This window comes from Triturus cristatus, chromosome 10, assembly GCF_964204655.1.
Source record: "Triturus cristatus chromosome 10, aTriCri1.1, whole genome shotgun sequence".
NCBI lineage: Eukaryota > Metazoa > Chordata > Amphibia > Caudata > Salamandridae > Triturus > Triturus cristatus.
The window spans coordinates 585,407,957-585,984,672 of record NC_140593.1 but is presented as its reverse complement, the minus strand read 5'-3'; the positions used below and the strand labels follow the sequence as shown (position 1 = coordinate 585,984,672).

The 576,716-nt window shown below is 46.1% G+C and overlaps 2 protein-coding genes across 3 annotated transcripts; both read left to right on the top strand.

Moving 5' to 3' along the window:
• Window positions 1-12,752: 12,752 nt before the first annotated feature.
• On the top strand, window positions 12,753-19,373 carry LOC146789767 (zinc finger MYM-type protein 1-like). Its single transcript, XM_085630136.1, has 3 exons — window positions 12,753-12,967; window positions 16,592-16,729; window positions 17,144-19,373. The coding sequence occupies exon 3, from the start codon at window positions 17,180-17,182 to the stop codon at window positions 19,292-19,294; it is 2,115 nt and encodes a 704-aa protein (XP_085486262.1). The 5' UTR covers window positions 12,753-12,967; window positions 16,592-16,729; window positions 17,144-17,179; the 3' UTR covers window positions 19,295-19,373.
• An 85,758-nt stretch (window positions 19,374-105,131) lies between these two features.
• On the top strand, window positions 105,132-559,221 carry RRN3 (RNA polymerase I transcription factor RRN3). Of its 2 annotated transcripts, none has more exons than XM_085632098.1 (18): window positions 105,132-105,321; window positions 112,066-112,180; window positions 169,277-169,333; window positions 170,184-170,273; window positions 170,361-170,490; window positions 171,783-171,839; window positions 189,303-189,366; window positions 196,637-196,706; window positions 240,713-240,811; window positions 241,231-241,329; window positions 270,004-270,139; window positions 313,395-313,525; window positions 395,001-395,131; window positions 416,820-417,004; window positions 449,600-449,708; window positions 451,160-451,312; window positions 505,068-505,155; window positions 554,646-559,221. In XM_085632098.1, exons 2-18 carry the CDS (start codon window positions 112,085-112,087, stop codon window positions 554,802-554,804), a joined length of 1,854 nt encoding a protein of 617 aa, XP_085488224.1. In that variant the 5' UTR covers window positions 105,132-105,321; window positions 112,066-112,084; the 3' UTR covers window positions 554,805-559,221. The 2 variants fall into 2 exon arrangements, with proteins under 2 accessions (XP_085488224.1, XP_085488225.1); XM_085632099.1 differs by having other exon boundaries at window positions 105,171-105,321; window positions 169,243-169,333.
• The last annotated feature ends 17,495 nt before the right edge of the window (window positions 559,222-576,716 follow it).

The following is a 576,716-nucleotide window of genomic DNA, read 5'->3' as shown; positions in this document are numbered from 1 at the left end:
CTGGCAATATCAATAAGGATATAGACCAGATTGATAGCTGGATTGAGTCTGCCTGCCGAACCCTGGACCCGGAAAGGAGCACCCAACAACATTGCTCGAAAGTGCATAGCCCTTGGTTCACCTTCTGCCTCAAAAAAACAAAATTAACCTGCAAACGTAAAGAGAGACTATTGAGGGTAAACTACTGTCAAGAAGACAAAGCTGACTATAAAGTTTGGATTAGGGAAGTATTATAAAGAAATTAAATGAGCTAAAAAAGCCTACTTTGAGCCTAAAATTCTAAAGGCGGGAAACCACTCCAGAGAAATCTTTAAAATCGTTAAATCCTTTTCCGCTCCCAAAGTAGGCTCTAATCAGAAACTTCCATCAGTGAAATGGTGCGAGACACTCAGTCAGTAAAAATAACTAGGCAAACAGGCAGATTCAAAAAGTACAAAAGAACAAAAGCACTCGGCGCTTATTCTTAAACACACTGAATGCCCCAGTTTCCAAGGGTATTGAAACTGCTGCAGACATAAGCCTTGATGACTCTGCCCTGTGCCAGACCTTGTTTAATATCTACCTCACACCTTTGGCTACTTTGGTTGAATCCTTAGGGGCGAAAATTGTGTCTATGCGAGACACTCGCCTTGTTCTTTTGTGAAAAAACTGGATACCATTCAGGCTAGCCTCCCACCTCCCAGTATGGAAAACAACATACAAGAACATTGCATGGATGATGTCACTCTAGGGGCTATAGGAAATCAGGAATAGCCGGGCCATGACCCAACCATCAATTTGCAAGTGTGCTCTCTGAACTCCTTTTCTCCAATCCCATTGGATGATTCCTTGCGGGCCTTAACATGCCTCAAATCAGGTTCCCTGATGGACCAGGCCCCCTCCTTTATTCTTGCCTTGGGGGCAGAGGTTATTAACCCCCTGATGAATCAGATACTAAATAACTCCCTCTCATTAGCAACAGTCCCTTCCAAATAGAAACAAGCGAAGGTTATCCCGCTGCTCAAAAAATCTCAGGCAGACACCTCTGACCCATCCAACTATAGTCCGATTTCCCTCCTTCCTGCCTTCTCTAAACTTCTAGAGAATCATGTGAACCAGCAGCTATCATCACACCTCGAAATTAATGGCCTACTACATCCCAGCAAGTCGGGGTTTCGCCTTAATTACAGTACCAAAACAGCACTATTGGATGTAGTTGACTCCATCCGACTTGGTCTGGAAGTGGGGGAGAAGGCTCTGTTGGTCCTGTTAGACCTATCGGCCACCTTCGAAACGGTCACACACCGTATTCTCCTGACCCGTCTCCATTCTTTTTGGCATTGGGGGGGGCTGGCCTGGAAATGGCTGGCATCTTTCCTTGAAGGAAAGGGTCCGGAGGTATGGTGCCTCCCCTACTCGGCCATGTCCCACAAGCAGAAGGTTGGTGTCCCTCATGGCTCTGCCCTGAGCCCGACCTTGTTTAATATCTACCTCACACCTTTGGCTACTTTGGTGGAATCCTTAGGGGCGAAAATTGTGTCTTATGCAGATGACACCCAGCTGCTGTTCACGTGGAAGAACAACGAGCCCGGCACAGGCAAGTTAATTAGTACTTGCCTCTCAGCAGTACTTGGGTGGCTGTTTGTGAATCAGCTGAAAAGTAATGCAGGAAAGATGGAGCCACTTTTTTTGGTTCGGATGCAGAAACACCCTTGCAGTCCTTCTGGCCACCAGATGCTCCCATCCCCCTTATCAAAAATCAGGTGGTGAAAAACTTGGGCTTTAAATTTGATAATCAGCTAATATTCCATACCTAAGTAAATTCGGTAGTGGGCACTTGTTTTGCCCTCCTGCGTCTTCTTCGGAAGTTTCTGTTTTTTTTGTCTTTGGCGGCCAGACAACAAGTGATCCAAGCCATTATCATATCTTGCCTTGATTAGGGGAATGGCCTTTACTTAGGCATGCCTAAGTATCTGATGACAGGCTTCAGGTTGTCCAGAATGCAGCGGCCCGAACTGTCTTCAAGCTCACCTGTGATGCTCACGCGTCAAGCCTTTTGATGAGTCTTCACTGGCTTCCAGTAAGGAAAAGAATTATATTTAAGACACTACTTGTGACTCAGAAAGCCTTATACGGAATGGTCCCTGGCACCTAAAATACAGGATCTTGTTCCATGCTCCACAGAGAAATCTCTGCTCCTCTAATCTTTTCCTAGCCAGTACCCCACATATCAAAAAGGCTAGGTCACCAGGAAAGTCCCTTTCCTTCCTGGGCCCATCCTTTTGGAACAAACTGCCTCTGACCCTTAGAAGCATTAAGTCTACGCCCATGTTACGGAAGAAGCTAAAAATATGGCTTTTCTCCAGCCCATAATCTCTTTCCTGCACTCATCGCTATTTGTTGGCATCCAGCGCCAGGACACTCCTTGGAGTAGCAGCGGCACTTTATAAATACCCCTACAGAGACAAAGACATAGAAATGACAAAGGATGAGTGAAGTTTCAATTTGCCGATATAGGAAAGGTGGTGAAAGTATCCAGTTGTACTCGAAATATGGAAATTCACCAGCGAAGATCACGTGGGATTGTCTACTCTGACTGCAGTTGATATTTTATGCTGAAGTAATTGAGGGACAGGAGAGTCATCTTAGGTTTTCACAGGGAGCAGACCTATGCTTCTGTTTGTGTGGCTTTATGGTACATGACCCATGGTTGGAATGCCTTCTACTGAAGACTCCGACATCTGACATCTTTCTGATTTCACCTATACCGAATGCTTCTTAGCTTAGGGTTGCCCTTGTAAGGAGAGATAGTTTTCTCTTGCTCACTATTGGAAAATCATCAGATGAAATGTAATCCTCAATTCTTTTTCCTGATCATCTGCAACATTATCATAGAGCTAGTCATCTTCGTTGTATTTTATAGGATACATCTCTTCAGGAGATTTGGTCTTATCTTGGTCTTACTGTACTTTTATATGATTATGCTGAGATTGGTCTACATTGATTTGTTTCTAAATTTATAATTAAACCCTATTAAACTCAGATTAAGTTGTCCAGTGGATTATTGTGTGGCCACATTGGTTGCACAAAGTGAGATGTTAACAAGCAATTGTTTTGTCATTTAACCTCTCGTGCTGCTAGAGGTCGCCCCTCTGGAAATAAATGTTTGACTTGACCCAAGCTCCAACACTTGCAATTGTCTTATATTATTGTGAAGTGTTTAGATTTTGTTATAAAAAATACCTTCACACAGACTACCAGCATAAACACTTTACATAGCAACACACATGAAAAGTTACGTTACTTAAGACTATGTATTTTAAAGTTTTATTTTTAAAGGTGTTCACAAGTTAGAGTCTTTTAAACAAAAGTAGGTTTAACTGTGTTTGAGTAAGTCATGTGTTAAAAAGATAGAGGTGGGTGAGCTGCTAAAAACGCAAGTAAGGCTCTAGCCTGAAGTCTGGCTCTGGCTCAGCTTGAGTTTTCGTTGGAATCCTAGCCCATAACGAGCCGAGCTTTCATGTGGCATCTGCCCTCACTTCACCCTCAAGCAGAAAGAGGTAAAACCACAGCATTAACATATGAGGTAAAGAGGAGAGACAAATAGAACCATTTAGTGGCAGATTTGTGCAAAGTTAAACAAGAAAACCAGGATTAATCGCAACTTCCCTGCTTAGCCAAATTGTTTGATCTTAGGCAAATTTTTACTGATACTTCCTTGTCTTCACTTTCGCATATGAAAGCACCTTCAAATATGTGAGTTCAGAATGCCAGCGATACAAAAACTGGCCACATACTGTACAAATGTCCAGATACTTGCCACTTATTTCACTAATAGCAGTGTCACCAGGGTGGGGGCAGGAATTTATTTGAATTCATTCTTTAAAACTATCACTTTTAATATGTACTTCTCAGTGCAGTGCTATAATGTGATGCAATAATGTCAAAGCCTCCATATGTTAAAGAAATACACTTTTTTTAAATTTTGAAGAGACATTATCATATTTTACTTAATGTTTTCAGGGCTCAGCTCGTGCACAGGCTCTATGAACTACTAAGCCATACTGTTGGCTCGGTTCTGGCTCATCACGCCCTGTTAATTTGTTGGCTCACCCACCTCTAAAAAGTGAGCAGTGAAGTGAATTGGGGATTAGTTTTAATGTCCTGGAAGAGAGAGGACAAAGAAGATTGTCCACGTCTACAGCTATGTAATATTGGTTGTTCTCCTGATTGTGGTGGTTGTGGTTGCCGTACTAGTGGTGGTGTTTGTGGTGGAGGCGATGAGTTTGAGTGTGTTGCAGAGGGATTCACATGAGGGTTTGTTGGTGATGTGGGCCTCACAGCTTGTGGTTCCTCTTTAAATCCTGTGCAGGCCTTGGCCATGTAGACTGAAATTGGCACTTGTTCGTTATTGCATTCATGGTCACGTTTGTTGCCTCACGCTTTCTTCCCTCAACAAGAAGATGATCACAAGGACATTTTTCCTATGTCTGTTTAACATTTAACAATGTTAGCCGAAGCATGGGTCTACTTGTCAACCATCTGAGGGGTCCCTTAAGGTGGTCTGCAATCTCACACAGAGTCACTGCTATGTCATCACTGGGGTACCTGTAGGGTTGTGTGGAGGTGAGTTGTGCATAGCTCCAACAAGTATATCAAGCAGCTGTGGCTGTTTAGCTTGTGGCTGGGGATCAGCAATCCTCTGGAGAGACCTTGGAGGAAGTTTGCAGGTCGGCCATGAAGTGGTCTTGGCAGATGGTTTGTGGGGTGAGCTCAATCCTTACATCAGGAAGTCCCTGCCCAACCAAGAAGGCAGATGAATTTTGAGCTTCCCTCACTTTTCAATTACCTCACCACCAACACTATCTCAGGAGCCTTACATCCTTTGTCTCCTCACTGGAATTCCCTCATTGTGTTGCGTTGCGGCACTTAGAGTCCCTGGCCACTCAGCTGGAACTACGTAGTGTTCCCCACTCAGAGACTTGGCCTGGTCCGCAGTGCCATAGGGTGTAGCACCTTCTTGTTCTCACACCTTGGCCCTTGCCTACTTATCTGAACCACCATTCTCCAGCAGCTTGTCTGTGTTGAAGCAGTGTGTCACCTGCCGAGTCTCCCCCCACAGCGGCCACATCCCCAGTCACCTCCAGGCTGTGCAGTCTCTTGCACAAGCTGCTGGCGATTGTCACCTCACACCGTGGCCTTCCTCCAGTTCTTGCTCTTCAATACAAGCGTCTTTCTCTGTGCATCTTCAATACAGATGGAAGTTGCAGAATGTTTGTCGACAGTGTTATACATTTTGGGTCGATTACATTATTGACATAGAGAATCCTCAAGGAAAAATGTCTACTTAATCAGCCATCTTGCCTTCCCCGTTACACATTATGACATTAACTTAATTAAAGGTTTCTTTTTAAGAAAAACCTGGTTTGGAACTTGAAGCCCTTTGTCCCGGTTTAGTTGTAATACTGTGCATTACACACACACCACATGCGACCTTTCACCCAGTGTACAGCTTTGCTACGGTGCAGAGCCATGATGTTTCCTGTTTGAGAATCAAGGGGACATATTAAATGCATTTGTTTCACACTTGAGCAATGTGTAATGACAGGCTTTGCACTCTCTAGTTGTTATAAATTGGGCCCATGCTAGATCTAGTAGAAATTACTTGTAACCAGGGAACTGGTATTTCAGCAGTGTCAAGGACAGACTTGGGAAAGGAGCACTATGCACACAGACTGTCATTTCTGAAACTCTTCCATAATGTCATGCATCAACACGTATTCCATACACACCACGCCCACTTTCCTCAAAACAACAATTGAAGACTAATGTCTGCAGCAGTTTCAATACCCTTGGAAACTGGGGCATTCAGTGTGTTTAAGAATAAGCGCCGAGTGCTTTTGTTCTTTTGTACTTTTTGAATCTGCCTGTTTGCCTAGTTATTTTTACTGACTGAGTGGGCGCGCGCGGAGCACGGTTGTACACTATTACACATCTCAGGTATGCTCCACTATTACACAGTTCTCCATGCAACTCACAATCCGATCTCAGAGAACAATACGGGAGGCCAACCTCAGAACCTCTCTGGACGCCATCTTGATTTGATCGCAGCTACTGGATGTAAGTACCCTGGGGCTTATTTACAAGTCCCTTGCTTGGGTGGTGTGTCCCTTTTAATATGGGGAAAAGTGACGCACCGGCGGCGCAAGGGGTTTGTAAATGAGCATGCATGCCAATAGACCCGATTCAGGCGGGAGACTACCGATTTTCAAGCCAAAAATGGCTTTATTTTAGCTATCTCACGCCTGAAATTGCATTTTCTACAATAGAAGTCAACTGGGAATTTTCATTCTCCCGATTTGTTGTTTTAAATCTCCCACGTCCCTGTCCTAAAATGTTGGCATGTATGAATAAGGCCCCCTGCACTTAGACCTTCTTTGTTCTTTTACCTACAGAATCTTCCAACTAAGTAGAAAAGAGTCAAAATGACGGGCCAGATTTACGAATGTTTTATGCAACCCAGGACAGCAAGGCAACTTGCTGCTCTGCGTTTGCGTGAAAGGGAGACAACAGAAGTGGGCCATATTTACAAAGATATGGCCCCTTCCTGCTGCACCCTAGTGCTGGCGCACTGTGACAGAATCGTGTAACCTAAATTTTCAAAACAAACTCCCTCGTGACCTATATTGCTTTACTACTGGTATATCAAAATTGACATTAGACATTACATTTCTTTTCAACATTTTATCTATACATTGTTGTAATTCAATTTTTTATCCACAAATAGATAGATAGATACATAACGGATAGTTATGGTTAAAGGCGAGATAAGGTTACATCGTTTTACAAAATCAATTCTAAAATTGCAGTGCAAGTTGTATCAGTCAATAACATCAACTAACAACATTATATAACGATCAGTACACAAACGGTAAATATTTTCAGTGCCTGTTAAAAAGACTTTGCACATATGTTCCCGATTGTTGTGGTTAGCATTAGGTTTTGAATTAGGGAAGGAGGTGCCGAGCCAATTCACGTATTAAAACTGATTGATTGCTACAAATATTGGTTCAAATTACATGCCGTCTTCAAGAATTATATATCTGAGACAATATGCTTCGCTTAGTTAATTTGTTTAGCTAATCCTGAGCCCAAAAAACACAGAAATGTTCTTTAAGAACAATGGCTCGCAATATTCAATAAATAGTTCAAACTGAAAAAGGACAACATCCAAAACACTGTGAGATGATATACATACGTTTATTTTTGGCAATTTTTAATATTAGGACAGAACGAGGTTGCTCCAAAGAGAAACGTGCATTAAGGGAAGGTGATAAAGGAGTGAGTGAATGAGACAAGAAATGAAAGATACATAGTAGTGAGAATATTCAATCAATTTTAGGCAGTGAGGATCGGTTGTGATTCACCGTCCAGAATCCAAGTAACCTGGTCACATTCATTAAATACAAAATTATTAGTATATTTCAAACAATGACCCCATTGATGGTCTTGCACGGAGAGATGAATATGTGTTCCAGGTAGTTAAGGGTGGGCGTCGACGTTTCGACCCGTCTTGATGGCCTTAGGGATTTTTAAGCCTTGGCCTTGCGGGTCTTCATCAGGACCAAAGAGGGGGCAACCTGACTGGAAGGTGGTCTTAACTGAAACACCTGTAACGTTAAAAGGGGGTGTGAGGATGTTGTCCTATTTAAAACATAATTAAAAGCATGGTATGTTGTGTTAATCACATACCTAATTGATTTAAATCACAGGAAGAATCCCGGATTCCAATAAATGGAGGGCTTGATGTCACAGGTCAATTAATTCGTTCTAGGTAAAAGGAATAATACTGAATTAAATTCCAAATATCAACGAAGACCTCAACAAAAAACTTATCATATCAAAGCACCGTGAAGAGTAACTCTAAGAACCCATCAAACTGAGAGGAATAGGCTGTGACTGTATAGCAGGCCGTTTGTGGGTAATAGAACAGCAGGAGGGGCATCTTACCGCATCGGGAAAACGTTAGCGATGTGTCTGCCGTTATTCAGAAATTAGTACTGTTAGCGATGTATCTGCCGTTATTCATGAATATTCGCCGAGGCGTAGGAATTCAATCAAGGCTAAAAACAAAAACGAGGGGCAAGGTCACTTAAAACTCAGCCTATGTGGGTTAAGGATCTACGGTGTATAGATATGGGCAGTGGAGAAACTTACCAAGCAAACACAATAAATGTGCTGAGCCACGGAGCGTCTGTCTCCGTTCGCGCCTCAGTGCAAAGTGAGCTAGACCGCGGCTTAGTGCGGTTACCAAGGCAACCGTATGCGAGTTAATGACGGTGGACCCGGAAAGAGTAGAAAGACTAGTATGAATAGTCAAGGCACAATATCGCACGCGGGGTTGGGGGGGCTCATGATGAGTACATGCACTGTCTGGGGTGAGGGGAACAGCAGATCCTCGTCACCTACTAATTAACGGAGCGTCTGTCTCCGTGCTCGCTCCAAATGTAACGCGAGCTGCGCCGCTATTCCGTGCGGTTGCCAAGGCAACCGTTTACATGTGTTAGGTAATTACCAGCGTATAAACAGTATAGGAGACTACCATACACTGAGAAGGTCCCATTACATCATGAAACATAAGGGAAAAACAATTGGAACCCTTAACAAAGACAATGGACATATTTAACCACAAAAATTACAACAATTGTGATGGGCGATTGAGGTAATTCAATGACATACAGACAATACATAAAACAACAATGTAAATTAACAAATCATATATCCACACATATTGACAAATTATAAACCATAATTATACAGTAATGCAATTATACAGTAAACGGGTGTCCAGATGTAAAGTGCCCTCTACTCTAAACCAATAATTAGTGCTAATTAAAGAGCCCTTTAATCATGGACTAAAATATTGTGAGTGTAGGGCTACTAAGGGAGGGATACAATCTATCTGTGATTCATAATGGCATATATTGATCATTGGTCAAGGACCACTGTTTTTGTTATCAGTTATTCACCCAGGTCCTTTTACCATGGGTTACCCCATTTTTGTAATGGCTGTCTTCAAGAATTAAGCTTTAATTTTAAGCAAATTAAAAAGTAGGAATGAACCGAAATATTTCAATAATATTTATCTTGGTTTGATTTATATGAACTATTGTAGAACAAGGCTGGAATAGGACTCCACCATCTAATTGAATGTAACTTAATCTGCAAGAATATGCAATAAAACTCGAATTATCTGGTTAGTTAAGGTACAGAACAGGCACCCTAGGGCAGCTGGGGCGGGAGTGTGCCAGTGCCCGGAGGGTGCGGGTTGCCTGGTTAGGGCTGCCTGTTGGGAGGGAGCACTATACGGATAGCCGCAAGAGCGCGTTTCGCAGGCAGAGAAGGCTGAATTGATACTTTTATGGTAGGGTGCCAGTTGCTTCAGTTATGCGTGTGTCCCTTGGCAGTGTCAGGAACATGCAGAATGCAATGCTGGTGGACAGCCTGTTGTCCTGCTTTTCAGAGGTGTCTTAAGCTCAGGCATGGCCAAGCATGGGTCTGAGGCCGGTGTCTGCCCTGGGGATTCGTGTTAACAGGCAGGTGAAGCAGCAGAACTTAGAGGGGCAGGACCCCTGGTTTCAAGGGCGAGCCGGGTCAGCTCACTTAGTAGCCTGTCCTTTAGTTCGACAATACAGGTACATTTATAGTGAGTAACGGTAAGGGGTGAACTTCTCCCGCCCTCGAGCACTGCCCGGCAACTATGCAGGCTGTGGAAGTGGCCTTCCCACGGGGGCGATTGGGTCCATATGTTTGGGGCAAACTCCTGGGAGGCATACTTGGGCTACAAAGTGGCAGGAGTACCACCAGTATTAACATAGTGAGGCATTTATGCTTTGGTTCCCCCCCTGGGTCACGCTGTCCTGTCTGCTCGCTGGTATGCGGGCAGAACTTTGGGAGGGCTAGGCTTCACATAGGGTGCTGACTGTCGGAAGGTGATGGTTATACTCCGACTAGGGCTAGACTCAGATAACTGAGGTAAGAGGAAGTAGAGCGGGTTTGTCAACTCTTCCCTCCACCCGCGGGCACTTCCTGGCATGAGTGGCCTGTCATAGGTATTGTTCTTCAGCCATGCAAAGGTAACATTAGACCAACGCCTATTTTAGGTTTCGGGTCACTTCAGTCAAAATCCACGGGGAGTTTTGATAGTATGGGGGTACTTGCCTGAGGGGGCATGCCGGCTCCGGGCCTGCATGGGCTAAGCCTGGTTTGGCTGGATCTGGGGAAGCCCGGTTATCGGTTGCAAATTATTGCCATTGTTTACGGGTTTCAGAACAGGATCCATAATTTAGCCCACTAAAGCTAGCTCGCATGGGCAGGGCACCTATAACAGCGAAGGGAGGAAGGGGGGGCTCTGGCAGCGACGGGAGCCTCCCCAGAGCTGTGGCGGAGTTACAGGGCGATCTGGAGGCAGAAGGGTACAGTAAGGGTAACTCTGCGACAGTCGGTACAGTAAGGGTACCCCTGTCCGGCACAGTAAGGGTGCCCGAGCCAAGGTCCGGGAGCCGAAGGAGGTTCTGGGAAGACCGCGACGGCGCCCCGTTAGTCCTTCGGGCGGTTGGGGGGCCTGACCAACCGGGGGTGTGCCATAACACGCTCCGCCCCCCGTGAAAAGGGGGCGGGAGTATTAGATCACGTGATCAAAAGGAGGATCTGAAAAGTATGTGCCGCGCTGTCGGGCATCGACCCACCGTGCGTGCTCGTAAGGCGGGCGGAGCAGCGAGGGGCTGCTTGCCCTGGATCGCCCGTAAGATAACCCACTCTATCGTCATACTTATGTTGTATGAAATAAACCTGCAGCAGTTCTTCACCCATAACAAATGTGTCAGTGTAATCCTTGGGTGACGTCTGTGCATGCGTGTTGAGTGGAGCGGATGACGGTGAGGTCACTATGGCCCCTTCCTGCTGCACCCTAGTGCTGGCGCACTGTGACAGAATCGTGTAACCTAAATTTTCAAAACAAACTCCCTCGTGACCTATATTGCTTTACTACTGGTATATCAAAATTGACATTAGACATTACATTTCTTTTCAACATTTTATCTATACATTGTTGTAATTCAATTTTTTATCCACAAATAGATACATTCCATATATTGCCTCTACTTTAGAATTGTAACTTCTGTTGTAATAGTTACAATTAAATAATAAGAAAAAGAATCAGTCCGCCACACTTATACCTCAGTCCCCCACACTTGTACCTCATTCAAATAACCCATAACCATATCATTAGCATACTGCACACATTCATACCACATACCGGACCAACACTGCATGCACAGATGGACCAAAAATGGGGTGATCACATCAACCCTCAATGGCTGTGCTGATATCTGGGGTGTCACTCTCTCTGGCCGACGTACGTTTCAATGGACAATATCAATAGTCTCCATCTTCATCAGGACCCATCATTTGCATCATTTTTAACTGGTGAGCAATTGGGGAATCTGTAAAGGCATTGCCTGTACCTCTGTCAAGACAACACTCCAGCCGGAATGTTATGAAACGAGTAGGAACTCCAAATGTTTTATCCTTTATTGTTTTGTCACGAGCTCCTCAGTTCTGGAGCTTTCGCTAATCTTAGAACAAAGAATTGGCATAGGCAATAGGTCTCGCCTTTGGGACCTTATAAGTGTTTAGCCATGCAACAGTTGCATAACTAAATACTTATAAGGTCCCAAAAGCGAGACCTTATAAGCGAGACCTATTGGCTATGCCAAGCGGCCGTGCGGCCGCGAAAGTGATCGCGATCGCGATCAAACATCAAAGCGGCCGCGAAAGTGAAAGTAATCGCGGAAAAGCGCGGCGCGCGCGCCCGCGCACTTGCACTGTAGCCCTAGGCTGGCCTGGTAGCTCTTTTTGGAGCCCTCTCAAAAAGTCTCGCCAGACCAGCGCATGCGCTGGGTCAGGCGAGACCTAAAAAGGACCTTAATTTGTTTCCATGGTGGTCTTTAAACGTACTTTTGTTTATCCCTTGAAAGTCTGTACTTCATATAAAAACATCTGTCAAAATCGATAAAAGTGAAACTCTGCATAAGGCATGATTATCGCGGCTTCAAAGGGCCATCTGTACTAAGACTGACGGGCCACCTGGCTAGTCTTTGTGGTTACTATTGAGTGCTACAGCATTTGATAGGTAATATTTCTGCTACTTCTTCATCATCATTGAATGTATCTATTTGTATAGATAAAATGTTGAAAAGAAATGTAATGTCTAAATGTCAATTTTGATGTATATGAAAAAAAAGAAAAACAAAATAAAACATGAAAAAATAATAAGTAAAGTTGTTGTGTGGAGATTAACAGTGTTGATGCCCCATTTCAGAGCTTGTGAAAGCCAGTAGTAAAGCAATCTAGGTCACGAGGGAGTTCGTTTTGAACATGTTGGTCTTTTTTTCCCCCTTCTCCCAGACCTTTAAAGCAGATATTTCCAGGGGGGTGCATTTTCAGTCTTTTTTAGAATCGTGTAACCTGCCACCGTCAAAGGTGCTATTTTACTCCACGGAGACTATACTATCAGAATTAATGTGCATTGTTTGCTGCACCGTATTGTGCCCATGGTGAAACATAACCTTACATTAAAAGTGTACATCCATGATCCGAATACAGAGACTCAAGAAGAGTGGAGTAGCGGTGGAGGCTCTGAAGGGCTGGGCTCTCTGCCAGTGTCACGTGGTTTAAGAAGATATATAACCATTAAGGGCCCCCAGCAGCCCACATGAGTCTAGCTGTGTGAGGGAGGAGCTGTTGGCGAGCTCTGTCTGTGCTTTATGTTTTCTGTGACTGCTCAGGGGCTGGACCGTGGCTTCTCTGGAAGAAACAGTACCCAGATGGGCTCTGCTCCTTCTGTAAACCAGCGAGCGGCTCGCCAGCCTGCTACCATGAAAGGAACTCATAAAGGAACCGTTTAAGAAGTTTCAAGGTCGGTCAGGTATGTGCAACCCAGCTGTTCTTGTGCGTGTTGTTCGAGCAAAAACTTATCCCGTAAGTTTTTCATTTGTGCAAACAGATCTTTTTAGATCTCTAGGCATTTATGTTTGCATTTCAGGTTGTAGTTTCAGCTCCGTCCGGCATTGTCTCTGCTTTTGTTCACTTGGAGGCTCGGCTTCTCATTCTGCTGCTTCCTGCTTTGAATATTTCTGACCTGATACAATTTTTCGCAGCACATACTTGTCATTTTCTACTGCCGTGGCATATTCTTCGAATCCAGCCAACCCAGCCTTTAAATTATTGTCTTATTCTTGCTCTGGCAGGCCGGTAACTGGTTCCTGGATTTAAAAAGCTCTTGATGTGCCAGGAAAGCACTGGTCTGATCCAGGGGCGGTGCGTCCATTGGGGGTGTTGGGGCGTTGCCCCACTAAGCTGGAACAGCCCCAACGCCCCCAATGGACGCACCGCCACGGCAGCTTCTGTTGTTGAATTAATGAATTTCGCAGCCGAGCATCGCAGTCTGTGCCTGCCCTGGGTGTGTGTGGTGGGTGGGGGCGGGGCTACCGCTGACGTGGATAGCGGCGCGCAGCAGTCCAGCAGACAGCAGAGCAGTGGGAAATGCGCATGTCATGTTTTGGGCTCTATTCTGGAATGCTGGCCCGAACATGCTCACACGTGTGTGTGTGGCACTTAGAAATTTTGACTACTACAGGTGACTGGGACCCGAGGGTGCTTCTCCTAACGCAGGCCCCCGGGTCTCATGATGGGCAGGGACTAACCCTGCTCTTAAGCCAATCCTGGCGCTGCTGGCACAGTGGCGCTGGTAATGCAGCGCCAGGATTGGCTGAGTTTATTCACCGCGGTCCCTGGTGCGCCGTGCGTATGGTATGGCCAATCACACTGCGGCAATGTGAAGCATGCAGTAGTGATTGGCCATTCCAGTCTCTACGCTGTTCGGCGCACCACGTCACCGCGCCAGTGCCTGCTGCCTGCCACACAAGACGACGACACGACCACGAGGTGCGAGGACTAAGTCACGGTCAGAGACAGAGAGAGTCACGAGTCGGAGCGAGCACGACGACGAGCAGACGAGACACAGTGTGCCGGAGCCAGCAGCGAGTCAGTCAGTTTTGAGTTTGACTCTAGTATGTATCACGACACTCACTATGATTGTGGAGGCTTAAGTTTTTGTATTTTTTTTGTAATGTGTACAGTACACCGTCACGTCACCGAGCCCTTCGACTGAGGCCCAGTCCCTGAACTGACCCGTTATACATAAGAACCCCTCTCCTCACTTGCACTTACCCAGCTGAGTAGCTACTGAAGAACGGGCACCTTCAGTCCTTGCCAGCAGTCCGCCCTCAGCTGGCAGTGGCACTGACTGAGCATGGCAACTTTAGGAGCACGAGGAAGCCAGAAGGCTTTGTGATAGAAACATCCCACTAGACTGGAGAACACAAAAACATTTGGAGAGGCAATAAGCCCGAAATTTGATGTATAAACTTGTCACTTGCCTTTAGAGGTTTACGAACATGTGTATACGTCAATGTGACGTTTCGCTAGGCAGGATTTCATTTAAAAAAAGGTGCTCTTAAAACTGGATTCTTCGCCATAATAAAATGTTATTCGCCCACCACGGGGAATAAAGGTGTGTCTGTTGGTACTGAGTGCAGCTCTGCTGTAGTGTTTATTTGATTTGAGGAGTTTTATATGGCGCGAACATAACCCGTCTGGGTATCTGTGCGCTGTACAAACAGAAAACATGTTAAACATACAAATGTAAAAAGGAATAAGCAAAAAACAATGCATGTGTGATGGAAATCCTTTCTGGCATGTAAGGGGGCTGCGTTGCAGCACATTTCACATCATAAGCTTGCAAAGTGTGTCCCATACGGCAGGCACCTCGCCTACGCACAAGGTTTCCCGTGTTGTTGGCAGCAGAATGCGTTGTTTGCACCAAGCCAGGAAAGGTTATTATAGCGAGCCGTTTAAATGGCACATCCATTGTGAGTCATCACCGGAATAAGGATGTGACGGTGACATAAAGCCGCTCGCCTTTTTGGCGGCTCGAGCCTCAGTGGTGGCAAGTCAGGTGCCTCATGATCATGCGTCATGCCAGCTGTGCCAGTTGTGTCATCTGAGAGTGTGCCTCCTCGTTCCGTTTGCTCCAACAAATTCAATGCTTTTTCCATGTCTGGAAACCTTTGCTGACAAATGACTGTACGGTACCTGTCTGTCTCATGTATAAAGTAGTCGTAGTCGAGTCCCAGGTGGCACAGGAGGCGTGGGCTCGAGGTGATGAGAGGGCAGAGACTGGCCTTTCATTCAATAGGACATTTTCACCATGGGCCGGAGGCCGGTTTTGAAATCCCGGGACCGCTGGTGGGGTCTCTCTCCCTTGCCCCAGTTCCCTGGGGTTAATTGCAGCATCCACAGGGGGCCTAGAGAGAGGGAGAGAGGGAGACAGTTCAGAGGGGACAAGAGAAAAGAGAGGAGAGCGAGAAAATAGATGGCAAGACTGAGGCGAGCTAGAGCAAAGGGGTGAAGGGAGCGGGACTGGTTTGAGTATTTTTTGCCAGGGTGGCTTCTGGTTTCCATTCCGGCACGTTTTGCGGTTAAAATATAATTGTCTGTCTTCATTGTATTGTTGCAATTATATAGTGCTGCAGCTGCTTACTACCCCTATGTGGGTGACTTAAGTTGGTGTGTGGTTGGGTGACTTAAGTTGGACTCTAGCCAGCCGGCAGTCCAAGCTCTGGCCTAAAAATGCTTTCTTTGTACTAATTACCCTATGCGCTAAATACCCCACCCTACTCCATACACCTTGAAATCAGTATCTAGGAAAGATAGATGCCTGGCCAAAACGTGTTTCTCAGCAGACTGAGGAATTTTGCAAAGGTTCAACTTCCGGGGAATTGTGTATCAAAATTTGAACCAACTTGACCAAAGCAAAATGCAATTTTTAGTTCTTAAAAATGTCGGGGCAGATTTACAAGCCCCTTGCGCCACTTTTGCGTCACGTTTAACATCGGAAAAGTGACGCAAGCGGCTTGTAAATAAGCCCCGTCATGTTACCAATAGTCTGTCAGTGCAAACATTATCAACCGAGCAGGCTGGGCAGGGCCAATGCAGGTGTAAAATCGCCTTGTCACTGGTGCAAAATGGCTTGTTCACTCCTGCATGCTGCCTGTGCAGTGCCACCCTTCTGTCTACAGTACAGTCTACTGTCTGATGTTGTTGCACCAAGGATATTGCTAATGTTTTTCCTAGAGAGAGATCAGAGTTTTGTGTAATGGAAGTTTTGACTCATGGGAAGGTAGCGCAGAACTTCAGAAGGTTAATGTGCCTACGGCTGCAAAGAACATGTACGTGATGCAGATCACAAAATGCACATGATGTAAATAGGTCAGTGAGTCACTGCATTTGTCAGAGAGATCATTTTGTTACTTGCAGTTTGTAAGTTGTAATGCTAACATACAACAGTGAGCTATTATTAACTGTCATCTAAGAGCTGCATGCAAACTGCAAGCAGGTAAAAATTGTAGCGTTATGTTTCCCCCCCCCCCCAGTCTTTGTTTGATTACCCTAATGTTTCAAAAATAAATTGTTATATTTTTATTTACAGCACCTGGTAAAACCTGAAACATTAACTGAAGAACCACTACCTAATTTTGGGGCAATTTTTGGACAGAGAACAGGAGGACCCAACCTCATTTGCTGCTCTTTCATCCCGTCTACGACCCAGCAAACAACAGTGTTAAAGGTAAGGAAACTGATGATATCTTTTTTTAGATTGGAATTAGGGCTATGTTTGTGGTCACTGGTCACTCTAGATGGTGGTTGGGGTGGGTGTACATTCTGAAGATTGTTCTCTCAGTGGATAGCATTTACTAATACTGAGCCTTAGCCCTGTGCTTTGGGCAATAACGGTTGTTAAAGGCACTATCTATTCCTTCCTTGCCTTGTTCAAGGCCCTCAAACAGTCTCTTTTGCAGTGTCTTCAGCAACCACTATGGCACACAGAGGCAGCAGGCAGTAAGGCTGTATTTTTAGCAGTCCTGTTGTCCAAAGGGGAGCTTTGGAGATATATTGCGATAATGCACATGATAGATGTACTTATACTGAAATTTGATATTATTGCACCAAATCTTATACGTTGTACTTTGACTATTGACAGGCTTCTTTCATATTGGTAAGGACAGCATCGACATCCATGATGAATACGGTAGAACAATTAATTACACGGTCATTCCATGCACGGCCACTAGAAGATAAACTACATATAAAGAGATTAGGACCTGATCGGCCAGACCTACAACTACAACAAGTTACCCAGGACAGAGGAAAATTTTACACACGTACATTCTCAAACACCTGGTACACAAAAGCTGATTGGCTTACAGGGTGTCCGTCAAGAAACAAACTGTTCTGCTTCCCCTGCTTGCTGTTTAATGGTGATTTTCCTTGGACAAGAGAAGGAGTGATAGACCTGAAGCATCTGTCTGAAAAAATCAAGAAGCATGCACACACAAGAAAGCATATGGAAAACGTGACAAGACTGGGAATGTTGGGAGACACACCGATTGAGCAGCACATAAACAGTGCATACTGCCAAACAATACAGAAACACAATAAAAAAGTTGATAGGAATAGGCACATACTATCAAAAATAATTGATTGCTTTCGTTTCTGTGGTGCTTTCGAACTGGCATTGCGAGGCCATGATGAATCAGAAGATTCCACAAATCCAGGAATATTCAAAGGCCTTGTGGATTTAATAGCAAGCATAGACAAGGAAATGGAAGCACATTTAGCAACTGCTACAGTCTTTAAGGGCACCTCTAAAACTATACAAAATGAACTCCTTGAGTGTATGCTCGAAATTATGAGAAGCCATATTGTCCAAGAGTTGCAAAACACAGACTTTGTGGCTATTCAGGCTGATGACACCACTGATGCGGCCACACAAACCCAGTCCGTATTAGTCTTTCGGTACCTGGACAATGACAAGAATGTTGTGGAGAGGTTCTATGGTTTCACTCATTTAAGAGACTCTACTGCAGAAACCATTACTGCAGCTATACTGCATCAACTGAACTTCATTTTTCCAGAGGTGCACCAAAAAAAAAAACTTATTGCACAAAGCTATGATGGTGTGTCCGTAGTGAGTGGAAGCCTTGGTGGAGTACAGAAAAGAATTAGAGATGTGTACCCTTATGCTCATTACGTGCACTGTTACGCCCACCAACTTAATATTATTATGCAGCAGGCAGTATCAAAGATCTCCGAGACACGAATTTTCTTTCAGGATGTAGGAGGCATGGCAGCATTCTTCTCACGTTCCCCAAAAAGAACGGAAGCACTTCAGGAGATTGTGGACAAAAGAGTTCCAAGGGGATCTTCAACTCGTTGGAACTTTAACATACGTACAGTCCAACTAATATATCAATATAGGGAGGACCTTGTGAAATGTTTTCATAATATAGAAGTCAATGAAACCTTTGATTTCAAAACTCAAAGTGAAGCCCGTGGCTTTGCTAGAACACTAGAAGATAGAGAGTTTCAGTTCTTTCTGTTTTTATTTCAAGACATAATGTCAGCTGTCGAAAATTTATACAATCAGTTACAAGCACGAGGGATCGATACTGTCTCTGTGAAAAGAAATACCGCTATGTTTGTCGAGCGCATAAGCATAGTGAGAAATGAGGTTGACAATTTAGACAGCAAACTGCCAGAGGCTTCAACTTTTGCAAACCACAGGAAAAACATCACCACTCTGGTCCGAAATGCAAAGGAGATATGTGACATTGTAATTGTGCATGCACAAGAACGTTTTGCTTTCACAAAACATTTGGTGAGTGCCGCATTATTGGAAAGTCAAAACTTTGCAAAATATGGTGAATCCTTCCCTGAGCATGCTCTGCATGAGGCTGTGGAAGCTTATCCTATGCTCAACCAAGAGGACCTCAAAAGTGAGTTGACTGTACTGTACTCAATGCCTGTGTACCGAAAGGCCAGAAATGCCAGGTCTTTGCTGGCTTTAATTCATAAACTTAATATGGAAAAGACATTTACAGAGACAGTGGCTTTACTTAAAATTGTCATAACCACTCCTATGACAACAGCAGAGGCAGAACGATCTTTTTCCGCCTTAAAGAGGATTAAGACATTCCTAAGGAACACCATGCTTCAGGAAAGACTGAATGCTTTGGCAATGCTCTCTATAGAGAGCAAGTTAGTTCAAAATATCTCAGATTTTAACGTTCAAGTAATTGAAAAGTTTGCTGCTCTTAAAGACAGACGGGCTGATTTTAGATACAAAAAGTAAACATATGTATGTTCAATGCTGCTAGTTTTCGACCACCTGTTTAGTTGTTTGTTAAATAAAAAACACCTGTGAGGTACTCAGAAATGCATTATATCTCAAAGTCTGTTATGAAGCTCTGTGGTTATACTGAATAAGCAGCTACCTATGTTATATGACATGATCTCTTTATTACTGTAATAACTGCACTTTCTTAATTGCTTTATTAACCTTTCTGCTTTCTCAAATTTGCTTGAAAATGCACCATTTTTCCACTCTTTTTTCACTAGGTTGTTCGGGCTCGCTCGCTACGCTCGCTCGCTATGCTGAAGTATGACAAACATTTTACGCCTCACCACTTTCAAATGTCACCGTCCGCCACTGGTCTGATCGGTGATCTGTGCAACTGGACAGAAAATTTGGAAAGCCAGTGCCATTAAATGCTCATATACAGTGTTTCCCAGCACCCACACTGCCACCCATCAATCATCATCATGCTGCTCATCACTAAGCCAGACACCCATCATCAGTGTCACTCAGCACCTGTCCTACACCCCTCAATAATCATCACAGTGCTACTCACTTCAGGACCCTTTGTCAAAGTGCCACCCGCCTATCATCAGAGTGTCACGTGACAGTGCCACTCAACCACTCATCACTGTGCTGTTTGTCAAATGGCCACTCGACTGTCAGCACAGTGTCATTCAGTAAAGTGGCACTCATCACTTTTATATGCCTCTCGCCCGAGTTCCACTCATCACTCTTCACAGTTCCCATCGGCAGAGGCCACTCACCCACCATCACTGTGGCACTCAGTACAGTGGCATTCTGCACTATAAGCTGCCGCACATATCAGAGTTCCACTCAGCACTCCTCACAGTGCCCACCGGCAGAAAGCCACACAGCTACCATCACTGTGGCACTCGCTACTGTGGTACTCCACAATGCCATGTGCCACTCACCAGATTTCTACACAGCAATCATCACAGTGCCACTGATCTTACAAACTGCTAATAGTCATGGCACCAATGCCTCTGACCAGAGTGCCACTCAACTCTCATCACAGTGCCAGTCAGTTTAGAGGCCTTCCACATTCAAGACTCAGCACTCATCAGAGTGCCACTCATAACACTGCATCTCATCTTAGTGTCACGTAGGAGACATTGCTTTGCAGCTCAGAACTAATTACATTGCTACTCATTTAAGTGCTTCCCAGAGAAGTCATCAGTTGAGAGTGCCACTCAGCACCCATCAGAGGGGCAAACACCTCTGATCTCAGTGCCACTCATTTCAGTGCCACTCTTCTCAGTGCAACATTGCAATCATCACAATGACTCAGCACTTACTATAGAGTCCCTCACCAGTCATCCAAGTGCTACTGACCACTCACCACAACACCATACAGCTTTCAACGCACCACCAGTCAGCACCTACTGCAGTTTCCTCACAATGACTCAGCACTTATTATAGAGTCCCTCACCAGTCATCCAAGTGCTACTGACCACTCACCACAACACCATACAGCCAGGCGCGTAGCTAGGGGGGGCGGACCGCCCCAGGCGGCACTATATTAGGGCGGCCACTCGGCACTGGTGGCCCGTTGCGGATGCGGCGGCCGCGGCCTTTATAATTCATTTAGGGACACAGTGAGTGTCGCTAAATAAATTATAAAGTCCGCCGCGGCCGCAACGGCGCGCGCGGCCGGGCGGCCCAGTTTAAGTGCAAGCAGCGCGCTGCGCACTGCACGCACTGACCTACTTGGTTGAGTGCGCCAGTGCGTCAGCGCCCTGCTGCAATTGCCTCCATGGTCCATGACCATCTTTAATCTGCCCGCCGCCCGCGTATACGTTGCAGGTTGACTGGTCCCATCCCAGCCTGCTCCAGGGCCGTCGATCTTGGAGAGCGTGCGCCAGTGCTACCAATGACGGCCCTGGGCTACATTTTTGCCCGGCCCTCGCGATGAGAACGTAGCGGTGACGCGTCACGCGCTTCACCACTACGCACTCTCGTGAGGACCCAATTTGTGGCCTGGGGCAGTCTGCTGCGTGGATAATTAGTTTTCTCTGCAGCGCAGGAGAAAAGCCCCTTTCCTGACCCCTGCAGCTGCTTATCACATCAGGCTGTGACACAAAGTTTGACGTAATGGAGTAGTAGGTAAGAGAATGTGTGACTATTTTCTTTTCTTTTTAAAAATATGCGCAGGCCCAGCAGGACACGTACTTCGTGTGCGCTTCATTTAAACAGTTTTTATCATTATCATGGCTGATGCAGAACAACAATAAGACAATAACAAATGTCCCAATAACGCTGGTGATTAATGATCCGCAGGAGAGCAATCATTTGTTTGTTAGTAGTTTTTAAATGCAGATGAACTGTATTTTGTGTGGAAGCTCAGTGGGTTGCTGCCTTTGCCGCAGAGATCCTTGTGTTACTTGCAGTTTAGAAGTTACAATCCTAACATAGGACAGTGACCAATGAACTGTCACCAAAGAGCTGCATACAAACATGAATGGTATAGATTTTTTGTTTTGTGATATAGTTAGAACTTCCTCAGTCTTTCATCATTCTAATGTTGCTAAAATGAGTATGTTTGGGCAGATACACATTTTTATCAGTAAAGCTGACCCCCATGGAATACTCTTTAAATCCTAAGGTTGTGTTTCCCCAGACCAAACCCTCTCAAAATATACTGCCCACCAGTATGGATGACATGTGATTCCTACACCTTGTAATCCTCATTGGCAGATTGACATTCCCTGTAGACTGATTTACATACTTGTATGATTCATTGTCTCTGTATAATGTGTTTGTGGTGTAAAGTGCTGACACACTACACTGATATGAGTAGCGCTAAACAACAAATGCATATGAGAGAGGGGCTACGGAGCGATGAGGGGCACTGGTGGAGGGTGGCAGTGAGGGAATCTGAGGAGGATGTAGTTGGAGGGGCTGTGGAGCGATGAGGGGCACTGTGGAGGGTGACTGCAGGGCTCGAGTCGGGGTACCGGGCGGGTGGACGGCGTCCCCTCACTTATTTTAACGGGAGCTCGATTACTGGAGCAAATGGAGCCACACATTTACTCTTTGGCCTCTCTGGGGCGAGATCGGAGCTCATTCAGAACGCTGCTCACGCGCTGGCTTCTCTGATGCAATGGCATCTAAGGGGTGAGCGAGGGGAGGCAATGAGTCTGATGGTGCAAGCCACCTTTCGTGACATCACTTGCTGTTGTGACGTCAGCGTCCCCCCACTTCTTTTTTTAGGACTTGTGCCCTGGGTGACAGTGAGGGAATCCGAGCAAGAGGTCATGGTGTGGAGGGGGAGCTAGGGTGAGATGAGGAGCACTGGTGGAGGGTGGTAGTGAGGGAGTCTGAGGAGGAGGTCATGAGGGGGAGAGGCTACAGAGAGATAAGGGGCACTGGTGGATGGTGGCAGTGAGGGAGTCCAAGGAGGAGGTTATGAGGGGGAGGGGCTATGGGGAGATGAGGGGCACTTGTGGCGTGAGGCAGTGAGGGAATCTGAGGAGGAGGGCACTAGGGGGGCCATGGAGGGATGAGGGGCACTGTTGGAAGGTGGTAGTAAAGGTATTTACGGAGAAAAAGGTTATTAGTGTGGTGCCAAAAAAGACTTTCGCATCAGCGCTAAAGCCGACCCTGTCATGGCCTTTCTGTTTTTATTTATTTAATTAGCAGTCGGGTCATAAGGGCTACTGTGGAACATACTTTAAAGTGTGTGCTAATTATATTTACTGCTATATTCAATGTTTTAAGTTTGAAGGTGATTTTACTAATGTTTTTACTGGGAAAAAGCAAAGTGGAGCCCGATGGTGCCTGATATGGGGCTGGGGCCCAAGGTCAGCTGTGAGATAAGGTGCACTGGAGAGAGGAGTAGTGGATAATCAAGCCTGTAAGTGAGAGCGTTGCCGAGTCCGGGGTCAGGTGGAGGTAGTAATGAAGAGGGATTCTCCCTGAAGACTCGCACAGAGGGAGCCTGTAAGGGAGTGCGTTGCAGAGTCCGGGGTCAGGTGGAGGTAGTAATGAAGAGGGATTCTCCCTGAAGGCTCGCACAGAGGGAGCCTGTAAGGGAGTGCATTGCAGAGTCCGGGGTCAGGTGGATGTAGTAATGAAGAGGGATCCTCCATGAAGGCTCGAACAGATGGAGCCTGAGTAGTATCACTTGCCTGTTACTCCCACCTCAGAAACCTCCTCTTCCCATCAAAGGAACATTACATGGAAAGTGATAATATTTAGAAAGAGATTTGGAAAAGAGTGAGTTTTACTGGTCCTATTTTTCTTGTTTCTTCTGAATATTCAAGGAGTGCCGCAGCGCCGGAACAGTGTGTCCCGGGTCTTGGATAGAGTTGAACAAGTTCCCATGGCCCCCACAACTGTGTTTAAGGATTGTGATCATAATGTGTCGCCCCTCCCTGTATTTTAGCTTTGGGCCCCCAGGCAGGCTGTGCACCATGTGTGCGCTGAGGCTGCTGTGAAGGAGAGATGCACTATTACAAGCTGGTTTTGGGTACCAAGAGCACATGCCTTTTCATTCCCAGGGAGTTGGTTGCTGCTGCTTGGAAGTAATGACAGGGAGCGACCCCTGGTTGTTGCCTTTGGGCCACCAGAGTGGGCTTTGTATCCGGTCTGTGTTGGCAAGGTGGAGCTGACTGACCCCTTTGTGCTGCGTTTAGTTTTAAGGGCACACAGTGAGTCATTCCCTGTGAATAATTAATTTGCTGTTTTTGAAAGATAAAGAATCACAGACTTCGACACTGTTTGGGTCCACAGAGCACATCACGTTTGTGCAGGTCCCCACTGCTTTAATGGGGGGGACCATGATGTAAGGTCATTTAATGTCAGCTGTAGATGAAGGTTACATGAACAGTGTCATGTATGTGCATGTTTGCATTGTGTTGAGGGGATTACCAGGTAATTGTTCACGCAGCTCTCTGATGGATGTCACATGCGGTTTTTCTGAGTTCCCAGATAGATCATGCAGTCTGTGTGTTCTCTTTTGTACTGCCTAACACCGGTGTATTCAACTGTGTAGCCTTGGACCGTGTCATGTATGTGCATGTAACTTGCATGATCAAGGTAACTATTAGCGGCGATACTACGTGTCTCTCGGACCTCTTTCAAGTGCATGCCCTCTCCCCCCCCCCCTCCCCGGGGGGGGGGGGGCGGCAATCTGAGGGATAGCCCCTGGCGCCACAAGCTCTAGCTACGCCGCTGCATACAGCTTTCAACGCACCACCAGTCAGCACCTACCGCAGTTTCCTCATCACAGCGCGGGTCATCACCATGAAACATAGCACAGTGCCATTCAACAATATCACAGTTCCCCTCACCCCTCTTAGCAGTTCCATCCGAGGCTGTTGTAGCGCCACTCCCCTCTTGACACACCTCTTCTCAGCACAGAACCATTCCAGCACTCTCAGAGTCCCTCTCTTCAGAGCCACTGGCGCTCAGCAGTCACTACAGCCAACCCCACCCATTCACAGTCCCACACAAACAATGCCACCGAGCTCTCAAACAGTGGTGCTCACACTCACACATGACACATCCCACAGCCGAGGCGCTTCTGAGCACTGCTGCGTAGAGTCAATCTTTCCATTACTACAAAGACATTCAGCACTCAGTTAGTGCTCAAATAAAGAGTATTTCAGCACTCTGTCTCCATTGTTTCATATTTTTAACAAATTATATTTTTAATGTTAGGTAAGACTTTTTTTAACTCTCTTTCTTGTTTTTTCCTGTTGTGATGTTGTGTTGTATTGAGTGCAATGTTTTATCTTACATATACTATCGCTGACGTAGATCAAGCAACAATACACTGAAAAAAACTGCAGAACAGGTGTAGGCTACAATTTGGTTTTTCTGTAAAAATTAGGGTTTTATCATTCTATATATTTTTTGGAGCTATATGTATGTGATTATTGTAAAACCCTCCCTACATTAAATGATCTGTGATTATATCTAATGAATGCACCAACTTTGCATTTAATATGTTAAAAAAAACAAGGCTTTCTCCATAAGTGTATGGCACATAACTTTTTAAAGCAAGATGTAAGCCGTATAGGAAAATTCATTCAGACACCTGACGTGCCTCCACGGCCCTTTATTCAGCAAACAAGTGAGTCGAGCATCTGGCCGGCTCAAAGCTGTGTTTGATGTTTCTGCTTCCTTTCATATTAACGTGTTTATTGTCTGTTCAAATATTATTGTGCCCTGTCCTGCCTTGTGGAAGACAAAGAGGGCCTGGCCTCTGTCTGTCTGTCGTGGGACACCCGAGCATTCTCCTGGGAAAGAACAGTCTTTATTTGATCTAAAAGCTGAAACGAGTGCCTGCTTAACGTTACCACTGAGTGTGTGTCTTGCGCTGTTACTGGATGAATGTTCACAGTTCCTGTAAAACGTTTTGCACTTAAAATCATTGGAAAGAGGCCTAAAGCCCTCTCTGATATGAAATCGCACTATTGATGGCCGTATTATTTATTTATTTTATTTATTATTTATTTTGTTGATTAATTAAAACCATTACAAGAAAGGCCAGAAATAAATACAAACCAAACACATTACCTAATTGAACATTCCAGGATACAATGCATAAAGTTGACCACAATCAATTAACTTTTTCCAGTTCGGGATAATTCAACATTATTATTTCATTTTTAAAATAGTTTACAGGACGTGGCAGTTTTCAGGGATAAAGTGCCGTATTAGGTCTTTAAGAAATGGCTCCCACCTTTAGAATTCACTACAGTGCCCAGGCATGTCAGAGGAGTTTTGGGGGTCCAATGCCATGCAGGGGCCTTCCAGTGCTTAATTTGTAAAAAACAATTTTTTAAAAGGGCCAGTCCCCGGTCAGGAGGCCACTGCAGCTTGCACCATCCATCTCCCCTGCCAGAACTGCCAGTGACAGTACCTACACAACTATTAACCATCACACTGTTACAAGTGTGAGAATTTAGACTATTCCAGGCCCCCAAAGCTATAAGAATGAATTGGGTAGAAGGTATTAGTAATTTTAAATGTATATTGTATTAATAAACAGCTGTTGTTGTGCTCATACCTAAATTAGGCTGACAACGCTACCTTGTACAATTAGGTGCAGGTGCCGAGCACTGGAAACCACCGGCTCAATTTAGACTCTGGTGCCCTTCTCTGGGTTTCTGGCAGCATGAGCACATCATTCGAAATAAAATCAATGGCCTGGTACATCTTTGGAGGCAGCTTCAGCACAAGGCAATGCCTATTTAAAGCAGGCCAAGGGCGCACCTAGACCCGAACTTCGGCGGGGCTAAGACTCCCAGCCAGGGCTGGCTCTAGCGCTGGTGGCGGTCGGTACAACAGTCTTTTTTGGCGCCCTCCCATGGCCTTCTTCATGAATTCCCTCACTCCCACTCTCCAACAGTTCACCTCATCTCTCCATAACCTCACTCTGACGCACATTTCACTTTTTAAGTGCTACTCATAGTTCACTCACACTCACTTATGTGATCTAGATGGTACACATTCCTTGCAGCTGACACATTACCCCTCTGCGCTACTTTACAATGAGCCAAACCTGCTGCTAGACAAGATTCCAACTCTCGCTAGTAGGAACATTAATCACCAGAGTTATCTTGACATTTTTATTGTTGCCTGATGCTCAAGGAAGTTCATGTGCTGTTACACCAAAAATTATTTTTAAAAACAGCCCCCACCAAAGTCAACGTAAGGTGCAGCTGCATTGGTCGCACTGCCCTAAAGCCAGTCCTGCTTCCAGCAATGGATCAGGTCAAGCATTTCCAGAAATGGGGTCAGAGCTAACCTCATAGCCATTTATTGAGGAAAAGATCTATGTAAGTGGTGGGGTGTGATACTACCCCCACATTTCAGCAAGCAAAACAATTAACAGGTTTCTCTTAGGTGATTTAAGGGAGAGTAGACTTCTCCCTTGAGAATGTTTTGAAACTTTTGGGGGTCAAATTAGCTAAAACGCCACAGACCCTTATAGGGCATTCATGAAATATTCCAGCGCTTTCATGGTGCACCAGGGAAGCCTTGTATTTTCTAGGAGTAGATCTTATTTTTTTCAAATGTCTTAATTCAGAAATTACTTCTACTATACCAAGGTTATTTTTCCATGGGTGAGCCCCTTATGCCAAGGAGCATATTCAATATGATAGTGCCAGAAATTCACCAACGATACTTCAGCCACAGTCTCTCTGAAAATTCCCTCTGGTATACAAGAGTCAGCATTTTGCCATTGACACCACTTAGAAAATGAGTACAGGAAATCTTATGACGAATTACGTCAAATATTAGTTCGATCATTTTGCTATGGATCCACCCCATATGCTAAGAATTAAGTGCATCATGTCGGGGCCTTCAGCCAGGTGTGGTGCACATGATCTGGGTCCCTATCGCTGGGTATGACTGGGCTAGCGGCTTTCTCAGTTAGACAGTTCAAGTCCCCACAGCCAATGATGGTGACTTAATAGAAGCATTTCAGGGACTGCAGTTTTCCATAGGTAACATCTCCCATCCATATTCTCTTAGTGCCTTTGTCCATAAAGCAAGAATAACCTCCTATATGCCAGACCAGCAGCACACTTGCACGCATAACACACATGGACTCACACGCACACACACATTCTTCCTGTATCTCTTGCACTCGTTCGTACTTTTGTACTCTGTCACACTCACACACAAACACTCACATTTCCATTAGTCACTCTGCTTTTCTTGCGTTAGAAAAGTGGTGTACCTCTGTGTGGAGCAGGGTGAGAGGCAAGAGTGATGGGTGATCTGTAAGAGTGACTGGTGAGTGCATGGTGAGAGGAGTTAGTGCAGAGTGAGTGGTGTCTCCCTATCAGTTCCGCAAGACTATTGTCTCTGTGTGCAGGCAGGATGAACAGAGTGCCTGTATGAATGCAGGCTGAGAGGTTTGTCCGTGTGAGTGCAAGGTGAGAGGAGGAAGTGCAGGGTGAGTGGTGTGAGTGCAGGGGGAATGCTGTGCCCAGGTGAGTTAAGGGTGAGCTTTGTGAATGACATGAGTGCCTATGTGAGTGAATAGTGAGCTATGTGACACTCTGATAGTAGGGTGAGTGGAGTGACTACAGGGTGAGTGATGTGACATATGAGTATGGGTGCGGGTGAAAGGGCAGAGCAGGAGGAATTCATGCATGGTGAGTGATGTGCTTGTTTGAGTGAGATTGCAGAGTGAGCAGTGAGAGTGAATGATGAGTGAAGTGTCACATGAGTGCAGGGTGAGCAGCGTGCTCGTGTAAGTGCATGGTGAAAAGCGTGAGTGCATGGTGAGTGGTGTGAGTGCAGTGTGATTACTGTGAGTGCAGGGTAAGCAGTGTGCTCATGTGACTTCAGGGTAAGTGGAGGGAGAACGGCATGAGTTCATGGCGAGGGAATGAGTGCAGTGTGGTCCCTGTGAGTGCAGGGTGAGCGGTGTGCTCGGTTGAGCGCTGGGTAAGAGGAGGATGAACGGTGTGAGTGCAGCATGGTAACAGTGTGAATAGAGTGTGATCGCTGTGAGTGTTGGGTAAGTGGTGAAAGTGACATGTGAGTGGAGTGTTATGTGCACACAGGATGAGCAGTGTGCTTGTGTGAGTGCAGGGTAGGAGAAAGGTGAATGGCGTGAGTGGATGGTAAACAGTGTGAGTTCAGTGTGATCGCTGTGAGTGCAGGGTGAACATGAAAGTGAAGAGTGAGAATGAGGAGTGAGATGTCTGAATGTAGGATATATTCCCAGACACCTGGAAAATGAGATTCCTTAAATGCAATGCATTAAAGTAACAAAATTAGTGATTTTACTAATAGGGGGCGCAAATTACCATGAAGTTGAACTTCATGGTAATTTGCAAAACCTTTGAAAAATGCACTTTTGTGCATTTTTCAAAGTTTCATGTTGCGCACACACTAGGGCATGTGTGTGCGCAACATATGCACACAGGTCAATTCCAGGGGTGCAACAGGGTGTCCTTTTGACACCCTTGCACCCTGAAATTGCATGCACAATTTGGGAGTACCTATTGGTACTCGCAAAATGCGCTTGCAATTTCCCATTCATTCCTATGGGCCTGTAGGAGGGGGCTAAAGCCCTTTCAGCCCTATGGGTGTTGGGCATCTGAAGCAGGCCATATGTGCATCAAAATGAATATATCAGAAAAGAAGGAAAGACCTTCTTTTTTGATGTATAAATACATTTTAAAGTGGTGGCTCAAGGCCCTGCAAAGACAGGGGTCTGAAGCAAACATCCCCTGCTGCCCCCACCCTTGCGAAGGCCCTGCCTGTGCCATAACAATTGTTGACAGTGGTGTAACAATAGCCCCTGCAGCCCCTAAAGTGCGGGGGCCTGACCTCCAAGCTGCCCCCTCAGATAGTTTGTATGGGTGGTGGGCCGCTGGCCTGAGACCTCCTGACTGGGTCAGTAGCATGGGGTACGACTCTTCCACGTACTTTGCAGGGGGGCCCCCTCAAGGTTTGTTACGCCGCTGATAGTATTGCATTGTAATTTAGAATGTATATAGTGCTTCATAGCCTTGATGAGGTCACAGCTTTCCACTATGCATTCTGTTCTTGGACGCCCTTAGGGGGGGTTAATAGGATGCAGGTGTGGTTTGGGGTAAGAGCGCGTCATTTTGACGTCCATGAGGTTCAAAGACAGGCTTCAAAACATGAGGTGGCATACGTCACTGCACATAAGCATGTTGTGTTTCAGTGAGTGTGAGAACAGATGGATGTTTTTAGGCGCGAAACAAATATAAAGAACATAACTTAAATTGAAAAAAAATCTAAATAATTCCGCTTTGAAAATACAATTACATGCACTGCATTTTACTGTCCTGTAGAATAACTCACAAAGTTAGATCACTAAGATTTCGCAGTACCTTCCATTATTTCAGTGCCTTTCTCTTCCTTTACTTGGTCAACATAACAAACTACCAATAGGCATTGGGCTAAACTGGACATGTTAAAATTAAACAAACTACTTTTACATACCATCCCATCTCTGGTTTCTACACTTGGTACTGATCAAATCATTGTTCATGACTGGCTCGAAAGGGCCACCGAGTCAATTCTGCCTCGATCATCTAAATAACAGGGCAGAATGTGTCCTCCGGCACCCTGGTTTAATGACATCCTTCACTCTGAAAAAAAGGCTTGTAAATCCCTTGAAAGGGTCCGGAGGAAACATTATTCACCCGAGGCCAAGGTTGAATAGGTAACGGCCTTGAAAAAATATCATGCCTCCTGCAAATCTGCATGAGCTGTCTACTATACAGAATTGATTACCAACGCTCATATTTGTCAAAAAACTTTGTTTAAAGTTGTAAAGGATCTGTCCGCACCTAGCACTTTCATACCGCCCCCTCTACATCTCCCATCAACAGTGTGATAAACTTGCCTTGTTTTTTCTAAATAAAGTGGAGCTAACTCATCGGCAACTAGAAGCAGATGCATCTATGTTTGGGACACCGTCAATTGTTGTGTCTCAACCATGCGGGCCACTGATCCCACATCCAGGGGACGGTCGGTACACATTTAAGTCAGTCAAGCCCTTGGGAATCGTTGCCTGGCCCCTTTTGGATCTTGCACGACTGCAAACTTTACTGGCTATCATCAAGTCTGGCTCCCCACTTTATCCCCTCCCACCTTCAAAACTTAGATTACTTGAGGAGGCTGTCCTCACGGTAGTTTTAGATCTCATTAATTCCTCCTTGACCACGGGCGTTGTGCCTCAGAATTGGAGGCATGCTTTGGTACTTCCTCTGCTCAAGAAGAAGGACCTGGACCCTCAGTGCTGGTCCAACGTTAGGCCAATTTCGCTTCTTTCTGTTTTGTCCAACATTTTGGAAAAACATGTCAATACTCACCTCTCCTCCTTTGCTACTGACCACAACTTGCTGCATTCATTCCAGTCTGGGTTCAGGGCGGGCCACAGCTCTGAATCCGCCCTACTTGGAGTCACAGAATATCTGAGGCAAGAACTTTACTCTGGTGGGACAGCCACCTTTGTCCTCCTGGATTTAAGTATGGCCTTCGATACGGTCGCACACTCCACTCTTTTGGACAGAGTGAAGGCTGCAGGCATTTCCGGCATTGCCTTGAAGTGGCTATCTTCCTTTTTGAAAGAACGAACTTTTCAGGTCTCATCAGCAAACAACACCTCCAATACCCTAACATTGACCTCTGGGGTTCCTCAGGGTTCTATTGTGAGCCCTCTGCATTCACCTACGCCCCTTGATGGAAGTGATTGAAGAGTCTGGTCTCACTGTATTTTCGTATGCTGATGATTCTCAGATTATTTTCTCACTATCTGATGCTCAAAACAAGGATCCTTCCCCTCTCAGGCATGGCCTGGCCAACATCGCCCTCTGGATGAACAGAAACGCCCTCAAACTTAATGGCAATAAAACCGAAGTCCTGATCCTGGGAAACAGCCCTGAACTTTGGGCAGTCAGCCGCTGTCCCGTCATACTGGGACCTTTACCTGCACCGGTCGATAAGGTTAAGAATCTCGGTTTTATTATCGGTAAAAAACTTTCCCTGACACCGCAGGTCTCCAAGCTCACAGCCTCCTGTTTTTCCATCCTGAAATGGCTCAAGAAAATACTCTGGCTGATTCCTCGAAGTTCTCAGAGAACAGTGCTGCAGGCCTTGGTTACTTCGAGATTGGACTATGGGAATGTTCTGTATCCGGGCGCTGATAAAGCCTTAATTCATCATCTGCAGATCATCCAGAACGCGGCCACCCGCCTGATTTTCTGACTGCCAAGATATTTTTCCGTCTCTTCCTTGCTTCACAAACTTCACTGGCTGAGGGTTGAAAAATGGATTAAATTCAAGAACTTATGTTACATGTTTCGTATCAGACACGGTCTTGCTCCTTCGTGTATCCAAGAGCTGCTGTCTCCTTATGTCCCTACCCGAGCGCTGCGATCAGCTAACCTCACACTTAAATATTCACAAAAAAAAGACTTAAATGGCACACCCAAACGATGTAGAGGTTCAGTTCCCCACTAATGTAGATTGCCAGCTAAACTCAAGTCACATACACTTGTCAAAGGAGAAGATAAGAGGATCAGTCCCATTAGTTGGTCATCTCGTTTGATAACAAATCCGAGACCCCTTAGAGGTTCAGTTGCTTGTCATCTTTATTTTTAGGATTCAAATTCCAATACACGAACCAGCTAACCTCGCACTGTGTACCGTGCCTAGGTTTCTCAGAGTTCGTCTTAAGGGGCGCTCCTTCTCCGCTTTAGGTCCAAAACTCTGGAATTATTTTCCGGTAGCTCTTAGATCCTGTAACTCATTGCTTCTTTTCCGTAAGAACCTAAAATCTATTCTCTTCGAATGCCCTGACTGAGCCTTTGCCACCTTCGGCTTTCACCTTGCTGTGCCCCTGCTATTTTGTCTGCCGACAGCGCCAGGAGGCTCTTTTGAGGAGCTGTGCGCGCTATAAGCTTCTTAAATAATAAATAAATAAATAAGATAGAGCAGTATTTTAAAGCGCAGGATGCAGGAATCTGTTTTTCAGCTCTGCTGTTAGAGTCTTGGCACCTTCGACTTAGAAGTTCATCTTTGCAAAGTCGATAACGGTAGTACTGTTGAGTTGGGCTATTTCAACACCTGCTAATCGCAATACTTAAAAGCTTCAACACGGTTTAATCAAGTGCTAAGCATAAAAGCACATTGTTATTGTTAAAAGGCCACTGTTATTGCAACTTAGAAATGTCCAGAGGTGCTGGCGTGGTGCCCGGTCGAGCCGCCGCTGCATCTGTCATGTAGCCAATGCTCTGTGTTGAAGACGTGTTGTTTCATCTTTTTTTTCTAAATAGCACTCTGCCCTTAACCTCGGATAAACTATTAAAAGAAACGGCTACCACCGAGATTTCTAAAGCACATTTCGAATCTTGAAACACTCCCTTGACTGATTCACTGACTTCCCTGTTGCAAAATGCATTTAACTAGTGATAAAGGGCGTTCATTCTATCCTGTAAAGCGAACTATGTATATCAAGGGATATTCTACTGAGAATAAAAAGAATAGAAACCAAAAACAAAAGACACCACTACACACAGTTCTAATCCGCGCAGTTATCTCTGTAGCAGTTCAGTAGGTGGGGGAGACAGAGGACGCCATCCGCAGGCGAATGCTAGGTTGGACTCTAAAAGGTTACATTTTGTCCCACTTCCTATGAGAGGAGGAAGTAGAATACACATCCAAAATCTGTGCAATGAGCCTAGTTGTAGAAAGACATAACCTTATTTACCTACAACTGTAACCTGTCGGAACCATTTGTAACTGGACGACTAGAAAGCGCACCAGGGATTATTTGCTTTGTTTAAGGCACTGATCACTAAGCCTGGGCGTAGTGGGCGTAGTGGGGCTACGTGAAGCAGCGCGTAGTGTGGCAAAATCTACACACACTTGCGCGCTCCGCGTAGCCCCACTACGCGCCGCCCGCCTCCCCCCGCCCCCATTTTAAAAAAATTTAAAGAAGGTTAAAGGTAAATAAACCACCTTACCTTCAGTGCGGCGTCCCGGGGCTCCCTCTTCTGCAAATGCGCATGCGCGGACGCCCGCGCATTTCTCGAGAAATGCGCATGCGCGGGCGTCCGCGCATGCACATTTGCGTGAAGAAGTTACCGTCCAGCAAGAAGAGGGAGCCCGGGACGCCGCACTGAAGGTAAGGTGGTTTATTTACCTTTAACCTTCTTTAAATTATTTTAAAATGAGGGCGGGTGGGCGGGAGGCGGGTGGCGGGCAGCTCTGCTTCGCTGCGGCGTGTGCGTAGCGCTGCCTGCTACGCCTACTTCATAAACGGCAAAGCAGGCAGCGCTACGTGCACTCCGTGGGCGAAGCGGAGCACGACGCCCAGGGTTACTGATCACTTACTTGCGTATGCCTTCTATCCCTCCTGGGGTATAGGCCATCAACCAGGACTCTCCAGCCATCTCTGCCCTGGGCTTTCTTTCAATCTGACTCCAGGTGTAACCATCTCCTTGCAGTTAGCCTTGATACCTCATGCCAGGTGTTTCCTTGCCTTCCTCTTTTCCTTGTCCCTTGAGGATTCCCGGTGAGGGCTTGACTTGTGGTGTTTGATGTGGGCATCGTTGAGGACCTATCCAGCCCCACCGTCTGATTACTTACAGGTAATATTTATTACTGTTGTTGTCCTACTTCGTTCCAGTGAGGTGAGTCCAGCTTCCCGAGATACCAGATTATCCAGCTACTCACTACCATCCACCTACATCATTCTCCTCAGTTCCCTCCTCACTAAGGGATAATAAAAGAGGAGACAGCCGCAGAGCTTCCTGACCCTTCCCCACTGAGCATCAGGATCGTGACAACGGGCATTTACGGAGTATTGCCCGGACTGAGACAGAGAAGAGTAATGAAGATTATTGGTATGTAATTGATGGACTACCTTCTTAACTCTTTCCTCGTCCGAGACCGTACATCATTGAGGATGTACCAAAGCAGTAACCTCACAGCTCAATCCACAACCAGCCACAGGAAACCCCAAGCAACTATAGATGACCGTAGAAAAACACACCAGCAGAAATGTAGCAGAGAGGAAAGGCCAAATGTTGAGAAATCAGTCTACTTCCACATCCCACAAGAACAACAGCACTTGTCCAACCAGACAGAATAGCCACCAAACAGAAGTACTTTGGGCCAGTTAGAAAGCATACAATGCTCACTATTAAACCAGAAGGCTGGCAACCAGAATAGACCACAAGAGAAAGCAAATGCAACAAAAAGAGCCTGTAAGTCAGCCAGTGAGCAAATAAGCCCACCACCAAAAAAAGTACATCAAAAGCCACAGCTGAATCAACTAAGCAGAGGCTCACTGGCAATTATGACAATGTCCAGAGATGTGAAACAAGGTGCACGGTATGTGACAGCACCACTATAGACAATGATGAGGAGCACACCTTACTCAACCACACCTGGTAGTGAAACAGGACTCAAGACTTGGAAAATGTAAATTTGTTCAAGATGAGCACACTACACAGGGAGGACCTCATTGGGGAAGGAGTATAGAAGCCGTTGCAGAAAGACAAGTAGTCAAACCACACTGCGGTCCCGTCCAGAAAGCAGTAGAGGAAACACAGGGCACCAAGCAAAGCTCCTCAACGGCATAAAAGGCAGAGGAACATCAAAAAGCAAGAGCAGGGGAGTGGCCAAGATGGTGGAGTGAGCGGACGTGTCTCGCTCTGTTCCTGCCGGGCCTGCAGCACTTTCATAGCATCCGCAGCCCTTCAATCCTTTGCCGGTGGCAGGGAAGCACCACTGCGATCCCAGACCCGCACCGAGAGTGGTCCGCCAACTGGTCGGAGCAAGGAGAAACGCTCCCCAGCTTTCCCTGAAGACCTGTGTTCTGACACGGCATGGAGCAGGGGACGCCTTGAGGCTCGGACGGTCTCCCGCTCAGCTCATCACTGTTTGCACGCGGTACTTTGCCGGGGGCAGGGAGGTCCCGCTGTGACTCCAGCGCCATATCGGGGGAGAACCACCAGCCCGCCGGTACGAGGCGTATCACTTCCCGGCCTTCTCCGGGGGACCTGAGGCCTGGCGCAGCACAGAGGGGAGGTCGCCTTATGGCTCAGCCAGACTCCCGCACGGCCCATCGCTATCTGCATGACCGGGTCCCTGAGCGGGATCACGTCAGCACCACGCTCCAGTGCCCAGGTAGGAGACCCGCGATTCCCGCAGCGCTGGACCTGGCTGTGGCGGTGAAGGCCCAGGACTGACACGGCCTGTCGGAAGCACCAGGGGTGCAGCAGGGCCCTTCCAGTGGACAAGGTGGACGATTTCCTGGCCGGTGGTGTGCCTCGTGCTTTGTCAGGTGGGGGCTAGGTGATCAGACACATCACAGGGGGCGGAGCCAGCATTGTACAGGGCAGGCACACTCCTATTCAGAGTCAGGGGATTACTCCTCCCACTATTCCCAGCACAGATGTCCTATTCAGCCCAGCGCTGACTCACCCTGCCCCTCCTGGAGCCACAAACACCTCCCAGCCCCTGTCACTCACAAGCCAGACATGCAATTCACATCAGGCAGGCAGACACACTTTACAGGCTGCTTCTGTGGGTGGCACAACCAGTGCTGCAAGCCCACCAGCAGCATTTGATTTACACGCCCCAGGCACCCATGGTGCACTGTACTAGGGTCTGACCAGTAAATCAAATAACCTTATCATGGAGTCACTAATCCATACATCAATTTACAATAGGGAGAGCATATGCACTTTAGCACTGATCAGCAGTGGTATAGTGTACAGAGTCATAAAACCAACAAAAATAGGGCAGAGAAAATACAGGAGGAAGACAAAAGGTTCAAAGATGACCCTGCAAAAAGGGCCAAGTCCAACAGTGACCAATTTCCGACTAAGTCATTTAAGGGTAAGAGATTCATGCCGAAAAGAGTAATCCATCTACGGATACCGTGGCTTAAGTTCCACGAGAGATATTTCAGAGAAACTCTCGGGGAAGCATTCTTAACTATTGTTCCCAGTCTGGCTCTCATTCTGCAAATACTAATATCTCTCTGATAACTAATTAGGCCACTAGAAATCTTTAAAAAAGATTTTAATTCTATAGGAGATAAAGATAACACAGAATCCTCTTGAACATTAAAATGTTGCAGTGCCAAAAGGAAATCATTATAAAAGGAGTATTTTTACATTTGTCTTTCAAAAATTTCCTGTTGGATAAAACTCCTCAAAGAAAAAGGTTCACTATCCTTTAGTTGATATCCCCAACGAATTACCCTTGCTAGACCTTGTAAAAAGGAGCTTACCAAGCCAAATTCTACCATAATAGCAGCTATTGGAACCAGAGTATTAAAATGACATAGTTTACGGAAAATTTGGCCTTCGATTTTATTCAGAAAGCTCCATTCCCTTACTGGTATAGATTCAATTGCATATAACTGGGTAGTGGGGAATTTTAGTTTTAAAAACTAATACAAATGTGAAAAATGTCTTCGACCCATCGTACTATAAAATAGGCGTAGGCCATTTGCATGCTTTAGAAGAGCTATGATCAATATGGGAATTAATCTTCATACTACTTGAAATAACTATCCCCAGATATAGGTAGGAACCAATAATCTCCAATTTTTCAGGACCAATTCTCCAATTAAAATTACAAAGTTTTCTATGTTGTCCTTGTTATAAGACCAAGACCTTACTTTTCGATACATTTATTTTCAGAAAATGTGCAGGCGTATAACTCTGGAGTCGTTATACAAGTACAGAATACATATTTACAAAAATGAGCTCTTGTGAGTGTCATTTGGCAATCAGGGTCATGATCTGGGGTGAGGTGAATTATTCATAGAAGTGTCTGAAAGAAAAGTGTTTTTAAAATCTGCTTTGAAAATCCAGAAAGAGGCGGTGGACTGAAGGTAGCGTGTTCCAAATTCTTGTTGCCTTACCTGTGAAGGGCTGCGCCATATGTCTTTCCCTTTTGAAAGTTGGAGGTTCAAGCTGTACATTTTCAGCGTTTCGTAAAAGGTCTGGAGTTGCCTGATATTTTGAGTTTGCTGGCTAGGTAGCTAGGGGTGGAAGTGTGTATGGCTTTGTGGGTGATGCAGGCAGTCTTGTAAATTGAATCACACAAAATTAAGGAGGGAAAGGAAAGAACACCTACAACAGCCTCCCCTACTGATATCCACACACTCAAGAGAGAAGTAGGAGTCTTTTGTATGTGGAGACTTGTAAATTGATCTAGCTTCAATGGGAAGCCAGCAAAGAGAAATCAGTATGGGTGTAATATTGTCATTTCTTTTGGCCCTGTAGATGAAACATGCCGCTGAATGGGGTGTGGATTTTAGAGGGGATAGGTGGGTTCTTTTGGGGAGCCCAGCAAGGAAAGAATTTCAGTAGTCCAATCTGGAGAATACCAAAGTTTGGACCAGCGTTTTCAGGTCTTGCTCAGGAATGAAACAGCAAATCCCCCAGAGAAGGCGCAGTTGGTAGCATGCATTTTTGGCCATGGTTTTGATATCGGAATGTAAGTTGAATCTGTTGTCCAGGATGACACTTAGGGATTTGGCACTGTCAACTATGATAGGCTTGTTGTTAAGAATGTTCAGATTATCCAGCCATGATTGAAAAAGAGGTGGAGAGTTTGAGGTTGAGAGAAGAAGAAATTCTGAATAGTGAGTGAGAGTGAGTGCTGGAGGTTACAACTAGCAAATTCAAACTTTGTTTGTAGAACAGAGATTTCAGAGAACATTCATGGTCCCTTTTCCACCAAATGAAAATGCAGTTAGAAAAGCAAATCCATGTGTATCTGTTTGGCAAACATCTAGTCAGTCCATTCATTGAAACATGGGTCCTAGTTTGTTGTATGAAGGCCCAGACTAGTGACCTTGAAAGATGCCTTTCCTACAGCCACTAGTCTTTTCTCAGTCTATTTCTGTTCAAGAGCTTTGCCTTAGTCTGAATGTCCTTGCTTGTTATTCCTAGGTGGAAAACAAACCTCTTCCCCTCATGGCAGGGGAAATTCTATAATTCTGAGATGAAGCTCCAGCTCTTCCTTTTCATAGAAGACACATACTTGTCTTCTCTTGGTGCCTTTTTTAGATCTCCCCTAGCGTTGCAGTGCGCATGCGCTGCTCGCTCTACGAGGCATATTGTAGTAGGGTATGGTTTAGAAGTGGAGTGGAAGCCCCGCCCTTTTTTTTCATTGGCTGGCATCATCGTCCATGGTAAATGTTGGCTTCCGATTGAAAATGAGGCTTCTTTGTCCCTCCTTGTTACCGCCCTGTCTCTTTTTGGGACCGCCCATCAGGACTGGATCGTTTACTTGCGGCGTTATACTGTCTCCTTCATTAGTTGGAAGGCACTATGTTTTGTCACTCGCAAGTTGAACAGCTTGAAAGGCGGACAGTGGTCTTAAACCCACGTGCTGGTTAAACAAGCAGCATCAGAACAATGGCTATCCACGACAGCCCTGTGCCTTGCATCTCCTGAAGGAGAGGGCAGGGGCGCGCAGTCACATGACTGCGTCTTGCAGCCAGTGCTCCCCACGGGACCGGCACTTTATTCAGGATGCTGGCAGGAACTTTGTGTCAGAGCCCTGTGCCTCGCATCTCCTGAAGGAGAGGGCAGGGGCGCGCAGTCACATGACCGCGTCCTGTAGCCAGCGCTCCCCGCGGGACCGGCACTTTTTATTTAAATGTCCATTTGAAGTGATTTGACTTAGTAAAATGCCGGCTCTTATTTTTTTTAAGAATGGTATATATCACAGTTAAAAAGGTTAATAACCCTAATCAAACACAGAACTCAAGTGTATTTTAGGCAAAGCGGTTTTAGGCGCAGCCTTCTGTGGTGTGTGGCAATAAAAACCCATAATTTCAAAAATGTGCAGCAGTGCATTCGCCGACCGAAACTTGGACTCGCTTTACTTTCTTATCTCAGATATATAGTTTTGAGATTTCAATTTTAAAAGAGTTCCACCGAGCTGCAGGCACTAACCAGAGCAGGTCTGAAACGCAGATGCAACAAAACCGATACAAGAACATTTATATGAATTGTATTCTTAGTAACGTTGTTATCACTGTTCGTTATGTTATCACTCACTTTAGTAGCAGGGCAGCAGTAGTGGCAGTATTGTTTTTGTTGTGTTTTTCTGTATTATTATTGTTATGTATCTGTTGCTTTCCAGGCAGACTCTTGTTCCTACCCTATGTATGTGAGTACTGTTGCCCATTAACTTGCAGCTCCCCCACATTGGCTGCAACAAACCTGCTTGCTCCTTCGGGCTGGAGGATAACAAACGACATATTTGTACGAAATAAAATCGAAATGAAATTGTGTTTACAAAAAAGAATGAAAACAAATGTTGCTGATGAATGCTGACTGATCATTCCGTAGCGCTGGAGTCACAACGTTGTGACCCAGGAGTTCAGGGAGGGTGTGTGTACGGACGTCGGCACATGTGTGTTTGTGCACCTGTGATGATGAAGGTAAGTGGGTATTAGTAACTGGTGACGAACGGCCTCCACCGAAGCCGCCCATCCATAGCGCCTTCGAAGCCTCGAGTGAAGCGCCTCGTGGGAAAGATAACGAATAATAACCTGTGTAAGGACCAGAGTGGGGGTGGCATAGCACCAGCGAAGGAGGGTGCATTTATTCGATGCTTCCAGCCATCTCGGAGACAATACGCAATAGAAATGATAAGGCAAACACTTTCAGGCCGAGCCTTCCTATGCACTCTGAAGACATGTACAAAAAAAAGACGTTGAAAAAATCGTTTCAAAGGCGTTTGTGATCCGATGTTAAGTGTGAACAATCTAGGTAAATAGAGCAAATGATTTTACATTTACGGGATTGGCTTGCAGCCCCAGCAATAGCTTCATATTCACCCGCTGCCCCAGTGAAGTCACACAAATGAATGAGTGAGAGTGAGGCAGCTCAGAATAAAAGAGCCGTAACACAATTCCAAATCGTAACAAGCATTGGCATAGCCAATAGGTCTAGCCTTTGGGGCCTTATAAGTGTTTAGGCAGAGCTATTGACTTTGCCAATGTGTTTAAGCTGTGCTGTAGAGAAGTGTGGCTGCTGTGCAGCATGCTGAAAAGTTGTAATAAAAAAGTGCCAGAAGCATTTTTGTTACCTTATATTTGACCAAGAAGGCATTATGTCCAACAGAACAACCATATTAAAAAATGTATGTACAATAAAAAATGTCCTCATTTTTCTTTTTTTCTTGCAATGCTTGTTAAAGTTTTTTTTTGAGGAGGCATAAACAATTGGAGGTTAAAGGTTATGAACTAGTACCTGTATTATAACACTAGCAGCGGCCAGACGCTAGGGGAGAATCAACAGATGGCAGATTCCGAGAGCAGGCTGAGGTGGTGTTGAGTGATGTTGAGGTGGTAGTGATGGTGGTGGTGGTGACTGGTGCTGAGACGATACTGAGGTGATGCTGAATGACACTTAGGTTTTGCTGAGTGATGATGATGTGGTGGTGTACTATTGCAAAGGCGATGCTGAATAATACTGATGTGGTGTTGAGTGATGTTGTGGTGGTGCTGAGTGATGCTGTGGTGGTGCTGAGTGATGCTGTGGTGGCGCTGAGTGATATTGTTGTGGCCCTGAGTGATGCTGTGTTATACAGGTTTATGTTATACAGGTTTTTTTGTATAGCGTGCGGCTACTCGAAAGAGTGTCCCGACGCTTTGAATTGCACACTAATCTCAAAACACAACAGGAAAAATGAACAAAAACAGAAAAAGAAGAAACCGGATAGGACCTGAAACTAAGAAGTAAAAAGCCAAGTTTTAAGCCCCTTCCTAAAGGCCAACAAGTTAGGGGTGCTGCGCAGGGACACAGGCAATTTGTTCCACAGCTGAGGCGCTAATAATTTAAAGGAGCGGCCACCGATGCGAGCTCTCTTCACGCGGGGCACTGCAGCAAGAAACAAGGCTTCAGACCTAAGCGATCTGGCAGGACGGTAAAAGGACAGCCTTTTCTGAAGATATTTTGCTCCAGATGTGTGCAAGGCTTTGTGTGCCAGGGTGAGAGTTTTAAAAACTATCCGCTTCCGGACAGGAAGCCAGTGCAGAGCCTCCAAAAGGCCCGAGGCTCTGGCACGGCGAGATAGTCCAAAAATAGCACGTGCTGCCGAATTCTGAACAACCTGTAATCGTTGAAGCAGGTATTCTGGCAGGCCGAGATAGAGGACGTTGGAATAGTCTATTCTCGAGCCTATCATCGCCTGCACCGTTATCTTCCTATGTTCCTCCGATAACAAGGGAAGGAACTTGCGAAGCATCCGGAGTAAGCCAAAGCAGGTGCCTGTGAGACCTATTACCTGCGAGCGTAGTGTGAGGCCATTGTCGATCTTAATCCCAAGGTTTTTAGCTACCTGGGACGAACTTGCTGGTGGAAACATGTTCTCAGGCCACCACACTTTCCAGTCCGGGTCCGAGCTGCACCCAAAAAAGAGGACCTCGGATTTATCCGAGTTGCACTTGAGGCTGTTATGATGGAACCACTGAAACACAGCCTCAAGGCAACCCTGGATCCTACCTCCATCGAAGTCCGCACCCCTCTCACAGGTGAAGAGGAGCTGGGTGTCATCGGCGTAAGAAACGATCTGGGCCCCGAAAGACTCCGCCAGGGCCGCCAGAGGGGTCATGAAGATATTAAATAGAGTTGGGCTCAGGACAGAGCCCTGAGGAACTCCGACACCCAATGGCGACATCTCGGCGGAGCAGGCAGAAGCCCAGACCGATTGTCGACGGCCTGCCAGGAAAGATCGAAACCACTGGAGCACCGTCCCTCGAAGACCAATCTCTGAGAGTCTAGCAAGCAGACCCTCATGAGGGACGGTGTCAAAGGCCGCCGACAGGTCTAACATCACCAGCATCGCTCTCCCACCCGAATCCAGCACCTCCTTTATCGCCTCCGAGACTTCCAGGAGGGCTGTTTCGGTGCTAAGATTGGCGCGGAAACCCGACTGTGTAGGGTGCAGTAGGTCGTGGGCCTCCAAGTAATCGGCAAGCACCTTCTGCACGTGCTTTTCAATGACCTTCGCCAAAGCCGGCAGGAGCGAGATAGGTCTATAATTCGCTAACACCTCCACATCCAGACCAGGCTTTTTAAGCAGGGGAATAATCATTGCCTGCTTCCAGGACTGGGGAACCACACCCTGTGCAAGAGAACAGTTCAACAGGGGGTTCACGAGTGGATTAATGACAGCTGCCATTTTAGCCAGAAATTTTGCGGGGCAGGCATCCCGAGGGGAACCTGACTTTAGTCCCACCATCAGGTCAAATGAAGCTGTCAGCGAGAGAGGAGGGAAAGCTGCCAAGGCCACACCGGCGTTCGATCGGATAACAGCGGCATTCTCCGCCCGACCTGGTACCTCAGGATCCAACACAAGGAAGGAGTCCTGGATCCGCTGGATCTTAGAGGTGAAAAAATCCGCAATCGCCCTGACCCAAGGCGCAGGAGGGGGGGTCTGGGCAGGCGCTGCGCGAGAGGCTGTAAACTCCCGCACAATGGCGAAAAGCTCCTTACAGGAGTTGGAAGCGGCTTCAATTTTTCTAGCAAAATAAGCCTTCTTCTCCGCGAGGATGTTCCGATGGTACGCTTTCGCCAGAGACCTGTAGGTGAGTTTCGCCGTCGCGTCGTACTTCACGCGCCATGCTCTTTCCGCTACCTTGCATTGCCGACGAGAGGCCGCCAATGCGGTGGTGGTGCTGAGTGATGCTGTGGTGGTGCTGAGTGATGCTGTGTTGGTGTTGAGTGATGCTGTGTTGGCCGTGAGTGATGCTGTGTTGGCTGTGAGTGATGCGGTGTTGGCAATGAGTGATGCTGTGTTGGCCGTGAGTGATGCTGTGGTGTTGCTGAGTGATGCTGTGGTGGTGCTGAGTCAGTGAGAGAGAGTCAGTCAGTGAGAGAGCCAGTCAGTGAGAGAGAGTGAGCCAGTCAGTGAGAGAGAGTGAGTCAGTCAGTGAGAGTGAGTCAGTCTGTGAGAGGGAGTCTGTGAGAGGGAGTCTGTGAGTGGGAGTGAGAGAGTGTCTGTGAGTGTCTGTGAGAGAGTGTCTGTGAGAGAGAGTCTGTGAGAGAGAGTCTGTGAGAGAGTCTGTGAGAGAGAGTCTGTGAGGGAGTGTCTGTGAGAGTCTGTGAGAGAGTGTCTGTGAGAGTCTGTGAGAGTGTGTGTGACAGTCTGTGAGAGAGTGTGTGTGAGAGTCTGTGAGAGTGTGTGTGAGAGTCTGTGAGAGAGTGTCTGTGAGAGTGCATGTGAGAGGGTGTCTGTCAGAGAGTGCCTGTCAGAGAGTGTCTGTGAGATTCTGTGATAGTGTGAGAGTGTCTGTGAGAGTCTGTGAGAGAGTGTCTGTGAGAGTCTGTGAGAGAGTGTCTGTGAGAGTGTCTGTGAGAGCCTGTGAGAGAGTGTCTGTGAGAGAGTGTCTGTGAGAGAGAGTCTGTGAGAGAGTCTGTGAGAGAGTCTGTGAGAGAGTGTTTGTGAGAGTGTGAGAGAGTGTCTGTGAGAGTCTGTGAGAGAGTGTCTGTGAGAGTCTGTGAGAGAGTCTGTGAGAGAGTGTCTGTGAGAGAGTCTCTGAGTGTCTGAGAGTGTGTGAGTCTCTGAGAGTCTCTGTGAGAGAGTCTGTGTGAGAGAGTGTCTGTGAGAGTCTGTGAGAAACTGTCTGTGAGAGAGTGTCTGTGAGAGTCTGTGAGAGAGTGTCTGTGAGAGTCCGTGAGAGTCTGTGAGAGAGTGTCTGTGATAAAGTGACTGTGAGAGAGTGTCTGTGAGTCTGTAAGAGAGTGACAGTGAGAGTCTGTGAGAGTGTGAGAATCTGCGAGAGAGTGTCTGTGAGAGTCTGTGAGAGAGTGTCTGTGAGTCTAAAAGAGTGTCTGTGAGAGTCTGTGAGAGTGTGAGAGAGTGTCTGTGAGAGTTTGTGAGAGTGTCTGTGAGAGAGTGTCTTTGAGAGAGTGTCTGTGAGAGAGTGTCTGTGAGAGTCTGTGAGATAGTGTCTGTGAAAGAGTGTCTGTGAGAGAGTGTCTGTGAGAGTCTGTGAGATAGTGTCTGTGAAAGAGTGTCTGTGAGAGAGTGTCTGTGAGAGAGTGTATGTGAGTGTGTCTCTGAGAGTGTGTCTGTGAGTGTGTCTGTGAGAGTGTGTCTGTGAGAGTCTGTGAGAGAGTATCTGTGAGAGTCTTTGAGAGAGTGTCTGTGAGAGTCTATGCGAGAGCATCTGTGAGAGTCTGTGAGAGAGTGTCTGTGAGTCTGAGAGAGTGTCTGTGAGAGAGTTTCTGTGAGAGAGTCAATGTAAAAGAGTGTCTGTGAGAGTCTGTGAGAGAGTGTCTGTGAGAGAGTGTCTGAGAGAGAGTGTCTGTGAGAGAGTGTCTGTTAGTGAGTGTCTGTGAGAGAGTGTCTGTGAGACAGTGTCTGGGAGTGAGTGTCTGTGAGAGAGTGTGAGAGAGTGTCTGTGAGAGAGTGTGAGAGATAGTCTGAGAGTGTCTGTGAAAGAGTGTCTGTTAGAGTCTGTGAGAGTGTCTGTGAGAGTCTGCGAGAGTGTCTGTGAGAGAGTGTCTGTGAGAGAGTGTCTGTGAGAGAGTGTCTGTGAGAGTCTGTGAGAGAGTGTCTGTGAGAGTCCGTGAGAGTCTGAGAGAGTGTCTGTGAGAGTCTGCGAGAGTGTCTGTGAGAGAGTGTCTGTGAGAGAGTGTCTGTGAGAGTCTGTGAGAGAGTGTCTGTGAGAGTCCGTGAGAGATTGTCTGTGAGAGTCTGTGAGAGAGTGTCTGTGAGAGAGTGTCTATGAGAGAGTGTGAGAGTGTCTGTGAGAGTCTGTGAGAGAGTGTCTTTGAGAGTCTGTGAGAGAGTGTGTGAGTCTGAGAGAGTCTGTCTGAGAGAGTGTCTGTGAGAGAGTGTCAGTCTGTGAGAGAGAGTCTGTGAGAGAGTGTTTGTGAGAGTCTGTGAGAGACTGTCTGTGAGAGTCTGTGAGAGTGTCTGTGAGAGAGTGTCTGTGAGAGTCTGTGAGAGAGTCTGTGAGAGTCTGTGAGAGAGTGTCTGTGAGAGAGTCTGTGAAAGAGTGTCTGTGAGATAGTGTCTGAGTGTCTGTGAGAGAGTGTGATAGTGTCTGAGAGTGTCTGTGAGAGAGTGTCTGTGAGAGAGTGTATGTGAGAGAGTCTGTGAGAGAGTGTCTGTGAGAGTCTGTGAGAGTGTATGTGAGAGAGTGTCTGTGAGAGAGTGTCTGTGAGAGTCTGTGAGAATGTATCTGTGAGTCTGTAAGAGAGTGTCTGTGAGAGAGTCTGTGAGTCTGTGAGAGTCTGTAAGAGAGTGTCTGTGAGAGTCTGTGAGAGAGTGTCTGTGAGTCTGAGAGAGTGTCTGTGAGAGTCTGTGAGAGAGTGTGAGAGAGTCTGTGAGAGAATGTCTGTGAGAGTCTGTGAGAGAGTGTCTGTGAGAGTCTGTGAGAGAGTGTCTGTGAGAGAGTGTCTGTGAGTGTCTGTTAGAGTCTGTGAGAGTGTCTGTGAGAGAGTGTGAGAGAGTGTCTGTGAGAGCGTGTCTGTGAGTGTGTCTGTGAGTGTGTCTGTGAGAGTGTGTCTGTGAGAGTGTGTGAAAGAGTGTCTGTGAGAGTCTTTGACAGAGTGTCTGTGAGAATATGTGAGAGAGTGTCTGTGAGAGTCTGTGAAAGAGTGTCTGTGAGTCTGAGAGAGTGTCTGTGAGAGAGCGTGAGAGAGTGTCTGTGAGAGTCTGTGAGAGAGTGTCAAAAGTGTCTGTGAGAGGAGAGAGTCTGTGAGAGTCTGTGAGAGTGTCTGTGAGAGTGTCTGTGGGTGAGTGTCTGTGAGAGAGTGTGAGAGAGTGTCTGTGAGAGTCTGTGAGAGAGTGTGAGAGAATGTCTGAGAGTGTCTGTGAGAGAGTGTCTGTGAGAGAGTGTCTGTGAGAGTCTGTGAGAGATTGTCTGTGAGAGTGTCTGTGAGAGAGTGTCTGTGAGAGAGTGTCTGAGAGAGAGTGTCTGTGAGAGTCTGTGAGAGAGTGTCTGTGAGAGGGTGTCTGTGAGAATCTGTGAGAGAGTGTCCGTGAGTTTGTGAGAGACTGTTTGTGAGAGAGTGCCTGTGAGAGAGTGTCTGTGGGGGAGTGTCTGTGAAAGTCTGTGAGAGAGTGTCTCTGACAGTCTGTGAGAGAGTGTCTGTGAGTCTGAGAGAGTGTCTGTAAGAGTCTGTGAGAGAGTGTCTGTGAGAGAGTATCTGTGAGTCTGTGAGAGAGTCTGTGAGAGAGTATGTGAGTGTCAGAGTCTGTGAGAGAGTGTCCGTGAGAGAGTTTCTGTGAGAGTGTCTGAGTGTCTGTGAGAGAGTGTGAGAGAGTGTCTGTGAGAGAGTGTCTGTGAGAGAGTCTCTGTGAGAGAGTGTGAGAGAGTGTCTGTGAGAGTCTGTGAGAATCTGTGAGAGTCTGTGAGAGAGTGTCTGTGAGATAGTGTATGTGATAGAGTGTCTGTGAAAGTCTGTGAGAGAGTGTCTGTGAATCTGTAAGAGAGTGTCTGTGAGAGTCTGTGAGAGAGTGTCTGTGAGAGTCTGTGAGAGTGTGAGAGTCTGTGAGAGAGACCCTGTCAGAGTCTGTAAGAGAGTGTCTGAGTCTGAGAGAGTGTCTGTGAGAGTCTGTGAGAGAGTGTGTGTGAGAGTCTGTGAGTGTCTGTGAGAGTGTCTGTGAGAGTCTGTGAGTGTCTGTGAGAGAGTGTCTGTGAGCGTCTGTGAGAGAGTGTCTGTGAGAGTCTGTGAGAGTTTGTCTGTGAGAGTCTGTGAGAGTGTCTGTGAGAGTCTGTGAGAGAGTGTTTGTGAGAGCCTGTGAGTGAGTGTCTGAGTCTGAGAGAGTGTCTGTGAGAGTCTGTGAGAGAGTGTCTGTGAGTGTCTGTGAGAGAGTGTCTGTGAGAGTCTGTGAGAGAGTCTGTGAGAGAGTGTCTGTGAGAGAGTCTGTGAGAGAGTGTCTGTGAGAGTATGTGAGAGAGTGTCTGTGAGTGAGTGTCTGTGAGTGTCTGTGAGAGTGTGAGAGAGTGTCTGAAAGTGTCTGTGAGAGAGTGTCTGTGAGATTGTCTGTGAGAGAGTCTGTGAGATAGTGTCTGTAAGAGAGTGTCTGAGTGTCTGTGAGTGTGAGAGTGTCTGTGAGAGAGTGTCTGTGTGAGAGTCTGTGAGAGTGTCTGTGAGAGAGTGAGAGTCTGTGAGAGAGTGTTTGTGAGAGTCTGAGAGAGTGTCTGTGAGAGTCTGTGATAGAGTGTCTGTGAGAGTGTCTGTGAGAGAGTGTCTGTGAGAGTCTGTGAGAAATTGTCTGTGAGAGTCTGTGTGAGTCTGTGAGAGAGTGTCTGTGAGAGTCTGTGAGAGAGTGTCTGTGAGAGTCTGTGAGAGAGCGTCTGTAAGAGAGTGTCTGTGAGAGAGTGTCTGTGAGAGTCTGTGAGAGAGTGTCTGTGAGAGTCTGAGAGAGAGTGTCTGAGTCTGAGAGAGTGTCTGTGAGAGAGTGTCTGTGAGAGTCTGAGAGAGAGTGAGTCTGAGAGAGTGTCTGTGAGAGAGTGTCTGTGAGAGTCTGTGAGAGAGTGTCTGTGATAGAGTGTCTGAGAGAGTCTTTGAGAGCGTGTCTGTGAGAGTCTGAGAGAGTGTCTGTGAGAGTCTGTGAGAGAGTGTCTGTGAGAGAGTGTCTGTGAGAGAGTCCGTGAGAGAGTGTCTGTGAGAGAGTGTATGGGAGAGTGTCTGTGAGAGAATCTGTGAGAGAGTGTCTGTGAGAGTGTCTGAGAGAGTGTCTGAGAGTCCATTGTTTCCTGTAATTCTTAATTTCGAGCAGTTTAACAGGCCCTTTCTGCGGTGAATCGCTGCAGTTTACACAAAGCTGTCAGTCTATTGTTCCTCCTACCACCCTTCAATTTCATAAATCAGAGGTGTTAATCCCTTAATGTGTTTTCCGGGAGTTAACTCTATATGCAAAATGTTAATCTGTCCCCCTAAACAATGCCTGTTTACACAGGCCCCATCCTTAGTTTGCTTACTGTAAAAATGGCTCCTTGGTTTGTGGATTTAGCATTGTTTACCTCCCAGATCTTGAGGCTGCCCAGGTGTGTTCGCGTTAATTAAAATGTGAAACTTTATCTGGTAATAGGAGCCCCTTTTTAAAAACAGCAACATTCTCTTCATTACTTATCTTTAAAAACTTTCACACAGAGAAAGAGAAAGTGATGGCAGGGACGCGCTCTGTGGTGGGGAGGGGCAGAGCGAGGCGCTTGGGAGAGCAAGGCTTAATGAGCCATGAAAACCACATGGCGGCTGCACGCGTGCACGCTCGCGTGAACGCAAGCGCTAGGCCAACAAAAGCCTGTGGCAGCACTTTGAAAACCCCGATACTAAATGTCTCGCAGAGCAACGCATGCGCTGGCTCAGCGAGACAAACTTTCTTGTTTCCGAGTGATGCGTACAAACGTAACTGGAAATATCTTTCTGGGACTACACATGTGCATGCCGTTGTCGTGGGTTAAGCTAATAACTTCGGTGGCATGTGGCCAGGCGCACAGCACATATGTGTGCATGCACATGGGGTACGGGGCTGCACTCATGAAACAGACAATTGTACAGTAGGGCTCAAAGGGCTTCAGCCCCCCCCCCCCCGGTGGTGTGTGTCAGCCCGGCTGAGACAGCTTCCCCGGCACACACACAGCCGCACCCGAGTACTTCACAGGTCTTTAAAAGACCATTTACTTGTTAACAAGGCTTTTTTGTTCTTTCACCCCTTCTAGAGCCCCTGCATCTTCACTCTGCCGATTTCTGGAAGAATTAGCCCCCCCTGAAATTTTTATTAGCCCCCCTCCCGAAATTTCACTCTAGTTGCACCTCTGGTAGACACAAATATCCGCACACAATTTCTGCGTGGGTATGCGTGAATTTCTATGTGCGAATGTCACTGTGGCTTTGTATTACGTGTGCAATTGGGTCGCTTAAAACATACTGCAATTATATCGGACATTAAAATAATTGCAATATTTATAACAATCCATTCAGCACCCAGAGATGGTGTCTACCGCTGCCAGCACTATACCATTCTCTCATTCCCTCCCTCATGAGGCCGCTGACCGTGGTCCTGTGATCTACAATTTAACAAGCATTTGCAATGCAATAGGTCTCGCATTTGTGAGACTTTGAGCTACTGGCATTGTAAATCACAAACCTTTTATCTATGTGTTGGCTTTGTAACCATATAAATAAAAGGCATTGTCATTTACAATGCCAATAGCTTAAAATTTCGCAAATGCGAGTCCTATTGCATTGCAAATGTGTGAGGAGGTTACATGATCTTTCTATGTGATTTAATATATTCTTCCCGAGTCAACTGGACTGCCACCTGGCACCACCTGATCATGTGATTATTTCCCTGATCCGGAAAGAAGAATTATGCCCTTTCCTAGGTCTGGTGTTTCATGAAAGAATGTGTTTAATTTCACATGGGCTGGATTCTCACATTTCTTGTCTTAAATTAGGACTTCAAGGCAGTCTTAATAGTTGTTTATTATGAAGCTTTAAGGCTGGCTGCTTATGCATTTTACAGTGTTACGGTAGAGCAGGTCAGCCCAGTCTTACCATCATCAGTATTCCTTGTGCGCCGGGAAAGGCCAATTCAACTGGACAAGATCCTCGTGTTGGGTTCTGGAACAGTGATACACTGTACTCTGTACATACCTTCTGTACACAAAATAGGCCACAGATAACTATCCAGGGCTGGAGTTTCTTTAGGTCAGCATATGTTGAATGAGATGTTTCCCAGTGGATATTTTGCCATTTAGGCAAGCCTTTCCAGAGTTGAAATGGAGACAATCTACATTTTTGAAAGACCTCATGGCTGAAGATGTACCTTCCCAATGATTATAGTTTTAATGATCAGTAATACTATCCAGGATCATTGACTGCTTGCCTTCTTCAGGAGGGACAGTACTGGAGATCAGATGTGTCAATATATTATCACATAACATAAGGCGCATTATGGGATTGAAGCTGGACACATACCGGACTGCTTCTTAGTTTAGTAATATTTTCCCAACATAGTGGATCCATGGATATTATTATGAAAAGAAAGGACACATGATTATTTTGTAATAAGTTATTTATTTAGTTTTTGCTCTTAATTGTCCACATAATAATACAACATTATCACAAAATTCCCAGACTTCTCAATAAAACATATGATATTAGGTATAGCAATGCCATCCGAGAAATCACATTTGAGGTGAAGTCCAACTATTTCAAGAGTAATTCTTTTTAGACCAGACAAATCCTTCGGGTCTGTTGCATTGTTCATATTGAAGTTTGTTGCATTTTGCTTTTTATATTCTAAGTGGCTTGTACTCAATCGATTATCTCAGCTTTGCCATTAAGACGGGTGTTTTTCTCTCTCAAATGCCTTTTCGCAGTACGGTAATGGCCCGTAACTTTATACTTTTCTCCTGTTTGCACACTGACGTGTGTGAGGTTTACACAGTACTTGATCTAATCTGTACTCCAATGACCTACAAGCAGAGGAGCAGTGAGGAAATGTGGTCAGAAAAGGGTTTCTTCTCAATGTGTGAAAATATTTTTTACTTTATTCAGAGACTGTCCCAAGTTCTTGACACATGCGCAGTAAGAGAACTGTCAAGTAAAAATTCCCATACAGTGTACAGTGCACTGTATGTCTTTTTTGGCAAGAAACACAAAAGTGCCTCTTACCACACTCTCTGTGAAGGATTTTATTTGATTAAGCATTGTTTTCCATTCATCAAATCATCTGACTTCTGATTCTAGCTATCTGAGGGATGCAATCACCTGAGGTGAGAATTCTAGACCTGTCAAGGAAAGCATCTGAGTTGACCTAAGTTACCTAGGCCTCAATTACAAGTCATCAGGAGCACACGGTTTATGCCTTATTTCCACTCAACCCATTACAAGTTCTTACCGCATGCGATATTTCTGCATGCAATATTTTTGCATCTAGTATTTCACCTGCGTTTACGATATGCGGGATAACTGAATGGAAAATCCAGTTGAAATTCAGCATGAGGAAAACTGTTTTTCATGCTATTACAAGATGCAGGGAAGAAGGGCTTTAGGAAACACCACCTGAAAATTCCTCTTGTTCAGAGAAGGTGGTCACCTCTGCAAAACAGACACCAACAAATCTCACTCCAAGCAATTTAGTTTCAAAACAAACCAAGCAAACATGGTGTGTAGTAGGTTTAAATAATGTTTCAAACATCATATAAAACTTATCATTGAACCATAGAAGGCATAGGTTTTAACTAGTCTCAGACACCACAAACAGGCAGGGCCAGCTTTAGGGCAGTGCGACCGGTGCGGCAGCACTGGGCGCTGACCTGAACGGGAGGACACCAACCTCGGTTCATTCTGACTTCTGACTTCTTCGACTGCGGCCCACTCCATAATGTCCATTAACCAGTCCCTGTGGCTTGGTGGGTGCGGGTTCAGCCATCTGATGGCTATGCGGCGTTTCGCAAGTACCAGCCCCAAGTTAAAAAAACTACGGCTACATTTTTTTATTAACTGGGGCAGGTAGAAGACCCAATAATATCTCATTTGGATTATCCTCAAGTTCCAATTCAGTTGCTCGTCTGAGAGTACCAAGTATCTCCTCCCAGTATGGCCTTTGGCCCTTGAACTCCAAACTATATTTAGAAAGTCTGCTGTAGGATCCCTGCAGCTTGTGCACTCATCAGATCTGGTGGGGTAGATAGTATGCAGGATCTTAGGGGTGAGATATAATTGATGCACAAAGTTAAATTGGATCAGTTTGAACCGGGTGTCAGAGCTAATCGTGTGCGTCCCCTCATGGATTTTCCGCCCGTCTCTATGGGTAATGTCTTCTTTGAGGCTCTCCTCCCATCTAGAACATGGGTACTCACAAACTTTCTCTCGGGGCCAAATTTACAGTGTGGTTTGTGGCCGAGGGCTGCACAGTGGGGGCGGGGTCATTGGGGGAGGGGGCGGGGCTAGAGCAACAAAAAAAACTGTGACGATGAGGTGGCACACAGGTCCCTGCAACGGACGCCTTCGTCCACTGAGCCACCGGACCCGGCATACACATCTCTCTCTCTCTCTCTCTCTCTCTCTCTCTCTCTCTCTCTCTCTCTCTCTCTCTCTCTCCCTCTCTCTATCTCTCTCTCACTCTCTCTATCTCCCTTCCTCTGTCTGTCTCCCTCCCTCTCTCTATCTCTCTCTCCCTCTCTCTGTCTCCCTCCCTCTCTCTGTCTCCCTCTCTCTCTCTCTCCCTCCCTCTGTCTCCCTCCCTCTGTCTCCCTCCCTCTGTCTCCCTCTATCTGTCTCCTTCCATCTGTCTCCTTCTATTTGTCTCCTTCTATCTGTCTCCCTCTCTCTCTGTCTCCCTCTCTCTCCGTCTCCCTCCCTCTCTGTCTCCCTCCCTCTGTCTGTCTCCCTCTGCCTCCCTCCCTCTGTCTGTCTCCCTCCCTCTGTCTCCCCCTTACTCCCTCCCTCTGTCTCCCTCTGTCTGTCGCCCTCCTCTGTCTGCCTGTCGCCCTCCTCCCTCTGTCTGTCTCCCTCTGTCTCTCTCTGTCTGTCTCCCTCCCTCTGTCTCCCTCCCTGTCTCCCTCCCTCTGTCTCTCCTGTCTCCCTCCCTCTGTCTCCCTCTGTCTGTCTCTGTCTCCCTCCCTCCCACTCCCTGTCTCCCTCCGTCTCCCTCTCTGTCTCCCTCTCCATCTGTCTGTCTCTGCCTCTATCTGTCTGTCCCTGTCTCGGCCTCTATCTATCTCTGTCTGTCCCTGTCTCTGTTTGTTCCTGTCTCTGTCTCCCTTTCCGTCTCTGTCTCTATCTGTCTGCCCCGTCCCTGTCTCTGCCTCTATCTGTCTCTGTCTGTCCCTGTCTCTGTCTATCTCTGTCTGTCTCTATCTCTGTCTGTTTCTGCCTCTATCTGTCTCTGTCTGTCTGTCCCTGTCTCTGCCTCTATCTAGCTCTGTCTGTCCCTGTCTCTATCTGTCTCCCTCCCTCTGTCTCCCTTTCCGTCTCTGTCTGTCTCTGCCTCTATCTGTCTGCCCCGTCCTTGTCTCTATCTGTCTCTGTCTCTCTGCCTCTATCTGTCTCTGCCTCTATATGTCCCTGCCTCTATCTTTGTCCCTCTCTCTGTCTCTCTTTGTGTCTCTATCGCTGTCTGTCTCTACCTCTATCCGTCTCTGCCTCTATCTGTCTCTGTCAGTCTGTCCCTGTCTCTGCCTCTATCTAGCTCTGTCTGCCCCTGTCTCTATCTGTCTCTGCCTCTATCTGGCTCTGTCTCTGCCTCTGTCTGTTTCTGTCTCTGTCAGTCTGTCCCTGTCTCTGTCTGTCTCTGTCTCTGTCTCTATCTCTATCTGTCTCTGTCTGTTTCTGTCTCTCCCTACTGCCCTCTGTCACCCTCTGTCACCTCACCCGACTCTCACACCCTGCTGTCCTCTGTCATTCTTTGTCAACCTCACCCCCGCTTGTGTGGCAGCTGAGGCAGCTTCCCTTCCCGGGCACACACACAGCCCCACCCGAGTACTTCACAGGTCTTTAAGAGACCATTTGCATGATAACGAGGCTTTGTTGTATTTCACCTCATCTTAGCGCCCCTGCAGCTCCACTCGGACTATCACTTGAATCGCCTGGCTCCCACAGAGCAGAGTCTGTGTTTGCTGACACTGTAAAAAAAGAAAAAAAAAACAGCGGTACGATGTCTGCAAGGTTCGTGGGCCGCCAAGAAAGGCTTGCCGGGCCGCTGGCAGCCCGCAGGCCGTACTATGAGTATCCGTGATCTAGAATATGCTTTTGGGGCGATCCTTGGGGCACCTTCCCTTATGGCCCTGTATAAATGGGTAATGAGCTTCTGACCCCTGTCATGTAAAGCAACCTGGTCAATGTCTGGGATGGGGCAAGTTTGGCCAAATCTCTCGTGCTGTGGCTGCCATTTTTAGGTCTCGCCTAGCGACGCAGCACATGCGCTGCCCGCCTTGGCGAGATCTATTGTTGTGGGTTTTGCTTCCAAAGGGGGACAGGAGATGTGCACTTGGCCAGACAGCCGATGTGCATGCGCACAGCGTCTCACGTCTCTTCCGCCTTGTTTTTCTTTTTCATTCGCCTTCGCGCGCGCGCGTGTGTATGTGTGTGCAGGATGCCCGGTTTTAAAGTTAACAATCTAACAAACGGACTTCTACGGTTTAGACAGCTGATGTTAAACCATAGCTTGGTACCTTTTTCCGTTGGTGATGTTTCTGCTTACAACATACAGAGCATTTCTTGAACTGCCACAGTCATGAACCCATTTATTCAGTTCGCCTTTGAGACTTGGAGCCAGACGCTGCAGCTACTGACTGATCGTACAGTACTGTTTTGTTTTTTAAGTACAATGAGGCTCTTTCCTTACCTGTCTGCGCGCCATATAGAGCGGGAAAGCCTTTCATCACTTGGCCGGAGGCTCTTTCAGTTATTTCATCAGCAGTTTGTCTGGCAGACAGTGACACTCCGTCTGAACCCTGAGGCCTTCCCTGCCCAACAGTAAGCGGTGTCCTCATGGGTCAAAAACTGTCTTGTTGATACATTTAAAATAAAAATCTTTGGACATTTTAAGTAGCTACGAATGTATGCGTTCAAAATCGTTAGAAATCTTCCGAGCTGGTTCGTTTTCGAAGTGCACACATGGTCATTTATTTGGCTGGTGGATTTTCACTTTAATGTTTTTGTTCTGCAGTGCTTCTGAATGGATTACAACATAATCTTTTGGTAATATCAGCAGAAAGCTGACTGCTGTGACATCACTGACCCATTTCGTCCCCTCCAAAGGGGTGTTGAGCAAGAGCTGTTGTTTTTTCTTTGTAAATGTAAAAGCATGTCAGGTGTTTGTGTGGTCAAACTGCTGCAGCCCCGTATGTGTGCGGAGGTTTGTTCCTAGTGCTGCCCCAGTTTTCGCTTCTCTGTTCTGCTGTAAGAAAGGACAGGGCTAATTTGCATATGCATGAGCCCCCTGCTGGGCAGCAGCCAAAGACTAGCTGAACCCTCGTCTCTGGCGGCGGTACATGCAGGTTCAGTGGCGCAGGCGCGCTCCGCATGCATTCATATCTTGTTAAAGTTCTTCTAATAATTTCATCTTCTTCGCACAGCTGGTCAGTCTCCAGCACCTCCGTTGCGTCCTCGCCCCGCAGCCTATCCATTGTTCCCCTCACCGTATCCTTTGTTCCTCTCCAACACCTAGTGGTAGTTTTAAAAAAATGTTCATTTTGTTTTATGATGGGAGGTCTAGCCAGCTGCCTTTTGCCACTGGGCCTTTGATTATTACAAAATGTGCATTTGTGAAAAAGAAAGAAATTTACCGACGTTTCAATTATTATTGCTGTTATGATGAGAACTGCTTATACAGTTAAAGTAAAGAAATAACAAATTTTCGCAGTAGAACAAACAGTCTACTGAAAAAATAGACAGTAAGAGATGTTGTCTGCATCCTGTGCCCAGAAATGAATTGCAGGATAGAAAGGCATTATTCAGTTTGTCTCATTTGTGGCCCGTGTGTATACCAGGTGCCCACACGAAGACAACTACTCACATATTGCTCTGTCCTTTCGTGGCACTGAAATTATTCCCACCTCTAGGGACAAGCATGCTCTTCGTTGTTACCTTTTACCATTCTGATTACACTGTAATCCAGAGTTTATGAAGAGGCATGTTCCCTGTTGAAGCACGCATATTTTCCACCCAACCCCACTTCCCACCGTCTCCTTTGTTGATCTCCCACACCTAGTGGTGCATTAAATAAAATGTTCATTTTGTTTTATGATGGGAGGTCTTGGCAGCTGCAATTTGCCACTGGGCCTTTCCTCACTACAAGAAGTGTTTTTGCGTAAGTGTATTTTCTTTTTTTAAATGTGTCAATCCAAGTGGCATACGCACTTTTAGATCAGTAAATATAACAAACACTTGCAGCGCAATAGGTCTCGCATTAGTGAGAGTTTAAGCTATTGGCAATGTAAATGACAATGCTTTTTATTTATATGTTTTAAAAACATGCAAGTGGTGTGGAAACGCACACTTTGTACTTATAGTCCTTGCTTACCAGAAGCAAGGCTGGAAGAAAAACAGGCGCAGTTACTGCCGGCCTTGCTTCTCGTAAGCAACAACTATAAGTACAAAGTGCGTGTTTATGCAGAACTTGCAGGTTTTTAAAACACATAAATAAAAGTAATTCTCATTTACAATGTCAATAGCTCAAAATTTCGCAAATGCGAGACCTATTGCATTGCAGATGCTTGTTTGTATTGCACATACTGTCCTGTACCCAGTTCAAACGAGGCAGAGGCATCCTCTATGGTTATATATTGACCGTCAAGGTAGAGATCTCCAAGTACTTCGCAGCCGCCGGCTTTACATTTTCTCATGGACATGGTATTTTCAATGTCTTTGAAAGGTTTGAGTATCCACATTGGCATGTCTCTTGCATACAGGGCACTACGGAGGACCGATGTGACTGCTCTCTCCCACACTCGGCCCGCCATTCTAACCAAGTATGGGTACTGGTCTGGAACACATGCTCCCAGCCTAAGATGCCCCAGCAGACCAACCTGACTGTCCAAATCCCCTATTAATCTTTTCTCCCGGTTATACCCTTCATCAACCAGTGGAACACATTCTGCAGATTCGCGGCCATGTAATAAAACTCTATGTTAAGGAGCTCCACACCCCCTCTGTCTCATGCTTGTTATAACATTCATAGGCTAATGCGTTTTTGCGTTGTGGACCACAGAAAATTCACTATTAACCTATCAAGTTCAGGAAAATAATGGTGGTGGGATTACTTACACTATATTATTGATAAATAAAAGTGTCCAACAAGCTGTGGCTCTAAACCCACCACCCACCCACTCACATACGTTCCCTCATTCTTGAAATCCACATCCTGCCCCATTAAAATAAACCCCAAATTATATCTAGGCTACATTTACGAATACTCTCCAATCTACTCTTCTCTCCTTAGCCCACAATATTTACAGCTAGGGACATGTACATGGCAGTTGCCCTATAGAGCTCTCTTCTTGGCATTGGTTTGTTCTGTGTATTGAGATTGGCAGAATGGGCAAACTTTCTCCAATATCTGATGGTGATATTGCTAGTATGATGGCGGCAAGCTGCAAGGGGCCGTGGATGGATTATGTCACTGCTCGTCAGTGGAGACTTATGTGAGGCAGGAGACTAGTTCAAGATTCCCTGCTATAGGACAATCGTGTGTGCCTTCAGTGCAGTCAACATAGCAAATTGTCCTTGTCCAACCTGGCTGGTAATGTTGTGGCCTGTTTTGTCTTTGTCTAACCTGGCTGGTAATGTTGTAGCTTGTATTTGCTCTTGCTTCTGACATGTCCACCAAATACAATCTAAGGCCTGCGCACATCTGTATGTGGTGACAAACTGTACACCGAATTCCTGCTTCTTTGAGACACAGTAGGTTTGATATATTCTCATTGATGCTGCTGAGATGGTCCCCAAATACTACTACAGCAGTTTAGAGACCTTGGAATTATCAAGATGTAACAAATGAACTGATGTAATTTCTGTGATGTCTGCTCAATGGTGAACGTTGTTTCCCTGTAGCTTTGAGCTAAACAACACTCAGCTATTTGTGTCTGTGCTTCATATGCAGACCATACCACATTGCCTGCCCCTGTCTCTGCCATGAAATGTTGTTGATGGCATTGTCATCTTCTTCTCCCTCATGCAGTGTTTGGATAGCTGCGGCAACCTGAGACATGGGTGCAGTGGAAGGAGCAGCAGTGGTGCTTGTAGTGGCTGTAACTGGTGCCCCTGTAGAAGCAGATGTGGTTTTTAAAGAGAAAGTGGTGGCCTGAGACTGCAATGTGGTGGCTACTGTAACTCTTTGTGCTGGGGTTGTTACTGGAGCCCCTCTTGCAGGCAGGCTGGGAGACGACACATATATGGCGGAGCTGTAATATTATTATTATTCTCTGTAAGAATAGCAGAACTCTGGATTACTCTGCTGTTCCATCTGCGCCTGATTGAGACAGAACTAGAGTTCGGTAGGACTCTACAAACCTGGCTCTTTACTCAGACATACTCTCCTGGTCGGTCCTTTCATTAGTCTGCTGCTCGCGCTGGGAAACCTCTTCTGAGGTAGCTGTGCGCTCTATAAATGACTATTATTATTATTATAGTACCAGAGATAGTGGTAGTATGGTAGTGGTGGGCACTCCTGTTGATGAAAGGCTGGTGGTAGCAGCTGCAGGGTCCTCCTGGGCCTAGGTCTTCCAATGGGTAGGTGTACTCTGGTGGTGGAGGTCATAACTGGGTCCACATCTGCAGTATTGCCTGTGAGTAAAGTACAAGTGGTCTTTTTATATGACAAGGCATTGGCCATTTGGTCATAGAAGTAAATATGACAGCATAGTAAGTGCAATGTGTGTCTACATCAAATCTCTGTCTGAATTCCTACCTTCTTGCCCTAAAATAACTATTAGGTAATGGACATTTACATGTGGTCCTCTATCTAACACTTCTCATTACTAGCAGTACAAATCTACTGTGTATATGGTAGCAGATAATGTTGCCCATGTTTCAAAGTAGCTTTCCATTTACATGACAGACAGACAAGTTGAAGTTAGACAGAGTAGTTGAAGAAACAAATGGTGAATAAACTATTCAGTCTACTACATGCTGTCCTTGAAAACCTCCTTGCTACCTTAATGGCAAAAACCAAGACCCTGCTTATTTAACACCTTCTCAAGGGAGGTGACAAAGTAATGTCTTTTGGACACCATCATCAACAACTTTATTTCGCATTACAAAATGCATAAAAGTATGTACATTTCATTACATATAGATGTTATTACAATAATTCAATAACACACTTTTTCCCCTCAGTAAGCAAAATACAGGAAATTGAGGCCTGATATGCAAAACATCTATTCGCAGAAAGTGGTTGCAAAATTGAACACTGACTTTTTCTGAATGGAATATTACTTTGCAAGCCGACCTATGTGCAAATGGGTCAGTTCACAAAATACCGAACTGTAGTGGGTCGTAATCTGACCTGCCTCATCAATATTCATGAGGTAGGTCATGAATTGTGATTCATTAGGATTGGATGCCATCAAATAGATTTTGGCCTGTTGGGTCAGCAGACCACCATGTCTGTGATTACTTTTAAATAAAGCAATCCTCATTTAAAATGTAGCCTGTTTTCCTTAAAGGAAAATGAGATCTATTAACAAAAAAAGAAAGTTTCACATATGTTTTAGGAGTAGGTCTTAAGAAACACTGCCTACTCCTAAAACATTTTTTGTCAACATTCAAATAGGGGAACGGGTGTCCCTGGGGACCCCTTCCTGTTTGTGAATAGGTTAATACCTTCTTTGAGGTGTCAGTAACCTATTAATGGTTTGCGACCTCAATTGCGGCCACATACCTTTGATACATACCTAAAGGAATTGCTAATTGGGGAAGACTTCCTAAACATGCTCTTTCCAATTTGTGATTCGATATGTACACAGAAACCTATTTTGCAGTTTGGTAACAAGTTACTGAATCGCAATTTGGGGTTTGTACAATTTTTAATTGTTGACTTAAACAACAGGTATCCCTGTGCCCAAACAGGGATAATTTGTAATGAGGTCATAAGGATTCTATTGCATTGCAAAATGTACATGTGAAAGCAACTCACCTATTTCCTCTACAGCTCAGGCTTCAGATCATGAAATCTGTTCTTACAGTCTTCTGCAGTCCAAGAGTGTGATGGAACTGAATTCACCTTTTAAGGGATATTTTGCCAAATCTGTGTGCCTGACGTCACAGTGGCTTTTGTAAGAAGATTGCCCCCGACCCTAGATTCTTCATTTACTGCCTACTCAGCCAGTACCTATGGTTCACTCTCACTAAATTAGTATTGTTGAGCCTTTCATTAGCCATGATGTACAATCCCAATGATATTTTCACTGGCTGGCCGCTAGTTTGGGAGGATGGAAGTGGATTGTGGCAGACAAACTAGCTGCCACAAAAATACAGCCCTTGTTAAAGGTACCAAATAGCTGTGAATGGTATTGCTATCTAGAATTCTCCAAGTCAGATGTCAGTAGTTATGAGTGTAGACCTAAACTCTGATACTGTGAGCTGGAAATAACTCATTGCCTACTTATATAGATGTAATATCATGTTTAGGTGTACACCACAAAGATTACCCCAGGGCATTTAGTGATAATCAACATTAACTACTCATTTTTTTAAATGTATTTAACCTGTTTCAAAGTGAAGCATTCAACACAAGTCAGTCTGTACTTTAAAAAATACACTCAAATTGCAAAAACGATTACTTGTAGGAATTATGTTTATAAATAAAAATATCGCAATTGTTTATTACAAAAAGGTATTATCTATGCCAATGAGAACATATCACAGCATGATAGTTAACAAAGGCAAAAACATGTATCGAACCATGGAAGTACATGAAAAGACATAAATACAGATGACATCTTATAAAATAAAAAATGAGGCTTTAGAACAAATCCAAAGGAAAGTTGTCCAAGCTGTATATATATGTTCACATTTTGTTACTCCATGTCACTTCACTTCACTCTGGGCCATTATTGTGATGAAAGATGAAAAGTGCTCACTCAATATATATTAATTATGAAATCATTGCTCTAAAAATATAAACAATATGGCAAATATAGTGAGTACGTATTCGTAGCAATGTATACAATATATAAACAAGCATTTGCAATGCAATAGGTCTCCCATTAGTCTAAATGTGAGCTATTGGCGTTGCAGATGCTAATAGTTTTTCTGTTTCAAATTATGCCAGCAGTAGCATAATAAGCAAATAAATTTCTTTCACAAAGGAAAGGGTGCAGTACTACAGGCTGTTACTAGGTGTCCCTGAGACACCTCTAAAAGACATTCTACGGACACCTAGTAACAGCCTGTGGTACTGCATCCTTTCCTTTCACTAAAGGAATTTCTTTAGTAGGTGTCCTAGGGACACCTAGTAACAGCCTGTGGTACTGCACCCTTTCCTTTGTGAAACGAATTTCTTTGCTTATTATGCTACTGCTGGCATAATTTGAAACAAAAAAAACCATTAGCATGCTTGTGCGCATATGCTGCTGGTTGCTCATCCCCCCTACCACCTTCCGCCCATCACTGCGGTTTCTCAGCTCCATAGTCGGCAGCTCTGGCCCTCACACCACATCCTCTCCCTAGCTTCGGCCTCAGTTCAACATCTTGTGATTACGGGCAAATCACTTAATCTCCCTGTGCCTAACCACAACCAGCATTGACAAAGCCAATGGGTTTCCCCTGTGCGAAATCTATTGGTTTTACCAATGTTTTTTTAAGACAATGTGCACATGCGCTGGCTGCTGTACAACATGGCTTAAAGTTTTTTTGCAAAAGGGGTATGACACGGTCAGTGCTGCCCACGTCACAGTCCTGTTTTTGAACTTTAAAACATGCTGCACAGCAGCTGGTGCTGCTGTGTAACATGTCGAAAAAATATTGACAAAACCAATAGATTTCAGAGTTGAAACCTATTGGCTTTGCCAGTGCTTCTTGTCCATATTCAGAAGACACCTTCATGACATGTTTCAATCTCTGTGACACCTCCATTCAACCATTTTCTCACTATCACTAATTACATTACTATTACTGAATATAAAATACGCCATCAAACACTGCTTCGTTGAAGCGCTTTTTAAAAATCATTAGGCTAAAAAATGCAAACACCTTTTAAAAACATTATCCAGGAAGTCAAAGACTTCCAAAAAGTTCATGGAATTTCATTTAAAACTTCCAGATTTGGAACCTTGAAAATTCTCTGAAAGGGGTGGATGTACAATTGACTTATCTTCAGTGTTGCCCTGGGTTCCCTCTTCCATTTATGTGCCTAGAGAGACAGTCTCATAACAATCTATCCCAGTAACCTCTCTGCCCTTAATTTTGTTTTCAGAGCTGAAAACCAAAAATCGGCAGTATTCCACCATGTATCTCAAATGAAATCTTTTAGTTGTGGAAGAGGTTCAATAGTCATGAAATTATTTCTACTTCCCAAATAGTAGATTGACTTCCAGACTTTAAACAATGAATCTGATTACTTCCTCTACCTAAAAGTTAATTGATGCTCTTGCATAAAGACAACAATATGTGGTTTGCAAAGCTGGATATTAAGAGGACATTTTACTAATATATTCACTTTATTACATGCCCAGCATAAAATTAGTACAACAATTGACAAATCTTATTTAAAATGTGCATGTTTATGCATCAAGAATTATGCTTAAAATATTCATTGATTTTGAATGTTATTTTGAATACACGTCACACTCAGATATCACAATGACTTCCTTTTTTCTCTAGGTCATCACTTTCTAGTATGATGTCCTTGGCAAAGGACACCCCACCCCTGGAAGATTCAACTACCATTGATGACGAAACACTGGCTGTTAGAACTGCCCTTCGAGGCGGCCCAGAGATCTTCCTGCGAGAGAGAAGTAAATGTTCCTATTACCATAAGCCCATCACTCTCATCATTATCGGAAGCACAGTTTTCCTCTGCGGAATCATCCACACTGTATTATACTTCACAAAATCTGCAGAGGTGCCATATGTCCTCGGCCCGGTATTTCTTTCTGTTGGACTGATGTTCCTTGTCACTGGATTGGTGTGGCTACCCATCATCAAAGAGACGATCAGACACAAGGGAATTTTGAGAGACATTTATACCAGAAGAATCGCAGCAACATAAAACTTTATATATGGCCAAGCTGTGAAATGTCTTTCTGCTCAGTTCTTTTAAGTCTTCGCCATTTAAGACATTAGTCTATGTACTAAAATTCACTTTAATATGTCTACGCTGATCCTATAGTAAATTTGCAATGTATGATATTGTTTGTTTTTAAGTACAATTACGACTGCATTTTGCATTTATTGTATAAAAGTGATTTAAAACCCAGAGCAAAAGTTCCCATTGTATCATGGAAAATGTTTTGTGAAGTGGCATACACTCAACTAAATCCAAATAAAAAGGAATTTTAAAGATCAGCTTAAGGCTAGTGGAGAGCCATGGTCAAACCTCTCATATGACTGTCCAAGTCAGTCTCAGACAGCGTCCTTGGTAGTGGTCTCGTCCTTCATGGACAGGCGAAAGAAAAATTACCAGAGTGAACCTGGAGAGCTGTGATGGTTTACCGTGCTTTAAAGAAGACAACCAAACTGGTTCTTCTATATGTCGGCACAAAGATCAAATTCACATTAGCCTCAAGAGTGGGCTAGAATGCTAATAGGAATGTACATTCTGATCCTTACCATGCTTTATTTTACACTTGCATGATTGAGCTAAAGAATAAGATTACTTCCCATCTTAAATAAGTGAAACACCTTAACTGACCTCAAAATTAAACCTAAATTAGAAGAGAAAGTGTTTTAATACTTGATGATGATCATGGTGATTATCTCTTTATGCAGCAGGCACTGAGATCACGATTTCCTTCTAATACTGGGTATGACTGTGATGGCAGGCATGCAATTAAAGAAAAAAAAGATGAGGCTAGGCTATTATGAAAGTTGACATAGCCAGCGGAAAGACAGGGAGTTGGGTCCATAGTATTTGCTATCCACCATTGTAGGAGGAAGAAGAAAATAACTGCATTGTGCCCAGATGTCATTTTTTGTATTATTGATTTTAGAATGGATATTCCACTTAATAGCCTTCAGTTCAATGTACTTTACAGCCCTGAAAGCAGACACTGTGTTTTCAATGGGGCAGGTGACAGCTAATCTTGAACTGCTTTTGTTGAGGGGCCAGTTCATCTTGAGAGGAAGATGATCCCAGTGGTGTCAGAAAGGGAGAAGAAGGCCTCTATGATGAGGCTCCTTTTCAGATTGGTTCTAAAGGTTATCAGATCTTATTGGTTCCTAAGACCTGGATATAGAGAGTTCCATCTTTGTGTGCCCATTAATCGGATAGTTTTACTTCCTTGATTTTTCTGACAGAATCTTGTTCGCCTGATGAGGTTTACTCTACTTAGGTCTATAATGCAATGCCAACTTCTGAATGAAGAGTGTTCTGGGACTCTTGAGTGCTTTGAAAACTAAGCCCAGTAGTCTGAATTTAGTTTGAGTACATTGCAGATAACGTGTTTTCCGGTTCCGCTCTGAGTCAGTTTTGTGTGCCTGAAATTGGGGTAGTGTTTGATGAACAAGAATTTGAAGGATAGTCCAGACTCTAATCGGAGGCAGTGTAGTTCTCTTATAACAGGAGTGATTTGTGGGCTTTAGTCTAGCATTACTAGTTTTGCTGTGCTGGGGGTAGCACTTCCTAAGGTAGCTCGCATTAATTGAAAAGTAAACATTGACAACGGAAAAATAAAATCAAAAATTCTGATTTAGATCATGGATATCAATGTGGCATGAAGCTCACATCTGCCGGTGCCCAAACCTGCCCTAACTTTAGTGAGAACATTTGAGGTAGACAACACCTCAGTCAAAAGAGAGCAATAAGTCATCTGTTTTGTGGAGTGGTCTGAAGCATTACGGGGCATTTAAAGGCTGGGAGATGGTGATGACATATGTTCATTTAGTGCTGTATTACTTTGTCCATTTTGATGATTAGTTAATTAAGCTTAAATTTTGGAAACTTCTGTGGACAGGAATGTTATTTTTTAATGGTGAGTCACCTTGTCTTTGTTTTTTGTTTTTATGGAAGACTCAGAAGAATTAGAAGGGGTGGAAGCATTTTTTCTGCCAGTAGTAGATTGCGAGTCATTGAAGTAATTGATTAGATTTGTCTTGGTAACATTGGAGTGTGTTTGCTAGAAAAGCAGGGTCAGATTGGTCTATAGGGCAATCAGACAGTACCCGATGGACTGGTCTAACAGATCAGTGTGTGGGTCGTTTTTTATGCAGTAGGTGGGCCAGTTTTCATTGTTGATTTTCCTACAAATATTGCCAGCAATACACACAAATGCATGCACTTTCCAATACCTTGCAAAATACTCATACAGTGTGTCTCTACAGGTTCAAAACTGGCCTGATTTGCAAATGTAGGCCACTTTTTAGGTCTCTCCTGTCGTTAGCAGCGTGCATGCGCTGCTCTCGCCATGCGAGGGCTTCTTGAAATCGATGTGGTTCCAGAAGTCGTGTCGCTGCTCCGCCTGCAATTTTGATTTGTGCGCGTCGTTTTGCGTCATGGATTATGCAAAACACAGTGTAATTATTGCACTGGAGGCAATCATTACACTGAGGGTTGCCACCCTGTTTGCTTTTGGCCCCGTCCACCAGAATTGGATTGTTTACTTGCGGAGGGACATGGCCTCCTTCAATTACTCGGTAAGCACTATATATATATATATATTTTTTGTAAGTTACATGCGCGGTCCGCTTTCATTTTCGGGACCGCGAGCACTATACCCGGTGGAAGCAGGGTGAGAAAGCCAGTCAGTAGCCAGCTTTGGTGGCTCCGTTGACCGATCCTTCAATTACAGGGTCCGTGATTGACTGTGTACAATCTGTACTCCTCTGTTCACTGAATGTGTGTAATTGGTGCCTCTCATTACACTCCTCCCTCGTCACACTTGACTCACTGCCTCGTTTAGAGCCTGCAAAAGTGCGGAGAACGTTTGGAAAGCAGATTGAATAAGTTAGCACTTTCCCCTGATTTCCTTGACTATGTTGAAGGTCTACACATGTGAGGCGTGAGGTAAAAATATGGAAGGGGTGCGGGGAACTGTGTGACGAACGTGTGGTGAAATGACGGCCCACAGTTTTAATGCATGGCTCTGCTTTCAGCCTACGATTGGACTGGAAAGTGTTTCCTTCTACCCTTTGCAGTGCGTGCATTTTACGCCTAACCCGAGGTGGCTGTTTATGCACAAAGCAGCAAGTTATGTTCATTCTAAATGCTCGCCCTACTCTTGTAATTTAAGGATGGTTAACCGAGTGTATGACGTTTGTCCGCGATTATTAGAAATAAGTGAAATGTGGCTGCCCTATCTAGTCTTTTGTGACTGTAATGTCTGTAACGCAAGTGAATCCCCCCACCTTGCTAAAACAATGGAGTGTCCCACGCAAATTCACAGCTTGTGATGGGTGCGGAGGTGGACGTGCTCTGTTGTGCTTTCTTCTGTGTTGTAGCAGGGGTGGTGTTTCTGGCATGCTGTTGAATGTACCAGCTGATCCACTGCGTTTGTCTTTGAGAGACAGCGGGGGCTGAAGTGGGGGGGGGGGGTATAAGGACCAAGCCTACATGCTAATAATGTGCCCTGTTTATCTCGCCTTCCACAGTGTCCCAGCCCTCGGCCCTGCCCACAGTTTATACTAGCACACAGAAATGGGGATCAAAGCATTAATGCCTGCACCAGTCCTAACATTCTACCTAGTAATATTCAACAAGATAAGGTGCAAATGGGCTTAGGACACAATCCCCTATTTTCCAAAATAGAGAAGCAAGGAAAATGAATTCCTTGATCGCTCTAGAACAACATGAACAAAAGATAGCCCTGCACACTTCCAAAGGTTCAAATGCATATACAAGTCATTAGTTCGACAATATCCACAATGCAAATGGTTTGCAATAAACAGTAGTTTTCCCAAAGATGAAAAAAAGTCGATCAGATCTTGCGATGTTAAAAGTTATTCTTTATTCTTGTCCTTTAAAAATCGAAACCGCGAACGCGTTTCGTCCTCAAGCGGACTTCTTCAGGGCTACAAGGTACATAAACAAACACTATTTCCAACACTAAAAACACATTTTTGTAAAATTACAAGACGCAGATCATTATTAGAACAAAAGCAGAGATCATTCCTTATCCATACATTCTATTTGGGAAAACACTTTTACATGGCATAAGTAAATAGACAAAATGATTGTGATTTATCAAGACGTTAACAAATGGGGCTAGACTTAGACATATATAGAGATCATAGCATTTCTGGGTGCTGTATACCTCTCATAAAGGAAGGAAGGAGACTTCATGAATATTATAGACAAAGTTTGCAAAACCAAGTATACTTCCATGTTTGGTTCTATAGCATCTCATAAAAGTCTAAAAACGAATATACACATACCTTGAATAGTAAATGATATTATTTCATTCAATCGTTGCCAGTAAGTAGAACCCAACAAATCTATTAAGCAATAGTAAAAAGATATACAGAATTTTTTTTTGAGGTTACCACTTATATCATCAAAATATCAAAAGTTAAAACTATAATGCGTCAGGTTACAACATGGGCTTAAAAGATGGCGGGTGAATATCGCGAATCCAACTGCTAAACATATTATTACGTGGGTACATGATCGGTGCCAAAACGACGGTGTGGTTTTTCCTTGCATGGGTTTTTCTATAAAGATATATTGACTGATGCTGTAAATCTATAAATACGGGTCCTGTCTATGAGCTCCTTTTTATATGTAGACTAGTCTATTCTAGTGTGTGCTTTAGACGTCTGTGATATACAAGTAGCTTTTCCAAGATGGCGCCTTCTGTATGTTCGTATACGTGTCATTTCGTGTGCGACTCATATTATTGGTGCAGTTTCACTCTTAATGTTTGGAATGTAATCTTGCGGATGCTTGTACACGTATACTATGACCGCAGTAACAAATATGCAGAGAATGGTGCCGTCTAATTAAGTTTAGTGCGTGCATCATACCAGTAGTCTACTCTAAAATGGCGACCTTTGTGAGATTATATATACGTCATTTAATGTGCGACGTATAGTATTGGCACGGGGTCTTTCTGATTAATTGGGCAATTAACCAATTTACGAAACATTTAAAAACGTGCGGTTTCTTGCACCTTTGTGAAACCCTTTCGAACCAGATGACCGCATGAAGACGGGCGTTACATTCTACGTGAGTATGCTTGGAGTCTATGTGCAATTTTCTATGGCTTAGGCGAAGGAATTGTGGGCTCAACGCCGATTTTCATCAATGGCGAGCATTAGGGATTGAGTTCTCTTTAGCTTTTACTGCGGACTATCTAACGACTGACTGTTATCTTTTTTAAACAGCGAGTGCCATTGCTATAATTCTGTTTAGCTATTGGTGTAGATTACTCAACAAGTGTTTTTTTGCTTGCTTTAAATCTTATACACTTTAAGATGGCCGCCGCTGTGATTTTTGTCTAGACAGTACATATGTATAGACTATGTCGCCTTAGTCTGCGAGCATTATTTAACAATGTTGTGCGATGCCACTATCTTCGCCTAAAAATAAAAAATAAAAACATTTCAGATTATATCGCACACCAAGATCGAATCGACTTATATGGATGAGCATACAGTTCTTCACTTTCGCATAAATAGTTACATGAGATAGACAAAATCAGTGCCAATTTTATTGAACCTAGATACGCAACAAAGCTTTACTGTGCCGATCGGGTTTTTGGCAAATCCCGTTAGGGACCTTATTTTAATATCTATAAACTCGACCATATGGATAACTGAATTACTTTTGTGCCCTTCTAGTAAATGAGTAAAGCTATTGTTGGTTATCTAACTGATATTTAAATGAGATCTGAGATGGTGCTCTCTACATATGTTTTTGTTTTACATTTCCTTTCAGGATACACTTTTTTCAATTCCTGCGTTTCCGCATAAAGATAATATATATGCTTGAACATATACAATTCTCAAGTAAGTGTTGTAATTTACGCTCTGTTACAAAATAGGTCAAACACCACAAAATATTAGAGTGGATAGTCAAGATAAATTAGGGACATAGAGGTGTTTCTGACTATGACTTTCCTATGACTATGGCGCTGCATAGGAAAGAGACTTCTTGAGATCGATTCAGCTTTGCAGGCAAAAACATGCACACGTTGCATTGCTTTCAATGCAATGTGTGCATGTTTGGCTATTCCCTTGCAGGAGCGAGCGGCGCCATATGTTGGCAATTATTGCGCTCGCTCCCGCAAGGAAAACGCTGCCTGCTCTCGGCCGCACTCCCCCCCCACCCCTACTTGCGCGAGGCGCGTGCACTTGTTTCTTCTTCTAACAACACTTAACAGGAGCGGGGGCTTCGAGATCTGTTTCTGAAAACAGGGTTGTAATCCGCTCCGATCTAGGCTGGCTTGTTTCTTCCTGTCTATGAACAATGCTGTGGGCTCTGAGCCCCGTCACCTGCCGTGGGGCTCTAGCCGTTCATTGATGTTGACAGGTAGACATGATTACTTGTTACCACACAGAGGCGTGTTATAGTCTTCCGTGCCCTTAAGTTTGTCCATAATTTAAATGGCTATGTGCAGTGGCAACCCTCTTGCAACATTGTTGTTCAGTTCTATTTGACATTCACTGTTTTAAATAGAAACAGTTGAGTGCAAGCAATACATGTAATGCATGCATCTTATATCATTGTAACCATGGTTGGCAAGTGTATTGATGTTGTTATTTTATTCCTAGCACATATTTTCTGATTCAATTGTTTGGACTAGATTGTAGCAGATTATGTACACCACACATCATGATTAGGGAACATGCTATCCGCGTGGCTTCCGTATGTTGGAGGCGACAGCTATGTACACGTACTTTATTCATTACGGGCTGCACTTGGAAACCCTTATCTGCGGAACACATATCCCAACTCGTCAACATACGAAACACAGACAACAGTGCACAAAGGGGTCTTAAATGTTATTTTATATGCAGTAACATCTAAGTCCACTAGATTTTTTTCTACTTCCCCATAGTTGGGTAGAAAATGAGTTCATGTATCCACTTAATTTACATGATTGCTATATTTAAGCCCCACGACATTGCCTGCACGTCCATTATTTGCATTGATTGTCACACGCATTTAATGTGGTTTTATGTTGTGCTACATTTTAAAACACATAATCCACTTGCGAAACAGGCCACCTGCAGTGTCACAAAAGAGAGTCCAAACCTAACCAGGTTGCTTTCCTAAGACCAAGATCAAATGTCAGATGCTGTTTTTGTGTGCCATGAACTCATAACGTGCTCCAGACTTTCTCCGGAAGGTAGTTGAATAATTTCAGACCGTTTTCATTCAATTACTTTAAGTTTTGTGACACATTAGGTAGTCTAATTATTTCATTAAGTACTCTTCTATGGCACACTATACATTGAAAAGGGCGCCTTTAGGCTCCGTCTAGGCACTGCACACGGTAAAACCTGGTTAATAATGACTATTAAACACAATGCAAAATTACAGTAAGCATGTTGAAACTACAAAGAATCCGTATTTACTTGCACATTTCAGAAAGAAGCTTAAAAAATAATCAAGTACATCATGTCACTCCTGCCATTAATCAATATAGGTTTGTTTTCATTGCGTCACAGACTGGTGCAGTTAGTGAAGGCAATATTTAAATAACATTGATTTAATTCATCTTTAAATTCTTTTAGGTTGCAGATTTGCCATATCTGGGCATGAAGTGCATTTTCAGTGCTCATTAAATAGCACAAAAGCCTGACCTTGGGTGTGTGACCATTAGCCAGTGGCACGTGAAGTAACAGCAGATGTTGTAGCACCCAGGATAATATGCAGTATGGCTAAACACTTATAAGGTTCCAAAGGCGAGACCTATTGGCTATGCCAATGCTTGTTTAGACTGGTATGAGATGCTATAGAACCAAACATGGAAGTATACTTGGTTTTGCAAACTTTGTCTATAATATTCATGAAGTCTCCTTCCTTCCTCTATGAGGGGTATACAGCACCCAGAAATGCTATGATCTCTATATATGTCTAAGTCTAGCCACATTTGTTAACGTCTTGATAAATCACAATAATTTTGTCTATTTACTTATGCCATGTAAAAGTGTTTTCCCAAATAGAATATATGGCTAAGGAATGATCTCTGCGTTTGTTCTAATAATGATCTGCGTCTTGTAATTTTACGAAAATGTGTTTTTAGTGTTGTAAATAGTGTTTGTTTATGTACCTTGTAGCCCTGAAGAAGTCTGCTTGAGGATGAAACGTGTTGGCCGTTTCGATTATTAAAGGACAAGAATAAAGAATAACTTTTAACATCGCAAGATCTGATCGACCTTTTTTCATCTTTGGGAAAACTACTGTTTATTGCAAACCATTTGCATTGTGGATATTGTCTAACTAATGACTTGTATATGCATTTGAACCTTTGGAAGTGTGCAGGGCTATCTTTTGTCCACAGTTTATACTATTTCACTCCTCACATTTACTGATCTGTGCAATCAGCAGTGGGCGCGTGCACTACATTGTTCGCTCAATTTGGATTTTTTTTACTGTCAGTGAGGGCTGTGATCTTGTGCACAGACTGTGAGGGCCCTGCTATGCACTCAGTTTGGCTTGGGGGAGGGTTCAACAAGGACTGAGTAGGTGAGCGCTGCAGACAGTCTGTTTCAATGCGCGGACAGTCTCTTTCTTTGCACAGACAGTGAGGGCCCTGTTAACACCCTGCCCCGCTGTGCACTCAGTGCCGGGTGTTTGCTGTTCTATCTGCAGGGCTCTTTAAAGAGAGTGTAGGCAGACTGTGCTTCCATGCATGGTCAGTGAGTACCGGCTCACAGGTAGCAGTAAGTGAGGGCCCTAGGCACAGCCGCCCCCTGTACACTCACCGAGGGGTGTTTGCTACCGCGAGGTCTCTGTAGAGTGCGCAAAAGCTGCAGGCAGTCTGTTTCTACGCACGGTCTGGGGGTGGCACCCTGTCCTCCTATACACTCAGTGGCGTGTGTCTGCTTCCCTCGAGGGCTCTGTACTGTGAGTTAGGGCTGCAAGCAGTCTGTGTTCCTCCCAATGCCTCTCCGTTCCTCCCTCAGTCTTCCCAGATCTCGGCCCAGCCCACAGTTTCCAGCCCCTGACTCCTGTCATTGGCAGCCCGAGGACCCAGTGGTTACAATGCTCCAAAATAATTTCATGTCTTTAGAGTCCCGAGCCGATTTCAGACTGTCCCACTGATCTGTTTCCCATGAGAGTTTAGCAGCTGCAATGGTGGTTTTATAGTCAAATCTAGCTGCTTTTACTGTGGTGTTGCTCTTTGTTTTATGGCCTCTATTAGTGCCTTTTTGGCCTCCCTGTTGTGTGCAGATTTAGATTCCGTATATAGGTTTCTCGATTTATGCCCTTATATAGGTACAATTCACATTGCCCTTATTTGGACATAGAAATCCGGCCCTTATTTAGAAATTGTCCGTACAAACCAAATACAGGCATGGCCACCTACATCCATCTATCCACGTTACAACGAATTCTTGGAAAACCAGACCCTTAAGCCTTTAGGAATTTCCCTCAGCTTGAATATTGATTTCTCCAAGAACTCATTAAGTATGCATGAACATCTGTTCCTTAGGGTTTCATGCATGACGTTCCTCTGCCCGACTTTTACGTCAATACTGGCATTCCTAGACACCTTCAAGGTATAAATATACCAGCACTTGCCATGGCAAATTGCAGTTCCTGAAGGATTCGATCCAACCCAGACTACGCGGTTCGCCACGGCAAGTTCGGAAGAAGATCGAGTTCCAGCCTGATGCACTGACCTGACGCTGCCATCCTCCTCGCAGAGAATCCAGCTCCAGTGCTCTCTGACTTCCCTTGCGGGGGTTAGACTATCGAGCCCAGAAAAGAGATTCCAACCTCTCTCATTCTAAGGTATAGAGCTGACTAGAACTTAGAGAAACTTTTGGCAACTCTAGGCTAAACTAAAATATAGCTAGCTATACTTTAGAAATGGCACCTACTTCAAACCTCGTACTGCACTTAGGTTAGGTACACTGGGGTAGAACAATTTAGAAGCATCAGATGAGTATCACATTTTAGCTTATGATAGCAACGCCCAGATATAGGCAGTTACCATGATCGAGCCAAGAGATAACCTATTGCACTACCGTCTTGCAAGCAGCTAGGGGAAGGGAATGAATCACTTTTCTCTGCATTATAAGTATTAAAAAACAGATGCTTGCAAACGGACTGACTTAGTTGAAAAATGTCAGGTTGCAGTTCGTAAAAAAGCCTATATTCTTGGTAGATTCTACTGAGACAGGGGTAGGTCCAAGCTCAAAAGGCCAACCAGATAAGAAACTGCTCCTCGATGATAAGGACTTAGGTTGTGTCACTCTTTAACTTAAGGCAGTTCATTCTCATTCAGGTAGTCATTGCGAACATACAGGAGCAGAACTTTTCTTGAATAAAGGAGAAGTTGTCGGAGAAGGAAACAATGATCTCAGTAGCACTAACATATGATATAATCTCAGTACCTAAGGGGCCACGAGATGCCCAGGGAGTGATGCAAATAATAAACAACAAAGGGTTGAATGGCAAGCCCTGTGGTACCCCACATACAAGTGGGGCATTGCCGAGTGGAAAGGTGGAACTGAGACAGATTGAGTCCAGGAGGACAGAAAAGAGCACAGCTTACAAATATCTAGCTTGAAGAGACTAGTATTAAGAGCGGAAAGTGATACTGTATCGAAAGTAGCAGCAAGATTCAATATGATCATCCTTAGATAGTCAGTCACAGACAGTAAAGTCTTTTCTGTGCTGTGTAATGGACAGAAGCCAGATTGAGCCTAATCGAGCAAACGTTTGAATTCTAAATAACTGGATAGCTGTTTGTTAACCTCCTTGTCCAGGATTTTTGTGGGAAAATGCAATCAGGAATCAGACAGTAATGACTTAAAACATTCAGATCAGTGGTGGTATTTTTAAGGAGCAATTATATGACTGAAGCATGTTTCCAAATTGCAGGGACTGTAGCAGAGCGAAGAGACCTATTGCAAAGCTTAGTAAGAGCTGGGTAGACAATGTCAGGTGCTAAAGTGAGAATATGAGGAATGCATGGGTGCAGTGGATACCAGGACTTTGATAGTAGCAAAGTTCTTGATCCAAAAAAGATAGAGAACCTGGAGAAGGTGGAGATGCAAACCAAACTTGGATGTTATTAAACTTGTCCTGAAAGAAAGATTAACACAAAGATCTTTTGATGGCTGTATAGAATACTGCAGGCAGCAGGTTGTAAGAAGCTTTGAACAATAGAGAGGATCACAACAGGAATTGTCTGAATTATCAATTTTTGTAACATTTAGAAACATATGCAGAGTGGATGAGATGCTGGCAATTTTGAGTAGCTGCTCTGTATGTTTCCTTGGTCTCGGCTCAGTATGATTTCCTCTTTATGTGTTTTATTACTTTGCAGTGATGCTTAACACCATGCAGTTCTGTGGTGTACCAAGGTGCAGACGGAGTCTTACCTCAACCTTTAGTCTCTTGATATGCAGTCTATCGAGCTACCTCCTCTTCAACTGATTTTTGTGCAACAGTGAATTGAGCCAAATTTTCTTGTCTGTCCAGCAGCAGCCTTAGGTCTCGAGAGACAGTCATCCATGTACCTTGAACAACAGTCTCTTATCTTTTGAGCCTTAGTCTCTTGAATAACCATCTCTGGTTTCTTGAACTGCAATCTCATGAGCCAGTCTTGCATCTTTTAAGCCATAGTCTCTTGCCTCTTATGTTGCAGTTTCTTGAGCGACATTCTCTTGAATAATAATCTCAGGTCTTTTAAGCGGCAATTTTATGAGCCAGTTTTCTGTCATTTTTGAGCCACATCCCATGTCTCTTGGGTTGCAGGGTCCAGCACCTCGGTTTTACATGGCGCAGTCTCCTGAACTGTAGTACCTGAGCTCATCAAGCTCAGCATAAATAAGTAGAACAATTCAGTCTCTGAGTTTCAAATAAATTAGCGAAGGCCCGCATATTTTATTTGGTGAAACATTTCAAATAGAAACAAAACAAGCATTTGCAATGCAATAGGTCTCACATTTGCGAGAGTTTGTGCTATTGGCATTGTAAATGATAATGCCTTTTATTTATGTGTTTTGAAAACCTGCAATCAATGCATAAAACACACTTTGTACCTATAGTAATTGCGTACGAGAAGCAAGGCTGTCAGTAACTGTGCCTGTTTTACTGCCAGCCGTGCATTTCGTGAGCAAGGACTATAAATACAAAGTGCATATTTACGCGCGCTTCAGGCTTTCAAAACACATAAATAAAAGGCCTTGTCATTTACAATGCCAATAGCTCAAACACTCACAAATGCGAGACCTATTGCTTTGAAAATGCTTGTTTAGCTATCTGGTTAGATTTCTTTGTCCCAGTCCGATTCTGTAGAAGAGTGATTTGAACATTGTTGATATGAACCTACATTTGAGTGAAATGAGACACAACTGTCAGCATGATGTTTCGTTATGATATGTTGTCCGAAGGATTTAAATACACCCTTACAAAGACGGATGGCTTAGCTATGTTCACTCTCGCTGGATAAAAAACACAGCTTATATCACTCATCATCAATTGTTTCTTCATGCCCCTACTCCATGTACAGCAAAGACACATCACTTCTACTTGTGATCTAGGCAGCTTCATTTGCTTCCCTGCGTAGACAGTCTTCCAGACAATAATGGCGGAAGTGTCAAACAGATCCAGATGTTTTATAAAGGCAAAGCACAAACATTCTACATTCCAAAAGTGATGGGGCTATAAAGGAGGTACCAAATAGACCATTCACAGACTCAACAGGTTTTCTTTCAACTGAAGTGCAGACCTATTCAAAGAGATAATGATCTGGATTTAATGAAAAAGTAAAACTGCTTTTATTTTTCTGGACTTGGAAATGGAAATCAGTCTATCACATATGGCTTTTAAGTACACTACATCATATTGTAGATCCCAGTCAGGCTGCAAAGGTTCTCCCATCCATAGCCAATTTCCGTAATCATTAATCTTTTTTATGGAGCAGTAAATGCCAGCAGTAAGAGGTTGAAAGGTGAGATTTTCTTGGTCAATTCAGTCATCTGACCATTGGTGCAATGCAGGCACCTTCTCACCTGTACTGGCAACAGGTTGCATAGATTGAAAATAGGTGATTCCAATGTGCAATTTGCTCACGGTTTGCAATGGCTGATAATGTATAAGGAGCTACACTGGTAATATCTACATACATAACGTTAGTGCAGTAGACGTCGGACTAAACCAAGAGCATCACTGCCAGCACCTAGCCTGGACGGTATAGTTTTTTTTAGATCTCAGGCATTGGCTTAGAGGAGGATGGTTATGTGTCCTTTGCAAAAATCAGAAAAGAACACACAATTTAAAAAATGTGGTTGAAACTTACCATACGAAAATGTAAGGCAATCCATGGTGATACCATAGCAAAGCTTCGTGCTCATACACAGTGGTCGCTCATTTCCTTGGCTAACAGTTCAGTGTTTTGAAAGCAAAGGTATTTCCAGGTTTTACCAAACTATGTGCCTCATTTATATATTGGCATACGGCCCATTGTTCTGCCAGGGCAATGGAGTAAATTACTCCGTCGCCCTGGTGGAGGGAGAAACCCACAACATTTATAGTAAAGCTTTGGTAGGAAATGCGGTCACAGTGGCTCCTATCAATGCATCCTTTTGTTTGGTGCAGGGTTGCAGCAGCTTGATGCAACCCTCCACCAAACAGTATTCTTTTTACTCAAAAATGAAAACCCCAATACGGGAGTCATCTTCCATGGCAGTGGGAGCATTATTTTGTTTTTACTGTTCCTCACTGTCAGGGTTCGCCTGGTGGTAAAGGACAGTAAACAAAATGGCGACACATCCACCCATCCTGGTGGGGTGGGAGGACATGTAGCCATTTCTCTGATGGCCTCACTCCGTCGGAAAGGTTTGGCTATGGCAGTGACTGAGTAGTGGCTGCCGTAGACAAACCAATTGTCCGCCCGCATTTAAATTGAGCAGGCAGACCTTCATGGTGACAGTATGTATACTCTGTCACCATTGCAACGGAGTATAGATACTGCCAACATAGAAAGTGCGATCTAATTCAGGTAAAGATAGCTTTTAAAAGATCTGTTTTATCTATGCCAAATGTTTAATACCGACAAGTTAACAAAGTTTACATAAACATAGTTATAAGGGAATTTTATTTTCTAGAAATGGCTATTTATTCCACATCCTTTACTTCATGTAAATCTAGTATTATTGGTCATAATGAAGTATGTAGCAGGATTGGCATTGGCTTGTGATTGTCCTTGGTCTTGTTTGACACATGAATATGAGGTTGGTGGCAACCAAAAGCTGTGGCTGCCCTCCAGTTGGAAACCAAGCAACAATAATCTCCTCCCTTATACAAACATTCCTACAGACCATATTTAGAAAATAGAGATGACACATCATTACCACAACCCTCTCAACAGGAGGTTCTTAAACCACCCTAGATTCCCTAATAGTGCCATAAGTTTCTACTATGTACCTAGTTGACATATGTATTTCATCTATTTTGCATTTTTCTGTTTCTTTCTCTCACTATTAGTCTGATTCTTTTATTCGGTATGTAATGAGCTTGGAATGTAAAGTTGTACAATTTTTACTGCATATTGTGTTTGGTCACTTCAAATTCTTTTCAAAAAATTATTTGAACTTTAAAAAAGAAAAGAGAGATGACACATAATCCTTGAAAAATATGATTTCCATGATGTCCAGATAGATAGATAGATAGATAGATAGATAGATAGATAGATAGATAGATAGATAGATAGATAGATAGATAGATAGATAGATAGATAGATAGATAGATAGATAGATAGATAGATAGATAGATAGATAGATAGATAGATAGATAGATAGATAGAGGTCACAGCAAGGTAACCATTTAAGAACCAGGAATCCTTGGAGCTTGATTGTGAATTCATGGGTGAGGGGTTAGGGTTGGTGGGAGTTAGATGACTTAAGCACCTGGATGCCCTTAGAACAAGAACAGGACTTACCTTTCCTTTTCTTCGGTTTGTACATCATTTCCCTATCTTAATATTCTGACCTTATCTTTCGGGTCTAATAGCAGTGAATCCTCATGTTATAAAATTGTCATCACTACCTTTCGGTTTATGCATACTTACTTCATGTCCTAAGAAATATCACCCTAGATTACTCCATGGTCTAAGGCTTTACACCCTCAACATCATATACATCAAATGTGATTACAATATAAGTACTTATTTTATTATATATTTTTCCTTTTCCTTGTTTTACTTACATTGTTACTGTTATGATGTACTTAAAACTGAATAGACATCTTTGGAAATGAGAAAAAAGAACACGACCAGGATCTATGGCAAAGAGACTAGCATTGGAACTAAAGATCAGGTAAATGATAAAGCTCTCCACTGCTCCAACAATAGATAGTCCAGCTGGGGTATTGTCTAATTGCTGGTTAAAAGTAATGAGCAATTATCCCAGGAACCAAGTATTAATTAAAAGGATTAACTTCATAAAATTGTGGGATTATCATTCAAATCAATATAAGTAGAGTTCAACCTGACAATTAAGGATGTAGAATAGTTTTCCTATGTGTTCTTTCAGATTGGGACTATGGCACGATATGTGGAAATTAGAGTTTTATTGCTATTCAGGTGATGGATGAAGAACAAAGCTACTTAAATACTATGCTGGTGTCTAGTTTATTTGGTGAACAAAAATCTTGAACAAAGATATGCAATTCTGAACCAAAGCAGTAGGATGACCACTACTTTTATGAGCCGCTATTTTTTTCTTATTCTCTGAAAACACCAAATTGAAACTATTATTAATGTGCCGTTCTTTCCCAAACCCCCCTGATTTCACACATAAAATGAAGGATGCAAATCTCTAAAGCTTTTAGCACCGGCCATGCAAGAAGGCACAGTGTGCACGTGGATGAATCATCGCACCTGGAATCAAGGTCTTGTTTCAGAGTTTGTCTGAATACAGGTGATTTTAATCACACCAGATAAATAACGATTGCTCCTCTCAAGTGTATGGGGAATAAAATGGAGATTTTGTGTTTACTACATCAACAATTGCATGGTATGGTCAATACTGTGCACTTTTCTCCTGTTAAGTTTCGGCATGGTTGACATGCCGACATTTAAAGAAGGGTGAGATATTTAATGCATGAGTGATTACCGGATGAGGGAGATACCGCTTAACTTATAATATAGACTCCTATGAAAACAGGCGGTCAGAAAGAAGGGGTCAGAAAACACTGACTGATTTGTAATCAAAACCTAAATCTCTACTAAACTGATATGTTTTGGGGGAATAAGTACAGGTGCAAAGCATAAATAGGAATTTTCTTTTAACAAAGGGGCATATTTGCAAAAAGGGTCGGAGTGTGGAGCTGCTGCAAATTTGGCAGCGACGCGCTCCAACATTTTAAAAAAAGCAGGGATGCACCACATTCACAAGAATATGGTGCACCCCTGTGTTTCCCCTAGCGCTGGTGCAAAAAAGCTGCCTAGTGCCAGCATAGGCACCTTGCTGCCATGTTGCAACGGTGCCTGCGCTGCAGGGACGGACGATTGTTTATGTGCAGGAAAGGACACTTTCCTGCACATAAACATTCAATAATGGTGATTTGCGCTTTCTATGTCTGCTGCAAAATGCAGCTCACATGGAAAGAGCAAAAAACGAGAAGAAATTAATAATTTCTCCTCGTATCGCCATTCTAACGCCTGGTATTCCATGGCATTCGTTTTTGGCGCTGCCTCAGCTTTGTAAATCTGGGGCAGCGTCACAAAGCAATGGGCGTTGCAGGGGAACGCCCACAGCAACACCCATTGCACGACCCTTTGCCGCAGAGGACTGTGGTGGAAAGGGGCATATTTACAAGGTGGCGTTAAGTCACGCTAAGTGGCTTAGCCCCACCTTGTAAATATGGAAAATGGATCTACGCATCAATATCTGCTTTGTCTGCCCAGGTGAGGAACAATGCCTGAAGCAAAGGGATCTAGACCCAGAATTCTAGAACTGTCTGTGGCTTTAAGACACAACACAAGAACACTGCAGACAGAGCTCCAACAATGAGAGTCAGCTGAGGCCTGAGTGACAGTTGAAGTTTTCTAAATGAGAGCCAGGTAAGCCCGACAGATGTTTTTCTACTAAATGTGTACGTGTTTGGAAATTCAATTAGCAGCCAAGAGCTACTTACCTACAATTAGGCCTCTGGAAACAATTCACTAATTATTTGGCCTACCTTGATATAGCTAAAAACCTAGAGATATCGTCACAGCATTTAAAAATGAAAAATGCATCATAACATTAATAGAACTTTTGTGTCGAATCTGTTGAAATGTGACTTAAATCTCTGACCAGCAAGCATAATGTAACTGATTTTTATGGCGTCTTTTCTCGAGGTTATGTATACTTTTTTGAGTTAAAATATGTTCAAGCAGTGTAAGACACATAAAACAAAGTATATGATAGCCATTCCTTTATCGTCCGTTCCTTTCACAAATACACCCTCATATAGTGTGTAAGATTAAAAGGTGAGCCCTCCTCCTTAGGGTAACACTAGCCTTTATCCTAGTAGTCAATGGTTCAAAAGAGGAGGAAGAGAGTTTAGGTTTTTCAGCACTTGGTGGCACTACTTCCAAAGATTTTGAAAGTATAGGCAGAAGAAGTAATGAATTGTAATTACATTACATTCTCTTCTTTCCTAGCTAAACTTGCGCTTTTTTCCAGAAAATGGGCCAGAAAAAGTAACAAAAAAAACACCAAATGTGTAACACGGGTGTGGTAGTAGGTTATAAGCCATATTTTGCTCAAAGTAAACAGGTCATTGAAGTATCACGTGGTGGGGTGTATTATTCCAACACGATGCCTCAATTCTTCTTTACTCCCACATTCAAGATCTGGATCAATGAAAATACAGGAGTGCCTTCACAGCCTGTACACATGATACCAAGATAATAAGTAGCTAAAAGATGCTATCAAAAGGGCATGTGAAGCATTTTCAGACTATTGTAAATATGCAATCCCTTTCTATTTGCTCACTGAGCAGAGAGGTGAGAAGAAAATGTATTCATCCCACACCCTCTGGAAGTGAAAAAGAACGAATTAATTATCAGGGATGATGAAACAGTTACATTGCAGTGCTTATTGTCACACTTCAGCTGCCAGGCCCTCTTTTGGGATGCTACAGTCTTTCTATGTGCGCTTTGCATTGCTCTATTTCGCTCTATCCCTTTAGCATTACAGAAGTTACTTCTCTTCTAACTATTTTGTTTATCATGGTTGTTCAGGTTTCTTGTAAGTTGACATTTCCCCCACACTGGTTAGCTGTATCCTTTGTCTTTCTTTCCATTTCACTGTGCATGGCTGTGCCCATGCCTATGCCCATTGTTTGCAGGACATCAAGGCCTAGAGTTGCACTTGTTGCAGTGGCTTGCACAAGGATGCCATGGTCTTCCATCTTGCATCTCTTGCAGGATGAGCTCTTGGGGTTGTGGTACACGACTGTGCATGCAGCCGAATTGACTGCACTTCTGCATTCACAGCTCCTGAAATGTTTGCAAGGGCCAATGGAACATGAACTGGGCTGGGTCCATATTAACAAGAAAACGTGCCCAAGTGTGACCAATCACTGGCTTCATCATGTGAGGCGTTCAGACAGCTTTATCTGTCATACAAGCCTCACTGTTTTTTCTTTCAATTTTTATTCTTTTTTAATTTTTGAAGTCAACCTTTTGTGTTTAAGCTGTCAACAGGTTACAGTAATTCAAAATCAATAGGAACATTTGACACAAAAAGAATCGATTTTCCTGATATGTGCATTAAAACTAAAAAGGGTTTCCCCACAAGTTCCAAGAGCTCCTGTCTGCTACGAATAATCTGCACTATTTTATTAAAATTAAATGTGATGGTTAATTTTTTTCTCAATGCACACATTTTATTGCAAGGGTATACATGACGTGTCTCATCAGTCGCATGATTTATTTTTTATCTTCATTTTATTTTATGGCATATGCTTACAATAAAAAAGAAATACAACATAAACATGGCCGATGCTTGCCAGGGCCAGACCTATTGGATTTGCCAATGATTATTTACCTTAGAAGTTCACTGCCCTGTATAAAGGCTAATCGTGTTTCTTTTGTTTCTCTAGGTGTGTTGTCTGAACTCACTCCCATTCTACTCAGTCATTCAGCACCGGTTACACTTGCACATAAGGCCGCTACACCCAGTGTTAGAGCCTGGGATCGGGATTCCCATTCAGATCTCCTGTGGCCCTACCACATCACCTCTTCATCCCACTGCTGAGGAGTTCTCATACTCTAACCCAGGCTTATCTTACTTTGCTTCATATGTTTGTGTTTGGTGCTAGTTTGCGGCACCAAAGTTAATGTTTCTATTTTATCCAGATAAAAAAGGCAAGCAATGGCAAGTAGGCAGTAGTTTATTAGCCAATATATGTGTGATTTTTCCTGCCACATGAGCATGCAACGGCGCCCAAAATTTTTTTTAAATAGTGCACGCTTACATCGTGGAATATAGCGGTAAATAGCACCCAAATGCAAATTATTGCCACAAGGGCACTTTTTGTAATTCCAACCATAATACTTCCCCTCATGGATATGTTTACCTATTTCCAGGCAAATGTACATTATGATGTGTATTTCTCCTGAAATGTTCTTTTATGTTTGTACCTCTTTGTAGATTATCTTTTACACTTGGACATGTGAGTGAAAGGATTCATGCAGCGAGAACCTTGCCAACAACCTTCACCTGCTCCTAACTTCTGGGGCGGACCAGGCAGGTAGACTTCAGGCTCTTCGGGAACACGAGTGATGTTCCTATGCCATATCCAGCCAGATCCACAGACTTTCACAGTGCGAAGGAGTTTATCTACCTTCGAACGTGTGACACAAAGATCTCCATGCTTTACTAACGGAGAGTGTTGCCCTTGGTTGGGGCGTTATGCTTGCTCCTTCTGGCTGGGTGTCTGCTTTGACATTTTTGGGGTTGCATTACTTCTCTGTGGAATCTTTACTCTACTCCCTTTCTATGATCTCCTCATCTACTCCGGAGCGCTCATTCTCTTCCTCAGCATGTTCTGGTGGATCTTCTGGCTGACTAGTAACATCGAGGTTCCGGAGGAGACCTTGACCGATGAAGTTGGGCTGAACAATGAGAGCCATGGGAAGGAAGGGAAAGTGCCGGAGATGGTTAAGGGGCTTTCTCCCAAAATGCAAATTGTAAGAGCAAAGGTTGGATGCCACACTATGGGTGAATCCACGCAACAATGGTCAGATGTCATGCCACATACCCTTGTCTTGGTACTGCCTGCTGATGCATCAGCATGCCAGCCAAATCCAAATAAAGTACAAGAGACATATCCTGAAGAAATCCACACTGTCAGTTTAATTAGCAAGGAAACTGCTTGATTGTGGTAATGGAATTCAATTCATAATTCTAAACTATTGCCTGCATCTCAGAATATGAGCTGTTTGTATAATGGCATGTCTCTGCATGGTAAAGCATCTTGCTTGTATATTGAGTACAGTTGTTCTGCAAGTAGTTAGTTGTCTTTCTTTTAAAAAATAGGTAATATGGTCATTCCCTTAGAATTCAATGTTAATTTACAAATATATCAACTGTACACTTTGTTATAATATTCTTGATGAGATTAATTTAAACTGTATTTTCTTTAAAAAAAATAAGTGTTTCTAACTGGTGGGGCCACCATTTTGGAGCTCAACAACAAAAGGAACTGGAGATAAATGGCTAACGGCCTGATTTAGTGTCTGGCAGAGAGGGTCCGCCATTGCAACTGTAACGGAGTACTCTCTCCACCCAACCCTCGGTGTACCCAACTGATTTATAAATGGGTGGACCTTTAAAATGTCAGGGACGGAGACTACTTCACCACTGTTGCTGACACACTTCTCCAAAGGCCTGGCGCATTATGGGCGTTGGGGCTTTGACCATTCGACTGCCTGCCCAATTTAGAGTGAGCGGTTAAATGGCCATTTTTCACTGTCTCTCACCGCTGTGAAAAACCTGGCAGTAAGATGCAGTAAAAACACTTAAATGACAACACAAAAAAGTGGAATGGTGCACCCGGAAGCAAGCTAATCAAGGAGTCTGTGAGGAACGAAGCGCAGTGTTTTCGATTCACAATATGGATTCAGGTATTGAATTGGGGGAAGGATAATTGTCCCCATAAAACATTCTCAGTAACTTTGCCATTCATTCACGAGGGTGAAATGAAAAATATAAAAAAATATGCATTACAACTGATGGACGTATTTTATTTCAAGAGGGATACTAATCAATATACAAATACGAGCCCTTATGAAGTTAAAAACTGCTTGAACGAAACGCATTGGCTGGATGTTTTTTTAGTGATTGGATTTTATGATTATAAATAAAGCTGGAACTTTCCAAATGGACTGACGTACTCTTTGATTAGCTTGCTTCCGGGTGCACCATTCCACTTTTTTTGTGTTGTCAAGACTTTGTCTGCTCCTGCAGTAAAACCAAACAACGGCTGGTTTTGCAAGAGAAGTGTACCCTACTCTACTATTTTGAACTCTAAGTGAGGTGCAGTTGAGTGGTCCGCCGTTGCCTACTGTGTTTTTTTCTTGAAAACATTTAAATGACCCCCACTCCATGGGAGACAACTCCCATGGTGTGGGCATTGTGCGTTGTAATTTTTCACAAACAAAATTCGGCTTAGGGATTTTGTTTTTGGGAAAAAAAACAAGTTAAAAGATTGACAGTTGCTGTCATGTTTTACAGAGCTGTCTTCCAAACTTTTAACACATTGACAGGAACCTTCATGATGAGTGTTAGAAGATTTTCGCATAGCCAGTGGACAGCTGTAAATGTGGAGGACGGGTACTCCATCTGAGCGATGGAGTATTTTACCCAGTCGCCCTGATGGAGTAAAGCCTATTCTCCACGATTTACATCAGACCCTAGGATCTCCCACTACCATTTAAGCTTAGCAGAGATGGGATAAAGTCTGGCTGTTGGTGGCTGATCAGATCGATACCCTTTTGCACATGACCCTGGCTGTTCCAATTCCAAGTGATGAGTCTTTGGTGGTCAAATTGCATTAACAGAAATGCCTAGTGCTACTTCGCTTTGACCTTCTTATAAAGCTTACAATACACTTACTGCAACAAATTTCACGATAGGGGATTCTTAAGGAAACCCAAAGGTATGTACCAAATGCACACCCATGGCCCTGTTCCAACTGAATCCCTATTGACTGTGATTCCTATAACACAGCCAACCACAATGGAATATTTTCACTGTAAATCCCCAAAAGGGAATTACTACTGGCAGGGAGTCAAAAGACAAATATTGTTCTTTTGGCTACCCTCCAATAGTAATTCCCTATTGGGGTGTTACAGTGAAATAATATACCTATCATGCAGATAGTTATTTTTTAGGATACACCAATATAATTCCTGTGGGGAGCTAGGAAACTTTAGTGGGATCACCGGGGGTAGATTGAAGATGAGTGGTACACTTAGTGCGGTAAAAAGCGTAAAAAGCTTCATGTATTGACAGAAAGTGCATCTGCGATCCCCTCAATAACTGTACAAGTTCAAGAAGCCCCTAAATCATTGGAACAGGCTTTGATCACACCATGTGCAATTCTTCTTTGAGAATAGTTAGTGATGGGAGCATTCCTCTGGTTTTCCTTTGAACGTGAGAGGTGTTAGTAATCCCTTTAAGAGGCAAAGAATAATTTACAATCTGCATCAAGAAGAGGTGGAGTTAGTTTTGCTCCAGGAATCTCAAATTCAGAAGACATTTGGTGGTGGAGCTCGGATTTTTTTCTCTACCTATACCCTTAACACTTCGGTTGGGTTCACATACATCCCTAGCTCTAAAGACCTGTTTCTCAGGTCCTCTCATATAAACCAGATGACCAGCATAGAGAGGTCGTGGTCATATGTACTCTCCTGAATGTATATGATCCCTATTTCTATAATCTCGTATTTTCAGAGACACTCATGGGACACCTGACGTAAAAAGTGACTGTGACATATTATGACAGAAGACTTTAATAGTCAATTAGATACCAACATAGACAGGTCGTTTTACAGCCCAAAAGAGATGCAGCTCCTCCTCAGGAAGAATGCACAGATGCAGGGTTAACTAATGCACAAAGGCACCTTGGTGAATACTTCCCATGCATACAAGAAGGGATAGGTCACTGAACATTATCTGGAGTGTATCTTCTGTAGTGGGTACAAGCCCAAGTTAATCAAAGAAGTATTTGTACACGAAGGCAGGCTGTGTTGGCCTGCTTTGCTCCAGATGATCCGCAGGTGAATTGCCATGTAGTGACATTTTTCAAAAGGGTGGAAGGGAAGATGACGGCACTTAAATTGCCGGGATCCACCTGTTCTTCATGACTCCATTATGTCTCTTTCCATCCATGTATTTCACTGGCTTGTCCACAAGGATGAATTTCTGTTCTTACTGGCCTTGCACATTTTACTATCTGTCTTCCCCAGGGGCCTTGCACAATTCAACCAAGTACCTGAAAAGATGGAAAGAAAATGGTGAATTTTGACTAATCCCAGGGCTTGCAAGTACTGAGGTCTTTTTCTCTACCTGCTTACAGCTGCAGCTAGTTAGGTCTCGCCTATGCAGCGAGCATGCGCTGCATAGGAGGAGACCTCTTGAAATCGATTCCCTTTTTCGCCCAAAAACGTGCACGCATTGCATTGCTTTCAATGGCAACGTGTGCACGTTTGGTGATTCCCTTGCGGGAGCGAGCTCTGGCGACATCTGTTTGTAATTAACTTGCAAACAGATGGTGCCCCTGCTCGCTTCCGCAAGGGAAACGCTGTATGTGCTCTCGGCCGCACTCCCCCACTCGCTCGTTACTTTAGTGCTGGCAGCCCTGCATGGTGCTCCTGTCGCCGCCTCGTGCTCACACGTCATCTGCAGGAGAACGAGCTCAGCTGCTGCTCCATCGTTGCTGATATGCCTTCATACGCATACCTCGTTAAAGCGGTAATCTCAAGAAGGAATTGTGCTTTGTTTTACTAATTGTTTTGCGTTTCTTGGTTAAAACAGTTTTTTTATCGCCACAATTTATTTTGCTGCACGGTAACTGAGATCTCAGATTAATTTGTCGTTATGGTTCTCTAATTAAGTCAGCTCCAGTGCATCACATTAGCAGACTGCAACGTGCGATTCAATATGCCCTGCACCAGGCACTAGGGTCGAGGATCCCTTGGGGACAATAAGAGCTTCAAAGCCATCAATACGCTACAGACTGCCTGTGACGCAGGCTCTGGAGTGCGCCACGTGTCGACCCCAGCCGCGTGCACGCCCGGCAGGGTTTCAAGCCCTTGTCCTCACAAAGAAGACAGCGGTGGAAAGCGAGCAGACAGAGGGGTTTTGTTCTTTAAACATCGCACATTGATTTATGGGAAAACCCTAATTTGTCTCTTCCTGTGATAAAAAGCATTGCTAGTGCGCAACAGGGTCGGACTGGCATATAGGCAGTCTAGCAGTGCCAGTGCTGGAGCAGAGTTTTCTTTTAGAAAATTCTGGGCTTTTGAAGCTCTGGCATGTCTATGCGTTTTATTAATTTTATTAATAATTAACAATTAATTATTTGTCTTGTGAAGGTATGTTTCAATAATCAACTCGTTTGTCCTAACATAAGAGAAAGTTACATGAGGGTTAGCTTATGTGTGCTGTTCATGTATTTACAATAACGTGCAAGTTTTCATGTTTAAACGTTGCTATGTGCTATTTATTTTGAGCACAAAACGCTGTCAGAATTAATGCTTTTTATGTCGCAAAGCTAGATAAATGCATACACATAAGGGTATTAGTGGGGTTAACACTGTTTAATCATTATGTTGTATTAACGTTGTTTTTATTTCTTTTAAATTGAGATGGTCTATTGTGGCCTATGGAGGCCTAATTCATGTTGGCTGATTTGAGAGCCTGGCCTCGAGTGAATATTTCTGTGATGTGGCAAGAGGGACCCCTGCTGGAGAAAGGTCGAAGACAACTGACCATAGTCCTTCTATGAAAATTTCCATGAGGACGGCAGCAGCTTTGGGTGTACTCCAAGAAAAATGAAAGTGTCCTTGGCTTTCTCAAAAGACAAAGGAGCCTTCGAGGGAAACTCTGAACTGTGGCTCGATGGCCGAGGAAGAATCGGATTAAAAGTGTTACATGTTTATTTCCTTGGTTCCTGTTCCGTAGTTTATGCCTTGTGACTTTTCCTGAGCGGAGATTTCCAGATGTAGCAAAGCTACATTTCTTCCTTCTCGTTCTGCTCGGTGATACAGTTTATTCAGCCAACTTTATGTGTGTTTCTATTGTATTTTCCATTATAAAAACTGTTAGTTTAGGGAGGGCTCTCCCCACTCTTTTGGCCGCCTTCACGCGTTGCTGAGGTTCGATGCTGAGGACATTATCCTGAGAGACTTTACCGAGAGACTGGTCCTGACCCGTTCTGACACTTAGTTAGAATAGGTAACTATGAGAAATGATTTATTCTGATTGATTTACTTTGACTAATTTTAGATAAAGCAATATAACTTTTAAATATGGTGTTGAATATTCTTTCTTGTCAATTATTGGGTACATTTTGATTATTGTTGTAAAGATTGTATAGAGTATGATTAAGGATAACCACTATAATCAGATCCTATCGTCCTAGATATAGATGCAGGGTTTTTCTTCCCACAGGTCTTATGCTGGTAGAGTATCTGAGCGTATGTTAGTGAAATGGGCCCTAGCGTATGAAGAATGTATGTGCGTGTAACTGTGAGATTACTCTATCCGTGGTAGTGGGCATATTTTTGATACCCTGATCTGTATCAATTTCTCTGGTAGCAGAGGATGGTTGTAGATGGTTGTCTTGATCTGATAAGATAAGATTGCTTGTATATTGGCTTATTGATTATTGATTTATTTTGATGTTGTTGGTATATGTACTAATACTATATGTTGGAGTTGTGATGTTGAGTTATATGTAGTGCTTCTGGAATTTGGAAGCTGTGGAAACAGTTCCGTAGTAGGGCAGGAGAAGGTGTATATGCTGCTCTCGGGAAAGACGGGATTGTAAAGAATTACGTGTGACAATTGAAGTTGCGCGTTCACATTGTCTGGGTTCGGAATCAGTGACATCGTCGTATGTTACTATTAGACATTTTCGGTATGAAAGGAGTGTGAATCGTAGTGAAGGTTATCTATGAAACTCTGGTCTTAAGTCCCAGGGATCCGTAAGGATTTCCGTTAAAGCTTATCGCGGGAGGAGTAATAGGTATTCTCTGAGCTTGTTTGAGGGACTGGGCAGAGGTAAGCTGCTTAGTTGTTGAGTTATAATTCTGTACAGAGACAGGTTGTGCTGTTCTCGAGAAGCAGGATTCTGGGTGTATGTACTATATTTTTCTTGTGTGAATGTGCGTGAATGCATATACATTTATTGACTGTAAGACTCTTTGGATAAGTCCTAGAGAAAACGGTTATGCGATGTATGAAAGTTGTTGATTCTTGAGAAATAGACTCTCTTTTACTATTCTGTGGTTAGCGAAGCAGACAATGGAGATGTTTTTATGTTGTAACTAATAGATTTTGTAGAAATTTTGACACACGAAGTCTACTGAGAGTTTTGTAAAGGAGGGGTAGACGAGTGACAGAGACAGGAGACAGAGACTGCAGCGACTGTTGACGTCAGAAGGTCCGCGCACTGATTGGATAGTGAATCAGAATAGGGTTCGCGCTGGGATTGGTGCGTTAGTGTGAGTCGCGCAGGGATTGGAAGAGCTGTTTAGTGACGTAGACGCTCCAGGATTGGTGCGTTAGTGTGAGTCGCGCTGCTATTGGTTGAGAAACTCGTATTGTATATTTATAATACGGAGAGAGTAGAGAGTTTGATAAGCGCTTGCAAAAATGTATTACCAAGAAGAGAAAAAGAAAAAGACGTTCTTTGGAAAAGTTAAAAAGTGGTTTAGCAAGGATAAAGAGGTTAAAACAAGAGAGGGTGAGTTGTTACCTCCAGCGAAAACGCCTGCATCCTTCATGGCTGTGAAATATGGATTGCATACCTGTATATGGTTGCAGAATTGGGTTAAGTATACTAAAGAAGATGGTGTTCTAGCATTTCCAGAACATGGTTCATTTAATTTGGCCGTGTTGAGAAACTTACGGGAAAAGATGTTATGCTTAGACCCGAAGCCGAGACCTACACAGTTCGAGGCTTTAGTGGAATGGGAAGAGGAAGTTCATGACCGAGAAAAGCAAATGTCTGGAGGGTATTATAGGTACATGTTTGGGAGGAGACATGATCGTGAAACACATCAGGATCGAATGAAAAGATGGCGAGATGCTTGTATGTCAGAGGGATTATATCCAATGAGAACAGTTGAAGCTTCTGCTCCTTCGACAGAAAGAGCTTCTGAGTCAGATATGAGAAGGTATGGAGAATATGAGGATGAGGTCTTAAATGACATGATTTACAAGAGACCACCTCCATATAGAACAGAACCAGATGAGAGTACACCAGTTGTTTCTCCGATAAGAGATACAGTTGAGAAAGAAAAAATGACACCTGAATCAAGAGGTAGTAGTTCCTTCAGGGAGAGAGAGAATCGAGGTAGTGAGGAAAATGCTAGAAAATTAGCAAAGACGACAACAGAACTGGCTGAGAAAATTAGAGAGTTAACGAAGAATCTGGAAGCTGTTACGGTGCCTGTAACTATAGGTCCAGTTATGCCTGTGTTTGACAAACAGAGAGCAGGTGAGAATGGACTGGTAATTCCATATATTGCAAATGAATCGACAAATTCAGTTGGTCCTTCAGGAGATTCAGAAAAAAGGACAGGGAGAAGTGACCTGAGACAAACCAGACATGAAACATGTAGTGAACTATTGGATGTCAGTGAACCTAGTTGTTCAGGGATGCCGATTTTAGAACCGCAGAAAAAAGTGGTTCCAGCAAGAAAAACTGCTGAAATAACAGTTGACGATTTAAATGATTGGATGAAGGTTCTACAGAAAAAGGATAAGGATTCACAAGTTATTGATGTGGTTAAGTTACGTATAGAATTAGAAGAGCTTGTGACAGGAACAGTTCCAACAGAAATCCTGAAGAGTCATCATGATGGTGAATTAATGTTTATGTGCAAGAGCATAACATGGAGAGCAAGAAATACTCATGATAGACTAAGAGCAATAGCAAATGAGCAAGGAGTTGACATTGATAGAGTAAAGGCTTTGCAGAAAACGTACAGGATGGATTTCACTGAGAAAGACATTGAAAATTTGAATACTTCTGGTAGAACAGGACAGATTAAAGAAATGGTGGCATTACTGCGTAGATGGGGTGATGTTGAAAAGTGGAAGGATAGGTGGTATAAGAAAAGAGAGGAATCTGAAGATAGGACAACTTATTCAGCATTTCCAGTAAGAGAAAAAGAGAAACCAGTGGAGAATTATCCCATGAGAGAAATACCTGGAGGAGGATATGTACATGTTCCATGGACCAGACAGGATATTTTATCATTCACGAATGATTTCCCTCGATTGAGAGAAAAGCCCGTCGAGTGGTATAGGCAGGTAGATAGGTTTGTGAAATTGTCAAAAGTGCTGTGGGTTGACCTGAATAGTCTGTTTGATATAATTGTTCCAGCAGACTTGTGGACTGAGTGTAAAATAGTTGTGAGTTGGCCTACTGAGGAATATCCAAGAGATTCAAGAACAGGGGCACCAGATCCAGAAGTGATGAGGAAGTATGATCAGGTGATGGTATACCTGAAGAGTAAAGTCCCTCCAAAAGAGACAGACTGGGTTAAGATAGATCGAACACAACAGGAAGCAAAAGAATCAGTTCATGCTTTTTATGAAAGGCTGATACTGGCATTTAAACAATTCAGTGGAGATGAACACCTGGGTGATAAGGATTTGAGTCATTTTGTATACAGATTTGTATATGGTCTTAGACCTGAAATTGGTGAGAGAATTCGTGAACACACAGTGGATTGGCAGAGTAAAAAAGTAGATGAGATTCTGAGACATGCAAAATATTTCAGTGATGAAATTGAAGCAAAACAAAGAAAGCTGAAAGAGAAAGCAATGTGGGCACAAGTGAAAGTTGCAGAAAGACAGGAAGCACAGTTAGTGGAACAGGCAAATAATCCAGGAAATAATGGAGGAAATAGACCGAGATTTGCAGGAAAAGGAAGGGGAAGTCTTGAGGAAGCCAAAAAGAAGTTCCCTTGTCACAACTGTGGCCAGCTGGGACATTGGAGATCTGAATGTCCGAATCCACCATTAGTGAATAATGAGGGTAAATCCTTAAATCAACAGGTGCAGAATGATGGGAATAACCAGCAGCAACAACAGCAGAAAGTTGTGAGACAGCAGCAGAGTCAAGAGCCAAAACCGCCCTTACCGCAGAATAGAGGGGTACAAAAGTACAATCAGGACTCAGGATTCTTCAATGATGAGCAGGTAAACAAACCGAAACGTACTAACAAAGTACAGCAGTACTTGTTAAAGAGTGAAGGGAGTGAGTCTGAGGGTGATTATTGACGGTGCCGAGGAGAGGAAGAAGAGTGCATACTTGGTGCAACTCTAGAAATAGACCAGGCAGGACCATTTGTGGATGGGAAAATAAATGAAGAAGGTGTTACTTTTTTGGTAGACACAGGTGCGACAAGATCAACTGTCAGGTCAACAGATGTTAGAAATCTTCCTCTCTCGGATGAAGCAATCCAAGTAGTTGGTGTAGCCAACACACAGATCAGAACACGTCTTACTGAACCAGTAAGGGTACAGATAGGGAAATTCTCAGACATGCACAGATTTATTGTCTGTGACACGAGTCCAGTGAACCTGTTAGGTAGGGACCTATTGTGTAAAATGAATTGTACAATTTTTTGTACACCAGATGGAATAGCTTTTGAGACACCAGATGATGATGTTTTCTACCGAATGACTCTAGAGAATAGAGAAAATGAGTTAATTGGTGCATTTCCAGTGTTCAATCCGGAGGATTTGCCTCAAGTGCTGAGAGACACAGTGAAAAGAGCAGTTTGGGATTTTACAGGAGAGGATGTGGGATTGATGAATAATGTAGATCCAGTGAAAATTGCAGTGAAAGAGGGAATTACATATCCTAACATTCCTCAGTACAAAATGACACCAGAAATAATTGAAGGGATAACTCCTATAATTGAGAAAATGATTCAGCAGGGAGTTCTGAGAGAACTACTGAGTAGTCCGTGTAATTCACCGATAATGGGACTGAAAAAGCCTAATGGCAAGTTCAGGATCGTGCAAGATCTGAGAAAAGTTAATCAGATTGTGGTGGCATGTTGTCCCATTGTGCCAAATCCATCAGTGATTCTGTATCAAATTCCACATGATGCTGAGTGGTATACAGTGATTGATTTGTGTCATGCGTTCTTTTCAATTCCATTGCATCATGACAGCCAGCCGATATTTGCATTTAGGTTTGGCCAGCGTATCTTAGCATGGTGTCGTATCCCACAGGGGTATACGGAGAGTCCTTCGATATTTAATCAGTTATTGAAGAAATCGTTGGAAAGTTTAATCATGCCTGAGAGCTCAGTGCTAGTACAATATATTGATGACCTACTTGTGGCATCAAAGACACGTGAAGCTTGTGAAGTGGATACTATAGCTTTACTGAATCATCTGGCAGATGGAGGGTTAAAGGTATCTCCAGCCAAATTGCAATTTTGCAAGAAAGAGGTGCATTATCTTGGACATAATATTGAAAAAGGTCTGAGAAAAGTGACTACTGACAGGATCAAAATAATCAAAGAAATGAAAGCCCCGAAAACCCAGAGAGAAGTGAGGATGTTCCTGGGAATGGTGGGATATTGTCGTCAGTGGATAATTAATTTTTCCCTGATAGCAAAGCCACTGATTAAGTTGACAAAAAGTGAAATGACAGATCCATTAGATCTGGATGCAGAACAACTGGCAGCATTTGAGGAGCTCAAAACTAAAATGTGTGAGGCTCCAGCTTTGGGTATGCCAGATTATGAAAAAGAATTCGAACTGTACTGCAGTGAGAGGAATGGATGTGCACTTTCAGTGTTAATCCAGAAACATGGGCAATTGAGAAGGCCTATTGCATACTTTTCATCGACACTTGACACTGTAGCCGTGGGGTTACCAGGTTGTCTGAAGGCTGTAGCTGCGACATGCAGAAGCCTGGAACAGAGTGAGGGGATCATAATGGGGTATCCTGTAAGGGTATTCGTACCTCACAATGTGGCAATTCTTTTGACAAGAAGCAGAACTCAGCATATGTCACATAGTCGGCTGACTAAATATGAAAAAGTGATTCTGGGAGCATCAAATGTGACTCTTGAGAGATGTGTGAATGTGAATCCAGCGACACTCTTGCCGGATATTGAAAATGTGGGTATAAAGATGGAAGATGATCATGATTGTTTGGATGTGCTTGAGTACTGTACAAAACCGAGACCAGACATAAGGGATATTCCCTTACCTGAGAATGACCATGTGTTGTTTGTGGATGGATCATGCCTGAGAAATGATAATGGTGTGCTATGTGCAGCATATGCAGTGTGCAAAGTTTCAGAGGTCATGGAAGCATCACCATTGAAAGGAGTGAAATCTGCGCAAGTTGCTGAACTAGTGGCATTGACAAAAGCTTGTGAGATTGGGAAAGACATGAGAACAACGGTGTTGACTGATAGTCAGTATGGATTTGGAGTGGTGCATGACTTTGGCCAACTGTGGCTACAAAGAGGTTTCTTGACATCGGGTGGAACCCCGATAAAGAATGCTGAGTTGATTGGAAAATTGCTTGAGGCAATACAGCTGCCTAAGGAGTTAGCGGTTGTAAAATGTGCCGCACATGGTTCAGGGGATGATTTTATCACTGTTGGTAACAGGTTTGCCAACGATGTGGCGCAGTATTGCGCTAAGACCAACCAATCTATTAACAGGAGTAGGATGGAGGAAATGTCTCTCCTTTCTGTGATGTTTACTAATGTCCTAGAAACGTGGGATGAAGTAAAGCAGTTACAAGATGAGGCAGGAGAGGAAGAGAAACAAGATTGGGTTAAAGCAGGATGTGCTCCAAGAGAAACAGACCATGTTTGGGTCTACAGAGATGGCAGACCAGTGATGCCAAACTCAATTTTGTCGTCAATGGCAAGGATGTATCATGGCCAGGGGCATCTGGGGAGGGACGCGATGGTAAGGTCCTTTAAACAAACCTGGTACAATGCAAAGTTTAGGACAATTGCGGAGAGCATCTGTCAAAGATGTTTGATTTGTCAGCAATTTAACACTGGGAAAAAGACAGTGGTGCGTTTGGGGACAATAGGCAGAGAAGGAGGTCCTTTTACAAGAATGCAGATTGATTTCATTGAGATGCCCCAAGTGAACAGACTGAGGTATGTTCTAGTAGTAGTCTGTTTATTTTCAAGGTGGGTGGAAGCTTACCCGACTAGAAGAAATGATGGATTAACAGTGGCAAAGTTACTGTTAAGGGAGTTGATTCCTAGGTACGGGTTTCCAGTTACAGTTGAGTCTGACAGAGGTGGACACTTTCAAAATGAACTCATTGGTTTGATTTGTGAAGCATTAAAAATACAGCAGAAGTTACATTGTGCATACCGACCAGAGGCTTCTGGTGTGGTTGAGCAGATCAATGGCACAATCAAGAATAGGATTGGAAAAATGTGTTTAGCCACTGGCATGAAATGGCCGGATGTATTACCTCTTGTCCTGATGACAATGAGATCTACTCCAGATAGAACTACTGGTTTGAGTCCGCATGAAATAATCATGGGACGTGCTATGCGCCATGCATTCGTGCCTGTGAATAAGTTGGTGACAATAACTGATGACATGATTTTGGATTACTGTAAAGGCCTGGCTGACGCAGTTCATTCTGTGTTTCACCAGATTGGAGAAGAAGCTACCACACTTGAGAAGAAGCAAGCCCATGATCTGAGTCCAGGTGACTGGGTAAGGATTAAGGTGCACAGAAGAAGAAATTGTTTGATTCCAAGGTGGGGAAGGCCGAGACAAGTCATTCTGACTACAACGACTGCAGTAAAGTGTGCTGGAGTGAAGCACTGGGTACATGCAAGTCATACTCTGAGAGTTCCAAGCCCGAGAGAGGGAACTGGTAAAGAGTATTATGAAGAGTCAGATTCCAGTGATGGTGAAGATCCTGAAGATACAGAATCAGTGAGAAAAGAAGCGGAGAGAGCTTCAAGAGATTCACTGCGAGTATCAGAGGGAGAATCGAATTCTGTTACAGAGCCTGAAGTTTCAAGTAGCAGTGGGAGTAAAAGAAAAGAAAAGAGAAAACACATTGAGCCCACTCCTGAATCAGAAGAGGAGGAGATTGAAGAACCACTTGAGATTATCCTTGAAGAAACAGGGTCAGAAGAAGATAGAGAGGGACAGATTGCGGAAGACCCCCGAGGAGGTGTAGGGAACATTGATGAGGAGCTAGGTGAAGGGACAAGTAGACAGCAAGAAGATTGCGTGTCGGAGACCCGAGGAGGGACAGAAGTAGGGAAGTCTCAAACAGTGGTAGAAAAATCTGTGGAGAAAAGAAAAGCTACTGGGAAACGGAAACAAGAGGCACTTGAAACAGATGATGAAGATGAACAAACAGAAGGTCGAGTTCTGAGAAAGAGAACTTCGATAGGAGGAAAGAGTGTTAAACAATTGAGGTCGAAAAAGGTTGTGAAAGGAGATCGTTGGCCTAACAACCGAGTAAAGAGGGTGAGATACAGAATAATAAGAGCAAATTCATCAAAAGCTGAACAAGTGAATGAAGTATCAAGTCAAACTTCAAGAGCTGAAGAAAAAGAATCAAAGAAATCAAAAGAACCAGTAGAAATAAGAAGAGTTAAAAGACCCAACCAAAAGTACAGATCACCGGAATGGTCTTATGTGACACTGTCTGAAGAAGGAAAAGAAGAAACAGTGACTCGAGATAATCCGGAAGTGGTCTTGAGAAAAGTGGTTGAGGAAGATACTGGTGAAATTCTGAAAGTACTGTTGACTGACATTGGAGAAGAGTCGAGTACTGAGGATTCCGACGATGTTGGAGATCTGATACAGTTTGATGTTGAAGAAATTGAAGTGAAGAATGACAAGTATCCAAACTGAGTGAAAGAAGGATTCACTTGGATCAAGTGAATAAGGAGATCATTTGGATAAACTGAAAGCTGAAAAGTTGCTGAAGAATTGAAGAAGTTCAAACAGTAGTGGAGTAGTAGAAGCTAAACTAAAATGGCTAACATAGAGGAGAATAGAAATAGATGTGCCTTTTTAAAGAGGTGGTGCAAAATGTGCTGCTGTTGTACTGGATTATTAATGCTTCTATGGGGTGTTTTAATTTTATTAGTTACTTTTAGAGTAGAATTTGGAATGGATATAGAAAATGTGACTAATGTAGAGAAGAATTCACAAAAAGTAATTCCAATTAGAAGTAGTAGTTACATACACAAAGATAGGTCAATTAATAATTTTTCTAGTAATGTTTTTTCTAAACTGTTATATGAATATGTGAAGACAATGGAAGTGAGGGATTGCTATGTCTGCATGCAATTACCTGCATCCGTCTCTGAGGGTGTTACTTATCACCATTTGCCAGCTACATATGGTATTTCTTGTAGTATTTTAAGTAGTGTTTTTTATTTGTTAGGAAAAATAGATTATAAGATGTCTAACAGAGATAGTATTTTTGGGCACTTGCCAATGAACAAAGAGCTGAATCCAGCTAAAGAAGCTAACACTTTTGGTGAAATTTTTATTGAAGAAAAAGGACTAACATTAGATTACATTTTTAAGAATAATTTAACTTGCAATTTGAAAGGAGAGGAGAAAGCTTTCCTGGATATGGTTGAGGAAAGGAGAATGAACATGCATGAGAAAGGGGGAAAATATGAAGTGAGTGAGACAATTTGGGACATTGAGATGGGAAAGGAGTTGAGGAATGGGGCTAGTCCAACTTTGGCTCTAGATGCACCGCAGAAGGGTAAACTATGCATTACCAGAAGGAAATCCCAATATGATACATATTTTGTGGGAACTAGTGAGTGCCATGATACATACTTCATTGCGACAGGTTGGGGTTTCAGAGGTGGAGAAGATACGATTTTTCCAGGAGTGTACTATGTTTGTGGGAACAAGGCTTATTACAAGTTGCCTGACCATTGGTATGGAACATGTTATGTGGGCCTGGTTTTTCCTAAGATTTTTCATACGGATAAAGTAAAAGATGTAGAAGACATTAACCTTTTAACACGCTTTAAGAGAGAAACCTGGTCTGAAATTGTGGGTGACATTTTTGGGGTTTTAATTCCAGCAGTGGGAATTTCTTTAAATGCTTATGGAATCCGGAAACTGTCCACAGTGGTTGATCGCTTATCGACAAATACCGCAGGAGGGTTTCTTTTGGTGAATACGGAATTAAGTGCCGTACGTGCCATGTCTATGCAAAATCGACTTGCCCTTGATATTCTTTTGGCTAAGGAGGGTGGAGTTTGTGGAATTTTGAAAGTCCAACATTGTTGCACTTACATTCCTGATGAAAGTAAAGACCTGAAGGTCTATATCAAAAATATTACTGATTTGCATGAAGATTTAGTACCACTTGAGACTGGGAGTTTATGGACTAAACTAGCTAATAAAATGATAGCTGTTAAGGATTTTATTGCAAAAATAGGTAGTACTATTATAGGTAGAATATTGTTTCCTTTGTCTTGTATAATTGTTGCGTTACTGATACTAAGATTGGTGTGTGTGTGTTGTAAAAACAGGAGAGGGAAAGAGAAATTGAAAAATGAAAAGAAAAACAAGAATTCGAAACTTTCAAAAAGAGAACCAGAAGAGATTGAACTAGAAGAATTGAGGGAGAGTGTTTATTTAGAGACAAAGAGAGATGATGAAAGAGTGACTGGTGTTTAATGTTGTCTAAAGGGAAGAGACATTTCTGATTTCCTAAAATGGGACTAAAATTTTCACAAATTTTTTTTTTTTTGGGTTTATTTGGTGATAAAATCACCAAAGGGGGGATTGCTGGAGCAGAGTTTTCTTTTAGAAAATTCTGGGCTTTTGAAGCCCTGGCATGTCTATGCGTTTTAATAATTTTATTAATAATTAACAATTAATTATTTGTCTTGTGAAGGTATGTTTCAATAATCAACTCGTTTGTCCTAACATAAGAGAAAGTTACATGAGGGTTAGCTTATGTGTGCTGTTCATGTATTTACAATAACGTGCAAGTTTTCATGTTTAAACGTTGCTATGTGCTATTTATTTTGAGCACAAAACGCTGTCAGAATTAATGCTTTTTATGTCGCAAAGCTAGATAAATGCATACACATAAGGGTATTAGTGGGGTTAACACTGTTTAATCATTATGTTGTATTAACGTTGTTTTTATTTCTTTTAAATTGAGATGGTCTATTGTGGCCTATGGAGGCCTAATTCATGTTGGCTGATTTGAGAGCCTGGCCTCGAGTGAATATTTCTGTGATGTGGCAAGAGGGACCCCTGCTGGAGAAAGGTCGAAGACAACTGACCATAGTCCTTCTATGAAAATTTCCATGAGGACGGCAGCAGCTTTGGGTGTACTCCAAGAAAAATGAAAGTGTCCTTGGCTTTCTCAAAAGACAAAGGAGCCTTAGAGGGAAACTCTGAACTGTGGCTCGATGGCCGAGGAAGAATCGGATTAAAAGTGTTACATGTTTATTTCCTTGGTTCCTGTTCCGTAGTTTATGCCTTGTGACTTTTCCTGAGCGGAGATTTCCAGATGTAGCAAAGCTACATTTCTTCCTTCTCGTTCTGCTCGGTGATACAGTTTATTCAGCCAACTTTATGTGTGTTTCTATTGTATTTTCCATTATAAAAACTGTTAGTTTAGGGAGGGCTCTCCCCACTCTTTTGGCCGCCTTCACGCGTTGCTGAGGTTCGATGCTGAGGACATTATCCTGAGAGACTTTACCGAGAGACTGGTCCTGACCCGTTCTGACACTTAGTTAGAATAGGTAACTATGAGAAATGATTTATTCTGATTGATTTACTTTGACTAATTTTAGATAAAGCAATATAACTTTTAAATATGGTGTTGAATATTCTTTCTTGTCAATTATTGGGTACATTTTGATTATTGTTGTAAAGATTGTATAGAGTATGATTAAGGATAACCACTATAATCAGATCCTATCGTCCTAGATATAGATGCAGGGTTTTTCTTCCCACAGGTCTTATGCTGGTAGAGTATCTGAGCGTATGTTAGTGAAATGGGCCCTAGCGTATGAAGAATGTATGTGCGTGTAACTGTGAGATTACTCTATCCGTGGTAGTGGGCATATTTTTGATACCCTGATCTGTATCACCAGAGGGGCTGGTCTGAGACGCCGGTGTGTGGGTCAGTGTTTTGACAGTTTGTTTGACTATTTTATGTTTTGGTGGGACTGTTTTTACTGTTGATTTCCGTTATTAGCACATACATCCATTTCGTGCAAAAAGCACAGATCCGTGCAGTCTGTTCAAACACCTATACAACATGTCCTTACAAATTCAAAACCGTCCCGATTGCAAGTGTGGGCCACTGATTTAGCCACTAGATGTATTAATGGGCCACGTTTATTTTGGTGCTGGGCTTATTTTTCCTCCCAACCCTGGATAGGCTGTTCCTTTTTATCAGAGCACGTCAAAACGAGGTTCCCCTAGGCAAAGTTCCCCTTGCTATTAACATTTTGTGCCAATGCTAAACAGCCCCTAAATTAGATGGTCACCATGCCCTTACCGAATCTTCCGAGTAGTCATCTCGGTACATCCAAAAATTCTCCATCTGTTCAAATCCTTCTGCGCTCTTTTTTCAGCAGGTGTTGCTTGCGCGTGCCACTCTCACGAGCTGAGGATAAGCACTTCTGTGCGCTTGCTTGTGATTGTCCGTGGCTCTGTGCGCCTGTATTCAATAATGCAGCATGTACTGTTACAGGAGACATGCCTACCTCATTAATTAATTCATTTGTTGTTGAATTAATCCCTTTGTTGTTGAATATCTGGTGGAGCAATGTCTTTGACACAGCATTTTCGGTGGATGACGACAAAATATTGTCTAATTAACTGGTTATCATTATGACTCAATTTCAATATTTCTGAGCTGCCGAGAGAAGCGACAAGATGTACATGGCAGACAAATTCTGCAGTGGATACTGGAGACTACAATGTTTCCAAAAACACGGTTATGTCTTCTGTTTCTAGTTATAAAATACATGAGTACAATATGTGGAAGAAATAAAAGTTATAACATGGTAGAATCTGTCCTGACAAATTGGATTATTAGCGATACCATGAGGGATAGCATTCAGCCTTAAACCTGGAAAAGGTGAGAATTTAGTAGGGAGACCAGGGCTGGTTTGAAGCAGGCTTCCCTCATTTCAGTAGGACTCCCCCAGGGTGGATATTAGTTACACAAATCGACACTGGAGTGTTGGCATCCTCAAAGACCCGCGGAGCAAGGTTTGTTGTCAGTAAACATTAAAGCAACACTCAATTCTTCAAAAGAACTCTGTTTTTAAGTGTGCACTGTGAGGACTAGATTAGAAGGCATCACCAAGCGTTCTGCAGTGTGCACTAAGAAAGGTAAACAGTATTTTATCCAATTAGGTACAGTTTACTAAATTGTGGAAGTCCATACATTGTTCTCCCTTAAAATAATAATCAGGATCTAATTGATAAGCACTGCACTGGTCCCCAATACTACTGTGGAGCAACTTTCCTTTTTGCTCCCAGGCCACCAAACTTTTGGCGATAATTTATTTTATGGGACATCACACATTACTGCTGCAAATTATGCCCTATGAACAGAAAGGAAAACATTACACAATTGCACCAATCATGTACTTGGTTGAGTAAATGCCGCCTTTCTACTGTAACAAAATACCATAAAACAATACATGTATTTCTCTAAAATCCATTCTTTTTTCTTGTCTCATGTTATGTTTTATTTTGTTTGCAAGAACAGAGCATAGTCCAATATTTTATTATAGTGTATATGATAACCATTAAGTCATCAACTAAAAAATAAGTCTAACAATAGGTAAGTTAACAAGCATTGGCATAGCCAATAGGTCTCGCCTTAGGGACCTTATAAGTGTTTAGCCATGCAACAGTAGATGTTGTTGCACCAAGGATATTGTGCTGCATAACTAAATACTTATAAGGTCCCAAAAGCGAGACCTATTGGCTATGCCAATGCTTGTTTTTATTTGGCACATTGCACAGTTTCCTATCTGACTGCCTCTGTGATTATGTATATTCCGGCCAATTAACTTACTTATGCAAGGAGGGAAGGCAAACATTGAGGAGCCATTCTACTTATGCACTTTACTTGCTTATAAACGTTGCTACCTTTTATCTTGTGACTTTGCACATCAGTACTACGTATGCACTTTACTTGCATATCATTCCTGCTACCTTTTACCTTATGAGCTTCCACAACCTTCAATCTGACTACCTCTGCGATTTTGCACATTCTGGCCAACAATCCTACATTGCCACGGGCAGGCAAGTGGACCAGTTACTTGTGCACACTTTACCTGTTTATGTTTTTGCTCACCCCCTACCTGAGTGTACCTGCGATTCTGCACACTCCGGCCAATGATCTTACTTATGCCAGGGGGCAGGCGCTAGGAACAAACGGCTCGACACATGATCTGCTCCATGAATGAGGGTAGAACTATCCACCAGAGTTCAATCAAACATCATTGGCTCTACTCTCTACTATGCATCAGACTTTTTAGTGCGATACACCACGCATTAAAAACGTATCCTTGTATTTTAGTGGCACATAAAAGTGATGATTCTTTTTTATAGCTGGCACTGAAATATTGTCTAATTGTATTGTATTGTATTGCACCTCTGGGTTAGCTGTTCTATATGTCTTTTAATTGTGTGCAATGGTTCTAATTAACCAAACAATAATAAACGTACTTAGCTTGGCAGGAAAGCCGGGCAGGTTTTGCTGGGATGAGTAGCACAGTGCATATGAGGGAGGAGGGGTAGAAGAGCCTAATATGAAATAGCATTTCTGAGCATCCTAACTCAAGCATATGGAACTTTGATGTGGGCTTACTTATACCGTGTGAGTGGTTAAAAAGACGGCCTGGTGTGGTACTGGAATTACTTGATTAAGCTAAAGTTCAACTAAAAGACACAATTTTGTATAATTTGCTATTTCTACCTTTGAGTCCTTTATAAAAGATGTTAGCTCTTCTTGTTGGGCACATTGTTACCTATGGCTTTACATATATTTCATAATATCTAACTGCTACGTTCTGTCTTATTTATGTGCATTTACAGTAAAGCAACATTATTCTTTGATAGTGTATTTCTACCTCATATGTCATATACTCATGAAGTGTGACATCAAGAGAAAAGCACAATGGATATAGATACATTTGCAAAGCGAATTCACACGGTTTTATTTTCACAGGGTTAATTGTACTATAATAAGGTAAAAAATATTATATAAAGCATGCACACAAACTCTTGGAGAGAGGTCTACTACAGACATTTTTAACAAGAACATCTATGAGAAACTTTCTGCCAAGGTCACATTTTTGCATAGTCTGTTTTCGCTGGAAAAGGAACACAACAGAAACGAGACCCCGCCTGCCAAAGGGCAGTCTGCAGAATGGAAAAATACAAGCAATAACCAGGAATGTGCAACAGCTGTGAACTCTTATTTTTGGCAAGATTTTACTGTTAATGTAGACATAAGCTAGGACTATGAAAAGGGATTCCATCAAAGATTGCCACATAGTCAGCTGTCAAGTTTCATTTTATTTACCTCTTGTGCCTTCATATTAATCACCGTGATTTTTATGTCTCCAATTACACTTTTACAAATATTCTGCATTAAAATGGGGCATAATATCCTATAAAAACCTTTAAAAATATGACAGTGTGGCGTTCCTGTGTGTACATCTTTTAGGAAAGGGTATCAGCAAACCAGTAGACATATGAATATATTACTGGCAGTCTCAAACAAGATCTTATAGCTGCCCAATACGCATTATTTCTAGGTAAGTTGTGGACGAAGCATGGTTAACAGCCTGGACATTCCAGGCTATTTCTCTGTCATATATTAAGATCCTTATTCCCAGGAGGTCAGTTGAAAGCATTTTATCGGTTGAATATACTGAGCTGAGGGCATCATTTATAAGATAATACATGAGACACTCAACAACATGCACCAACTCCCACCAGACAGCAGGAAAAATGTGAACTATCGGGTCTGAAATGCCTGACGATCAGTGCGGAAGATGTTATATGCTTACCAAGAAGGCTTCAGAAAACACTAATCTCAAACGTTCCTATTTTCGCCTTTGCATCACCTCTATATAACACGAGTGAAGAAAAATAAATGTGATTACTTGTAGTCTTGGAAGACACACAGCCGAGCCAAAAATGTTATCTGCAACCTCATCCAAGATGGCTGCTCGCTGTTTAATGCATCGTTTTGAACATTGAAAGGTCTAGTTGTTGGCTTTCGGTGTTGTCGTGACCCGGAAGCAGTTATGCTTTCAGTCCTCGTAGCTCCATGTTTCTCCAAACTTGTGGCTGGCTCCTGCGACTGCACGCTAGGGCTTTGAAGGGATTCGTGCAGCAAAACGAAGGCAACAGCTGCAGCCTCGTAATAGCCACCAGCATCAACAGATTGTGCTAGAAAGGCCCCATCTGTGTGCAGTCTCTGTATCGTACTTTAAGGTAAGTTTGAAGTGAAAGCATGAAGTGATCCTTTTACTTAAAATGCTTGTTTGGATATTTTGTGAGATTGGACAAATGTGACATTTTCTCTCTTTAAAATTGCAGAGTATGTGGAGTAATGCATCGTGTTCATGCGTATTCATCAAGCAGATATTTTACTTTTGGTTTACATTGTATGGATGACTAGTATGAGTGATATACTGGGACTGTAAACGGTCTGGATTTGCAGGGGTTGGCTATGTCAACAAAGTGGGGACATGGAAGCCTAGGTCCCAACCTCGAGATTTCCAAACTAAGCATATCGGAAAATCTTTCCTTCACCGATTCTCCTCACTGACATAGAATTTAAGTATAATGTACAAAACGTATTAATGTGCTTCGCTAAATTATGAAGCTTTACAATTTCACCAGGATATAGCGTAATAAATGGGAAACATGTTTGTCAAACACTCTGGGAAGACCATGTGTGACAAGCTTAGTGTCAGAGATGAGTGTTTTGTATTTCTTTTTTCTTCAATGACATCCCTAGCTTTGCTATTTCTCGTCTGGGAGGAAGCACATTCACACTGAAGCCTTTATTTGCTTTTAACATTTTAATTGCCAGTGAATTCACATTGAAGTTCCAGAAAGGGGCGATATATGCATCCTCTGTGTTCTAGAAGGCTTTTTATCTTGCCGAAGGTTCTATTTTGGCCAAAGGTGCTATCCTTCTTTCCCTCTGTCGAATTATATAACATAGGTGCAGTTCAGCATTCACAAACCTGCACATTTAACATAAAAAGTGGTCCAGCACCTGGAATTTGTTTGTGCTTTTGTGAGTTTTTTTCTGCTACTACTTTTCAGAAGACATTCTTCTGTAACACATATTACACCTGTGAAATTGTGGTTTCTAGAAGCAGTTACTGAAGGCTATGAATAGACCTAGGCGTCCAGCTCGTGACTTCCTCCACATCTGCACCTTCCTTTGTCAATCCAATCACACATCCATACCAATTTAGCCATCTATGTACGCTCCCTCTTTAAGGCATCTATTTACGCGTCGTCACAGACACTGGTGCATCAATACATTCACCAGTGTGTGTCCGTGCACTGTCTGTGGCCATACTTTCCTCAATGCACCAGACTTTCACTCGAAACAAAATGGCTTAATGTTATGGGACTTGAAATTTAGCCCTTACTGATCCCAGCATAGCCATGACAATGCAACCTCTCCCCAGATTTCTCTGTTTCATGGACCTGGGGAAGCGTTTGTTTTCTCTGCTCTCAAAATGCGGAGATAGTGGCAAGCATCCATCTTTTCACACATTCATCTTTTCATCCATGCACACATGCTTTTATCTTTCCAGCTATGTACTCGCTCACACGGATGCATTCGCACCATCTCCCTTCAGCCCGCCAAACCCATAGTAGCCCAATAGTCCCATTCCCCCAATGCAAGGACCTAGGCATTGACATTTATCTGTTATTTTTAGATCTTGCCTACAGACGCCTTTTAGCTGTCTGTGCGTAAAAGACATTCTGTGAACCATATCAAAAACTTCCAGTGGACTTTGTGCCAGCCCATTGCTTATCATTGGTTGCCTGTCTAATCACTTGTTTGCTTGCTTCTTGCTTGATGTCTTTTCTTCCTCTCGTGTTTGTCATTCCCCTGGAAAAAAACGTCTTTACAATCCCTTTGACTGGGTGATATCTATCCTTCCACTGCTCACATTCACATTCATATAGTTACTTTTTTACGTCTCAGCCTACCAAACAGCGCAGCTTTCTGGTTTGCTAAAGACATTGGGGACATTCAAAAAGTTGACCCAGGAATGCATTCTGCCTGTTGCTTACCATTAGCTTTGTGGTTTGTAACTCACATTTTCTGTTTGCTGACTTTGTTTTAGGCTGTTGAGTTCGTCTTTTCCATTGTCAAAATCTTGTATACTGTGTTCTTCCACAAACTTGCTTTATGTAAACATGCTTTTAAATCTTATTCTTATCTTGTCACATTTGTTGTGCAATCAAAGAAACAGGTCCAATGTTAGGCTGTCTCTTCCAGGGAGCTTGGTGTTTAATTTTCTTTCTCTGATTTAAACGGGAGACGATTTATGTGACGATCATGCTGGCTAGTGGGGATCTGCTTGAGGATGGCTGTACAGATTTCTTTTTCCATGCACACAATAACATTTAAATATTTTAAATGAACTGTGTTGACGATCAAAACAATACATTGGGTGATGACTTTTCCACACATTATCGTTTGTGTGCTGTATATTTTTATCAGTAAAACCGTGTGTGATTGCAAATGTAAAGGTCATTTCAATTGAAGATCTGTTGTCTTTAATGGCAGCACGCTAACATATCATGCATAATCCACCTTACCCAGCTGTACTCTACCCCACTGCACTCTACTCTGCACCACGTCACTCCACGTCACTCCACTCTTCTCTATACCACTCCACTCTATGCCAGTGCTCTCAACCTCACTCTACTCTACTATGCTCCACTGCGCCACTGCACTGTACGCCAATGCACTCTACACCACTTTACTTTAAATCACTGCACTCTACGTCACTGCCCTCTACACCATTCTATTCTGCACCACTGTAGTTTACACCACTGCTCTCTTTCACATTGTACTCTGCGCCACTGCCCTCTACGCCACGCCACTTTACTCCACTGAACTTTGACAGTATAGTCTGCCACACTGCACTCTCTGCCACTGAATTCTGCACCAAGCCACTCTAATCTACTCTGCACTCTACGACACTGAACTCTATACCACTGCACTCTTCGCCACTTCACTCTACTCTAAAACAATCTACTCTGCACTATAGTCTACGCCACTCTATTGCATACTACACCATGCCACTGCACTCTACACCAATGTACTCTACATCACTTTACTCAAAACCATACACTCTATACCACAGCACTCTATGCCAATCTACTCTGCATCCCTGTGCTGTACGTCATTCTACTCTACTATGCCACTTTACACCATTGCACTCTACATCACTTTACTCTTCGCCACTGTACACCACTGCACTCTACACTATTGTACTCCGTGCCATTTTGCTCTACACTGTCGCACTGTACAATATTTTACTATGTCTGCCATTCTACTCTGCGCCACTACACTCTACACCAGTGCACTGTACACCAGTCTAATCTACTGCACTCTGGCTCTGCACTCTACACCACTTCACTATACGCCTCTCTTCTCTGCACCACTCTACACCAGTGCACTCTACCCCACTCCACTATGCACCATTGCATTCTTTGCCGCCATACTCTACACCACTCCACAATACTGCACTCTAAGCCAGTGCACTCTTCGCCTATACTCTATGCCACTCCAATCTACCCTACACCACTTCAGTCTACTCTGAAACAATCTACACTATGCGACTGCACTATACTCCACTCTGCGTCTCCCCACTCTATGCCACTGCAATCAACGCTGCGCCACTCTATTCCACTGCACTCTACCCTGCACCACTATATTCTACTCTGCACCACTTCACTCTACTCTGAAACAATCTACTCTACACCACTGCACTCTGCCACTGCACTTTATGCCAATCTACCCACTCTGTGCCACTGCAATCAATGCTGTTGCACTCTGCGCTATGCCATTACTCTATACTACAGCACTCTACCCTGCACCACTATACTCTGCAGCACTCCACTTCACTCTACGCCACTCTACACCTCTGCATTCTACCCTGCACCCCTCCACTCTGTCATTTCACTCTACTCTGCGCCACTCCGCGTCATTGCACTCTACGCCACTGCAATCTAATGTGCCCGCTCTACTCTACGTCAATGCTTTCTACACCACTCAACTCAAAACCAATGCACTAAGCCAATCTGCTCAGCACCTCTGTACTTTATGCCACTTCACTAGGCTCCTTTCCACTCTGATGCTCTACTACATTAAACTCTGCTCCACTCTGTGCCATTCTACAACACTACTCAACTTTGATGCTCTGCGCAGTTCCCTCTATACCCCTCCATGCCAATTTACTCCACTCTGTTCTATTACACACTACTCTTCTCTATGCCACTCCACTCTGACAGTCTACTCCGCTGTATGCCACTCTATTCTACAGCACTCTATTCCACTCTAAGCAACACCCTCTATGCTACTCCACGACACTCTGTGCCACTCCACTGTACAACACAGTACTCAATTCTGACACTGTGCTGCACTTTGGGCTTCTCAACTCTATGGCCTTCCACTCTACGACACTCTACTCCCTCCAAGATGTTTCATAACACTGTACGCTATCCATGACACTCCACGCTACCCATGACACTCCACTCCACTGTATGCCACTCTGTAACACTCCACTCTACTCCACGTTACTGCACACCACTCTCCTTTACCCTACTTACTTAGCCATGCTGAACAACAGCCACCCTGGTGTATAACGGTGTTAAAGCATATTAGCAAAGCCAATAGCTCTTGCATAAGAGAGACCTATTGGCTTTGCCAATGCTTGTTTCCTGTAATTCTTTTGTGGGTAGAGGGTGGAAATGGCACGTGAGCCCGCGTATTTTGAAATGTGTCCTTTGCTTCATCCCACAAATTTTGCATTCCTCCTCTCACACTTCTCTCTCCGGTGTAAGCTTTTGTAGCCTGGGAGTCTTGTGTGTTGGGCTTTCTTCAAACTTCATGCATTACAGTCAATCCTTTGCTAATGGGTCCTTTTGTGGATGGTTCTTCAGGGGATATGCTCTAGACAAAAGGTATGCCCAGTGCTAGTGAGTGAGCGGCAGTTGGGCAACAAGGAAACCCCCAAGGATGCTAGTACCATCCTGAGACCTCTGATTCTCAGTATGAGTTATTTAATGGTCGCTCGCACATCTTGATGAAGGCAGACCATTCTTCATCCAAACGTATCCCAGCAATTTAGGGATTTCCTGACTGGACAGTGAGTTTGTATTACTTTCTTTTGATATCCTAGTTTCTGACCCAACTACACCAAAGAGCAAACTTGTCTGCCCCACCTTTATATCCTTGTCAAGTACCCAAAGGGACTAACATGGCTGCCCAGTAGAGTGCAGTCGCACTACTGGTGGATCTTTATCGAGAGTGGAAAAGAGTACTTTGTCTCTGACTGGAAGAAAACTCCACTCAACCCTCAGCTTAAAAATCTAAGGCACAAGGTCCTTTCTTCACTTAGCTAATGAAATTATCATTACAGCAGAATTTTCGGAGAACAAAGGAAAAACATTACACTGATAGCCAAGAAGTAGAGAAATAGGCTGTTTGTCATGTGACAGTGTATGGTCATTCCATGTTATTGTTCTATATTTCGAATTGAATTTTCCAGTGTTTCTGTGAATTATAGGTTTGTTGTTAGCAGCTCGCTGCAGAAGTTGACTCTTTAAAAAAAAAATATATATATATTCTCTTGTTCCTAGCGATACAAAATCACAAAAAGGAGTAAGGTGCTACATAAAACGCAATACAGAGCAGCAGATCCTTCAAGAAAGAAAATAAGGGAATCTGCATATGAACATGATTCTGCTATGATGATTCAGGAATCCGCACCGTGGCGGGGGGGGAAATAGTCTGAGTTCACTATAGAAGAGCCTACGTCTAGTCTAAAGTTCCAAATCATATTACAGACTTGGGGGCACATGCATCAAAGTAGGGAATTGCGAATCCTTATTAGCGATTATTAAGGAATTGCTATTAGGGAGTAACAATTACCTATGCATGTAGGTTTCGTGAAAAAAAATTGCAATTCCTAGAGGCCCATGGGAATGAATGGGACGGCATTCGCAATTTGTGAGTACCAAATAGGTTCTAGCAAATTGCGAATGCAATTTCAAGGGTGATAGGGGGCCAAAAGGCCACCCTGATGCACCCCCAAAACAGGTAAGTGTGCACGTGGCGCACATACATGCCCTAAGGGCATGTGTGCGCACCACATGGCACTTAGAAAAATGCAAAAAGTGCATTTTTCTAAGGATTTGCAATTTACCACCAACTTGAAGTTGGTAGTAAATTGCGATTCCTTAATGCAGGGTCGCAGTGTTTTCATGCTTCCTGCATTGCATTTAAGGAATCGCAAATTGCAGTTCCCTAAATGCATTCGCAAAATAGGTAGTCACAACAATTGAGGTTCCCTATTTTGCGATTTGCTTTGGGCTTGATGCATCCCAAATGGTAAAATACCGGTCGCAAAGGGGCCGATTCTGCGAATCGGCCCGTTTGCGACTGGTATTTTGATTGATGCATGTGCCCCATTAAATTTATTTCAGAACTCCGATAACTGTATTTGTGAAGAAGTCTAATTTTGAGGAAACATCAAAGTTAATGGAGCTGCATTTTATGCAGTGCCGGTTGCACCATCTAAAAGTAAGTCCAAACTCTGTGTTAAGTTGCAAGACTGTTTGCGACCCTCTGCCCATGACTGAGGTGAGCAATATGTGGTGAGCCTGTGACAGAGCTCAGGGAATTCATTGCCCTCCGAAGGAAACAAAACTGCATGAAGGCTTTTTCTCTTGTGGTGTGATCTGTATGTGTGTCTAGGTTCACATTTTGAATAGTGTAGGTTAGCTCTCATCTTTATGAAATTCCTTACCTTATGTTTAAGTGCCAGTGTTCGTTCCTTCTCTGTTGTTCATGGCTCAAATCATCAAGGAATTGGTATGCTAGTATGAGCATGTTGAAAATATATTGGCAAATATCATGGTCTGTGTATGAACATTTGTTGTGCTTAATACATGTTCATCTTCTTTCAGTGTTGGAACGGGTTGAAACATGATGGCAGACAGCGATGAGTTCCTAATTCCAGCCCCAAAGAAAACAGTCCGTTTTGGTGGTACAGTGGCAAATGTTTTGCAGAAATATAAGCAGGTTAGTTACACTGCAATTGATTTTCCGATAGCTAGGGTGTGTAAAGACTGATATTGGTTTTAATTTGTTTTAGTGAATGACATGAGCTGTCATGATTGGGTGGTAGTATATTTATTTCTCATCTTGTTTTGTAAGCTACGCTGGGTCTTCATAAAATAATTAAATTGCCAATTTAAAATGAGGCGAAACATTTGTGTAATAGGGTAAATGATTACATTCCTAACTCTAGATACAGGATAAGGAATTTCTCTCCGAGCACTTAAGCACTTCTTTTGTTGTACGAATGAAACATCTAGATTGCTAGAAAACCAGTATGACTTCACCTTCTAGGGGCTATTTGATCATTGATGCTCAGATGCATGATAAGTAAGAAAGAAGTGAAGAGTAAATGGATCATTTTTATTTTCCACTCAAAATACTAATTTTTTTTATACATCTTTGCCCCATTTATTTTTTTCCAAAACAGATTTTATTTGGTATTTCCGATAGCATTTGGGCGTGAGCCCTACATATATTTGTAAGAAAGCATTAATTTGCAGAGAGACCATCTTTTCACGTTTCATATAATACCTGCGATAATGCAGGACAATCAACAACAACAATATGCAGACAGATCCAGAGTCAGCCAAACAATGCAGGACAATCAACAACAACAATATGCAGACAGATCCAGAGTCAGCCAAACAAAACCCCAGGAGATGCATCAGGGAGATAGCGAAGCCCAGCGTGGAATCAAGGGGAATCATGTACATGTACCTACAGAGGTATGCCATTCAAGGGTCCACTGGTGGTAAGGGGGGAAGCTCAAACCCACAGTACGTTACCCAGCCGGTCCAAATTTTACGGTGCTTCTGGGGGCAGCCACGCGCCCAAAAACACGGCTATTTCCGCACCCATGCATCTATCCACCTCGGCCTTCCACTTGCCAGGAGGATATATTCATACCTCCTGAACACTCCTGGCGCTGAAGATGGCTAATCCAGCCGAAATGCATTCGCCATGCTGTACATTTTTTAATAAAGATGCCTCCATGGTTTCCCCTACTGCGGCCTCTGCTCTTTCTTTGGAGGAGTTACTTGTGAGATATATTGCCCCGAATTCCATCCGTGCTATGCAGAAGAAATAAATGTGGGTCATGTGGGAGCTCCCATGCCAACACAGTCCTGAGGCACGACGAGCCTCTGCGCCAGAAGGGCCTATAGGGTGGAACACTCCCAAACAGTATGGGGGAATGTTCCTTCTTACTGGTCGCACCATAAGCATGTAGGGGATTGAATTGTGCCCAAAGTCTAGTTCGGGTGCAATACACGCAATGCAGTTATTTGAATTGTATGAGTCTATATCATGTGGAAACCGCCGCGCCTCGGGAGCTAGCTATGGCCTCCGCCCAGTCATCGTCTGTTAGATCAGGAATATCTACTTGCCATGCACCTCTGGTCTTATCCAAGGTGGCCTGTGTGTGCTTGTCAGTGTTTGATATGTTTGTCTGATTTTGTGGAGGCCTAGGTTGCCCATTAGGAGGCGTAGTTCGAGGGGGTGGAACTCTGGTAGGGACTCCATAGCTTGAATCAGGGGGGGTCAGGGCATGACGGAATTGAAGGTATTTATAAAACTGGGACTTGTGTAGCTGGAAGCCGCTCTGAAGTTGCTGAAACAATTTCAATGTGGTGCCCCTCATTACATCCCCTACGGTCAAGATTCCCACTATGTCCCACCCACGAAATCCAGGCAGGGCGGCCACGGGCCGGAGGTATGTGCCATGCCACATTTCTTGGGGATACGCGCCCACGCGTGGTTGTGTTGCATTAGCATCACTCAGTACTTGCCGCACTCACCCCCCACCCCCCTCATTCGGGCCTATTCTTTGTCTGTCCACGCCCCCAGCAACCCACCATACTGCCCCCACCCTGGAGGATGAGGATGCGGGAGCCTGTGTGGAGCAGACTGTAGAGGTGAGTTGCCTTACTTAATCCTTCCGGTTTAAAGATATACACTTTCTCATAGGATTATAGTGGAGTCCTGGCCCCTATCAATCTGGCTCTTGGGTCATTCCAGATGGAGGTTTTGCAGTGGGTCGCTGTGTATCAGTGTTTCTCTGTTTACAAGAGCACTGAACTCGCTGGGTCGAATCCGGTGCATCTCTCCAGCGGACATGACCTGAATTTTTCCCTAAACATCCATCATGTGCAGCAAGTCTCCCCCAGTTAATGTACCCCAATTGTGTTTAAATCCCCCCCCTCATCCATTGCTAGCCCCGTAGTGCTGCCTGCTTTGCCCCTCTGTCCATGTTGCAGTCACTCGCTCGGCAGTTTGAGTACATCCACCCATGTATTGGAGATTTACACCCTTACTCTGGTGTTTGCCCCTCCTCCCTTGGTACAGAGGTTCTGCTGCCCCTTGTGTTGCTCATGCACACGTGGCATAAACTACTTGATACCCCTATGTACTGCTGCTAAACCTCACTTGTTATATACTCTTGACTACTGCAGCTTAGCCAACTTGATGCACCTACTGTGCACTACACTAGTTGTGTGCGGAGACAATTTATTATCGTGCTGGCATTATTATTGCTTGGTTGTGCCTTGGGTTCCTTGTGACCTCACTTTCCAGTTCTCGGCACTTCATCTGGCATTGGTACCACGTAAATCACTTACCTCAAACTCCTTCTGCCTTCGGGGTGAGGACAGCGTACTCAGAAGCAGGCAAGAAAGCATTTTCCTTATTCTCCTTATTGATTTGTCCGAAACCATACTCATTTGTCAGTTATTTTAAGTAAAGGCGCAGCAACACCATGCAAATAAACAGTGTCTTTGTAATTAAGTTAAAATGGGGAACGTTTGTGAAAAACACTAATCTGTAAACAGAAGGAAAAACCAAATACACAAATTTCAGTGCTTAAATTGTGCCGGTCTTTGCTGATGCGAGACACCAGCATTTAGTTTCACTTGACAGTCCTCATATTTAAATACACATTTAAAACATAATTCTAGCGCGTCCAAGCCCTTCCTACTGCTTTGTGTAGCTTTGAATGCTTTAAACTGTCTAAATGTGATGTTCAGTAGGAAGTGTTTATACTGGCATGTGGCAGTGATCGTAGTTCCGTTAACTAGTGCAAGCTGCAGTGACCTCCTGAGCAATACATTGGGCGATCGCACTGGTTTATTTGTATATGAAGCACTGCGGCCAATCGCTGTCAGGGCTTGGTGAAAAAATATCATGGATGTGTTGAAGAGACCGAAAGTACACCCAGTCGACAGAACTTCCGTGACATGGGTACAAACCGCTTGAGGACAGAAAGCGACCACCCGCTGCAGTCACACACAACAAGCCTCGGCTTTGTACCAGCGCTCAGCAAACATGAGGCAGAAGAATTTTAAAATTCCATTACTTTGTTCCTCACATCAAAGAATATAAGGTTTTTGGGCGTGATCAGCCTTAGAAGAAGCTTGACCAACTACTAGAAAGGCAAATGTTTGATCTCTGGAGCCATATTAATGAAACTTTGCACTGCTGCAAAAACAGGAGAAGTCCTTGGTAAGATTTTGTTCCTTGTGGAGAAAATTTACATCATACCATTTTTTCTGTTTACATATTTATATGTTGAAGCAATGTACATTCTCCACGTTTGAAATGCAAAACTTTGGCTTTTGAAGCGATTTAAAAAAAAAAAAAAAAAAAATTGTATATAAAAAGGAAACACGCAAAATAAGTTAGCTCTATTTTTTAAAGTTATTTATGGCATAGGATTTCACAATTGAAATACTGATGTATTGAAATACTGTATGTAATAACAATATAGTAGCTCTTCGCCATATACACCCTATACAGTATTACATTTCCACAGGTTGTCGTTTTAGCTGAATAATGTTTTTTTACACAGGGTTATTAAAGCCAAAATCTGGGTACCCCTTTTGCCTCCAAATAGTGTTAGTTGTATAATACCTCCGGACCGTTCCTATTGCAGCAGGACCAAGTCTTATTTGCATATAGCTGGGTTTAATTTGATGTGTCATGGTGTGCCACAAACCGTGTATTGGAATGTGGCTCTAGTAAATTGCTAGTGGCTGAGATTGATTCACGCACTCAATGTGTCACCTTTTTGAAGTTTATATTGTGATGCCCTTAGTGTGTGTTTCATTTATTCTGAATTACGTCCATCATCCTGTTCTTTTTGCATCTGTCCCTCTAAACGGGAAGGGGATGCCCAGGTGTGGGTCCCATGCCAAACCATGTGGTAAAACCCTTACTGAACTGTTGACATGTAGGAGACTGTAATGATTGCCTTAATTTTCGAAATGATTCCCAGTGTAATAAAGGTTCTGTGAAGATGAACCCTCTTCATGTGTTCACATGCCATCCTCACACCTGATCTCCAAGTGCATGTCTTGTGCCCAAATGGCCTTTACTTTATCTTAGCAAAATGAACAAGCATTGGCATAGCCAATAGGTCTCGCCTTTGGGACCTTATAAGTGTTTAGCCATGCAACAGTTGATGTTGTTGCACCAAGGATATTGTGCTGCATAACTCAATACTTATAAGGTCCCAAAAGCGAGACCTATTGGCTATGCCAATGCTTGTTTTATTACTTACCAATTGAGGAGGACTAAGACCCTTTGTTACTTACTGTGGCATACTCTGTAAAGAAATATAGAAGGGAAAACTGAAGAATAACCTGCAGAGGTGGGCATAGGATACTCGCTATTCGCTACAATTTAATTGGAAAGAGCATTTTAGATTTATTGGACTTTGTGAATATTAAACAGAGAAGAGCCAATCTGGGCATTTTGTTTGAATACAAAAGGCCGGATATAACTCTTACTTTGTTTTTTTAATCATCTAGCTGTCAACTGTGTGGGAGATTGTTTTCTGTCTTGAAGAAGGTGGCAATATATTACAAGAACCACTGAAATGTGTCGACGTATAGATTTGTCTGTGCGGGATCCGACTCATAGACTAACATGGCAGATGGTTAATTCAGCGCAGTACGGCACATAATTTTTTATATCTATACCGGGCTAGCAACATTGCAACAGTCTTATGTGCTCTGTCTTTTTAAATAGATTTTTGTTCCTGTATAATCCATTTTTTAGTTATATTAATTTTTGCGCCGCATTGCAGGTGGTTTGATTATGTAGAAATTATATTTTGTACTGTGATGCCTCCATCGTTTAGTATTGCATGTTTTTTTATATGTGGTAAACAGCATTTTATATTAGTCCTTGTGAGCATTCTATAATAATTAGCTCTTGTATGTTACCCTTAATTAAAGTTCTGTCAAACCTAATGTGGGTGTGGTATCGATTGATGACCGTAAAAATCTGGAGGGTGAGAGAAGAGTGTTAGGTTTTTTGAAGACCCATGTATGTGTGCTTTGTTTTCTCAAGGGGAGAATTGTTTTTATTGTTAATACAGTGCTCTGTCCCCTTGGGTGAGGAGCACCTTTTTCTTGTCTAGTAGAGTTGGTTTGAGAACCAACATTTGCTTCTCAGCTGGCATTCTGATTAGGAATTGAGCATTTTAGTTCTGGCAGACATTTTAGCTTCCCATACCAGTAAAAACAAATATTTACAATGCAATAGGTCTCGCATTTTCGAGAGTTTAAGCTATTGGCATTGTATATGACAATGCCTTTTATTTATCTGTTTTAAATACCAACACATAAATAAAAGGAAGTGTTATTTACAATGGCAATAGCTCAAACCCTCGCAATTGCGAGACCTACTGCATTGAAAATGCTTGTTTGCACTGGGACAAATCACCAGAATGAGCTTAGTTCTGGTGCTTTTGGGAAACCACAGATGTGATTGTTACATGAGAGATCAGTGTGCTACATGAAATGCCCTCTATTACCGATCATATTGTATTTTGTGCAGAAGTGAAAGAACTGACTGAACAATGATTTATTGACTGATAGTGCTTGGTTTATTGAGCTACAAGTTTCAAATCGCACACAATGTATCCGAGTAAACCTTGGGGTGCTTGGCCTCTCTAGCATGAGGGTCAAGGGGTAAAGTTGATGCCCAGTTTGCGGATCAAAGTTATGGTTAAGAGCCACAACACAAAAGTAAACAAGCAGGATGGCTCTGTCTCCCTTCACGCCCAGGGAGGAGGGAGATGCGAGCAGAGCATCAAAGGGCTGGGTGAGAAGGGAGGGGGGAATGCAAGGGTCAAAGCGGCAAAAGTGAAAGTAATCGAGCAGAGCATCAAAGGGCTGGGTGAGAAGGGAGGGGGGAAAGCAATGAGCAGAGGAGCATCTGTGCTCGTGCATGTGATCGTGCACTCAAGGTTTAGGCCAGCCAAAAGACTGTGGGTAGCACTTTGAAAATCCCACATATAAAATGTCTCTTCGAGCCTTTGGCTCAGCGAGACCTAACCAGCATTGGCATGGCCAAAAGGTCTTGCCTTTGGGACCGTATAAGTGTATAGCCAGAGCTATTGGCTTTGCAAGTGTCTTTAAGCTATGTTGTAGAGCAGTGTGGCTGCTGAGCATCATGTTGAAAAGTTAGAACTAAAAAGTGTTATAAGTGTTGTTGGTACTCTATCTCCAATATGTACAACATAACGATTCTATGAAAAGAAGAATTAGCACAAAACATGTCTTACTTTTTTTGTCCTTGCAATGCTGGCAACTTCTTCTTGCCTGTTCTAATGCTCGTTTGTTACAGCTTTTTTTGTTGTTGTTGTTGTGGGGGGGGGGGCATAAACAACGGGAGGGTGGAGGATGGCAAATAATACCTAAATTGCAACACGCGCAGCAGACGGACACTAGAGGAGAATCAACAGATGCCTGATTCCGAGAGCAGACAGAGAGTGGTAATGAGGTAGTGGTGCTGCACTGGAGCTGTGGTGGTGGTACTGCACTGGTGCTGAGGTGGTGGTGCTGCACTAGTGCTCAGGTAGTGCTGAGCTGGTGGTGCTGTGTTGATGCTGAAGAGGTGCTGAGGTGGGGCTGTGCTGGTGCGGAGGTGGATTGCGTGTGCTGAGTGATGCTTTGGTGCTCAGGTGGGCCTGTGCTGGTGCTCAGGTTGTGCTGTGCTGGTGCTCAGGTGATGCTGTGCTGGTGCTCAGGTGATGCTGTGCTGATGCTATGGTGGTGAGTGATGAGATGCTGCGCGGGAGCCGTGGTGGTGCGTTATGATGCTATGCTGGTGAGTGAGGTGCTGCGCTGGTGAGTGATGGGATGCTGCGCTGGTGAGTGATGGGATGCTGCACTGGAGCTGTGGTGGTGCAGAGTGATGCTGTGCTGGTGCTAAGTGATGCTTTGGATTGTGGAGCCATGCTGAGTAAAATACCGGCCATTTGTTGTGTTTAAAGAGGCTGCAAAGGGATGCAAACAAAATCATATGTATTAATTTGTAACCTGATGTTTCTGTCATTGTTTACTTAACTTATTAATCATGGATCATTAATTCAGCTCTAAAGCACATTTAGATGTGCTTTCTATTTATATTTGCTGTTGAAATATGTACTGATCAAGGCTTAGAAATACTGGCTTAATGTGGTATTGCTTATTTTTGTACTGGCCTGGAAATTAAAATGTTGGTGGTGCCAGTAGGAATCCAGTCAGATAGCAGCTCAATCACAATACAATTTTTTTTTTTGCAGGATCAGGACATTTTTATTTTCCTCCACCCTCCAACCACGATTGATGTCATAAAGCAATAGTTTAACTTATTTCTGAAACCCTGCTCGCCAATCATCAATAACATGCTGAGTACTCCAAGTGTCTGGGAATACAGCCTTTATTGAGACTACTTACTCCTTATTCTCACCACTCATCCATCACTTTTACACTCCCTCTGCACTCGCACGAGCACACGTCTCACCCTGCGCTTGCAACGATCACACTGCATTCACACCACTCATGATGCCCTTGCGATGTTCATCCTGCAGTCACACGAGCACACTGCTCGCCCTGCACTCATGTGACACTTCCCTCACCTGTCACTCTCACTCCTCACCCTGCAAGCTCACTCAAACATGCACATCACTCACCATGCATTTATTCCTCCCACTCTTCACTTGCACCCTAACTCATATGTTCACATCACTCACCCTGCAGTCACTCCTCTTACCCTACTCTCACACTAGCACATCTCCCACCGTGCGCTCACATAGGCACTTCCGCCATTCACACAGCTCACCCTTCACTCATGTGGGCACATCACTCACCCTGCGCTCGCACCACGCAAACAGGCACATCACTCAGCCTGAAGTCACACCACTCCCCTTGCATTTCATCATCTCACCCTGCACTCTCACGGGCACACCTCTCAGTCTGCAGTTTGTTCACCCTGCCTGAACATAGGTGCAATAGTCTGCAGGGAATCACAGGGATACACCACTCACCTTGCACTAACACCTCTCACTATGCACTCCCCAGTCACTCTCATAGATCACCCTGCACTTGCACACAGGCACATCACTCACCCTGAATTTACACCACTCACACCACCCTACGCTCACTCCTCTCACTCTGCACGCACTCCTCTAACCTGACACTTAATTCCATCTGCAACAACTAGACTGATGCAAGAGGGGAGAGTGGACTGGAGATGTGGGGTGGTGTGAGGCTGAGGCTTTTGGGTATGTGTCATCTTCAGCCAGTTCTGACTTTCCTTTCAGCCACAATGCTTCATTCCGAACATGTATTATTTTTTTTTTTACATTGTATGTGTGATCTGAAAATGCAAAGTGTTACTGGATAAAATCCATGGTTACTGAAGAAGCTAAGCATTTTAAAAGTTTAACTGGATGCTGTGACATTACATGTTAGAAAGTAGATTCTTTTATTTTAAATATTGTAACTGCTTGAACCACATGTGGAACCAAATATAAGTCCCGTACAGCTATTTTAAGGCAGTGCACTTTTCATTCACATCATACTTGCAACAGACATTGACAAGGTAATATGTTATTATTTTTGATTAGTGTATAGAGTCATTTATGGATCTTTTATGTGTGTTCGATCTGGTAAACCGTACTAAATTATGGGATGGAATGGAGCAATTGGGGGTGGAAATAGAACTGTTACACTGGATAAGACGTATGCACTGGAAAACGTCTGTAAGAGTATGTTATGGGCCCTTGAGGAAATCTACCTGTCTAATTAGAACTCCGAGGCATGTGTCAGGGGTGCATATTGCCCCCCCTTTTTAGGTCTCGCCTGAGCTGGCGCATGCGCTGCTCTGGCGAGACATTTAGAAGCGAGTTTTCAAAGTTCTGCCCACATGCTTTTTCCAGCCACCAGCTTGCTGTTACGCGCACAAGCGCGCGCGACGTGCACAGCTGCCATGTGGCTTTATCGCGTGAATCCGATCGCGGTCACCTTCGCAGCGCGTGTGCTCGCGCACACATCTCCCAGGCTTCTTTTCACGCACTTGTGATGCCGACTTCTTTTAAATCACTTTCATGTTTGCAGCCGCAGAGCGCGCCCCACTCCTCTTTAATTTGATCACTTTCATTTTTGCGGCCGCAGAGCGCGTCCTGCTCCTCCTGCTTTAATTAAATCACTTTCATTTTTGCGGCCGCCCTGTCTGGGGCTCCAATACTACAGGTCCCAGCAGCCCCCGTTCCCACTGCTGCGCAGCCCACGGCGCATCCAAGACCCAGGCCCCCTCGCAGATGCACGCAACGGACTTGTTGTTTCAGTTTCGCGCCATGAAAGTGACACGGCCACACGGCTATTGCTTGTTAAGCATTGCTTTCAGAACACATTGAGGAAGCTCATCTGTGTTTACATGGTGCGTTTAAGCCAGAAACAATCCTATATGACAGTCCAGTCTAAAGTTGGGGTGTCTGTGGAGAAACAATGGTCCAACGCATTATACACACTATACACTAGACAAGAGTCGGAAGGAAATGCCAGGGTGCGGACATCCGGGTCTGTTGGTAACTCAAGCACCTTATTACTCCATTCTGACATGTCCTAAAGGGGTTACTTCCTCTCCGTGAGGGGTTTGTGTCAGATGAATCGGACCTCACAGCAGCAGACTTGTTCTTACTCCTCCAGTCTCAGGACGGGTATCGGAGAGAAAGAGAAATGTGTTGCTAGCAGCTGGCGTATTCATTTCTGGTATCGCCCGCGATGCTTGTCTGTCAGGAGCCCGCGTCCATTAAGGTCTCCGCCCTTTGCCTTCTCTACTCCTCCCGCCTGTCTCTGTTCCCTCCCCTTTCTCTTCTTCGCTTCCGTCCATCTGTCTCCTTGTTCCCCTCCCACAGTTCCTCTGTGACACTCGGGCTCTCCTTTCTCCTGCACCTTGGCTCCTCCCCTCTATGCCTCACCTTCGGCTTCTCCCGTCTTTCCCTCCTATGCCCTCCTTGCTCCCAGTTCCAGCGCCGTCGGACCTTGCCCTTGCGCCCCGTGTTTCACTCGCAACGTTTCCTGTTCGTTCTTCTCGCGCGCCCTGTCTGCCGCCGTCCAGCTTTCTTACTTCCAGTCTCTCATGCCTCACAGCATAATTCTTGGACGTGCACGTTGCCACTGTGCTGCATCTGTCCCTGATGTGCGAGGGTAGCACAAGGTATATTATGGACGACTGCTTCCGGGCCACCCGCCTTGCCATCCACTTCAATAGAGCTGACCGGAGCTGTCCTAAAGCCTAATTGTGCATAATGTCTCCATTAAGGAGCTGATTCACCTCAAAAGTAATAATTATTTAAGTGATGGAACAAATATACACAATCAGGGTCGGACTTGCCTAGCGCCAGGCTACTCCAATTATGCGATTCTGTTGTGCTGTGTTTTTCGCAGAAGTATGGATTTGCCGCATTTGCCACGCAAGCCTTCATTTGCTGCATAATCTGTAGATGGGAACAAAATAAGATTTTGTTTCTAGCTCAAATATATCAAAAGTTACTCAAAATATTGTGTTTTGTTTTCCCATGCAGTGAAAGGCCAGTCGCAAAATTAGACCAGTTATCTTTCAGTTGATTATTGCCATATTTGATTGTGAAACTGGTACTAATGAGATGAACCTATGCCCAGACAGTGTTACCATGAGTAACTAGCATTGGCATAGCCAATAGGTCTCGCCTTTGGGACCTTATAAGTGTTTAGCCATGCAACAGTTGTTGTTGCACCAAGGATATTGTGCTGCATAACTAAATACTTATAAGGTCCCAAAAGCGAGACCTATTGGCTATGCCAATGCTTGTTTTCTTAGCATTCTAGGACTTGTAGTCCTGGTTTTATGCTGGGTTAAATATGACCACAAGTCTCAGAATTATGAGAAAAAAAAACAGACTGACCTAACTAGTCAAGCATGGTCCTGGGAAACTTTGTAGCTATGTTCACGCGGTGTGACAGCAGGAGGGTTCTGTTCACCAGTGCGTGAAATGAACCGCAAGAAGTTCACCTCACTCAGTTTGTGACTACACAATGTTTATTCCCCACCACCCACAGTGTGTAACAATACAAAGATTTTCTCACTCGAGCATCATAATACATTATCTCATTCCTGTGCGTGACAATAACAGATGCTTTTTTTCTCGCAGTACGTGTATCTTTCTCCCCGAGTTGTCTTTTTAGGCTGGGCTTACTGGACAACAGCCATGCCAAATTTCCCAGGTGTATGCATGATATGTGGTGCCAGCCCATATTTTTTCTTTGAATTATGGGATTTTTAGTCTTGTTTTTCAATTATAAAACAGGACTACAAGTCCAAGAAATCAAATTAAGAAAACCTGGACTGAAACAGCACATCATGCATGGACCTGGAAAAATTAACAACTATGACACAGCGCATGATCTGTCTGTTTTGAGGCATATTTTAGTTTAGCAAGAACACAGGGGCTTGGAGCCTGCCCATTCCTTACTTACCACTGATTTCTTTTCCTGTCACTCTCATTTACCTGCTTCACATTGGTGTACCAGCTGTCAATCTTGTGTTTGGAGCATTGCCTCGTTACCATCTCTCTGATTGGCTGGCCCCTCCGCTTCCACTGCTTACTTTTTAAGCTCCACTTTTTTATTTTGTGTTAAGCACTTCATTACAATGCATTTCTTTCCGAGCTGACTCTCACATGTACTTCTCGCCTTCTACACTTGTGTTTGCTCTCTGTTGCCTCAGTGCTCCTCCGTAGCTATCCTCCTGATGACCTAGCCCGTCTGTTTCTCTCCATTGCTCTTCACACCCTCCATGTTGGTTCTCCTACCCTTGCCCTCCTTCTCTCTCCCTGTTGTTCCGTCCCCCACTTTCACCGCCTGTTTTGCTTTACCCTAATTCCCTTTGTGTCCCCCCTAGCATAAAAAAATACTGTTAAACATTTTGTTTTCTTTTTAGGTACTGATCCAACTCTTATTGGTAACTAAAACAAAAAAAGCACCTGTAATTTGTAGGTGCGCATGTGTGGTACTCACGCATAAAATCTTTAGCCATCGTGGATGCTGTGCAGCATGGGTAAAAACAACTGACAAGGCCTACTCGGGTTACAAAAGCGAGATCTATATGAGAGCCATTGACTTTGTCAATCTGTCTTAGCCGTGTTGTGCGTAAACGCTGGGAAGCTTGGCTGAAAGTAAAGAAATAAAACGTTATGATGCAGTCAGCACTGGCCACCTCATACCATTTTTTTCCTACCTTACTTTTAGCCATGCTGCACAGCAGCCACATTGCTGTACAGCACGGATAAACAAAACTTTGATAAAGCCAATAGCTCTTGCGTAGGGGAGACCTGTTGGTTTTGACAGTGTTTGTTTCTGCTTGCATTCCTTTAATTTATATTACATATGTTGTTGAGTTTGTGTTTGAATGCAAGATTGAGTCTGTGAATGGATTAATAAATGCATAAGTGCAAAGATGAGCGAGAAAGTGCATGTATGGTAACTTATTGAGTGCCTAAAGCATCAGTCACACAAAAGTAACTTTATAAGTCAAACCTATTGACACTGTCAGTGTTTATTATTTGTTTGAATCTTTGCAGGACACTACAAACAATTAGTATGTGCAAATGTGACTCATCAAGGAACATTCTAAAACAAATTTGTAACAGATATCATCAAACTCCATATTCTATAAAAATATAAAGCATCCTCGACTGTTTTGACAAGTTAGATATAAAACTCAAATAAGAGTTTCAGGTATTTTTTCAGAGGTCCAACAGCTTTTGACATACAAACAATGCATGCACAACATCCTTAACTAAATGTTGACTCAAAGCAAGTTGTCAGGCTTTCAAATGTGATCAGGCTGGGACCTGCACCCTGAGCTTCTTATTCCAACGTCGATACTGTATCCACTGGACCGCAAGTTATTTTTTGCAGAGGACACTTTCAAAAATGGTATTTAACAATGCTTTAAAGATCACAACTTTTTGTGGTTCAGTATGCTAGTGTATATCATTTCATGTTTTCTGATTTATATATAATAATAAGCGAGAATCAGTTTCATTTTTAGGTCTCGGCCTGGCGAAAGCAGCGCATGCGCTGCTCTGCCATGCAGAGGCCTTTTGGAATCGATACAATTCCAGCGTGCACACAAAGGAGACAGAAGATGTGCACGCAGGGATTGGATGCTTTACTGGCGGTGTGATACACTGGAGACTTTTGTTTTTCGCCGCCAGTAAAGGCAGTCCCCGCGTGCACATCTGTCCGTCCCATGATGGGCCGCGCTTGTTGCCATGTGCAAGAACCACCCATTTCTAGTTATTAAATAAAGTACTTCAAGGAAAGAGAAAACACGGCATCTGGCTCCCTCTAACGGTGCTTCTACGGAAGTTACCTCGCCTATACATCGTTATTATGGCTGAACTTTTTAAACTGCCTCAATCATTTTACCAGGGGGGACCCTTGAAACTTTGTCGTCGTCCTCCCCCCGTGAAGCCTCCTCTCCCTCCGGGCAACCGCGTACCTCGCCAATGGGGGGCAGCGTTTCAAGCATAGCATCCTACGAAGTAAATGCAACTACACACAATGTTCCAATTTAGTATTTCTACGATTGCACGGTCAGCATTAATAGATGAATGTTAGACGGTGTATGGGGTAGTGCGACGGACTGGGTTTGGCAAAGTCCCACACCCTCACTGCGTTGCTAGTCACAAATATTTGTAATCCTTTTCCGCACCTACCTTTACTCTTAAAGTTAAAACAACATCGAGACGGCACGTAACAGATCACTTGCGTACAGGGTTAGAAGAAAATAATTCTTCATGTTAAAAATTACTTTACGCGTGACCCGTTGTGTACGTGACTAGAAGAAAATTCTCCATACTAAAAATTACTATACATGTGAAACTAAAAAGAAGAAATATAGTTAACTGGGCAATTGCAGAGTAATGCTAAAGTTATTTATTTTCCGGAATGATAATCAGCCGAAGCAGGGTTCGGACACAGAGGTGTACACTAAGGAACTACGACAGCTCTACTTTACCAGACGTGAAGGCACTAAACCTTTTTATTCAAACGCTCACCAAAGGAAGCTATGACCCTGTGACCATCAATTTAAAAAAAAAATGCCAGTCCGACAGCTTCTTAACTGTTTCCTGAAATTAACATCTTATTTTTTTCTGTGTCTACACTCCATCTCCTCTGTGTTGCCTTTCCCTAGTCCGGGTGCTGGGCTGCTGCCTAAATTGCTACTTTTTTTAGTGTCCAGTCTCCCGATGGTGCAGCAGCAGCAGCCATGGGGGCGGAGGCAGCCTCCAGGAGAGAGGCAGACACTCCGGCTTTGACAGCGTGCTCAAGCCCGGAGGCACGATTGTACGTGACATGGTCAAGGGAGGGGGGCACGGGCAGTAAGGATAACCGCTCTCTGCCGTCTTCAGTACCTCGATGACCTAGACGTTTCTGCACCAATTTTTCCACTGGTGCTCAACCTGTTACCGAGCTCCGCCCTGAGTGAGAAAATCCCAGGACTGCAGCTGCTTCTAGAAAATCCACTAAAGGTAAGTTTGGTAGTGAATGAAAGGGAACTGGTAATTGAACTGTTAGGAGAGTGGTTGTCCACAGCCCCTTGCCCGAAACCCTGCTTGAGTCGTTCAGGTAACTACCATCCTCCCTTGCCAGTACTTCTGGCTGAGCAACCCACCGACATGAAACCCTGACTCCTGCCTAGCTTATCAACATACCAAATTTGTCAGAGCCTGAGTTAATGCTTTTTCGTCTCCTTCCTTTTGACCTGTACCTCCTGCAATACCTATGTCCCATGCCTTTGTTCCAGGCCCATGACTGAATTGTTTTGGTAATGTTGCTTCACAATACCCATCTCCTCGCCTTCTGCTCCCTCTGTTTCAGAATGTTAGACCCCCTTCACCCCCAGTGAAACTGCTACTGACCCCAGCTGCAGACAATGTACTTGCTGCATGGTTAAATACTTATAAGACCCCAAAGGCGAGACCGATTGTATTGCAAATGCTTGTTATTTTTGCTTTATGTAAACAATTTGAGTAACTTTCTTAATGGATTAGTGGAAAGAACTACCTAACATGGGGATGCTTTTAAGCCTTTTTTTTTTAAGGGGGTGTGCAGTTCCTATCTGGATGTGGGGGAAAGACAGGTCTTTCTTCGTGATGCCCTCACACACCCCGAGAGGTGTCATGCTTCATCATTGGGCTGGTGCCCCTCACCAGGCCGGTGCTGCAATGCCTGACGGGCTCCCGGAACCGGGGCTCTTTGCCGGGGATCTTTTGAAGAGGAAACCGTGGGGTGCGTGCGGGTGTGATGGCTGGGTAGTGCACACGGGAGTGAGATAAATAAAATAGGTCTGGAGCAGTCCTACTAGATCAAAGTTTAATGTATTCGGTAGCTCTAGCCTGATTAAAACGGTGCGTGTGCCCCTGTGTGGAAATAATGTTCCTCAAGGGATACCTAAGTGTGGTCAACATGTTTCGTGTCCTATCTGCCCCCAACGGGTCAATTGGCACTTCATCAGGACCGAAAAGAAAGGTGTTAAGGTGCACTACCGTCTGGTATTCTAATACAGTGACATCAAATTACCAGATGCGGTAGGAAAGCCCTAGTAGACTTGTACTGGGGAGTTCTGTTGACCTGTGGGAGAAGGGGAGAAAAGGAGGGGGGTGGTAGGGACAACCAAAAACAAAAAATGAAACTATCGGTAAACAAAGCAGAAGCCAGAATTATGGCAATCAAGCAAACTAAAAAAACAGCATATTATACTGGCATAATTATCACAAACACGTGTCAGTTTGCTAAGGTGCAAGTGTAGTCAGTATATCCCCCAATGCGACTGGTAGGTGACAACTGGGTAAGATTATAGGCAAGCAGCATTAGCCCATGTCTCACCCAATGCGGCTGAAGTTAAAATCGGGTACAAGCATGCAACTGTGTTAGTGCTTGAACAAGGCATTGGTGAGTGTATTACAGAAGAATTAGGGTGAAAAACGCCGATCGGTCTTGCTCAGGTGAGGCAATTTGTATGATTTCGACATAAGGTGGATGAATCTGAAAACTGAAAAAGATGCTTTTAAGCCCCCATTTTATTGTATGCTGATAATGTAGGCCTTATCTCAAACAACTAGTGACCTCCAACTTCTGTTGATTAATCTTAACCTCTTCAATGCCCGTGACGAGCTGGTCTCGTCATGGGCCGCGGTTGCGCTGTGCCCATGACGAGACCAGCTCGTCACAAACCCCGCCCGCTAATGAAACGGCCGGCACAGGGCGGGGAAAGGGGCGGGCACTGAAGGGGTTAACCCCTTATGGAGAGTTTGGATGTAAAGGTAAATGTTACTAAGTCGTATGTCGTGACCTGTGGGCCTCCTAAAACAAAAATTAAGTCCCATCAGTTGATGTGGGTGAGTGGGGTGGGGCGGCGGACTGGGGGTGCCCAGTTAGAAAGAAAAAAAACTTTATTTAATTCAACACTTTCCTAGGCTACCCCTTGTTATCCTTGAGACCGCAACAATTTATTAGAACAACAGAGATGGTCTAAGTTTGCATACAGGTTAAACCAAAAGCCAGTGAAGGAACAAGTAGAAACTTACAAGTAAGTGCATACCCGTAGGGTCCTATGAAGCATGTGTCTGGGATGACAGCAGTTTGAATATTCTCCAACGCACTGGGAATAGCTTTATTTACAGATTTCTGTTGGTGCCTAGGAGCACCTCATCTGTCATTTGCCATGAAGAATTAGATTTAACTCAATTGAATTACACAATTGGCCTTACGCTATTGATTTTATGGACTAATTTTCTGAGGTAAACAAGAAGTGGATCTGGTTAGAGTTTTTCTTGAGGACCGGTTATTGCTTGTTAATCTAATTTGGATTCCCTGGTTTGTTTATTTAAAGAAAATGTTTAATTCGTTGGGTTTACCAGAACTGTTTAAAAACCCTCCGATAATAACTCTTCAGTTGTAAAGAAAAGGTGAAATAGCCTAACTTGGAATACCGCTTGAAGAAATGGATTGAACATGTCGCCTCCATGACCTCGATAATTGGGTACTGTGTTATTTGCACATCTCCTGGGCTGGAACCTTATTAAAATGTTATCACGAAGTGTACTTATTGATTGTATTTGACTCATTTAAGACTCATTCAAGACTGAGCACTGTGATCTTTATGGTGAATTTCTCTTTTAAGAGTACCTTTGCTAGGAATTTGCCCCCTTGTCCATGCAATAATGTCTCCATTCAAAGCACATGCCACTTTGTTATTTTGCACTTTATACTCTGTCCCACAATCTCCTTACTCTGTCCCTACTTTACATCAAATGAATGAGACATTATAAGCTTGCGGTGGATTTCCTACAACAACTAGGAATGCCAGTCACATGTTATGCTATTTTAAACTTTGAAAGAAGCGCTATTTTAATTAGGAAGCATGAATCACGAACCTGGAGTTGTGTGAACTATTTCTATATGCATTGTATATGTTTCTCCCTATATATTATACATTTTTATTTTGGTGCTAAATGTGTCAATATAATTGGAAATAGTGGCCTGAGAGATGAGTTTCATTCGTACCATATACTTTTTGAAGTTTTGTATGCATATTTTAATTAATTATATCTTAATTATTTATATTTTATTTCTCTCATCTCTCACTATTTTAAATGAGCTATGTAAATGTACATTTTGTTTTTTTAAAATCTTTTGTGGCTTTTTAGGCCGAATAAAGACAGACTGACTGAAACTTGTACCCAAAATGTATGACCGTTCTGGGGAAAAAACACTGTAGTTTACAACATTTGCATTTCCATGTGGAAAGTGGAAAAGCTTTGAACACTGATGTACTGTACTGTTGTACAGCTTATACTTTCCCAACTAAAATTGGGCATTTGTTAGACAACATAACCATCAGAACTGTGCGAGACTGATTCCACACACACCATACGGATATATTTGCAGAAGTGCTGCTAGCTCACAGTGTACCATCTGTACCCCTAACCATACAAGGTAACAAATGGATGTTCAATCTCAGAACATGACAACCCAGACTCCACACAGAAATCGTGGCAGCAGATCTAGAACCCTTTCGCTTAGTTACTTATGCATACCCAAAGAGATTCACAGGAAATACACAGTAAAGCGTTTCAATATTTGTTGAAGCATTGCGCTGCAATAATCAATGGAAGAAAACAGAATAATGTGATTAGCATTATTAGGATGGTGAAAAAATTAAACGGCTCAACCATTTTGCTGATTATAGAGGATACATGCTTGCATACAAGTACTGTAATATATTGTAATCCTACCTAGCACATCTTCGTGTATCCTGTCTAGGGTGAGTGTTTCTGCCAAATCCCTGTAGGATGATCTAACTCCCCATTACCTGTAGGTAAGTGTCCTAAAGCTGTCCATCTTGGTATAGAGCTGGACAGCATCCCTCGTATTAGGGAAACTGGAATCAGCTGAACAGGAATTCCGGCATGGATCGACCTCTCTGTGCCATCAAAATGCTCCTCTGTATAAACAAAGGATCGATGTCCTGTGTAAATATAATAAAATCACCCATATTTCCATGCCGAGGCCCCAGCAAGCTCCTATTGTTTATACTATTGTGATAGCTCTGTCACTGGATGGCCAAAACAAATAAAATTTTGTGTGATGAACTTAGCCATTGTACAGAATGTTCAAGGTGTTTTGATGGGGTGCCTACAAAGTGGCACTGTAAGCAAACTGAGTTCGAAGAATATCATTGTGTATGTGCATGCAAATGAAATGTGTCAAACGTCATCATGTTTAGGGAGAGAAGGCAGCTTAAGAACATGAGCATGTAAAATGGCATTTCTACCCGGGCCTAATGTAAGCTCATGACGCCCACTTCTTGGACATGAGACGACAAAAAGCTATCTGAAAACAATGCTAAACAGTTATGTAAAAGCATAAAACCCAAATAGTATAAAAAGGCGCTACGCTAGTTTGAAGGTAAAAGCACTCGGAAAGCCAAACCTAAAAGTATAAAAGCTAATTTAAAAATCAAATTGAAAGTGGTACAATTTCTTAAACCATTTGGGATGTTAAAAACATGTTTGAATTAAAAGGTTCCCACAACTTGAAACCAGTTTGTGTTCCGAGGAGTAGACCAAACATTGCTGTTCCCAGCAACCTCAGACAATGGTCCCAGAGGCACCAAACGCAGCAGGTCTATAGAACAGAAATGTCTTCGTCCAGCATCCGCCAAGGGAGGAACAGCCAGTGCTAAATCCACGGAAGATGAGCCAGGATCCAAATCACCAGGAGCTGAGGCATTTCAGGAAGGCTCATAATATGCATTTAGGAGTAATGCCAAGCACGAAGGGAACGGTACAGGTGAGCCATTAAGGGACTCCCCAGTAGGTCAGTGTCCAATTGAACCAGTTGCGTTCCCAAGCATATGTCCAGGGCACACTTGAAAGTGCACAGCGGAAAACAAGCTGCACAGAATGTAGTCAGATAGGCCGAAAGGGCAAGAACCAGTGGTCATTAACTTCCTGAAGCAAGGGTGCGCCAAAGCACTGTATCTTGCGTTCATGACATAGGAGCTCGTGCGGTAGTGCTATCCCAATTTGGCATCGTGATGGGACATCTGTTGCGGAGCAGAAAAAATAAAAGCACAGTCCCGACAACTAGGAACAGGGCAAGCGGTAAGCCTCTGAAAATGTTTTCAAGCAGAGTGAATGAATGATGGGATAACTCCAAAGACAGTCTGGAAGGTGCTTACCAACCTGAAGCTAATTGTCTTAAAAGTACGCTACACAGCAGCACTAGACATGTTAAAAATTTGGTGCACAAGCTTGCCAAAATGGTGAGGGAAATGAGTGCGGACTAGCAACTTTATCTCAGAAGAGAACCTTGCAACTTGAAGATCAAACGTCTTCCTTGCAGATGTTAAGCCCACATTTATCTGTCTACTTAAAGCATCAAATCACACATTTGTAAGCTTTATCGAAGGCCAGAACATTGCATCTCTAACTGTGCACGCATGTGGAAACAGTACTTGTGTATAACAGATCACCTCTGGAGAGACTGTTACCAGATAGACAATGCCCAGCCTCATCCCACAGCAGCCTTGCTTATTCAGCATCAAGTACTTCCCATTCAAGAGTTATCTGAAAGCAGGCGGTGTATTGCTTCGCCCTCCCAAATAATAGAAAATGCTGCACTCCCACACAGATATAGCAAACAGCAAGGGGTTTACCCAAATTACCCTCCTATACCTGGGTACAGAACACTATCATAATCAAAAAGATAGGTACGGAGGAATCAATATCTTATTTTTATTTGATCATTGGGAACAGTCAATTACCCTATCTGCAGTGCAAAATTCTATAGGAATACATTGACAACATCAATTCAAAACACTCTTATGCCATGGGACCGATCTTTGACAATTATGAATTTCATAAGCACAAAAACATTCAGAAATACATATATATAAACACAGACAATTATAAACTGAAATCTACGTTGCCAAAACCCAAATTATTTGATAGCAAGTCTTCACGCACTTAATCCAGGCGATACACTCGGAGGTAGTTTTCTAAGCACATAAGGTATACCACCTCTATACCCTTAACTCTAATGTGCTTAAACAGCTAAGTTACACTTTTCATTTTAATAGAGACTCCTCTACAAAGAATTGTCGATGCGGACGTGTTTCAGCCTTCAATTTCTTCTTGCAACAATGTACAGACAATGGCGTACACAGTGACCGCACTATCCTATTGTGTACCCTTAGTGTGAAGATTCACAATTTGTGAGGAAAGGTGTGCATTAGCCACTCCAGCACCTGCCGTTGTTTGGTGCTAACTGCGGTGCAGAGAAATGCTAAATCCAAGGTTTGGAGTGGTGCACCACCAAAGTGTAAACAAAGTTGTTTTTCAATAAATTTCAAAGTCTTTTAGTGGGTTCTCAAACGCAGTCTTTAATTGCAGAAAGGTTTGATTTTCAGGAAATTGTCAGCCATCGCGTTTCGTTCATGACAATGAACTTCTTCAGGGGATGAGAATGAGTGTTATCTCGTACGTAGTAAGGGCGTGTTGATTGCCTGCCTGGGCCTCCTTGATAAAGGCTCGCGGTCTTCGTGATGAGAGAACTGCTGCTTCCTGCTCCGTCCGGTGGTGAACGAAACGCGTTGGCTGACAATTTCCTGAAAATCAAACCTTTCTGCAATTAAAGACTGTGTTTGAGAACCCACTAAAAGACTTTGAAATTTATTGAAAAACAACTTTGTTTACACTTTGGTGGTGCACCACTCCAAACCTTGGATTCAATTTCTTCCTGGCCTCCTCAGGACAAGGGCAATGGAACCAGTATGACGAATATCGTGTGTCGGAAAAAGAAAATTTTACGCAACCATCTACCTTTAAGGAGACACTCCCTTAATCCAAGAACCAAGGGTTGAGCCTCAACCCGAGGTACAGTCACCTCTCTCACTTGTGGAGGATATTTAATCCTTACGGGCCCTAGTGTGCCTCGTCCGGACACTGCTTCGCTTACTACAAAGTGGTCTATCTCGAGAATAATTTAATCGGTCCTCCTCGTAGACTTATCAGCGTGCACTCCCACACAGAGCACAAACACAGCGAAGCAATAAAAACACTTGGTAAGGGATTTCACTCTCCTAAAATGAGGCACATCAAAAGACAGTTTTTAAAATAAAGCATGGGGTTTTATTTGTGCAACACTCTCTAACAGAAAGGCTTTCCCAGATGTCAAATGAAACAACATATAAATGTGTGTATGTGTATATATGTGTGTGTATATATGTGTGTGTGTATGTATGTATGTATGTGTGTATATATATATATATATATATATGTGCAAGCAATAACGACACACTTATAAGTAAGCCAATCAACTTTTAAATGCATGGAATAAAATACATGGAATAAAATACTGGACGTCCCCTGCAAGAAATAAGCACTGTTAAATGCATGTAATCAGAGAGATATATACATGTGAGGAATACGACAACCCGGGAGACCAAGCTGGAGTTTTTAACGGTTTTATTGCTTTATGTAGTCTTTTACGAACGGGGGTGGGCCTGTAATAAGGCAGGGGGGCCTCTGCGGTCCTTTCCCTGGGTTCTCTCCTTCCCGCCGTGGTCCTTCCCCTCCGGGCTCCGGCACTGTAGGGGTCATGGTGAGCTTCTTCCCCAGGCTCTCAAACGCTCAAAGGAAAGGAAAGAAACAGCCCTGAGTAACTGATTTTTAGGCTTGGTTTGTTCAGGAAAGAGGGTGAGGGAACACTCGGTGCACGTTCAGTCAGGCCGTGTATACAGTGGTGCTCGGGAAGGGGTGTGAGTGGGATTTGACACCAACACGCTAGCTTCTAGTGCCCGGTTGTCCCCTTAGTCAGTACCTCCCTTTCTACCTCCCCAACCCGAGAGACGCTCTCGTACCTTGGAGAGCCACGCTCCTCCGGGAACGTGGCTGGGCGGCTCACGGGGTCGGTGGCCTCCTGGCTCTCGTCGCTGGGGTACCGCTTCCTCTCCGGCAGTCGTCCTCCGCTCCTCTGTCGCTCGATGGCAGTCCCATGCCTCGTCCTTGTTCCTCCCGATGTTGACCTTCTCTTTCTCTCCTTCCGCTCCTCCGCTTGCCCAAAACACTCTCTCGCTCCGCTGCTCAAACGCCTCCTTCCTCTCTCCGGTGTCCGCGCACCCTGGAGGTTGGATCTCTCTCCCTATATCAGCCCGGCCTTCTTCGTCGTCACTGTTGGGGGCGGAGCCATCGTCAAATCCCTTCCAGTTAAAGGGACAGAGTCTGGATTCTTCGTTCGTGACGGGTGGCTGTGCTCCTGTGGGGAACCACTCGTTCTGATGAAAAAAAGAAAGAGGGGAGAGGTTGTCGGTCACAGTCCTGGCCTTTACGACCGGCTCCTCAGTCCACATCCCCCTGTGACAATACACTAAATACATCAGATGATTATAACCACTTGAGACTTGAATGTGCACACAGACACACTCCCACATCACAATGCCAATAATAAAATAAAAAATACATCACTGATCTCTCTTTCTCTGCATTCTTGCCAACTCGGCTGGAGGAGCCCTTGACAGCCATGCAGAAGCCTCTATCTGGAACCTAAAAACAAGTTACCTGTGGCAACACGTCTGGCCACAGCGAGCTCCCGAATGCGCACCAAGATTTCCTGCCTTTAATACCTTTTACTCAACCTGAGGAGAAGCTTCTGGAAACCTCTCCCCCTTTCTTCTGTTAAGAAAACCGAGCTGACCATACTGGTCTGTGTCAGTCAAGACAGAAGCTGGCCATGCCACTGTATTTTGACTCCGAGACAGAGCTGTACATTCCACGCTTTACTCTTGTAACAACAATCTCTGCTCTGAAAGGTACCAAGCACGCATCCCACACATTATCTCAGTGAAGCTTATGAAAGTCTCCAAAAGTACAGAAAACACCCTTGAATGTGAATAGCCTCAACATCTTTAATAATCTGGGGGCCTGCCTGTGTGCGCAAAGCTCAAGATAGACAGTTAGAATTCAAGATGAGGGCATGTCAAAGCCAGTAGTAAAAACTTCATAATACTTCCCAATGTACAACACAGTGCACATTTGAGCACCACTGCCTATAACACTACACTTCGAGACAGAGAAGTACATTCCACAACTTTCCTTCCTTCCTAACTTCCTAACTTCCGACATTAAAAAAATCTTTAAGGAAAAATGCACATGCGGGAAAAATGATGTTGTACATTCAAGAAAACACCTAAAGTCAATTAAAACAATGGTAGTCAAAGGTCATCACGTGTTCCCAATACATGGGAGTGCCTTTGGCACTACAGACTAACAGCAGCTGGAGAAACCTTCAAATAACATGACAAGTTTGCCTTAGACGATTTACGTGCCCCATGAAGCAAAAATTCCCTCTAGACTAAGTAATGTCCCAAGGTACTCTCGCAGGCTGTCCAGCTAAGAAAAACTTTGGTCACCCTATTCCGACATTGGTATTTGAAAGATAAGATCCATGACTCATCTACATACCCCTCTCCTAGTGCCTCATATCTGCCCCAAGATGGTGTTGTAAGTAGTATTGGAAGTGAAATGTTGAAATTGGCAGAGAAATCCATGGATTATCCAATCCACTTAATGTATTTCTGCAACAGTGAATGCTAATTTCTCTAACTTCTCTCTCTGTAGCATGGTGTATGTTGCGTCTTTTTTTGCCATGATTGTTGTTTCGTGAGATTATATGGTAAAAGCAAGCTAGTGATATGAAGGTATTTCCATGTAACGCAACCAGAACGAGGTGTGTGCAGAGTCCACCTCAGTAACATGATAGCAATAAGCTGCGACTGCCCATGTTGTAAAGAAGACCTGTCACTCTGGATGATGTCAATTGCAGAATGGACTATGTTACCCAGAGAGTGAATCCTGGTAGTTAAAGTAGTCATACCATCATCTACTGCTGCCAGAGCCCTTTCTAAATTTACCCTGTCAATGTCAAGCAATCTCTCAGCAGCTTCCTGCTGTGAAATCTTTCACACTTCATTGTGTATTGCATACAGAAAGCGCCTTTGACTAGGTCTTCGAGGAACTAGTAAAAAGTCGTGAAATGTCATGCCATCAGAAAGAAGGGGTAAATGTTATTTCACCTGTGACAGTGTGGATTGTTTAAGCTAATCAAGACTCAACTTCTAAGTTGTTACCACCCCAGAGTGTTGTGTCTGCACGTAATGTGGGTCTGGCCTATTGATCTTAAACCCTTTGGTGTTGCCAAGAAAATGTGTCTGACATCCGTTAGTGTCTCACAGCCACACTAGCTATCCCTCTTGGTTGGTACCTGAAGAATTTTATAAGCCGTTGCAAAGCATGGTGTCTGATGATGTCCGTCTGAGATTCTGTGTAGACCTTAGGGCGCTCAATCAAGAAATTGTGACTGACTGTCTTTCCTCTTCCTAATATAAATGAGTTGTTGTCCCTGGTGAAAGATGGTAGGTATTTCTCAAAACTGGATTTGAGAAGTGCCTATCATCAGATCAAGCTGCTTGATGATGATTCCAAGGCTTTAAGGGCTTTCATTACCTCTGAAGGCACCTTCAGTTCACCTGCATGCCCTTCGGCTTGGCATTGGCAACGAGTGTCTTTCAGAGGATGATGGCTAAGATTTTTGAAGGAGTGAAGGACATTGTCTATTTACTAGGATGACATCTTGGTGATGGGAGGAACTATGGAGAGGCATTATTCTACGTTGAGATTGGTGTTCAAGAAACTTGAGGAATTTGGTCTCACTTTGAAAAAAGATAAATGTGTGTTTTTGTGTGAACAAGTGGAATACGTAGGATACACCATATCCAATGGGGGCTTGAGGCTTAAAAGATCTCTTTTAGATGTCATAAAGAGAGCACCTGTACCCGTTGAGAAAGAATAACTCCAGTCCTCTTTAGGGCTTGTTGAGTACTATTCTAAATTTGTAGACCATTTTGTGGACAGGACTGAACCCATGTGGAGATTGTTGCGGAGAAATGTGTCTTGGGGAGTGAGCAACAGAAGTGTTTTGACATGATTAAGACTGCTATATGTGACGCAGGGATTTTGTCTTTGCTTGACAACAAGTTAAAGTGCATACTCACTTTGATAGCAGTGCCTCTGGGTTGGGGGTAGTACTCTCACAGCTTCATGGAAGAAAAGAAAGGACAGTTGCTATTGCCTCACGCACTTTGACTCAAGCCGAGAGGAATTATTTGGTGATAGAGCGTGAGGCGTTAGCTGCTGCGTGGGGGGCTGAATACTTCAGGGTCTATTCTTGGGGTTTGACTTTCATTTTGCGAACCAAACACAAGCCTTTGATCATAACCTTGTCATCGGGGGGGGGGGGGTTGGGGGGGGGGGGTAAAGGGTTAGCCGGACCAGCTAGGCTGGGGGACCGCCTGCAGGAATTATCCTACACCATGGAATTTTTGCATGGGTTGAGGAATGTTCAAGCAGATTTCTTGTCAAGGTTAGCTTTGCTATGGGAGACTGTGGATCGTGAATCTGTTATAAATTTTCAGTCTGGAGGGGTGGTGGCCTCTCTACAAGATGTGGTGGAGAGTGGTCTTGGTGCCTTTAGTTTAGGTCAGTGGGAGGACGAGATGAAAAAGGAGGTCTTTCTTCGAGTGGTGTTTCTTTGATTAGTCGTGGGGCTATGAGGGAGAGTACTTTATCTCTGTAAATTGTAAAAAATTGAAACTTGTATAGCGCACTACTCACCCGCAAGGGTCTCAAGGCGCTTGTACGAATACCGCTGTGGAACCCATCCTGGCTTTCCCTGTGAGGCGTCCACTCCTAGGCACCCCCAAGGTGGAGGCCAGGCATCCTTTAGCGTTGTGGGGGCCGTTGTGGAGATTAAGCAAGCTATCGCCCAGAGCTGCAGAGTGGGACTCCATGATTGGAATAGGCACCGAGGCGAGAATTATCAGGTCCGTGGAATTTTGAGCCCAAGACCCGCCGGGGCGGGGAATTGAACCCTGGTCCCGGGCCAGACCTCTGCATCAGGGTCTGCCGCTCTAACCATTGAGCCACACTTCTCCACTAACCATTGAGCCACACTTCTCCACTGTCTGTGCGGCCTTATTTCAAGGTACTGGAGGAGTTGTCGTTGTGTGGTTCCAATGTTGTTATGAGGGGAGATCGTTTCATCCCTCCTGCTGGGTTGAGACGCAAGTTATTTGACTTGGCACATCAGGGGCATTTGGGACATGGTTTGACTAGCAGAAAAATCAACAAGCATTGGCATAGCCAATAGGTCTCGCTTTTGGGACCTTTGTAAGTGTTTAGTTATGCAGCACATTATCCTTGGTGCAACAACAATTTGTTGCATGGCTAAACACTTATAAGGTCCCAAAGGCGAGACCTATTGGCTATGCCAATGCTTGTTTTTTTTTTTGTTTGTGCAGATTTTATATAGCGCGAACTTGACTCGAAGGTATTGGAGCACTTTACATGAGCACCGGTTACGTTTACACATTCAGGCACAGGGAGATTAAGTGATTTGCCCAAAATCACAGGATATGGACGTGACCCCGAGGCTCGAACCTTGGTTTCCAGCACCAAAGTCGGTAGTCTAGCTGACAGACCACTTCCTCTCAAGGTTGTAGACTTGAGTAAGCTCTACGCACCGTGAGTGCACTGAAGACGAACCGACAGTGAAATTGGGGGGCATTGGTTCTGCTGTTACCTTTAACCTTTAACAGACAGAAGCAGAAGCTGAGGTACACCTACGCCCCCCTCCCTGAATCTCTGTAGGGCGCTGAACTGGTTTAGTTTGTTTACATTGCCTTAAGCGCTTATTTCGTGCACCGACTGCCCCTCGTTCAATGTCTAATAAATGCAGAAAATAAAATGCAAAGTAAAAGAGGAAAATAACGTGAGACTATGACTACGAAAGGAAAATAAGAGTGCAAAGAAATGGACACGTGGAGAAGCTAATGTAAGGATTTACTAACGATTGGAGTGAGGGGAAGGACAAAAATGCGAAGAGAGAGAAACGAGGTAAAGGCATGGGAATAAAAAAAGAATTTAAAATATTGTAAACTAAGAAAACAAAGAAGTTTTGGCTATTCAATAACAACGTTTTCGGAGCTGCTTTAAGACATTGCACGGATACAACATGAACACAACCAAAACGCGCTTTCTGTATTTGCAGGGGTAGAGATTTTGTATGACAAGTCTCATTTTTAGCCTGCAATTTTATTGGGGGACTTGTAGTTTTCTCTTTTAACTAGTACTGGAAATAAGAAAAAAAATGCAAACCATACCAATTGGCCTTGTCAGAAATTGTTTAACAATAAGCTGAAGGCACTACGTGGTATATCAATGCAATAACAATCCAATGTAACGCAAATAGCATATAAAAAGTACCTCATCACAGTAGTCACATGCACAACTGATGGGGACTTCACTGTCGCAAACCTCGTAATCTCACCCAACGAGGACGTTAGAGACGAGGGCCAAACATAGTTTCGCGTTGCTTGCCTCAAGAGCAAGCGTTGTAATTCAAGCCTCGATTTCGATTTTACAACCGCCCTTCCCCCCCCTTCTAGACATACAGACAAAACAGTACGAACAGGAGCAAAAGATGGCCAGTGAGGCTTCCATTCGACGTCCATCTTGAAAGAGTCTTTACTCCTGTTCATAATATCTCGAGTCAAGCTGAATACCGCAAATACAAAGTTCATATCAGAGGATAGGCAATCATAATGATCTGTTTTGCTGAAGTAGTATTTTAATACCTGTTAAGTATTGCTAAGGCCAGTAAAGGTTTCGAAATATTACGAAAAAACAAAAGGTAGTAAAAGTTAGAGAATAATAAAGACACGCAAACAAACTTTTCTTTAAAAAAAATTTGTAATGTGAATAACTCTTTGAACGATACATATAGCAGTTCCCTGCGACTTGCGACATACAGATAAAGAACAGTGCCCATCCATCACATTTAACAGGTCGTCAAACCAAAACCAAAATGGCACGTGTAGGGTAGAGGGCATGTGGTAGCTATGGCAACTGGTCCAAAACGCGGCTGTGTGGACTTGCCGTGTCACGTCACAGGAGGAAATGAAATGAAGTACCAGAAGTTGTACTTTAAACAGACAGCTTTGACATCCAGGAAGTGTGGATCTTGGATGCAGACGAAACACCCATCGTTTTGGAGCGCTGCATTTATAGGCCTGGGCTGAAGGTACTCTGTGGAGTGGGAGGCATGTGGGATCGCTGTGCTAGGCTCTGGACATACGCACATGCGCAAAAGTGAAAGGGTACTCTGAGAAGTGGGAGACATGTGGGATCGCTGTGTGAGCGTGAAAGTGAAAAAGATTAGCAACAGAACATTGGATAGGCGGAGCGAGGCGTGCGCGTAACAGCAATCTGGTGGCCGCCTTTGGTAGCACATTAAAAATCCGCCTTACTAAATGTCTCGCCAGACCAGCGCATGCGCTGGCTCTAGCGAGACCTAAAAATGAGTTTCTGGGACATTTTTTCCTGCCCTCCCCTGGCAGCCGCAGGCCTGTGCATTCTGATGAAAGTAGTGTCAGGGGTGTCAGAGCCTCGGGGCTCAGGGGGGTGAAGGGATTAGGGGTCAGTAACAGGAAGCGTCTGTCTGTCAGCGGCTGCCTCCAGGCCCTCGGACAGCAGTCAAGTTGAAGACGGCTGCTTCCGTTCCTGTGCCCACTGTGAGCTCATGTGTCCTCTCTGTCCCTGCAGCGCCTCCAGGCTGATGGCCACCGAAGGCCTGATAAGTACGAAGGAGGAGGCTAGCTCTGGGGCCAGCTCTAATTCCGGCTTCCCCACTTATGAAATTGTGTGACTTTGCTCAAATTAGTGGATATTCGTGATTATTCGGACTTCTGATTCTCCTACAATGAGAACACTTGTAAAATGGCAAAACTGCCATGTGAAACAAGCATTGTCAAGGCCACTCGCTTTGCCTTTTGTAAGATGCACTCGGCTTTAGTAAAACTCACAGAACAAGGATCACATGAGTAAATTTCAGTGATAATGGAAGAAATGTCCTACACATGTGTCCCTGTCGATGTCACAGGGGGGGATTCTTGCCCCAGTTTTTGCCTTGTGGGAGCTGGGGAGTTTTGAAAGTGTTTGAGAGTAAATATCTGCAGTGCCATGCAGCAAACTGAGCCAGCAGCCAGGTGATGCTGCTTAAGGAGGTAGAACTGGCTGCCATTCACAGACCATGCTGAAGGAATATGGGAGACTATTGCATTTACAAAGCAATATTAGAACCGGTCCGGTAGGCCCACTCATGAAATATTCCAATAATTTTTCATGGTGTGCATTACCCTCCCCAGGGCTGCTGGGGGTTTTCTTGGACTAACAAACGTTCACGAAAACTGTGCTAAAGCTCCAGGTTTTTACTTGTCCTCTCATGATTCATAGCACCTTTCTTCAGACCTCCTTTTCTTGACATTTCATTTTTCCATCACATACGATATATGACTGAAAATCTGCTTGGGTGGGGCAGGATGGGAGAATAAAAATATATACATTGCACAATCTCAGGCAAAGCGCAGTATAATCAAAGGCATTTTCTTGGTTCATATAGCAGAGCTGTCACTCAAGATTTGAAGACCTGGCAGATTCAGAGAGCCCAAGTGTCCCACCAGTTGCCCGGGCCAGGGACACACGCAGAGTGCTAATAATGATGAGTAAACCAAGCCAGTAACAAAGTTCATATTCCATATATGGTCCATATGGATGAATACTGGTTGGCATGACCACGACTGTTTTTTAATAACTCTTTTTTGTGTACCTCTCGTAATTTATTAATACATTGTTTCTTTGAGTTATACACTAGGTGAATAATTATTGATATGTCATCAAGGTCGAGTGGCATGCCTTCCTGGGAATCGGGGTAAAGTGCGGCTAGTGCGGTCCACCTCGAATCTGGGGAACTGGGTTTGAGTCTCTGCAATGACGCTGAACATCCTGTGATTATGGGCAAATGACTTAATCTCCTCATGTAACGCAACTGGTGCTATGTAAAGTGCTGCGAAACCTTCGGGTCAAGTTCCCGCTATATAAAAACTCCGTTAAAAAAAAAGGATCATGTTCTGTCGCTTTCTAAGACGTCAGTACGGTCAAAGGATGTGTGATGTCGCTTCTGCTAGCCTTGGCATTTTGGTGTTTCTACTTCAATGTTTCCAGTCATCCCTGGCATAACATAAATAATTGATTGTGGGGCATACTTCATAGTCATACATGTTTGGCAGAATCTTACATGCCCAATTGTCAGCACATAATTAAAAAGACAGGCCAATACTTGAGAATTAAACGCGTATTTATTAATAAAAAATAATGAGCGAAATTTTCTGGATAAGACGTGTGTTTTTTCTCAAACGACGTTGTTGTTTGGTGGAAATAATTTATCCAAAAATGAAACGTTTCTGTTTCTTAACAATCCGTGTGTGCTTTTTAGAAACGGACAGGTTGGTTTGAAAAAGTATTGCATTTTCAAGATTGGTTAAGTCTCTACTGTTTGCTGGCATGTTCTGGAAAGGGGTTCAAGTGTTATTTCTGAAATGAATATGGGGTTGGCTACGAAACTGTGTTCCTAGCAATAGTGCGAGAGCAGACAATGAACTGGAGACTAACCTATGAGTCAGTCTTTAATTGCCGTACATATCGGTGTATCATGGCAGGCAATATGCAAGAGGCTCATCTGAGGCATAACTTTAAATAATAACAGATTTTTAAACAATCTGAAAGTTGATGACAAACAAGTCGATGCAAAACCTAAAGCGTTTTCTGGACAACGTCAGATCTTTGTTGAATGGCCTTGAATACGGTGATTTATGTGTGGTCAGTATCATCCAAGGAAGGCAGCCCTACCCACGAAGTCGTAAATAGGAGTTCTCTATCTGGAGTGTCTGTCTACGTCCTGCTGCTATTTTCATGGATAAAAGTGTCAGAAAGCCATAACACGCGTATTTGTCCATTTCAATGAGGTGACCGCTACATTTGAGACACTGCACTACCCACCAGCCAATTTAATTTCAGTTTGCCATGTGCACAAATATTCGCCAAATTGCATCGTTGCTTTTGTGACAGCAACTTAGTACGCTGCTCTTACCTAACCAACCACAATCCAATGGAAGTTTAGTCCCTCCTGGGCACTCGTGATACATTGACTTTGTTCCAGGACACCCTACCTGTGCACCACACGCGGTTTTAAATACCTTTTTGGTTTCTTCGCTGTCCTGCTCCCTGGCTTCGGGAGGTTGATTTCCTGCCTCGCCGGTGTGCTGATTGTCTCCCATCATTTGTCAGGTGTAGTTTGCTGTGACGTGCCACACAGATCAGGATATGGGAGGCTGCAGGCCTCTTGCAGCACTGACAGCAAAATGCACAGAGCACTAACTAACTAGAAACTTCCAGCTGAGCGGCACTGCCTCTGCAAGTCATAGACATCGAAGGGAGACAGCGGAGCCACTCTTGGAGTGAGCCCGTGGCCATCTTGGAATAGTGTGTTAGCAGCCAGTAAAACATAATCCTGCAATGGTTAATAATTCAAGGCTACTAAATAAAAAAAAAAAGTGAGTCAAGTGAAACAGTACGTTGTGTGACATATCGTGCAGGATCTAAAAATACATCTTCAAATATAACTATAATTGTCTTGACATTATGAATAGCTAGTCGTTTTTTGTTAAATTTTCAAAAAACAGCACGTTAGAGGGCCATAAGGAGATGGTGACCAATATTAAGAGCAAACAATCATCGTGGCATCCGCGCTTTACTTTTAATGTTCAAAGTAAAGAACGGGTGCCGCGATTATAGCAAAAGTAAAGAAATAGATGTTTTTTTCTATTTCTTTACTTTTGCTAAAGTGATTGCGATCACGAGGGTGAAAGACAGATGGCGGCCGGCTGCGCGCGTGCACGCTCACGTGAACGCAAGCGCTAGGCCAGCCAGTAGCACTTAGAAAACTCACCTACTAAATGTCTCGCAGAGCAGCGCATGCACGCTGCCTCAGCGAGACCTAAAAATGAGTTTTGATGGCCGGGTCTTGACGATTGGATTAAGAGATGGGTGGAGTGCTGTAGTAGGTGCAAAGAGAGTGATAAGAAGATGAAAGTGGGGAGTAAGGGTGTGCAGGAGCACATTGTTGATCCTGGTAAACCATGGCATACAGTGTGCTTGGATTTCATTGGTCCGATGAGGGAATTGTCAGGAATTATTAGATTTGCCGCCATCGTGGTGGGCGTTTATTCTAAGTGGAATTTTGTAACATTTTTGAAGGACATCACCACAAGAAGCACTATTTCAATGCTTAAGGAGATTTTTCAGGAAGGTGTTCCACTTGTGTTGGTGACTGACAATGGCACTCAGTAAAGTTTTCATGAGATGACATTGTTTCTTGAGTTGTGTGGTATCCGAAATTCTCGCACGTCACTATATAACCCCCAGGGGAATGGTTTAGTGGAGAGGGTCAACCGGTTGGTGAAGGGTACCATACAATTGCCCATTGTCAATCATGAGGATGTGGGAGCCATGGTGAGTAATATATGGTGCAGGCATATCAGACTACTACTCATAATGTGACACTGAGAATTCCTTTTCAAAATATGCGGGCCGTTTACTGGGCACCAAGCTAATTCCCTCCTGGTTTAGAGAATGGGATCAGAGGGGAGGTCAGGAACAACCTGACTGGGAGACCTGCTGCAGATTTGGTGTTTGTGATTGGTTCAAGTTTCGGTTAGGAAGAATTGTTGGTGGCATTTCCAAATTTAAGTGTCCATTTCGCATAGTTAAAGTGGCCAGGTTTTCAGTGACGTTGGATGATGGAGAAAAGTAGAATTTTAGAAATGTTCTTCTGTACCAAAAGTGAGGACAGTGTGTGAGGAATGATGAAGAGGGATGCTCAGGTGCCATGTTCCTGAGTGACTATGAGGTGACGGGTGATGATAATAATGTTTGGGTGAGTCCGGTGGCTAAAAATGTAGGAAGTGCTGGTGGTCGTGTGAGGAAGGCTTCTGGGAATGCAAGGCAGAGTTCCAGGACTTGAAGACCACCCATGTACCTGGAGGACTATAAGGTGTGATCTGTGTGGATAATGTGGGAATTCATTATGCTCGTGTTTATCTCTTTCCTTTGTTTATTGCTTATTTCACCTACCCTTCTTTTCTTGTCCTTTTAGGGAGAGAAGGGGATGTGTTGTGATTTCATTTTGTTCCTTGGTAGACTGTGAGGTGTTGAGTGTTCCAAGGGGGTCAGTTGGTTCTGGCGATCTTGATGCAGGCTGACACCAGGCTGTTGTTCCTATTAAACTCCTAAAAACCTACTGGAAGTGTGCTGTTGTTATCTTTCATCGTAACATAAGGCTTTCACATTCAGAACTATGGCCTTTGTGACAGCCTCTAAGGCTGGGACTGGAGTCAGGACAATAATGCGCTTCCCCCTGAGCCAAGGATCTTTCTCTCACTACACCAGTCTAAACCGCTGTCGGTATCTTTTCTGTCGGTGCAAAACTAATCTCTGCATTAGTATATAAATGTGATTTATATGCAATTGGTACAGTGTCTCCTTCGTTGAATGTGACCTAGCTATACCCTGATGCCCCCACAATTATACGGATCACCCGGTTCATGGTGTTTAAACACATGTGTGTGTAAGTGTTTTGAAGCTAGCATCTCAGCTTGTACTTAACATAGTATTTGTATGTGTTAAATTGTGCATGTGTGCTTAAAGTCTGTATGTATTAAGTCTTAGAACGATTTAACCTGCTCTGTGTTGTCTGGAATGTATGTTCAGGGCTCACAATCAAAACTTTTATTATACCTGCAGATCTAGTGACTTTAATAATCTACTCGACCTAACTGTAAATGTACTTGACCCCTGAACTTGTCTCATTGTGTGATCCTATGATGATATTTTCTTATGGAGACGCCTTTTTCTTTATTGTCACATAATGGAGAGCACCTTCAAATATGCAAGTTCACTATTTCTGCTGTACAAAAGAACTCATTTATTTACTAGACTGAACATTTGCTCCATATATAATAAGAATCAAGCCCACATATAGGGTACACATGATGCCCTGCTTGCCTCTAAGTTCACTAATAGCATTGTCATCTGTGCAAAAGCAGGAATAATTCCCAGTTCATGTTTAAAAACTTACTTTTCATAAATATATTACTAAAGCATGATGTGGTAGTGCACTGTCATTTACAGATAGCACATTTTCCATTGCAATAGCCACAAAACCTTTCCACTCACATGTAGCTTTACTGATAAAACTATAAAGCGCATAAACAATGTTTAGAAATTGGGTTTCAGCAAAAATATTTACAATTTGCACATTACCCAGTAAAGTGTTCTGATTTACTTTGATCCTATAAAAAAAATTTCACTACACAATTGCAAAAATGCATCTTAACTAGCGAAATATATTTGAAATGTGTGAACAGTTAACTTATTAGCTATTTCAGTGTTGTTAGAAAATAGCCTGACATCTTCCAGCCTTTCATTGCACATGCTTTGCACAGGGCACTTGTCACATAGTTCACTTTACATAATCCTCTAACTTCAGTCACTGAAAGAAAAGTAAATGTACAAAGACAAATTGACTTTTGACCTTTGTCTCTGAAAGCCAGCAAGTGTGACAAGATATCAAGATTAAAGGCATCTTTATTGCTCATTCACTTTGTGAGCAAGCAGAACACCTGTTGTGAGCTCACCAGAACGGAGGAGTAGGCCCTAAAAATAGCTCATCCTGATTAAATCTGGCTCGCTATAGTGAGTGGATTTTTCAAGTCCTGTTGTTCTGCCAAAGTTTAGGACACCCAATATTGATTGGAGTTTCTTTTGTGTATTTGGTGATTGTAGAAGCGCACATTTCTCAAAGAAGTGTCACTAAGCTTCTGCCTTTACTTGACAGCTCTTAGCCCACCTCAATGTCCTATTTTTAGGATATTTTTGATTTTTTGAAATTGAATTTGTAGCCCAAGTGAGCAAATCCCAAAACTATGCGATCTACTCTAGACAAGTGAGTTGAAAGGACATCATCTGTTAGGTATATGTTGTCGACATAGGACAATGCCTGATCATAATATTCCTGCAAAAGTTCTGTAACCAGGGCTGAAAACAACCCTGGGCTGTTCATTATACCACTGTACCAATCGACAGAACTGCTTTGAGACCCGAGCCCGCTGAATGTATTCAAGTACCGGCTTCCCGGCGCTATGTTTTGGCAGATAATCCATTTGAAATGTCTAAAGTGGTTTTATATTTTGTACGCACTATGTTATTCATTAGTGCTGCGCTGTCTGCGTTCTGTCGTGCAAATGTGATATGAATGGTCTGGTTTCCTGGAGTACCCCAAGAAGGTATCTAGAAATGCACGCTTTAAAAATATACAATTTTACATACTCCATAGAGCGTATCTGACACCAGCACGCCTTCAGCGATTCTATCCAGGCACGCAGTTTCTCTGACCCAGATGCCAATCACAGGACGCAGATTTCTACCACATGTTCTGGAGTTGTCCCACAATCAGATTATTTTGGCAACACATTCACGCCTCTCTAAGGGACCTCACAGGGCTCACATACATGAATACATGGGAGGCCAGCGCAATAGGTATCTTCCGAAAACAAAAACAATACAAGGTGCAGACTCGATTTATTTCACTAGCCGTGTTGCTAGCTAAGCGGAGTGTGGCCATGCACTGGCGTTCCCCCACTGGTCCCCCGCTCGCAGCTTGGGTGGGAGCAACACACAAATGGGCTTCAGCGGAGGAGGAAGCGCTGCGGGAGGAGGAGGTAAGAGGGTTACGCAAACACCCCATTTCTATGGAATGGGCCCTATTACTACATCGCTTTAAGCAATTGACTCCTGGTGACACCAACGATCCCGCAATCACAGGTTCAGACCCTAACCGACCATGCCAGACCCTCTCCGTTGGTGTGATCAAACCACCGGCAGCACTATTGCACACAACGTCACTTTCGTCGATCGAACTTGAGAATTAGACCGACCGCAATCCACCGACACGTCACACCCACACATCTATTCCGATGTCAGACAGGGAGGCCCGGGCGTTAAATTCCATGACCATCCTCCAGTTCTTTTTGTGTTATACCCCAGTTCACATGACATGCACACAATAAGAGACCATAGGGTTCACAAATTATCTTTCGATTAACCCTTCTTTCTACGATTAGTGATGTATGGTGACATGAGATGTAATATGCAATTCAATGGATTGTATCCTTTTCCTGTTATTTGTCACGATAACCTATAAATGTCAATAAAAATATGTAAAAAAAAAAATGAATGGTCTGGTTTCATTACTGGGAACAAAGGATTATTCATTGGGGCGGTGCAACTTTCTTACACCTTGGTATTCAAGTTGTGCGAGTATCTTTGACTGTTTTTTAGCCTCATTTTTAATAGGGTATTGTCCTTGAGGTTTTGGGGGTTGACCTCACTGGTATAACGTGATAAGGTGAACCGTCATCTCACCATACATGGTTGCTATATAATGCAGGAGCTAGCACTAAAGCCCACTCCATGGCGTATGAATGTTTAACTGCATCTGGGATGAGGTTGGAAAAAGCAGGTAAAATTACTGTTTCTCCCTCTGGACAGTCCATGACCAATTCTAGTGGCCAGTCCCTTTCAGCAAAGAGAATGTAATAGCGAATGACAAGTTCTCCCAAAAGAGAACATTAATGGTGCATTGTATATACAACTGCATTTGGAGTTGTATCTTGTATAATTGATGCAGGACACTCCCTCTCACATCCGGTGTTTCCACCTCGATGTGGTCACTCAACGCTACTGCCGCCAGACAATCCATCAGGCTCTGGCGAACTATTGTGACATCTGCCGCGCTGTCCAGAATGGTCAGAGCCCACTCCCTTCCCAGCAGCAGTGTCCTCCATATACTAGGCATGCTTTACTTTAATGCCAGCCACCTTCTTCTTTAATGAATTGAGACTTGGACTTGTACTCTGATTGTCCACCTCTCTGAGCGTCTTTCAGATGACTCCTGAAAGGAACGAGATGAACGTGTATCAGTATCCTGATACTTGTCAGGCATTTTAATATTGTGGTTATGCAAATTAGAACTCTATTCTGTGGCCTGCTGTTGAGATCTGCCCAGTGATTCTTTTCTTTGTTTCTTATTATCCCACTTCTTCTTAGAAGAGTTTGATGCCTGCTTCGAGTTATCCTTTTCAGAATTACTCGTAATTTGTGGTTTACTAGGTCTGGCTCCCAAATGATCTCTATCTGTTGTTGCATAGGTTTCTTCAATTTTTGGTAACACACAATTCTTTACTCTGAGTCCGGTTTGTGACTTGTTCGCGTACCACCGACGCTGCTGCTTCCCCTTTAATGTTACTTAACATTATGCAGGATACTGTGGCAAAGTTTCCTATTATTTCATCCCCAAATCCAGGGCAGGGGCTGCCTCACTCTCATTCTGGATTAGTTTAAGCACCTTTGCAAAACAGTTAATGAGGGCGGACCGTGTGTTCTGTAATACACTGTAGCAAAGACTGTACCACAAGTGGCGTAGTCTTCCACCAGGGAAGCAAGCCCCATTGGCAGACATATAGTGAGAATTCTGTGTTTTTCCTGAGGTACCGCCTGGGGAAACACTGCATCTAGCTGGCTTGCTTTTTGTTCAATCCAGAACTGAATTCCCTTCCATCTGATGGAAATTTTACCCATGACTGCATTGATGGATTGTGTATTAATTTCAGGTGTAGCAAATTGTGGTTGTGCAGCTTGAGCAGCCCTTGCAGGATTTATTGTCTTCAATTCTCAGGACAAATTGTGTTAAACATCTATATGTTTTAACCAGATATGTATATATCATCCATATATATGGGTCAGTCAGATTGTCTACATCTGGCTAGGATGTTTAACTGGTTACGACTGGCCATGTTGCTCCCTCATTGCTATGGGGACCTAGTCTAACATTATTGTTTGTATGTGGTAGGGCGCCTTCAAACCAATTTTGATGCTCTTGGTAAGTTAGTATCATTTCTAGTGCTTCGTAAGCTGTGTAATTGTTAGGAACTGTATCTGCAGTGTTTTTTGTGAAAGAGTCTTGAAATTGTATTTACTGCTGGAATTGTAAGCCATGATTATAAAATCTCTGTCCAAAGTGGTTCGCGGGCCTCAACCCTGAAAGTAATATCACCACTCGTCTGGGGTAGTCCACGTTGTAACAGCATTTGTGTAAACGAATGTCTGCAGTTCAATGGTATATTTATTGGTGTGTCTTCAGCCATATCAATATGTGTAATCCGAGAGAGTACCTTTATGGGGTGATCCTTTGAAAGGTTCAAACTCGAACAGCCTACAGCCAATACATAAGGTTTGCCTATTCAGCTGGCGAGGATTTTTTTCCCTAACACAAAGGACATCTCCTGTTTGTATGTGAGTAGGTGTCTTTGGGTATACAAAGGAAAACTACTTGGTGATCCATTAAATAACAACCCAAGCTAGAATGTTGGCGGCCACGTGTCGTACACTGTACGTTTGTTGGACAACTTAACCATCAGAACTGTGCGAGACTGATTCCACGCACATCGTCCAGATACGTTGATCTAAGTCCTGCTATTTCACAGTTCACCATCTGTTCCCCTAACCTTATAGGGTAACAAATGGATGGACAACTTCAGAGCATGACAACCCTGACACCCCAAGGAAATCGTGGTAACCGATTCAGAACCCTTTTGCTTAGTTACTTATGCATGCCTAGAGGGATACACAATGCACAGTTAAGCGTTTCAATATTTATTGAAGCATTGGGATTCTTGAGTAAAATACTTTTGCTGCAATAATTAGTAGAAGGAAACCAAATAATGTGATTATCTTTTTCATCATTCTAGTAATGTTAAACAGTTCAACCCATTTTGCTGAATACAGAGGATATATGCTTGCATACAAGTACTGTAATATATTATACCCCTGCCTTGCCTACCCAAACTATCATGTCTAGGGTGAGTGAATCTGGCAAATCCCTGTAGGGTGATCTAACCCCCGTTACCTTTGGGTAAGTGTCATCAAGCCACCCATTTTGGTATAGAGCTGTACAGCATCCCTCATGTGAGGTAAATGGGAATCAGCTAAGCTGGAATTCCGGCATAGATCGGCCTCACCGTGCCAGCGAAATGCTCCTGTCTAAACAAAGGATCAATGTCGTATATATAATATCACCCATATTACCATGTAGAAGCCCCAGTTAGGCCGCTATCATTTATTCTATTGTGATAGCTCTGTCGCCTAACGGCCAAAACAAATTATATCTAGCGTGATGAACTTACCCTTGTACGGAAAGTTCAAGGTGTTTTGATAGAGTGCTACGAAGTAGCAGTATGAGCAAACTGCAAAGCTGATGTAACTAATGTTTTCTTTATTTGTGTGCTACGTTTACATAGTAAAGCCCACTATTCTCATCATAATTGTGTATCCCTGTAGTACTTCTGTTCAGCTTCCCATAAGCAGTACTGAAGTTGGTGATCCCTTCATAAAAGACCAGGAGCTTGTGGTAGTAACTCACTTAATCATCCCTTGACCTTTCAGTTTTTAAAAATTCAAAGGCACATTCTAGAGTACCCACCTCAACCTGGTTGCAAAGGTTGCTATATCTATTAAATAAAGTTATGATACCACTGACATTCACGATCTATTGGTCAATCATTGTTTAGTCCTTAGATTGTGTTGAAACAAAGTATAATATTCGAGTAACGGGTCTTCACACTGCATCCTGTTAACAAGACTGGTGCTAATCTTGTACAAAACATGGCATATTATCAATAGTGTAACCTCACCTGTGATTTTTAAACAAGGTCTACGTGCCTACCATCTTAAATTGCCAATTGCTTATTTTGATATGAAGTCTTTGTTAAATTAACATTACGTCACTTAGCTCAGCATAAATATCTGGAAGCTTCAGAGAGGAATGTGTTCTCTCAGCTTTACCAGTGACTGTTAGAAATTGGGGTTCTTGGTTGACTGGGATATAAGCCCAGATTAAGCAGCAATCACAATCCTAGTTGGGGTAAGGCACAAGCAAACCCTAAATTATCCTATGCTCACCCTCTGGTAGCTTGGCACTTAGCAGTCAGGCTTAACTTTGAAGCAATATTGCTTCAACAGTAAAACTGTGAAAACGCCACACAAAATGATTGCACACCAGGTTAGAAAAAAAGAGCTTAATTTAATAATGAAAACAAGACTAAAACAACAAAAATCCAATAAGCATCGACATCTAGTTGTGCAAGACTGGGACAAGGTCAAAGGTTCAGGCCGACCGCGATTGATCGCGATCCAGCTACAGGTACCAGTTAGGCTGAACCAAACTACCTAAAATTCTGCTTACAGAGCGTTTAGGTGGATCCACTTTGAAGATGTGTTGCTCAGCAGAGGCAATGTGTTGGTTCCGAGATGTGATGAGGCTGCGGTGCGAGATCCTGATGGGTTAATGTCGAGTAAGTAAGGTGCAGCGGGGACGATGTGTCGGATCCGATGAGTGGTGAAGCTGCGATGCGGAGTTTTGTCGTCGGGGGGTGGGGGGGTGGTGGATGTGTGGAGTTCGCGCTGGCAAAAGCGTCGTGCAGTGGTGCTTCCGAAAGATATGTGGCGATCCCAGGATGCAGGGCTGATGCAAGACTTTAGCGACGGGTACAGTCAACGCAACAGCAGCTTTGCGCCGGTTCTGCTTGAAGATGCGCCGCTCGGCTGAGGAGAGGCGTTGCTTCAGCTCGGGGGTGCGTTGCCCACAGAGGATGCATCGGTTGTGCTGGAGAAGCACCTCAGGTCCACTTGCAAGTGTCCAGAACTACGGTGGCACCACTTGGCAGGGCAGACTCACAGATGGCAGAGTTCAGGTGCAGAAGCCGGTTGGTTGCAAGTCTTTTATGTCCCTGAGACTTCAGAGCAGGCCAATCAGGTAGCCCTTGGAGTCACTCTGGGTTCAAAGTGATGCAGGTCCAGGCCACATACAGGCAAGAGGACAGCAGGTCAGCACAGCAAGTAAGGAGTTCAGCAAAACAGAAGTCCAGCAGCATGGCAATCCTTCTTCCTGTCAGAGTCTTCACAGGTCCAGACGTGTACTGAAGTGGTGGTGTCAGAGGTCCGGTACTAATACCCAGTGGTCCTTTTTTAGTATCGGGACTTCAATGACAGGCAGGCCTTTGAAGTGCACAGAGGTCCTGCCCCTGTTCCAGACTCACCAAAGGGGGGTATGCAGCCCTTTGTGTGGGGACAGGACACAGCTTCTTCAGGTTTAGTGAGGCTGGGTCCAGCTCCTCCCTCTCATCCTACCTGGATGGCCCATCAAGTCATACCAAAGATTCCCATTGTCTGTGGCTGTCTTTTGGGAGATGCACAAAGCCCAGGTGTCTCCCACCACAGACATGTGGTCAGAGACAGGCAGCAAGCACCAAATGGTTAAAGTAAGAAAATGCCAATTTTCTAAAAGCAGCATTTTCAGAATTGTAATTTAAAATCCAACTTCACCATTAGTTAGGATTTTTTAATAGGTTTCCACAGACAACAGACTTGGAGGTTGTATCTTTTCCCATTCGGAAATGACACTTATAAAAGGTAATCGCAATGTTATCCTGTGGGAGAGGTAGGCCTTGCAGTAGTGAAAAACTAATATTTCACTGCCAGGACATATAAAACTTAAAAGTACACGTCCTGCCTTTTAAATACATTACACCCTGCATCTGTGTTGTCCAGGGTCTACCTTAGGGGTGACTTATATGTATAAAAAAGCGATTGTTTGAACTCGGCAAAAGTTTTTTTGGGCCATGCCAACATAGCAGTGTAAATTGAATATGGTTAAAGGGCTACCTACTTAAGTGGGTGGAAAAATCTGTGCTGCAGGCTCACTGGTAAAATTTTATTGAAAGGCCCCGGGTACGGGGAGGATCACTTTACTAGGGACTTGCAAGTAAATTAAATATGCCAATTGGGGGTGAACCAGTATTACCATATTTAGGTACGCGAGCACAAGCACTTTAGCACTGGGTAACCGTGGTAAAGTGCACTCAGTCCTAATACCAGCAAAAACGAGGTCAGAATACTGGAGGAAATGTATGGATCTTTTCCAGTAGTTTTTCAGACATCGCCTTACGATTTTTGGATCTACAACGATTCAGACTACATGACCATGATTGCCCAATTCTAATTTCATGTAAACTTTGTTCTTTCGTCAAAATTTCCAAGAACTGATGCAGGTTGGGGTGAGAGTTTCCTATTGAGTTTTTGAAAGAATTATTCCAGCTCTTTATGGCTTTATTGGTTTCTGCACCTCCCTCGAAGCAGGTTGAGTAACAGTTCCACCTTTCTATAGGAAACCTAAGTTTTCTTTTGTGCCCGACCTGATTAAATGACCAATACATGCCTGCGAAGTAATATAGAAATGGAGCCTATTTTTCCTTGTTTTGTGAAAAAAGTTCTGATTGAATATTCCAAAACAAGTGTACAAGTCCTCCACACATTGAGGAGGTTCAAACCACAATGCTGCTGGTTTTTTTTTTTCAGTTCATATTGCAGTTTACTTTTTGACATATAATCCTCAGCTAAGGATGTTTTTTCAATTTTTTTTCAAACATGCATGGGAAAAGTGAAAATAACATCCTCGAATTTGTGTGCTGGGGTATATTTTAGTAATTGTATTAATCATTTGTAGTTCAAAGTACAATATTATTGCTCTAGGACTTTTATTTATTGTTTTGCATTTTATAACTGATAAAATTCAATATAAGTTGAGGATTGTTTGTCGGGAAATAAACAGTAAACTAATGGGATGGTAGTATTTTTAATTTTTTGGATGAATAGTATATATTGGGTGAATGAATGAGAAGTTGATGTGAACGTCCATCCATCATCCAAATTTCACTCTATTTTCCAGGCTTATTGCGTTATGTACTGTATTTTAGATTATTCGTTTTAGATGGTTCTCATTGTCATACAGTAGACAAGGTTTGTTAGTAAAAATCAATTTCAGGGGGGATGTTAATGTCTAAATAGGATTGAGGAGTTACTCTTTGGGGATTATTCGCTTGTTTTTGCAGTTGAACTGTTCTTCTTAAATTTGGTATTGTGGGCATACTTATGGCAACATGCATGGGAATGTTCTGGACTGCCTCCCTCAAACTTGAGCCACAGGGTTCATTGGAGTTGGCTGCTAATGTCTTTATTTGTTGTATGCTTTCCCTAATTTCAATGCAGAGGCAGCGTGGTTATGCTGTGTGGTTCTTTCCACTGGATCACCAAGAGTAACTGCTCTGCGTTTGCAGTGGGTTGAAATGTATTTAACACACCTCCAATGACTCCTAGGCTCAGTTAATCTCCCCATACAAAAAATATAGCCACCATATTTTAAGTCTGTTTCCTCTTTTGGATAGGATATATCTTGCTCCACGTGAGTTTTCCATTCTTGAAAAAATCGGGGGGTAAAAAACTGATTTTTTTGTATTATTGTTTTGGGCCCAATCCTATAGAAAGAAGAGACAAATTCCAAGTTATTGCTTGGTATCTTTTGAGAAAAAAGGGAAAACCATTCTGTGTTTGTATCCTGCGTCTTGGTGGTTGTTGCTTCAAGAGTTTGGAGATGTAATTTTGATTTTCTTGAGGCAGTGTAGATGGGTTGATTCTTCGTCATGTTTCAATGGTTAGAAAGAGATTTATATGCCATTAATGAGTTTTTCCTGCATCTCTGCATGCATTTCTTCATTATTTGTCAGTTTTCATTGTACTGTTTTATATTTTTGCTTCATGGTGTTTCTCCTTGGGTTGGAGGGATGATTTGATTGTTTCTTCTTGTTGGAAGATTTATTTTCCCTAGAAGTTGTTTGATTCTGGTATAATCTAAAAAGAAGAGAAACATGTTACTACATTTAGAACCCCCCCCCTCCACCACCTGGAACTGTCCAGTACCTTCCCTGAAGTAAATACTTGACGGCGTTAGAATAGTAAACCTGCCCCCGGCCCTTGCTCAGCCCTTTCCCCGAGTTAACTACTTGGTGGGGTTAGAATGGTAAATCTGCTCCCGAGATTCTGTCAAAACCAACAGTTGATGGACAGAATGCAGAACAATGTCATACATTCACCCCAGTACAGAGATCTGGGCCTAAATCCATAGTTTTTTTGCTCACCATGCCATTTCAGTTTGAACCCAGCCATGTGCAAATCAGTCTTGACCCTGTGCCTCATGGGAACAGTCCAGCCCGAACTGCCAAGCCAGGTGCTCCCTGAACTGGAAACAAGCATCCTAGGACCGGTTTCGGGGTTTCACCCCTTTTCAGCCAGGATAGCTTGATTCCAGTGGCATGGAGAGCACAGGACCCACGTCTGGGCATACCCGTACCACTCGGGGGTTGACCAATGCAAAAACAGTTGATGGACAGAATGCAGAACAATGTCATACATTCACCCCAGTACAGAGATCTGGGCTTAAATCCATCGTTTTTTTTACTCACCATGCCATTCCAGTTTGAACCCAGCCATATGCAAATCAGTCTTGACCCTGTGCCTTATGGGAACAGTCAAGCCCGAACTGCCAAGCCAGGTCCTCCCTGGACTGGAAACAAGCATCCTAGGACCGGTTTCGGGGTTTTACCCCTCTTCAGCCAGGATAGCTTGATTCCAGTAGCATGGAGGACCTGGCTTGGCAGGTCGGGCTGGACTGTTCCCATGAGGCACAGGGTCAAGACTGATTTGCATATGGCCAGGTCTAAACTGGAGTGGCATGGTGAGCAAAAGAATGATGGATTTAACCCAGATCTCTTGACTGGGGGGGTGAATGTTTTGATTGTTCCTCATTCCGTCCATCAATTGTGTGTCTTTTGTTTTCTTGCCCCCAGTTTCTGTCCAGCACCTTTCATGAGGTAACACTTAGGGGGAGTTGGATAAGTTAATCCTGCTCCCTCAGTGTATGTTCATTTCCAGTGTATACACTCATTGTTTTTTTCACACAAAAAATTGATTTTAACCTTCTGTATGTTATGGAAATAGAATACTTTTTAAAAAAAAATTATTAACTGAATTGTAGCCTAATTAGTAAATAAATGTTCAGTCTTATTCCTCTTTTCGATATCCAGAATAATACAATGTTATTACAAATTATTACATTCTGTTCGCACAGTGTAACTTGCTATTTAATTATATATTGATTGTCTAAGTCAAACTTACCTTTAAAGCTCTAGGAGTTTTTTCTTTGTATGTCTCACACTCCTATTCCCTGCTGCATGTGGTCACTACAGAAGGCAGTGTGCCAGTGACTACAAAATGGTGGACGCATGTTTTTATGTTGTTTTTTGTTAAGGTATTCCATAACTTACATTAAAATAAGTTGAAAACTGTTTTTTTTCTGAAGCAAAACCTGACTAAAGTTATAATTATTGGTGTGGTACAATGTAAATTAATGTTTATTTGACTTTCTTAACAGACTTTGTCTGCCATCTTGTTTGGAGACTGGGTGTTTGCATATGTAGAAATGGAAGAAAGTCGCAACGTTTAAATGTCAATAGGGTTTTACTGTTCTAGAACAGGTTTGCTATGTTATGATGGTTTACTTTGTTTTATACTTGTTTTTGAAAACATTTGTGAAGGGTAGCTCTGTTTTACTTTGTGTTACGTAGATATATAATGAAGTTTAAATAATTTTTCGTCGTGTTTGCATTCTTTTGGGTTGTGGTGCATGGTAATATCTTTTTTTTTGTGTTGAAATTTTTTATTGAATTTTATCATGAAATACAGAGTAACACAGAAATAATAAAACAAAGAAATTATTGATATTAAATACATATGTTGATAAATATGAACGAATAAATAAGAAATCCTATTATATATAAATATTAAAATGAATAAATAAGTGATTGGATATATGGTATAAAGAACATGAATAAGAACTGGATATTATACATATTATAATATATAAAATATGAATAAATCTAAATATAAAAAAGAGTGACTTTGAACAAGATAATTAAAATAATTAGATCAGAGCACAAAAAAATAAAAAAAATAAAGAGATAATTGATATAAAAAGTGGAAGAAAGAAGAGAAAAGAGATAAACTGTAAAGAAGAGAATAAGAGAACAGGGAGAGATAATAGAGCCAGAGGAAGGGAGGGAGGAGAAGGAGGACGGGAGTGGGGAAATAAATTGATGAAGGATAAAGGAAAGGGAAAAAGAAAAGAAATACATAAAATAATGAATTAGTTAATTCAAGTGTTTGTATTAGGAGAGAGAGTGGAGTTGGCATCAGTGTTAATTTAAATTTTTTTTAAAAGAAGACCAGGTCTGGAGAAATACATCAACTTGATCTTGAAGGTTATAAATTGTGCGCTCATGTAGGGCCGTTTGCATCATTGCCACCAGCCATTCTTCCTGAGAGGGTGGAGAAGGAGACTTCCAATGACGCAAAATACAGATTTTAGCTGTAGTTAATGCAGTGTGTAGTAGACTTATTTGTGATTTAGAAAGTTTTGGAAAGTGTCGAAAATCATGTAGAAGGTTTGTGGCAGGTATAAATGGTAAAGATAATGGCATTGTGGAATGTAAAGTCTTGCCAACAAAGGACCAAAAGGATCTTGTTGCTGGGCAATCGCAAACTATATGAACTATGTCACAACCAGAGGTGGAACATCTCCAGCAATTAGTGTGTGAAAGCAATCCAGCTTTATGTAACTTAGTTGGTGACCAGTGCCATTCATGAAGGATTTTAAATATACAAAATGTAAGCCTTGCTTCACGAACGCCTTTATGTACTCCCTCCAGTATCTTGTCCCATTCAGAAGCCGTATATGAAATAGAGAAACGAGATTGCCATTTATTTTGAAGAGCATACGAGAGAGATTGTGTAAATAAAGGAGACATAAAGGTTTTATAAAGACCAGAGGTCACTCCTCTAAACTTTCCCCACAGATTTAGGTAAGATAGTATTGGGGACACCTGCAACACCTAGGGGGAGATCCCAAGTGTTTCCTCAGATTTTGTTGAAGTTGAGAGTATCTAGAGGAGTGTTGTATAGGAAGATTACATTCCTCACATAATTGGGAAAAGGATTTAAAATTTCCATCATTAAGAAGTTGATCTGGGGAGTAAATACCAGCTGCTTGCCATAAAGGCCAGGATAAAGTGCGACCATTGATACGGATAGCTGAATTGTTCCAAAGAGGAGCCTTAACATGAATACGCGCGTTTGAGCCTAGTATACGATGCCCCCTTTGCCAAGATTTGTGCATGACTGGTAAGATCGGATTCTTGGGATCAGAAGAACTAGTGCCTCCACCATATAAAAGAGAAAGATCTGAGTTCTTGGATAAAAGATGACGCTCAATGGAAACCCAAAATTGTGGATGTGTTAACAATTGATGTGTGCACTGATGGCTGGTGGTGTGTGTGCCGGTGGAAATTGTGCACTGATGGCTGGTGGTGTGTGTGCCGGTAGAAATTGTGCACTGATGGCTGGTGGTGTGTGTGCCTGGTGGAAGCGTGCACTGACGGCTGGTGGTGTGTGTGCCTTGTGAAAGCGTGCACTGACGGCTGGTGGTGTGTGCCTGGCGAAAGCGTGCACTGACGGCTGGTGGTGTGTGTGCCTTGTGAAAGCGTGCACTGATGTCTGGTGGTGTGTGCCTGGTGGAAGCGTGTACTGACGGCTAGTGGTGTTTGTGCCCGGTGAAAGCGTGCACTGACGACTGATGGTGTCTGTGCCTGGTGAAAGTGTGCACTGATGGTGTGTGTGTGGGTGTGTGTGTGGTTGTGTGTATGTGTTTTTGTATGTGTGGTTGTGTGTGTGGTTGTATGTGTGGTTGTGTGTGTGTTGTGGTTGTGTGTGTGGGCTTGTGGTTGTTTTTGTGTGGTTGTGTGTGTGTGGTTGTGTCACGGGGCAGCGAAGGGGACAGAACGAGAAAAAGGAACAGAATCACAGGGGGCAGCGAAGGGGACAGGAGAAAAAAAGGCACAGAATCACGGGGGCAGTGAAGGGGTCAGAAGGAGAAAAAGGCACAGAATCACGGGGGCATCGAAGGGGACAGAAGGAGAAAAAAGGCACAGAATCACGGGGGCAAGAAGGGGACAGAAGGAGAAACAAGGCACAGAATCACAGGGGCAGCGAGGGGGAGAGAAGGAGAAAAAAGGCCCAGAATCACAGGGGCAGCGAAGGGGACAGAAGGAGAAAAAAGGCACAGAATTACAGGGGCAAGAAGGGGACAGAAGGAGAAAAAAGGCACAGAATCGCGGGGGCAAGAAGGGGACAGAAGGAGAAAAAAGGCACAGAATCACGGGGGCAGCGAGGGGGAGAGAAGGAAAAAAAAGGCCCAGAATCACAGGGGCAGCGAAGGGGACAGAAGGAGAAAAAAGGCACAGTCACGGGGGCAGCGAAGGGGACAGGAGAAAAAAGGCACAGAGTCACAGGGCAGCGAAGGGGACAGGAGAAAAAAGGCACAGAGTCACGGGGGCAGCGAAGGGACAGGAGAAAAAAGGCACAGAATCACGGGGGCAGCGAAGGGGATAGAAGGAGAAATGAACACTTATAAGGTTCCAAAGGCGAGACATTTGGCTTTGCCAATGCTTGTTTTTAAGGCACAGTTTTACCGATGTCAGGACTCTAACCCGGCTCCCTAGTTCGAAAGTCAGCAGCTCAGGAGGTTACCCACAGCCTCTCCGCTGCTGGGCATAGGCGTCGGTGTGTTTAGCTGCAACTTTCTTAATTTATTTTTTTTTCTCTTTTGTATTAAGCTAGGAAGCAACTTTAGAAAAGCGTCATTTCCAGCTCACACCAACATAGCTCACCATGAAAGCGACTCATAAATATATTGGTCAAAAACGTTTTCGTAATAGGTTTGTCTTCAAATGGATATGCTTTATGATCTCATTGAAGTCATTTGAAAAAGTTGGCATATTGTATTATATTATCAGATATCGAAAATATATGATGAAAACTTGAAACTACTAATCGTCATTAAAAAAATGAAAAAGGATTGCAAGTTTGTTAATCCTGCTAGTGTGGACGCGGATTAAAGATGGCCGCTGTGTTTGCAAGCATCCTTCCCTCGTCGATGTTTACTCTCCCATGTGGGGATTATTCAGCTGAAGAGCGAATTCACAGTTTGCGGGTGGAAGGAAGGCAGCTGCTAGTGCCGCCCTCTGAAACAGGAGTTGTGTTCTGTGATAACTGGCCCAGACTATCAGGAAGGAGCTGGAGGCTGCAAATGCAGGGTAAGGTTCACATTCTTGTACCTTGCTCTCTCAAAAGAATCATCTAGTAAGTAGACAGATAATGATGTTCGGCTTGTTTTCGGCCAGTGAGGAAGTGAAGATAAGTTCCCCAGACAAATGACTTAAGACTGTACAGAAACGCTTTATAAGACATGCAAGACAGTTGGGGTGCTGTTTGCTGATCCCTGCTAGAATACAACGGGCGCGTAGGTGATGTGCAGTTAGTTCAGAATGTATGTACGGGTAGTCATCGCGATCACTCAAAGCGAAAGTGATTGCGATCGCGATGCGCGCAGCAGCGGGGGAGTGGCGGATATGGGGCTGAAGGCTGGCACAGGAAAGGCAGATGGCTGGGTGAGAAGGGAGGGGGGAATGCGGGGAGCAACTGTGCGCGTGCTCGCCATCGTGTGCACTGTAGCTTGTCGCCATCCCAAAAATGTGAGTAGCACTTTCTAAACCCACCTACTAAATGTCTCGCTTACGCGATAGCTCAGGCGAGACCTAAAGAAGGGGGGACAACGGGCAACCCTGTCGTGTTCCCCTCCGAATTGGAAATGCATTGGACAAAAAACCACCGAAATTAACCTGAGCTGAGGGGTTGTCATATAATAAACGCACTTTATTGATCACCCAAACCAAATCTATGCATAATAGTAAAAAGGTATTCCCACTCAATGCGGTCAAACGCTTTTTCTGCATCAAGCGAAAGGGCCAAGGTATCTTCTGAAAGATGTTTAGCAGACCACAAGGTGTGGGCCAGGGTGTGGAGATGGTTCTGAGAAGAACGCCCTGTTACAAAACCTACTTGAGTGAAATGTATTAAAGAAGGCAGTACTTTGCGGAGTCGAGACGCCAAAATGCTAGCCAAGATTTTAATATCCCAATTTAATAAAGAAATGGGACGATAGCTACCGCACAAAAGAGGGTCTTTGCCAGGTTTAGGTAGTACAGCTATAACTGCTTTATTAGAGAGAGGGCCCAATGATGATTCTTTATCAGCCTCAAGAAATGCAGCATGTAACTTATCAATCATACTATGACCTGCCCATCTATAAAATTCAGCAGGGAAGCCATCTTCCCCAGGAGCTTTATGATAAGGCAGAGCAGTAATAGCTTTAGAGATCTCATCTCTTGTGATTTCACCATCAAGCAGAGCTCTACCATCATCAGAAAGACGCGGAAGACTCCCCTTTTCTAAAAAAGAGGACATCTTACCTAGGTCTATTTGACTACATGGAGTATATAAGGATTGATAAAAGGAGGCAAATTCATTAACTATCTCTTGGGGCCTTGTAAGTATGTCACCTTGAGTCGATCGAATAGCTGGAATAGCCATTGCTGCTTCCCTTTGATGTAATTGTGCAGCTAATAACCTCCCGGCCTTCTCCCCTTGCTCGTAATGTCTTCCTTTTATTCTTTGTAAAACAAATTCAGCTTTGGATGTAAAGAGACTATTAGGAGACATACGTGCTTGCTCCAATAACTTGCGATTATGTAAGGTAGGGTCCGACGTATATAAACGGGAATAGAGTTGAATATCTCGTTCTAATTCTGTCTCCTTTGCAATATTATTCTTATTGGCAAGTGCTGCATCGCACATTAGTTGCCCTCTAATAGTGGCTTTAGCCGCTGCCCAAACAGTTCTGCTGGAAGTGACAGAACCCTGGTTGATAGAGAGATAGTCCTGTAGATGGGATTGTAACTGAAGTTTACCTTTGGGCGTCCTGTGTCTTTGAATGCTCATACGCCATGGTTTACGCCCTAGCTGGGATAGACCTATATCTAAAGATAAAAGGACAGGAGAATGATCAGACAAGGCTGCTTCTAGGATACATGATTCCGTGACTAATTGAACCGCTTTGTGCGATATCATAAAATAGTCTAAGCGGGAAAATATACCATGTGAGGATGAGAAGAACGTATATTCTTTGTCTTGTGGATGACTAAGACGCCAATGATCAACCAAACCGTTATCTGAAAATGTCATTTAATACCGCTCTATCCGCTGCATTGGCCTTATCAAACAAACCAGTTTTATCTAAAATAGGATCTTGTACCAAATTCCAATCCCCACCAATGAGGTATTGCGAGGCATCAATCTCTGTGAGGAGGCGATTCAATTGAAGGAAAAAAGACTTTTTAGTGCGACTCGGAGCATAAATAGCCCCAAGACAAATGTAAGAATTCCCGATACGTAATTTGGCAAATACATATCGACCATCAGGATCTGACCAAGTCTTGGAGATCGTGACTGGAAGTGATCTGCGGATATGAATTGCAACTCCACATTTGCGGACAGGATTAGTATCTGTGGGGTCATTTTTGTGAATGCTGCTGTGAATGACCTTCCCCACCCAATCTCTGCAAAGTTTGTCAGATTCAATCTCATCGAGGTGCGTTTCTTGTAATAAAGCTATGTCTACATGTTTGGACTGTAAATAAGAAAGTACCTTCTTCCGTTTAATGTAATGAGTGAGGCCATGGACATTCCAAGTAATGGTAGATAAAGTATGAATATTAGCCATGATGGGATACAATCAAAAGGGATTGGGAATCAATGTATTAGTCAAAAATGGGAAAAATAAGAGGTAGGAATACAATGGGAGGGAATAGGGCTGTATGGGAAGGGAGAGTACTCTGGTTGATAAGAAATAGAAAAGTGTAAGAAAATAAGAGTTTTACAGGTTCAGAAAGTTTAGTATATGAAAAAGAAAAGAAAAGAAAAAGACTTACGGAGGACAAACGTGATAAAGAAGCAAATAAAGAATATAATAAAGTATTCTATAGAACAATAGAGAAAGATATATATATATAATGTAAAAGAAGGTTCTTATTGATATATATTGGAGGGATCAAAATGTTCTATGTAATCAGTATATTTCTGGCTGTTAAAATATAAAAGAGAATAAAAAAAATTGATATAGATTCGTTACCTACAGCTTTTAACCGCGGGTCTGGGCTCACTGGAGCAGCACTACGAGTACAGACACCTTAAGGAGGGTAGACAATTAAAATGAATATCAGCCAGGACAATAAATTAGAAAAGCTGTAAAGAGAGTGAAAACTCCTGTGACCCAAATACATATAATAGTATGCGTTAGGAGGATACGCACATTTCATTAAGAAACATAGATAAGCATTAAACGGGTCTAAAAGCAATAAATGAATGAGAATGAATACCAGAAGTTAAAGTAAACTATTAAAATTATCATTCATAAATAAAATTTTCATAATATTTACATAATAAACAACATTTGATAACTTAAATTTATAAATAACTATAAGAAAAAACATTGGTATTATTTAAGAAAGAATATCAGCAGTATAAAGATGGATAAAGAGCCTGTTCTTAAAAAGTGAGATAGTGATACATTAAAAGCACATATCATAGCGTATAACATATGACCAATGTGAAATAAAATTATAAATGCTGTTTAGAATAAAATTCTTTTGATAAAGGGACTGAAATAAGATACATATTAAAATACATAGTAAGTATATCCTTAAGGAAAAACACTCCGTAATATATTATATATTCATCTATAATAAATGTAAGTAGAACTTATTCATCTTTCTAGCTGAAGAGTAAGATGTAAGTAAACACAAGGAGTAAGCATTAACTGAACTTAAAAAGTCAGATAAGTTGATAAAACGATATTAACTAAGACCGTAATTATGAGGATAATAAATAGGGACTCAACTCATTCTCCATCTGGAGCAGATTTTAAGGGAGATCTGGACTTCTCTCTACGTTGATCTTGTGTGGTAGTAATTACAGACTGCAAGGCGGACGCTTGATCCTCGTGTGTATGAAAAGGTCGCTCTGTTTCTCTACCTCGAGGACGCACATCCCCAAGGTTGTGACGCCTTTTATCTGTCGACTGTTGAGGTTGTGTAGAGCTTTGACCAGACTGCTCGTGAGAAATATGCTGTACATCCATGTCCTGAACTGTTAAACTGTCTAGAAAATGCTGTAAGTCTTCAGGGTTGTAAAAGTCTTGTGATTCACCATTTTTAGTAAGGCGGAAGCGAGCTGGGTCAAGCAGGCCATACTTGATATCCAACTTCCGTAGTTGTGGTCGCATAGCTAAGAATAGTTTCCTTCTTTCATTGGTTTCTCTCGAGAAGTCAGCTGCCATATGTATTTGATGACCATCATAGATGTAAGATCTTTGCGTGCGAGCTGATATTAGTATCTGTCTGACTTGCTCCTGTCTCAGAAAACAAGCAATTAGAGGCCGTGGTCGAGAATCCAGGTTTGGTCGTGGAGGACCAATACGATGAGCACGTTGGATTTCCAATGATGGGTCAAAAGTACTACCAAGTAATTTGGGAAGAATTTTACATAGAAATAACCGAGCATTTTGGCCTTCAAGTTTCTCCGGAAATCCAAAGAAGCGAACACTGTCTCTTCTATTGCGATCTTCCAAGTCAACAAGCTTACTGCGAAGAAGTAGAAGATCCTGGTCCCTGTTTTGAACTGAGTCAAGCCTGTTTTCCACTACAGTTGATCGCCGATCCAGCCCATCAGTTTTTTGATGAAATTGCGCAATATCCGCTCTAATGGATTTGGTTTCTGTCGTGAGGGAGGAAATGTTATTATCCATTTCTGTCAGACGGCAACTAATAGTTGAAATTTCCTGCAAAATACGATTCATAGTTGCTGCTGACTCAGTGGTTGAGTTGACCAAAGATGAAGTAGGTGGTGATGGGGGTGAACCTTTAGTAGGCATAGTGCACAGTTGCTTATGTGTGTCTACAGGAGGAGCAAAAACCAAAGGAAATGATGGACGGAGCGTTGAACATTGCAAGCACTCACCCCCAGTCAACTGATCTGGGTTTAATCCATCACCGTTCTTTAGCCCACTCTGCCACCCCAGTTCAGACATGGCCATGTGCAAATCAGTCTGACCCTGTGCCTCATGGGAACAGTCCAGCCCGAACTGCCAAGCCATGTCTTCCCTGGACCGGAAACAAGCTTCCTAGGACCGGTTTCTGGCATTTCAGCCGTCTTCAGCCAGGCTTGCTTGAAACCAGTGGCAAAGTGAGCAAGGGACTCACGTCTGAGCATACCCTGCCAACTTATGGCGAACAAAGCAAAAACCAAAGGAAATGATGGACGGAGTGTTGAACATTGCAAGCACTCGCCCCCAGTCAACTGATCTGGGTTTAATCCATCACCGTTCTTTAGCCCACTCTGCCACCCCAGTTCAGACATGGCCATATGCAAATCAGTCTGACCCTGTGCCTCATGGGAACAGTCCAGCCCGAACTGCCAAGCCATGTCTTCCCTGGACCGGAAACAAGCTTCCTAGGACCGGTTTAGAATTTTTGCTGTAATTTTTTTGATTAGACATCTGTAAAATGTGTCCGCAGAGTGTTGAAAAAACCAGACACAAATGAAGCGATTAGCAATCCGATGCAAACAATTAGAGCACGTAGGGGTTAATATGAGGGTGAAAGAGTTAACTTATCACACTTAATCCTGTAGGCTCACGTAAATAAATATTTTAGTCTCTTACCGATAATAATGACAAAAATAATCAGTCACAAATGACAATGTATGGCATCCTATGACATAAAATATTTAGTGTTTGTCACTGAAAAACGTCAGCATAAGAAACTAGTAAGATACAAATTATAAGAAAAAAAGGAGCTCAATCTTCTACTGCATTGTGTATAAAATCATTAGACCTTCGTGACATGCAATATAAAGCTGACCGTGTGTTCAGATCATTGAGCAAAAAAACGCATAATATGCCATAGAAATTCCTCATAAATAATACTTCATAGGCGGAAAGATATTTCCACTGGACAGTGAGGTGGTATTAAGTGAAGATATTGCGCATTACCAACATGAAAGGGCGCTTTGAAATGAAGAGTAACAGTCTATCTGAAAGCATGTTGGAAATGAATATGTCACAGGAGAGAAAAAAGTATTAATTGACCTGTGAACTCCATTCTTGAATTTCACTCTCTGCAGGTGTTGGCAGACGAAGGTTGGAGAATATAAAAAAAAGAAAAAACAGTGAAGAACTTTAACATTTCACACATTAATCTAAGCGCAAAAGGTTGTGTGTGAAGTTTCAATAGAACAGCTGAGTTCCGATACTTCAGAAGTATTTGGTGAAAGAATAATTGTTCCAGTCAGAGATAACCTTGAAAAGGGTCATGTCATTGCAGGAATTAATCACTGAAGCAGAAGGCAAAGATACTTCTTACCGGCTTAGAAATATTGAAGCACTGAAGGAAGAGATCCTTAGAGAGCCTTTTTCCGCTATGCCCGGTAATAAAACCCTCTCAGGAATGCAGCCAGAGAGGATCTCCGGTTACGCAAGAGCCGAGGCTTCTGAGGCCTAGGACGTGCTTGCCGGAACAGAAAATATTTCTGTCAGAATTAACCCTAAAAAGGGTTGTTTGACTCTGAAATTCAGCCACAAATAAAAGCGCTGCTGTAGGAAGGCATAGCTGTCACAGGGGTGATCCTAGCTGAGGTGTAAAGTGTGCTGCCTCCGTCAAGGGTCCGTCTTGCAGTGGAGCCTCACATTCAGGCGGCCATCTTCCTTCGTGGCCAGACCACACCCCGGTAATATCATCTTGAAACAAACTGCATAGGTTTGTGATGCTTTGCGTCGACTTGCGATGCATTGTGGCCTGTCGATTGGAGATGCGCTTCCCAAAAGTAGTTTTTTTCATTAAAATGTTTTTTTTTTTTAATGATTGCTTACATTCTAATTTTATAGTTTATGTAAATATTTTAAATGATAAAAACCATGTATATTAGTTTTTTTATTGTTAAAAAAAAGTTGCATTGTAAAGGTTTGGGTGGTAACAGTACGCGTTGAAATGGTTCGTATATTTCAATGTATGTTCGTAGTAAAGACGTGTGGTAAAGAACTGTGTGGTAATAGTATATTTGTGGTAAAGGCATGCGTTGGAATGTCATACAACTAGATATTATTTACTAACATGCCTTGCAGATCTCTTAACAGCCATGCGTTCTTTCTATTGAAGGGTGATACAGCGGATTATGAACTTTTAAAGCATCAGTTGACTGATCCAGATATAAAGGTAAATAAAAGGCTAACATGAATATTTGTTTCTTCATCAGACTCTATGCCAGTACAGCCACATGTAAATTGCCCAGAATACCATTGGTGTAATTAAAATATGTCAAACATTTCTTAGAAATTAAGGGGAGCTATTGAAAGGTAACTTAAGAAAATGTCTCAAAACAAGCAGTCTAATTTAGAAATAATTTAGATTGAATTACAGGATATAAAAAGCTTGACAAAGCAAACATTCTGCCTGGCAGCCTCAGAAGTGCCCCCCTCATCTACACACAGAAGGATTTGGAATGTATTGACCTTTCCTCATTGCATTGTAGGGTACATTAATAACCAAGACCCAATTCCATTGGGTTCTTTAGATCATATTGGCCTCACTTAGATCTGCATCCAAGGGAACTCTCTGCTTCATAGAAGTAATTTCTGTAATTCTCTTTGCTGTTGCAGAGTCTGTTTCACTTCTTGGTTTCCAATACATTGTGATTTTTGTTAACCCTTAACTTGGTGATGGACTACTCAAAATCAGACATGAATGTCATTAGCAGTCTACATAAAGCTGTCCATTATGAGGTACCCCTCACATTTATTTTCAGCCAAATACTTCATTAATCACCTCTTTGGTATTCTAAGAGAGACCGAAAACTGGACTGTCTTGTCCATGTAATTTTTCAATTTCCGCTTTGTGGTGTGAGAGGGCGATACGTTGAAGCAGATCCCTTCCTTATGAAACACACTGTCTGAGTTGCCAGTAACCTATTATTAAACATTACAGTGCTAACTAAAAAAAACTGCAAACAATTCTGTAGATCATGAGTTATTGCTGAAATAATTGGATTTTCTCACTTGTGGTACAGGATGCCCAAATTTTGAGCTGGCTGCAAGAATTCCGGGGTTCAGTGATGCTGTTGACAAAAGACTTTGAACAACTGATCACCATTGTATTGGTACGTGTTGCTTCACTGTGTTCTGTTAAAGGTAGTTCGGCTAGGGGCACAAGTAACCAACTCCTTAAAACATCTTTTATGTTGTAGAAGTTGCGGTGGCTCAATCGAAGCAAAGAAATTGTAGAAGAGTATCTGGCTTTCCTGGGGAATCTGGTGTCTGCACAGACTGTCTATCTCCGAGCCTGTCTATCCATGATTGCCTCAAATTTCATACCTCGTGAGTTGTACCCTTTTCTGTGTTCATTCACTTATTAAATAGGAGCCTATGTGTCATTTTTTTTATGATGGATTTAGTAAATAGAATGCATTTATGACTTGCATTACAGGCATTTATTAAACCAGCACAATTTCAGATGGCCCGCTTGATGACTGGCAATGTATATGTGTATATATAGCGTGGATTTAATAATCATATTACGTGGATTTAATTTTAAGGTTAAAGTACTTTTGTATAAAATGTTTCATAAACTAATATTAACTCATTTTTTAAAATCGTTTTTTGTGATAAAATGACTGAGAGCACAACATTGAACCTCACATGAGCATGGTAGAACATTTGTGATGCAGCCAACCCCTACAATTGTTCAAATCTCAGAGATAAACTATAAAGTGCTTCTATGACTAGTGTGACAGACAGTAATTGTGATGAGGTATGCCAGTGTTGTAAAGAACCCCATCATATTTTAAGTTATATTTTCACTTACCAGTCTTTTAGAGAAATACATAACCTTAAAATAATTCGAGTGAAACAATGGAATTAGCTGGAACGGCTGAGTATTTGCTTTTATAAGGATTTTTCTAACACCCTGTTCGACTGACAAAGGTTTTTTTCAATAAAGAGTTTGGAAACAGATAGCAGTAACATGATGGCCGTGATTAGTGTCCTGAGATATGCAGCCGGGCTTTCAGTTTGACTTGTGGATTTGTGTGTCAAGTCGATATCTAGGCTGTGTAACTACTGCTGCTAGATCCCCTAAAGTGTTTTCAATGCTCACATTGTGTAGATTATTTAGTAATAAAGATAGATCTACCTGCTGCCCTGCTCGCCTTCCTCATTCGGAGGACCTATTACCTGGACCCCCACCGCGCTCTGGAAGGCATGACTCTGTACCACAAACTGGTTGTCTTATCCACCTGCTCGGTGTCTGACTTGCCACCTGACCCTCATGCTGGGCAGGATATCCTACCCTCTCTGCAGTAGGACCTGCCAGCTGAACACACTGCCGGCACGCCCACGCATTGCTGTCAGTGTAACTTTGTCTGTGTCACTGGGTGTGCCTTAATGTTATTCAGTTGTTTGTATGTCAAAACATTTGTTTAAATCTACAATTGGCAGTTGAAGAAACCAGTGGAAAGTTGCAAGGAACGAATGCAGGTTTGTAAGTAATTTATCGAAACTGATTTAAACATAACTGTAGTGGAACACCCTGCATATTCTATTAAACTCTAAAATAGTGGGAAGTGTAGTATCCAGCTTTTGAGTTACCTTTCCCATTATTCGTCCAACAGCTCGAATATTAATTCAAGATGGCAATGTAAATATTTCGGACTCCGAAGATGAGGACAGTGAGTATACGTTCAGTCTTCATTTGTTTTTTTAATTTTACTTCATTGAAATGTTTCTGTTCTACCTAGTTCTCCTCTGTTAGAAATATTTTATTGTTTTTGAGAGAGGATATGTTATTGTAGGCCATGCTGCTGCTCCATCATTACATCTGTATGTTGTTTTATTTCAAAATCTTCTGAGTTTCATAAATGCATGAACAATAAAACAGACAAAACATATTAGCAAAAATGTTGTAAACAGCCATAACACTGATGATCATTTAAAATCATGTTATAGAAAAGGCAGTGGATATAGTAACAAACCTAAAAATAAATATAAATTATGAAAACATATGTAAGACTACTTATGTAATACTGGTTAACAATATTGAAAATGTATATTTATAGTTGGCAAGTGGAAATATGGTCATCCAATCCATGTTTTCCATATTAGAGATTTGATTGGAGAGGAATTTTAGTTTTGTTAAGACCATTCAATCCCTTTCCTGTGATATAAAATCCAATCCCACCAAGCCTGTACGGATAAAAGGTTTTGCAGATTGTCTGCTCAAATTAATGTATTTGATCGCACTTGAAATGAAAAGATCAAGATTTGTTTATGACGATGTCAAAGGTTAGATGAGTACCAATTCCAGAAATTGTATCCCAAACACTGGACCAAAATTGAACTATAATTGGATAATCAAAAAGCATATGTTTCACAGTACCAGGTTCCAAATTACAGTGCCAGTTATCTCGTTTCACACAGATTTGCATAATTCAATTTGACAGGAGACCAATAACCATTGTTTGTTATAAATGAGTTATTTTGACAAATATGACGGTAATCCACGAAAAATATTGCAGAGTCAGATTTTTTTCATTTGCAGTGGGGCGTGGTTGGTATGGAGAATGGGATTCCAAAACTCACATAATTTGTAATGTTGGGAAGTATTACCTTTTTATATATTTTATAAGTAACATGGCCAGAAAATCTATGAAAATTAAAGAAGAGCTCCATATCAGACCATTGAGAATGAGGCATTGAGCAGTTATAGGCATTAAGGACTGCATTGCATAATATCACCTATTGACGGTAAGCAGAGGAAGTGATGTGAAATTTGGTTTGTATATCCTAGAAGGACAGCACATATTGCTGCGACAAATATCAGAAATGTAAAATATCCCAGCATCAAACCATGTGGTCCAGCAAGAGACCGATGTATTAAGTTTAATCTCAAAATTATACCATAATTATACTTTCTAGAATAGACAATCTTATTATGAAATATTGCATCACCATTAGGTAGTGCAAGTTTTGTTCCTTTGAAGATTGAAGTTTGAGATCCTAATCTACAAAGGGCCACGGTAAGAATTGCAGGAAGAGAAGGAGCAGCAATATTCCTCTCACTTAGAACCCATTTGGGTGTTCGGGTAGGAGCTCAATTTGTAAGGCAATGAACACTTTGCAGTTAAAGAGAAATTTCTGGAAATCAGGAATATCAAGACCTCCAATTTTGATTATTCTAACATTTTATATTTAATACTGTTGTTCCAGATGAATTTATTGCGAATTGTATTGCGGGTTTCATAGAAAAGTATGGGAAATGACACAGGCAACAATGATAGTATGTATACTATTTGTGGAGCAGTTTCCATTATAATCTATTCACGTTCCCCCACCAAGATCATTTCAATGATGATAATTTGTCCAAATATTCTTAAAGTGGAATATTGCCTTTTTGCTTTTATGCCCTTGATTGAATTATTTTAATAGTAAATTCCTAAATACTTAAGAGTAGATGAATTCCAGATAATGGAAAAATCTAAAAAAAAATTAGATTTCATAAATATTCAAAGTGTATTCGGATATTGAAGCATATCCTTAATAATTCCCAGTATAATTGATATGGTGTTTATTGGCTCACTTGCATAGAGTAGGATGTGATCTGCAGAAGTCTAAACAGTTATTAATAGTAATCCCTGTATTGTCTTGTGAGGTACAGAGAAGACACAATAAAGGTTCAATGGCCAATAAAAATCATAGGTGAGATAAATGGCATCCTCTTCTTGTTCCTCTAAATCAAGCAAAAGATGTAGTTTTAATATCAACAACGTATATAGTTTCCCTGAGAGAAGAATACAATGCCTTAATCATTGAAAGAAAAGTTGTGCCAAAACAAAATGCTTCCATAGTTTTGAAAAAGAATTTCCAGCTTACTTTGTCAAATGCTTTTTCAGCTTCTAAAGCTAAAAGACCGATAGGATGGTTAATTTCAGGTAGGGAAGCGATAGTGTGACAAAGTCTAGTATTGTGTGCTGATAATCTTCCCTTCATAAAGCCAGATTGGTCAGGTTAGACCATATGATGTAATACCAGAGACAGTCTGAGTGCGAGGTACAGTCTTGATTAATGAGTGAAATGGAGAGATTGTTTGGAGGTAATGTATAGTCTTTGTCTGGTTTGGGGAGAAAACCATGATCGTGGCATCTTTAAAAACTTTTTAAACAATGGCATTGGAAGCAAAGCTAGTTGAGGAGTGAAAGCTTTGCAGAATTCTGTTGGAATACCATCAAGTCGAGGTGAACATTTAGAATTTGAGGACTTGATTGCAGAGTATACCTCTTCTATGGTTAAAGGGGCATCAAGAGTAGTTCTATGCGTGTGGGATAATGTTAGTAAATTACAATGAGATAGGAATTGAACAGTTGTAGTATTGAGAGCATTATGAGGTTTACTATAGAGATTTGAATCGAACTTTTGGAATTCTTGAGCTATTTCTGGGTTAGATAAGTAGATAGTAGTTGACTATTGGAGGTACGAATGCCAGGAATCTGGGTCTTATCTCTTTTAATTTGTAAATAGCAAAAATGCGACCAGCTTTATTAGCAATAAACTTGAAATTAACTTTCTGTTTACAAATATAAAGATTTTCTCTTTTACTTTGCAGGGGATTGTACTTTTAGCGAAGAGTTTGTAGTTTTTGTTTAAATTGTATATCTGAGCAATTTGTTCAAATGATGATAATATGGTTCCCTAGGAGTATGTGTAATGTACAGATGAAACGGGGACAATACTCATAAGCAGGTAAGATGCAGTTTCATCCAAAACACCTCATCCAACGGCAAGTCTAAATCAACTGCTGCCTTCCTCAGGTCTTCAAACCAGTTCAACATTCCTGCCCCCAAGGTTCCGTGGCTGACCTCATCCCGCACGCGGCTCCATGCCTCACTTCTCCCTCCCATACAAAACAAAATGAGAATATGAACCCAAGACCCAGGCCCACCCCGAGGGGAAATAAAACCATATCAAAGAATAGCACAAGAAAAGAAAAACAAAAAAATTAACCAACAGGTGAGAACAGTGCCTGTAAAAGAACACACACATATATCAACCAACAAATTCATTAAGATAAGCAGTCTTCCTAATCACTTTAGCACTCCTCCTGTGAGTTGCAGGAGAACAGCCAGAAGCAACCTGCAGGTCAGGACTGCCAAACCCACTTTCAACAAGATGTGAGCTAGAGGGAGCAGAAAGTAAGGATGCAAGTGGTTGCTTGAGAACAGCAACCCTGGACTTGTTCCATATGCGACCATCATGAGTTTTAACAGCATTGTTGAAACATTTGATCACTTGCAACTTGCTTGTGAACCTGGACAAATTTGAGCATCCTTTGAGAGCTCTAACTTTCACAAAATCACCCACCTTAAACACAACATTTCTCACATGTTTGCTTGTGTCAAAATGCTCTTTTCTCTTATGTTGAGCTAAAATCTCCTTCTCCCTCCATTCACACGGTGTGTTACACATCCTTTGTTCCAAAACATCCAACCAGTACACATGCGCGTTGAGGGGGTATGTCTTTTGAATATTTTTTAATAGGAGATTTACCAGTGGAACCATGCGGGGAAAGCCGATAGCCAGCCAACCTATTGGACAAATCTTTCTTCCAATCCAGATTGTTGACTCTCGCCAGCTGTGTGCCTGCTTTCAATATCTTAATCATCCTTACAATGGCACCATTGGTTTCAGGATGATATAAAGCAGTCTTTCTATGCACAATACCACACTCCTTCAGGTAAGATTCTGTCTCATGCAAGCAAAATTGACCTCCATTATCAGTGAGTAAAAATCTGGGGAACCTCTCTTTTGAACACACCCTCGAGAAATCTGATCACTGCAGAAGAAGAAATGTCTTGTACTCACAACACCTCCACCCACCTGGAATACAAGTCCATTAAAACAATAATAAAGGGAGTGGCATGTTCGCCCTTAATGGGTCCCAAAATGTCCATCGCAACCTCCTCCCAGGGGTATTTCGGTGGGACACAACAAACCATGGATAACTGATTAGTTTTGAGACCTTTGTCACAAGTTAGACATTCCATACACTCTCTTACCATACGCTCAGCATGATCAAGAGAAGGCCACCGGAAGTCTCTCCGTAGTCTTGCCTTGGTTTTCACAATGCCCATGTGACCCTCATGAGCAAGTTGCAAAACTCTGTCTTTAATTACTGGGCGGAATTAATCTCGTCCCTCTCAACAAAAATCCTCTGTCGACAGCTAGTTCCTCAAGAATTTGTTCCCACCTAGACTTGTAACATCCCAGCTTGGTAGGGCTTAATTTACATGAACTCACAACCCGGGTAACTTGATCTAATCATCATCCAGAAACAACTAGTCTAACCACTCTTTTTCAGAAATGGTTCCATCAGAAACTTCACACACACTCACCACTTCATCTTCATCCAAGTCATCACTCACACACACACTGGAAATGGTGCCTTTCTCCAACCTATACAATCAATCAGCGGAGTGATTGCTTGCTCCAGGAACATACAGTATATCGAAGCTGAATTCTTGCCACCTAACAACCCATCTCCTGATAAGTGTGGGGATAGAGTCAAGACCTTTCTTGGAAAATATCTCAACCAAAGGCTTGTGGTCAGTATGGACAGTAAATCTGGTACCCAACAGAAATTGTCTGAACCTGTTAACAGCCCAATGAACTGCAAGAGATTTCCTCTCGATGACCGAGTAATTGCATTTCGCATCTCTCAAAGTACGTGACATGCAGGCTATCAAACTCTCCTTATCTTTGACTTGAATCAATAAAGCCCTTAAACCATTGGAATAGGCATCACACACTAAATGCGTGTCTCCCAGAGGATCGTAGGCTTTCAAACAAGGAGCATCACTTAACTCACGTTTCACAGTAGAGCACTCATTGGCACATTGTGACTCCCACACGAATTTCATATTTTTCCTTAACAGTTTCCTCATTCAAAATGTCTTGCTGGCAAAGTCTCTTATACATTTGCTGTGGATTTCAACCATGCCAAGGAAAGAATCCGGTCTTCCCTTGACTTAGGAGCCTCTATCAATTTAATAGTCTCTACAAGTTCCGAACGAGGCTTAATACCAGAGTCCGAGATTTTGTATCCCAGATAGCTGATCTCTAAAAAACACCAAATCTGCACGTTTCGGCCTTAAGGGTTAAACCAGCTTCCTGCATTTTCCTGAAAACCTTTCTAACACAGTGATAATGTTCAACAATAGATGCTCCAAAAACGATAATGTAATCTTGATAACCTTTCAATCCAGGTAAATCCTTGAGAATCCTTCCCATAATCCTCTGAAACACTGCTGCGGCTGAAATTAGCCCAAAAGGCATCCTCTTGAACCGATAAGTTCCAGAAGGGGTAACAAACGGTGTAAGATCTTGTGAATCTTCATGAAGTTCAATCTGATGGTAGGCTGACACTAAATCAAGGGTTGTGAATATCCGTGCCCCAGTGAAAGTGGATACCATTTCCTCAATATTTGGCAAAGGAAATTTGTCAACAATCGCCTCCTTGTTGAGAGCACGCAAGTCCATGCAAAGACGAATGTCACCATCACCGTTGCCTTTGCGTGCCACAACAATGGGAGCCAACCACTGGTTGAATCACACCACAGATACACAACCTCCGCAATTCTTCTACAGCTGCTTGCATGTGGAGAGGAACTCTGTGACTTTAGCCACAGTGGGGCGGGCATCTGTTCTAAGCTTGATCTTATGCTTATAACCCAGTAACTTCCCTAACCTGTTCTGAAAAAGATTACCAAATTCCTTAATAAATTTGTCTGTTGGGATGCAAACTAACACTTATCTCACTCTGGAGAACCCACCCAAGAAGGTTATCACCATGACCTGAGACATATATCTTCCCTGATGTCACTTTGGCACCAAGACCAATGTCAGCTTCAAAATACCCAAGCATCTCTATCTTGGAGCCTCCATAACCTCCAGGCTGAATGTCCATTGGTAATAAATCTTTACCTCCCTCAAAACACATCAAACAAAGTTTGTTGAGAGATTATGATAATACGAGAACAAGAGTCAAACTTCATGGAGATTAGTTTACCATCAACACTAACAACCTCTGAAGGAAAAAAAACATCTCCCGCTTGTAGTAACACTTTCTGACAAATTTCTTGGGTCTTCGTTTTAAACCCTCTTCTGCCCCTGTTGCGACAACATTTACCAAAGTGATATGACACAAATTGCAGATCTGAGACCAGACAGGACTAGATCTATCATTAGCCATATGACCAACCATACCGCACCTGAAACGGGTACCGCTAAAACTTGACACTGATTTCCTCTGACCCTTTACTTCGATTTCAACCTTCTTACCACCCTGTTTCTGCATTTTAACTTCACAAACCTCAGTCACATCTCCTTTATCCATGGCCTTAGGGAGCTTATCAGTTTTAAGTTTACCCACACACCTCAACATATGTTCAACACGCTTGACAACTAAAAGAACTTCTTCTAAAGGCGGCTCATCCTTCATTCACAAGTCCTCTCGAATCTTGTCGCTGTTGCAACGCAATAAGAATTGATCTCTAATTCTTTCTTCAATTGCTGAACCAAATTTGTAATTGGAAGCAAGCTTCCTTAAACTAGTGACAAATTTGTTTACAGACTCGTCCTGACCTTGATTGCGCATTCCAAAATGATATCTTTCCAAAATAGTACTAACTTTAGGAAGATAGTGACGATCTAACCTACCTATGGCAATCTCAAATTCATTCAAGTCACGCGCTTCTGATTGTGGCAAGTCAGGCAGATCTCCTAAAACATCTTGCCCCTCAGCGCCCAAACAGTGTAATAACAAAGCTTGCTTCCTTTCAGCACTTAAATTTGTACCACGTACACAAGCGTAATTTTAAAAACAAACACCTTCTTCCTTTTGGACCACTTGATAACTGGCTCACCAGGAGAAGATGAGAAAAAGGGTGGTGCAGGTACATTTTGAATTATCACAGTAAAACAGAGGTGATAGGATCATCCACACGCTTTCTGAAAAAACAAACAATATGGTTATTGAGTATAATTATGTAGACTACAACAAACTGAGATTGTAATCAAAGGAGAAGCTTCCACTAAGAAAACAGTAAAGAAAATAAACAAGAAAATTTAGACACATTTCCCAACTTGCACCAAATTGAAAAAAAACTTTGGCCCAGTAAAGTTCACTTCTACTCTCCCTTCAAAATGAAGAACAGTGACACAATTAAAAATTAACAAAAGAAACCAAGCTTTCAACTGTGTGCTGAACCATCAACAGTCAGAGGTTCATGAACCAGATATGAATTGAGACAGAAGTGCGAAAATGACGTTCCTCAGTCAATCCCACGCAAAAGGTTCATGAACCAGATATGAAAAGAGACAGGAGGGCAAGGTTGACATTCCTCCGTGAATCTCACACCATCAAATAGGCCATATTATCAACCAGGAAAAAGAACAGTTAACGGTATAGTTGTTTCTAGCCAAACCATGTGATTCAGCACATGTGCACTGCAAGGAAAGACGTGAGAGCTAGAGGGTATAAAGAAGTTCCTCTACACTCCTGCAAGCACTTGGTAATCCCAACGCAGCACAGGGTGCTAGAGGGCGAAGAAGTCAAAAACCCACAGCGCTAACGTACCTTGAGAAAGATAAGTGCACAAACAGCAACAAACAACATGCTGTTTAAGCGGCACACTGCTTTGGATGTCACGCAATCTCCTCATGGACCACTGCCGGAGTTCGCTAACACAGCCTTGCCGATGGGTCGAACAACGAGACATAAACTTCTTTAAGCAGCAAGCTCCATAAAAACCAATTCGACTGCCAAGCCGTCAAGGGAATCGTGCAGACTTTACCCACCAGTACCAGCTACTTGTCTTGTTGAGGTGAAAGTATCCTTTCCAGCGTGCAAAAAATGCGATGTACAGATAAAACCGGGACAATAGTTGTGAGCAGGTAAGATACAGTTTAATCCAAAAAACCTCATCCAATGGCGAGTCTAAACCAACTGCCGCCTGCCTCAGTTCTTCAAACCAGCTCACCATTCCTGCTCCCAAGGTTCCGTGGCTGACCTCATCCCGCACAAGGCTCTACGCCACAGTATGATATATCTGCATCCTTCCTTGTCTGCCATACACTTCCCAAATTCCAAAGGTAAGCGCTTATATATGGTGAGATTAAACCCCTTATTTTGTTTTTATTCCTAGCAGTGGCAAAAAACCTGGGTCACATATAGTTTATTTTTATCTATGCCTCACTAATCTAGTGTCCCTTAAAAGCAGGTGTGCATCTTGTAGACATACCAATTCTGATTTCTTACTACTGATGGCCCTCAAAACCTTATTCCTTTTTAGCTGGGGAGTTTAGCCCCTGTACATTCCATGTGAGTAGCCTAAACATTGGTTACCTATCCAGAGCATGCCATCAGTATTGTTTCTGCAACCTGTGTTGAGGAAAAAGTCTGCCTTATCCCCATCCAGCGTCATTAAGTATTTTAACTCTAGACTTCAACTCATCCTACCTCCTCCCCATTTAACTTGAACCTTTTAGCCATCTACTCAACAGAGGTAACACTGTTGGGTAGTCATACTCTTTAACTGTGATCGTGTGACACCCTCAACCTTCCAGCTCTCTGAGCTTCTCACACTTACTTATGAGGTGGTCTTCTCCGCTCAGCTCCTCTCCTCCACCTCTTTTATTAAATCCGCTATAGGTCTCTCTACTTGCCACTAGTTTCCTCCACCATTGATTCAACATTTAGCTGTGTGCTTTCCTTTGTTTCCTTTCTTTGCCTGTCTTGTTTTAACATTGTCCGTCCGGTGGCACCTTCTTCCATTAGTCCAACAGTTGTTTGCCTGCTTCAACCGTGCTAATTATTCTGGATCGCCCATCAATAGTGCATGTTTATATAGCCTTATCTGGCATTCTGATGGCTTTTCAGATGTCCTCTTTTCCTCTCCTAATCCTTGATGTGATCCAATGGTATTTATACAGTGGATCTCCTCAGGTACCGCAGCAGTGGCGTGGGGCTGGTGTAGTCTTTTTTTCTACACGATGACTGGGCCTAGCAGGCCTTTTTCCCCGCTGTTCTGGGATGGCCCTCCGACTTTAACCCCACGTCTCCAGAACACGATCGATCTAACCCTCTCCTGGCAGTTTTCTTCATGAAGTGATTACATCCCCTGGATTGTTGGCCTCTCCAAAGTTCTGAATGCCGACCTTGTCCTAGGAAGACCCTCCACCCCATTTTTGTGCTTTTTTTTTCTCACAAAGTCTAGCTGGGAGCTCTCAGCAAGTGCTTCTACATCATGTCGTGCTGGCCAGGCCACTGAACCATTGTCTTTCGATGCAGTTAAATACAGTTGTATTGTCCGATTCACTTTGGGCAAAGGCTAGCCATGGTTGGTACAATAGTAATTGTCATTTGAAGCTTAGGGATTGCTACTCTGTAATCTGAGGTAAATAAAATTAGGATTTGGTGATAAATAGGGTGTAGGAAAAAGTGTACCATTTTGTGACTAAAAACAAGCCTCGTCCTTGAGCAAATGTAGCACAAAACCTACAAGATTGCGGACAAGTAAAGTTGCGAATTGCATAGAGCTATCGCAAACTCGTAAAGAGACATAAAAAGGTTTATTTAATGAAAGCTATTGAGGAGCCATTCATCGGAGGTCTTCAGCATTTTCCATAAACTCACAAATCTAGAAGTTATGTAAATTAATCCCTGTGTGTTCCTGCAACACTGCAATGATAATGTCATTCTTAAAAGCTCAGATATCAAACATTTGTCTGGACATTAGTGTAAACACTGCCCCGTCCTTGCACACGTATTGTCCCACTGGCTCTACTATGGACATATTTTGCATTTCAGGCTTTGTAAGAGGAGAAAGTATTGAGTTTAGCTCTAAACACCCAAGGTTCTAACATGACTGCTGGACCTTGCACTGCAGCCTGAATGAAAGAAATAGTAACTCCAATCCTGTTTAAATATGTGTTATTAATGGAGAAGGTTCAGTGTGGAAACCACCCCAACCAGCTAAAAACACCCACTGCAGAGCGAACAATTTTAGCCTAATACTGTTCGAGCTCCAATCTTTCTTTATCCAGCGGAATCCAATATAAATAGGACACAAAACAACTATATAACTGAGGAATACAGCAGCCTTCTTCATGAGAGATTTCAGAATTCCTACTATAGAGAGGCTCCAAGATAGTCCTGGCCTCACTTATCCCCATAACAATTTAAAGAAGATTCTGAACCGGGCAGAGTTTACCAGGAGAGCTCTAGATTGAATCCGCTTCTTTCTCTGTGATGGCAGCCAGCAAGTACCCATTAGGTCTGCAACATCATCTATCTAGACTCCCTTCTTTTGTAGAACCTCTAGGCTCCTCGTTCTCCTCATTACTGTTCGAATTATACATGTACACCAGCTCAGGACCTAGGGAAATAATGGGTGTTCTCCCCAGTGTATGCTGGAATAAAATCACTATCCGATTTATCAATTTCTGCAAGCATGGTTGTGTGAATAAAACACAGATTGAGATCCTTGCATATGGCAAAAAAGACCAGAAAAAGAAAACTATGCACTTAGAATGACAGCAGAACCTGGGAAACCTCCTACCCACATACATGACGGTAAACAACTTAGGATTTCTAATTGAGGTTGACCTTTCTTTGCAATGCAAATAAATGCTGTGGTCAAGGGTGATTGCAAGCTGTCCTAGCTCCAAAAGATCCTGTATTTACTCCACTCCACCCACTGGGTTGGTTTAATAAGAGCCTTGGTAATGGGGAAGTTGAACAAATGCGATGTGGTATGTACTGGACTTTCAAAACAACTTTTTGAAAAAATTTAACTAATACAGATTCAAAGTGTGACTATGTAAAGATAGCACTAAATATATTTCACAGCTGCAAGTAGAAGAGTGAATCCAGTTTAAAGTACTCTGTTCAATATGTGAAGCATATTGGAAGAAAAGACTGGGGTGCATGCAAATTCTTGTGAAAAAAACTGGGGCAGATCCCTAGGAGTTCCAGGTCCAAAGTTGTGAAACACTCTGAGCCCAATCTGGAGAGCATACCTCAAATATCTATACTTCAGAAAACTAAAATAAAAACAGAATAATTCCAAATAGCATTCAACTAGACCATAGAATGTATGGTTGTGTGAGAGAAATGTTGAGCAGGGGTCTTGACCTATGGATGATTGGAAATGGGCTCCTACAGTCCTGGAATTTGAATTTCCAGATTAATCTATAAATCAATCTAGCCGCCATTGTCTTGTTAAGAGGCATAGTATGCAGTCAGTGGGGTCCCACAGCCACTGGACATCATTTAGCTCAGTGGCGCAGGTGTTAGAACTGTGTCAACCCCCCACTCTGGAGTCCAAAGGGTGGGTAAAGCTTTTTTAACTGCAAGTGTTACATATGTATAAATAAAAGTACTATTCTTCAACTATTTAACAGTAGCTGAACATAGCGTTTATTTTCTGTGTGTAGTGCTAAGTCTGATTTTACATTATTATTCATATATATATATATATATATATTGAATACAGCCTTTCATCTGTAAAATCCCAGACTAGTTTTAAAACTGGGAGTATATCTCAAAGACAATGACTGTACTGTTTGCTTTTCATTTTTATCGTTTAATAAAACAGTATAAGAAAAGCATCAACACACCAATACATAAAAAATTGGTTAAACCACAGAATTAGCTTTGCAGCCCAAATTGTTTGTATTTTCCTCTTTTAAATGAGAATAAAATCAAAGTTTTGTTTTGTCAGTGGAGTCCCAAATTGTTCCTGGTTGGAAAGGCTCAGAATAAACTCTGGTATTGAATACACATGATTATTGGGACCTTTTTTAAAATCCCTGGACATGACAAGACTGAGGGTGGAAAATGCTGCAGCCTTTGCTGGTTTGGAACCAGGGTGTTTTCAGATTTGCCTGGTTAAGTCACCAAAGTAATTGGTCACTACTGCACAGTGCCCATGGACCAGAGTTGTTGGTACCTAAATACTTCTTTAAACCTCCCCCCCCCCCCCACCTACACATAGACAGCGTATAGAGATCATTCAGGCTTTCCTTCCATTTTTCAAGTCCTTTTGTTTCGAGAGAGTACCTCTACATCAATGGAGCATATGTCATTTAACCTGGACTTTCTAAGGAGATGCTGAAGCTATAGTGGAGACTCTGCGTTTGATGAGATTAACTACAATTATAACATTTTGATAACATTGAGATGGGAATCAGCGCTACCCTTGATCTCAGGATACTTTTTTAGAGCTAGCCAAAAGAAAGGATATGCCATATTGTTGCAAACTTTTTCTATTGACACAGGTCTTGATGAGGTATTAGTTGAACAAAAGTCAAACCTTCCTTACACAGCAGGGGTATTTTACACTACTCTCCTACACAGTATGAAGCCTTAGTGTGATTTGAGCAGTACTCCTAATATAGCCTAAGAGGTATGGAGTTATCTGAGACCCTTTTGAGCAAAGTGGCCAGACCATCTTGCCTTTTAGAATACCATGGTAATAGAATGCAGGCCACCAAACCGGTATACACCTGGAGGGAGTAATTCAAGATTAGCACAGAAGAGCCACATATCTGGAGTACTTTTCCACTTGATCAGCAAGAAACAGGAAGCATAATTGTATTCTGCTTTGGTGAATACCTTGTGTTCTAACCCCGATATGCACTCCTAACCAAAGGAGCCTGCTAGCTAAGAGTCTCATCTTCTGATTACTTCCCCTCAAGAGAACAGCAGTTTGTTGGGATAAAAGTCCTTTGAATAATTTGGTAAAGCTGTGCAGGGCGCTAATAGTTTTTTCTAAGCTACTCCGTTTTATTTTCTTCTTATTTAGAGAGCTCAACAATCATCTAAGTCCACAATATACTTCTTTCTGAGTGATGGTGGTTTCTGCTCTCTGATGCTGATTTAAGAGGTGACTGAACATGGTGTAGTTGGATTAGTTAAGTGGCATGGGCCATTTTTGCTTGTACGCCTTTGTAGAGACTTGCACTAGCTCTCCTCAGTAACCATTCATACAGACCCCTTAGCTGGGATCCTTTGCTTTCCTCCGGACTGGGATATGCATGAAGGATGTATGTTATGTGTGTATGATCTGCCTATGTTCCACTTTCTTTGAGGTTACCCCTTTTATTTTGGCCCAATTGCTCTATTTAGCACAACATCTTTTACTGCGGACATGCCACGATTGATGACCAAGATTGGTAAAGTATCAGAGTCTAGAATCTATTCCTATGTGCCCCTTTCCCTATCTTTTAGAACCTTGTGTGAGAAAGAAGGTGTTGCTTAAAACGAGAGACACAAATGATTGAGTAGATTCCAAAGTTGGCTTGAACGTAACCACTTGGCCAGTGTTACCAGAAAGCTACTGCTGGTTGGGAAGAATGTAGAAAACCATTTGGGTTATATTTCTGTCGCAGAAGGTTCTTCAGTCTTCTGTTTTTGTTTATCTTAATTACAACTATTCTCTTTAACTTCTTAATGAAGTCCTTGTAATGAATCATTAAGTTTCTAACTTGCATCACATCTTGATTAATCTTGGACTGTTCATGACTGCCCTGAGTTAGGTACCTAAAAGGATGTTAATCTATTAGAGTGCATTTGTATTTTGGCTGTGGTAAACCATACATAAACGGCATCCAAACAGGAAAGTGGTCAGTAAACATGGAGTCTCCAAGACCTAAAGCGATGCCTCAGACTGGTCCTTTGTGACTCCATCTTCATCCGGTTACAGCAGATGAATATCTAGGCGATTCAACATTCTACAAATGACATTAAAATAATGTGGCATACGCTACTCTGTGTCCAAGTGGCAAACAACTTGGTAAATAATCCTACAGCAAGAAAATAATGCTTTCACTGTAACATTTGAGACTGTAGGTGAAGTTTTGTCCTAAAATATTACTAAGGTGTTGTAGGAAACTGGAATTTTTGTTGCAGTTGTCCCCACTGTTTTTTGACCTTCATTCCTCTTAACACCCCTAAATTGAGTATTTAGGTGGCCCCCTGACACGAGGAACTCCGATTCGCCTAACTAAAGAAGGACCAAAAAGAGCCGAAGAAGCAAACTGTGGACCAGCTGTGGATTTTTGGCACCTACCTCTGCCTGCTTACCTGCTTCTGTCCTGACAATTGCGACAACCCGACTCGTCCTGCAGCTGTTCATCCTCCAAAAGCCTCGGAGGGCTACCAGCACTTTGCCAACCAGTCAGCATCTCCCTTGAAGTGGAGTAGTCACTTCCCCGCAGCCACTGACCGCAACGTCCGTTTCACCGTTCTGCTGATCACCGTGTCCACTGACTTAACAGCCACCCATGAGGAGGTCACTGTGCTCAAGAGGGTTAGATCCATCTCCCCACCAAGTTGGGAGACACCAGGACCCCCAATACTGCCATGCACCAATACCTGGGGTAACGAACCTCTTGCTGCAACCAAGGTTTGTTTGTAGTTCAATCCACACTCCAACACTGCTCAAACTGTCCAACCGCCAAGGGACATTGGCACCGCAGAGGCCAGTAGCGAGAATGATCCAGCTGCCCTGTTTTGTCCTCCTCTTGAGGTCGGACCAAGCACTGAGAGCCCCTTTGACGCATGGGAACAGCTGACCAAAACCCTCTGGACCCGAGCTCCCTGGCCTGGGCCCACAAACACTGACTGTGCCCCCCTGGCTCCCAAGACTTCACAAACTAAGTTCCCTTTTGGGAGTTCCCGGACTTGTCCCCCTCTGCAACCTCTTTCTAGGTAACCCCCTGTCCTCCCAACAGTGTAGCGCACAAGGCTGCCAGCCTGTCCGGTACCTCTGCACCCAGACACCGCAGGGCAGGTAAACCCAAACTGCTGCTGGATCTTGCGACCTTGACCCCCTAGCACCTTAAGACCTAAAAAGGAGACCCCCGAAATGTGATAGCAAATACTTGTATGCGGTATATGTTTCTTTCTCCATTGGAAATCATTACTGCGTGAAAACGCATTTGTGTGATATTTTTGCTTGACTGTAAAAAATGATAACTCAAGGTATTTACCCAATTGCGAAGTTCTTGGTGTTAAAAAGTCAATAAAAGATGCATGTTATATTTTTTTGATTGGTGTCCTTTCTTCTTAATTGTGTGTCTCATTTATTGATTCAGTGTGTACAACAAATGCTTAACGCTACCCTCTGATAAGCTTAAACTGCTTGCCCACACTACCACAAAAGAGAGCATTTGTGATTATTAATTCAAGCCCTGTATGCCAATAAGGGTAGTCTGAACTTTCTACATAGTGTACCTTATTTTGGCACATACGTAAAAAGCCAGCTCCCTACAGGTGTTCCTTTCCTTGGGAGATGACAACAGAAAACCCTAAAAGGCCTTCTGCTCTTTGAAGGGAGGGTCCTCAGTGACTGGCATAGAGTCCTCGTTTGATTCAGTTTAAGGTTAAGAGTCTATTAGCATTGATAACCGAAGGTAATGTAGTGGTACTCGTGGAAGTGGCCTATGAGGCTGAGGCCTGCCAATCCTGTGAATTAAATCGATAGGCACCTTCCTGCCTGAAAAGGATGTGACCGGTGAGAGGGGGGTACTTAAGGGTTGCACAAGCAGGCCCTAGACCTTCTTTAGGTATTGGCCTGCAGTCATTGCTAGATGCCTTGTAATTGTCAGTCTGAGATCCTAGGCCTTTTTTTATGTCTACTCTGTAACTGGCAACACATCTACTTGCAAGACTAGTTGTTGACCAACTACTTATTTGGTTACCACCCAGAAAGTAAAAGCTACTTCAGGTCGGTATACCTGCTCCAAGAATGGAGGAGGTGTTCCTGTGTGGTTTGGGATGTAAAGAGCAAGATTAACTCATTAGGGTTTTTTCTCTCTTTTTATTCTCTTTTTTTTCTCTCAAGAGGCTACACAAAGGGGATTTGGGATGCACAACCAGAATAGATGCCCGCAGACTGTTTTCTGAGAGGTTCCTCTTTAGAACTGTTAATACACAAACTGAGAGGTATTAATGCTGCTATATAGGTTTGAGCCAACCAACCTATTTTTGACTCGGGGATTTAATATGCACCGGTGAGGAAATCAAGGCTATTGGAACTTTAATATGTAATGCATCATACATATGGCTGGCATATGTAAGCAAGTGTATGGTGGTCTGATTATAAACTGCTGCAGTATGTGGCTGTGACAAAGGGCTACAAGAGACCGAGGAATGAAAAATGAGGGCTTTGCACTTTACCATGGGTATTGGTGTTAAAAGCTGGTATGTAAATGTTGACCTCTGACATGGGTGTTGTACAATAGGAGGGAATCTAGTCATCCGCTGGGGTGAAACTCACACCTGAGAGAAGCTTTTCCTGAGGAAGCACAGCATGGACTGTGTGCTGAAATTTGTCCGAAATGCAGCCGGACTTTGTGGATCGGAAGACTAGAGGTGGTTTCCCGGTGTGGGAGATAAGCATATAGGTGACTGGAGGATAAGGGTGTGGTCTCGGTTTCCTATAGTTCATTATCCGGTAAGATGCCTCTTCATAATAGCATCTCACAGTAGTCACGTACTGCCTATGACTGACATTTGTTGATTGTTTGGTTGAGGATGCATACTGTTGAACTATAACAATTAGATATAGGTCCTGGTCAGAGACTGTTTCAGTAGAAATTACCCAGATAAGAGCTCTGCTTGGCCATAACAGTAGCTAATTTTTCTGAAGTCTTGGTCTACATCATTTTTCCTGAATTTAAAACATCCAGAAACGGCTTTACTGAAGCATTGGTTACAATCGAAAGCATTTTAGTAATGTGTGAAATACTTTTTTTCCCCTCCATTTCTTTTCCGCTGTTGAAAGTGCAAACTCTGAATGCATTATTAATAGAGGCAATATTTTCATACTACAATGAATTTTATAATTCTAAACTCCTGTGCAACTCGGTATAATATCTAGAGCTCGTATGTACTATGTGACAACGTGGGACATAGTTCAAGATGTTAGTGTTATTGATTTACTGCATAAAGCAATATTCTGTGAATACTGCATGTATGTATGTAGGTTTTTCTCAGCCAAATATTCTACTCAGTATTAACTTATCAAAATAGACTTTTATTTTATTTGAAGGTTATTCTTGTTTATCATTTATAGGTCTGCCTGCAAATTTCAGTGCATGCCACAGAGCTCTTCAAATAATAGCCAGATATGTACCTTCGTAAGTATATGCAGACAATAGCTCACTGCTTCCCATATTTCTCCTTTGATTTGAGGGCTTGTAAAAAATGTAAGCATTTTTTTAAAGCTATGTGTATTTTTTCATAGCATGGGTGGATTTTCTCCAAAGGTTCTTGTATGCGTACATTTGTGTTTGTGGTTTTTTTAAATTTGTTTTTATGACCGTATCAATGGTAATATCAGTCTTGTTGATGTTTAGGGCTGCTTACCATGTGATGTCACTGCCACTTACCTTTAGCGTACTTTTGCATGTGAATTCATGTTACTGTAGCTAAAACATGGACTTCTAATATGAAGAAGGAACAGGAAATGAATGAGTGATGTAGTCTTGAATATAGTAAAAAAAAACAAAATCCTGAGATTCCCTTGAGTAAAAAAAAAGTCTGTTTAAAATACAGACTAAACACGGACGCAGGTGTATTGACATTAACCTCTAAGTGAGCCACCATTGGACATTTAACTATGATGGTGAACTTTCGTATCAACAATTCTTGGGGAATCAAGCAATAATCAAATGTGCAGGATTTAGATTGCAACTCGCCACCTTTCCTAATGCTCCTCTTCACAGGTTTGTTTTTAGAGAGTTGTAGATACATGCTTGTAAGGCTCCAGGTTGGAGAAAAAAATGGTTGACTTTTTCAGGCTTTATAAATGCTTCCAATGCTTTCACTGATTACATCACCACTACCCTGATTATATTATAGGCTAGTCTGGGAGCCCATGCAGAGTTATGGATAACCTTCCAAGGACTAACTGCATGATTTTGAAAGAGGTGCTGATAGGAGGCTTTCTGATGTCAAAACAAGTTATTTGCGGAGGCAGATTCTTCTGAGCTTGTAACCCATCGCTAAAACTGTAGTCTAGCTATACCTTGTGGCTTAAACCAGATGCCCAACAAATCACTTGATCCTCCTTTCTCCGGCACATCTCTTTGCCTGTGACAGAAATTATTAAATGCAACCCAGGAAGACAAAGCAGAAATGTTGAAATCAATCTAACTGAATAAAAGCAAGGAATTTCACCGAACACTCTTACAGATTTAAAGTTATTGCCAGCAATATTAAAATCCTCTCAATGGCAACAACATTTGGTGTCAGTTTTAACATCAAAACTCTTTACGGAGGGCTTCAGGTGAGGGCCTAAATTAATAGACCAAGGAACAGCTATCCAGGAGGTGTGGTCATTGTATAATAAAATAATCTCACTTTTGTCCGTATTTATCAGCCAGTTTGAGTTCATCCACTGTTTAATCTATTTAGGCAGTCAGGTTATGCTGATACAGGTCATTCTACCTATATTAAACCAAAAATTAGCTTTGTTTCCTCATCAGACTCGGACGTCTAACTTTGGTTCCCAAACTTTTTCGACTCGTGGCTCCCTTGTCCAATGGCTGTTGGCCGCGGCTCCCCATTGCTTTACTTTTTATTTTGGCGGGGGCAGGGTGGTCGAATTCGTTCTTTATAAACTTTTTTTTTTTTTTAAATGTTACGCAGCTAGATGGGTCTCTGTTTTGAGATCATATTCTCGATCAAGAGGCATCTTCTAATCTGGATATGACGGTGCACTCAACACCTCTCCTGGATAAAGAGAAACTGCATTGTTTAATTTGTCACTTATCAGGAACGTTTTAGGTTGGTGTTGCCCATAACCTTTTGCTTTTAATAAACAAAAAAACATACATACTTTCAGGGGCTTTCTGCCGCATACTTCATCCATTATAAGTCTACTGTTGTGTCATTCCCATTTTGCTTCTGCCCACCAAAACATATGGAATGGGGCACAGAGTAGGCCAACTTCAACCATTGACTTACCTGACTATGAGTAACGGCATTTTTCTCTTGTACAATGTGCACTACTGAATAATACGTAGGCCCCTTCAGTTTCAGAGCAACAGCTGTATTGTGTCAATGTACATTAAAAAAAAATTGTTTTGTTTCGGAGTTGCCTCTGGGATGTATTAATTTCCTTTTTCCAAGTGCAGTTGTTTTTTAATATCTCTTCTTGCCTAGGAGCTGGCACTCTATGCTGGTACAGGCAGTTCCCACTTGCTCGCAACATCTCCTTCCTCCCTAAATTAGAGCAGCAGAATGTCAATAGCTATGCACTCTTTCACTTCATAGAAGTTTCACACTTGCCTCCATCCCATGCTGAGACGTAGAGCAACCATCCCCACTCCAATCCAAAACAATGTGTCCCACTCCAATCCAAAACAATGTGCCCCACTTCAATCCAAATCAGTGTGTCTCACTCCAATCCAAATCAATGTGCCCCTCTCCAATCCAAATGTGTGCTCCTCTCCAATCCAAATCAGTGTGCCCCTCTCCAATCCAAATCGGCCTGCCCCACTCCAATCCAAATCGGCCTGCCCCACTCCAATCGGTCTGCCCCACTCCAATCCAAATCGGTCTGCCCCACTCCAATCCAAATCGGTCTGCCCCACTCCAATCCAAATCGGTCTGCCCCACTCCAATCCAAATCGGTCTGCCCACTTGAATCCAAAACAGTCTGCTACACTCAAATCCTCCCCACTCCAGTCAGCCCTACTTCAATCCCAAAAATTCCGTCCACTCCAATCCAAAACAATCTGCCCCACTCCAATCTTACCCACTCCAGTCCAATCCACCTCACCCCACTCCAATCCAAAACAATCTGCCCCACTCCAATACGCCTAAATCCAAAGCAATCTGCCTTACTCCAATCCAAAACAATCTGCCCCACTCCGATCTAATGCAATGTGCCTCACTCCATTCTTATACATTGTGCCCCACTACGATCTAATGCAATGTGCCCCACTCCGATCTAATGCAATGTGCCCCACTCCATTCTAATACAGTGTGCCCCACTCCGATCCAAAACAGTCTGCTGCACTCTAATCCGCCCCACTCTAGTCAGCCCTACTCCAATCCAAAACAGTTTGTCTAATCCGCCCACTCTAATCTGCCCCACTCCAAACCAAAACAGTCTGCCCCACTCAAACTGCCCACTTCAGTTTGCCCCATTCCAGTCCAATCTGCCCCACTCCAGTCCAAAGCATTCTGCCCAATCCGCCCACTATAATCTGCCCACTCCAATCCAAAACAATCGGCCCTACTCCTATCCACCCCACCCCACCCCACCCCAGTTCAGTCCACCCCACTCTAATCCAATCCATCCAGCCCGCCACACACCACTCCAATCCACCCCAATCGACCCCACCCCACACCCTTCCACTCCTAATTCACCCCTCCCCAAATCACCCTATTCTAATCCAATACACCCCAATCTAATCTACCCCAATCCAATCCACCTCACCCTGTTTCAATCCAATCCACTCCATCGAGTCAACCCACTCCAATCCACCCCACTGTACCCCAATCCAATCCACCCTACCCAGTCCAATCCACCCCAATCTAATCCAATCCAGTCTATCCCACTATCTCAATCCACTCAACTCTACGCAATTACATCTACACCACACCATCGACAGCACTCTACACCACTGCATTCTACGCCACTCTGCTACTGAACCACTGTAATCTACTCCTCTTGATAACACTCTACCCCCCCCCCCCCACCTTGCACCCCCCCATCCACTCTAGGACACTCCAATCCACCAACTTTTTAGCCATGCTAAACAGCAGCCACACGAGTGTACAACTTTGCCAAAGTCAATAGCACTTGTATAGGTGAGACCTATTGGATTTTCCAATGCTTGTCTTTTGTATCCTGATGTTGCCTCTGCTCCCCAGTCTTTAGGCGTGTGCTCATACTGGCATCTAGTGGCTATTATCAGACCTGCACTTTGTTGAAACGCTTTACTAAGCTTCACCGCACAGTTTGGGTGCTACGTAAGAGTATAGACCGCATACAAAATTCCAGACGATTAAGCCTAATATAGATGTACAAAAAAGTAGAAAGCTTTGACCCCTGTGGTACCACACTTTTTACTGAAAAAGGGTGGGGACAAAATTAGCATTACGGTTTTGATGTGGTTATTGAGGAACCATGTAAAGGCTCTCAACCAGTCTTGCGATTAAAATGTTATGATCAGCAGCATTTAAGACTGCCAACATGTCCAATAAAATTAGGATATTTGTGGAATTGGTGTCAGCAGCTCATCCAAGACTGTAATGAATCCTGATTCTGTACTCCTGAAGGGACGGAAACCTTCTTTAAAGTCCTCCTGCAGTGATTTCTTTCTAAACTGTTGCTATTTGGCCACTGTTTTCTAGAATTTGTGCAACAGCTTGAAAATTTTAGTGAGTAGTATCAGTCAGTCAGTAGTTCAGATGTGTTCAGATCTTCTTTGTCACATCATGCTCCCACCATCCTTCTCTTACCATATAATCTACTAGTTAAAAAAAAAAAAGAAAATTGCCATCAGTGTAAATAGGCAAACCTGGCTAAAGCATGTTTGGAAGTTTGAACAAATGCGGACAGACCTTGAGGGACAGTCAGCGAGACTGTTTCATGTTGACCTCACACATCCTGAGGTATGTCATGCTTCATCATAGGGCAGTGGCGCCTCATCAGGCCGGCGCTGCAATGCCCTTCCTTCCCCTTTTCGGAACAGGGAACCCCATTTTATGCATTTAGCTTGAATCCAGGAGCAAGGGCACTGGACCATTTCAAGCTCCTTGTCTGCCCCCCTTCACTGTTTTGATAGATGGAAGTTTGAACAACCATTCATAGAAAACACATTTCATGTAGGGAGCACTGTTGACAAACCGTTTTGCATTAAACATAAAGCCAAAATAGCAAGGTTTTGCCTCCATCTGATTTCATAGTGAAGTGTTGGGCCAATTATTTGGCGATGGGTTGGGAGCTTTGAAGGGTTTTCCAGGTGGGCACTGATCGGTATTGACCATTTGGGCAAAGTGTGGAGAGGACAGTGCTTTGTGACTTTTGAAGTCCTGCAGCAAGCGTATCACTTGGCAAGCTAAATGCGTGAGCATAGCAGTTTATGGGACAGGCATTTGGGGTTTCCAAGAATGTACATCAATTCAACATATTGAAAATGGCTTTTTAAGGTTTATTTTAGGAGTCCCAGCAAGTGCCCCAGTTTTTAATTGTCACAGCGAACTAGGAGTTGTATATATTTCCGATTTAATCAAAGTTTAACCGATTTTGCTGTGGCATAGAATTTGGACTTCGGCCAGTACTGGCCTTAACAGGGAAATAATGGATGCTACGAGATTAGATAATGCTGGCAAAATGTTATGGCTTAAATATGTAAAAAATGTTATGCAGGCCATTGGACACCCAGAGTTCTTCACCTCACCCGAAAACATGAACTTTATCAATCGGAAGGATTTAAAAAAAGTTTGTATGACCCACCTAGAAGAAAATAGGTTAACTCTCGAGATGAACAAAACTATGGTGGTTAAACATCAAATAATCACTATAACATGTGACATCCAACCATATCTATTGTGTGTTATGGGTGGATACAATAGATATTTGTTAACAAGATTTAGATTTGGGACTTTCCATCGTCTTGCTTACCCACCCTGCCATTAATGATTGGTCAAGGGAACTTTGACGATGCCCCTGTGATAATATTTCATTACAATCTACACTACATGCAATCTTATTCTGTAAATTTTACAGCAATGAAAGGCGTAGATGGATAATACCTTTATTAAAACAGGGAGGATGGAGGCAGTGTCGCCCCGCCCTTGTGCATTTACAGATGTTGGGACATTTTTACTGTATTGGTTCTGTGGTGGGTTTTCTAAAGAGTGTGTTGTGGACTAGGAAACGCCTAAATAACTAAACCACAAGATACGTAACAGGTTGGAATTATCAAGGGCGTGATGGCTCGTTTTAGGACCATAGATCGTTTACATGCACTTTATGAATTTTTAGGATTACATACCCACGAGAGGTGTATTGATGAATTATACATGTAATTTATGTTGATATGCTTTTTTAATATGCCTGATTTTAATGTCTAAAATTGAATAAAGCTTGTTTTGATTTGATTTGTATGACTTGGCAGAGTCAGATTGTTAGAGGCATCTACAGCTGGGGCTTGCCATCCGGCGGCATACTTTAGAGAGGGAGTAGCTGCTAGAGGCGGCGCCACTGGAAAACTGTCTGCTACTCGACCCCATGACAAAGCCGTTTCTATGATCTACAAAACATTCATGTCTCCCCATACCCAATAAAGGCCTTGAGAGAAGCGTGGGAAAGCAATCTTGGGTTAATTTTAAGATGACGATTGAGTTAAAGCAGTTCAGGGTCAGAGCCCTAGGGAAGTGGCGATACAAGCCTGTTTTCCCTTAGTCTAGTTGAGGATACTACACAGATCATACTACTCTAAACCACTTCTGCACGGATTGGGTAGGTGTTACATTGCTCTATGTCGCAGGGGCTGTGGGCAGACAGGCACCTTTTATTCATTCACTGTCATTGCCCCGAAATCACAGTTACTGGGTGGGAGTAGTGCAGATAATTGCCCAGGTCACTGGTCTGACTGTGGTCCTGGAGGCTAAATGGCATCTCCTAAATATCACTGGTGAGGAGGTATGACCCCGATAACCAAAGATTTGGCTTGTGGTGATGGAGTATTTAGGCGTAAACTAGCGCATGCGGGAGGGGGGAGCAGAGCAGAGGGGAGGGGTAGACATGCCTTCCCGTCTTGAAGATTTCAACACTGATATGGACTGGTGCCAACAGGTGGAGCACGCAGTGTATCAAAACAGGGGCTGCCCTATGAAATGGTATAAGGTCTGGGGTAGTTGGCACACATATAAAGAAGCTAGTAATCACAAGGAAACCAGCGTGGGAGTAGCAGATGGATCCGTGTTGCTTTTGCTGTTTGTTTCACCTGGGGGTACTAACACATGTACATTGGACAACCTCCGCGCATGACAATTATTGTTTTCCTGTGTATAATTTGGTCTGCTCCTCCACCTGCTTATACTGTATGCATGTATTTGGCTGCATAATTAATATCCTGAGTGCAGAGGCTGCAGGTTACAAAAGCCTAGAGTTGTCCCATAACATTGTTTAAATAGGAAGTGTAGACTAGAAGAAAACTAAGCAAAGCCACTTTGTTCTACAGTTTTATTTTCTGAGATGTGACTGTTTAATTGTTTTCATTTGTCAAGTTTTACATTTAGGGTAGCCTGGCTGTTACCCAGACCCTGTTGCTTCCCAAATAGTCTGTTTGGTACTATTTGAGCGTTTTAGATTAAATAATATGAAGTGACTGTCTAATTAGTAAATTAGCACATGCCAAGTAAATTATGCTCGTTTTTTCACAGGACCCCAAGGTTTATAGTGCCTATACTGGCTGAAAAATTTCCATTTGTTAATAAGTCCCCAAGAACATTGGTAAGTGCCAATAGTTTTTCTCTGTGTGAGAATTGAATAGGGCAAATATTTACATGATGCGTGCCTGCTATCAAATGGTGTTTAGGGCCTACATTTCATGCACTATCCATGAGTGTTATATGGAGCGTAATGCAGAAGAAAGGGAATGTTGATGTATAACTGGGTACTTTCAAGAACCAACTCGCCTGTATTGCTTAATGAAGTTTCCTGTTTGGAGGTTTAAGTTAAAACAATATGTAAGAAAGAGAGGGTAAGATGAGGTTAATATGAAGAAATATCTTGCCCCCTTCCCTGGAGACATCTTTAGCAATTTGTTGTTTAAAACCTCTTGTTAATTAAATGTATCAAATGGGCCTTGGATGATCCCCTTATTGGATGACTTTGTCTGTCTCTCACTTTCCTGCTCCTTGTTGGATTGATTTCATACTTATCTTTGTGTTGGTCCCATCAGGGAGCATTTCAGTCTCACTGTGCTTTGTTTGGATGGCATGTATCCTTTCCACTTCAGATGGCAGAACTTGATTTGCAATACTTATTAGAGTACTGTTTTCTCCCTTTCTTACTTTTCCTGTTCCCCCTCCTTGATCCACTTTCGCAAAGCTGTGGCCATATTTGAGTTAGATTTTTTAAAAGTATATAATAAAATACATTAAAAGATGGTTGCCACAGATGCACGCTTATCTGAAGTGGCCATCTTTAACTGTATTTTAATTACTATCCTAACTCCATTCAACAATGTCCACTATGGATTCAGATATTATAAGAGGATGTGGGGCATACTGAGCATCAGATCTCCAAATCGTGACCATACATTTTCTTTAAGTGAAGTGAAACGTTATTATGCCTCGTTAAAAGTGGTCTGTATAAGTTGAAAGCTTTTAAATTGGTCATTGGGTCTATTAGTGTATTTTCTAATGTAGTTGATGGAAACGAAAAAACTCTTCCTCTCTGATCTATACAAGGCTACTGCAATTGTTTGATTTTACTTTGTTTCTAGAAAACTATATTTTTGTAGCTCTTATGCCAATAATGAGACATGTGCTGCTCAATAAGCAGATTTCAACAAAAGATGTGTCTATCTCATATGGGTCAGATTTACTAACAAGCATTGAAAATGCAATAGGTCTCGCCTTTGATTAAGTTAAAGCCATTTGCTCTGCTAATGGTATTGTATAGCAAAGCAAATGGTTTTAACTTAATGAAAGGCGAGACCTATTGCATTTTTAATGCTTGTTTTAAATGCTCCAAAAGTCTTTTTTGAGGTCCATGTGAAACTGGTATTCTATGTGCCTTATTCCTTGTGAGATGCCAAGGCCCCTATGAGTAACCACAAATTCACCCCTCCCAAATACTTCAAACAGCAGAGAACATAAGATGTATTACCTCAATCAAATTAGGATCAAAATTAGACATGACTGCATCAGTGTATACCCTGGAAAATCAAAACGAAAGAAATCCCCTGCCCACGGGGGCTGCAGGGTCACAGCAGCTGGAGGCGGGTGGATGGCAGGACAAAGACCGAACCCCCGCTGTCTACTTTAAAGGTGGTTGCTAACCACGCTCGTGAAACTCTTAACACAAAAGGGAAAATCAAGCTGGTGGGTTAGATCATAGAGGATAATGTCTCCTGGCATGCCGTCTTGCACACACCGGTCTCTCCCTCCAGAATGTTGGCTGCCCCTTATTCTGGGAGAGAGCCCTTTGACAAAAGGGCTTTTTTTCGAAGGTGATAACAATAGCTTGCCTAAGTGCAGGTGTGAGACAGGGTGCATTAGCTTGCTGCTGCATTATTTTCTGATACATGGAAGAAATTGGGCCGGTGTACAGGCCAATACCCTGCTGGTAGCTTGGATGGCTCCTGTGTATTCCAGTGTGACCAATTTACCAATTTCAACGGGTGAACGCACTGTATTCCATTTCTCTGACAATGTAGATGAGGAAACAAAGTACTAGATTCACAGTACACCGACATACACGTGACCAGTCATTTAACAAAAGACTCTATTATGTCTAAATCTCTGGTGATTCCCTAAACCTACAACAATTTATATTACTTAGTTAGTAATGCTTGCCTGGACCCCCCCCCCCCCCAAAAAAAATCAGTTTAAACTGGAAACCTTGCCAAAAGATGGGGGACAGAAGAACAGGAAATGCCAAATAAGTGGTGACTAAGGTGAGAAGGGGGAAGTTTTTCCGTAATGCTCACGAATGTCTACCTTGACAGTGACGTCATGTGTTTGCTGGTCACAGAACAGTCGGACACTCGCCCTAAACCAGGCTTAGCAATTCAAGCTATGGCAAGTAGATGTAAGCTGAAACACAATAAAGGAACGGTACAGCCATCACATGCCTTTGTTACACTGTGGCTCCGGAAGCCATACCCAAGAAAAATCCCGGATGAGGTCTGTAATAGATCTACAAGGGCAGGCCGTCACACTACGCTTCAGGTACTGCCTCACCATATCTTCCGTTCTATCCAGCCTCCTCCTGCCCAGACCCCCGGATCTCTCCACCCCTCCAAGGCTTCTCGTCACAGAACATATCCCCAAAGCCCCCTCCTCGCGCCCACTGCGCTTCCCAGGCCGAGGCTGCGCTGATTGCCCCTCCATCCTCCGCGCGCTTAATAATATTCAAGCAGCGGAGAGTGGCAGGTGAAGAGAATAAGCAACAAAACAGAAAATGATATCAATCTGAAAAGCAATAAAGAGATCCCTGCAAAATCCTTGAAGGCAGCGATTTTCAGCCGCATTATTCGCCTTTATATAATGTAACCTGGGCCCTCGCATTAACACGTTATCACCACACGCCACTAATTTATACAGCTACCCAAATGACAGCACTCACAGGCACGTGATGGGGAAGAATACTAAGAGACGACATGCTAATTTTAAAGTCTCTTTCCTTCTTATCGAGCTTTAAATTTCACAGGGTTTCGTTTGCCTCACCCGAGTACTGCAAGATATTTCAAGGACAAGCGCTTGTTGCCTTGTCCTCCCATGAAGATCGCTGCCTTTGAAAGTTTGAAAGCCTCGCCTGCTAAAAGGTTCCTTATCTTTATGGGGCCATGTGTTTGGCCCCATAAAGATAAGAAACCTTTTACGCCAGCAGGAAGTCAGACGAGCCAGTCCAACTGGGACGGCTCTATAAGAGAAAAGTGTACGTCACTGAAAGCTCTTTTCCAATGGCTGGCCACCGTTTAGCATAAACGGTGACGCCAGCCAATGTAAAAGAGGGGCGGGGCTTAAACTCCGCTAGTGAAAGCTACCCAAAAACATAAAATCTCGCCAGCGAGACTGCGCATGTCTGCGCAGCCTACGCTAGCCGAGACCTAAAAATGCAGTTGGGGTGCAGTCGGGTGGCATTCAATTTCCGTAAGTGAATTTATCACCTATCATCAGTTGGTGGTTTGCAGCGCTTAAATAGGTGAGAACTGTGTTCAGGTGGTGTTCATATCCCCCTGTTAATCTAAGTGTTGTTTTCCTACTCCTGGAAAAAACCATCATATTAAAATGGAATTCTGTCATCTAATTAAAAATGATTCCTACTCTGTGAAAATGTTTTGTTTTTACTATCCCGGTAAATGCATGTTTAAATATCATATGCTGCCCTCACAGCAGTATTTGTATTGTGAGATGTCCAATAAAAATGTGGCAATTTATTTGAAGTGTGTACATATTTACTTGTTTTCTGCCACATACACCATTTCTTCTTGTATTCCAACTATTTTCCTGATACATGGAACTGGGATTTAAAAGGGCCTGCATGTTACCATGGAAGACAAATATATTTAGGAAGGCTGGTGAATCACAATATGAATAGGATTAACAATGTGTATTTCTGTTTCTTAAGAAACCTGTGGTTAATCTCTTCTGGATCAATGTTTGTACAGATATCAAAATAGCTAGGTTACACCACACAGTGTGAAGCATAATTTGCATTTGATCCGATAATATGCTGCAGTATTAACTTTTTATTTGCTGCATACTTTAGTCACTTAACCACATAATATGGTCCTCCAATGCCACAGTTTCAAGACACCTGCAGTTTAGCAAGTCCTGGACAGTGCAGACTAAATGGAGATAGTTACAGTAATTCATATGTGGTTTAGCAGCTAATCAACTGTCTTACTCTGATCGAAGTGCATTGTTGACTGTAGTTTGAAAGTCATAAAAAAAAGATGTTTTTTTAGTTGTTAAACTGTTCAACAAGTTGTGCAAGCAGTTACTCAAATAAGAGATTAAATTGTCGAAATGATGTTTCATAGGCCGGTTACCATGCACCTATAATTTTGAATGCTTATTTGCGTTTTTCAGTCATTTCTATTTACCTCTGTCTTTCTGGGGGCAGAAATAATCCACCGTGCAAAATGGTTGGAGATTCTGGAGCATATACTACCATGTTTATAATTTACTCTTCGTCACAGTGCAGCCATGTAGGAGACAGATGCATGGTTTACACACAACTTTGTTTAATACCAGCTACTCCTTGTTTCAAATCTCCTATACATCAAGGTGTTTGCACATAAGTAAACAGTTGATGTATTTGTTATGGCAGCATAGCAAGTCATTTTAACATAATTTAACAGCAATAATCTGCAACTGTTGGGTAGTGTGAGCCTTTTCATGGAGCAGTCAGTGTCCCTGGGCTACATGAACCAGTGTTATCCTATTGGATAAATAAGTTACTCCCATTTGGCAATTTACTCAGCATGGATAATGATGTTGAGTAGTGCATGAGCCCACATTTGCAAGTGACACGACAGAAGAAGCTTACTCAAACAGTTGTCTTTCTTGCATTACTTGGATAGAAACAGTTTATTTTTCTCTTCTCCATATACAAGTCTGAGACTTTAATGCACTAAGCAAACTGCCTACCCTAAGTTATTTATTATAAACTCATATTCTAGTATTTTGATCAGATATTAGTATTATATGTAATGTTTTTATGGATTCTGTAAGCTGCTATAAACCTTATCTTATCGAGGAGTTTGACGATAATCTCAGATGTAGTATGTCAATTAAATAACACCCAAAAAACTCCACATTTAGTCATGGCTATTACTTGCTGGTGCTAGTACCTTCCACAGGGCCCAACAGCTAATGTTGTAGGAAGGGGTAGGGTGGAGTTTGGTTTCTTCAAATCAGCTTTAGGCACTCCTGTTTACCAGACAGTCAAAGGGGTGGAGGAGCAAAACGGAAAACAAAAATTTATTGTATTCTATGAAACGTCTACCTGAATTTCTTGGTAGAGCTAGGTGTTAGATAGGATAGCTCATTAGGATTTAGTCTGAATGGCTGAGTTAACCACAAAAATTGTTCAGTTAACAGCTAACCCCAAAACCCACGACTCCTACTGGAACTGAGATCCCAGTCAACTCCAAAGATAGTGAGGGTGCCAAAACAAGTACGCCTTTGTGCAGTTTCAAGATGCTGTGAATAGCTCAGATGCTCTTGACTCTTTTCCTGGAGTATGATACCCTGGCCTAACTGTAAAGATGCAACTTGTCCTGAGTCATTGCAGGTGGTACTGAATGGAACATATTGAAAGTATCCACAGCAAAGTCCACTTGAGGACCCTACTTAAAGGATCCGTGGCCGGTTGTGGTCAAGATTTTCTGTTGGATGGGGAAGTCAAGAGGTCAGAGACGCACTTGACCATCTGTCTTGACTAGTCATCATTGGGGACAGCAGAAGTTTAGAGTGGAGAGACTTTAAGGTTATCTGTGCAGGAGTACAGATGGAATGGCCCGGCTCTTGCATTTATTGGCTGTTACCTACTGCCAGTCTCCCAATTCTCTGATACTTCATAGCGGTTGTCCAAAACGTCACACCTCTTGTGTTAAGGTAATGCAGTGTAGAAAATTACCCTACTTTACCGTAAGGTTTGAGATTCATCTCTCCTTTTGGATGATCTTAGCTTGCAGTGTGTTCTTTTTAGAGATTACATATAACCAATTGGAGAGAAGCATAAATATCGCCCGGCGAGGCCATAAGTGCCCGATCTTGATTGATAGACGCAGCCTCCATTCTTGACACTGATGGGTAGACTCAGCTGCAAGTCACCTAACTGCTTTATTTATACTTGCTTCGTGCTACCAGCTTGTGCAACTGCCTCTCTATTTGGGAGATTCCCACAGCACATCATTACTAGTTGAGTTTGCTATTTTAGAGACCCCACTCTATTCTAAGCTCCTTCTTCAGTAGCTCAGCAGACCCTAGCCCAGGGCAGACCTCAGCAGGGCAGCTGGTACCACAACAGTGACATTGTACCAGGTGCTCCATGGCTCACTGCTACTGTGCTTCAGACGCATGTTGTTTACTTTCCTGAGACCTAGTTTTGCTTAGCAACTTGCTCCTGCCTACCCCCAGCTATGACTCTGAGTTCTATGATGGGTCTCTGTGGTAAGCATTGCTCCCTGATGCAGACGTAGGGGTGGTGGAGTGGTGTTGGGAAGTGGACAACGCAATGGAGAATGTGGATTCAGACAGAAAATTGATGAACAGGCACCAGCATTGGCTCACTGGGTAGCTTTAAGTTTAAAGCATTGTGTAGGAAGCTGGCTCTTTATATAATATACCAAAAATAGGTATATTGTGTAGAGAGTCCAGGTACCCTTTATGAGTGGACAAGCCTTGCTATAACAGTCCCAAGGTGCTCCTTTTGTGGTAGTGTGGCCGAGCTTCATTAGGCTTATCAAGGAGGAGTGTTAGACATTTGTTGTATACATACGGGGAACAACCTTTACAACGTAACTTTTACAACGCACTACACTTACAACACAATTTTTACAACGCAACATCCACTACAACGCATTCCATTACATCGCATGACACTACAACGCATTTTTAAAAACTACCTTTACAACACATTCCATTACATCGCATACTACCTTTACAACGCATACCATTACAACGCATAATATTACACTACACTATCCAACACTTACCCTACTGTTGCACCCCCTGGAGTTAGAATAGTAATTTTTACCCCTATACTATCCAACACTTACCCTACTGTTGCACCCCCTGGAGTTAGAATAGTAATTTTTACCCCTATACTATCCAACACTTTCCCTACTGTTGCACCCCCTGGAGTTAGAATAGTAATTTTTACCCCTATACTATCCAACACTTACCCTACTGTTGCACCCCCTGGAGTTAGAATAGTAATTTTTACCCCTATACTATCCAATACTTACCTTAAATGCAATTTAATATTATGCGTTGTAATGGTATGCGTTGTAAAGGTAGTATGCGATGTAATGGAATGCGTTGTAAAGGTAGTTTTTAAAAATGCGTTGTAGTGTCATGCTATGTAATGGAATGCGTTGTAGTGGATGTTGCGTTGTAAAAAATGCGTTGTAAGTGCATGCGTTGTAAAAGTGTGCGTTGTAACGACATACATCCATACATACACACAGTCAATAAATGATAAACATACACTCAATAAGGAGATCCTCAGCGATATAGAAAATTAATAAATTTTTATATAATTTAAGGCACCAAGAACTTCGTTATTGGGTAAGTACTTTTTAAGTAGCCGTTTTTAAGAAAACCGGTACATACACTTGTATTGTCTTGCATGCTATAATGTAGTCATGTAAGGAAAAACACACATACTGCTTACGGGTACTTAGCAGAGACTTATAGGACCAATCTTCTGAAGTTAAGGTAAGTATAGGGCAAGGTCCAAGGCAGCATCAACAGGTCACCTCGGTAGGCTCTGGGGCGTCCAGGTGCAGAGGTGCTTTTCGGCGTAGGATGTCCCTTTGGTTTCAGTGAGAACCAGTCCTGAGAAAAGAGGCTTCAAGTAGGGACTGGAGGGCCAGTCCGGCTGAACCAACAGGGGGGCTCGGGTCTCGAGGGTCTTGGGCACACAGGGCCACTGTCGGTCCACAGCAACCTGTGCTAAAGTCGCGTGTGCAGTGGGGCTTTGTTCGGTGGTGTCGCGTTGTGAATACTTCTTGCAGTTTGAGGGAGCCTGCAGAAAGAAGCTGTAAGCAGCGACTGGGGGTCCAGTTTTGCCAAACCCCAGAAGGTGTTCGATGCTGGGGGCTCTCAGGACCTCGTTTACACCATTGGGTCACTTCAGCTTGGGCTGGGGGGCACGGGTGCAGTGGTGCTTTCTGGTGTGTCGGGTTTACGACAGTCCGGGGCTCTCGCAGTTCTTTTTGGGTGCCTGCAGGGTACAGGGGAGCAGCTCTGCTACTCCACAATAAATCCTAGTAGTTTCTTGAAGTTCAGGCAGCCCTCCCAGGCTTTTGGAGGCAGAGCAGCTGCAGGACGAGTTGTCTTTGGTGCAATTGTCGGGCACAGCAGGTAGGCCCGCAGGGTTGGCGCCAAGTCAGTTGCTGTTCCTCAGTTCTGCTCTTCGCAGCTCTTCGATGTCCTCCTTAGGTCAAGAGAATCTGCTTTCCTAGTGCTCCAAGTACTATATATAGGGGCGTTAAGGGGAGTGAAGGTGGTAGCCAATCGGTTACTTACCCTTGGGGTCACTACAACCCCTACATGACCCTGTTCCAGAGGTCCAAATGTTGCCATCACCAAGATGGAATTGTCCTAAAGGCAGGCACTTCAGGCAGCTCACCTTAGGGGGTTGACTAGCCTGGTAGTGCACCAAGCCTTCCTGCATATCTAATTTCTTGCCTGTCCTAGTGCCAAATGGGCCCAGGGCAGGGGGTTGTCATTTTCCCCTATCTTGGGAGCCATGGTCTCATATCAAAGGTGGAAGATGCTTTCACCTGTGTGGGGGTGGGTATCAAAAACCTGTCTATAGTGGCAGTCCGGTCGACACCAGTCAGCCAGCACACTAAAGGCTGGTAGGTTTTCAGGGAGCACCTCTCAGGTGCCCTCTGGGTGCATGTATTAATAAATGCATCACTGTAATCAGTGTGGGTTTATTAATACAAGGTGCTTGATATAAACACATAGATTTGGGTGAAGCCATCTTGTAGCGGGGGACTCCATTTTACCAGTGTTCAGCACATGTACTTAAAATGGCTTCCCTGTTCACTTGTGATATCTAAGAATTGACATCAGAGGGGCATATTTGCTCATGCAGATAAGCCCACACGTACTATAGTGCACCCTGCCTTAGGGATGTAAGGCTTGTAGTGTCTGCAGGCATGGCACACAGGGATGTGTGCCATGCCATGTTTTCACTTTTATCTGCACCAAGACATGCAGCCTGCAATGGCAGTCTGCATGAGTTAAGTGAGAGGTCCCTTCGGGTTGGACAATAGATGCCGCAGCCCGTAGGGACCCTCTTTAGTACCCATGCACTGGGTATTTGCAATACCATTTATTAGGGACTTACAGGAGTGCTAAAGGTATAGCCAATTGTGGGAACAATGGTACAGTTTTTAGGGAAAGAGGTCTGGCACTGGGGGCCTGGATAGCAGGAACCCAGTGCACTTCTATCAAAATTGCATCCGGTACCAGGTAAAAGTGAGTAGGGGTGACCATGTCAAAAGGCCCCCCACCCCACCGAAAGAGAATGAGACTAACCTTTCCCAAGAGAATCTTCATCATCTAAGTGGAAAAACCTGGAACGGCCATCTACATTGGCAAGACCAATCCCAGGTCTATGTTCCACTGTAAAGTCCATACTCTGAAGAGAGATGGACCACCTCAACAGTGTGGGGTTTTCTTTTCATTTGCATCAGCCATCTGAGAGGCCTGTGGTCAGTTTGGACAAGGAAGTGAGTACCAAACAGGTATAGTCTCAACTTCTTCAGGAACAAACCACAGCAAAGGCCCCTCTCTCAATGGCCCACCAACACTGCTCTCTGGGGAGTAACCTCCTGCTAATGAAAGCAACAGACTGGTCATGGCCATCATCGGTCTGGGTAAGGACGCAACAGACTGGTCATGGCCATCATCGGTTTGGGTAAGGACCGCTCCAATCCCATGTTCAGAGGCATCATCTGCACTATGAGCTGCTTTGAATAATCTGGAGCTTTAATAATGGGTGCTGAGCACATTGCTTCTTTCAGGATGTCAAAAGCCTATTGACCGCTCACTGACCAGTTTATCTTCTTTGGCATCTTCTCGGCGGTAAGTTCTTCACAATCCTTCTGTAGTACCCAGTTACGCCAAGGAATGCCCTGACTTGGGTCTGGGTTGTTGGAGCTTTCTCAGTCCAGAATTGTGTGGATCTAGTTCTGTAAAGGTTAAACTTGAACCCCACCTACAAGGTGGCCCAAGCATACAACAGCGCCCTACCCTCTCTGGCTCTTGCTTACCTTGATAGTGAGGCCTGATGCTTGCAGAGTCTTCAGAACCTTCCCAAAGTGGATCAGGTGAGCCTGCCAAGTGGAACTATGAACAGAAATATTGTCTAGATATGCTGTACTAAAGGTTTCCTGCCCAGCAAGGACTTTATTCACCAATCTGTGGAAGATGGCCGGGGCATTCTTTAAACCAAAGGGCATAGCAGTGAGCTGATAATACCCATCTGGGTTTGAGAATGCTGACTTTTCTTTTGCTCCTAGGGTCAGACCAATTTGCCAGTACCCTGATGTTAAATCAAACGTACTAAGAAATGTGGCTGACCCCAGCCTCTCAATAAGCTCATCTGCTTTAGGACTTGGGTGTTCATCCGTCTTGGTTACTTCATTGAGGCCCCTATAGTCCACAAACAACCTCAACTTTGGTTTTCTACCCTTGGAATGAGTTTTGGGGACTAACACAACTTGGTTGGCCAAGGGGCTCTAAGTGGGGTCAGTGACTCCCAATTCCAGCATCTTGTTGACTTGAGCTCTGATGCTCTCCTTAACTGTCTATATATTTTGTTTTTGGCAGGTGCACTGTCACCAGTGTCCACATCATGGGTACACCAGTTTGTCTGACCAGAGGTCAAGGAAAAGAGCTTAGCATACTGCTGCAAGACTTGTTTGCAATCAGTCTGCTGTTGGGCAGAGCGGGTGTCTGAAAAGACAACTCCATCTGCTGGCCCATCTTTTGGACTGTCAGGGAGAGGGTGACCATGAGTGTAGTCACATCAGACCTGTCATAGAAAAGCGTTAGGCGGTTAACATAAATGACCATGTGAGGGCTCCTACTAGTGCCTAGGTATACCAGATAGGTGACCTCCCCTTTCCTTTCAAGAATAGGGTAGGGTCCACTCCACTTGTCCTGGAGAGCCCTAGGTACTTCAGGCTCCAAAACCCATACCTTCTTCCCTGGTTGGAACGACACCAGCGCAGCCTTTTGGTCATACGAGAGCTTCTGCAGCTCTTGGCTTGCCTCAAGGTTTTTGGATGCGTTACTCATGTACTCTGCCGTCATTGAAAACAGGCAGAGCACATAGTACACAAAGTCTTGTTTAGGCTCTGTGAGAGGTCTCTCCCAGCTTTCCTTAACTAGACACAGTGGTCGCCTTACAGGATGCTCAAACAGAAGTTCACAGGGGGAAAACCCTATCCCCTTATGAGCTATTTTTCTGTAAGCGAAAAGAAGGCATGGTAAAATGGCATCCCTTCTCCTGAGTTTTTCAGGGAGTCCCATCATCATACCTTTCATGGTTATGTTGTATCTCTTAAATAAACCTTTTGTTTGTGGGTGATATGGGGTAGCGAACTTGGAAGTCACACTACATTCATTCCACTGTACCTTTAGGTAGCCAGGCATGAAGTTACTACCTCTGTCTGACACCACCTCCTTAGGGAAACCCACTCTTCTAAAAATACTGAAGAGGGCTCTGTCAGCTGCAGGAGTCGTGACAGTCCTAAAGGGAAATAGCTTCAGGGTACTTGGTGGCATGATCCACTACTACCAGTATGAATCTGTTCCCCGATGCTGTTGGAGGGTCCAGGGGGCCAACAACGCCAACCCCTACCCTTTCAAAAGGCAACACCAACCACTGGAAGTGGAATTAAGGGGGTCTTTGGGTGTTTATTGGCTTTACCACTTGCTTGGCAGGTAACACGCACAGGAGTTACAAAACTCCTTCCTCTTCTGGGGCATGTTTGGCCAGTAGAAATGGCTGACTAACGTGCTTCAAGTTTTGCTCTGGCCAAGATGCCCAGCTAGAGGATGTCATGGGCCAAAGAGAGTAAACTCTGTACTGCTGAGTATCTACCACTCTCCTAGTGGTACCAGGTTTGGAGTCTCTGGCTTTAGTGTACAGGAGCCCCCCCTCCCAATAGGTCGTGTGGGAACCACTTGTTAGAGGCTGCCTCAGTATATGGTGTTCACCTATGGTGAGGCACTGTGCACTGAGTCCAGCCAACCCTTAGTGATAGTGTTTAGGACCCTGACAACCAGAGCTCTCAAAGGGTAGCCATGAAGAGCAGCTAAGGCTTATTCAGGAGGGTGTAAAGCGGGTGCATTTACCACTATAGTCAGTCAGAAAGCTTTTCACACAAGAAAGAACCATTCAAGAGTTTAGAAAACTACTTTAGTATTTATTACACAACACTATCTACCCGGAGCTATTAAATGCACATCATAAATACTTCAATAACAGGTAAGAATCATAGAACACCACATGGGGCACTATTGGGGTGTGGGGGGCAAACCATACACTAAGAAAATGGTATAAAAGGTAAGTTTGAAAACAAGACTGATTCCCAGGGATGGAGAAGCCCAGTGTAAGTAAGGAACCACCAAAGGTGAGTAGCTAGGGACCCCAAAGCGTCCGGGTGCAGAGAGGTTACTCCTGGCCAAACGTCCATAGGATAACACAGGGTAAGTCGCGGTTAGTATTTTCTTGTTTCAGGACCCTTCCCAAAGGATCCCAAAGGACCCCGAGGACACCAATTGAATCAAGGGAGGCTGGAGAGCCACCACACCCGTGGATACCCAGGGAACCAGGATAACTACACCAGGGAGCCCAGGTGCATAGGAGTGAAGTGGTGTCGTAACCGCCCATAGACGCCATTGGAGGATCTTAGAAGTCCGGTGACTATAGCGACTCGTGCACCAGGACGGTGGAACTCAAACGTGGATTCTGGGTGAGAAGTACCTGAAAGCAGAGGGGACTGAGTCCAAACCACCCAGAGGTGTCCAGGAGCACAATGCCACCCCTTGTCAGAGTTACCTGCTGTAGCGAGACGGTCTTGATGAAGCTGCTGTGGAGCCCAGGCGGCGATGCAGGAGCACAGGAGCCGTCCACGAGCTGTCCCACGACCGATGAGGAATGCAGGAAGGTCAGTGGCTGGCAGGACCACCAACAAGCCTCGGCAACCGCAACACTCGAGTCAAAGGAAAAGATGATTGGATGCAGACCAGCAAGGTCTGTGGGACTAACCCAGCAAGGGTAAGCCAGGGCCGGCCCTCAGCACGCAGGAGAGCCACCAGGAATTGTTGGAACCTCCGTGAGGACCCGCTGTCAGCAGGTACAGGGAATCGCAGGGAAACCGCAGCATCCCACAGAAGAAGGAGGCCCATGGTGCAGAAGATGCAGGCAGGACGTCGTTCTTGGAAGTGTGCGATGCTGGGGCTTCTTGGAGCTGAAAGATCTTCTGAGAAGAGAGTAAACAACCCTTGGCAACACCAATCCGACTCAGTGCACAGGGAGGTGATTCAGGGTGGCTAGAGGGTTTTCTTTTTTTTTCTTCTTACATTTTCAAATACACAACAAAAGAATAAAAACACAAATCAATACATATCTGAAAGGGATAGAATAACAGGAATCAACAAAAAACAAATGCAAATCACAAGTTTCATAATCAATGGATCAAATAAACATTAATGATACAGAAGACAGTGGGGAAACTGAGAGGGTGTGGGGGGAGAGGCATCACAAGGGATGTGGCAATCCAAGGGGTGAGAAGGCCATACTCCACAAAGTGATTTGCAGGTCGCCTGTCCGACATATAGAACCCTTACAGTAAGATGACAGCCTAAAGGGGAGAAAGGTCTACACAGCAACAGCACCACAGAGCATAAATGAGCCGAAAACAGCCAGTAACATTTATTAGTCATCAGAGGCATCAGTATTAGACATTTGAAGAGTGCAGTATTGAGCAAAGAGACCCCAGAAACTCTTCGGGCAATTACTCGGAGGCCTCATCTCATTGTAAACCTCTGATTGAGTATGACAATATAACCTATCTCACTCCCATTCCGCCAGGGTTGGCAACGGTCCTCTCATCGCCAGTCTGCGTTTAGCCAATAGGAGGCCAAAAGCAACCAATTTGCGCATAGCCTTCTTAAGAGGTTTGGTATAGCCTAACAGTGCCATCAAAGGATCCGGGGCCAAAGGAGATCCCAATATGTCGCTAAGTTTATGAAAGATCGCAGCCCAATATTGTGCAACTGGGGGACAGAGCCATGCCAAATGGAAAAAACCTGCTCGGGGGGGGATCTACAGCGCTTGCAGTCGTCCGTGTCACGCAATCCAAACTGGAACAAGCGCGAGGGGAATGATACACTCTATGCAAGTATTTGAAATGGGCAAGCCGGTGTCAGCCGTTGCTAGAGATCCGTTGGGTCACTGTGCAACAGTAGAACCAGACATCGTCTGTGATGGGGGTGTCAATATCTAATTGCCAAGCCTGACGAGATATGTTTAGGGAGGGTATCTTCATGATGAGAGTTGAGGTGTACAGTTTGGAGATCAATTTACATGGGCTCTGGGCGCTCAAGAGTAGAGACAAAGGGGGGTATCTAGGGGTTCCTGTAGGTCCTCACCCAAAACTTCCAGCAAGGCATGGCAAGTTCTAAAAAAATGAAATTTAGTCAGAGACGAGTGTTCATTAGTAGTGCCCGCCGCTTCCTCCCAGGATCACACCCGCACCTCCCTTCCCCCCTCCCCCCGAAAGAGATCCCCCATAGTCTGAATCTGAAGCTTGTAAAGAGAGTCAAGGGTCCCCCTATCCGAACTGGGCACGAACCATTGGCACCACTGAACTCTCAGTCGGGAGGAATAGAACTGTGCGCCATCATACATATCAAGGAGCGTGTTCCATGCATGAGCAACAGAATTTTTGAATCAAGGATGCCACATCTACGTGAAGGGGCTTGTGTGAGGAAACGTGGCAATGAATGCGGGGCAGCAGCAACCCTCTCCACTTGGAGATGGGGTAGATCCCGGGGGTCGTGTACCCAGCTATACGCATGTGAGGCCTGTGCAGCTCTATAATACAGTTCCAGGTTTGGGGAATTCAGTCCCCCAGAGGAATATGGGAGCATAAGTGTGTCCAACGCCACCCTCTGGGTCTTGCCCGCCCACGCTAGTTTTGTCATTAGCGATCGGCGGTCGTGAAACAGTTGCTGCTGGAGGACTATGGGTATGTTAACGAAGAGGAAAAGTAGGCGCTGGAGAACAATCATTTTCATCAAGGCAACACGGGCCGGTCAAAGAAAAGGGGAGACGTATCCAGCAATCGATGTCAGCAGTGAGCTTTCCAATTGTTGTCCCGTAGTTTGCCTTCAAGCTCACGTCCGCGTCGGAGTGGATCTGGATGCCAAGATAACGTACGGGCTCCGTGGTCCACTGCAGCGGATACTCTAATGGAAATTGCAGCGTTGCAGGCGTCCGGGGGAAGATGAGAGACTTATCCCAATGAATCGATAAGCCAGAGAGGCCTCCAAAGCGAAGGACCTCCCAGATTACCGGGGAAAGGTTCACTTCAGGGTCCCTGACATAGAGGAGGGCATCATCAGCATACGCAGATGTGATGAGATTGTATCGAGGGAAGTGGAGTCCCCTATGTCTGTGATATTCACGTAAGGCCTGCAGCAACGGTTCAGCTGCAACCGCATACAACAGCGGTGACAGCGGACACCCCTACTGGGTGCCCCGGGAAATTGAAAACCGTGTCGACACCGCATCACCTGCGCGAACCCTAGCCATAGGATCATGATACAATGCTGAAATCAGCTGTAGGTACACTTCGCCAACACCCATTCGGGTCAGAACAGCCTTCATAAATTTACATTCAATTGAATCAAAGGCCTTTTCGGCGTCAAGGAAGACTGCCGCAGCCTTGACCTCAGGCCTCACGTGTTGCAGGGCGCCAAAGACAGTACGAATATTCTGCGTAAGGATGCGACCAGGAATAAACCCTGCTTGCTCAGGTCCAATCAGCTGAGGGAGAAGCGGGAATAGTCGGTGCGCAAGGATTTTGGCGTATAATTTGGCGTCCATGTTGAGGAGCGATAGAGGGCGGTAGGACGAGCATTTGTGTGGGTCTTTATTAGGCTTTAGTAAGGTGATAATTAGCGCCTCGCACATGGAAAGGGGCATAAAGCCATCAGCGGCAATATCGTAAAGTAATAAGGTGGGGAATGAGGAGGTAGCTGAAGCTTTTATAAAATGCGACCGTTAGGCCATCCATACCAGGGGCACTCCCCTCACGCATAGAGCCCAGCGCAAGACGGACCTCTGCCACCTCAATAGGCCTCATCAAAAACTCACGGTGCCAGCTATGTCCTCGTCACTAGGGGAGAGTTTGGAACTGTACAGGTTTTGGTAGTAAGAGCGAAATCGGGCACTTATCGCATTGTTCTCTGTTAGCAGTGATCCGTCCTCATCCTCTTCTCGACAATGGTACCGGATCCCATCTGATGGCCCGTCAAAGCCGCCAGTACCGAGCCCGGGCGATCAGACTCTCCATAGGCTCTGACTGTCGCGTATTTGCCCATATGTTTAACTTACCGAACAGCTTCCTTGTGGAATTCGGCTAGAGTAGCCTTAATCTGGTCGCTGAGCGAAGGGTCATCAATACTGCCCGCCACGCCTCGAGGTCAGCCAAGCGGGTCTCCAATAAGGTTAATCGGTCCCGGATGGCTCGAAGAACTCCCGCATGTTTAATAATAGCCACCCCTCGGATATACACCTTAAACGCCTCCCACATCGCGGCAAAGGAGTCAACTGTGCCCACATTATTAGTAAAAAACTCAGAGATTGCTTCTTTTAGTTCGGAGTGGAAAATAAAATCTAATAAGGAGTAGGGGGAAATCGCCATAAAAATGGAGGAGGAATACGGGGAAGAGCAGCAAGGGAAGACATGACTGGTGAATGGTCCGAGAAGGTGCGAGGAAGAACGGAACAATCCAACGCCCTAGAGATCATGTCACGTGGGATAAACCAATAGTCAATGCGGGTGTGAACGTCCTGTGGTGCTGAGTAGTGTGCATACCCACCCTGGGCGTGCGATCGCGATCTCCACACATCAGCTAAATGCAACTGCAAGGTGACATCTAGCACCATTTTAGCTGAAGCTGAGAGCGAGCGGGAAGGGCCTCTCGAGCGGTCAAGGGCTGTGTTTATGATACAGTTAAATTCACCACCCCAGAAAATCGGGAGGGAGCTTCGGCTCCGGAGTAGTTCAAACAAGGAACGATAGAAGTCAGGGTCATCATAGTTAGGGCCGTAGGAGTTAACAACTAGGAATTCCCAGTGAGGGCCATAGCATCGTGTCACCGTGTATCTTCCTGTCGCGTCTGTAATCAAGGGCTCGAGTCGGAGGCCAGTGTTAGGATTAATCCAAGTTAAGATGCCCCTGGAGTGTGAGGTAAAGTAAGCTGCATGAGAGGTGCTTGCTATTTTGTGACTTGCAAGGAGAGCACTGCCCGGCTGCTGATGCGTCTCCTGTAGTAATTAATCAAGCGAGGGTCGTTTTCTGTATTTCATAGGTTTATTCAATTCACATGTATGTAGTCATTCCTTTGGAAAGGTATCGTTTTCACTGAAGGTTAAACATCACAAACGAGTATATTGAAATTCATAACTCGATGTAGCCCAATGCATTTCGGGCCAATGCGGCCCTTCGTCAGGAGCAGCACTAAAAGGGAGGATAGAAGGGAACAGCTTTTACTCAATACAATAGTGTCATACGTCAATCAATCTATAGAGCAGTAAGCATAAATCAACATTCCAAATTGACGGGTTAGATGTAAATAAAGCAAGCAAGAGTGTGAACAAGGTTTGAAAAGTGTGATTTAAGTAAAACGGTGGTGCGTGGACAAATGCATTGTATTATGCCAAAGTATAAGAAAGTGAACTGAAGTCACGAGCGTGGGTGGTAAATCCTGCGGAACGAGTGAAGTGTATTGGAATAGATTGCATGCGAGCGTAAAAAAATATAAAGAAACCGTGTAGATCAAAGTTAAACTACGTGACGGGAAAACATGGCAAGTGCGCGTGATCGTAGTTGATACAAGTGCAGAGATAGACAAACTGTACGGGGAATTTCAAGAAAGTCAAAGAAGAAAGGTGATGGAAAAATTTAGGAGCCAGGTGAAAAAGAGAGCCAAAGGTGTGTAAATTAACAAGGTGGACGTAGAACGGCACAGTTATAGAGGAGCGAGGCGGTGTCGGCGATGGCGTACACTACTTACGTGATGCTGGGTTAAAGTCGATCAAGGCGAAGCGGTTAAAGGTGCCGGTGTGTCAGCAAGTCAGTAGACTGTGAAACGCGCGCGGTTTTAAAGGGTGTCAGGTGATCGTGATCACTAATCAGATACTGGAGGCCTCGTAGCCAATCGTGTACATTAGTACTGGTCAATGTGTCGTCCAACGTGTAAAGAGCCGATAGGTTTATCGTGAATGGTAGAGTCCAATCAAGACAAGAGAATACAAGCCTGTTACGAAGTAACGGCGACTGTGTAGCTACGTGTAAAAAGATACGTGAGTAGTAGGAAGAGTGTACAGGATCAATACAAGGTTTACGAAAAAGTCAAAAGGGGATGTTGAAAACAGAGAAGTGAAAAGACGCGAGTGTATAAACAAGCGTAATCTGGAAAAAGGTGGTAAAGCCAATGGCGAAAAGAATAATGGCAGTGTGTTAATGCAACTGATAGTAAGGTAATGTGGAGTAAACATGTGAAAGTGTCGGCGGAGTGAATAGGGGAACAAACCGAGAAGGTATAACACATAGTACAATGGTAAGTACAAACACACCAAATTACAAAATAGACTGAAGAATACTGGTGAACAGTGCTAGTGGATGGTGATAACAAGTGCGATAAGTGGCTGGCAAAAATAAATGACAATGATAAAACATCAGGGAATACAAGGTTGTGGGGTCCCGGGTCTCATGGGTGTATACCCATATGATTCAAATCGAGGTGTATTCTGAAAACTGGAAAAAAGGTCAGAATCGTGCCGCATTGGCCCGAAATGCATTGGGCTACATCGAGTTATGAATTTCAATATACTCGTTTGTGATGTTTAACCTTCAGTGAAAACGATACCTTTCCAAAGGAATGACTACATACATGTGAATTGAATAAACCTATGAAATACAGAAAACGACCCTCGCTTGATTAATTTCTCCATCGGAGTGCAATTCGAGTGACACGCTTCCTACCAGAACGTGCTCTCACAGTATTCTCATCCCTACTCAGGGGGATCTACTCGTCTGCACCCATACCTTGCTTACCGAAAGTACATTGATTTAACACGAGTGCGCTTCCTCTCTCTTCATCAATCTCCTGTAGTAATGCAACGTCTGCCTCCTTGCACCTCAGGTATGCAAGAATTTTACGCACTTTACGACGACCGTTTAATCCACTCACATTCCATGTCAAAAAGGTCAGGCTACCGCCCAGAATTGCATGTCTGACATAAGAAGGACATAAAAGGAGTGTGGAGCATCCAAACAGAGGCAGGCCCCACCCACCGCCCCCCACAACCTGAAAAGGAAAAAAGGTGATCCAAGCATAAGATATTTGAGCAAAAAAATAAAACGTTCCATAAAAACACACCACCCCCACCCACACCCTCCAAACCCCAGCACAGCAGAGGCAAGCCACAACCCACCCAACCCTCACAAAAAAGGAAATCAAGTGTAAGGGAGTCCCACCCATCGGTCCCGTAAAACACCCACCAACAAAAAGTGAAACAGCGGTTAACACAGTAGGGCAGATGTTGCCCAGCTACACAAACTGACCCAACCCCCCGAACAAACACCGCTTGCTATTACCCATCCCGCTGCAGCTTATCCGTGGTACATTTAGTAACAAGGAACATACAGAGCAACTCTGCTCGGAGGAGTCAGGATAGCCTCGGATAGGCAAACTCCCAAGGACAAGGGTGATGCCCCGGCTGCGCACTCCGGGAGACAATAGGGGCATATTATTAAGGAGCTCCATAATGGAGGAGAAAGCAGACACTAGGGCAACGTGTTGTCAGGGGCACTACACTCTACAGGGCTATTATAGACCATCAAAAAGCACAGTGACAAGTGACCGCACCAACAACTATGAAAGTGGGAAAGATGCTTAACATATAGTAGAGTTATCACCAGACAGTCAGTCGTTATCGTCCATAGTCCCGGCTTCTCCACTCTGTGAGGGAGAAGCTTGTTGATTGTTCGAGCGTTTGTTGGCCCTCTCCCAGTCGCGGAAGGCCTTTTGAAGTGTTTGCGGGTCTGAAAATATGCGCGGCTTCCCATCAAAGAGGACCTTGAGTCTTGTGGGATATAACATAGCGTATTCGATGTGCTGGTCCCGCAGTTTACGCTTGCTTGGGGTTAATTGCCGCTGCGCCTCCTGCACTTTAAGAGTGAAGTCAGGTAACCGAGATATATCCGACCCCTCATACCGCAGGGGATCCAGTTCTCTCGCCTTTCGCAGCGCAGCGTCTCTGTCTTGGTAATTCAAGAGTTTCGTAATGATAGGACGGGGAGGGGCGCCTGGCTGGGGTCGAGGCCCGAGCGACCGATGCGCCCTCTCCACCACGAATATATGGGTGAAAGTGTCTGCGCCTAGGAGGGAGGTCAGAAGGCGTTCCACAAACTGCTCCATGTTTCCTGTTGCAGTGGACTCCGCCAGGCCCGTTATGCGCAGGTTACTGCAGCGCGACCGGGCCTCTAGGTCCTCTGCCTTGTCTTGCAGAGTCGAGAGGGCACGCTCCATCTGCTTCCGCGTGTCCCCTACATCTGTCTGGGCCTCCTCCACCTCGGTAATGCGGCACTGTGCGATGTCTAAGAGCTCAGAGTGTTTGTCGACGCGCTGCGAGACCCGGTCCATTCTATAAGCTAGTGTGTCTATCTTAGAGTCAATGGCAGTAAGACCCGCTGCAGAGGCAATGATTTGTTTGATGTCTCCTACCGGGTCGTCCGTCAAGGCGTCAGTCTCTGAGGGGACCCCTCCGCTCCCTCCTCATTTCGCCGGGATTTGCATTGCTCAAATTGCAGCTTAGGCTGGGTCCTGTCAACCTTCCCCATATTGCTGAGTAGTGCAGGTAAGTGTTACGCAATAGGGGAGGCACAGGGAACCCAGAGCTGTAGGGCAAGATCACCACCTCGTGACCAGTGGCCAGGACCCAGAATCAGGGGAGCAGCACAGTGTCCAAACGTCTCCAGGGGCAAAGGTATCAAAGCACAGCCTGTGGGTGGAGAGCTGACCTCAGCCTTAGCCGTGACCACAAGGGTTCCAATGCAGGCAGCGTCCACTCAGGAGACACTAGGACGCACGAAGAGTGAGTGCACCAACCGACAGGAGCACCACCAGGTGGGCATTGAATAAGGGCAGATGCAAGGGAGACACCAACACTGCGCCGAGCCAAGGGGAGTCCCCCGCCGCAGAGCGTAAGAGTCCAGCACTGCCCCAAGTCCTCACCGGTCCGACGCGCCAAATGGCCGCTCCTCTGGCAGGGGAAACAGGTCCAGGCAGCAGAGCACCAGCGAGTTGGGAACAGGACCCGGGGGTGCCACAGCAGGTATCTGTCAGCTATCTCAGGCCCCCCGACGTGCGAATTCTGAATCTGCAGCCACCGCCGCTTCAGATCGAGCAGCTGTCGCAGGGACGCTCTGCGCCACACCAGCAAGCGCGGCCCAGGTGGCAGGGGCCTCGGGCAGCGCCAAACTCCAGGCCGGGGATTTAAGGCCGCACCCTGCTGCGGCGTCCGAGCCCCCGCCGTGCTCAGGTATATAGAGGGCAGCTGTGAGCGGACAACGCTCACCGGGAGCACCGTCGTCTAGGGAGTCAGCACAGGTCGCAGCTATGCTGCTGCAGCAGGATTATGAGTGGATTCTGACAAAATATTGGCGTAGTTGAGCGGAGCTCTAGCAGATCGCGGCCATCTTTCGGCCAGGCATGCTCTGCCCCCCTGGCTGGAGAAGGTTCAGAGTCGTCCACATTGCAGGGAATACTGGTCAGGCTTCTGGGCTGCCAACAAACCACCACCTGTGCTGCAGAGCTGGGAGATGTCGATGGGACAACAGGATCAGCAAACAGAATGTCAATGTAGAGGTCCCTAAGCAGACCCCCCCCCCCCCCCCCCCCAAGCAGACCTCCCCCCTCCCCCCCCCCTTCCCCCCCCCCCTCCAGGATATTGCGGCATGGAGTAGCAAATTTAGCAGCATTTTTGCGGCACTTTATTTTGCTCATAATCATCCATTTTCAGCTATAAAACAATGGAAACTGTATTAGCAAAGTATTCTACTTTGAAATAGGCAACCTGAGATCTGGAACAGAGGAAGCAGCCCACAGGTGAAGGCTGCTAGCCCTTGGAAATGCAATCCTCCATTTGCTTAGCCCATTCTTGTAATCAGCACACCGAGTGAGAGAGGGAGACATTTGAAAGACTGTATCCCGCTTCCTGGACCTGTGACTGGGCGTGAAGCTTCAAATGAGTCCTCATTGGGACCACCAGGGCAGCTTGTAATTCTGAGTGAAGGAAATGTGTTTTGTTTCTTAATTGCAAGGACCAAACGTCACCAGTGGCTTGGCATGGCGCATATTGCACTACCCAAACCGTCATGTGCCGTGAAGGGAGTGCACTACTGTGAGAAAGTGCCATATTTCTTGCATGATATGCCCCCACTTTTTGCTGAATTGCTTATGTACTTTGACTGAGTGTGCCCTGGGCTCCTGCCAATCAGGTACCCAGGGCCTATGTTCTTTCCCTAAAACTGCATGAAGCCTAAAACCCAATTGGCATCTCTGGCCACATATCAGCCCCTGGTAAATGGTACCCAGGGAATTGTGACCAGAGAAGGCCTCTAAGGGCTACAGCACTTATTGCGCCACCCTTAGAGGCGCTGTACCCTGACACACACACACTGCCTTTGCAGGCTGAGTGTCTTGGTGAAGAACAAAACAGAGAGTCGACATGGCACACATCCCTGTGTGCCATGCCCACAACACACACTGCACTGGCATACCTCAGTCACCCCTCTAGCTGGGTGCCCTATGCCAGTGGTGTGGGTACAGGTACATGAGCCCTGTACCCCTACAGTACCCAGGTCCATTCTTGGGCACTGTAGGTGCAGTGCTGCCATTAAGAGTATATGGTGCTGGGAGGTCGTCAACACGAACTCCACAGCACCATGATGGCAACACTGAAGACTGAGAAGTTTGGTATCAAACTTCTCAGCACATTAAACCCGCACTGATGGCAGTGTGGGATTTAATGTACAATGCACAACAGAGGGCAACTTAGAGTTGCCCCCTGAACCTAACCTACAATCCACGTCTTGTCTGAGGGGCTGCCTAGGCTGCCACACAGCAGACGTGTTGCTAGACCCCTGGGTAGAGAGCCATCCGCTCTCCTGGGCCTGCAACAATGCACATTCTGGGCGTGGTGCTAGGTCTCCTCCCCCAGGATGGGCATGGGAAGCTTCAAAGGCATGCCGCCTTTGTGAGCTTCTCCAGGCCGCTAGCTGTACTCCGCAACTGGCCCCCACCGGTTCTGACCCCCACTCTGGCGTGAAGACAAGCGGAAAACCCCAAGGGAGGAAAGAGGGTGTGCCAGCCTCTGCCGACCTCACCCCTCGGGTGGGGGACGTGAGGTGAAGCACATCCCTGGACTCTCGCCATCTTGAAGATATGGAGCCCTGCCCAATCAAGATTAGGCTACTGCCACCCTCTCACAGGAGAGTGGCAGGATAGGGGGTGTACCCACCCCAGGACAGGGACCCATTGGTCCCTGCCCTTCACCTACCTGTAACACCCCTAAATCCATTATTTAGGGGAACCCTGAACCTTCCTTCCCCAGATTCCAGATTCCGAAATACAAAGAAGAGCAAGAAGAAAGAAGACCTGCCCTGCAGCTGCTAACAAGAGGAAGACACCAACTGATTTGGCCCCAGCCCTACAGGCCGGTCGACCCTCAAACCTGCTCCTGGTAAATCACGGGGTCTCCAGTGGTCAGCAACCTCAAAAACTCCAGAGCACCTGACTCCCTTGTGACTCTTAAAGACTGGGACTCCCACGAGCAGTGGTTCTGCTCAAAGCAAGTAACAAGCCCCTGGTGCTAACCAGGAACTGCGACTCCTGCACACTCTGCGCCTGGCCTGTGCCGGAGTGGACAAAGACCACGAGGACGTCCCCTCGGCGACTGTGACCCCAAATCCAGCACCCAAGGACCCACCTCGACGCTCTTGACGACGCCTGCATCCTCAGTACCAGGGACCCCTCCAACTGCGACCAGCTGAGGGTAAGATTTCCCGACGCGAAAAGACACCCCTGCACCCGGCGCCCTGCGGCCCCCTTTGCCCAGCTCCTGGGTGCCTACCTAACCTACAGCTTCCCAACTTACCTCTCGAAGTGGTAGTCGCACCTGAAGAATCTTCGTCCCCGAGCTTGCAGCCTTTGTTCGGCCCTGAGCTTCTCCATTGAAATCCATTGAGCGCCCGACGGCTCAAAAGCACCCTGCACCCAGCCGTCCGAGTGCCCCTGTGTGAGAAAGTGCCATCTTTCTTGCATGGTATGCTCCCAATTTTTTGCTGAATTGCTGAATGTACTTTGACGGAGTGTGCCCTGGACTCCTGCCAATCAGGTGCCCAGGGCCTATGTTCCTTCCCTAAAAACCTAAAACCCAAATTGGCAAACCCTGGCCACATGTCAGCCCCTGGTAAATGGTACCCTAGGTACCCAGGGCCTTGTGACCAGGGAAGGCCTCTAAGGGCTGCAGCACTCATTGTGCCACCATTAGAGGCCCTGTACCCTAACACACACACACTGCCCTTGCAGGCTGAGTGTCTGGGTACAAGACAAAACAAAGAGTCGACATGGCACACATTCCTGTGTGCCATGCCCACCACCTACACTGCCCTGGCATACATCAGCCACCCCTCTAGCTAGGTGCCCTATGCCTGTGGTGTGGGCACAGGAGCAGGAGCCCTGTGCCCCTACAGTACCCAGGTCCATTCCTGGGCACTGTAAGTGCAGTGCTGCCATTAAAGAGTACATGGTGCTGAGAGCTCGTCAAACATGAACTCCACAGCACCATGATGGCAACACTGAAGACTGAGAAGTTTGGTATCAGACTTCTCAGCACATTATATCCACACTGATGCCAGTGTGGGATTTAATGTACCAAGCACCCAAGAGGGCATCTTAGAGATGCCCCCTGAAACCTAACCTACAATCCACGTCTGGTCTGAGAGGCTGCCTAGGCTGCCACACAGCAGACATGTTGCTGGACCCCTGGGTAGGAGAGCCCCTGCTCTCCTGGGCCTGCAACAATGCATATCCTGGGCGAGGTGCTAGATCTCCTCCCCCAGGATGGGCAGGGGGAAGCTTCAAAGGCATGCCGCCTCTGTGAGCTTCCCCAGGCCACTGCAACCCCCCACTCTGACGAGAAGCTTGGCCAGAAACCCCAAATAAGGATAGGGGATGTGCCAGCCTGCCAACCCCACCCCTCAGGTGGGGGAGGCGAGGTGAAGCACATCCCCGGGCTCTCGCCATCTTGAAGATGGGAAGCCCTGCCCAATCAGTACTAGGCTACTGCCCCCCTCCCACAGGAGAGAGGCAGGATAGGGGGTGTACCCACCGCAGGACAGGGACCCATTGGTCCCTGCCCTTCACCTACCTGTAACGCCCCTAAATCCATTATTTAGGGGCACCCTGAACCTTCCTTCCCCAGATTCCAGATTCCGAATTACAAAGAGCAAGAAGAAAGAAGACCTGCCCTGCAGCTGCTAAGAAGAGAAAGACACCAACTGCTTTGGCCCCAGCCCTACCGGCCTGTCGACCCTCGACCCTGCTCCTGCTCCAACCCGGCATCTCTTGTGGCCAGCAACCTCACAAACCCCGGAGGACCTGGCTACCTTTTGGCTCTAAGCCCCTGGGACTCCCATGAGTAGAGGCTCTACTCAAAATCTGCTTCTAATCCCTGGCATCAGCCCGGAACCGCGAACCCTTCACACTCTGCACCCGCCAAGCCTGGCCTGTGCTGGAGTGAACCAAGACCACGAGGGCAACCCCACTGCGATTGTGACCCCGAGTCCGGCACCCAAGGACTTCCCTCGACGCTCCTGATGACGCCTGCAGCCTCCGAACCAGGTGCCCCCCCAACCGCGATCAACAGAGGGTAGGATTTCCCGACACCAAAAGGCACCCATGCACCTGGCGCCCCGCGGCCCCCTGTGCCCAACTCCGGGGTACCTACCTATCCTTCAACTACCCAACTTACCTCTCGAAGTGGTGGTGGCACCTGAAGAATCTTCGTCCCCGAGCTTGCAGTCTTTTTCTAAACCGGAGCTTTTCCATTGAAACCAATTGAGCGGCCGAAGGCTCAAAAGCACCCTGCACCTAGCTGCCCGAGTGGCCCTGGCAGTGTAACCTCTACGCCTATCTACTTCCCCATTTGCCCTTAGCAAGTGACCAGGAGCCCAGGTCCCACCGCCGCGTGGCCTGCTAGTCAGCAGCCACTAACCAAGGCCCCCCTGCCTCCCACAGGATAATATTGAGCCTAACTCTCTCTGCACCCGGCTGCTCCTGTGCCGCTGAGGGTGTAACAACTGTACCTACCTGACCCTGGGAGATCCCAGAGTCTATGCCCAGAACCTTAACTCTGCCAGTCGAGTACTTACCTTAAAGCCGATAATTCCATTTTCTCCATAGGGTAACATTGACTTTTTTTTCCTGAAATTTCTTCTAAGTGTGGACTTTTCAAAAATTAAAATGTTCACCAAAAATCAGCTGAGTAACGAAAACGAAAATACTCACCTGCTATTAGGTGAGCTCCCAGTGCTGGATCTTGGTACCCAGCACTGACTCTGATAAATATTCACAACCGTACTTAAACCAGTAACCCAATTTTCTTCCATAGCAAACCATTGACTGTTTTTCTGTGAAATTTCTTGTCGATTTATGCAAACTTTAAATATTCTTTAAAAATCGTATAAATTGTGAAAACGTAATTACTTACCTGTTTTGGATAAAGGTCCCAGTACTGAGTCTAGGCACCCAGTACTGGATTACAAAAGCAACGAGAACATACTATACCTGCAACTTGAATTTTCTTCCATAGGGAATCATTGACTGTTTTCTATGAAATATTTTCTAAGTGTCAACTTTTAAAATAGCTAAATATTGTCTAAAAATCATAACCGTAACTAAATCGACTTTTATCACTTGATTCTAAGTACTGACCCAGGACTGAATCTAGGATCCAGTCCTGGAATTCCAAAAGTAATCCTAAAAGTAATGGTTGCAAATAACTTGAAACTTCCATTGAACTCAATGCATGATTGTGTTTTAAAATTGTGTTGCCTATTGCAACCACTTGTAACTTTCTACAAAAGTCAATTGCATATTGCAAAAGTATTTATATAAAGCATCTCATTCTGAGAAAGTATATTTTAATACCTATTGTTGGTTCTAAAATAAAACAAGCATATATTTTTATATATAAACCATTGGCCTAGAGTTCAGTTATTGAGTGTGTGAAACTGTTTGCTGACTGAGTGTGTACAACAAAATGCTTTACACTGTCCTCTGATACTGCCTTACTGCTCGACCAAGCTACCACTTTAGAGAGTAAGGTTATATCTAACTTTAGCCTCTGCCAAACCTCTGGGGACTGTGGACTCTGTACACCCTGTATCTATTTTGGAACAGTATATACAGAGCCACTTTCTCACACCCTGGGAGTGCAACATCTATCCTAATCTACTTCCCCACTTGCCCTGAGTTAAGTGACCAGGAGCCCAGCTCCCACAGCCGCGTGGCCTGCTTGCCAGCAGCCACCAACCAAACTCCCCCTGCCCGCCATATGATAACATTGGGCCTAACTCTCTCTGCACCCGACTGCCCCTGTGCCGCTGAGGGTGTAACAACTGTACCTACCTGACCCTGGGAGACCCCTGAGTCTGTGCCCAGAACCTTAACTCTGCCAGTCGAGGACTTACCCAAAAGCCGATAACTCACTTTTCTTCCATAGGGTAACATTGACTGGTTTCACTTGGAAATTCTTCTAAGTGTCGAGTTTTGAAACTTTTAAATATTCACTAAAAATCAGCCGATAAACGAAATTACTCACCTGCTATCAGGAGAGATCCCAGTGCTGGATCTTGGTGCCCAGCACTGACCCTGAAAAGTAATTATAACCGTACTTGCCTATAACTTGATTTTCCTCCATAGGATAACATTGCCTGTTTTTTGCCAGAAATTCTTCTAAGTGTCGATTTTTCAAACTTACAAATATTCCTTAAAAATCGCCTGTGTAACCAAAACGATTTATTTCAACTGTTTACAGGAAATGCCCCAGGGTTGAATCCAGGATCCAACCCGGAGTAATAAAATCATTCGTAAAGTAACTGAAATTGCATTTACTTAAATATTCTCATTGAGCTCGATGTTCTAATTGTGTTTGATTGGTGTTGCCTATTGCAACAACTGTATCTATTGCATTCAAAAGTCTATTGCATATTGAAAGTATTTAACTAAAGCATCTCATTCTTAGAAAGTATATTTCGATACCTATTGTTGGTTCTAAAATAAAACAACCATATATTTTTATATACAAACCATTGGCCTAGAGTTCAGTTCTTGAGTGTGTGAGACCATTTGCTGACTGAGTGTGTACAACAAATTCTTTACACTGTCCTCTGATACTGCCTTACTGCTCGACCAAGCTACCACTTTAGAAAGTAAGGTTATATCTAACTTTAGCCTCTGCCAAACCTCTGGGGACTGTGGACTCTGTGCACACTGTACCTATTTGGGAACAATATATACAGAGCCACTTTCTTACAACTACCACGCCCCTCAGTGCCTGTCACCCTCGAGCACCCACCCCCAAGACACGGCAGGAAAGGAAAAATAAAATGAGTGTTTATTATTGTTTTATTTTCCTTTCCTGCCATTTCTTGGGGTGCAAGGCGACGCTCCACCGCCATAGCGGAAGAGCCGCCGCTGATCTTATCACTGCCTGGATGTTTTGTAGTCAACCCTGATGTGTAGTCTATCCCTCTATTATTTGATAATTCCAATGGTCCTGAGTTTATCTAACATACTATCTCCTTCACTGTAACTCAGTCTGTGCACATAATAGCGAAGCACTGCCAGTGATTTAGTCAGTAATTGTAACACATTATCTGTCGTACTATTACCCTGTTAGTGAATCTGGTGCAGTCACTATTGCACAGTAGGTAATTGCATATATATAACTCTTGAATACTCTTGCTGACACACTGTCCTAATATAACTTCTCTTACTCTGCCACTCAGAACATCTAAAATCATCCATACAATAATGTACCAAACTCTGGAGCATGGTTTCTGTTAAGGTGTCACGTGACAGTATCAACAGCATAAGCGTGCTGACACTATCACAGCTTGTGTGTGCCAGAGAGGGAGGGATAGAACAATCGAGAACTGAAGCTAGAACACATGCGATATAGAGTGAGGAAAATTGGTGGCCATTTTAGGTTAGGCGTCATCTTTAGTCAATAAGCACCAACATGCCAGCCTCCTCGAAAGAATCCAGTTGCTGTTTTCTAAACCAAGTCTAACGTAATTAACATTTTTACAAAGATTGACAAGTGCAACACTCAAATAATTTACAAATGTTTTTAACATTTATAATGCCTCGGATGGTAAAAAACCTGACTCATTCCACATAGTGTTTAAATAGCTATTTATCCCTACAATGACCCACCAGGACAAGCTAGTCATAGAATAAGGACTAGAAGCTGGCAGCGAATATGGATACAAGAAAGATAAGTACTCATCCAAGATAGATGACAAGTGCAACAGACCTACAGGGCCACACTCTATCTCTCTCTCACTCTCACTCTCACTCTCTCACTCTCTCTCGCTCTCTCGCTCTCTCGCTCTCTCGCTCTCTCGCTCTCTCGCTCTCTCGCTCTCTCGCGCTCTCTCTCTCTCGCTCTCTCGCGCTCTCGCTCGCTCTCGCTCACTCTCGCTCACTCTCGCTCACTCTCGCTCTCTCTCGCTCTCTCTCGCTCTCTCTCGCTCTCTCTCGCTCTCTCTCGCTCACTCTCGCTCACTCTCGCTCACTCTCGCTCACTCTCTCTCACTCTCTCTCACTTCCTACTGTGTTACATAACGGATGCAGAGCGGCTTCTTCATAATTTCTCACTGCGGAAGCACCAGTGGAAATTGGCTCACTCCATCCTTTCCCCAAAAACAGGGACATATATTTAAAGTCACAGGACTAATCAACTGAACAAAATACCCAACAAAGTGTTTCACACTATGATGACACAGAATATGAAACCAAAAGGTATAGACCTATCTTTTCTACAATTTATATCAATGAATGAGACGCTGCATTTAGCTTTTTTTGGGCAAAATATTTGTATTGGTTTTCACTTTGATCATAGTCCCATACATATTCCAGTCGACAGTTTGGCGAATTATACAGCAAATAACACCCTAAGGGAAAAAACATCAATTACAATCATGGCTAAGTCATGTGTCACTCTTCAGTGTGTTGCAATTCCATTTCTACTGATGGGCAAAAATGCATATGTCACCTTGGTAGGCCTTCCACTTGCCCCACTTTCTGTCCCATTTCTTAGGACACCCTCTTGCTTTAAACACTTTTTGATGCTATCATGCATTTATCATACTCTCTAACCCATACTCTGAGTGAAGTTCTATCCGCTACCCCCCAGCTCCTTGCAATCTCACTTTTAACTAGAGTGCATCCCAGTGTTGCCAGTTGTTGTTCTACCTCTGTTAGGTCAGTCTGTTCCCACACGTTAAGAAAGCCCTAATCTTGGCGTAAGGGTGAGTTCCTTCCCCAGGGCTTCACGAATGTGACCCGTGGCCCTCTCCCATAACTGTCGTACCCCCAGGCAGTCCCAGATCATATGGTAAAAGGTTGCATCATGCTGGCAGCCCCGAAGGCAGAGCGCCCTCGTCCTTGAACCTATTCTCGCTAGGGTTAGTCTGGTCAGATAAGATCTATGTAGGATTTGAAGTTGAATAAGCTGGTAACGAAGGGTAATGGCGGCCTCACGGGGTAACGTTAGTGCTGCTTGCCAGTCTTCGTCGTCAATGGGCCCAAGGTCCACCTGCCACTCCTCTCGAAGTTTACAGAACGCATCAGCTAGATTGTTGCATAGCTTTTTATATGTTAATGATATGGCTTTGGTGAGCAACGGCCCGTCTAGTAGTTTGTCCTCCAGGGGGGACGAATCCGGCACATCGGCCATGTCTGGAAGAGCAGTGGTGATGGTGTGCTGGATTTGTAGGTATCTAAATGCCTCCCCTTGGGCCATGTCATATTTCTCTCGTAAGTCTTCGAATTTAAGGAGCGCACCCTTCTTCACCAGGCCACCTATAGTTGAGATCCCGATAGTATCCCACTTGTCGAACCCTGATTGATGACACAAAAGTCCCAATTTTTGGGTAAACCACAGTGGCGTGGCTTTGGTGAGGACATTTGACCAGCCAAGACGGGAGTTTACCAGGTGCCATATGGCCCCTGTATGGGCATTGGGGCCGAGATATTGTCCTTTCCGATCCTTAGAGTACAGTGCCCCCAAGTATCCAGCGCTTCCCATTTGGTATTTATCCAACATGTAGGCTGGATCGATCGGGGAGCGGTAGATCCAATGATTAACTACCATCACCTGCGAAACCCAATAATAGAGTCTAATGTCCGGGAGGGCAATGCCTCCGTCGTACCACCCCTTGGTTAACTTGTTCATTGCTATGCGCGGGGCTCCCCCGTCCCACAGCAGCGTCCGGACTTCACTCTCCACCCCAGAGAAGTATGCATCTGGGACCTTGTGTGGACAGTTTTGAAGAATATAGAGGAATCGTGGAAGGGCCAGCATCTTAAAAAGAGCCGCCCGACCCACTAGAGACTGGAGCAGAGACCGCCAGTGTTTAACATCTGTACGTAATCGGGCAAGAGGAGCAGCCAGATCCTGATAATAAAAGAGTTGGGAGTCTGGGGTTATTAAAACCCCCAAGTATCTAAAACCCTCTGTGGTCACCTCTACCTTGCATCCCGGGGGGAGCCGGGGAACCTGGCCCCTGAGGACAAACAGTATCGACTTGCTCCTGTTTATAGCATAGCAGGAATATTTTCTGAAGTTTGTGAATATATTTAATACCCCATGTAGGGATCTATAGGGGGAGGCGAGATAAAGCAATATGTCATCCGCATAAAGCGATATTCGGTCATCATGCCCTTCCGCCCACTTCAACCCTTGCACCATGACGTCTCGTCTGACCCAGGAAGTCAGCGGTTCCAACATTAAGGAGAAGATTAGGGAAGATAGAGGACACCCCTGTCTAGTGCCCCTTTTCAGTGAGAAGATTCGAGACGTGTAATTATTTACTCGAACTTGCCCACGAATATCTATATAGAGCAGCCTCACCTAGCCCATGAACTTCGGACCAAAGCCCATACGTCTCAGAACTTTGAATAAATATGGCCATTCGATGGAATCAAACGCCATTGAGGCATCCAGGGATAGGACCACTGCGTCCTCCTCAATACACTCTCGGCGTGCGAGCACATTGTGAAGACAACGGATATTGAGCGCCGTATTTCTCCCTGGCATAAAGCTAGATTGATCTGGGTGGACTAACGATGAAATAACCTTGACTAAGCGTAATGCCAGTACTTTCGCAAGGATCTTCGCTTCCGTGTTGATCAGAGAAATAGGGCGGTAGGAGACACAGTTGTCAGCGGGTTTCCCCAGCTTTCGGGTCACCACGATAGATGCTAGTCGCTGATCCTCTGGTAGGATCCCCTTCTCATAGCTCTCATCATACATGGCCCGCAAATGAGGCGCCGACTGGGTAGTAACCACTTTCAGGAATTTTTGGGGGATCCCATTAGGCCCCATTGCTTTCCCTGATTGAATGTTGCTCATAGCCTGCTGGTTTTCGAGGTCTGTCAAGTCCTCGTCTAGAGCCTCTCTTTCACTATCAGAAAGTGTTGGCAGATCACTGGCCGGGAGTCCTCCGCCGTGTATGCGGTGGATGAGGTGTATATTTGTTCCAGGTGGTCCGCAAATGCATCCGCTTTGTCTTTTGGGTGTGTAATCTGTGACCCATCCCTAAGTGTCAACCTAGGCACCCATCTCTCACCCTGCTCCCTCTTTTCCAACCAGGGTAGTAATTTACCCGCCCTGTCTCCCAGTTCATATAACCTATGTTTAGTATGGAGGAGTTTGGCCTTCATCTGTTCATTAACCAGGATCTTGTACTCCTTTTGTTTAAGCATCAGGCGATGCCTGACCTCTTCCGAGGGGGTATTGATACTTTCGTCTTCTAAGATGTGAAGCTCACCTTCCAAGTGGACTATTTGCTGTTGCCTCTTTTTGGTATAACCTACTTTAAGGGCCGGGGCTTGACCTTTCACCACCACCTTAAAGGTCTCCTATACTATCTGCGCCGAGTCCACGGATCCCACATTTTCTTTGAAGTAGTTGGTTGTCTGGGTGAGTAGTTCCTCCTTGATATCGGGAACTGTCAATAACCAGGGGCTAAGAATTATCGGGGCTCGCGGCTGATGACCAAAATTTGTAAATTCCACCCTCACTGGGGAATGGTCTGATATGCCTCTCGGTAGAGCGTGGGGATTGCGGAAGTGACCAATGGATGCAGAATGTGTTAGGAAATAGTCAATGTGGGATGAACTCTTGTGAGCATTGGAGTAATATGTATATTGAATTTCATCCAGTTGGAGTGTACGCCACATGTCAGTGAGACCCATGGCTAGTGAATTCCTCCATGTGTGTGTGGTGTCGGGACAGTGGTCGTTGGGGAGATCTATCCCTCCGATCATCCATAGTCATATTAAAGTCCCCTTCCATTATCAAGGTGCCCATGGGAAGGTCGGCTAGTATCTTCCCCAGGTCGACTAGTGCCTCCTTACCCAGTGCCGGCGAGAGGTACACCAAAACAACATTGAGTGCCCTTCCCTCCCATTGCGCCTCCAGGACCGCAAACCTGCCCCGGGAGTCTGCCCATGTGCGCGTCGATGTGAGTACCAGCTTCTTTTTGATCAGAATACCCATCCCACTGGACCCAGATGTATAGTCCTCATGTATCAGTAATTTGTAACCCCAACGTGTAAAGGCTTTACATTTATTGCCCACCATGTGCGTCTCCTGCAATAACACCAGGTCGGGGGCCTGCCGTTTTAAGTATTGCTGCACTATACCCCTTTTGATTTTGTCCCCCATGCCATTCACATTCCGAATTAGAACAGAGAGTGACGTTTCCATACTAGCCCCCGTCATGTGATTGCAGTCCCCCATAACTCTCCATAGTACATTGCTTACAATTCGGAAGTGCGGCCCTCCATGTACATATTGGCCAGAACAGATGCACGCATAGATAGCAACACAAATTACGTCTAACTTCCCTGTAAGGTTGTTGTCAATGCTAGGAATGAAATACGACAGTCTTGTATTTGTGATTTACATATTCAAACAATCAAAAATCCCCGAACCCCCCACCCCAAACTGCCTCCCTCCTCCCTGCCCCCTGCCTGTGGATTTAAAACTACCCACACCTCAACTAGGCAGAGTGCCTCTACCCCCCCCTCCCCCAGACTGTTTGTAGGTGCTGGCTGGCAGCTCTCAGTCCCTCGCCTTAGGCGAAATCTACCGTGTTACTCAATACAATGACCGAGGTCTGCTCTCCGGCTTCACTCATGTCCCCTCTAAACTCCGCGGTGCATTGCCGTACACATGCGAACATTTTGAGTCTATTTCGTGGCTTGCAGTTAAGAGCAACAATCAATTATCCCCCCCATTTCTCCAACCCCAATAGGCCACTTATCTGCGAACCGTATACGTCTGCCCCAATCCATGGATCAGTGCGATGCTCTGTGCGTCGTTTCTCTCATTTCCACCTGGGATTGGTCTTCTACTTGTGCCATGTCCCGATTGGAGTTGTTTGGTTGGAGTCCACCAGTTCGTCCCCTGCGCGGGCCATCCACTCTGCGCCAACCTTCCTCCCAGGCGTCTTCCGTTGAGGAAAAGAACCATGTCTTACCCTCTGATTCAACCCGCAGTTTCGCTGGAAACAGCATGGCATATTTCACTTCACAATCTCTGAGCTCTTTTTTCACGGGCAGGAAGCTACGTCATTGGGCCTGGACCTTTGCCGTGAAGTCAGGGAAGAATGTGACCACATTATTGTCCAATTTGAATGGTGGATTAGCTCGTGCCGTCAGCAATATTATGTCTCGGTCTCTGTCGTTGAACACGGGTGATAAGCGGACGTGGTGGGGCACCCGGCTTAGCGTGCCCTCTAGGGACCCGGTGTGCTCTTTTAATAGAAAAATAGCTCAAAAGCCTTTTGGGCTGCACGTGTGTCAGGATCAGCTCTTCCACGTAGAGATCCGCCGCAGGCCCCTCCGCGCGTTCCAGCACACCTAGGATGCGTAGGTTGTTCCTCCGTGCCCTTCCTTCATAGTCGTCCAGCTGTTTCGCCATCTTTGCCTGCTGATCTTGCAGTTTGCTTACTTGTTTTTGGAGTTGGGATGTATCCGTTAGTAGCGCAGCCGTTGTGTCCCCTAGTTCTTTGACTTTGTCGTCCATTTTGCGGAAATCAGCACGGAGTAGGGACACTTCCACATTTACGGAGTCAATCCGGGCTTCCAGGGACGTACGCACCCCCGTGATGGCTGCCATTATATCATGGAGCGTAAGATCCTGCTGTGATGGAGGGCTGCTTCTTTTATCATGAGCGTCCGACTGCACCTTGTCCTGCTCGTCCCTTGTCTTATTCCAGGCAAATTTGGCCAGTTTAGCTTGGGCCGACGCCTTGGGTTCTCTGCCACTCGCCATTGTCCGCCTTGTGGAGAATGAGTTCCTCCTGTCGATAACGGCCCGGTAGTCTCCTCCGCCTACCCAGTCTCACTGTTGGCCTGTCGGGTTTCCCTAGGACTGGTCCCCACCAGTATTAGCGGGTGTCCCGTCGTTTGCTCCCACCACTGGCTCTCCGCCGTCTTTTAGCTTGAGGAGCTCGCAGGGTCTTGATGTATATCAGTGTTCAGGAGAATTGCAGGTAACCTCTTGCTATATAGGTGGAGTGGGCCAAAGTTACCCCTTCCCCTACGTGGTCGTGGTTCCAGCAACAGGTCACCAATGGGCTTCTCCACCCTGAGGAGTACCTTGACTTGCCCAGGAGTCCTCTCACCTTGTCCCACTGGAGAGCAGCCCTGCAAAATCCCACTTGTGCTGCTTTCCTCGCGGCCGCTGCTCCGGTGTTCTCGGAGTGGGGGGGGGGGGGGCATCCCCCGGGGCTCCACAATAATATCCCCACAAGTGTCAGGATGTACTGCCGACGCTCCGGGACTTCAACGGGAGCAAGGGGGGCCACACACAAGGCCCAGCCTCACAGGCCCTGTAGGCCTCTCCCGCCGGGGCCTCGGTTTCTGGGCGCGCCACCGCTCGTGCGTTGCTCCGCCTCGGCTCACTCACCGCCTAGGCACCTGGAGCTCTGCCGTCGATATCTGGTGTTACGCCGCCTCTCTTGTGCTCTCCCTCCGAGTAACGCTGCCACCGCTATCTTATTGTCGGTCCGTCGTGGTCGTTCGTCTCCTCCGCATTTCCATGCACCGCGGAGTCGTATTGCTGGGCTTCTCAGTTCCATGAGGTTCAGGGACATATAGACCCCGCAAATCCAGTGTCAGCACACGATTTAAGACAGGATTAGTGCCGGATTGATGGCGAGGGCTAGGGAGGCTCGCTAGAGAGCAGCCACTCTCCTTGGCTGCTAACCATGCCCCTCGAGAGATGCTGCATTTTTGTATTCAAATCTGTTGCCCAAGATGACAATATACAGCACCTCACACTTAATGAACACTGATCAATGTGCATGGAAATAAGCATGAGCACCCTCTTTGAAGCCAATACTTTCCCTAGCACCCTAATCTTGCTTGCTCTACTATTCGTAATCCGCATTTCCTACATCCCAACACTTCTGGCGTCTGTGCTCTATATGCAGTTCCCCCTACAACAGCAGAGCAGTCTCCAAACCTTCTAACCCAGCATATTTCACAAATCATTGCAGCAATACATATATATATATATATATATATATAATTTTCGCAGGCACTTATGGAAGTGCCGATTTCGCAGGCACTTTTGTAAAAATCACTGCATTTTTACAAAAGTGCCGATTTCGCAGCAAATTGCGAAATCCTGGAGGGTCTGCCTAAGGAGCCCCCCAGTACATGATATCATGCAGCTAACACTGGAATCGGTGTAGCTGCATGATTCCAACATGTTTGATACTAAACATGGAGAAGTGTGGCTCAATGGTTAGCGCGGCAGACCTCGATGCAGAGCACTGGTCCGGGACCAGGGTTCGATTCCTGTCGCGGCAGGGTCTCGGGCTATAAATTCCGCGGACCGGATATTCTTGCCTCAGTGCCTATTCTAATCATGGTTCCCACGCTGCAACTCTGGGCAATAGCTTGCTTAATCTTCACAACGGCCCCAACAGCGCTGGGATGCCTGGCCTTCACCATGGGGATGCCCAGGAGTGGACACCTCACATGGAAAGCCAGGAAGGGTTCCTTCAGCGGTATGAATACAGCGTTGAGATACCCGTAGTGGTGATCGGCGCTATATAAAAAAAAACATACATTTACATAAACATGCCCAGGTTTGGAGCAGCCATTATATAGTTGGACATCTTGACTTGCCAGTGCCCACTAAATACCTTAAAGTGGCTGCCCACACTTACTAAGCCCAGAGAATGGAGTCCGGGGTTTGGAGGGGTACCTCTGCTCATGCAGGGGTATCCACACACTTAAAAACATGCACCCTGCCATTAGACTGAAGGGCCTACCTTAGGGGTGACTAATAAGTTTAAAGTGCAGTGACCGGGATGTAAGGAAAACCTTGTATCTACAGTGAAAGGTGCATGCACCAATTCACGCAGACTGCGATAGCAGCTCTGCAGACAGTTTGCATGGGTGGCATAACACATGCTGGAGCCCATGGGAGACTCCTGGTGTACCAATGCTCTAGGTACCTCAGTACCATATACTAGGGACTTACAGTGGTACCCCAGTATGTCTGTAGTGGGGTGTACAAAGTACTTGCCATCAAATTTAGAGGAGAGAGCACTGCCACTGGGTTCCTGGTTAGCAGGATCCCAGTGAACTACAGTCAAAACACACTGACATGAGGCAAACAGTGGGGTCAGAAAGATCCTACTTTCCTACATCACTGACATCTCCTTTTTCTCAGGGTTTCAAGAGTAGGACAGGTCCTCCTGATCTTGACACATCTCTTCCCAAGAGTGTCCCCCTGAACCTAGGAGCTCTGCCAGGTGAGGTCTTCTCCCTGAGGGAAGGGGACCTGAGCTAGTGGCTGTTCAAAAGCCGACTTGTCCGACTTCCTCCCTTTTTTATCTTGGAGGGTTGGATCACTCTTTCACACTTCAACACCTATTTTTCACCCTGGGCTTTGCTTTGTGCACTGGTTTTTACGCACACCCATTCAGGGATTCCCAGCATGGCTGCATGGGCTCTTAGCTGTACCTCAGCCCATGCTGAGGACTCGAGAACATTCCCTAGCATACATTCAACAGGAATTGCAGAGGACATGGCCACTTTTTTCTGGCCAGTAACCCTTATGGACACTATAGCCATGGAATGTACCTTGATCACATTATCAGCATTGGTGACTGGATACGTTTGTCCAGGCAGGTACTGTTCTGGAGATACCAGTTTTTCAGTCACCAGGGCAACACTTGCACATTTATCTCTCGGTGCTTCCACTCTAGCCCAGTTAATGCATGGCTGTTGTCTGTACTTCTCTGAGTTACTGGGCCAGACAGCCAGGGCAGCTACATCCTCCCCCTCCGTTAGACTTTTTGGCCGCCCTAGTCTTGACCCAATGGCCATCCTTCTTTCTCAGTTGTTGGGGGAGGCTGGATCTAGGTCCACCAAGTACTGTCCCAGTTTTTTTTAGAAACAGTTACTTAACAGATGCTCTCTCATAATAAGATTATAAACTTTATCATAGTCATGCACCTTGTTACCTTTTAACCAGCCACCTTGTATTTTGACTGTGAAGTCAAGAAAATCTACCCAGGTCTGACTCGAGGTTATTTGCGATTTTTCCTGAACCTGACCCTGATCCTGTACTTCTCAGTGGTGTGTCCAAAACCCTCGATCGAGGTATCTTTAATGAGGTCATAGGACTCTGACTCCTGACACTGGATAAGACTGATGCTATCCCTACACTTTACTGAAAACAACTCCCAGAGTAGAGAGCCCTAAAACCTCTGGCTGAGTCTTCTCATCTTACAAGCCCTCCCTTTTAAAAAATACAGCTGAGGTGTTGGAACTTACTTTCCCCTCGGTGGAGTATACCCCAGACATCCTTACAGATGTGCTGGAGGCAGCTTCCACTACGGTGGAGAAGCTGCTTCCGTTCATGGAGGCCTTGGTTGTGGTGGCAAATCCCACATGATGTACTACAGTGAACTGGAACAAAGCACATCGCTATCAACAGGCCCTTGTAGACCCTGCCTTTCAACCCCTTCATCTGAGAGCCTAGACTAGTTTAGGACTCTGACATCTCCAGGCTGAACTCTGGAGATCTTCTGACCCACCCTGCAGACAGTGTCAAAAAAGCTGAAAGGAGTGGGTATGAAAGCCTTCTCTACAGGAAGTTTGGCTCTAAGCGCTCTCAATCCAGCATTCTTGTTGGAACGTTAGTCCCACTACCTCTGAGATATGACAGCTGTGGCAGTTCCTTATTTACCAGGCCACCTGTAGAACCATTTTGCAGGGGCAGTGAGCAGTGGGCAGGATCATATCATCAAAATAGGCATGGACATGCCAGACAGTGTTGCAAGAACGATGAGGCATCTGTGGCTTTGAGACGGAACTCATGGCTGTCCTGCTCAGGCTTCTCCGCTGATGTGCAAAACACCCTGATGGACATGCACTGTTTTTTGTTGTTGTTGCCACAAATTCATAGGTGGCTTGTGCATGTTTTAAAATGGATAGAGCCATAGCACGACCTCTGGGCTTCAAGAGATTTTCACTTATTTTTGAAGCCCAGTCATTTTTGCAGAGGATTTAAGGCCAAGCCGCTTCAGTTGGCCCAGGTTGGTGCATAGCAGTCCAACCCTGTCTCGGGTCATATAAAGGCACAGGTCATGGTCACCAGGTACAGCCCTCCTCCTCCTGCCCTTCCCTTCACCACCGGGGGGGCAGTTATTTTGCTGTGAATGAGCATGTGTTGCCAGTGAGAGGACGGGGTATCCTTTTTTTTTTTTTTAACAGGCATATAAGGCCTCCTAGGTTCTGCAGATTATGGAAAAGGGTAATTCCCTACCTTGGCCCCAGACCCCCCCACCCCCCAAACACAACAGTTCCCTTATCTTGAGGAACACCTATGGAATGGATCCTACAGCACAATCCATAGATACTCATCATCTTGTTATACTTTTCCAAACTTTTCAACCCTTTCCTCCCTTGCACACCCTTCAGCTCATGGTCGTTTTGAACAAGCCACCCTGATTCTTTGCATCTAGAACACTTCCCTCCATACATGAGGAGGGACATCCTGATGCCAGTCAGCTGCCACCCCCACATGGATTACTGCACCTATGTATAAATTACCCCTTTGCAATACTTGGTGCCTGCTTCTGAGAAACCCAGAGCAAAGAAATCTGACAAACTGTCATAAACTGTGGAAAAAGTCAGTCTTGTTTATTTGCTTTTTCGCCGATTCTCTATGTTCCTCCCTCCCACCAACCTATTTAAAACATTCTCTATGATATATTATTTACCGCCACAGTTTCAAATTATGAATTCTTCTCATATTACTGCTTCGTAGATAAGGTGGTATAAGCACTTTGTAGAATCACAAAACTTTCTTTATCCTTTACAAACAGAACTTTGCCCAGTATCATTTATTTAGATGATGCATTTATCATTCATGCACAGCCTGCTAATGACAAACAGTGGTGACTCTTTTTATGTCCACAGGTAACATAGTCTTTTCTGCAACATTGGGCCCTGCTTACTACATTCCAGCAGGTTTTCCCTGAGGTACCTGGCCCTCAGACATTTTAATTTCTTCTTGTTAGACCTGTCAGCCCTTTGGGTGGTCCCTCCTCATCATTATTTATTTTGTCCCACTTTTGCCTCAAACCCTGTTTGAATTTTTCCTTTTTGGGAACCACCAGACTTTTTAGTGTTGCTGCAGATTCAGGGAGCCATTTTACCTACCCCTGAAACTTCTGTCTGAGGGCCTGGAGCACACAATGGTGGCCACCTGTGACATCACCAGCATCCACTGGAACCTACCAGCACCTTCCAGAACATTCCAGAACCCTGTGACAGTTGGAGGCGGTTTAGAATGTTGGGAAGCTAAGACAGAGAGTTGGCAGTTGGAGCTGGCAGTTGGCACCTGACTGGTGAAGAGTGAGCAGCAGAAACCTGAAGGAGGAAGGAGTGAGGCAGCAGGGGTGGAAACTTGTGCCTGGAGTGGGGTCCATAAACCCACCCTTGATACTAGTCCCTACTGACTGAGCCCAGCCTGGAGCCCTGTGTGGGAAGAAGCAAGAAAAACCATCCTAAGGACCTGGACAGCAGGAACAGGCCTTAGAAACAGAGAACAGCAAGATCCTGACCTGGAAACTGGTTTCCCTGGAGTCCGACGTCGAGTAGCCTGAGACCTGGAGCCCGAGGTGGAGAAGCGGCGCCGACTGGAAAGCGGACGTCGTACCCGGAGCCGCCAGAGGTCGAGAGAGGGCGCCGTCAGAGGTCGTGAGGAGTACCAGAGGTCGAGGAGGAAGTCACCCGAGGTCGAGTGAGCGGCGTCATCGGAGGAGTGAAGTCCGCCCTCCGGAGTCGTCGGAGACCGAGGTGAAGTGTACCGGAGGTCGGGAGTGAGGATCGCACTCCGGAGTCGCCGGAACCTGAGAGAATCGTGCCGGAGGTCGGGAGTGGAGGTCGCACTCCGGAGTCGCCGGAAATCTAAGGAGAGGAGCACCGGAGGTCGGGAGTGAGGATCGCACTCCGGAGCCGCCGGAAGTCGACATCGAGTCAAGGCCGGCCGACGTCATCGAAGTTGAGGTCGCCATCGGACCGGAGCCGCCCGAAGTCGACATCGAGTAAAGACTGCCCGACGCCATCGAATCAGAGGTCGAGATCGAGCCGAGGCCACCGACATCAAACCGGAGCCGCCTACCGGCGTCGTCAAGAACTGACATTGTGCCGAGGCCGCCGACATCGAATCGGAACCGCCTCACGGCGTCGACACGACTCCAGCGGCGTCGGAGCATCAGAAAAAGGGCAGTAAGTGGAATAGAGGGCGCCAAAGGCCCTGTGGAATCCTAAGAGACTACTCTAGGGGTTAGAGAGGTGCTGGAACCAGCTGGACTGTGCCAGGGGTGAGCTGGGACTAATCTAGAGAGGTTGTGTGGAGTGAGAGAGCCAGGTCTCTGGTATTCCCCCCTTGATCTACCTCAGTTTAGGCCTCAGCCTTGTCCAAGCCAGGGAGTAGACACCCTCAAGCCTTCCACATCCCCACAAGCTGTGCCTGGGCCAAATCAGCCCTTAGGAATTCAAATGTGATCTGATTCTATGAGTGTCACTGTCAGCTTTTAATTATTTATTAGGGGCACTGTATTTATTGTATTTAACCTATTTATTGCTTCACTGTATTTATTGGTCCACAGTATTTATTGATGCACAATATTTATTGGTTTACACTATTTATTGCCTCAGAATATTTAATTGCCTGTATGTATTGCACTTATATTTATGCCTTCATCATTTATGATCACCCCTATTTATTGAATCATTAAGCCAGTATTTATTTGACCTGCACTATTTAAAAAGTTTGTATATTGTGATTGTTATTTATTTATCTAATCAGCAACTAAGAGAAAAAGAAGATAAAGAAAGATATTTTCATAATTTTTACGGTGTAGAGTCGTTTTTGGAACGGATGCACGCATGGTTATTGTTTGGGTATGTCGTATGCTTAGCACGGAGCCTGATTCCTGACCACGCGAGCCAAGCTACCACAGTGTGTCTGGGAGAACACCACCACCCTTCCAGAGTGGGAGTGGTTTTCCAACACTTCTTGACTATTAAAAGTCAAGCCACCAAACCTCTCACCTTACTTCTAACAACCTAGCCCTTTTGATCACTGATAATGGTCCCGTTTCACCAAATCTTTCTAAAATGTGTACCTCCCATTTTAGATTTTCTTATGCTTTCATTTCATTTTCTGTTTCATAATTGCACTTGTGAACTATGCATTCTCTTGGGTTTGGTTAAAGATTGGATAAGGCACATCAGTTCAGGCTATCTCTTATTGTCTTCCTCTCTTGGATGTTAGAGATTTGGCTACAACATTTTCCAGCTGCAATAGAAATGTTTTTCAAAGGCTAGGTCAACCTCTGATGCAACTACCTGTGGCTAGAAGACTTGGGCATCTGCTTTTTCTTGTTCCACTCTTAAGTAGTTTGTTTTCTTTAAGGACTCGCAACTCCGCCTGGCCCTCAAATTGTAGTAGTTTCCAGTTTGTATTTTTATGTAACATCTGAAAATGATTTTTCCGTTTTGTGCATTCCCTAATGGGTTCTGTTGTATTCTTTGTCCTTAACAGTTCTGAATGGACCTTTTGGGAGGGGGCTGGGGGGGATATCTATATCTATATCTATATCTATATCTATATATATATATCTATATATATATATATATGCTGTGGAATGCCTTCACTATATTCATTATGTGTAATAATAAAACACATGAAATCAACTGTGTTCGAGTACGAAGAGGTCATCCTGAGGGCAGGCATAACAATAGAAATATTACTTTACAAAGCTTGTTAAGTATTGTTTTATGCATTTGTGTAAATTACAAGTTGGTATTGGTTTCTTGCAGGAGTGTTATGTGCATAACTTGTTGCGAATCACAGTGTATTTCCCGACACTGAGGTTGGAAATTTTGGAGCTTATAGTTGAACGACTGCTAAAGATAGATGTAAGTAATCTGCAAACCTATAACGCAAGCTGTTTTATGACGCAAACAATTTATTGTGCTTAGAAGCTTTGTGTTGGTGGATAGAACACTGCATACTGCTTTATCTGAAAATAAAAGCAATTAACTTTCAGGATAGGATATTCCCAAATAAATGATAATCAAAAAATCTCTGCAACCAAACTGCCACCTGGTTGGGGTCAATATAATTTTATTCATTTTTGTTGGAAATAATAAGTATTGTGGACTCAGCCCCTTAGAACTAGAACTTTAAACACTATTAATTATGAATCCTCTGACTAAAGAGCTTTGCTTTTACTGAAATCAGTCTGACTATTTTTTAATAATTGAATAATACATTAATAGCGCTTGGAAATTAAATACATTAGTTCAATCTTGGTTTCTATACCTTTCAATCTCAGGTTAGTGCATCTCGCCAGGAAATTGAAGAAGCTGAAGAAACTGCTCAACGCGATGATAGTAAGACAAACAGTAAAACAGAGGAAGGACTTTTCAATATGGTGAGATTATTTATATAGATATTTGACATTTTTAGCGGCATATACTTTTTGGTGTTTTAGTGCACCTCATTCAAGGGAGCAGTGGTACATTGTAAGATTAGTAATTTTCTTCAGGTAGACATTTAGCTTCTTCATTTTAAAAGAGCAGGCAGTAATGTACATTTGTTTAACTTGTCAAGTTGCGTCTCTTGAAGATCTTGCTATGGATATATTATGAAAGAATATTATGACATGGTGTCATCTAGCAAATTCTATTCGTCTAAGCTAAATTATTTAATGAATGTTATCTCACAAAGATTGAGAGGCTTTAGCTTTACATATGTAATTGATGCTAAATTACTGGACAAAACATTTAGGAACTTCTTTTGGTTAGTCCCTCATCCATGGCTTGCTTTCACTCATCCTTGCTACAAATCAAACAACAAATGTAGTTCTTATATTTTCTCAGTTCCCTGAGCCCTAACCCCTGTTAGCAGTATAACCTCTTTTTCAGTGTCGTCTTCTTTTTTTGGGGGGTATGAAAAAACTCTCACTACTTGTATTAAAATGCACTGTCTTAAACAATGGTGTAGCAAATTCGCCATTTATGTTTGTATTTCCACATTAAATATGATAACAGGCCACACTTACTGATTCCAAAAAGTACCTCTCCTGAAATGCTGAGCAAATTGGTTGATACCCAAATACTGCTGATCATCTTTTTTTCAGCAGCCTTATGTTTTTTAGGAAGCGGACTACCCTTTTGCGACGAGAATAGATTTCATGACTCTCCTGTATCTCTGCCTCAGTACACCTCCATCAGCCCGGTAGCAATGCACGACTTCCCACTGAGGGCCGAGTAATACTTGGGATTGCTCATATTGCCACTCATCTGCAGGATTCCATTTTGTGGCTACTGGCAGGATACCACTGACAAACCATTCTACTCTGTCCTATGTACGTCTCTGAGTATGTGCTCACAAAAGGGGCTCAGCCATGAAAAATGGTCCGGTTCCTCTTGGGTCCTTTTTGCCACTTCTATGCCATCTGATGATCCTGTTAGTGCATCCTAAGTGGCATTCATTCACAACAGCCCATCCCACCCCGGTATGCAGTTTATATGTTCGCGGTGGTAGAATGTTTTTATGGCCTCCTGTTTCTAATAGACCTGCATCCAAACATACAGGATGTTCCAAGCTGTATAAATGATTCATTAATATAAAGATTTTACTGTTAGGGTGGGTGCTCTGATTTTGACGTCACAACTCCACAGTAATAAGGAAATTATAGACTGGGGTTTATTCAAGGATTGCAAGCTCCCATTTATTATACAGCTCAGCTTTCATTGCCAATATTGTTTCCAAAACATGTACCCAATTGCAATATCCAAAGATTTTTTGGGGTAATGACACATTTTCTAGAATGCTCCTTTATTCTATGCAAATACCCGCTTGCTTCTGGAGAGAAGAGCAGTACTACAATTGAATTGAGTCATCCTCCAATACCTTCCCTGTTGAGCAAGCCCCTTCCATACACCCCCTCTAAGTTTAGTTTGGAGGTAGTTTCTTTGAGCATACCTATGAGAAACACAATTACTATTGTGCATTAGACTAGAGTCTTTCTTCACAGTTGAGGATGGGCATATGGGACTTACTCCCACTTGATGTTTATGAACATTGTTTGTCATGTTTCTGAATTGTGTTATGTCCTGCTATCCTTTTTGTGTGTTTTATTAAGATTGTCCCATCTCCAGATTGGAACTCGCATGTTAACTTGCATTGTGGATCACAGTGCTGAATGACCACCACCGTGATCACTTTCCAGTTGGATGTTACGTGGCTGGGATGATAATGATAACTGTGCCAAGCCTATATATTGTGATGTTACTTTTCTGTGCATCAATAAAAATGTTTAAAAAAACACCTTTAAAAGTAATTATCTGCTGAACACTTTGTGGTATGACTGTAGTTAAAACTGTTCCTGAGTGAAGGCAATATCCTTCAACCCAACACCATGTGAGGGTGGGAGGCAGGACTGCCTTTTGTAGTGTGCCTGTGTCCCACATCCTCTGCCCCAGAGAAGCTCTTCTAGGGCTTAGCATGTGGGATGCAGGCAAACCTATAGGTACTGGATGTGTCTGGTGTGGTGAATGCTCACTAGTTCATGAGCCAGTGCACGAGATAATGACCCATATGATTCTCTTCTTCCGAGACATAAGAACTTTACAGCTTGACTGCAAGGATCTCATGACTCAAGGGCACCCTCAGTCTATCGAACTGTCCTCCATACAGATACCTAGTCACCTAGACTTTCTGCAATTTTTACTTGTATCCGGTCAGTTTCTTCTGGCCGATACAATCCATCCCCTCTTGCAAGGAAACTCTCCTTTCTATAGGTCACAGGAGCAAAGCTTCTGGCAAATTTGCCAGACTTTGGCCCAGTCTCGAGGCAGAGTAACTACCCAGTGGGTCTTCCATTTCTGGTTTATATCTCGTATTTCTAAATGAGTATGCAGGCTTCCTTGCCATCCTGATGACCCACTGTGATCAAATACTGGCTGCAATGGCTATAATTTATAATCCTGTGTTCAGCAAGATGGGAAACTGGATCAGAGCCAACTACAGCGTGCTGCTGGAGCCCTTTGCCTTCTCCACAGAACACCCCATTAGCTTTAGCTGCTTGTGGAGTTCCTGCACATTGCCATTTGTAGAGCAGACCTGCTGAACAGTCAATTCCTTCCTGCTCTTTTTTAAGCCAGGTAACCATATAAAAGATGCACATTATCTGCATCATCTATTGAAAGAATATTATCTGTTCCTGGCATTATCCGAAAATTTTTTCATTCTGGCACTGTGACAAAAAAACTCAGCAGACGGTACCAGACACCGATCATTCAAAAGACCACTATATATTTTATTCAACTATGCCCGCTAACACCACATCTGCTAGAGAAAGTGACAACCCCAGGGTGTTGTAGGTGTTGGTGCCATTTGAAACCTTATCCATTGTAACAAAATATTTGAGCTAAAATTACTGGATGCAGATTATCAGTTTGTTAGTCTGTTGTAGAAGCTGGCTTTTTATGTAGTGTACCAAAATGAGGAATACCATGTTGAAAGGCCAGACTATTTATTTATTTATTTATTTATTTATTTATTTATTTATGGTATTTATAAAGCGCTCTGCAACCCTACGGGCATCCTGGCGCAGTGAGAGTATAACTGAGTCAGATGTGCATCATGAGTAGGATGAGTGATCAGTTTGTTTCTAGGGTAATTAAACTTTGGGGAATAGCCATGTCTTTACCTTTTTTCGAAATGCCATCAGTTCGCCTGTTTTCCTAATAGCAATAGGGAGGCTATTCCAGAGATGGGCTGCCGCTATACTAAAGGCTCTGCCACCATGGGTGGCTTTCCGGAACCTAGGTATACTGATGAGATTAGTGGAGGAGGATCGAAGGGTCCGAGTGGGTTCATACCATTTAAATTTATTTTGTAATAGTAAGGGGCCCACCCCATGCACTGCCTTAAAGACAGTGCATAGAGATTTGAAGAGGATCCTCTGATGCACGGGCAGCCAGTGTAGTTCAGCCAGTGCAAGAGTGGTGGAGGATCTTCGTCCTCGGGAAAGTGCCATTTTAGCTGCTGCCGCCTGGATGCTCTGAAGTCTGGAAATCAAATAAGCAGGAGATTCCAGTAACAGAGCGTTACAATAGTCCAGGCGGCTGAGAATAATGCTCCTGACTATGGTGGCTCTAGTCTGTGCTGGTAGGAGGGGCAGCAGCTTTCGAAGGCCTCACATTAAGGCGAAGCAGCTGCTCACCTGCTTGTTGACATTGGTCTCTAGACTCAGGTTGTCATCAAAGCTGACCCCTAGGTTCCGCACTGATTTTACTAGAGTTAGTAGCTCCCCTGACTCCAGAGGCCAAAAGTCAGCAGGCAGGCTTCTAGCAACTCTACCTACTTTGCAGTGCATTATCTCTGTTTTACCACTATTGAACTGAAGTGAGTTACTATTTAGCCAGGATGCCATTTCCAGCATGCAGGTGTGGAAGGTCTCGAGTGAGTCTGCATGAACACCATCAAGAGAAATCATCAGCTGCGTGTCATCCGCATAGTTGATCACGCTAATGCCGTGAGCCTTGATGATGCCCATCAGGGGTTGCATGTAAACATTAAAAAGGATCGGACTGATCGCAGACCCCTGTGGGACCCCGTGTGGAACTGTAGCAAACTCAGACTGGTATGGAGGGAGTGCTACTGCCTGCCATCTGTCCGTCAGATAAGAGCGGAACCAATCGAGCGCAACTCCCTCAACTCCAAAGCTTTTCATCCTTGTCAGCAGGATGTCATGACTCACCGTATCGAATGCGGCGGACAGGTCTAGCAAAATTAAGATTGCTGATTCTCCCCTGTCCGCCCTCATTCGCAGGTTGTCCAGTACCATCAGCAGAGCTGACTCAGTCCCATGGGCTGGTCTGAACCCGAATTGCTCCTCTTCAAGGATGTTGTTAGTTTCCAGGAAGAGGGACAAAGATCTGCTGACCAGCCGTTCCATGATCTTAATTGGATACGGCAGGAGCGATATAGGTCGATAGTTCTTATGGCAATTGGGGTCCAAGTTAGATTTTTTCAGTAGGGGGGTCACAACTGCCAATTTCCATTCTTTCGGTACGATACCTGTGTCGAGGGATTGATTGCATAGCTGACGGAGTACTGGAAAGAGTTCCGCCCCAAATTCCTTTACTATTTTGTGAGGTAGGGGGTCCAGTGGGGATCCCGATGTTATATTTAGGGCTGTATGCGCAAATTCTTGTTCTATCGGAGTCTCGAATTTATCCAAAATAGCCTTTGGCATGGGGTGTCCTTCTTTTCCTTCGCTCTTCTTCCCGTTCTCCGTGCTGCTATTACACTGCATTGAGGTGGGGGCATCCTTCATGCCCTCAATTATTTTGGTAATCTTTTCCTGGAAGAAGTAGGCCAAACCGTCACATATTTCCTGTGAGGGCTTGATTTTGCTATTAGCACATTCAGGATGGGACAGATCTTTTACTATCCTAAAGATGTCACGCGACTTGTTGGAGCTTTTTAAGATTAGATCTGCAAAATAGTTTGCTTTGGCTGTGGTAGTCTCTTTCTTGTACTGAGTTATTGTCTGCCTCCAGAGTAGTCTATCCTGCTCTATATAGTTTTTCCACCAGTGCCTTTCCGCCTTTTCACATACGTTTTTCAGCTCTTTCAGTGTTTCCGTGTACCAGGGCGCGGAAGGGTTGCCTCTTTTTCTGATTACTTTCATCGGTGTGATATGATCAAGTTTCCTGGTTACCTCATCACATAGTAGGCGATCACATAGTAGCAGACTCCCTTATTGGCCTAGAGGGCTTAAATTAAAAATCCCAAATGCTTTTTGTGGTGTTTTGGTCGAGCGGTTTAGGTTTATTAGGGGGTAGCGTTAAGCATTTGTTGAACACACATAGTAAATAAATGAGACACAAGAAGAAACTCTAGTCCAATTTAGAAAAAGATAGCTTTTTTACAGTTTTAATGCCAAGATTATCGGAATCAGGTAGGTACTTTCAATCAATCAAATAGGATTTGTAAAGCACGAATTATCACCCGTGAGGGTATACAGACTCTGGGGTAGGAGGATTTCTGCTGCTGGGATGATCTGGTTGAATAGCCAGGTTTTAAGGCTTCTCCTGAATTCCTGCAGGAAGGGGGGCATGCATGCGGAGATGGAGAAGGAGGCTCTTCCAGGATATGGCTGCCAGATAGAAGAAGGTGTGCCTGCCACTCCTGCTTATGTGAATGCGGGGGCTTGGGCAAGAAGCAAGGATGAGGAGCGTAGGTTCCGGTTGAGTTGGTGGAAGTTCACCCTGTAGTTTGAGGTGTGTAGGGCCCTTGTTGTGCAGGGCTTTGTAAGCATGGGCGAGTAGTTTGATCTGGCAGAAGTTTGCTGACATGGAACCAGTGCAGCGCATTGAGGTGGGTGTGATGTGGGTTCTCCTCGGGATGTTGAGGATGAGCCTGGCTGCTGCGTTTTGGATGGTCTGGAGTCTTTTGAGTAGTTGTGCTGCGATTCCCATATAGAGGAAGTTGCCTTAGTTCAGGCAACGGGTGATGAGGGCCTGGGTGTCTGTGCATCGGGTGTTGTTGGAGAGCCATTTGAGAAATTTCCGGAGCATGTGCAGGATGAGAAAGCAGGAGGATGAGAGTGCGGTTATCTGTTTCCTCACCAAGAGTTTGCTGTTGAAAAGGATTCCGAGGTCCTTACTTGTTTTGTTGTGTTGGTGAGGGGTCAAGCTCTGATGTCCACTAGGAGTTTTCCCACAGGGAGTTGCTGTTACAGAAGAATATTATTTCTGTTTTGTCTGTGTTGAGTTTGAGGCATCTGTTCTGCATCTAGCTGGCAACACTGGTCAATCACCTGTGAAAGTTAGATTTGGTGTTGGATGGTTCTGAGGATGAGCGGAGTGTCATTCGCATAGGAAATTGTGTTCATGCCGTGAGATGTGACCAGAGTGGCTATGGGGGCCATGTAGGTGTTTAAACAGGGTCGGACTTAAGGAGGATCCCTGTGAGACTCCGAAGATGTTTTTCAGGCCCGAGTTGAAGGGTGGGTGGCAGACGCTGTGGATTCTTTCTGACAGGAGGTATGCAATCCATTTGAGGGCTTTTCTTTGGATTCCTATATGGTGGAGACTGTGTAGAAGGGTGTAGTGGGACATGGTGTTGAATGCTGCAGAGAGATCGAAGAGAATTAGTGCTGCAGTACCCCACACTCCCCACCCTAGTCCAGGAGAGTCCTGAAGTCTTCTGTGGCTGGTATGAGGATGGTTTCGGTGTTGTGATTCAAGCGAAATCTAGGTTGTGAGGGGTCTAGTAGGCTGTCCTCCAGATAGGAGGTGAGTTGGAGATTTCTTTCTTTCTCCACTACTTTGGCCGGGAAGGGTAGTAAGGAGGTGGGGCGGTAGTTTTTGAGGTCTTTGAGGTCAGCAGAGGGTTTTTGAGAACCATTTTGACTTCTGCGTGTTTCCACTTTTTAGGGAAGGAGGACAAAGTGATGGATACGCTAATGATGATGATGGTGGTGAGTTCCTTGCTGATTGGGTCTCTCCTGAGGTTGAACATGTGGTGGGGGCAGGGATCCTTGGGGGCTCATGAGTGGATTGAGCCCATGATGGAGGCGGTGGTGCTTGTTGAGAGAGGTTTCCATGCCTGTAGTGTCGGTTTGTGTGATTCGGTGGTGTTAAGGAGCCATTTTGGCCCGCTTACAGGGGGCTGGGGATCTACGTTTTCATAGATGATTGGCATTTTGTTGAAGAAGTCGGCTAGGGTGTCCCAGAGATCCTGGGAAGGAGTGACCGTGTTCTCGGTGGCCGTGGGGTTGGAGAATACTATGTTGATGCAGAATAGTTCTTCACTGTGTTTGGAGCTAGCGTTCAGACTGGAGGCCAGGGTGTTCTTCCTGGCTGTTTTGAGTTGTTGGTGGTACTAGTTGAGGGATAAGTAGAAATTGGAGTGGTCATTGATGGGTTTTCTTGGTGCGCCAGATCCTCTCAAGTCACTTGCACGTGTGCTTGAGGCATATGAGCTCGGGTGTGAATCAGCTGTAATATTTAGACGGTCTGCTGGATCTGGAGGGTTTAAGGGGTGCAACTTTGTCAGCACATTTGTTGATCCAAGTGTTGAAGTTTCCGACTGACCCCTCAAGGTCTGTGGCCGCGTTGGGGGCGACTTGTTTAGGTTACTGCTCCAGAGGTCTTCTGTTACCTTGCTCCAGCTTCTGTAAGGGGTGTTGGGTGGGGTGGCGGGTGGGGGAGGTTGTGAATTGGAAGTGGACTGGTCCAAGTGAACTCTGTTATGTGGTTGTATCTTCTGTTGTTGGCTGTAAATTTGGGGTCCAGGGTGTGTCCAGCGATGTGTGTGGGGTCCTCGACCAGTTGAGTGAGGCAGCGGATTTCCATGCTTTTGAGTAGGTTGATAGTGTTCTTGTCGTCTATGTCTTCCAGATGAAAGTAGAGGTCACCTTAGCTCTTGAGGGTCTCAGGACCACAGAGACACAGTCAGTGAGCCCCGGCATGGGGAGCTCAGCTGCTGAGCTCTTTTGTCCAGCAGGTCAGTGAGTTTGAGGCTCTCACGGATTTTGGTGTTCCTGCAGAATAGGGGAAAGAAATACAGCAGGGCCACTCACACTGTGGAGCTAACCTCTCTTGGAGTCTCTTGTCATGCAGGTAAGTTTTGGTGGCTGTGGTGTTCTGACTGAACACAAGCAGGCTTTGGTGCTTGCAACTGGCTCCTGTGCTTCTGGTATTGGTGCAGGGCGGCACGTGGGGGTCCTAGCACCTCCAAACTTGGCATAGTGACTTATTTGACCTCCTGAAGCACACAGACCTATTGCTGGTGTGCTGCTCCCTCAGTGGGCCCAAGGATGGAAAGAGCGGTGTACCGGGCAGCAGCAGTCTGGTGCAGGGGAGTGGCTCCTCTACTCCAAGGGAGGTGTTGCTGGGTCGAGAAAGTGCTGGGCAGACCTCCAAGGGTTTGGGGAGGCTGTTCCGCTTCTGGACGAGTCAGTGTCGGTGATTGTCAGGAGAGCAGCAGTCAGGCATGGGTTTGTGTCAAAGTTGATGCTGGTCAATAGTTCTCACGTCTTTGGCTCTTTGTCTTCCTCCTTACAGGCAGACGAATTTGGGTTCCTGCTGTTGGAGCCGCCTAAATACTTACTTTACGGGCGTTGAGGGGAGTGAAGGGTAGTAGCCAATAGACTACATACCCCTGGGGTCACTACCCCCCATATAGGACCACTTCTTGTGGGGAGCGGGCATAAGCCTGTCCCAGAGTTTCCAATTCCACCAAAAACAAGATGGTGGAACCCTTCTTTCGTGAAGCACATCCGGTAGTTCACCTTAGGGGTGTTGCTCACCTGGAGGTTCAACACGCCTACTTGCAAAGCTAATTTCCCGCCTGTCCTGGCGCCAAATGTACCTCATGGCAGGAGGTGGCATCTTCCAGGTCTGGGGAAAGCCAGGGTCACATATCAAAGGCTGCTAGGGCTTTGAAGCCCCTGACCTTTATATGCTAAATCACTTGCCATCCTGCTGGAAGGTGTGGACACCTTCCCCTGGAGCAGGCATTGTTTCTGGCCGCCAAGCGTGGGCTCTCACGTGTAGCGGGTCAAACTTCTCTGTGGTGGCAGGCTGTTCGATACTGTGAGAAGGTGCGCTGGTATATGCTGTCCAATAATTAAAGTGGGCACCCTGTACCAGTCCACACGACCCTTATGAGGTATGTATCAAAGATAACCTTATTGAAAGCTATCCTAGTGGTAGCTATGGAGAGCAGCATTCAGGCTTAATCTTGAAGGAATGTAAACCATCTTGTTTTACCAGAATATCACCTCTAAATGACTAAATGAAAGGAGAACCACACTGTGTTGATATAAAAAATATGTATTTATTAATATAACACTCTCTACTAGTCTCTATACGAGACTAGGGCACAAAGTACACAATACTAATTCAATAGAACATTCGTAAATGGCACAATACACAGCGGGCTTCAGGGGGAGACCGAACCCTATACTAAAAAAATAGTATAACAACAACGACTTGACTAGACACAGTGCCTAGAGCACGTACAATCTCTGAGACCCCAAGGAAACACCCAGAGGAGTGACACAGGGTACCCACAGAGGACGAGTGCAGTGTGGAAACACGAACGCGTGCTCCGTACAACTCTATGGGAAAGTCGTGCTTGCAAAGTTACAAGTTAAGGACACTTCTAAGAGGACTTGGAGCAAACCCTTTGGAACTTAGGAGGTTCTAAGGCCAACACACTAGTGAGTACCGAAGTACCCGTTTTACCTATCCCAGAGGAGCCGGGTGCATAGGGGTCAAGTGGTGTCAGAATCCTTTGTCGTTTACAATGGAGAGCTGCAAAGAAGTCCTGCTGCCAGGGCGAAGAATGTCTGGTGAAATCCAAGCCTGGATTCGAGGTGTGAAGAAACTGAAAGCAGAGGGGACAGAGTCTGGGTCACTTCAGGTGACCAGGGGCTCGGTAGTCGAATGCCCACTGATGTCGAGTGCTTCAGGAGTGAAGAAGGGTTGCTTGACTCTGCAGCCACGGGGACCAGGAGATGTCGAGGACGACCAGAGTCTGGTGGTGAGCTGTCCCACGAAGGATGTCGAGAGCTGAGGGACGATGTGCGGCTCGAGCACCAACAAGCCTTGGCAAATCAAACCCCCGTGGTCAGAGGAAACAGGTTACGGTGTGGACCAGCCAGGTCCAGGGGACTCTCCAAGCAATGGAGAGTCAGGGCACGTCTGGAGCAACCAGATAAGCCCAAGAACAAAGAAGGTGACCCTCGCCAGGACCCACAGGCCAACAGACCAAGGATCGAGAGGAGACCTCAAGCGAGTTTGCAAAGTACCAGCTCACTCTAGGAGTGGAGGCCGGAAATCTTCAGTGCAAATACTGCTCGGGGTAAAAAAAAAAAAAAAAATTGATACTTGTATAGCGCACTACTCACCCGCAAGGGTCTCAAGGCGCTTGTACGAATACCGCTGTGGAACCCATCCTGGCTTTCCCTGTGAGGCGTCCACTCCTGGGCACCTCCAAGGTGGAGGCCAGGCATCCTTAGCGTTGTGGGGGCCGTTGTGGAGATTAAGTAAGCTATTGCCCAGAGTTGCAGAGTGGAACTCCATGATTGGAATTGGCACCAAGGCGAGAATTATTAGGTCCGTGGAATTTTTGAGCCCAAGACCCGCCGAGGCGGGGAATTGAACCCTGGTCCCAGACTAGACCTCTGCATCAGGGTCTGCCGCTCTAATCATTGAGCCACACTTCTCCACCAGGACTACACGGAGTCCAATGCACAAGCTCGGGAATCGTCACTAAGCATATGCAACTGCAAATGTATGCGGTGCACAGGTGTTCGGATTGCTCGGTCCCCACGAGGGATACTGGTCTCAGAATAGCTGAGAGGGCAGATCGACCTCAGGGACCTTCGGGAACCCACTTCCTGTGTTGCTGAAATCTTCAGAGTCCTCAGGAGCTCGGGAGAAGCAAACCGGTCAGATGCGTTTAGGTGTCTGCTTTTGCAGGGGAGTAACTCCTTTACTCCAGGGGAGATTCTTCAGTCGCCCAGCGTCATGCCGGCAGTCGAAGTACTTGGTTTCTTCTTTGCAGAATCTTGTCCAGGTAAAATCTAAAGTCCTGTAGTCCGGTAACCCACTTTATACCCATGGGAAGGGGTTGGAAAGATTCTGTGGACCCTGCTAGGGGAGGGGCAGGACAGAGGGGTGGCTACACCCATGTCCTTTGTCCAGTTTGGCGCAAGAGCAAATGGCCCCCTGAGCTGGTTTTGAGCTGGACTATGCACAGGGACACCAAATGTGCCCCCGTGCAGACTTTCTGGCACTGAGTGCACCCACCCAGCCCCAATACACTAAACCCTGTCTGGGAGGTGTTCACACTTCCCTGTGACAGAATGCCTATTGACATGCCTTCCTCTGCTCGAGCTTGGCTCAGCAGCAGGAGAGCAGAATTGTGTCTGGCTGGCAGCATCCATTTTGTGCTGCCCAGGTCGAGAAAGCTGGTACCGGGTAGACCAGTGACCCACATATGTCCCTTTGGAAGGGTGGAATCATACCTCCCACACCAGTTACTAGTGTGTAGGTATGATTCCAAGGTGTTTGACACCAAACACAATATGTTTCTAAGCAGCCGTTTTAAAGTTAGCATTTACCGCGAGGTTATAATGCACTTAAACATATATGTCTGGCTGCATCACAGACAACCCCGGAGAATGGTCTCCGAAGGCTGCAGAGGGGCTCTGCTCATGCAGGGGCACCCTCTCACGTAAAACTCAGCACCCTGCCTTCAGGATTGTTAAGGCCTGCCATAGGGGTGACTGATAGGTATTTAAGTGTAGTGATTTAGATAGATATAGTGAACCTATATCTTAAGTAAGGGGTGCAAGCACTAGCTTACATAGTCTGCTGTAGAAGGCTTGTCGTGTCAATTTGGATGGCCTCTCAGGGGTGGCACAATACATGCTTCAGCCCATGGGAGGCCTCTGTGGTACCTATGCCCTGGGTTTATGGTGTACCATATACTAGGGACTGATAAGGGTACCCCAGAATCCAATCTGGAGTGTACCTAAAGTATATGCATATCAATTTAAGGGAGAATGCAGATAGACTGGGGTCCTGGATAGCAGGATCCCAGTCAGACTAGGCCAAAAACAGTACTACATCAGCAAAAAGTGGGGGTAACCATAAGAAGCAGATCCTACTTTCCTACATATACCAGTCAGCCAGCACACTAGACACTGGTAGGTTTTTCAGTGGAAACCTCTAAGATGTCCTCTGGGTGCATGTCATAATTAATTTAGTACTGGCAACAGTACAGATTTATTAAGACACAGTGTTTGATACCAAGCACCATAGGTTTCAGTGAAGCCATTATGTAGCTGGGGAACTCCTAATGACCAGTGCCCAGTACATATACTTAAGATGGGTTACCTGTTCACTTGTACCATCTAGTAATTGAAGTAGACAGCACAGGGGCATCGCTGCTCATGCATACTTGCCCTCACATATACTATAATGCACTTAGAGCTAAACGGCCTGCTGTAGGGAAGACTTACAGATATTACATGCAGTGACTTTGACATGGCACACTAGGCATGTGCCGTGTTGTATTTTCAAACATGATTTGCACCAAGTCACACAGGCTGCAATGGCAGGCTGCATGCAATTTGGATGGAGGTCTCTTAGGGTGGCATAATGCATGCTGCAGCCCTCAGGGAGCCTCTTTAGTACCCATGCCCTAGGTACCAGGGGTACCACTTTCCGGGGGGCTAAAGTGTGTTCCAATTGTATCACAATTTGGTCAGGTATGTTGTTTTTAGGGAAAGAGCACTGGCACTGGGGCCTGGTTAGTAGGGACCCAGTGGACATCAGTCGAAAAACATCAATACCAGTTACAAAAAGTTGGGGTGAACATGACAAAAAGAGGCACTTTCCTAAACCTGTATGTTTTGTAATTCTGTGTGGGGAAACCAGACCCTGCAAATGTCATCTGGGTATAAGTAACCAAACCTACTACGATTTAAAGCACAGGAGTGTCTCCTTTTTAGGTCTCGGCTAGCGAAGGCTGCGCTTGCGCAGTCTCGCTCGCGAGATTTAATGACTCCATTGGCTGGCCTCTTGAATGCTGGCCAGCCATTGGAGAAGAAGTTTGTCTCTCCGAACAGGCCCCGTCCTTTTCGGATTCGGGGGCGTGTTTTTTGCTACTTTTCGAATTCTCTCCTCCAGCCAATGGCAAGAGGAGAGAAAAGAAAAACACGCCCCCGAATCCGGAAACGCCGCTGCCTTTCTCCGAGGCATTTCTGCTTCGCCTCGGAGAAAGGCAGTGGTGTGCTTAGGCAGTGGTGTGCTTGTTAATGCTTGTTTAGGGCTTGAGCCCTGGCATGTGCTATATGGGTGACAATCTGAGATAGACCTCCACACTGACAGATCGATAAAATGAAAACCCACAGGCACGCACATACTAATAATTGCTTTGATTTACTCAGGAGGAAGTGGAACTCGAAGTATTCACACAGCAGAAAATTGTCACTCATTCATACACGGAAACCATGGCTGGTGTGCTTCAATACTCTTTATGTATCGTTACTGCCCTGATATATACTCGAGTAATACAATGTAACACGTTTCTTTTTTAAAGCGCCATAGCACCTCTGGGTAAGGTCCGCGTGGGCGCTATAAAAGCGCATTGATAAGTAAGTGAGGCGCGGGCAGCTTCCTCCTCGGTGCCTTGTCCGTCTTCTGTGTCGCTGAACTTACCTCGGCAGGACCCTTGCTCCTGGCAATGCGTAGCTGCTCCCGCCCCCTCGTGACATCGCCGGCTCCCGGGCGCGCTCCTCTGACGTACTCACCCGCTGCCCTTTGTGACGTACACAATTCGCGCTGACCCTGCGCACGGGCCGCCGTTGATGACGCGCTGATCGTGTGGCGGCGCCAGGAGTGCTCTAGTTGTCCGGGCGGGCGGAGGAAGATGGCGGAGTACCTGGCCTCCATCTTCGGCACCGAGAAGGACAAGTGAGTGCGGGGAGGATGGGAGGGGTCCTGGTGCTGCCGGAGACCATTCAATGAATGGACTCCGGCACAGCCTGCCTCTGCCTCTGTCTCTGTGAGTGACCCATGCCATGCCTCTATCTCTAGGAGGCTCCATCCCTCTGACCGGTCCAACAGAGAACTGACTGCACAGAGGCCCCTTTCCCTACCTTGGCTCCACAAATACCCTACCCTGGAGTTGGGAGCGACGCTAGCATGGCTTAAAACGACACGTCAGCAAACAGTGGTCTGGAGCAAGGGGGGGGCTTGTTTTGATGTTACAAGGGGACTTCGTGGCCGTGAGACAGTTTCCCGGGATACTTGGTGACTGTGGTAGAGCACACAGACAGATGAATGGGAGAGGAAGTATGTTGGTCTAGGTAATGCATGGGTGGAGGGTTTAGGATGCAGTGACTGTAGAGGCTTCACACTCTTGAGGCTTGTGGTGATCAGAAACGAGGTGGCTGATGTGCACGTAATTTTATGTGTGGAGTCCTTACACAGTGCGCTCACCGATGGGGTTGTGTTAGGCGCTAGGTACACGTCATCAAGGGCTTTGGGGCTGATCAGGCTATCACCAACTTTGGACATATTACATCTCTTTATGTTAATTCTTTTTGTGAGAAACCGTGTGGTACAAAAATAATGTAGGTGCACATGGAAGAAGACCGAGTAGTAAACCCAACATCTCTTTACATTTGTTTTGGCTGTGCATTTCGACAACACTCAATAGCTCTCCAAAGTGATGCATTTCTGATGGATACATCTGCCAGTGGATTCCTCACCTTGTGAATATCCCCTGCACCAGCAACATTCGGAAACTTTTGTAGCAGTCCACGCCGATGGGGTCGAAGATGACGTCACAGAGACACGGCTCCGCTCGCGACTCCGCTGACGTCACCGGCTCCATAAGAAGACCTCGTCGGCGTGATGACGTCAGTTCCCTTTTTTCCGCGCCGACGACGCCAACGGATTTCGGGAATCGTTGCTAGTAGCTTCACTTGTTACTTTGTGTTTATTCTGATTTTCTCTGTTTTTCTTTGAAAAATGTCGACGAGAAAGCCTTGTCGTGAATGTGGCAAGCACATGTCTATCACCGACCCGCACGACGATTGTGTTTGGTGTTTGTCTTCAGACCACGATGTGGAAGGCTGCTCCAGTTGTAGGAAGATGAGCTCAAAGGCGCTTAAAGAAATAAGAAGCATAAGAAGAAGAGGAGGCATTCCTCGCATCATCATTCAGATAAAAGTTCGGCGTCGAAGTCGCCCGCTCGACGTCGGAGAGAGTCGGTGTCTCCTTCTCCGGTCCCGGCTTCACCTCCAGCTCCATCTCCAGTGGCTTCGACGGCTCTGGCTGAATCTCCGGTGCCGGTGTCATCCCCGACGCCGGTTCCATCCCCGACGCCGGTTCCATCCCCGGCTCCAGCAAGTCCTCCGGCTCCGTCTCCGACTCCGGTCCCGGATGATGATCGTCAGGCTCCTGGTGAGACAGTGATGCCGTTTGTTCCACCGTCGGCTGGCCCGAGTCCGGTGTTACCTGACCAGTATCCTGCTTTTCCTGCTCCAGGTCAAGACCCTACGCATTATCTGAATGCAATGTACGGGGTATTTTCAAGGGCCATGTTTACCCCTGGTGCACCTATGGGTCCGATGGGTCCAATGGCTTTCAATTTGGGAGTGCCGCAGGTCTACCCTCAGGCTCCGTTTATGCCCTTCTATCCAGCGACGCCGTCTTGGCAGCTACCGGCGCCGAGGACATAGACGCCGCTTCCCTCTTCACCGGCACCGGCTCGACTTCGTTCGACGCCATCTGCTCCGGCTGATCCGCGTTCGACGCCGCTGCCGGCGCCGTCGGATTCGATTACGGCGCCGCCGACGCCGCAGGTTCGGATTCGTTCAAGAAGGGAAGCACAAGGAGGAGCCTAGCGCTTGACCAAGATGGCCGCGTGAGCTCTGAGCTCCCGAGACCCTCGTGCCCTCCGTCGACTATCCTGTCTCTAATCCTGTCGGTATGCATGGCATCGTGTGGATGACCTGTCAGGGAGGCGATTGATGCTACCCGCGGTCGGATCGCCCACCGGGAACCGGACTTATGCCTGGCGGAAGATTGCGGCCTATCTCCGAGGGATGCCAGGCGCTAGAGTTGGCAGGATGCCCGACTTCTAGTTGAACAACAACGGCCAGGCGAGGTGTGAACAGTCGGACGGAGGTCCCCGTCCTTTCACTTTCGCTTTCTCTCCCTTTGTCAGCCCTGCCCCTGGAGAGCTCTTGGTGGCTTTATTACCCTATGGACGCTCTGCAGGCTACTCTGGTGGCCCACTGCAGAACTGATCACCCCTGATTCCTTTCATTGAGAGGGACCCGTCTTATCTGAACCGACCTGCTTGGTATCAACCATATCGGGCAAAGCAGAGGTGGATCGGCTGAAGGCTAAGTCTACCAGGCGGGGAGCCTATACCCAAGTCAATAGTATGGACCGCTATGCTCTGCAGAAGGGATCACCGAGTGGGTCGAGCCAGTCGCCGGATACCCAGAAGGAGGCCTCGCCTTTGGCCCCGGAGCTCTCACTACAGGATGTCATGGGCGCGCTCGAAGGGATGCAGACCTCGATTGGGAGACAGTTCGATGCCCTGGCGCATAAGGTGGATGCCATCTTGGTGGATGTTAACCTGATCCGTGCGGACTTGGGCAAAACGAATGAACGGGTTAGGACCCTGGACCTCAAGACCACGGGCCTCACCGAGGACGTCACGGAACTGCAGATCGAGGTTCGTAAGCTGAGGACCGAGAGTGATCTCGCCGCCCGCCGGCTGGAGGATTTTGAGAGCCGGGCCAGGCGCAACAACGTGCGCGTCATCGGGGTCCCGGAGTCCTCGGATGAGGCTTCGGTTGACCTGCTTGTCGAGGACTTGGTGCTTAATCATCTGAAGCCCAAGGGTCTTGGAAAGTTCTTTGCGGTTGAAAGGGCCCATAGAGTGCTGGGTGGGAGGCCCAAGGTGGGTGCCCCACCGAGGCCGATTGTCGCTCGGCTCTTTCATTTTCGAGATCGGGACGCTATCCTGCAAGCATCGAGGGTGACGGGCCCGGTCCCCTTCCAGAACGCGTCGGTGAATTTCTACCCGGACTTCACCCAGCAGGTGCAGAGACAGGGCTTTCTGGGGGTGAAGAGGCGGCTTCGGGAGAGGGATCTGAAGTATGCCATGCTCTTCCCTGCCAGACTACGTGTGGTGCACGAAGATCGGACATTTTTCTTTGACTCTCCTGTTATGGCCGATGAATGGCTGGACGCTTTGCCCCGACGACGGACGGGGGAGGACATTGCCGAGGATGGGGACAGCGGCCGGGATGGGCAGGGCTGATTTTTCGGAGCCGGTCTGACTCGATTTGGCTATATTTGAAGACTTGAATAGAGTGCAGTCAATGCGGAGGGCGGCGGGAGGACGAGGGGTGCTCTTTTCCTCCCTTAGGGTACTTTTTGTAGATTTTTGGGGGTTTTTTGTAGGGCGACAGGCACACTGCAAGTTGGGGGGGCTTTGTAAGCTGCCGCAGGGGTGCAGGGTAGGGGGGGGTTCCTGGGATTTTGGGTTTGTTGTTGGGGGGTTTATTTCTGCAAGGCATGATGATTCTTTCCAGGACTGTTCCATGGTGGCTCTTCGGGAGTGGGGTGGGCCTCTTTACGTTTGAGGATGGGGGGGTAGGGGTTTAAGTGTTATAAGCTGGAATGTTAATGGTTTGGGGGATCGCATTAAGCGTGGGATTGTTTTGCAATTCTTGAAACGGTCAATGCCGGATGTTGCCTTGCTGCAGGAGACGCACCTTATTGGTAATACGTGCTATGCTCTGAATAGGAAGGGTTATAAATTCATAGCACATTCGGGATTCTCCTCTGGGTCCAGGGGTGTGGGCATCCTAGTCAGAGCCTCGCTACCATTTGAGGTGGACTCCACCATTGTTGATGATAGGGGGAGGTTTGTAGTGGTGGCGGGGCGGTGGGAAGGAAGAACTTTGGTTTTAGTTTCGGTTTATGTCCCGCCGGCCCTGCAGGCCTCCACGTTCACAGATCTGGGTAGGGCCCTGCTGGATCTCCCGGGGGGTATGCTTGTGGTGGGAGGTGATTTCAACGCTGTTGGCTCTGGCCTGCTGGATAGATACCCGCCCAGAGACACAGGGGGGGCTCAGAGGTGGCTCCCAGACTTCCTAAACACGCTTGGCCTGATAGACTGCTGGAGGCTCCGGCACCCCACACAGAGCCAATACACGTTCCACTCCGGGGCACATGGTAGTCTCTCCAGGATTGATTACCTACTCACTCTGGCTGCGCATGCCTCATTGGTCTCCGAGGCGAGGCACATGGCGCGTGGTATATCTGACCATTCGCCAGTGTGGATCCGGCTGGATCTAGGTCGGGAGGGAGGAGGAAGGGTGGCCCCTATTAACCCGTGGTATCTCCGAGACCCCAAATGCGCAGCGCGCTGGTAAAGAAAGTAGATAATTTTTTCAAGGATAATCAGGGATCCGTGGACTCGGCAGTGTCGCTGTGGGAAGCATTTAAGACCGTGCTCCGAGGGGAAGCCCTCTCCCTAGTAGTAGCTGCCAAGCGGTGGAGAGATGGCGAGGTTCTGCAGGTTGAGGAGGAGATCGCGGCTCTGGAGGGAGCGCTGGAGGAGGAGGTTACAGAGTCCTCACTGCATGAGCTTTGCTTGAAGCAAGCTGAGTATAAGGACCTGGTGACGAACGCCGCTAAGACCCTCAGCAGGGAGCAGCAGGGCCGATTGTATGATGTTGGGGACAAGGCAGGGAAACTCCTGGCTTGGCTGGACAAAAAAGAACGGGTCAATAGAGTTGTGCCAGAGTTGACGGGAGAGAGGGGAGAGGCGATTGTGGAACCTGAAAGGATTGTACAGTGTTTCTCGGACTATTTCTGTAGGGTTTATGCCTCAGTGTCGGATAGGCCGCCCGAGGACTCGTCTGACCTCCTCCGTGATATCGAGTTGCCCTGTCTCTCCGACATAGATAGGGACGATCTAGATGGTGACATAACGGTTGATGAGGTGGCGGGGGCTATCCGCGCGTTAAACTCGGGTAAGGCCTCGGGACCAAACGGTTTGCCGGTCGATTTGTACAAGCTATTTCCGGATAGGGTCGCCCCTCACCTGCGTGCCATGTTTATGGAGGCGCGGGGGAGTGGGACCCTCCCGTTGGACCAGCGACTGGCGACGATCGTGGTTATACACAAAGAGGGCAAACCCCGAGATAAGTGCGCCTCATATAGGCCTATCTCACTTATTAACGCAGAGCCGAAAATTCTGGCTAAAATCCTGGCTACCCGATTGATTAGGGTACTCGGTGACTTGGTCCACCCGGATCAATCCGGCTTCATCCCGCACCGAAACACGGCGTTAAATCTTCGGCGCCTTCATGGTGTAATCGCCAGGGCGGACACACTGCGTGAACCAGCTATTGTGGCGTCTCTTGACGCCACGATGGCATTCGACACGGTGGAATGGGCATATTTGTGGGCCGTGCTGATCAAGTTCGGCTTTGGCCACGGTTTTGTGAGTTGGGTGAGGTTGCTGTATGAGGGGCCACTTGCGAGTGTGGTGGTGAATGGTCGGGTGTCGACTCCGTTTCAGCTTGGGAGGGGTACCCGGCAGGGTTGTCCCCTGTCGCCTTTGTTGTTCGCCCTCGCCCTTGAGCCGCTGGCTGCGTGGATACGTTGGCACCCGGATATACGGGGCCTTAGATGGTCGCCTGAACACGAGGACCGTATTTCGCTTTATGCCGATGATATCCTGCTGTATCTTGCCTCACCCAAGAAATCACTTATAGTGGTCTGTGACGTACTCACATCTTTTGGTAGGAACTCGGGCCTTGTTATCAACTGGAGTAAATCATATTTGTATGTTCTTAGTGGCGAGGTTCCCCCGATCCCTAGAACATGTTCGATACAGGTCGCTCAGCAGGGCTTCGTGTATTTGGGGATTTTTATCTCCATGGACTCTGCTGTGCGATATGAGAAGAACCTGCTCCCCCCCTGGCACGCCTGAGGCGGGATGTTGAAGGCTGGCGGAGGCTGCCGCTCTCCCTCGTTGGGCGTGCGGCCCTGTTCAAAATGATGTCGCTTCCCCGCTTCCTCTACGCACTGCAGAATACTTTGGACTGGGTTCCGGCCAAATACTTTCGGGAGGTCGAAGGCCTCCAACGAACGTTGCTTTGGGATGGGCGGCCGCGAATAGCTATCGCAAAGTTGACGCTTCCATGGTACGACGGGGGCATTGCGCTGCCAGACATCCGTCGGTACTATTGGGCCACCCAGCTGAGTGCGATCAATCATGGGTTTTATGGCCCTGCCCTCAGCCCTGGGTATGCCATGGACAGGTGGTTGCTGCGTGGTGGTAACTATTACAGGGCGTTGTATTCGCGGTCATTGGACTCGTCCCTCACGGGGCCCACTGCGGTGGCGGTGCGAGTGTGGAAGATGGCAACTGACTCACTGGGCTGGAAGGATAGGCTCACCCTCGCTACCCCGCTATTTGAATCTGAGAGACTGGGTAGGCTTTGGCACACAAGGCTTTGACAAATGGGACTTGATCGGCATCTCCAGGGTCGGAGATGTCCTGATTAAGGGGAGGGTGAAGTCCTTTGAAGAGTTGCAGAAGGAGTATGAACTGGGGCCATCTGAGTCTTTCCGCTATATTCAGGTGCGTCACGCCCTCCGATCAGTCCTCATAGAGGGTGAGAAGGTGCCTGAGTCCTCTCCTTTGGAGGACCGGGTCCTTGATGGCCATATTCCCGAGAGCACGATCTCGCTCATCTATAAGAAACTGATCAACGTCCGGGCGGATATGCTTCTGGGGTTGAGGGACCAGTGGGCTAGGGATGGCCTCGAGTTGGATGACGAGGATTGGCAGTCTGCTGTTTCCTCTCCTAAGGAGGTTGCGATCCCGTCGCGTCTGAGGCTGGTGCAGCTTAAAATACTGCATCGAGTGTATGTGACGGGGCCAAGGCTGGTTCACATGGGATTCTCGGAGGACGGCCTATGCAGGAGGGGTTGTGGTATGGTGGGTACTTTCCTGCATATCATTTGGGAATGTGGTGTCATCACGGAATTTTGGAGGAGAGTCCATGCAGTGATGGGGGAGGTGACGGGCATTGCTATGCAGCCGGAAGCGCGGTGTTGTCTACTGAATGTCTGGGGGCCCACTGATCATAATGCGGCGCAGACCCAATGGGTGACTCTGGGCAACATGGTCGCTAAGAGAGATATCGCGCGATTGTGGGGCTCTGCGGGGCCCCCCACATTGACCGCGTGGAAAGAAAATATGGACTGGAGTATGTTAAGGGAAAAGACGGTCTATTGCGCTAGAGGCCGCCCCCGGAAGTGGCACGCCATATGGGGGCGGTGGAATCAATACAGGGGGGGAATATGTCTTGCCCCGGATCTGGATCCTCCCGAGGAACAGCTTTCCTCCTAACCTTCTTTCCAGCTCAGTATGGTTTATGGACTTTTTGGCCTCTACAGTCCCTCTTCTTCCTCTTTACTTTGTACTGTAACTGTTAGATGAGTGGGGTCCGGCCTCCCCTGGGGGGCTCATCATGGGCTTTCAGTGTTCTTGCCTTGCTGGGGTTTGTTGTGCGTTTTTGTGTTTAATTAAAATTGAACCTTTGCACTTCTCTTTTCATGGTATTGGGGACGCATCTCTGTTTCTATATATCGATGCTGCCGAACCTCCGGGTTGTCGGCTGAATAGCTGTGTCCTGACTTTTGAAAATAAAGGTTTTTTAAAAAAAAAAAAAAAAAAAAAAAAGAAGGGAAGCACAGAGAGTGGTGGATGAAAGACGCTTTCTGGTGGAAGAGGCTGAAGAGGGTGAGTTGGCTAACTCTGACGATGTGTTTGATGAATTAAAGGAGGCAAGTGGGCTGGAATTGTCTCCAGAGTGGGAGATCACTCCACCATCGGATGAGCCCTCTAAAGAAGCCGCACCATATCATGCGGTGATTAGAAAAGCTGCGGAATTGTTGGATCTCCAATTGCCGACAACGGAATTTAAATCTAATATTGTAACTGAGGTGTTGCATTCACCTGCTGCTGTCTCAGAGCCTTTGTTGCCTTTTAACAAAGCTATTATGGAACCTGTGCTAGAGGTATGGCGCAAACCTTTTTCAGCCCCTGCAGTCTCCAGGGCAGTCGCAAGGAGATATAGAGTGGCTCCAGGGGATCCTGAATTTTTAACTTCGCACCCTTCGCCTGAGAGCTTGGTGGTTCAGGCGGCTTGTTCGGGGCGATCAAAAGGGGCATTTCCTCAGGTTCCAGGAGACAGGGAGGCCAAGAAGGTGGACCAATCGGCCAAAAAGGTCTTTTCATCGGCCAGTATGGCTCTAAAGTCATCAAATGCGACGTGTTTGTTGGGGCGTTATATACACGCGCTTATGGACTCAACAAAGAAGTTGGCACCGAAGCTGTCAGAAGAGGATAGGGCCGGCTTCAATGAGGTATTATCTGATGCCCAGGCGGCTGCTCGCCAAGTTATCCAAAGTGGCCTGGACACAGCTGACTCAGTTGCCAGAGTCATGGGGTCTTCGGTTGCCACCAGGAGGGGTGCGTGGCTGAAGTCTTCGGAATTCTCTTCTGATGTGCAGTCGACTTTATTGGACTTACCTTTTGATGGGTCAGGTTTGTTCGGGAAGAAGGCAGATGCTGCTCTCGAACGCTTTAAAGAAAGTAAGGCTACGGCTAGGTCGTTGGGCCTTCAATCCCAGCCGAGAGGAACTTTCAAAAGGTATAGAGGTTTTGGAAGGGCGACTTTTCGCACTTATAGACCAACCCAGCAGCAGCAGCAGCAGCAACAGCAAGGTTCTTCGTCCAGGGGATCCAGAGGAAGGATCAGGGGTCGCTCACGTGGCCGTCAACTCTCCTCCTCCTCTTCCTCCTCCTCAGCCCCTCCCACCACCGCAAAGCAGCCCTAGATCCGACATTCCGGATCATGCTGGTCCTGTAGGGGGCCGGCTTACCCATTTTCTACAAGATTGGGAGTCTGTAACTACGGATCTCTGGGTTCTAGATCTTGTAGAAAATGGGTACGCCCTTCCCTTTCGGGAGTTCCCTCCAAATTACCCTCCTTGCCAGGGAGCTTGCTCGGAGGACCACCGTCTTCTCCTGCAGGAGGAAGTCCTGAAGTTGTTTCAAAAAGGTGCGATAGAGGTGGTTCCGGAGCAGGAGAGGGGTCAGGGATGCTACTCCCGGTATTTTCTGATTCCGAAAAAGGACGGCAGATTGCATCCGATATTGGACCTCAGAATCTTGAACTTTTACCTGAAACAGGAGAAGTTCAAGATGCTCACTCTTGCGCAGGTTCTGCAGGCGCTGAATCAGGAGGATTGGATGGTGTCGCTCGATTTGCAGGATGCGTATTTCCACATCCCCATCCTGAAGTCGCACAGGAAGTATCTCCGGTTTACGGTAGGGTCGCAACATTATCAGTTTGCGGTCCTCCCGTTTGGTCTTACTTCGGCACCTCGAGTCTTCACAAAGGTGATGGCAGTGGTAGCAGCCCATCTCAGAAGGTCGGGGATTTCAGTTTTCCCTTATTTGGATGACTGGCTGATCAAGGCGGAGCCGTCGGAGAAGGTGCTGTGTCATCTGCAGGATACAACTCGGCTGTTGTACAGATTGGGTTTTTCAATCAATGTGCCCAAATCTCACCTGGTGCCCTCTCAGCGCAACCTGTTCATAGGTGCGGTACTGGACACTACTGTGTGTCGAGCATTCCCTCCTCCTCAAAGGATTCTCGACATACAGGAAATGATTCCTTTGTTTTACAACGGAGCGGTTGTTCCAGTTCTGAAGGTCCTTCGCCTGCTCGGTCTGTTCGCTTCCTGCATTCTGTTGGTCAGCCATGCACGCTGGCGCATGAGGGCGCTCCAGTGGTGCCTCCGCAAGCAATGGTATCAGCACAGGGGAGATCTCAGGGAGTCTGTGAGGGTCTCCAGAGAAGCTGCAGCGGATCTATCATGGTGGAGCGTCGAGGGCAATCTGTCCCAGGGAAAGCCCTTTCATTTACCTCCATCGGTGGCCACAGTGATAACGGATGCATCCACCTTAGGGTGGGGTGCTCATCTGGGGGATCTGGAGATCAAGGGTCTTTGGTCTCCAGAGGAAAGGTTGCTTCACATCAACCTTCTGGAATTGCGGGCGATACGCTTGGCGCTCAAGGCCTTCCTCCCTTCCCTTCGCGGTCAGTCTGTTCAAGTCCTGACGGACAACACTACCGCGATGTGGTATATAAACAAACAGGGAGGAGTGGGGTCTCTTTGTCTTTGCAGAGAGGCCCTGCGTCTATGGTCCTGGGCTCAGGACCATCAGATTTGTCTGATGGCAAATCATCTGGCCGGAGTTCTGAACGTGCGTGCGGACAGTCTCAGTTGGCAGTTCTCCGCCGACCACGAGTGGAGGCTTCATCCGGAGGTGGTTCGTCACGTCTTTCGGACGTGGGGGACACCTCGGGTGGACCTGTTTGCCACTTTCGAGAACGCGCACTGCCCGTCATTCTGCAGTCTCCAGTATCCGATGCAGGGGGCGTTGGGGGACGCATTTCAGTTGAGTTGGAGCTCACGACTCCTTTACGCGTTTCCTCCCATACCCTTGATTCCTCGGGTTCTGAGGAAGATTCGCCAAGACCGGGCCCAAGTTATATTGGTCGCCCCGGATTGTCCGAGAAGGGTGTGGTATACAGATCTTCTCCACCTATCCTCGTGCCCTCCGCTCCGTCTCCCTCTGAGGGCAGACCTCCTCTCGCAGTCGGAGGGGCAGGTTCTACACCCCCACCTCCAGAGCTTACACCTTCATGCCTGGAGATTGAACGGGGCAACCTGAATTCTTTCTCTCTCCCACCAGATGTGGTGGATGTTATTTTATCGGCAGGCGACACTCCACCAAATCTATTTATTCATATAGGTGGTCTAAATTTGTTCTCTGGTGTGGAGAGAGGTCCATTGATCCCTTGAAGGCTCGTCTGTCTAATATTCTACAGTTTGCTCTTTCTCTTGCCCAGCAAGGCTTTGCTGTGGCTACTGTGAAAGGATATTTATCGGCTCTATCGGCTTTCCTTTGTTTGCCGGATCAGCCGTCGTTGTTCAAGTCGCCTATTGTTCTTCGTTTTATAAAGGGCCTTACAAACAAATTTCCTCCTACTCCATTTATTGTGCCTCAATGGGACTTGAACCTTGTCTTAACCTATCTTATGGGTTCTCCCTTCGAGCCCTTACACAAGTGTCCCCTGAGGCTCTTGTCTTTTAAGACGGTATTCCTCGTTGCAATCACCTCGGCAAGGAGGGTAAGTGAGCTTCAAGCTCTAAGTTCGAAACCCCCATTCTTGACCATTCATGCTGAACGAATGGTACTCAGGACCAGGGCTGCGTTTTTGTCTAAGGTGGTAACTCCCTTCCATCTGGGGCAGTCCATTACCCTTCCTTCCTTTTATCCTCCCCCACACCCTTCCAAGGAGGAGGAGAGGCTTCACCGCTTGGACCCTAAGAGGGCGGTGAGCTTTTACCTGGACAGGACAAAAAACTACAGGATTGATGACCAGCTCTTTGTGGGCTTTGCTGGCTGCAGAAAGGGTCGTGTGGTGCACAAGCGCACCCTTTCCAGATGGATTGTACTATGCATCAAGATCTGCTACTCTCTAGCTGGTAAGGAGCCTCCGGAGGGTTTGAGGGCTCATTCTACCAGGGCAAAGTCTTCTACATCTGCCTTATCTAGGGGTGTTCCTGTGGAGGACATTTGTAGGGCGGCAACTTGGGCCTCCCTCCACACCTTCGCAAAACATTATTGTTTGGACACCGAGGTGAGGAGGGACGGACATTTTGCTCGTTCCGTCCTTCAGGATTTTCTGGTATAGGGGGATGGACACCCTCCTCCGGGAGTGGGGACTGCTGTGGAATCTATTCACAAGGTGAGGAATCCACTGGCAGATGTATCCATCAGAAGAACAAGTTACTTACCTTCGGTAACGCTTTTTCTGGTGGATACAGTATCTGCCTGTGGATTCCTCACTGACCCACCCGCCTCCCCGTTGTCCATCCTTCTATACCGGTATTTCTATGCCTGTAATTCTATTGATGGGTTTTCAAATGTGTTTTTCACTGTCAAAAGCATTGTGTTATTTCTTGTGCTTTGTTATTTATTTTGCACACTGAGTGTGTTGATATGCATACTGTGTATACTGTGTATATATATTGCTGTCAGTCCGTCCGTGTGCCTCGAATGCACGGAAAAAAGGGGCGGAACTGACGTCATCACGCCGACGAGGTCTTCTTATGGAGCCGGTGACGTCAGCGGAGTCGCGAGCGGAGCCGTGTCTCTGTGACGTCATCTTCGACCCCATCGGCATGGACTGCTACAAAAGTTTCCGAATGTTGCTGGCGCAGGGGATATTCACAAGGTGAGCAATCCACAGGCAGATACTGTATCCACCAGAAAAAGCGTTACCGAAGGTAAGTAACTTGTTCTTTACATCCACAAAATGCTAAATCATTTCCCATTTGGCTGGCATTGGGTGACAGTCTGATCGGCGCCACTTGCACTGGTCTCCTTCGGCCCTTCCCGCCTCCTCCATTACCATACACTGCATGGCCCCTCCCGGCCATCACCTACCCCCCCCTGCCCAATGGCTCCCGGGCGCCCCGCTGAAACTGTGACCCACCCAACCGGCCTCTGAAGGACGAAAGGCTTCGGGATAAATACCACGCAACTCCTGCCTACCCCCAGGTCTTCCCCCTGTTGCTCCTGAGCACCACCGCGACCGACACCCGCTAAAGGCCGCATGGGTCCCCTATGCAACGGGCGAAGCCGGGGTGCAGCAGCAGTCTGCAGCTCAGCTATCACCAAGTGCAACCACCCCCCGCCCTCTCCAGCATTGCTCCCTGTACCGTGACCCTCATCCCTCCCCAGAGAGCGCTTCACCCTCGCCCTCCCGGCTCTTATGCACCACCGTGGCCCTGCAGCTGTCCGCACCTTTATGCCACCCTGCTAAATGGCCCCCCTCCCCCGACCCACCGATCCCCCAGATCCCCTCCCACCCTCACCTCACACCATGTAGCTCTGTGTGGGGGTGGCTCTGTGTGGGGGTGGCTCTGTGTGGTTGTGTGTGTGTGTGTGGGTGGTTGTGTGTGTGGGTGGCTGTGTGTGTGGGTGGCTGTGTGTGTGGGTGGCTGTGTGTGTGGGTGGCTGTGTGTGTGGGTGGCTCTGTGTGTGTGGGGGAGGGTCTGTGTGTGTGTGGGTGGCTCTGTGTGGGTGGCTCTGTGTGTGGGTGGCTTTTTTGTAGGTGGCTCTATGCGTGGTGGGTCTGTCTGTGTGTGTGTAACTCTGTGTGTAGGTGGCTCTGTGGGTGGCTCTATTGGTGGCTCTATTTGTGTGTGGGTTGCTCTGTGTGAGTGGCTCTGTGTGGGTGGCTCTGTGTGTGTGGGTGGCTTTGGGTGTGTGGCTCTGTGTGTGGGTGCAAATGCAATAGGTCTCGCATTTGAGAGTGATTAAGCTATTGACATTGTAAATAACAATGCCGTTTCTTTAAATGTTTTAAAAACATAAACAAAAATAATGTCTTGAGCAATGCCAATAGCTCTAACTTAAACAATGCAGAGACCATTGCATTGTAAATGCTTGTTCTGTTTAAGGTCTCGTACAGAGGACATTTATTTCACTGTGGTTAAAGAAAGGAACATCAGGAGAGCTGCCATCACAGACCCCATGTAGCAGCCTTCTTTCCCTCTATGTTAAGCAGTGCCTTTGTAACAAGTAGTGCTGGCGCACGCCCATAACATTTGCAAGAGTGAAAATAGAGAATGCTCTTTAAAGGAGCCCTTCAAATATTTTTTTTCTGGGAGCAATTGCTGAGTTTTCAAAGATGGCCTGTATCATATCCCTATGCCTTTAATGTGGTTACAATATTGATCAGCACCCCCACACTAAAATTTGTTCCAGCATCACTAATATTAAGTAAATCTTTCAATGTCAAATGGATGCATTCTTTGTCACCAATGTCTTATCCTCATGCTTTGTCTAGTGTTTGCGTATATAGAATGTTAATAAACATTGTCCAAACAAATGAAACCTACAATAAGGAATCGTAAAGGGTACTTTTAGAGGTACAACAGATACACTATTTAAAACTACCCAACACATTGATTTGAGACACAACATATAAGCAACTGCATAGAATAAATAGTTATCTTGTTTATTAGGATTTGGTTTAAGTAACTTCACACATCTGAAGACACGTCATTTCAATAGTTTAGTAAAATTACTCTGCATGAAAATTAGAAGGAAAGATTAACTTACAGGGTGTGTTTTGATTACATTTCACTTGCTATTTCTGTAATTTAAGAACATCACTAAATTTAATGATGCTTACTTAATAGCTAAATATGTTCCATTTGTTCAGAATATTGAAAATGAAAGGAATGCTAGCTGCTTACTTTTTGATGTTTCATACAATGGTACTTTGATTGTATTAGCCTTACCCATTAAAGTTCTACCCAATAAAATCAATAAACAGTGCTTTTTGTTTTCCTTAAAGGATGAAGATGAAGAAACATGTGACGGTAAAAATGGTGCACCTTGGAGTCTAGCAATGAGCCATCCTGTAGCAGAACGTTTGGATGTGTTGATGTCCATTCTCTTTCTATACATCAAAGATGTTTGTTATGTAAATGGTAAGGACGCTATCATTTGTTTGTACTAATCAAGAGACACCTTTTTTTTTTAAATTGATTTGTGTTTATTTGCTCAAAAATATTGTGTAGAGGTTATATAACATAAGACATAGAGGAGCTAGGATACTAGGAGGGGTAAAAAGATCTGAAATTTGAGGAGCGGTGCCTTCGGTCACGGTAATAATGATGGTCTTTGTGACTGCCCTGGGGAGAGGGATTTGACCCGGTATCTAGTGAGAAATAACATGCACTTGATAAGTCATTAAATGGATTACCAAAACTAGAATCTGAACCTTGAATAATGTGTATGGTTTGCTGTCAATCTACCTGTGTCTATATGAAGGCGTGGATTAGGAATGCGTTTAAATGGTATCTGTAGTGATAATTAGATTTTATGGTGCTGAAAGGAGCATTGGGCTATTGAGGAGGGTTACTACTCCAGTAGTAGGGTGTAGTATGCTGGTAACTACACCATTAATAAATCAGTCTAGGCATACTGTAAGATAAGGCTAGTGAAAATGTTTAAGTTGTTGAGGTTATGATAGCAGCAGGAGTAGTCGCCAGGGGTTTAGTAGAACTACATAATCTTTCTGTTCAAATTAAATTCAAGACGATCGAGTCTGGTGGCAAAGGAAATGAAATGTATGGCCATGTTGGCAGTGTATGAGAGGAAGTGATGATCTTGGTCGCTACAGTTTGGTGTATTAAGCAGTCTGTCATCTGGTGTGAAGAATGTGGGGTTGTCTGTCACATATGTTTTGCAGCATGAATCTTTTCTGGATTCACATGCTGTGCATTATTCCACCATATAGTGGTTAGATCCTGAATTACTGTATTTGTTTTTTTGGTTTTTTTCGTGGTTGGTGGGCGTCGACATACCACCATTTGGTGTCTTTCCGTGACATCAGCGGGCTTCCTCCGGAAACTTCCACCTTTGGTCGCCATCTTTAGATAGTTTTTTTTCTGCCGTTGGGTCTGGATCGTTACGGAAGGAGCTCCAAGGATTTGGAGAGAAGAATCCACGAAAATTGAAGAAATGAGTTCTGCAGGTCAGCGATACCTACCTTCGACGTTCTGGTCGTCGATTTCAACAGTCGCAGTATGCCGAAAGGTGAAAACAACAAAACTTCGATGAACCGGAGAATGCACACGCAGGGGGCTTCCTGCGCAAAGTAATGGACAAAACACCGTTCAAGTTCTGCAAGAATTGCCACCACAAGTACGCGCAGAAAGTTCAGCATCCAGTTTGCAACCTTTGCCTCCGGCTGGATCATCAAAGTCAATACTGCAACGCGTGCTCGGCCTTCACCCCGAAGACGTTGGCGGTGAGAGAAAGGCAGAGAAGGGCCTACTACAACATGCAGGGACAGGGTCCTCCACCATCGCTTCGAGACCTGGGCCTCTCCAGCGAAGAAGAGAACAATGCCGCCAAATGGCCTGAAGTTGACGAGGACACAGACGCCCAGGTCGTAGTGGTCGAGAAGAAGACTTCTAAGGAGGTAAGAGATACCTCGCCCCCCCCCCCCCCCCAAAAAAAGTAGACTAGTCATGAAAAACAGAATCTAAAGCCTCGAAAGGAGACTCGGCGTCGAAGCACTCAACGACCGGAGAAGCATCCTCAGATCGGATCCTCGGACAAGGACTCCAGAACGGCAAAGACCCTCGAAAAATCAAAGACGTCGAAAGACTGACACAATAAAGACGATTCGACGTCAACAAAGGAGAGCTCCAAACAGACTTCGACGACTTCATCGGCGTCTGCAAGTGCAAAAAGAAAGACCAAACCACTTGTTGTCTAAACGAATGCAGCCGAGGTTGACAAAAAGAGGAAGCGCTTTAAAGCTGAAATGGCGAGCATACTACAGCGCAAAAAAGTCTTCGACGAAAGCTTGAAGCAAATCAAGATACCCCCGAAAACTTCTACAGAAGTAGAAAAAGTCGTCTGAGTTGCAGCCACCAACGACACCCAAACCGCTCGACGAAGAAGAGGAGGAAGATTACTTCTTCGAGGAAGAGAGGGATGTAGATGAACAACACGTATGTGGAGTCGGCGACCTCAGAGACTCAAGACCTCCAATGGCAAGGTCTCGACGCCGAATCACCAGCAGAGGCGATTGGTACATACCCCTTGTTACAGTTTGTTGTAACAATCATGCTCAGACTCAATCAGAAGATCCTTGATGTGAAACAGCTAAATTTGACAAGTGTAAACTCATGACTTTTACAATGTGTATAATTTTCTCCCATTTGGTTTTGTAAATGTTTGTTTGAAAAGATGTACGAATCAGCGTGTTCTCGTAGCACGTTTCAAGAGAGCATGGCAGCATTGTCACGTTGATTCTACAAGCACGTTGTAAACATGCCCCTGCTAGACAGTTGGAAGTCACGTTCGTAACAGCTACCTGTTAACACGAGTATTTGCACGTGTGCTCTTGTTCCCTCCCGGTGAGAACCCCACCCTCCCGCAAGCTATTTAAACCCCAGACTCGCAAGGAATCATGCTTGCGCTCGTTTGTTCTTCACTTACCTGACGGCGGACTTCAAGCTCCTGCGTCCCGGATTCCAGCTCCTTGCCTCCGCATCGGTGATTCCGGTCCGGACTCCTGTTCCTTCCCTCGCAGTCCAGGAAACCCTTAGCGATCTCTTCCGGAGTTACAGCGAAACAGCTCCCCGTTCCAGAAGGGAAACAAAAACAGAAGTCAGTGAGTAATTGACAGACTATACGCGTTACATCAAAGTAAGTTCTTTTCTTGTTACCAGTTTGGCGCCTTAGAATAAAAGATAATGCAAGCTTGCACAAATAATTCCTAATTCCAAGCAGAAAAGACTTAGCTTGTTTTCTTCGAAGTGCTTCATCTTGGAACGTCATTTTTTCTTGGCAAAGACTCTGTGAAAACAATAGAAAGGATTTTGTGAGAACAAAGAGACATTAGAACATTGGTGTACATTGCAGAAGGTGTATACACTAAGAAACAATTGTTAAATCGACAACTCTACAAAAGGTTTCTCAAAACAAGACTCTCAAGCAGTAATTATTGTAATTACAGAATTGTACTTTGTATAACGATGTTCAGGTTATGACTCAACCTGAGTAAAAGAAAGGTACGATTTTCTGAGCTATTGTGGAAAATAATAACTGTTATAACATTGTTTATTTAGTGAGCTAATGATCCTTTTGTTCTCCTGTTTTGCAAATAGACACTATCAAGACGAAGCAGGCAGCCCATTTTTAGAAGGATAAGCAAGAGTCGGAGTGTCTTTCTGTTTATTATTTTGTCCCATTTCCCCCTTCCCTGAAGAGTTTTATTTGGGCAGGCTGTTTATATATTCAGTCTCGTCTGAAGGAGATTCTTGGGGGAATCGGGAACAAGCATCACATCTCTCAAGTTGAACGACCTGCTTTTCAGGTGAGTGAAGGTTTAACAGAAGCGCAAGCCTTCACAATAAATAGGTTCTCCTTGAGAGATATGGATTCTGAAAACGATACAATCGATGGCCAAGCAATGGCGCAGGCATTGACTGAAGATCTAGAAAGAAATAAATCCATATCAGACATGTTGCAGAAAATGCAAGTAGAAATCGACTCATTAAAACATGAGAATACGATTTTAAGACAAGAGGTTCTTCGTTATAAGCCAAGAGACTCTTTATGGGGAAATCCTGTTTCCACGCTTGAGTCAGATTCTTTAAGTTTTGGTGCTAAGTCTAAAACTTCTAAGGTATTCCCGAGTTCAGATTCTAATTCTTCTCCAGTGCAAGTCACGGTAGCTGTCCCTAATGTTGTTCCTTTGGCAGCCCCAGAACGCTTCTTTGGCGATTCAGGTAAATTCGATGTGTTCCTCAGCCAATGTCAGTTGCATTTCATATGCAAACCACACTTGTTTCCTACTGACGCGACCAAAGTGGCGTTTGTGCTCTCTTATCTGGGGGGTACAGCAGCAAATTGGTCGATACCTTATGTGAATAGGGACGATCCCATTTTACATAACTGGCCACAATTTAAAAACACCATGGCAAAATTGTTTGCGAAGCATACTTATGTCCAAGCCAGTGACAATGAGTTACTAAATCTAAAGCAAGGTAAACAAGACTTGTTAACCTATGTAACCTTGTTTAACAGACTTCTAACTGAAACCCAGTGGCCGGAGGAAAAACGTACATCCCTGTTTTACAGAGGTTTGCGCGATGACCTAAAAGATGCTTTGGCTCATATTGTAGATCTTCCGGAAGAATACTCAGACTTGGTAGATTTAGTTGTAAAACTAGATCATCGCTTAGGAGAAAGAAAAGGTGAAAAAGTACGATTTGAGCCAAGGTTCTCTGTGTCAAAATCTGATAAGAAAGAAACTGATACGAAGGTTTCAGATGTTGAGCCTATGCAGATTGGAACAATTAAGGGACCATTATCCACAGAGGAAAAAGATAGAAGGAGAAGGTTGAACCTTTGTTTATACTGTGCCAAGTCTGGGCATTTTGCAAAAGAGTGTCCTGTTAAACCAAAAGGACCAAAGAAAATCAGTTCAGTCATAACAGATTCTAGTGAGCAGGAAAACTAAATAACTCGTCAAGAAGGGGGGTCTCTTGTGCGAGTAAGAACCTTTTAATGACCTCCGATATTGCAACTAATGTAGTCCCCAGAATTCCACGACATTTTCTAATACAGGTAGTTTTGATTGTTAATACCCATGTGCGTCATTCAGTCTCAGTCTTATTAGATTGTGGAGCCACTGGAAATTTTATGGATATTAAAATGGCTGAAAGATTACAGATACCCATTGAATGGAAGGCTCAACCTGAAGCTGTTTGTGCAGTGGACGGTTCGGCTTTATCTTCAGGAATGATAACAAAGAAAACTAGTCCTTTGATTATGGTGTGTCAAAATGGACATACCGAACAAATTTGCTTTGACTTAATTGATACACCAACATTTGGTCTTATTTTAGGGGTACCATGGTTAACTTTGCATAACCCTAAAATTAATTGGACCTTACGAACAGTTACCTTAGATTCCACTTATTGTCGAGAATCTTGTTATCAGGAAGCATTGAATGACGCAATGACAACCTTACATTGTGCCTCTACAAATACTGATCTGGCGAATTTACCATGTGAATATCAAGATTTTAAAGATGTATTCGATCCTGTGAAGGCTGGTTCTTTACCGCCTCATAGATCATATGATTGTCGAATAGATTTAATACCCGGAGCTACCTTGCCTAACACCAGAGTGTATGCCCTCACTGAAGAGGAAACTAAGTATTTAAGAACGTATCTTGATGAACTATTAGCATCAGGTTTTATCAGACATTCCACCTCTCCAGTATCCTCGCCACTCTTTTTTATTCCTAAACCTGATGGAAGTCTCCGCGCTTGCATTGACTATCGCGGGTTAAATAAAGCCACGATAAAAAACAAATATCCATTGCCTTTGATTCCTGTTCTTCTTGACCAATTACGCCATTCCACTATTTATACAAAACTGGATCTGAGAGGTGCATATCACCTTGTCAGAGTGAAAGAAAATGATGAGTGGAAAACTGCTTTTAAAACCAAGTTTGGATTATTTGAATATACAGTCATGCCATTTGGTTTATGCAATGCACCGGCAGCATTCCAATTTTTTATCAATGAGGTGTTGCATGAATTTCTTGATGTTTGCGTAATTGTATACATTGATGATATACTGATATATTCTAAAACTCGAGAGGAACATGTACACCAAGTGAGAGCGGTTTTACAGAAATTGTCTACAAATCATTTGTTTGCTAAGCTTGAAAAATGTATTTTTAATACAGACACAGTTGAGTTCCTTGGATATTGTTTATCTCCAGCAGGCATAATGATGAATGTTAAAAAGGTGAATGCAATTAAGGATTGGCCTGAACCCACAACAGTAAAAGAAATTCAAAAGGTCTTAGGGTTTGCCAACTTTTACAGGCGTTTTATTCCACATTTTGCTGAAACTGTAGTACCTTTAACTAAATTGTTGCACAAGGGACAAAAATTTGTATGGTCAGAGCAAGCGGCTCATGCGTTTGAATCACTCAAGGAAAAATTCACCTCTGCACCTGTATTGAAGCATCCAGACCCCGATCTTCCTTTTTTTGTTGAGGCAGATGCATCACAGGTGGCGGTGGGAGCTGTGCTTTCTCAAAGAGATGTTCAGGATGGACAACTTCATCCTGTAGCTTATTATTCAAAAAAACTGTTGCCAGCTGAACAAAATTACACTGTAGCCGAGAGGGAGCTCTTGGCAATAAAGTTGGCATTTACCGAATGGAAGCATCATTTAATGGGCACAAAATTTCCTGTCACAATTTTTAGTGATCACAAAAATTTGCAGTTTTTTAGTTCTGTAAGAGCGTTAACACCTAGGCAAATGCGGTGGTTAAACTTCTTTAGTGCCTTTGATTTTGTTATAACGTACCGACCAGGAGTACAGCAAATCCAGTCAGATGTCCTATCTAGATATGGGTACACCACAGATCTGAGAAAAGAGGAATTAGGTCCTCCCATAATTCCTCCACAAAAGATTTTGGCACCAATTGCTCAAGAGAATTTTTTAAAAAGTATCAGAGAAGAGCATTTGAAATTAATAACCCAAGATTGGCTAAAAAATCCTCTTCATTCCATACAGGATGGTTTATTTTATCATGATGCTTTATTGTATGTACCAACTAAGGAATTGCAAGAAAAAGTAATGGCCTGGCACCATGACTCAAGTTTAGCTGGTCATCCAGGTTCACAAAAGACTCTAGACAGCTGCAAAAAACATTTTTGGTGGCATTCAATGATGTCAGATATTAAGAAATATGTCAGTGCATGTCCAATTTGTGCCAGAAATAAATCTCTGCATAAAGCACCTATGGGTTTATTACAACCATTACCCACTCCTCCAACTCCTTGGCACACAATTAGTTTGGACTTTATAACTAATTTACCTATGTCTAATACCTACACGACTGTTCTAGTAGTAGTGGATTATTTGTCAAAAATGGCACACTTCATTCCTTTAACTAAATTACCTACAGCGGCAGAGTTGACTGACATTTTCATTAAAGAAATTGTGAGATTACATGGTTTGCCAACCAAGATCCTTTCAGATAGGGGCAGTCAATTTACCTCTAAATTTTGGACAAATTTAGGAAAAAGTTTAAAAATGGAAATAGCTCTTTCTACGGCTTTTCATCCTGAAACGGACGGCCAAACAGAAAGAGTAAATCAAACATTACTACAAACACTGCGTTGTTTAATGGCAGAGTTTACCACTGAATGGGATAAAGTGTTACCTGTTGCAGAGTTTATTTATAACAACAATGTACATTCTGCAACCAAGTGTACTCCGTTTTACTTTATGCAGGGCTATCATCCACAAGCATTGCCTGTGACAGTCACTCCTTCTTTAAATCCTGGAGTCATGGAACGATTATCTACACTAGTAGACGTACAAGAAAAGGCTATTAAACATTTAAACAAATATAAGGAATCAATGAAAAGACAAGCAGATAAACACAGGATAGATACCCCTAAATATCAAATAGGAGATAAGGTGTGGCTTTCTACAAAAAATCTAAACTTAACAAGTTCAAGAAAATTGTCACCAAAATACATAGGACCATTTACTATAGACAAAATCATCAACCCAGTAACTGTACAATTAGAACTCCCTTTAGAATATCCAGTACATCCTGCCTTTCATGTCTCCTTGTTGAAACCATATAATCCTGATACTAGACCCGAACCTCCACCTCCTCCTATTCAAATTGATGGGCATTTAGAGTATGAAGTGCGAAAAATTTTGGATGCAAAAAGAATACAACGTAAACTGTATTATTTGATAGCTTGGAAGGGTTTTGATGATACTGAAAATTCTTGGGAACCAGCATCGTTTGTTCATGCCCCTCGGCTTTTAAGGCAATTTTATTTGAGGTACCCTCTCAAGCCTCGCCCTGTAGGGCGGCCTTTAAGGGGAGCGACTGTTACAGTTTGTTGTAACAATCATGCTCAGACTCAATCAGAAGATCCTTGATGTGAAACAGCTAAATTTGACAAGTGTAAACTCATGACTTTTACAATGTGTATAATTTTCTCCCATTTGGTTTTGTAAATGTTTGTTTGAAAAGATGTACGAATCAGCGTGTTCTCGTAGCACGTTTCAAGAGAGCATGGCAGCATTGTCACGTTGATTCTACAAGCACGTTGTAAACATGCCCCTGCTAGACAGTTGGAAGTCACGTTCGTAACAGCTACCTGTTAACACGAGTATTTGCACGTGTGCTCTTGTTCCCTCCCGGTGAGAACCCCACCCTCCCGCAAGCTATTTAAACCCCAGACTCGCAAGGAATCATGCTTGCGCTCGTTTGTTCTTCACTTACCTGACGGCGGACTTCAAGCTCCTGCGTCCCGGATTCCAGCTCCTTGCCTCCGCATCGGTGATTCCGGTCCGGACTCCTGTTCCTTCCCTCGCAGTCCAGGAAACCCTTAGCGATCTCTTCCGGAGTTACAGCGAAACAGCTCCCCGTTCCAGAAGGGAAACAAAAACAGAAGTCAGTGAGTAATTGACAGACTATACGCGTTACATCAAAGTAAGTTCTTTTCTTGTTACCAGTTTGGCGCCTTAGAATAAAAGATAATGCAAGCTTGCACAAATAATTCCTAATTCCAAGCAGAAAAGACTTAGCTTGTTTTCTTCGAAGTGCTTCATCTTGGAACGTCATTTTTTCTTGGCAAAGACTCTGTGAAAACAATAGAAAGGATTTTGTGAGAACAAAGAGACATTAGAACATTGGTGTACATTGCAGAAGGTGTATACACTAAGAAACAATTGTTAAATCGACAACTCTACAAAAGGTTTCTCAAAACAAGACTCTCAAGCAGTAATTATTGTAATTACAGAATTGTACTTTGTATAACGATGTTCAGGTTATGACTCAACCTGAGTAAAAGAAAGGTACGATTTTCTGAGCTATTGTGGAAAATAATAACTGTTATAACATTGTTTATTTAGTGAGCTAATGATCCTTTTGTTCTCCTGTTTTGCAAATAGACACTATCAAGACGAAGCAGGCAGCCCATTTTTAGAAGGATAAGCAAGAGTCGGAGTGTCTTTCTGTTTATTATTTTGTCCCATTTCCCCCTTCCCTGAAGAGTTTTATTTGGGCAGGCTGTTTATATATTCAGTCTCGTCTGAAGGAGATTCTTGGGGGAATCGGGAACAAGCATCACATCTCTCAAGTTGAACGACCTGCTTTTCAGGTGAGTGAAGGTTTAACACCCCTCGAGGCCCTCGCCGCCAGATGACATTGGGATATACTATCGGGTGATTAAAAATGCAGCTGAAAGTTATGGAGTGCATTTGGAAGAGGAGAAACCACAATCATGTTTTCTGTTGGAAAGTTTAATGCCAATACAGTCAAGAAAGCAATTACTTCCAATACTACCAAGGAAAGGGAGCATTTAAGGAGCCTGCAACGTGCAAGGCAGTCACATTCAAGAGGGGAGAAGAAATACAAACATTCTTCAAAAGATCCAATCTGCATCAAAGGGTCAGTAGCAGCTGACTCTTATCACTTCCATGGCTAGAAAAAGAGCCAATGTGCCAACCACTGCTGGCCCACCACCGGACAAAGAAAGTAAGAGGATAGACCTAGTGGGAAGAAAGGTCGAGAGAAGTGCGGTGAACCAGTGGTGCATAGCTAACTCTAAAGCATTGCTGAACCGCCATGCATATCAGATTTGCGAAGCGGTAGGGATCTATTGAAACACCTACCTGAACAGTTCCAAAACAGAGCTACCCACTTAGTGGAAGGGAGAAAAAACTGCAAATACATGCTTGAAATCTGGTCTGGAAGCAGCAGAAACATCCAGTAGACAAATGATGATTGGCATCACAGAAAGAAGGCATTCTTGGCTGAGAATCTCAGGTTTCAAACCAGAGGTCCAAAGCAGCATTATTAATTCACCATTCAATGGAGAACAACTGTTTGGGAGCGTTGTTGATGATAAACTAAATCAGTTGAAGAAAGACAATGACACAGCAAGGTCTATGGGCGCTCTACAATTAAGAGGCATGCGTAGGGGCACCCCGTCATGAAGACCAACAGGTAGAGGGATTCACCAACCTACTACCTCACACCAGGCATACCAGCAAACATACTTGGAATCAAACCAAGGTCAACAGCAGGGTCAACAACAGAACCAGCAGGGAAGACGGTCCTTTCGTGGGCGCCCACGGGGAAGGGGCCAACAACAAAGAGGCGTTCCATAGACCACCACCAAGGGATTGCATTCCTAAAGTGGCACACTTAGTGAAAACATCACAGAGTGTACCCACAGCATTACAACCTACAGAAACTCAACATCCTGTAAGCGAACAGTTCATTCATCATACACCACCAGTGGGAGGCAGACTAAAGTATTTCCTGCAAGAATGGAAGGAAATCACTACGGACAAGTGAGTGTTGAACATAATCGAATACGGTTACTGCATAGAGCTAAACAAGCAACCTCCCAACAAAAGACCAAAGCTAGAGATACATTCAGAAAGGGAATTATCTCAATTGCTGGAAGAAGTGCAGGAACTTCAACAAAACATGCAATAGAACATGTACCTCACAAGGCAAGGAACAAAGGCATTCACCTAACGTACTTCCTAATTCCAAAGGTAGATGGAACACTACGCCCTCTATTAGACTTAAGGTTCCTAAACAAGTACATAAAAACACAAAGGTTCAAAATGACAACACTGCAGGAGGTGATACCTCAGTTGCAACAAGGAGATTACATGGCAACCATAGACTTAAAAGACGCTTACTTGCACATCCCTATGAACGAAAGACACAAGAACCTATTAAGGTTCGTGGTCAGCAAGACACTATTAGTTCAAGGTGCTAGCATTCGGACTCAAATCGGCACCAAGAGTGTTCACAAAGTGACTAGCAACAGTAGCCGCACACCTAAGGAGACAGGGAATTCATGTCTACCCGTATCTAGATGACTGCTGGTAAGAGCAAGCTCATACCTTCTCTGCAAACAGCATATACAACAGGTGATACAAACACTAATTCAGCTGGGTTTTTCAATTCATTGGAAAAAATCATCACCAGAGCCAGAACAAGTAAATGTGTTCCTAGGCGCAGAATTAAACCGTGTTAAGGATGGCCTTCCCAAGCTGCAAGAGAACATTAGCTTTACTGAAGGAGACTCATCTTTACCAGAAGGGGCAACATCTGACAGTGATGACAGTGGGAAACATACTAGGAATGATGGCATCATGCATTCATTTAATTCCCAATATCCGTCTGTGAACTTGGCTGGTGCTGCTGCCCTTGAAGGGATTCCTCGGACTCTCATTTCAACTTTCTTGGAACCAATACCGCGCCTCGCGGCCCCCGCTTCGCGGGTCCCGCTCGAGGGACCGGGACTTTGTTGCTGCTATTTGGGGCATTGTTGGAGTGCTGACCCTGCAAGAACCGGCGTATTCAGGACTGCGAGGACCAGGGTGCTGTGCACGAAGCAGATCAGCCGCACCTGGTCCTCTTCCTGACTCCTCCCCCAACACTTTAAACAGGCGGTGTAGCCCCAGCATCGTGGGCTCCGTCTGTGAACTTGGCTGGTGCTGCTGCCCTTGAAGGGATTCCTTGGACTCTCATTTCAACTTTCTTGGAACCAATACCGCGCCTCGCGGCCCCCGCTTCGCGGGCGCCGCTCGAGGGACCGGGACTTTGTTGCTGCTATTTGGGGCATTGTTGGAGTGCTGACCCTGCAAGAACCGGCGTATTCAGGACTGCGAGGACCAGGGTGCTGTGCACGAAGCAGATCAGCCGCACCTGGTCCTCTTCCTGACTCCTCCCCCAACACTTTAAACAGGCGGTGTAGCCCCAGCATCGTTGGCTCCGTCTGTGAACTTGGCTGGTGCTGCTGCCCTTGAAGGGATTCCTCGGACTCTCATTTCAACTTTCTTGGAACCAATACCGCGCCTCGCGGGTCCCGCTCGAGGGACCGGGACTTTGTTGCTGCTATTTGGGGCATTGTTGGAGTGCTGACCCTGCAAGAACCGGCGTATTCAGGACTGCGAGGACCAGGGTGCTGTGCACGAAGCAGATCAGCTGCACCTGGTCCTCTTCCTGACTCCTCCCCCAACACTTTAAACAGGCGGTGTAGCCCCAGCATCGTGGGCTCCGTCTGTGAACTTGGCTGGTGCTGCTGCCCTTGAAGGGATTCCTTGGACTCTCATTTCAACTTTCTTGGAACCAATACCGCGCCTCGCGGCCCCCGCTTCGCGGGAGCCGCTCGAGGGACCGGGACTTTGTTGCTGCTATTTGGGGCATTGTTGGAGTGCTGACCCTGCAAGAACCGGCGTATTCAGGACTGCGAGGACCAGGGTGCTGTGCACGAAGCAGATCAGCCGCACCTGGTCCTCTTCCTGACTCCTCCCCCAACACTGCTACCCCTTATTATATGTACGTTTCCCTGCCTACACGCGCTAGCGGGACGCGCGCGGGTCTTAGCACGGGGCTAAGACCGGGCAAAGAGCGGGCCGTTTGAGGCCGTTAGAGAACGGAAGAGACCGGACCGGGCCATCCCCCTAACGCTCTTAACCTTGTGCGAACAGTGTACGTATTACTTCATGTAATTTTATCAGATTATATTATTAGTGTATATTTATGGTTTTAAAAGTGCAACGATACCTGAATACGTACACTTAATCCCTCACCCACTTTCCATTGGTATCTAGAAAACATGGTATTAACGAGAGGGAAAAAATCTAAAGTGAAGGGGGGTGGAGGGAAGTGCCTAGGCCCCATGGATGACTTCATAGCCAAGGCAAATACATTTATTGACCAGAGTATCAGCCTAATAGAAGATAGGGTCTCTCTGGATTTAGCTTTGGCCAAAAGATCATCCATTGGAAACTTAAGGAATGCAAAAACCCCGGAAACTCTTAGTACAGATGGGCGCAGGCCACTTTGCGAGGGTAGGCGTAGCCTGCCAAATAACGTTGATTTATCGGCCTCCCAACTATCTGAGTTCCAGACAAGCTTAGATTTAGAGAAGACACCAGACATGATTCCTCAATTAACACCGGAAGAAGTGAGACAATCAAGAGGGAGGAGAGAGGGTGCCATAAGGAAACGAAAAAACACCTTTAAAAACTCTAGTCTTCGCCAAATTGCTGATCAGTGTAGTGGGGAAGAGATAGAACCTCACAACGCAGAACAGCTATCTGATCTAATAGCGATAAATCAGTCTACGCAAGACACTCTAGAATTAACAAACCAAGAAATTCCTATGCACTCACCTCACAGTAAAATAAGAAATGAGACTGATAATTCACAATTGATTAACAATCTCACGGCCCTCCTAAAATCTTCCCTTGCTCCACTTGAATCAAGACTAATGCGGATAGAGAAACAGCTAGTGAACCTGATAGATGAGATAAAACTTAAGCAAGGCCCAGGGGATTGTAGCAAGGAAAGAACTAAGTTGCCCCCTCAAAAGCCAGCAAACAGACAACATAAAGTTTTAGAAAATGTATCAGTAAAAGTAACACCAAAATTACCTCCTTCTAAAGTGCGACATGGCAATAGAGTAGTGGAACCCACCCTAAACCTCGTGACAACTCCGTCCCAGAATAACACCCCAAAAGAAAAAATATTAGCTCCGATAACCCTGGCCCCAAAAAAACTCATCCCTAACAAAAAAAATAACGCCGTCAAACAAAGCCCCCAAAAAAACCGTGGTGCCCGATAGTAACAGTGGCAACGTAAGGAAGCCTCCTGAACCTAGACTGGCTGTGGATTTGCCCCCAGAAGCAACTCCTTTCGTGGTTGTAATGACAGGCGTCCCTGAAATAGATAACCCAAATACAGAACCTACGTGGTCATTAAAAAATAAAGTCCAATACTGGCTTAATACTAATCGTCCTGTACCAGTAAATTGGACTTGTAGGATCCTGATGGTACGCAGGACCCCATGGGTGGGAAACAGTAGAAAAACTATACCAGGAGATTGCATTTTGATCACATTTGAGGACCCAAGAGTGGTAAACTATATCTGCTCTTGGGAGTTCTCGAATGCAAATGAGGAAATAGGAACTAGGAGACTTTCCTTTTTATATCCTTCTGGTCTTGTTAAAGGGATCCCAAATTATGCCGTTCGCCCTTGGGAAGCAATAGTTTTACCTCAGGGGAAACAACCTAACCATTGGCAAGTAGCGGGTTCCCGCCACTATGATAACGATGGCCCCTGGCACGCATCGAGACCACAACACTGGAGAGGAGGGCGGGAGGACTGGGGTTCTCGAATGGTATACAGAGAGTCACCCCAAAGTGATTTTTGGTCTAGTATTCCGATGACAAATAGGTATAGTGTTCTTGAATCAGTTGATTGACTACCAGACATGATAGAAACAACAACATGTAAATTAAAGTCTAAGGAAAAAACAATCTGTCCAACAACTGAGCTTGTGACCAACTCGGAAATTACAAACCCTAAGACATGTTACCCAGAACCTAAAGAAAAAATGACCTATATAATAAATAAAGCCCTGGTCAATATAGAACTGCAGCATTTACCCATCTTCTTTTGGAACGTAGCGGGCCTCCGCTCCAAGATTAACGATGGGACGGCCGTTGCTTTCCTGGAGTCAGGGAAAATCATATGTCTCCAGGAGACATGGTCTATGACCGAACTCCATCTTCAGGGCTATAAAACATTTTTCACTCCCGCTCAAAGTACCAATGTAGGTAGACCCAAGGGAGGGCTGACCACATACATAGCAAACACAGTTAACTTTTTGAAAGTCTCTGTAGTTGTGTATGAACCAAACTTTCAGCTACTCTCCCTTGTGAAAAATAATAAAGAGATGATCCTATTGCTTAATTTTTACAACAACTTGGAAGAGGATAAATTTTTGTCTGTTCTATCTGACATCAAGGAAAGGATAACCCATAAATTAAGGAAGAGAAAAGGGGCAGTTCATCTTCTATGGGGAGGAGACCTGAATCTACACCCATGCCCACATGTAGGGAAAAATCGTTGCGGGATCGTGGACGAAAATGATATTCCCCTGATGCATTTTTTTCATAGCAGGGGGGGAAACTCAATGAATAATGTTTTGACAGACCTGGAACTTGTAATCATCAATGAATCAAGTCCAGGCACAAATTCCCTGCAACCAACATACGTGGGTCGGGGCCATAAAACCACAGTAGATTATATCCTCGCTTCAACAGGATTGTTGCCCCGAGTCAGGCTGTTTGAGGTGTTGACAAACGATTTAAGTGATCATTCTGCCCTTAGGATGGAATGTCATGTAACCGATTGTCAATCTCCAACCGCTGTTATAGCGAAGACCCTCGCACAAAATAATCTTGAGATGGGAAGGCAAAATGGCTATACATTAAAATGGGGAAAAGTGGATCCGGAAGAATTTACAGGCAAATTGGTCAACGAGGCATATGAAAATATAATCAAGTGTTTGGATTTAGGAGTAACAGATGTAGAAGTCCTAAACAATTTTGCACAAATTATAGAGAAAATCGAGGAACTTCTCACAGTAACTTTACACAACTCAAATCCAACTACTAAAGGATGGTTTAACCATAGCTGTACTTTGGCCTTAACTAAATTAAAGGAGGCGTTAAACAAAACCGATAGAGATCAGGTTCAGATCCAATTCTTGAGACATCAATATCGACGGGCTCGCAAGCAAAGAACCAAAGACTTAAAAGAGAAGCTTTGGAATGATTTACATTCTAGCGCCGTTTCTAACAATAGCGCTGCCTTCTGGAGAACTGTTAAAACTCCTTATCTACAAGATAAAGACGGCCCAAAGATAGAAGTCGCAATTGAGGAAGATATCTGGGTGTCTCATTTTTCCAATATTTTTAATAATACAGCTACACCGACAGGGGCACAATTGTTACTTCCTACAGTTGTATACCCAATCTCCCTGTACATTGATATTTCCGAAGTTATAGAGGCCTTGGTAGCGAGCAAAAGTGGGAAAGCCCCAGGCCCAGATGGGGTCCCAGTGGATCTTTTTAAATTTAATTTAGATCTCTGGTCCCCCATCCTTACGAGAGTATGCATTGCATCAGTGAAGCTGGGCCTGCTAAAATCTTGGACGAAATCGATTATGGTCTCTATCTTTAAAAAGGGAGACCGACAAGATGTGAAATGTTACCGTCCGATTTCCCTATTAGACTCCTTGGGAAAGGTTGTTGGCAGAGTCGTGCTTGAGCGACTCCAGAACTGGGCCGAAGAGAAAGATATTGTCTCAGATCTTCAATTCGGTTTTCGGGAGGGCTTTGGAACTGTGGAGCAGGCTCTTAATCTTAGCATGATAGTGGCCAAATATCTTCAAGCAAAGAATGACACAGTCTATATGGTTTATGTGGACTTGTCCGCTGCGTTCGACTGTGTCTCGCACGCAAAACTTTGGACGATTTTGGCCCACATGGGAGTGGATTCCCCCATTCTAGACTTTCTAAGAGAACTGTACTCAAATGCAACAGCAAGGGTTCGCTTTGGCACAAGAGGGGAGCTGACAGCACCTTTTGCAGTAGAGCGTGGAGTCAGGCAGGGATGTGTCCTGGCTCCCTTCCTCTTCTCTCTATACACAAATGGATTAGAGGAGGCGATGTTGAGGGGGGCGCAGGACCTACCACGAGTAAAACAACGCCTGATTCCCGCCCTGCTCTACGCAGACGATGCTGTCATTTTGGCACGCACACCACGAGAACTGCAAAACTCCCTGAACAGATATGTCAATTTTATGGGTGGGCTGGATCTACAAGTAAATGTAAAAAAAACGTTTGTTATGGTAACAGGTAGCGGGAAAAAACGTTTAAAGAACATTTTCCTTAACGACCAAAAATTGGAGATAACCACTCAATACTGCTACCTGGGTATCATGATTGATGAAAAACTCAATTGGAGACCAGCAGTAGAGGCCAGATGTCATCTTTTTAAAAGAGCAATAATTTCCTTGATGAGTTTTTCTCAGAGATTGGGGAAAAGGCCCCCAGTGGAACTATTAAGAATATATATAGCCAAATGCCAGGCCATTGCACTATATGGGGCGGGGCTCTGGGGACATGTAGACGTTAGTGCCCTACAGGTGATCGAAAACAGCTTTCTTAGTTTCCTGTTAGCAACACCACGTAGCACCTCGATCTACACCTCCCATCTAGAATTTGGAATCCCTTATTTAGAGGACCTATTAAAGATCCAACCATTATTGCTTTGGCGGCGCATATGGACCTCTGAAAAAAATAGCATAACTCAGGAAGTTGTTGCAGATTCAATGATCCTTGACCAATCATCAAAAATCAAATGGCTTCGATACATTAGAAATTTCTTCAAAGATCTTGGATTGGAGAAATATTATCTCGAACCCAAAAACGTTATCGAGGTGTAACGCCCTGAACGTCTCAGGATCGTTTAACAGACACGATAATGAGAACGCAACCACTTGTGAAGGTTTAGTTATTTAAATGAAGGCAAAAATAATACAAGGAATAAACAAAGGTTATAGTCACTGGAATCCTCCAGGCTAAGTACGTTACCAGCCCACAGCACGGATGGTCCTAACCGTCCTCTGCATATACGCCGATCCCGGCGTATGCCAACAGAGGGCAGAAATGAAATGGCCGACAATGCCAATCGGTAGGCTGTGAGGGGCACGAAGAGTGTTGGGGAGAATCGAGGAGTCCGGGAAACACCCAGCCGGGGTCTCTACCTGAAGGGAGCAGCCGCTCAACCTCTTCCTCAGACTGCACCGGGACGCGGAGTCACCTCCTGGTGATGCGTCACCGATACCCCAATCACAAGCAAAGAAGACTGAACCGAGAGCAGCCGCTCGATCGATCCTGTGGACTTCCGAGTCTGTAACGCGGCAAACACCTCCTGGTGTGCGTTACAGCTGGCAGTCCCTGTATCTCTGGTCGGGCTGGGAGTTACGACTCCAACCAGCAAAAGCGCCACTGCGCTTTGACTCAGCCGAGTCAAAAAGCGAAGCTCAATGGTTATCCGGTAGAGCTTCCGGGTCCTTCACAGGTGACGATGGGGCAAGACACGGCCCAGGGAGTAACGACTCGACCTACCTCCGTTCTTGCCTTACTGGAGCACCACTCCGGAACACTGCTCTTCACTAAGCAGGTACGTCGGTGTAAACACAATATCCGACAGCGTTGTACCTCCCGGTTCCTCCCTTTATAGGGCGTGTTTTCCTTGAGTTATGTAACTGCTCTCCTGTTTACATAAGGGCGTGTTTTCCTTGAGTTATGTAACAGCTCTCCTGTTTACATAAGGGCGTGTTTCCTTGAGTTATGTAACAGCTCTCCTGTTTACATAAGGGCGTGTTTTCCTTGAGTTATGTAACAGCTCTCCTGTTTACATATGGGCGTGTTTCCCTTGCATGACAGGAATTCTTGACAGTACATCCTCCCTCTCAGCGGCTCCCCACGGGTCCAGCGCTGGCAGGAAAACGCCGATGGAACAAGGAGACCAAGCGCGGAACATGAACCCCTTCAGCCGGTTCCCATGACTGCTCCTCCGGGCCATAGCCTTTCCACGCAACCAGGTACCACAGCTTCCCCCTGCGCCATTTGGACGCCCGTATGCCCGACACTTCATACTCCACCTCCGACTCCACGCATACCGGCCTAGGTGTCCCAGACGGCTTGGAGGGTGCTGGTTTGAGCAATGATGCATGAAAGACAGGGTGTATCCGCAATGACTGGGGCAAGCACACCTTCACGTTCACGGGACCCATACACTTGGTAATTCGATAGGGGCCCATGTACTTGGGATGGAACACACTGTTCTTTCGAAACCTCATGTTTCTTGTGGATATCCAGACGTAGTCTCCAGTGCGGTACAGTGGCCCGGGCCTTCTCTTCCTGTCTGCCGCAGCCTTGTATCTTCTCTTGGCCTCTATTAGGACAGCCCTTGAGCGCATCAACGTGTCTTTTATGTGTGCCACCCTGTCCGCTGTGGCGGGAATCCTGTCCTCTCTGAACGGATGTAGAAATGGCAAGAACCTGGGATGTTGGCCATAGTTGCTATAGAACGGAGATGACTGTGTGGAGCTGTGAGTGGCGTTGTTATAGGCTATCTCTGCAACCCATAGCAAGTCGACCCATTCTTCCCTGCCCTGGTCCACAAAACATCGCAGATACTGTTTGAGCGTTTGGTTCAGGCGCTCGGTTTGGCCGTCCGTTTGAGGGTGGTAGCTGGTGGACAGGGCGGTCTTAACATGCAGCGCAGTGCACCAAGTCTTCCAGAATTGCGCAGTAAACTGCGACCCCCGGTCCGACACGATCACCCCAGGTAATCCATGCAGTCATACCACATTCTTTAGGAGTAGTGATGCCAATTCCCCGGCCGTAGGGACTCTCTTGCAGGGGATGAAGTGCCCCATTTTCGTCAAGTAATCCACCACCACCAGTATTGCCGTCATCCCCTGGTCTACCGGTAGGCCCACCACGAAGTCCAGTGATATGCTATCCCATGGTCTATCCGGGGTCGGAAGTGGATGTAAGAGCCCTTGGGTTCGGCCATGGTCGGCCTTCATGGTAGCACACGTAGGACACTCCTGTCCCCACCTCCTGACATCCACTCTCATGGTTGGCCACCAGAAATGCCGTCCCATGCTAGCCACCGTTTTTTCAAAGCCCAAATGACCTGCGCATGGAGAGTCATGGCACCAGATGAATGCTTGTTTCCTTAGCCTAGGCGTGGGTATCAATAGGCACCTGCCCTTCAGGGGTATCCCGTCCTTCAGCTGCCATTCTCTGTGACTGAGGAGCCACCTCCACCATGCGAATGACCTGATCCCTCTCTTTATTCCCCTCAGGAAAGTATCCGGTTGGATAACCCCCAATACCATCCTCGGGGAAATGATGGAATGCTCGGTCGCAGGCACTGGTTCCTTAACTGCAGATTGACGGGACAGGGCGTCCGCCTTCCGGTTTTCCGTTCCCGGCCGATATGTGATGCGGAAGTTGAACCCCGCAAAGAAGATCATCCACCGCAGCTGTCTGGGAGAAAGGTGTCTTGTGGCCGTCATGAACTGTAGGTTCCGATGGTCCGTGTACACCGATACCACATGTCTTGCCCCCATCAACCAATGCCTCCATTCGGTGAAGGCGTCCTTGATTGCGAGAAGCTCCTTCTCCGCAATATGGTAGTTGCGTTCGGCGTCGTTGAGTTTGCGGGACATGTACGCAACGGGATGAAGCACCCCTGTGTCGTGGTTGCGTTGGGACAAGATAGCCCCCAGCGCCACATCCGATGCGTCCGCTTCCACCACGTAGGGGAGATCCGGATCGGGGTGAGCCAACACCGGCGCCTTACCAAAGGCGCTTTTCAGGGCCTCAAAGGCTTTGTTCGCTTCAGGGGACCAGGCAAACTCCTTGAACTTCCTCAGTAGCTGTGTGATTGGGGCCACCAATCCTGAAAATCCATCTATAAACCGCCTGTAAAAGTTGGCGAAGCCAATGAAACTTTGGACGTCCTTCACGCTTTGGGGCACCGGCCATTATTTCACCGCCTTGATCTTTCGTTCTGCCATCTCCTGTCCCTCTGGACTCAGCATCACTCCGAGGAATTCCACGGATGTGACGTGGAAGTCACACTTGCTGAGTTTACAAAACAGCATGTTTTCCCTCAGCTTTTGGAGCACAGCTTTGACGTGGTGTACGTGCTCCTCCACACTGGACGAATAGATGAGGATGTCGTCGATATATACGACCACGTAGATATCCAACTCCTCTCTGAATACCTCATTCAAAAAGTACTGAAAGGCTGCCGGGGCGTTGCACAGACCGAACGGCATGACGAGGTACTCAAAAAGGCCGAACCTGGTCTTAAAGGCGGTTTTCCACTCGTCTCCGTCCCTCATGCGCACCAGATGGTATGCCCCTTTGAAATCCAACTTGGTGTAGATATGAGCTTTCTTGACCTGTTCCGGAAGTACACTGATGAGAGGCAAGGGGTACCGATTCTTTACGGTTATCGCATTCAATGCCCTAAAGTCCACACAGGCTCTCAGCTCCCCATTAGCCTTCGGGATGAAGAAGAGTGGCGAGGCGGCCGGAGACTTGGACGGGCGGATGAATCCTAGCTTGAGGAGTTTATCCAGGTACCCCCGGAGATGCACGTTTTCAGGCTCCGTCAGGGCATGCAGCCTGCCGCTGGAAACGCTGGCCCCTGGCACCAGGTCGATCTGGCAGTCAAACTGTCTATGTGGTGGTAGCACTTCCGCCTTCACCTCATCAAATACATCCTCAAAACTGTGATAAGCCTGGGGGAGAGCCACATCTTTTTCTGCCGCTGTAGCCACCGTCTGACTCCCGCTCTCATCTGCGTCAAGGGATTCCGTTCTTATTCCACAATGCAGGATGCAATACGGTGACGTCAGTTCGATGCGATGTGTTGGCCAATCCACAGAGGGGTTGTGTTTCTGTAGCCACGGCAATCCCAATATGACGCCATATTGGGGCGCTCGGATGATGTTAAAATCGATTTGTTCCAAATGGTTCCTCCCACATCTCATCGGAAGGACCCCCGTGTGCTGCCCGATGGGCCCCGTCACCAATCGCCTTCCGCCTACAGCATAGACGTCTTCGGGTACAGCTTTGGGAAGAAGCACTAGCCCTAGCCTGCATGCCTCGTTGTGGTCCATAAACATGCCAGTGGCCCCTGAATCCACCATGGCCACAACGGGTATCCACTGGTCATGCACTCCCACGTGCACCGTGAGAAACAGGTGTCGTTGTCCCTTAGTGACCGAGTTGGAAAGTGAAGGGATGGATGAGTGACTCCGAGATGCCCCTTCTTTGGTCTGGGAGTCCTCTAGTTTTCCGCCGGTACGTCCACCACGGCTGTTACCGACCGGTTGGCCCGATAACGTGACGTCTTCGGTTTGGAAGGGCATTCACGTACGTAGTGGCCTTTTTTGCCACAATATAGGCACAATCCTTGTTTACGGCGTGACTCTTTCTCCGTGGCTGTGAGGCTCGCTCGTATTGCGCCGATGTCCATGGGTTCTCCCTTGGATGCGGTGGAAGTTTCAGGACTTCCCACTGTCACATAGGATGGAAGGGATTTTCCTTTTCTCCCATGATCCCCCTTTCTTTCACTTAGCCTATGTTCCAGCCGTAATACCAGGTTGATAAGGCCCTCACATGTCTTGGGTTGTGGGTCAATATGAGCCACGGCGTCCTTGAGCTCATCGCACAGCCCGTGATGGAAGAGCGCCGTCTGTTTAGCAACAGGCCACTTGGTTTCCGCAACCAGCCTTCGGAACGCGTTGAGATACTGCACCAGGTCGTTGGATCCCTGTCTCAACTCAAGCATTTCACGGTCCGCCGTGTACGAGTCAGCCCTTCTGTCGAAGACCTTCAGGAATTCCTCGCGAAAAGCACCCCAATCACATAAGATGGGGTCGTCCCTGCTCACCAGAGGTACGGCCCATTGTGCCGCGTTTCCAGCCAAATAGGATACAAGGAAAGCCACACGAGCCTGACTCGTGGGGAACGCCCTTGGTTTGCACGATAAATGTAGCGCCACTTGTGTGAGGAATACCTGCACTGTGTTAGGATCCCCACTGTACCTCTCTGGTGTTGCCAAGGGGACGGCTACCGGCATTTCCACTACTACCGCAGGGGTCTGGTTCGTGAGGGAGGTGCTGGGCGTGAGCGGGTCCAATTGGATAGCATCCAGTCTGGCTTTTACATCGGCTGTTTCTTGCCTGGAGGCAGCCAATTCAATTTGCACGGTCGCTAAAGCAGCCAGCACATCATCAAGTGTTGCCATGTCTGTTATCGACCGGGAGACAGTTAGTGTTATTAAGGTCGGATATTTTGTAACACCCTGAACGTCTCAGGATCGTTTAACAGACACGATAATGAGAACGCAACCACTTGTGAAGGTTTAGTTATTTTAATGAAGGCAAAAATAATACAAGGAATAAACAAAGGTTATAGTCACTGGAATCCTCCAGGCTAAGTACGTTACCAGCCCACAGCACGGATGGTCCTAACCGTCCTCTGCATATACGCCGATCCCGGCGTATGCCAACAGAGGGCAGAAATGAAATGGCCGACAATGCCAATCGGTAGGCTGTGAGGGGCACGAAGAGTGTTGGGGAGAATCGAGGAGTCAGGGAAACACCCAGCCGGGGTCTCTACCTGAAGGGAGCAGCCGCTCAACCTCTTCCTCAGACTGCACCGGGACGCGGAGTCACCTCCTGGTGATGCGTCACCGATACCCCAATCACAAGCAAAGAAGACTGAACCGAGAGCAGCCGCTCGATTGATCCTGTGGACTTCCGAGTCTGTAACGCGGCAAACACCTCCTGGTGTGCGTTACAGCTGGCAGTCCCTGTATCTCTGGTCGGGCTGGGAGTTACGACTCCAACCAGCAAAAGCGCCACTGCGCTTTGACTCAGTCGAGTCAAAAAGCGAAGCTCAATGGTTATCCGGTAGAGCTTCCGGGTCCTTCACAGGTGACGATGGGGAAAGACACGGCCCAGGGAGTAACGACTCGACCTACCTACGTTCTTGCCTTACTGGAGCACCACTCCGGAACACTGCTCTTCACTAAGCAGGTACGTCGGTGTAAACACAATATCCGACAGCGTTGTACCTCCCGGTTCCTCCCTTTATAGGGCGTGTTTTCCTTGAGTTATGTAACAGCTCTCCTGTTTACATAAGGGCGTGTTTTCCTTGAGTTATGTAACAGCTCTCCTGTTTACATAAGGGCGTGTTTTCCTTGAGTTATGTAACAGCTCTCCTGTTTACATAACCTCTCAACCGCTAAGCATCCTGGGAGATGTAGTCCGTTTTCGCTGGTTACCGTTTTCCTCCCCTCGCATGACAGGAATTCTTGACACGAGGTATCAAAACGATCATTGAAACAACTGGCCCTGACACATTTAGAATCACTAAGGCTGGCATCTGAGTGGTCAAAACCCTCGGTTCTACATGCCAATACGATCCAGCTGACGTTCCTAATCCAGCCCTATCTTATATTACAGATTAGCACCTATGACAGAATGCTATTAACAAGATTCAGACTAGAGCTTTTTCACAGATTAGTAGCATTCCCTGATAGAAAAAAGGGGGATTTAACTCCCTCTACCTGTCCCTGTGATGAAAAATCAATACAGTCAAATTTACACACAATATTGTTCTGTAAATTCCATCACCCACACAGGAGGGTTTGGCTACTTCCTTTATTAAAGCAGTGGGGATTTAGACAATGTCGTCCAGCCATGTTACGCCTTCAACTGCTAGAATCTGAACTGGTCTGTTATTGTGTTCTCAATTTTCTAAAATGTATTGTAAAACACAGGAAAAATCTGTAAGACAAAACGCTATCGAAAACATAAGAATTGCTTTCTGTAAAACACCTGACCTTGGATTTGTGTAACTATTTCCCATGATTATCATTTTTATTGTATATTTGTATATTTTTGTGTGTGAAATGTACCTTTTATGGTTTTACAATTTGTTAAAACCGAATAAAGAAGTTTATATGAATATCCGTCTATACATGAGACCATTTCAAGAATGGCTCCAACAGCAATGGTCACAGTCAACAGGGAGTTGGGAGGATCACTTTGGTTGTCATGCAAAGAGTTCATCAGGAAATGGCATGGTAGAACAAAACAAACATATCATGGGGCAGACCTTTCACACAACCAACCCCAACAGTGACCATAACAGATGCTTCCCAAAAAGGGTGGGGAGAGCACATGAACAATCTCCAGGTACGAGGATTGTGGACACACCAGGATACAGTGAAACACATCAACTTTTTGGAGTTGCAAACAGTGTTATTAGCCCTGAAAGCGTTTCAGAAACAATTCGACAACAAGGTGTTGATTCAAACAGACAACACAAGGACCATGTTTTATATAAACAAACAAAGGGGAACTCAGTCTTTAGCTCTCTCTACTTTAGCCCAAGAAATGTGGGACTGGGCCATCCCAAAGAACCTATACATTGTAGCAATACATTTACCAGGGAAGGACAATATCAAAGTGGACAGACTGAGCAGAGAAACGTCATCATCCCACGAGTGGGAAATGAATCAATCGGAACTCCAAAAGATTTTCAGGAAATGGGAGACTCCACAAATAGACTTATTTGCAACACCCCACAATGCAAAATGCCAAAGCTTAGCATCCAGGCAACCGTGCAATCACTCCCTTGGGAATGCCCTATGAATGGACGGGTCAGGGATATTTACTTACGATTTTCCCCCGATTCCACTACTCCACAAAGTGATCCTCTATTGCAAAATCAGCCACATGACAATGATTCTCATTGCACCACAGAGGGCCAGGCAAACTTGGTTCTCGGAGATAATGGAAATATCTCAAGGAACAATGCACAAATTACCAAAGAGGCAAGACCTACTAACAATCCAAAATGGAAAGGTGCTACACCCAGAACCAGAGAGCTTAAGCTTAGCAGCATGGCTCCTGAGGACGTAGAATTTGCACACCTCAAACTACCAGAAAGTACAATGACTGTTCTCAGGGAATCAAGAAAACCAACAAGAAATTGTTATGCAGCAAAATGGAAAAGATACACGCAATGGTGCCTTAAAAAACATCTGACAAAAAAGATTACAAAGGAAAGAACAGTTCTAAAGTACTTGACTCAGTTTGCTTCAGAGTAACCTAAGCTACACTTCACTAAGGGTGCACTTAGCAGCAATTGTAGCATACACAAGAGGAGAAACAGGGTAGAGTTTCTTCACTTCCCATGTGGTCAAAAGGTTCCTAGAAGGAGCAAAAAGAATATCACCACCAAAGATGGTGCCAGTGCCCACATGGAATCTTAACATAGTTCTGACACAATTGATGAAAACCATTTGAGCTGCTACATAAAGCAACGCCACAAATTTTCACTCTAAAAACAGCTTTCTTAGTAGCAATCCCATCTCTACGCAGAGTTAGTGCACTACAGGCTCTAAAACTACAGGAACCCTACTTCCAAATGCGTAGTGAATGAGTGGTCATGAGGACAGATTCCATATTTTATGCCAAAGGTGGTATCACAATTCCACATAAATCAAATGATACAAATTCCAAGTTTCTTTCAAAAGACAAAGGCAGAAAAAACTCTGCATACACTTGATGCTAGGAGAGCAGTCATGTACTACGTTGAAAGAACCAAGGAATACAGGAAGACAAAACATTTCTTTGTCTCTTTTGCTAATATCTTTTTGGGAAGACCAGTAACCAAGATGGATTGCACAAGCCATTCAGCTATGTCACAAACAAGCAGGCCAAACATTACAAGGAGCACCACGGGCTCACTCAACAAGAAAGTAGGCAGCTACAGTCACATTTCTGGCAAATACTCCAATTCAGGACATTTGCATGGCAGCAACTTGGTCTTCCGTACACACTTTTACAAAGCATTACTTTGTGGACATCAAAATGAATAAGGAAGCACAAGTGGGACAAAAGGTCTTACATCATCTATTTGTTATGTTATTTTGTATTTATAGAGCGCACAGATGCCACAGCAAGCGGCGTCCCGGCGCTACAAAGGACGAGCAACATAACAACCAACATATCAAACCAGCCGTAACCGTTAAACCAAAGGAAACAATAATGTTTTTACAGCTTTCCTAAAAAGGAGCAAGTCAGAGATAGATCGAATACTAACCGGCAATGTGTTCCAGAGGCTAGCTGCCAGAACACAGAATGAGCGACCGCCCATTCTGGCTTTTTTAAAACGGGGAACTTTAGCTAGAAATTGTCCCATTGAACGTAGTGTTCTAGCAGGAGTATAGTATGAAATGGCCTGAGCTAGAATAGGAGGAGAAGCCAACTTCAGAATTTTAAAAGCCAGACACAGTGCTTTAAATTGTATCCTCTGCCTAACAGGCAACCAATGAAGATCGGAGATAGAACGCCTGACTGAACAAAATTTAGGCAAACCGATCAGCATTCGAGCAGCCGCATTTTGCACACGCTGAAGACGTGTGAGCGCTGCTTGATTGGTGCCCAATAAAAGTGCACTGGCATAATCCAATCTGGAAAGAATCATAGCCTGCACTATGAGTTGCCTGGTGGTGGCGTCGAAAAATTTAAAAATAGGCCTGAGACTCTGAAGAACGCCAAAACAAGTGCCCGCCACTTTCTTTGTGTGGGGGATGAATGATAGATTGGCATCGAGCAAGATCCCAAGATTCTTCACCTGAGATACCGGCGTAGGAGTTTGGCCAAGCTCTGACGGCCACCAGTCATCTCCCCAAAGATGAATTTCTTTGCCCAACACTAGCACTTCGGTTTTAGCTGCATTAAGTTGGAGACGATTATCAGTCATCCAGCTTGCCACCTCTCTAAGAGCTCTTTGAAAACTAGAGGCATTCAGCGTAGTGTTCCCATTTAGTGCAACCGCTAGTTGAGTGTCGTCAGCGTATGACACCATGGTTAAACCCCATTTATTGGCAACCTCCGTCAGCGGTCTCACATACAAGTTGAACAGAGTCGGACTAAGTGCCGAACCCTGCGGAACTCCTTGGGAAATAGGGCGGGGAGAAGACTCAAAGGGGGGAGTACACACTTTAAAAGTACGCTCGGCCAGAAATGAGCGAAACCAGTCCAAAGCTGTGCCGTCCACTCCGGCTTCTCTCAATCTCTGGAGCAGAATCGAATGGGAGACAGTATCGAAAGCGGCACTGAGATCCAAAAGGATCTGTGCCGCCGTCTGTCCAGAGTCTAACAATCTTCGAAGATGCTCAACCATAGCCACCAAAGCTGTCTCAGTGCTATGGCCTGCTCTGAAGCCATTCTGGGAAGGATGAAGGATACCTATATTTAAGAGATGGCCAGATAGAATATTATTAACATGAGCCTCAGCAATCTTAGAGACCCATGGAAGCAGAGAAATGGGCCGGTAATGTTCTGGTTTTGCTGGGTCTAATATAGCCTTTTTCAATATCGGCATCACCATAGCTTGCTTCCATTTTATAGGCACCATCCCAGTATTAAGAGACAGCTTAATGAGATTGAGAAGAAACGGGAGGCAGAACTCAGCGGATTCCCTAAATTGTGCAGGTCTCAGAGGGTCCATCGGAGAACCCGATTTGACCCTCACCACTAGGGAATCAAATTCTTCCTGAGATGGCACAGGAAGCACTAATAGTGGACTGGCAATGTCATACATAGATTCTACCGTGTTAATGGGTGTAGTAAGGGGGGGAAAGGGATCTGTAGATCGAATCCACTTTTTCCACAAAAAAAGACGCTAGTTCTTCACAGTGAGCCTGAGAGCCATTCCCCAACGCAGCAGTTTTCCTGTTGGTTAGATCTTTGAGAACCTTAAAAATTAATTTGGTTGGATTGGCACAGTTCTTGAATTCTAAAGAGTAGAAAGAAGCACGTGCTTTGCAAATAGCTCGATGGTATAGCTTAATGCTGGCTTGATAGGCCTGTTTAAGAGTAGGGTCATATGCCTTGCGCCAAGCTCTTTCTGCCCTTTTACAGGCAACCTTAAGAAGTCTGAGAGATTCATTGTACCATGGGCTGGAATGGCCAGGCCTAGTCTTACTCCAGCCTGCCGGTATTAAAGTGTCCAGAGCCTGGGTCACCCAATTACAAAAATAATCATACCCAGAGGTAACATCAGTAGGGAATTCTGGTAGATGTTGTGATAAAAGCTGTTGAAAATTCTCCAGGTTCAAGTTCCTCCAAGGTCGTTTAAAAACAGCAGGTGTAGTATTTCTAAAAGGAGGAACGGTCGAAGTAATCCGAAGATCAATCAGATAGTGATCTGTCCAAATTATCGGTTTAGGTGGCAGTGCTTTCGCGCTATCTATATTCGTCAGGAAGGGGTCCAAAGTGTGACCCCCTACATGAGTAGGACCGTGAATTAGCTGATGTAGTCTTAATGCCTCAAGATCTGTGAGAAAACTGCACACCGCAGAGGATTGGGGAACATCCATATGAAGATTGAGATCACCTATTATGCTGAAGTTGGCTGATCTAAGGGCTAAGGAAGAGACCACCTCAGGGAGAGCTGAACGAAAAGCATCATCAGGACCAGGGGGTCTATAAATAACCAAACCAGAAAAAGTGAACTGGGATGTCATCGAGATAGCAAAGTGAGCGCTTTCACAGCCCACTATACTAACAGCGTTCCATAAACAAGGATAACAAGTCCTTACCACAGCCGCGATCCCTCCCCCTCTAGAATTACGGTGTAAAGTATACATAGTGTAATCCGTAGGTAAGGCAAGGTTTATCGCCGCCGTAGCATTATCGTGTAACCAAGTTTCTGTTAAGAAAAATATGTCCGGTTTTTCATCAGTAAGCAAAGTAAAAACATCCAAATAGTGACATACTAGGGACCTTACATTCAGATGGAATATTTTAAAAGAAGTTTGTCGGTGAGAGACCGGAGGACAAGTTACAGTGTTAATAACGCTAGGTGGGGGCTGTAAGGCTCTGATTAGCATGGGCGTTGGGAGCTCAAACCTACACCCAGCGCATTGCACAGGCCCCGAAAGGGGGTCAAGAGCCTGATGCACGAAACCACTCACCCTACTCCTGTAACTACGTAGGCTATTTGCCGACAGCATGCTCAGCCTCCTGCGTAGCCTGCCCTAGCCCTGCCGAGGCGCGGACGAGCGCAGACGGGCAGGACTCTGGCGCGACTCCGGCGCAGGGAGGGCGCCCACCACTGCGCGTCACCGCTGCGCGTGCAGATGGCTGGGTTAAATGCACCGTCGGCGCTTAGACTGCCCGCCTACTCCCCCAATATGGCGCCCAACAATGACCCGGCAGTTTCCCAAGCCAAGATGGCGTCCACAAGTCACCCACGCTTCCCCCAGTGACAGGACCCGCAAAACAGCGGTGCTAATACAATTTTATAGTGCAGGTAAGAGGATCAAAATACACATAAGAACAGGGAATAAGAAAAAATAGCCAAACCAAATATAAAAACGGGAATTTTTAAAATATCGAAATAGCGCTGGAGTCAGAGGCAGGTAGTAGCTCTGTCACCTTGTCCAGCTGACGCGTGCATCTGACCGGCTTAAATGCACAGTCGGCGCTTAGACTGCCTGCCTACTCCCCCAATATGGCGCCCAACAATGACCCGGCAGTTTCCCAAGCCAAGATGGCGTCCACAAGTCACCCACGCTTCCCCCAGTGACAGGACCCGCAAAACAGCGGTGCTAATACAATTTTATAGTGCAGGTAAGAGGATCAAAATACACATAAGAACAGGGAATAAGAAAAAATAGCCAAACCAAATATAAAAACGGGAATTTTTAAAATATCTAAATAGCGCTGGAGTCAGAGGCAGGTAGTAGCTCTGTCACCTTGTCCCCAAATTCACAAACCAACGCTCATCTTCTACCCAGCCAGCACAAAACTAGCAAACCACTACAAAGTCTATGCACAGCATGGGAATCCAGAAAAGATTCACGCTGCAAAACAAATAGTTTCTTACCTGTCGGTGTAGTTTTGCAGCTTGAAGAATTTTCCGGATTCACTAGCGAACCTACCCTCCTCCGCCAGGAAGGATGAGATATAAGTAGAAAGAAAAAAATAATCCGAAGACTGCGACCAAAGGTTGGGAGCTTCCGGAGGAAGCCCGTCGACATCACGGAAGGACACCAAATGGTGGTATGTCGACGCCCACCAACCACGAAAAAATAAAATAAAAAATTACGCACCCAACCACTAGATGGCGGAATAATGCACAGCATGTGAATCCAGAAAATTCTTCAAGCTGCAAAACTACAAAGACAGGTAAGAAACTATTTGTTTTAAGACTAGTAATTGGGGTGGGGGGGGGTAGGAGAAATGCAAGTGCCCTTTCAGTGGCTACACAGGGCTTCAGGGTTTCCAGTCTGCTATCTCCTCCTTGCTGAAATGCATAAACCTCTGACTATAGATGTCATCCAGAATGATTAGAGATGGGAATAAAGCATGGGGCTGGTCTTACAACCATCTTGAGTGATTAATCCTCTTTCTCTGTTACAGGATATGGGCTATATCCTCAGATCAGTGCAGACTGTCTGTTTGCTTTGTGTGATCAATTTAGAGGACATATTTTTCAATGTGGGGCCAACATTGGATGTTCTTGATGTTAAAGAGGTGCCCAAAAACAGTTGAAGTTACTAAGGTTTTGGCTGTGCTCAGTCCCTCAAGTCTCCACCAAGGCTGAATAATACCAAGGCTGGTGGTAGTGGCCACTGTTTTGAGTCGTCATGAAATTCACAAATGCCCTTAAACTTGCAATTGGATAGTTAATGACCCCTCTACTGCAGCCTAGGCGTATTGCAACAACTCCTGTTTTTGCTCTTTCAGTTTGGCCTAGGTCATGCTTTTTTTCTCTCATTTCTGCAAGTTGTAGCTGTAGTAAGCATTTTACAGTTATAATGTAATATAGAATCTTCTGGTCCATTACTCTAGATACTAGAACTGCAGTATTTAGACAAGAATATGTAGCATTCTTGACTCTCTAGTGTTTCTGGTTGAGCAGTCAGGGCATATCTACTGGCATATGGTGTGCAGGTTACTACTAGTTACAGTATAACGTTACCAACATTTTGAAATTAATCTGGGGTGTTAACTTTCAAGGACTCTTTGTGAACACTTTAGATCAGAGGTCTTCAAACTTTTTGAAGCCGAGACCTCCCTGTCAAAATGTTTTAGGCGTAAGGACCCCCCTTGACAAACATTTCTAGAACTTGGTACTCCTCATCACTGACCACTATCGACAACCATAAACACCCGCAATTCCCATAGCAAATCATTTTTACAGTGGGGAAATAAATTAAACAGTGTTTAGCAAATCAAAGGTCCGAGAATGTGGGGGCGTGGTCAAAGGTGTGGCTTAAGATAAAGGGCGTCGGTTGCGCCACTCAACTGAGTGGAGTCCCCCGGGCTCCTATGCCCCTCAATTGGGTTTCAATAAAGTAATCAAAAGTTCTACATAGGTTGATGTTTCATGGTGTTTTATTCACACACAAGTTTCTTTAAAGTTTTCTTTTAGCATTATTCCAATGCGGAGTCCCAATGCATTTCGGCATTAACATAACATGCCTTCATCAGGGGAAACGTTTCTATAATGTAAACAAAAAGCGTAGCACTCGATAAATGATTCTGGACAGGTACGTGGTTATATACAATAACTGTGATGTTACGGAATACAAAATGTCTAAAAACGATCGGTATTTGTGAGCATTATCATACAGTACTATGCGTGGTGACCGCATTAATCCGACGTGTTTCGCAGTGAGCCGGCTTTCTATTATGCAGTTGTCCGTAATATCAGGAAGGTCCGTGAGGTTAGCTAAGTGCACTGTTGAGTGAATACAGAACGGGAATCAATTAAGCTGGCTCGGGGTGTGTTATAATAAAACGTGCTAGTAAACGTGTGTGTTTTCGATATTAGTTAGAGTAAGACCAATGAATTTTAAATGTGTGCTATAGTGCTCCATGCAATCCAATATGCGTCGCGGCTAAAAAACATGCTTTTAGAATCGAACAGTGATGTTCTTACCGAGTTAAGCGTGATGATTCTCGCGTAGTGTGCTCCGGAAGTAAAACCCGAGCATGCAACCCGGAAGTGTATTAAATGAACTAGGGTTGCTAAGCAACCGGGGCAAGGTTGTGATAAAAGTGTCGGTTGTTAGTGCTAATAAAGTTAGTTATTCCATGAACGGTGAGGAAGGTGATGGAAGGTGATAAGGGACGAAAAAATAAAAATAAAAGCGCACTGGTAATCAAAATGAAAACGGAGAGTTAAATTAACTATAATGGTGTAGACAGAACGTGTGTAGTGGGTGACATCTGTTCCAGCAAGGAGATGGTAACAGTAAATAATAACAAGGAAAATATCTGATTGAAGGAAAGATGAATGACACATTATACGATGAATGAAACATTAAATATCATGGTGAAAAATTACATTAAACCACATGGTAAAGGCTATAGGCAGGACCAAGGAAGCTAATGATCAAATATTAGCGCTGTTGTAACTTTAAAGGTAACAATTAAATTCCATACTGTCGTTGAGACCATTTGGCTTCATGCTACATAGAAGGGATATCCAGTAATTCTCTCTTTTGAGAAGTTCATTATGATTATCTCGACCCTCTAGTCTGGGAACTGTCTCTAATACGCAATAGCATAATTGACTGATGCTGTGGCCTGCTTCCAGGTAATGCTGTGCCACTGTCGATTTCAACTGTTTGGTGCGAATGTTGGACTTGTGCTCGTTAAGTCGTATTTTAATCTTGCGTTCAGTTTGTCCAATGTAAACCTTCCCGCACGGGCATTTGATCATGTAAATAAGGTTTGCACTGTCGCATGTTGCTGTAGCTCTTACCTTGATATTGTTTCCTTTCATAGGGTGACTGATGGTTGTCCCCTTGATTACATTGCTACAATGGCTACAATTCCAACAGGGTACTGTCCCTTTGTGAACAGAGATTGTAGTTTCTTTGTATTTGATGAGTTCTCCAAGATTTTTGCTCCTTGTGTAAGCGAATATGGGGTCGGAATTGAAAATATTATTAAAATCCTGTTCAATTCGCAGTATTTCCCAATGTCTTTTAATGATCTGCCTGAATTTGAAGCTAGAAGTCGAATATTTGGATACCACTGTTATGGAATCTTTGTTGGTAGGTGGACTCTTATGAAGTAGTTGTTGTCTGTTGACATTGTTACAGCGTTGTTTGGCCTGCTCAAGTATTTGGGGAGGGTACCTTCGTGCAGTAAATCTAGATGTCATCTCTTTCAAATGGTCATCAAGCTTTGTGGGGTTGGATACTATACGTTTCACTCTTATGAACTGGCTATATGGTAAATGGTCCTTAAGAGGCTGAGGATGGAAACTAGAGTAGTACAAAGTATTGTTCCTATCTGTTGTCTTTCTGAAGAGTTCAGTCTCAAATCCTGTAGCTGTTTTGATTACTCTCACATCCAAAAAGGATATGGATGAGTCTTGTATGTCATGAGTGAATTGTATCCGTGTGTCGATGATGTTGAGTTTTTGAAGCTCATCTTGGAGTATTCTTTTTGGACCTTGCCAGATCAAGAAAATATCGTCGATAAATCTGACGAACATTTTACTGTGGGATTTCCAAACTTCTTTCGACAAAATCCATTCCTCTTCAAACCTACTCATAAACATATTAGCATACGCTGGTGCTGCTGAATTGCCCATTGATGTACCAGTAAGCTGCTGGTACCAATCCTCTTTCCATATAAAGTAACTGTTGAACAATGTGAACTGTAGAAGTTTCATCAAGAAAACTTTGAAGTCCTCTGGCAAATCTGTACCGAGTAATCCATTTTCTATTGCTTCAATGCCCATGGAATGTGGAATGGAGGTGAAGAGGGACGTAACGTCTATGGTACATAAATGGATGTCTTCAAGATTCTCTATAGATAAGTTGTTAAGCTTGTTAAGAAAATCCGTGGTGTCTTTGATGTAGGTACTTGTAGCTGTGACTATGGGTTGTAAATATTTGTCAAGAAGCTTGCCCACCGGCTCGTGGATGCTCCCACAGGTGGAGACTATTGGTCTACATGGAGGTCTCTGTAAGCTCTTGTGTATCTTTGGGACCAAGAAAAATCTAGGGCTTTTAGGATAAGTCGTGATGAGATATTTTCTCGTTTTTTCATTGATGGTTCCATTCTTGGTTGCTTCGTCTAGTATAGCATCCAATGTCAGCTTGAAATCGTTGGTAGGATTTGTTTCTAATTTTAAGTATGTATTGGTGTCCGCGAGGTGAAGAGACGCTTGTTCCTCATAGTATGATGTATTTAAGATAACTATGGCTCCACCTTTGTCAGCTTTTGTGCAGGTTATAGCTTTATTATTAGCAATGTTTTTTAGTGTGTGCATCTCCTTGATGGTATAATTTTTCCTCTTGGTTTTCGGTTGACAATTCAATTTTTTCAGGTCATTAAAGACTAAAGTCTCAAAAGTATCCAGCGTCTTATGTGAAGACGGCGGCATGAAGGTGCTCTTGGGCCTTAAGCCAAGTAATTGATCTGGCTCACTAGACTTGGATTTTTGAATGACATTGTCGAAAAAGTGTCGTAAGCGTAACTTTCGCATGAGCTTGAAAAACGCTATATTAAGCTCCAACTTATTGGTCTGTGATGTCGGTATAAATGAAGTTCCTTTTTGTGACGTTTTGATTTGAATGTCGTTGAGGTGATGGTCCGAGATATTTATGACTAAGTTGTCTGTGGTGTAATTTTCTTCGGCTTGTCCTTCTTTCCTGTTACTGTGCGTGTTTGTGGGGGTTCTTTTACCTTTTCTTTTGCCCCTCCTGGGTCGTCTTGTGCCTCTGGGCCTACCGCTAAAAAAGGCTCAGTAAAGGTTGTAGGGGTTTCGTCACTAATTGTTTGTGGAGTGGCTGTTGCTTGTATGTGTTGCACAGTAGGTATATTAGTTGCTGGTTTTGGAGGTTGATGTCTCGCGAATCTTCTCTGTTGGTTCATCGTGTCTCCTTCCGAAGATGAGGTGTCTGTGTTAGCCGAATACGGCTTATTTTGTCTCCTTTTGGCGTAAATTTCCGCCCATGAATACACTTCTCCCATCTTGTAGTCAATGGTATCACGTCGTAGTTTGCGAATTTTGCGCTCATTTACTTCTGCTGTGTGTTTCGACAATTGCATGTTAATGTCTTCCAAGATTTTTCCAAGATTTTTCCAAGTTCTTCTGGAGATAAACTATTTTCCAGTTCGGTTTTGACTTTAGAAATGTCTTTGGCTAGTTCTTCTAAAATGTTGGATAATTCTTCAATAATTAGAAGAATTAAGTCAAGCGAACATTTGTTTAATATCGCGTACCAGCGATCTTTAAACTTCTGCAATTTCTTACAGAGAGAAGGCTTTAATGGGATCCTCAATCCTCTCGGAATCCTTTGTGCACGGTGGTACTTAACCAAAGTACTTGCGTGCAGGCGTTGATTTACTTCTTTTTTGGACAGATACAACAACTGTCTCATGTTTTGTTCCTTGGTACGGCCAGTGGCCAGTTCGGTAGCATCCTCGTGTATGAGTGCGTATATTCTGTCTACTTCCTCATTGCTGAATGCAAAAGTTTCTGCGCGAATGTCTGTGAGGTTGAAAATCTCATCCATGTTTAAGAAAGGTAAGTGCGTGCTGTCCTGGCTTCAGAGTCAGAATAAACTTGAAAGAACTTGGGGGTATTTAGCTGGACGCAGTCACCCTATGAAAGGAAACAATATCAAGGTCAGAGCTACAGCAACATGCGACAGTGCAAACCTTATTTACATGATCAAATGCCCGTGCGGGAAGGTTTACATTGGACAAACTGAACGCAAGATTAAGATGCGACTTAATGAGCACAAGTCCAACATTCGCACCAAACAGTTGAAATCGACAGTGGCACAGCATTACCTGGAAGCAGGCCACAGCATCAGTCAATTACGCTATTGCGTATTAGAGACAGTTCCCAGACTAGAGGGTCGAGATAATCATAATGAACTTCTCAAAAGAGAGAATTACTGGATATCCCTTCTATGTAGCATGAAGCCAAATGGTCTCAACGACCGTATGGAATTTAATTGTTACCTTTAAAGTTACAACAGCGCTAATATTTGATCATTAGCTTACTTGGTCCTGCCTATAGCCTTTACCATGTGGTTTAATGTAATTTTTCACCATGATATTTAATGTTTCATTCATCGTATAATGTGTCATTCATCTTTCCTTCAATCAGATATTTTCCTTGTTATTATTTACTGTTACCATCTCCTTGCTGGAACAGATGTCACCCACTACACACGTTCTGTCTACACCATTATAGTTAATTTAACTCTCCGTTTTCATTTTGAATACCAGTGCGCTTTTATTTTTATTTTTTCGACCCTTATCACCTTTCATCACCTTCCTCACCGTTCATGGAATAACTAACTTTATTAGCACTAACAACCGACACTTTTATCACAACGTTGCCCCGGTTGCTTAGCAACCCTAGTTCATTTAATACACTTCCGGGTTGCATGCTCGGGTTTTACTTCCGGAGCACACTACGCGAGAATCATCACGTTTAACTCAGTAAGAACATCACTGTTCGATTCTAAAAGCATGTTTTTTAGCCGCGACGCATATTGGATTGCATGGAGCACTATAGCACACATTTAAAATTCATTGGTCTTACTCTAACTAATATCGAAAACACACACGTTTACTAGCACGTTTTATTATAACACACCCCGAGCCAGCTTAATTGATTCCCGTTCTGTATTCACTCAACAGTGCACTTAGCTAACCTCACGGACCTTCCTGATATTACGGACAACTGCATAATAGAAAGCCGGCTCACTGCGAAACACGTCGGATTAATGCTGTCACCACGCATAGTACTGTATGATAATGCTCACAAATACCGATCGTTTTTAAACATTTTGTATTCCGTAACATCACAGTTATTGTATATAACCACGTACCTGTCCAGAATCATTTATTGAGTGCTACGCTTTTTGTTTACATTATAGAAACGTTTCCCCTGATGAAGGCATGTTATGTTAATGCCGAAATGCATTGGGACTCCGCATTGGAATAATGCTAAAAGAAAACTTTAAAGAAACTTGTGTGTGAATAAAACACCATGAAACATCAACCTATGTAGAACTTTTGATTACTTTATTGAAACCCAATTGAGGGGAATAGGAGCCCGGGGGACTCCACTCAGTTGAGTGGCGCAACCGACTTCATTGTATCACATTACGCTCTTTGGTCAGAGAGCGATTCCCCGAGGACCCGACAACTATACAAACATTTGAACTTTCAAATAGCAGTGCGTCCAGCTAAATACCCCCAAGTTCTTACAAGTTTAAAGATAAAGGGCCTCATTTATAAGGGAATGCACCTTATTTATGAAATATGGTGCATTCCTGTCCTTTCCGCCTGCGTTGGCACACAAATTGTTGCCCAGCGCTAAAATAGGCAGGATTGTTTTGTGCAGGAAGGGGCACCTTCCTCCACAAAAACAATCCTGAGAGGGGTTTTCCTCATTCTATGTGTGCTGCAGAATGCAGCACACATGGAAAGAGAAATACACAAGGAGAAATGAAAACATTTCTCCTCGTTACGCCTGCTGTGGGGGTGTAAGGTTTTGGCGCTGGACAATTTTACATGGTTTTGTAAATCTGGGGCAGTGTCAAAATCCATTCGTTTGACAGCACAGCAGTCTAATGGTGCAGTGTCAAAATCCATGGGTGTTGTGTGGGAACACCCACCTCAATGCTTATGGAACGCCTACTTGACATAGAGTAAGGCAACACAGTGACTTGCGCTGCTTTGTCCTAGTCCAGATCCATGAGGCCATGCAAAGCCACGCAGGGTGACTTTGCGTCACCTCATAGATAGGATTGAGAAGCTTGTGCTGCTGGAACTTCAAACAAAGTGACGCTCCAGCAGCCAAGCCTCTCATAAATCATCCCCAAAATATTTTGTTCGTTTTTTAGGTCTTGCACCATCAGGTAGCTACATATAAAATAATGGGTAGCTTAAATGAAAAATACATTTTAAAAAGTTGTTACTCAGTGGGAAATGCACTGTAGTACATTATGAAACCTCTATTAGTTAATGCACTGCAGAGGTATGTGTGTAACCAGAGAGCCACAGAATTGAATTTGGTTGGTGCAGTGGAGAATAGTGACTTACGTATTTTTAGTGCTACAGGGTCACAACCTGTGTCAGAAAGTACTGTAAATGTGTAAATCAAGTATTTTATACTTGCATTACACACATTATAAGATGGAATTCTACAAATGGTGCATAGTTTTAGGATAAAATGGAGCTTACAAAATGTGAACGTTAGTAACGCAATGTTTTGTTTTTTGCATAACTGTCTCTTCAACACCTCATCAGGGGTGCTAAGCGCTGTTTAAATACAATTACGATTAAAAGCATGCACTTCACAGCCCAGTTGTTAACTCTTCCAACTACCACTCAAATAAAAAGATTTTTGCCATCACAATGCTTGGAGTGATTCGAGCAATTAAAGCCAGAACCGCTCCCAAGCGCCCATTACTCTTGCAGATTAACTAATATTGCACATTTGCATTTCATTCAGGCAAGCAGGCACCCTGGCACGAAGGATTGTTTTGCCTGTCTTCCAGGCTTCTTTGTTTGACAGCACAGCAGTCTAATTCAATTAACTTCAGCTGAAGCATTCTCACGATCGGAATGATTGGGAAGAGCGCATGTTTTGGATTCCAGGCAGAAGTGAGGCCTGGAAATGCGCATCCCCCTTCCCAAGACTCTGCGGCCCCCCTTGGGGTCACGCCCCCCAGATTTAAGACCTATGCCTTAGATCGATTGTAAAAGTCTAATGAAATGTTGCAAAGGAAACTCATTGAGTCTATCCTTTTGAGGATCTGGACTGTGACGCAGTTCCATTCAGGAAGTTGGTTTGTTTGAACTTCACACTTTGATCTGTCAGCGAAGAGGGCATTTTTAATGGCTTTTTCCTGGATAAAGTGGAAACCTATTTATTTCAGCCATCTCCTTCTAATGGAGGAAAGCAAGTCCCTATATGACTATTGTCCTTTCCAGCACCTGAAGGTCAGCTGGTTACATTGCTTAAAATAGACAATATAGATGAAATATTATAGATGAAATATTATTAGCAAGACTCTCAAGCTGATGTGCTTTTTTCGTCCTGCAAAATCCACAGAGGCTCATTTCTTACCAGAAAAGGCTACTGTTAAGTGTGGCGTCAGGCTGTCTTATTTCAGTCCTGTTATTCACCTATTTGTCCATGTTGTTTTACATTATTATGTGGCATGCACTGCAGTAATAATCATGTGCTGACCATCCCCCACTTTACAAAAGTCACCTGCAGATTTGCCTTTTGCATATCCAGCACCGACCAATTCACTCCAACGTCCAGTAGATGAGACCGACGTGATCCCATTTGGCCGAGAGTAGAAGCTTACTTCCCTTTAAAGGCAGAATATTGTTCCAGTGAACAATCTCCTCTTTACCTCTGATTCTCAGGACACTTGAGCCACAAGTCAGCATGGTAGCTCTCTGTGGCTTTTTCTAGCTCGTCACCGTAAACATGAGATCTTCTTCCCCTCGGAGGACCGTGGGACTGTTGTAATAGGGGCTTCTGTGTTATGTTGTGATGATTTGTGTACTATGTTATGGAGCATGGCTACTCACCGGTGTGGGTATCCATGCTCTGAGCGGGTGTGAGGGGTAGGAGCCTGAGTCCGAGTACAAGGATGGTTTTCCAGGTCCCATGTAGATGGATTAGAAGAGCCAGGTTTTCAGCTTCTTCCAGAATTTGCAAAGTGGTAAGGAGGCTCTGATGTGTTGGCGTAGGTCGTTTCAGTATTTGGCTGCGATGTAGGAGAATGAGCGTCCTCCGGTTGCTTCTACTATTGCCGGGGTGGTTCGAGTGAGAGATGCTGATCAAAACTGTCTTGATAGTTGGTGATATGTAGGCTGTGCTTAAGAAAGGAGGGTCCAGTGTTCTATTCACTCCCAACTTCATAATGCCAATGCCCTAGATGTTAGCATCGCCGACACACTTAAACAAAGTCTCCCGTTGGCCAAGTATGTGGTTCTCCACTTAGTCTTTGGCCTCCATAAGAAGAATCATGCCTTGGGTCCCAGGAGGTCCTTGCACTTGCTGTCAGTGAGGATCTGATATTGTTTCAACTAACTTACCTGACTTTTAGATGGATTTTTATTCTGACATCTAAATGTCTAACATCTTGAATTAGCTGTTCTAGACTTCTCAACTTTTAACAGCTACTCTATTCCGACGTGAATTATGGTACCTTTGGGTGCCTGCTCAAAACAATCTGATTTTAACTGTAGCAGGAACAGGTCAGCGACCACTTAGTACATTGTCAGCCAGAAGCGGTATGGGGACCAGGGACTCAGTACCAGAACTGCCAGAGAGAATGGGTTCATAGCCTCTGCCCCGCTTAATGCCAACCCCCTGCATCAATATGCTGGATTTAATGGTGGTCTACCTAGCTCTTTGACCTACCTTCCTACCCCTTCTTGCAAGGGTGCGGTGTTCCTCATAGGCAACTTTTCAACAAATATATTTCAGTCTCTTCTGTTCATTCCGGCTCCGACGGATCACTGATGCAAACGGTTGCAGAGAATTGAGGAGCACGGAGGTATCCCTCCGCCTAACAAAGATGGCGACCTACACACGCCGGTTAAGGTTGTTTGAGTCTCTTAAGGAGCGCTTGCATTAAGTTGAGAAGTACAGTTGTCTCCCGCTGCACATTCAAGATGGCGACTTATACGCGCCTGTGGATGTTTTTTGAATTCCATAACTTAATTGATTGAAGATAGGATACTTAAACACAGTGTTGGTGTGTGAAGTGGACGACTGCGCCCTGAGGAGACGCCTCAAAGATATTGGTGTTGAAAAGTCGCCAAAATCCCCCGAATGGTTGTGAGCTGGAGTGAACAGAAGGTTCTGGCTAATTTATGAAAGCTACACTTGATACTTTAAACCCTTAGAAGTCCATAAACCACTGGGGACTGTACAGTGCATTGATGTTGTAAATATTGTCTATTCTATGTATTATGCGAGCACTGCGTCGTCCGCACTAGTGAATCCCTTTTTCACACTATACCTGTGTTTATTTTCAATTGTAATTATACATATTTGACGGAAATTCTGCCTGTCCAGCCCATATTTTATTAAATATCAATGTGTGCGCTTTGAGGACTTGACACTGAAGAATGTCTGTGGTTTTAAATTAACTGTTTATTGTAAGTGAAGAAGTATAATTCAGAGCTCACATGCCATTGAATGATTACACGGACTTAAAATAAGTCCCACATGAATTTCTCTAACATGCATGGTTTCTTCTTTAATAGCCTGCTTCAGAGTTATTGGCTTTTGCACTGGTTATTTGTGATGGCATCGTTGATTGGCAGTTTTGCCTTTTGAAAGTGGCTATAGGTCATCTGGGAACTGTAAATTAGTTATAAAATATTCCCAAACAATTTGAAGATGGTATCGAATGTATCAGGACACATAATCATGAGCGGGAGGCATTCTTGGAATGCTTTTTTATTTAGAATTTATTTTAATGTTTTTTCACCTAAAGAAAAAACATTCCAAGATGGCTTCCTGTGTGTGCTCATGCATGCTGAGGTACTGGTGGCAAGCTTAGATTTGTTTTTTCATGTATTTTATTATTTACCTACCATTCAAAGATAGCCGAAAACTATTTTCTATTGGTAAAGTATGCACAGGATGCAGCACAAACGAATTGAAGCAAGCAGTCTGGTAGCAGTGTTAAAAAGGTTTTGGAAAAATGAAAAAAAAAAACAAGTGGGGTGCAAATAGGAGTGGGGGTAGACCATCAGACGAATGGGAGATAAGACGATAATGTGAAGCGGGAATACAAACCGTGACAGTCAGGAGCAGTAGTAAGGTCTCTCAGACGGAGATACGAGTCCCTCATTTACTAGAATGCAAGGACAATCGAAGCGTACAGTAAAAGCTGCTAGGATGGGGCAGAGAGCGAGTTGCCTGTGGACTGGTCTAAGATGTGATTGACCGTGTCTCAAAGCAATGACTGGAAAGCAAAGAATACAGAAAGCCAGTTATTTGAAGTGGGATTTATACGGCTCAATTTAACTATATGTTAAAGTATTCAGTACAGTAGTTCTGTGGTCAAAATCTAAAAAGGAATCTCCTCAGGCAGATTCAAAGACACGTCAAATGAAAAAAGCGCCACTGATGAAACCCCTAAAGAATGTCACAGCAGTGTGTAGAATCATGTCAGAGTATCCTCATAGGGCCTTGGACCAAAAGCGAGAAATACAGGCTTAAACCAAGGAAGATACCTGACTGAGGTGAGTTCCTCAAAAGCCAGGTAGTATCACTGATGTCACTGCCTCCTAATTACAGCACAGCTTGCTGGGCACACATCCAGAGGTGGTGATGGCTGCTTTCCTGGCAGGAGGGAGGGACCTCAGCAGGGGTGGTGTTTCATGGTCACAGTAAACAAAATAGGTCTGTCCCCGCAAGAAAGCATGCACCACTCGGAGAATACAGTGTAACAAACAACATAAATTTGGAGACAAATTAGCAACTCACTGCTTCACCATATGCTACTAGAAAACCCTGAAACCAAAGTACAGTAGTTTAGCATGAAATGGATTTAAATGTATGTGCTTATGGTGTCGTATATTTGATAAAAATATACTCTCTTTTTTTAGGTGAACTCAATATTGACAAAACCAAAGATTTGTATAGAGATCTCTTAATGGTCTTCGACAAACTTATTTTACCTACGCACGCTTGTTGCCACGTCCAGTATTTCATGTTTTACATCTGCAGTTTTAAGCTGGTGAGTATTGTAGTGTATGTACACTTTTGTGTTTCCTTTGTAGCAGCAAAATCATTATATTCGAGGCATGTGAGCCGTAGATCACATGCCTTGCATACTTCTGCCATCTAGTGTTGGGTCCGGATGTTTACAAGTTGTTTTTCTTCGAAGAAGTCTTTCCAGTCACGAGGTAGGTGATAGTGCGTATGGGCATCGACTGGATTGTTTTTTTCCGCCATGGGGTTCAGACGTGAATTGCTGCACTCCGGTTCGACACCGTTTCTCGGGTTCCCCTCGGTGCGCAATCCACTTACCCTCAATGGTTTTGTTTTCGATCGCGTATTTCCCTTTCTCCGCGTATCGTAGTTAATAACAAAAGTTCTCCAGTATTGGGGTGTCTTTCATAGATTCACATGCTTGAATATTCCCCGTCGTCGAAGTGGGAGTCCCACAGTACATAATATAGCAATATAGTAATAACATAAGCCTAATCGGCATAAAAGAAAGAAAAACCATAGAGTTTTCATGGATAGACAACTTGTCACCTCTATAACATATCACTGTCGTTATGTTCTAGGTCAAATCCAGCCAATCAGGTGTCCGCACCCTCTAGAACCCTCTCCCCAGAGACTCGGGCTCTCATATTTTCTACCGCACGTCGTGTGAAGGGAGTCTCCCTGAGCTTGCTCAGTTTTTTTCATCTCATATTTCACAGAAGATTGAGTCTATGATGTCTACAACCAAGAAATCCCTCTTCAGACCTTGTGGGAGTTGTGGTAAACTGAGACTTCATTCTGAAGATCCTCACAAAAAATGTATTTATTGTTTATATCCTGAACATCAGGTAAAGGATTGTAACATTTGTAGAACCTTCTCACAGAAAACTTTGAAGGATAGAGAAGGGCGTCTCCTTCTGTGGCTGCAGAAGTTGAAGACTTCAGAAAATCCTGTTTCAGATGTGGAGAGTGTGTCTTCCATCCAAACTGCTCCCTCTTTGAAAAGGTCCTGTGACTCTCAAAAAGTTTCTCCTAGAACTAAGGTGGTGAAGAAACATCATGGAGACAAGATTACTACCCAACCTTCTACTTCAAGAGGGGTGATTTCCCCCCCCAGGAGTCTCTCTGTATCCTTGACGCCCGAGATCTGATTCTCAGGCGTCTAAGACTCCATCTGCGCAGTTTTTACCTCGGAAACTGCCTCTCTCGTTGACGAGCTCTTCAACGCTTCCTCCGTCGACGAGAGCTGCGGTCGTCGCATCTTCATCGACGACCTCGGCATCTATGTCTATGAAGCCAACGATGATCATGTCGTCGGCGTCTTCACCGTCGACGCTGGTATCAGTTAAGGTGAGACCCATTTCATCGACGCTACCCTTAACTTCGTCGTCGACGGCTATCATGCATAAGAAGAAGCAGACGTCGTCGACAGGTGCTTTGTCGTCGACGGGTGCTTAGTCGTCGACGGGTGCTTAGTCGTCGACGGGTGCTTAGTCGTCGACGGGTGCTTAGTCGTCGACGGGTGCTTAGTCGTCGACGGGTGCTTAGTCGTCGACGGGTGCTTAGTCGTCGACGGGTGCTTCGTCATCGACGGGTGCTTCGTCGTCGAAGGGTGCTTCGTCGTCGAGGAGTGCTTCGTCATCGACGGGAACTTTGTCGTCGACGAGTGCTTCTTCGTCGGCGGTGGCCTTGTCGTCGACGGTAGCCTTGTCGTCGACGGTAGCCTTTACATTGAATGGAGGTGCACTGAACATAGAAACAAAGTCCAAAATTATTTTAAGCTTTTCTTTGTTTAATTTTTATTTCAAGTAGATAGATACAAAAAACCACAGCCAACGCGTTTCGTTCCTTTCAAGATATAGTTTCTTAACGGAACTTCTTCAGGGCTGTAATAAGAAAATAGAAAAAATATATATATATAATACAATCATTAAAACTGACGGACATACACATATATTTACATACATTTAAAACCACTTTTAGTGTCTTTTCTATCAATCCCGTTATACCAAGATTAGATTTGTATTTACAAATTATGTACACATTTTTCATTTTTCTTTGTTATGCACGTCCATTTGTACTACATAAACATGGAGATTCCAAAATTTCATGGTTGACTATTATAAGAGAAAGGAGCTCTAATGTATCAACACAATATTCAAAGACTCCGTATGACATGATTTGGATAGTCTCGACAATCTTTCATTTTCCATCTATTTAACTAAAGATGAAACTCATAATGTTCTAGCTATCATCTTACCTCAAAGTGACAGCAAATTAAATGCAGGTTTAGCCTTGTCGTCGACGGTAGCCTTGTCGTCGACGGTAGCCTTGTCGTCGACGGTAGCTTTGCCGTCGACGGTGGCTTTGTCGTCGACGGTGGCTTTGTCGTCGACGGTAGCCTTGTCGTCGACGGTAGCCTTGTCGTCGACGGTAGCCTTGTCGTCGACGGTAGCCTTGTCGTCGACGGTAGCCTTGTCGTCGACGGTAGCCTTGTCGTCGACGGTAGCCTTGTCGTCGACGGTAGCCTTGCCGTCGACGGTGGCTTTGTCGTCGACGGTGGCTTTGTCGTCGACGGTGGCTTTGTCGTCGACGGTGGCTTCCTCGTCGACGGTGGCTTCCTCGTCGGCGGTGGCTTCCTCGTCGGCGGTGGCTTCCTCGTCGGCGGTGGCTTCCTCGTCGGCGGTGGCTTCCTCGTCGGCGGTGGCTTCCTCGTCGACAGCAGTTCAATGGCGAATTTCAGCACCAGCAACGATGGCTACGACTCCAACTCTGGATTTGCTACCATTAGAGACTTCAAACTCTCTGCTTCAACGCTGGCATTCGTCTCTGGATACCCTGATACCACTTAAAACACCTGTGCAGCCTCCTGAAGTGCTGTTTTCATCTGACAATGAGGAATACGAGGATGACAGATTTCGGGCTGCTCGCAGTCCTTCAGAACTTTTAATTAAATGTCAGGACTCAGATGATGATGAGGAGGACTTGCAACAAGATGATTTCTCATCTTATGACACGCATCCAGTTCAGGAACCTCCTATGGCACAATTGCCTTTAAGTCTGATTTCCAATTTACAGTACATGCTGGATGATTATTATCGCCGTTTTCCACGGTCTGGGCATACCACTCCAACGCCGCAGACACCTCAACAACCTGTTTTTACTAGGGAAACGGTAGCCACACCTACATCAGTGACCAGAGAACAATCTCTTGGGGTTCCTCCAATCACACTTGAAGATATGGTCGAGGAACAAGATGATGACGCTGACGAAGAGGAAGGTGAGCTGGATGATGCTTCCCTCCTTTCTGACTGGGACAACTATCAGATTCAAACACCTTCTCCCGCTGATCCAGCTCCTTTGGATTCTCCCCCAGTTGACATTGGTGGTTTTCATTTGCTCATGGAAAGAGCAGCTAAAAGATTTCACCTCCCTATGACAACCAGAGAGGAGGATTGTTTCTTATATGACTTTAAGGACCAACCTCAAAAGCAGGTCCGCTGCATTCCAATCATTGATTTTATATGGCAAGAGGGCCTTAAATTGATAAACTCCTAATTCGATTCCAGCCATCCTTCCTAGGATAGACAAAAAATACAAGGCTCCTCCAAATTCTCCTGCCTGTTTAATTTCGCAAACAAAGCCTGATTCCATTATTACTCAGGCAGCCCAATGCCGATCTAGAAACCCTTTATCTCCTTTGTCGGCACCCCCTGATCGCGAAGGTCGACGGCTGGATTGTATAGGGAAAACATTTTCCACTATGGCGGCAGCTACTGTACGAGCGGCCAATTCTTTGGCGATCTAAGGCCGCTACGATCGCCAAATGTGGTCAGACATTTCATCTCTGATTAATCTTATTCCTGAATCATCCAGACCAGAGGCTTTGAAGATTCTCTAAGAGGGAGAAAGAATTTCTTCGGAGATTATAGATTGCGCCATTGATGTGTCTTCTTCTGGCTTCCGTCTTTTGGCAGGTATTGCAGTCCTCCGGCGTCAGGGCTGGTTACGGGCTACGTCCTTTCGTCAAGAGGTGCAAACAAAAATCCTGGACATGCCTTACGACGGCGAGTCCCTTTTTGGCCAGCATATAGATGATGCCCTTCAGGCAATTAAGAAGGACACTGACACAGCTCGTGCTTTAGGGTCTTTGCAATTCAAAAAACAACCTTTTCGAGGCGCAAGAGGTCGTGGTTCCTCTTCTTCCTTTCGAGGCAATTCAAACCAATACAGGCAAGGACAGAGCCGCTATTCCTCTCAAAACCAGCAATCTTATCGGCAGTAAAATTCTTCCAATTACAGGCAATACAGAGGCAAATCTTCTTACAGAGGAAAGGATTCCTCAAAGAAACAATGACTCTCATTACCCTCAGTCACGGACTCCCCCAAAACTTGGAGGTCGAATCTCCCGCTTCTACTCCAAATGGTCGCAAATAACCACCGATCAATGGGTTCTCGATATTGTGCGCAGGGGACACGCTTTGAAATTTATAAAGATTCCTCCAAATACTCCACCAAGAGGTCCCCCGCCTGCACACTTGAAAGAGCTTCTGAATCAGCTAAACATTCTATTGAGAAAGGGCGCGATCGAAGTGGTACCAAAACTACAGAAGGGCAGGGGGTTCTATTCAAGGTTCTTCCTTATACAGAAAAAGTCGGGAGAATGGCGTCCCATTTTGGATCTACGAGCCCTGAACAAATATATAAAGACACAAACTTTTCGTATGTTGTCCCTACAGAGAATTCATGACAACTCTAGATCTGCAAGACGCTTATTTTCATCTTCCCATATTGTCAAGACACAGAAAATTCCTCAAATTCAGGGTGGCCGGACGAGATTTTCAATTCAAGGTCCTGCCATTCGGCCTTCGTTCTGCTCCCTGAGTGTTCACAAAAGTCCTTGCACCGGTGGCACCTTACCTTAGTCTTTCGCCCTAGTGTCCAAACAAACTCTGTTATGCAGATCCCTGTTCCAATCTCTGGGCCTCACACTGAACTTAGAAAAATCTCAGTTGCGCCCGGCTCAAAACAGATTGTTCTTGGGAGCCATTCTGGATGCCAGTCTAGGGAAAGCTTTTGTGTCACACGAACGGCGACAACGTCTTCGCGATCTAGCGACCTCTATCCACCTAAAAGAGTTTGTTTCTGTCCGACAGTTGAAATCTTTCCTAGGGATGCTGTCGTCCTGCATTCCTTTAGTCCCTCACTGCCGCCTGAAGATGAGACCTGTCCAGGAAGAACTGGACAAGCAATGGGCTCAGGCACTTTCAACGACATAGTCAGAGTCACCCTTCGCCTAAAAAGGGCTCTTTTATGGTGGACTCACGAAGAACATGTCTCCGTGGGGCGTCCTTTTCTGGCGGACACTCCACAATTCACCCTCACCACCGACGCATCTCTCGAGGGTTGGGGCGCCCACTTGCAGGGACTAACTGTGAAAGGCAAGTGGTCGGTTCATCAAAAGACAAGACACATCAACCTGTTAGAATTACTGGCCATTTTTCTGGCTCTCAAAGCTTTCCAAACCATCATTCATGGAAGCACGGTGTTGATCCGGACGGACAACACAACGTGCATGCACTATATCAACAAGCAAGGAGGCACGAGGTCCGTTCTGTTGTCCCTTCAGGCTCAAAAAATCTGGGATTGGGCGATTCAACATCACATCGCCCTCACAGCAGTGCATGTTCCGGGAGCGTCCAACATTCTTGCGGATTCCCTAAGCAGATCCTCCACGACCAATCACGAATGCGAATTGCACCAACCCATTCTGGATCATATATTCCAACTATGGGGTTCCCCAAATCTGGATCTTTTCGCAACTTATCTGAACCGAAAATGCCAGTTCTACGCAAGTTGGCTTCCCCAACCAAAGTCGTGCGGGAATGCCTTTTTGATTAACTGGTCCAAAATTTATGCTTACGCCTTTCCACCGATACCTCTAGTCCCCAAGGTTCTACGGAAAATGAGGAAAGAACCCTGTCGGCTCATCCTTATAGCCCCCCCGATGGCCTCGACAAATATGGTTCACGGAACTGCTGCTCCTGTCTCAGTGCGAACCGATCATGCTTCCTCCTCTACCGAATCTTTTGACCATGGAACACGGTCAAATTTGTCATCCCGATCCTGCATCTCTACACTTGGCGGCTTGGAACCTGAGTACTTTAAATTTGTGAATTTGGACATCCCTTTGGACTGCCGAGAAGTCTTCGCAAAAGCTAGAGCTCCTTCTACTGTGAAAACATATAAACTCAAATGGAAACGATTTTGTTCATGGTGCAGTGATGCCAGTATTCATCCAATGCATTCCAAGCCGGAACAACTTTTACCTTTCTTTTTGCACCTAGCAAAATCAGGTCTTTCATACGCTACCCTTAAAGTCTTTTTAGCAGCAACGTCACGATTCCGACAAGATGGCTCTAACTCCCTTTACTCGTCAGGAGTAATACAACAATTCTTCAAAGGGCTTTTCCGAATGTTTCCTCCGATACGTCGGCCTCCTCCTCCTTGGCATCTCAACGTTGTATTGGCGCAGCTCATGAGATCGCCATTCGAGCCAATCCATAAGGTCAGCCTCAAATATGTCACGTGGAAGACTTCTCTCCTCCTGGCTCTTACATCCTCACGCCGGGTCAGTGACTTGCAAGCATTTACCATTAACCCTTCTTTTCTTCAATTTACTAAAGATTCTGTCCTGCTTCGCACCAATCCGGCCTTTATCCCTAAGGTACCATCTGATTTCCACCTCAATGAGCCGGTTGTTTTAAAAAAAAAATTTCCAAATCCTCAAACTTTTGCAGAAAAGTCACTTCATTCTTTGGATGTCAAACGATGCCTCAAATTTTATCTTCAGAGAACTGCTGCTATTCGTAAAAATGACCAACTCTTTCTCGCCTACGGACGGATGCGACAAGGTCATCCTGTCACCAAACAATCTATAGCACGTTGGATATCTTCTACTATTGCCTTTTGTCATCAACAAGCAGGGAAACCTCTCGCTTCTACCGTTAAAGCGCACTACACCAGGAAGGTTTCTTCTTCTACTGCGTTTTTTGCTGGAGTCCCTCTTCAATCCATCTGTAGAGCGGCGACATGGTCCAGCAGACAGACCTTTACGAGACACTACTGTCTGGATGCTGCAGATAACACGGATACAGCCGTGGGACAAGCAGTCCTTCGTAATCTTTTTAAATAAGGTGAGCCTCTGATGCTTCCCTCCTCCTGTATACCAGGTACTTTTATTTATTTATTTATTTATTTATTTATTTATGTATAGATGTATATATTTATATATATATATATATGTATATTTATATGCATATAGTCTTTTGCACTGTATATGCTATTGTTTTGATGCTTATGTACCTTGTATTATTCTGCTTCTCTGCTCACTACTCTTATTCAAGCATGTGAGTCTATGAAAGACACCCCAATACTGGAGAAGAACAAAAGTTACTTACCTGTAAACTGTGGTTCTCCAGTATTGGTGTCTTTCATAGATTCACATGCGACCCACCCACCTCCCCTCAGAGGCTCTAATTATGTATTTGACTATATGTCACTCTTGTGCTACGAAAATCTGAGAGCCTGAGTCTCTGGGGAGAGGGTTCTAGAGGGTGCGGACACCTGATTGGCTGGATTTGGCCTAGAACATAACGACAGTGATATGTTATAGAGGTGACAAGTTGTCTATCCATGAAAACTCTATGGTTTTTCTTTCTTTTATGCCTATTAGGCTTATGTTATTACTATATTGCTATATTATGTACCGTGGGACTCCCACTTCGACGACGGGGAATTTTCAAGCATGTGAATCTATGAAAGACACCAATACTGGAGAACCACAGTTTACAGGTAAGTAACTTTTGTTCCTCTTTTTTATCGTAGAAACTCGTGGAAGGCCTACCTGGGCCGGTCCGCCTCACAGTAAATGGAACAGACTCCATTGAAATTCTGCCCTCGGTGCCCCGTGAAGTTCCTGCGCACCGACTCACACGAAGTGTGCGACTTGTGCTTATCTCTGGAGCACAACGAACAGGACTGTGACACGTGTAAATCTTTACATTTGAAGAAAATGCTCCGCGACCGTCTGGCTCAACATCGCAACATAGTCAGAACACCAGCTCAATTCTGGACTTCTTCGGAAAAGATTCCGAACAAGAAACTGGCTATGTCATAGGGCCCGATGAAGAACAAGAAGAGCCTATTTCCATTTCCGATGTGGACAAAGACATTCCGCAGGGTCAGCGTATCGTGAATACTGATCCTCCCTTGCCCCAGATTCCAACGCGCCCAAGAAAAAGGCTCCGGTCCCACCTCTGCCTTCGGGACATGGTCGGCACCGAGAACATGTTTCCAACGCCCCGCCTTCGGGCTTGGCACCGAAATATACGTCAAAGTCTTCCGGCTCGGGATCGAGTTGCCCACACTCGGGCGCCCAGCCGAATCCTTCGGGGTCGAAACCGAAACCTGTCTCAGGCCCAACTCCTTCGACGCCGAAACAGTCTTCGGAACCGAAATCATCTGCACCCAAGACACCGGCACCGAAAACCTCGGCACTGAAAGATAAAGATGCTCCGATACCAACAATGGAGCCCCGTTTTGACGTCCCGCCTTTAAAACAGGACCAGAAACAAAGGAACTTTACATTAATCCAAAGACTGGACATAATGCGACCAAATTGCCACTTAAACGCAAATCTAAATCAGAGGAATCTTATCACATTCCTTTAAAAAGGAAACGTGTTGGTACTAACCCTTCTCCTCCTCCTTCCCCAGAAACACAGTATTTGCTAATTACCCCTACTAATTTGCCACCACCACACCTGATGATCAGGACAATGGAGATGGGGACAATGGTCCTTCACCTGCAGACCCCTGGAAGGGTTATAATACAGACTCTCCCACAGAAAATGATCCTGACCTTTATCCTGCTAAACCCTCTCCATCAGATGACAACGTAGGTTACTTGGAGCTATTAAACATAGCCTCTGAATATCTGGGGTACAATTACATAATAAATCCCTAGAGGAGGATTACCTTTTTGAAACCCTTAGTAGTTCCCAAAGATTCACACTCTCCATGCTCAAAGGTATATTAAGACATGTGGATGACCTATTTAAGGATCCTGTTCGTGCACGTATTCTCACCCCCAGGATAGACAAAAATGATAAACCTGCACCATCAGACCCAGTTTTCATCAAAGGCCAGTTACCGCTAGACTCTTTAGTGGTTTCTAATGCCCGTAAACGTGTCAATTCTCAGACGTCAGGAGTTGCTTCACCTCCGGACTAAGAGTCTAAGCTCATAGATGCCTCTGGAAAGAGAGTAGCCTCCCAAGCTGCAAATTACTGGTGCACTGCTAATACCCAAGCCCTTTTAGCCAGGTACGATAGGGCGCATTGGGACGAAATAGAGCAACTGCTCCAATTCCTGCCTGATGAGCATAAGTCCAAAGCCTAAGACCTAGTGCAAGAGAGAAAGCTCATTTCTAATGTTTCCATTAGGTGTGCATTATATGCAGCAGACACGGCGGCTAGAGCCATTAATACCAGCATACTACTAACAAGTCATGCATGGTTAAGAATTTCAGGGTTTAAACCAGAAGTTCAAACTTCTGTTCTTAACACACAATTTGACAAACAACACCTCTTTGGTCCTGCAGTTGACACGTCCTTAGAGAAAATGAAAATGGACACAGAAGTGGCAAAATCTATGGGAGCTCTACAGTCCCCTTCTAATCGTGGATCCTTTCGGCACACCTATCGTGGGGGGTGCAAAAATATCTCTTCAGACACTGCCTCTACACCGTACAAGGGCAATAATCAGCCCTCTGCTTCCAATGGTTTCTTTAGAGGAGGCTACATAGGCAACAATGGCAAAGGTAGAGGTTCCAACACACGCACCTCCCCCTCAAATAACAAACAGTGACTTGCCTACACTTCCCCCTGATCAATTAACGCCTGTCCGGGAACGTCTCTCACAATTCCTACCTGTCTGACAATTAATAACTACAGACAAATGGGTGCTAGGAATTATCCGTACTGGTTATTGCCTGGAGCTTATCAACAATCCTCCAAACATTCCTCCTCCACGTTCACACAAATGTCACCAGACCATTTACACCTCCTCAAACAAGAACATTCTCTCCTTTTTTAGGGGAGCCATAGAGCCCGTACCACTACAATATCAGGGGTCGGGGTATACTCCCTTTACTTTCTCATACCCAAAAAGGACAGTTCTCTCAGATCTATTTTAGACCATGAGAATTAAATCTTTACATACAATCAGATCATTTTCATATGGTGACGCTTCAACAAGTGCTCCCATTTCTACATCAGGGTGACTTTGTCTACTCTAGACTTAAAGGACACTTATTTCCACATTCCGATACATCCCGCTCATCGCAAATTTCTCAGATTTGTGGTAGCAGGGCAGCATTACCAGTTCAAAGTACTTCCATTCGGAGTCGCCACGACTCCCAGAGTATTTACACAATGTCTGATAGTAGTAGCTGTTCATCTATGAAGGCAACACATTCATGTCTTCCCGTACTTAGACGACTGGCTCATCAAAGCCAGTACGTACCTAAAGTGTCTCCAGCACACTCACATAACACTGCAGTTACTGCATCGACTGGGGTTTACAGTCAATGTGTTGAAGTCGCATCTTGAAACTTCCAACACTCAAAACTATCTAGGAGCCACTTTAGATACTCAAAACAGCCAGAATTCGCAATATTCAGGCTATAATTCTTCAGTTTCAGCCCTCTCACTTACTACCAGCTCGAGTGTATATGAAGTTGCTGGGAATGATGGCCTCTTGCATCATGATTGTTTCCCATGCCAGGCTTCACATGCGTCCCCTTCAAGAATGCTTAGCAAGTCAGTGGAACCAGTCGTAGGGTCTCTTAACCGATCTATTGTTGGTAAGCGGCCGTACTCCTCGCTCTCTGCAGTGGTGGTACCCACAAAAGTTGTGAAAAGGACGGCCCTTCATAGACCCTGTTCCACAGACCATACTAACAGCAGACGTGCCGCTCACTGGTTGGGGAGCTCATCTCCAGAATCACACAATTCAAGGCTTGTGGAGTCAAAAGCAAAAAGCTCTCCACATAAAATCATCTAGAGCTGCTAACAGTGTTTCTTGCACTCAAAGCCTTTCAACTTCACCTTGTAGACAAAGCTGTCCTAGTCTGCACCGACAAGATGACACCTATGTATTATATACAAAAACAGGGGGGAGGGGGGGACACTCTCTCCAACGGTCACACCTAGCTCAGGACATTTGGGAATGGGGCAAAAGCCATCTCCTAGCAGTAAAGAGTCAGATTGCCGGCCTTCTGAGCAGACAGAGGCCGCAAATCCACAAGTGGGAACTTCACCCTCAAGTTGGGGGTTTCCTCAAATAGATTTTTTCACCACACACGAAACGCAAAATGCCTAAGCTTCGCCTCCAGGTATCCATACCCACTCTCCAAAGGCAATGCACTGTGGATGAACTGGACAGAGATATTTGGCTACGCTTTTCTGCCTCTCCCACTCATTCCATCAGTGGTTCAGAAACTTAGGCAAACATCCCTCACACTGATTTTTGTAGCTCCCACATGGGCCCGTCAACCTTGGTTCACGACCCTGTTGGAGCTATCAGAAGTTCCACATCAAAAGCTGCATCTCACATCCAATCTCCTCACACAGAGCCATGATGAAATCAGACCCCCAGATCCCAAAGAACTCAACCTAGCGATCCGGCTCCTGAAGGGATAGAGTTTGGTTATCTGAATCTTCCACCAGACTGTATGAACATTTAGAGAGGCCTGAAGACCTACTACAAGAGCTTGTTATGCAGCTAAATGGAAGCGTTTTGTTATCTATTGTAATAACATCAATCCTCTTGATGCTTTCATACAAAATATCATGTTATTTGTTACACTTGCAGCGGTCAGAATTAGCTTACACTTCTATCCGCCAACATCTCGTTGCAATAGCTGCTTATCTACAAAATAGGCAACACTCATCTCTCTTTAGAGTACCAGTTATCAAAGCTTTTATGGAAGGACTAAAAAGAGTTATACCACCAAGACTTCCACTTGCCACAGTGTGTAATCATAACATAGTCCTCACGTGATTAATGGGCACTCCTTTTGAATAAAAATGTGAACTGCAGTTTCTCTCGTGGAAAATCGCTTTCCTCATTGCAATTACTTCACTGAGGAGAGTGGGTAAGCTATAGGCACTAACCATAGAAGAACCTTTTTTCCAGCTTCACAAAGACAAAGTGGTTCTTCGTACCAACCCTAAATTTCTACCTAAAGTAGTTTCTGCCTTTCACATCAATCAATAGGTTGAGTTACCCGTGTTCTTTCCTCAACTAGATTCAGTGGCAGAACGAGCTCTACATACGTTTTTACATGTAAGAAGAGCCCTCTTATAATACATAGAAAGAACAAAGTCATTTCGTAAGACTAAACAACTTTTTGTTGCTTTTACTCCACCTCACAAGGGCAATCCTATATCCAAATCGGGTATTGCTAGATGGATTGTTAAATGTATTCAGACTTGTTATGCAAAAGCAAAAAGAACTTTAACAATAACCCCTAGAGCACATTCCACTCGCAAAATGGGGGCTACTTGGCTTTCTTAGGAAACATCCCCATAGTTGACATTTGTAAGGCTGCAACATGGTCTACAGCACGCACATTCCCCAAACATTATTGTGTAGATGAGTTAGCAAGACAACAAGCTAATGTGGGCCAGGCATTACTTAGAACACTTTTTCAGACAACTGCAACAGCTACAGGTTAGCCACTGCTTTTGGGAGAATACCGCTGTATAGTCTATGCAAAGCATGTGATTTACAGCTCGCATGCCTCGAACGGATAATGTTACTTACCCAGTAAGCATCTGTTCTTGGCATGCAGAGCTGTAGATTCACATGCGCCACCCTCCTACCCGGGAACCTGTACCTGTTGCAGTTCTTTCTTATCTTGTATACATACGCATGGACATCTCTATTCCACACTTACTAACTCCATTCTCACCCTTTGCGAGAAAACAATCTTAAAAATGGAGTCGATGCTCATGCACACTATCAACAAAAAGGAGGAGTCGCCTACCTCGGAAAGACTTATTCGAAGAAAAACAACTTGCGAACATCCAGACCCAACACTAGATGTCAGCAGTATGCAAAGCATGTGAATCTACAGCTCTACATGCCAAGAACAGATGCTTACTGGGTAAGTAACATTATCCTAATTTTCTGTGGTACCTTTAGTCTTTCCTGACTTTGTTTAACAGCTGGTTGCATGCATGGTCTCGCTGTCGTTGCACTTGTCAAGAAAAACAAAATTTCAGGTCCCAGAATGCCAGGTAATATTGGCTAACAGCCAGAGTGACTGAAGATGAAATCTATGACATGGGTCACATGGTACCAATATTCATGTTCACATGATTTGGATTTGGGATTAATAGTAGAGGTGGAAAAGCCTACAAATAACTCTGAGCCGAACCAGTGCCGAGCCAAGGTCCTGGCTCAGATCCTAGAACCCGAGCCAAACCCTGAAAATATTTACTATGTAAATCATTCAACAAACTTCACATAAAATATACGTTTCTTAAAAACTCAAAGTGTATTTCTTTGGCATGTGGGAGCTTGATGTTATTGGGCACATTAAAGCACTGCACTGGGAAGTACTTATTAAAAGTGGTTGTTTTGTACAAGAGGTAGTCTGAACTCACATGTTTAAAAGTGCACGGTTAATGAAGAAAACAGTGTTTTTGTGAATTACAATATTTGCCCAAGATCACATAATTTAAGCGTAGAAGCCACAATCTATCCAGGTTTTCTGGTTCCGCTTTGTAGAAATCAGCCAGTAAATGGTTATCTATTTATCTTTCCTTATGTTAAGTTCCTTGCTTTTATCTCTCAGGGCATTTTTCTGCAGTGTTAAAAATATAATGCAAATTCCACCCAAAGATATTGGAGCCCTTAATATGAGTGCCAGTTACATTACACAAGGTGACATGCATTATTTATAGGCATAAAGAGATAAAGTGATTTGCCCTGAATAATAAGATCTTAAGCTGATGCAGAGACTCAAACGTGGCTCCCCAGTTCGACAATCGGCATCTATGAACCATAATGCCATATCCTAGGAAGTGGGAGGAAGGCATGTAGAAGCCATATGAAAGCTCCACTCATTATGTGCTGTGGTTCTAACAGGACCTCGAGCTGAGCCAGGGCCAGGCTTGAACTTTCAGTGGCTTGACCACCTCTAATTAACAATATGGATCAGAGATTTATGAAGCCTTGACAACATTTTGAGTTGTTGGGATACCCTTTCTGGTGATAAGCCGCGCTTTACAAGTACGACTTGATTGATTGTTTTTAGGCCAGTGCATACATTGTCTGTTTATAGCTCCAGAGGTGCATAAGTTCCAACAAAGTATGTTGCATAATTAAAAACTTGATATACTATTCAATGGTGTTATAAAATAAAACTGAGAGCACAGCTTTAGTCATGCACCCCTCTAATTATTATTACACAACACGTGATTTGGATTTGAAAGCGCTCTAGTTTTCAGCTATACTATCACAACCAACAAAAGGGCCCCTTGTGCATCAAATAAATCTATTAATTAATTTTGCATTTCATGTTATACAATTCACAGAGGAGAGGAATATTTTGATTCTTCAATACTTTAATGTAGAACAAAGTTTCAATGTACAAGTACCCTATTAATGTCCCCTTTACAGTGGGACAATTGAACCCCATCACCACTTGCTTCTAAATAACGGAAAAAGGCATGGACAAAGTAGATAGATAGAGGAATTGAGCCCAAGGACAAAAGTATAGAATATCCTGGCAGACCAGCCCTGATGATTTTACTAAATAGAGCTTGAATATCCTCCTCCATCCAGATTCAGTACCGCCCTCAGGATCTTATATTGTGTTGACGTTTCGGTATCCTTATTATTGATTCATGGAGACCATCCTCAGGACTTGATGGAGGTCCATCAATCAATTCAGTGGTAATCAGAAGATTAGAGTAAAGCTAAAATCACATAGCATTGCCACATGCTGTTAATTTTCATCACAAGAGTGTTCATATAAACCACTTTTCTTGAGTTGAATTCTTATTCTCGAATTACCAGCCACAGCGTGTTCTCCGGTCCTCAATCAGAGTCGGAAAACTTTCAGCTATTCAGTGTGCAAATTGCATTTGAAATAATGACTGTCGTATGAGATTGAAAAACATTTAAATATAACTCTCATGCACCTTGTACTCATAACCGTAAGTGAATGCCCGTGGCTACTGGCAATAATATATGTGTATATTTATAAATGGTGTACTAAGGGTCTTTGAGGAGGGTGGTGTAGAGAGAGTGTTGAGTTCTGGAAGGAGAGGTTGCGTGGGAGGCTAAACTGCGAGTTGTTGAGAACCTATAGATCAGATAATTCTGTTTGAGAGCCTTAAAAAGGAGAAAAGGTAAGTATGCATATGCTGGTATTTACCTTTGCACTTGCCACTAACTACCTTTGCACTTGCCACTATCTGATCGGTGTTTGAGGCAGAAGCTCTTCCATGCCTTATGTAGTTATATGAAGGAGAGCTAAGTAGGCTTGGGTTTTATAAAATGTATATGCAGCAGAGGAAGTTATCTTGGTAGTTTTAAGAGTGTGTTACTTCACAAATTAAAAATGGCTACCAAATCTGATCGAACAACGGTGTCTGTTCTTGAAGCCTATAGATAATTTAGTTGTGTGACAGCCATTTGATCTGTGTAGATGTCATCGCCAACCTCCGGTGTCTGAGGATGTAGGTTTTTGGGATGGAGAATGGGGTGGCCATCCATCTTCGCCAGTGGAAGGTAGTGTTGTCTATATTAGAAGTGTCGGAGAGGATGGCTAATTTAGCTGAGGGTTAGAAATGGAAGTCAGTTGTGGTATTCAGCATGTGCCATACATCCACCAATAGTTTGATAAGTGGGAACATGACTAGAGCACATGCAGCAAATCGGAGCCCTACCATTGGAAGCTGCACTGTTTCTCTGGAGCGCAACATGAGTTTAAGGTGGAAAACGTAATGCGACAACTTCTTTAAGTTGATTATACAGTGATCTTCTTTATTGTAAATGACACCAATAACCCTTCATCACAACCCTTCTTCACAATCTAAAACATCTTGAGGAAACACAGTACATTTAGATGGCAATAATGTCCTTGCCAATCGCTAACACAGGTTTTTTACTAGATTTGCATTTGACCGTTTACGTAGTCCCCCCCCCCCCCCCCTTGTTATCTGATACAGCTGACACCAATATTGTTTCATCTGTATGACTTTTCAAGCCTATATTTGTGGCTACGTCAACATATATTAATTGAATAGTCCAGTAAGAAGGGAATTATGTCCTGGTTGGGCAGAGTTGGTCGCAATTAAGCAAAATATGCTCCCTAGATTTCTTTCTGTTCAGGCCCTCCCTGTCAAATTGCCTGAGAGAGACGTGCAGAATTTGCATCAGGCCATAGATCAATTCATCTGGACAGGGAAATGGGCAGGAGTGTCAAGGAGGGTGCTGCGGGCATCCAGGCATTGAAGGTGGGTTGAGCCTCCGCGACATCAAGCAATACTATCAGGCAACCCATCATGGAATCCTCTTCAAATGGCTGATATTTTTAGACTGAATGGCACTGGATCAATATGGATGCTGAAGTGTTGTGTTGGGCTCTGTGGCTGGTCCCTTGGCTCCCTAAAGACACAAGATCCCCAGTTTGCTGCTATTCAGAATACTAAAACCGACTACGGATGTTTGGGATTCCCTCACAAGAACCCAACGCCTGGTCACTTTCTCCTCCCCCTTCATGCCACGCTGTTTGGCAGCACAGACTTCTCACAGGGGGCAGTGCAGAAAGAGTTGGTTAAATAGTCAAAGGCTGGGTATAGAATACTAGGAGACCTGTTTCATGAATCCGATGTTAAGAAATTTACCCAATACAAATCAGACGATACGCTCCATTAAAGGGACCGGATTTCCAATTGAGACATTAGTTAAGTTTTCCTCTGAAGAAGTTAGCAGCTGGTAGATTCTTAACAAACTGGGAGAAGCTTTTAACAGCATAGGAGTGGTCCAAGGGTCTTATCACCAATATCTATGTGGTGTTGACAGAGGTGGCACCAAATACATCACTCGGACATGCATGTAAAAGTGGTCCTGGACTTTGCTTATTAATATAGTGACTTCACGATGGGATAAACTATGGTTTGATATACCCACAAGAATTGAAAGTGTACAAAATACAGAACAGATCTACGAATTAATGATGCATTGGTATGTAACCCCAACCGGCTTATGTGTCCCTCAGCAAAAGGAATATACTGAAGGGATGTGGACAAGAGGGAGGTACCCTACATGATTGGTGGTCGTGCCTGTGGGAAGCTGACTTTTATGTAGTGTACCAAAATGAGGTACACTATATAGAAAGTCCAGACGACCCTTAATGGCTTAAATTTGTAATCCCAAATGCTCTCTTGTGGTCGTGTGGGTGAGCTGTCTAGGCTTATCAGAGGGTAGTGCTAAGCATTTGTGAACCACACACAGTCCATAAATAAAAAAAACACTCAAGAAGAAACTCAAGACCAATTTAGAAAAATAGCATACTTTTTTTTATATCATTTTAGACACCTAGATTATCGGAATCCGGTAAGTACTTTAGATGTTATTAAAATATGCTGTCAAATTTTACAGTAAAACAGTAGAAAATGGCACCTGTCAGATTTGAGGCATGAGCCTCGAACGCGGTAATGTTATCCTGTGGGAGAAACAATCAATCGATAGACACACTTACAGACGACTTACAGGACCGCTCTTCTGGACTTAAGGTAAGTAGAGGCCAAGGTCCAAGAAAGCACCAAGAGTTCATCTTTATTTGCCCTAGGGTGTCCAGGTGCTGAGGTGCTTTACGTGGCAGTATCCTTGAACGCTACCTGTTGAAGTCAGTGGAAACAGTCCCTTTAAGAAAGAGACTGCAAAGGGGGACTTTGGCGGAACCCAGGGGTGGGCTCGGCTCTTGAGGGTCTCAGGACCACAGAGACACCGTCGGTTTACATGAGCACGGTCTGGGGAGCTCGGGTGTAGAGGTGTTTTATCCAGCGGGTTGGCTAGTTAGAGGCTCTCCTGGTTATCTGTGTTCCTGAGCTGGCCCATCTTGGGGTTCTTTGACGTGTAGTTAAGTTTTGGTAGCGGTGATGTTACGACTGAACACAAACCAGTTTTGGTGCTTGCAACTGGCCTTGGTACCTCTGGTATTGGTGCAGGGTGGCTCCTGGGGGCCCGGGTGTCTCCAAACCTGGCATGGGGACAGATCTGACCTCCTGGAGCACAAAGACCTCTTGCTGGGGTGCTGCTCCCTTGGTGGGCCCAGCAGTCGACAGAACGGTGTACCGGGCAGCTGCATTCGGTGCCTGCTGGTGCAGGGGAGTGGCTCCTCCACTCCAAGGGAGATGTTTCTGGTTAGAGGAAGTGCTGGACAGACCTTCAAGGGTTTGGGGAGGCTGTTCCACTTCTTGATGAGTCTGTGTCAGTGATTGTCAGTAAAGCAGCAGTCAGGCAGGGTTTTGCGCCAAACTTGATGCTAGTTCACAGTTCTCCCGTCTTCAGCTCTTCTTTGCCCTTCTTCTTTTTTCAGGCAGACAAATCTGAGTTCCTGGTGTCAGGGGGGGGGGGGTTAAATAAGGGGAGCGAAGGGTAGTAGCCAATGGGCTACTTACCCCTGTGGCCACTACACCCCCTATATGATCACTTCCTGTGGGTAGTGGGCATAACCGTGTCCCAGAGTTCCTTAAGGGGAGTGAAGGGTATTAGCTAATGGGCTACTTGCCTGTGGTGTCACTACATCCCCTATATGACCTCTTCTATGAGGAGTGGGCATAACCCTGTCCCAGAGTTCCTAATTCCACCAAAAACAAGATGGTGGAATCCTTCTTTCGTGGAGCACATCAGGTATCCCACCATAAGGGTGTGACTAGCTTGGAGGTGCAACACGCCTACTTGCATAGCTAATCTCCCACCTTTCCTGCTGCCAAATGGGCCTCAGGGCAGCGGGTGGCATCTCCTATGTTTGGGGGAAGCCGGGTCGCATATCAAAGGCGGCAGGGGCTTTGAAGCCCCTGGCCTTGATATGATAAATCACTATCCATTCTGCCGGAGGAGATGTGAACACCTTCCTCCGGAGGAAGCATTATTTCTGGCCTCAGCGGGGGCTGTCACCTACATGGGGTCAGAAACCTGTCTGTGATGACAGGCTGGAGGAGACCAGTCAGCCAGCACACTAGATACTGGTAGATTTTTCAGGGCGCACCTCTAAAATGCCCTCTGGGTGTATATCTTAATGAATCTTGTACTGCCAAAAGTACAGATTTATTAAGACAAGATGTTTGATACCAAACACTATATACTTCAGTAAAGCCATCATGTAGCTGGTGAACTCGTAATGACCAGTGCCCAGTACATATACTTAAGAAGGCTTCCCTGTTCACTTGTACCACATAGTAATTGAACTAGATCACACAGGGGCATATCTACTCATGCTGATATGCCATCACATGTAATATAATGCACCAAGCCTTACGGCTACAAGGCCTGCTGTAGGGGTGTCTTACATATATTACATGTACGACTTTGACATGGCACACAGTGAGTGTGCCATGTCGTGTTTTCACTCATGGTTTGCACCATGACACGCTGTCTGCAATGGCAGGCTGCAAGCAATTTGTATGGGGGTCCCTTAGGGTGGCATAATACATGCTGCAGCCTTTAGGGACGCTTTTTAGTACCCATGCTCTAGGTACCTGTGTTACCACATACTAGGGACTTACAGGGGTGCTAAGGTCTGTGCCAATTGTGTTACAAATAGACCATTTACTTTGTTTTTAGGGAAAGAGCACTAGCGCCTGTTTAGCAGCGACCCAGTGCACAACAGTCTAAAAAATCTCTACCAGTAGCAAAAAGTGGGTGTGACGATGACAAAAAGGGCACTTTCCTGCAACTCTCCCCCACCCCACTGTAAAATCCGCTCTGGTTTCCCTCCCTTGGAATGAGGTTAGGGGACTAAGACCACTGGGCTGACCCAGTGACTTTCAAAGGGTTCAATCACTTCTAGTTCCAGCATCTTGCTGACTTAAGCTCTGATACTTTGTTGGACTTGGTCAGACTGACTGTATATTTTGTTTTTGACAGGTAGGCTATCCCTAGTGTCCACATAATGAGTACACCAGGTTGTCTAACATGGGCTTGGCAACTGACAGCAGTGACGTTCCTAAGCGGAATTGCTTAGGATACCTGTTGGCATGATTGTAGCAGAGTGCCCCTTTTTACATGGTTACCCCAAATGTTTTGCCTGGCATCTGATGCAACTTGACTGGATGTGCCCTGGGTCCCTGCCAAACAGGTTTCCAGGGACTGTGTTCTTTCCCAAAACTATACCTTTGTACCCACAATTGGCACATCTCTGGCCACAGGTAAGCACCTTGTAAAAGGTACCATGGGTACCAAGGGCACTGTGACCAGGGAAGACCTCTAAGGGCTGCAGCACCTATTGTGCCACCCTTAGAGGTCCTGTACCCTAACACCCACACACTGCCATTGCAGGCTGCGTATTGTGATGCTGAGAAAAGTGAGGAGTCGACATGGCCCACATCTCTGTGTGCCATGCCTGCAACCCACTGCCTCGGTCCTAGGTAAGTCACCCCTCTAGCAGGGTGCACAATCCGTCAGGTGAGGGTACAGAGGCATGGGCCCTTTACCCTTGCAGTGTCTAAGTCCATTCTTGGACATTGTAAGTGTAGTAAAGCCATAAAGAGTATATGGTCTGGGAGTTGGTCATTACGAGCTCCACAGCTCCAAATTGGCTTTACTGAAAACTGGGAAGTTTGATATCAAACTTCTCAGCACATTAAACCCACACTGCTGCCAGTGTGGGATTGAATGTAAAATGCACCCAGAGGGCATCTTAGAGATGCCTCCTGAAAAACAACCAGCCCTGGTTTGGTTCCTGAATGCCTGCCTTCCATTTGCCACCACCAGACGGGTTACAGGACCCCTGGGTAGAGAGCCACCACTCTCTGGGTCTAGAAACAAAGCGCATTGTGGGCAAAGGTGTCATGCCTCCCACCCAGGATGGGCTGGGTCCACAAAGAGGAAGCTTCAAAGGCCTGCCGCCTTTGTAAGCTGTCCCTGCCTTTTGCTGCCCCCAGTAACTGCCTCCCACCGGTTCTGCCTCCCACTTTGGGTGGGAGAATCAGCGGGAAAACCAAGCTAGGAGGAGAGGTGTGCCCACCTTTGCCAACCCCACCCTCAAGGTTAAGCACACATCTCAGTCCACTCCATCTTGAAGATGAGGGGACCCAGCCAATTAGGAAGAGGCTCATGCCCCCTCCCACTGGAGGGTGGCATAGTATGTGGTGTACCCACCCCAAGGAAGGGACCCATTGGTCCTAACAAGCACACCCCTTTTAATAAGCCTAAATTTAGTAGTTAAGGGTTACCCTGAACCTTGCCTTCTCAGATTCGAGGAAGAAAAAAGGACAGAAGAGCCGTGCTGACCCAGGAAGAAGAGGACACCAACTTCTTTGGCCCCAGCCCTACCGGCCTGCCCCGACTCCAACCTGACTACAGCAAAACCCCAGCGTGTCCAGCAGCCCCCTCAGAGCCTGGAGGACCTGCCCTGCAACCATCTTTAAGAATCTCTCCCATGAGCACCGGATTTGCTCAACAAAGACTCACCCACTGAATCTGGATCTAGGCGGCTCAGTGATTTTGCCCCACTCTGCACCCGACTCCCACGGCAAGAGTTTGAGTGGCCCAGCAGCACAAGGAGGTCTCCCCAGTGATCCTGACCTGGGACCTGGTGATCTCCGATCTCCCTAAAGCTTCAAGCAGACGCCTGCATGCAGCTTTAACCTGAACGGTGTACACCTCCTCCCTACCCCGACCGCGAACAGAGATGTTAAGAAGAACCCAACACCAAAAGACACCCCTGCACCTGACACGCCATGGCCTTGGGTGGCCCAACCGATGGTATCGAGGCATCCCCCAACATCCTAGCTTACCTCTTCAACCGGTGGTTGCCTTCAGAAAGCCTCCCTGCCCAAGCCTACAGCATCTTTACCGAACCGGAGATCCTGATTGAAATCCATAGGGCCCCGACGTCGCCTTGGCACACTGCACCCGGCCGCCCCTTTGCCACTGGTGGTGCAGCTCTTGTGCTGATTGTTTGCCCTGATAATGCTGATATCTACCCCAGGAGCTTTGGCGGCTCGCAATCAGTCCCTAACTGAAGGCCCAGTTAGCCCCATTGGCTAACATTGGACACCTGCACTCTGCACCCGGATGCCCCAGTGCCACTGGTAGGGCAATGTCTGTGCTGATTGTTGGCCCTGGGAGTGCTGATCTCTACCCCAGGAGCTTTTCTCCCACAGCCAAGTGGCCTGCTCGCAATCAGTCCCTGCCCAAAGGCCCAATTAGCCCCATTGGCAAACATTGGGCCCCTGCACTCTGCACCCGGCCACCCGAGTGCTGCTGGTGGTGCAACTTGAGTGTCTACCTAGACATTGGGGAACCTTCGTCCTAACCCCCAAAACTCCTACTTGTAAGTTGTGTACATACCTGAGAAACCGCGGACCCTTTTTCTCCCATAGGAACCCATGTTACAAATTTGTTCCCAAAAATGTATCGATTTGAACTTTGTGTGAAAGATAAAGTAACTAAACTGCAATAGTTAAAAAGTCTTACTTATCTTGTATTGTGAGATCCGCAGTGTAGTATCTAGGCATTCCACCCAGAGCAGTCAATGTAATCCAAAAGTAATCTTAAAGTATTACAAAGGTAATTACTGTGTAATTTGAACTGTTTTTAAACCCAATACCAACCTATAACGATTGCAAATTTAACCACAACTGCATTTCCTTGGAAGGTCTTGCATTTTAAAGTATATTTCACTTACCTGTGCCAAGTCCTTCTTAGCTCTAGAAATAAAACTTAAGTATACCTTTTTTTGTACATACATAATTTGTCTGGGTTCTATCGAGTGTGTACCATCAGTCTTGATTGAGTGAATACAATAAAGACTTAACACACCCTCTGGATAATCCTTACTGCTCACCCACACTACCACAAAGAGAGCTGTTGGTAATTACTTAATTTAGTCTTTGCTATATCTGGGGACTCTGTGCACACTATACCTTACTCTGATATAGTAGATATAGAGCCAGCTTTCTACAGTGATCCACTACCACCAGCACAAATCTGTTTCCTTAGGCTGTTTGGGGGTCAAGATGAACACACATGTCCATCCCTACCCTCTCAAAGGCCACCCATCCACTGGTAGTTGAATTAAGGGGACCTTTGGCTTGCTACCTGTCTTGCAACTGGCTTGACTGGTAAGACAGGAGCTGCAAACTCCTACACTTTCTGGGACATACCTGGCCAGTAGAAGGGGGTGATTAACCTACTCCAAGTTATTGTCTTGTCAAGATGCCCAGCTAGGGGAATGTCATGTGCTAATGATAGTAAGAACTCTCTGTACTGCTGAGGCACGACCACTCTCGTAGTGGCACCAGGTTTGGGGTCAGTGGCCTCAGGGTACAAGAGTCTCTCCTCCCAATAGGTTTGGTGGGAGCCACTGAAATCTTGCTTTCCCTGGTCATCAGCTTACTGTCTCAGGCTCTCAAGAGTGGGAGAGGTCTTCTGTCCTTACCAAATATCTTCCCTAGAGGGCCCCTGGGTGTAGGAGCTTTGCCTGGTAAGGCCTAGGACTCCGTTCCCTCTAGGGCTGGCAGGTCTTCTCCCTGAGGAGAGGAGACTTGAGCTTTTGTCTCTACAGAAGTTGGTTTCTTGCCTTTCTCTTGGTGGGCTGAACCTTTATTCCAGGCTCCAACTCCTTTTTTTCACACTGGGCTTCGCACAGTCCCCTCGTTTTCACACACACCCATTCAGGTATTTCCAGCATGGCTGCATGGGATCTTAGCTCTACTTCACCCCATGCTAAGGTCGTCAGATAATTTCCTAGCAGACATTGTACTGGAATTGGAGAGGACACGACCTTCTTCTTTTGGCCAGTAACCTCTCCCCATTTTAAGGTCACCATTGCCATGGCTGGCCCTTGGGGTGGTTGTCAGCATTGATGATTGAATAAGTTTGCCCTGTCAAGTACTGTTCTGGGGAGATCAGTTTTCTCAGTCACTATGATAACACTTGCACATGTATCCCTCAGTGCTTATACTTCAACCCCATTGATATGTGTCTTTTGTCTGTGCTTCTCCGGGTTACTGGTATAGACAGCTACCCTCAGAGACTAAAGTAGCTGCATTTTGCTCTTTGACCTGGTACGGCAACAAATGATGGATGGAATGCTGAATGAATCAAACAGTCACCCGCAGTCAACAGATCTGGGTTAAATCCATCATTCTGTTACTCACTACGCCACCCGAGTTTGAACCCAGCCATATGCAAATTAGTCTTGACCCTGCTCCCATGGGAACAGTCCAGACCGAACCTCCAAGTCTGGTCCTCCCTAGATCCGAAACCAGCATCCTGGGACCGGTTTCTGGGTTTATCACCCCTCATCAGCCAGGCTAGCTTGAATCCAGTGCCACAGCGAGCAAGGGACCCACGTCGGGGCATACCCATCCCACTAAAAGCGAATATTGCTGTGGCAACTGGAATGGCACGGGGAGTAAATAAACAATGGATTTAGGCCTAGATCTCTGTACTGAGGTGGTTGTTTGACATTATTCAACATTCTGTCCATCAGTTGTTCTTTTTGTATTTATCACCCCGAGCTGGACGAGTATGCCCAGATGTGGGTCTCGTGCTCTCCATGCCACTGGAGTCAAGCTAGCCTGGCTGATGAGGGGTGAAACTCCGAAACCAGTCCCAGGATGCTTGTTTCCGGTCTAGAGAGGACCTGGCCTAGCAGTTAAGGCCCGACTGTTCCAATGGGGAGCAGGGTCGAGACTGAATTACATATGGCTGGAATTAAACTGAAATTACATGGGAAGCAAAAAAAATTGTGGATTTAGGCTCAGACCTTTATACTGGGGTGAATGTTTGACATTGTTAAAAAATCTGTCCATCAGTTGTTCTTTTTGCTTTTAACCTGGTCAGGGCACACCAAGGATCCCATCTGGAGACCCACCACCCCTGTAGAGATTGGAGGTGCCCTAGTGGGGGCCTTTTTGGGAGAAGAAGAGTCCCCAGTTCGGTGCCCATCACCCCTGAACTGGTTTTTGGGGGCCTTTAGAAGACATTTTGAGGTTTTTCCCTTTGTATCTGGTATCTTTCCAGAGGGGTGGGGGTGGAGAGGATTGGCAGCCCCTTATTTTGGTCACCCCCTCCTTGGGGCTTTCTGGACACCCTTGTTTTTACCCAATGGTCAGCCTTCTTCCCCAGCTGTTGGTGAGAGACTAACCCTAGATCCAGTAGGTACTAATGCAGTTTTTCTGATGTGCTCCTTCATCAACAGATTGTAAAGCCCTTCATAATCTTGCACCTTACTGACTTTCAACTAGCCACCTAGTGTTTTGAATGAGAAGACAACATAATCTACTGAGGACTGACTCAAGGTTTTGTTAGTGTCCCTGAACTTAATCCTGTACTCCTCAGTGGTGAGTCCAAAGCCCTCAATCAAGGTTTGTTTCATGAGTTAATAAGACTCATCATCTGCCTTATGCAGTGTCAAGATTCTATCCCTGTACTTTCCTGAGTACAACTCCTGGAGTAGCAAGCCCCAGTATTTCTGGTGTAACCTCTTCATTTTACAAGCCCTCTCAAAGGCAGTAAACCATTTGGTAATGTCATCACCTTCAACATATTTAAGGACAATCCCTTTGGGGATTTTGGGATCACAATATTCCTCTCTCTCCCTATTTACTTTATTGCCGCCACCGCTTATATGTCATAAACCCATCTTGGCCCTTTCTCTTTCTATGGCCAGGATTTTGGCCTCACAGGCTGCCCTTATTGGCTAGTCTCAGAAGAACGAAGACCTCTTCATCTAGCTCTCCTTCCTGTCCTTATTGGCCTTACCTACCGCCAGTAGGGGCATACCCTCTAGGTACAGTGTGAAGGTAGAAGTGAGGGGTCTCTACCTGTATCATTGGTAGGGGAATCATCATCCTCCTAATTGCTGGTTACAGAATCATCTTCACTGAATGCTTCCTCTTCAGGTAGATCGGGATGTTCTGCTCTTGCCTGGGCTGCATCAAACTCAGCAAGCAACTCCTGGAGTTGTGCCTTGGTTAGAGAAGCCCCAGGTCTAATTCTTCAAGGACCTTTAACTGCTTCTCAGTAAGTTGCAGCTAAGGTGTCAGGTTGAGCACCTTGACTAACTCCACTTTGCTAGTCGTGCTTAGTTTAATTTGGACCTTTTTAGAAAATGAACAAAACATTCTAAATAGACTTTTTAAGGCCCAACTAACTAGTACACTCTAAAAAAAAAAACAATTCTAATACAAAAGTACTGGGGGACTTTACACAAGGCCCTAACAGTTCAGATTAGAACATTTAGGAAAAATTGCAAATCACAAAATTTGCAAAAATATTTTTTTTACTATAGTCCATTGTGGGTTTTTTTGTGGACTCACCTATTGTCTAAGTGTTATCAGCAAGTAGAAAGTCTTGTATCCCATCACTGCCAACAATATAGGAAGCTACATTTTTATGTAGTGTACCTAAATGGGGTACACTATGTAAAAAAAATCCCGCCGGCCCTCATTGTTTTACAGGGCTTAACTTAATAATCCCAAATGCTCTCTTTGTGGTAGTGTGGGTGAGCAGTTTAGGGTTATCAGAGGGTAGTGTTAAGCATTTGTTGAACACACAGTTAATAAATGAGACACACGGGGGCGTGGCTAGCAGCCGAAGCAAATGGCGGCTGGCTAGCGGAGCTCCGCATCCCCGGCACTAATCCGACACTATCCTGACCTCATAATAGCAGCATCGTTACCAGAAAAGACGGTTCCCACCACCGGGGACGCCGCTTGCAGGCATTAGGCTACACTACCATCGACGGGTGACGGGAATCACCCGCAAAACCAGGGGCGGATGGCAGAGGCGGATGGCGTCTGATGAATAATACGGCACCGGGGCCCGTAGCGGAGGCAGCGAAGATTCCTGCGGCCCCAGACCAGACATAACTCGAGGTGACTCCCCTTGGTAGCGCGGCGGCTGGTGTGCTGGGCGCCGGGGTTGCGTGAGAGCCTGCCTGGGGAGTGGAGATTGAGCGCCGGAGGAGTGCGCGTGAAGCTGCCGGGTGACGTCGATACCAGAGGCCCCGGCTTTGCAGGCCCGGGTGGAGGTCTCCCCGAGCCCTGGTGTCGTTGGAGGAGGAGCCAGCGCAGCGCAAGAGGACGAGGTGGAGAGCAGCCGCGCGAGGTTGCTGGGACTTTGACTGACCCTGCCTTCGGTAATGATCCTGTGCCCCCGAGCGGGCTTCGGTGGATTCGCGGGCAGCGCAGAGCGCGATTGACCTTGTGTCTCCGACGCGATCCAGGCCCAGTGGGAGGTGCTCCAGGCAAGGAGCAGGTGCCTTTTTCGGCCACGCTTGGGGGACGGCGGGCCTCGGGAGGGAGTGTTGGTGGGCCTAGGCCTGAGGACGTTGGGTGGCCTGGGCTCTCCACTCCCTTCCCGCTGTTTCTGCCTGGAATACAACTGCCTGTTGCAGAGCTCCGTGCAGGGGGGGGCGCCCCTGAGGCTCACCCCTGAGGCTGCTGAGAAGAGGTAGGAGCCTACACTGCTGGACCATAAAGGCTGCACTTATCGCCAGGGGTGCCAATATCGGGGTCTGACCCCTCCCTGTAGGTCAGGGGAGGTTCACTGCGGCGGAAGAAGGTAATAGTGAGCCTAGTGAGCCGTCGGCCTGACAGCTGCAGGTGGCTGGGAGGGTCCTCGCCAGGGCGACCTCGTGATCTGAGTCGACAGTAAGCCTACCCATTGGAGCCGTAGACTGAGACGGTAACAGGACCGGGCACCACCATATTGCCCTGATCGGTACCTCCTCTCAGCTGCGGTCCCGTATACAGCGACGTCAGCCATGGCGACTGGGCGAGGTCCAAAGGCGAGTGTACAGGGCAAGCTTGCAAAATTCGCCTGGAATAAGACTGGGGAAGACCGTGAGACGCAGCGACCGGAGGACCCAGGGGACCGCAGTCGGAACCTACCATACAGGATGTGCTGGACGCCATCGGTGGAGTGAGGTCCTCCCTGGACTCCGTCACCACTGAAGTATCCCTACTGCGGGCAGACTTTCGGAAAATGGATGAAAAAGTTAAGGACCTAAAGCTGACCACGTCGTCGCTGCAGGAGGATACGGCTCAACTCCAAACCCAGGTTGCCGAGCTTCAAAGCCAACACGTGAAAATGGCGCAACAGCTAGATGAGTATGAAGGAAGGGCCCGCAGGAACAATATCCGCATCTTAGGTGTGCCCGAACGGGCGGAGGGGCCAGCAGCGGACCTCTATGTTGAAGATCTCGTAGTTAAACGTCTGCAGCCTAAAAATCTCTCCAAGTATTTCTCCATTGAACGAGCACATCGGATCCCGGGAGGGAGGCCTAAACCTGGGGCCCCTCCGAGACCCTTAATAGCCCGAGTATTTAACTACAGAGACAGAGATGTCATCCTGCAAATGGCACGGGCGGGGACCTCACTAAAGGTAGAAAACAGCGACATAACGTTCTTCTCAGACTTTACAGCCAGGGTCCAGGCCCAACGGCGTAGCTTTCAGGCAGTAAAGAAGGAGCTCCGGGATCAAGAGGTGAAATACGCCATGTTGTTTCCAGCGAAACTGAGAGTGGAATCGGAAGGAAGGACGTGGTTCTTCGCCTCGCCAGAAGACGCTTGGGACTGGTTGGAGGGATGGCGCAAAAGAGGTGGCCACTGTCGTGATCGCAATACAGGGACAAAAAGGCACAAAGAGACCGAGGAGACACCTGCAGAGGATGGCCCCGCTGGTGTACAGACCCATAGACGTAACTTTGGTCGAACAGCTGCACAGCTGTACAGATGCGGGGGACTGCAGAGAATTCTATCTCCAGGGATACCTCGAGACATTGGTGAGAACGTTCCTATCTTAATAGTGACTTACTGATTTGAAAGGCATTTGATAGAGTATTTGCTGCTGGCTCTCTTTGAGATACCGGTTACTTTGTTCCTCCACGGGTCGGGCTGGGAGCCCCTAAAATTGAGGTATACCATTGATGACTGCAACTGGGGATGGGAGACCGCATTCCCAAATTTATTGATATGTTTGGGTGGGGAAGAGGCACTCTGCCTAGTTGGGGAGTGGGTAGTTCTGAATCCACGGGCGGGGGGGGGGAGGGGGTGGAGTGTTTATTGGCTTTTAGGAAAGTTGGATTCACAAAGTAGTCTATGCATACTGCCACATGTACAGTCCGCACCAGATGTTAGTGACCGGAAGGACGAGCCAGGCTATGCCCTGGCTATATCCCCATCGGGGATGGTTAAACACGTTATCATGCTAAACTGTTGTATTTTTGTTGTCGCCACTTGGGATGATGGGGGGTAAAATGGATTTGTCGCTCTCTATACTGTCATGGAACGTAAACGGATTGGGGGATAAAATTAAACGTGGGGTTGTCCAGCAGTATCTGAAACAACAGGCCCCGGACATAGTATTGCTGCAAGAAACGCACATGGTGGGGAACAAAAGTAAAGCCCTCACACGATGGGGGGTATAAACTACTAGTGCACGCTGACTTTACTACGGGATCCAGGGGGACTGGGATTCTAGTTAAGAAGAGCCTAGCTATTATGGTAAAGAATACATGGGCAGACCCAGGGGGTCGATTTGCTATCCTAGAAGCCCAATGGGAAGGGAGAGCGATTAACATAATTTCAGTGTACCTGCCTCCTGCGTTCGGTAAAGCAGCTCTGATAGCTCTTGGGGAAATCTTGACTGACCTTCCGGTGGGCACACTGATAATGGGGGGAGACTACAACATGATCATGGAGTAAGACAAAGATAGATACCCCCGGCGGGCCGGGACACGGCCGAATGTGCAGATGAGGGAATTCACCACAGCTATGGGTCTAATAGATGTGTGGCGCACTCTAAAACCCAATCATACTTGCTTCACGCACTATTCCAATGCGCATAGAATCTCATCTCTAATAGATTACTTCCTAACGCACGCGGCCTGCATCGGCAATTTCCAAGATCTCAAGGTACTGCCAAGAGGCATCTCAGATCACTCTTCAATTACAGTTGAACTCACGCACTAGGAAAGACAGCCACGTTCCACAATAGTACTAAACCCGTGGTTACTGAAAATCCCAGATATTAAGGCAGAACTATGTCAGCAAACTTGTAATTACTTCAATGAAAATGCAGGCTCTGTAGAATCAGCGGAAATGCCATGGGAAGCTTGTAAAGTGGTGATAAAGGGACATGCTTTGTCCCTGAAGGTAGGATACATAAAGAAGAAGCATAGCCAGTTAGCCCAATTGGAAAACGAACTTCGTGATTAAGAACAAGAAAGCTCTGATAAGCCCGCGGAGGAAGTGGAGCATCTCCTTGAAATAAAACGTGAAGAGTATAGGTTCAAAACTAGGGAACATATGTTAGCCAAGCACCTCAACATACAACATCGCAAGCACCTCAACATACAACATCGTCTACATGAACTCGGAGACAGGACAGGGAAGATGCTGGCCTGGTTGGAAAAGAGAGAGCAAGGGGAAAGGTGGGTACCGAGCCTGACCATGTCTGATGGTAGTGCCATAAAGCATCCTAAAGATATAGCGCAAGCCTTTGCGGATCATCTAGAGTGCATCTACTCTCCCTCTACCGCATAGACTGCAGAGGATTCCCGCCAACTTCTCTCTGATAGTAATATAGCAACTCTTTCAGAAATAGAAAGGGAAGCACTGGAGGGTGACTTGACGGATGAAGAGATCCTCAAGGCGATAAGAAGAATCCACTCCGGGAAGGCCATGGGACCCAATGGGCTCCCCATTGAATTTGAAAGCAACGGCTTCACAGGTTACCCCTCACTTGCGTGCCATGTATAATGACAGCTACAAGCAAGGGAAGTTGCCCAGTGACCAACGAGTAGCATCTATAGTTGTAATCCGTAAACCAGGGAAGCCTGGGGATCAGTGTGGCTCCTACCAGCCGATCTCATTGATCAATTCGGAAGCTAAGATCCTAGCTAAAGTTTTGGCCACCAGACTGGCCCCGGTTCTCTCATCATTAGTGCACCCTGACCCGTCGGGGTTTATGCCCGGGCGCAACACAGCATTGAACATCCGTCGACTTAAAAATGTGCTGGCACGGAGGGAGTTTCTGGAGGAGGATGCAGTGGTGTTATCGTTAGACGCCTCTATGGCGTTTGATTCCATTGAGTGGCCATATTTGTTTGAAGTCCTCACCAAGATGGGATTTGGCCCGAAATTCTTAGGCTGGATCAAATTACTCTACACAGATATAAAGGGCCAAGTGAGAGTTAATAACTATAACTCACGCACATTCACACTACGTAGGGGAACTCGACAGGGTTGCCCCGTGTCCCCATTGATATTTTCCTTGATGCTGGAACCGCTGGCTGCCTGGATCCGTCGAGATGGGATGGTGCGGGGCTTAAAATGAGCGGAGGGTCAAGAAGATCGAATATCTCTATATGCAGACGATATCTTGCTGTACCTAGCCTCCCCATATAGGTCCATTCGCGGCGTCCTAGATATATTTACGAATTTTGGGAAGTACTCGGGCTTCCAAATAAACTGGAGTAAGTCGGTGCTGTTTATGCTCCGGGGGCAGGTACCCGGTCTCCCCCAAACTGCGCAATCGAGGTGGCGGGGGGCGGCTTTCGATACCTGGGATTATTTGCTACGTCTGACCAGGGCCTTTTTTATGGTCGTAACCTGGCCCCTCCACTGGCCCGGCTTAAAATAGATGTTAAACACTGGAGATCCTTGCCCCTGTCAGTGATTGGTCGTGCTGCCCTATTTAAGATGCTAGCACTCCACCGCTTTTTATATATCCTTCATAATTGCCCATACCGAGTTCCGTACGCGTATTTCACAGAGGTGGAGAGTGAGGTTAGAACCTTGCTCTAGGATGGAAAGGCCCCCCGCATTGCCACAAAAAACTAACGAAAGGTTGTTATGATGGAGGAATAGCCCTCCCAGACCTTCGCCTTTACTACTGGGCCTCGCAATTAGTGGTGATAAACCAGTGGATTTACCGCTCTCCCAATGATCCTGCATATATGCTCGACAAATATCAGATGGGGTGTTCAGGATATCTAGGAGCACTGTACTCCAAAGTGAAGCGTGGGAGATATTTGGGGCCTCTCGCTCATACAGTTGATATCTGGCACCGAGCCAACTCTCGACTAGGGTGGTCAAATGTCCTCACAAAGGCTACGCTAGTGTTGTATGCCCAAAAGTTGGGTTCTCTCTGCCATCAACCAGGCTTTGATAGGTAGGACACCATCGGGATCTCCGTCATAGGAGACCTGATTAAAAAGGGTCGATCCTCAGTTTTAAGGAGCTTCAGGATCAATACGCAATGGCGCAGGGGGAACAGTTTAGATATATGCAGATCCGGCACGCCCTTATCACAGCATTGCCGAAACCCGCAGAGATACCGGAGTCGTCACCATTGGAAGACCGGCTGCTTGATGGGCCACTACACTCCAAAGCCATTTCACTGACCTACAAAACTGTGCAATAACATACCTAACACACTGCACAAGCTTAGAGAACAATGGGAGGGAGACTTGGGAACACTTGAAGATGAAGATTGGCAGGCAGCACAGATGTCCCCTAGAGAGGCGGCCATCACCCTCCGCTTCCGATTGATACAATTTAAAATTTTCCATAGATCGTATTTAACGGGAGTAACACTTACAAAGATGGGAGCCAGGAGTGACCCACTCTGTCTCAGGGGCTGTAACCAGACGGCTACCTTTTATCATATGATATGGGAATGCCCGCAGCTTCTACAGATATGGGAGGGGGCCACGACTCGTATCCAAACGGCCCTAGGGAAAGGACTGACTCTTACACCAGGGCTGGGGCTGCTTAATATATGGGCGGCAACAGATCTTACAGAGGTGGAACAGCAGCTAGCCACACTCGGATACACCCTGGTCAAACGAGAAATAGCCAAGAGATGGGGGGCGTCGAACTCTCCAACGACAAGAGCATGGCTACAGGAGGTTGATAAATGTATGATCGCAGAAAAGGAAGTTTTTATAATCCGGGGATGCCCAAAGAAGTGGGATAGGAAATGGGGTAAGTGGAATGTTTACCGTGGTAATCTCTGTATTTCCCCGACGTTGGAGCTGGAAATGAGACATGGGGGTGATCGAGCAGCAGAGAACCTGTTAATGTGAGTTTTCCTAACACTGTACATACTTACTCATTGATTGCTGAAATATTGATTCTAATGTATGCATAACTACAATTGAAACTAATAAAAATATTAAAAAAAATAAATGAGACACACATTCAAGAAGAAACTAGGGACCAATTTAGAAAAATAACATATTTTTTGTATCATTTCAGACACCAAGATTATCAGAAGCAGGTAAGTACTTTAGATCTTATCACATTTCATAGTAAACTATTAGAACATGATAGCTGTCAGATTTGAGGCGTGAGCCTCAAACGCGGGAATGTTATCCTATGGGAGAAACATTCACTGCATAGACACACTTACAGACAACTTACAGGACTGTTCTTCTGGACTTAGGGTAGGTCTGACTGGCTGACTGAAGAGCTTATAAAGCGCACTATTGCCGAGGCGTCTTGGCGCTGGGTGAGTATGATGCCGGCAGCTGATTGATCTTTAAGACCTTGAAAAGAGCCAGGTTTTTATCAGTTTCCCGAATAAGGCTCTGTTGGATTCTAACCTGATAGTCACGGGGAGGCAGTTCCATAAGACGGATGCTTGGTAAGAGAAACCCTTTCCTCCCCATCTAGCTCTTTATATTCTGGCAACACATAGCAATCCTGTGTTGGCAGACCTAAGACAGCATTGGGGCTGATATACAGAAAAATGTTGGCAGAGCCCAAGGGTGGGCTTGGCTCTTGAGGGTCTCAGGAACACAGAGACACCACTGGTTTACGTAAGCCCAGGGTGGGGATCTCAGGTGCAGAGGTGTTTTTTCTGGCTGGTCTGTTAGAGGTGCTCACGGTTCTCATTGTTCCTGAGCTGGCCTCTCTCAGGGTCCCTCGACGTGCAGATACGTTTTGGCGACTGTGATTTTCCGATTGAACACAAATAAGCCTTGGTATCCGAGTGTAAAGGTGCCTTCAGTGGTGGTATCCTTGAATGTTCTACGCTAAAGTCAATAGGGAAAAGTACCTGTAAGAAAAGCTTGCAAGGGGTGACTAGGGAACCAGTCTGGCAGAACCCAAGAGGATTGAGGAGGCTTGGATCTTGAGGGTCTCAGGACCACAGAGACACCATTGGTTTACCGGAGCCTGGGATGGGGAGCTTGGGTGCAGAGGTGTTTTGCCTGGCGGGTTGTTGAGTTAGAGGCTCACACAGTTCTCAGTGTTCCTACAGAAGAGCGAAAAGAAACACAGCAGGGCCACTCGGTGTTGAGTTGGCCTCTATCGGTGTCCCTCGACGTGCAGGTAAGTTTTGTCGGTGGTGGTGTTCCAACTGAACACAAACAAGCCGTGGTGCTTGCAACTGGCCCTGGTACCTTAGGTATTGGTGCAAGGTGGCTCCTGGAGGTTCTGGTGTCTCCAAACTTGGTAAGGGGTGGCTCTGACCTCCTGGAGCACAAAGCCTCTTCTTGCTTTGGGGTGCTGCTCCCCCGGTGAGCCCGGGGTTCAAAAGAACGGTGTACAGGACAGCTGCTGTCTTTGCATGCTGGTGCAGGTGAGTGGCTCCTTCACTCCAAGGGAATTGTTGCTGGGTCGAGGACGTGCTGGGCAGACCTCCAAGGGTTTTGTAAAGCTTTACTGCTTCTGGTCGAGTCCGTGATTGTCAGGAGAGCAGCAGTTAGGCAGAGTTTTGCACCAAATTTGATGCTGGTCCCCAGTTCTCATGTCTACAACTCCTCTTTGTCCTTCCTCTTCTTTCAGAAAGACAGATCTGAGTTCCTGTTGTTAGGGGGCAACCTAGATACTAAATATAGAGGTGTTAAGGGGAATGAAGGCTATTAGCTAATGGGCTACTTGCCTGTGGTGTCACTACATCCCCTATATGACCTCTTCTGTGAGGAGTGGGCATAACCCTGTCCCAGAGTTCCTAATTCCACCAAAAACAAGATGGTGGAATCCTTCTTTCGTGGAGCATATCAGGTAGCCCACCTTAGGGGTGTGACTATCCTGAAGGTGCAACACGCCTACTTGCATACCTAATTTCCTACCAGTACTGCTGCTAAATGGGCCTCAGGTCAGGGGGTGGCATCTCCCAGGTCTGGGCAAAGCCGGAATCGCACATTAAAGACGGAAGTTGCTTTGAAGACCCTAGCCTTGATATGCCAGATCACTAGCCATGCTGCCGGAGGAGATGTGAACACCTTCCTCAGGAGGAAGCATTATTTCTGGCCTCAGCGGGGCTGTCACTTGCAGGGGTTCAGAAACCTGTCTGTGGTGGCAGGTTGGATGAGACCAGTCAGCCAGCACACTAGATACTAGCAGGTATTTCAGGGGGCACCTCTAAGGTGCCCTCTGGGTGCATATCATAATAAATCTAGCCCTGGCAATAGTACAGCTTTATTAAGACAAGGTGTTGGATACCAAGCACCTTATATTTCAATCTTCATGTAGCTGGGAAACTCTTAATGACCAGTGTCCAGTACACATACAAAAGATAGCTTCCCTGTTCATTTGTACCATCTAGTAACTGAACTAGACAGCACAGGGACATAATTACTCATGCAGATATGCTCTCCCATCTAATATAATGCACTCTGCCTTAAGGCTACAAGGCCTACTGTAGGGGTGACTTGCATATATTACATGACTGTAGGAAACTAGCTTTTTATATACTGCACCAAAACGAGGTACACTATGTAGAAAGTCCAGACAACTGTAGGAAGCTGGCTTTTTATATGATATACTAAAAAGAGGTACATTGTGTAAATAATTAAGGTATTTTCATACTAGTGGACAGGTGCTTGCTCTAGCAATCCCAAGGTGCTCTTCTAGGTTGTTGTGTGGTCAAGCAGCCTTAGGCTTATCAGAGAGGAGTGTTAGACATCTGCAAAATACACACACAGGCGATCAGTGATGCATACAATTCAATAAGGAGAGCCACACGAATTTATAAAAATGACACGTATCTTTATATATATATTTAGGCACCAGAATCCATGCAATCAGGTAAGTATGTTTCTAAATAGAAATTCTTCAAGTTTTTAAAAGTGGCCAGTGCTTTTTTCAGAAGCTGCAATGTTATCCTATGGGAGGAAAAACAAATACTGCATGCAGGTAGAGTGCAGCGACTTACAAAACCAATCTCTTGGACTTAAGGTGAGTATGGGGCAAGTTCCAAGGCAGCACCAGTAGGTCACCTCCAGTAGCACTAGGGCGGCCGGGTGCAGTGGTGCAATACATCGTCGGGTGCCCAATGTTAGTCTATGGGGATCAGTTTGCGTGAAAAGAGGTTGCAGGTTTGGACTGGGAGGCCAGGCAGGTTAAACCAAAAGAGGGTTGGGCTCAGGCCTCCAGATGCTCGAGGATGAAGGACGTGGGTCCTCTTCTCCACGGGCGACCGGTGCAGAGGTGTTTTTAGGTGTCAAGTTTGTGTCAGCTGTAGCAGTAGAGTGGGCCTGCAAACAGAGGCTGCAGGTGTCATTGAGAAGTCCACCTCCGGGAGATCCAAGATGGGCTGAGAATCTGGAGGGTATGGAGGCCACGTTGGCACCATTGGCCCGCTTCAGCTTGGGCTAGGTGGCTCTGGTGCAGTGGTGCATTCCAGCTTTGGGTTTTCACGGCCTTGGAGCCTCACAGCTCAGTCTTTGGTACATGCAGGATGCAGGGGAGCAGCTCCACTATTGCACAGGAGTTCCTCGTTCTTGGGCGAAGAGCGGGCAGTTCCCCCAGGATTTGGCGAGACAGCAGCTGCAGGACAAGTTGTCTTTTAGCGCAATTATTGAAGTCAGCAGGCAGGCCAGCAGGGTTGGTGCCAAGTCAGTTGCTGGGGATTTTGTTCTTGCGACTCTTCACGTCTGTCTTCTTTCAGGTCGACAGGATCTGATTTCCTGGTGCAAGAGGCTCCCTTAAATGCTGAATTTAGGGGCATTAGGGGGGTGTAGGGTAGTAGCCAGTGGACTACCTACCCCTGTGGTCAAGTTAGGAGGGCAGGGTAGGTGGGTCACCAACAAACCTGTACTCAGCCTTCCATCCACCAACTCATTTTTATTTTTTTAGCAAGAAACACAATCACATAACCCTTCCACTCCACTCCACTCCACCACACATATTACCTCTTGTAGCAATTAAATCTAACATCCCCTCTCACACACCACATACACTCTCTTCCAAAACACATCACCACCCCCTTTAGCTTGCAGCTTCTACTCACCAACAATACTTTACATACAAATTCTTCTCAGAAAGCAAATGCATCATTGTGAGAAGTTGGCCTGGTATATACTGTTCACTAGTTAAAGTGGACACCTTGCACCAGTACAATTCGACTCTTATGGTAGTAGGTTTAAGACAACCTTTAAAGAAAGCTATCCTAGTGGTAGCTGTGGAGAGCAGCCTTCAGGCTAAGTCTTTAGAGGAATGTAAAGCAGCTTGTTTTACCACATAATTTCTTGAATTACCAAATGAAAGGGACACCACACAGGTATATATATCAAATATATACGTATTTATTACTAAACAACTCTCTACTAATCTCTTATGAGATTAGAAGTCAGGAACATATGCACAAATCAACGTTTCACAATAAATTAAGCACAAATATGGCTGAGGCCCTAGGGGCGTACGAGACCATATACTAAAAAAGAGACTTAAGAACAACGACTTGCAAAGGGACAAGGCCTAGGGCGTTTAGAAGTGTTGGGGCCTCACAAAACCACCCAAGGCAGGTAAGTAAAGGACCCACGGGGGACGCATGCAGTGTGTGAACACAGGCGCGAATCGCCGTAGACTTCAATGGGGCAAGTCGCGGTTAGAAATTAAGAGTTTAAGGGCACTTCGGGAGAGTCTACAAGCAAGTCACTTACAGGGTAAGTAGTTCTAGGGCCAACACCCACAGGAGCACCGTAGTGCTGGAGTTCCTCACCCAGGGAAGCTGGATCTTTTGGTGTCGGATCGCGGCATCGTTTTCAATGGGAGTCAATGAAGACTTGTGAAGTGTCCGGTGGAATCCAAGCCTGGATTCAGAGGAAGGAAGACCTGAAAGCAGAGGGGACAATGTTCAAAGTAACTTGGCAGTGACCCGGGGCAAGGAAGATGGATGCCCACAGTCGTCTGGTGTTTTCAGGTAGTTCACGGGTGTCTTGACTCTCAAGCCACGAGGTCCAGGAGGCGTCGACGACGACCAGGAGCTGAATTCGGCGTGTCCCACGAAGTCTGCAGCTTACTGCGGTGTCGGTGACCAGATTTGGAGCCAACAAGCCTTGGTAACAGCAAGTCTTGTGGAAAGGACAAAAAGTCAGCGGTGCAGACCAGCAAGGTCTGGGGGACTCACCCAGCGAGTGTAAGTCAGGGCGGGCCTGGAGCAACCAGGGGAGCCCTTTGGAATTGTAGAAAAGTCTTCAGGGGACCCACAAGCCAGCCGGCAAGGGATCTACTCAACAGGGGCCCACGGTCACTCGGGACGGGGTAGGCCTCTGATCTTTGGAGGGATCCTTGCTAGAGGCTTGACCACAAGTGGCCCAAAGCACAGGTTCGTAGAACGTCGTAAAGGGGTTACACTCGAAAATAGTGCACGGTACCCAGGGATTGCGGTTCCTCGTCACTCATGGGGTCCACTTGCCTCAGCGTTGCTGGGGGACTCATGATGGCCTTGGAGAAGTCAGGAAATCCTCTTCCTGTGCTGCAGGGACTTTGGGCTCCGGCAGGAGCGGTGGAGTTTGCGACCGTAGTTTGTAGTTTTTGGTGCCTGCCAAGCAGAGGAGTCACTCCTTGACTCCAAGGGAGATTCTACAGTCTTCCAGAGGTAGTGGAATGTCGAAGGTCCGGGATTCTTCTTCAGAGCGTCGTCCAGGGGTATCTAGTTTGCAATGGCAAGGGTACCCTAACTTATACTGGAAGGAAGGGAGGGACTAGCTCTATGACCCCACCTATGGGAGGGTCAGGGGAGTGGGTGGCTACACCCACTTCCCTTTGTCCAGTTTCACGCCAGGGCAGGGGCTGGTAGCCCCTGAGCCGGTTTGAACTGGTGTATGCACAAAGGAGCCTACTGCTCCCCCAGTGCAGGACTTCAAAGCACTCTAGGAGTGCACCCACCCAGCCCCAATACACTAAACCCTGTCTGGGAGGTGGACACACCTCCCTGTGACAGGATACCTATTGTTGGGCTTCCTCCACAGCAAGTTTCGGTCATCAGCAGGAGGGCAGCCCAGTGTCTGTGACTGGTGGCATCCATTTTGTGATGCCAGGGCTCGTCAGGATTCTACCGCGTTTCCACAGTAGGTACATGTCTATCCCTCTAGAAGGGTGGGATCATACTCCCACACAAGTTACTGGTGTGGGGGTATGATTCCAAAGTGTTTGACACCAAACACGACATGTTTTGATGCAGCCATTCCAAAGTTAGCATTTACCGCGAGGTTATAATGAACTTAAGAGTATATGGTTTGACCGCAGTCACAAACAGCCCCAGAGAATGGACTCTGAGAGCTGCAGAGGGGCCCTGCTCAGGCAGAGGCACCCCCTCACATGGAAACCAAGGACCCTGCCCTCAGGAATTATAGGGCCTGCCTTAGGGGTGACTGATAGGTTTAAATGTGTGTGCAGGAGTGATATAGGGAACCTACATCTCAGTGAGGAGTGCTAGCACCACCTCACCCAGGCTGCAGTAGCAGGCCTGTGGTGTCAGATTTAGTCTGCTTCCCAGGGGTGGCATAATACATGCTTCAGCCCCTGGTAGGCCTGTGAAGTACCTATGCCCTTGGTACCTAAGGTACCATATACTAGGGGCTCATAAGGTACCACAGTATCCAAACACTAGTGCACCTAATATGCACTCCATGTCGTTTAGAGAGAACAGAGAGGCTGGGGCACTGATTAGCAGGGTCCCAGCCAGGCTATAGCCAGAAACCAGTGTAAACATCAGAAAAAAAAGTGGGGGCAACATAAGAGGCAGATCCTACTCTCCTACAGTCATCACCTCTTCTCACTATTCAAACAAAACATAGCACTCACGCCAGCACAACAAAATCTCACACTCACAACACCTCCTAATACTTTCCATCACAAACTAGAAACATACACCCACATTCCTGACACAAATACACACCCTAAACCAACTCAACTGCCAAGCTTTCTCTTTTACTCCAAACCTAACACATATACAGCAACACAGCAACTTTCTGTCATTGGACAAATGTGAACCTTACAACATAACCCACATGATGCACCGCCAGCCCTAAGTCCTAGACCTTCCCCCCCTAAACAGACGCAAGCAAAATGAGCAACGTGCCTCTCTTCAGAGCTTCGCATCTCCATGTGTACTGCACAACAAGGCTACACTACAAAACCAACACATCTCACTAGCTCACTCTCGACCACCACCTACACATGCAGACCCATCAAAATGCTTTTTAGCCTGCTGGACGAGAAACACGATGCAGAACAGCTACACTATTGCTATCCTCATACAGTTAATACCAGCACTAAGGACACCTGCTACAAGCCCACAAAATACTGCTTACTCGTGTACAAAACAAAGTCACACCATCACCAAAGCAAATTTGTTTTACTTCCTAATAAATAAATGCTCCATCACTCTAAAAAAAAAACATGCATCACATCTACAACCTTCTCACTGACACCCAACCTGACTTTCTCTTCATAACTGAATCATGGTTGGAAGATGACATGACTTCAGTGTTGCATGAAGCTGTTCCTATAGGCTATAAAACTATCACACAAAATTGTATAAGGAAAAGAGGACGTGGCCTAGCTGTTGTATTCAAGCAAACATTAAATATCACTAAAAGTGACGTTTCTATCCAAGGTTGTGAGGTCCTCTTAACTAGATGCAAGCCTACACCATCTTCCCCTTGTAACTTCCTGTTTCTTTACAGACCTTCACCTAACAATGCAACATTCTCAGACACACTTTCAAACCTTATAACATTACACTCCAACCTATGCATTCGTGGTGACGTAAACGTTTGGTTTGACAAACCCAATATGCTCCATCGGAAAACAATCATCACTGGTCTAGACGCACTGAACGTAAATCAGATTGTCCACAAACCCACACACATCGCTGGACACATGCTAGATGCAAATGTAAAACTAGTTACCTTTGAAACAATTACTCCAGTCACATGGCCAGACCACCATTTGCTTGCTTTCCAACATAAAACAACACAAAGCAACGCACCTAAAATCACCTTACATGCATCCACCTATTGACCGTGGAACAAACTCAATTTTGAACACTTGAAAACACAAATAACATTCAGTACAGATCTAGAAGCAATAAATTCAGTTAAAAAAATGAGTGGCTACAGAAACCTTTTGATATCCTTATACCACTAAGAACATCACAACAGAACAAAAGAAAACTGGCACCTTTGTGAAATACAGAGCTAAATGAGATAAAACAGCAAAATAGAAAGTTGCAACATACCTGGCTCAAAACAAACACCAATCAAGACCAACTTCATCGACAGAAACTTAACAGATTATACAAGTCAGCAACCAAAAAAAGCTAAGAAAAAATACTATTTAGAAAGAATTCAAAATGCTAAACGTGCAGATAAAGAATTGCATAAAATTCTTACAGGATTTCATGAACCAAATTGCGTAGAAGGAGCTCATCCCATTGCTCAAGAATTCACAAACTGGCATATCATTACACAACCATAGCAGACATGTTGTACCCCTATTTAAAACAAAGAAAAACCAAGAGCACCACCCTTTTCCCCAAAAACTCTTCAAGAGTAGGCTAACCCAGCCTCTGCATTCCTTCCAACAAATATCACACAATGAATTTATGGACCTGGTCAAAGCAAGCAGGCCTGCTGGCAGCGATTCTGACCCATGCCTGCCACAAACCTTCAAGAACATTCTTTTAACTACCTCTGCTGCGACACCGGTAAGAAGAATTATCAACAAGTGGTTAACTGCGAGAATATTTCCAGAAGATCTAATAAAAATAGTCATATATATGCCCAGTACAAAAGAAAACAAACCTGGACCTGCTTAACCTCGACAATTACAGACCAATTAATTACAAGTGGACCTTTCCTGGGCAAACTGATTGAAAGAGCATACTTTCAGACTTCCAAACAGGATTCAGTCCAGGAAGAGGCACAGAATCTGCTCTCATTTCCATCTGGGATGACCTTAAGAACACAGTTGACCCGGACAGGGTTGCTGCACTTCTTCTCTTGAACCTCTCAGCTGCGTTTGACACGGTATGACCATGACTCTCTAATGCAAAGACTCTACGAATCCGGCGTAGACCGGACTGCTGTCGACTGGATCACATCCTACCTTCAAAGCAGAACTAATCTCATCCATACCTTCCTTTCTCATCCGAACCAAATTTCACAAAAGCAGGGGGTCCCTCAAGGCTCTATCATCTCACGCATGCTTTTCAAAATCTACATGAAGACATTACCAGCACTGATCAATCAATTTAACCTCACATGCTTTAACTATGCAGATGACACACAAATACTTCTCAAACTGGAAAGCCCCAAAGACATTGGAACCGTACAAGTTTTCAGTTGCCTCAGAGCCCTTGATCAGTGGATGACATGGAGCCATCTCAAATTGAATGCTTCCAAAATGGCGATTGGAAAAATTATGACACACTCGCCGCCTGGCCTGGCGATCTGCGAACACTGCCTAAAGTATCAAAGGAAGTAAGAAACATCGGAATTACCATGGACTCCAAGCTATCAATGAATGCCCATGTGGACAAACTAGCAAGATCAAGCTCCGTTCCTATAAAAACTGTGTGACACATCTTTCCTCACCTGGGATTTCCACACAAGGTTCAGGCCACTATCTCTCTTGTTCTGTCTTACCTCGATTATGCCAACATCTAAGAAAAGACTAAAAAGGATTCACATCTCTGCCGCCAGACTACCTTTACATATAAAGCCACAAGCCCACATCTCCCCTGCTTTGAAGGACCTACATTGGTTACTGGTTGCCAGAAGATCCACGTTCAAGCTGCTCTGTATTACCCACAAAGCGAAACAAGGAACAGGACCGCTCTTCATCAGGAATAAAATCACCAACACATTCAACAAAGGAGCCACTGTAGGAAGCTGGCTCTGTATATACTATACCAAACTAAGGTATATTGTGCGCAGAGTCAAGTGGATCCCCAAAGGTAGGCAGAGGTTAAAGTAGGTAATACCTTACTCTCTATTTGTGGTAGTGTGGGCGAGCAGTAAGACTTTATCAGAGGGTAGTGTTGAGCATTTGTTGTACACACTCAAAGACTGAATCCGGACCAATTTTTTGTATAAAAGTTATTCTGTTGCTTTATTTCTAGAGCCAAGGTTTACTTAGTAGTAGGTAGGTGATACTTTCCATACAATGTTACTTTTCAGAAGACAGTGAACACTGGTTTTGTAGGAACATTCAGATTACTTCTGAAGTTGAGAAAATGCTTTGTAAGCTATTGAAAAATACTTGAAATTACTTTAATATTACTTTAATATTACTTTTCTAGTTTGGCATGAAACAAACTCATACACAGTCTAAGCAACACATGACATTAGGAAGCAGGATAACTCTTTTGCAGACACTAAGTTACTTTGTTGTGGTACAAAAACAGGTTCAACAGCATTTTTCAGAGAAAGCCCACCATACAATCCTATGGAGAAAAGCAAAGTTAGCATTTGCAGGTAAGTAAAACGGTTTACAATAAATATCTTTTAGGTGCTGAACCAGGGTCCGGTTAAGCATTTATTGTAACACTCGGGCAAGAAATGATTTCACACACTCAAAGACTGAACTCTGACCAATTTGTTTTGTATAAAAATATTATTTAGTGCTATTTTATTTCTAGAGCCAAGCCAGGCCTGGTGCAGACAAGTGTAATAATGCTTTACAGGAATAATACAGTTGAATGCAGTTGTATGTAATTAGTTTAGATACAGGTAGGACAATTATTCAGAAACTGATTAAATTACTTTTCAGTTTCTTTGCAGTTACTGTATGATTACTTATTAGATTACTTTTCAAGTTACTTTTTCTACTCAGTGTGATATGCCTAGATATCACACTGGGACATTCTCTAAATACAAGGTGAGCTAATCATTTTTTGTAAGTGTAAAGTTTCTTAAGGTTTCATTCAATTTTCTAACTCCACACTTAGAATATTTTTCACAGAAAAACAGTCAATGCAATACTATGGGTGGAAATGAAGTTATCGGTTCTTGGAGTTGGTTTTCTGGGGTTGGAACAAGGGTTCCCCCCAGGGTCAAGGATGCACTCCAAGAGCACCCTCAGCGGCACTAGGGTGGCCGGGTGCAGAGTGCTGGGGCCCAGAGTTATCCAATGGGGGATAGGGGGCTTCCGGTTGCTGGCTGCTCACGAGCAGGCCACAAGGTTGAGGGAGTAAGATTGGTGCAGACTCGCGGATTTGGCCTGAGCCAGAGTCTGTTTGTAGGCAAATCCGGTGCTCACGGGAGACAGTCTGGTTGTGGAAGGCAGGGCAAGTCCTCCAGGTTCTGGGGGGCTGCTGGCTGCAGGACACACTGGGACCCCGGACAGCCGCGCAGCACACAAGGACGCAATCCGCAACCACCACCACCTCATCAAGGCTGCCAAGAGGACCTCCTTCAAAGACCGCCTTGACAACAACGCACACGACAGCAAGGAGCTCTTCAACTTCGTGAAGGAACTCTCCAACCCCAGCTCCAACACCAACGACATTCCGCCGTCGCAAGCCGTGTGCGACTCCCTCGCCACTTTCTTCCACCGCAAGATAGCAGACATCCACGACCTCTTCAACACCCAGACAGCCCCAACAGATAGCAACACAACAGACTCTCCTCACATCATGGACCACGATCCCCTGCTAGCCTGGGGCAACTTGAGCATTGATGACACCAAGACCACAAGCACAATCCTCTCCGGCTCCAACCCTTCAGCCTGCGACGACTCCTGGTGGCCGATGGCACTGGGGACAACCCCGACACCCACAGACCACGCACGCAACCTGGGAATCATCCTAGACTTAACGCTCTCAATGACCAAACAAGTCAACGCAGTCTCCTCCTCCTGCTTCAACACCCTCCGCATGCTCCGCAAGATCTACAAATGGATCCCGACAGATACAAGAAAGACAGTCACCCAAGCCCTCGTCCGCAGTAGACTCTACTACGGAAACGCCCTCTACGCGGGAGACCCGACCAAGTTCATCAAACGACTACAACGCATCCAAAACACCTCAGCACGACTGATCCTCGACGTACCATGCCACAGCCACATCACCCCCCACCTGAGAAACCTGCACTGGCTCCCCGTCAACAAGAGGATATCCTTCAAGCTCCTCATCCACGCACACAAGGCACTCCACAAGACCGGCCCTGCCTACCTCAACAGACGTCTCTCCTTCTACATCCCCAACCGCCAGCTACGCTCCGCCGACCTCTCACTAGCCACCGTCCCGCGCATCCGAAGAACTACCACAGGCGGGAGATCCTTCTCCCACCTCGCCGCCAAAACATTGAACACCCTCCCATTGAGCCTATGACAGACCCAAGACCTGCTGACCTTCAGGAGAACACTCAAGACCTGGCTGTTCGATCAGTAGCAGCCCCCCCCAGCGCCTTGAGACCCTCGCGGGTATGCAGTGCGCTTTACAAATGACTGATTCTGCTGGAGCAGGTCGAGGTCGGGACAGGCCGGTAGGGCTGGGGCCAAGTCAGTTTGTGTCCTCCCCTTCTTCCTTCAGCTCGGCTCTTCTGTCCTTCTGGTTTCTTCTTGTCTTAGGAGGCAAGGTTCAGGTTTGCCCCTAAATACTAAATTTAGGGGTGTTTCAGGTAGGTAAAGGTTGGGACCAATGGGTCCCTTCCTTGGGCTGGGTACACCCCCTATTGTGCCACCCTCCAGTGGGAGGGGGCATAAGCCTCACTCTGGTTGGCTGGGTACACCCATCTTCAAGATGGCGGGGACTGAGAGTTGTGTTTCGCCTCGACTACCCCGCCTGAGGGGTGGGGTTGGCAAAGGTCGGCACACCTCTCCTCCTATCTTGGTTTTCCCTCCAGTTCTCCCGCCCAAAGTGGGGGTCAGAACTTGTGGGGGCCAGTTGCTAGGAGCAACAAATGGTTGGGGCAGGTTACAAAAGCAGCAAGCCTTCGTGGACCTTGTCCATCCTGGGGGAGGAGGCTTGGCACCTCTGCCCAGGATGTGCTTTGTTTCAGGACCCCAAGAGCGGGAGGCTCTCGACCTAGGGGTCCAGAAATATGTCTGAGGGTGGCAGCTGGCGAGTAGCCAGTCAGCCAAGACATTACAGTTAGTTCGATTTTTAGGGGGAATCTCTAAGATGCCCTCTGAGTGCATTTTTCATTAAATCCCACCTTTACATCAGTGTGGGTTTAATGTGCTGAGATGTTAGATATCAAACTTCCCAGTTTTCATTAAAGCCATTATGGTGCTGGGGAGTTTGTAATAACAAACTCCCAGACCATATACTCTTTATGGCTTTACTGCACTTACAATGTCTAAGAATGGACTTAGACACTTTTAGGGGTACAGGGCACCTGTACCCTCACCATAGGCCTAAATCCATCGTTTTTTTGCTCAGCATGCCATTCTAGTTTGAACCCAGCCATATGCAAATCAGTCTTGACCCTGTGCCTCATGCGAACAGTCCACCCCTCTTCAGCCAGGATAGCTTGATTCCAGTGGCATGGAGAGCACGGGACCCACGTCTGGGCATACCCGACCCACTCAGGATGACAAATGCAAAAACAACATTTGATGGACAGAATGCAGAACAATGTCGTAGTTCGGGCTGGACTGTTCCCATGAGGCACATGGTGAGACTGATTTGCATATGGCCATGTCTGAACTGGGGTTGAAGACCTTCCCTGGTCACAGTGCCCTTGGTACCCATGGTACCTTTTACAAGGGACATGTGGCCAGAGAGTTGCCAATTTTGGTGTGCAACAGTACAGATTAGGGAAAGAAAATAGGCCCTGGGTACCTGGTTGGCAGGAACCCAGGGCTCACTTAGTCACAGAGCATCAAGCAGAAGGGGGGGAGGGGGCGAACCATATAAAAAGGGGCACTTTCTTACAACCACCACTCTAGATTGGCTCCTCGTTTCAAAATCCCTCCATACAAGAAAAAAACCATAGGTGGCACATCCTGCTCTGTTCAAGCAGCAAAACTATGGAACACTTTACCCCCAAACATAAGATCCACAGATAATTACCTCATGTTCCGAAGACTTCCCCATATAACCACCATACTCAAACATAAATATACAGCATATCCCCCGTGTATATAAGCATTTATTTGCACTGTATATGTGTACCTACAAATGTGTATTGCTTTGTATAAATGTGTATAATTATGTGTTTGAGGCATATGAGCTGCAGATTATACACTGTGCATAGATCGCCATCTGGTGTTGGGCCCGGATGTTTGCAGTTTGTTTTTCTTCTTGGACAATGTTTGGAAGTCACGAGTTTGGTGACTCCTCCTTCGGTCCGTACTGCGCATGGGCTTCGGCTCCATCCTCAGATTGTTTTTTTCCGCCATCGGGCTCGGATGTAATACTTCGTGCTCCGGCTTCGAACATTTCCAGTTCGACCTTCGACGAAAATCCTCGTCCATCGAGATTCTCAGATAAAATCCTCTTCTTTATCTCTCTCTTCGGCACTTCCTCGATGGAAAGGACTCCCTTTAAGAAGTGCCCAAAATGTGGGTCTAAATTTCCCCACACCGATCTACATCAGGTGTACAACCTCTGCCTCTCTCCCGAACACGAGGCCCGAGACTGTCCCGCCTGCAAGTCTTTTCGATCGAAAAAGACTATTCGGGATCGACGAGCTCGACGCACCATGGCGCACTCATCGACCTCGGCTCCACCTGACATCTTCGGAGAAGACATCTGAGCTTCCGGACAGCAGCACACCGAACAGGTAGACGACATCGTCAGCGCTTCCGAAGCCGACGACTCCGACGTGGAGGAGATCACACCGGCGCAGAGGGTCGTGAGTACTCTACCCCCTCCCACTCCCGCGCCCATACCGAAAGAGACTCCGGTTACACCTTCGCCTCCGGGCCTAGGCAAAACCAAACATACCGCTTCCATCACCCCACCTTCGGGCCCGGTGAAGAGGCATCATAAGTCTCCCGGCGGCTCGGGCTCGAGCCAGCCTATTAGCGGTGCCGAAAAACACCCTTCGGCACCGAAGAAATCCACACCAAGCTCCGTTCCGAAGCCATCGGTGTCCAAACCTGGCCTCTCAGTGCCGACCAAACATAAATCCCTCGGCACCGACGCTCCCGTGCCGAAGCCTGCCTCAGCATCGAACAAAAAATCGGAGGCCCCAAAAAAGCATGGCGCGGTTAAGCCGAAGAAGCCGTCGGCTCCGAAAACATCGACGGATGAATCGGTGCCGCAGGAGCTATTCACGCCAGATCCTCGACAAAAAACTTTAACAAAGGATCCAAAGACTGGACATTTGACTTTGTCTTCAAAGAAAAGACATTTAGACAAGCCAGCTCCTTCTCCACCGCCAAAACGGAAGGACTCTGCCACATCTCCTTTCAGAGTACCCCCCCACCACCTCCGCCTCCTCCACCTCCCCCATCTCCGCCCCCACCTTCTCCACCCTTGCCTCATCGCTCTCCAACTCCAACTCCGTCTCCAGACCCTGATGACCAAAGGGATCCATATTATGATCCAACAGATGCCCCACAGGACCCTACTCCTCCGGGAACACCAGACCCATGGGAGGATTATCATAATCCAGATGTCCCAGATGTGCCTCAGGATGATCTTTATCCATCCAGGCCATCTCCACCAGAGGACTCCCTGGGGTTCCACCACTTGTTACAACGGGCGGCACATTATCATGGGGTGGAGTTACACCAGTGTTCTGCTTCGCCGCCACGCCTGGCTCAGAATCTCAGGCTTTAAGCCGGAGGTCCAAGCAACTATATTGAACCACCCTTTTGACCAACAACACTTATTTGGCCCAAAAGTAGACGAAGCCCTGGAAAAAATGAAGAAGGATACAGATACGGCGAAGTCTATGGGAGCATTACAATCCCACACTCCTAGAAGCTCCTTTCGCCGTTCCTCCTTTCGAGGCACTGGCAGGGGTTACTCTGCCGATAACGCCTCTACGTCCTACAAGTGCCCTCCTCAGACTACCTTCACAAAGGGCTATCAAAGAGGTGGATATAGAGGGAACAATAATAAAGGCAGGGGCAAAACCAACACCGCCCGTTCTGCCACACCGCCCACACAATGACTTTCCCCCGCTCCCCCCAGACCATTCCACTCCAGTCGGGGGCAGACTACAAGACTTTTTTCAAACCTGGGAGACCATAACATCAGACAAATGGGTGACCCAAATTATTCGGTCAGGGTACTGTCTCGAACTAACATCTCCCCCCCCCAAATATTCCACCCAGGCACCGTACAATGTCACAAGAACATACCACACTGCTGAAACAAGAGGTGATCTCCCTCCTGCAAAAACAAGCTAAAGAGCAGGTCCCCATCAATCAACAAAATTTAGGAGTCTACTCTCTGTACTTTCTGATACCAAAGAGAGACGAGACCCTACGGCCCATTCTAGACCTCCGGCCTCTAAATGCATACATACATTCAGACCATTTTCACATGGTAACTCTCCAACAAGTTCTCCCACTCCTCTGCCAGGACGACTTTCTCACTACCCTGGATTTGAAAGACGCATACTTTCATATTCCAATACACCCCTCTCACAGAAAGTACCTCAGATTTGTAGTGGACGGCCAACATTATCAGTTCAAGGTTCTCCCCTTCGGGGTCACGACCGCACCAAGAGTGTTTACCAAATGCCTAGCAGTAGTGGCGGCACACCTCAGAAGACAACACATTCACGTCTTCCCTTACTTGGACGACTGGCTAATAAAAGCCGCGTCCTACAACCAGTGTGTGCAACATACAAACACTACCATCCAACTACTCCACCAGCTAGGTTTCACGGTGAACCACCAAAAGTCCCAGCTGATACCGTCTCACACAAAGCAATACCTCGGGGCCACTATAGACACCTCAAAAGCTATAGCCTATCCCAATTCAGCCAGAATCGCAAGCATACAAGCCTTGCGCCAAAGATTCATTCTTCAGCACTCTCTCCCAGCAAGAGTGTTTATGAAGCTAATAGGGATGATGGCATCTTGCATCTTCATAGTGCCTCATGCAAGACTCCACATGCGTCCACTCCAAGAGTGCCTAGCACGCCAGTGGAACCAGGCCCAGGGGCAGCTGACGGATCTGGTGTTGGTGGACGGTCGCACTCATCGCTCTCTGCAGTGGTGGAACACCACAAACCTTTCCAAAGGGCGACCGTTCCTGGACCCGGTTCCTCAGGTAATTCTAACAACGGACGCATCGCTCTCCGGCTGGGGAGCGCACCTATTACACCTCACAGTGCAAGGTATATGGACGCCACAACAAAAGTTACTCCACATCAACCATCTGGAGTTATTGGCGATCTTTCTAGCCCTGAAATCATTTCAGAAACAAATCTCAGCCAAAGCAGTCCTCATTCGCATAGACAATATGACTGCAATGTACTACATTCAAAAACAGGGGGGGGACACACTCTCCACAGCTCTCTCTGTTAGCACAGAGCATATGGAGATGGGCAATCCCACAAAAAATCTTTCTCCTGGCACAACACGTCCCAGGGATACAAAACACCATGGCAGATCTGCTCAGCAGACAAACGCAGCAAATGCACGAATGGGAACTGCATCCACAAGTTCTTCAACCATTCTTTCACAAGTGGGGGCATCCTCAGATAGACCTCTTCGCCACCCACGAAAACAAAAAAATGCCCAAGCTTCGCCGCCAGATACCCACACCCATTGTCCAAAGGCAATGTGATATGGATGAACTGGTCAGGCAAATTTGCATACGCCTTTCCACCTCTCCCGCTAATTCCATTAGTGGTAAGGAAGCTACAACAGCACTCCCTCACACTCATTCTGGTAGCTCCAACATGGGCCAGGCAGCCGTGGTACACAACACTACTACAGCTATCAGTGGTACCACATCAAAAACTGCACCTGTCCCCATGCCTCCTAACCCAGAACCATGGAGAAATCAGGCACCCGGACCCAGCTTAGCTCAACCTTGCGATCTGGCTCCTGAAATATTAGAATTTAGATACCTTAACCTTCTCCCTGATTGCATGAACATTATCAGGGAAGCCAGAGGTCCTACCACTCGAGCATGCTATGCCGCTAAGTGGAAGAGATTTGTTGTTTACTGCCGTAACAATACAATCAACCCTTTAGATGTATCCATACAGCACATCATATGTTACCTGCTCCATCTACAAAGGTGTAACCTGGCATACTCATCCATCCGTTTACACCTAGCAGCAATTGCTGCTTACCTGCAAAACAGACAGCATCTATCACTTTTCAGATTGCCTGCTATTAAAGCTTTCATGGAAGGCCTTAAAAGAGTAATTCCGCCCAGGGCACCACCCTCACCTGTGTGGAATCTAAACGTAGTTCTTACAAGGCTGATGGGTCCGCCTTTCGAACCAATGCATAAATGTGAGCTGCAGTTCCTTATTTGGAAAACAGCTTTTCTCGTAGCCATCACTTCCCTTAGAAGGGTTAGTGAAATACAAGCGTTCACTATACAAGAACCCTTTCTACAGATAAGGTGATACTTCGCACAAATCCAAAATTTCTGCCCAAGGTCATTTCCCCCTTCCATCTCAATCAATCGGTGGAATTACCAGTTTTTTTCTCGCAACCCCAATCTGTTGCGGAAAGGGCTCTACATACACTTGATGTTAAAAGGGCTTTACTTTACTACATACAAAGAACGCAATCTTTCAGAAAGACTAAACAGTTGTTTGTCTCGTTCTCTCCACCGCATAAAGGCAACCCCAGGCAACCCCATCTCAAAATCAGGGATAGCTAGGTGGATTGTAAAGTGCATACAAATTTGCTATCACAAAGCAAAAAGAACATTATCTGTTCCACCTAAAGCCCACTCTACAAAAAAGATAGGGGCTTCTATGGCTTTTCTAGGGAACATACCCTTAGATGACATCTGCAAAGCAGCCACATGGTCAACACCGCACACCTTCACAAAACATTACTGTGTAGACGTGCACTCCAAACAACAAGCTAGTGTGGGCCAGGCTGTACTAAAGACACTGTTTCAAACCACTGCAACGGATACCGGTGGTCGCCGCTAGGGTTGGGTACTGCTATATAATCTATGCACAGTGTATAATCTGCAGCTCATATGCCTCGAACGGAATATGCTACTTACCAGTATGCATCTGTTCTTGGCATGTAGAGCTGCTGATCTATACACGGCCACCCGCCTCCCCGGCTACCTGTATCCGTTCCAGTCTATCTTATTTAGATACAACACACATGGGTTTCTTTCCTATTATCACTACGCTCCATCTTTTCCCTGCTGGCGAAAAACAATCTGAGGATGGAGCCGAAGCCCATGCGCAGTACGGACCGAAGGAGGAGTCACCAAACTCGTGACTTCCAAACATTGTCCAAGAAGAAAAACAAACTGCAAACATCCGGGCCCAACACCAGATGGCGATCTATGCACAGTGTATAGATCTGCAGCTCTACATGCCAAGAACAGATGCATACTGGTAAGTAGCATATTCCTTATTAATGCATAGATATTTGTTAGTTCTGCATATCAAATGTACATATTACTTATGGTTATATTCTTCTATGTTTAACATGTACACAGATGACTGCATAAATAAGTACATCTTTAGCATAAATATCTTTATCTACAATTAATTCACTATTTAATTAGAAAAAAATATATATATATATAAAATGAATTTACTTAAAGCACTTGAAAGTCTGAGATTTTACACACAACTGAAATCTACATATTTTACCTTCTTTTTTCATATATATCTTCCATGTATGTATCTTTATATTTGACTTTACTTCTAATTCAGCATCTCCAATGCACTACTCTATATCTCACCCTATACCTCTCTCAATATATCCTCTACCTCCACTCTGACTCATCTCAAACCTCATTCTACTACTCTCACCAATCCACTACCTATTTCTCACCCTATACCTCTCTCAGTATATCCTCTACCTCCACTCTCTGACTCATCCCAAACTCGTACCTCTTTTATTATTCAGATCTCCCAAACAGGCCTGTCTAAACTGTTCCCTTTGACTCTTCTCCCCCCCCCCCCCTTCCAACTCCCCTTAGCTCATCCCAACCCACCTCCTACTGCTATGAGCGTAAAAAAAAACACTTGCTATAGTGGAGAATATCACTCCACTATCCTTTTCGAACCAACTAACAGACTAACATGTCCACTGCTCAAATTAATTTCATATTTCCCCATACTAATTCCCCACTAATCCTGTTTGGGTTCCGGAGTAGGGTGCTACCCGCCGAAAAGCGATTTAACACCTTATCTGAGAGATCAAGCGCTTTATAAATGCAAACCGTTCCCTCTGCTATCCCTTCACAATACTTTTTCAATCCAGATAACAAACTCGCATGTCCAAAGCTCAAATTGATTTCATATCTCTCCATACTAATCCTCTTTGGGTTTCAGAGTAAAGTGCAACCCACTAAAAAGTGCTTTGTAGCCTCGTCAGGGGTAGTAAGCGCTATATAAATTTCATTGACTTTGGCATGGCACACAATGAGTGTGCTATGTTGTGTTTTCACTCATGGTTTGTACCATGACATGCAGTATGCAATGACAAGCTGCATGCAATTTGTATGGGGGTCCCTTTAGAGTGGCATAATACATGCTGCAACCCTAAGGGACCCTCTTTAGTACCTGTGCCCTAGGTACCAGGGTTAGCACTTACTGGGGACTTAATGGGTGCTAAAGTATGTGCCAGTTGTGTTAGTTATACCATTTACCTTGGTGTTAGGCAAATAACACTGGGGCCTGGTTAGCATGGACCCAGTGAATATCAGTTGAAAAACATCTATACCATTGTCAAAGAGTGGGGGTGACTGACAAAAAGGGCACTTTCCTACAGTGCCAGAAAATGAAGATATTTTGGAAGGAGATCCTTAGCTACATACGGGAAGTGATAGGGTACCCATTGAAACTGAACTTGACATTGCTCATCCTGGGCATCTGCTCCCTGTAGGTAGCCCACATGACAAAAGCGAACTGTATACTTATAACAAACATACTTCTGATTGCTAAACAGCTGATTCCGATGAAGTTGAAGTCTCCATGACTTCCAACACAGCATGATTGGGCCTGACGGCTCTGTTCACTGATGGCAATGGAGAAGCAGACATGGGCACTCGTTGACATGGACCACAAATTCAATAGCCAGTGTCAGCCGCTGGTGGACTATTTGTCAGCCGAGGGGATGTTGCTGGGCTTTCCCAGATTCCTGCGATCTCTACACCTGAGCACTTGGTGAGGGATATTTACAGGGAAATCGCCACTTAAAACGCACTCCAGGACCTTTTGAGACACAGCTATTGCGAATATGCTTTATTTACCTAAGCGATCGATTGTTCACGGGAGATGGGGGAGGGGTGAGTTTCATCCGAACTGCTTATAAGTTGTCATAGCACGTTATTGTGCTATTACTTTCATTTTGGAACTGTTGCCATTCTTGCTGATACATGCAAACTATAACAATAATTAAAAAAAAAATTAGGTAAATATAGAGTAGGTACTATGAGAATCGGTGATCAAAGTTCAATCGTTGTTTTGGTAGTTTATAAGTAAATGTGATCCTCCTTAAAGTACAGAGTGGTACAGTCAAAGCTCAGTACACATCAGTGAGGTCAACATGGTACTTGTAATGTTGCGAGACCAACATGCCCGTGTCTTCCCTTTGCGTCAGTGATTCTTAAAAACTCATATTTTAAGGAGGATTACATTTACTTACTATACCTGACTTATAAATTATTTGCCAAAACAACATCCTACCACCTTCGGTTTGTTTTTTTTGTTGGGTTTTTTTCCTCATTCACATCTAGCTAGTACCGTTGGATATCTTTTGGGCTGCCCTTGATTGTTATGCAGGAAATCTTGTGCTTACCCAGCATGGGAAGATTATTGTGACCCTTATGGATCTGTCCAATACCGACCGAGTCTTATGATCCAGGTCATGGTGTAATCCTAGAATGGCGAGGTAAAAAAAGAGACATAACAATGGGTCTGTGCTTGTCTTTAGCTGCTCATATTTCTTTAAAATGGTCTCACTTTTCTTCCCCCCTTGGTACTCTCTCCTTCCATCTGATCAATGAGGCCCATGTCCTTGCTCTTTTTCGCGAGGTGTTCATGTCCATTTTATGAGTGTGCATGACAGAGTCCAACCATTCAACATTAGAGGGGGTTACTTCTGTTTATCCATTTTCTGCAAATTTCCCTTCTCGCCAACAGAATTGGGTAAAACAACAATTCACGGTCCTCCTTATTCAGATTTATGCACCTGCTGTACTCCCCAAAAATATCCGCTCCAGGCTTAAACTTGATTCTACACGTAGGATGTCACTAATTAGCTTTCCCACTTCATTCCAGAATAGCTGGATCCAAGGGCACTTCTTAAACCTATGTATATCATCCACTTCTTCAAATCCTCACTGATTGCAAGATGCCGGATATCCTCTCCCAAGCTTCGAGATCTTCTTTGGCATCCAGTCCGCTCTATAGAGGGAGAACAGATGGGTTGTCCTTAAAGGTGCAGGTTTTACTGTACATTGAAGAGTCCACATTGATACTTGCCATAGATCTTAGGTCTGAAGCCACAGCAAGTATCTTCCCCCATAGCTCCTCTGGGATGTCGACGTCTCCATCTATAATCTCCAGCATCACCCAATACCATAGTGAGGCCTCTTCCTTCCGCTGCTGCCCTTTCATCAGTTGTTCTAACTCATTTTGTTCCCATCCTCCCTTCTCACAGTTTGTGACTGACTGTTGAGTGGAAGATATTTTAATTTGGAGATGTTACCCCAGGTCTCCCTCTGGGGATCCTCCCAGGAAAGGAGCTTCCCTCCCGGAACAACTGTCCCCAATCATTTATGTCTCTCTCCATCTCTGATCGGCATTGCTAACTTGTCCATCAAACACTCTGGAGTACCCAGTGAATCCCAGACCAGAACATATCTACTGTAGTACAGGAGCCTCGTTACCCATCTTATCTCCACCCAAGTGTAAGCCACCTCCTGCAGAACCTTTAGCCTAACCGCTTTGTAAAATTTCATATGCCCACATTTATGCAAGAACTTGTATTCCCCCCCTTTTCAACCATTCAGGCTGACTTTGAGTAAAGGACTAACTCCATGTGCTTCCTTCAGAAGTAAGTATCTGCTGTTTTTCAGCTTAAAGGTCCATGCATACAACTGAAAATCTGGTAATGACCGTCTACCCTTGTCATATGTCCTGCAAAGTTTTTTCCATGCAATCCTTTCCCCCTTCGATGCCCAAATAAAGGAGTTTATTTTCCCTTGTAGCTTCTCAAGCCACACTTGCCTAAAGTTTGGAGGAATAGTGTTAAGCAAAAAGGTGATTTTTGGCAGGATAAGCACTTTTATCAGGTTTGTTCTTCCAAATATTGTTTTACGGAAGACGCGACCAGCTCATTAGTTGCTTACTAGTTTCACTGAGTACCACGTTGAAATTAAGTTCTGTAGTCTTGCCTATGTCTCGAGTCATCTTAATTCCCAGATATTTCATGTCTTCTTTTTTTTTTTTTTATTGGCCGACGTCCGCCCTCAACAGTCCAAGCCATTCTATCTATCTTCAGGGGATTTACACTTTACTGAAATCTTCTGTTAGCTGTTCAGTGGTTGGAAGTGCCAGATGTATATTTGCTGTTTAAGTCATCAGCATAGAGCGAAACCTTCTTGTCCCAAGCATCATAGCTAAAAGGGGCTATTTTAGTCCCTGCCGTAAATAGCAAGGCTGACAATGAGCAGCCCTGTCTCATGCCCCTAGTTATTTTAAATTCAGACATTAGCCTGCCATTGAGAAGAATTCTGGCCCTAGGAGGTTTTATAAATCAACGGGATGACCCTTTGGAACTTGTCCCCCAGATTATAGTGCTTTAAGACAGAGTTCAAGTAAGACCAATTAACCCTGTCAAACGCATTGGTAGCATCAATTGCTCATCCAAGCGGTACTCTAAAACGTGCGGCAACGTCAATTGAGCATATTAAGTCATACGTCAACTCCTGCAGAAATCTTCCCCTTATAAAACCTTCTGGTCTTCATGTATTAGTTCCCCTACCACCCTACTTCTGGCTAAAATATTGGTGAAGATTTTGTAGTCGCTATTAAAAGAGTAATATAGCCTGTAGGATTCACAGGCTCTAGTGTCTTTATCCGGTTTTAAAATCAAAGTAATAGTTGCCTCCCCCCAAGAGTGTGGCAATGGGGTCTTATCCTCTGATTTTTTCCAACAGCTTAGTCATGAGAGGCACAGCTGAACGCCCCAACACCTTGAAAAATTCCTTTTGGAGACCATCCGGGCCTGCAGCTCTTCCCTTCTTGCATGAGCAAATTACCTGCTCTTCTTCCTTCTGTGTAACCTCTGAATCTAAACACCCCTTCTTCTCATCTGAAAGTTTGCTTAGAGGATCTCCTTCTAACCCCTTGTTGACTTTCTCTTCTGTAACCACCATTTCCTCTGTGTATAGGCTTTTAAAAATCTTAGTGAAAGCGATTTCAACATCTGAGCTGCTAAAGATTGTTCTTGTATCTTCTCTTTTAGTATTTTCGGCTAAATCGGATTGTATTTTCCAAGCTAGCAGTTTACCCGCAGTCTCACTATACTCAAAGTGGGCTATCTTGCTCACCTCCCATCTGTCTCTCACCCTTGCATCCAAAACCTGGGTGATCCGCACATTTTGCTCCTGTATCTCTCTCTGTACACTTCTGTCCTCTACAGACAGACTTTGATCAAGCAGTTTCCTCTCTAAAAGGTTTATTTCGAGCTCTATTCCCTCATTCTCTTGTGTTCTCTGTTCTTCCAAACGGATATATTAATAAGCTTCCCCCTCATGAAAGCCGTAAACACATCCTAGACCATATGTAGAGGAGCTAAGCCCTTGTTTAATTCTAGGAATTCCTCTGCCTCTTTCTTCAATCTGTCTACAACCTCCTGATCTAATAAGAGACAGCAATCTAAAGTCCACCTCATTAAGGTTTGCCCAATGGACAATATGACCTCCAGAATAAAGTGGAGCGTGATCTGACAAGTGTGCAGGTACATGTTTAACACCTTGAATATCGTCACAAACTGCCTAATCCACTAAAAAATAATTGATTTTGAATGAGTGGTGTATTTTTTGTTGTGGAAGGTGTACTTGTAATCCATACCTGCCTTTGTTCTCCAGATATCAACTAGACCCATTTGTTTAATCATGTTTCCATTGTAAGATTGCATTTTAGAAAACGTATTCGCTCTACTATTGGCATATTAGTCTAGTTTGTTGCTAAAATCACCTGTCGTGGTGATGGGAGAAGTAAAACCTAACCGATTTAAACAAATCTTCTTTAAAGGCTCTATAGCCGCCACACTGAGACCATAATATGCCACTTAGGTATATCCACTGTCGTCTAGTTGCAGGTCAGCTATTGCCAATCTATCTAACTTGTCTGATTCGTTCGTACTACCCGTTGCACCCATTTCTGTCTCCCGAATAATTCCAAACACTCCTTTTTAGTCAGATGTGTCTCTTGTAGCACTATGATCTGGGCTACCTAATCCCGGAGGTATTGCAAAATTCTTTAAAAATCTATGTTTTATGCGGAGCCTATTGACATTCCAGGAGAGAATCTTCATTGTTTTTATCTTCCCCCGGTTCTTTCTGTCATTTGAAGGTAGTGATCCTCTCTTATACTATTGTCTGGAGATTCCTCTGTGTTAAACTAGGCTCCTGAGGACATTTTGATTTATTCTCCCCTTAATACTCCCCACCCAGTGCTCCACATCCCTTGAACATCCCCCCCCCACCCCACCTAGCTTCCCTCCCATGGAGAACCCTCTGATGCTTTCTCATGGCCATACCGCCCTTTCGGTACTTGCTGGACTGGAAGAACCAGGAAAAAAAATATAGAAGGTTAACATAACCTATATCTGAAAGAGACACGTTAGTGATAGATTCCTTACCTTAGAATATCCCCAGGCGGCAGACTGGATCCGGAAAGTTTTTCGTCAGCAGTACCCCTGCGCGTCGGTAGGTGGCGTCGTGCGGCTCCGCGTCTGTCGCTGGCGTCGTATGCGCCGAGATGACATCACGAAGACTACTTGGGCGCCACCCATGCGTGCTGACATCAGTTCTTTCTTTCTCCGCGCCAGCAGGCGCAGATCCGGTTAAAGCAAGTACCCTAGTCACTTTTTGACTAACATTTTGAGACTATTGTCTCTACTTCTTTTGAGTCTTTGACTCCTGGTGCCACGTAGGGATGCCTGCGTTTAAGTCCTGTGGGGCATGTCGACGTACGATGTCAGTGGCCGACCCCCCATGGCGTCTGTCTCTACTGTCTGGAGCGCGACCATGACTCCAGGTCATGTTCCGACTGTCTGGCCATGGCTCCGAAGGCTTTGCGGGAGTGGTCCCAAAAGATGCTGGAGGCCAGGCAGCCGTCTCCGCGCTGTTCGAGGTCCAGGGGTCGCTTGAGGGACCGACCGCAGAGCCATCATCATCGCTCCTTGTGGTCAAAGTCTTAACCCACGGAATCGGGTAAGAGACGTCACAAGAAAAAGTCGAAGAAGCGTGTTCACTCTCAGACGCCCCTCCATTGGTCTCCGGACGCAGACGAGGGGGCCAGAGGTCTTTCCCCTGCGGCTCCGTTGGAGCCTGGGAGTCCCGCGTCCGACCCACCTTATCCGGGTCTATCGGCGACTCTGGCCCAGGTGCAAGAGTTTCTTGCCGCCATGGACCGCCTTTTCAGGCCTAGGGCTCCCGCCGGTGCGCCTTCAGGCCCCGCGATCCCTATTGAGGGCCCTTGCTTGCCACCTGCTCCACCAGCTCTGGCGCTCCAGGGTCCTCCGCCAGCGGCTCCGTTCCCGGCGCCGCCATGGGTTCCGTTCGTCCCACCTCCGTCCTTGCCCGAATATCCGGGCAATTTTGTTCTGGCTTGGGACCCTAATTGGGACATGGAGCCGGACCCGTTCCCAGCGCCGTGGGAGCATTTGTTTTCCCCTGTGCCTCCCCCGCCACCGATGCCATGGGCTGTGGAGGAGAGGGATGACTGGGAGGTGTCGGAGGACCCTCTTGCACGGCAGTGCGAGTCTGAACATGAGTGGGTGGAGGACACGGAGGATGCCGGTGGCCTTGACCTCTGCTCCGAGCCCGGTATCATGTCTCCTCCCACGGTTATGGAGGAAGGCGCCCCGTATACGGTGGTGCTCCGTAGAGCAGCTGAGGCCCTTGACCTTTATCTGCCTACTATCACTTACAAGACCCACCTCCTTACTGAGGTGCTTCAGCCGGCAGCAAGTTCTATGGAACCTCTGCTCCTGTTTAATGAGGCCCTGACGGATGTTTTGATGGGCACCTGGTCTAGGCCAGCCACAGGGGTTCCTGTGGATAAGAACGCGGCCAGGCGTCATCGTCCGGCACCCGGTGACCCGCCCTTTCTGACAAATCATCCAACTCCGGAGAGCCTGGTCATTCAGGCCTCCACCTCCCAAAGTGCGTTCCCTACCGCCCCGCTCAATAAGGAATAGAAAAAGCTGGAGCTGTTTGACAAGAGGATATTTTCCTCTGCCAGCTTGGGGCTGCGGTCAGTCAACACCGCATGGCTCTTGGGCCGCTACTCTCACGCTGTGTTGGACACGGTGGCGCAGACACTGCCCCAGTGTTCGGAAGAGGTTCTGACTGTGCTTTCCCAAGCTGTGGCTGAGGGGAAGGATGCCGCAAAGATCGCCATTCAGTGTGGGCTGGACACCGCGGACTCTTTAGGAAGAGCGATCTCCACTACAGTGGCCTTGCGGCGCCTTGCCTAGCTGCGGTCCACTGGGTTTTCGGGAGATGTCCAAAGTTCCCTCATGGACATGCCTTTTGATGGTACTCGCCTGTTTGGCGATAAGACAGACAGTGCGCTGGAGCGTTTCAAGGACGCTCAGGCTGCAGCCAAGTCCTTGGGTCTCTCCACCACACGCCCGGCCACGTCTACCTTTCGTGGCCACGGAAGGGGTGCCCTTGCACGTTCGTTCAGCCAGAAGCCTGTGCAGGACCAGACTCGGCGGGGAGGCCGCCATGGCGGCACAGGGGGCCAGCGGGCAGGTCAGTCAAACTCCGCTCCCACAGCATCCGCCTCAAAGCCTTCCTAGTCCGAGCTTTGGGGTGCACCCCATGCCAGTGGGCGGCAGGATTCAGTATCACCTCCCCCACTGGCGTTCTGTCACTTCGTACAGGTGGGTGCTGCAAGTTGTCTGAAGGGGTTACTCCCTCCCCTTCGAGTCTGCCCCCCCCCCCCCCCAGCCATGCCACCTTAGTTCTACCGCATATCGGGGGATCACTTTGCGCTTCTCCAGCAGGAAGTCACGGCCCTCCTGGCCAAGGGGGCCATCGAGCGCGTTCCCGGGCCAGAAGTAGGACGTGGTTGTTATTCCCACTACTTTCTGGTCCCCAAGAAGGACAAAGTGGGCCTGCGCCCCATCTTGGACCTCAGAAACGTCAATCGCTTCCTCCGGAAGGTGAAGCTCAAGATGTTGACTCTGGCTCAGGTCTTGGCTGCCCTCGACCCTGGAGACTGGTTGGTAGTGTTGGACTTGCAGGACGCATATTTTCACATCCCCGTCCTGCGGGCCCACCGGCGTTACCTGCGGTTCATGGTAGACCACGAGCATTTTCAATTTGCCGTGCTCCCCTTTGGCCTTACCAGCGCCCCTTGGGTGTTCAACAAAGTGATGGCGGTGGTCAAAGCTCATCTGCACAGGTCAGGGGTGTCAGTCTTCCCCTACGACGACGAATGGTTGTTGAAGGCGGGCTTGCCCCAGACAGTCGTCACCCACCTTCAGACTACGGCCGACCTCCTACATTTGCTGGCGTTCTCCATCAACGTGCCGAAGTCGCACCTGATTCCCTCTCAGAAGCTCCCTTTTATCGGAGCGGTTCTGGATTCAACGCAGTTTTGGGTTTATCCTCCCGAGCAGCGAGTCCGGGATTTTCAGGCTATGATTCCGATCTTTCACCCTCTGTCCCGGGTTTCAGTCAGGATGACCCTCCGGCTCCTGGGCCTGATGGCCTCCTGCATCCTACTGGTGCAACATGCCCAGTGGCACATGCAGGCTCTGCAGTGGGACCTGAAGTTCCAATGGGCACAGCATCAGGGCAACCTGTCCAATCATGTCCAGATTTCGGAGGGCACTGTACGACAGTTGCAGTGGTGGCTCACGAATCGCGATTGGGTGAATGGCAGGTCCCTCTCCCTACCCCAACCGGAGCACACAGTGGTGACGGATGTGTCCCTCCTGGGCTGGGGAGGCCACTTGGGAGAGGCGGAGATCAGAGGCCTCTGGTCTCCGGCGGAGTCCCGGCTCCATATCAACCTTTTGGAGCTTCGGGCTATCCGTCTTGCACTGAAGGCATTCCTTCCCTCTGTCAGGGGAAGTGTAGTGCAGGTGTTCACGGACAACACCACCGCCATGTGGTATTGCAACAAACAGGGCGGGGTGGGGTCGTGGACCCAATGTCAGGAAGCTCTGTGCCGCTGGACATGGCTGGAACATCAAGGCATTACCTTGGTGGTTCAACACCTGGCAGGTTCTCTGAACGCCAGGGCGGACAAACTCAGATGCCGGTGCTTGATGGATCACAAATGGCGTCTGCACTCGAATGTGGCGCAAGGTCTCTTTCTGCAGTGGGGAGAGCCTTGGTTAGATCTATTCGCCCTCTGAAGAGAACGCGCAGTGTCATCAGTTCTGCGCATTGGAATTTCTAAGGTGGCACTCGCTCGGCGACGCTCTTCGTCGCGAGTGAAGTTGCGGTCTGTTGTACGCTTTTCCGCCTATACCACTTTTGCCCAGAGTGCTGAAGAAGAATCGGCGCGACCGGGCCCAAGTCATCCTTGTGGTTCCGGATTGGGCACGAAGATACTGGTATCCCGAGCTACTCAGCATGGTGATTGATCCCCCGATCCAACTGCCTCTTCGGGAGGAGGCAGCAGCAGCAGGGGACGGTCCTCCACCCGAACCTGTCCAGCCTCCACCTCCATGCGTGGAGATTGAGTGGCGAAAGTTGACAGCTTTTGACCCCCCCCCCCCCCCCCCCCCGAAGTCTGTGATGTCATTCTGGCAGCCAGGCGTCCCTCCACTATGACTGTGTACGCCTGTAGGTGGAACAAGTTTGTGGCATGGTGCACAGCAAAGTCTGTGGATCCCCTTTCTGACCCTCTTTCTGAGGTCCTTCTGTTCCTACTATCCTTGGCCCAGCAGGGCTCTGCTCTGGGCACTATCAAAGGTTATCTTTTGGCTATCTCTGCCTTTCTAAGGCTTCTAGATCAGCCTTCTCTCTTTAAGTCCCCGATTGTTAACCGTTTTATGAAAGGCATTACACACACGTTTCCTCCCGTGCCTTTCATAATGCTTCAATGGGACTTGAATCTTGTTTTGACCTATCTGATGTGCGCTCCTTTTGAGCCCCTTCATAACTGTCCTTTACGTCTTCTCACTCTAAAGACTGCTTTCCTGGTAGCTATCACCTCTGCCAGAAGAGTCAGTGAGCTCCAGGCTCTTTCTTCTAAACCTCCTTTCCTTTTTGTTCATCCAGACAAGGTGGTTTTAAGGACCAGTCCTTCTTTCTTGCTAAAGGTTGTCACACCCTTCCACATCGGGCAGACCATCACTTTGCCCACCTTCTTTCCGCCTCCGCATCCTTCAAAAGAGGAAGAGAGGCTTCACCATCTGGACCCAAAACGTGCGCTCTCGTTCTATCTGAAGCGCACACAACAATTCCGGGTGGATGACCAGCTCTTTGTTGGCTACGTGGCGCCAAAAAAGGTCGGGCCGTGCACAAACGAACCATCTCTCGGTGGGTCGTTCTGTGCATCAAAGCGTGTTACTCGCTGGCTAAGAAGGAGCCTCCTGTGTGGCTGCGTGCCCATTCTACCAGGGCGACTGCGGCCACTACTGCCTTGGAACGCGGCGTTCTCTTGCAGGATATTTGTCAGGCAGCTACTTGGGCTTCGCTGCACACGTTTACCAAGCACTACTGCCTTGACAGCCAAGTCCGGAGAGACGGCTTCTTTGGCTGTTCTGTTCTCCGTGACTTTCTGGTGTAATCTTATTCGCAGACCCTCCAGTGGGGTTGGTATTGCTGGGGTATCTATTCTAAGGTAAGGAATCTATCACTAACGTGTCTCTTTCAGATGCACAAGAGACATTGGTTAGTGATGGATTCCTTACTGCCCCACCTATCCTCCCCATTCTGCAGACTGATTTCTAGGGTTAAGGTCATCCCTTTCAGGGCCCTAGTTTCATGGCACCAGTAGTCCGTTTCTTGCATGGCTATGCGTTCCTGGCGCAGAAAGTCGTGTACAGAACTAACGTCAGCTCGCATGGGTGGCACCTAAGTAGTCTCTGTGACGTCATCTCGGCGCATTCGACGCCAGCGATGGATGCGGAGCCGCACGGCGCCACCTACCGACGCACAGGGGTACTGCTGACGTAAAACTTTCCGGATCCAGTCTGCGGCTGGGGATATTCTAAGGTAAGGAATCTATCACTAACTAATGGCTCTTACAGATATATTGTTACACAAGTAGTAATTTGTGCGACGGACCCTAAATCTATTATGTGACAGTCTTTCCATAGCTACTCAATAAGGAACATTATACAACTAGCCTAACTGGGGGGAGGGGTGGTGTTCCCTTTTAAAAAAAAATGTATTCTCTGCCCAGTCAGTTTGTCTACCTCCATATGATCCCTGAAATTGTACATTTTATTGTTGTGCATTGCCCTAAGAGTGGCTGGGAATATAAGCTAGGCGGGAGCCCCTAGTCTCTTGCAGTCATCAGTCCTTTTCCCCAGCTCCCACTGTCTATTCTGAGTAACCCAAGAGACATCTGACCCTATCTCTAAAGTGAAGCCGCCTCCTTTCAGGGATTTCTCCTTTAATGCCCTAGCCAAAATCGCCTCTTTTGTTGAGGATGTAAGAAAATTCACCAGAATTCTTCTCAGTTTTGTAGTAGTAGGCTGCTTTCTGAAAGGGTCCCAATATCCTCTTTGTATATCCCTAGACAAATCTTCCTCTTCCTCCTTCCAGACTCCTCCTCGCTTATGTGAAGTGACCATGAAAGCCTTTATATCCTCGCCTTCGATCCCTTCTGGTACATTGCGAAATCTTAAATTATTCCTTCTGCCGCTATTTCCAAGGACCCTAGCTTGTCCTGGCATTCCCTTTCTCTTTGTTTCATACCCCTTATCTCTTCTCTTTCCAGTGTCCTAGAGGATCTTAATTCTGATACTGAGTCCTCTAGTACCTGGGTCCTTTGTGCCAGAGCATCAAGTTTTTGGGCCAGACCTTCACATACTCCTTGAATATCTTTGATTTGTTTCAGAGGTTGATTTGTTTCAGAGGTTGAAAAACCCAACGTTTAACCTCCACTACAACTGCCTGCAACATCGATTCCACTGTGTTTGTTGGGGTTTCAAGTTGTTGGGGTACACCTCCTGCCATATCCTGGGTGTCGTTTGTAGCTGCCCGCCTGGTAGACTAGCGCCTTCACTTGGCGCTGGGCATGAAGATACTAATTCTGGCTCTCCTGTGTTATTTCCGGTGTTAATCTCTACCTACCCCACCTCCATCTCTGCTAAAATCTGATATTTGGTAGAGTCTACTGGAATTGTGGTGCTTTTGTTTGTTGGGTATCCCAGTGCTGAATCTCTGTGTGGAGGCTCGACCTTCTCCTCCTCTGTTAGTTCTCTCCCACAACCACCCCCCACCCTCCTCTTTGCTGGCCTCCAATTGCCCGGTGTTTGTTACTGAACTTGGAGTATCTGCTACAGAGAAGGTAGTGTGAGGAGTATTATCTAACCACCTGCTTCTTCCAACTACTTTTGTTATTGCTTACTCGGGGTGCTGTTTAATCTTTGCCTGGGAGGGGCTTTATGCATCAATCTCCCTGTATTACTTGGAGAATACTGGTTCTTATTCCCTCTACCTTTTCCTATAGACCATCCCTGAGCACCGTCTTATGTAACGCACACATAGAGCCCAGTGGACCCCACCACTTTCTAACACACACATCCACATACACGTGCAAGGCAACCATCATACGTGTCCCTTGCATAATGAAGGTAAAAGAGCACAGTTATGGTGATTAATGATGCCTTTTTACTGCAGAGAACCAGAAGACATTATTTACACATGGGTATAAAGCATGTGCCTCTGAATCAGTCTGTCTATCAACACCATTAGTCACTGTATAGGCTGAGCTGAGAGGGCTGTTGTCACACTCATTAATCGGTGTATACTTTGGATATCCACTGATATCGGAGCACGGTGAGCACCTTCAGGGGGTTTGCCTAATTATCAAACTCATTGGCGTAATATCTCCGGGCTATCTAAAAATCAAACAAGGGCAGAGTTGCGTCCTTTTACAAAGCCCAGCTGAGGACCTCTGTTGCAGCAAGTTGCTTTCAATTTAAAATCACTGGATATTACCAATGATGGAAAGTAGTACTAGAAGTAAGTAATGTTTCGTTGAATGTGCCATCCTTACAAATACTTTGTCCTTCCGATACAACTTTGGTGCTCTTTCTGAGTTGGTAGCTGAATAGAAATCAATCTTGAAGAAAGATAATATAGGAGGTTCAGCAGAGGGCCAAGCGATTAGCCTAATCCTTGTGTGACTGTTCTAAAATGCTTATGCACTCTTTTTCATTTTTCATTACAACAATAATTTTTATGGGGACTTGCTATAAATTGCCATGTGTAGTGCATTATATTGCCAGTCAATAACTCAAAATTTGAAAGGCCTCGCCTATGAAGAATTATCGTGTATCCCAATCTTTATTCCATTTATCAGTAAGTTTCTACATTTCACATTGCTCTTTCCACACTTCATAATGAAGGTTTTCGATTGGTTAACTCGAATCCCAGATCATTCATGTATTTGACTAAGTCTGTGAGCAACCTCTGTAGGGCTAATGGGTACGTGCCATTAATACTGTGTTGTCGGCATAGAGGAGGGCCGGGACAGGGCGTGTGCCTATTTGTGGATGATCTTTAGTAGTAGCCACAAGCTCCTCCCCCACACTGTTTATATAAAGTGAAAACAGGAAGGGGGCCAAAACGCACCCCTTTCTTACCCCTCTCTCCACGTCGAAAGGCCCTGGGACACTCTCCTCCAGCCCCGTATCTTATCTTGGCTCTACATCCTGTGTATAAATCCCTTAAGAAGCCTATGATCGGTCCCTCTACCCCCATTTCTTTCAGTTTTGCCTACATCCTTGCATACATTACACAATGAAATGCCGATGTCAGGTCGACGAAAGCTAAATATAGTGTCCCCTTCTTAATTCTTACGTATTTTCCAATGAACATGTTTAGATTAAGACTCTGCTCAATTGTCCCAACCCCAGATCTAAACCCATATTGCAGTCTATAAGTTTTCTATTACTTTCCGCCCAGTGCTGAAGTCTCTCCAGAATTATATGTCCTGCTATTTTCGCTAGAGAGTCAATCAAGGAGATCAGCATGTAACATGCTGGGTCCAGGCAAGCCCCTTTGTTTTTTTATAAATTGGTACTATAATTGACTCTCTCCATGGCGGGAGGAAGCCTACTAGACAAGAAGCTCTCCACACCTGCGTGAGCAAGAGTCCCCATAGATCTAAATTATCCTTGTATAGATCAACCAGGATTGAATCTGGCCCTGGTGCTTTCCAGTTCTTGCTAGATTGAATCACTTTGGTGACAACTTCATGGGAGAATGGGCGAATAGCAGAGGATTGGGACAGAGTTTCATTTTCCTTTCTCGCTAGTCCCTGGTTTTGTGGGTTTATTTTATCGGGTGCAGAATAAATACCAGCAAAGTGCTCAATCCGTTCTTCCTCCAGAATTGCGATCTCGATTTTAGGGAACACCTCTTTGCTCCAGAGTGAAGAATTGATTATTTTCCAGAACCTTCTCTCATCGTTACCCGCAGCAGCCTCTTGTAGGGACTCCCATACTGACTCTCTTAGATAAAGTTTTCTCTTCTTTACTGCCTGTTTACATTCTGATCTGCACTGCTGGACTTCTCTGTTGCACCTCGGTATTTTATGTAGTGCCTCCTTCAAAGTTTTATGTGTTTTGGTACATACAGTGTCAAACCACCCTTCTCTCTCTGTTTTGTATTTCTACTGGGGGCAAAAAGTCTCTCTCTTACATCATTTGCAATAGCTAAGAATGCCCCAATAGTGTACTTTGGGGAAGTTTTTTCGTTTAAACATAACTCTAATTCATCCTTATTGTTAATTATTAGCTGTTTGAGGAAATCTTCTGAAATTATCTGTGTCCAGCGCAAGGTATATCCATTGCTCCTTACCATTTCAATCTCCTTTACCTGGGGTATTACATTATTATTAGTTTGTTTAACCCCTTCCACGTGCGGCAAATTCCGCCGCGGTGCGAGGGGGGGGGCGGGGCTAGGCGTGGCGCCCAGGTACTCAGGACGGCTCCCGGCCGTCATAAGTCACGGTGGGCGTGTGCTCGTCCGAACTCCGCCCACTGATTAATTCGCCCGCACAGGCAGGGAATTAGCCACGCGTGGGCGGAGCGGCAACGGTTGGACGGCTCCCGGCCGTCATGAGCACACGACTACCGACTCCTGAGCATGGATGGGGTTATAAAAAGGTGCTGTTGCTAGTTGAAGGGTCAATGGGAAGTGGTCACTTAGTGCAATCTCTTGTGTACTGAAGTTAAAAATGGCACCCGCACAGTGATTTGACAGTAAAACGTGATCAATGATACTGTTATTAGTGGTCCCATTGAAAGTTTTCTTTCGGTACGCTTGGGGAGTTGAAATTTCATATGTGAATGACAAATCAAATTTAAATATTAATTTATTACCATATATATTATGTTCAAAGTGTGGTTGATCGATATCTTCCATATTTGTCATACCACAAATTTTCTCTGACTGTGTGTCACACTCACGTTTGTTAAAATCCCACCCCCCCTGCAAGACTGTGATGAATTTTTCTTTACCCTCGATGATGCACTCTAGGTCCTTATTTAGTTCTCGCAGCGTTTCAGTTATTACTTTCAAAGTGGCGTTGTCGTAAAAATTGATTATTACTAAACTAGGAAACCCTTTTGCGCTACACAACATTACTTGATAGAATGGGTTATTTGTCCTAAACTCAATGTTAGTAAATTGTAAAGTATTCGCTATATAGGTACACAGACACCCCCCCCCCCCCTCCACCCCTTAGCCCTTCCATGAGGAGAAGGTATTGCTTGAGTAACGTATGAGCTATACCCATTTATATGGATGACCTCAGTAAGCTATAGCTCTTGGAGGCATATAATTTGGTATTTCCTTATGAAGTCTAACCATTCTGTAGTTTGTATTTTGCCACGTAATCCCGCCACGTTCCAGAATGTACATCCAAAGGATTCGGTTTTGGGTATAGCTACTCTATCTGCATAGTTATCTATTGTGGGGAATTGAGCATTATGGTTAGTTAGTTTGGGAGGTGCTTGTTTCCTCGATGTAGTATCTTCATGTGTCATCGGAGGGTTCATGACTGTGACTTTTTCTACTAAGTTTTACTCATTCTGGGTTATTTGTAAACTATCATGTGCTATCGAGTTGACCCCCTCCTCGAGTCAGTCCAGTCCATCCAGCGTTGTTAAACTTTGTAACCTATTATGGGTTGGGATTGTAAAAAAAGCCTAATCTCTGCTCGTGCGTTGCTTGAGGGCTCCGAATACTTATGATTTAGAGGCTGATAGAAGTAGCCAAGGGGACATAGTAATATGCCTTTTCCATAAGTGCTAGAGGCCCAATCCTATTTAATAATGCATCCACCACCTGGTACAACGCTTCTTTCCTTTTGTGGCAATGCGAGTTGTTCATGATGATCAGGGCACCTTTTTGGTCCTGTCCGGCACCCTGAATGGCGTACCCCTTAAGTTGGTGTCATTGTATTCTCCCCCATCGCGGCTGACCGCGACCCTGGTTGCTTCCGTTGAGCTCCTGGCTTCTCTGCCCCAGGGTTCCACCTTCCTGGGGGGGAGACTTCAACGCGGTCTCTTCCCCTGCTCTGGACATGACTGGGCCCCCTTCCCACAGCAGACTAGCGCATGCGAAACATCTAACGAATTGGGCTAAATCCCTAGGTCTTTGTGATGCATGGCGCACCTGGCACCCGCGTTCAAGGCAGTTTACCCACACTTCGACAGCACACCACACACAAGCGCGCATTGACACCATTTACATTCCCTCGATTGACTGCCTTATGCTCCAAGACGTCGCTATCCTCCCACGGGGTACATCTGATCATTCTCTGGTGACACACACTCACTGTGTGTGCCCCCCCTGTCTCACTGCGTCAGACATGGAGACTGAACGCGTGGTTCCTCCAAGATAAAGACTTCCGAAAAGTGGTTAGGCGGGAACTCCAACATTTTTTCCAGATCAAGGCAGGGTCGGTGTCGTCGCCGGGTATCCTGTGGGAGGCTGGCAAGGCCACGATTCACGGAGTCGCCAAGGGACAACTCAAAATCCACCGGCGCGTGCAGCTAGACCAGATCACCTCACGTGAGGCACAGGCCTTGCGCCTTGAACGGTCCACCGCCTTTAATCCCGAAGCCTCAGAAGTGAGGCTCCTTGCACACATCCGCAAAGAAATTCTGCAGTTTTCGATGGACGCGGCTAAACTCCTCTGGCGCTCCTCCATCACCAGGGTGTATGGATGGGGAGACAAGCACGGTTCTCTCCTCCATAGACTGGCCACCTATCCCAGGGCGAACCTCATAATTCCTGAGATCATCGCTCGGGACGGGTCGGTATGTAACTTCTCAGCCGCAATGGCCCAGGCCTTTGCTCTGTATTATCGCCAGCTCTACACGGCTAGGACTCCTTCCCTGTCTCTCACAAATATGTTGAGGCCTGGAGCCAGTCAACCCCCTCATTTGGATTCAACTGTTCAGAAAGACCCGGATCGTCCCATCACCCAAGAAGAAATTGGGGAAGCGATTACCCTTACTTCGTCCGGCAAGACGCCGGGTCCAGATGGCCTTCCACAGGAATATTATGCCCTGTACCGCAAGACGCTCACTCCGTACCTCGCTCAGCTATACCGTGAGGCAGTCGAGAAGGGTTCCTTTCCTTTCGAGGCCGATATGGCCACCATCGTGGTTCTTCCCAAATCCCAGCCACCCTCATCCCAGTGCGCGGACTACTGTCCCATCTCCCTTATAAACACGGAGCTAAAACTGTGCGCCACGATACTTGCTCAACGCCTTAAACCCCACTTACACACGCTGGTCCATCCAGACCAGTGTGGGTTCATGCCATTGTGTGGTACCCGACATTGTCTACGAAGACTTCACTCAGCCCTGGCCCACCGACACTTGATCACCCCCCACCTCACACTCCTCCTGGTAGATTTTGAGAAAGCCTTTGACTTGGTAGATTGGGGGTTCGTGGACAACGTCCTGGCTGAGATGGGTTTCGGACCCCGCTTTCAGGGTTTCATCCGTGTACTGTACGCTCATCCGAGAGCACAAGTCCTGGTGAACGGGGTCCTATCAGACCCCTTTCCGATCTGCAGGGGAACGAGGCAGGGGGGCCCTCTCTCTGCCCTGCTCTTTAAGCTGGTGATGGAGCCTCTAGCAGTCCTGATACGCTCAAGCGGGCAGGTGCAGGGTTGGGAGGGGCCCAATACAGAAACAGACAAAATCACTCTCTACGCGGACGATGTCCTGATTTACTTACTGGATCCTGCAAACTTGGGCCCTTATTGCGTCGGGATCCTCCGGTCTTTTGAACAGGCCTCCGGCTTAATCCAAATAAATCGGACTTGTCCCCTTCACATGTCCAGAGACTGCTTCGATTGGCAGTCCACCATACCGCTCCACCGCCTATCATTTAAGTACCTGGGGATATGGGTGTCTTTACTCCCTGAACTCAGCTGGGCTCTTAATGTCACTCCCCTGGTGACGAGGGCTAGGGCGGACCTTTCGAAATGGCAATCCCTACCTCTGAATCCCATGGGAAGAGTCGCTCTTTTTAAAATGATGATTCTTCCCAGATTCCTATTATATGCTTCAAAATACCCCCCTAAATTTCCCGAAAGCGTGGTTCCGGGAGCTAGACAGCCTGGACTCCAAATTCCTATGGGGGAAGAGAAGGTCCCGACTGGCCCTAAACGTTTGCCGGATCCCTTCCTTTGATGGGGGCCTAGGGATGACACATTTATATCTTTATTACCTGGCCACTCGTTTGCTCACCCTGCACGACTGGTTTAACGGAGGATGGTCTGATCCGGTGTATCGGCTGGAATTTAGTGAGTTGGGCCTGTCCAATATCCAGTCGATGCTGTACGGGGCAACTGTCCCATCCCGTCTGCCAGAAGTGACGCGTTCTGTGATCTTGGCCTTGCGGGCTGCTTTGCGTCACACCAAATGGACTCGTACACTGACCCAGAGCACAGCCCTGTGGCAGGGTACCTGGCTCCGGGAAGTCAATGGGCTTCAGGTCTTGGGACCTTATATGCATTTCCCAACTGGGCGATGTTTGGGTTGGTGATCACATGCGCTCCTTTCAGGACCTTTAAAGCCAGATATTCCCTACATCACTCGCAGTTATATAGATATTTACAGCTGGGCCATGCCCTTCAAACGCACCTCATGACCGGCACACGTCTTCCGGATCACAGCCCTCCTGAGGCTCAAATCATGCTGGGGGATCTGGGGAGGAGGGGCATCTCCTGCAAATTTCCGGACACTCATTAAAAATACCCCAACATCACTCGATCGGCTACGGACTCAATGGGAGGAGTGGGTGGGCACTCTGGAGGAGGAGGACTGGCGTGATGCCCTTTTGGCCCCCAGGACCGGGGTTGACTGGTGCGTCACTCAGGAGAAGACTATGTATACAGCGCATGGCTGCTCCAAGAAGTTTCGTAGGTTCTTGGGGAAGTGGTTGGGAGGGTATGGTTTAGTCTTGCTGGGGATGCTCCAAAATTTGTCCTTTTTATTTTATATGTCCTTGGCCGTTGAGTTGTCCAGATCACTGCATATATTTCTCTGTTATCATGGTGTCTTGATGATTGGCTAGTGCTTTTTGTGAAATCAATAAAAATTTGTTTATCAAAAAAAAAAATACTGCATCCACCAGCTGAGGACACCTAAAGTTCACTACCACGCAATCACCACTCTGCATTGTTGTTCCTAGTCAACTCTTTTCTAGGTTGGGCCAGTGTATTCTGGGGCCGAGCTTTTTTTCCAACCTGTTTTGGCGGGGGGAATACTGTCATCTATATATTGTTTCAGGTGGGGAGAAGGAGCAAATCGGGGTTAACGCACTTGTCACACTGTCCCAATATAGCTCAATATAGCTCAATGGCCAAAGCGTTTGCCCACCAACCCAGTCTCTTGTGTGTTTATTACTTGAAAATAGGTGCCTTTCCTCCTTTCACCCCCCTCCCTTTAACATACAAAATCTTTGCGTTGACAATCAAGACAAAATGAGGTAAACAACCACATATACCTAATATTGTCTGTCGCACCCCTTCGACCAATTGGCAGGTTACACAGCAATAATAAAGTGATCTCCTTGGTGCAATTATAAATGAGAGCCTTGGAAGTAAAATTAAAGCAGATACCTTAAGCTTTAAAGTCCCAGTGTCCCATCCTGCCTTGCTAGTCAACTATAGAATCGCAGCTTCCAAGGTACTTCCAGTGTGCTGTTAGTTTGATGATCTATATGGCCAGCAGGAGCAATTTTACTCCTTGATGCCGAGTAGAAAAGAAAAAGGGGGTCCTTTTACTATCGTTCACTGATTTCCAGTAACCAGCTCACAAAATCAAGGGGGGTGGCCCCGCCTCCTCCTGCCGCGATGCACACAGAATGGGCCCGCCCTTGGCCCGGGCTTTGCCTGGGCTCGGCCGCACGCCGTGGGGTCCCTGAGCAGCTTTAATGCGCCTCCTACTGCGAAAGCTACCACGTTGGCGGCTCCAGCGGCTATGCAGGCTGGGAAAATGGAGTCCCTGGTCAGGTGGCAACACCGGCAGAAAGGGACTAGTGCAATGAATGGCTCCCACACCACGGGAGCCCCGAGCAGCTTTAATACGCCTCCTGGCGCGAAAGCGACTACGTTGGCGGCTCCAGCCGCTATTCAAGGCTGGGAAATGGAGTCCACGGTCAGGCGGCAACACCGGCAGAAAGTGACTAGTGCAATGAAGGGCTCTATTCGAGGCAAAACAGTCCTCTTAAAGACAGACATGACTGCAATGTGCTACATCCCAACAGCAAGGGGGTACTCAATGGTCCCAGGTGTCCGCATTAGCCCAGAAGATATAGCATTGAGCCATTCGCAACCACATTCAGCTGGTGGTGGAGCACCTGCCAGGGGTGGCCTCAACTTTGCAGACCTACTAAGCAGGATGCATCAACTCTACAAGATTAATCACAGAGTGCTGCAAAAATGCTTTCAATAGTGCACAGTGTTGGCAGCTGCCTCTGTATATGCGATACATAAGGTATAGTGTGCACATAGACCAGTGGATCCCCAAAGTTATAGCAGAGGCTTAAGTAGATAATACCTTACTCTCTTTTGTGGTAGTGTGGTTCAGCAGTCCGGCTTATAAGAGGGTTGTGTTGAGCATTTGTTGTACACACTCAAAGACTGAATCCAGACCAATTTTTTGTATAAAAGTTATGTTGTTGCTTTATTTCTAGAACCAAGGTTTACTTAGTAGCAGGTAGGTAATACTTTCCATACAATGTTACTTTTCAAAAGACAGTGAACACTGGTTTTGTAGGAACATTCAAATTACTTTTGCAGTTGAGAAAATGCTTTGTAAGCTATTGAAAAACACTTGAAATTACTTTCAGATTACTTTGCAATTACTTTTCCAGTTTGGCATGAAACAAACTCACACAGTCTAAGCAACACAGGACACTAGGAAACAGGTTAGCTCTTTTGCAGACACTAAGTTACTTTGCTGTGGTACAAAAACAGGTTCAGCAGCATTTTTCAGGGAAAACCCACTATACAATCCTATTGAGAAAAGCAAAGTTAGCATGTGCAGGTAAGTAAAACGCTTTACATTAAATATCTTTTACGTGCTGAACCAGGGTTCGGCAAGGTTCGGTTCTGCACTGGGACTGCACCACCAACGGCACTAAGTCAGCCGGGTGTGGAGTGCAAAATGTGTTGCCCGGGCCAATGCTAGCAATTAGGGCTAGGGGCACCGCGTATTGAGGCAGCTCACGGGCGGGCCAATCTGACTAGGATGTAGATCACTTGGGGTTTAGGTGAGGGCAAAGAGGGACCCAAGGCAACACCAAAATTGCACCACCAGTGGCATGGGGGTGGCCTGGTGTAGAGAGCTTACACGGCGTCTGGTGCCCAGTGCTTTTCTACGGAAAAACTCAAAATCGGTCTCAGGCTGCAGGCGTTTGTCAGGAAGGCAGACAAAAGAATCCAACAGCCAGGTAAGTAACTTCGGATGCAGGTGGACATCAGGACACCTTTGGAACTGGTCGGTAGAACCCAGGGCCGGAGGCTGAAGTGGTGTCTTTAGATGTCTGATTTCTCTTTACCGGGCAGGTCGTGGTAGAGGGGGTCTCGGTGTTGAGGCTGCAGGCATCAACACACTGGCTTGGAGATGACACCTCTTACTGGATTCGGGCTCACAACAGCTGGGGAACCTCTTCTGGACTGGTGGGCCTCCTGGTCTCGGGCTGTGGGCGTCTGGTGCAGAGGTAGGTCCAGAAGGTGAGTCTTCACGATTCCTCAGGGCCTGGAGGTCTTTGTCTTGGTTTCTTTTGTGGACAGAGCTACTGACATCTGGAGTTTTGGAGTGTTTGTAGAAGTGGGTCAGTCCTCTCAGGGTTTGTAGAGGTCGATGTTTCCTGGCTTGACGTCTTCTTGGCTGCATGGGTTTCAGAAGGTGCAGGCAATTCAGTTTTTGCATGTGTCTTCTCTGCTGCATCGTCTTCTTCAGGCCAGTCTTCGTAGGCCATCGGGAACTGCCGAGCTGGGTTCAGGGGTGCCCCTAAATACTGTATTTAGGGGCGTTACAGGGATAGCAGGATAGTAGCCAATGGGCAACTGACGCTAAGGTGACTACACCTTTAATGTGGTCCCTCCATGTGGGGGAGTGGGCACAATCCCTGACCCTGATTGGAGGGTGCCTGCCATCTACAAGATGGCGGGCACTGAAAAGTGTGCTTTATCTCACCTCCTCCACTTGAGGGATGGGGCTGGCAGAGGTGGGCACACCTCCTGGGCTGTACCTAATTTTCCCGCCTATGTTCCTGACGAAAAAGGAGGTGAGACAGGAAGGGGGCCTGCTCCGGACAGCAGGAGAGACTGGGGGGTCGCTTTACAGAGGTGGCAAGACCTTTGAAGCTCCCCTGCCACAGATGGCTCTTCCTGACCTGGGGGAGGTGTGAACACCGCCTCCCAGGAAAGGCTTTGTTTCTAGACCTTGGGAGCGAAGGCTCCCAGAAACCTGTCTCATGGTGGCAGACTGGTGTTCACCAGTCAGGAACCCACCAGTAGTTGGTTTGGTTCAGGGATCCCCCTTTAGACGGGACCCTGAGTGCATGGAATAATAAATCTGACACTGGAATTAATGCAGGTTTATTATTCTGAGATGTTTGATACCAAACATCCCAGGATTCAGTAAAGTCAGCAGATAGGTCTCCACATGAGGTATAGGGCACCCTGCCTTAAGGGTGACTTACCTATGCCTAATGCAGTGCTGGACAGGCATGTCACACAGGGATGTGTGCCATGTCGACTTCACTTTTAGCTGCACCTAAACACGTAGGCTGCTATGGTAGTGGTGAATGGTTCTGTACCCCCATTCGCCGCCCCGCTCCCGCCTCCCAGCTGCTCCTCCCTCCCACTTGGCCATTTATGGCGGAGTCCACGCAGTGGTGAGCTGTGACCTTTGTCACCGCTCCCCGCCACTGCTCCCCTGTTGCCCCGCCCACTTTTTATTTCTGTACCCCCATTCGCCGCCCCGCTCCCGCCTCCCAGCTGCTCCTCCCTCCCACTTCGCCATTTATGGCGGAGTCCACGTGTACGCGCAGCGAGCACGCGCAGCGGGAGCGCCGATTGCGCTCCGAAGGCACGCCAAAGGCAAGCCCGTCTGTCCGTGCCTGGACCGCGCCCAGCGCAAGGACCCCTGGTCCCCGTAGCTCCCAGCCCACACGACGGACTTACGACACCGCCACCCTCAACGCACTCAACGCCGGACGGGACCCCGCCTGCTACCGAGCCACCCCGAAACGCGCCCACGGACCCTTCACCTACAGAACCTGCAAGTTCTCCTGCCTCCGGACAGGCACCACACCCGCCAAGCCGACCTCCAGCAACAACCACCTCAAGTGCATCCTGCTCAACACCCGCTCCATCCACAGACACACCATCGAACTCTGGAACCTCCTCGACACAACATCGCCAGACATCGCCTTCCTCACAGAAACCTGGATGAACGCCTCCTCAGCGCCCGACATCGCCACAGCCATCCCAGACGGTTACAAGATCACCCGGAGGGACCGCGTCAACCAGACCGGAGGAGGCATCGCCATCGTACACAAGAACACCATCCGCATCACGACCAAATCAGACAACACCTTCTCCGCCGCCGAGCACCTCCACTTCCAGATACACACCGACCCAAAGACCACCCTCAGAGGCACCCTCATCTACAGACCCCCGGGACCACGCACACAATTCAGCGAAGACATCGCAGACTTCATCAGCCCGCACGCCCTCCCCTCCGCTGACTACATCCTCCTAGGGGACCTCAACTTCCACCTGGAGAACAACAAGGACTGCAACACCACCACCCTGCTGGACAACCTCGCCAACCTTGGACTCAAGAAACTGGTGAACACCCCCACCCACTACGCCGGCCACACGCTCGACCCCGTCTTCTCTTCCAGCAAGCATGTCTCCTTCAGCAGACCCGGCAGCAAGAAAGCCCCATGGTTCACCGACGAACTCAAGGACTCCAAGAAGAACTGCCGCACCCTCGAGAAAGCCTGGCGCCACGACCGAACCACAGACCACATGACCGCCCTCAAGCACGCCACCCGCAAGCACCACCAGCTGATCCGCACCACCAAGAAGACAGCATTCAAAGAAAGACTGGAAAACAACGCCCACAACAGCAAGGAACTCTTCGGCATCGTCAAAGAGCTCTCCAACCCCAGCGCCGGAAACAACGACATCACTCCCTCACAAGACCTCTGCGACTCTCTCGCCTCGTTCTTCCACCGCAAGATCGCCGACATACACAACAGCTTCGGCGCACCAACCACGCACCCAATCGCCGAACCAACGCACCCCACCACCACCCTCTGCGCCTGGACCCCGGTCAGCACCGAAGACACCACCCGCACGATGAACACCATCCACTCCGGATCTCCAACCGACCCCTGCCCCCACCACGTCTTCAACAAGGCCGACTCCATCATCGCACCCCAACTCCGGGACATCAACACCTCCTTCCACACTGCCACCTTCCCGGAGAGCTGGAAGCACGCCGAGCTCAGCGCCCTCCTGAAGAAACCAACTGCGGACCCCACCGACCTCAAAAACTTCCGCCCCATCTCGCTCCTCCCTTTTCCTGCCAAAGTCATCGAGAAGACCGTCAACAGACAACTCGCCGCCTTCCTCGAGACGAACGGATCCCTCGACCCCTCGCAGTCCGGTTTTCGAGCAAACCACAGCACCGAGACCGCACTGATCGCAGCCACCGATGACATCAGATCCCTGCTCGACAACGGCGAAACAGCGGCCCTTATCCTCCTGGACCTCTCTGCAGCGTTCGACACCGTCTGCCACCGCACCCTAGTGCAGCGCCTCAGCAACGTCGGGATCCAAGAGAAAGCACTGAATTGGATCGTCTCGTTCCTCGCCGGAAGAACTCGGAGAGTCCGCCTCCCCCCCCGTTCAGATCCGACGCCACCGAAGTCATCTGCGGCGTACCACAAGGATCATCACTCAGCCCAACCCTCTTCAACATCTACATGAGCCCCCTCGCAGCCATCGCACGCCAACACAACCTCAACATAATCTCCTACGCGGATGACACCCAGCTGATCCTCTCCCTCACCAACGACCCCGCCACCGACAGAACTAGCCTCCAGGAGGGGATGAAAGAAGTCGCCGAATGGATGAAGAATAGCCGCCTGAAACTGAACTCAGACAAGACGGAAGTCCTCATCCTGGGATCATCACCCTCCGCCTGGGATGACTCCTGGTGGCCCCCTGCCCTGGGCACCACTCCCGAGCTAACGGACCACGCACGCAGCCTGGGCTTCATCCTGGACTCCTCCCTCTCGATGACCAGACAAGTCAACGCCGTCTCATCATCATGCTTCAACACCCTGCGCATGCTCCAGAAGATCTTCCGATGGATCCCCACCAAAACCAGAAGGACAGTCACCCAGGCGCTCGTCACCAGCCGACTGGACAACGGGAACACCCTCTACGCCGGAACCACAGCCAAACTTCAGAAAAAACTCCAACGCATCCAGAACGCCTCCGCGTGGAGACGTGGAACTCTCTCCCCACCCACCTTCGGATGACCCAGGACCACCTCTCCTTCAGGAAGCAACTCAAGACCTGGCTCTTCGAGCAGTAGCGGACCCCTCTCCCCCAGCGCCTTGAGACCCTCCGGGTGAGTAGCGCGCTATACAAATGCTATGATTGATTGATTGTGGTGGGAGGTCTCTGAGAGTGGCATAATACATGCCTTTCACTGGCTACCAGTCCCTTGGTACCGTAGGTACCCCTTACAAGGGACTTACAGGTAGGCCAGAGCTGTGCCAATTGTAGGAACAATGGTACAGGTTAGGGAAAGAACACAAGCCCTGGGAACCTGATTGGACCCAGGTCACACTTAACGTGCATCAGTAATTCGGTAAAAAGTGTAGTGGGCGGGTTACTGCAACAGAACCCCACTTTCCAACACCCACCCACCATTGAACTTTTTGCCACCCCAAAAAACGCAAAATGCTAACACTTCGCTTTCAGGTACCCATACCCAGAGTCCATGGACAGTGTACAATGGGTCAACTGGTCAGGGATATTTGCCTATGCTTTTCCTCCACTGCCGTTGGTGCCATAACTTATGCGGAAAACAAGGCAAGAGTCTATGACCCTCATTTTAGTGTCCCTGCTTGTTCAAGACAATCTTGGTTCTTGATGCTACTACAGATGTCTGTGCATCCACAGGAAAAATTACAACTGAGGTTGGATCCCCTGACTCAGCATCTGCGTCACCTCAAACACCCAGACCTCAAACAGTTGAATCTAGCCATCTGGCACCTTAGATCGTATAACTTGATTACTTGGAACTCTTAGCAGATTGTATGCAAATTAGTTGATCATTTCGTAGGTTGTTGTGCTATAATTTCACATGGGTCCATCCACCTCCCTGGAAGTAGGGAATTATCACAGATGTTTTTCTCTTATAAAGTGTACAGCCAATGCTTTCTGTCTTATGTCGCTACACTCCTCTCACATTGCTCTCCTGCTGTGGGAAAATAATCTGAGGTTGTGTCTTTGTACTGGTGCATTGTGGCCTCATACTGGATTTAAGAGTCTTGTTAGTCAAACCTTCTTTGAACAAAAACAACTGGCAAATGTCCACAACCAGCATTAGATGGCAGGGGTATGCAGAACATGTGAATCCACAGTACTATATACTACGAGCCCACATGATAGCACTTAAGTGGTGAATATTGTTGTCTGATTTTGCAGTTTAATCTGAAATAAGCTGATGAGGTCACTGCTTCCAACATCAGTGTTTTTACTCTTCCCATAGCGTATAAACAGAGGTCATTTTCAAAGCCCTGCAACTGTGATTGAGTTCTGAATGAAGTGCACTTTCTGTAACAGAATAATAATTCCTATGCTGCTAAATTTGTAACTCTAACATGTTCCATTTCTTATTGCAGGGATTTGCTGAGTCTTTTCTCGAGCATCTTTGGAAAAAACTTCAAAATCCAAATAATCCTGCAGTCATTCGGCAGACTGCTGCTAGTTACATTGGGAGTTTCCTTGCAAGAGCTACATTTATTCCTGTGGTGTAAGTTGTCTAATTTATTTTACACTTCTCTGTGCCCCAAAAAATACTTGGGAATGCTTGTATTTTTCACTAATCAGCAGACTGAGCTAAAAGTTCCTAGAGGGCTTGAAGCACTTACCACTCCTAACTTTGGTTGACCAAGTATAGTGAACTTTAGGAGTGTCTCCCTCACATCCTTCAGTAAACAACCTTCAGTTGGAAGAATGCACATTCCCCCAGGAGAGCAGTTGACACAACCATTATTTATGAAAAAGGATCTAGCACATATGTATAGAATCACAGTAGGTGTATGCGAGGCTTTTGAAAATCTCTTAAAAGCGGAGAGCGACACTGTAACTTCAGTAATACATGCTGAGATCACTAGGGGTAGCTGTACAAGTGTTTTGGACACTTTAACTAAAACAAATCCCCTCAAAAGGAAACTACATTGTTAAACTAGCAAAAACTACCTTCTGAAGGATTATTTGATCTGCAGATTCCTCACCTTGTGAATATCTTCAGGCGCGCCAGACTGGATCTGTAAGATTTATTTTGCAGCATAGCCTCGTGCTCTGGTAGGTGTCCTTATGTGGCTCCACGTCAACATGTCCCATCCTAAAACTACAGTGTTTAAAGCTTGTAGGAACTGTCACAAACAGATGTCTGTGACTGACCCCCATGAGGTGTGTCTCTGGTGTTTGGGTTCAGGCCACGACTCAGTCATGTGAGTCATACGAATCCGAAGGCGATCCAGGAATGCGAAGCCATATACATTGCAGAACAAGAAAGAAGTAGTGCAAGTGCTGTTCTTGTTCATAGTCGAGGGCGTGGGCCATTCCCATGACAGGTGATCGTCGCAGTCCGATTCTTCTGGTAAGTTGAAGTCTAAGAGAAAGCATAAGGCCAATCGAGACTATTCCTAGTGTCTCCATTCTCTTCCTGAGAAGTTGCAGGGACTTCAAGATACCCCCCCGCCGAGGAGTAGATTTTGAAGCTCATCCCAATGCAAACTGAATATCTAGGGCCATTGGCGACATTGTAAAAGTGTTGAGGCTTTTAGAGAAGCCATGTTGCAAATCTTTGGCCCTCTTCCAGCTCCCTCTGATGCGCCTTTGGATCCACAGAGGGTTCTAGTCTGATTACTGCAGGCAGAGCTGTCCTCTGTGCCCCTTTTGAGTTAATCTCCGGAGCCAACTTTAAATTCGGCGCAATGATCAATGCCGGTTCGTGTCATGTCAACGGCGAAGGAGGGTGCTGTTCATATTGTCTTGTCTGACTCCGAAACAAATTCATCTTGACCAAGGTCATGTCCCAGAAGAGTCCGTACACCTCACGGTCTTAGTTCACTCTGACTGATAAAACACTGCCTTTACCTAGGAGCCACCCTTCAGCGCTACGGCAACAATTAAGATTAGACTGTGACCAAAGTCAACTAGCTTTCAGTGATGGTGATGAATTGCTCCCACAATATGATGATGACACTTTCTACTTAGAAGCCAGTGGATTGGGCACTTGTCCTGGCCTCTCAATAGCCTCTCAAAGTAAGAGATAGCTTATTTGCTTTTGTCATCTGAAGAGTTTGAATCACGTTTCCTACTGGTGAAGGGAAAACCGGTGCCCTCACAGAAGTTTTATATCCTGGACAGGCTTCGTCCTTGTCCTTATTCAACGAAGTCCTGATTTACACGCTAATGTGAGTGTCCTGTGACAATAAACCTTATTCAGGATTCACAGGTGATCGTAGGTTGTATTGTTCCAACCACTTTCCATTGAGACTTTTATCATTGTTATTTTTTGCACATTTAAATATCACATTTTTTCAGATACACAAATTCACATGCACTGCAATCATCACCCTCGAGACTATAATTCTAGCTCTCCACTCTGGGATCATAGTGGATTCCATCTTCGGATACTCAATAAAACATCCGTGAGCTCCCTTCTACTGTTGAGAAGGTTGCTACCCTTGGTTGCACTAGGGTTTGCAACTAAGAGGAGGTCCCAGATGGTGAAGCAGGCCATCTTTGGGTCACCCCTTCTCCCTGGTGCGCCTTCAGGCCCCACAGAGGGTGTAAGAACTCAGGCTTTCAGGCCCTTGGTCCTCCTCGGGCTGCAGAGTCTTTGGCTTTTGCTGGACGTGTTAGCCTGCAGCCGTCCCCTATTGATGATCTGCTGTCGCCACCTAGGATGGCCACAGAGGCTAGTGCAGCGTTTGCAGGAGTTGTTCGCAAAGCTGCTGACATTCTACAGATCCAGCCTCCATCCGTCTCTCTGCCTTCTGATCCCTTGTTGGATCTGCTCCACCAGGGCGACGCAGACTTCAAGCCCTTGCTGCCATTTGGCGAGTCATTGTATGACATCCTTCTAGGGACTTGGGCTCAGCCCTCATCGGGGGATCCTGTGGATCGTGCTATCGCACATCGTCATCGCCCGGCTCCAGATGACCCTGTCTGTTTGTCCTTCCACCCTAGGGCTCAAGGGCTGGTTGTCCAGGCAGCCTCGGCCTCGCTGCCTTCCTCCTCTCCTTAGTTACTTCCACCTACTAGGGAGTCTTGATGGTTGGAGATGTGTGGTCAACATATATGTGCATCCCCGAGCTTGGGCATTCGCTCCTTGAACACATCCTGCGTGTTTGCGCAAGCAACTTTCGCCCTCTGGGACTCGGTTGAACGCCTCCTTTCCTCTCTTCCGGAAGGCCCTTGGGCTGCTCTGGTTCAGATACTCCAAGGGGGTTGTGAACTGGAGCTGTTTTCAATTCGGTCAGCCATGGACACCACTGACTCAGTTGCTCTGCGTCGCCATGTTTGGCTACGTGATGGCAGTTTTCCTGAAAATGTTCAGGAGAGTTTTCGAGATTTGCGCTTTGATGGAGCTTACCTTTTTGACCGTCATGCAGACTCAGCGGTCCAGCGTCTCATTTCTGATTTTCCGTGAGTCACGTTGCTTCCAGTCCTTTGTTGCGGACATCTGATCTCGTTTGCATTGGTTGCAGCATTGTCAATGCTTTTCTCAGGTATCTGTCTCCGTGTTCAAGCTGTTATTTCACGGCCGGTCTGCACAGTTAGACAGCTGTTTCTGCTCTTATTTTCGAATCCTCTCTACGATCTAGTCTCGAGAGGTATTCCATTGCTTTTACAGGGATGTTACATACCCTATGTGGGATATTCGTTGGTTATTGTATAGCCATTCTATCTGCCACAGGAACTGTTCTTCCTGGGTGGTGGGTGTACCTGGGTGGTCCTTCCAAAGGATTCAGTGAGGTCCACTTAGGAGTGTCCTCTTCTTTCCCTCTGGGTAGTCTTCCTATAGTTTCGACTGTAGGCTTCTCGCGTTATGGTGGCCTACTGCTGTGGAACTTCTCCTCTGGCAAGACCCACAAGGGTGACATAGCTCTATTTGGAGCTTACATGTTTGCCTTTATGGTTGGTCCGTAGTTTTCTACTGCCTCTGTGGTGCAGATTTCTCCAGGGTATTGTTTTGTTTACACCACGACTGGCACGCCCCGGTGTGTTCATGTCTTCATTTTCTTGCCTTTGGCCCTTCTACCCATGTTAGTTGTCCTAGCAGTAAGCCAGAGTTTCTTGTGAGCATGTTGTTCTGTTCCACTTCCGGAACAGTTTCTATTCTGATTTCAGTTCTGGCATGGTATGTGGGTACACATACATTCACAGGTACCGGTGCCTGCTGCTCCGAACTGCGCCACAGTGTTGGCTGCTTTCTCTCTTTCAATATCTGGTGGTAGGAAGTGCTTCTGTCTGTGGTCTTCCCTCATGGCTCAGACCCTCTTAGGATTTTTCCTTGTCGACAGTTGGTTCTACGCCAGACATGTTGCTCTGCACATTGTCTTGTGCCCCCCCTTTTTTTTCCTACTCCCTTCCCAGGCAGGGACTCTGGTTCCTCTGTTCCTTGGCAGGCATGGGCTCAGGTCCCTCTGCTCAGGGCCTCTGCCAATGTTATGCTTAGCAGTTTCCTTGTTCAAGGATGCTCATAGTCATTTATACAGTTTCTGTATATGGATATCTATACCTATTTCTGACTGTATATGATTGTGATTCACTATGTTTTGACGTTTGCTATGTTCTGCTTTGGTTCACATCGGTGCCATTGGTACCTATTGTGCAGGCTTCTGTATTTGTATTGGGCATGCTCTTCGGGCATTCCTTGTCTTTCAAAAAAAAAACATGTGTACATATATGGACCCGGACCCACACGAAGGCTTTTGGCCCGAAACGCATATGTCATTTTTTCTCCTGATGCACTGACTGCACTTTATATGGAAAGAAAACAATGCGAAAAACAAAAAAATAAAAAAAAAGATTTCCAAAGGAGCTACAACCTGGTGTGGTCTTATTTTGTGGAATGCTGCCTCTCTGTGCCCCTTGGTGATGGCGGTGAATCAAACGCAAGGGTAACACGGTAAACCAGTTTCCCTCATATATAGGTATATATATTTTGTATGTGTGTGTGTGTGTATGTATATTATCTACTGGCGGTCGCCAGTAGATAGTTATAGTTGGGACCATGTTTCCATAGGAAATCCGCAACATTCTATTTTGAATAACTTTGGCGCCGATTGACAAATCCTCGCGAAATTTTCAAAATAGGTGGGGCGCTCCGCTCCTACCCTAAAAGTCTCGGGGGGATTCGTCAAGCGGGGGCTGATATATATATATATATATATATATATATCTCGTTCTATCTATACACACTGCGAGAAGGCACATATACTCTGGTTCTTCCATGTTGCAGTATCTGGGGTTTCTTAATCCCAGATTCTCTCTCTCTCTTTTTTTCCTATGAGAGCGAGCCCTATGTGTCTGCCCGGTTTCTGCCGGTATCCTTTCCCAACTGTACCTCTGAACATACTTGATCAGTATGCCTACCAGGTGATGAGTGGGAATGACGACACAGAACGTGGCTGTTATGTCTGGGCTATGTTTCATGAGTTTGAATATGTGTGGGTGGCTCCCACGGTTCACACTGTTGGCTTATGTGTATTCCTATCATCCACATATAGGTCTCTCCTTGTAGTCATGGTTTTGTATATCTCTACAGGGGTGACATCTGACTCTACACCTGTTATTCACTGTGGTGCATATTCATTTGTACATTGTGTTATGTTGTTTTGTCCTTCTCTGGGACTTTCATTGTTTTTGCAGATCCATGGGATCCTGCACACAGTTTGGCTTTTAATTCGAATTACGGAGGCTTATGGATTTTCTTCCATTGTGCACTGACAATTCTGGTTTCTGTGATTTCCCTTTGTCCTTTCCTGGACAAGGGACATCTTGTACTGTCCTATGACGGGCTGTGTTACCATTGCCTTTCCTTGTTACTGCTCCTTCACAGGGCTTCATCGGTCTAGTGTCAGCCACGCTTGCACTTGCTGTCCCCACCCGTTTTAATCAATCCTATTGACAGATTAGTCCGCTTTTGGAACTTGGTGGGTTTCAGTCGCAGACCCTCCTTCTATGGAATAATGCTTTGATATCTATTCTAAATTAAGGAATCTGTGACTAGATGTCTCTATTAGATAAACAAGTTACTTACCTTTGGTAACGATGTATCTGGTAGAGACACAGTCTAGCTGCAGATTCCTTACGCCCATCCATCCTCCGTGCTCTACGAGGACCTTATCAGGTTGGGTTCTTACCCACTGATTTTCCTACCAGTAGTCTCTGTCTTCATGCGTGTTAGTCTACTTCACATCCTTCCCAGGTCAGGATGTCTTACTCTGTTTTACATGTTTTCTCCACCCATTCTCGCAATTGGGTGTTTGGCTCATTTATCCATCCACACTCTTGCACCCTGGTTCTTTTCCAGTGTGGAAATTGGTTATGTCCTTCTTCCCTCCCTCCCCCCTGATATTTTTTCTCCATTAGTTTGGGGTCTATTTGACTGTGCTACAGTCTATTGGTCATATATAGTGCGTATGGTTGCACATTCTCTGTTGTTGCTCAAATGTTGTCAATTGCCATAACAGTCATGTTGTCAGTCTTGTTATCCATTACCATCACATTCATGTGGCTGCAGACTTCTTGTTGTTTACCATAACATTCATTTCCATTGCTGTTTTTCCCTCATAGGAGGGTATGGGTCTTCGGTTATGCGAGACTGTTTCTAGGGGCGAGCACTCAGCTCTCTCCTTTCAGTCCTTTACAGTCTGAAGTGTTTTTCTGTATCATGCACAATGATGTTTCTCATCATTTTTATTCTTGATTGTCATTCTGTTTCAAAGATTTTTACTCTCTTTTTGGTACACTGTTCCCACACACTCAGTTTTATTAGTGGCTCCGCGTTGTGGCGCGGACAAGTTTCACAGTAGAATACTGACGTCCGCACGCCGGGAGGGACTTATATGGCTCCATTGACATCATATCTATGGACGACGTCAGGACGGAGACATGCAACTCCGTCCCCCCGACGCGCAGAGATACTGCTGAAAAATCTCCAGATCCAGATTGGCGCCTGGAGGATATTCTAAGTTAAGGAATCTGCGGCTAGACTGTGTCTCTACCAGATAAATTGTTACCAAAGGTAAGTAACTTGTTCTTCCATGCCAACCTGGCGCAGTCCATTCAGGATGGGCAGGATGATGTAAAATATGTCATCAAATCAGGATTGGGCACTGCTGACTGCAATTGGAACAGCAGCAAATCCCTCTCCCTACTCCACTCAGAGTGGACAGGGATGAAAGATGCATCACTGCTGGATTTGGGGAGGTCATATGAAAGAGGTGGAAATCCAAGGACTCTGTTGTCTGGTGGAAATCGGACTCCACATCAACCTGTTGGTATTGTCGGTCATTCATTTGGCATTGAAAGCCTTCCTACCGCCCATCAAAGGGAGGTTGGTTCAGGTGCTCTCAAACCACAGCACTGGTATGTGGTACTATAACAAACAGACCTGGGTCGGATCCTGGGATGTCATGGAGCCACATGCTGTCACCTACTGGTGTGTGGCGGCTATGCTGTAAAAAATCTTCTGGATCCAATCTGGCATCTGTGGATATTCAAGAATCTACAGTTGGAGTAGCCACAAAAACGAGCATTACAGAAGGTAAGAAACTTTTTCATTTCTTCCTCCAATATGGGTGTTACCCGAGGGTAACAGTGATATGAACAGTTCATTTATCAAATACAAAAGTGTGTCAACAAAGAAATTGTAACAAAAAAGTGCTTGCAGTGTGGAATTTTTAATACAACAGTATTATGCGCCTAGATGTCTTGACTTTGATCTTCAGTGTACAGACAACTGAATACCTGTTTGAACTCTCAAAGTCCAAAAATGCATTAAATGTCTCTGTAGCATAGAGGGGCAGGGCAGGGCACTGGTTACAACACTGATAAATGCAGATTACCCCTTGTGAAAATGAACTGGTTTATGAAAACATAAATAGGATCGCTATTCTGGATTCTGGGATTCATTACTTACTCTGGTCCTTGATCATATTCATAGCGCTGGGACACTCCCGGGTAGCCATGCGCTCTACAAATGTCCTTTCATTCATTCATTCATACTCTCTCCTGGCTTTTTAGACATGCAGAACATTAAGACCCTGATTACGAGTTTGGAAGTCAGACCGCCCGAATGCTGCCTCCGCGTCCTCTACTACACCACTGTGCTGGCGGTCTACTGCCCACCATATTTTGAGTTGTGCTGTTTGAAACACTGACCGTGGCCGAGGACCGCGGAGTCTGCAATGTTGACGATGTGTCCACCAAGGCTGTCAGGTCGGCGGTCTACCCGCTGAGCATATTGCGACAACACAGTCGTACTGGCGGTCTCCCAGCGGCGGTCAGCAAACGGCGGTTACCAACGGCAGTAGACCTCCGTGGTATGCACGGTAAAAAACATCACAACAGTCACCATTGTTTGGATTTTAAAACTACACAGCTGATGTATTTTGGACAGGTGGGCACACCTGCAACTCGCACTATAAAATACACCCCATCTCTGAACAGTGTCCTTTGCTTCCCAACTGCAGCCCACAAGACAGGCAGCCCTTTTTTTATCTGCCCATTTAGCACTTCACCACCTGTAATTTTTGTTTGCACCCTTTTACCTGTATCACTTGTTTATTTTTCCTTTAAAAAAAACACACTTCACTGAGTAGAGCTACACATTTTGGTTCCCAGGCCAGCATACACCTCTCAGTAGGAAAACTGAAACGTGGGACAAGATATTCAACAGAGTGAATGCTGTTGATAACACCCTGCGCACACATGGTGAGATTAGTAAGTGGTGGAACGACCTCAGGTTGAGAGTGCGTACCTGGTACAACAACCACCACGTGGAGGCTGAGGACCGGCGGTGGCCTCTCCCAGCGCACCATTACAATTCTTTCCCTAGAAGGAGAAGGTTTCGGCCATCCTGCATCCTGAGGGCTTGACAGGAATTGCTGGGGGCGTGGACTCTGGTAAGTTACACATCAATAAACTGCACAATATCACAATGTCCTGTTTGCTCTGCTATTGCTATTGTGTTCTCTATCTTTTCTAACATGCAATACTCAGTGTCTGAGACGTTGGTTTGTCTGTTTCAATGTGTATTGTTGCATATTAGAGCACATGTATCCAACTCTGTGACGTTGCACATGTTGCTATGCTGTCTGGTAAGTGGAGTACCATAAATATATCAATCCAGGACCCATGAAATGTGTGAATATTTAAATGTATGGTCCATTCCAAATGCACGTTGCCAACAGGTATGGTACACTAACTTTTTGTCAAGTGTTGGTAAAGTGAGATTGAAGTGACTACAACTACTAAGAGGCCCTGTCACTGCAACTCTAAGCAAGTTGCTAGACTATTTTTGCTCCTTCTCACTTGTCTACCATGTTACACCTGCTCTTTACTCATTATGCAGCTTACTATTTGTCAAGTCTTGGTAGGGTGCAATTGAGGTGACTACATCTGCCATCACTGCAAATCTAACAAAGATGCTAGACTGCATTTGCCCCTTCTCTATTGTCTCCATGTTGCTACTGATCTTCACTCATCATGGACTGTGCAATGGACAAATAATGCTCCACTCAGATATGTCTGACTACTTTGCTTCATGATGCCTGGTCTCATCAGCTGAAAATACTGATGGCATGAGTGGCACCCTAACAACGATGTGCCCCTAATATATGTAAGCCATGATGGAACCTCAGCTGATTTGCAGTGCCAGGTGACTCCTTGACTCTGCACTCCTCACATGATGAACAATGCTAAATATGTAACCTAGCTGTGTGTCTTCTTGTATTATACACAACTAGGCCTTGAAATGGACACATACACGTTATGACTACACTGTGTTTGAAGCAGAGTTTTGGAGATGTCATGTCAATCCCTAAACCCAAAATGCCACATATCTGCACACCTAATGAGCAGATTAAAACTACTACATCTATTGAATGTCTAGTTACCAACTTCGACTCCACGCAAATAGATGACAACACTGATCTCTATTTTGTTGCATTTTAGGTCCCCATTTACTTTTACACAAACAATGTTGATGTAGATACCTCACTTCCACGATAACAATGTTCTCTATTTCTCTACAGGTCGATCCGCCACAGCCCCTGCACAGAGGTTGGAAATCGAAAAGAGTTCTGCACTGTCCCAGGATGAAGCCCTCGGTGATGACGAAGCTCCGGAAGAGGTGGATGTGGATGATGGTCCTGGCCCATCTGGGCAGACTGCTACAGTGGGGCTCACTGTGCCCACAACTCCTCCCACCACAGCTGCAACAACACAGCCAACCACTGCACCCCCAACCTGTGCACCTAGCACAGTCAGTACCATCCAGTCCTGGATTCTAAGCCAGCTATCACCAGCCCAGGCTTTGAGGAACCAAGACCTAGTGGGAGGGTGCAATGTGTGCCTAGGTCACAGGCCCATGGGGGTAGGTGTGGGCTCACAGAGTGATCCCACAGGGGCCCACGGACACCCAGGCTGCCATCTCTCAAGTCCTGGGACTAGGAGTCTACCAGGACTTCCAAAGTGTCATGGGCTAGGTATTGACCAAAGTACGGGAAATTAAAGAGCTGCAGAGGGACACCTACCAGGAGGCATACACACTAGGGTGGCCAGCATCAACACCAATATGGCCTCCCTGGTTGGGGTGCTGCGGGGTTTTTCCTTCTGCATTTACCCTTCCTGTGTTCAAAGAACATCCAGGCCGTCAATATCTGCCGCAGCCAAAGGAAGGGAGGCACTATCTGAGGAGGACATACCTTCACGTGCCCCATACGCCGCAGCGGCGGATCCCCCCCCCTCTGGCAAAAGGAGGGTACGTCCACCCAAAAATCCAGAAGGTGGGGATGGCAAGACACCGACCTCTGCCAGGAAGAAATTTTGCCCTAATGTGCCCCTATGTGTGCTACACCTTCACTTTATGGACTGTTCCTGCCCACTCTTCCATATCTGATGGGAGGAGTATGTTGGACTTTGGACTCCAGACCATTTATATTCTGCTACAATGGTTTCATCCACAATGACTGAAGATTTCACTTTTTGTTTGTACTGTTAATTTCCTTATCTTTGTTCACTTGATTAAAAAGCACACGTCACCAAATCATTGTCTCCTGTTCTAATTCTCACATATAACAAGGTGAATGTACTACCATGTGAACTTTGCAATGTCAAAACTAGTGACTTATGGAAGCAGGAATATGTTGTATGTAAACAATGTCCAACTCGGGATCACTACCATGTCACAACAACGCATACGTTCAAGTGTCTGCTCTGATAACATCTTTATTCCATTGTTCAAATCATAGGCTGACATGATGTCCGAAACATAGCAATGAATACACGACTCTGTTAATCTATGTCCGTGATCACTTAATCAGTTGAAGACTTTCACAACATGGAAGGAGGGGACACATTTAACAAAATCCTACACAATAGGCAACAATAACTTCGGTCTACATTATCAACTGGAGCCATATTGCCAACCTCACAAAAGGAATTCTACATCAAATAAACAGACACGTCAGTACAGCAGTTTCTGACCACAGGGTGATTCCAATCCAGTGTTGCTCGCATATGGTTGAATGTCACAAACAAATGTCAGTGATGTGGCACAAGTGCTTTGGCCTACAGTGAGGAGCCACATCAACAGCTACATGCAGTTCATACATAATGAGCAATTCGCCAATGTGAAGGGAGACTAGCATGAATTGGGCTCAACACAGTATTGTGTTGGATAACATGATGGCACACATATTGTATTAGGACCAAAACACCACAAGGAACAAGTCCAATGGAAGCCACGTAACGTCCATCCTATCGCTGTGCAAGCTGTCTTAGTACCGGCTTTGTACACCCAAACTCTGTGACCGACATTCCCAGGGCCAATCCATATCCACTTTGTATATCTAAACAGCATCATATACCTGCTAATGTCACAACTCTGAATTGTCCAAATGAAGATGCCATGGTGAAGGTACCTAAAACAGAACAACACACAGAGATTAGCTAATGAACCATACATATAGCACACATCACATTGTCAACTGCTAGAGAACACAGTCTAAGACAACATTTACAGCGCAACACAGCTACACTTACAATACAAACACCTTTACTCCGATATTTCCAGACGCATATATTCCTAGTATGTAGCATTAACATGCTCCTTACATCATCACCACAAGATTTGCAATTATAGTCATTCATCACATCCCACACCATACTTACCTTACACTCAGGAGAAGTAGTTTCAGTTGAGATCCTGATGCAAGCCAGCTCCTTCCTCTTCACCCTTATCATCATTTAGCATTTCGGGTTCCTCATCTGGTGGCTCTTTATAGCCTGCATCCTCTCAAATGCAAGGGATGTTGTGTCACAGAGCAATGTTGTGGAGCATGCAGCAGCCCACAGTGATCTTGCACACCTTTCCGGGTGAGTAGAGGAGGGCTCCCCCAGTCTTATCCAGACATCTGAATCTGGCTTTCAGAAGCCCAAAATCCCACTCCACTGCCGTCATGTTCTTCCATGGGCCTCATTGAAGCGTACTTCCCCTGATGTAGTAGGTTTCACAGTGGTGCCAACGACCATGGATGGTTGGGATGCGCTCAGTCTCCTATATGGATGATGGAAAAAAATGCAACAATGAGTTACACACGTTCAGAACATGCTACCTGACATCACCCACACAATGTTAGGACAGATCTCACTTGCCTACAAGCCAGGCCTCCTCCGAAAGTAGTTGTGACATCATCTGTGATATGGTGCTGTTCCACAGTATGAAGGAATCACGAGCAGATCCTGGGAACGGGGCACAAACATTTGAGATGTCAAATCCGCTAAGCAGACAACTTGCATATTGATAGAATGGAAGTGCTTCCTGTTGCGGTCCACTTGCTAACTGGCTTGTGGTGGCACTAAGGCAATATGTGTGCCATCAATGGATCCAGTCACATGTGAGATGTCACCAAAAGCATAGAAATTTGCCCTCACAGTGGCTAAATCCTCACGTCTGGGGAGCTGGATGTAGCTGTCCACGTGTCTCAAAAGTGCTGCTAGCAGCTCTTGGAGTAACTGACCGAACATATGTTGTGACATTCCACCTGAAATAGCGACAGTGAATTGAAACGAGCCTGTGGCCAAAAATTGCAATACTGACATGAGTTTAACAAGTGGTGGGATTGATGTAGGATAAGTGATGTGAGGTATGTGGTCAGGCTCCAACTGATGACATAAGTCCAGTATTTTTTTGACGATTCAAACAAAACGTATGGATCACATGTCGGTATTCCATGGTCTGAGGGTCTGGAAATGGGCGGTACACTGGAGCCTGGCGTCTCCTTCCTCTCCTTGGGTACCTATGTGAGGAGTAACACAAACATTTATTTTGGCCACTGCGTGCAGAGTAACCATAACATTTCATGTGAAATACCCCCAACCACGGTGTACAGTGCTCTGCGCACATTTTGCCTATGTGCACAGTAATTCACTACACAGATGAATATTTTTACTAGAAAAAATATGGGAACAGAGCATTTCAAATGTAAACATGTTTGCCCTCATTTGTAGTGGTTGTGACGCACTTAACTATCATCAATACAGTTTTTCCAACCGCTAACATGGCAGATGTTTGACCTCGCTAATAGGGCATGTGGAATGTACGCCGCTTGCGTACGTCCACCGCTGTGGGCGGTTGCATGGGCGGTGGATGCAGTCATAGGCTAACGTTGGGGATACTGACTGCCGCGGTCCAATGGCTGTGTGCGCTGACGCTGATGACAACGTACGTGACGTACTTGTATGCTGACATTGCTGCTGTCAGCACCTCCTCCATTGTAGCTGCTGTTTGCTGTCTCTGGGAGCAGTCATGGCACACACTGCAGGTGAGAAGGCCAGTCCCTTCACTCCAGAGGAGCTGGATACCCACGTGGATGAGGTTTTGCCCCTGTATGATCATCTTTTGGCTCACCAGAGGAACAGGTAATTATGTCCAATACATATTTGACTCTATTTAACTGCTTCCTTTATATTCCCATAGGCCACAATGTGCGTCTGCGTGTCAGAGTGTAAGATTATGTTGATTGCATACATTGCGTGGCCCCTACATAGGACACACATGTAATGGATTATGGGGCCCTGTACTTTGTGGCAAGAAGGCCACCATTGGAAAGTGTGATAAGGGTGATCTCTACTCGTGTTGCATGCATTTATCTATGCAGGGTTCAAGTTCATAATAGCGACAATTACTTCTCAAATCACATCATGGTATATGTGTATAGTTATGTATAGGCTTCACACCATGAGCCATGTCTGTGTACTGTTATACGCATTTGAGGATGTTAGCCAAGTGTACCATCCCACAGATCACTCTGCCCACATCAGACTTTGTAAGACAGTTGTCTGGGAGGTAGCTATACCTCACAGACCCTTTCTGAGTGCCACACAACCATATGTTTACATATGAGATGGGCAGAAGTTTCACTTTTATGTATAGAATTGGTGGAAATGTGAGGTTCATGTGGGAGATGTAGCCTCAGCCTGAAGAGATCAAGGTCTGCCAATGATATGTGGGCAGTCTGTGCCATGGCCCAGCCTGGGCCAGAGTTGCTCATGCAGGAGAACTGAGGCACAGAGTAATGTCCCTGTAGACCTGCTGATCCATGGATGTTCCTAGAAAGTTACCCCTTGACCTGATACTTATTTCCATTGGCCCACAGTGTCAATGTGTATCTGTCTCTAATAACTGTCCCCGTACACAGGTCTGTTAACACTTTTCTAATACTGTTGCTTCTGTTGTACAGCCCTATAGCACACTGGAGACCTGAAAAGTGTAGATATTGCGTTACTTCTGTCTAGATTTAGAAATGCGAATCATCTGCTTGGCTACACTATTCCCTATCATACAACACATAAAATGGCATTTCGATTGTTATCTCTGTTACAGTGCCACATATGGCAAAAGGGGTGTCCTGTGATGCCAGTACAAATCACACAAACGTATTTAGAATTACTAGGATATTCCAATAAGTAGTTTACATGTACACACATCCGGCAGAGAGGTAGCTCTCAGTGTTGCACATACCAGCCCTTACCTTGTCTCCTTAGTCGTAGGATGTTGTGTATACTATGGTACTCGCCTCTATGAACCGTATGCATCAATACAATGGGCCTAGCAGTAAAGGTGTCTGGATAGTCAAACACACATAGTTTACCCTTCAGAAGGTCTAAATGGTGTGCTGTGTGTCATGGTACCTCACATCACATTCCATGTAGGATGTCCCTGGCCTACATGATATTAGTGGGCTGCCTTAGTCAGTGTAGATCATGACCAGGTTGAGGTTAGTCATCAGATGACCACAAAAGTGTGTATCCATGCTTTAGTTGTGCTTAGCATGTTACATGGACACATGGAGTATTTGATTTTTGACGAGTGCTTGTGCTACATGTCAACAAAGTGTATCAAGCTGACAGTTATCCTCAAACGTCCAGTTACAATCTGTGTCTATATCTATTACATCCATACAGGTCAACGCCCATCGGAAGAAGGCCATGTGGAGAGCCATCGCCCAGAAGGTGCAGACCCTGGTGGTCTTTAATCGGTGTAGTGCCCACTGCAGAAAGAGGTGGGAGGACCTGCGGTACTGGACCCAGATCACGGTGGTCCAGCTAGCGAAGTCCTCCCAATGTGGAAGTGGTGTGCGCCGGATCCGGACCTCCCTGATGGCCCACATACTGGCGGTGGCCTACCCGGAGCTTAAAGGGCAGTTGAAGGCCCAACAGCAGCTACGGGGGGGTGGGGGGTGGTCCTGGCCGTGTTAAATTGTGAACTTTGAGTATTACAGGTAGGCATTTCACCAGCCATATTGGTGGTGGCCCATGTGCCATACACATGATGAGTTATTGTTATTGTAAGCGTAGTAGTAGCTTCATGCTGCTGTGCTGTGCCTATTGCCGTTCTGACCTAGAACACAATAGCTCCTGTCTACATCCACTTTTCTTTTTTTGAGCAGACACCTGGCTGAGTGAAGCGAGTAATCATCTCATGTTTTCAGTAAATCTTTGTGACCATTGTAAAACACAGGTAACTTGTCTTTCTTGTGTGAGGAGTGATGGTCCCTCATTACTGTCGCTCATGTGACAGTGGCCCTATTGCATTTGACATGCCATAGAGTTCACAGTACATGCAGTAACTGTACAGCAGTTCCCGTTGGTAAGTACTCATTATACAGTGAAATGAGAGTGCAAACATCACTGGTGCCATCAGCATTAGTGCCTACATGTTGGCCAGTGTGTATTTGCCAGTTGATGGTTCATCTGCAATAGTGTTTAATAACACATATTCACTGACTGGGAGTGAGGTGTAGAACTGTAGGAGTCATATGTGAGTGTCAACACTGATCCTTACAAGGCAATCTGAGTATGCAGTACCAAAGAGTCATCCCACATCTTCATGTCATAGATGTTCAGGGACACCCAAAACCTTCAAAGTTATATTGTCTTGTAGATATACCACCTATGACTGGTGTCATCACCTGTACCAGGCAGGATTGGCGATGTGCATATGGTTATATGGAGTCTTGTGCTGTGTGAATTCATAGTATTGATCTCCCAAATGCTTGGACCTCATTGTGTTCAGGGAACATTATCTGCTAAATGTGATACATAGCTAAACTACATGTATCCAGCTTTCATTTGACTTTTCGGGTAGTGGACATATGATCTAATTTGGACTCCAAAGTGTCATCAGTGACCATTTGCATGTGCCATGATGTCTGCCGCAACCCTATTTGATGGTACATTGATGTTCACCTTGACCTTCGTAACATCATGATGTGTTATGGGTAATAGTTAGATTTGTTTTATTCTGGGATTTGTAAATCTCACACATGGATCCATCCTGTTTGGTTACAACTTTTTACAATGTGTTCTACAAGTGCCAAAGTATGCAAGGATATCAACTATCCTAGTCTGGACATAAGGGTGGAGTTTAGACAATTCTATCAATGCATTTGGGCCAGTCTGGGATTATGACATGAGTGGACCCAACTGTTTGCAGGTTATGTAGCATGCATGCATGTGCTCATGCTAAATTTGAAGCCTATACCATGAAGCTGGTGTGATGTGTGTACTTCTTAAATGTTTTCTGTTGATTTGTGATGGTCAGGTGTGGAAACGCAGTTGCAATAAACCCACATTACATATTATTTCCGTTACGTCCATGGCAAGCGGTGGAGAAGAGGCCGACGTCGGTGGGAACATACCTGGTCAGAGTGGTTCCAGACATGAGACTTCAGAGACGGAGGGACCCAGTGACCAGGAGGGTGTGAGGAGTGTCACGGAGGACAGCAGCACAAGCTCATCATTATCTGAGTCCTCCTCCGGTGGACACTCCTGAGTGGTGGTGGACCCAACAGGTTCATTACCACCTTCTTCCTTGTTCGCCACCCTCCCTGTTGTACCCACACAAGTTAGCTGTTCCCGCTCCCCTAATGCCATCCAGAGTTCCATCCTAATGCAACCAGCTGAGCCAGATGGTTGCTTACCTGGAAAGCATTCACACCGCTATGTCTGGCCTAAAGAGATCTTTTCAGGCTCTGGCCTCCTCCCTCACGGCAGCCCTCCACCCACCCCAACCTTCCACCCCACCTCCTGCCCCTTCCCCATCCAAATTCCCTATTCCCATTCCTAGCCCAAGCACAAGCACACCTAAGCATGCACACACTTCATCAGACATGAGCACCACGCACAAACACAAAACATCCAAATACTCAAACATACATGCACACAGCAGACAATCACCCCCTCACCACCCCAGCACACCCCCAGGTACCACAACAACAGACACAAAGCTCTCCACAGCCACACTGATGCCCACAGATGGCACAGCAACCGACACCGAGCCCTCCACAGCCACACTCATACCTGCATACAACAGTAACAGACACAGAGCCCTCCGCAACCACACAGCCCTCCACAGCGACACATTTTGATTAGAGTTGCAGTGACAGGGTGTCATGGTAGTTGTAGTCACTTCAATCTCACTTTACCACCACTTGACAAATGGTAACCTGCATGATGTATGAAGATCAGTTGTAACTTGGCAGACATCTGAGAAGGGGCAAAAGCCGTCTAGCATCCTGGTTAGAGTTGAAGTGACAGGGCTGTTGTGGAATACAAAATAATGCACACATCAGTATCCGTGCATATAATTTGTTGCAAACACATGTTCATTTGTGTAAAGTGTGTCTGTGGAGTACAAGCATTTGAGCATATGAGGGCATCCTATACATGTATTTTTGATAATTCTTCTGAAACAATACCAGACAGGGTCCCTGGTAATGTGCAAATTACTTAGGGACCCCGACTCCCTTGCCTGGTCCATAGTGGGGCATCTTTTTGCTGAGGAGTCTATGGAAACTGGTAGCTGTGTGACTTACAGCAGCGGAAAGACATGTCCGATGGGTTCCATGACTGCAGAAGACGTGTAGAGGTGTCTTTAGCCCTTATATACTTCTCTTTTCACAGTCTCAGATGTGGTGGTTGGGCCGCCATTGTCACGTCGGCTGTAAAGCTACTCTTAATTGGGCCAACAGCTTCTCTGGCAGTCCAAGCCTCCCGCAGCCTCATTGACCCATTCCCATGGCTACCGTGGTCGGAGTTGGCAGGTGGTCTCAACAGTTTGCCGGAGATTGTTCAAACTGCAATCGGACAATCTCTTAATACGCGGTCGGACCGTCCAGGTTGAGGTGGTCAGACTGCCAACACGGATACGGCGGTCTCAGGCCCGCCAAACTTGTAATCAGGCCCCAAGTCTGCTACAAAGAAAACTGCTTTGCTAAGGAATAAAAATCTAATATTTATATGTAACCGTTATTGTATAGTCAACAGAATGAGTAAGTTATAGCGCGATTTCTACCTGCTAGACATTATATAGAAGTCAGCAGAGCGAATGTAGCAAAGACAAACCCCCAGGTAAAAGTAGATATTCAGTTAATTTGTATGTGAGCCTAAGTACCATATGTGGGAGGCTATATGTCCTTTACTGAAAATCATGCTCTTCATTTGAAAGCATTAACCAGTAGGCGAATATATTTTTTGTAATAATCCACCTGCTTCAGCGATCTTATGGTTTTGGAAAGATCATATCATCTGCGTATTGAGTATATGTTGTGGGCACAGTTTTGATGGAAATGCATTTGCATCATTTGATCTAGGTCGGCAGTGTAGCGGTTGAAAAACAGGGGTGGCACGACGCATCCCTGTATTAACCTCTTGCTGGTTGGGATAACTAGTGATCAGCGTGTTCCTCATGCTAATTTAACTCATACCCATGTGCCTTCATAAAAAGAGTGATGCCCCAAGAAGTGAGCTTTCAAACGCTGCACTCATTGTTGCACAAATATAGGCGAGCACCCCAACGTTGGACACTTAAACAGACCATGATCATTTTTGCTAGGACATTGTCCTTGTTACCACATGAAGCCCTAAATACTATGCGATAAAAATGTAAGGGCTCCCTACCATTTGCCCCCGTTCCAAGCTCAGGTACCTCTTTAGCATATGCTTTGGTCTGCTACTATTACTTCACAGGCCTTATATTGGGAGTCCTACATTGCAGGAGTTACATTGGGAGCCCTTACATCGCAGGTAAGTCTTCGTGCCTTTATTTTGCCATCATCTGCTTAAAAGGTAGGTTACTTTTATATATTTATATGTATGTATATGTGTATATATATTCATGTATATGCAACCTTTTTTCAGTGAAAACAAAATGCAAAGTGATGTTATAGGTAGATATTAAAATGAGAGAAATAAACTAATGCTTAAAAAACAAATGAAATTGACCAATTACAGCTTAATGAGTTAACTACAAATTGTGCCCCACCTTGCACTGCTTATGACCTCACATATTACTTCACTCACAACTGTTTTTTGTGTTTTTTAAAGTAAGCTAACACCTTCTTACCATACCGAACTATAACATCACTTTAAACTTTTTTTCGCAGTAAATTCCTGGGTTTTTAGATAATATTCTAAGCTGAGTGTATGGCCAAATCCCTCTAGCAATCTTCAGCCAGTGTCTCTGCACGGGCTAACTAACAGCTGTTCATGGGCTTCGGCCATTCCCAGAAGGATAATAGCCTGCAGCCCGGACCTAATACTAACCATCCCACCTGTGGGCGGCCAACCCCTCGCTGATCATGGCCTTTTCATTGGGGTGTTGGCAGTAGGATGCTCCAGGTTGCTAACTACCCATGGGAAGTTAACCCTACACACTGGCGCCCAATCCACATTTTCTTCTCGAGTTTTCTGTATCAGAGAGCAAAGTTTCCACTGCAAATTAACATGAGAAATAAATGTTTTGGGGAAGGAGTTGAGGTAGATGAGCATTTTTTGGAAAGTTTAGTTCAGGTTCATTAAACAGTGCCAAAGTTAGAAGCAAAACAAAAAAAACCCTCTTCCTGTGGAAAATCAGACCGGAGTATAACTACTAGAACTGCTCAATGGTGACTGCCACAGTGTAATGTGTTTATTCAGATGTGCAAAGCATTTATAGTATGCAACCTGTGAGGCAGTAATCAGTGATTTTTCTTGTTCCAAGTTCGCTCTGCATTAGTAATAAATTCAAATTTGACTTTTGCACTTTAGTAACAAGTGTAAATATGCATTTATTAGTACAGTTGGTCTAAGTAATCTTTGGGCTACATTTATTTTCTCTATTGTAGCATAAATATATAATACAAACACACATATATCATGCATATTGTTACTGTTAACTGCAATTAATTTGGTATACACCTACTTACTGAAATGTAGTTAATATATAAGTTTAATGATTAATGGTAAATTTAAATTAATATAGAAAACTGAAGTTTTTGAAAATTAAAAAAAAGTTGTGTTAAAAACCTTTGAGATATTAAAGTTTAGTTTTCTCTTAATTAACAGTATTTTAAATAAATACACAATTATATATGTGTACTGGGTTTAGTGTACACATGTGTGTGTGTGTATATATTTGGTTTCGAGGGTTCCAGTGTGGGCATGGGTTCATGGTTAATGGGATTCTTTAGAAAAAAAATTCACAACATATTTTATTGGTTTTAGCCATATAGTAGAGCCAAGTTAGCCTGCATACATATACAGGATTTTGTGAATTAAAATCTTCCCAAACACAACCAAAACACAGGAACATGCACAGTACATCCCCACCCACCCCCACATCTCAGATCTCCAACAATAACCTTAGTCCAGTGTAGCCCAAGACCCCGACCCCGCCCGCTTGTGTCATGGCCATATTCCCTAGAAAGCACTGTTTCCAAGTGTATGAAATGAAGAGAGAAATGCATGCTTTGCCCTGAAACACTCCACCCTACTTCACACAACACAATGGCCCGCCTCACAATTTGTTTGTTCGGAGTGACCTTGCAACTCCTTCATAAGCGCTTTGCAGCTATGGTTTTTGGTTGCATTTAGCACCTACTTTATTCAGTTTCTGGTGGGTGCCTCACAAACTTTTAAAATTACACATCAGTACAGTTTCATCTGTGAAGAAGGCTTTGAGATTTAGTTTAAATGCTGGGTCTTTGTATGCCAGGTACACTGAATGAAATGTGTATCTCCCATTTAACCATTGAAGCTATAATACCGATTCTCCTAATCATGGCCAGCCTACACAGTTTCACCTTCCTTCAACCTACTTAAGCAACATCAAAATTGGTTAGTGGCTTTCATCTTTCAGAGCTCCTTTTTCTGATGATTTAAACTGCCCCACTTCAGAATACTTGGGTCGATGTGTGGGGGAAGTAAGCCCAAGATGTCAACATATTGCCTATTAATGTATTTGGTAGCTACTCCGCATCAGATGAGATTCAAGAGATGGCTCTTTTTTGTGAGACATCCATCAATGATCCATTGCACTTGTTTATCAAAGTGTATTGTCTCGTTTTCTGATTCATTTCGATGGAAAATAAAATAACTTGAAATTCCAGCATCCTGGTATTAAATTCTTACAATATGTATCACATGTTGAAAATGAAATTTATGTTTTGGTTATGTCTTAATTGGATGCTAACATGATTGATTAAAACATGTTTTTGTGGTTTCCACCATTTACATTTACTCTTAATTCAGATTTTTAAAGATCTTGGAAAATGTATATTAAAAGTAGCTGTTAGATTTCACATCATAACTGTTATTCTTCAATGGATATTTCAAAGATGTAACCATTTGTTTCACTTTATTTTTCTTAGGACTGTAAAAGCTTGCCTAGATCTTCTCGTTAACTGGCTGCACACGTACATTGCTAACCAGGATGCTGGAAACAAAGCTTTCTGTGATGTAGTTCTGCATGGACCTTTTTACTCTGCATGCCAAGCTGTATTTTACACTTTTATATTTCGCCACAAACAGATTTTGGAAGGCAACTTGAGAAAAGGTGAGCAAAAATTACTTTGTCACTAAGCGCAAATATTTCATATTTCTTTACCAGTGCCTGAAGGGCTTTGTATTAGTCATCCCACAAAACTGCCTGTACCTCTACTTTTCTGAACTACAGATTTTAATCCAAGCTTGCTGCAGGTGGAATATTATAATAATCTACTGAGAGCCTACCCATTGACCACCTCCCCCACCCATATCGGTAAAGGTGGAGTACCCAGATTAACAACCCCGGCACCCCTTATTGGTGGACGAGACTCTGCTGTTCTGCAGATCTGTTTGAGTGTATTTTGCTCTGACCTAGGGCGTTTTATATGTTTGTATGTACCGGGACATTTGCACAATGTAAAAGACATTTTGGGGGGGGGGGGGGGGGGGGGGATCTACTGAAAGAGTTGTGAAAGGGACTGACTCATAAGAAAGATACTTTCTAACAGTGCGTAGTAGAAAATGCAATATGCCTGTCCAGAGATATGAATAACAGCTTCTGGATGTACATATAGGGCCTTAACTGCTTGGATGAATTCCATACATAACCCCTTCCATTGCAGGACATACCACAGAAACCGCCAGGAGACCCTGTCGAACGCTTTCTCAGCGTCCAACAGGATCACCCCTAATGGAGACTCCGTCGCCTGAGCCCAATCAATAAGAGCAATTACACGTCTCACATGATCAGTTGTATCCATTCCTGGGATAAATCCATGCTGATGGACTGATACCAAGGGAGTAATGACTTTCCCTAACCGACAAGCCAAAATCTTAGAGAAGATCTTACTATCGGAATTAAAGAGTGAGATAGGTCTATACGAAGAAGGGTTCAACTCAGGCTTGTCTTTTTTTTTTTTTTTTTTTAAATATGATTATAGTGGTTTTTCGTCAGGAGTCGGGGATAGAACCCCTTTGGGCAGATTGAAATAACATCATAAAATCTTGTCGGAGTACCTTCCAAAATGTCCTAAAAAATTCCAGAGGGATGCCATCCGGGCCAACCACCTTTCCAATAGCTAAAGACATTATAGCCCCCTCCACTTCTTCCCACGTAATTGGTGCTGGAAGAATCTCATTCTGGTCATGTGTGACCTTGGTTGTCTCGAGATCTAAAAAAACATCCGGCATCAAATCTTCTCCTCCTACGAACTCTCCCTCTCTGTACAATTGGTTATAATACCTATTAAATACATTCAGGATTTCTATAGGGGAGTCCTGTATTTGGTCACTGTGGTCTTTAATCCTGTGAATTCGATTAGCAACTTCCCTCGGTTGTAATCGCTTTGCTAAAACCCTTCCTATATTTTCTCCTATTTCATATATTTCGGCCCTATAATGCTCATATTTAGCAGCTAGCTTCTCCCCAAAATGCTGATGAATTTTCGCCTTTAAAATCGCAATAACCTTTTGAGATTCCTCTATGTTTAAACTCCTTGCTATTTTCTGCATAAGTTCGATTTCCGTTAGTCTCAATTGTTAGAAAAACTAAGAGTCTCCCCACATACCCCGGCCTTAAAGGCATCCCAGACCATGGAGTCGGAGGCTGTATTTCTGTTGATCTTGAAAAACTCTTCAATTCAGCTTACCATATGAACACAATATGCCTGGTTGAACAGCAATTTTTTTTCAAAAGTCCAAGGATTCTGTCTTTTAATCTTAGTGCTCAACAGTGATTCTAATATTACCGGGTTATGATCTGAAATAACCCTAGGTGAAATCTCAATCTTGGCCATCTCTGCAGTTTGGTTAGAGACGAAAAAATAATCCAAACTAACTAATTTATTATGTGGGGCTGAATAAAAGGTAAGCCCTGGATCATCTCGTTTATGCCTATACCAAACATCCACCAGCCCATGTTCCCTAATTAAGCCTTGAATAGCTTTAAAGACTTTTACTTTTCTTCCCTGATATGGGAGATTATTAGTTATATCAAAATCTTTATCTAAATGGATATCGAGATCTCCACAGAGAATTAGAGGGTGAGGCCATAATCCTAATCCAACACTCAGATGGTTCATCACATCCGGATCATCTAAATTAGAGCCGTAAATAGAGCCAATTGAAAAAAGAGAGTCATTAATCATAATTTCTACAATGACCCAGCGCCCTAAAGTATCTTCCTTTACACGTTTACAACCTCCAATACTTCGTTTTGCCAGTATAGCCACCCCTTTAGTTGTTTTACCTTGTCTGGTACAAGCTAGCATATCAAGACCCAAAATCCTTAGCCAGCCACGCGTATCCCAGGATATATGAGTCTCTTGCCAGCATAACAAATCAATCTGCATAAACTGGAGGATTTTAGCTGTCAGACCTCTCTTTTTCCTATCATTCAGGCCACATATATTCCATGAACAAATGCGAATTCTACCCATCATCCCTGCACCTGAGATACACCAATTCAAGTCTTGCCTGCTCAAACCAGAAACCAGAATCGATAATATCAAAAAATGTGTTCTTTCTTACATAGAAACAAATGCTGTAACCTTAAATAGAAAAAAACACCAGTGCCACTCTTACCCCCCACTCCCCTCACCCCATGTCCATCCACCCACCCCCCTCCCCCCAAATGAGGCATAAGGACCTAAGTCCTCTATGATGGGAAACGATTAGTCACCCCCCCCCCCCCCCAAAAGAGCAGGAAAAAAGGTGTGAAAGAGAAATCAGATGGGAAAAACACACAAAAAAGGCATCTGATTATAGCATTAAACCAAACCAACAGTGGCTATTAGGCACGTTATATATATATCAGTAAATATATTATGTCCCATTATGTCCAGTTATCCACCTCAAATTGAATTTCGAAATTCTTTAGCTAGAATTTCCGAAGAAAAAAATTGTGTCTGACCCTTAAATATAATTTTCGATTTGGCAGGATTTAGTAAAGAAATCTGTGCCCCCTTCGCCTGAAATAAAGGAATCAGTTGTCGAAGATGCCAACTTCTCTCGACTGTTGCCTGGTAAAAATCCGGTTGAACGAAATTTGCATCCCTTTCCCGTTCTCTTCCTGTCTGGTCTCACCAGATCATATATTGCTTCTCGAGCTGGGAAATTATTGAGACAGATCAAAATGGCTGTAGGTTGTTTCAGAAGGTTCCCCCATTTTTTTTCGTTGATTAAAAGGAAACCGATGGGCCCTTTGCAGTTCGACTTACCAATCCCATTATGACAGTTCGAGAAATGCTTCTGAGAAAAGTTCCACCACATACTGTCGAATGTCATTACCCTCCACACCTTTGGGAACCCCCAAAATTCATAGGTTGTTTCTTCTAGAGCGATTTTCCAGCTCAGCCAGCTTTCAGACTGTATCATCCTTCTGAGCCTTCAGGGATTCGGGGATGGATTTTTGCTCTGCTAACTCGTCCTCCAATGTCAAGATTCTAGCTTCAGCCTCTCCAAATCTGGTTGCAAACTCGGAGCAGGTCTTTGCCACTCTGCGCCCTGAATTCTGCAACTTTCGAACTGCGCCTTGAGTCCGTGACCCTTCTACCCTAGTCTCCTCTCGATGGGCCATTATACTCTGATAGATGGTGGAAAGAGTAATTTCATCTTGCGGTTCTGTATTTAATCCAGAAGCTTCAGTGGATATTTCTCCATGTCCACCTTCATTATTACTCAGTTTTGGAGAGAAAGAGTAGTCCCAGACCAATGAGCCGGCTGGACCCATAGCTTTATTTGCCATAGTTACGGGTTGTTCCCTATGTTTCCGAAAAGTTCCAGTGTTTAAAGAAGCATCATTGCCTGTCTCGCCTTCTTCCAACCGTAGGCTGCTCGAGTTGCTTTTATCCTCAGCCCAATCTTTCCCAGGACTCTTATCCCCTGAGGAGTTAGAGGGGTCTGACATAGAGTAAAACTTATCCCCCGAATCCCCTTCTTTCACCAGACCCGTAACTGACTGATCTGCATTTTGTAAGAGCAGAATTTCTTCTTCACCCATCTCATCACAGCTACCTACACAGTTTTGGCTAATAGCTTCTTGTTCCTGGCCAGTCCTTTGAGGAGTAATAACTTCCAACACAATAACTTTGCCCTTATCCACAGATGTTATGACACCTGAAATGCAGGATCCTACGGTGACCGGCTCTCCCTCGGTAGAATCAATAAAATCAGTTAGAGCCGCAGCACCCTTCAAGGTCCCCTTACCCCGCTCTCCTCACTTGCATTGACCATAGACACAGAGTCAGAGTCCGTACCTTGTGAGAGCGTTTCGAGGGGTGGCGCAGGCACGTCTGCTGCAACATTGTTTAATTCTACCGGAACGTCCAAGGCATCCGCCACATTCGTCCCTTTCTCGGCTTGAATTTGGAACAGCGCGGGAACCGTGAGGCGGCTACGGGTGATAGCGCCACCCTTTCCTGCTGAGGCTGGGGAAAGACCGTCCGCTTTTCGGCGTGCTCTGCCATCACCAACTTTGCCGCTGTTAGTCTTCGTGGGGCTCCCGGCGGCAGTACCTGCGCCCCCGGGTGGTCCCCGGGTCTTAGTGCCCTTGGCGGCATTCTTAGGAGGCATCGTAGCAAGCAAACGGGTAAGCGCGGTTGTGTACCGCCAGCGCAGAGGACCTGCACAGGTTAGTCTCGAGGACAGAGGGAGCACTAAACGCCAAAAACGGAACCTCCAAATCATGCCGCTATACACCTAAATCACATCTGCTCACCATCGCCTGAGACTGGACAGGAGACGGGGGGGGGGGGGAGTTAAACCAAAAGAACGCAGACACCCAGCTCACTCAGCCGAGCGCACGGCCGCCATCTTGCCTCACTAACGTAGGAAATGTATAATAAAAATTTGTTGGTAGTATATGAGTTTCATTGTTGCTTGATTATCTTTGTTTTCTAATCAGGGGGGATGGCGGATCTTGAGCCAAACTAATGACTGTATTGGAGAATTATGCAGTGTATTAGTGTATTATTTTTTGCCAGTCTAAGCTGGTTATTATATTCTGTGTATCATACTTTGTGATGAAGGTGCCATGACTTTATACAAAGAATGTGCCTTTGTATAAATTGGGGATAAAATTAATAAAAATATATATTTTTTTTAAAAAGGAACCCCATGTCAAGAGCACAGACTTACAACTCAATAACTGACATAGAACCCCCAAGTATGTCATAGATCCCACATTCCACAAGAGACATGACACAGATGGTAAAGACAGAAGACAGATTAAGACACAGTATAACACCTCTCCCTTCTATCAATGCAGAACTGGAAGATTAACACAAATAAAGAAAAAACACACACAAAAGGAACCCCAATACAAGACACAGCACCCATACCCACACAAAACAGGCAACAAATAAGCAAGACACAGAAACAATGGTAAAATAAGATCGAGTTAAAAAATCATTGAGCCACTTTCAAGAAGACCCAAACCTCTTGTTTCTTTCTAAAATTCCATAAGACAAGATAGCATTTTTATTATCGCATTTCTCTTCTCCAACAATCTCAAGAGAAGCTACCTTAGAAATTTTAGGCACCCCTGCTGACAAAGGCAAATCCGAAACAGAAGGTGAAGAGCTACCACCACCCCTTTGAAAAAAAGCATCTCTTCTCATGTTCCAGACTTGCATATTGTCCAATTGTGACCCACCTGAATGTCTTTGAAAGGACCACGAAATTTTGACAGACCAGCCTTGACACCACCAGGTTTGACTTTAACTAAGTCACCCACTTTAAAGAAAATTCCTTTGGGAGAACAAAAAGTGTCCTTGGAGGGAGAGGGAGTTTTCCATAACCAAGAAGGACACAACTTAGTGGAGGGTTTACTACCTCTCATGATTTCGAATGAAGTTTTCCCATTAGCAGCATTGGGTGTGGTGCGGTATGCCCACAGCATGTCTTTAACAGTACTTTGCACATTCTGCCCAGCTCTGTTAGCCAATTCCATGGTGTCTTTCACTAATCTTTTTATCCTTTCAACTTGCCCATTACCTTGTGGGTTGTACAGGGACGTACAAATATGTTTCACCATCAATTGAGTCAAAAAGGATTCCATCTCAGAGGAAGTTAGTTGTGTACCGTGGTCAGTGACCAATTTAAAAGGAACACCCTCTCTTCTAAAAATGTCCTCCAATAAGGCAATAGTGGTCTTGTGTGCAAATATTCCTCACAAAAACGACCTCAAACCAGCGTGACTTGGCATCTACCAAGACAGCGGCAAAGTGTTATTTTTCAGACAAGAACGTGAAAGGACCAATAAAATCAAGGCTGACTTTATCCCAAACAAAATTAGCTTCAGTCATGTGAAAAGAAAAGTCTTTGAGAGAACATCCACCCAACTTCAACCTTTTCTCTGACTTTTTTGCAAGCAATGCAGTTTTCAGCCCGCCTTTTAATGTCAGCATTCATTCTGGGCCACCAAATATTTTCCTTGACTCTTTCAAGGGTAAATGCTTGCCCTAATTGGCCCTCATGTGCCAATGCAATCAGTTTAGACCTTAATATGACAGGAGGACTAAAATGCTCACCCCTGACAATAATGTTATCAGGGTTCACAGACAACTCTTCAACTATTTTAGACTAGGGTCTGACCTCATTGGAATACACTCTCTCTTATAATGCCTTGAATAATCATCTTATCTACAGGAATGAGTTCACAATCTTTGTCAGAAGCATCCAACCATTCACGTTTGGAAATGGCACCATGTGCACCAGAAAAATCTCATCAATACTCGCCACAACTTCTTCTGTGGACACCTCACCCCCTTCACACATTTTGTCAGGAAGTCTAGAAAGGCAATCAGCTACCTTGTTATTTCAACCAGGCACATATTCAATAGAAAAATCACACTCCTGCAGTTTAACGGCAAGTCTTGCAAGACGAGCCGAGCAATTCTTGAAGCCATTAGGTGCAAGAACTTTCAACAGAGGTATGGGATCTGTTCTTAAGATGACTGTAGAATCCCAAATGAACAACCGAAAATGAGAGGTAGCTCAAACAGCTGCCAAAGCCTCCTGCTTTATAACAGAGTACTTCCTCTCGGTACTTGAAAGAGAGCGGGACGCAAAGGCTACAGTTTTTTCAATACCAGAATGCATTTGGGATAAAACAGCACCCACACCAACCGCACTGGCATCTACGGTGAGGATAGTTTCCAAATTGCATTGAAAAGGGGCCAACATTTTTCCATTAGAAATTTCATTCTTAATGGCGCAGTAAGCATTCTCTTGAGACACACCCCATACAAATGTTTGCCCCTTCCTAAGCAAAACACGTTATGGTTCAGATTTGGTAGCAAAGTCTTTCACAAATTTCGAATAATATTCGACCATTCCCATGAAAGAATGCAACATATCTTTGTCAGTGGGTGTTTTGGCATTGACGATGGCACTAACCAGTTTGAGTTTGGGTCTAACACCTTCACTTGAAATGCGATAACGCAAATATTCTACCTCAGTAACTAAGAATTTGCACTTTTCTTTGCGCAAAGTGAGACCAGCTTCCAACAATTTGCGAAGAACCGTACGTTGTGTCATTATGAGATTCAATGATGTCACGAAAAATCAAGATATCGTCTTGAAAGAAAATCACATTGTTGACACCAGCCAGAGCTTTAGAGATGAGCCTCTGAAACACGCTGGCCGCGGATGACAAACCGAAGGGTAATCTGTTAAATTGAAAAACCCCTTTGGCAGTGATAAAAGCAGTAAGGTGTTTAGAGTTTGAATGTAACATGACCTGATGGTATGCACTCTTGAGGTCTAATTTTGAAAAAAAAGCTCCTCCCGCTAAAAGAAACACCAACTCTGTGATGTTGGGGAGTGGAAAACAGTCCATCACTACATTCTGATTGAGGCTGCGAAGGTCAACGCAAAACCTCAAGGAGCCATCAGCCTTTTTAGTGATCACCACGGGAGATAACCATTGTGTAGCTTCAACAGGTTCAATAACCTCATCCAAGACCATTTGATCAATAATTTTTTTTATCTCCTCCCTCATGGCAATGGGAACCTTCCTGGAAGAATGCCTTACAGGAGTGGCATCTTTCTTTAAAAAGATTTTATGTGTATAGTCTTTAGCTACACCTAATTTGCTGTTGAAAACTGAAGCGAATTGTTCAAGCACTTAGTTAACATCATCTTCACACACAACCATTACTTGTTCAGCAGCCCTGGGGTATACAACAATATGCAGGTCATACTGATGAGACCACCCCAAAATAGGTGGACCCTCAGTGGCAATGTAAATTTTCCCTTTCGTGTGACGCTCATGGAAGAAAATGTCAGCTTCAAAGTACCCAATAACACCTATATTGGTACCTTGATACCCTTAAGAACAACATTTGTATTATTCAATACTCTGCAAGGCCAAACTGTATCAAATAAGTCTTTAGAAATGATAGTATATAAAGAGCCAGAGTCAACCATCGAAGTTACTGAATTGCCATCAATGAGAAAGTCTGCTTTGGGACGAGAACGTCTCTTGAAGTCATCCGAATCCTCTTGTTCCAGTAGAGTTGCAGTTTGAGTCCACCATCAATACGTTATGCTCGAAGAACTCCTCAGATTCCTCAACCAAAGCCACTTTTGTTTTGTTGGCATTACACATGCGGGCATAGTGTCCTTTCCTTCCACACAAACAACCGTTTTGGCCCAGCGCAAAACATAACTTAGAGTTCGCAATGTGAAGATAGCTGCCATAGCGAAAACACACGTGTGTTGGATCTGACTTGGGAAGAAACTGACGATCTTGGAGAAGAATTGTGATTCAACGAAGATGTGGTAGGCTTCTTCTTAACGAAATTAACAGAATCCGAATCACAGTCAACCTCAGAAACGCTCCTTATTGCTCATTTTTTGCATTTCCTTCATGCATTTTTGAGATTCCTCCATCACTTTAGCCAATTTAATGGCATCTTTTAAATTGGGATCTGCCGCTGCCCATAACCGTTCCTGAATGTTCTTGTTGCTACATTGAACAATTAATTGGTCACGTATGAGTTCTTCCGTCATGGGAGCAAATTTGCACTTAATAGCCAGTTCTCTTAGCCTTGCCACAAATTCATCTATAGTCTCATTTGGTCTTTGAGGTTGGGTATAAAATTTGTGACGTTGCATAACAATGTTCAATGTTTTGGCAAAGCGTTTGTGAATGCGCAATTTAGCCTCTTCGTAAACATCCTCCATAACATCACCATTATCCTCATGTACTTGCAGTAAGTATTAAAAGACATGTTGCCCCTCAGTGCCAAGACATCCAACTAATAAAGCTGTTTTCCTTATAGGAGAAAAATTAAAGCAACAACGTAATTCTCAAATGATCAATCCAATCCTCCCATTCAATAGGAGGATCACCTTGCAGCATGAGAAAAGACGGAGGAGGAACAACAGCTTGATTAATACTCATTGTGGGTACTGAATGTCAGAGGAACTAAAAAAACTGCACTGAAGTGATAATTTTTGATGGAAACTAAAATACCAGTGGTGGCCACAGGGTGACAATGTTCAGTAAGAAAGGCTGCCTTTTTAAGCAATTTCACGCTCTTTGGTGTTGATTAGAGCGAGATACTCTTGGGAGAAGGGACTGAAAACAACAGACTGAACACTGAGACGTAAGCGTTGGCTTAATATGGATGTGGCCACAGCGCTTTATTCTTTTGTTGAAAGTGCTGGCAACAGTAGAGGCTTGGTGCGCTCGTAACAAAGGCAGAGCGATAAATGAGAGACGCGCTTGTGAGGAGACGTGAAGTCTCTGATAGCACAGTGTAGGTGTTAGAAGAATGGCACGGGCAAATGCGCAATAGAAGGTGGCGCGAGCTCTGAGATGAGCTGTGAGGAGTGCGCGGTCTTCGAAGACAATGCAGAGCGTGGCAGACGGCAGGCACAAGCACTCATAAGGCAGTTGGTGGCATACGTGCGAGGCGAGCGTAACCGGCAGCTTGCTTGGATTAATAAAAAAAAATATACAAAACAGCAGCAAGGCAAAGTGGAGGTTAAGCAGGGCAGCAGAAGTGACACAAACTGTGAAATGGCAGACGGCAGGCACGAACAGTTGAAGGGCAGTTCAATCAGCGCATGGCAAACGCGTGAGACAAGTGTAATGGGCAGCTTGCTCTAATTAAAAAAAATGCAGCGAAGACAAAGTGGAGGTTGAGCAGGGTAGCAGAAGTGATGAAAACAGTCACAAATTAATCAATCCTACCAATGACAGCGGTGAATCAGCAGGACACGGGGTTCCTCTAGTAAGCTCCAGGGTCCAGGAACAGTAGACAAATCACTGGTGATGCAGGGTACATCTCATCCTGTCGCCAAAATGAAGTAGTCTGTTCATCCAAGGAAGACACAGCAACATCAGGAACATTAAACATGAAGTTTATTGGAGCATAGGAACCCCATGTCAAGAGCACAGACTCCAACTCAATAACTGACATAGAACCCCAAAGTATGTCATAGGCCCCACATTCCACAAGAGACATGACACAGAAGGTAAAGGCAGAAGACAGACTAAGACACAGTTAACAGCTTCCCTCAGTCATTTTTTGACTGCCTTTTTTCTTGATTTTTTTTCTACACTTTTTTGAGTAATATTCGCTCCTAGTATGACAGGCTGTCCGCTAAGAAACCGACTGGTTTCAAACCATGTGGTGCCTATCACAAGCAGATGTCTGTGACAGGCGCTAACTTGGTGTGTTTATTGCGCTTGAAGAGGGACCACAGCTCCAAGACCTGCAAAGAGTGCCACGCCGTGCATCCAAAGGCTCTGAAGGCGCGATCCCTCAAGCTCATCGCCAACCGACGATTGCTTATTGCTCAAGATCCTGGTCACGTGGAAGGTCTTTTTTCCACCCCATGGTTAACGTTTTTCCCATGCTTTTCCATGTCTTACTGACTTCAGTGCTTTACAGCCTTTACCACAGTCCTTCTGGGGAAGCGTCTCTTTCCCCCGTTATATTCCTAAGGCCGACGATCGCTATATCTTATCACACACCGCCTACCCCTATTCGGGGTTTTTTAATTGGGTCAGTTCGCAGGCCCTCCTGGTATTTTTTGGGCATCTAATTCAAAGGTAAGGAATCTGAGGCTAGATGTCTCTATCAGGTGAATAAGTTACCTACCTTCGGTAACGCCTTTTCTGGTGGAGACAGAATCTAGCTGCAGATTCCTTACCGACACACCCATCCTCCCCATTCTGTGAACTGTTTTTTCCTTTGATCTACAAAATCTCTTTCTGGGCATTCTATACCTTTCATTAGCACGGAGTAATTATTTTGACAAAATGATGACTCTTTTGGGGCACACTTTTTCCTTAAGCCGTTTCTATAAGTGGCTATGCGTTCTTTGCATGGAAGATAGTAACAGAAGAAACTGACATCAGGGGAGGACTAATATGGACTTTGTCTATGTTATATCCAGTGGACGACATCACAGCGGAGTTGCTCGATGCCATCTACTGACGCGCAGTTACTGGTGTAAAAACATTCTAGATCCAGTCTGGCACCTGGAGAGAATTCCAATGTAAAGAATCTGCAGCTAGATCCCACCTCTACCAGATAAGGCGTTACCGAAGGTAAGTAACTTATTCTTCTGGAGAACTGTGGTTAAAGGTAACACGGGGAGCTGCTTTGAAAGGGACTAGGAGTCCCAACAATGTTGAGGACTTTGGAGGCGGGGTTCAATCTGCCCGCACCTGCAATCAGTTCTACAGCTCTTTAAAACGCATTTGGTGGTCTGGCAGTGCAGGCCATGCTCGGGCAAAGCCCTGGCCAAGGATGGGCCCATCCTGCACCTATCAGCACCAGGAAGAGGCAGGGCAGGGTCAATGATGTGGCCTTGTGGTAGGACATCACAGAGGGATTCTCGAGTAAAGATACTTTTCTAAACCTTGCCCCCAATTCTGCTAATGGAACTCCATTGGACAACTCCATATTCATCATTGTCTGGCCAACTGGTTGCCATTGCTTTCTAGTCCCCACAGTCTCAGTTGCTGAGTGGCCTCAGTCGAGCTGGGATTCATTGAAATCTCTTAGTAGGAGGCCTTGTTATCGCGTATACAGGCATATTAAGGTAATGGGGAACTGTGCCATTTGAACTTATAGCTCGAGAGACCTACCACACTTCTCTACACCAATTTGTGCTTCTACTTTTGTGGGAACATTTACTGTGCCTAGTTCTTTGCATAGGTTAGCTGCATCTTTTCAACTAAAGTATATATATTTCTACCTGGGGTGTTGTGAGCAGTGTGAACTGTGTTGAGAAGTTTTAAGAAGTACTGGCCTACTGAGTCGGAGGAGATCTTACATTGCAACTCGTGTTTTACGTGAGGTGCAGGGCTGTGATACGACTCGGTGGGGTTCTGTAGGGAGGGTTTGCTGATCACATGACTAGTGTTACTAGTAGTCAGATACTTTCCATTTATACTTCAGTCTCAGTTTGTCTTCTCTAGGTTTCCTGCCAGTATATATTTTTTTTTACTGTAGCGTGGACGGAAGACCGCATTGAAGTATAGAATTGGCATTGTTTCTACTGGGTCCTACTGGCATTGCTTTGACACCCCTCTTCTCCTCTGCCCACCAGGTGATAGACTAGGGGCTCCTTGCTACCTTCTCTGGCAAAGATGGGCAAGAAGAAAGCCATAGAAAGACTCCCTGCTGCCATACCTCTATCTAAGAGCACTTCTATAGATAAGATGCTCCACAGGGCTATGTGGGTTATTGGCACAGAGATTGAGCTCAGTGAATGGTGATTGTCTTTTCAATCGGGGGCATCTCCAGGCTTGGGCACAGCACTAGCCACATCACCCCAGAACTCACCAAAACCCATGTACAACCCACAAAGTCCCAGCTTAAGTAAACCAGCTATTGATGTTGCGTCTGTTAGTGGGTCTGCTAATAATGGAGATGTTAATCCCTCTAGGAAAAGCCAAGGAGAGAAAGATAGCCTGCTGGACACCTAAGCTAGGCTACCAGTTCTATTTCCTTAAGTCCTGTGCACCATGGCATGGGAGCATCCTGTTAACCCCCCCACCCCCCCCCCCCCCCCACCACCACCACCCCACCCCCAAGGATTCTCAAGAGGGTATTTGCCTACCAAAACCCGTATGGATAGAGCAAGTTGCTGAGGACTGCCTGTGCAAAGTCAGTGAGATCCTTTGGGGCAACTTTCTACCTCTTTGTGCTCAGATGGAAGCCATGGAGATCAAGCTGACCCTATTAAGACAGGCCCAGGCCCATCCTATACTAAAAAATCTCCCAGAACCCAGGACCCCTAATGTCGCCCAGGATGTGACAGCTGCAGAGGGCTCCTCTGCTAGTAGACAAGGGCACCTGAAAGTACACTGTCCCTAGAGACAAGATGAGATTAACACCAGATCTCCAGACTCACAGATGGCCTAATACAGAGCAGTCATTATTACCCCGCACATTTGCACCTGGGAATACCGTCCTGTAACCAGCAAGGACACACACCCGGGGAATTATCTCTTATTATTATTCCTGGACCCAGTGGACTACCAGGAAGCCCAAAGCAACCAATAGTGGATCTTCCTCCGGCATCCTGACCATATGTAGTAGCCTTAACCGGAGTCCCACAGCTACGTACAGGACAGAGTGAGTCATATGGAGAGCTATTTATCAAAACTCTGGACTGGTTTGCACAGCACAGAAACGTTCCCGTGTCTCAGCCTAGCAACATACTATTCATTAGAAGGATAGCCTGGATTGGGCCTGGAAGGGTGGATCAAGGCGGAGACTCGTATTATCAATTTTAAATTTCCCTCTGTGCCCCAAAAAGTGTTATTTGGAAGTGTCGGTAAAGATTTACTACGAACGAGTAACATCGTGCTTTTAGGCTATTTGTACAGGCCACCTGACTGTCAGCACTCCCCCTCCTATCACCAGCTCCTGAGTTCAGGTGCATCACCAGTGTTTGCCCGCCCAACACAAATAAGATTTGGTGACACTTTCTCAATACCAGCCTACAACCATTATGAAACCTTAGTCAATGTATATTGACTTGCCAATTGCACACGGCAGTCAGCGTCCATCACGAACACTCTGGGGGTTGGACATTTGGGCATTGTTTCTGACACTGTTACACACAGCCCAGCAATGGGCCTATCAAGCAAAGCACCCATGCCAAACAAATGGTGTCTCTTCGATTACCACAATTAGTTGGGTCCCACTGCCTGTCCTTTTTATTCCATTTATGGGTGAAGAGGATAGGACCATCCACTTGGAAAAGATCCCTCAAACCAAGTTTATTCTATGGAATGCAGTGCGCATCACTACTACTGCGGGACTTGGTTAGTCAGCCACTGTTTTAGATAGCCTAGCGTTGGGCCAAACGAAACCAATGACCCATAGCGACCATCCAACGTTGTCTGTAATATCAGAATTAGCTGGTTTCCCCTGCCCTGCCCCTATAACTTCACTAGTTGACGAATTCGTCAGGACTGTCCTCTCTGGGGAGACTCTGCAAACAGGGTGTATTTCCTTGAATGTAGCCGGTTTGGCATCCAAGCTAGTTATCCTAGAATGGTGTGAATTCATAGACCAACATTACTTTTGCCTTTTTCAAGAGACCTGTTCTTTGCAGCCACTCCACCGTGCATAATATGTGAATTTTTATAAGGCAGCTATATCCTCAGGGTTGGGCAAGCCCTATGGGAGTTTGACGATTTGGGTTAGAACCACCATTTTTCTTAACTTGACTGTTTCTTCGGATGTAACATATTACATATACAGTGTATACTGCAGACCCATTAGGAATACAATGGAATCCATTGTTCTAGATCTCTTGAATGGGCATTTAGCTACACTCCCAGCCACTGCAAGGAAAATTATGGGGGGTGACTTCAACTGCCAATTCGAACCCCTGAGTGCTGACAGCCAGGCCTTTACGGCCAACGGGTATGCTAGCAGTCTGGTCAATACCGGCGCTAGAAATCCCCTCCATTAAGAAATGGGCTCACACAGCAATCCAAATAAGTGCCCTCACTTTATTTCAGTGGCTTCGTGCCCACAATGGTAGACCAATGTCTGACAAATCAGGCAATCGCACATTCAATAAGATTAACCAATCTAGTTTAATCGACTATTTCATGTTGGATGTCAATTTATGGCCATACTTGATCAATATGACAGTGTCTGATAGTGACAATAATGCTCTGATTCTAATGCTGAGTTTACCCATTCATGCACAACATAGTACCCAAGGTGAGCCCTTCGATAGAAGACTGAGAGTCACCAGTAATAGATGCAGGGTCAAATGAAGGGGACTAAAATCCTTAGAGGAGTTTGCTAGTGAGATCTACAGATTGGGCACGGATAGCATGGAGGGCCTGACACTATTGGACCTTGAAGGGGATGCTCCTGAGACATTGGGGGTGATAGCTGCGGTTCATATCCGGATGCTTCAAAAACTGAGGAACCATTTCTCAATTGAAACTGGGCAAATAGGGGAGAGAAAGCACCCACAATCTTGGTTTAACAAATAATGCAGAGACACCAAGTCTGAATTGGTCCATGCAGTCAAATAGAACAAGCATTGGCATAGCCAATAGGTCTCGTCTTTGGGACCTTATAAGTGTTCAGCCAAGCAGCACATTATCACCCACCAGGCAGATTTCTGTAATGGGGCAGTACCAGCAGTTCACAACTGAGATGTTGAACATTTCATAGGACAGTACTGAACTTCCCACAGGGCTGCTGTATACATTTGATGGGGCAGTGCCAGCACTTCACAGGAGGGATACCGTACGTTCAACGGGGCAGCACCACCACTTTAGAGCAGAGATGCTGTACATGGTATGGGACAGTACCGGCACTTCCCAGAGGGCTGCTGTACATTTAATGGGGCAGTACCCGCACTACACATTGGGGATGCTGTACATTGTATGGGACAGTACCAGCACTTCACAGCAGGGATGCTCTGCATTTACTGAGGGAAGTACCAGCACTTCACAGCAGGGCTGCTGTACATTTAATGGGCAGTACCGGCACTTCACATAAGGGCTGCTGTCCATTTAATGGGCAGTACCGGCACTTCACAGAAGGGATGCTCTAAATTTAATGGGGCAGTAACGGCACTTCTCAGCGGGGATACTGTACATTTAATGGAGCAGTAGCAGCACTTCACAGCAGGGATGCTGTACATTTCATGGGACAATACCGCCACTTCCCACAGGGATGCTGTACATTTAATGGGGCAGTGGCAGCACTTCACAGCAGGGTTGCTGTACATTTCATGGGGCAGTATGGCAGCCCAAGGGTGTGTAGCTGACGTCACGGGTAATGTCTGGAGGAGGTGGGGGGGGGGGGGGGTAATCCTTACAATTCAAACTTCTCTCCTCTGAAGGGCCTTAAAACAAGAGCCTTTTGTGAGGAGACAACTACAACAAAACCAGAGGCAAACAAGGAAACACAGAACAGGAAGGACAACAGCCCAGAGAGAGAGGGAGCGACCCACAACAGGAAGTGGAGGGTCATGGTGGGGAGACACGAACACACAGAAAAAGGAGGGAAACGGGAGAGGGAGAGAGAGACAGAGAGGGGGGTGAGAGAGACAGAGAGAGCAGGGGGGAGAGAGAGAGAGAGAGACAGAGCGAGAGAGACCCAGAACAGGAATGGGAGGGAGACATAACCACACAGAACAAGGAGGGAAACAAGAGAGAGTGAGAGAGCGAACAGGAAGGGGACATAAACACAAGTAACAAGGAGGGAAACAGCCCATAGGGAGACACGGAGACATGCAACAGCAAGGGAAATAGAGAGGGATGCCGAAACACACAGAGAAGGGAGAGACAGGGGGAGAAGCAGATCAGGGGGAGACAAAGAGACAGAGGAGAGCGACACCCCAGAGGCACAAACACATAGAAAGGGGAGATTGAGGACAGAAAGAGAAGCGTCCCAGAGGGAGAGACAGACAGCAGTGGGAGACACCGCAGAGAGAGACACTCTTAGAAGGGGAAGACAGAGAACATGAAGACAAGCACCCCAGAGAGAGAGACCGACACAACAAGGAGGGATGAAGAGAGCCCAGGAAAAGACAGAGAGGGACCCGTCTCAGAGGGAGGAGGGGCACCGTGTCACTCTCATGGCTGAGAAACAGGATGGAAGGCACGTGGGCAGCTGAGGGCACTAGTGTTGAACAGATCCACTGAGAGGGTAGCACCGCTGCGGTGGAACCTCACCAGTGACCTGACACAACGTTCTTCATTTAAGGCGACCAGCAAAACTCCAAGTACCAGAAAGCAAAGCATGAAAAATCCTGGAAGAACTGTCCATACCTACCAGGGAACATTGGTATCTACGTTTAGTGGTCGACTGCGGGAACCTCCGGTGCATTCTGGGTGCTGTAGTTCAGCTACCAGCAGTGTCTGAGGAAGAGGAGGGCTCCCTGCAGCATCCCAGGGTGCATTGAGCAGGGTGACTGGTTTAGAGAGGGTGGGGTGCTTCAGGGCGCTGCGGCAGCCGTCCTTCCCGCCAGGCACCGCCGGCTCCAGCGTATGCAGCTGACTGAACCAGGGGGCGGTGCCGGCAAACCAAACAGAGCAAAGCTTGAAACAACTGGAAAACTCTTGAAACGTCGCATTCAAGCCACACAAAGCAGGAAGTGGAACCTACCTGAGCCCCAGCGGAGATCCTGAGGAACGCAGCCATTGTATCTGCAGGTGGAACCCCAGCACTACAATATAGCGCCCACACGCCGAATGTACCGCTTACATAGCTCTTTCCTACGGCAACAAAGCAGCACTGTAAATAACAGATGTTACTATTACTTAACATATGCTGATCAATGGCTCCACCATGGAGGGGTGAAAGGCTGAGTCTGCCTTGAAGCAATTCAAACTCTCGTTCTCTGTCTCGCTGCATTTGTCAGCCTCACTGTATTATTTTTTATAAAATGTACGTAAAATGTGTGTATTTCCTTATTTCATGCCAAACCTTACCCTTGAAAAACCCTTGTTGTAAGCCTGCATTCTACTCTGGCAAGTAGCCGCCTGGACCGGTGAGTCTGTTTCAGACCGCTCTGACCCAGCTTTATGTACATGTGTTTTTTCCCTGCAGTTTTTATATAGCACAAAGTTGCTTCAAGGGCACCGTGGGGCTTTATAGGACCACCAGATTACATTACATAAGGTTAGTCATGTTTGTAGGCACGCAGAGATTAGCCGATTTGCCCAGAATCACAGGATGTATAGCAGACGCCGGGACTCTAACCAGATTCCTAGTTCTAAAGTCGGCAGCTCTGGTCTTTGGGCCACATCCATCCCACTACTCTCGGTGTTAGGCCCATGCTATAAAATACCCCAATAAAATCAAATGAATAGTATTAGCTGCCATAAAAGAGCCATTCTCTCCTTGGTAATTGCAGTGTGTGTGTTAAAAACAAAACATGTGCTTTGTATGAGCTGCTTAAAACTGCTAGAACCGATTAAACAAACTGCACCGTGAAGAACTGAAATAAACTAAAAAAGTGGTTCTGTCAGGTAGCTCAACTGATCTGCACTAGATATTAGATACAGTGAAGAAAATATGTCATATATCCAAGTAACACACCAGGGAAAACAAATTCGTTAAGAGAAGGAATGGAATTTCTTTACTTTATATTCATATATAAACAGGGACGTTCTCATCCGTCCGTAGTCGGCTCAGTAATCGGGACGTCCCGAGTAAATCTTTTGCAAACATACTGATCGCTGTGATGGCTTCTAACCAAATTACTTCCACCGGCTGGTAAAGTCAAGTATCTAGCTTTCAACCGGACCACAATCTACTGATGTGAGTCGTAGGTGTCGGCTGACACCTCTCGGAACATTGTTCACAAATGAATGGATATTCGTATTAGGTACTGGCTGTCAAGTTCCTTCCCCCCTGTCCTGATGAAGACCCGCCTCTGATGCCTAATCAGCTGCACAACAGTTTAGGGTCGAAACGTCAACGTTATTGTCTCAATTAGTCCACGCAATTTCCCTCACTTGAAAAGGAAATTATAACTACCGTTGGGATTTATGCTTTGAATCTTGGACTTGCAATTTAAACGTTTTTACGCTTTATACATTTTATTTATATCACCTTTGCACAACACTATGTCACGTATCACTATCAGTCACTAATTATACACCGCCGTTATTTGTTTGTTCGCCACATGTTTCATGTCACAGACAGCCATCTATGACTATGATTTGTTTATATATGAATATAAAGTCAAGAAATTCAATTCCTTATCTTAAAGAATTTGTTTTCCCTGCTGTGTTACTTGGATGTCTGACTGAGACATATTTTCTTCACTGTATCTAATACCTAGTGCAAATCAGTTGAGCTACCCGACAGAACCACTTTTTTCGTTTGTTGTATTTACCCAGGTTCTGAGGTTTACTTGGTTGCCCCATTATCTTTAATGGCCGTGAAGAACTGAGGCAGAGTCCCCGGGCAGCTCTGCCAGTGGAGATGTAGCAGCGGCTCTTACCCTGTGTGACCCCTCACTGCTGGTGTGAAGTCACCCTTTTCACAACGATAGTGACTGTTTTATGTAGCGTCGTAGTCTTGCTTCTTCGTTGCGCTTTGAGTTGTTGACTGTACCCCTTTTATAGATGTCAGGAAGAAGAGACCTGTGACATGCACATTGCACTCAATTCTCTAGAAGGTACATTAACCCACTGAGGTGGCTCGCCGGATCAAGAAGTGAACACGTTTGGTCTGTTCCAGTAGTGAACTGTGAGGCCATGGAAGTGAGGTGCAATTTTACGCGTCAGAGGCTAGGTGGCCGCCTGGCACCCCCGTCACCTCCAGCTCTTACCCCTCTGCCTGTAATGACCTGCTCAGTGGTGCGAGCCTCTCTGTCACGTGTCCTCGTGCGAGCCCCGCCTCTTCTGTACCCCCTCACTCGTGTGCTATTTCTGTGCAGTGCTGTGGCTTTGTAGCCAGATGTGCACTATACAAATCGAACATATACACAGCAAGATTCGCAGTTAGAGAATATATTGGACAGTACAATGTCTGATTTTAAAGTTCAGGCAGTCCCTAGATTTCAAGGAATTAGACGATTCATGTCTTCGGGCACAACAACCCACCTCCGGAAAGAAATAACACAAGTTCCAGTTCAAAAACAAACACTAGAACAGCAACAAAGCGGCACTGTGGATGTATGGTATAAAAACATTGACTGTTCAGAAATTAACATCTGCTTATTTTCTGCTTATGGTTTACGATACTGGCAAGGCAGGCCCGGGGTTTAGGGGACGCGCCTTCTAATTAAAGCTTGAGGGAAACCTGACACAAAACAGATGGCCCCTGCGCGCCGCTGCTGGCTTCCGAGATCAAAACGCTCAGGGATAAAACATTTCACAAGAAGCTGGGGCATCCACGTGCCTTTGGCCAATTGCGTACTAAAGCGATTCGCAAAGGCCAATCGCCTGTTAGGACCACAGGCACGAGCTTCTACTGAAGCTGACGTGATTCCAAGAGGTTGATATCCTATGCATGTGCGCTGCCATAGGCTCGACCTAAAAATTGACCCCTGATCCAGGCCACTAGACTGTCTTACATGAAAGTGCTATCTGTGGCTAAAAAAGACTGGGAGCAGGCAATATGGGAGACCCTCCTAGATACTGCTAGATCGAATGACCATTGCTCCTTTTGGAACTTGGTGTCCTCTGGTAGTAGGTATGGGTTTTGTTCCATATAAAATAACATTGCAGCTAGCAACTGGGTATTGCACTTCTCCAGGTTATATATGCAGAAGGGAAAAGAGAACAGCAGGGCTTTATTTCCTATCTAATGGGCCTTTGGGCATTACGACCCTTGCTTAGAGATAAAGGATAGGTTGCAGCGAGCCCCAGGCTGCTTCTCCAGGGTTCATCACATGCACACAAGAATTTGATGTCCAGGAAGACTCTGTGCGTGAATTGAGTATGGCAATTAGGAAAACTGGTCCCTAACAAAGCCCCTGCGTTAGATAAATTTCACGGTCATTTATTTCTGAGTGAGATAAGCAGTTGGAGTGCTTACTTTTCAGTGTTATTTACAGCTATTTTGAAAGGGGAACCCATTCCATCTACTAGGGCAAGGTCAGAAATCATCCCCATTTTTAAAAAAGGCTTGTGTGACTAACCCGCAAATTATAGACCCATACGTTTCATGGATAGTACGCAAAAACTATTGAGTAGGGTGATCTTGGGCAGACTTTAGCATTGGCTATTCCCCTGTGTAATTTTGACACCCCTCAAGGTTTGCTTTAGAGGGTCCACAAGTACAATCGACCAAGTGTTACGTTTACAGACGCGGTACCGGTAGATTTTTACTGTGAGTGAGGGACGACTGTCGTTTTTGTAGCCCTGCGTTCTGTCTTTGATTTAGTACTTAGACCATTGCTTTGGCGGGTTCTCGCCATAATGAAGGTGCCAAGCTATCAGCTTGACAATATAGCAAGACTACATTATAAAAACTATGCGCAGGTCAGGTTTGGTAGCACAGTTGTGTTGACTGATTCCTTCCCGGTGACCAGAGAAGTCAACCAGGGTTGTCTATTGCCCCCCCCACCCCCTCACCCCCCCATGTGTTCAAACTTGATATTAATGGTCTAGTAAACCTTTTAGACCACTTTGAAAATGACTTGCTCAGATTGGCAAATTGAGGGTTCCAGCTGATGCTACCTTACTTCTCTCCAAACCCCCCATGGAGCTCCAAAAATCCATTGGACCACTCTGAGTGTTTCTGTAAATGAGGGTTCTGCAGATCAACTTTGAGCAAACCTAAGTATATGGTCCTGAACTCTGGGCATTCGACCAGGCCTAATCCAACATTCGCAAAAGGTTCAGTTGGAGCGTGTGCGTACTTTTGTGTATCTAGGTATAACATTCACTGAACATGAGGGTGGCAAGCACATATTACGCAGCGCAGATTAAAAATGGTAGAAGTGGAGGGAGGAGTTCCTAAGATGTTGCGTAGCTCACAGTTTCGCCCTACTCAGCCGCCTTTGCAGATATATAATCACCAGGCCCTGGTTTCAGCATCGTAGGGTGTAGAGCTGTAGGGCATCTGGGTGCAACCACATTAGTTATGGTGGAAAAGCGTCTTATGCACAAGTTAGTAGGTCTGCCTGTAAGTACTCTCCTGCTCCCACTCAGGCTGGATTATGGGCTGAGAGCATTTCTTGGTTGACTAGGACTGCACCTCGTACTGTACTGGAGGAGAGTCTGGGCTAAGTATGTGGAAAAGTATGTGAAAGCCACACTGACTGAGATTGGGTCTCAAGTCTATGGAGTGCCCTTGGTGAGGCTGGGGCTATCTCGAAGTCCTTCATTAAAACTGCTTGTTTGCAACATAGAGACTCACTTTTGCACACCCAAACAAGAGGTGGTTCTCTAATAGACACCTTCCTCGCAATTAAGGCCTCCTTCATATTAGAGGGTTTTCTGGATGAGTTAGAGCCTCCACTGGCTAGACGACTGCATCTGCAATTCTGGTATGGGACCTTGCCCCCTCCATTCCTTTACTGCCAAGTGGGGACAAGGGCTGCTGAGCAGCAGTGCCCAGCCTGTGGTGCTGTAAATTAAACTATTGAGCATTTCATGTTCTTCTGCCTGGCCTACATGAGTAGCAGGAGGTGATGGATTATTCCACTGTGTCGGCATCTGGGCACTAGGTACCATAAAAAAGCCCTCAGGATAATGAAATATGATACTAGTAAGCCGTTGGTCTGTGTGAAGAGCAAGGCAAAAAGTGTACATCATCCAGGAAAATCTGCATAGTGGCGATCCGTCAAGTGTCTAATGTAAATATTGTAAGATAACAGGACGTGCAACATTTTCCTAATAGCACGGTAACCTCAGCTAGAACGCCTGTGAATTTTAACTGTCAGCTGCTCTCTCCTCTCTCATGTGTGTTTTAACTACTCATTGTCTGAAGATTAGTGATATGCTCATTGGATTCTTAGAACAGTGTAATGTCTCCAGCCAGAGCGTCACTTGACACGATCTTGCTATTGCTGACTAACACACCATTTTATGCCACAAAGTATTAACTGTCTGAACTCTACTGGGCTACGTATAGCATGGACGGATGTGTATGTTAATTGTAAATGCAATTCCAGGGTGTGACTAATTTGTACCATATGTTTTATTGGTTGTATGTGCGATCTGAAAGAAACACGTTAGTTAGATTCCTCACCTTAGAATATCCCCAGGCGTCAGACTGGATCCGGAAGATTTTTCGTCAGCAATACCCCTTGCGCGTCGCTAGGCGTCGTCTGCGGCTCCGCGTCCGTCGTCGGCGTCGTGCGCCGGGATGACGTCGTCGGAGTACTTAGACGCCGCCCTCGCGCGCTGACGTCAGTTCTTCTTTTTTCCGCGCCAGTAAGCGCAGATCCGGGAGAGCTACCCCTTTTAGTCTTTTTTGACTAACTCTTTTTGATCATTTTTGATCCCTGTCTGTCGACATCTGGTGCCGGTAGGATGCCTGGGTTCAAGGCTTGTGAAGACTGTCATCGACTGATGTCGGTGACCGATCACCACCGCCGGTGCCTCTATTGCTTAGGCCTCGACCACGACGCGGAGTCGTGCAACGACTGCCAGGCCCTGACTTCGAAGGCTAGGCGGGAGCGGTCCCGCAAGCTTCTCGAGCTTCGCCACTCGGCTCCGCGTCGTGCGCGATCCCGGTCCAGGAGGAGGTCCAAGGATCGCTCGCGGAGCCCTAGCCGACGCCACCATCGATCGTCGGGCTCCAAGTCGTCGGGTAAGTCCAAACACTCAAAGAAGTCCAAGCGGCGACATCGCTCTTCGGACTCCCCTCGCCGGTCGCGCGACTCGGCCGAGGGTCCAAGTGGTTCCACCCCCGCGGCTCCGGCGGAGCCGCAGGTGCCGCGTCCGCCCCCATACCTTCCGGTCCCTGGGGCTGACGCGGCGCCGGCGGAGATCAGCGCCTTCCTCTCGGCCATGAGGAGCCTGGCCCCGCCGTCGACGCCCGCTGGCGCGCCTTCGGGCCCCGCGGGCTCGACTGGGCGACCTCGCGTGCCGGCGGCTCCGGCCCCGGCGCCGTCGACGACTCCGGTCTCGACGCCGCAGGTCCCCGCGGGGCCCATGCCTGGGCCCCAGTCGACGCCGGTTGACCTTGTCACTCCTCCACCGGCGCCGACGCCTGAACCACCGACGCCGTCACCGGCGCCGCCGACGCCTGTGACGCCGACGCCCCAGTTTAGCCCTCATCCGGACCCGACGCCGGCACGGCGTCCGCCGACGCCGCATCCGACGCCGCTAGAGACCTACCATCTCTACAGTCCGGTTCCGATCATTCCTCCTGTTTATCAGGAATCGGAAGAAGGGGGCGACTGGGAGGGGTTCGAGGACCCTCTGGCTGTTCAGTCACAGCTTTCTCAGGACTGGGCAGATGAACTGGGGGAGGCCAGCGGGCTGGACACCTCGCCAGACGCTGGATTCACTTCTCCGACCGTGGCTTCGGAGGAGGGTGCAGCATTTTCTGTGGTGCTGCGCAAGGCGGCTGAGGCCCTTGGGCTCGAGTTGCCTGCCGTGGCTGTGAGGACCAACATCCTCACTGAGGTGCTTCAAACCTCAGCAAGCTCCACTGAGCCTCTGCTGCCGTTTAACGAGGCCCTCACTGACGTTCTGCAGGGCACCTGGTCCAAGCCCTCCACAGTCCCTCCTGTGGATAGGAACGTTGCCAGGCGCCACCGCCCTGCTCCGGGCGACCCCAGCTTCCTGTCCCAACACCCCACCCCCGAGAGTCTGGTTATCCAGGCCTCTACTTCCCAATCCTCCTTCCCGACCGCTCCGCCGGACCGGGATTCCAAGAGACTCGAGCAGTTTGGCAAGAAACTGTTCTCGTCCCTTAGTTTGGGCTTGCGGTCCTTAAATACCGCCTGTCTCTTGGACCGTTATTCCCATTCCCTGTGGGATACGGTGGAGGACGTGCTGCCCCTGTGTCCGGAGGAGGTCCGGCCACGTCTTTCCCAGGCTCTGGCCGATGGGAGGGATGCAGCACGGCACGCCATAAGATGTGGGCTTGACACCACGGACTCGCTAGGTCGGGCGATTTCCACCACGGTGGCGCTCCGCCGCCACGCCTGGATGCGGTCCACGTCATTTTCCGGGGATGTCCAGAACACCCTCATGGACATGCCCTTTGATGGCACTCGCCTGTTTGGTGAGAAGGCGGACAGTGCGCTGAACCGCTTTAAGGACTCCCGGGCTACGGCCAAGTCCTTGGGCCTCTCGGCTCCGCGGGCGCACACCTCCGCTTTTCGCCCCTTTCGTGGCCAAGGAAGGGGCGCCTCCTCACGTCCGCAGAGCCACCAGCCGCAGAACCAACCTGCGCGCGGTCGCGGACGTGGCTTCCGCCGTGGCGGAAATGGAGGCCGACGTGGTCAGCCCACATCCACCCCGGCAGCATCCGCCTCAAAGCCTTCCTAGTCCGAGCTTTCAGGCCCATACCACCCCAGTGGGCGGCAGAGTTCGCCATCACCTGCTCCACTGGCGGTCCATAACATCGGACAGGTGGGTGCTGCAAATCGTCCGAAGGGGCTACTCCCTCCCCTTCGAGACGACCCCTCCAGCCATGCCACCACAGCACCACCGTATCTCGGGGGATCATTTGGATCTTCTCCGCGAGGAAGTTTCGGCTCTCTTGGCCAAGGGGGCCGTCGAGCGCGTTCCGAGTCCAGAAGTAGGTCGTGGTTGTTATTCCCACTACTTTCTGGTTCCCAAGAAGGGCAAGGGGGGCCTGCGCCCTATCTTGGACCTCCGGAACGTCAATGCCTTCCTCCGAAAGGAAAGGTTCAAGATGCTAACGTTGGCTCAGGTTTTAGCTGCCCTAGACCCTGGAGACTGGATGGTAGCGTTGGACTTGCAGGACGCATATTTCCATATCCCCGTCCTGCCGGCCCACCGGCGTTACCTGCGGTTCACGGTGGGCCAAGAGCACTTTCAGTTTACCGTGCTCCCCTTCGGCCTCACCAGTGCCCCTCGGGTGTTCACGAAAGTGATGGCGGTGGTCGCAGCTCATCTGCGCAGATCAGGGGTCCCAGTCTTCCCCTATCTCGACGACTGGTTGTTGAAGGCGGGCTCGCCCCAGGCAGTCGTCTCCCACCTCCAGACTACGGCGGATCTCCTGCATTTGCTGGGGTTCTCCATCAACGTGCCGAAGTCACACTTGAGTCCCTCTCAGAAGCTCCTCTTCATCGGAGCGGTTCTCGATTCGGCGCAGTTCCGGGTCCATCCACCGGAACAGCGGGTCCGGGATATACAGGCCCTGATTCCCATCTTTCGGCCTCTATCCCGGGTTTCGGTCAGGCTAGTGTTGCGGCTTCTGGGGCTGATGGCCTCCTGCATCCTACTAGTGCATCACGCCAGGCGGCGCATGCGGGCTCTGCAGTGGGACCTGAAGTTTCAGTGGGCCCAGCATCACGGCAACCTGTCCGACCATGTCTTGATCTCGGAGGGCACTGCACAGCAGTTGCAGTGGTGGCTCACGGACCGCGAGTGGGTCAAGGGCAAGAGCCTCTCCCTTCCCCAACCGGAGCATGTCGTAGTGACGGATGCGTCCCTCCTGGGTTGGGGTGGCCATATGGGAGAGGCGGAGATCAGAGGCCTCTGGTCTCCGGCGGAGTCTCGTCTCCACATCAACCTGTTGGAGTTGAGAGCGATCCGGCTTGCACTGAAAGCCTTCCTTCCCTCTGTCAGGGGAAGTGTCGTGCAGGTGTTCACGGACAACACCACCGCCATGTGGTACTGCAACAAACAGGGCGGGGTGGGGTCGTGGACCCTTTGTCAGGAGGCTCTGCGCCTCTGGACATGGCTGGAACACCAGGGCGTCACCCTGGTGGTTCAACATCTGGCGGGCTCTCTGAACGCCAGAGCAGACGAACTCAGCCGCCGGTGCATGATGGATCACGAATGGCGTCTGAACTCCGAAGTGGTGCAAGGCCTCTTTCAGCAGTGGGGAGAGCCTTGGTTAGATCTATTCGCCACCGAAGAGAACGCGCAATGTCAGCAGTTCTGCGCGTTGGAATTTCCAAGGCGGCACTCGCTCGGCGACGCTTTTCGTCACGAGTGGAGTTGCGGTCTGTTGTACGCCTTTCCGCCTATACCACTTCTGCCCAGAGTGCTGAAGAAGATCAGGCGCGACCGGGCCCAAGTCATCTTGGTGGCTCCGGATTGGGCACGAAGATACTGGTATCCCGAGCTACTCAGTCTGTTGACCGATCCCCCGATACGTCTGCCCCTTCGGGAGGATCTTCTGTCGCAGCAGCAGGGGACGGTCCTCCACCCGAACCTGTCCAGCCTCCACCTCCATGCGTGGAGATTGAGCGGCGGCAGTTGATGCCATTTGACTTGCCTCCTGAAGTCTGTGATATCATTCTGGCAGCCAGGCGTCCCTCCACAAAGTCGGTATACGCCTGCCGGTGGAACAAATTTGTGGCATGGTGCACAGCAAAGGCTGTGGATCCCCTTTCCGCCCCTCTTTCTGAGGTTCTCCTCTTCCTTCTTTCTCTGGCCCGGCAGGGCTCTGCCCTGGGCACCCTGAAAGGTTATCTTGCTGCCATCTCCGCCTTCTTGCGGCTTCCTGATCAGCCTTCTCTTTTCAAGTCCCCTGTGGTTACACGCTTTCTCAAAGGCATTACACACACGTTCCCTCCTGTCCCTTTTGTAATGCCTCAGTGGGACTTGAATCTGGTTTTGACATTCCTGATGTGCGCTCCCTTCGAGCCTCTTCACAATTGCCCTCTTCGTCTTCTAACTCTAAAGACTGCTTTTCTGGTAGCCATCACCTCGGCTAGACGGGTGAGTGAGCTCCAGGCTTTATCTTCAAAGCCTCCTTTTCTCTCTGTTCATCCGGACAAGGTTGTCCTTCGGCCTCGTCCCTCTTTTCTTCCTAAAGTGGTGACTCCATTTCACCTTGGGCAGTCTGTCACCTTGCCCACCTTCTTTCCGCCTCCGCATCCTTCCAAAGAGGAAGAGAGGCTCCACCGTCTGGACCCAAAACGTGCGCTCTCCTTCTATCTGGACCGCACAAAACAGTTCCGGGAGGACGACCAGCTTTTTGTTGGGTACGTGGGCGCTAAGAAGGGGAAAGCTGTGCACAAACGAACCATCTCTCGGTGGGTCGTTTTGTGTATAAAAATCTGCTATTCCTTGGCTAAAAAGGACCCTCCTGTTGGGCTGCGCGCCCATTCTACTCGGGCCACGGCGGCTACTACTGCCTTGGGACGGGGAGTCCCTTTGCAGGACATCTGTCAGGCGGCGACGTGGGCTTCTCTACACACGTTTGCCAGGCATTATTGCCTTGACAGCCAAGTCCGGAGGGATGGCTTCTTTGGCCGTTCTGTCCTCCAGGACTTTCTGGTGTGATCTTGGTTCGCAGACCCACCACCGGGGATGGTATTGCTTGGGTATCTATTCTAAGGTGAGGAATCTAACTAACGTGTTTCTTTCAGATGAACAAGTTACTAACCTTCGGTAACGATGTATCTGTAAGAAACATTAGTTAGTTAGATTCCTCACCGACCCTCCCATCCTCCCCGTTCTGCGAACTGACATCTAGGGTTAAGGTTGTCCTTTCAGGCCCCTAGATTTTATTTTTGGCACCAGTGTCGGTCTTTGCATGGCTCTGCGTTCCTGGCGCGGAAGGCTATGTACAAGAACTGACGTCAGCGCGCGAGGGCGGCGTCTAAGTACTCCGACGACGTCATCCCGGCGCACGACGCCGACGACGGACGCGGAGCCGCAGACGACGCCTAGCGACGCGCAAGGGGTATTGCTGACGAAAAATCTTCCGGATCCAGTCTGACGCCTGGGGATATTCTAAGGTGAGGAATCTAACTAACTAATGTTTCTTACAGATACATCGTTACCGAAGGTTAGTAACTTGTTCTTTATGGCTTAGTGCCAAAATAAAGATCTTTGATGATTTTGATTTCAGGACTGTTTTTGAAGGGCTGTAACCCTTATTCCCCATTTTCCATATGCAACTCAGTAGGGCTTTTGTGTCCTGGACAGTTGGGCAAGACTGAATAGCACATTGCTTGCATGGCAAGGCTTAGGTGGACATTCATCCATTATGATCCTAATGCTTTAACCAAGCTTCAAAATGAACAACTATTTGTGTCCTCTGTGATGAGCAAGTTACTTACTTTTAGTAATTCCTTTTCTGACAGGATCTAGCCCCAGATTCCTTATCTTAGAATCCTCACCAGGCGCCAGACTGGATCTAGAATTTTTTTAGCAGTACCTATGTGCGTTGCTAGAGCGACTCCGTAGCGACGTCTCCTGAATTTGCCGTCAACTGAGTCCATATAAGCCGTTAACCGAAGCGCTGACATAAGTTTCTACTTTGACTATTTTTGTCCCAACAACACAGATCCACTTAGACAAGGTTTCTGCCAAAAAAATAAATATCTGGTATTAACAAGTATTGATTGAAAGAACTGTATTAGTATGCTAAGAGGGGATCTTGGAGACAACAGGGCCCTCATCTCGCAGAGCAAGGAGGATGGATGAGTCCGTAAAGGAATCCGCGGCTAGATCCTGTCTCTACCACATAAAGCGTTACCGAAGCTCATCTGATAGAAACACATAGCCACAGATTCATTATCTTAGAATCAGACACCGAAGCAATTCCATCTTTGGAGGAGGGGGCTGCAAGCTGACTCTACAAAAGATACCTAAATAAGAGAAGCCAGTCCAAAAGATAGAAAGGGACCAGATTATACAAAATAATGATAGGTGGAGCAAGGATGCTCACTGAAAGGACTGACCTCCAAGAAGATCTATAGGAAGCACATAGGGAGTAAAAAGCTATAAGACCATGAGAAACACAGTATGGAACCAGTAAAATAGACAGTCCTATAAAAGGGATGTTACGTAACATCGGGAAATGCAAAGGGGCCAAGGACAATAGTCCATAGAGTCCAGCTCAAAACTAAATGGAAGGAGCATACACAGCCTGCCCAGCTGCAGCAAACACATGCAACGAATAAAAGCACCCACCGATCGTCTATAAAACTACCCTGAGAAACAGATTTTGAAAAATGGGACCTCCTATTTTAGAATGATGGAGAAAGAGAGAACAATAAATGCTGAAGAGCATCGCTAAAAAAGCAACAAGTACAGTAAAAAGAAACCGCTCTTATACTGAGAACCTTGACAGATATAAGCATCCTCTGAAATCATGCAACAGAGAAGCTCATTGAAAGGAAGAAAGCAAGGAAACAAACCAGTACAACCAAAAGAAGGGTGAACATATATATATATATATATATATATATAGCAATCTACTGGCGGTCGCCAATAGATAGTTATAGTCAGGACCGTATTTCCACTGAAATCTGAAAATTCTATTTTGAATAACTTTGGCGCCGGTTGACGAATCCTCGCGAAATTTTCAAACTAATGGGGCGCTCCGATCAGCTCCTACCCTGAGAGTCTCGGGGTGATTCGTCAAGCGGGGGCCGAGAAAAAATGGGGGTCCCAAAAAGCGTTTTCCCCATGCATTTTCCCATAGGACCTTTAGTCGAAGGTACAGCCCGAACGGCTGAACAGAATTACTTGAAATTTGGCAGAGAGTTAGTCCTCAGGTCAGGGAAGTGCCTTTTGCATATATGGAGTCAATCTGTTCAGTAGTTCCTGAGAAAATTGCATTTAAAAGCACATAAATATCTATAGCAGCACACCGTGCACGCACCCTAACGTGCGCAAGCGTAATTCTGATTGGTGGTTACAGGTCAGTCAACGTTCGAATCGGTCGAAATCAGGCAGTGTCGGCCGCCATTTTGTTTGTTGTGGGGGCGAGAGTGAAAAAGAGAGGTGGCGAACTTGAAAAGGGGGCAGGGTAGAGAGTTCCTGACCCCCTAGCCTTTGTCAGGGGGTCCCTAAAGGACCCTGAAGGGTGAAAAAACATTTTTTTTTTTTTAAATCGCGGGGTGCTCCAAGTAAAGGTTCTGTTTGACAATTCCACAGAAGGAAGTTGCAAATCCAATATAACCATTGCTCGATTGAGCATGTCCACTAGAGTGGAACTCTCCTCCGTAGCCAACCCAGGAGTAGACAGGAGGCTGGAGAATATTCCAAGCCACTGGCGTCACTAAAGTCAAATAACCAGCTAGACTGCATAGGGGGTGGAACCAAATCCGAAACTGGATAGTGACACACCACACCTTCATCATTACCTCCACAACCATGCTCCACAGAAGGAGAAAACAGAGAAAGTGCTCCAGAGAGCAGAGAAATAGTATGGGATAGTCGACTCCATGGGTGCCGCATCGGACGCTGTAACCAAAGCTGGTCTATGCAGAGAAGGTGACGCCTCGACATCTGAAGAAGCTGAGTAGATGGCACCACTATCAGAACCAGCAGACAAGAACCCGACGCCGATATCGGAGTTGGCAAACCAGAAGCAGGCGCCCAAGATGGTAGCCTCGATGTGCTGGCATGGGCGTCGCTACGGTTTCAGAAACCAGGAGCCAACCTGAAGCAGAGGGAGAACCCACCGGCAGGGACACAGGCACAACCTCATGCACCTCTGTGGGGCCCAAGGACGCTCCAGAGAAAGGTGAGGACCCAAAAATAGAATGGAAAGATTGATAATATTTTCTCATATGGGTCAAAGTCACCCCAGGATAGGTAGGGAGGCACGGGTCGGATTCATGCCCATACACTTCAACAGAAGAGCGGGGACCAGCGGTATGCAATGAAGGTAGGTGGTGCCGCGACGTCGAACGCCTACTCCAAGACTTAATCTCTGGACATTGCTGAAGAATGACGCCCATGGAAGCGGTTCCGAGATCGGACGCGCCATCATTCTGTGGAGCACGCAAGGGACTGAGGTCAACTAGAAGACTTCAATGACTGTGACATCCACACCGCAATAAGCTTCATGCGACGTTCTCTTTGCGCCTTCGGTTGGAGCTGACGACAAGAGTCACACTCGTCGGAGTCATGGTGCTCACCCAGACATCACATGCAAACCGAGTGAGGGTCCGTAGCGGACATTTATCATCCACAGGACTCACAACGCTTGAACCCTGGGGACATTGACAGAGGGTCGAAAAGGCACACTGCCCCGTCGACAAAAAAGCATCAAGTAAGCTGAAAACGGCGGTAGGAACTGCAGTTTGGATCCACGTTACTAGCACGGAAAAGAGGGAACTGCCTCTGTGCTGTCGGGGGGAGGGCTTATATGGATTCCATTGATCTCACATTCAGGAGGCACCGTTACTACGGAGTCGCTCAACGACTTCTACCATCACACAGAGGTACTGCTGAAAAAATTTCCGTATCCAGTCTGACACCTGACAAGGATTCTAAGATGAGGAATCTGCGGGTAGATGTCGCTATCAGATTATATGGTTGGTGTGATTTTAAAGATACAGTGCAGTTTCTTACTTTCTGTAGGGCTGTACTGCCTAGCTCCCATCTTTGTTTTGTACTTTTCGTGTTTGGAAAGAGAGATTTAGGATAGTTTAGAAGCTACAGCCTCAGTCACTTTATTTCCTACCATTTAGAAAGTGTTCTAAATCATTCACAAATGGGCAGAGCTCTTCGGTGTTTGATGCTGGAAAACTTGAATTGTAAGTAAACGTTTGCTGCCTTCTTGAATATATTATTGCCTATATATAGATTTTCCCTTTATCTGTATTTCACTTTTTTTTATAGGTTTGACCTACTTGCAAAATTTAAATTTTGAACGAATAGTCATGTGCCAGCTTAATCCTTTGAAGATTTGCCTGCCTCTTGTGGTTAACTTGTTTGCTGGTATTACCAGGTTTGTAAAGATACATTGTTGTGCGCCTTCTAAATGTTTATGCAAAGGAAGGAACTGCGATTTAAATTTTATCCACTGAATGTTTACCAACACTCCTAAGTTGAGTCACAATTTAGCACAGCTCAGACAAGATTTGAATTTTGTCATTGATTTCGGGGGAATAAGATTTTGTCAAAGATTTGAATTTGAACTACTTCTGACTATTACCGTTTGCATTCCCAATCACAATGGCAAAGTGTTCCTTCATTATGACTCTGCCACCCGTGCATAATTTTTAATGTAAGGGCAGAGCGTTGGAGGAGGATTTATGGGGTTTATGGCGAGGCATACACATATAGAATTAAATGAGTTGGACTATAAAATAACATGGTAGGATTACACAATAAATGGAGTTTTCAACCTAGGGTTTCAAGTAATATCATTGTTAACTTATGCTTTGCTCCCATTGTCTATCTGAAGTCACTTAGACCTAGAAATGGAAACCATCCAGTAATCAACATCTACAATTTTATGATTAAAAATAGTTGGTAATTTTCGTTTGATTGTTGTATACTTAATCCCTGAAAAGTGGTTCTGGTGCAAATCTTTAAATCAGACCATATACATTATCTGTGTTGGTCACCATAGGTTCGAGACCATGTTAATTGGACATTGTATGCACTTGTACAGAGAGGAGTTTGTTAATGTATATTTTGTTTTGTTAACTATCTTTGGTTGCTAGAAATACAACATCAAAACATTCTCAATAGTCACATCGAGAAGTAAGCTACTCTTAAGGGGCATATTTCTGAATAAAATGTTCTTGACAATAGCCACCTTTTCAAGCTCTCTGCTCCCCTGCCATAATAGAAAGTTATCATTGCACCAGCAGCATATACATGAAAGCAGTTTGTGATAACTGCTATATTGTTTTAGCTATTACAGTACTAATGACTTGTACCACTGGAGTTGTCGGATTGGTTTGCATCCATTTTGAATGGAGCCTGTGAATGCAGAGAACACAAGCCATGTTTAAGGTGATACCCTCAATTCTTGAGTAGTTCAGTGTAGGAAATATGCAGTCGTACTTGCTGTTGAAACAGCTGTGCGCGCGGATTTGTAAATAGGTATTTTCTAAAGTTTTCATTGATCAGAATACCTCAGACACTGCAGTGAAAGGCAATTTCACAAAAGCGGCAAGCCCACCAATGCCTATGGAAAACAATGTAAATATTTTTATTACTTTACCTATGTTGACACATTTTATGGCCTACGTAAGTGGGACATTGGTAGAGGATAATCTTTGTTTATAGGAAGGTCGTTGAATAGGCTCACTGTTTCTCTTCACTTCACAATCGTAGCTACAATGTGTACAGAAACTTTTTCCTAAATGTATAAATGCAATGTTTTCTACTATTAATACATTTGTATACATGATGTGTTTTGAATCTGTGTACTGTGTTTTTTCACAGGAAGTACCAGTTAGTTTTTTGCTACACCATTATTGAAAGGAACAATAGACAATTGATCCCAGTCGTTAGAAGCAGCTCTGGTGGAGACTCTGTACAGATGTGTGTAAATCCACTGGACAGTTTTTTCCCCTTCGATCCCTGCATTCTGAAAAGGTAAACTTTTATTTATGTATAAATCTGATGTAGATCCAACTGCGAAGGTCAATCTGCTTCCCGGACTCCAAAACTCCATGAAATCACTTCTCCTTGGGACAAATGCCTAACATTTTGTTGCCTTTCCTGAGTGTAAATGATCTCCGAAACAGTTGTCTGTATAGATTTGTATTTAATGTTTGCATTTGGCTCCCACATGGATGTGAGATTTAATGTAAAAAAAATTGAACACTTGAATTTGGATTAACATAACATATGTATTTGTAAAGCGCCCGTTCACCCCCAAAGGGACATCTTGGCACTCAATAACAGATGTTTATTGTTATCCAACTCAATGGCACTCATTTTGTCGACCTCAGAAAAGATGAGAGGCTGAGTGGACCCACCGGGATTTGAACTGTGAAGGTGAGGTCGAGCACAGGTCACTGCAATGGATGCATTAGTCCACTAAGCCACCAGACCCGGCTTGGATTAGGATAGAAGAAATGCTATGGCACTAGGGAGGGAGAGATAGCATTGTGTTTTTTTAATTTATTTTGTATTTAGCTACTGGAATAATATAGTTTTGAAACTAAAGGATTCCTGTTAGTTCATTTTTATGAAATAGATCAAAGGACCACCTTTCTACCTATGACAAAATAAGTTTGTGTGGTATTATAGTGATATATTATGGGGTTCTGAAAGGTTTGCTTTTGCTGAGTACAAACATGGCTTAAAGGGCTTCTTTAATTCACGATAATAAAGTTAAAGGGGTCCGTGGCAGTACTCTGATGCTTTTATATGACATGTATTTTTCTTTGTAAATTGATGTCTTGACTAAAACAATGATGTCCGTGTGAGCAGAAGTTCTTCATTTGGTGGTAAAGCTCAATTTTTAATGAAAGAAAAAGTTGAAAACCTTTTCTTCAAATAATTTCTTTTTATTGTCGATAATATGTATTGTTTTACAAGGAAAGTATGAAAAGGCTATGTCAAATTAGCTTCTGGATGACCCAGTTCCTTCTTTCCTTCAGATACTACCAGAAGGGGCATTTTGGATCCCAAAAGTAATTTAGCATACCAAAAACATGCCATAATCTGTAGAATTTTATGTTGCACCAAAATAAGCATCTAGCTTGGTCTATTTTGTTTAGAGGAAGTACATGTTCCTTTGGAATGGAATCCCATTTCAGAGCTTTAAAATTGCGAACGTTAAGTTTACCTATTTGCCAATGCCTGCGGCCACAGTTGTGTGCTTAATGGGGTTGAGGGAAGAGTGTTTTGTTCAGGTAACACAGTGGCGACTCGTCTCTGTGGTTTGGCGTTTGAATAGAGCTAAACCAACTCTTGTTCTGTGGGTATCTAATATGAATTGGCTCAAACCAGAGTTGTTAATGTTTTTGTCAGTCCCATAATTGCACAACACCAAAAGCTACCAGTCTGGTAATATGTGTTGAGATAGTTATCATTATTTTGGTTACTGACTTCAAAGTAGTTTAATTAGTTAGTTTTGAACTGTGACTGAATTGTTGGTCCCAAATCACAATCACGTTTTTGATGGATACTTTCAACTGCAGATTCTTCACCTTTTGACTGACCTCGGGCTCTAGACTGATTGTGGAATTTCTCATAATAATTGCTCTTGCGTGATGATACATATTCCTTTCTTTACTTTCGTGAAGCGTAGCTCAGCTCCCAACTTTTGTTTATCACAGACTTGAAAATGCAAATTTTCAGCAAGTGTGTGTGCTAGGAAACTGTCTCTTCCAAAGACTGTAGACTCTAAATTGTACCTCGACAAAGAGGGAGTGTATGTCTATTTATTCTATTTATTTATAAAGTTTTATATAGCGCAAACTTTATCCCAAAGGATATTGGAGCGCTTTACAATTTGAGGGAAAGGAAGGTAACAGTTCAGAACACGAGTCAAATGGGGAATCTACATAGGCATTGAATCAAATAGTGCTCACATAACAGATCATTTATAAACCTGGGGTAAACGAAGAATGGGCTAGTCGATGAAACATAATGACATAAGGGGAGCAAATACAATAATAATATACAGGATTAACAAACAATACTGTAGTATGTCCAATGCGATTAGGGCGGACAGTCGCCCCTCATGTTAAGGTAAGAACTTATTAATGAGGAATCTTTTTGCTTCCAGTTTGAAAGCAACCTTGGAAGAGATTCTACAAATTTCCGGTGGAAGAGAGTTCCAAATTTTTGGTGCAGAGCCAGAGAAGGCTCGTTGGCATGTGTCAAGAATTCCTGTCATACGAGGGGAGGAAAACGGTAACCAGCAAAAACGGACTACATCTCCCAGGATGCTTAGCGGTTGAGAGGTTATGTAAACAGGAGAGCTGTTACATAACTCAAGGGAAACACGCCCTTATGTAAACAGGAGAGCTGTTACATAACTCAAGGGAAACACGCCCTTATGTAAACAGGAGAGCTGTTACATAACTCAAGGGAAACACGCCCTTATGTAAACAGGAGAGCTGTTACATAACTCAAGGGAAACACGCCCTTATGTAAACAGGAGAGCTGTTACATAACTCAAGGAAAACACGCCCTATAAAGGGAGGAACCGGGAGGTACAAGGCTGTCGGATATTGTGTTTACACCGACGTACCTGCTTCGTGAAGAGCAGTGTTCCGGAGTGGTGCTCCAGTAAGGCAAGAACGGAGGTAGGTCGAGTCGTTACTCCCTGGGCCGTGTCTTGCCCCATCGTCACCTGTGAAGGACCCGGAAGCTCTACCGGTCAACCATTGAGCTTCGCTTTTTGACTCGGCTGAGTCCAAGCGCAGTGGCGCTTTTGCTGGTTGGAGTCGTAACTCCCAGCCCGACCAGAGACACAGGGACTGCCAGCTGTAACGCACACCAGGAGGTGTTTGCCGCGTTACAGACTCGGAAGTCCACAGGATCGATCGAGCGGCTGCTCTCGGTTCAGTCTTCTTGCTTGTGATTGGGGTATCGGTGACGCATCACCAGGAGGTGACTCCGCGTCCCGGTGCAGTCTGAGGAAGAGGTTGAGCGGCTGCTCCCTTCAGGTAGAGACCCCGGCTGGGTGTTTCCCTGACTCCTCGATTCTCCCCAACACTCTTCGTGCCCCTCACAGCCTACCGATTGGCATTGTCGGCCATTTCATTTCTGCCCTCTGTTGGCATACGCCGGGATCGGCGTATATGCAGAGGACGGTTAGGACCATCCGTGCTGTGGGCTGGTAACGTACTTAGCCTGGAGGATTTCCAGTGACTATAACTTTTGTTTGTTCTTTGTATTTTATTTGCCTTCATTAAAAGAACTAACCCTTCACAAGTGGTTGCGTCCTCATTGTCGTGTCTGTTAAACGATCCTGAGACGTTCAGGGCGTTACAAAATATCCGACCTTAATAACACTAACTGTCTCCCGGTCGATAACAGACATGGCAACACTTGATGATGTGCTGGCTGCTTTAGCGGCCATGCAAGTTGAAGTGGCTGCCTCTAGGCAAGAAGCAGCCGATGTAAAAGCCAGACTGGATGCTATCCAATTGGACCCGCTCACGCCCAGCACCTCCCTCACGAACCAGACCCCTGCGGTAGTAGTGGAAATGCCGGTAGCCATCCCCTTGGCAACACCAGAGAGGTACAGTGGGGATCCTAACACAGTGCAGGTATTCCTCACACAAGTGGCGCTACATTTATCGTGCAAACCAAAGGCGTTCCCCACGAGTCAGGCTCGTGTGGCTTTCCTTATATCCTATTTGGCTGGAAACGCGGCACAATGGGCCGTACCTCTGGTGAGCAGGGACGACCCCCTCTTATGTGATTGGGGTGCTTTTCGCGAGGAATTCCTGAAGGTATTCGACAGAAGGGCTGACTCGTACACGGCGGACCGTGAAATGCTTGAGTTGAGACAGGGATCCAACGACCTGGTGCAGTATCTCAACGCGTTCCGAAGGCTGGTTGCGGAAACCAAGTGGCCTGTTGCTAAACAGACGGCGCTCTTCCATCAAGGGCTGTGCGATGAGCTCAAGGACGCCGTGGCTCATATTGACCCTCAACCCAAGACATGTGAGGGCCTTATCAACCTGGTATTACGGCTGGAACATAGGCTAAGTGAAAGAAAGGGGGATCATGGGAGAAAAGGAAAATCCCTTCCATCCTATGTGACGGTGGGAAGTCCTGAAACTTCCACCGCATCCAAGGGAGAACCCATGGACATCAGCGCAATACGAGCGAGCCTCACAGCCACGGAGAAAGAGTCACGCCGTAAACAAGGATTGTGCCTATATTGTGGCAAAAAAGGCCACTACGTACGTGAATGCCCTGCCAAACCGAAGACGTCACGTTATCGGGCCAACCGGTCGGTAACAGCCGTGGTGGACATACCGGCGGAAAACTAGAGGACTCCAAGACCAGAGAAGGGGCATCTCGGAGTCACTCATCCATCCCTTCACTTTCCAACTCGGTCACTAAGGGACAACGACACCTGTTTATCACGGTGCACGTGGGAGTGCATGACCAGTGGATACCCGTTGTGGCCATGGTGGATTCAGGGGCCACTGGCATGTTTATGGACCACAACGAGGCATGCAGGCTAGGGCTAGTGCTTCTTCCCAAAGCAGTACCCGAAGACGTCTATGCGGTAGACGGAAGGCGATTGGTGACGGGGCCCATCGGACAGCACACGGGGGTCCTTCTGATGAGATATGGGAGGAACCATTTGGAACAAATCGATTTTAACATCATCCGAGCGCCCCAATATGGCGTCATATTGGGATTGCCGTGGCTACAGAAACACAACCCCTTTGTGGATTGGCCAACACATCGCATCGAAATGACGTCACCGTATTGCATCCTGCATTGTGGAATAAGAACGGAATCCCTTGACGCAGATGAGAGCGGGAGTCAGACGGTGGCTACAGCGGCAGAAAAAGATGTGGCTCTCCCCCAGGCTTATCACAGTTTTGAGGATGTATTTGATGAGGTGAAGGCGGAAGTGCTACCACCACATAGACAGTTTGACTGCCAGATCGACCTGGTGCCAGGGGCCAGCGTTCCCAGCGGCAGGCTGTATGCCCTGACGGAGCCTGAAAACGTGCATCTCCGGGGGTACCTGGATAAACTCCTCAAGCTAGGATTCATCCGCCCGTCCAAGTCTCCGGCCGCCTCGCCACTCTTCTTCATCCCGAAGGCTAATGGGGAGCTGAGAGCCTGTGTGGACTTTAGGGCATTGAATGCGATAACCATAAAAAATCGGTACCCCTTGCCTCTCATCAGTGTACTTCTGGAACAGGTCAAGAAAGCTCGTATCTACACCAAGTTGGATTTGAAAGGGGCATACCATCTGGTGCGCATGAGGGACGGAGACGAGTGGAAGACCGCCTTTAAGACCAGGTTCGGCCTTTTTGAGTACCTCGTCATGCCGTTCGGTCTGTGCAACGCCCCGGCAGCCTTTCAGTACTTTTTGAATGAGGTATTCAGAGAGGAGTTGGATATCTACGTGGTCGTATATATCGACGACATCCTCATCTATTCGTCCAGTGTGGAGGAGCACGTACACCACGTCAAAGCTGTGCTCCAAAAGCTGAGGGAAAACATGCTGTTTTGTAAACTCAGCAAGTGTGACTTCCACGTCACATCCGTGGAATTCCTCGGAGTGATGCTGAGTCCAGAGGGACAGGAGATGGCAGAACGAAAGATCAAGGCGGTGAAAGAATGGCCGGTGCCCCAAAGCGTGAAGGACGTCCAAAGTTTCATTGGCTTCGCCAACTTTTACAGGCGGTTTATAGATGGATTTTCAGGAGTGGTGGCCCCAATCACACAGCTACTGAGGAAGTCCAAGGAGTTTGTCTGGTCCCCTGAAGCGAACAAAGCCTTTGAGGCCCTGAAAAGCGCCTTTGGTAAGGCGCCGGTGTTGGCTCACCCCGATCCGGATCTCCCCTACGTGGTGGAAGCGGACGCGTCGGATGTGGCGCTGGGGGCTATCTTGTCCCAACGCAACCACGACACAGGGGTGCTTCATCCCGTTGCGTACATGTCCCGCAAACTCAACGACGCCGAACGCAACTACCATATTGCGGAGAAGGAGCTTCTCGCAATCAAGGATGCCTTCACCGAATGGAGGCATTGGTTGATGGGGGCAAGACATGTGGTATCGGTGTACACGGACCATCGGAACCTACAGTTCATGACTGCCACTAGACACCTTTCTCCCAGGCAGCTGCGGTGGATGATCTTCTTTGCGGGGTTCAACTTCCGCATCACATATCGGCCGGGGACGGAAAACCGGAAGGCGGACGCCCTGTCCCGTCAATCTGCAGTTAAGGAACCATTGCCTGCAACCGAGCGTTCCATCATTTCCCCGAGGATGGTATTGGGGGTTATCCAACCGGATACTTTCCTGAGGGGAATAAAGAGAGGGATCAGGTCATTCGCATGGCGGAGGTGGCTCCTCAGTCACAGAGAATGGCAGCTGAAGGACGGGATACCCCTGAAGGGCAGGTGCCTATTGATACCCACGCCTAGGCTAAGGAAACAAGCATTCATCTGGTGCCATGACTCTCCATGCCCAGGTCATTTGGGCTTTGAAAAAACGGTGGCTAGCATGGGACGGCATTTCTGGTGGCCAACCATGAGAGTGGATGTCAGGAGGTGGGGACAGGAGTGTCCTACGTGTGCTACCATGAAGGCCGACCATGGCCGAACCCAAGGGCTCTTACATCCACTTCCGACCCCGGATAGACCATGGGATAGCATATCACTGGACTTCGTGGTGGGCCTACCGGTAGACCAGGGGATGACGGCAATACTGGTGGTGGTGGATTACTTGACGAAAATGGGGCACTTCATCCCCTGCAAGAGAGTCCCTACGGCCGGGGAATTGGCGTCACTACTCCTAAAGAATGTGGTACTACTGCATGGATTACCTGGGGTGATCGTGTCGGACCGGGGGTCGCAGTTTACTGCGCAATTCTGGAAGACTTGGTGCACTGCGCTGCATGTTAAGACCGCCCTGTCCACCAGCTACCACCCTCAAACGGACGGCCAAACCGAGCGCCTGAATCAAACGCTCAAACAGTATCTGCGATGTTTTGTGGACCAGGGCTGGGAAGAATGGGTCGACTTGCTATGGGTTGCAGAGATAGCCTATAACAACGCCACTCACAGCTCCACACAGTCATCTCCGTTCTATAGCAACTATGGCCAACATCCCAGGTTCTTGCCATTTCTACATCCGTTCAGAGAGGACAGGATTCCCGCCACAGCGGACAGGGTGGCACACATAAAAGACACGTTGATGCGCTCAAGGGCTGTCCTAATAGAGGCCAAGAGAAGATACAAGGCTGTGGCAGATAGGAAGAGAAGGCCCGGGCCACTGTACCGCACTGGAGACTACGTCTGGATATCCACAAGAAACATGAGGTTTCGAAAGAACAGTGTGTTCCATCCCAAGTACATGGGCCCCTATCGAATTACCAAGTGTATGGGTCCCGTGAACGTGAAGGTGTGCTTGCCCCAGTCATTGCGGATACACCCTGTCTTTCATGTATCATTGCTCAAACCAGCACCCTCCAAGCCGTCTGGGACACCTAGGCCGGTATGCGTGGAGTCGGAGGTGGAGTATGAAGTGTCGGGCATACGGGCGTCCAAATGGCGCAGGGGGAAGCTGTGGTACCTGGTTGCGTGGAAAGGCTATGGCCCGGAGGAGCATTCATGGGAACCGGCTGAAGGGGTTCATGCTCCGCGCTTGGTCTCCTTGTTCCATCGGCGTTTTCCTGCCAGCGCTGGACCCGTGGGGAGCCGCTGAGAGGGAGGATGTACTGTCAAGAATTCCTGTCATACGAGGGGAGGAAAACGGTAACCAGCAAAAACGGACTACATCTCCCAGGATGCTTAGCGGTTGAGAGGTTATGTAAACAGGAGAGCTGTTACATAACTCAAGGGAAACACGCCCTTATGTAAACAGGAGAGCTGTTACATAACTCAAGGGAAACACGCCCTTATGTAAACAGGAGAGCTGTTACATAACTCAAGGGAAACACGCCCTTATGTAAACAGGAGAGCTGTTACATAACTCAAGGGAAACACGCCCTTATGTAAACAGGAGAGCTGTTACATAACTCAAGGAAAACACGCCCTATAAAGGGAGGAACCGGGAGGTACAAGGCTGTCGGATATTGTGTTTACACCGACGTACCTGCTTCGTGAAGAGCAGTGTTCCGGAGTGGTGCTCCAGTAAGGCAAGAACGGAGGTAGGTCGAGTCGTTACTCCCTGGGCCGTGTCTTGCCCCATCGTCACCTGTGAAGGACCCGGAAGCTCTACCGGTCAACCATTGAGCTTCGCTTTTTGACTCGGCTGAGTCCAAGCGCAGTGGCGCTTTTGCTGGTTGGAGTCGTAACTCCCAGCCCGACCAGAGACACAGGGACTGCCAGCTGTAACGCACACCAGGAGGTGTTTGCCGCGTTACAGACTCGGAAGTCCACAGGATCGATCGAGCGGCTGCTCTCGGTTCAGTCTTCTTGCTTGTGATTGGGGTATCGGTGACGCATCACCAGGAGGTGACTCCGCGTCCCGGTGCAGTCTGAGGAAGAGGTTGAGCGGCTGCTCCCTTCAGGTAGAGACCCCGGCTGGGTGTTTCCCTGACTCCTCGATTCTCCCCAACACTCTTCGTGCCCCTCACAGCCTACCGATTGGCATTGTCGGCCATTTCATTTCTGCCCTCTGTTGGCATACGCCGGGATCGGCGTATATGCAGAGGACGGTTAGGACCATCCGTGCTGTGGGCTGGTAACGTACTTAGCCTGGAGGATTTCCAGTGACTATAACTTTTGTTTGTTCTTTGTATTTTATTTGCCTTCATTAAAAGAACTAACCCTTCACAAGTGGTTGCGTCCTCATTGTCGTGTCTGTTAAACGATCCTGAGACGTTCAGGGCGTTACAGCATGTTCTCTTTTTGCGGAAAAACTGAGGTTTCAAGAGGAGGGAATTAGCACTCCTTGACGGTCTACTCCCTCTGGATAGTTATAGCTTTTGCGCAAGGTAGTTGGGGGTTTTGAATTGGAGGGCTTTGTGCGATAGGCAGGCAATCTTTAGTTGAATTCTAGCTTCGTAGGGCAGCCAGTTTAGAGGTTTTAAGACCAGGGAGATGTGGGCATTTCGCTTGGTGCCCGTAATCAATTTGACCGCCGCGTTCAATGAAGCCTTTAGGGGGGGGAAATGGTATTTGGGGAGGCCACATAGCATAGCACTGCCATAATCCAGCCTCGGCAAAACAAGCACTTGGACCACTTGCTTGAATTCTGCTTGAGGTAGGAAAGGTTTGAGATTCCGGAGTGTTCTCAGAAGGAGGTTAGCTCCCTTGCACACATTGCTAATATGGTCTATCATATTCAGATGCTTGTCCAGGGTGATTCCTAGAGATTTAGCTGAGTCAATAATGGGGGGGGAGCAGTTGAATATGGTGAGTTGGTGCATCCAGAGGTTGATTTTAGGAGTATGTTTCGGGGGAGAAATGAGGAGGAATTCTGTTTTGGAGGTGTTTAGCAGGAGGTGCTTCTCAGTTAACCAGTTTTGGGTAGTCAGTAGGGTGGAGTTCAGTGACGTGATGTCATCCGGGGAGGAGATTTTCAGATAGTTGGGTGTCGTCTGCATACATATGGAAGTGAATGTCCATGGATTGTAGTACATTAGCTAATGGTTCCAGGAACAAATTGAAGAGAATGGGTGATAAGGAGGACCCTTGGGGATCCCCCATGGTTACTGGGGATGGCTGGGAGAGTGAGTGGTTCGCTTTAACTCTTTGGGACCCGTGCTGCAGGAAGGACGAAAACCAATGCAGCACCTGACCAGAGAGGCCCATCCTATGCTCCAGAATAACTAGGAGGTTGTCATGATTGACAGTGTCAAATGCGGAGGAAAGGTCGAGTAGGATAAGGAGGCAGAATTCATTTAGATCAAGCATTATTAAGATGTCATCCATCACGTGAGTGAGAGCCGATTCAGTGCTGTGCCCACTACGAAAGCCAGATTGGTGTTGGTCCAGGAGATGGAAATTTTCGATGTGCGCACATAGTTGTGACTGGACGCATTTTTCAAGGAGTTTGGCTAGTGTGGGGATGCTGGAGATAGGTTCGAAGTTGTTAATATCTGTACTGTCAGCTGTAGGATTTTTTAATATAGGTGTTACCTGAGCCTTGTTTAGGCGTTCTGGGATCGTACCTTGTGACAGAGATGCATGCATTGACGATCTTTGTCCAGATGGGGGAGATTGCATCCTTAATTACTTTGAAGATGATGGGTGGTAACGGGTCACTGAAGTGATTAGATGGGTTGATACTCCGAAGAACCTTTTTGATTTCATTTTCATTGAGGGGGGTAAAGGTGTCCCAGGAAGCATTGTTCTTGATACCCCAGCTACATGGTGCTGCCTTGTCTAGTAAGGCCTGGGGGGTGGAGGGGGTGCAGGTCCATTGGGTAGCAATAGAGCCCTCCTGGTTTCCAGATCAATGTTAATAAGTCTAGTTTTCTCAGTAAAAAAGGCAGCCAGATCATCACATGAGGGAGGTCTGACTTTCGAAGCTGATCGGTTAGGGGCTGCCACTGATTGTTGTTTAACCAGTTCAAACAGTTTCTTGGGGCGATTAGCCGCTTGGTTAAGTTGGGATCTGAAATATTCCACCTTAGCTGTCTTGATTTGTTTGTTATAAGTGCTTCTTGCTGATCTAAGGATTTTTAGAAGGTCTGAAGATGGAGTGGATCGCCAGGAACGTTTGATGGCCCTTAAATTGCGACGTTCCGAGTTTAGGTTGCCATTGAACCAAGGTTTAGATATTTTTGTAGGTGCATTTTTTTGTTGGAGTGGAGCCATAGGATCCATGATGCTAGAAATAGAAGAGTTGTAGAAGTCTGTGAGTGCATGGACTTCATGTATGTCCAATTTGGGGAGAGAGGGCACAATTACAGCGGGTTGCTAGGTCAACTGTATTGATATCTCTGAGGTCCCTTTTCCAAATCTTTGGTTTAGTCGTTTGTGCCTTGCTCTGATAAACCTCCGAGTTGATATGGAAGGAAATGATGTGATGGTCCTACCAATCACAGGGTATGATGGAGTCCAATGTGATGGTATGTCCTTCGGAGATGATGAGGTCTAGAGTTTCCCCTTTAATGTGGGTAGGCTGGTCACAATGTTGAATCAATTTGTGATCATTCAAGAAGCAATTGAGGCATGAAACTGCTTGGTCATTAGTGTTTGACCCGTGAAGGTTAAAGTCCCCAAGGGAGATGTGGGACTGGACTGAATCCACATTGCCAGAGATGATTTCCATTAATTGTTCGATGAAGGGGAGATTGTCGCCTGGGGGGGTGATAGAATGCGTGTAGTTTGCAAACCAGATGATTGTTACTAGAGATGTTGAGACAAAGGTATTAGCAAGTTACTGGCGAATAGGACACTGAGAGGGAGACCGCAAGCGCACTCCGATGTATACAAGCTAGGCCACCTCCCAGCTTCTTGACTCTGTGTCCAGACGAATTATGTCATGGGTGGGGGGCACCAAGAGGTCTAGAATTGGAGTGGACGAAGGGTTGAGCCAAGTTTCTGTGAGGATAATGATATCTATCTCATTGTTATATGAGGTCAAAGATCTCGGAGGCGTGTTTTTTTGGCAGACCTACAATTGAGTAGTATGCATTTGAGTGGAGCCGGAGTATGGGGGGGGAGGAGTCTGAATGATGTTCACTCTCGTGAGGTTGTCATTGTTTATGACTCTGAGGTTGTGGAAGGGTTCTCTGTTAGGGTTAGTATGAATGGTTTGAATTATTCCCTTTGGACTCATGTTGATGTCCGTGCTGGATGAATAAGACTTGAGAAGGCTGTCAATTTCATTGGGCATAAGACAGGACGAGCTTCTTGGGCGAGAGGCTGCGTTAGGTAGGGGAACGGTATTGTAGATGGTAGGGGAAGAGGGATGGTCACAGGGAGCTGTGTCAATGGCGCTGGCGGGGGCTCTGGGCCGGTTCGGACGAGAGAGGAGGGGGCTTAACAAGGAGAGATATTCAAGTGAGAGGGCTTTCAAACCGTGGAGTTCGAGGGAGAGAAGGTGCAGCTGGAGGGAGATATCGTCCAAGCGTGCCAACAAGTGTGGGTGTTGGGGAAGGGGAGGAGCTTGAGTGTGGAGATCTGGAGAGGGGGTAGGGTGTCGATGTGTGTTATAGGGGTCATAGGCAGTAATGGGAGATTCCAGAGGAGGGGTTGGTCACAGAGTATTAGAGGTGTTCCAGGAAGCATTGGCAAGGAGATTGGAAGTGGTGATAGGGTTAATGGCCGCAAAATATGTGGTTCGAACAGTTCAGAAACCGGCAGGGGCAAGGTAAGGGTGGTGAGTGAGGAGGGAGGTAAATCTGAGGAGGAAATGGGTGCATCGATTTGAAGTGACCTTGAGGTGGTTAGTGCTGGATCTTGTCGCACTGGTGTTGAATTGTTAGCTACAAAGCTTTTGAACTTCAAAAAGAGTTTGTCGAAATGCTCTAGGTTTCTATTGGAAGCTTGAATGAGAACGATCCCATTGTTGTAGATAGTAATGGTGAGATCTACTTTGTGGATAGGAGAGAAAGTGATAGAAAGACTAAATCCATGGGGTGTTTTCCTTATCTGTTTGCACTAGAAAAATGATATGAGAGTTTTTCTCCATTGGGCTCTCCTGTTCGTGAAGAAGATTAGGTCAGACCTGATGTTGCCATTGGATATAAAGAAATATGTATCTGATATAAGTGTTTCCGGGTTTCTTTTTATTAAGCTGTGTTTGAGGTTTTTTTATGCATTCTCAGTGAGGTTAGGGGGATAAGTGATCTTAAAGGCACTGAGGCCCACTTTAGAGAGTGATCCTTCAGTCGGGCTGATGGTATTGGCATCCATGGTGGGCATAAACCGAGGAGACAGTGGAGGCAAGGGAGGAATCTGTTCACTCAAGCTTTGTCAAGGGTGAAGGATTACTAAATAATTCCCTGTACTCATCCCCAGCCATCAAGTCTTTCAGTGGGCAAAATAAATGGAAAAAAGCCTTTCCAAGATGGCCGTCAGATATGTCGAGGCTTGCTCCTCTATTAATAGTAGTCCTTTTTAGGTCTCGGCTGCGAAAGGCTGCGCTTGCGCAGTCTCGCTCCGAGATTTAATGAGTTTGAGTGACTTTGAGAAGAGGGGCTTGCACCCGCCCCTCTTCTCTCCTGTTCTCCATTGGCTGGCCTCTTAAATGCTGGCCAGCCACTGGAGAAGAGGTCCAGTCACTCCGTTGAAGCCCCGTCCTTTTCGGATCGGGGGGCGTGTTTTTTGCGAGAAGTCTCAGGGAGGAGACAACAGCAAAACACGCCCCCCAATCCGAAAAGGACACTCCCTTTCTCCGAGGCATTTTCTGCTGTGCCTCGGAGAAAGGCGGTGGTGCCCCGGCGCTGCTCCCGCGCACACACGCTATCGCTTTTACTTTCGGAGCTTTTCCAGTCTCCCCTTTGAATCTAATGACCCATAAAATGTCCCCTTCTGCCTTTCCCGTTCTACCGTCCCCCGAACCCCCCCCCCCCCCATCGCCGTCCAATCTAATTCTGCCCCCTCCGTTGCTCCCTTCCTGGCCCTCTTCACTGTTTCTCTCCCTGCCTCCTCCCCCTCAGGGGACAGGACGTTATCGGAAAGCGAGAGAGCGGAATACGCCGGGACAGACAGAACCTCTTTCAGGACTCACTCACCATCAGACGATCCCTTCCTTCCTTCCTCGGCCTCTTCTTAGTGCGCACCAGCACGGAAAGCCACTTCCGGGTAGACGGAAACGCGCATCGGGACGGTGCACGAAGGGAGCTAGGCCGAGCTGACTGAAGTTATAACGTAAACTGGCAACACAAAAGGCTTTCTCAGTAGTACAGTTCCTTTCTCACACGATGCGCGTTTTCATTACGGCAGCAGTGATGTGTGATTTTTCTGTTTTGCACATTTAATAGAAAATTTTGAAATACAAACAAAATGGCATCTCTTTTGCGTAGCGGCGTAGTGTCAGGAATAAAATAGTTTGCAAATTATTATATTCGGGAATATGCATTCTGGTACTTGTAGTTCCTTATAACGTTGGTATAATAAAACCTCTCTACCCGAATGGCGTTAACTGTGTTACCCACAATTCAATGCGCAGAGTAAAACTATCTAGCGGAAGTGACGTTTGGTCGCTTTTGTGACGGCTACCAGAGGCCGGAAGTCGTTTCGTTTTCGGCGGCGGCGGTGCGGAGCAGCAACAGAACATGGCGGAGTATCTTGCATCAATCTTCGGTACCGAGAAGGACAAGTAAGAACCCCAGAAAGAGTCACAGGCTTTGTAGAGGATGGGAGCTTGGTACCGGTACCTCCGGAGGCCTTTGGGTGGAGGGAACCTCGCAGGACAGAATCGGTCAAAGGAGAGTGGGCCTTACTGTGGAGCGAGAGGATTGGGGCGCGCTGGGAGTTTGTGAGGTGGCAGAATGGAGGTGCTGGTGGGGCAAGGGCGGTGGTGTTAACCATTTGAAAGCGAGAGGATGGAAACAGTTTAAACATTCATAGAAGGGCTATTAAATTGGCTAGTGACACCCTATTATGCGAGCAGGTGTTGGGAGCCCCTTAACTGGCGTCATATCCCATATCAAACGAGTGGGCAGCAGAGTTTGCAGGCAATTACAACCTGTGAAAGATAATCGCGGGGCCTAAGACCGTGAGAGAATGGATGCGACTTGGCGGGCACATGGTCTAGGAGGAGAAGGTCTGATAGTGGCGATGGCACTTATGTTCTCTGTTTTGGCTGAGGAGAACTTTAATTTATCAGCATGTAAGGAGTGGTAGGATAACTTGCGTACAGGTAATATGTGGATACTAATGAGGCTGCAGTTCAGACAAACATCTGTTATGTACAGAGTCAACACTTCATGGAACAACACGTTTGGGTTCGTCTTAATTTGAAATTGTCATGTTTTACTCTGTTGGCTTTGGCCAGATAACTGCTCGTTTTGTTTAGTGTACTGCATTTCAAGTCCCCCTCCTCCTAAATATTCTGTTTTGGCGGTTTGGTTGAGTAGGGCCACTAGTATTTTGTGGTTGGAGACAACTAAATTATGCGGCATGGTTGACTAAATTATTCGGCAAGAAAAGACTACTGTGATAGTATAACTTCATTTTTTTCACACTTGTTAACCATGTCTGATCGCAGGTTCCTGTATCAAAATAAGGGAGTGAGTAGTATTAAAGATTGTCGCCTACACTGTCCAGGCTCATATGATTTATCAGTAGAGTGGACCCACTATTAATAATGCTTCTCTCCAAGCCCCCCCCCCCCCTTTTTAGGTCTCGGCTAGCGATGGCTGCGCTTGCGCAGTCTCGCTCGCGAGACATAACAAGCATTTACAATGCAATGGTCTCGGCATTGTTAAAGTTTGAGCTATTGGCATTGCTCATGACATTATTTTTGTTTTTAAAACATCTGTCTCTGTCACCAAAATAAGTCTTTTTTTGTGAGAGAGAGAGAGAGATGTTTTTAAACCAAAAATAATGTCATGAGCAATGCCAATAGCTCTAACTTTAACAATGCCGAGACCATTGCATTGTAAATGCTTGTTTAGTTTTAGTGCACAATCCACAAACCGAGTCCTATTTCCATGTCGAGGCCTAAGGGCAAAGTTTTGAGATATGTGTGATGATCCCAGGTTGGTCTTCCCCTCAGGGCTACAGGATTGACACCATTTTGTAGTTAACTAGTCGATAATTATGGGCTGGGAGAATCAAAATGGAGAAATTCTCCTGTGGCGTCAGGGCTTCGGAGAGAGCCCAGAAACAGCAGAGCAACAAAGTTAAAGTATCTGTGCCCTCATAAGCAGAAGAACACAGCCGAGAGGAAAATTATTGCAGCTAAACTGTTTGGTTGTGAGCGGTCCCTGTAATTAACTAGACGATAATTATGGGCTGAGAGAATCAAAATGGGGCCATTCTCCCGTGGCGTCAGGGCTTCGGAAAGATCCCAGAAACAGCAGAACCACAAAGTTTAAGAACCTGTGCCCTCATAATCAAAAGAACAAAGCCGAGCGGAAAATTATTGCAGCTGAAACTGTTTGGTCGTGAGCGGTCCCTTTAAGACGATACCGACCCAGCCTCTGAGTCAGTTGCGGTGTGTGACTCCCCTAGGCGAGAGCTGGAGTGTGCCCGCTGCAGAAGCACACAGCCAGTAATTAGGCTCCCCCGAGCGGTTCGCTCTCTGTTTCAAAGGGACAATAAATTGTACTTTCGATCGGCAGACAATGTACCGTAATCATCAGTGTCTAGGAGGTCACTCTCGAAGACAGACGCCCTGCCCCAGAGCCATTTCCCGGATTCTGCCCCCTAGGGGTGGCAGGCGTTACGTGGGCAGCGATCTGGGGACTCACCGGTGTTGTGAATGTTGGATCCCGGTTTCGCCGCTCCGGTGGTCAGCCCCCTGCGGTTAGCAGGCGTGGGGGACCTGGCGGAGAATTCCCGGACCTAATTCCCGTTCCCAGGGAACCCGTCAGGTCCCCGATGGTCGCCTCCTGCAGTTAGTCTGTGCGCGGGCCCCAAGCGGAGAATTGGCATAGGTGACCAGGACCTCTAGCTGACGTGACAATGCTGTATTATGCGGGGGCCTCGTCCTGAAGATCGTCGGACAGTGTAGGCTCCTTGTCGTCAATCGGCTGGGGTGAGGCGTCAGTCCCGTGGCAGATGGGCCAATGGAAGGTAGGTGGTGTCTGTGAAAATGTTCAGCGGGTCCCAGTAAGTAGATGTGGAGTGGGGATGGACAGCAGGGTGATGAGCGCTAGGGTTATACGGGGAAATCAACTGGATTGGTAATCCCCAACCCGGAGATCACTAGAGGAGCTCCTGCCCAGCGGCCATCTTGTCAGCAGTGACAACAGCTTGTCCATTATGGATCCAATATAAATCACAGAAGGAGGGACGGGCTTTTGGGTAGGTCAAGCATACACGCCCCTATAGGCATATAACAAGACAAATAAGTATGCAGTTCCTAAGGAAGGCATTGAAAGGGGAAAGGGAGGGATAATGTCCCAGGTGCCAGGAGGTTGTGAGAACAGTTGGGGGGGATCGCTCGCTCCTTTTAGGAGCAAAGGCCCTGACACACCCCGAAGGATGTCATGCTTCATCATCGGGCAGCTCCTCGCTGGGCCGGCACTGCAATGCCCAACGGGCCCCGCATGGGGGGCTTCTTTGCCGGAGGTCTTCTCTTTTTGCCAATGTGAGGGGTGAGGGGGCAAAAAAACTAGTGTGAGTAGAGACGGGAGAGTGCGAGTGAGAATTAAATATAGCTGTAGGAAACCTACAAGGTATCCTTTATTCACTGGATTTCTATGCTATATTAAAAACAAGGACTGTAAAGTCGTAGATGGAGAGGGGAGAAATTGATAACCTTTCGTGCTCAAATTAGGATATGTGCAGTGAATGGGGTCAACATGTTTCATGCCTGTTTAAAGTCCAAGGGATGATTTGGGAAAAAGGGGGTGGTGATGGACAGAGTTTCTGAATGATGCAGAATACTCTTACCAAGTCAAGAGATCATGGTTTTAATCCATCACCGTTTTTTAGCTCACTGCACCATCCCAGCTCAGAACCTGGCTACATGCAAATTAGTCTGTACCTGTCCCAATGCATGATGGGAACAGGGCAAACCAAACTACCAAGCCAATTCTTATACTGGGAAGGAAACAAGCTTCCGGGGACCGGTTTCTGGCATCACAGCCTTCGTCGGCCCGGCTTGCCTGAATCCTGATGGTGCAATGAGCAAGGGACTCACGTCTGAGCATACCCTCCCACACTGAGTGTGGATAAAAACGATTTGGGAAAAAGGGGGTGGTGATGGACAGAGTTTCTGAATGATGCAGAATACTCTTACCAAGTCAAGAGATCATGGTTTTAATCCATCACCGTTTTTTAGCTCACTGCACCACCCCAGCTCAGAACCTGGCTACATGCAAATTAGTCTGTACCTGTCCCAATGCATGATGGGAACAGGGCAAACCAAACTACCAAGCCAATTCTTATACTGGGAAGGAAACAAGCTTCCGGGGACCGGTTTCTGGCATCACAGCCTTCGTCGGCCCGGCTTGCCTGAATCCTGATGGTGCAATGAGCAAGGGACTCACGTCTGAGCATACCCTCCCACACTGAGGGATCGCAGCATTTCGTCAGGACCAAGAGATTCTCGTCTACTCTGACAGGGATGGATTGTATGTGTGATCGTTTGAGCAAAGTTCTGTACCCTGGTAGCTGGACTTGTGATGTAGCTCAGTACAATTGGAAAAACAAGGTACCTTCAGGATACACTTGGGGGGGGGAGAGAAAAAGAATCTTAAAACTGACACAGATAGTACACTCAGGCACCCTTTATTCAGATGCCGGGGCGTGCGGTGTCAGATTGCTGCAGGACAACCAAAAGGGGACAGACATGTTTAGCAAACACAGAGAGAGAGACACACAAACCAACATAGATTGTGTCACAGACTTCAGAACAAATACAGCAACTTACTGTTCCAAGTGTGATTTTTAACCTATACTAGACTGTAGTAGTCCAAGAGCTTAGGAATTCACATTATAGACAAACATGGTGCCGTGTTGTAGAGATTAAAAGACAAGACTGTGCCATATCAAGAGGTGCTTCTTCACTCCATTGTAGATCTCACCTCTGGCCGCACGCAATGCCATGTACAGGTAGAGGATCCGGGGAACAGTTTACCACAATCAGAAAAAGGCTGGCCCCGTCATGTCATTCCAGGCATCCGGATACTGACGAGAGACGAAGCCTGAGAGAAAAGGGTTATACACTGAGCCTGGTAACAATGGCTTTAATGGGAGCCCAATCAAGGAATAGATGAAAAAATAAGTTGTAAGTGCTCCGTTCAAAAAAGCATGTGCTCCGTCGAACAACTAAGCCTGCGGTATATAGGGTGGTGCTGATGAGCTAAAGGGGTTGGGAGTAGGCTTGGAGGGTAGCGGGCTTGGCTCTCCTCTTCTCAAGCCTTCCTCTGGCGGAAGCCAGTGGACGTGGCGCCCTGTAGGTCCAGGGTCTCGAGAACTAATGTTCAGGGTCCCGAGTACAGATGGAGTGGGGTTGTGGGGGGCGAGGCCATTTGATGGATGTCGGATCGCAGGACAGCAAGGAGTTAGTCAGAGTCAGGGGATCCCCCGGTGGATGGGACTCTTAGCAGCACGGTGCAAAGCCGCGTCAAGTAGTGGTGAGCACCGACGGGGTAGTGTTCATACTTACTGCAATTGGTGCTCCTCCAAGGTGTGCGACCTACCAAGCCTGGAAAACACAGAGAGTGGGGTAGCGGGGACTTTAACCCCGGCACAACCCGTGGGCAAGCAAAAAGCTAGAGTGGTGACCTGAGTGTGTCAAGGATCTGGACTCCTTAATGAAGAACCCAGGGTGGGGGCCATATTACAAGGGATCCAAACGAGTTCAGAGGACCTCGGAGTCCATTGATATGTATTGAAGGCAACACATAGAAGTATGGGTGATATAATTGGGCCTATGTGGTTGGGGGAAAAATGCCCTTCATGGGTCACAAAACAGAGAAACAAACCCTGTGTAAAAAACAGGGGTTTTCAGAATCTCTCTAAGCATACCGGTGTGGTGTGCCTATGCGGTATGGAATTTCGAAAGTAACACCTCTTCCAGAATGTATAGATATTCATAGTAGAACTGAGCGGACCAAGCTGGAACAGCGAGCAATGCTGTCTCAAACAGTGGAGGTCTAGCAGGTAAAACCTCTCCCGAAGGGAATGTGTGTCCCTGCTTAGAGCCGTGACAGCCATGGTGGATTCTGTGTGGCCAGCCAGCGAAGATTATTCCAAATAGATAAGGTGGAGTACCTGCAGAGGCCTACAGGGGAAGAGGAGGTTTGAAAACATATGGTGGTGCAAGAAATCACTGTGATATCTCTACCCATGGTATGTCCTCATTCAGGCCTGTGTGGTGAGTGGCAAGGCGATACACCCAATGTTGTTCTTTGTAGAACAGGGCTCTTGTGCTGATGTTGGTATGGGCCTCTATTATCGTCCAATACATATTGTTTAGGGTATGGCCCATCTCTATGTAATGGGTGACCGTTTTGGTCATAGTCCTAACGCACCTCGCATTGCTACGGTGTTCGGTAATTCGGGTCTTGACTGCTCTGGTAGTCATCCCCACATAGGGTTTTTGGCAAGGACATGTGATGTGTATGCAGTTTTTCGTGTTGCAGTTAGTGTGGGTTCTTTGGTCCCGTGTGTCTGTAGGGCTCAGACTAATCTGCTTGGTGGGATGCGTCAAGGTGCACACACTGCAAGAGCCGCAGGGGTAGTTACCCGTCACGGGTGGAACCCCCCCATAGTGATTGCTGCAGACTTGATCTGGGAGTGGTTGGTCTAGTGTGTATGATTATGTCTTTTATGTTTGCAGTCCTTTTAAAAGCAAACCTGGGTCTAGCTAGGGACATAGCCTATGTTTGTAGTATCGCCCAGTGTTTTTAATGATCTCTTGTATACAGTTGAAATGTGGTGTGACGAGTCACTACCCCTGCGGCTCTTGCAGTGTGTACCCCTTGATGTATCTCATCAAGCAGATTAGTCTGAGCCCTACTGACACATGGGACCAAAAAACCCTCAATAACTGCAACACGAAAAACTGCATATACACCATCACACGTCCTTGCCAGAAACTCCATGTGGGGATGACTACCAGAGCTGTCAAGACCCAAATTGCCGAACACCGTAGCAAGGTGAGGTGCGGTAGGACTACGATCAAAATGCTCACCCATTACATAGATATGGGCCATACCCTGAACGATATTTATTGGACGATAATAGAGGCCCTTACAAACATCAGCATGAGAGCCCTGTTCTACAAAGAACAACGTTGGGTGTATCACCTTGCCACTCACCACACAGACCTGAATAATGACATAACCTGGGTGGAGGAGGTGACCTAGAGATTTCTTGCACCATCATATGTTTTCGACCCTCCTCTTCACCTGTAGTCCTCCGCATGAGCTCCACCTTATCTATTTGATTGGAGCTTCGCTGGCTGGCCACATAGAATCCACCATGGCCGTCACTGCTCTAAGCAGGGACACATATTCCCTTCGGGAGAGGCTTTACCTCCTAGACCAGACCTCCCCTGTTTGAGAGAGCCTTGCTCGCTATTCCAGCATGGTCCGCTCCGCTCTACTATGAATATCTACACATTCCGGAAGGGGTGTTACTTTCAAAATTCCATACCCCTCTCTCTTCATAGGCACCGCACACCATTATGCTTAGAGAGATTCCGTCAACCCCCATTTTTTACACTGAGTTTGTTTCTCTGTTTTTTGACCCATGAAGGGCATTTACCCCCTAACAACATAGGCCCAATTATATCACCCATTCTTCTGTGTGTTGCCTTCAATACGTATCAATGGACTCCGAGGTCCTCCTACCTCGTTTGGATCCTTTCCAATATGGCCCCCACCCTGGGTTCTCCATTAATGCGTCCACGTCCTTGACGCACTCGGGTCACTGGTCTAGCTTTATGCTTGCCCACGGGTTGTGCCGGGCTTAACGTCCCCACCCACCCGGAATATCGGCACTCTCCGTGTCTACCGGGCTTGGGTAGGTAGCACACCCTGGAGGAGCGCCAATTGCAGTAAGTATGAACACTACCCTGTCGGTGCTCACCACTACTCGACGCGGTTTTTGCACCGCGCCGCTAAGAGACTCGGATCGTCTTTCTCCTCCATCTGGGACCCCCTGACTCTGGCTAACCTCTTCCTGCGATTCGACATCCATCGAATGGCCGTGCACCTCCATCAGTACCCGGGATCCTGCACATCAGTTCTCGAGCTCATTCACCTCCAGGGTGCCACATCCCCCTGGCTTCCGCCAGAGGAAGACTCGAGAAGAGGGTAGCAGAGCCTGCTACCCTCCGAGCCACTCTCAACCCCTCTAGCTCATCGGCACCACCCTGTATACCGCGGGCTTAGGTTTTCGACAGAGCACATCTTTTTTTGAACAAAGCACTTGCAACTTATTTATCAACTACTCCTCGATTGAGCTCCCACTATAGCCCCTGTTACCAGGCTCATTGTATAACCCTTGTCTTTCAGGCTCTGTATCTCGCCACTGCGCGGATGCCTGGAATGACGCGAGAGTGCCATTATTTTCCCCTCCTATGTAAGCCTTTTTCTGGATGCTGTAAACTGTTTCTCGGATCCTCTACTTGTACATGACATTGTGTGGCCAGGGGTGGGATCTACAATGGGGTGGAGAAGCACCTCTTTTACCATGCATTCATTTGTAGTCTTGTGTTTTAATCTCTACAACACGGCACTGTTTGTCTATAATATGAATTACTAAGCTCTTTGACTACTACAGTCAAGTATAGGTTAAAAATCACACTAGGAACAGTAAGTTATTGTATTTGTTCTGTAGCCTGTTGCGTAATCTATGTTGGTTTGTGTGTCTCTGTGTCTGTTTGCTAGAAATGTCTGTCTCCTTTTGGTTGTCCTGCAACAATATGACACTGCACACCCCAGCATTTGAGTACAGGGGGATTGAGTGTACTATCCGTGTCAGTTTTAAGTTTCTTTTTCTCCTCCCCCAGGTTTATCCTGAAGGTACCTTGTTTTTCAATTGTACTGGGCTACATCACGAGTCCAGCTACCAGGGTGCGGCACTTCACTCACGCAATCACACATTCAATCCCACCCTGTCAGTGTAGATGAGGATCGCTTGGTCCTGACGAAATGCCACAATCCCTTGGACTTTAAACAGGCATAAAACATGTTGACCCCATTCACTACACATATCCTAATTTGAGCTAGAGAGGTTATAAATGTATCCCCTCTCCAGCTACGACTTTACAGCCCTTGTTTTTAATATAGCCTAGAAGCCCAGTGAATAAGAAGATACCTTGTGGGTTTCCTATAGCTATTTTTAATTCTCACTCGCACTCTCCCATCTCTACTCACACTAGTTGTTTTACCCCTCAGATTTCACATCAGCAAAAAGAGAAGACCTCTGGCAAAGAAGCCCCCCTGCAGGGCCCGTTGGGCATTGCAACGCCGGCCCAACGAGGAGCTGCCCAATGATGAAGCATGACATCATTCAGGGTATGTGAGGGCCCATGCACCTAAAAGGAGCAGTCCCCCCAACTGTTCGCTCAACCTCCTGGCACCTGGGACATTATTCCTTCCTTTCTCCTTTCAACGCCTTTCTTAGGAACTGCATGCTTATTTTTCTTGTTATACATGTATTGGGGCGTGTATGCTGGACCGATCCAAAAGCCCCCGTCACTCATTCCGTGATTTAAACTCTAGCATGGTTGTGGAACCGTGGGACTCTTACTTATGAGTAGCCGACTAGGCGACTCCGAGACCAATAGTACAGTTGACTGTGGCCTGATAACTAACCTTCCCATCCCCCTCTCCCTGTCGATAGTATTCTCCTTGACGTTGCAGGACACCCTAACATTCCCCCCCAGCCCTTCTCATTTACTTGACGACACCCATCCCATCACCGCACCATGGATGACCACCAGGTCCTATCGTTCAATGATGCTATGGTATCAGAGATCCTAAAGGCCCCCCAACCTTAGGAGCAGATGGAACTGCCTCCACAAGGAACCAGCATGAGAATTGGACCTCACTGACCACAATGAAATACTATACATCAAGATCACGCTACATGGTCTACTGATGACAGAATACTTACTGGCCAATATAGCACCTAGCGGCTTGATAGTATCTAATATGCCACTCATTTTTTTGGAAGACATGGTCTTCAGAAAAGAGTGGTCCCTGGTAGCATGGAAGCGCACTAGGGACTGGCTTATCCCCATCATTAATACTGCCAAACGCTTGGCGAATGATCTGATCATCAAGATCACCATGGCTGAGAACGCCTTGAAAACAGGCATACAAATTACTGCCTACAAAACCAGGTTGGCGGAAGTCAACATTGATATCAATGAAAACAGAGTATTTACTACAACAGAAAATAACCAAACTACAAAAAGACATCAAGAAGTTCGACAAGGAGAAGATTTACCCTACCTGAAAGAGGACTACGTTGGAGGAGGAGACTCTTCATTGGACGAGAGCACATCGTCCCGCAGACGGTACTCATCCACCAGCAGTAATTCCAGCACAGGGAGCAGAGGGAATGATGAGACACGACACAACTCGCAACCTCCACCATTGATGGGCTATGGGGGACCACCATTCCAAGGCCCACCTATGGGTTGGCACCCCTATCAGATGTACCCTCAAAGACCGCCACAGTCTTATCCACTACCCTTTTATTCCCCTCCTTTTTCACGCAGAGGTTGGGGCAGAGGGTGAGGAAGAAGAAGCGGAACCAACGAGAAACATGTCCACTGGCAAGAACCACAGACAGAAACCTCCCGACAAAGGAGGAGCCAGACGGCCAGCAATAGAAGTTGATAGTCAATCTATCCACAAGATCTCTGTCAGAAGTGGAAAAGAACGTTCCATGCAGAGGCCTGGGTTTTTTTCCAATGCCAAAAGATGACAAATTCAGAACCGCGCAGGAGCTACACCGCTTCTTCAGGAAGATCCGCCTACATGATCCGCCTACATGCCTTATTTTTGGTAAAACCACTTCAGGAAATCGCAGACTTTGGTCTACACAACCAATCCATCTTCGCTCCCATGATTGGAATGGTACCACACAAGGTTCTCACCTTTGAACAGGCAGTACTGAGGGATGTGGAAAGATGTCCTCTGAAGTCACCCCTCTACAACATGTCTAAACTTGAGATGGCAGCCGTGCAGACCCTGGGGACTGACCCCAGGATTACCATAAAACCAGCAGACAAAGGAGAGGCCATAGTTATTATGAACATGAATTACTATGTCCTGGAATGCAGACGTCAATAGTCCAACCGCGACTATTATACTCCCATCAGGGAATTCCCCACAGAACGACCGAGCACTCACATCAGCTCAATGGTTTTCTCAGCAGAGTCACAAGGCTGGATCAGCAAAATGGAAGCAGCTTTCCTTGTCAACGACCATCCTAAGATACTGTACTTCTACACTCTGCCAAAGATTCACAAGGACACCAAACCCCCACCAGGCAGACCAATTATTTCGGGAATTGGGTCAATACTTGAACCACTCTCACAACTTTGTGACCACTACCTTAAGCCCTTGGTGACAAAACCCCATCCTTCCATAAGGACACAACTAGTTTCCTCAATCTTCAGGAAAACCTGACGGATGAGTCCTCTGTAGATCTGCTAGTCACCCTAAACGTAGGGGCCCTTTACACAAATATACCCCAGGACGCTACTCTAGAAGTTATAGAAACTATCCTCATGGCGGTGGAGTGGACTACCACCACCCCAATAAGCTTCATAATGGAGTGAGCCACTATTGCATTGAAGGAAAACTTATTTTAATTTGAGGACCAACTGTGCCATCAGACCCAGGGTATCTCGATGGGGAGTACCTTCGCCTCAAGTCTGGCCTGCCTCTATATGACTCACTTTGAGGTTATCCATATCTCTACTGTTAGTAACCCATACCTATCGAACTTCTTGGTGTGGCAGAGGTATATTGATGACATACTGATTCTTTGGCATGGGACTTATGACATGTGCCAGGAATTCTGTATATGGATCAATACACTGAACCCGTATTTGAGGTTCAGTAAAAACGTTTCTGCAACAGAACTCCCTTTCCTTGAGTTACTCATCTCACACACATCCAAACCAGGACATACAAGAAACCCACAGACCGCAATAGTCTGCTCAGATATGACAGCCACCATCTCAAACACTTACGAAATAACCTTCTTTTGGGCAGTTCCTAGTTCCTACGCCTGCGTCATAACTGTTGCACCCTTACGGACTTTAAACAACAGGCTCAATCATTGAACACGGATTTTTGACAGCTAGACAATATCCTCAGAACATGGTACAAAGAGCTTACAAAAGAGCTAAGAACAATAACGGGGAGGGTCTATTGGAACCCTGCATACGGGAGTCCACTGACGTCTTGACCTGTGTCACGTCCTTCCCACCACAATTCAACTGTATGCAAATGATCATCAAAAAACACAGGGCGATACTACAGACAGGGGTTATGTCCCTAGCTAGACCCAGGTTTGCTTTTAAAAGGACTGCAAACATAAAAGATCAAATAGTACACACTAAACCAACCACTTCCAGATCAAGACCGTAGCAATCACTATGGAGGGGTTCCCCCCGTGACAGGTCACTATCCCTGCGGCTTTTGCAGTGTGTGCACCTTGACGCTTCCCCCAAACAGATTATTCTGAGCCCTACTGGCACATGGGACCAAAGAACCCACACTAACTTTAACACGAAAAACTGCATATACATCATCACATGTCCTTGCCAGAAACGCTATGTGGGGATGACTACCAGAGCAGTTAAGACAAGAATTCCCGAACACAGTAGCAATGTGAGGTGCGGTAGGACTACGACTGAAATACTGACCCATTACATAGAGATGGGCCATACCCTGAACAATATGTATTGGACGAGAATAGAGGGCCATACAAACATCAGCATGAGACCCCTGTTCTACAAAGAACAACGTCAAGTGTATCGTTTTGCTACTTAGCACACAGGCCTGAATGATGACATACCATGGGTTGAGATGTCACTATGATTTCTTGCACCACCATATGTTTTTGACCCTCCTCTTCACCTGTAGGCCTTCGAAAGGGTTCCACCTCATCTATTTGAAATGAGCTTCCCTGCCTGGCCACACACAATCCACCATGGTTGTCACAGCTCTGATCAGGGACACACATTCCCTTTGGGAGAGGCTTTACCACGTAAACCTCCCCTGTTTGACAGAGCCTTGCTCGCTATTCCAGCATGGTCCGCTCAGCTCTACTATGAATATCTATACATTCCGGAAGGGGTATTACTTTAGAAATTCCATTCCCCTCTCTCTACATAGGCACACCACACTGGTATGCTTAGAGTGATTCCATCAACCCCCGCTTTTTACTTGGAGTTTGTTACTCTGTTTTTGGACCCTTGAAGGGCATTTTGCCCATAACCACATAAGCCCAATTATATCACCCATACTTCTATGTGTTGCCTTCAATACGTATCAATGGACTTCGAGGTCCTCCAACCTCGTTTGGATCCTTTCCAACATGGCTCCCACCCTGGGTTCTCCAGTAAGGGGGTCCACATCCTTGACGCGCTCAGGTCACCGCTCTAGCTTTTTGCTTGCCCACAGGTTGTGCCGGGGTTAAAGTCCCCGCCTACCCGGAAGCTCGGCACTCTCCATGTCTTGGGTTGGGTCTGGGCTTGGGTAGGTCGCACACCCTGGAGGAGCACCAATTGCGGTAAGTATGAATACTACCCCATTGGTGCTCACCACTACACGACGTGGCTTTGCATCGTGCCGCTAAGAAACTCTTTCCTCCATCTGGGTCCCATCCACCGGGGGACCCGCTTACTCTGGCTAACCCCTTGGTGTTCTGCGATTCGAAATCCATCGAATGGCCGTGCCCCTTTAGCTCATCGGCACCGCTCTATACTGCGGGCTTAGGTGTTTGACGCAGCACATCCTTTTTTGAACAAGGCACCTGCAACTTATTTTTCATCTATTCCTCGATTTGGCCCCCATTATAGCCTTTGTTACCAGGCTCAGTGTATAACCCTTTTCTCTCAGGCTGCGTTACTCTTGCCACTGCGTGGATGCCTGGAATGACACAAGGGGGCCAGTATTCCCCTCCCCCCCCCCCCCTCCCCCCGGTAAGCCTTTTTCTGATTGTGGTAACCTGCCCAATCCTCTACTTGTACATGACATTCTGTGTGGCCAGGGGTGAGATCTACAGTGGGGTCGAGTAGCACCTCTTCTACCATGCATTCATATGGCACACTCTTGTGTTTTAATCTCTACAACACAGCACCATGTTTGTCTATAATGTGAATTCCTAAGCTCTTTGACTACTACAGTCAAGGGTAGGTTAAAGATCACATTAGGAACAGGAAGTTGCTGTATTTGTTCTGAAATCTGTTACGCAATTCATGTTGGTTTGTGTGTCTCTCTGTCTGTTTCCTAGACATGTCTGTCAACTTTTGGTTGTCCTGCAACAATCTGACACCGCACACCCAAGCATCTGAATACAGGGTGCCTTAGTGTACTATCCGTGTCAGTTTTAATATTCTTTTCCTCTTCCCCCAGGTGTATCTTGAAGGTACCTTGTTTTTCCAATTGTACTGAGCTACATCACAAGTCAAGCTGCCAAGGTACAGCATTTCACTCACACAATCACACTTACAATCCGTCACTGTCAGAGTAGATGAGGATCCCTTGGTCCTGACGAAATAGCGAGGTCCCTTGGACTTTAAACAGGCATGGAACATGTTGACCCCATTCACTGCACATGTCCTAATTTGAGCTCGAGAGGTTATACATTTCTCCCCTCTCCAGCCATGGCTTTACGGTCCTTGTTTTTAATATAGCCTAGATACACAGTGAAGAAAGGATACCTTGTGGGTTTCCTATAGCTATTTTTAATTCTCACTCACACTCTTCCGTCTCTACTCACACTAGTTTTTCTGCCTCCTCAGATTTCACATTGGCAAAACGAGAAGACCTCCGGCGTAGAAGCCCCCCTGCGGGGCCCGTTGGTCATTGCAGCGCCGGCCCAACGGGGAGCTGCCTGATAATGAAGCATGACATCCTTCGGGTGTGTGAGGGCTCTTGCTCCTAAAAGGATCAATTCCCCCTCCTACTGTTCTCTCAACCTCCTGGCACCTAGGACATTATCTCTCCCTTTCCTCTTTCAACGCCTTCCTTAGGAACTGCATACTTATTTTTCTTGTTACTTTATGGATCCAAATAATTAATGTCTGCTGGTGGTGTGTAGAGGATAGGCGTAACTCAAACATGCAATAGATGCTCCCTGATGTATCCAAAGGTGATTGGGGAGCACAAGACAAATGTGTCTGTCGCACAACACGAAAGCATGGTATGTTGCGCTCCAACCAGAGGACCTGGTCAGTCACGCACCCAATCTGGCTCCAAGTTATCATCTTCAAGTAGGTCGAAGTCGGAGGGGTAAATAGCACCACAAATTCAAGAAATCCAAGCAGGACTCATCTACATCTAGCCACTTTAGGGAGAAACTGCGCAAAAGGCCCACCAAAAACCTGACTAAACTTCAGTCATTCGGTTTTGAACGTCATAGACTCTGCAGCAGATAGAGGCCATGCTGCAGCTTTTCAGGATGATGCCGGGTCCCTCTGATGCCATGGGGGCCACACACAGACTCACTGGTCTCCAGATGGACTTCTGCTGGTAAGTTCCACCCCAGTACCAACTAAACCCTTTGGACCTTCACCTCCAGTCATGTGCCAAATGCCTGGTCTGTTCTGACGGCCTCTGCATAAGCCCTGACTTCAGCAGCAGTTTCACCGGATCCGATTGCATCTTCTGGTTTATACTGAGCGGGTGCTAGCCTGCACCAGGCCTACATCCACTGAACAGCCGAAGTGTTGGACCTTCAGCTGTCTAATAGAGACACTAAGGCAAACCTACTGACTGAAATCTTGCAGCTTGAGGCCTACTACTTCAGAGCCCTTACTGCCTTTTAACAAGTCCCTGAAGGAAACCTTTATGGGTGACCTGTTCTAAGAGTTTTCAACTCTCTGTATATGTCGTAGGCCTGCCACTTGAAGCCTGGCTTTTTTGACTGAGCTTGTGTTTTTTCAAGTTTCAATAAGCACGTTGAATCCCAACGTATTCCCTACTGTACCAGCAGTCTGGGAATTGGGAAGAAAGTCTTTGCTTTCGCCAGGCTGGCCCTAAGGCCCTGCAAAGACAAATGGGGCTTGGCTAAATATGTTTTGAGGGCTGGCCTTGACGTGATGGACTGTGTGGGTCACAACATATGCCCAGCAATTTGCCTGGATGTGTGCCATTGGATTCTTGTGATGTGCAGGCACCCCTTATGGACATGCCGTTTCACAGTTCAAGGCTTTTTGGCCGACTCTGCCTGTTAAGGACAACCGTATTACAGTCCACTCTGTAGACTTGCTCTCGCCAAGCTATCAATTACATCAGCTATACCCAGAGGCAGCCCTTGAAACTTGTACAGTAGCCAGAACTGCCCTTTCATGGCTCAAGTGGACAATTAGTGGCAAAGGCCCTGAACACCAGCGGGGAAAAGAGTCATCTTCCTATTTCCTGCCAGCTGCAGCCAAGCTGCTTTGATAATCTGTTCCTCTCCAATTGTCATGCATGATCAGTAGGGAAATAATTAGTTTTTTCCTTCAGGATGACATTCTGCAACTTCTGAAGCATGGGTGCTGCAGATTTTTCAATTAGGTTATGCTCTCGTGTTCCATGCGTTTTTGTTCAGATTTCAGATAATGCCTACATCCCCTACTGGCCAAAGGCTATGGAGAGGTCCCAGAGGCAGGTGGTGCTACTCCCATCATTTATTTTTTTGTTGCCCAAAAAGACTGGGGACTGAGACAGATTGTAGAACTTCGACTTATGAATACATTCTTTCATAAGAACAGGTTCATGATGTTGACGTTTGCTCAGATTGTTTCTTCCCTTAATCCAATAAACTGGAAGGTGTCCTTGTGCATTCTACTGATTTTCTCCTGCCTGTTGGAACATATGGGCCTTGCAGTGGAACCTCCACCTGCAGTGGTCACAGCACTATGGTTGCCTTTCAGACAACGTTTGGATTTCAAAGCAGGAGTCCCCGAGTTCTTAGGTGGCCACTGTTCTACACCAACTTAACTTGCAGTATACCGTTCTCCCTACCCAATTCAGTGCTCACAATAGTGATGGAAGCATAGTCTCTGGGTTGGGTGATCATCTGCGAAAGGTGGAGATCAGGGGGCCTTTGTTCACCAGCAGAGTACAAGCTCCTCAACCATGTTCTGGAACTTTGCTCTATTTGATTGGGTCTGAATGCTTTCCTCATTCGTCAACGGGAAGCCTATTCAGGTCTAAGCTGACCACACAAACACCAGAAGGGTGGTATGGGGTTGCAGAACCTGTAATGGGAGGAACTGTGTCTATGCAAATAAATGGATCATCAAAGGATCTCAGTAGTGGGCAATTGTTTAATGAGCCTTTGAGTAAATGGGGTCTAATAAATGGTGTGGTTGTATGACCTCACAGTGTGGTATACTTGCCAACCCCTTTAGGGCCCTTTGGTTTCGATTGTCAAACCTTCTGCTCAACTCTGGGTAGCTATGGCTCTGAGCATCAAGGCTTACTCAAAGGAACACGTGTAAAGCATTTAAACAACACCAAATAATTGAAGAAAAAAAGACACCAAAGAAATCCGATCCTAATTTATAAAAAATATAGCCTGTATTTTTATGTATTTTTAGACACTACAATGAAAAAGCTCACCGGAGATTCCAAAGATATAGAATTGACAAGGTATAGTAAATTATTGCTTTTCATTCAACCATGAACAAGCATTGGCAAATTGAATGAATTTGACACTTTTAAACTTTATCACTGAAACGTTTGGGCTAGTCGTAATGCGGTCACTTGGAGTCACTTTAGGTGGCCTGCTCCAGTAGGGAGCCAGTCAAGAGGACCAGCAAGGTCCTCAGAAACAGTTATCTCAGCAGATGACTCTGTCTTGCAGGCCTTTCCTGTGTGAAGTGGTACTGATGCAAAGGATGAAGGTTCCTGAAGATGCTCAAAGGATGATGTGGATGCGATGTGGTCAGGAGTTTTGCTGCAACAACTCCTTGGTCAACAAAGGGGGTGAGCGGGGGGGCGGGGGGGGAGCGGTTGGTGGGGAGGGCCCGCCGGATCAGGACTAAGGGACTAATGGTAGGCCTTGCTCCGGGCTGTGTTATTGTCACCATTGACTGTTAGGGTAAGTTCCCCTCCTGTGGAGGTCGTGCGGGGTCTCTTGGGGGATCTCCCTCCTCCTCTGGGGGACTAGTTAGTTTTCTTCTATGGGGCGACAGGCACACTGCACTTTGGGGGGGCTGTTTGGGCTCATGCAGGGGTGCAGGGTGGGGGGAGTTCTGTTGGGATGGGTGGGTTGGGGTGGGGTGTGGTTCGTTTCTACCGCAAGGCAAACCCTTTATTGTACTGGTGTTTTTGAGTTGCTCTCGGGGGGACAAATGATGGCTTCTGTATGTGATGGGGGGTAGGGACCTGACTTTGTTGTCCTGGAACGTTAACGGGCTGGGGGATAGGATTAAGCGGGGTGTGGTCCTGCAGTATCTGAAACGGATTTCGCCTGATGTGGTCTTTCTGCAGGAGACACACCTTATTGGTAACTCCTTTTGTGCCATGAATCGACGTGGTTATCGTTTGGTGGCCCACTCGGGCTTTACGTCAGGTTCACGAGGGGTGGGCATTATGATCAAGACCTCGCTCCCGCTAGAAATAGACGAGGTGCGCCATGATGAGAGGGGACGCTACACTGTTTTGGTGGGGAGAATGGAGGGCAAAGTAGTCGTCTTTGTCTCAGTGTACGTCCCACCGGGGTTACAGTCCACCACCTTTGCGGACCTGGGGCGCCTCCTTCTTGACCTTCCGGGGGGGCTTCTGGTGGTTGGGGGGGACTTCAACGCGGTGATTTCTGGGACTATGGATCGTTATCCCCCTAGGGACCTCCCCCGGGCACAGGCGTGGCTGTCGGGCCTTTTGGACACACTGGGATTGGTAGACTGCTGGCGTTTAAAGCATCCCACTCAGCTGCAGTACACCTTCCATTCGGGTGCCCATGGTAGCCTTTCGCGGCTTGATCATATCCTTGTCCCTGCGGCCTATGCCGGGAGGGTGGGGGAGGTGCGCCATCTGGCGAGGGGCATTTCAGATCACTCCCCGCTCCTGTTGCACTTGGATGTCTTCCCGAGGGGGGAGGGCAGGGTAGCTCCAATCAACGCTTGGTACCTGCGCGACCCCACTATTCGCGCTGACTTGATTAAATCCTTGCAACGGTATTTCGAGGAGAATGTGGGGTCAGTTCTGTCGGCTATCTCCCTGTGGGAGGCTTTCAAGACAGTGCTGAGAGGGGAGGCCCTCTCCTTTATTTCCCATGCCCGGAGGCGCGCACAGGAGGAGGTGACCCGGGTGGAGGCCGAAATTACTGAATTGGAGGGTGATTTGGGGAGTGGGGTGACTGACGCTGCGCTCCACGTTCTGCACCTTAAGCAGGCGGCCTATAGGGCCCTCGTCACGGAGGCGGCCAGGGGCCTCAGCAGAGAGCAACAGGGGCGATTGTATGATGTGGGTGATAAGGCGGGCAAGTTGATTGCGTGGCTGGATAAGAAGGAGAGAGCGAGTCGTGTGGTCCCGCTGATTGAGAGGACGGATGGCGTGCGTGTCATTGAGCCGGAAGGCATCGTTTCTTGCTTCGCGGACTATTTCCGCGAGGTATATTCCCCGGTTTCTCCCTGCTCGGAGGAGGATTCCCATGCCCTGCTGCGTGACATCGCGCTCCCCTCCCTTTCTGTGGAGGACAGGGAGTCGCTGGATGCCGCCCCCACCTCGGACGAAATCGCCCTCGCCATCCGCTCGGTCGCTTCTGGTAAGGCCATGGGCCCAAACGGCATTCCTATCGAGTTATACAAGCTGCGACCGGATGTACTGGCACCCCACCTCCGCGCAATGTTCCTTGCGGCCCACTCGCGGGGCTCCCTCCCGCCGGACCAGCGTCTGGCTACCATCGTGGTCATCCACAAGGAGGGGAGACCTCGAGATCGGGTCACATCCTATCGGCCTATCTCGCTCTTGAATGCGGAACCTAAAATCCTCGCCAAGGTGCTCGCCAACCGGCTGGTCGGCGTGGTGGGCGACCTGGTCCACCAAGACCAGTCAGGCTTTATCCCCCATCGCAATACGGCTCTTAATCTGCGGCGCCTGCACGGCGTGCTGGCGCGTGTTCCGTTCGTGCGGGAGCCGGCCATCTTGGCGTCTTTGGACGCCACTATGGCGTTTGACACACTCGAGTGGCCGTACATCTGGGCGATGCTGGCGAAGTTTGGCTTCGGGCCGGGTTTTATCAGCTGGGTCAAATTGTTGTACTCGGACCCACTTGCGCAGGTGGTGGTGAATGGTCGAGTCTCGGCCCCATTCGTGCTGGGACGGGGCACGCGCCAGGGTTGCCCCCTGTCGCCGCTCCTGTTCGCACTGGCCTTGGAACCCCTGGCAGAGTGGTTGCGGTGGCACCCTTCTATCCGAGGTCTCCGTTGGACCCCTGAGTATGAGGACCGCGTGTCTCTCTGTGCAGACGACATCCTTTTGTACTTAGCCTCCCCGCGCAAATCACTGATTGTCCTGGTCGATGTTCTGCGCTCTTTTGGCCGCAATTCAGGCCTTGTCATCAACTGGGCCAAATCCTGTGTCTATGTGCTTTCCGGGGAGGCTCCTGTCCTCCCGCGGGGCTGTCCGATCCAGATTGCCTCGGAGGGATTTCGATACTTGGGTGTCTACATTACGCTGGACCCGGTGGCCCGCTACGAGCGAAATTTGCTTCCCCCCCTCCAGCGCTTGAAGGAGGACGTCGCGCGCTGGCGGCGCTTGCCACTTTCGCCGCTCGGCTGGGCGGCGTTGTTCAAGATGATGTCACTGCCGCGCTTCCTGTACGCTCTCCAGAACACTATGGACCTGGTCCCAGCGCGCTACTTCCGTGAAGTGGAAGGTCTACAGCGCCGCCTGTTCTGGGATGGGAGGCCGCGTATAGCCTTGGCGAAGTTGACGCTCCCGTGGTACGACGGAGGGATTGCCCTCCCGGATATTAAACGGTATTACTGGGCCTCCCAGTTAGCTGCAATTAATCAGGGCCTCTATGGGCCCGCCCTAAACCCGGCATTTGAAATGGACAAGATGCTCCTGCCCGGTGGCGACTACAATCGAGCGCTCTACGCTAGTGTGCCCGATTCCCGCTTGACGGGACCCACGCGTGTCATGGTGCGAGTATGGCACGCGGCTAATGCAGCTATGGGCTGGAAGGACCGTTTGACCCGGGCGTCACCGCTGTATGCATCTGAGAGGTTGGGCTCTCTGTGGACCTCGAAGGGCTTTGAGCAGTGGGACACGATAGGCATCAGTACAGTGGGGGATCTCTGGACGAGGGGAGGATTTAAAACATTCGAGACGTTGCAGGCGGAGTTTCAGCTGCGGGGCAGTGAATACTTTCGGTACCTGCAGGTCCGTCACGCACTGGGCTCCGTCTTCCCAGACGTGGCCTCCATCCCGGAGTCCTCCCCCCTGGAGGATCGAGTGCTAGATGGCCATGTTCCGGACAGCACGATCTCCCTCATTTACAAGAAATTGATAAATGATCGCTCGGGCTTACTGACTGGCCTCCGCGAGGCCTGGGTTGCCGATGGGCTGGAGTTGGACGACGAGGACTGGATTTCCGCGGTGGCCTCTCCGAAGGAGGTGGCCATCCCGGCTCGCCTTCGCTTCGTCCAGCTTAAGATACTCCACCGGGTGTACATGACGGGGCCAAGGCTTCTGCGTATGGGCTATGCTGAGGACGGATTGTGTAAGCGTGGGTGTGGTGCTTCAGCGACCTTTTTGCACATTTTGTGGGAATGCCCGAGGGTGGAGCGATTCTGGCGTGGTGTGCATGAGGTCCTGCGAGCGGTTACGCATGTCGCGCTATTGCCTGAAGCGAGGAGATGTTTGCTGAATGTGTGGGAACCGACCGATTACTCGGTTCCGCAGACGCGATGGGTGACTCTGGGCTATATGGTGGCTAAACGGGACGTTGCACAGCTGTGGGGATCCCAGAGGTCCCCGGCGGTGTCGGCCTGGAAAGAACACATGGATTGGTGCATGTTCCGAGAAAAGGTGGTGTATGTGGCGCGGGGTAAGCCTGGGGCATGGGTGAAGATATGGGGCCCCTGGAACGCCTACCGAGGGGATATCTGCGAGCCGCCGTTGCTGCCTCCCGCTTCCCCAGCTCCATCCCCCTAGTTTACTCCCTCCCTCAGTTCCGAGCACAGTATTCTCCCAGTCCCGGACCTGTTTCCCTTCCCCTCTCGGGGGTTTTCAGTGGATGGTTTGGGGTCCCCCATTTGAGGAGCACGTGCTGCCACTTTTGATCGTGGGTTGCCTTGCGGGTGTGTGTTTATTTATGTTGTTGTGTTGTATAAAATGAAACCGTATTGTGGGCTCAGAGCCATATGGCCCGCGTTGTGGATACCTCCTGCCTTAGTGTCTCTGTAAAGCTAAGTGCCTCATTGTATGTATGTCATTTGTTATCGTCACTTTAGCGGCCGGCCGGAAGGTTGTAGGCCCATACCTGTATATATTTGAGATTGCAATAAACGGTTTCAAAAAAAAAAAAAAAACAAAGGGGGTGAGAGGGTCCTGCTCACAGGGTCAAAGTCCTCTCGGTGCTGTCAGAAACCCAGTCACCAGTAGACTACCACTCACCCAGTATCGCTGTCATGGGCCAATCCTTTCTGGGTCCATAACCCATCCTTTAAAGATCTTAGCTGCCCTGTGATGACTTTCCTGGGTTCAGCGAACTCTGGTGCAATGTTGTTTGTCGAGTCCTGGTCCCTGGTGCTGCCCGGCAGCGGTTGCCAGCAGGTTGAAGATTTTGAATTGCCAACTTGCCCCAGCAGGCTTCTCAGCTGTTGTGTCCCTGTGAACAGGAAGCCAGATCACTGACTCTTGGAGTCTCTTGGCTTTGGCTGAACTCTGGAGAGAACGTCTACTCGAGTAGGACACCGCAAGCACAGTCCCTCTCCTTTGCTATCAACCAGGTTCAGCAGGTGCAGTCCGTGCTGGTGCAGCCTCTCTTTGCCAATACCACAGGGCAGTCCTTCCTCGGTCCTCCTTCCAGTCCAGTGGAGACCTGAGTTCACGGTTCCAGTGCTGTCCTATTGAAGCTCAGAAAATACCTTCAAGGCAGGATGCGGTTGTTAGCCAATGAGCTACCAGGTTCCCTCCCACCTGATGACCACTTCCTTCAAAGTGCGGGATCTGGGCATCCGAGGATGCACCATTCTGCCCACTTCCAATATGGTAGGACCCCTCTTCCGGTGTGTAGAGCTCCCTTGCCCAACCCAGAGCTGTGATCCCCAAGGGGGCTACACTCTCCGGGAAAAACAGTTTGGCAACTGGTTCCCCCTCTCCTGTCCGTGGTGCCAGAAGCTTCCTCAACAATGGAGCAGCCCCTCTCCCAAAGGTTACCCATTTACCCTTCAAAGGAGGCTTCTCCTTTGAAGCTCGTCTTTTGGGCTAACACCCATGTGACTTCCTGGAGTAGGTAAGTGACATCTTCTTCCTAAGCTGGCCTTTATTGCATCCTTTCCTGGGAGTCATTGACATGTCTCCCCAGGAGGGCAGAAAGCTGTCTCAATGACAGGACCCCGTGTGCAACAAGGATGGGCACAGGGGATTAAAGGCAAAAAAGTGGCAACTTTGATAAAGTTGCACACTGCACTTGCTCCACTAATGTCGGCCTGATGATTAAATCTGGCTTAATCCGGTCAAAGAAGACTCTTAAATACCATTGGGCTCATCACTTGGAAATGTCACGCAGAGTTGGAGATGACACCCCAGACCTCTTCGGCTTTGAGGACCTTGAGGGTGGAACATCAGCTGGAACCAATGGCAGCCAAGGAGGAGGGCTTCTCACCCGACTTGGAGATCGAAGACCTCCATCCTGCTCCACAGGTTGCGAGTACGGTCCCTCCTCCCTTAACCTCTCGACACTGCTCACACTTCAAGCTAGACTCCCCACCTCCCAGGGTCAGACAGCTACCCTCAAGGCTCAGAGACAAGCATCCAGGCAGTCACTGACTTTGAGCCATGGTCAGCATAGAGTTTCTGCTTTGGACCCCACACCTAGCTACAGCTTGGCACCAGAGAAATTCCTGAATCCGACGCACTGTACTGACTGCCTTCACCTTGCCACCAAAAGGCTCTTAAGAGCCGAAGGCTTCGACATCAAAAGCCTGCTTGGTGCCGATGACCCATGCACCAAAGCCCTCAGTGCCGAAAAAGATCTCTTTCATTGGCTCTGTGGAACCTGTCCTCCAGAAGCTGCAGGACGAACTTGATGCCTGCCAGTCGCACATCATGATCCACCCCCATATGGGATAGGTCTTCGCCCAGCCACTGGCGCCCTCCATGCAGACATCCTAATGACAGCTCAGCTTTGAGGAGGCTCAAGAACCTCCACCACCACCCAAGCAGAGGAAGCAGAACACATCAAGGCTACCAGCCATCTTCCACAGCCTCAACCCCTCCCCACCTTCTCTCTGGTCTCAAACCCCACTCTCTTCACCTTCCCTCCACGCACACTACAGGGGTCACCACACTCTGATTTTATGATTTGGGGGATCAACAGACAGGAGATCCTTATGACATGACCCCACAGGTAGACGCTTGGGATTTCTGTGATGTGGTCCCACCAGGGGACACATACCCCGATCTTTACCACCGCCCGTCCTTTACCACCAGATGACACGCACATGGGTACCATCGAAGATGACTTTCTTCTGTAAACCTTGTCCTCCTCACAACGTTCCATGCAGTACCTCCCAATTCTGAAAGGCATGCTCAAACCATCTGCAGACATCTTTAAATAGCCGATTAAAGGCGTGTAGCCACCGCTAGGGTAACAGAAAAATACAAGGCTTCCCCTGTATATCCGGGATAAGCTCCATCCCGACACCATGGTGGTGCATACCGCTCGCAAACAAGCCAATACACAGGGTGCATCGATGGAGCTAATTTTGTTTTTTGTTGGAAATGTATGTTTGTACATTTTTGTGACGTTGATAACTGTTGTATTGCATTTTGATATTTGGGAAAAAAAACACAAGTGAAATTAAAAGCCGCACCAACAATTGGGCTTTAAAATATATGGTTTTATTCGTTTTTTCTTTTAATTTGTTTTGCCATAATTAAGTTGCCATCCCAAGCATATTTGTTCTGTTTAGGTGAACAAATGTTGTTAAGCAATTCCTCCTTAGCTCTTTCACGTTTTTGCTGACATTTTGCTAGCCCAAGAGCTGCAGTGAGCATTTGACATCCTATTTTTTTGGTTCGTCTGCACAGCGCTTGCAAAATCTCTTGTATTTATTATATCTTAAAAGTTGGCTCTTATAATTTCCCATCGCCGAATTTATGTGTTCATTCGCTTTTGGGTGAAACTTATGTTTTTTGTTAACTTTCCCTGGCTACATGCATTTACGATACCTCTACTAAAGCTGTTCACGCTGTTTACGCCCCATTCACTGTCAAGATAAGATCTCTTACCACGAAAACGACTGACAGCTTCTAACAGTGTGCTGGAATGCTTGCTTTTTATTACTTAGTTGTGGAAATCAGATGCTTTAGCCTTATAACGTTTGTGGAATTTCCTACTCATGCCTCAGTACCTTTCTTTACACTTTGTAGGCATTATCGGATTTATTTTTTTCAACTTTATCTATTTGGTCATTATGATCAAATTCTAAATGTTGTAGTTAACATTGCCTGTTAAAAATAAAGTTAATGTACAAGAACTATGCTATATTTTACTACTTAACAGGCAGCCACAAGTGCATTTACCTTGCAGACAACAGGGTCATGATTTGAAGTGCAGTTACCTAGCAGGCACTAGCGTCACGATGTCAGTGGTGCATCAGGTGCAGTGACACCGGGGTCCAAAGATCTAGCTAGGAACCTCTCTAAACACCGGGACCAAAAGCTCCAGGCACCCCACTAAACACCAAATATTGCAGTATTTTACTACTAAACAGACAGTCACGAATGCAGCTATGCTGCAGGCAAATGGTGCAGCAGGTGCAGGGTCACTGGGCCCAAAAATTGTCCGAACTCCTCTAAACATATAATAATTACATTACATCAATTAATGCTAATATTTCCCTCTTTCATTTTTCAAAATGTTGCTATGATTTACCAGCACTGTACCACTAGTAACAACACAATATATTGCCTTTTTGTACATGAACAAGTCATAACACTTTAGCAGACTTTTTGAAATTTATATTGTACCACTACTCAGCAACCTACAACTTACAACAAAAAACCGCTTATTATTAATCACATAGGCGAAACCTAATGCATTTACCAATGCTTGTTAATAGTAAGATGTGCAACGCAGCAGCAGTGTTGTGCGCACACAAAGGCCACCATAAACCTGTTACACAATCTGGGGTTTACCATCAACGCTGTAAAGTCCGGGCCTCCAACACTTCCAAATCCAAACCTTTTTAGGGGCAATCCTCAATGCAAAAGTGGGAAAGACTTATTGAGTCCCTACAAGGGTCCAGTCCTTCCATGCATTGCTCTCTCTTTTTCAAGTCAGATCAACAGTTCACAGTCCGGATGGTCCTGCGCCTCCTTGGCATGATGGCTCCTACATCGCTATAGTTCCCTATGCCGGATTACACATGCGTCTGCTGCAAGAATGCTTAGAACATCAATTGTCTTAATCGGAGGGTCATTGGGATGACCTAGTGTTGACCAGCTGCCGCACCCATCGCTCTGCAGTGGTGGAACACCAGCAGTGTGTTGCATGAGCGGCCTTTTCTTAGCCCAGGTTGGGGTGCACATCTACAGAGTCTGACTATTCAAGACCAGTGGAATCCCAGTCACTGGGGTCTTCCCATCAACTATCAGGAGCTGATAGCCGTCCACCTAGTGCTAAAGACCTTAGTTCCCCACATTGTGAGCAAGGCAGTCCTCATCCGGACGGGCAGCATGACAGGCAGGTATTATCTACAGAAACAGTGAGGCGCTCGCTCTCCCCAGCTTTCTAAGCAAGCCCAGGGCATCGGGAGGTGAGCTTTCCACCTCAGCATCCATCTGGCTGTGGAGTACCTTCCGGGGGTGGGCAATGACTTTGCCAACCTCCTTAGCAAGATGCAGCAACAATTCCATGAGTGGAAACTCCACCTGCAAGTCCTCTTTCCATACTTCCAACGATGGGGAGGGTTCCCGATGTGGACCTCTTTGCCATTGCAGAAAACACAAAATGTCCAAACCTCATCTCCAGATTCCTATACCCACGTTTCAATGGCAATGCACTATGAATGAGCTGGTCAGGAATATTTGCCTATGCTTTTCCACCTCTCCAACCTCAGCAAGACTCGCACTCTCATTTTCGTGGCTCTCTGTTGGGCCAGGCAACCGTGGTTCACCACTCTTCGATCTCCCAACACTATATGGCGGGCGTATGCACGGCATGTGAATTTACAGCACGTTTTGCCTCAAACAGATGCTTACAGGGTAAGCAACATATTCTTTATGTATTTTTAGACACCACAGTGAAAAATATCCACTGAGGGCTCCATAGAAATAGATAAAGTAAACCAAGGCATTCCACTCAACCGCGAGCAAACACTGCAAATTTAATGAATTTGACACTTTTAAACTTTTAGACTTAAAAGGTTTAGGCTAGTTGTAATGTGGTCACTTGGAGTCACTTTAGGCGACCAACTACAGTAGGGAGCTAGTAAGCAAGGTCCCCAAACAGTTATCTCAGCAGGTGAAGACGTCTTCAGTCAGTTCCTGGCACTTTTATCCTTTGCAGGGCTGTCCTATGGTCCTGAATCAAGCGTTGAAGGATGCTGAAGATGCTCAAGGATGCTGTGGATGTGATGTGGTCGAACTGCAACTGCTCCTTGGTCCACGAAGGGGATGAGGTGGTCCTGGTCACAGAGTCAATGTCCCTCAAAGTCCTCTCGGGGCTGGTAGTTCATTCACCATTGAACTACCAGTCATCTAGTATCGCGGCCACAGGCCAGTCCTTCCTGGACCGATAACTCATCCTTTGGAGGTCCCAGCTGCACTCCAACAACACTCCTGGGTTCACTGAACGCTGGTTCAACGTTTTGCATTAGGTCATGGCCTCTGGTGCTGCACGGCGGGGCTTCCAACTTGCACCAGCAGGCTTCTTCAGCTGTTGTGTCCCTGTGCTGCGAGCAGGAGGTCAATCGGCTGGCCCTTGGAATCTCTTGGCTTTGACTGGACTCTGGAGATGACTTCTCCTTGAGCAGGACGGGGCAGGCACAGTTCCTCTCCTTTGCTAGCCAGCAGGTGATGTCCACTACAATGCAGCCTCTCTTTGCCAGATCAGAAGTGCAGCAGGGCAATCCTTACTCGGTCCTCTTTCCAGTCCAGTCGAGATCTGAGCCCTAATTATGCTAAAAAAATGCTCTTGGGGCAGGGTGAGGTTTGTAGCCAATGGGCTACCAGGTTCCCTCCCACCTGAAGACCAACTCCTGTGTGTGCCATCTGAGCATCCCAGGATGCACTTTTCTGCTTACTTCTAGTATAGCTGGAACTCTTTCCTGGCATGTGAAGCTCCCTAGCCTAACCCAGAGGTGTAGCTACCAACAGTGCTGAATTTGTAAAAAAAAAAGTGCCATGGCCCTCAACAGGAGGACACTGCAGCTTGCGCCATCCATTACCCCTGACAAGCGCTGCCAATGACCTTACCAACAAAACTACTAACCATCCCACTGTTACAAATGTGACAATTCATACTATTTTAGGCCCCCAAAGCTATAAGAATGGCTTGGGTGGCATGTATTAGTCATTCTTAATGTATATTGAAGAAATAAACAGCTGTTGTGCTCCTAACTAAATTAGGCAAGCAGCACCCATATGTGGTAAACTATCTTAAGCGTCAGTGCTGACAGTTAAGTGCTGGTGCCGAGCACCGGAAACCACTGTCTCATATTAAGCACTGCCTACCAAGAGGGCTACACGCCCCTAGAAAACCGGTTTGGCAACTGGTTTCCCCCCTCCTGTCCCTAGTGCCAGCCTGTCTGCCGGAACAATGGAGCAGCCCCTCTCTATTAAGTATTACCCATTTACCCTTCAAAGGCGGTTTCCCCTTGGAAGCTCGCTTTTTTGGCAAACACCCATATGGCTTCTGCAGGAGGGAGGTGACCCCTCCCTCTAGAGCAGGCCCCTACTGTATCCTTTCCTGTGAGTTGTTAGCACGTCTCCACATGGGGGCAGAAAGCTGTCTTGGCGACAGGACCCCATGTACAACAGTTGGGGCACATGGGACTAAAGACAACAAAGTGTCATCTTAGCTAAACTTGCACATTGCAACACGTTACATAAATTTCAGTTTGAGAATCAAGTTGGGCTTAATGTAACTAGTTGTTTGATACCTTGGATGACCCACTTTGGTTGCACCATTCCAGAGTTAGCAGAACTGAGGGATCAGCTTGTAACTCTGTACTCGCCAGTTGGGCGACCAAGCCTTTCCACAGTACAAACATAAGTTTTGTGTTTTTACTCTGCCTTAGTACTCGATAGGCCTCACATAAGGGTGACTTGCACATATACCTGAGGGAAGTCTGGCTTTATCATTACTTATGGCAAGGTCAGGCCAGCCGTTTCAACTGCTCTTCCAGCCTGCTGTCAGCCGCACTTACACCTCAAGATCAAAGCGATGCTCAATTGAATCCACCTATTGAAAACCCCAACTGCTGAATGCTCTTTCAGCACAGTCAGTTGAGGGGGATCAAGCAAGGGAAGGGAATGACAGGAAGGGGACAGCTGAGAAGGAGACCTGCAAGATACAAAACCAGGATTTACTACTGGTCCAATGTAACCCCCTATCACTTGTTGGGACGTTAAACTATACACTAACTTACCTGAAAATGAAAGGATTGGATATTTCTGTATCACTCATGTCCTATGCCCTCTCAATGTCTTCATGTGGAAGGTCACATTCAGAATGCTCACTCTGGCTTAGTTCTTATCTGCCTTCGACCCTAGATTATAGCATTGTTGGACCTACAGGACACTTATTTCCACATCCCGTCTTGCAGGCTCACCAGCGCTGTCTGTGATTCACAGTGGACCAGGAGCATTTCTAGTTCGCTGTGCTCCCTTTGACCTCACCAGTGCCCCTCGAGTGTTCACGAAAGTGATGGTTGCTTCTCACCTTTGGAGGTCAGGGATTGTTGCAGCCTTCCCATACCTCAACGACTGGCTGTTGAAGGCAGGTTCAGGTTAAGTCCATGGCAGACCCCTCTCCCTTCCCAACCCAGAGCTGACTGTGGTGACTGATGCATTCCTTCTGGGTTGGGGTACCCATCAGAGGGAAGGTGGAGTTCAGAGGACTCTGGTCTTCAGCGAAGGTGTGGCTCCATGTCAGCTGTTGGAGTTGAGAGCCATCAGCTTGGTGTTGAAATTCTTCCTGCCATCCATTAAAGTGAGGCTCATTCAGGTGTTCACAGACAGCGCCACCGCTACGTGGTTTCTATAACAAACAGAATGGGGTCATGGATCCTGTGCCAGAAGGCCCTGCACATTTGGAAATGGCTAGCCCACCATAAGATCTTACTGGTGGTGCAACACCTGGCGGGATCTTTGAATGCCAGGACAGACAAACTCAGCTGTCCTATCCTGAAGGATCACCAATGGTGATTTCATGTGATGGCCTCGTCCGAGAAAGGGGAGAATCTTGGCCAGATCTGTTCACCATTGCAGAGAATGCGCAATGTCAGCACTTTTGTGAGTTGGAGTTTCCAAGGCAGCTCTTACTCTGAGATGCCTTCAGATTGGAGTGGGGCCAGGGATTCCTGTATGCCTTTCTGCTAATACCTCTCTTGCCCCCTGCATTCTGAAGAATCCAATCAGGCCCAAGTCATCTGAGTCGCTATGAATTGAACACGGGACAGTGAGTTATCCCGAGCTCCTGAGCAGGAGTATCTGTTCTACGATCAGGCTTCCCCTCAGGGGGGATCTCCTGTTTCAGAAGTAGGGCAGGGACCAGCACCCCAACTTGCACATGGTCCACCTTCATGCTAGGTGATTGAGCTGTGGCAGCGGATTGCTTTTGGCATTCCTCCTGAGGTCATGAATGTTATTTTGGCATGTAGGCATTCCTCGACCAAGTAGGCATATGCCTGCCATTGGTACAAGTTTGTGGACTGCTATTCTGCTAAGCAGGTGGAACCATTGCAGACCAAATTATCTGTGGTTCTTTTGTATGTGTTGTCCCAGCCCAGTAACGTCTTGCTTTGGGCACTGTTAACGGGTATGTTTCCGCCCTCTCTCTGCTTTTTTTGCGGTTTCCAGATTAGCTCTCGGTTCAAATCACCTGGAGTTAGGAGAGTTTTCAAATTGCTGAAACATTTGTTTGCCTCTTCTCCCTTTGTTATGCCCCAGTGGGACCTGAATTTGGTTCTAACGTTGCTGAACTGCTACGCAGCTGTCCTCTGCAATTGCTCACCCTGAAGATTGTCTTTTTGGTGTCTATAGCATTGACACAGAGGTTGAGTATGCGTCAGGCTCTTTTCTGTGCACCCTCCTTACACCTTTTTCTACCCTGACAAGTTGGCTGTAAGAACTCATGTCTCTTTCTTGCCTAAGGCTGTGACTCCCTTTCAAGTCAACCAAAACCTGTTTCTCCAACATTCTTTGCTCCTTCTCACCCTTCTAAGAAGAAGAAAAAACTACACCGGTTGGACCGAAAGGGTCTCTGAGATTCTACCTTGATTGCAATAGAGTACATCCGGTGGACAGTAGTTCAGATTCTCAGGAATCAAGGGTAAGGCAGTGCAGAAACAAGCTATCTCAAACTATATTGTGCTCTGCTTAAAGATCTGCTGTACATTGGTGAAGAAGCAGCCTCCTGAAGGCTTGCAGGCTCACTCAACCAGGCCCAATCTGCTGCCACTGCGATTTCCTGCGGAATGCCTGTCCGGGACATTGCCAGGCAGCTACATGGGTATCACGCCATATATTCAGAAAGAACTACTGTCTGGCCTGCCAGGTCCGCTGAGAAAGAAATTTTGCCTGCTATGCCCTGCTGAACATTTTGATTTGAGCCTGTGCACATACCCACCCCCTGGAGGATATTGTTTTGTAATCTATTCTAAGGTGAGGAATCTTCGGTTAGAAGTCACTTAACTTCGGTAAGTCCTTTTCTGGTAGAGAAACCGAAGATTCCTCACTGAACCTCCCTCGCAATTCTGCAACCTCGTCTCCATCTAAATAGGTCTCAGTCTAGGAATATGCACACTGGTGATAACCAATTTTTTTGGGCTCTACTTCTGCCGGTGCAAAAGAGAACTAAAGCAAGTAATGTCAGCGTGCATGGGTGGGTGCTTTATAGGTTGGTGGAGGACACTGATGTGGAACCATCTGTGCTACCTACCGGCGCTCAGAGGTACTGCTCAAAAGAGTGTTTCTGGTTCCATTCTAACTCCTGGGAAATATTCTGTGGTGAGGAATCTGCAGCGAGATAGTCTCTACCAGAAAAGATGTTATCGAAGACAAGTTACTTCTTCTTCATGCGTGGAGATTGAGCAGCGGCAGTTGATGGCATTTAATTTTTTTAATTTGCCAACCGAAAGTTGTGGATGTTATTTTGGTGGCCAGAGTCCCATCCACAAGGTCTATTTATGCCGGTGCTGGGACAGTTTTGTGGCCTGGTGTGGGGGTCAGCAGGAAGGACCCTTTGCAAGCCAAGCTGTCAGATGTTTTATTATTTGTTTAGTCTTTGTCCCAACGAGGCCTTGCAGTAGGCACTGTTAAAGGTTATTTATCAACCCTTTCGGCATTTCTGCATTTGACAAAACGCCCTTGCTTAAATCGCTTTTTGTGATGCGTTTTCTTGAAGGATTGACACACATGTTCCCTCCCAAACCATTTATGATGCCACAGGTTATTTCTCATGTATACTTTCTTCAAGTCCATGCGCTGCTGCTCGTGGCATCTTCTGTTACATCCTAAACAGCAGGTAAGTTCCCCACTCCTGTTGTGTCCCTTCAGAGATGCTAAACTTTTATCCTCTGCTTGGTATGCTGTCATTGGTGTGGATGTGTCTCCTAATGTCAACCCCTCAGCCACATCTTGTGGATCGTTTCAGTTTATGGTCCAATCCTGTGTGGATAATACCTCAAGCTGGTGGGAAGAGACTTCACCCCTACTGATGATATATGTATTGCCTATGTCTGAGAAGGGTCTATTATTTAGCTATAGGGAGCCCCATCTACATCACTAACCTTTCCTCTTCGCTAGTGTTACAGCATATACTGTTAGCAGGGTGCCCACTACTGGGCACCACAACAAGTTTGTTGTTGTTCAGGCACCTACATCAGGAACAAAGACATGAACCTTTGTGTTAGGGTGGGGTGAAAGGTACTTTCGTAGGTGGCAATTGCCACTTAGTTAAAAGAAAAGAGTGGTAATTCTGTTTTTTATCATAGTTCTCAAACTTAACTTTGACATGAGTGTAGAAGGTTTGACCTCCTTTTTAGGTAACACTCATACACCAGCAACCATACTCTGAGCAAAGGACAGCAGCTTAGTCCTGTCCAGCAACAAGCATTTGGCATTAATACTTGTTTGGTGTATCATTGGAAGGATTGTAATAGCACTCTTGGGTTCCACACCACATAACAAATAATTCCTTCAGGCAAACGACAATGTTGATTTTCAATCTTGAATATTAAAGCAACTAAAAAAAAGAACTTCTTCCAATGTTTAGGTCTGGCTACAGCCGGGTTTGGTCGTTTTCCTCAGGTCATTAGTTTTCCACATAAGAAGTACTTGGATAGTTACATTTTTGTCCCCTTTGTGTTCCCATTAGGTTTTTGTTCCTGGCGAATTAAGTAATCCTTTTGTTAGATTGCTGATATAACATGATGTGTGGTTTGTAATTGAGTCCATGTGTGTATTTGCTGGAGATGACTTTTTTCTTGTTAGCTTATGGTTTTTGTTTAGGAAGTGCATACAGTTTGTATGTTAGAAAAAAGCATTCCTTTATCTGTTACCATTGTGCATTCATTTACTGTCATAACAACATGTTGGATTTACAGCTTTTGTGTAATCGTATTTGCGCATGTAAGCCTTCTTAAAGATGAAACGGAGATACTGAGCCTTTGTCAAGAGTATCTACTAGCAAAACACACAAGATGATGGATGGAATGTTGCACATTGGCAAAACATTCACCCCCAGTCACAGATCTGGGTTTAATCCATCGTTCATTTGCTCACCACGCCACCCCAGTTCGGACATGGCCATATGCAAATCATTCTTGACCCTGTGCCTCATGGGAACAGTCCAGCCCGAACTGCCAAGCCATGTCTTCCCTGGACCGGAATCAAGCATCCTAGGACCGGTTTCTGGGTTTCACCCCTCTTCAGCCAGGATAGCTTGACTCCAGTGGCGTAGTGAGCACGGGACCCACGTCTGGGCATACCCTTCCCACATAGGGCTAACAGCAAAACACACAAGATGATGGACGGAATGTTGCCAATTGGCAAAACATTCACCCCAGTCACAGATCTGGGTTTAATCCATCGTTATTTTGCTCACCACGCCACCCCAGTTCAGAAGTGTATGCCCAGACATGGGTCCTGTGCTCTCCATGCCACTGGAATCAAGCTATCCTGGCTGAAGAGGGGTGAAACCCCCGAAACCGGTCCTAGGATGCTTGTTTCCAGTCCAGGGCTGACCTGGCTTGGCAGTTCAGGCTGGACTGTATGCATGAGGCACAGGGTCAAGACTGATTTGCATATGGCTGGGTTCAAACTGGAACGGCATGGTGAGCAAAAAAAACATGGATTTAGGCCCAGATCTCTGTAGTGTGGTGAATGTATGACATTGTTCTGCATTCTGTCCATCAACTGTTGTTTTTGCAAAAGTATCTACTAAGCAACAGTGTGCTGTGTATTTCATGTAAGTTCATCATATACAACACAACTTCATGTTTAGACTCCTTTTCATAACACTATCCTGTGAGGTTCTACCTCAACTTAGTTAATGCAGTCTGTTCAGCAAAGGTATTTTACTCCCAGCTTCAATATGCAACTTAAGTTTTAGCCAAAACTTTTTTTTTTTAATGTTTAGAGTTAGAATTTTGCAGCTGAATCAATTGATCTCCAACTGGGGAACATCTTGTTCTAAGTCCCCTTGTTTTCCAATATGTACTGTTCGGATGAGACACTTTTTTATTCTTTTGTGCAGCATATGTGGCAAGACGTAAATGATCGTAGCTGTTGTCCTCATTAAGAGGCACAGGTGTCCAACTTGAAAAATCACTATGAAGACACTGACATTTCCCATACATTGAGATGGTGACCACTGTGTCCAGTTACCATCTCCCTGCCTGGTTCACCAGGTGATGGATGGTTGGCGTTTAATGATAATTACTGTGGTATCCTTCTTTTTATTTTTGTAATACATTTTATTAAGCAAAATAACCCTTGGAATAAGCACATTATAACAGCACAGCGCCCATTATGAGCATTAAGTGCAGGGTAGCACACTACCACATTCCACCAGTACATAGTGTATACAGGCTGAGGGGGAGAGAGAAAAAGAGCCACGGCAGAGAAAGCACAAGCTATCACAGAGAACTCTCCCATCATAAGCGTACATAGTCTTCTAGTATTGCACCATCCCGAATTCTGTCTTTGCCCTTCCCTGCACGGAGTACTACCAGCAGCCTCATCTCCAACCTCAGCAACGTTTTAGGCCCTCTCACTCTGTTCTACATCATGCGTAAGTAGGTACGTTCTAAATGGGACCCAGATATCACTGGGTTGAGAGATATCTGGAAGCAAATCTGAGTAGAGCTCGCTATGTTCATTTCAGTATAACAAGTCCTATTACCAGTGTTTACATTTGGGAGTCCGCCCTCTGCCCCATCAGCAAGCCACTGCCTTTTCGCTAGGAGGACTTGTGGTGTGAATCGTGTGGGGTAGAGTGGTGCAATCCAGATCTTGCCATGTATCCCAGTAATGCAACGACAGGATCCATCGGTAACCTGCAGTCAACCATATCGGACAGTGCGGATAGCACCATCGTCCAATACCTATAAATAGCACCACATGACCAAGTTAGGTGGAAAAGCCCAGCTTTCAGGCAGCCACACCTGTCCTGTCCTCCCATAAACGGAACCTGTAGGTACAACCTAACGCTTCCTTATGACCGGGGCAGGTTTACAGTCCCAGATTTTCACCTTTACTATCTGGTCGCACAGGCTCAGTTTGCCTTTGGTTCCACCCAAGCGCCCGCATACTATACACTAAACCCGAACGGGACTTGGCCTCTCCCACTTCTCTGGGGGCACAGGGTATTCCACTCGACCCAAATGATATTTAACCCTTATCTACCACATGTTGGGCCTGGCGTAGGCTTAGTCGAATGTTGGGCACTGACTCCCTATATTCCCCAGAGCTCCCACTACAACAAAACCCGCTTCTGCCACTCACATCTAAGATGGTGGTGCAATGTACACTTAACAAATTAAAGCTGTGCATCCTTGGTTCCCTATTCCCAGATGGACAGGCAATAACCATGACAGACCTATCCACACACTCTGAACTGACGTATATGGATACATTTGTGGCGACTAGACTGCTCGGGGCACTCTGCTTGACCACCCCTACATTTCCATCCCCACCTCTAGAATTTAAACCACTCACTCTACTTATAACTGACAAAGTAGGGGACCACCTGGTCACTAAGCTGTACCGGGCATGTTTGGCACTTAAACAGGGGAGTACGACGACGATGGGAGGAAGACCTGGGCCGATCGCTGACTGATAAGGAATGGACCTGTTGTCATGAACAAATACAAAGGGTATTTCCCAACCACAGGCATAAACTCCTCCATTTTAAGTTCATACATAGGGCATATATCACACTGCAGCAATTGACCAAATATGACCTCATTAAGCCTTCCAACTGCCCCAAATGCCAGGCCTTGGATGGGGACTTCTCTCATATGACTTGGAAATGCCCCGGATAGCCACATTTTGGGTCGACCTATTTCAGATGATCTCTGACGTGATCTCCACTCCGCTTCCCCCCCTCTCCAAAACTTGCCTTGCTGGGAATAGTCAGTACCATAAAATTATGTCACCAAACGTTTGTCGCCATAGCACTGTTGCTAGCGAAAAGGGAAATTGCCATACACTGGGGAACAAAAATCAGTCCCACGAAAGACGTGGATTCGTAGCATGTCGTATTGCGATATGCAAACAGAAATCTATGCAACTCTTCAACCACCGACCTCACGACCCAAGGATATATGGCATACTTATCGCTGTTACCTGCGGCAGACACAGCAGCCATCTCCATCCTCCTCTCCCAGGCACCAGTGGGCGGCTGGCGCACCTATATTCCCCGCTCCTATAGGCCCAAGCAGCGCACTGCCACCTTAGTGCATTCAACATTTGTATTCAGGTTAGATAGGGCACGAACTGTCCTTTAGTTCTGAGGAACCCCCCCCCATGGTTCTGTATAGAGAAAATTAGACGTACCCCTACCCAACTCGATAGGCGCACCGTATTGACAGTGAACATATGAGAGAAGCCCCCTACCCAGGGATCTTTTTGTATGTTGAATATTTGATTCGGGTTACACATCAATGTTTTGAACACTGTTACCATGTAAAGAAAAACTGCAGACACTGATAATTGTGATGTATGTAAGTTTATTATCACATTCAATAAAAACTCAAAAAGAAATAAATAAACGGAACCTGTGAAGCAGGACTGGTGTTTAATATGCCCTTTGCAACATTTTATAATGAATAATGCGAATGCAGCTTCTGGATAACACCATGGCCATCTGTTGGTAGACATAGGACCATAGTTCATCACCCAACTCCCTCCCCAATTCGTTTTGCCATTCTGCACACGCTGGTCTGTGGGGCACTGTGGTATCCTTCTAAAGTGTTGTTTTGGTACCACTGTATTGGTGTTGTTATGTGTTTTATGGGCTCTACCCTCAACAAGCATTCGTATGTATGTTTGTAGCCCGCAATGTTGATTCTTTGTGGATTTTCTTTTCTAGGACTGGCAACCGCACACACAGAATTGTTCATCTATTACCAAACACTTCCTCTAACTTTTGGTTTGCTAATACTTGCTTAATAATGACAGCCCCTTAAGAAATGTTGACACACTGAAGGCATTTAAGTCTTTAGCACATTTTTTTCTTACTTCCTTGAGTTTCCTAGAACATAACCTCAAGTGATGACAATAGTTAGACTGATAATTCATTGTCTTCAGATGTGTCAGTACTGTGGCGTGAGGCGTACGCTTCCTATGAATCGGTTTTCCAATTCTAAATTATCATGTGCCTATCTTTAGACATAGAGTAACCTGAAAAGGCCTTTAAAAAAACAATTTGACAACTTTAACTTCTGTCTGCGGTTCTAGGGACCCTAACTTTTCTTTAAATTCCTCTTGATATGATTGATTGAGCAGGACCCTAAATTTCCTACTCTTAGCAGTCAGACATTTGACTCAAGCTCCTGATCAAATGGTACAGCAGAATAACATTGCTCATATTGAACTTAAAACAGCATTTTTGTTTGCAGCTTCAAAAAAAGTAGTTTCTTTATTCTCTAAAAATAAATACAAATAAAAGTAGGTATTGAGCAAACAATTGGTACAGGGGATAAAAGGACCTTCAACCACGACGCTGTAGAGGAATAAAACCTTGTTGGTAGGAAGAAACAATCATAGACTTCCAAAATGCTCACAATTTTAAGGGGAATGTTTGCTAAATGTTTATGGTACCAGCCACGTAACATCAAGAGGTAGTATTAAGAGGAAAAAATCTAAAAATGTTGTGTAGTTTACCTTGCCTATAGCGTTCAATTGTCAGAAATGCTCCATTTAGAGATGTTTAAGGTTTGTAAGTAACCGATTCAGGATTCTGCCTTTGATAAGAGTATTTCCCATTGAAACAATTTTTTTTTTATTATATGAAAAAACAAGGTTCGTAATAAAAAGGGAAGATGTGCAATACCATTAGAGAGGCCTAATGTTGGGTGGCTACTTTGCTCTTCCTTGAAACTATGCTTTTTTTTAAAGGCATAAAATCTTAATTTAGACTATTTTATGGATTTTTTTACCGAAACATGGCAGGTGTGGGAGTCCAGGTCAAATATGACTTTGGGCCTGTGAACTATATTTATTTTCACATAAGTGCACAGCAATGGTTTCCTGAAGGGTCAATATCTGTTCCCTCCAGTGCTTGGTGGCATGTGAGAGAGACCATTTGAAAAATTATTTTCTTGACCACACTTGGCCTACCTTTGTTTTCTTGGGCAATGTTCTTTGTGTAACTTTGGTATTTTTTTTAATTTGGATCACTAGTGCAGCAACACTAAACCTCTACTATTGTTGGTATTGTTGATTAAAAACAATATGAAATTAAATTATTATTTCTTCATAACTAGCTTATAATTAAGTATTATCATTATTTCTTCCTTTTATTCCCAAAATGTTACCATTGTTCTTATTCCTTTTGTTTACTGGCCAATTCCCTTTTTCTCTTATTTCTTATTACTGCAGTCCTCTCTTTAATGACTATTTTAGTTTTGTTTTAGACTTCGGTTCTGTAGTGTCCTTGTTAAGATTGGATGACCATGTTGATGGGTTGATGTTTGTCTTATTGGTGGATTGGTAGCAGATATCTGCTTGTGCAAGCTCCCATCTTAACTTCCTACCTCAACTCCACTCTGCTAGCCATCTGTACGACTAACTAGTGCCAGGAATTCCCTGCTGCTTTTGATATGCGATTAATACACTATACAGGTACTTTTCTTTGTATGTTCACTGATTCCAATGGCTCTAGGCTTGTGAATATCTAACCCTTGTCAAGAGTCAGTACTTTATATTATTATCACCTTTAACCTATTATTACACTGTCCATCCTTAGTTTAGGTAAATGGTTTCTTTACTTCTTGTTGGGTGACATAATGCCTTAATTTTAAAACAATGAACTGCTTCAACTTGAATTTTCTATCTAGATCAAAGAAGATAATCGATCCTTTGTACCAAATTTGGGATGAGTCATGTACTGAAGACCTGCAAGATTTTCAGAATCCAATTGGAAAGGTAATTACTAGCCTTTGTTTGGTTGCTATAGACTGAAAGCCAATTTATAGTACATAGAAGCCAAAACATGTAATCGAGTTAAAATATTGGTAAGTATTTCCTGCGTTGTACAGATTTTGAGGCAACTCTCACGCAAACTGTAAGCTCTCTCGTGGTATAACGCAAACTGATATTCTTTAGGTGCCAGAGATTGTTAAATTATTTTAATTAAATTAGATTTCAATAAAAAAAACTGAAAGACCAAAGCAAACTGGTATTTTTTATTATACAGTAGAATGAAATACAGATATAAATATAAGCCAAATATTCAGATAAGGCAAACTCCAGCCTATGCCACACTCCACTCTGTTAGCTATCCTTCTGAGATGTACCAGGAGATAATGGCGTGCTTCTGTGTCTCCCTATTATTAAGGCAGTTGCGTTGTACATTCCACAATCCTGCCTAAATCCTAGTTCTCTGGGTACGTCTGTTCTTCAAATGACAATTTATTGATGGCTTATTTTCCCTGGTCATTGGTGTCTGGATGTGTAGATCCTTCCAGTGGTGTGCAGGCTGGAGGCAAGCAATCCAGAAAGGGAAGGAAAACAAAATTGCTCTTAATTCTAGGTTTTCCTCCTATCAAGATCAAATGAGTGTCCTGTATTATTGGGTGTCAATCCGCTGCAGATATTTTTCAAAAACGAAATCTCAAGAGGATCTGATCTCAGAGCAGCTTTAAAACATACATTCACTGTCTGCAGACTGAGTTTGGCATCTGGAGCAGACATCTGGTAAATGAGGCCTCCGTTTACTAATCTTATTCTGTGTAATATAAAGGTCTTATAAACAATAGTGCTGTCTTATAAGTGTGGTGATTGATGTTCCTGAATAGCCCATAGAAAGAGATTGATTAAATGTCTCATCTTGTTTCGTAGTCAGTTGGACCATTTTGTGGCCAATTGCAGCAGATTGTCATCCAGTGCGTAAATGAGCACTTAATAATAAGTTCATATTTTTCAGTAACTATTGACAGATTTTTGTCAAACAACCTGGATCTAGCTTAATCCTGACCAAACCAAGACTTTCTCTAATTTATAAGTGCTTGCAGAATTTGCGATATGGAATGCTAAATTCCTTAACTATAGTCGAGAATATTGGTATACATGACACATATAAGAATATTATGTTTGAATTAGCCTGTATAAAGTGATTATATATATCTTAAAACTCAGTGGCTATGATGGGTTATTCCATAGTGGTTGATAGCCGTGCTTGTTCAGAATTTTATTAAAAAATCTGGATGTCTTGACAGATAGGGGACCATTGTATTGATAAACTCAAATTTAACATGTTTTGTATGTTATGTATTGGAAAACAGGAATTAAAAAAAACGTAGGTTGGGGTCTCTAGGTGAAAATGTTGTTGATACATCATGTACTTTTTCGGCTGCGAGCTACCAGTAGCAGAACAGCAGATTACGAAGCACAAACCCTCCCTTTTCCAAGGGAGGTGGAGGAAACATAGGCTTGCCAAGATCTTCTATGGTCCATTTTATTATTGTTGAGATGGCCGATATCAAGGGATAATGAAGTACATTGGTTGTTCTGTCTCTGTTCGGTCAATTAGTATTGCTGCAGGGTTAAAATAGTGTTTTTGCTGATGATAAACGTATACTGCCAAAAAGTCACAAACTGAATGATCATGGTGTTGATTCTCTGGGATAGAATTTGAGTGTTCATTTTGTAATCTGCACATAAGAGTGAAATGAGACAATAGAAATGAAGTAGGCTATTTATTTTAAGGAAGGCTATAAGTCAAGCAAGGTTCCAAGAAGACTGAATTGATGCTCCTTGTAAGATTTGATGGATAAATTCAAAGAAACAGAGAGCAGGTTCCTTGGTGATTAATGTATATACACTTCACTGAGTATGACATCTGAAAGAAACACGTTAGTTAGATTCCTCACCTTAGAATATCCCCAGGCGTCAGGCTGGATCCAGAAAGATTTTTGTAGCAATACCCCTTATGCGTTGCTAGGCGTAGTCTGCGGCTCCGTGTCAGTCGTTGGCGTCATGCGCCGGAATGACGTCGTCGGAGTTATTAGACGCCGCCCTCGCGCGCTGACGTCAGTTCTTTTTTCCGCGCCAGACAGCGCCGATCCGGTAAGAGCTTACCCCTTAGTCACTTTTTGACTAAACGTTTTTGACTCTTTTTGGTCTTCTGTCGACTCGACTCTGGTGCCGGTAGGATGCCTGGGTTTAAAGCCTGTGACTCCTGTCATCGACTGATGTCGGTGACGGACCACCATCGCCGGTGCCTTTACTGCCTGGGGGTCGACCACGACGCGGAGTCGTGCCTCGATTGTCAGGCCTTGACCTCGAAAGCTAGGCGGGAGCGGTCCCGTAAGCTTCTCGAGCTTCGGCAATCGGCTCCGCGCCGTTTATCGGTCCCGGTCCAGGAGGAGGTCCAAGGACCGGTCGCGGAGCCACAGCCACCATCATCGCTCGTCGGGCTTGAAGTCTTCGGGCAAGTCGAAACGATCAAAGAAGTCCAAGAGGCGACACCGCTCTTCGGACTCCCCTCGCCGGTCGCACGACTCGGCCGAGGGTCAGGGTGGTCCCACCTCCGCGGCTCTGTCGGAGCCGCAGGAGCCGCGTCCGTCTCCATACCCGCCGGTCCCTGGGACTGACGCGACTCCGGCGGAGGTCAGTGCTTTCCTCTCGGCCACGAGGGGCCTGGCTCCGCCGTCGACGCCTGCCGGCGCACCTTCGGGCCCCGCGGGCTCGACTGGGCGACCTCGCGCGCCGACGGCTCCTGCCCCAGCACCGTCGACGACTTCGGTCCCGACGCCGCAGGTCCCCGAGGGATCCAGGCCTGGATTTCTGGTGGCGCCGGTCGACCTCACGACGCCTCCTCCGCCGGCGCCGACACCGGTTCCGCCTCCGGCACCGTCCCCGGACGACGACGCCGTTCCCCGGTTTAGCCCCGGTCCGGGTCCGACACCGGCGCGGCGCCGCTAGACGCCGCACCCGATGCTGATGGATGTGCCTTTCATCTACCGCCCGGCTCCGATCATTCCTCCTGTTTATCAGGAATCGGATGACCGGGGCGACTGGGAGGGGTCTGAGAACCCTCTGGCCAGACAGGCCCAACTTTCACAGGACTGGGCAGACGAACTGGGGGATGCCAGTGGTCTGGACACCTCCCCGGATGCTGGTTTCATCTCTCCTCCGACTGTGGCCTCGGAGGAAGGTGCAGCTTTCTCAGTGGTGCTGCGCAAGGCGGCCGAAGCCCTGGGGCTCGAGTTGCCTGCTGTGGCCGTGACTAACATCCTCACAGAGGTGCTTCAACCGTCAGCAAGCTCCACAGAGCCTCTGCTGCAGTTCAATGAGGCCCTCATAGACGTTCTGCAGGGCACTTGGTCCAAGCCCTCCACAGTTCCTCCTGTGGATCGGAACGTGGCCCGGCGCCACCACCCTGCTCCGGGTGACCCCAGTTTCCTGTCCCAACACCCCACCCCCGAGAGTCTGGTTATCCAGGCCTCAACTTCCCAATCCTCCTTCCCGTCCGCTCCTCCGGATCGGGAATCCCAGAGGTTGGAACAGTTCGGAAAGAAGCTCTTCCCTGAGTTTGGGCCTGCGGTCTTTGAACACCGCTTGCCTCTTGGACTGTTTCTCCCACTCTCTGTGGGAGGCGGTGGAGGACGTGCTGCCCCTGTGCCCGGAGGAGTCCCGGACACGTCTCTCCCAGGCGCTTGCTGACGGGCGAGATGCGGCACGACATGCCATACGGTGTGGACTAGACACCACGGACTCGCTGGGTAGGGGGATTTCCACCACAGTGGCGCTCCGGCGCCACGCCTGGCTGCGGTCCACGTCTTTCTCGGGGGATGTCCAGAGTACCCTCATGGATATTCCCTTTGATGGCACTCGCCTTTTTGGTGAGAAGGCAGATAGTGCGCTGGCTCGTTTCAAGGACTCCGGGGCTACGGCTAAGTCCTTTGGCCTCTCGGCCCCGCGGCCGCACCCTTCCACCTTTCGTCCCTTTCGTGGCCAAGGAAGGGGCACCTCCTCACGTCCGCCTAGCCACCGGCCGCAGACCCAACCTGCACGCGGACGTGGATTCCGCCGAGGCGGTACTGGAGGACAACGTGCCGGTCAGTCCATATCCACCCCGGCAGCATCCGCCTCAAAGCCCTCCTAGTCCGAGCTTTCAGGCCCATTCCACGCCAGTGGGCGGCAGAGTTCGCCATCACCCGCTCCACTGGCGATCCATCACATCGGATAGGTGGGTACTGCAAATCGTCCGAAGGGACTACTCCCTCCCCTTCGAGACGACCCCTCCAGCCATGCCACCGCAGTGCCACCGTATGTAAGGGGGATCACTTAAATCTTCTGCTGGAAGAAGTTACGGCCCTCTTGGCCAAAGAGGCTGTCGAGCGCGTTCTTGGTCCAGAAGTAGGTTGTGGTTGCTATTCCCACTACTTTCTGGTTCCCAAGAAGGGCAAAGGGGGCCTATGCCCTATCTTGGACCTCAGGAGTGTCAACGCCTTCCTCCGGAAGGAACGGTTCAAGATGCTCACTTTAGCTCAGGTTCTGGCTGCCCTCGACCCTGGAGACTGGATGGTAGCGTTGGACTTGCAGGACGCCTATTTTCACATCCCCGTCCTGCTAGCCCACCGGCGTTACCTGCGGTTCACGGTGGGTCAGGAGCACTTTCAGTTCACCGTGCTCCCCTTCGGCCTCACCAGTGCCCCTCGGGTGTTCATGAAAGTGATGGCGGTGGTCGCAGCTCATCTGCGCAGATCAGGGGTTCCAGTCTTCCCCTATCTCGACGACTGGCTGTTGAAGGCGGGCTCGCCCCAGGCAGTCGTCTCCCACCTCCAGACTACGGCCGACCTCCTGCATTTGCTGGGGTTCTCCATCAATGTGCCGAAGTCACACCTGAGACCCTCCCAGAAGCTCCTCTTCATCGGAGCTGTTCTAGATTCGGCGCAGTTCCGGGCCTATCCTCCAGAACAGCGGGTCCGGGATATTCAGGCTCTGATTTCTATCTTTCGGCCTCTATCCTGGGTTTCGGTCAGGTTGGTGCTGTGGCTTCTGGGACTGATGGCCTCCTGCATCCTGTTGGTGCATTACGCCAGGTGGCGAATGCGGGCTCTGCAGTGGGACCTGAAGTTTCAGTGGGCCCAGCATCGCGACATCCTGTCCGACCATGTCTTGATCTCGGAGGGCACTGCGAAACCGTTGCAGTGGTGGCTCACGGACCGCGATTGGGTCAGGGGCAGAAGCCTCTCCCTACCCCAACCGGAGCACGTAGTAGTGATGGATGCGTCCCTCCTGGGATGGGGGGGCCATATGGGAGAGGCGGAGATCAGAGGCCTCTGGTCTCCAGCGGAGTCTCATCTCCATATCAACTTGTTGGAGCTGAGAGCGATCCGGCTTGCACTGAAAGCCTTCCTTCCCTCTGTCCGGGGAAGTGTCGTGCAGGTGTTCACGGGCAATACCACCGCCATGTGGTATTGCAACAAACAGGGCGGGGTGGGGTCGTGGACCCTTTGTCAGGAGGCTCTGCGCCTCTGGACATGGCTGGAACACCAGGGCATCATCCTGGTGGTTCAACATCTGGCGGGCTCTCTGAACGCCAGAGCAGATGAACTCAGCCGCCGGTGCATGATGGATCACGAATGGCGTCTGAGCTCGGACGTGGCGCAAGGTCTCTTTCTGCAGTGGGGAGAGCCTGGGTTAGATCTATTCGCCACCGAAGAGAGCGCACAATGTCAGCAGTTCTGCGCGTTGGAATTTCCAAGGCGGCACTCGCTCGGCGATGCTTTTCGTCGCGAGTGGAGTTGCGGTCTGTTGTACGCCTTTCCGCCTATACCACTTCTGCCCAGAGTGCTGAAGAAGATCAGGCGCGACCGGGCCCAAGTCATCTTAGTGGCTCCGGATTGGGCACGAAGGTACTGGTATCCCGAGCTACTCAGTATGTCAATCGATCCTCCGGTACGACTGCCTCTTCAGGAGGACCTTCTGTCGCAGCAGCAGGGGACGGTCCTCCACCCGAACCTGTCCAGTCTCCACCTCCATTCGTGGAGATTGAGCGGCGACAGTTGATGCCATTTGACTTACCTCCTGAAGTCTGCAATGTGATTCTGGCAGCCAGGCGTCCCTCCACTAAATCGGTATACGCCTGCAGGGGGAACAAATTTGTGGCATGGTGCACATGAAAGGCTGTGGATCCCCTTTCCGCCCCTCTCTCTGAGGTTCTCCTCTTTCTTCTTTCTTTGGCCCAGCAGGGCTCTGCTCTGGGCACCTTGAAAGGTTATCTTTCTGCAATCTCTGCTTTCTTACGGCTTCCTGATCAGCCTTCTCTTTTCAAGTCCCCTGTTGTTCCGCGTTTTCTTAAAGGCATTACTCGCATGTTCCCTCCTGTCCACTTCGTAATGCCTCAGTGGGATTTGAATCTTGTCTTGACCTTTCTGATGTACGCTCCCTTTGAGCCTCTTCACAATTGTCCCCTTCGTCTTCTGACTCTTAAGACTGCTTTCCTGGTAGCTATCACCTCGGCTAGACGGGTGAGTGAGCTCCAGGCTCTGTCATCTAAGCCTCCTTTTACTTTCTGTTCATCCGGACTCGTCCTTCTTTTCTTCCAAAAGTGGTGACCCCCTTTCACATCAGGGAATCTGTCACATTGCCCACCTTCTTTCCGCCTCCGCATCCTTCGAAAGAGGAAGAGAGGCTCCACCGTCTGGACCCCAAACGTGCGCTGTCCTTTTATTTGGACCGCACCAGACAGTTCCGGGTGGACGACCAACTTTTTGTTGGATACGTAGGTGCTAAGAAGGGGAGGGCTGTACACAAGCGGACCATCTCACAGTGGGTCGTATTGTGTGTAAAGGTTTGTTATTCCTTGGCGAAAAAGGACCCTCCTGTTGGGCTGAGAGCCCATTCCACCCGGGCCACAGCGGCGACTACTGCCCTGGGACGGGGAGTTCCCTTGCAGGGCATCTGTCAGGCGGCGACGTGGGCCTCACTGCACACGTTCGCCAAGCACTATTGCCTGGCCAGCCAAGTCCGGAGAGATGGCTTCTTTGGCCGTTCTGTTCTCCAGGGCTTTCTGGTGTGATCTTGGTTCGCAGACCCACCACGGGGTTGGTATTGCTGGGGTATCTATTCTAAGGTGAGGAATCTAACTAACGTGTTTCTTTCAGATGAACAAGTTACTTACCTTCGGTAACGATGTATCTGTAAGAAACATTAGTTAGTTAGATTCCTCACCGACCCACCCATCCTCCCCGTTCTGCGAACTGACATCTAGGGTTAAGGTTATCCTTTTCAGGCCCCTAGACTTTTTTGGCACCAGTGTCGGTCTCTTGCATGGCTCTGCCTTCCTGGCGCGGAAAGCTATGTACAAGAACTGACGTCAGCGCGCGAGGGCGGCGTCTAAGTACTCAGACGTCTTTCCGGCGCGCAACGACGGACGCGGAGCCGCAGGCGACGCCTAGCGACGTGCAAGGGGTATTGCTACAAAAATCTTTCCGGATCCAGCCTGATGCCTGGGGATATTCTAAGGTGAGGAATCTAACTAACTAATGTTTCTTACAGATACATCGTTACCGAAGGTAAGTAACTGTTCATCTGTACCAGCTGCTTTTTCTTGTGGAACTAAATGGATGGACCCCTAAGAGGTTGTCTAGCAATATTAGAGCAGTTAATGATTCTTGTTGCCCCAAAGTTGTTGTTGGCAAAAAATGTGAAAAGGCGCTACCAGAAGTATTCTTTTCAATATGGTTATCGAATGAGGCAGTATAGATCTCTGTTTAAAAATGGGAAAAGCATCAGCATTATTGGGAGTTGGGGAACAGTGTTTCCCATCGTGATTCATAATCTCTAAAATTGTATTCTGGCATGTGCTATCTAGAGGCTGTGTATCCAGGATTGACCTTGCTTTGGCACTGTGTTCAAAGGTGAAATATGTGAAGAACTTAAGCGGGTGCACTGTGGTTTTTAGCATGGCATGATTTAATACGAGATCGAATAAAAGCCAGATCATACCCAATAACTTGGTGTTGTGGATGTTTATATTGTATTGATAGAATATTCTTTTTAGAAGCATTTTTAAGCTTGCTTCTCCATAGTAATTCTTCTTTTTATGCTGTTCGGTGTTGTGGGGAGTGTATTGAAAGATAAAGCTGTGAATGGCATCTTTCATTGCATGCCACACAATGTTATTAGCTGTTTAATGCTTTTTGGTTTCTAAGAAATGTCTTACAAAAGTCTTAATTTTGCTTGTATATACTTTGTGAATGCATTAGGACACTATGAATATCCATTGAAGCAGATCTTGGGTACAGCCTATTGGTCTTAGTTCTAAGGTAACAAAAGAGGTATCAGAAACTCATGTTGAGTGATGGGTGACTGTAGGGTTTTTTTTTTTTGGTTTTTTTTTTTTTTTAGTAGTGTACATCTTTTGGAAATAAATATATCCTTGAATGTTGTGATTGGTGGAAGAGTAAAGTATGTAAGCCCTCTCCTGGGGTTGTCTCCACCATCTCCATGGGTCGGTTAGATCTGTGTCCATAAATACATAAATAGCTTAATGGACCAATACAATCCTATGCCATTGCCTTGATTGGGGGACACTTGCCTTTTAGAGTCAAACTATACTGGTTTACATATGTAAGCTCTTGCTTTATTTTATTTTGTGTTGGTTGTGCATTTAAATCCCTCAACCTTAAGGGTAGCTACTCTCAAATTAAGCTTGTTTAGGGGGCCCTAGTGAGCTATCAGAACTATAAACTGAACTGCCCAACTCTCCCGCCTCATACCCCCCTTTTGTCCCACTTCCCACCTTCCCAAACTCTTGTGTGTTTACCTGTCCCATCCCTCCCTACCCTGGTATTGCATCTTCACCCCCACCCACTACAAATTTGCCCTGCTTTACCAGTAGGCAGGAAACAGTCCAATTGCCTTTAGCTTGTTACGTTAGTATGCATTCTGTGCGGTGGAAATGGCAACCTGTAATTCTACCCCAGTGTCAAGAGAAAATCTGGGAAAAATGGAGGCGGGGTCCCAAAGGAATTTTATGTATTAGGATTTCTGTGCTTCTCTATAACAAGTCTATAAAAAGTCTTAATTGTTCTGGTTCATTGAAGGTTTAGGTAACTCTGTGCCAATTAATCCTAACCGAGGAGCCAGCCACAAACTTTGCTGAACTAAAGGATGTCCTTAGTTCCAGAATAGGTTCCCTTGTTTCTCATTGATGCGTAGAGTGTTCCCAAACTAAATCTGAGTAGACTGAAGATGAGTGACGGTCTGTGGTTAACATGTCTCTTTTTTTTGGCTAACATCAGTACTTTTTCTTCAGGGAGATAATCTTGAAAAAGCTAGCAACGACAAGTGTTTTCAATTCTGCTTTGGAGTATTGTAATATATAATGAGTATTTGTAGTATATAATGAGGTCTAGCTAGTTGGTAGCACCATTTGCAAAGTCTGTATGGCGCTGAACTCCCTTTTATAATTAATTGTTAACTGAAGGTGTATGATTGGTAAAGGAAGGTAGTTTATTACTGGGTTGGACTACGATCCTAATAATTCTGACCAAGTTGAAGCAATGGATGTATCTGATAATGACATGTGGAAAGCAGAGTTCCTAAAGTATTCTGGGAAAGTGGTGCCAAAGGTACACATGGTGAGGAAATTATCCGTGGCGTTAAGAGAATTGTTAAAAGGTGATTCGCAGAGGCTCTGCAAGGAGGATGTTATAGAGCCAATAGAATCATCTGAATGCCTGAGTACTATTGCATTAGCAAAAAAGCTTAATGGAATGATATGACTGCATCAATTTATGGAATTTGAACAGTTGGATTTGGATAGTTCGCCACCCCTACCAAACAAACAAAAAGCTGAGTACCCTCTAAGAAAGTACGCTTTTTTTCAACAATTGAGTTATTGAAAGCTTATCGTGAAGCTTATTCACATCCAGATTGTAAACACACAACATCATTTGTTACAAGTGAGAGGCCACATAGCCGTTTTGGTTAGCAAATGCTTCAAAAGTGTTTCACCATGTTATGTCTTAAGTATTGGCTGGTGTTAATAACAGGATGACCTTTTGATCTGTGGTAGGGGTAAGCAGGATCACGAAAGGATTTTAAGAGAAGTATTAGCAAAGTTAAGGGATTTTGGTTTAACCATTGCTGGAGAAATGCAAGGCTTCTGTCCCTGGGGTGGAATATCTAGTACAAATCAGAAATTGTGATGGTATACAACCAAAGTTAAACCTATTTAGCAGAATACTCCAGTAAATTGATTGATCATCTTACAGAAAGAAAACTAATCCCATAAGATTGCTGAAAGAGAAATATATATGATCATTGGAGTATGAACAAACACTCAAAAGTGTTGAGAAAGGCATAGCAAATGCTGCCATACTGAAACCATTCAATCCTCAACTTAAAACTATGGTAATTACTAATAACAGAGCATATCGCTTGGAAGCTGTATTGTTACAACTGAAGCAAGGCCAGGAGAGTGTTTTGGGATTCAATTCCAGTGCTCTGAGAGGTGCAGAAGGTAGCTATTACGTTTTCAAAAAGGAAGTGTTAGCCTGCTAGTGGGGTAAACATTTTAGGATGTACTTACAAGGTATAAGATTTGCACAGAGGAAGTACCACAAGCTACTGATAAATGTTTTTTTCACAAGTGGTAAAGGAAGAGACCATATCACATATGGCAAAATGGGTGTTCAGGTTACAGGAGTACTCATTTGATAATAAATATGTGCCCAGTGTGAGAACTGTTAGCACAGGCTTTCCAGGTTGCCATTGAAAGGGTCAAACGTGATGGAGTATGAAATCTGAAAGAGACACGTTAGTGATAGATTCCTTACCTTAGAATAACCCCCAGCCGTCAGACTGGATCCGGAAAAGTTTTTCGTCAGCAGTACCCCTGCATGTCGGTAGGTGGCGTCGTACGGCTCCGCGTCCGTCGATGGCCTCGTAAGCGCTGAGATGACGTCACGGAGACTACTTATGTGCCACCCATGCGCGCTGACGTCCGTTCTTTCTTTAACCGCGCCAGTAAGCGCAGATTCCGTTAGAGCACGTACCTTAGTCACTTTTTGACTATCTTTTTGAGACTTTTTGTCTCCTGTAAGTTTGAGTCTACTCTGGTGCTCGTAGGGTTGCCTGGTTTTAAGTCTTGTGGCGCCTGCCATTGCAATATGTTGGTGGTGGACCCCCACGACGTCTGTCTCTACTGCCTGGAGAGCGACCACGACACCCGGTCCTGTATGGCCTGTTTGGCCATGGCCGGAAGCCCTTGCGGGAGCGGCGCCGGAAGCTGTTTGAGGTTCGGCACTCGTCCCTGCGCCGTTCACGGTCCAGGGGCCGCTCCAGAGAACGCTCGCGGGGCAACCATCATCGTTCCTTGGGCTCCAATTATTCACCCTCGGATTTGGGTAAGAGACGACACAAAAAGAAGTTGAAGAAGCGCTGTCGCTCCTCGACGTCCCCCCGTCGTTCCCTGGATGCGGACGAGGGGGACAGGGGTTCTGCCCCTGCGGCTTCTTCCGAGCCCGGGAGTCCCGCAGCCTACCCTCCTAACCCGGGTCCGTCGGCGACTCCCGCACAGGTGCAAGAATTTCTTGCTACCATGGACCGTCTGTTTAAGCCTCGGGCTTCCGCCAGCGCGCCCTCGGGCCCCGGGGTCCCATGTCAGGATCCTGTAGGGCCACCGCTGGCTCCAGCCACGGGGACACAAGGTCCCGCGCTTCCGGCCCCAGCGCCACCCCTGGCTCCGCCTCCGGCGCCGCAGTGGGCGCCATTTGTTCCGCCCCTGCCCAGGTTCTCGGACATTTTTGTTTCTACCTGGGATCCGCATTGGGACATGGCGCCGGTTCGGCCCCGTCCGGTGCTGTTCCCGGTGCTGTTTGTTCCTTCCCCGGTCCCTGCCGCCACAGTCTGTCCCACATACGGCGGAGGTGGAGGACGACTGGGAGGGGTCCGAGAACCCTCTTGCTTGTCAGTGTGACTCCGAGCAGGACTGGGCGGAGTTAGAGTTAGAGGAGGCCTGCGGCCTTGAGCTCTCCTCTGACCCGGGGTTTGCCTCTCCTCCGCCTACCATGGAGGAGGGCGCTTCGTACACGATGGTTCTCCGTCGGGCCATTGAGGTCCTCCACCTTGATCTCCCTACAGTGGCCCTAAAGACTAATCTCCTCACTGAGGTGCTCCAGACGGCGCCCACTTCACTGCCATTTATTGACGCCCTCACTGACGTCTTACTGGGCACTTGGTCGCAGCCAGCCACAGGGGCCCCTGTGGATAAGAATGTCGCCAGGCGTCATCACCCGGCACCGGGTGACCCTGCCTTTCTGACCACTCATCCTATGCCTGAGAGCCTGGTCATCCAAGCTTGGACGTCCCAGAGTGCCTTTCCCACGGCTCCGCTGGATAAGGACTCTAAGAAGCTGGAGCAGTTCGGCAAGCGGTTGTTCTCTTCGGCCAGCTTAGGGCTGCGGTCGGTGAACACCGCATGCCTATTGGCCCGCTAATCCTACGCGGTGTGGGATGCCGTTGCACAGGTGTTGCCTCAGTGTCCTGAAGAGATCCAAGCTGTGCTGTCTCAAGCTGTTGCCAAGAGTAAAGATGCGGCTTAGTTCGCCTTTCGGTGTGGTGTGGACACCGCGGACTCACTAGGTAGAGCAATCTATACGACTGTGGCGCTTCGCAACGCCTGGTTGAGATCTACCGGGTTCTCGCCAGATGTACAAAGCTCACTCATGGTCATGCCCTTTGATGGCACTTGCCTGTTTGGCGATAATGCCGACAGTGCGCTGGAGTGTTTTAAGGACTCGCGGGCTACAGCCAAGTCCTTAGGTCTTTCCACGAAAAGCCCAGTCACTCCCGGTTTTCTTTCCTTTCGTGGCGACGGAAGGGGCGCTCAGGCACGTTCCTTCAGCAAGCCTGTGCAGAACCAGCCTCAGCGCGGCCACGGATGTGGTTTCCGCAGGGGCGGGTCTGGGAATCAGCGTGAGGGTCAGTCCACCTCCACCCCCGCTGCTTCTACCTCCAAAACTTCCTAATCCAGGCTTTGTGGGGCACCCCACGCCAGTGGGTGGCAAGATCCGCCATCACCTCCCCCACTGGCACGCTATCGCATCGGACAAGTGGGTGTTGCAGATCATCCGCAAGGGTTACTCCCTTCCCTTTCAGTCCACCCCTCCAGCCATGCCACCTCAGTACCACTGCATGTCAGGGGAACACTTGGCAACTCTCCAGCAGGAAGTTACGACCCTCTTGGTCAAGGGGGCCATAGAGTGCATTCCTGGGCCAGAAGTAGGGAGTGGTTGTTATTCCCACTACTTTCTGGTCCCCAAGAAGGACAAAGGGGGCCTGCGTCCCATCTTGGAGCTCCGGAACGTCAACCACTCCTCCGGAAGGAGAAGTTCAAAATGCTGACTCTGGTTCAGGTCTTGGCTGCCCTCGACCCTGGAGACTGGATGGTAGCAATGGACTTGCAGTACGCTTATTTTCACATCCCCGTCCTGCCGGCCACCGGCGTTACCTGTGGTTCACGGTAGGCCAGGGGCATTTTCAGTTTGCCGTGCTTCCCTTCAGCCTTACCAGCGCCCCTCGGGTGTTCACGAAAGTGATGGCGGTGGTCGCAGCTCATCTACGCAGGTCAGGGGTGTCAGTCTTCCCCTACCTCGACGACTGGTTGTTGAAGGCGGGCTCGCCCCAGGCAGTCATCTCCCACCTTCAGACTACGGCCGACCTCCTGCATTTGCTGGGGTTCTCCATCAACGTGCCAAAGTCGCACCTGAGTCCCTCTCGGCAGCTCCCCTTCATCGTAGCGGTTCTGGATTCGACGCGGTTTCGGGTTTATCCTCCCGAGCAGCGAGTACGGGATATTCAGGCTATGATACCGATCTTTCAGCCTCTATCCCGGGTTTCAGTCAGGATGACCCTCCGGCTCCTGGTTCTGATGGCCTCCTGCATCCTGCTAGTGCAACATGCCAGATGGCATATGTGGGCTCTGCAGTGGGACCTGAAGTTCCAGTGGGCGCAGCATCAGGGCAACTTGTCCAATCATGTCCAGATCTCGGAGGGCACTGCACGACAATTGCAGTGGTGGCTCACGAATCGTGATTGGGTCAATGGCAGATCCCTCTCCCTTCCCTAACTGGAGCACACTGTGGTGAAGGATGCGTCCCTCCTGGGATGGGGAGGTCACTTGGGAGAGGCGGCGATCAGTGGGCTCTGGTCTCTGGCGGAGTCCCGGCTCCATATCAACCTTTTGGAGCTTCGGGCGATCCGACTTGCACTGAAGGCATTCCTTCCCTCTGTCCGGGGAAGTGTGGTGCAGATGTTCACAAACCACACCACCGCCATGTGGTATTGCAACAAACAGGGCATGGTAGGGTCCTGGACCCTATGGCAGGAGGCTCTGTGCCTCAGGACATGGCTGGAACATCAAGGCATTACCTTGGTGGTTCAACACCTGGAAGGTTCTCTGAACGCCAGGGCGGACTAACTCAGCCGCCGGTGCTTGATGGATCACGAATGGCGTCTGAACTCGGACATGGCGCGAGGTAACTTTCAGTAGTGGGGAGAGCCTTGGTTACATCTATTCGCCACTGAAGAGAACGTGCAATGTCATCAATTCTGCGCGTTGGAATTTCCAAGGCGGTACTCGCTAGGCGACGCTTTTCGTCGCGAGTGGAGTTGCGGTTCTATTGTATGCCTTTACGCCTATACCACTTCTGCCCAGAGTGCTGAAGAAGATTCGGCGTGACCGGGCCCAAGTCATCCTTGTGGCTCCGGATTGGGCACGAAGATACTGATATCCTGAGCTACTCAGCATGGCGATCGATCCCCTGATCCGACTGCCACTTCGGGAGGATCTTCTGTCACAGCAGCAGGGTACGGTCCTCCACCCGAACCTGTCCAGCCTCCACCTACATGCGTGGAGATTGAGCGGCGACAGTTGACAGCCTTCGATCTTCCTCCCGAAGTCTGTGATGTCATTCTGGCAGCCAGGCATCCTTCCACTAAAACAGTATACGCCTGCAGCGGGAACACATTTGTGGCATGGTGCACAGCAAAGGCTGTGGATCCCCTCGCTGCCCCTCTTTCTGAGGTTTTTCCGTTCCTTCCTTCTTTGGCCCAGCAGGGCTCTGCTTTGGGCACTATCAAAGGTTATCTTTCGGCTATCTCCGCCTTCCTACGGCTTCCAGATCAGCCTTCTCTGTTTAAGTCCCCAGTTGTTAACCGTTTCTTGAAAGGCATTACGCACACATTTCCTCCCATGCCGTTCATAATGCCTCAATGGGACTTAAACCTTGTTTTGACATATCTGATGTGCGCTTCCTTCGAGCCCCTTCATACCTGTCCTTTGCGTCTTCTCACTCTTAAGACGGCTTTCCTGGTAGCTATCACCTCTGCCAGAAGAGTGTGTGAGCTCCAGGCTCTTTCTTCCAAACCTCCTTTCCTTTCTGTTCATCCGGACGAGGTGGTTTTAAGGACCCGTCCTTCTTTCTTGCCAAAGGTTGTCACGCCCTTCCACATCTGGCAGACCATCACTTTGCCCACCTTCTTTCCTCATCCTTCAAAAGAGGAAGAGCCGCTCCACGCTTTCGTTCTATCTGAAGCGCCCACAACAGTTCCGAGTGGATGACCAACTCTTTGTTGGCTACGTGGGCGCCAAAAAAGGTTGGGCTGTGCACAGATGAACCATCTCTCGTGGTTGTTCTGTGCATAAAAGCATGTTACTCGTTGGCCAAGAAGGAGCCTCCTGTTGTGCTGCGTGCCCATTCTACCAGGGCAACAGCAGCCACTACTGCCTTGGGACGCGGCGTTCCCTTGCAGGACATTTGTCAGGCAGTTACGTGGGCTTCACTGCACACGTTTACCAAGCATTACTGCCTTGACAGTCCAGTCCGGAGAGACTGCTTCTTTGGCCGTTCTGTTCTCCGTGACTTTCTGGTGTAATCTTGTTCGCAGACCCACCACCGGGGTTGGTATTGCTGGGTTATCTATTCTAATGTAAGGAATCATTCACTAACGTGTCTCTTTCAGATACACAAGTTACTACTTGTGTAACGATACATCTGTAAGGGACATTAGTTAGTGATAGATTCCTTACCGCCCCACCCATCCTCCCCGTTCTGCGTACTGATTCTAGGGTTAAGGTCATCCCTTTCAGGGCCCTAGTTTCATGGCACCAGTGGTCAGTTTCTTGCATGGCTCTGCGTTCCTGGCACGGAAAGTCGTGTACAGAACTGACGTCAGTGCGCATAGGTTGCGCCTTAGTAGTCTCTGTGATGTCATCTCGGCGCTTACGACGCCAGTGAGGGACGCGGAGCCGCACAACGCCACCTACCGACACGCAGGGGTACTGCTGACGAAAAACTTTTCCGGATCCAGTCTGATGCCTGGGGATTATTCTAAGGTAAGGAATCTATCACTAACTAATGTCTCTTACAGATATATCGTTACACAAGTAGTAACTTGTGCAATTAGATTGTATTCAGTCTTGAATCGTTGTCAGTGGGAGCCATCTGTGAAGAGAAATGAAGTAAATAAAGTTGCAGAGCTGGTGATTGTTAGTATCATATTGGTAGCAAGAAGGAATCTACTGGTTATACTTTGTTGGGGAAATTCAAACTGATCTAGTCAGAATTGTATCTGTTGAATGGTGCAGTTGTTGGTGGCAACAGGTTGGTTGTACCAGTGTCTTTAAGGTAAAAAGCTCCAATATTACTACATGAGGACCATAGAGGCATCTCTGCCATGAAAAAGAAGGCTTGCATACATTTCTGGTGGCTGTGGATAGATTGTACTTTAGAAAGGTGTGGACTCCGGAATTGTGTGAGCTATATCAGTGTTACAAATCTTATGTGATGAGGGGGTCCCCAGTTGTACCATAGTAATTACCTAATGGACCGTGGAAAAAAAGTAGGCTTCCAGATTTGGAAGTTTCAAGGGAAAATAAATTTGTCGGCTCTAACTCCTCCTGCATTTTGTCTCCAAACTCTTACTACTTTTTTCTAAAATGTACTGTCAGTGCCCCAGGCATCAATAGAGAAGTGTTGATTGTAGTAGCAAATCCCTTGTATTTATAGTCCGCTTCCTTCCTTCCTCCCTCCCTCGCTCCTTTGGAAAGGAGAGAAAATAAGAGGGGAGGGCTCAGGTCAGGATTGATAGAGCCTCCTAATGTTTTTCTTTCATCAGAAGAAAAAGGTTTTTAATGTTATTTACATGTCCTGTTTAACCCAGTCACACACCTGCCATTCACGGTCCTTGATCTTTTTTTTTTTGCTTTCAGTGACCAGAGTGGATAGACAGGTAAACATCCAAGCAGCAATAAAAGTCAACGGGCAGAGTCCAACATTCAGTGTGTCCTCAGTGTCTCTCAGAAGATTTAATGATTGCGAGAGTTGCTAACAATGCTAGTGAGGTTGGAATGCTCCTCAGAAGGGTGGAGAAAGCAGAGAGGACCGGTTGCTTCTGCAGCTCGATAGGAGTGGAGGAAAAGGGCAGAGGCACTGGTACACTGATCAGCCACAGTTTTTGGGAGCAGTGGTGGCGTGGCTGTGCATGGTATACAAAGGCTTAGAGGGAAAGTGCTGAACATGGAGCCTGATGCAGAACCATTGAGTTTGGGTCTGTGCAACTTAACAAGATTGATTGGATCATTGGGCCTCAGTAACTGGAAGGTAATAGTAGTCGTGATCTAACGGGTGCTTCAAGTTTTGCGACAATGTAGACAGGGCCTGGGTTAGTTCCTGGTTATCTGTTGGTAAGTTCAAGCAGTGGGCTGCTTGCTGATAGCTGTCTTGGTCTCCATCTTCCATGCACTGTTTTTCGAATAGAGACTTCTAGCCACAGATTCCTCACCTTTTGAATATTCCCCAGTTGTCAGACTGGATCTGGAAACTTTTCCATCTGCTCTCCAGAAGGTTACGTTGTGCAGCTGTGTACTGCTGCCTTTCTGCTCCAGAAGTTATGTGCTGGGCCTATATAGGCACCACTCCTGCGCACTGACATCCGTTGCTTTCTTTCTGAGCCTCCAGACGCGGATCTGGAGCTTCTCTCATCTCTCAGAAACCACTCGGTAGAAATTTGTAGAAGAAAATCAAAAGTAAATCAAAAGTATCCCCCACCCCGAGAAAGATGACCGGTTTCAAACCCTGTAAGGTCTGTTGCAAGCAGATGCCTGCGACAGATCCCCACCATGTTTGCCAGGGGTCAGGCCATGACTCCAAGACTTGCAGAGTCTGCCTGTTCATGAACCCGAAAGCCATCCGTGATTGTGAGGTGAAACTTTGTCACCAAGCACTAAAAGACACAGCGTCAGGACCACTTCAAGTTCAAGGCTTGATCCCAATCCCACTCCCAGAGTTGACAGAGCCACTCTGAATCCTGTCTTCATTGCACTCCAAGTCCTCGGGTAAGCGCTAAAAAAATAAGAAGTTGAAATGAATGTGTGATGAGGTGGGGTCAGAAATGGACAGAGGAGACCCCAGTGGATTGGTGGACTACTACACCCCTATCTCCCCCTCTTGTTTCCCTGCAGCAGGATGACTGGGCTTCACCGTCCCGTACACCACAGGAACACATAGTGGGAGTATGCAACGGCCCCTTTAACTGGGAAATCCCTGATGAGGTTGTCCGTCCCCCTCCCGCTGACGTCGTCACGCCCGGACCAATAAGAAGAGAGAATTCCCCATCGAGGGTGTGTGGCATCAGCGGAGTGGAGAGTGTGGAGGGTAGTAAAGACGCCAGCAACGAACGGAAAGAGAATACCGGGAGAGAACATTGGAGCCATGCTGTCGGAACACCAGACGCACCAGGAGAGCCAGTGTCTCGCCCAGCCACGCTCCAGGAGGAGTGTGTCTCACTCAGGTACAGGAGTGCTTCGCGGGTTGGGTCGGGAGGAGGGAGGACCCCGCGAAGTAGTACGTGTTAGGCATCGAGCTTCTTGCATCATACAGTGTAGTGTAAGGGCAGGTTAGGAGTTTGCTCTTTGTGAAATATAACCGAATTTTGGGACGCTCCCTGAGCTCTCCTCACGAGGCGGAGTTTATGGATACTCCCTTACCTTCAAAAGGCTCTTCAGCTGGACAAGCCGTTGCTTGGCTTTCGAGTCCTGTCGTGTAATCTTGTTATCCTGAATGCGCTGTTGTCCTGTCATGTTCCGTGAAACTAGCAGCCTTACAAGGAAGAGGTCCTGATTTCCATTCAAGCTCTGGAACTCGCTTTCTTAGGACGAAGTTCTAATTTCCTTTCAAGACCTGGAACTCGCGTGCAGCATTTCCATCTGTGAATTCCACATTTTCTACAGTGCTCGCGGAAGAAAACTCTTCGATTCTACATCTCCCTGCTCCTGAGTTCTACGAGTCTTGTCTGAACTCGCAACACCTGCCTTCCCTGTGATATCCTCCATTACATTCGGAAGATGCCCCCTCTCTGAAATTTGTACGCAACAACTAACACGAAAGAGTTGAACGTTTATTTCTTACGCACGTTTGAGTGCGCTCGAGGAGATATTTTGTTTCCTGCTTGTGTTACATTGTAGCAGAACCGCTAACTGAACGCGGTCTTAATACGGAAGTATTGGGGATTGTTTGAATGAGCGCGTCTGAAAGCCTAAGACGTGCTTAATTGTTTTCGCTCTCAGACTTTGGGATTTTGCATTACGCGCTAAGGTGCTGTCTGAGAAATTTATTTTGGTCCTTGGAGTAAAACTGCAGTGTTTACTAAATCACGAAACTACTTAAGGAGAACAACAGGCTAATACTCTGGAGGAATGAACATTGTTTCCATTTAAGTTTTTCTGACCGGAGGTGCCTTTCATTATTTTGTTTTGAATTCGAAACTAAGTGGATGTTAACCTATGGACTTACCTCACTCCTGAATATCCTGCAAGGGTGGCGAATTGCATAAAAATACACGAAGGTGCTGGAGGTGAGTGTGGGGGTATTTCCAAGGAGCAAACATGTCTTGCGAGCATGATTAGTAGAATTGTGTAGTAGTACATAGAGAAGCATAGCGTTTACTGTCATACTCTTCTCTTTATAGGTTGTTCTCCGTCCCCTATTTACACTGTTACCACGGATGGGAGAGTGAGATGTGAGGTTTCCAAGGACCTTTCCCTTCGTCCCCTGAGGTCAGCGCAGGCGTGTGGGGGCAGTACATTCTGTTCACATGAGTGCTTTGATCTAGGGGAAGTGGAGAATTAGTCGTCGCTCCTGTGGATTGAGCCTTGCTGGACTTGAGGTTAGTGGCACCGGCAACAGTACGGGACCCCTCTACAGTTAACCAGCCTGAACCTTGCCCTTGCACCCTCACCCACTCCTCATAGACGTGTGCACCCTCACTTATTCAATAGAAGTGTATCACACGTTCATCCCTTACTCCTTTCCCCAAAGACACAGCTTGTAGCCCGGCACTTACGTCCCTTATTTCCTTCCTTTTCCAGCACGTCTCGGGTACCATACCCCAACGGACCTCTTCGGGATGAGAGGAAGATCCGGGAGCAGACCAGATCGCCCACCAAGAGGGAAGAGAAGACGAACATTGAACCCTTTGTAAACTGTAATTCTGAAACTTGTGATGGAAACACCAGCCCCTACACCTAGAGAATATCGGGGTTCACCCCACGGACCATCCGGGGTGTTCCTACAGAAGTACGTACCCGGTGAGGACCCCGACGCCTTCCTATGGAATTTTGAGCTTGCCGCCCGGGCATGCGGCTGGCCTGAGGAGAAGTGGCCCTTCTTCTTGACTCCTTTACTCACCGGGGAAGCACAGGCCGCCAATCAGGTGGCGAATGCCACTGGTAATACCCCATATGTTGAAATCAAAGACGTTCTACTGGACCACCACGGTCTTGATGCAGAGGCGTACCGAGTGCGTTTCAGGAAGGAGAAGGGAGAAGCTGGAGAAAACACCAAGACATTATACTTTCGCCTCAAGATGACCGCCGATAAATGGTTGCGTCCCTCTACCAGCACTAAGGAGGAGATTATGAATTGCATCTACTTAGAACAATTCCTCGAAGCCCTCCCCTATAACACGCAGAGATGGCTAAAACAACATTCCCATCTTACCCCTGAACAAGCCATTGAGATGGCCACCACATATTAGAGGGCCCAACCCCATACCCCAGTATGGGAAGCAGAGAAACGCAATCATTCCTTTCCCTTGGAGACCGAAAAGAAATTGCGCCCCTTGGCCGAACCAGCTAAACCAAGACCCTCAAAACCTGAGATACCCACTTTTGGGGGCCCCAATGCTTCGACTGGGGCCACATCGCCCGCCTGTGTCCCCGGCATAAACCAACTGAAGAACCCATGGAAGTGGGTTATATCCCGAAGGCCATCATTTATACTGCTGAGATGTGAGGCACGTTCCATGTAAGTGTACAGGTGAATGGGAGGGTGGTAAAAGCACTCCTAGGTTCTGGGTGCAAGCAATCCGTCATACAACAGGTCCGCATTAATCCCACCCAACTCCTCCCTGACACTCTGGTACACATAAGGTGCATCCATGGGGACGTTAGACCGTATCCCCTAGCCTCAGTGGTCCTGTATGCCAAACAGACCCCCCCCCCCCCCTTGTAGAGTGAAGGTAGGGGTTCTAGAAGGACTACCTGAGGATCTTATTATAGGCACAGACAACCCTGAGTTCCTGACCTTGTTTTGATGCACATTGTTCACACACCAGGCAAACACACCTAAGCCACAATCCGCTCTCCTTACCCCCGAACCGTGGCTGATGGACCGAAGTTTTAAGTTTGCCCAGGCCAATGATCCTACTCTATTTAACGCCTGGGAAAACGCCCATCAGAATCTAGGCGCTCCCTCCCCTACGTATCCCCAATTTCTCATACAGGAAGGGCTGTTGTATCGCAAGGGTAAACCCGACTACCCGCCCCAACTGCTGGTCCCCAAATCCTTTAGGGACCAGATACTCTTTTTTGCACATTCCCACCTCACAGCAGGACATACAGGGACCGAAGAGACAACGCAGAACATATTAAGGAACTTCTTCTGGCCAGGCATCTATAAAGACATCCAAACCCATTGTCAAGAATGTGGGGTCTGTCAAAAAAGAGAATCTACAACGACCCCCAGCAGTTCCTCTACAGCCTTTGCCGATAGTGGGAACCCCGTTTGCGAGGATCGGAATGGATCTCATTGGACCCCTGCCTAAGACACAAAAGGTGAACCAGTACGCCCTCGTCATAGTGGACTATGCAACACGTTTCCCAGAGGCCTTCACCGTAAGAGCACCTACCACCCGGAAAATAGCCGACAGGCTGGTGGAGTTCTTCTCTAGGGTGGGGTTCCTGAAAGAGATCCTTACGGATCAAGGCACCCCGTTCGTATCCCGCCTGATGAAGGAAGTATGTCACATCTTGGATCTCCGGCACATACAAACGTCCGTCTACCCCCCCCCCCCCCCAAACAGATGGCCTTGTGGAACGATACAACAGGACACTGAAGACAACACTAAAAAAGATGCTCTCCGTAGAAGATAGAGAATGGGACTGCCTGTTACCGCTGGCCTTATATGTGATTAGGGCCCAAATCCAGAGCAGTATGGGGTGCTCGTCGTTCGAGCTCCTTTATGGGAGACAACCGCGGTCGTTAATGGAGATGACATAGGACGCATGGGAACAGGAAGAAGCAGCAGAGACCCAAACGGTGTTGGAATACACCCAACAGCTGAAGAACAAAACAGGAAATCTCCGTGGGATAGCGTATTCACACCTGGAACACAGCAAGAAACAGCTAAAGACCTTTTATGATAAGGAGAAAAGATGGAGAAAGCTGACCCTAGACGACTGGACCTTGGTACTCCTGCCCTCATCTACCAGGAAATTCCAATCCGAATGGATAGGTCCCTACAAAGTCGTAGGGGTTCTCGGGAAAACGACATACCAGCTACAGATAACCCCTACCAAGAAACAGACCTATCACATAAATTTGTTTAAAAAAATGGCTGGGTCCAATACCAAAAAACGCCCACTTGACTTTGCCAAATCTCGAACCCAGTGGGAACACATTGGAACAACTGGTTGTCAATGAGGAGCTAACAGAAAAGGAACAAGACAAACTATTCCCCGCTCTGACGTCTTTTGCTCCATTGTTCTCTGATGTTCCAGGACGGACAACTCTGACAAAACACTGCATAGAGACGACCCCAGGAAGATCGTCAAACACCGTCCATACTGGATACCTGCAGCAAAAAGGGCCATGATCCGTAAAGAGGTACAGGATATGTTGCGTCTAGGGGTCATACGGCCTTCCAATAGCAATTGGTCTTCCCCAGTAGTGATGGTGCCTAAACCCCACGGATCCACACGTTTCTGTATGGATTTTCACGCATTGAACGACCTCTCCTCTTTTGACGCTTACCCCATTCCCAGGGTCGACGAATGGATCGAGAAGTTGGGGGACGCCAAGTATATAACCACCATAGACCTGACCAAAGGCTATTGGCAGGTGCCCCTAAGGGAGGAAGACCGTTGCAAAACAGCTTTTTCCACCCCAGACGGCTGGCCTGCACGGGGCACCTGCCACATTTCAATGGCTAATGAATACAGTGTTACAAGACCATCAGTCATTTTGTTCGGCCTACCTGGACGACATCGTGGTCTTCAGTGATACCTGGGAGGCCCACATGAGACATCTCCAGACCGTTCTTCGGGCCCTTGAGCAAGCTGGGTTACACATCAACTCCAAGAAGTCCAGAATCGCATTTCATAAGGTCAGATATGTAGGCTACCTGCTAGGAGACGGAGCGATAGCACCGCAGAAAGAAAAGATACGAGCCATTGCTGAAACGCCGTTTCCCTCTACGAGAAGACATGAGAGCTTTCTTAGGTCTGTTAGGTTATATTCGCCACTTCATACCCCAATTCTCGGAGATTGCGCCACCCCTAACAGATACCGTGAGAAAAGAGGTAAACCCCCGTTGCCTGGTAAACCCAACCCCACAAATTATAGAGGCATTCCATACGTTAAACACCTTAACCTCCAGTCCTGTATTGTCCTCTCCCGATTACAACAGACCCTTCATTTTGCATACAGACGCTTCTAACTATGGGTTGAGGGCCGTGTTATCTCAGTTAGCAGATGATGGGGTTGAGCACCCAGTGTTGTACATTAGTAGGAAGCTGTTCCCCAGGGAGACCAAATACCCCACTATAGAACGAGAATGCTTGCCCATTAAGAGGGCAATAGACAAGCTACGCTATTACCTTGAGGGCCGACCATTCACCTTGTACACCGATCATGCCCCTATACAGTGGATGGCGAGAAACGGATCACAAAACCCTAGGGTTCTTCATTGGTTTCTGTCCCTGCAACCCTTTTCATTTACGGTTCTGCACAGAAAAGGGAAGGACAGTGGGAGCGCCGATTATCTGTCTTGGGTGTTCCCTCTCCCCGATCGGGTGAATCCTGGTGAGGGTGTGTGTGACAAGATGGGGTCGGAAAGGGACGGAGAGGAAACCCCAGTCGATTGGTGAACTACGACACCCCTATCTCCCCCTCTTGTTTCCCTGCAGCAGGATGACTGGGCTTCACCGTCCCGTACACCACAGGAACACATGGCGGGAGTATGCAGCTGCCCCTTTAACTGGGAAATCCCTGATGAGGTTGTCCATCCCCCTCCCGCTGACGTCGTCACGCCTGGACCAATAAAAAGAGGGAATCCCCCATTGATGGTGTGTGGCATCACCGGAGTGGAGAAAGCGGAGGGTTGTAAAGACGCCAGCAACGAACAGAAAGAGAATACCGGGAGAGAAGATTGGAGCCGTGCTGTCGGAACACCAGACGTGCCAGGAGGCCAACGGCACCGTGTCTCGTCCAGCCACGCTCCAGGAGGAGCGTGGCTCACTCAGGTATGGGAATGCTTCGCGGGTTGGGTCCAGAGGAGGGAGGACCCTGCGTAGTAGTACGGGTCCCCTCTACAGTTAACCAGCCTGAACCTTGCCCTTGCACCCTCACCCACTCCTCATAGACGTGTGCACCCTCACTTATTCAATAGAAGTGTATCACGCATTCATCCCTCACTCCTTTCCCCAAAGACACAGCTTGTAGCCTGACACTTACGTCCCTTATTTTCTTCCTTTTCCGGCACGTCGGAGGTACCATACCCCAACGGACCTCTTCGGGACCAGAGGAAGATCCGGGAGCAGACCAGATCGCCGACCAAGAAGGAAGAGAAGACGAACATTGAACCCTTTGTAAAGTAATTCAGGCTTCACACAGAAGACGTGTACTAGGAAAAATAAAACCCTCACTTCCACGAGTCAGTCTACGCATTCCTTATTCTTTCCCCCCTCCCCCCTGCAACAGAAGGTTTGCTCCCTACTGTCATTTCCTCTCACCTGATAAAGCATGTGGGTGACACCAACAGTCCCATTGCCGAAGTTGACAGACCTTTACCCATGCTGCGCCAGATTGAAGAGTTCCATACAGCTGTGCTTCAACTCTTCGGTTCTCTGCCGATTCCCTATGGTGCGCCTTCAAGCCCCTCAGAGCTGAAAGGCAATCACCTGGATTACCTCCAGCAGGTTCACCCTCTGTGCCAACTGGACCCTCTGAGCCATTACTACCATTGACTCCAGTCCAGCTGCCGCCACCGGGTCCCATGACCAGGCACGTTGTCACCGCTAACAGGTTGCTCTGCTTGCCCCTTCCGACGTAGGTCCCACTTCGAATAATGTCCGAACCGAATCGGACAGAGGTTCCGAAACTCACTTTACCACAAGGCAGGCACCACTCTTTACAATCCCTTTTAGGGATGGATTCTGATGACTACAACCAGGGTGATTGTTCAGACCTTTACCAATGAGGATTGGTATGAGGACTTGCAAGAGGCTAGTGAGCTAGATACTTCTCTGAAGACAGCCCTTTTCTCTTTAGCCCAGCCATGGAAGAATCTGCCTCCTACACTGATTGTGTATAGGTTGGCTGTAGTCCTTAACCCTCCACTATGGAGGTGAAAATGAACGTCTTGACCAAAGATTTGCAGTCAGACTAATGCTTATGACCCTCTTCTTCCATTCAATGAAGCATGGGTAGTTACCCTTTTAGGGACTTGGGCGAAACCTTGTCCGAGCCCTCCGGTTAACCATAAGATTGCCTGGTGCCACTGTCCTGCTTCAGGTGATCTGTCCTTTTTGCAACAGTACCTTTCTGGTCAGTCTTGTGGTGCAAGCTTCCACTAACTGAACCAACACCAATAAATGTCCTACATCTCATGAGAGAGAATCAGAGTGGAGACTTTCAGAAAACACTTATTCTTCTCAGTAAGTTTTGCCCTTTGATTGATCAACACCGCCTATGTGTTGGGCCCTATACTCATGCCCTTTTGGACTCCGTGGCACAGGTCCTCCCCTGTGTTCTGGAAGACCATTGTCCGGTTCTTTCACTGGCAATTCAGGATGTCGTGATGCAGTTCACAATTCGTTGTGGATTTGACACCACTGACTCTATTGGGCGGGCTACTGGCACCATTGTTGTCATTTATTGTCATGTGTGGCTATGATCATATGGGTTCTCAGGCGACGTTCAGTCCTCCCTGATGGACATGCCGTTCAATGGAATTCTCTTGTTCAGTAACAAGGCTGATTCTGCCATTGAACTTTGCAAGGAGAGTGGTGCTACCGCTCACTCTCTGGCCTTCTCCACCCAGCCTCCAAGCAACAATTTCAACATTAATTTCAAGACTTTGGACAAGGCGTTCCTTACTGCCAGCCTGTCTCTCTCTAGGAGGGAGCTCGGTTTTGCTGGAGAGACCGTGGTGCCCACAACCCCCCAATTTTCTGCTCAGTCCTTCACCCCTTCCACTCCAACCCCCCCCCCCCCCCCCCCCCCCTCCACAGCCCCATCTGCCGAACCTCATTTGTGGACCTTTGCAGGGTCACAGCGCCCCGGGTGGGAGGCAGAATCCACAGATTTTGTATCTGGGTTGTTAAGCGATTACATCCAACAGGTGGGTCCTTCAAATCGTTCAAAAAGGCTACTTCTTGACCTTTTCGTCCCTGCAACACCTTTCACGTCCACCCAACGACTAACTGAGGATCATCTTTCCATTTTGCGTCAGGAAGTGCAGGCATTTTGGACCACGAATTGCATCAGTGCAGGCCCGTCTCCCTTCTTTATCTACAGCAGACCAGGGTGACTGATGTATCACTTTTAGACTCTGGCGCCCACCTGGGAGAGGTGCACCTCAGAGGCTTCTGGTCCCCGGCGTGGTCCTGCTCTATATCAACCTTGTAGAACTGAGGGCTAGCCACTTGGCACTGAAAGCCTTCCTGGAATACATCAAGATTGGTACTGGTGCTCATGGACAACACCATCGCCATGTGGTACTGCAACAACAAGGACAAGTGGGGTCATGGACCCTGTTCCAGGACGCTTTGTGCCTTTAGAAATGGCTGGACCTCCAGGTAATCTTTCTTGTGGTGAAACAACTGGCAGGCCCATTGAACGTCACTGCCGACACCTTAGCCATCGGTGCATAGCAGATCATGAGTGGCAGTTACACTCCGAGGTGGTACAAGGTCATTTCCACGAATTGGGAGAGCCTTGCCTCGATCTATTCACCACTTAGAAATTGCACAATGTCAAGACTTATGTGCATTGGCATCTTTTGCTCTGAGACGGGTTTTGATCAAGTGGAATTTGGGCTCCTGCTGATACCACTACTGCCCAGAGTTCTCAAGAAGATCAGGACAGACAAGGCCCAAGTCATCCTAGTGGGTCCTGGCTGGGCACTAAAAGTATGTGTAGTATCCTCAGGTCATGTTAATATGTTCCCTTTCATTCTGTACCTAGCTGCTCAGCCAGTGTGAGTGTTCCGCGTAGAATGTTAGTGTGAATGGAATGCTTGGATGCCTGTGTGTGTGTGTGTGAGACAGTTGGGAAGATGGGCTGAGCAGCTAGGAGGCTGCTCCTGGTGGGGCCTGTTCTGGGCTTGTTCTAGCTTGCTGTTACTTCTACTTATGGATTTAATAAACTACATAAAATCATCTTGGCTACGTCTACTTCATCACCTGAACACGTGGGGCCAGCCCACTACATTTATGGCGACAATCTGGAGCTCATCTCACGCACTAAAGGTAGTCTGATGTCAACTTAAGTTGTGGAGTACAGCAAGACGACATGTAGGAAAGAATCTACTACAACCTAATAAAAAAGAAACAAGCATCAAGCAATTCAATGACAGGAAAAGAAACCTGTCAAGCGACGCAACTGAAGTATAAGAGAAACCTGTCAAGCATGCCTGACTGCCCCACCAGTGTCCACTACACCGGACAGCCCTGCCCAGGCGTGCTGTGTTGTCATCTCTGCGTCTACAACATCTGGTAATTCTTCATCAATGCTGCTTACGTGACGCAAAAGGACTTGCATTTCAAATAATGTCTAATAAGCAACAACCAACATATACTGCCTTGGGAAGTAAGGTACTCTGTATCTGCGTGTATTTTTAACAGCATGCTGTTCAAGTGAAAGTTCAATGACTGTCATCTAACCTTTTGCTCATCTTTGTATGGGTTTTTTAAAGCAGTGTCAGCACAGGACTTGTTTTCTTCGACTAGTGACAGTTTACTTTATTAGTCATGTTACTTTGGTGTATGGCTTTTCCACGTGTGCCAGCTGAAAGCGATTTGGATTTGGTTTCATCTCCTTCCCTTCCGCATGAGGAGGCCATAGGAGTGAGTAATATTCAGTTTTTAATTTCTTTTTCGTGTCAGTGGTCTTCCCTACAGGGAAGCCGGTAAAAACTGCCACTCCGCGTTTCAAAACTTGAAAGTAAGCGCGCGCTTCTCACCTCTTCGCATCCAGCACCTGTGGAACCATTTATGACGTTTTCCCTGCTTGGCAGTCAGATGCCTCGAAGCAGGAGCGTGCCTGCAGCCACCCGGCACACCGTAAAGTACGTGCTTCCATCCTATGTTTGGCGCCGCCAGAGCACATTGAACTCTAGGTGCTCTGAAGTATCCTGCCTTGCTCTGTGCCTCTGCCAACCACGTTTTTCAACGAAGTGCGTTCACTGCTTCCTTTCCCTCAGGGCTTCTACAGCAACATACTGGCTTCTATTGCTACACACAGTATGTCTAACGGACTACCGCCACAACATTTGATGCATTGGTTGTTCACTATTATTGTACGGATCTACTTACAGAGGACAGTGGATGATGTGTCGGTCACTGTTGGTGAGTGGCAGCTTGTTCCTTCCGTTGTCTGCCTTCCGGTGTCAGAGTTGGAGTGTTTTGTGGCAATTTTACATTTAGACATAACAAAAGAGTAACAGGAATATTTTTAAAAAGCTTATTGGAGCGATGATGACTTTCAACATGAATTGTGTTTCATTATTTTAATTCTCTGCACAAGGTTACGTTGCCATCTAGTGTGCCAAGTTGGAATTCATCTTTTAAATTAGAGACCACCTTTCTTCTGTGGGTTCAATTTACCAGCAATGTTCCTTCCAGTCGCATGTTTCGTGGAGCTCGTACAAAGTACTATTTTGTTAATTGAAATGCTTTGACTTTATCATCATCGTAGTGACATGCTCTTCATTGTCATTTTTGGTGCATGTCTACTGATTTTAATGCTAAAATGTTTTATTTTACAGGAAAAAGTAGTCTATGCATTTACAATATCTTGCTATTGCTGCATGCCATCTTTGTTAATTTGCTTTTCACACGTACATGTTTTGTTGGCATGGGAGTGGGTACTAGTCCCATGTCTCTTATTTATGCATTTTCTTGTTTCAGCTATTGTATCCCTGTCTTGGGATGGGAGTGGGTTCTCAGTCCCATGTCCCCTTGTTTCAGTTATATTACCCCTTCCTGTCTCCATGTTTAAAATTTTGTATCCCTGCCTAAGGGATGGGAGTTTTTAGTCCCATGACCCCTATTTCACATATGTTATCCCTGCCGAAGGGATAGGAGTGGGTTTTAGTCCCATTTCCTTTAATGGTATTTTTTTATCCCTGCTTAGGGATGGGAGTGGGTTAATAGTCCCATGACCCCTATTTCACATATGTTATCCCTGCCTAAGTGATAGGAGTGGGTTTTAGTCCCATTTCCTTCAATGGTATTTTTATCCCTGCTTAGGGATGGGAGTGGGTTTTTAGTCCCATCATCCCACGTTCACATACATTTTTTTAGTTAAAGGTGGTGTGAGTCCCACCTTTGTTACGTTTGTGTTGGGTATTAGTCCCTTCATTTAAATATTCGCTGTTGTGTGTGTGGGTAGCCATCTTTTGATGCCACACTGTGCTGCATTTCTGTTTTACATGCTGCACAAGTCCGCGGGTTTTAGTCCCATGTGACGTATTCTGTACATTTGGGTGTCACTCCCAAACAATGTTTATTTCACTTGGGTGTAAGTCCCATAGTGTCCCTCACATGAGGGGTGGCGTATTGGGTTTTCGCCACAGTCTTCTCACGTGAGAAGTACTTCCTTGGGTGTCGTTCTACCCATAGTATTCTAGTCTGGGTATCATATTCACTTGTTTTATGTGAGCTCTTATTTCACTTCTTAAATTTTTCTTTGTTCAGTATTAAAGGAGGAGGATGGTGTTAGTGTGTTGATCTATGCTTTCATCTTTCCTTCCTCCTTAGTGTGTCTGTTTTCCCTCTTGTGATGTATTTCTTCATGCATCCCTGGGTTTATGGACTCTTTATATCTTTTGTACATTTCTGTATTTATTTGTTTTCATTTTAGTTTGGGTTTAGTTTAGGTCTTATTAATTTTCAGTGTAGAGGGAGAGGATGTGTAGTATCCTCAGGTCAAGTTAATATGTTCCCTTTCATTCTGTATCTAGCTGCTCAGCCAGTGTGAGTGTTCCGCGTAGAATGTTAGTGTGAGTGGAATGCTTGGATGCCTGTGTGTGTGTGTGAGACAGTTGGGAAGATGGGCTGAGCAGCTAGGAGGCTGCTCCTGGTGGGGCCTGTTCTGGGCTTGTTCTAGCTTGCTGTTACTTCTACTTATGGATTTAATAAACTACATAAAATCATCTCGGCTACGTCTACTTAATCACCTGAACACGTGGGGCCAGCCCACTACAGTATGACATCTACAACTCCTGGGTTTGAGCATCTGCCCTCCAATCAGGTTGCCCCTCCGAGAGGATCTGCTGCTGCAGCAGAAGGGTCGGGTTCTCCCTCCGGCCACCTCGACTTTCACCATCCTGTGTGGAGACTGAGCGGCGATAGTTGAACACCTTCCACCTTTTTCCGATGTTAGTTGTCATCCTGGCAGCCAAGATTCCCTCAACGAAAACTGTGTAGGTCTGTCGTTGGGGCAAATTTGTGGGTTGGTGTGTCACTCACCAGATTGACCACCTCCATGTCAAACTGTCAGATCTTTTGTTCTTTGTTTTGTCCCTCACCTGGCAAGGCTTTACCCTGGGTATCTTTCGGTCTGTGGTGCCCGATCAGCCCTCTTTGTTTAACTTACCAGTTGTGATACGCTTTTTGAAAGGGTTCCAACTCATGTTTCCCCCTTCTCCATTTATGATGCCCCAATGGGACCTCAATCTAGTCCTTACTTATTTCCTGTGTATACAATTGACCCCTACGGCCCTTCACCATTAAAACAGTGATCCTTGTTGCCTACACATTAGCATGGCACAAGAGCGAGATAAGGCTATTATAATGGTGTAGTTGATTGTGGATTTTAATGAGTTTTAAATATTTATTGTATTATGTCTTTTCTGTTTAAAGACCTATGGTCTAAATAAACGTATTTGTAAATCTGAATCTGAGTGAGATTCATTCTCTGTGTGTTCATCCACTATACACAACCTTCTTCTCTGATAAACTGGTTCTGTAAACTAAGGCATCCTTTCTACTAAAAGTTGTGATGCCATTTCATGTTGATCAAACTGTTAGCCTGCTGGTGTTCTGTGCCCAGCCTTACTCCTTTAAGGAGGAGGAGAGATTTCTTTGCTTGGACCCCAAAAGTGTGCATAGCTTCTGCATCGGTCTTACCAAAGTCCGCCAGGGGGGGCGGGGTGGGGAACGAATACCTGTTTCTGGGGTTCACTAGATGGCTAAAAGGCAAGGCTGTGCAGAAGAATACCTTCTCATGCTGGATTGTGTTCTGCATTAAGATCTGTTACGCATTGGCAAAGAATCAGCCTCAGGATCGACTGCGCACTCATTCCACCAGTACCAAAGCTGCTACTACTGCATTATAACATGGTGTCCCTGTCCTACCCTTCTGCCAGACAGCTATGTAGGCATCCCTCCTTACGTTCACAAAGCACTATTGTCTGGACTGGACAGCCAAGTCTACCGAGAAGGGCACCTTGCCCGCTCAGTCCTGCCGGACTTAATGGTTACAATTCATTCACAGCCCGCCTTGTATTGAGGTACTGCTTCCGTATCTATTCAGAAGATGAGAAATCTGTGGCTAGAAGTCTTTATCAGAAGAAGATAGTGCTGTTAATGGTAGAGACTCTATGTAACCGCAAATTCCTCATCAATCCTGACATCCTCCCTGTTCTGTGATTGGACTCTAGCCAATAATATAGTCCCAAGTGCAGGAATCTACACACTGGTATATCAATTTGCTTTTGGGGCTCTGCGTCCAGGGCCACAGACCATCACAAAAGCAACTGACATCCGAGCGAGGGAGTGGTACCAATATAGTCCCCCACGTCACTTTGAAGCAGAACAAGTCCGTGTGGAGGCGTACAGCACCACCATCCAGTGCACAGAGGTACATTGGAAAAGTTTCCAGCTCCATTCTGACTCCTGGAGAATATTCAAAAGATAAGAAATCTGTGGCTAGATAGTATCAGCCAGAAAGACCATTACTCAAAGAAAGTACCTTGTTCTTTACTGACCATGCTTAGGTTTTTGAAAAAGTCAGATTTTGTTTAAAAAAATCTAATCTCTGAAGTTTGTTATGGAGCCACCTTTCAGGCTTCATTTATCTTTGAAATACTATTAGGGTAGTGTATAAATATCAACTAAATCAGTGTTATTTTTTTTTATTTGCTGCTCAGAATCTAGAATTGCTCCCTGCATGGTGCAACTGAACTGTGTCACTGATGATATCCAAGAATCCTGTTTGCTCATCTTAAAATTCTGGCCCACTATTGTTAGTTTATAAGTCTCATGGGTTTTCAAGTTAACAGTATTGACTAAAATACTGGAACACATGGTCCTTAATTAATGAGAATTGCCATGGGCCTTAACCAATGCAAAGATTAAGGGTCCCTGATGTAATCATTGCTGATACATCTCATGTTGCTTATTTCTTAGACTCACTGTTTGCCCTTTTCTCAGCTTGATTTTTAATTGAGTTTCTGTAACGCCCTGAACGTCTCAGGATCGTTTAACAGACACGATAATGAGAACGCAACCACTTGTGAAGGTTTAGTTATTTTAATGAAGGCAAAAATAATACAAGGAATAAACAAAGGTTATAGTCACTGGAATCCTCCAGGCTAAGTACGTTACCAGCCCACAGCACGGATGGTCCTAACCGTCCTCTGCATATACGCCGATCCCGGCGTATGCCAACAGAGGGCAGAAATGAAATGGCCGACAATGCCAATCGGTAGGCTGTGAGGGGCACGAAGAGTGTTGGGGAGAATCGAGGAGTCAGGGAAACACCCAGCCGGGGTCTCTACCTGAAGGGAGCAGCCGCTCAACCTCTTCCTCAGACTGCACCGGGACGCGGAGTCACCTCCTGGTGATGCGTCACCGATACCCCAATCACAAGCAAAAAAGACTGAACCGAGAGCAGCCGCTCGATCGATCCCGTGGACTTCCGAGTCTGTAACGCGGCAAACACCTCCTGGTGTGCGTTACAGCTGGCAGTCCCTGTATCTCTGGTCGGGCTGGGAGTTATGACTCCAACCAGCAAAAGCGCCACTGCGCTTTGACTCAGCCGAGTCAAACAGCGAAGCTCAATGGTTATCCGGTAGAGCTTCCGGGTCCTTCACAGGTGACGATGGGGCAAGACACGGCCCAGGGAGTAACGACTCGACCTACCTCCGTTCTTGCCTTACTGGAGCACCACTCCGGAACACTGCTCTTCACTAAGCAGGTACGTCGGTGTGAACACAATATCCGACAGCGATGTACCTCCCGGTTCCTCCCTTTATAGGGCGGGTTTTCCTTGAGTTATGTAACAGCTCTCCTGTTTACATAAGGGCGTGTTTTCCTTGAGTTATGTAACAGCTCTCCTGTTTACATAAGGGCGTGTTTTCCTTGAGTTATGTAACAGCTCTCCTGTTTACATAAGGGCGTGTTTTCCTTGAGTTATGTAACAGCTCTCCTGTTTACATAAGGGCGTGTTTTCCTTGAGTTATGTAACAGCTCTCCTGTTTACATAAGGGCGTGTTTTCCTCCCCTCGCATGACAGGAATTCTTGACAGTACATCCTCCCTCTCAGCGGCTCCCCACGGGTCCAGCGCTGGCAGGAAAACGCCGATGGAACAAGGAGACCAAGCGCGGAGCATGAACCCCTTCAGCCGGTTCCCATGACTGCTCCTCCGGGCCTTAGCCTTTCCACGCAACCAGGTACCACAGCTTCCCCCTGCGCCATTTGGACGCCCGTATGCCCGACACTTCATACTCCACCTCCGACTCCACGCATACCGGCCTAGGTGTCCCAGACGGCTTGGAGGGTGCTGGTTTGAGCAATGATACATGAAAGACAGGGTGTATCCGTAATGACTGGGGCAAGCACACCTTCACGTTCACGGGACCCATACACTTGGTAATTCGATAGGGGCCCATGTACTTGGGATGGAACACACTGTTCTTTCGAAACCTCATGTTTCTTGTGGATATCCAGACGTAGTCTCCAGTGCGGTACAGTGGCCCGGGCCTTCTCTTCCTGTCTGCCGCAGCCTTGTATCTTCTCTTGGCCTCTATTAGGACAGCCCTTGAGCGCATCAACGTGTCTTTTATGTGTGCCACCCTGTCCGCTGTGGCGGGAATCCTGTCCTCTCTGAACGGATGTAGAAATGGCAAGAACCTGGGATGTTGGCCATAGTTGCTATAGAATGGAGATGACTGTGTGGAGCTGTGAGTGGCGTTGTTATAGGCTATCTCTGCAACCCATAGCAAGTCGACCCATTCTTCCCTGCCCTGGTCCACAAAACATCGCAGATACTGTTTGAGCGTTTGGTTCAGGCGCTCGGTTTGGCCGTCCGTTTGAGGGTGGTAGCTGGTGGACAGGGCGGTCTTAACATGCAGCGCAGTGCACCAAGTCTTCCAGAATTGCGCAGTAAACTGCGACCCCCGGTCCGACACGATCACCCCAGGTAATCCATGCAGTCGTACCACATTCTTTAGGAGTAGTGACGCCAATTCCCCGGCCGTAGGGACTCTCTTGCAGGGGATGAAGTGCCCCATTTTCGTCAAGTAATCCACCACCACCAGTATTGCCGTCATCCCCTGGTCTACCGGTAGGCCCACCACGAAGTCCAGTGATATGCTATCCCATGGTCTATCCGGGGTCGGAAGTGGATGTAAGAGCCCTTGGGTTCGGCCATGGTCGGCCTTCATGGTAGCACACTGTGACAGTGCGGGATATGAAGAGGACTATAACGATAAGGAGTGGTGGACTCCCAGACCGGTCTCATCTCCTCTTGTAACCCCTCAGCAGGAGGACTGGTTCTCCTTCATGGACCAACAGCAAGGATCGAGACCAGAAGGTGCAGGTCCCTTTAAGTGGAGCGAAGGCTACGAGGCGCTGTACCCGCCCTCCTATGACGTCACCGAGTGGGAGCAGCCAAAACAGGAAGAACCGCACAGTGAGTCGGACGGCGTTTCCAGGAGGAGTGTTGGAGCGGAGCGGAGTGAACGAGGACGAGGAGAGGAGCGGAACGAACAAGGACCAGGAGAGGAGCGGAGCGAAGAAAGAGGAAGCGAGACGAACTTCGGACGGCCAGGAGGCCCAGGACACCGCGCTTCGCCCAGCCGCGTTCCCAGGGGAGGAGCGTGGCTCGGTCAGGTACGTGACCGAGTAGCGGGCTGGTTAGGTAAAGAAGGCAGACCGCCGGTGTAGGAGAGGTGTTTCCCGTGTTCCCTTCCCTTAGTCAGCACTGGAATAGGCACAGCGTGAGGGGAAAAGGGGTCAAAGCACTGGTGGTAGTCTTTCCTCACACCCGGTCCCGGAGTTAGGGAACGAACCTAGTAACACGGTCCCCTGACATAGCCTTTTGTCTCTTTGTTTCCTTCCGGCTGGGAGATCGCCTTGCTCCGGGGAGATACTGCGCACGTACCGCCTGCTGTCTGGACGGAATAGGAAAGAAGAGGAGAGAAGAGAGAGTAACAACATCGAGAGCCTAAAGAACTGAAAAATCATCTCGGACACTGGCAGACCGTGTATATAGAAAGCATTACTTGGCAATAAAACCCCGTTTAAAACAACGTTGTGTCCCGCCTGTCCCTGACACTCCGTCACACTGGTGTCAGAAGTGGGATTTCCATCATACTCCGTCAGCAACACGATGGAGGCCCTCATACAGCACTTGGTGCAGGGACAAGAAAAGCTAGGATGGGCCGTGGAGCGCCAGATGACGTCGGCCCAGGCGGACAGGGAAGTGTTTCAGAACACCGTGGCGGCACAGCTAGAAGCCTTAAAGAAACCCTCTCCCGAGCCCGGGAGAGCAATGACCTCGGAACTACGACCCCATGGGCCCCATCCAACCGGTATCTCCTTACAAAAGTACGTGCCAGGGGAAGATCCGGATGCCTTCTTAACAAATTTCGAAAGAGTAGCCAGGGCCTGTGGCTGGACCGAAGACAAATGGCCGTTCTTTCTCGCTCCCCTGTTATCCGCAGAAGCACAAGCGGCATATCAAGTCGCCAATCCCACAGGAGCGACTCCCTATGCGGTTATCAAAGACATCATTCTGGAGCATCTAGGGCTTGACGCCGAGGCCTATCGTCTGCGGTTCAGAAGAGAAAAGGGCCGAGTAGGAGAAAATCCAAAGACACTATACTTTAGATTAAAGATGGCTGCGGATAAGTGGCTAAAACCCGAATCCAGTTCCAAGGAAGATATTATGAACCGAATCTACTTAGAACAGTTCTTGGACACTTTGCCTTACGGGACACAGAGGTGGCTCAGACAACATTCGAACCTGTCCGTGGCCCAGACCATCGAGATGGCCACACAGTTCGGGCGAGCCCAACCCAGATACTTTCCTGGGGACACTGAAAAACCACCCAAAGGAGGTCCTCTGCCTCGGGCAGAGCGGAAAAACCAACGTGCAATTGAGGGGGGGCGACCCAAACCCGCTCGCCTGGACCCGCCTGTGTTCCAGGGACCGCAATGTTATGACTGTGGAGAATGGGGCCACATAGCACGTCTATGCCCCAAGAGACGCACAGAGGAACCCATGGAAGTTGGGTACTTGCCTAAGGCCGTGATGTACTCGGCGGAGTTGGGGACCTCCTTTCATGTACGGGTAACAATAAATGGGACCTGGGTACGAGCCCTGTTAGATTCAGGCTGTAGACAGTCAGTGGTAAGGAAAACTCTAGTACGTCCCCACCAATATCTAGCACATAAGACCGTCCACATCCGATGTATCCATGGGGACGTGAAACCATACCCCCTGGCTTTGGTCCCGATAACGCCCCTGAGGCATCCCACTCAAAAGGTAAAGGTGGGGGTAGTAGAAACATTACCCGAGGAGGTTATACTAGGGGTAGACAACCCGGGGTTCTTGGCCCTCTTTAGAGAAGAAATCCGGGGAAAGAAAGAGGTCAACCCCCCAGCTTCGGCTATGATTAGTCCCGATCCATGGATTACGGACCGGAGTTTTCGGTTTGCGCAGTCCAACGATCGAACCCTTTTTAATGCATGGGAACAGGCCCACCAGAACCAAACCCAGGAAGAGGACCGGTTTCCCCGGTTTATCATCCGCAATGACTTATTATATAGGGAAGGAAAAGAAGGGGAACCGCCCCAGCTATTGGTGCCCCAGCCCTTCAGGGACCAAGTCCTGTTCTTTTCACATAGCCACCTGACCGCCGGCCACGTAGGAAAGGAAAAGGCCACCTCTACTGTTCTACGGCACTTCTATTGGCCAGGGATTTATAGAGATGTAGAGAAATATTGCAACACCTGCGAAACCTGCCAGAAGAGAAGCGACTACCACCCACCCCCGGCACCCCTGAAGCCCATGCCCATAATAGGGACTCCGTTCGAAAGAGTTGGTATGGACCTGATAGGCCCCCTTCCGCGTACCCGTAAGGGACACATCCACGCCCTCGTAATAGTGGACTATGCCACGAGATTCGTGGAGGCCTTCCCGCTGCAAACACCGAATACGAAAGCCATTGCGGACAAACTGGTGGAACTGTTCGCCAGAGTTGGATTCCCAAAAGAGGTGGTTACAGATCAGGGAACGCCCTTTACGTCAAGATTAATGAAGGAAGTCTGTCGCACCCTCGAGATCGGTCAACTGCGCACCTCAGTCTATCACCCACAGACCGACGGACTCGTGGAGCGATATAACCGAACATTGAAAAACACACTGAAGAAAATGTTAACCGTGGAGGGGAAGGAGTGGGACAAAATGCTTCCATTAGCGTTGTACGTCATCCGGTCCCAAGTGCAAAGCAGCCTCGGTTGTTCGGCGTTCGAACTACTGTACGGCCGTCAACCAAGATCCCTCTTGGAAATGACCAAAGACGCATGGGAGACCGAAGATAAACAAGATCATCAAACCCTGTTGGAATATACCAGTCAGCTAAAGTCCAAAATAGGCAAGTTACGGGATCTGGCTTTCCTGAACTTGGAAAGAAGCCAAGAAAAACAGAAGAAGTATTATGACAAGGGGACAAAACTACGGAGGCTACAGCCGGGAGACTGGGCGTTAATCCTCCTACCCACCTCTAGCAGTAAATTCAGAAAGGAGTGGCAGGGTCCCTTTCCGGTAAGACATAAGATCGGGGACACCACTTACGGCATACAAGTTTCTCCAAAGAAAATTCAAAGCTACCATATAAACCTGTTAAAAAAGTGGATCGGCCCGCCTCCCCGGGCTGCCCATTTTTTAGTACCCACCAACAACAAGTCTCAAACAACTCTAGACGAATTAGTGGTAAATCCCGAACTCACCCAAGAGCAGAAGAAAGACTTGACGGATACCTTGGCGCCGTTTGAGGCCATGTTCTCCAATGCCCCGGGACGGACTGACGTGATAGAGCATGGGATCGAGACCCTACCCGGCCGAATCATCCGACAGAAACCATATCGGATTCCGGCGGCTAGAAGACAGGCCATCCAAAAAGAAGTCCACGAGATGTTACGGCTAGGGGTGATAAGACCCTCCTCCAGCGACTGGATGTCACCTATCGTGATGATTCCCAAACCCGATGGATCCACACGATTTTGTATGGATTTCCGCGCCTTGAACGAGATATCTACCTTCGATGCATATCCCATTCCGAGGGTGGATGAACTCATAGAGAGGATAGGAGATGCCCGATATATCACGACCTTTGACTTAACCAAAGGCTACTGGCAGGTACCTTTGAGAGAAGCTGACCGGAAGAAGACCGCTTTCTCTACGGAGCAAGGATTGTTTGAATTCACGGTCTTACCCTTCGGTTTACATGGGGCTCCCGCGACTTTTCAGCGATTGATGAACACCCTCCTTAAGCCGTATCCCACCTTTAGTTCGGCTTATCTGGATGACATTGTCGTTTTCAGCTCTTCCTGGACCGAGCATTTACACCACGTGTCCATCATCCTGAAAACCTTACAACAGGCCGGCCTCCATGTGAACGCCAAAAAGTCCCGGGTAGGTTTCCAACGGGTCAGGTATCTGGGGTATGTCCTCGGCGACGGAGTCATAGCCCCCCAGGTCGAGAAAATCAAGGCTATAACTGGAACCCCGTTTCCCTCTACAAAGAAACAACTAAGAGGCTTCTTGGGCCTAATAGGGTATTACAGAAGGTTCCTACCCCGATTCGCCGAAACGGCCTCCCCCTTAACGGACCTCCTAAAAAAGGAGAGCCCCGGCAAATGGTTAAGACACCCCAGCGAAGAGGCGTTACGGGCCTTTCAGCAGCTAAAAACCTCCATAACCACCTCCCCGGTATTGGTTTCCCCTGATTTCACCAAACCATTTATTGTAGCCACAGACGCCTCAGACACAGGGATTGGGGCGGTTTTGTCTCAGCTAGGGGAGGACGGGGCGGAACATCCCTTATTGTATGTGAGTAGGAAATTGTTCCCCAGGGAGCGTAAATACCCCACAATAGAGCGTGAATGTTTGGCTATTAAGTGGGCGATTGAGAAGCTACATTATTACCTGGAAGGCAAACCCTTCCTCCTGTACACGGACCACGCCCCCCTCCGGTGGATGTACAGGAATAAGAGCCAGAATCCCAGGATTCTACGTTGGTTTCTGTCCCTCCAACCATTCTCTTTTACGGTGTGCCACCGGAAGGGCAGGGACAATGGGAATGCGGACTTTCTGTCGCGCTCTGTGTATCTCCCCGAACGGGAGAATCCAGGGGGGGAGGTATGTGACAGTGCGGGATATGAAGAGGACTATAACGATAAGGAGTGGTGGACTCCCAGACCGGTCTCATCTCCTCTTGTAACCCCTCAGCAGGAGGACTGGTTCTCCTTCATGGACCAACAGCAAGGATCGAGACCAGAAGGTGCAGGTCCCTTTAAGTGGAGCGAAGGCTACGAGGCGCTGTACCCGCCCTCCTATGACGTCACCGAGTGGGAGCAGCCAAAACAGGAAGAACCGCACAGTGAGTCGGACGGCGTTTCCAGGAGGAGTGTTGGAGCGGAGCGGAGTGAACGAGGACGAGGAGAGGAGCGGAACGAACAAGGACCAGGAGAGGAGCGGAGCGAAGAAAGAGGAAGCGAGACGAACTTCGGACGGCCAGGAGGCCCAGGACACCGCGCTTCGCCCAGCCGCGTTCCCAGGGGAGGAGCGTGGCTCGGTCAGGTACGTGACCGAGTAGCGGGCTGGTTAGGTAAAGAAGGCAGACCGCCGGTGTAGGAGAGGTGTTTCCCGTGTTCCCTTCCCTTAGTCAGCACTGGAATAGGCACAGCGTGAGGGGAAAAGGGGTCAAAGCACTGGTGGTAGTCTTTCCTCACACCCGGTCCCGGAGTTAGGGAACGAACCTAGTAACACGGTCCCCTGACATAGCCTTTTGTCTCTTTGTTTCCTTCCGGCTGGGAGATCGCCTTGCTCCGGGGAGATACTGCGCACGTACCGCCTGCTGTCTGGACGGAATAGGAAAGAAGAGGAGAGAAGAGAGAGTAACAACATCGAGAGCCTAAAGAACTGAAAAATCATCTCGGACACTGGCAGACCGTGTATATAGAAAGCATTACTTGGCAATAAAACCCCGTTTAAAACAACGTTGTGTCCCGCCTGTCCCTGACACTCCGTCACACACACGTAGGACACTCTTGTCCCCACCTCCTGACATCCACTCTCATGGTTGGCCACCAGAAATGCCGTCCCATGCTAGCCACCGTTTTCTCAAAGCCCAAATGACCTGCGCATGGAGAGTCATGGCACCAGATGAATGCTTGTTTCCTTAGCCTAGGCGTGGGTATCAATAGGCACCTGCCCTTCAGGGGTATCCCGTCCTTCAGCTGCCATTCTCTGTGACTGAGGAGCCACCTCCGCCATGCGAATGACCTGATCCCTCTCTTTATTCCCCTCAGGAAAGTATCCGGTTGGATAACCCCCAATACCATCCTCGGGGAAATGATGGAATGCTCGGTCGCAGGCAATGGTTCCTTAACTGCAGATTGACGGGACAGGGCGTCCGCCTTCCGGTTTTCCGTCCCCGGCCGATATGTGATGCGGAAGTTGAACCCCGCAAAGAAGATCATCCACCGCAGCTGTCTGGGAGAAAGGTGTCTCGTGGCCGTCATGAACTGTAGGTTCCGATGGTCCGTGTACACCGATACCACATGTCTTGCCCCCATCAACCAATGCCTCCATTCGGTGAAGGCGTCCTTGATTGCGAGAAGCTCCTTCTCCGCAATATGGTAGTTGCGTTCGGCGTCGTTGAGTTTGCGGGACATGTACGCAACGGGATGAAGCACCCCTGTGTCGTGGTTGCGTTGGGACAAGATAGCCCCCAGCGCCACATCCGATGCGTCCGCTTCCACCACGTAGGGGAGATCCGGATCGGGGTGAGACAACACCGGCGCCTTACCAAAGGCGCTTTTCAGGGCCTCAAAGGCTGTGTTCGCTTCAGGGGACCAGACAAACTCCTTGGACTTCCTCAGTAGCTGTGTGATTGGGGCCACCAATCCTGAAAATCCATCTATAAACCGCCTGTAAAAGTTGGCGAAGCCAATGAAACTTTGGACGTCCTTCACGCTTTGGGGCACCGGCCATTCTTTCACCGCCTTGATCTTTCGTTCTGCCATCTCCTGTCCCTCTGGACTCAGCATCACTCCGAGGAATTCCACGGATGTGACGTGGAAGTCACACTTGCTGAGTTTACAAAACAGCATGTTTTCCCTCAGCTTTTGGAGCACAGCTTTGACGTGGTGTACGTGCTCCTCCACACTGGACGAATAGATGAGGATGTCGTCGATATATACGACCACGTAGATATCCAACTCCTCTCTGAATACCTCATTCAAAAAGTACTGAAAGGCTGCCGGGGCGTTGCACAGACCGAACGGCATGACGAGGTACTCAAAAAGGCCGAACCTGGTCTTAAAGGCGGTCTTCCACTCGTCTCCGTCCCTCATGCGCACCAGATGGTATGCCCCTTTCAAATCCAACTTGGTGTAGATACGAGCTTTCTTGACCTGTTCCAGAAGTACACTGATGAGAGGCAAGGGGTACCGATTCTTTACGGTTATCGCATTCAATGCCCTAAAGTCCACACAGGCTCTCAGCTCCCCATTAGCCTTCGGGATGAAGAAGAGTGGCGAGGCGGCCGGAGACTTGGACGGGCGGATGAATCCTAGCTTGAGGAGTTTATCCAGGTACCCCCGGAGATGCACGTTTTCAGGCTCCGTCAGGGCATACAGCCTGCCGCTGGGAACGCTGGCCCCTGGCACCAGGTCGATCTGGCAGTCAAACTGTCTATGTGGTGGTAGCACTTCCGCCTTCACCTCATCAAATACATCCTCAAAACTGTGATAAGCCTGGGGGAGAGCCACATCTTTTTCTGCCGCTGTAGCCACCGTCTGACTCCCGCTCTCATCTGCGTCAAAGGATTCCGTTCTTATTCCACAATGCAGGATGCAATACGGTGACGTCAGTTCGATGCGATGTGTTGGCCAATCCACAGAGGGGTTGTGTTTCTGTAGCCACGGCAATCCCAATATAACGCCATATTGGGGCGCTCGGATGATGTTAAAATCGATTTGTTCCAAATGGTTCCTCCCACATCTCATCGGAAGGACCCCCGTGTGCTGCCCGATGGGCCCCGTCACCAATCGCCTTCCGTCTACAGCATAGACGTCTTCGGGTACAGCTTTGGGAAGAAGTACTAGCCCTAGCCTGCATGCCTCGTTGTGGTCCATAAACATGCCAGTGGCCCCTGAATCCACCATGGCCACAACGGGTATCCACTGGTCATGCACTCCCACGTGCACCGTGAGAAACAGGTGTCGTTGTCCCTTAGTGACCGAGTTGGAAAGTGAAGGGATGGATGAGTGACTCCGAGATGCCCCTTCTTTGGTCTGGGAGTCCTCTAGTTTTCCGCCGGTACGTCCACCACGGCTGTTACCGACCGGTTGGCCCGATAACGTGACGTCTTCGGTTTGGCAGGGCATTCACGTACGTAGTGGCCTTTTTTGCCACAATATAGGCACAATCCTTGTTTACGGCGTGACTCTTTCTCCGTGGCTGTGAGGCTCGCTCGTATTGCGCCGATGTCCATGGGTTCTCCCTTGGATGCGGTGGCAGTTTCAGGACTTCCCACTGTCACATAGGATGGAAGGGATTTTCCTTTTCTCCCATGATCCCCCTTTCTTTCACTTAGCCTATGTTCCAGCCGTAATACCAGGTTGATAAGGCCCTCACATGTCTTGGGTTGTGGGTCAATATTAGCCACGGCGTCCTTGAGCTCATCGCACAGCCCGTGATGGAAGAGCGCCGTCTGTTTAGCAACAGGCCACTTGGTTTCCGCAACCAGCCTTCGGAACGCGTTGAGATACTGCACCAGGTCGTTGGATCCCTGTCTTAACTCAAGCATTTCACGGTCCGCCGTATACGAGTCAGCCCTTCTGTCGAAGACCTTCAGGAATTCCTCGCGAAAAGCACCCCAATCACATAAGATGGGGTCGTCCCTGCTCACCAGAGGTACGGCCCATTGTGCCGCGTTTCCAGCCAAATAGGATATAAGGAAAGCCACACGAGCCTGACTCGTGGGGAACGCCCTTGGTTTGCACGATAAATGTAGCGCCACTTGTGTGAGGAATACCTGCACTGTGTTAGGATCCCCACTGTACCTCTCTGGTGTTGCCAAGGGGACGGCTACCGGCATTTCCACTACTACCGCAGGGGTCTGGTTCGTGAGGGAGGTGCTGGGCGTGAGCGGGTCCAATTGGATAGCATCCAGTCTGGCTTTTACATCGGCTGTTTCTTGCCTGGAGGCAGCCAATTCAATTTGCACGGTCGCTAAAGCAGCCAGCACATCATCAAGTGTTGCCATGTCTGTTATCGACCGGGAGACAGTTAGTGTTATTAAGGTCGGATATTTTGTAACGCCCTGAACGTCTCAGGATCGTTTAACAGACACGATAATGAGAACGCAACCACTTGTGAAGGTTTAGTTATTTTAATGAAGGCAAAAATAATACAAGGAATAAACAAAGGTTATAGTCACTGGAATCCTCCAGGCTAAGTACGTTACCAGCCCACAGCACGGATGGTCCTAACCGTCCTCTGCATATACGCCGATCCCGGCGTATGCCAACAGAGGGCAGAAATGAAATGGCCGACAATGCCAATCGGTAGGCTGTGAGGGGCACGAAGAGTGTTGGGGAGAATCGAGGAGTCAGGGAAACACCCAGCCGGGGTCTCTACCTGAAGGGAGCAGCCGCTCAACCTCTTCCTCAGACTGCACCGGGACGCGGAGTCACCTCCTGGTGATGCGTCACCGATACCCCAATCACAAGCAAAAAAGACTGAACCGAGAGCAGCCGCTCGATCGATCCCGTGGACTTCCGAGTCTGTAACGCGGCAAACACCTCCTGGTGTGCGTTACAGCTGGCAGTCCCTGTATCTCTGGTCGGGCTGGGAGTTATGACTCCAACCAGCAAAAGCGCCACTGCGCTTTGACTCAGCCGAGTCAAACAGCGAAGCTCAATGGTTATCCGGTAGAGCTTCCGGGTCCTTCACAGGTGACGATGGGGCAACACACGGCCCAGGGAGTAACGACTCGACCTACCTCCGTTCTTGCCTTACTGGAGCACCACTCCGGAACACTGCTCTTCACTAAGCAGGTACGTCGGTGTGAACACAATATCCGACAGCGATGTACCTCCCGGTTCCTCCCTTTATAGGGCGTGTTTTCCTTGAGTTATGTAACAGCTCTCCTGTTTACATAAGGGCGTGTTTTCCTTGAGTTATGTAACAGCTCTCCTGTTTACATAAGGGCGTGTTTTCCTTGAGTTATGTAACAGCTCTCCTGTTTACATAAGGGCGTGTTTTCCTTGAGTTATGTAACAGCTCTCCTGTTTACATAAGGGCGTGTTTTCCTTGAGTTATGTAACAGCTCTCCTGTTTACATAAGGGCGTGTTTTCCTCCCCTCGCATGACAGGAATTCTTGACAGTTTCTATGTAAAGTGCACTGTTATCAATTTGATTTTTTTTATGCACTATTTAAAAACGCAAAAAATAAATTAGGGTTGTGGTATGCCCGAAGCAGTGAGAATACCAGGGTGGTGAGTTCTGGTTTGGCACCGCAAAGAAAACTGCCATATGATGCAAGCCCTCATTTCTGCTGGGAGGAACTGGGGCACTCGCACACTACACTGTTTGGTCGGTAGCTGATTAGAGCAGAGTTACATGAATGGAAGTGCTACACATATTGGGGAGGATGGGAGGGGACAAGTGGCCATCTTGTGCCAGCGAGCAGTGGACAAAGTTCAAGCTCTGTTGGCCATGCATAGATGTGCAGGCCTGGAAAGCAAGCTAAATGTCTGTCCGCTCCACTGCAGGATGAGATGGTTGAAAGCACATTATTGGATTAAAGTGAGTTGCAACGAGGGAAGACCAAGAAACTTCTGGCAATTGAGAATGAAACAAGAAGGACCTAGTGGACAGCACTTCCAGACCTACCTCTAGAGACACTTGATGTCAGTGCCGTGGGACGTCGGCTGCAGGGGTGTCTTTAGGCATCTGGTTTTTCTTACCGGCTTCGGTGATCCTCCAGAAAGGGACTGCAGGTGTCGATTGGAGACTCGAGGCAGGTCAGGGATCACCAGTCAGGATCGCCGGGGAGACCTCCTTGTGGTGTTGAGCCACTCCAACTTTTGAGGTGGTCCATATCCCTACCAGGAATGGACTTTACAGTGGAACACAGATCAGGGACTGCCCATGCCAATGCAGATGGATTTTCCACTTCAACAATGAAGACTCTCTTGGGAAAGGTTATCCTCATTTCGTTTGTAGGAAAGTGCCCCTTTTTGCATGTCACCCCGCCCCCTATTTTTTGCCTGATGTTTGATGCCTCTTGACCAAGTGTGCCCTGTGTTCCTGCTAATCAGGTACCCACTGCTTGTGTTCTTTCCCCCAAACTGTACCTTTGCTCCCACATTAGCACTCCTCTGGCCTACATATAAGTCCGAGGTAAATAGTTGCCGGGGGCACCAAGGGCCTTGTAGCTAGAGAATGTCTATCAGGGCTGAAGCATCTATTTTGCCATCCTCAGAGACTCCACCCCTGATCCATACACACTGCCAGTGCAGTCTGTGTGTTGGGGGGAAGACCCTATAAAAAGTCGACATGGCACACCTACCTGTGTGCCATGCCCAACAAAACACTGCCTGTGGCATAGGTCAGTCACTTCTCTAGCAGGCCTTACAGTACTAAGGCAGGGTTCACTATACCACAGGTTAGGGCACAGAGGCATTATCCCTGGGCCCCTTCCAAAACCTGTGCCATTCACAGGTATTGTAAGCGCAGTAAAGCTATTTAAAACCATGGGCTGAGAGTTTGGCACCCCGAACTACACAGCTCTATGATGGCTTTACTGAAGTCTGAGAGGTTTGGTATCAAACTTCTCAGCCTATTAAACCCACACGGATGCCAGTGTGGGATTTAATGCAAAATGGACTCAGAGGGCATATTAGAGATTCACCCTGAAAACGACCTAACTCTAGTGTCCTGGCTGACTGGCTGTTCACCAGGTGCCACCCCCAGACATGTTTCTGGATCCCTGAGTCGAGAGACTCCCGCTCTCGGGGTTCTGAAACAAAGCACATCCTGGGTAGAGGTGTCAACCGTCCTCCTTCAGGATGAGCAGGGTCCCCGAAGGGGAAGCTTCAAAGGCTTGCCGCCTTTGTGAGCTGACCCAGCCATTTGCTACTCCCAGCAACTGGCCCCCACCGGTTCTGACCCCCACTTTAGGCGGGAATTTCAGCGGCAAACCAAGATAAGAGGAGATTTGTGCCCCCCTTTGCCAACCCCACTCCTCAGGTGGGGTAGGCGAGGCGAAGGACAACTCGCAGTCTGTGCCATCTTGAAGATCTTGAACCAGCCAACCAGAGTGAGGATTATGCCCCCCTTCCACTGGAGTGTGGCATAATAGGGGGTGTACCCACCCCAAGCAAGGGACCCAGTGGTCCCAAACTGTACCTACCTGAAACTCCCCTAAATTTAGTATTTAGGGGCAACTCGGAACCTTTCCTCCTCATACAAGAAAAAGAGAAAGACGGACCGAAGAGCCGTACTGAAAGAAGAAGAGGACTACACCAACTGACTTGGTCCCAGCCCTACCGGCCTGCCCTGACCTCGACCTGCTCCAGCGAAATCCCTGTATATCCTGCAGCCAGCAGCCCCCCAGAACCTGGAAGACCTGCGCTGCCTTCCCTAAAAAGACTTGGTCTCCCAAGAGCACCGAATTTGCTTGCCAACAGACTCTGGCTCCGGCCAAATCCACGAGTCTGCACCAGACGCCCACATCCCAAGTTAGAGTGGCCTAACACCAAGAGGAGGTCTCCCCGGCTATCCTGACCTGGGATCTAGTGATCCCTGACCTCTCTCAAGTCTCCTGACGACGCCTGCAGCCCCTTTCTGGAGGATCCCCCCCCCCCCCACCGCGACCAGAGCTGGTAAGGAAAACCCGACTCCAAAAGACAACCCTGCACCTGATAACCCACGGCCTTGGGTGGTCCAACCGATGGTGTCCCGGCATCCCTCAACATCCTAACTTTACTCTCCAACCGGTTGTCACCGCCAGAAGATCTATGTGCCCAAGCCTGCAGTGTTTGTTCTGCCTGGAGCCTTCCCATTGAAACCAACAGGGCTCCTGACTTCGATCCAACAACCTGAACCCGGCCGCGCCTGTGCCGCTGTGCGTGCAGCATGTGTGCTATCTTGGATCCCTCTTTGCCCTGAGCTAAACCCTAGGAGCTTTGCTTCCACATCCAAGTGGCGTGCCTGTGAGCAGCCACCAACCGTGGCGCACTATTACCCATTGGATAGCATTGGGCCTCTGCACTCTGTACCCGGTCGCCTTAGTGCCGCTGAGGGTGTTCTTTAAGTGCATCCTTGACACTGGTGGAACCCTGGTTCTAACCCCAGAAATCCAACTCCCAAAACTGAGTACTTATCTTAAAACCGATAACCTGATTTTCTCCCATAGGACTGCATTGACTGCTTTTCTGTGTGGAGTTGGAAATTGTATGAGAACCTGAGAAACTGTGTTATAAGAAAAACTGACTTACTTACCTTTTATGCAGGAAATGTCCCAGTGTGCTATCTAGGCATATCACACTGAGTAGAAAAAGTAATCCTGAAATGTAATCTGAAAAGTAACTGCAAACGTAAGTTCAACTGTTTCTGAACATTTGACCTACCTGTAACAATGCCAACTGCATTCAACTGTATTTTTCTTGAAAAGTACTACATTTACTTACCTGCACCAAGTCCTCCTTGGTTCTAAAAATAAAATACAACAAATAAATATTTTTCCTACAAACAATTGGTCTGAGTTCAGTCTTTGAGTGTGCAACATCATTTCTTGCCTGAGTGTGTACAATAAATGCTTAACACAACCGTCTGATAAATCCTTATTGCTCACCCGCACTACAACAAATAGAAAGTAAGGTATTATCTACTTTAACCTCTGTAAGCCTTTGGAGATCCACTGGACTCTGTGCACGCTATACCTTACTTTGGTATCGTTTATACAGAGCCAACTTCCTACATGTATGTATCGATGTTGATCCTTTTTTGGTTGCCTTTGTGAGTGAAGTTATTTTAAATTATTGCTCTCCTGTTCTTATTGCTTTACTCTACCTTTGTGCAGGAGCGTTCTACAGAGGAAGATGATGATTTTTTGAAAGGCGAGACACCACAAAGTGATGGAGTGGTAGGAATGACGCCAAGTTCCTATGATGCTCCGTTCCAGAGCCCAACAAGCAGTGTGGGATCCCCTCCTGTCACATACCTACACCGGCATTTATGATGATTCAAATCGCAAACTAAAAGACTTATGAAACATAATTTATTTTGACTATAAAAATATATTTTTTATTTTATGGAGGATGAGATTAAAAAAGAGTATTTGTTTCATCTGATGGATTTCCCCACACCGTGGTAAGAACTAATGCAAGTTTGTTGTGGATTCATGTCCAAGAGAAGAAACAATAATTGAAGTCATTGGGAAGTACCTTACTTGCCCTTCAATGTGCTGCAGAAAACAACCGAGATTCGTCCATGGTTTGCAACTTTATCTGCAAAAGCAGACCTCTGTTTCAATACAAGGCACTTGATTTGCCTTCTGCTTCCTTCCTGTGACGATTTAGCACAGGGAACATTTTAACACTGTAAATGCACTTTAATATCTTCTCCCCAGGCGATCATCTCCCAAAACAATTTTCATTTTAATTGATCTTTGTAGGGCCAGCGTCTTTATTTGTTAGTCGCAATTTTATTTTATAAATAGTTGCACGATTTTTTTATCTCTAGATATGGTTTGCATTGATATTTTTTAAAGATTAACATTGCAGCACCTTTTTGGGAACACAGGTAATTGTAATGTTTATTTAAAACAAATTGCATATTAACAGCTTGGTCAGAATAGGCAGAATAACTATTGAATGCCATTTCTTTTTATGGTTTGGCCTCTTTTTCCGTTATGTTCGAACAGGGCATAGGAAGTACAGAATTGACAATCCGGATTACTGTGTCCTTCCTTATTGCTTCCAGGACTCTTGCAAAAGAATGAATTTATTACCAAGACTGCATAGAAGTCAATTGTGTTTCCGCTTAACAGAGTGATTTGCTTCATGTGAACGACGGGATGCACTGCTGTGGATACCGCTGCTTTCCTCTCCCTGCCATTATTCCCCAAACCCCTATAGGTGCACTGTTTCGCCTTATTGCTTATGCCTCATTTATGCCCAGAGCCTTGATGGTTTGACTCCAGTTTCCCTCTCTGCTGCCACGGCCCATTTGCTACCACCGCATTATGGTGCTTGTTGGATGCTTTATAGGCGATGGTGCCCCCAAAAGAGTACACCCAAAAGCGGTGTAGGCCCTTAGAAAGCAGCAGACTTCGAAGGACAAGTTTCAGCCATGCTTTGAGGTGAACATAATCAAATCACGGTCCATAGCAGTAACAATCTCATTTGTTCATTCGCCCTACCGGATGCCACCAAATCAACTTGCACCAATTTGGCTGTGTGAGAACGAAGTGCTGAAAGTCGTTTGGCATTTTAACTTTCAAGCCATCCTTGAGTCCTGCACGCAAGGCTCTGTAGTTCTCTTGCCAGGTGATTGGTGACTTCAGCACCTTTAAGAAAACCTGCATGTGGAGTGATCGGTCACTTCCAGCAGCTGTAAAAGAAATCATGGCGGGTGATCGTTAACTCCTGGCTACCTCTGGTCACTATTGCTGAGCTAGTGTGCATTTCCAGCCCTTTTACCCTTTCACTTCCTGGCAAGCTTCACTTCTAGAAGTCTGTTAGCACAAGCACTTCCAGGTGAGAGTTCATTTTCAGTATACATAGAACCTACTTCCAGGTACCTGTCCATTTCAGGGTGTAAGCCCCTCGTACTTGTGTGTTGCCAATACTGGTGTAATGCTATGATGACTGCTGGGTGAAAGCGCCACAGTGAGATGAATTCCTTCCAACTTTCAAGCTCTGTTTCTGATCAGAGTTCAATGAATCTGTCATGGCTTGCATGCCTCACCTTGTTTCTGACGTTCTACTCTTGCTAGTGGTTATTATGGACGTGTTGCTCCAGATCACACTGTAACTTCCACATGATCTTGGAACAGAACACAAAAAGAAAATCATTGAACCATTCTCACACCCTCATATTTATTCTAATAGTCGTTGTGTGAGTTCCTCTTGTCCCGCCTGAATGAGTGCAGGTTTTTGTGTCTTTATAAGCCAGTCACATATCTGTGCTAAGTGGAGTTTGTGTTGTGCTCTGGAGTAGGTAGCACCTGTAATATCACGCTGCTATAAACTTGTAGTTATCTTTCTATGCTACTTTTGCCTGCCTCATTATTGCTATTGCCTTTTAGTAGATCTAGTGGGTAAAAACGGAGCCGGTATTTCACCACAGTGGAGAGGCTGTCGCAATGGAGCTGGATTAGAGGTGTCTCCATTCAGAAATCCTCTGACTGTTGTGAAATTTGCAATGGTGGAATTGCAGCTGGAATCCGTTTCCTTGGTGAGAGAAGGGGTAGCAGGGCACAATGCTGTGGCCTATTGGTGTAGCCGAGGTAACTCCATATTCCGTTTGCATGAAAATGCGGGAAACAGACAGTCTTTTCACGCGGTGCCATTGCAACGCGACTTTCACATCGCAGAAGGCTTTTACATCGCATGTTTTTAGAACGCATGCTACAGCGGCGCATTGACATTTACATCGCTAGCAATGCCAACGCGTGCTGCAATGACATGACAGGCACTGGCACTATAGATCACACGGGTGTGAACATTGAATTTGTGCTGCAATGACATGACAGATGCGGCGCAAGATGACGGCACGTTTGAAAACACAAGATGACGGATTATGACAGATGCAAAAAGATGATAGCATGACAGGTGCATGCACACGATGACAGATCCGTGCACAGATGACAGGTGCAAGATGACGGATTATGACAGATGCAAAAAGATGATAGCATGACAGGTGCATGCACACGATGACAGATGCGCGCACAGATGACAGGTGCAAAATGACGGATTATGCTAAACCTGATGACTACTGTACCGGTTTCATAGCAGATGGAAATCAGGTGCTGTAGCCTATACCCGTGTAAATCTGGTGCTGTAGCCTATACCAGTGTCACAACCTAACCTGCACAAGATAAAACTTACATCGATGATGAAAGTGTGGTAGGACTTTTGTTGTAGCGCTTGTATAAATAGTGTCTCAGTAAACCAATTTTTATTCATACTTTGCAAATGTACAGAATTCCGTGTTAATAATCCATAAAAAGGACTTCAGCTTCATATAACAATTGACAGGCTTTAATTGTAATAATGGAGAACAATTTTGAAGTGATCGCTTGTTGAGCGTATGTTGACATTTAATATTACACTAAAGAAACATAAAACACCAGAATGAAAAACAACAGGGCACAGAAACTGAATTAACTCAGTGAAAAATACGATGTAACAGCAGGCGATTAAGTGAACTGCGTTGTAATGCTCCAAAGCAGCAGAGAAACTACAATCGCGTGGCAACAGCATGCGCAGTAAATGCGTGCGATGTAATGCTTTTAACGATCTTAAAACAGCGTGGTAATTGCTTGCGATGTGACGGTTGGCCATGTATCATCATATGCCTGTTTTTCTCAATGATAGGGCGAGAGAAGAGAGCCCAGTGCTTGTTAAGGAGCTGCTGTTTTACTGTAAGCACTGATGCCCCTTCACCCTGATGAAATGGAAGTACTCCGCGGAATATTTCCAGATGCATTCAACTGCGGCTGTGGTCAAAAAGGCAGCAGCCATTCAACACTGTTCTTGCAAATGAAAACAAAAGAAAAAATAAATTCTCCGGGCAGAGGGTCGTGATCTTTCCATTCGATAGTTACACATATTTCCTGATCAGATATATGTAGGTCTCTCAGCTATGCTTTATATCGATGCCAGGACGGCTGCTGCAAAGTTCATGGATCTACAAGCAAATTTTAAAATCAATTAGGTTTTGTGTAAAGAAGCTTCTACATCTGTCTTCCATGTTATGCTTGGTGCTGCTGCAAGAGTGCATCAGTTTAGTGTGTGAGGGAGGGTTGCACTGCCTCTGGTCATGCATCCTTTGTTTATCTGTGAAGCCTCAAGAAACCTTTCAACTGTACAGCGGCAACGACTGTTGGTTTGTCAGTGGGTGCACTATTGCATTTTGGAATGGTGGCGTTTTTTAGCACTGGCTGCATCTGCCCTCTTCTCCGCTTATATTTCCTCTGACAATGTGTGCTGGTTAACTGGGCTTTTTACACACACCAAATCACATCTACTCATGAAAACAGACACACCACCATCAAATACCACCTCAAACACCATCTTCAAATACCACCTCAAACACCATCTTCCTAATCCTACTGCACCACTATTGTGATCTACAGACAGTGTGGTAATGTCTTAGTTTCCCTCGCAAACAAAAGTTGTGAATTAGATTGTGTAGCTGAAGATGTTTCCTGAGAGGTGTGTGGCTTTATATGTGAAATGTTGCTTTTTAGACTTTTTTAGGACTACTGTTGAAGACCTTATCACCTCCCAAAATAAGCATTGTCAAACTCAGTAGGTATGAGATTGGATGCCAGCATTCTGTAACTTTCAGTGTTTGTTTTGTTATGATTTTTGCAAAACGTTATTGTTGAGGCCCATGTCAATCTATTAAAAAATGGTTAAAAGTGTGAATGTGTTTTAGTTTGTGAACACACTGGTATAGCAGTCCCTTGAATTGTATGAAACTAAATTCTATTGGATGTGATCTGTGTAAAAGGGCAGGCTCTAGTGACTCACAGAGAAATTAGCCAACAACTGAAGTGGGCTGACCCATTGCTACATCCTGTGTGCTGTAGTGGGCAGAAGAAAAATATAAATGACACAATAACAGCACGGAGGATGAAGAGGGTTTGCTGAAAGTCCCTATGAGTATTAGTATACATGCAATTTCAGTAAAAACAAAAGGTTGTGGCTAATATCAGACCTAACAAGTGGATTTTTCAAAGGGTAATTATTTTGTCCTCGCCTCTCACAAAACCCTTTCCTTATCTTACATAGAAGTTTCTCATGCTCTTGCGAGATCTGTTTTGAATTGCTGTTTAAAGTGACAGTTTAGAATACTGTTAACTTCACTACTAATAATTAATTCTGCATATATTTTTTACTAATATATGTTCATAAAATTTGTAATATTTTATGTTGAGCCTCTTTACAAATATGTAATTTTTCCTTTTATTTTTAGGATTGTCTGTTTTTTTTCTTTCTTTAATTCTAGATCAGGAATGTTATTTTGTAACAGGGAACGTTTCATAGTCAGTTGTGGATTGCATTTGGAAAAGGAGCACTTTCTCTTTTAGAAATATTTGCTTAGTACAGGTTATAAAAGTAGCATTTAGAATACGTTTGTACATTTTGCACATTTTCAAGATGTTGAGTGAGTTTTTAAAGGTTTTTCCTAGCAAACATATTAAAATTTTGAAGTATGTTTGTTTAAATCCATAGCAAAATATCAAAACTTGAAAAATACTCAAAAGCAACAAACCCCTGCTCCTGCAGTTTCGCTGTTGCTTATAGAGGTGACAGAGAGTGGGAGTGAATTGACTTTAAACTTACAAATGATTGTTTGTTGTGAGTATGTGATGGATCACTTTAGAATTTCTTCCCTTTAATCACTGTTGGCTCCTAAAGCTCGCATTTTTTCAAAATATGCTTCTATGTCCAAACAGATGTATTTCAGATGGCTACTTCTACCTGCAGGTTTCTCAGTTCTTGAATAGATTATTTACCTCTTGAATCTCCTGATGCCAGACTGGATCTGGACATTTTCAGTGGCTCTACCATGCCACCAGTGGGCTCGGTCTCTTGTTTGAGAGAGTTTGCTTCATGAACATTTTCGTACATTTTTGTGCAGTACTATAAATGTCTCCTCCAAAGCGTTCAGTGTTAAAACCCATTATGTATTCTGTTGGTCGGATGCCAATTCTTTACACCATCGACATTTGTGTGGTGTCTGGGGTCGGCATGTATTCAAGGAGAGAAGGCAAAACCTTTTGTGGCACCAGATCTCAATGAGCATCGGTCTCAACATCTGTTCCGGCCAAGGTTCTCCTTTTTTGATGTCACATAGGGAGAAACACCACAAGCAACTTCAATTTTCCTCCAAATGCAAGTCCCTAAGGCACTCCCCGGTGCCTGACACCGAGCTGGTGATCATTCCACCTCCTAAGGACATGGTGCCCATGGCACCCTCAGCCCCAGAACCACCCTTCTACATCGGCCTCCTGTCCGACTTCAGCCCTTAGATCGTCTTTCTTTTGCAGATGTGGTACCCCTTGCCACCACCATCCTACCCTGAGTTCCCAGCTCCAGGTGCAGATCCTGCCTTTTTCCTCTCCAATGTTTGATATGTTCAGGTTTGCAACTGCCCCTTCTGGAGTGCCTTCAGGCCCCATAGGACTCTGTACGGGATCACGCTGGTGGGTCCTTCCACTGCGTTGTTCAGCCCCATTACTCCTCCAGCACCATCCGAGGTTGTGCTAATGCATACCTTTTTAACCAGCGTACTCATTTCCAGCTTTACACCAAACACCACGTCTGATGCGATTGCTATGCCACCAGTACAGGCTCTTGTACCTCAAATACTGACTCCACCGGGTAACCAGGAGCCGAAGCTCCCTGCAGGGACCAGTGTAAGCTGTAGTTGCGATATCAAGGGGGAGTAAAGGGAGCGGAACTTGGAGTAGAGCTGGAGCACATCGACCCGCCAGTACGCGTTTGCAAGCTTGTTGCGCCTATTCCCTTGGCCTTGACCATCTTTTCCTTATCAATATATCTTTCTGGGGCATCGGTATACAATGGCTGGTGTCACGGTGGCGGCTCTGGTTGACCCCGAGACCCTTCTAACATGTACAGTGCTACTCATCCGGAGCAGGCGCCAGTGCAGGCCGGATTAGTGGGTGCCCATATGTCTGCAGCACTAAACGTATCGCTTCCCATTTCGCGCCATTTGGTGTTTTCCTATGTCCTATGGTCTCTTCGTGGCTAATTGCTATGCTTTCTGCTCTAGCCCACGCAAGTGTGGAGTGTGGCCAAGCTTGTATGTGGGGGGGGGGGGTTCGGACGCTTTCCAGCGCTTCGTGATTAGCCTTTTGCTGTTAGTATTCCCTGATCTAGAAACCTAGAAGTAACCTTGGTGTTACGTGTCCTGCGAAACTGATATAGTAAATACAGAGGCCATTCAAAGGGGATTACCCTCTCAGTGCTGTGATGTAATGCTTCTGCTACCCCCCTCCAGTATGTAGTAAGGCTGGTGCAGCTCCACAGCATATGCACCAGGTCTGCGTCCAGGACTGAGCACCTGGGACAGGCAGAATCGGTACGATGAAAGTCTCTGTTGAGTTTGGCTGGCGTGTAATGTGCTCTGTGTGTAATTTAAAATTGGATCTGCCTAAATCGCATGTTCGTAGGGATTTTAACTGGGCTGGCCAACACTTGCCCCCATTACTTGTCTGAGAATTGCCTGCCCAGGTCTCCCTCCCACCTGCTCCAGAGGGGGTCTAACTTGACCGCTGCATGTTGGCGCAGTGACGCTGCGAACCACCGCGTCAAATGCCTGCCTCGTCCCATTACGTGCAAATACTGCATGGTAAGGTGCACTGGTAATTCTGTTGTCAGATCACACCATTGCGCTGTAAGCGTGGCCAATAGGGACCGATGAAGGAGGAATAGACCCGCGGGGAGTCCATCCTCGTGCATCAAGGTCGCATAGGGAAGCAGTGCGCCGTCACGGTAGAGGTCTCCCAGAGTCTGTATGCCCGCCCCTTGCCACTGTTGCAGCTCTGTGGCGGTCAGAGGTCCCTGTCCCCCAGGGGCACCTTCTAGCGGGAGGGCGAGAGCAATACAGCTTTGTATCCCGAGTTAGGAAAAGGCTCCTCTTATAGAACCTATGCGCTATTTTCAGGCGCCGTGATTCTGGAGGCCTCACGGGTGCTCCGGGGTGGAAAAGTTGAAGAATCTGGGATTGCGCGAGCGGCGGCAGCGTGGTTGCCGTGTCTTCACATTGGCGGTCCGCCATCCACCTGGCCACCCACTGGAGTTGTGCTGCCAAAAAGTAGTGCTCGAAACAGGGTGCTGCCAGGCCCCCTTGATCGGCGGGCAGGTATAATTTTTTTTAATGGCCACTCTATGCCGACTGGAGCACCATATAAAATTCCTGACTGTCTTTTCCAACCCAGCAAAAAAGGAAGGCGGTATGTGAACAGGCAAGTTGGTGAAGTAGTACAGGAATCGCCGCAGAACCATAATTTTCACTAGTGCTACCCTGCCTGTCACCGCGAGAGGAAGCGTGCTCCAGAAGTGCATCTGCGATCTGGTAGCGGTTAACGTCCTGCCAAAATTGCCATCAAAGAGGTCTGCCGGCTGTCGGTATATTCAGATGCCAAAGTAGTGGAATGTGTCTGCAATCCATCGTACATTTACTCTGTTAAGCTCCAAGTCCGGGTCTGGGATGTCTGTGCTGAAGGCGTAGAGCTTTGACTTGCCAACGTTTACCTTCAGTCCTGATATTTCTGCAAACTCCCGCAATATGCAGACCAAGTTGCCCGGTACAGTACTGACTTCACAGAGATAGATTAATAGATCGTATGCATACAGCGAAACCTTATGCATGCCGTCTCTTAACAAAATGCCCCCTTGCGTGTGTGCCCTTATCGATTCTGCTGGTGGCTCCATTGCGAGCGCGAAAAGAAGGGGGATAACGGACAGCCCTGTCTCGTCCCTCGTCGCACTGAAATCTCTTCCGAAGTTTAAGGGCCTGTCTTTACCCTTACCCTTGGGTTCATGTAAAGTAGCTTGACTATCTGCAGAAAGGCCGGCCCTAGCTTATATATTCCCAGAGTAGCAAACCTATAGTTCCACTCAAGGGAATCAAAAGCTTATTCCAGGTCTAGCACGAGACTACCCGCCCTCGGCCATGTTATCGTGGAGTATGCGGCCACTCGGAAAAAACGCCGCATGTTGAGCGCGGTGTTGCGGGCTGGCACAAAACCGTTTTGATCTGCATGCAACAGCCTCGGGACCACCTGTGCCAGTCTGTCGGCCAGTATCTTAGTTAGCAGTTTATAGTCTGTGTTAAGGAGGGTCAGAGGTCTGTAAGAGCCCATGTCAGTTGTGTCTCTGTCTGTCTTAGGCAACGAGATCAGGTGTGCCTCACACAGCGCTGGAGGGAGCCGTCCTATATCGACTGCGGCTGCATAGAGGGCAAGCAGCCTTGGGCATATTGACACTTTGTATGCTTTATAGTACTCCGCTGGTAGGCCGTCCGGCCCTGGGGTCTTACCCATGGCCAGAGACGATATGGCGTCCCCAACTTCCTCTAGTGTGATCGGCTCGTCAAGTATGTCACTCTGTGTTGCCTCCAACTTACGTAACTCTATGCGGTCTAAAAAGGTGGACAGAGCCTGTGGTTTGCATCTGCAGTGAAACTGATACAATTGCCTGTAATATTGTGTAAGTGCCTCATGAATGTTGCGCTGCGTGTGCACTAGCACTCCCGTGCTGGTTCGCAGCGCTAAGATGAGTTTGTGGGTACGCTCTTGGCGAATTAGCCAAGCTAAGAGTCGCCCTGCCCGATCCGCTGCTGCGTGAGTGCGCGCAGTGTGTGCTGTGTGGTTGTGAAATCGAAGGCGTTTCAATTACTCCGCATGCTGCGTGCGTAGCGTGTCCAGATGCTGCTTATCACTACCTTCGCCTTCCCAGTCTATTTCAAACCGCAGCAGTTGATTTTCTATTTTACTTAAGCTAGAAGAGATTTGCCTGCGTATGTTCCAGGTCATACCTATACATTGCCCCCTCGTGGCAACATTGAAGGCCTCCCACTTCACCAATGCATCTCTTGCTGTGCCTTTGGTTATCTCGAAGTATGCAAGTAGGGCCGTACCCAGCGAAGAATGGAATGCAGAGTCCTCAAGTGCCGCGGGTTGAGGTCTCCACGTAGGGGCAGGCGGGCGTTTGACATTCCAAGTTAGTTGTTGTGGATTGTGAACTAGCAGGATACTTATGTTCACATAATGATACTGCAAGCTCACAAAAGGGTAACCGTTTTTAATGGTAAGTTCCATCCACTATTAGTTTGGAGACCTCCTATTCTGGCTCACACCTGCACCTCGAGTCTTCACCTAGGTGATGGTGTGGGTCATGGCCCGCCTCAGAAGTTTTGGAATTCCTGTATACCTGTACATGAATGACTTGCTGCTCAAAGTTTGTTTGTCACAGATGGTGTTCCATCACATACAAACCATAGCATCCTTGTCACCTAGTGCCTTCTCAATGCCTCCTGTTCATAGAGGGCAGTAGTGGAAACAACATTGCTTTGAGCTTTCCCTCCTCAGTGGCTCTGAGACATTCAAACTGTGATTCTGAAGTTTCTGGAGGAGGAGCTGGTCCCAGTCCTGATGATCCTACGCCCACTGGGTCTGCTAGCTTCCTCATTTTCATGATCACACATGAGTGCTGGCACATGAGGGCTCTCAAGTAGTGCCTCCACATGTAGTTATTCCAGCACAGGGGAGAACTGTCGGACACAGTGATAATCTCCCAGGGCACTGCGGCAGACCTGATTTAGTGGTTGGTATATTAGAACCTGTAACAAGAGATCTCCTACCCTCCACCAGTTGAGGCCACAGTAATGGCTGATGCATCCATCGTAGCGTGGGTTATTCATCTGGAGAAGCTGGAAATCAGACTTATCTGGTCTCCAGAGGAGCTGGTATACCACTCCAGCTGCAAGTGATTCTGGTGATGCTCAAGGCCTTCCTCCCCTCCCTTTGTGGTCATTCGCTCTATTGTTTACTTATATTATGACAGTGATGTGGTATGTCAGCAAGCAGTGTGTTCTCACCATCTCTGCAGGGAAGTGTTGAGGCTGTGGTTTTGGGCACAATTTCATGGGATTTGGTTAGTGGACAAACACCTATCTGGCTCTCTGAACATCAGGGCAAATAGCCTGAGTCGGCGTCAACTTGGAGTGGCATCTCCATGCAAAGGTGACTTGAGACATTTTTGCCCTGTGGAGCACCACTCAGGTGGCTGTCTCTGCCATTTGCACCAATGCCATTTGCCACTAGTTCTGTGCCCTTTGCTATCTGTTTCAGGGAACCTTTAGGGAAATATTTTGTTTGAAATGGAACGCTCCATATTATTACACATTTCCTCCCATTCCCTTGATTCCTCTGGCCTTCAGCAAGGTTCGTCAGGACCAGGTACAAGCTTGCCCTACTTGCATGGACTGGCCCAGAAGGATGTGGTATGCAAACCTTCTGCACCTCTCTCTCTGTCATCCACTCATACTTCCTCTCAGGGTAGACGCCCTCTCCCAGTCGGAAGTACAGGCCTTGCCTCCCAACATACAACGCATCAGCCTTCATGCCTGGAGATAGTTGCAACACCTAATTTCCTTTCAACTGCCACAGTAAGTGGCCAAGGCCATTTTGTGGGCGTCACCCTTATACTAATTCGGCATGCTCTGGAAGGTGGAATAGATTAATCGATTGATATGCTGAAAACAATGTGGATCCTTTGAAGGCTTGCCTTTCAGAGGTTCTCCAATTTGCACTGTTGCTGACTCAGGGTTGTACAGTGTTCACCATCAAAGGATACATGGCAGCCTTGTTCTCCTTTCTCTGCCTTCCAGAACAACATTCCTGTTTTAAGTCTTCCAAATATGATGAGACTTTTGAAGGGACTGACTAACTTGTTTCCTCCTATGCCGTCGATTATCCCACATTGGGATCTGAACTTAGAGTTAACCTTTCTGATGGGTTCCCCTTTCATAGTTGCCAGTTAAGGCTTTTGACAATTTAAAACTTGTAGTGATTATATAGGCAAGGCGTGTAAGTACATTGCAACCACTGAGCATCTGCATCCTATTCACCTACTTTTTTCTCCAGACAAGCTAGTCCCTTGACCCTCCCTAAGGTGGTAACTCCCATCTGGGGCAATCTATTACTCGCCTGACTTTTTATCCCCACCACATACTAAGAAGGTGGAGGAGTGTTTACACAGGCTGGACCCAGGGAGGCCAGTCAACTATTACATTGACCGCGCTCAGAAGATCAGGTCTCTATGGCAGGCTCTTTGTATGATATGAAGGGTAAAGCAGTCCAGTAGAGTACTTTCTCCCACCAGATTTGTTTGTGCATCAAGATGTGCTACATCCTTGTCTGTCAGGGGCCGAATGGGGTCTATAAACACCTTTGCCAAACATTATTGTTTGGACTCAAGTGAAAAGAGATTGTCATTTCACATGTTCAGGACTGCCACATTTGCTCATATAACCATTCTTTCATACTGCTTAGAAATGTATTCAAAAGGCGAGGAATCAGAAGTTAGAAGTGTGTCTCAGAAGAAAAAAATACTTGCACTTGATCATTCTAGTAGATGCTCCATCTACCTGAAGAGTTCTCAGTGATCTCACTACCTTCCTGTTCTGAAGGATGATTGTAGATAGAATTTCCTGTAAAGGTTCCAATTTAGGTTCTTGTACTGCACTCTCATATTAATGATGCTTTCTTTGTTTCAGTGCTTCAAAGGGCATGACATCACGGCACAGGCTGAGTGCTTTGTGGCTCCAATGACGTCACAGTGGCATTGTATCAGATGCTGACATAGGGCCAATGTCCAGTGTTCTAGAGATATTAAATGTATACAGATCTAGTCTGGCACCTGGGAAATTCAAGTGGGGAGGAATCTAGTCAAGAGGTGACGAATCTGCAGGTAGATGGACTATCCACCAGAAAGATCGTTACTGAAGAGAAGTTATTTTTTCATCAGAATCCCTTCATTTTCTTAGCAAATATCTGATGCTTTTGTAAAGCCTCAAGGAGTTGCTGCAGCATCATTATAGGTATTTACACCGTGCTGTGGAAGTTCCTTCAGCATTACATCTGTCAATATACATATTCATAGTTATTATCTAATGGAAGCACTCCACCCCTGAATATGGGCATTCAACTAGCTCAATCCCAATGATACCCAACCCGTTTTTTCTTCTAAATGTTTACCTTTCCATCTCTTCAGGATAAGAGGCTACACGCCTTAAACATCCAGTTTCGACCCATCCGCCTAATAGGGCTTGAATCTTGCCTAATGTTTGTGTAGGGTTATTCTAATACTTGGTTTTACTGTATTTAGGTGTATAGCTCTTTACATTGCATGGCACTGTTATTCACGGTATACACTTGTCTTTGGACTACTGTGAACAGAGCTGTAAGGTGGTCTCTGCAGGCATTTTTAGGTATACTTTACATACAGCTGTAAACTGTCTGTTGTGGAAATATCTATTTGTACAATAACAATATCTCTTATTGACTTTCTTGTCTGTCTAGTTTGTTTGCTTTTTGTTCAATGGCTCTCCTTCCTCTTCTTGTGTTTGTCCCTCTCCTGGAGCATTGTTCGTTTACTGTCTTTTTGACTGGATGACTTCTATTCTTCCATGAATCACAAAAGCGAACTACTTGTTTGTGACGTGTAGCTGTAGTTCAACATGCTGTGCATACTCCTGGCATCTTGTGTTGGGCTTGGACATGTGCCAGTTGTTTTCCTTCAAAGAAGTCTTTTCGAGTCACGAGGTACAGTAACTCCACTTATTACTGGTAATGCACATCTGTTCCATTGTTAGATACATGTTTTTCTCTGCTGGCGGGTTTAAACGTGTCCCTTTCAAGCTCCGGTTCAACATGGCCTGGTGTTAATGTCAGGGCTGCTTGGATATTTTTCTCACCGTAAGAGTAACAATCACTTGTTCAGATTCTCCTACCGCATACTCTCTTCGACTCCACATTTTGAAGACTTTCTTCAACGCCCCTCTCAGGCCTCATCTACACCATCATTTAAAAAAAAAATGTATTTAGCAGAATTACAGTACATTTCGGACAACAAGGCATGAGTTTATGAAAAGTGATAACGGGAACAATTCTAAATAAAGTTCTTCCATCTAGTCCACACATGAGCCGGGAATAAGACCACTTCAATTCCAAGATGTCTTATTGGAATCTACTAGCGTCCTGATAGCAGGCTAGCCCCTCCTTATGGCCTATACGTTATAGAAGGAGAGAACCTATAGAGGTCACAGCACATAGCACTCACAGTAAGTCAGGGTGGGACACCAAATACTCTGTTAAGGGGGCCCAGAAATCTTTGGGACAAGAGTATTCCGGCAGCTCTTCCTCATATATCTGAAGCTGATTCCTACAGTACACCAAGTCGCGGAGCCACTTTTCTTATAGTGGGCGACGTTTTGGCTCCCCAGCACTGCGCCACTGCCCTTTTAGCGAAAAGGGTAGAAACTACAACAATTCGCCTGTTGCAGGGCTTAGGGCGCTTGACATAACCCAGCAAACATAACTCAGGGGTGCAGCACACAGGTTCCAACACAACATCAGAGAGAATGGCCACCACCGCAGTCCAAAAAGCAAGCACACCCGTACACATCCAGGCAACATGGAAAAAATCTGCGTCCGCTGCTCCTCATCTCACACAGCTAGCGGTTTCTTTTAGACCATATTTATATAGCTGTAGGGGGGAATAATATACCTGATGTAGGAATTTAAAATGAATAATTCGATGATTACAATTGGCCGTGAGGTGGCCCGTAAGCTGACAGCACGCCATCCAGGCCTCCGGTGTAATAGTGCCCAGCGCCGTCTGCCAGCGCAAGCAAGAGGGATGTTCCTCCAGGTCACATTCGCGCAATGAGGCATTATAGAGTCTTGTGATTAGCTTTTTCGACTCTCTCCCGTCAGCAGTACCTGCAGCGCTCGTAGAGTGGTGGGCTCAGCAGTGTAAGCCGGATACGCCTCACGGACAGCTTGACGAACCCGGACGTATGTGAAGTTGAACATAAAGCCACGCTCTGTGCCGTTCTGTGCCTCTTGTAACGTTTTAAATCGTCCCCCCACGTATAAGTCGCCCAGTCGAGATACACCAGCTGCGGCCAATTCTGGTAGGGCAGGTGCCTCCCTTGCCGCAGAGATTTCAGGATGGGATGTTAGGGGCAGCAGCGGCGCATACAGGTAGAGTATCTGCGCCCTTTTCGCAATCGTACGCCAGGCCCACGCCGTGCACTGCGTGGGGTTGATCTCGGTCCGCGGGCCTTCTGACCCCCCGGAAAGAGCCACTGCCTGCAGTGGGACAGGAAGTACAGCATCTGCCTCAGTAGCCACATGGGGCTGATACCTCTGTGGGAAATGCCAGTAGTGCGCAAATTGCGCTTGGGCGCACAGGTAATAGAGGCGAAGATCAGGAGCCTCAAACCCGTCCCGATCAAAAGGCTGCACCAGCAGTTCCCATCTACACCTGGGCTTCTTACCTCCCCACACAAATGTTAACAGTGCAGACTGGAGAGTGCGGAACAGCGCTATATTCAATTTTATAGGGATGTTGACAAATACAAATAAATACAACAATTTAGGCAAAAACACCATCTTTACTACTGCAATCCTATCCGCCAGAGAGAGGGGCAGGTGCGCCCATCTCGCAGCCTGTTCAGAAATACGTCTAACCGTGTGGCCGTAATTCTCAGTGATAACTATATCTAGATCCCTGTGTACCCAGACCCCTAGATATTTCACAGGGTCGGATGTCCACGACAATGGGAAGTCCAGCTCCACTTCTTTAATGAGTGTAGTTAGTGGCAACACCACCGATTTGGACCAGTTTATCCCTAGGCAAGAGAAGCGCTCAAACTGTACACACTCCCTGAGTAGCGCAGATAGATGGACCGCGGGTTCGCGAACATATAGCAGCATGTTATCTGCATAAAGGGAGACTATCAATGGCCGTTGCCTGAACCGCAGAGCAGCTGCAGCGTGTCTTTGGCGCAGCTTGCGGGCGCGGGGTTCCAGTGCTAAGGCAAATAGCATAGGTGACAATGGGCACCCCTGCCTTGTGCCTCTCCTGATAGGGAATAGTGAGGACACCCACCTGTTAACCCGCACCCGAGTCACATGACTATACAGTACCCTGAGCCACTGCAGGAAAAAAAGGGGGAAAGCCCATCCTGCTCAATACTGTGAACATAAAAGGCCACTGCAGAGAGTCAAAGGCCTTAGCTGCATCTAGCAGCATGGCCACCGCTTGGAAATCTGACTCAAAATAATGCAGAGTGGAAAAAAGCGTGCGCAAGTTATAAGTGGTGGAGCGCTCCATGACAAACCCAGACTGATCTGGCAGTACCAATAGGGGAACCAAAGGTTGTACCCTAATAACAATCATTTTTGCTAAACTCTTTGCATCAATATTAATAATAGAAAGTGGTTGATATGATCCGCATTGATTTGATAGCTTATCCGGTTTCACTAATGTGACCAGTAGGGCAACCCGGAGCAAAGGTGGCAGCGTCCCGGTCTCATAGGCCTCCACATAAACTGCCAGAAGCCGAGGAGCGAGGTATGCCACATATGCCTTATAAAATTCGCTGGGTAGTCCGTCCGGACCTGCAGCCTTGCAGGTTGGTAGACACATAATGGCCTCCTTAACATCCTCCTCGTCGAACGGTTGCACGAGGTACTCTCGATGGCCATTGGATAGCCACCCGAGCGCTACATCGTCAAGGTATTCATGTATCTCCCCTGTCGGTGGAGACTCTCTAGAGGCGTATAAGCGAGTGTAGAATTGTAGTACAATGTCACAGAGGTCAGTGGTCGAATGGCGGACCTCCCCGGTTTCATCGAGAAGTTCAGTTATGTTTTCCTGGCTATGCGGTTCAGATAGCTTCTGCACCAGCAAGCAGCCAGGGCGGCCCCCCTCACCATAGTATCGTGCTATTCGATTCCGGGAACAATACAGCTCCTAGTCGACAGTCTCATTATGGTCCGTGACCAGTTCCCGTATGGCGGCCAGTTTGGCGGTGGTTGGGTCTGATTCAAATTCCCGTTCTAATTTAGAGATGTCAGATGCTAATTTTTTTTATCCGTCGTCGGATGTCGCGCAAGACACCGGACTGGACACCTATTCAAGCCCCCCTTACGGTAACTTTAAACGCTTCCCAGAGCATTCCCGTGCTTTCTACTGTTCCCTTGTTTACTCTAAAATAATTTTTTATGGCTTCCGCTATAGTCTGCTTAAATACTGGGTCTTTGAGTTCTGAAGGCTGCAGCCGCCAAGCAAAGGGCGGTGTCTGATATGTTGGAATCTGTAACGCGAGGAGTACTGGGAAGTGGTCTGATAAAGTTCGGGCCTCATGTGATACCGCTGTTGTCCAGGTACAAACCATCTCCGAGACCAGCCAAAAATCAATGCGGGACTATGACCCGTACACTGAGGAAGCGAACGTGCTCTCCTGACCTGCGGAATGCCGTTTACGCCAGACGTTATGTAAGTGACCAGTATCCAGGAGCCCCAGTAATATATCCGCAGCATGTTTGGGTCGGGCCTCACTACTGCTGGTTCTGTCCATGGTAGTATCTAAGCACAAATTAATATCCACCCCCCATTATAACTGACGCCGGGGGAAACGACGATATTCAATGCCACACACCCGAGTAAAACGAGAGGTCATCAACATTCGGTCCATTAACATTAGCTATCAACATACTCTTTCCGGATAAGCGACCATACACCATCGCAACCCGACCACTATCATCCGTTTCAGATCTAATCACAGTGAAGGGCACACCTTTCTTCACCAGGGTTAACACACCCCTAGAGTAGGTTGAGAAGGAAGAAGAGGTCCGCACACCTGCCCATCGAGTGCCCACTCTGCTAGCTGATTCCCCAGTCAGGTGAGTTTCTTGTACAAGGGCAACCTGCACTCCCATACGATCTAAGTATGCAAACACCGATCTGATCTTTTTAGGCGTATTTTGGCCACAGACATTCCAGGTAAGGAACTTGATCACACTATTCATCATGGAGGACCAGCCATAGGTAGACACATAAATATATATCTGATAGGTGATAACCAGACTTCAAATGCAAACATTCATGGTGTCTGTCCGAGAAGGTACAATCTTCATTCTGCCTTTCCAGAAATAAACCCCCCCCCCCCCACTTCAGCTGCCCCAACATGCCAAAGCCATCCCAATGCCCTACCCAACCCTCCTCCCACCACCCAACAACTAAAGAGCCGATTTGGGGTACACCCATTTTCAGGGGCACAGAGTGCTACTAGCCTCCCACTGGTGGGAGGTGGCCAAGCTAGTCCAATACACTGAACTGTATGGCAGGCAGTCTTAAGCTGAGTGCCAAAACTCCTGGACGGTAAGGGTAATAAAGAAGAACCTACCATACAAGACCATGACTATATTCTAGTGGCAATCAGCCCACCAACCATTAATAGTTTAGCTTCAGGACAAGGATAAGAGCATAAAGGCAATGGTTCACAATAAGCAGCAACATGGATTTGAGAGAGGCACAACATGTCATGCACAGTGCACTATGTTACATAAGAGTAATCAACATCAGATAATGGAGCAAGCAAAATGTCGAGAACAGTCTCATAAAGGAACCGCAGAAAATCAAGAAGTCCAAGTTGGTTGATGCATCCCACCACTACTCCTCTTCCTCAGGAGCAGAAGTAGAGTCACGTCTCCTACACTTCAGGGATGGTGGATGTGGATGACAGGCTGAGCCACTTTCTGTGAGAAAGATGATATCCGGTGATTGATTGTCAATGAGGTCCCACAGGTTGTGCTTGCTTAGGTATCTGGTGTTAACATGTTAGTGGGGTGGGGTGAGGTGAGCGTGTTGGGTGGAGTAGGGGTGATGCTGCAGGTGAAACGGGAGTGAGCACATGCAAAAGGTCCTACTTTGTCATGTGGAAGTAGAGATGGGGCAGCTGTCGTGTCTGCGACCAATGTAGAGTGCAAGCAGTTCAGAAGAGGTGTAGCTGCGATCGGGTGGACCAGGGTGCAGATGGGCTGCCTTTGGCACGCCAGTAGTTGTGCATCGACCGCAATTAAGTAGCTCATTGAGGGGGGCAAAGGCAGTGAGGGGTGGTAATCTGCAGCGGGAGAAGGCACAAGTAGAACAAGGGAGTCAAGAAAAGCACGGGATGTGGGTGGAGGCCTGGAGTGAGGGGAGAAGTGGGGTATTAGAAAGGCAGTTAGCAGAACCGAGTCAGAGCAACACAACTGGCATAAATACGGTCACAAAAAACTAGAGAGAGAACGAAAATAGGCACAATAGCAGTATGTTGAAAAAGACGAATGCCCAGAAGACAATAGCGGAGTACAAGGACAAAAAGCTGGCACAATAGCAGAGCACAGAAGACAAAATGGCCACAAATGCTGAGCACAGAAGATAGTTTCCAAAAGATAAAATGGGCACAAAAGCGGAGTAAAAAAGACCGAATGGGCACTGAAGTAAGCCCAAAGACCGAGCACAGGTCAAGCTAGAGTGCAAAGGAGTAGAAGGGAGGAGCGCAGTGAAGCAAGGCATACGACTGGGTCTGAGAAGGACCTCCCCTCGACCACTTCCGCCTCCTCCTCCCCCACTGTCTCCATCTCCCCTTTCTCCTTATCTGCACCCTGCACCACAACCCACCCCTCCCTTACATTCTGTGGACCCTAGGCTATGACGCATTCATCACAGGGATCTAGTTCTTCATGTGGTGGGGAATATCCAAGGTCTCCCTATGACCCCTCTTACGAAAGACAACCACATGAGAACCCCTGGGATGATTACCTCCAGCTGATACAGACCCGCATCTTTATCCAGCTAAGGCATTACCCCCTGATGACTCCATTTCGTATCATGAAGTGCTTTAGCATGCAGCCACCTTCCACAAGGTGGAAATGCACAAACAACCTGAGGAGGACTACTTCCTCATGGAAACCCTTTCCTCCTCGCTAGGTCAATGCAATATTTGCCTATTTTGAAGGGCATGCTACGACCCATGCACATCTTCAAAGAGCCACTGAAGAGGCGTGTTCTCACCTGCAAGATGGATTAAAAAATATAAAGCCTCCCCCACTGAGCCCCCCCCCCCGATATCAGGGGTTGGCTTCCACAGGACTCTCTGGTGGTACACACAGTTGGCAAGTGTGCTAATTCGCAGGGTGCAGGCAATGCTCCACCTCCAGACCGGGAGAGCAAGAAGATTGATGCGAGCTGGCAAGCGTGTAGCCGCCCAGTCTGCCACACATTGGCGGATTGCCAATTCACTGAGACTGCTCTCTCCCTATGACTGCACTCGCTAGGACGAAATGGAAGATCTGGTTCAGCATCTTCCTGAGCAACACAGAAAACATGGGCAGGAGTTGGTGGCGGAAAGAAAAATGATTTCTACCGCCATCAAGTGTGCCCTAGATGCGCGGACATGGCTGCGCGTGCAGTCATTGCTAGTGTCCTGCAGTCATGCATGGCTGTGCGTCCGGCTTTAAACTGGAGGTTCAACAACATTTCCTCAATTTCCCTTTCGATGCAGAACATTTCTTTAGAGGTAAAGTTGATGAGATGGAGAAATCAAAAAGGACACAGAGACAGCCAAGGCCGTGGGTGAGCTACGCACGGCCACTTTCACCATACACCATATTGTGGTGGGGGCCAAAACCACCACCCCATAGCCTCTAGGTCCTCCACAGGCAACTAAAACAACTACCACTGGCCCGGGGTTACTATAAAGGAGTATATAGAGGCAACAATAGTAGAGGCAGAAGAGAAAGCGCAGCCCTCAAATTGGCTGCAACTGCAAATCAGTGACTCCCGCAACCTTCTCTCCTCCCCCCCAAAACACCTGTCAGGGGAAGATTGCAAGGGTTTCTGCCAAGTTGGGCAAAGATCACCTTGGATCAGGGTTTATATGTATTATAGCAGAGGGTTTTTGCTTAGAACTCGCACAAACCCCACCAAACATTCCTTCCCCCACAAACAGACTCTCCCTGCAACATCGGCGTCCTCTCCAAGAGGAGATGCACACACTACTCATCAAAGGGCCTATAGAACCTGTACCGCCCCAACATAGAGGCAAAGGGGTGTATTCTTTGTACTTCCTCATCCCCAAAATATATGGAGCCTAAGGCCCATTCTCAATCGCCAGCCACTCAACAAGTACATACTATCAGAACATTTTCACATGGTGACGTTCTAAGACGTCATCCCACTACTGCCGCAAAGCGACTTCATGACTGCTCTCAACTTGAATGATGCCAATTTCCACATACCTATCCACCCTGCACATCAAAGGTTCCTCTGGTTTGTGGTAAGTGGTCAGAATTCTCAGTTCAAAGTGCTGCTCTTTGGAGTGAACACAGCACCCAGGGTGATTACAATGTGTCTTTCAGTAGTAGCCGCTCATCACAGAAGGAGTGACATCCAGGTTTCCCCTTATCTAGACAACTAGCTGATCTAGAGCACCATACAACAGCAAGGTCTGGTGCACACTCAAACCTCCATACAGCTCTTGCATAGTCTAGGCTTCAACATCAATGCGACCAAATCCGATTTCCGACCCCAAAAGGTACAGCCTTTCCTAGGGGCCATACTGGATTCCCAAGCAGTAAAAGCATTCCCCAGCCCAACAAGAGTGCAAGCATTCCAGACTATACCGCTTTCAGTCAGATCACCAGGTAATGGTCAGGTCTATCATGCACCTTCTAGGCATGGTGGCTTACTCCATAGCAATAGTTCCACATGCCAGGTTAAACATACATCTGTTGCAGGAGTGTCTGTTGGCACAATGGTACCAAGCAGGGGCCAGTGTGAGGATCTAGTGTTGATTTCGGGCCATACTCATCCCTCTCTGCAGGGGTAGAATGTCTACAATCTGCTGCAGGGACGGACTTTTCTGGACTCAGTTCCCCAAGTGACCATTACCGCATGCCACCTTGACCAGTGTGAAGTGCAATTGCAAGACTACAATACAAGGTGTGTGAACTCCTGAATAACGGGATCTAATTATCAATCACCTAGAGTTGTTGGCCATACAGTTAGCCCTCAGAGCCTTCCTCCCACTCATCCAACATAAACTTGTTCTGGTCCGGACAGACAACGCAACGGCCATGTTTTACCTCCAGAAATGAGGCGGCACAAACTCCCTTCAGTTGCTGACACTCGCCCAGGGCATTTTGCAGTGGGTGATTCAGCACAAAATTGATTTGCTCATAAAACACATACCTGGGGTGGACAACAACTTTGCTGTCCTGCTCAGCAGGATGCACTAACAAGTCCACAAGTGGGAACTCCACCTCCAA

Excerpts from the sequence above, each read along its gene's own strand:
- RRN3 (XM_085632098.1), top strand. The coding sequence starts at position 112,085 with ATGATGGCAGACAGCGATGAGTTCCTAATTCCAGCCCCAAAGAAAACA. Across the intron at positions 170,274-170,360 it reads AACTGATCACCATTGTATTG|AAGTTGCGGTGGCTCAATCG; the intron begins GTACGTGTTGCT and ends TTTATGTTGTAG. Across the intron at positions 171,840-189,302 it reads GGACTCCGAAGATGAGGACA|GTCTGCCTGCAAATTTCAGT; the intron begins GTGAGTATACGT and ends TATCATTTATAG.
- LOC146789767 (XM_085630136.1), top strand. The coding sequence starts at position 17,180 with ATGATGAATACGGTAGAACAATTAATTACACGGTCATTCCATGCACGG.